The sequence below is a fragment of the Anabrus simplex genome, chromosome 7 (assembly GCF_040414725.1).
Source record: "Anabrus simplex isolate iqAnaSimp1 chromosome 7, ASM4041472v1, whole genome shotgun sequence".
In the NCBI taxonomy this organism is placed as follows: Eukaryota; Metazoa; Arthropoda; class Insecta; order Orthoptera; family Tettigoniidae; genus Anabrus; species Anabrus simplex.
In genome coordinates this window covers 156,785,649-157,273,235 of record NC_090271.1, presented here as the reverse complement: position 1 = coordinate 157,273,235, position 487,587 = coordinate 156,785,649, and the positions used below count along the sequence as shown (strand labels likewise).

General features: G+C 38.3%; 2 protein-coding genes across 5 annotated transcripts; one reads left to right on the top strand and one right to left on the bottom strand.

The window, feature by feature from the left end:
* Positions 1-5,602: 5,602 nt before the first annotated feature.
* On the bottom strand, positions 5,603-200,156 carry LOC136877389 (protein IWS1 homolog). 3 transcript variants are annotated; one of them, XM_067151389.2, is made up of 12 exons: positions 199,998-200,156; positions 169,655-171,163; positions 145,123-145,215; positions 144,758-145,041; positions 121,277-121,494; positions 99,915-100,062; positions 50,124-50,336; positions 49,629-49,791; positions 45,869-45,998; positions 32,972-33,083; positions 7,212-7,351; positions 5,603-5,987 (listed from the first exon to the last, which is right to left on the bottom strand). In XM_067151389.2, the coding sequence occupies exons 1-11, from the start codon at positions 200,011-200,013 to the stop codon at positions 7,229-7,231; spliced, it is 3,009 nt and encodes a 1,002-aa protein (XP_067007490.2). In that variant the 5' UTR covers positions 200,014-200,156; the 3' UTR covers positions 5,603-5,987; positions 7,212-7,228. The 3 variants fall into 3 exon arrangements, with proteins under 3 accessions (XP_067007490.2, XP_067007491.2, XP_067007492.2); XM_067151390.2 differs by having other exon boundaries at positions 5,603-5,984; XM_067151391.2 differs by having other exon boundaries at positions 169,655-171,160; positions 199,998-200,154.
* A 349-nt stretch (positions 200,157-200,505) lies between these two features.
* On the top strand, positions 200,506-470,535 carry Uvrag (UV-resistance associated gene). 2 transcript variants are annotated; one of them, XM_067151386.2, is made up of 9 exons: positions 200,506-200,842; positions 201,278-201,387; positions 290,964-291,216; positions 334,325-334,598; positions 398,403-398,704; positions 424,693-424,865; positions 424,981-425,207; positions 465,172-465,342; positions 466,711-470,535. In XM_067151386.2, the coding sequence occupies exons 2-9, from the start codon at positions 201,304-201,306 to the stop codon at positions 467,777-467,779; spliced, it is 2,553 nt and encodes an 850-aa protein (XP_067007487.2). In that variant the 5' UTR covers positions 200,506-200,842; positions 201,278-201,303; the 3' UTR covers positions 467,780-470,535. The 2 variants fall into 2 exon arrangements, with proteins under 2 accessions (XP_067007487.2, XP_067007488.2); XM_067151387.2 differs by lacking the exons at positions 200,506-200,842; positions 201,278-201,387 and having other exon boundaries at positions 291,095-291,216; positions 334,306-334,598.
* Positions 470,536-487,587: the final 17,052 nt, after the last annotated feature.

The window sequence follows — 487,587 nt, the reverse complement described above, 5'->3', positions numbered from 1 at the left end:
GGCAAAACACAACAAATAAGCAAATCTCAGAAAAAAATTAATTCAGGCGCTAAGAGGTTAAGGTTGGGTACCTGATGATGTAGTGACTGGTTTGATGGTTTTAGTTTAATTAGTTAAATGATATCAATGTTCTGATTCATTAGTTCATTGTTTCTATTTATTCTGGGAACTGTGTGGATATTATTCTCTATAAACTTAGTTTTTGCAAGTGAATCATGCCTTTCTCGGTAGTAGAAGCCCCAAATTTAGTTAATGAATACATTTATCAGTATTGTTCAAAAAGAAAGATGTGACCCGTTTTCCTTAGCGTAGGGCGATTTAATATGAAACCTTGTGTTGTATTATGAGAAGAAACCTTAATGATTCATGTGCTATTCATTCAAAATTGACTGTTTCTGTGTTAACATATCATTCTCATATGGAGATCTGTGTTCATATTCTATGAAATTTAGTTTATGGACCCAGATGAATACTAATCAGCTTGCTGACTGTTGGTATTATCCGTCTACCATGGTATCTCGAAGGTCTTACTCTAACCTGTAACCTTGTTTCTCCCGAGAACATCAAGAACAACTTATTACATAAAAATTGGAAAGAAGATTTTTCTCTTCGTTCGTCAGCTGTTACGTCCAACCCCATGTTCGTCTTTTGCGGTAGGAGGCTCTGACGGATTTTGAAGTGCTTAAAAGTATTTGGGTATGTAGCAGATTGCAATATTGTATCAAGGCAGATTATCATGCATTATTACGCTTAGTTGGCCTCGTTGGGATGTCACTTAAATGATTACATTATCCAGTAAACTCCTAGTGGTACGGATGATTGACGCGAGCGCTAGCTTTCAGTGAGCTCGACTGTATCGTACTGCCACATGGCAGCATGCACGGAACTCAACTTGTCCTCGTCTATCTCTGTGCGTAACGACAATATTCCGACTGTCGTTTGTTATTCTGGGTCATTGTACAAGAAGAATCAATCCTTGCTTTTGCTGCTGGACATTTAATCAAATTCTGAGTAGAAGAAGAAGACAAGATGATGGAGTATGATCAAGGTTAATTGCATCGCCGTGTGGCGATAGGCCAAACATCTCCTTTCGTTCTTTATCAATTTCATTCCGGAAAACTATAAGTAACACATTCTGTTCTTCTTGGTCCCGGAGGTGCAATGAAGTGACTAACTATGATCGGACTCTGCTGAACTGTTTGGAATACGTACATCTAAATCATGTTGGTCAAAATTTAATTACTTCAGTGAGTGAGAAATTCAGTTAACGAAAAAGAGACTGTAATTCAGGTTATCTTAAGTTGTGAATTAATTACCAAAATATTGTGGGGCTTTGGTGTAATAATTAAAAGGAATAATTTTGGTTGATAACCATTTTGAAAATGTTTAAAATTGAAATTTATGTATCGTATGAGGTGGTAATAATAGGTATGAGTCCTTAACTGCAATATATAAGAAAGTGTCTTGATCTTTTACGTCTGTGTTTGATCAACTTGTTAAACCTTTAATATCATGCTATCCAAATTACTCCCTGAATGAAGGTGAATGTACGAGTTGAAAATTGTTTCTTTGCCTTTTTTGAGGGTAGCCATTTTACTTTCGTAAGTCATGTGACCTTGTTGCTATGGTTGCATTCTTTACTAATTGGAGGGTGTGTGCTGTGTTACAAGCTTGAAATCTGACGTCCGATAGCTCTGCTTTTATCTTGACATCTGACCTCGGTAACTGAGATAAGGGGATTTTGTTCTTGGTTATAGATGTGGGTCATAATATGGGTTATCATATCTCTGTTTTGGCCAGTGTTTTAATGCTATTGATGTTTTAAACTGAAAAATAATTTGTTCTGGTCACTCTTGTGCTTGCTTGTCACATTAATGTTCTTATTTTGGTTATGCATTCCTGATGTTTGTTCCTCGTGGTACTTGTGATTATATGTCTTTTTACGAGAGTTTAATCCTGATGTAAACAAACAGGCGAAGCACGTTGCCTTTGCACGTGGACATAAACGTAGTTGACTGGAGACGCAACAGTCGCACTCACTTGACTATATGCGAGCTCGAAGGAAAGTAGTACGTGGAATTTATTTTATTTTAGTTTAGTTTATTACATTTAGAGAGTTTGGAAAAGTACAAAATCAAATTAAAATATGGTTGTCATATATACCAGTACATATATGTTTTTAAATATAAAATAGTGATTAAATAACGAGAGATGAAGGCACAAGGTGTGGTGTAATACAGGACGGCTTCTTGTAGTGAGGGAAAGTCCCAAGCTGTACAGCGTGGAGATAAGGTGTTGCATCTTGCAGCAGCAGTCAGTGTCAGTATTCACAGTGAGAGAAATGGAGCAAGAGGTAGGACCATCGCGTGTTGTGATGCACAAAAGAGGAAAACCGCTCAGAAGTGACCACAGGCAGTGCATTGTGAATGCGTTCAATAAACTAAGTGAACAGAATTCAAGTTAAGTCATTTATTCAGAAGTTCAGATCTTTGCACTGTTATCGTATGCAATGCGCAGCCCTGTACGTCCGAACATGGGACGCTGACGGGGTGGAGGTAGGCACTACATGCTCCGCCAATCACAACGCTTTCTTTGGTGGAGGCGTGGACATACCATGTTTACATCAGGATTAAACTCTCGTGAAAAGATATAGTGACATATCTTATCCTATTTACTTTTTCGATTACATCTGAAGTAATCATAATGAAACATTTTTCTGCTCTACTATAATTCTGTAGGTAATCCAAGATCTTGGAATTAGGATTATTATTAAGTAATCCATTCCATTTTATTTTTAAAATAAAATGGATCTATTTTAATCAGACTGATGATTAACTCTGGGGGTTGAATTGTGAAAGTAGATTAATTTAGCTTTAATCTTAATGAAACTTAAATGTTCAAGGTTTCTTTGATTTAATTTAATGATTTCACTGTTTTAACTTGGGGATTTATTATTTGCTTGAAGTTATTTAATTTCTTATATATCCATTAAAGTTCATGTTTGACTTGAATATGGTATTATTTTAGTCAGTAGTAATTTATTTTTGTCTAATCCACCTGACCTCGGTGGGCTCAAGTAACTTTCACGTCTTGTCACGACTTTCTTTTGGGATTATTTTGGTGTCTTGTGAAAATGAAAACCGACAACCTGTTTTCCAGTCACTGACCGGGTCAGGGATGTGATGAATGAAACATATATAGGCTGTTATTACAATGGGGTTGCCACTCCTTGGTAAGAGTCTTGTATTTATTTAAAATCCTTCTTGTTATTATCCCTGGTCGTGAAACAACTATCGTGCTAAACCTCTTTGAAAGTACGCGATACCACATAGGGCTATTTGAAGAAAGGAAGGAAAGAAAGAATGAACATACCATTTTACTACTCTTACTTGTACACACAATATACTAACATTCAATTGATTTCCTTATGTCCACTACCAAGGTTATTTGTTTCACAATATTTACAGAGTTAAGAGTGCAAGATAGCTGGAAGTATCACATAATCATCTTTTCACACATGGCACAGATAATTAATGAATATGGAAGTCAATTTCTTTCTAAAGACACAATATAGAGGCATTTCTGTACATGATGTAAAAATAAATACAACACAAAATTTGAAAAAGAATGGATATACATACCAGTCAACTGCTGTGAGTCAGGCAGTTAAGCATGACATGCAGAGAGGACTACATACAGTTAGAAGGACCCCCGATGCCTCGCAGACGTGTTAGATAGCCTATCTCCACCAACTGACAGCATTTGACAGAGGCCAGATTGTGGGACTGCAAGAGGCTGGTTTGTCGTATCGTGCAACTGCCAGGCATGTGGGCCATTCAGATGTCACAGTGGCCCAATGTTGAATTCAATGAGCACGAGGGCACCCCATTAACTCGTACAGGTTCGGGTCGACCAAGAAACACCATCTCAAGGGAGGACCGTCATATGGTGTGCCAAGCATTGCGGGATCCCATAACTTCGGCACCCGCCATCCGCGAACATGTACTGGAAACTCTACAACATCCTGCGAGTTCCCGTATAGTGTCCCACCGGATTGGGGTCCTACCACCCTATGTGTCAGTTGCCATTGACATCAGAACACCAATGCCTGCATTTGGAGTGGTCCCTCGCCCAGGAGGTATGGACAGAGGACGACTGGAGTCGCATTATGTTCAGTGATGAGTCCCGCTTCTCCATAACCTCCGATGACCATTATGTGCGGGTTTGGCGGCGTCAAGGGCAGAGGGCAGATCCTGCCCGTGTTGTGGAAAGAGACACAGGCATAATCACTGGCATTATGGTGTGGGGAGCCTTCGCATATACGTTCAAACACCTGTAATAGTGCTCGGCAGACTATGATGGCACAGTGATACGTTACAGTCATTCTGCGTCTGTATTTCCTACCCCTGACGGCACAGCACCCCGGGACAGTGTTCCAACAAGATAATGCACGTACGCACACAACACATTTGTCTATGGACTGCCTGGAGCAGGTTGAGTTCCTCCCGTGGACAGCAAAATCCCTGGACCTCTCCATCATTGAACACGTGTGGGATGAGATTGGAAGGGGACTCCGTCCCAGTACCAACCTGTGGGATCTGGAGGGACAGCTGCAACAACTGTGGACAAACTTGCCTCAGGAGAGGATCCAAAGGCAGTCCGACACCATTCCGAACCGCATAAGGGCTTGCATTGCGGCTCGGAGGGGGTGCGGCACCCTACTGACCTGGCACCAACATTCCACCTGTAACTGCCAAAAGCCTTGTGTTCTTTTTTACAAATGGCTTAATTTCGCACTGACACAGATAGGTCTTATGGCAACGATGGGATAGGAAAGGCCTAGGACTGAGAAGGAAGCGGTCGCAGCCTTAATTAAGGTACAGCCCCAATATTTGCCGGTTGTGAAAATGGGAAACAACGGAAAACCACCTTCAGGGCTGCCGACAGTGGGGCTCGAACCCACTATCTCCTGGATGCAAGTTCACAGCTGCGCGCTCCTAACCACACAGCCAACTCGCCTGGTACAGGCTTGTCTCTTTCATCCCATATTGTAATCAGTTCAATAAAGGCACATGGTCTTTCAGCATATGTAGTTTCATTCTTTTTCAACCACTTCTGGGTGCTTAACTTTTTTTTGTCAGGCAGTGTATTTTACGTAACAGTAGAGAGAAACTGGTAACTTAAGGTAAGTCTAGTCAAGGAACCTGAATAATAATAATAATAATAATAATAATAATAATAATAATAATAATAATAATAATAATAATAACAACATTATTATTATTATTATTATTTTATTTACGGCCCACTAACTACTTTTATAGTTTTCGGAGACAACCAGGTGTTGGAATTTTGTCCCACAGGAGTTCTTTTATGTACCAGTAAATCTACAAACACGAGGTTGATGTAATTAGCACCGAACTGAGCTGGGCTCAGGAGGCCAGTGTTCTACCGTTTAAGATACTCACCTAACAGTTGCCTTCTTTAACCTATGGGGAAATGAGCAATGTGAATGTGTACATGAACTCTACAAACATGTTCATTGCAGGGGGGAGGGGGGGGAGGAGGAGCAGGAGGAAGAAGAGGAGGACAATACAGCATGAATCTTTTAGTTACATACATTTTCGAAAAAGAATTTACAAAGTTTGATTCACATCACCTTCGAAGAGCTCACACAAGAGTCACATATTATTTAGCATATGTACACTGGTAATTCAACTCTAATAATATCTCCCATATATTCCTTGTTGAGAGGAAGCCAATTCTTGAATGATCTGTATTCTTCTAAATCACAAGATGAAGGAAGTATATAGAACAGGGTCCTTACATATACTTCCCATAGGGACAAGTCGAGTTGAGTGGTGATTTGCGACTATTTTATGAAGCATTTGTCCTCTTTTATCCAATACGCCTGATACAACACAGAGGCATCTCTGTATCAGGTAAATATTAACTTCACAGTAGAAAAGGCGTAGAGTTCCAACCTGCTGGAGAAGATAAATACAAAAACTCATTGAAAGTGAGGAATCAACCACAGCTTAAAATGTTCAGGTAAGAATGTTTAGTAACAGTTAACTCAGTAAAGAAGAAAGTTCAATCAAGTTTCCATCGTAACAACATGCATAAAGCCTTCACCCCTGCTGAACTACGATGGTGATTTACGTTCATATCTAGAAGTTCGATGGTATACAAAATTTGAGTTTCCTGTCTGAGTGAAATGTTACTTTATCACTGAAATATAAGCAATTCATAAAACCACCACCATCTTACTAATAATAATAACAACAACACCACCAATAATGTTATTGGCTTTTACGTACCAGTAACTACTTTTACGGTTTTCGGAGATAACAAAGTGCCGGAATTTAGCCCCTCAGGAGTTCTTTTATGTGCCAGAAAATCTACTGACACGAGGCTGACATATATGAGCTCCTTCAAATACCACTGGATTGAGACAGGATCGAACCTGCCAAGTTGGGATCAGAAGGCCAGCGCCTCACTCGCCTGAGCCACTCAGCCTGGCCATCACCATCTTTTGTCTACAGTTGCCAGCACAAATCCATATGGGCATCTTCATATACACGATTACATTGATATTAATGCTATTTGAAGCTCATGGGATGCCTTTAGGTACCAAATTCTTTGAAATCTTTTACATTCTTGCACATTTTTTTCTTCTTAGTACATTTGAAATAGTACTCTCTATTGAAAATATGCAGCACAGTTATAAATGTCACCATACAGAAAACGCACTGCAGGTTACATCTAGCTGCTAAAGTCAATTGCAAGTGATATGGAACTACATCTGAGAGCTATCCTTAAGTTTCTATATTAAATTTATTTAATGTTTTATTTGGTTTTGATTTTGGCCTTTTACGTTCATATATAACAGGGTCCTTACATACTTCCCATAGGGATAAGTCGCGAGGAGTGGTGATTTGGCGACTATTTCATGAAGCTTTGTCCTCTTTTTCCAATACGTCTGATCCAGCACAGAGGCATCTCTGTATCAGGCCACGTAAATTAAACTTATATGTTGTCACTGTGTAATAGAGAGTTACCAGATTGTATAGATGTTCAAGCAAGAAGTTAATCCACTGAAATGAAGGATAGTAACTCCTTACTTGCACATATAAGAGAACACAGAAAGTGCTAGTTATTCATGTAACACGTCTTTTAGCACACAGCATAATAATAGAATATATACTTACCAACTAAAAGTAGCGGTTTACAATGCCATGTTTCTCCCTTCAATGGAGATAGTCACAGCTCTCTTTGCCTGATTCAATCTTTTACTATCAATATAGTTCTTCATGTGTCTCTCAAACCTGTTCATCTGCTTCTTTGTCGACTAAAAAAGAAACAAAAATTATTTTCAATTACTTATTAGATTATAACGATAGAAATCTGATTAAACATATTTGAAAGAGAAGGGAGATTAATTCAATAGGGTATAAATTCTATAGCAGACAGATTAGAAAATTTAGAATCCTCAAATTAAAAATTTAATGAATCTTCTTGAGCCTGTTTGACTTGAGAACTAGCATTTTAAGTACAGTTCGCTATAGGTATATGGCATACAACAAGAACTCTGTTTCAATAATATTTTTTTATGTCCCATAAAAATTCCTACACTGAACTGGGTAATATTCTTCGGTTACGAGAACCCTCTCATCGATTCATTCATCATCATGAGCAATTCAACATGCATCATTTTTTCAGTTCTTGATATTTATAATACAAAGGTAATCCAAAAAATGTCTCCCATTTTTTTATAAATACAAAGAACTGCCATTGGTTGTGGCATCATACATCACCACTAACCCGACTCAAGGAAAATAGGGTCATCGTCCCTATCCCTCACTTGAGTAATTCTTGCCTGGCGCATCCACATCAGTAGGCTGGTGTGAAGGAGAGCTCAGATCAGGCAGGGACCCAATCTCACGGGGTATAATGTGGAACCCGTGCCCAGGGTCATGGGTGAAGACCTTAACAGCATCTTAGGCAGAGAAGGAGGCTTTCCGAACGGCAAAGATGGTGCATGAGACAACCCATCCTCTCTGGAGAAAATTAGAAAAGGAAACCACTGCCTTGTGGAGAATAGGGATCTTCAAAGGCTAAGGGAGTAAACCCTAAAATTCTCAGATGCGTTAGGCTTAGCAGGTCAGCAGATGAGTAAATCTGTACTTGCTTTCAACTATAATACAAGCCTTGGATGGAAGTTCAAAAATGGAAATGGAATTGACAAGTCTCTGGCTACAGTTGTACAATATGATGGTAAAGCTGACAATTGTGCAAGTGTTAGATCAGAGAACAAAACCCGATTTGGAACAATAAATATTTTAACAATGAATGGGAAGGAAAATAAATTGATTGACCTAATGGAGAGACGAAAACTCGACATCCTGGGATTAAGTGAAGTAAAATGGAAAGGGAAAGGAATGAAGAAACTAAGAAAGGGGTACACCTTGTATTGGATGGGTAAAAATAAAGAAAAAGAAATGGAGTGGGATTTATAGTGAATCAGAATGTTACACCAATAGCTGAAGTTGAGTATGTAAATGAAAGAATTATAATAATGCACATACATGTAAACAAGGAACTACTGAAGATAATACAGGTATATGCTCCACAGACAGGATGTAGCGTGGAAGAAAGAGAATTCCTCAATGATCTGGAAACACACTGTTGGAGATGGGATCATGATATTGGGAGATCTGAATGCTCATGTGGGAACTGATAGAATGGGATATGAGAATGTACTGGGCCCACATGGGTAGGGTGATAGAAATGAAGATGGAGAGAAACTGTTGAACTTTCGTACCAGAAATAACCTGATAATAAAGAACATGTGGTTTATGAAGAGGAATAGGCATAAGATCAGCCAATGTAGTTGGGATGGACAGTATGGAACACTCATCGATTTTATAATAACAGACCGAGAATAGGGAAGATAGTCATGAATACAAAGATAATTCCCAGTGAAAGTATGGAAGGTGATCATAAATTATTAATTGTGGAATTACTTACCATCATCATCATCATCATCATCCTAAACCATTTCCAGTTTCCTGGGTGTGGTATATGAGCCTCTTAAATCTCATCCTGTCCTTGTACCATTCCTCCTCCACCAACTTGTCCCAATCATGACCTCTCAGGAGTACATCATTCTTAACTAAATCTATCCATTTCCTTCGAGGCCTTCTCACAAGTCGCCTACCTTCTACTTTTCTGTCAAATTCCTTTCTTACAGTTCTGTTAACTGGCATCCTCTTCATGTGACCAAACCACTTCAGTCTTTATATCTGAATCTGATGGAGGACAGAATCATCTATTCCTACTTCTCTAATTTTCTCATTCCTAATCTTGTCTTTCCTGGTTTTCTAGATTATAGTGCGTAGGAATTTCATTTCAGCTGCCTGGAGTTTGGAATTATCTCTATTGGTCAGTGTTGTGGTTTTGAGACTGTATGGAAGAATTGGTGTATAATAGGACTTGTATAATGATATTTTTGTTTTTGTAGGTATTTGCTCATCCCACAGCAAGTGTCTTACCTGGTGGTAAAATTGTGTTGCCTTACTGATTCAATTGTTCACCTCATGTTTTGCTATGTTGTCATTTGATAGAACGCTGTCCAGTTGGGCTTCATTTAACATGACTATTGGTTCTGCTCTTTCCCCATACACTTTCATCACCACCGTCTTAGTCTTACTGATGTTTAAACCATATTTCTTAAACTCCTCATTCCAGCTTTGTATTCTCTCTCTCTCCCCCAAGTCGTCTTCTGAGTCACTCCAGATCGTAACATCTGCAAATGTGAAGACTTTGATATCTCCATGTTCTTTCCTTTTAATAGATTTCATTACTACATCCATCACAATAATAATAGAAGTGGTGACAGTGAGCTGCCCTGCTGCACTCCTCTCTTTGTTTCAAACCAGTCCGACAAACCAACGTCCTACTTCTATTCCCACTTATACAACATTTTCACTTTGTCTATGAGGCTGTCTTGCACTTGAAGTTCTTTCATGCATTGCCAAATTCCTTCCCTTGGTACACTGTCCTAGGCTTTCTCAATCTAAAATTGTAGTGAAGAAGAAACCAAAGATCAGGATTTGGGAATTGGACAAGGGATCAATCAATCAATCAATCAATCAATCAATCAATCAATCAATCAATCAATCAATCAATCAATCAATCAATCAATCAATCAATCAATCACTACTGACCTGCATTTAGGGCAGTCGTGCAGGTGGCAGATTCCCTATCTGTTGTTTTCCTAGCCTTTTCTTAAATGATTGCAAAGAAATTGGAAGTTTATTGAACATCTCCCTTGGTAAGTTATTCCAATCCCTAACTCCCCTTCCTATAAACAAATATTTGCCCCAATTTGTCCTCTTGAATTCCAACTTTATCTTCATATTGTGATCTTTCCTACTTTTAAAGACACCACTCAAACTTTTTCATCTACTGATGTCCTCCCACGCCATTTCTCCACTGACAGCTCAGACGCTTATGATATAAATGTTAATTCCCATAGGGAGCCTGAAATATTTGTCCCGAATGAGTTAGCTGGAAAATTTATAATGTCCAATAACGGACCAACAACATTGGTATTACATACCACTTAATCGAGCAGCTCATCTCCTTTCTCCCAAGTCTTCCCAGCCCAAACTTAGCAAGCAACGCTACTCTTTTGTTGGAAATTACCCGGAACAAATTGAGCTGCTTTTCTTTGGATTTTTTCCAGTTCTTGAATCAAGTAATCCTGGTGAGGGGCCCATACACTGGAACCATACTCTAGTTGGGGTCTTACCAGAGACTTATATGCCCTCTCATTTGCATCCTTACTACAACCCCTAAATCCCCTCACAATCATGTGCAGAGATATGTACCCTTTATTTACTATCATATTTATGTGATTACTCCAATGAAGATATTTCCTTTTATTAAGACCTAGGTACTTACAATGATCCCCAAAGGGAACTTTCACCCCATCAATGCAGTAATTAAAACTGAGAGGACTTTTCCTATTTCTGAAACTCACAACCTGACTTTTAACCTTGTTTATCATCATATCATTGCTTACTGTCCATCTCACAACATTATCAAGGTCATTTTGTAGTTGCTCACAATCTTGTAACTTATTTATTACTCTGTACAGAATAACATCATCTATAAAAAGCCTTATATCTGATTCCACTTCTTTACACATATCATTGATATAAGAAAACATAAAGATCCAATAATACTGCCTTAAGGAATTCCCCTTTTAATTATTACAGGGACAGATAAAGCTTCGCCTATTCTAATTATCTGAGTTATATTTTCTAGAAACATAGCCACCCATTTAGTCACTCTCTTGTCAAGTCCAACTGCATTCATTTTTGCCAGTAGTCTCCCTTAGATAGGTCAATCACGATACAGTCCAATTGACCTCCTGAATCCAGAATATCTGCTATATCTTGCTGGAAACCTACAAGTTGAGCTTCAGTGGAATAACCTTTCCTGAAACCAAACTGCCTTCTATCAAACCAGTTATTAATTTCGCAAACGTCTTATATAATCAGAAAGAATGCTTTCTCAAAGCTTACATGCAATGCATGTCAAACTGACTGGCCTGTAATTTTCAGCTTTATGTCTATCACCCTTTCCTTTATACACAGGGGCTACTATAGCAACTCCCCATTCATATGGTATAGTTCCTTTATCTGCAAATACAGTCAGATGTCAGTAGGTTCATATGGGTATACAAGTGATATATTATATTTTATTCTCTCATACTTTCTCTTTCACAAATAGGAAAAGTCCTCTCAGTTTCAATTACTGCGTTGATGGGGTGAGTTTTCCTTTGGAGATCATTGTAAGTAGCTAGGTCTTATAACAAGGAAAGATCTTCATTGGGGTAATCACATAAATGTAAGTATAAATATGACGAGGATAAAAGAATGGCATTCCAAGATTGTATAAAAAGGAAGCTGCGTAACATGGAAATACGAAGTGGAGAAGAAGAGTGGGACAATTTAAGACAGACATTTGTGGAAGCAGCAATTGAGGTATGCAGGAACACAAAAGCAAAGGTTAAAGGAAAGGGGACACAGTGATGGACAGACAAAATAAGAGAAGAAATAAAATAAAGGAACAAGGTGAAGAAAGAAATGGATAAGGCAAGGCAAAACACGTATCAGAGGGATGAGAATAAGATAGACAGGTTATATGTGGAATACAAAATATCAGAACTACAAGTAAAGAGGAGTATCAAGGAAGGAAAGGAGAAATGTTGGGGAGAGTTTACCAACAAAATTGAGCAAGATAGTCGAGGAAAACAGAAACTAGAGTAATAAGATCGAAAAGACTAAATGAAGAAAAAATCAAGGCATTAGAGAGAGAAGATGGATCCATAGTACATGACGAAAAGGGTCTTCAGAAGGTGATGGCAAAGTATTTTGAAAAACTTTATGAGGATGACTGCTCGGAGGAAAAAGGAGATACAGTAGAATCTCGCTCAACCGACCTTCGCTTATCCAACATTCCATGTTATCTGACACCGGTAGGCTTAATTTGAACTTTAGGTGGAAGCAATTCTGGGACACCCGGTGTGGAGGGTCCGAATGCAGGACAATCACCGGCAGTCAATGGTAGGATTGTTCAGTGTAGTATTGGTTGGGTGCAGATGTTTTAGTTTTCATATCCTCTGTATGGCGAGTAAACGGAATATGATTATTTCTGAGGAAGACAAGTTGAGTGGGTTAAAGAGACTGGACAAAGGGGAAACTCTTCAAAACGTGGCTTCAGATTATGATGTTGGTCGTGTTACAGTGGGAGACTGGAATGATAAGAGGGAAGAAATTGAAAAGTGGTGCTCTACCAGAGCAACAAGTGATGCACTGAAAATCAGAAAAACAATGAAGAATGTGTTTACGAAAAAGTAAGTGAAGCACTATTTCTTTGGTTCACTCAAAACCGGCAAAAGGGCCTGTCAATATCTGTCCCCATTCTGCAAGAAATGGCAGTGTATTTCCAGAAGGAGTTAAATGAATGGGACCCTAATTTTACTGACAGTGCTGGGTGGCTTGATCGGTGAAAAAAAAACGGTACGGCATTGGGCAGCTTAATATCTATAGTGAAAAACTGTCAGGTAAATGATGAGGTTGTGAAATTTAAAAGGGTACTTCAAGAAATAATTCTTGCTGAAGGATTAACCGGTGATCAGATTTTTAATTGTGATGAGACCGGGCTGAATTTCAAGATGCTGCCATCAAAACTCTCGCAGTCTAAGCCAAGACGTCTGCACCTGGCTACAAGCGTAGTAAGGAAAGATTTACTGTTCTTGCCTGTAGTAATATTACTGGTAACTTAAAAGCAAAATTGCTTATGATCGGTAAAGCAAAGAAGCCTAGGACATTTAAAAACATTTCTGTTAATGCTCTTTCAGTCCATTACATGAATCAGAAGACTGCCTGGATGTCTTCTGACTTCTTAAAAGACTGTTCTTTACACAGTTTGTTCCAGATGTAGGAAAAATTCTAGCTTCAAACAATCTCCCTAGAAAAGCTCTTCTTCTACTAGACAACACTCCATCACACCCAAATGAAGAGCAACTTAGAAATGGTGACATCAAGGTCATGTTCCTTCCTCCTAATGTGGCGTCATTATGCCGCCAATGGAAAAAGGTATGCTGGAAACAATGAAGAGGAAATGTCGGTGGAAACTCCTTTAATCCCTCATAGAGAAAATAGACAATGGCAAGGACATGATGGAAAAGTTAAAACAAAACAACATGAAAGACGTGGCATACTGGATAGCGCAGTCTTGGGAAGAAGTTGAAACAACGACATTAGAAAGTCTTGGAACATATTGTTGAGAGAGATTGAACATCGAGAAGAGGTGGTAAAAGAACACATGGAAAACATTGTTCCCTTACTGAATTGCATCCTGGCTGTGAGGATGCTACGACTCAAGATGTAAGTGGTGTACACAACATCACCTGTTTGAACTAACTGACCCTGATATTATTGGTTTTGTGAATGCTAACAAAAATGAGGATAATGAAGAAGAAGAAGAAGAAGAAGAAGAATTGCAGAACAAAAGGTGGAAACGTTGTAATTTGGAATGTTTTCGTTCAATACCGCATCTACTGTACAATTGAATCAATAAGTCAATAAATAGAGTACCGTGAAATATAGTATTACAGCATAGCTTTCCTATTTGTTTTAGTTCATTTTCAAAGTTATTCTATATTAACTGACATTTTCGGTGATCCGACGTACTCCAGGTCCCGTTTAGGTCGGATAATCGAGACTCTACTATAATAAAATGGAAATAATAGCTGGAGAAAAATAAGAAACCCGATAACATGGTTGGAACTTGAAAGGGCAGTGAAAGCAATGATCAAAGTTAAAGCAAGTGGAAGAGACTAATTCAGTGCTGATATGATTAAGGCATCAGGAAGCACTGGACTACAGTAGCTATACAGAGCCTTCAATGCTATATGGAAGGATGAAGGATACCGTAAGATTGGCAACAAGGAAGCATTGTACCACTGTTCAAAAAAGGGAATAGGAAGAAATGCGAAAGTTATAGAGATATAACCCTATTATCGCATGGGCTAAAAATAATGGAGAAAGTCGTAGGCAAAAGACTGAGGGATACAACAGAAACACAGTTAGAGGAAGAACTATGTCTTTAGACCAAATAGATCGACAATAGACTTGATATTTACAGTGCGAACGATAATGGAAAAACATCTGGAAAGTAACACAGAAATCATATTTGTATTTTTGGATTTGGAAAAAGCTTATGATACAGTTAAGGGAAAACACGTATGGGAATGCCTACTGAAAAGGAATGTACCAAAATCATTAATTAACAAGATAAAAATGTTGTATCACGAGAGTAAAAGCAGTGTACAAGTGGGAAGTGGCGACTCAAACATTTTATACAAAAAAAAAAAAAAAAGGTCTCAAGCAAGAAAGTGCACTGTCGCCATTACTGTTTATTATATTGATGGATGAAATCATAAAACGTGTAAAACAGTGTATCAGTAGTGATGAAGTGAATGCTTTGGTATTTGCAGATGAGGTGGTGATTTGGGGAAAGGGAGAAAAGGATGTACAAAGGAGACTGGACATTTGGAATGAAAATCTGAAGGAGTTTGGAGTGGTAATTTGTAAAAAGAAAACTGTAGTAATGCACTGTGATAAAGAGAAGCCAAGTGAACATAGACAGAGAACAGTTACAGAATGTAGAACAGTTTACATATCTGGGTACCTGGTTTTTTTTTTTTTTTTTTTGCTAGTTGCTTTACATCGCACCGACACAGATAGGTCTTATGGCGACGATGGGACAGGGAAGGTCTAGGAGTGGGAAGGAAGCGGCCGTGGCCTTAAGGTACAGCCCCAGCATTTGCCTGGTGTGAAAATGGGAAAACACGGAAAACCATTTTCAGTATCTGGGTACCATTATTAATGGAAGTAATGAAATCAATCCTGAAATTAATAACAGACTAAGTAAAGGTACATAATTTTATCATAAAGTGAGAGAGCTTTTATGGGATGACGAAGTACCCAAGAGAACAAAATTAACATTATATAAACAGTATTTCATACAAATTGTAACATACAGACTAGAAACGCTGGTAACTAATAAGAGACAAGATAGTAACATCCAAGCAGTAGAAATGAAATTTTTAAGAATATCTGTTAAATAAACAAGAAGAGATAGAACTCAAAATATTAAAATCAGAGAAGAGCTAAATATAGAACCATTGGTACAAAACATACATAAAGCAAGACTGAGATGGTTCGGACATGTAAAAAGAATGGGAAAGGAACGGGTAGCAAGTAGGGAATTGGAAAGAGAAGGGAAAGAGACCAGTTGGAAGACCGAGAAGAAAGTGGATGGATCAGATCTGGAAGGACATTACAGAAGCTGGATTGGATCTGGCAGAAGTAATGGAGCAGGGAAAGTGGAAGGACAGACAGGAGTGGAGGAGGCTTGTTAACCACACCCTGGCGATTGGAGTGGGACATTGATGATGATGATGATGATGACGACGAATTGTTTTAAAGGTTGAATATTTATCTTTTTCTTCCCTACATAATCACCATTTAGGTTGATGCATTTTCGTAGACGCTATGACAGTTTTTGTATGCTTGCCGTACCAGCTTGCCTCCCTGCCATTGAGGAAGGGTTGGACCTCATCTTTCACCTCGTTGTCGGTGTTGAATTGCAATAATAATGTTATTTGTTTTACGTCCCACTAACTACTCTTTTACGGTTTTCGGAGACGCCGAGGTGCCGGAATTTAGTCCCGCAGGAGTTCTTTTACGTGGCAGTAAATCTACCGACACGAGGCTGACGTATTTGAGCACCTTCAAATACCACCGGACTGAGCCAGGATCGAACCTGCCAAGTTGGGGCCAGAAGGCCAGCGCCTTAACCGTCTGAGCCACTCAGCCCGGCGGTGTTGAATTGCCTTCCGGCCAAATGTTCTTTCAACTTAGAGAACAGGTGGTAGTTACTGGGTGCCGAGTCTTTTGCTTTTCAATCAACGCGTCCCCTATAGCCAAGGCTAACTAGAACAACTTAATTCCTATTAAATCTATATACATTTAAAATAACTTGTCCTGACTGACTGATTCATCATCGCCAGGCCAAAACTACTGGACATAAAGAAATGAAGTTTTGGGGATACATTCATATTACAATGTAGGTGCTCACTAAGGGAGGATTTTCAGATATTCCGTTGCTAAGGAGGTCAAAAGGGGGGTGAATTTTAAAACCGAGGATATCTATATCTCAAAAACTTAGAAGATTACAGACATAAAAATTGGTAGTGGGAATCTCCTTTAAAAATAAAGAAACATGTATTTTTTGTTTTTGGAAAATCCCATTAAGAGGGGTGAAAAATGGGGAAAAAGAGGTTGAATACCTTTTATGAGACATATCTCAAAAACTGAAGATGTTGCAGATGTGAAAATTGGTATTTGGAATCTCCTTTAAAAATGAGGAAACACGTCTTCTTAGGTTTTCGGAAAAAAAACCTTTGCGGAGGAGGGGGGCAGTGTAAAAATTGAAAAATTAGTTTGATTATTTGTATGAATATATATACCAAAAAATCTAAGAATCTCGCTTAAAAATAAAGAAACTCGCATTTGGGAGGGGGGTTTGAATCAAGTTCGCAGGGGGCGACGAAAATGGAGATGAATTCTTTTTACAAGGATACTTATATCTCAAAAACTGAAGATGCTACAGACATAACAATTGGTATTTGGAGTCTCTTTTAAAAATAAAGACACACATATTTTTTGTTCTTAAAAATTCCAATGAATAAGGGGTGAATGGGAGTGACAAACGGGGCGGAATTAAAAAAAAAACATCTAGGCCTACACTATATCTCAGACAATTAACATGTTACAAACTTGAAAATTGGTACTTGGAATCTCCTGTAAAAGTAAAGAAACACAGACAATTTGTTTTCGGAAAATCCACCTAAGGGAAACTGAAATAGGGGTGAATTATTAAAATGGGCAGATCTACAGAACATCTCAGAAACCTAACATGTTAAAGATGTGAAAAGTGGAATTTTTAATCTTTTAAAAATAAAGAAACATGCATTTTTTTTGGAAGGAACCACATAAGAGGGGTGGGTAAAAAGGACTGAAAAGGGGTTTGAATTCTTTTATTAGGATAGTGATATTTTAAAAACTGAAGATGTTACAGATGTGAAAATTGGCATTAGAGGGCTTCTTTAAAAATAAAGAAATACGTATTTCATTTTCTCAGAAAATCCACTTAAACGGGGCGAAGGAATTGAAAAATGAGTTGAACTCTTTGTTTGAGGATGCTTATAACTCAAAAAGTAAAGATGTTGCAGAAGTGAAAACTGGTATTTGGAATCTCCTTTAAAAATAAAGAGAGACAGATTCTTTTGTTTTTGGAAAATCCACTTAATGGGGGAATGTGAAAGGAAGTGAGAAACGTTGAATTATTTTTATGGAGAAACTTATATCTCAAAAACTGAAGGTTAGACATGAAAATTGGTATTTGGAATCGCCTTTAAAAATAAACACGTACTTTTTTTTGGGAGGGGAGATGAAGTTAACGGGCGGGGGGTGGGGTGAAAAATGAATTCCTTTTTTTTATGAGGATATTTATATCTCAAAAAGTAAGATGTTACAGACGTGAAAAGTGGTATTTGGAATCTCCTTTAAAAATAAAGAAAACACGCATTTTTTGAGTGGGGGGATCAAATTAACAGGAGAGGGTGGGAGCGGCTGAAAAACGAGTTGAATTCTGTTTATGAGGATATATCTCAAAAACTGAAGATTTTACAGACATGAAAATTTGTATTTGGAATCTTCTTTCAAATTAAAGAAATACCTATTCTTTCGTCTTCGGAAAATCCACTTATGGATGAAGAGGGCGTGAATGAATTAAAAAAATTAGTTAATTTCTTTATATGAGGATACTTATATCTAAAAAACTAACGATGTTACAGACGTGAAAATTGGTATTTGGAATTTCATTTAAAAATGAAGGAACACGGTTTTTTTTTTGTTTTTGGAAAATGGACTTAAGGGGGTTTTGAAGGGTTTGAAAATAAGTAAAGGAGTTTAATTCCGTGCACGAGGATACTTATATCTTAAAAACTGAAGCTGTCACAGACGTGATGGCTGGTATTTTGAATTTCCTTTAAAAGTAAAGAAACACGTACTTTTTGTTTTCGGAAAGTTCACTTAAGGGGGGAGAGGGGTGGAAAGAAGTGAAGAAGAATTTGAATTCTTTTTATGAGCATACTTATATCTCAAAACCGAAGGGGTTACAGACGTACAGACGTGAAAACTGGTATTTGGAATCTCCTTTAAAAATAATGAAACGCAAATCTTTTTTTGCTTCCGGAAAATCCATTTAAAGGGCTGAAATGAATTGAAAAAACAAGTGAATTTTTAAAATTAGTACCGGTATATCTACAGTATATGTCAAGAACTTAACATGTGGGAAACAAGAAACTTGGCATTTGGAAAAATACAGGAAAAATACAGGTTTTCGGAAAAGGCAATTAAGGGGATGAAAGGAAGTTGAAAAGTGAGTTGAATTATTTTTTATGAGGATACTTATATCTCAAAAAATGAAAATGTTAGACACATGGAAATTGGTATTTGGAATCTCCGTTTAAAATAAAGAAACTTGTATTTTTTCGACTTGAGGCAAGACTGTTTCTCACATGTACAGTTCTGTGCCGCATGGTCGTCTTAGCCCCAAAAGGCAATACCTCAAATGTGATTTACAAAGAGTTTCTGGGGTAAATGAAACTCTTATTTTTCAGTGAGTTTTTATACTTTAGGGATTTTCAGATAATGTCTTAGTACAGTGCCGAGGAACGATTACTTTTATCAAATTACGTAATCGATGCGAGCAAAGTCGTGGGTAGCTGCTAATCCCTATATAAAAGTCACTGTAGAATCAGAAGTTAAGAAATCCTTCAATTTTTTAGATCTTAAAATCAAACTCTCATCCTTGTGATATTTCTTGAAAACCCAATGTAACAGCTAATGTCATCAAACAGGATTTCCAACACCCTGCTGTAGAGGCGAAAAAAAGCCACCTTCTATAGCATTGTCAACAGAGTTATTAACATTCCACTATCCAACGAAAATTACATACGTACGTGCATACATATTTCATTAGACTGTTATGACTTTCAGCGTTCAGCTTTCCTAATCACAGTCCTCTTGGTCTCTCTCTACTCCTCTTACCCTTCATAACCGAGTCCATCGTTCTCCTAGGTAGCGTATCCTTCTACATTCACCTCACACGATCCCAACAGCAAAGTCGGTTTATGTGTACAGCTTCATCCAGCGAGTTCATTCCTAACTTAACCTTTATTTCATCATTCTGAGTACCCTCCTGCCATTGCTCCCAACCTGTTTGTACGAGCAATCATTCTCGCTACTTTCATATCTGTTACTTCTAAATTATGAATAAGATATCCTGAGTCCACCCAGCTTTCACTTCCATAAAGCAAAGTTTGTCTGAAAACAGACCAATGTAAAGATAGTTTCATCCAGAAGCCGACTTCCTTATTACAGAATACTGTCCATTGCAACTGTGAGCTCAATGCATTAGCTTTTCTGCATCTTGATTCCATCTCACTTACTATACTACCTCCTGGGAGAACACACATCCTAAATACTTGAAATTATCTACCTTTTCCAGCTTTGAACCCCAATATGACATTCAATTTTCTTTGATTTCTTACCTACTGGTATCAATTCAGTCTTACAAAGGCTAATTTTTATACCTTACTCACTGCACCTATTTTCAAGTTCCAAGATATTAGACTACAGACAAAAAAAGAAATAATACTGTATACATGCTATAGCTTTTTTCAATCGCTAGAACAAAATTTTTAGACAAAATCATCACAAAAAATTTAAAATAAAGCCGATTATCTTGCTGGTCAAAGAACCTAAGTAAAAGAACTTTGTCACTTTCACCCTTAACAACAGTAAACTATATCATTTCAAAAATATATTTAACAGACAGAATTTTAATATTGCATCCAGAACAAACACCAATTTGAAGCGTTTCTACACACACACACACACACTCTCTCTCTCTCTCTAAACTATAACAATAAACATTTAAATTGTGGCTTTTACAAACTTGGCCAGACAGGGATGAATTTTTTAACCCGTTACAAAGAACACGTAAATGCCAAGAAACGTAACAGATTCTCTGCCATGAGTGAACATATGACCGAGTTCAATCATTCATTTTCTTCTAGAGACCCAGAATTGGAAATCGTACGTATAGCTAATAAAGGTGCCTTGCTTGATATATTTGAAAACATCCACATACATTTGGAACAAAGAAATAATCCTAATTTCCATCTGAATGAAATTTCTGAAAGGTTAGCATTTTTTTGATGAAATAATAAACATGAATTCAGAATCAAAAACCAATAAAGCAAGTGTAGCATGCGATAGGCAACCTCCCCATTCCCCTTCTCCGCTGCCTCCCATTATCAACAATAACAATGTCCTGGCGCTGCCTGCCGTGCAAGTTGAAACATCAATGCGACGGAACACAACGCGACAGAGCCCACTTGATGAGGCCGATGGGACGGAGAGCAAGTAAATTATCGCTTACCCAATTTGTTTTTCTACCTTCTTGATTTCTTCTTCTCTATAGCATACTTATTTAGTTTTTCTTCCTTTATATCAAATATAGAAAGACTACTACACCTTTTGCTAGTGATATCCAATACATCCAGATCTGTGTTGATATCTTACTACCCTAAGCACTCCATCCACTGTCAATGTCCGAATTCCATAATGAACAAAAGAAAGTCCTCCAACCCAGCCTGATAAGACACTTGATTTAGCACAAGATGAGTTTGTTATAAACCACTTTGTCATTTCTTATCAAGTCTGAAGTAAGATGATGCTCCAAGACAGACACGATACATTGTGCATGCCTGCCAACTTCACAAAACAAAAAAAGGAGATTTTGATATGAAAATCAGGAAAAATCAGGAGATAGAAATGGTCAAAACAGCTTATTCTACATGTCTTGCACAATACATACAATATCGTAGTAAGCTCGATGTAGCTCCACATTTAAATTAACACATATCTCCAGGGAAACCGAGTGGAATCGAATACCACAAAGGCCTGGGTGAGGATTTGGTATTTTATAATTATAATGTTCTTTGTATTTAATGAATCTGTAGATTGTAGAATTTAATTCTACTGCATATGCCAAAAGAAAAGTATAATACATACCTCAGAGTTGCACAGAGCCATTCCACTGGACGAATGGGCACAAAGTGGTTTCTTGTAATACGGAACTGACATTCTATTTTTCCAAAAAATTCATCAAATGATTTTGGGGTCATCCGAAAATAATTAAAAAGCTTTGTTTTGTCTTCTCACAGGTCAGTACAGAGGGTTTTGAAAGCTCCTATCATATCTCTTTGAACGTTCAAGACGATGAAAACTAAAACCCCTCTTCCTCTTCTTTTTTCTCACCATTATCTCAAAGAGGTATGCAGCTGCGAATACTTTAGTTGTAAACTCTACCATTGTACCGGCTCGACTGATACGAAACTATAAAAGGGTCCTTTCCAAGGGCAAATGCGACATTCCTGGCGTCAAGCATGTAGCATGTAAGTATAAAAAGAGCCTTAGGACATATAAAAGTGCTTCAATTTAGGGCTTCATGTTATATCAGTAACGTAGACAGGAACGGTCACTGTTTTTTCTGCTCAGCAAATGAACCGTGCACATCACATTCAAAATTTCTCTAAATTTAAATGAGAGCTTGGTGTCTGAATTAAAATTAAATTCCAAAGGAAATGACTATATTTGATTAGCACGGCTCATATGTATTCATATTCAGTGATTCCTAAATACAGCCCCAATGGCAACCAGTCATTTATTAATGTGTGTGAATCATCATCTAAAATATAGAGCAATTAATGACATTCCATTCCTTCTGGTGGGAAAATTACAAAGGTTTTGCCACATGCTTATCACCAAACAATTATTTACTTATTTATAACTGTATTAAATACTCTCCTCTTTGACCTTTCTTCAAAATATGCTGCTTTTATAAAAAATATGCAGGCAAAACAACAAAAAGAATTTGTTGATTTTTTTTTGCAAGAAATCGGTAACGGCGACAACCCCATTTGTAGATGATGGATCAAATGTTACTGAACTACCAGCCAGAATTCCAGCACATGATATTGTGATCGAAATTTATAGCAGAACGTTCACTTCTGTGAAAGATGTCATAGTTTTCTCAAAAGTTGCCATTCTGAATTATTTTGAAAGTCACTGGGCTTATACCCGGTAGTTCAAAATCATACACTAGCAACAACAGATTAATACTGATCAAAGCTACCTACTTCAATTTTCTACATAATTTGTGAATTCCTTGGAATTAATGGTTTGCCTCTATATATTATCCCCCTAAAAACTGGAGCCATAGTTATGCTCCTTAGGAATCTGAAAGTTTCCCAATGGCCCGTAAACAGAACCAGATAAGGGCCTAATTGTAAGAAGTATCTATGAAAATAGTTTAGATTTGGAAATAATAAGTGGAGATAAAGCTGGACAGAGAGCTCTGATCATTCAAATTAACTTAACAACATCCGATAAAACAGTTCCATTTTCTTTCAAGAGGCATCAATTTCCAATTTGTTTCTCATCATTTAGACTGTAATAATTAGGTATCACGTATATTATTGTATTTAATCATAGGTTAAGTGAATTTTGTTTGTAATAAGTGAGATTTGTTGGTTTCGTATAGTCATGCTGTGGCTTGTAACTCTGGCCAGATGAGCTGGCATAGTATTTTGCAATCGAGGCTAAGTTTAACTAAGAATGTAATGTGCAAGTAGGTTTCCTGGTGACGCATGCAGCATAGTCATCTGTAGTCGCTTGGGCACGCTTATACGACACATGACTGATGACATCAGTGCGTGGGCACGTGATTGCGACCAAGGGGTCATCACGAGGTTATAAAAGTCGATGCAACGGTGGTGAGAGGTATCATATGTATCAAATGGATCAAATGGAAGAAGTGAAGGAAGAGTGATGGTCAGTGGTTTTAGAATAGTGGTCAGAGCTAAGAGTTGTGTTTGAAGAGGTTTTGGAATCATCGAGGAGGTCTACAAGTGGTAGTTGGATCAGAGTAGAGACTGGTACTATGCTGATAGTGAAACATCATTTACTTGTAAGGATGGACTTCACAAGGTGTTTCAATAATATTTTCCAATTCCTTACGATCTATTGAGTGGACGTAACTACATTGGAGCTTCCTACACGCGTACTGACTACGAACACTATACCGGTGACCAAATTACAATGAGAGAAAAAGAAACAGGGATTTTGCCATAATATCGGGCGCTTTGGTATCTAATGTGCTTTATTTTATTAGATTAGAGAACTAAAAACTACTCATGGTCAATTGTTGTTTCGCTTGGCATTACGGACATTAGATTTTTCAAAGAGTTTGGCTGATCAAAGTTGCTAAACTGAAAGAAGTTTTCAGAGAAAACTGACGAAGTTTCCCCGGTAAAACTGAATGTAAAGTTTTTTAGATTTTTAAGTCGCGTACCGGAAATTAATGTTTGAATCCGGCTCCACGGTCTAACTTGCCTGCCTCTCACCCGGAGGGCCTGGGTTCGATTACCTACCGGCCAGGTCAGGCATTTTTACCTGGATATGAGGGTTGGTTCCAGGTTCACTCATTCTACAATTACCTTTAATTGAGGAGCTATTTAATGGTGAGATGGTGACCCCAGTCTAGAGAGACAGGAATAACGACCGAGAGGATTCGTCACACTGAACATGCGTCGCCTCGTAATCTGCAGGCCTTTGGACTGAGGACCGTCACTTGGTAGGTGGAATGCCCATTGGAGCTATAGTTTGGTTTGGTTTAGGGGTGTTTGTAGGATTGTAAGTATACATACTTCCTTTTTTGTGATTTTTAGCCAAATTGTCGGTGGTTCATTCGTTCCCAGATTTTCCGTTTCCCCGTGTTGTACGTTTTTTCCTGTGGTCCCGCCAAAAGCGGAGAAACGAGGTTCTACTGTATACAGCCACCGTTTGTGGTGTCTGAACCAAGTATTATCAAGGACTAATTTATGAACAGTGCAGAATTTAGCCAGCCGATTTCCTCTTTCGTTCCTTTGTCTGAATCCGAATTCTCCTACTGTATTACTCTCTCTTCCATGGCCTACCACAGACCTTTCTTGTACAGTACACATTTTTAGACTATCTTTGTCTTCACGCCAACGCAGAACATTGGCTGTAGTTATGCCGCATTTTTTCGCAGCTGCACAATTATCCTTTATTTCCACCGGTTTAATAACAATGCTTAAAAAGAGAAAGATGTTCCACCTATTCAATACAATAATATTGTTGCACAAATTAATGTAGCAACATGTTTAATATGTTATGGGACCTGTTTCGACATATGTCCATCTCATCATCAGCTGATACAAAAATGGCAAAAAGTCAACACAATTGTAACACTTATGACACTTTTCTTGAAGAATTAAAAACAGAAGATCATGTAACACTTTTAAGTGAAGATAATATTTTGTAGATATCTTAGGTTCTTGAGCACTCTTGATGTAGATCTTGAGGTTAAAGAAATGATGCAGTATAATTCACAATTGTTGTTAATCAAGGAATAAAATTTGTTGCTAGGTAACAAATAATATGATTCTGTTTTAGTACTTCAAAAGGTGGATAGTGGTATATATAAAAACTCTTAGAATATGAGACTATACTGATATGGATTTTATGAGATCTAATGAAAAGAAAATATATTAAAAATAAGAAATAAAAAAGTAAAAATGTTAAGGTATGTAATATTATGAGGCTCACTTTAATTTAGCCTTGTCATGAAGTACAAGAGGAAGTAAGAACCGAAAATTGAACATAGATAGGGGATGGGGGGGTAAGGGGAGTAGTTTAAGGTGGGTCACGGGGCTGTTGTGGTAAGGGCAAGTAGCGCAAGAAGGTTTTGTGTATTACATGGAAGATTGAACGCCTACTTGTTAACTTGAAGCTTTTGAAAACTAAGAAAAGGAAGTCAAAAAGAATGTTCAGTTTTTCAAACAAACAAACAAACAAACAAACAAACAAACAAACAAACAAACAAACAAACAAACAAACAAACAAACAAACAAACAAACAAATAAATAAATAAATAAATAAATAAATAGGAACCCTACCAACCACGGCCGAATGTTTGGGAAGCCAGGCCCTGCCTGTCACAAGTCACGACAAAGGGCGAGTGATAGAGGAGTAACACCTCTTTAAGAAACCATGGTCCAGCTGACCCGGCTGGTAGTCCTGTCCCTTGCCAGGGTTACGGTGAAGACCTCAACAGTAGTGAAGGAGCAGAGAGTAGGTCTCGGTATGGTGGAATTGGCGGAACAGGCATAACATCCTGCAAAATCCACATTGCGTCCGACTTGCACCAAGCGTCAAAAGTGGTCAGCGTCTTATCCTCTAGTTGAGGCGGCTGCACTAAAATCTTCTCTAACTCAAAAATAGAGTCGTACACCAGTGGTCTCAAGAAGGGAAGAATCAAATTCGCCAGAGAGAGACAATAAGGGAAACGAGAAACAAATGGAATAACATATCGCCCTTAACCAATCAAAGACAAAATGATGACGGTGAACTAGAAGCGGCAGAAAAAATGGCATGGCTGCACGTAGGTCGGCTTAAACAGAGCACCACGGCAACAAATATAAGACAATTCTTGGAAAGGAATGGCATCATAGGACACATAGAATGTGAAGAACTTCATACACTGGGAGACAGAAAAGCTTTTAAGGTCGGTTTCCCATATATCTATCTGGAAGATGCACAGAGCGCGGATTTCTGGCCACCGGGAATAAAAGTCAGAAGATTTCGCTTTCGGAGATATGATAGGAGACCAGAGGAAGAACGAGGGGTGGAACTCCAGTAAACATCTCACCCATTTGCCAAAGAAGAAGGGACCTTGGTCGAGCACGGAAATAAGTGTATTATTATGGAATGTAGAGGGAATAAGAAACGCAATACCCCACATATCACCGAAGACAATAGACGACACAGATGTTATGATACTGACAGAGACATTCCTCACGGAACCAATGGACTTGCAAGGTTACTATGGTATACACACGCTAGCGACCCCGACGGAAGGAAGACCAGCAGGGGGAGTCACAATCTTCATAAAAGGGAAACTGGGAGATATCAAGCGAATCATCAAGGAGGAAAACATGGTCACAATAATCACATCAGAAATTACGATAATAGGAATTTATATTCAGCCAAATACACCTATAGAAAACATAATGGATAAAATATCTATAGCCAAAGAACAAACGAAAGCAGAAAGGAACGTTATAATTGCCGGAGATTTTAACTGCAGGATAGACAAAGAAAATACCAAAACTCGCATCCTTCTTGAGACACTGGAAAAAGAAGGCTTCAAAATAGCGAACAAAAAAGAAACACCAACCTACTTTGCACATAACGGTCATAGTGCCATCGACCTACTATTTTTTAGAGGAGTACAACTACAATTGTGTAAACAAGAAGGCCTATGGAACTCATCGGCAGCACCAATAAGGAAACACATACCTATAATGACACGCCTACGCATGGAAATCCAACAAAAGAGGAAGGAAGCAAAAAGACCAAGTATATATACTAGAAAAATCCAGCGGGAAACAGTAGAAGAAAGCGAGGAAAACATCAGGAAAGCTAGAAACCTAATAGAAGAAGAAAGACTAGAAGAAGCCCTAGAAACAGCCACCAAAGTAATAACGAAAGCTATTATAGTAAAGGAAAGAAGACACGCACAAGCTTGGTTTGACCAAGAGTGTTACAAGGAAAGAAAAGCAACTCTAAAGGCCCTGAATGCAGCAAAATTATACAGACGCCCAGAAGACTTAACAGCATATGCAGAGAAAAGGAAAAAATATAAAGAACTAATAAAAAAGAAAAAAGAAGAATATACAGAGAAACAAGGAAGGAAACAAGCCGAGGAAGCAAAATCAGACCCATACATAGCGCTGAAAAAGAAGACGTCAATTGCAACAGGAGAAATTCATATGGAGAAGTGGGAACATCATTTCTCGAACATACTGAATAAGGAAGGGCTGAAGCAAGCATATGACATAGAAACAGCAGAACCCGCGCATGCTGTGGAGCCAATAACAACGTATGAAATTAGGAAAGCAATACAAGGAGGGAGAAACAAGAAATCCGCAGGACCAGACAAAATTTACATGGAACACTTAAAAGATTCACTTGGCGAGATGGAAGAACTGTGGAAAGACCTAATGAACAAATGTATACAGACTGGGAAGATACCAGAGGGATGGAACACAGCGACTCTAAAGATATTATTCAAAGGAAAAGGGAGCAGAACATCACTAGACTCATTTAGAGGAGTAGCACTAGAAAATGCATCCTTTAAAGTTTTCACGAAGATACTAAATGAAAGATTACTGGAAGCCTTCAGTGGGTACATTCCAGAAAATCAATTCGGTTTTATGAAAGGCAGGAGCATGGTCCAGGCAGTGAAATACCTAATAAATCAGGTAGAAGAAGCCTTAAGACACAAAGGAGGGAAATATCACGCAGTCTTTGTTGATTTCATGAAGGCATTCGACTCAATCGACAGGCGAAAGCTAATCGAGAAAATGAAATTGACAATCGGCGAGAGAGACCCACTAGTGAGAATAGTTGAAGCATGTCTACGGAGGAACATAATCCGAATAAACAACAACGTAGAAATTTCTGAAGACATAATACAGACGAACGGAGTTATGCAAGGGGATCCCGTGAGTCCCACACTTTTCAACATTTATACAGCAGATGTGAACCGCATAGTAGAGGAAGGATCAAAAGCAGAGCTGATCCTATACGCAGATGACATGCTGATCGGAGCGAAGGAAAAGGAGGATGTGCAAAGGGCAGTCCGCACTCTAGAGACCTGGGTGGAGGAAAACAGCCTACAGATAAATGAAGAAAAGACAGTACAAATGACCTTCAGAAAAGGTGGGAAATCAACGCCCAAAGACAACATAACATTACACCAAAAGCCATTACAAAAGGTACGAAATTACAAATATTTGGGAATAACACTACAGACAACGGCGGCGTCCTTTGGTATATATATTCAAGAAAGAACGGCAGCAGCAATCAGAGCCTCATACAGCATCCAAAACATTTCAAACCTTTCAATCAGCACGGCGATGAGACTTTTCAAGACGACAGTAGCGCCAGTGATAACATATGGAATTGAGATCATGTGGGAAAAGCTGAAGATCGGAGACCTGATGAGAATAGAAAGAATAAAAGCAATGTTCATGAAGAGGATTACCCGAGTCGGAAAGACAGCGCCATCCCGGATGGTACACGAAATGCTGCGGGAGACGTATTTCATAGAAGACATACGATCACAGTTCTACCTACAATCAACGGAAGCAAGCAGGGCACTAGTAAACATCAGGGAAAGGAAGAAAAGTGAAATTGACCTCGACTTCTACGCCTCACCAGCGATGACGGACGACAGATGGACTAGAGAGTGCAACACACAGCGCCACGTGATAACACGACTCTCCATACATGGGTTTCACCACAAGGTATGCGTAAACCAGAAGTTCCATGAGCCAGACGAAGATTGTAAGTGCATTTTGTGTGGACAGAAGTGTAGTAGATATCACATCATAACATGCACGAAAAGAACCAGGACAATTACAGACTATAGCAAAGACTAAAATGTGAAATTTATTTAATGCTCAAACTTGAGTGTACATTTCTCTATTAATAAAAACCAAACCTCAACTTGAGCGCATGATGGGAGGGATGATCTTAGAATCACTACCTCAGGCACCAGCCGACAGACTGGCCTTACCTGATCATTGGATTCTGGGGGATCAGGGACACCATGTGGAGAAGAATCGGAGCTTCTCAAGACCTTGTAATACTCTCAAAAGTAGACATAAAAACTTTATTGGCACAATTAATGTGAACACCCTCACTGAAACAGGCAGATTAAAACAACTCACAGACGTCTTGGAAAAAACTGACTTCAAATTCACTGCACTCCAAGAAACACGATTTACGGATGAAGGACACTTTGATACTGAGAATTCCAGAATCTACAATGGCAAACCTGCCATAAAAGTTAGATACAAACTATAGTACGCGAACCTTTTCTTGATCCCAAGTTCCCATTCAGCATTAGGGAGCTCAGGGATCAAGAAAAGGTTCGCGTACTATACCTCTCCTGGGAACAGGATTCGCCACACACTATTCCATACTCGACTCAATCACTGACTTTCTTTCTCCTAACAAAAGAGTCTCTCTGCTTTATATTAAAACAGTTAATAAAGCTTACACATTGATCAACGTGCACGTCCCCACAAATAAGCACAACAAGACTGACCCTGAAACTGTGGAAAATTTCTGGGAAATTCTAGAAAAAACAACCAACAAAATACCAAGACATCATGTGAAAATCTTATTAGGTGATTTTAATGCACAGCTAGGTAAAGAAAAAAAATTCAGAGATACCACAGGGCCTATTACCAAGCACAAGCATACCAGCAAGAATGGTGAAAAATTAATTGACTTTTGCAGAAACTTCGAACTTAAAATCATGAATACCCAATTTCAAAAACCTTCACAAAAATTAGCAACACGGAGATCACCCAGTCTTTGATAGGGTAAATACCAAATTGACCATGTCGCTATTTCAAAGAAGAACACATAAGATTCTTAATGTTAGAGCTCACAAAGGAGAGTATCAGACCATTATCTTTCTCCAAATAAAGATGAAATTCCAACCCAATAAAAGACAAAAAAAGCCCACTTAAAGTTATTAAACCAGATCCAGAGTACTTAAAACTCAACAAAGAAATCTTCACGCAAATTAATCAGGAGAAATCAACAGAATGGCAGACAATAACAAACAAAATTCAGGAACTCATGAAACTAGGACAACCCTCTCACCCTAGGAAACATCGCTGCTGGACCGCAATTTGTGATCAGGCAATTAACAACCACATAAGTGCGTGGAAGAAGTTTAGCAGTCATAAGACCAAGAAAAAATTGGAAGAACTTTTTCAAATTCAAAAACCTGCCTCAAAAATAATTAGGAAAGAAAAACTATAACAATCAACTCCGCAAAATTCAGCACAATTTCATCAAAAACAATAAGTTGTTTCTACAAGGCGTTTAGAGAGAATCTACAGGGATATCAAGTGCCCAACCTGTGTTTTTACTGGAAACCAACACAAATAACTGCAAAATCTTAGTCCAATACTTCAACTCTCTTCTTAACTGCAAACCACCCCAAGAAAAAATTTTCTTCACCCCTCCAGTGTTCACACACCTGGACTCACAAGCCCCCAACCTCGAAGAAATTGAAGAGATCATCAAACAATAACAAAGCACCAGGAGAAGATTGAATCACTGCTGAACTTTGGAAACCAAACGATCCTGCACTTACGCAGAAACTTCATAACATAATTTCGGACATATGGACGACAGACGTATACCAGAAGACTGGAAATGTGGTCCAATTCACCCCTTACACAAAAAGGGTGATAGACAGACAACAATTACAGAGGATTTTCCTTGCTCCTAGCTGCTTACAAAATCCTTTCTATAGCACTTTTAAACAGGATAGAACCACAAGCAAATCCAATAATTGGTGACTTCCAAGACGGATTCAGAAAAGGGCGATCATGTGCTGAAGAGATTTGGAGTCTGAAGACAAATGCAGAATTATATTCATTACATTTATCGACTTCAGAAAGGTATATGACTAAATAAGACTGTGAAACCCTCTTCAAAATCTTGGAAGAATTTGGGATAGATGGAAAGACTTGAAATATCATTGAACAGACACTTACAGGAACGGTGTCCAAAGTGAAATTCATGGACAAAATATCGGAAACCTTTGAAATAAAAACTGGACTCTGACAGGGGGATGGACTATTCCCTATCCTTTACAATATTATCCTAGAAAAGATCATTAGAGAATGGGAACCTCATGTAAAGGGCATCCAAGTAGGTATCAAAAAAGAGAACCAAATTATAGTCGTGTCTCGCTTTCACGGACGACATTGCCATTAATACAGGCAACAGAACTGAAGCAATACACGCTGTAGAAAAACTACACGAAATTACGCATAAAACCGGACTACAAATCTCTAATGTTAAAACCCAGTATATGGAAGGATGGCCAGAAAATAAACCCCCTTTAATCACACAAGTAAGTCATTTTAAATATCTTGGTGAAACTCCACAGTCCTCGGGACTGAACCGGATTGCCAATGAATAAAGAATCACCAAGCTACAGAAGGCCTACAAGCTAACGTGGGCTCACTACAACAAGAAAAGCATTTTGATAGATGCAAAATTACAGCACTATAAAACAGTAATTCTTCCAGAAGCAACCTATGTAGCCGAAACAATGGTGATCGACGGTCATTCTAAAATTAAGGACATAGAAAAACAGGAATGAAAAATTCTTTGTACGATTGATGGGGCAGTCAAGATAAATGGCATCTGGAAGACGAGACCGCTGAACGGCCTCTATTTAAAAATAAACACCATTACGGATGAAATCAGAAAACGCCGAGCAAAGTCACACACACACACACACACACACACACACACACACACACACACACACACACACACACACACACACACACACACACACACACACACACACACACACACACACACACACACACACACACACACACACACACACACACACACACACACACACACTGGACAACACCAGAATGGCAAAGAAACTACTCAACATCGTAACAAAGAGTAAATGTGGTACGGAATGGCTAAAAGAGGTCCAGAGGGACCTACAACGGATCACCATAATGAATCTCTAGGACCGCACTGAGTGCTGAAATAAAATCACAAATGTAAAATTTGAGTCAGGAATATCACGACAACGTGGGAAAAAGTGGACGGAGGAGTGGAAGAGGAAGCATTCAGAGAGAATGACAAGATTTTGGGAAGAAAAGAGGAAAAACGCCCGAAGATGACACTATGTATTCAAGTTCAATCACTCTTCACAAGGGGAACAATCGTGTAAATAAACAAATAAATAAATAGGCATGCAAAAATGAGGTTTTACCAGTACTACAGTTCTGCTACTTCAAGAATTAAACACACATCCATTAAAATAAACTAATGTTAATGCTAAATGTCAAAATGCAATTAGGATTTTGTGCTATTGAAATTCACATTCATTCAAATATGTAGTATCATTGTTTGAAAGAAGCAATACCCGTGATCTCTAAGCAAATAGGCAAATAGTTTTTCATATTTAGATGTTACTACAATATTGCAAAGAACATTACTTTAGTTTCATATTGTAGTAACTGGTAACCGTAACTTACCCTGCTAATATCAGTCTCATTTTCCCACTTAGGACGCACTACATAGTCCTTGTTGGATGGTCGAGGAACTCTTGCTCGCGCTACCCAGCCTTTATCACCAGGTCGCAAAGGCCTAAAACAGAAAAGTCATTAAAACTTTGTCAAATAACAGTTGGTGTAGATAAATCAGCAGGTAGTCCCAAAACTAAGATATTTTAAGGATCTCACGAGGAGCCCTGAAATTGAATGGAACTGAATTTACTTCAGGCTGACTACACTGTCCAACAAATAACATACCGGTAATCATAATAAAACTTTTATAACACATGATATTTGTTCCAAGTGTTGATGGTGTTAACAAATACCAGACAGCTAGAATTCTGCCCAGAAGTGCTGTACACATGTCCACATACAGCAGAAACCGTTTTCAAAGTTCCTATTTTTAATGAAATTCTGTTTTTAAAGAAATTTATTGGACATCCCATCAAAACTGCCATAAGCCATTAATAAAAATAATTTTTAATAATTGTGCACAACATCCATCAATCTGTATCAGTCCAGAAGTACAAAACTTTGCTGAAGATCCCACTGGCTACGTGCAATTCTAACGAGGGAAGTACCCTGGCTCGAACGGCTAAAACCGGCAGAAAGTGGGAAAGTATACAGGTGTACCTACGTCAATAGCTATCAAGGTCATTCATCTGTAAAAGTACATGTTTGGTTGCCAGCGCCATCTGACAATCAGTGCACAGGCCGCGCTGCATTGGAGTTGTACACGCAATGCCTGTTAGTTGCAGTGTGTCGTAGTATAGTGCACACACAAACACCCGACATGAGTAGGTGGAAGCCAATCAACCCTGTGAATGTTGTGTAGTTGCTGCACGAAAAGGTACGCCGACGCTACACACTGGATAATGAAGATGTAAGTGGAGTGGAGGATTGGCCATTTGCATGCATGTTATGTGATATCATAATGCAGAAATACAATGGATCTGTAACAGAACTACATACCAACACACTGGAGAGTAATGGTGACTGTGAAGCGGACGACATAGAAGAAACAGCACACAAGTATGAGGGTTCCAACCGTACTGACAATTCAGCAATGGAAGGAAGTACAAGTGACAGTAATTTCACTCCTTCACCCCCAAAACATGTACGAACAAGTGTGATACGGAGTATTGATGACCGAACATTGGACGGTTACAATGTGATTACAATTCTTATCAGAAACTAATGAAGCGTTATAGCTGCATTAGAAGATAAAAATTTCATTGTTCCGTATTGAAATTATTGATGTTAAAAATTAAATAACTGGAGGTTCAACCTGTTCAATACTCAAAAGAAAGAAACGTAGCTGGAGTACGGGTGCTCATTCGGTTATACTAATTGGCATCGTATACTTTTATATACGTACTTGGCTTCCCGCAGCCGTGACAGGTTCTGGACCTTCGAAACTTTCTCCACTCTACTTTGGTGTTTGGCCGCAGCGCGTGACCTTGAGTGTGCCACGTAGTCACCGGGAGCTGGCGGCTTTCTTCTACAGATCTGTTCGTCTGCGAATTCAAGCCTTTTTGATCTTCGCAATTTGATTGTTAATGTTGTGACTTTGTGCAGAACAGAATGTGATGTCGTGTCTTTGTGCCTAACAGTGAAAAACTGACCTCCAACATTCTTAAACATTTTACATGTTTTTTATGGCTGATGATGACCTAGACTAAGGTCGAAACCGGTCCCATTTAAATAGAAATGTGATTGCTACGTTTCTTTCTTTTGAGTATTGAACAGGTTGAACCTCCAGTTATTTAATTTTTAACATAGCTGCATTAGGTCGAAATCAAACTGCAAGGTAATTTTAGATTATTTGACGCACAAAAGGCAAGACCCAGGCCTGTTCAAGGGAAACAAAACATTAAAATTGAAGGCTTTAAAAGACACAAGTATGAAGGATGAGTTCTCCACCTAATCAATACTTTATTTTAAATAGTGTCAATATTATTTACATAAAAGGACAGTCCTTTTATGTAAATAAATATAATATAATATGATGTGGCTGTGTCCATGAATGGAAAATAATATTGACACTATGTAAAATACAGTATTGATTAGGTGGAGAACTCATCCTTCATACTTGTGTACTTGAACTATCAATACGGACCATAAAGCTAATAGATTATAGGCTTTAAAAGAGTCTGTAAAACCACAATTTGATAGAACTAGAGACAATGGATCAGTGGTACACTACCGACACATTCAAGCATGGGCTCTGGAAGCCGCTAGAGCAGTTTCTCTGGACAATTTTAAAGCTTTGTTGTATTTTGTCAGGGTCTTCACAGACGAATATAATATTTCGTCCAGACATATCACTATGTTCATGGCTCGCAAAGAGATTGAAGAAGAGCATGTTATTATAAAAACAGCAGGAACATTTGTGGCAGACGTGAACATGTTTAACAAGACGGGAATATAATGAAGGAATGCGTGTGGAATAGAGATCAGAGCCAATTTGTTTATGAACTAATGTCTTCTGAAACACTTTCAAACAGATGGGAAAAATCAACAGTTGGTCTGGTACAGTCTGTGCACAGTTGTATGCATAGCTACACAATTGATGTGGCTGTGTCCATTACTGGCAAATTAGCGAGCAAGCTTTACATTTGTCTGCAGGAAAAGGATGGAACATTTCGTCCGCAGGTTGTGGAAAAATGACTTTGCACATATGAAGCGCTGCTTTAATTAGGTCCTTGCTGAACATCTTGGTGAGAGAGGTCTATTTCTTGGCGATTCCTGGTCAGGACAACGACTACAGCGTCAATGAAGAATGTTTTCCAAATAAAGATATTACATTAAAGATATTGCTACCAAAGACAACCAAATACCGTCAACCTCTGGATGTATTTTCTTTTTTTTTGGCAATACAAGCTCTATGTCAGACGTCTTGATGATTTTTTACGTTTGCAAATAGATGCCATGCAGGCTACATTACATGATCGATACTTCCATCATCCGTCTTCACTCCATCACCTACAACCAACTATCTGCACCGAGATACAGACCTATGTTAATATACGCATGGCAAGGGGCAGGTTATGACGTGGATGTTCCTGTTGCTTCGTTTGATAACATTGTCACCGTGGCATTTGAGTTTGGACTATTGCAATGCGGGAACATGGTAAATAATGTAGTAAGTCTACATGTTGCCCTCGTTAAGTGTGCATACTGTTCCATTCCGCTGTGTGTTAATCACTTCATTGAAACTCCACATTTACACTTCGACGTCGAATAAAGGACAACACAGTAGCTTCTATTGTGGGAAAGATGACTATGTCAACACGGTTCGTGACTAATGCTCCCTGCAGCTGTAGGGCGACATGCTAGGGCCGTGAAATTAAGTTCTCTACCAAATCCTCACCCTGGCCAGTCGTCGCTTATTGGGTGCATCATGCGCGCAACGTGGCCGGTAATGCAAATTTAGATTTCTTATGGTGGGAATGTTACAAAGGTACTAAATGTGCTATCCAGGTTTCTTTAGCCTGTATTTAATAGGACATAAATTAAGCATGAACATGTGAGCTGTATACTTAAGTACAGTACATACCTTTTTTATGCCAGTCAGTGTAATTTAATGATCATAATTAAGAATGGGAAAACCGATCAAAGAGTGGGACTGCTCCAGTAGAATGACATCATGAGCACCATTTGCAAGTGCTTCGAATGGTGTAAACTCACGTTTACGTGTTTGTAAAATATGCATTAGTAGCAAGAAGACCAAATTTCTTGTTATGTTCACATGTCATCACAAGTGTAAAGTGATTTGATGCGAAAAATCACATATTTGATACGCACACGGAATGCTGCAAAATCCTCTCTCATATTATGAACCATTGGGTATTCATTTCAGCACAGAAAATAACTTCTATCAGTTTACGTAAACCCTACACCTGTTATGCTTGTTACTGTTCTAATTATGTTTACATGTATATCAACTGCTTAAATACAGTAGAACCCAGTATATCCTGAATAAACGGGACAGAGCCACTTCGGTTGACGCGTTTTTCGGATGACAAATGCTAAATATTTTCGGAGGTTAAATGTCAAAAAAAATGCTAAGCAAAGGTGCATACTGTATATGAACATAAAAATGTTTACATAATATCACTCATTGTATAAAATCAGTGATTTTCTTCTGAATATTCTTGGTGCAGCGCTGTCGTGCAGCTATGTCATGCCACCGTTTAATCAACCATACATCAGCTGGTGTAGATTCATTGCTTTGTTCAACAAAGGGCAAAGCAATCTGAAATAATGAAACAATTTTTTGTTACTACTGAACTGAATACTATATACAGTAATTTTATTACAGTACTGTAATTAAAACTTGTGGTACTGTATTTTAATAAAAATTTGAAATCAATCTTACCTCCTATGCATTAAATCCATCATCTGATGCAACTCAATTCTCAGAACTGCTATTGTCAAAGTCGGAGTCATCTACATAATCTTCCTGACGAATAATACAGTAGTAATATTAATGATAATAATACAGTAATAGTAATTCCTGCTTGTTCAAGAAAAGTGTATCGTGGAATGAACTACAGAGTAAGAAACTGTTTTGTTTTATGCTACACATGCAATCTGGCATAAGTCATAATATAAAAATAGGGTTTGGCTAGTAGTTCTCAGCACATATAGCAAGGTAATTACTAATATAGATGGCTAAGAACGAGAGGGTAAAAACAAAATATTAAAATACAATTTTGCAAGAGCAGTTCGGTTAAGCGAAGTTCGGTTAACCAGGGTTCTACTGTATATCATTGTTCCATAACACGTTTTTGTGAACAAGGTCAGGCAAGGACCCATCAGCTTTATATTATGCATGTTTACTCTGCAAAATGCACAAAGTTATTCTTTCATTGGTACGGATATGAGTAGCGACCTAGCGTGCAATCGTGTTCAGAGATGGCACTGCTGTCAGCCTCACATCCTAGTATCACCCAACCACGTTTGAATTCATTCAAATGGTAATGTAACCCTTTTGAGCTAATTAATATTCAATTGTTGATGCCTTTAGAAATCAATAGTCATGCTAAATGTATATCAAAAAGTATAATCACTCATAAATTCCCATTTCAAAAATGCTCTTATTTTTAAAACCATATGATATCTCTTCCTTAGAAGTAAATTTTTCTGTAAAGTGCATAACATTGCGTTTATTCTGTTTCCTGAAAGCTACCCTTAGCCTATCAAAATGTACTGCAATATACAAATGTCGGTGTACTTGCAGAGGCACAGACCGCTAGTATAGAAGCCATGGTTTTAAGACGTCAGCTATGATGGACAGGGCATGTAATCTGCATGTCCGATAATCGCATTCCCAAGCAAATGTCTTACTTTGAGTTAACAGTGGGTAAATGTTGTTTGGGAGGTCGGAGGAGGCGATTTAGGAATGTAATTAAGGCTAACATGAAGATGTGCCATATTGATGTTAACAGCTAGGAGAGCTTAGCTCTCAACCGTTCATCCTGGTGATCATTAGTTCATCATGGCACGTAACGGAGAAAAGAAGAAAAGAGCGAAATAGGAGAACAGTTAGTGTTCTACCTGGGACTATCTGCCATCTCTGCACCAAATTGTGTGCCTCCTGCATTGGACTGTACAGTCACCTATGGACTCACAGATGAAGAGGAGTTCTGTTTGGAAGGCCAACCTACTCCTTTTCAAGTGTTTCCTATTGTACTGCCTTAAGACTGGCATATGAATTAATGAGGGCATATTTTCTTATTGGGGACCTCGGAATTGAATACCTGCTGCTATCTACTTGTAACTCAGTGAAACTGCTGGACATAAGACAACAAAAGAGGAGAGAAATATGGAGCGAGTTCTACTCATCGGACGCCATGTTAACGACAGATTGGAAGCAAACTAACTATAACCTGAAATACATTGTGACATGCTTTGCGGTACAAATGGCTTCCAGTACAAAATATGCATGACCAAACACTTTCACAAGACAGATATTATCTGTATTTGTGACTGTGAAGTGGTCTTTTTTTTCAATACCACACTTACGAGGGAAGTACCCCAGCTCGAACGGCTAAAACCGACTGGAAGTGCGCTTAACATACGAAGATATGTCTGTTCTACTACCCATCAAGGGCATTTATCTGTAAAACCCCGCATTGGTGTACAATCAATGTTTGGAAGTTATGGCGTACAAAGATTGCAGAAGCACAATTCGCAGCAGAAACTTAACAGGCACGACCATTATAGCAACAAGAAACAGATGTGGTGCAGTATCATCTGGCAAAACGTTGAACACGTGCTTGTCAGTTAGTTTCCATCAGTGCTAGCCTGCAGCCACAACAACAAGTCTCTCTCAAGTATGTGCCGACCAACTCACCGCAGACGACGATGGATGGTCTCCAAGATGAAAGCTCACAGCTGCGCACCCCTGACTGTATGGCCAACTCGCCTGGTGATGACAAGTTTTGACCAGCTTTCTTGCACATCATCATGACAAAAGGCAAGTATAATTAACTTCAATCACAAATTTTTTCCACCGAGCTCGATAGCTGCAGTCGCTTAAGTGCGGCCAGTATCCAGTATTCGGGAGATAGTAGGTTCGAACCCCACTGTCGACAGCCCTGAAAATGTTTTCCGTGGTTTCCCATTTTCACACCAGGCAAATGCTGGGGCTGTACCTTAATTAAGGCCATGGCCGCTTCCTTCCAACTCCTAGCCCTTCCCTGTCCCATGGTCGCCATAAGACCTATCTGTGTCAGTGCGACGTAAAGCAACTAGCAAAAAAAAAATAATTTTTTTTTCCTTCTATACTGCAAATCTGATGTCAAATTTGTAGTGAGCCTGATGAACTATTACGAGATGTGCGCGCTGTGTTCTTGCATCAGCTTATTTGTGTGCATGGTCTGAGATTCAGCCTTGGCTTTCTTGTGCATTGTCATGAAGGTCACTGCGAGTTCGATCGCACCCCCGTCCCGAGCTGCCAGTGCGTCACGCATTTATGATTGTCACGTTACTGATATATATATATTTTATTGCTAGTGGCTTTATGTCACACCGACACAGATAGGTCTTATGGCGACGATGGAATAGGAAAGGCCTAGGGGTTGGAAGGAAGCGGCCGTGGCCTTAAGGTACAGCCCCACATTTGCCTGGTGTGAAAATGGGAAACCATGGAAAACCATCTTCAGGGCTGCCGACAGTGGGATTCGAACCCACTATCTCCAAGATGCAAGCTCACAGCCGCGTGCCTCTAACCGCACGCCCAACTCGCCCGGTACGTTACTGATATGATATTGTCAAGAACATATCAAAGTAATCAGTAATGCGGTAATGCATACTGCATGAAATGAGTAATGTTGCCTGTGTTGTTGAACTTATCTCACAAAATATTTTACTGGATGCACTCAAAAGATTTCAAATTCTTTACAGATGTACGAAAAATAAGGGAAGATTAAAACTGTACAAGGAGGCTGTTTATTAGTTTATATTCTATTTGTAATTTACCAACACTTTCACTTGCACAGGGGCTAGATTGTTTATATTTTAAAAACATGGGAGAAAAAAATACAATATAATCATAGAGTACCATGCCATTAAGAAACCTCTGCTGATGAACAAACATTTACTTGGAATCACAAGCAGAGTGGCTAGTTTCATCTTCATTTCGTGGATACCAGTTGGGAATGTGATGTTCTCCAGTAATGTTTGTGTTAAATATAATGTATGGAAGTAGTTAACGGCCATCAGCGGTAACATAACATTTCATCAGTTTGGTTAGTAATGCCGATCTGCGAGAGTAGATTCGAGTTCTGCTGCCTTAACCTGATCACATGCCTGTGAAACTAACTTTATTGGAGCAGTTTTTGGCACAAGGAAGTTTTCTGTCCCAATGCAAGGTTATTACACCACATAAACAGAACACCCCACCGCCGACTTGCCTTGAATAAGCTTCCCAGAATATTGTGGGATTGAGCAATTTTCCAGGTTTTTAGTTGTAACATTTTGTGAGAAACACACTGCAACCGCTCTCTCTGACCTATTCCAGTAATGTTTCCTGAACACCCAGACACTTGCCCTGTTTTGGACCACTTGCTGCTTTTTCCAATTCTTCGCTCGTCTTTCACGAACAAAAATCTCACGCCTCCCTGCTCTGTTATTTGTTTCCGCAAATTTCACCACTTTTAACTTGAATGAAGCCATGTAAGTGATGGCTTTCCCCATGATAAACATGAAGGTCGAAATCAGGATCTGGAGCCAAATCATCTATCTCTTTTTCTGAATTACTGTCATCAAAAACCTCTTCTAACATCTCTACAATTCCACCTTCATTCCAAGATCCACTGATGATAGCAGAAACAAATTACAAATTGCAGATAGACTAAACATTTATTCAGATGATGTAAACAAAACAGTTAAAGTGCGCACCTTGAGCAGCTGTAAGCATGGTGTTCAGAAGTGCACACATGCATAAATAAGCTGCTAAATGGCGACAGAGAACACGAGTGCACGGTACAGCTGTTATAAAAGTTCTAGGAAGTGGTATATATAGCTTCCGAACAATTCCAGCTCGGGCTACATTGACAATGTAATGAATACAAGGGCCCGTGTCAGTCTCGGACACAGTCGGTCTGCACTGTTACCCTACCCTGATGAACACTTGACCTCTGTCTCCGATGTGTTAAAAGTGCAACTTTCATTTAAGAATGTTATTACGATGGGGTAGCCACTCCCAAAAGCATTTCTGATCTACTGCCAGCAGGTGATCATGCCACTCCTAACATGGAGTCCAGATGCCTTTTGCAGCCACCCCTAACCTGGGGTTGGATGCTGCTTGATGGGTTCCAGTGTCATTTCCTACACTGAGGGGACCATCATCCCACCAAAGAAAATCATCTGCCCAAATACGTTGGTCACCTTAGGATTAGGTTAGACAGTGGCATTACGTTCTACTCATACTTATTATCGTAGTGGGGTAATAATGTCAGTTAACATTTTTTGAAGCCTCCTTGTTTTAAAACAGTCAAATGTTGTGTAATTGATGAGTGGGTGGAATAGAGCCATGGTCTAGTGTTTGGGGAATTTTTCTGATATACAAATTTTTGATAGAGCCATGTGTACAGAGGTCCAAGCCGTGTTGCTGGCATACTTCTACATTTCTGCGAAAACTGGCCCTGCAATTCTTCCGCTCCTTGAGTGCTACTTCCAGCTCTTGGGTTGTTAAGGGCTGCTCTATATTATACTGTATCTCTTTTTGGCAATGACGATACCATATCTCAAACATCTCAACCTTCACCCATCGGTTGAGAAAGATACTTTACTTTCAAATATTTTTTTATTTTTTTACAATTTCCTTTATGTTACACTGACACAGATAGGTCTTATGGTGACATTGGAGTAGGAATGGGCTAGGAGTGGGAAGGAAACAATCCTTGGAATTCAACTTTCAAAGCTTCTCCTTTTGCACCTGTCAGCTGCATCAGTGTCCATATTGCAAAGGGACGTAAATCCACTACTTATTACAGTTCAACCTGAGCAGTGCCACAGAATACTATTGCATAGTTGCAGCATTATGACCTCTGCCCTGCTCCCACACCATAAGCAAGCCCTCAGTATGAGCTGCCCTAGATCTTGGGGCTGACTTATCATATGCTTTTATTAAACATTTATTTTATCATTTTTACCTCTGTTTTTACAGCTGCAAAAAATTAGGTGGGGTCTCAAACTAGGAAGTGACTACAGAAAACCATACTCCAAACAACCGTATATAATTGGATCATGCTCCCACCTTCTTTTAAAGAACTTCTCTGCAAACTACATCATCTAAGATGATTGAAAACACATCTATCTTCTACTTCCTCATTAATAAAGAACTAACTGTTATAAGGAAATCAGTAAATATTAACCAGTTTTCAAATGACTGATAACATTACAATGAGGGGGCTGACATGAAGCCATCATTGGTTTTCAAATCATTGGTAGCACTGCAATGAGTACAGTGCAACCTCGATTTTCCGTTTTTGGAGGGACAACGAACAAAAAAATACAACACTGTAAAATGGAAAATGCGGGAATGAATGAAAACCATCAACAACTTGGCTAAACATTGCAAAAATGAAATGTGTACAATTACAATCTTACAAACACTCCTAAACCAAACTACAGTCCCAATGGGCCTTTGCCTGCCAAGCAACCGCTGCTAAGCCCGAAGGCCTGCAGATAATGAGGTGGTTAGCATGACTGTTATTCCTGGCTCTCTAGACCGGGGTCGCCATCTCACTATTAAATAGCTCCTCAATTAGAGGTAATCACATAGGCTGGGTTGACCTGGAACCAGCCCTTGTATCCAGGTAAAAATGCCTGACCTGGCTGGGAATCGAACCCGGGCCTTGAGGTGACAGGCAGGCAAGTTAAGACCGCGGGACTGGCTTCAAACATTAATTACCGGTACGCGAGTTAAAATCTTGATACTTCATATCCAGTTTTACCGGGAAATCTGTCAGTTTTCCGTGAAAACTTCTTCCAATTCAGCAACTTTGTCCAGCCAAACTTTTCGAAAATCTAATAATACCAAGCCAAAGAACAATTGACCACAAGTAATTTTTAATTCTCTAATCTAATGAAATAAAGCACATTAGATACAAAAAGTGCCCAACATGACGGCAAAATTCCCTCTTTTCTTAATCTTCCATTGTAATCTGATCACCAGTGTACTGTTCGTAGTCAATTTCTGGAAATCTTGTACCGCGTAAAATAGACCTACATCGATATTTGCAGGTTATTTTGAACCCGAGAATATGGTTTCAAATGCAAGTATCGATTCTCAAAAGTTCACAAATCCATTACTGTATATTCAATTCTGCCAGTCACTAATCACAGTCAAATTGGAAAGAGGAAAAAAAAAAAAAAAAAAAAAATCATAACTTCAGAAATTACGGTTATTTGTGGCCTTGAGCTCAGCTGGAAAGTGCACTCGCTGCACAAGTCAGTATGAATGGGAAATGACACAAACTTTTTAAATGAAACGTACACAAATAAAAACGACTGCAGTTTAACACAAAAGCGTGAAATTCCCGGTCTTATATTAGGAACAAAACAGTAATAGGCAATCACAAGACCTCCCATGGTTTTACATACAGTACGTAAGGTGCGACATCTATTCTGGTCTTGATAACAGAATCATATACGATAAACTGGACTTGTGTTAAGAAGGAGCAGTTTCGATTCGTGTCTGAAAGCCCAGTGACTATACAGTGCCCTACGGGAAGTGCTGAAAACCTGTTCGGCTTACAATGGAAAAAAGTAAAAACATAAACATCTAACCCTGGACATACGTGGACGTTTTACAAATAAGAACATTTGACGAAACTCGTTCCGTCTTCAAGTAGAGCGGTTGAAATGCGCTCTGTCTCCTTCCAGTTGTCGTGGCCACTCTCTGCTTTATGATTTCCGAGGATTCTCTAAACAATACCACCTGAATGCGATGCTAAGATGGTCCCTTAGGCAAGTTCACCACCGATCGTTTTTCCAGTTATCGCAATGACGGGGCGTTAACGCAAAAATCTATAAGTATGCCGTAGAAGTCCTTTTGTAAGATACAGTTTCTTGAAAAACGCTTGATCGAGGATTTAGCGTTGATGGGACTGAAATTTCTGGACGGTTGATTCGGGAAATCGTTTCGAGGAACGGATAATGCGGGATTTTTACAACGCGATTTAATTAGGACGCTCAAGGGACGACATACTCTGAACATATAATTCAGGAAAGTGCACTTTTCAGGAACAGATAATCAAGGTTCTACTGTAGATAAACTGACAAGTTGGAAGAAAAATTTGCTTTTAAAAATTCATAGCTACATACAGCTGAAACTGGTAAGGCGTCCCTCTCTAGTATGTTTCCCTGGTTATTAAGTCATTATTCCAAAGTCCCAGTTCATGTCCTATTAAATACACATTAAAGAAACCTTGATAGCACATTTACGTCACCCTTTAGTATGTTCGCAATTACCACCATAAGAAATTTAAATTAGCGTTACCGGCCACGTTGCGCGCACCATGCACCAGCGACGACTGGCGTGGGTTGGAATTTGGTAGAGAACTTAATTTCACGGCCCTAGAGTGTCGGACTACGGCTGCAGGGAATGTCAGTCTCAAGCCAGTCTTTGATGTGGGTGTGTGTTTGTTTGGATCGCGCTACAGTAGCTCGTGTGACGTGTTGGTGCTTAATCTTGTGTTTGTAAGTGCATTTTGTAACAATGTATGTAAATTACGCCTACTGTATGTAGGTATACAGCTGACGTGTTGGTGCTTAATTTTATGTTCGTAAGTGAATTGTGTAACAACGTACATAAATTAGGCCTACTGTACTTATGCATTGTTGCTTGGAGGACATTCAGTTATGGAGAAGAAAGCTAGACAGTATACAAATGATGAAAAATTAAAGTTCATTGAGAAAGCGGATGCTAATCCCCACATGAAACGTGTGCAAATCGCCAGGATGTAGGACATTACTATGATAACTTTAGACATAACTGTAAGCGACTTGTATAGTTTGCATCTTAAAGAACTTTTTCCCTGATGTTTTACTATGTTGGGTTCTTAAAATGTATTATTTCTTTATTTATTTCATTAATTATAATTGTAAATAATTATCTTTGTTTTCATCGTAATTATTTTTACGTTCAAGTCTAACCTTAAATTTAACAACATAACTGTTTTTAATTTTCTTAGCACGTTCCTTCTTTATGAAACTTTTTTTCGGTCCCCACAAAATCGTCCTAACCAGTTTTTGCTGTAAATACCCTCCGTCACCAGCTCACCACACATCAAATTATATTCAAAACTAAATTGCAATTAAAAGATTGTTTTATTAAATTCACAATATGAGAAAAATCCGTACTTATCAGTTTCTCCTGAAGCCAAAGCCTTTGTGATATCTCGTTGGGAAGACTGTTCTTCTTCCTCACTCACTCGTCGCCTCTTGGGCATCTGTTCCAAGTCTCTCTGGACACGTTCTTCTTTACTCATAGCTAAAACATTTTTTTTTTTTTTTTAAGTCCTGAGTTCGACATTAACTACTACTACTACTAAGTACTCTGCTTCCTCTTTGCAACAGTAAGGCCCGGTTTCATCAACACATGTTAGTACTTAACAAGGTGTTAAATCATTTTAACATACGATTTAAGAAAATTTGCGTTTCATCAACAACCATTAACGTTAACATATCGTCCCTGTTCTGCCAAAACAGCGAATGTTACAATGCTCTTTCTATCCATTATTTCCCTTAAGACTGGTCACGCCTTCCAGCCATATATTGATATGCGCTCCATCAGAACAATTTCCGTTGAGTTTATTTTCCTATGCGTGTGTGTAAAGGAAAATGAACCTTAAATACATCACACTCTAGGAGCGGGTAAATGTCATGCAAACATACATTCCTTCAGTATGGTACAGTAAGTATGTGGCTGGAAGGCGTAACCAGTCTTAAGGGAAGTAATGGATAGAAAGAGCATTGTAACATTCACCGTTTTGGCAGAACAGGGATGATATGTTAAACTGCGGATTAAAGTTAACATCAGCCATTTCCCATGTTAAATGGCTAACATTAGTATTTAGCAACCTGTTCTAAAATGGCTGCTGTGAATCTCCCTTTAGATGCAGAATTGCTCTATTTAGATTTTTTACACAATAATCCTGATCGAAGAAGAGTTCAGCGACGTAATGACTTTGAAAATTTGACGGATGCAGAATTTCTTCATAGATACAGGTTATCGAAAATAGTCGTTACTAAGGTTGTTGACGAAATTTGAGAGAGGCTGGAATATCCTACGACGAGAAACTTATCTCTTTCTCCAATGTTGCAGGTACTGATGATATGATTTTTTGCTACTGGTTCTTTTCACATAATCGCCGGAGACAATGCTGGAATTTCTAAAGCCACTGTTAGTAGAGTTGTTTGTCGAGTGTCTGCAGCAATAGCACCCATGAGAAGGAGGTATATAACATTCCCTTCAGTCAGCAAATTATCCGCGACTTCTTTGATATAAGCTGTTTTCCTGGTGTTTGTTCCAGGTGCAATAGATTGCACACATGTAACAATCCAATCACCTGGAGGCAACTGGGCCGAAATATATCGTAATCGGAAGGGATATTTCTCTGTTAATGTTAATGTTCAGGTGATTAGTGAGCTTAACCTCCAAATCAGGGATAAACTTGCTAGGTGGTCTGGTTCTGCACACGACAATACAACATTTAACAACTCCCATATCAAAGCACAGTTTGAAGTGGGGACAATTAACGAAGTGATTCTGTTAAGTGACAGTGGATACCCGCTAAGAAAGTATCTGTTAACCCCATTGAAACCCTGACGTACTTTCTCGCACGACTCGTCCTTTTCTTTTATCATCAAGCCATGTGTGCGCTTGCACTCGGTAACTTATATATATTTACTAACTAATTCAATTAACAACTCTTTTTCGAAGGAGGAAAAATTAGAACCATGTTTCCATCTCACTTAAAGTGTCATATTTTATAGCTGTACTCAAACAAAAGCGCATCAGAGCGCGCTGTAAAACAGCATGTTTGTACCACTGCCTCCTTGATTCGCAATATTGGGAGTTAACAGTTGATTAGTTAACATTTCACAAGAAAAGTTTGATGAAACGCAAGAAACCTAACAAGATGTTAAATTTTTAACTCCGTATTAACTAACTACTTGTTAGTATATATTTAACATGTGTTGATGAAACCAGGTCCAAGGGTGACAATCCATTGTATGAAATAAGATACCAAGAAACATCAATGGAAAGAAAAGCAATGTCTTCCTTCATCAATATTTCGACATAATCTTGATAATAACCATTATGTTTTGATTATGTTTCCATGATCATTTAACCAATAAGTGAATTTCCTTTTAATACATAATAAATTTAATGACATTTAGTCATGAATGTAAAAATTCAAATGATTATGATAATAACTAAGGATTAATAAAAGGCAAGAAACTCCGAAAATAAAATTGAATACCATTTTTAGATATCTGTAGGATTAACGGTTTGAATCATTCAACCATATTGTACAATTACAGGGCGTATCTTAAAACGTAACAAACCTTGGGGGTTGGTGGTTGGACAGTGATTACTGGGATCAAAACAAGAAAAAAGGTCCTTATGAACATACGTTCTCAATACTTGTTACAGAGTTACGTGCGACAGAGTGACAGTACTGTACAACACAGGAGATGCTTCAAGTGTCTGCCATGACCAGCCTCATCATGGACTGGCAAATCTGCTCGATGATACCTGGGTCTTATTGAACAGCTGCACAGGTGTTAAGTGATATGCTGTTTCAGGCTGCTGATAACTCTAGTAGTGTACAATGCACTTTTTGTCCCCCCACAGATAAAAGTTCAGTGGAATAAGGTCGTGAGATTGGGCAGGTCTATGCAATAGACGTCAATGCCGATCAAAAATCATGGGAAGGTGTCCAAAACAGGTATACACAAATGATGAAGTGCACTGGAGCCCCATTTTGCATGAACCACATGGCGTAGTAAACTACTAGCGCCACATGTTCCAGTAGTATAAGAAGTGCCCCTCAAGATCAGCCACACTTGTCCATTCACTCATCAGGGTAGCATATATGGGCCGATCAGTTGATCATGGATAATACCTCACCGCGCATTGCATCCAAAGCACTGCTGATAGTTAGCGACACAGATAGATACAACCTACTCCAAAAAATACTCCAGGGGAAAATCAACAGCAAAAGAGGTCCTGGAAGAAGAAGAATATCTTGGCTTGACAATCTTAGAGGCTGGTGCAATATGTCATCAGTTGAACTGTTCCGCTCTGCCACAAACAAGACAAAAATAGCCATCATGATCGCCAACATCCGAATCGGATAGACACCGAAAGAAGAATACCATGGGGATACTCAACTGCCCACATGAGTGTGTGTTATGCAAGTTTATGATGCCATCTCTCCCAAATGTAACCTCGTAGGTGAACAAACTGGACAACGGGCGATAGAATATCAGTATGATTGTGACAATGAACATCGTCTGTACCTCAATACCAACGTATTGCAGGACATTGTTTATAGGAACGATTTTTCTTGTATTGATCCCAGGAATCTTCCCCCCCACCCGACGTTTGTTACACGTGTTTAGATACATACTGTACATGAGCAGATTTTTTTTTACAACTGGCTTTATGTCACACCGACGCATACAGGTCTCATGGTGACGATGGGACGATGGGATAGGAAAAGCCTAGGAGTGGGAAGGAAGCGGCTATGGCCTTAATTAAGGTACAGCCCCTGCATTTGCCTGGTGTGAAAATGGGAAACCATGGAAAACCATCTTCAGGGCTGCCAACAGGGGAACCATCTTCAGGGCTGCCAACAGGGGGTTCAAACCCACTATCTCCTGGATGCAAACTCACAGGCAACTCACCCAGTTTACCAGCAGAAATACAATACATGTTTATGCATAATTTTAATGATGTTCCTTTTATCCTGCTCTTCATCTTAAGGTGAAAGTTATAATTCATGACGAAATTACACATTCAATATTGAATTACCTGAGAACTTTTATATACTATCTTTATAACAAGATCAAAATTTACAAACACAGAATTTAAGGAATATTCCAGATGTACCTTTGAAGTCAGTAGAAAGATTGAAGATGGGGCGGGCCCATTCGTTTATGAGTTTTCCTGCCTTTTCTCGATTCTCTTTGGTCTCCTTAGGATGTTTGTACAGGTACATTACAGCCTTTCCAATCCCAGACTGCTTTAATGTGTCCTGGCTGATTCCAGGGAACTATGAACAAAATATTGTCAAAGATAAGCAACTCCAACATAAACCACATGAATCACTATTTTTCAGTTTCACTATCTTTGGTTGGACTCTCCTGCAGGCATTAACGTAGCTTGATACTATAAGCTTTCTAACCATAAATGCTTAATAAAGGGCAAAGACCATGTGTTCCTGATGAGAGTTCAGTGCTGAGAATTACTTTATTCACAAGAAAGAAAGTGCTCAGACAATTATTTTACCACTGACAAGTGTTGTGAAATTTGTCATACTGCATAATTTTATCAGCATGGGAAAATGAATATCAATGTTTAATTTGAGATTTTTACGAAATATACCTCCCAAAGCAGCTTGAGAACATTTTCACGTATCTTGAGAGATGGCATGCTGCGGTCTGGCATTGGTGCCAGCCAGTCCGTTAATACTGATAACACATTGTGCTCGATGAAGGCCAGTTGAAGATCATGTTTCTTTAGTTGGGACAGAACTTTAGGTAACATGGCTATCTTGTTAGTTGCTGGTTTACCAAGTTGATTCAATCTTCTGTCCTCCTGAGGAGAAAGAAAAAACATGAGAATTCAGATTACAGAGTGAAGTCGCACAATAACAAGAATTATGTAACCATTGTTAATCTGCTTGCTGTAAGACTTCATTTACTTTATGTTTTTTTAGATGAATGATTAGTATTTATGTGACTGAACTGTCGAAGTGTTCACAGATTGATTTACTCAGGCAAATGGTGAATATGAACAGTATTTTAGAGGTGTACATGATACAATCTTGTGAGGAGGACCTGCTGCCGTGCAGGTTTGGTAGAGGACTATCAAAGGTTGAGAGAGAAAATGCCCCTAGAAAATCTCTAGTATTAAGCCCAGCAAGCGAACAGGAGAGTAACTGCACTGGCTTTCAAACTAAAAAGAGCCTTGAAAACCAAAAAGAAACCACAAATACTTCACTATCTTTGCAAAGCTCTGCTATGAATGATGGCATAACCCTGATGATAACTAGCAGAAATATGCTAAGAGAAAAACAACTCTGAGACAAAAAAAGACTAGAATTGGGAAGTTCAACACCATTACCCTTAATGCCAATCGTGAAGAACTATACCTCATGGGGAAAAAGAATGATGGAGATCCTAGGAATGGGGAAAACGAAGTGGAAAGGGAAAGGCATTTAAAAAAAAAAAAAAGATACAAGTGCTTCTGGCATGGAAATCGGAAAGAAGCATGAAATGGTGTAGGATTTGTCACCAGTACGAACGTTGATAAAGTTTCAGACAGAGTATGTCAGTGAGAGAACAATTAAAGTGCAGAAAAATATTAAAACGAAGACTGACCTTTGCTCAGGTCTATGTACAGCAGTCTGGATGGGCCCAGCAAGAGAAAGATGCCTTCCTTGAAAATTCGGAAGTTTCCATAGGAGGGGAAAATATTGTGATGGTGTCAACCATACTGATTTCCAGCTGAGAGGGGCAAGCTCATCTAGACCCACCCAGAAGCAAGCGATGTGACAGTTGGGCTATTGGCCATTTCCTGCGTGTCCATTCCAGGAAGGAAAGGCTTATAATGGGATGTGCCAGCCTCTCTGTTGTCTCCCCATGAACCTTTAGCAATTGCCAGAAACCGAGACAACTGAGGGCCCTGACAGGTTTCTGGGTGTATCCAGCTTCTACACTGTTCTGGAACCACTGACCATCCCATTTACTGTAATGTGGGCCAGATGCTTCAGGAGTGCAGTCAGTCAGGTCAGTCTCGGAGAAGTGCTGTCGAAGAGTGCCGCTGTGGACAGTGACAGTTCGAGTTGAGGTTCAGCCTGAGGTGATGAGGCAGTCTGTATGACAGTCTCTGTGTGTTCTGTCCGTGGAACTGAGTTTCTTATGCCTGTCTGTTGTCAAGGAGTCAAGTCTATCAGTCCAGCTGCTGTAAAGTGAATGTGCTGTCTGGTGCAACATGGGAGAATTCAACATAGGATCAGCAAAGGGACAGTAAACAAAGACTGTTGGGAGTAAACTGCCGGTGTACATTGTATGGGATTGTGAAAATGTTGTGCATGGGCTGTGAAAGCAAGAATGACTGTGGAGCAGTGAGAGTGTGGACTGGTGTAATTGTGTGCCTCTGTAAGTAATTAGTGTTAATTAATAAATATTAAGAGTAAACGCTAGCAGTGGTGTATTTATTTATTCACCAACTACCCGCCACCATGTTACAATATAATCATGATAGTAGATCTTAATGCTCAGTTTGGGGTTGATAGAATGGGATATGGAAAACTGACTAGGCTCAATGGATTTGGAAACAGGAAGAGAAGGACAATGTATCTTAGACTTCTGTCTGAAGAACAGTCTCATCATTAAGAATACCTATTTTAAGAAACAATCCAGTTGTATAATTATGAAGTATAGCTGGGATGGGCAACAGAAATCCTTGATCAATTAGTATCTTGGATAAAGAAGCCGGAATCTACATCACAGATGTGAAAGTTTTGTAGGGAAAAACTGGACAGCGATCACAGGAACTCGCATTGCAGGTTTGGTAGTAGTGTTGGCTACTGATTGTATAATTTGAGGCATTGTATTGATTCATTCAACTGTCCCAGTGAATCGAATCGCAGCAACAGTGAGCTTACGGCACATGATTCAGCTGACTTGCAGCAATCAGTGCTGAGTGGGGCACTCGCGGGTCAGTGAGACACAAGACAAACACGGTTCATCATTGACACAGTGGACAATGTTGGGGAGTCAAACTTCTGCTACAGGCAAGACATACAGTGCCATGGCTCACAGAAAGGATCGTCGTATGCTATACCGGACTCTCGCTCTCAGCATATTTGAAAATAATACCCACTTTGCATTCACTGTCCTCTTCTCACAAGTTTAAATAATAGTTGGAGTTATTTGACATAGTGCCCACACAAACGTTCTCTCAATTTTCCCTGACTTTCCCTGACCTATTAAGAAAAATTTCCCTGACTCACGAAAACGAAGTTACAAGTTAATTCGCTGAACAGTATGTTTTATAAGGAACAAAAAAGGAAATTCCAGCCTCCACCATCCCCAGAGCTGGCCTAATTCTCTCTCCACTTCCTTTTTTTTCCAAGTATTTATGGAAAAACAATTACAATGATATAAACAAATATTCTAATGTTAACATGTAACATACTTTTATCTTATTTCCTAAGAACAAAGTACAACTAACTTATTAATAGAGTAATTCAAATATGAAAATAAAATTATTTTACCACAGCAATCTAATACTATTTTATGTGGATTTAAAGCACTCTTGAGACCAAAATTTGTCTACAACAATAAGAAATTAACATGTATTTGTAATATATGTAGTAGGGTGGGCCGAAAAAACTCAAATTCTTTTTTCTAAGTCGTAATACCATGGAAAAGATGCGAATTGGGGAGAGTAAAACAGGGTAAAAAAAGAAACAAAACAAGTTCCTTTCTTCCGGTCGCGCACGTGCTCTAAAGTTTGCTGAAATTCGGAAAAATTTTTACCTTTCTACGATAATTGTTAACATTTTTATAACAGCCCCTTCTCGAATGCAATAGCTTATATTCTTTTGTATTAGAAGCACAGAAAATGATGAATATTGAATTTTCACGACCGCATTGTAATCGAAACAGATTTTCAACGTATTAGGTCGTGTTACGTACATGTAGTACGTGTTGAAGAGATGTTAAGTACTGAACAAAAATGGCCAGCCGGACACCAGTGGGATCCGAACCCACAACCAACGCGAAATCGGGAGGTTGTGGGTTCGGATCCCACTGGTGTCCGGCTGGCCATTTTTGTTCAGTACTTAACATCTCTTCAACACGTACTACATGTACGTAACACGACCTAATACGTTGAAAGTCTGTTACGATAACAGAAAATGATGTTTAAATATTATTTAAATCCATCAACATCTTCCGGTTGCGCATTTCCTTCAAAGTTAATGAAAATTTGGAAAAAAGTACAAATAAAATAGATCATAGTTCAAGGAGAAAGAAATACTAACAAATTTCGCGTTATATTTTTCTTTTCTTTATTGAATACAAGCTTAAATGTTAACAAACAAATTAGTTTAAACCATCCGTAATATTTATAAACATTTTTCAATTTAAAAACAATATTTTGTGCGAACAATCGTAAGTCCAAGAAACTCGTGTAGAACAATTGAACATCACCGTTATCACTCATTTAGTCGAAGGTAATTTGAAATCTGATTTATGGGCGAAGTTAGGCATGGTTGACCTTGACTGCAGAGTCGTTCTGATAAAACCATCCCTAGACTCAGCTCCACAAACTTTTCTTGAGGCTTCTGCCACGAGTTTCACACATCGTTCAACTGCCTGTGTGTGAACTGGGAATGTCTTCAATGTTATATACCAATTAGGGAATGAGTCACGGTGAATATATGCTTTAATCTCATCGTCACTGATATCTTTTAAGACTGGGGGAGAAGATAAATCCCAGTCCATCCAATTAATTATTTCCCAGTAGTCTTGAGCCTTGAATTAAGTTTTGGCGACAGGAATGTTCTGATACTTGTTCTCTTTCGATCTAACTGTCTATCCTTTAGAATTCGTTGAATCCCGAGCTCTCTTACGTGTTTTGTATTATCTTGGGTTATGGCTAACATTAAATGTTCTGGATGAGTGAAAAAGCCATTTCGTTCTATCACAGGGTCAACAATATTACATAAATTTTCAGGCAAATACCTTGAAGATTGTATTGATTGGTTCAAACGTTTTGGTGCCTCTGTAAAATATTTAGTTGTTTTGATACTAAACCACACTAGCATGTACGACTTCTAAATAAATACAACTATTTCTTCAAGTTCAGGTGTTGGACATTCTTCATTTTAGTACAATCTGAGAGTTTGATTTGCTGTTGTCAACCACCTCTAGTGTGAAAAAGTGACCAGGATCTCGTACAGCCAAATCCTCTTTACAGTTTCCCGACTTTATTGCCATGGAAATATCGAGTAGATATTGCTGATCCTTAGTTACTATATCCTGTTTATTGTGGCGATCTGACAGTCAATACTTTTGAAGCCAATCATTGGACATTTTTTGCAGCCACTTAGCTTTTCATCGATTGGCCCTCTCAATGATTTTGGACCAGTTGATTTACCGTCTAGGTATTGAAATAGATGCTGGAATGGCAGTTCATTGAAATGGAGAAGGCAAACAGCCCATTGTAGCAGTCTCCCCAAATGTATTTCGATTCAGCGAGTCAGACCGTTTTTCCAACCTGTATTAACAGCAGCGTCATCACATCCTACGACAACTAACTTTTCGAGAGAAGTACCACGACCATACAGATAAGAAATAATAGAAGTGAGAATATCTTCAGAACTTCCAGAAGTTGGAGTAACATGGCCAATATAGACTGAACCAGGTTCTTGAATTAGCGAGTAAATGCTCTTCCACTTTTACTCTACGGAACCTTTCCGAATGAGTTAGATCTACCACTAACGTGTCGTCCTTCCACCCACCGATGTAGAGACCTTGTAGTGGAAATTCTTCAGGTTTACTGCAGAATTCCACTCTAAAATTTCGTTTTCCTCTTGTTATTTTGTTTTTGTCTATAACATGGGAGACATCAGAATCGGTAATTAGTCCTACATCATGCAAAACACTTGATGCGATTGCAGTGGTAGCACGATCAGAAACTCCATAATGATCGCTCTGTAATGCAGTAGATTTTAGCTGAATTCTCATCTGCCAATTATCAGAGGAAACCTTTTTTGGAACATTAAGTCTTAGTCGCTATCACTACCTTTACTAGAAGCATATCGGTCTTCATCATCAGTTTCAACAATATTTACATTTGAATACGAGCACGAGAGTTTCATATGAGATTCAGATTCATCATCCAGAGTTAAATGGCTGTCACGCGATCTCCTTTCCAATGATTTAATACGTTTCTTTGTTTCAGACACATTCAACCCTCCGATTTTTCCTATTCCGTGTGCTTGTAATAAGTAAACAAATCATAGCTCTATAGCAGGTATTTTGTTTGATCTTGCACAATCACAGTTGACAGTCATGTCACATTTACATAAATGAGGGGTTCTGTTACAAATGCAATTAACAATGGGGCATTTGCAGGCCGCTACGTCAAAAACCAATGAGCATTTTTGCTTAAACTCGTCTATTTTCTGCTTAAACGAATCCTTATTCTTATTCCGAGTATATGATTTTCGAATGCTGTAATATTTATCATGCAACGCTTTTATAAGTTGCACAATTCTCTTATCTGTAACTGTCGGAATGGATGCTTTCTGATACAAACCAATTATTTTGTTAGCTACTGCACTGGCAACGTGTGAAAAACTGACGCTCTTATTATTAACTTTACGCGCCAAGTGGTATCTCACCTGTGAACAACACCGAATCACATCCTCACCAGTAGGAAGCTCGTTCGATGAAAAGTCTTTAGGTGCACCAAATACAGGGCAATGAAATACCTGTCTTGTGATGAGTTTCTTAGGTACAGCCATAGTATACCACAGTTACGTCACAAAGTTACATAAAAATGTCATTACACAAAACAAACATCGAAGTACAGCGACAATAGTAACTGAAAGAGTGAATGAAACACACATCAAACACGAGGGATAAGTGCAGACTGACACAACAATGGCGTGGTGTGGTGGCGAGAGTGGTAGGTGGGTCTTTGACCCGAGCGAGTTACGACGAGCGCGAGAATTTGTTAGATTTGTCGGCTGTTGCACGAGCGAAAGACCTTAACTGATCTGAACCATTCTTTTTTCCAAATCATTATTGGTTCGAGTAAGAGTCGGCTAGAGCTATTACATTTAAAAACTGTTAAGTTAAGCAAGGTAGAAAATGATCGTGAAAATATACATTTTTCCGAATTTCGGCAAACTTTAGAGCACGTGCGCGACCGAAAGAAATGAGCCTATTTTGTTTCTTTTTTTTACCCCGTTTTATTCTCCCCAATCCGCAACTTTTCCACGGTATTACGACTCGGAAAAAGGAATTAGAGTTCTTTCGGCCCATCCTAATATGTAGGTAACATGTGAATAAAAGTATTTTCATGTACCATATGTAGTTCCATATGCCAAGAAACAAATTATACAAAACACAAATTTAGTAAACATTGGAAGTACATTTAAGATATTAAAAGAAATGATTTTGGGAAACAAAGTAAAAATTGACTTGTTTTTAATATAGTAATTCAGTAAAAGTTACACTATAGCATGTATAACATAAAAATTAAACTTCAGTACCCTAATAGTAACTCATGTGAATTTAAAGCACTTGAGATCAAAAGCATTGTGTTTGTGATGTAGGTGAGTATAATGAATTCCAATTAGTCTAGGTCTATATTCAAAACAGTTACCAAATTTGAAGACTGCTTTGTCAGAAAAGACAGAAATGAAAAAAAAAAGTTTGCACTTATCGAAAAGATTGCTATTTTTGTTTTATGTTTTCTAGAACTATTTTCTAACCTTCCAATTTCAGCATCCTGCTTTTCTCTTTCAATTTTCAACCTTTTCTGTTTTTCCTCCAAATCTTTCAATTATAATTAAATTTTCATTTTCTCCATTTTCTTCTTTTCCTCTTTTGACTGCTTTTCTTTTTTCTTTTCCAGGTATGACTGATACCTTCTCCCTGAAGCTCGGATCGTGGTCAGCATACCTCTAACATTCCTCGAACCACCAACATGTTTCACACTATCAAAAATTATTCTCTGAAACACAAGTGATTCTTCTAGAAGACTTTTGACTAGTAAATGTTCACTAGCAGAAAAGCCTGTCTCAACAAATGCATTACCATGGGATAAAATGAAACAAAGTTTCATTACAGACTAGAGATCTTCATATTTCATACCTTTTCCTAAGAGATTCAAGTAAAATTCAACCAATCCCAAGTCACCCATTCTTTTAGAAATGAAGTCATTAATATGTTTGTTGATTCCTGCATTGTTCTGAGCTTCCTCAGTTAGCAGACAGAACTGTCGTTTGGCCTTTTCAGCACTTTCATCACATATTCTTGAATGGCTGCGCAAGTTTTCAAGAATGACATCAATCCTTTTCATAGCCAAGCTGGATTTGAGCAATATAATTTTAGGGTCTAGGGCAGTGAGATCCCTTGCTAAATGTGATTTTAGAGGACTTTTCTCTCCGAGTTTTTCTAACATGGTGATCAAGAGATTTTTGAACTCATTCATAAAAGTAACTTTTTCCTTTTCAGAACATTTAACTTGAGTAAGATCTTGGCACCATTACCAATATACACTTTTTCTACTGAAAGCAGATTGGCACTATTTTGTAAGTCTAAATTTATTCACTTTTGGGAAGTACTTGCTTCAGCTATCTTCTCAGACTTAAATCTTATCATCAGGTTTTTTGTAAGTTCTTCAAGCGACGTAAAAAGATACGGTACCAAGGGTTTCTGACTTTGAAATCTACTGGGGAAAGGTTTAACATCTGACAAAATACTTCTAAAAGCACTAAATTTTGCCTTAACCCTCTTGGAGCCAAGAGCCGATCTAGTCGGCCGCTCCCCATCAGCTGGAAGAGGCCAGAGCTCCGCCTCCCTACTACTGTAAAGTGCCAGGCCGTTTACAGTGGAAATACATGTATTTTAAAATTCGCGTATATCTACCGGTGTATAGCAAATACCGGCAGGAAATTTTCTACATATCAACAACGTAGAATAAGAAACTGGTTTGGAGTGATATAACGAGTCAAAAACGTTTTATTGTTGATTTATAGTTGTCGATAACGTTTATTTTTAGGATGAGAAAAATATTTTCGCACTTTCTCTCTCAATATCTACTTTGAACAAATAATTTACGATACAAAAGAATATACGTAATTATGTATAATGTATTTCTAAATACAATTCTATAGAATAACTAATTTGAACGAGAAAAATAAAAACGTAAAAAATAAAAATTCAAACATATGTCACTAATAAAAACAAGACAATTTTACTCACCGATAAAATTCGCGTGTATGTATCGATGTTTGGCAAATACTGACAACAAATTTTCTACTTGTGGACAACACAGTATTAAAATAATTCTGAATCATTAAATAAGTAAAAAATAGTAGTTGATACTATAGTTTTTTTTCAGAAAAAGTAGTTTCTCGTTTTCGGTTGTAGTATATATTAGAAAAATAATTTTACAATGCAACAGAATTTTTTTTTTTTTTTTTTTGCTAGTTGCTTTACGTCGCACCGACACAGATAGGTCTTATGGCGACGATGGGACAGGGAAGGGCTAGGAGTGAGAAGGAAGCGGCCGTGGCCTTAATTAAGGTACAGCCTCAGCATTTGCCTGGTGTGAAAATGGGAAACCACGGAAAACCATTTTCAGGGCTGCCGACAGTGGAGTTCGAACCTACTATCTCCCGAATACTGGATACTGGCCGCACTTAAGCGACTGCAGCTATCGAGGTCGGTACAACAGAATTTACGAAATTAAGAAATATACGGCACTAAAGCCGTGATTTGCTTTGAACTACTAAGCGACCGCTGCTCAGTTCGGTACCTGCACTTTACGAGGTGAATCATGGTCAGCGAGACGGATCCTCTCAGTAATTATTCTTGGTTTTCCAGACCGGGGTCCCCTACCCTCAGATATCTCCTCAATTGCAATCACCTAGGGTCACTTAGATTGAGTGAACCTCGAACCAACCCTCAGGACCAGGCGAAAATTCTTGACCTGGGCGGGAATCGAACCCATGACCTCCGGGTGAGAGGCAGGCACGCTACACTTCGCCCGCGGAGTCCGGCATTTAGGTAATGATAGAGGACTATATGTGACTGTAAGGTTTAGCAGAGAGTAAGTGAAAAGTAAATAGAAGTGTGATACGGGCGGAGAATCAGACGGTAGGGCATGTTTAGGTCCAAGAACTTTCTTGAAGGAGACAGGAGGTTGAGGAATCTTGTCGGGTTCAATGGGACAAATTTCCACAAAATGTTCTCCAGAGACATCATCATCATCATCATATTCGTTATCACTAGTTTCATCTACCACCATATTCAGAGCAGCTTTAGTGCTGTTAGACATAATTAAACATCTCTCCTTTAGCTGCGGTGATTCCGCGGACGTGTCCGGTATAATTTCGTCGCTACTCTCTGAACTAAATTCCCTATCGCTATCCGATAAATCATCAGTGTTAACTTCGCACTGTTCTAAATACTGCATTAATTTATTGTCATCAATACCTGCTGAAAAATTATCACGTGAATAACATGCCATTTTCCTGTCACAAAACCACTCACTGCAAGGAGCAATCTCTTACTGACCGGTTAGCGGTATTTGTAAACACAGGAAACGACTCTTGTGAAAGGTATAACACCCTCTTAGAACTGCCAAAGCAAGGCCAGGCACACAATGACGTGTAGCCCCTTTACTACAGGTTGTAACAAAAGTATGCACTTCACTATAGGTTGCCCTACCGTGGGGTTCAAACCCACTATCTCCCGAATACTGGATACTTAATAACATTAAAATCTAATTTTTATTCGAAAATTGTCCACCTTTTCAATACAATGTATTTTCTTTCCACATTAGAACCTTTACCTTATTGTTGATTCTATTAATCCGTTAACTGGGGAGCGCATTATATGGTAACCCCGTTCTGGTGGGGACTAATTTTCGAAACTCGAAAAATAAAAAAATAAATTCAAGAAATTTTCCAAATTTTGAAATACTTGATAATAAAATGCTACATATATCCTACTTCTGATATATAAAATGATTTTCGCCTATTTGTTAATATTTGCGGGTGTTTTAGTTTAGGACCAAAAACGACCTAAGTTTAGCACTAACTTCTGTATATTACAAATATGAATTTCTTTTCGGAATATCTATATTTTCATATTAATTTCAGGAAAATAAAGAACGTATACACTACAAATACACTTAATCATTAACTAATCTACAATTTCTGAAATAAATACCGCAGCTGAGAAAAATATATTTCATGCAGGGTTTGCAATCGCAGTAATAAGTTGAGAACAAATACTTACAATGGTAGCCTGGTTCTAATCGTCTTCTCACAATAATTACTTCTCTATCGCAATGAATTCAGGACTGATTTCACTAATTATATTATTTACACTGTTCACATAGTTTACATCTCACGCACTGTTTTTACAGATCTTGCATGTGATAAGCACGGAAACACGGAGCTGCACAGAGAGCGACATCGCAGTCGCTGCACCTGTAGATTGTTTCACGTCTCTCTCTTTTCGCCAGACACACCATGCTGCCTTTTTCCCGATGGTGGATTCACATCAGGAAAATGCCTACCGCTGAATCTTTCTGTGGGTGAAGCGGGAAGTGGTCTAACTGAAAGGACAGGCACTGCTTCAGCGGGTGTTGAACCTATGTACTTTTCGAGGATTTTATCGATGAGGTGAATTCTGAACTGCAGGCGAAAGAATTTTCCTCCATGTTATCGGAAAATGATGAATGAATTGAATACCACGAGGTCCAGAAGATGCTGGAAAATTTTTTGGTAATATTTCTTCATTCGCTTCCTTGCTGTGGAGCACGTAATGACGTACTGATCGGAAAGATCAACTCCCCCATAGAATCATTGTAGTCAATGCAAACTACAGGTTTCTCTTTGGTTTTGTCCTTTCCTCTGATAGGGACAGTTCGCATTTCAGCATCGTGGATACTACTGAGCAAGCAAATGTTTCTCTTGTTCTTCCATTTTAGAACCATGAGTTTCTTTCGATAAGCAGCTGTTACCTCTCCTATCTTCAGTTTTTTACTCATAACTTCCTTAGGGAGATTTTTCCGGTTGGTTCTTACTGTATCCACTGCGTCAGTATCGAGGTCATTTAGCAGGCCGTATAATTCAGGGCTGCTATAATAGTTGTCAATTCCTATCAGGTATCCTTGTTTCAGTATATTATCTGTCAGAGTACACACAATTCTTGTCGGCTTGGAAGACTGTGATTGATCAATGCCATGGAATTCACTGTCGAGTCCTGTTGATTTTCCAGTGTACCACAACATATTCCACACGTAACCCATTTTGGTTTCGCAAATTTTGTATGATTCCATTCCGAACCGGGACCTTTTCTTTGGAATGTATACCCTCAAACCAAGGCAACCTTTCCGTAGAAGAAGGCTTTCACAAAGTGATCGAAGACTGGCTTTACCTTGTATAGTTTAGGAGGCATCTGCCCATCGTAGGCCTCATTGTCAGAAAAATGGAGAAATTTCAAGAGAAGGAAAAATCTCTTTTCCGTAATGATCTCGTAAAATATGGCCGTGGCCAGTAATTTGTTACTTGGAGGTTTGACGATAATCTCTTGAAGAAGCAAAAGTCCGAATAAAAGTTTTATTTCATCCTTATTTGTAGGAATCCGGTCTTTTTCCCTACTCCTCCGTTTCATTTTGTTCACCAGTGTTTTTCCACAAATTTTCTGTTGAGCATAAATATTAGTTTGCTCAGCAATATACTGACAGATAGTATCATCCACAAACAGTTCGTAAATATCCCCTGGAGTCTTTACATCCAAGAACTGTCCTCTTACTCCAGGAATGAATTTTGCTGGAAATCTACTCCTTTTCTGTCCATCTTCTATCCACGTAATAGGCCCTGACATATCAGTGCAGTTTGAATCTGCCTGTATCTCTCCATCGTCACTGTCGTCACCCGAGGTGTCACTTTTGAACCCGTGACCATTCGCTGTGATAGCACCAGAACGCTGTCCTGTACCACTTGTGCCTCCTTCTCCACAGAACGAATTATCTTCACTATCCGAATGGAGTCACTGAAGTCATCGTCCTCGTCGCTAAACTCCAACATTTCATGTACAAGTGAACGCAAGCTGTCATCATGTAATTCTTCAACTCGATGTCGTTTAGAAGACATAATTATGACTGAAAAGTACTCTCTTGAAACAACAGAAGTGCAACGCATCTATAAGTTCAAATTAACTCCTCCCCGTTATTACAGTACTCCTTTCCACACTGATAAACTATACAGTTCCCAGTCTCATAAAACACTAAAGCATTCGAGTAAGCACATATCAAGAACGCAGCTGTTTAGCCTAGATCCCGCGCGAGGCAAACACATAGCGCGCTTTTGCACAGAAGCAAATTTTGTTGAATGACATAAAGCTCTGTCTGCTCTGTTTCTGTCAAGTGGAAGTACTTACTAAAAAATACCACTTGATGACAGGGGCATGCAGATAATGAGGACTGAATTTCATAACTCTGGCTAGGCTGAGAGTCGAGGAAAAAAATAAAACAGCAACGTACGACTGAAGTCGCGCTCCCAGGTATATGGGTTAATGGGACATGTTTTGCCCTTATTTTTTGGGAATCATCAGCCATGTTTCTTACCTGAAAATCATAAAAATATATTCAGGATCCTGTTTATATTAATCTTATAGTATTCTATAAAAGGCTATATTATGAAAGTTGGTTAAAATATACTTATTGCATTACATAAGTGCTCACATTTGACTAGATAATGATGGCCAGTGGGATTATACATATATAATGAGTAACACTAAACCTAATATAAAACTTGGAATAACACTAAAAAAACTATAATTTAAAAATTGTTGAAAAAACTTTGGCAGGTTTTAGCACTCAGTCTTATTGTCCAGTGTTGTGTTGATTTATTTTTGAAACATGTACTCTTGAAGATATAATTTTAGTTACCATTGGAAAATTCTATAGCAAAGTTATTGAATTAGCTGAATGTCTAGTAAGTTTTGTTAACAAACGTATTTAAACTCCAATAACATCAAATAAACTACTAGCTAATGTTTGTAACTTACTGAAAGATATTAGCTAGGTTTAAAACAATAATTTTAATGTTTAACAGTGCTGTCCTATTGATTTTTATAGAACTCCTTAAAAGTCATTATTTCTTGATTTTATTAACATGTTGTCAAATCCGGCAGCACTTCTGAATCTTAACTTAACAAGCGCATTAATTTGGGTTTTTTTTTTTTTTTAGTTGCTTTATGTCGCACTGACTCAGATCGGTCTTATGGCGACGATGGAACAGGAAAGGGCTAGGAGTGGGAAGGAAGCGGCCGTGGCCTTAAGGTACAGCCCCAGCATTTGCCTGGCGTGAAAATGGGAAACCACGGAAAACCATCTTCAGGACTGCCAACAGTGGGGTTCGAACCCACTATCTCCCGAATACTGGACACTGGCCGCACTGCAGCTATCAAGCTCGGTAAATAATTGGATGTTGTCAGTTGTTAAGTTGCTTGTTGTTTGGCTATTGTAGTGGCGTGCCGCTTGTCATTAACGAGGATTGAATGGAGACTACTCAATTTGTTGTATTAAAGATGGAATTCAGTCGTTTTGATTTGAAGAATGAAGTTGATTGAGTGTCTGTAACGAGAATAAAATTGTATTTCTTAATATTGAAGTGTGTATTGTTAATTTAATGAAAAATCGCATTAGCTTTATTACTTACCCCCTCGTCTCTCTTACGGTCGGCTTGTTTTGGAGGCACGACCGGACTGACCGACTGTACGCCTAGTGTTGCTTCTGTGTGCAGCCTGTGGAGGGGGGTGGGTAGGGGAGGGGCGGGAGGACAATGTATTGGTTGGTTTTGGAGGAGCTTCGTTGATGTTTTTAAAGGTACTCTCTTTTATTTCTAATATTTGTAATAATTGCAGGATTAGTTCGTATAGCAGGTTTTTGGTGTCTATTGTACAGTTTAAATTGAGGTTTTTATTGAAATGTTAGTCTAAAAAAGTGTAGATATTTTCATACTCATTCATTAGTTTTACTTTTCTTAAAGTTTTGAGAATAGTTAAATTCTGTTCTGTTGTTTTGTAAGAGTGTCCGGTTTCCCTCATGTGTATGCTCATAGCTGAAAATTTATTGTGTTTATCTGCATTTAATGTTCCAAATGTCTTGTTGAAAAGCTACATCCAGTCTGTCCGATATACAATACGAAGCATTGAGCACACGTGAGCTTATAAATCCCTGAACCTCAATATTGATGGTTTAGAAACATACTTTGATTTGTGTTCTGTGTTTTAAAAGCAATTTTAACATCTTGTTTTTTAAATTGGTTTGAGACTAAATATTAGGATTACTGTATGTAAATATAGCATATGTGGACTTTTTTTGTTAATCTGAAATAAGATTTGTCAGTTTATTCCTAATTTTTCTGATTGTATGGTAGACCGTTTCTATTTTGAATCCGTTAAATTCAGCTATGCTCTTTATGTAATTTATTTCTTTATTGCGATCCTTGGGTGTGAGGGGGATTTTAGAAGCTCTATAAATTAAGCTATAATATGCTGCCCATTTGTGGGAATTGGGATGTAACAAACTGGTTTTAATTGTATCAGGGAAAACGTCTGCTCTCTATAGATTTTGTATTTGAATCTATTATTCTTACGTGTGGCAGTAATGTCTAAATAGTTTACAGATTTACTGACTTTATCTCCTTTCATAAATTTTATATTCTATCTAGGGTGTTTATGTTTAGTGTTACTCATTATATATGTATAATCCCACTGGCCATCATTATCTAGTTAAATGTGGACACTTATGTAATGCAATAAGTATATTTTAACCAACTTTCATAATATAGCCTTTTATAGAATAGTACAAGATTAATATATACAAGATCCTGAATATATTTCTATGATTTTCAGGTAAGAAACATGGCTGATGATGCCCAAAAAATAAGGGCAAAATATGTCCCATTAATAGAATCAACAATAATGTAAAGGTTCTAATGTAGAAAGAAAATACATTGTACAGAAAAGGTGGACAATTTTCTAATAAAAATTAGATTTTAATGTTACTTTGAAGTTTAATGTGTGTTTCGTCATCAGCCCGAAGGCTGGTTGGATCCTCAACAGTTCCACCATGAGCTGTCATAGATGGCCTAGGCATCACTGAAGAGGCGTACTAGGGAAATGAGGAGTGAGGTAGTTTCCCGTTGCTTTCCTCACCGAGCCAGAAGATGCTATTACATATCAGTCTGCCAAGCCCACTGAAATGCATGCACCAACCGACCCTATGAGCAATATTTTCACACCATTCATAGCAGGGACTGGCTGCGTAAGGAATGGCATACTAGCATCAGCTCATACCTCAGTCACTTTCATTTTGTCAAAGCCAAGGATAAGACAGAGACAGGTCAATGAAAGTAACAAAACTGCTCTAGCCCAGACCAGAAGACTTAGTGCACTGTAAACACTAGGTCGCGCCAGCAAAGGCATTGAAGTTCAATACTGACCAAAAAATTAAATTTATAACATGTACTGTAATACAAAAAACCAACCAGGTTAAAAATATCACAAACAGGTTTCTAAACATCAAAATCAAAATTTGTAAAATAATTAAACATGTAAGTCTTTTGAAAGAATGCCTAAAACACAATTTGGTACCCAATTTCTTAGGATCTGCACAAAGAAAAGACATTTCAACATCTAATATACTGTAAATAATATCCAGAATAAGATAGATTCTGGTTGAAAAACAAAATAAAATTTCTATACAAAAAGAAAACTTACTTAAACACAATTATACAGGTCACAATGAAATGCTTTCCAACTAGTAGCTCCCATAGAATGGAGCTTGTTTCAAAAGCATGTAACTAATAAATTATAAACCACATTAAATAAGAAACAAAAAACACTAGAAGGGAAACTCATACGCCTCAAAAAAACTAACTCAAAAACAGCAAACCAGAATACTGAAATAAAAATTCTGAAATAAATCCACCTTTACACAACACTCCACTTACAATAAATATATCAAATATACAATTTTCAGAGGAGGAATTAAATTTACTCAGTAAAGGACTACAGTTTAACTGGCCTAGTTTTCACAAAGCAGAATAGCAGAAGTAACAATAGCAGAAGTTGAATCCAACATATCCAAGCTTTCTGTTGAACAGCAAAATGATACTAGACATGAAATCAACAAAAGTCTCACCAACTTGGCAAATGAAATAAACACAAATTCCAAACTTACTAATCACAAATTAAACAAAGATTTACAAAATAAAACAGAATGACGTCACAGTCACTAAAGCCGACAAAGGAGGAACCACAGTCATAATGAATAAAAATGAATATATTAATAAAACTGAAGCTTTCTTCACAGAGAAATCTTTTTCCATATTAAACAAAGAAAAACAAAGGTTCAACGAAACCTCAAAACTTTACTTAAAAATTCAACTTTTTAATTAAAAGAACAAGAATCACAAAAACTAATAAATATGAATCCGAACATACCTACGGCGAGAGCACTAGCAAAAGTTCAAATTCCTATAAGACCTATTATTAATAGTAAAATAGTCCAACTTATAAGACATCAAGATTTATATATAGTTTCTTAAAAAAAATAAGCTTAACAACATTTCCCTACTAAGAAATTTCAATAGACTTCTGTGAAAAATAAAAAAAAATTAAACAACACTCTAACCATGTCATGTGCTTATTCAGTATAACTAATACATACTCAAATAATAACTTATCTATTTTAATTATGAATGGTATGAAAATATCACTCATAGGGTCGGTTGGTGCATGCATTTCAGTGGGCTTGGCAGAATGATGTGAGAGCAACTTCTGGCTCGGTGAGGAAAGCAACGGGAAACTACCGCACTCCTCATTTCCTTAGTACGCCTCTTCAGTGATGCCTAGGTCATCTATGACAGCTGTTGGCATAGCTGTGGAGGATCAAACCAGTCTTCGGGCTGAATACCCAAAATACATACTATTTTACTTGCCTTATGGAACTTTATGCTCCTTGTAATTTATTTTACAAGTTATTGAAATTGGTAAAAAGGGAATAACTTCATGTGCCTAATAATTTCTCAATTCTATAAAAATGAATGCTGGTAATAAGTTAATTTTAATATCTTTATCAATTCGATTTCAAACATAGACTTCTCTAAAAAATGATATTAATCTGGAGTTATTCGATTTTATCTTGCAAGTTTTTTCTTTTAAAGAAAATTGTATTTGGTAATCCTACAAAAAGTGTGTCCATTTACATTCAATGATAAGCATACTTTGTATATTTTGTCTTTATTTACATTCGATGACAAGCATACTTCATATATTTTAAGATTTAATTGTTGCTTTTAATTTGGATACAAGTACGGAAAACCTTGCTATCCCGCCTTTGGGTTTTCAATGAACCTTGCACACGTTTGTTTTACCTTCCAGAAATTTCTCATTTACTCAAGGTAAGTGATTTAATTTAATTTAAATGGTTCTTGTGTTATTTTCCATATATTTGTTTTACTCGTATTTGTGGTCAGTTATTCTTTCTCTCCGTTGAGATAATTCAGAAAATTTTCTTGACCTGTTTGGCTGAATTTTATTTATGTTTTGGTCCCCTCTGCTGCATTGTTTCTACGTTCTTTCTTTCTTACTTTCTTTTATTGTTTGGATTATTTGGAGTATTTGAAGCTGTCCATTATTTTGGGACTTGAATTGTTGTTGTGATGGGTCTCGTTACAAAGTTGATTCTAAGAGCTCTAATTATTTAAAGTTCATATTGCACTTCGGGACCGTTGTTTCACTGAGCTCTTAGATTATTTTATTGATATTGTAACTGCTGTAGTTTTAATTTAATATGTTCATGGGACAGTTTGGGTATCCTCATGCGGTTTCCTTTTATTTGTTAACTGTAATTACCCGTTATACATTTAAGAAAAGACTAGACAAACAATTGATAGGGAATATGCTACCTGGGCGACAGCCCTAAATGCAGAGCACTGATGATTGCATGTACATATATTTTTTCATCTATTTCTATATACTTATTTAATGGAGTTGCCACTGTGGGTGAAAGTCTCTGAAACATCAAAACTTGATGCGAAGAGGTGGCTGCAGGAGAAACCTGAATCTGAAAGCTGGATGACGCATAGGAAAGCAGTTCACAGAATGCTGTTGCTGCTGTCTATCAGTACACACTACACTGACGTAAAGAAACGGCGACTCATAAAGTGCCGTGAATCGGATCATGGTTTCGATTCAATACTGTGAACGCAATCAAATAAATTGAACATCCCAACACAATTTGGGGAACAAGAGAGAAGCCTCCCCGCAGGATGTGTTAAGAATATCGATTAAATTCACCCGGGCGTTCCCTGGGCAACGGACTAGGACATATCGTACACAGCAGATTCTCTCATACCAGAAGCATCTCTTGTAAATATATTTCATTCAGGTGACCTTAGCAGTGAAGACATATCTTGTAAAGAAGAGTTGCTGAGCCGAGTGTGTAGAGAGCAAAACTTTGACGTTGCGTGCATTCAAGAATCCCACAGAGATATTAATCAGGTGTGACCCAGAATTCATGGCATGCGACTTACTGCTGAAATACCTCAAAGCAAATATGGAAGTGCCATAGTTACAAAACCTGAAACCTTGATTCCGTCAATGGTATTTGCAATAGAGAATGAGATCAAAATTATAACAATTGAACTTTCCAACTGTACAGTTATAAGCTTCCAGACTCCATTTTCTCCTTCACAGAACCAGTGATCTTTAGAAACCAGAAAGTGAATTTTGTGGTGGGCCATTTTCATTGCCACAGTACCGAATGGGGACATGAACATAGTGATGACAATGGTGAGCTACTACAACACTGGGCAGATGCTATGGAACTCTCTCTTTCTTCATGATAGTAAACTGCCACCTTCTTTTAACATGGCCGTTGGCAAAGAGGATATAATACAGATTTGATCTTCGTCACTAATAACATAGCACAACAATGCAGTAAGGGAGTATGCAACCCAGCCCCCAAGTCTCAACACAGACCAATCCTATGTTAGTTTCACTCCGCTATCTGACCTCAGTATGTTTCCTTGCATAAGTTATGAATTTCATTATGGTCCGTATAGACAATTGATCACTATCAAAGGGTAGAGAAGGGTCCACCTATTCAATACCACTAGCTTGTATATTGTCTAATAAAACTGGAACTAGTTTCGACCCCATATATATTGGGTCATCCAATTGGAGTGTGGATGAAGATTCCACGAGGTGAGGGTGAGCATTTGGTGTTCGTGATGTCATAGCGTGACGTCATATGGCCTTAGCAAGCCCGGAGAGGCTCCATGACAGGCGCAAATGGTCTAACACAGGGTTCAACTTGCGCGGAGAATGGAGGGTTCTAACCATGAGCTGCTTTGAGCGGATGTTTTCTATCTCAAGGGGATCTAAAAATTGAACTGTTTAATCGGGAAATATATTTATAACAGAACACTTCTAACGGGAAAAGTATACATATACCTTAATGCAACCGATCAAGGGACCAAGAATATCACACTTCTTACGCGGGAAAACTTCTTAACCGAGTTTTACTGTATTTGCTTTATGTTGCACCGATACAGATAGGTCTCATGGTGACGATGGGATAGGAAAGGCCTAGGAGTGGGAAGGAAGCAGCCGTGGCCTTAATTAAGGTACAGTCCCAGCATTTGCCTGGTGTGAAAATGGTAAAGCACAAAAAACCATCTCCATGGCTGCCGACAGTGGGATTTGAACCCACTATCTCCCGGATACAAGCTCAAAGCTGCACGACTAACTGCACGGCCAACTCCCCGGTGTATTCTTACTGACTTACAGCATATGTACATGTATTTATTGGGTTGTGTGTATTATTAGAGTGTGGTTTTACTTCAGTCCGACAATAGCAAATTTCAAGAAGGGATCCAAATTATTTACACAAGGCAAACACTGAAGAATATGGTTATAGTATTGCTTATATCAAAATAAAGGCAGAAAAATGTAACATTAACCCATGATCACGCATCACAATGCCTTATATAATATTGTTAACCTACTAATTATTGTTTTATTCTCTTTGACGTACATCTAGCAATTCAGCCTGATCGATATATTATGTTATAGTTCTCAATTGGCGGCATTATTGCATTGTGAGTTGGAGTGTGCCTCTGTGAGGATCAACAATGGATGCGTGCTTCAAGTAAGTAATTGTTTTCTAGTCCTGTTCACACATATTAGCCCATGAAAACTGCACCGATATATTTTATATAAATCATATTGAATGCTGGATAATTTCCAAGAGGAAAAATGTTCTTACTACTATATTATATGCCAAGAATTTTTAGCGCGATCGTATGAACACGCTGGGCTCTAGTGGTGGCTTTCGATTTCATAAAATATCACACATGTAATGAGCTAGGATTTTACGAGAATATTATCAGGGGGGTCTGTTTTAACATTTTAAAAGTTATTTCCCCTATTTCCACTGCTATTATATGTTGTTTTACGGCATATCTGTGCCCTAACCTTCGCTTCTACATCTCAATAACGGTGCTCGAAAACATACCTACGGTAGTTGCGAATGTATCAGACATTTCTATTAGTCCATAATATAGGTAAAAGTACGTTTAGACTGTAAATAGCCTGCTTTCTTTGCACATGTCCTGACTTTTTGCAGGGACATAACTCTAAAGGAAGTCTTCGATGTTTTAGAGGCTGATGACAGTGAAGAGAAAACAGTGAAGGGAATATTCATCGAACCGCCTGAAGTGAACATACCATCTGATGAAGATTCAGGTGACGAAGATGGTGGTGGTTTAGTTGACAATCTCACTGGCCGTCAACTATCCAGCAAGGCGGAAATTGTGTATTGGGAGGGTGTGCAACAGATGATACTGAACAAGCAGACACTTCTGCCAAGAAGAAAACAAACATTTACTCGTAGAATAAGTGTAACGTACTAAATCAAGAGAGTGTTTTTCCAGAAACCGACTACATGTTGTTTCGTGATAAATCCCCTGTGCAGTGTTTTGAAACTTTCTTTGATGGTGAAGTTATTGAACTGCTGTTGCAAGAATCAAGAAAGTACGCACTTTTTAAAAATTCCCCTGATCCTAATTTCTTGCCAGAGGAAATGAAAGTATTTATTGCTATTCTGTTGCTGTCTGGTTACAACCCTGTTCTCAGTAAATGTTCGTATTGGGAAGCAAGTGAGGACTTGCGCAATGAACTAGTTGTCAATGCTATGCGCAGAGACAGGTTCTTAGATATGTGTAAATTTATTCATTGTGCAGATAGCACCCAGCCAGTTCCCAATGACAAGATGTGGAAATTACGCCCCCTTATGGATCTTCTGAAAAAGCGATTCGTTTCCATGTTCAGGCCTGAGCACAATCTCGATTTCGACGAGTGCATGGTAAAATACTTTGGCAGGCATGGCTGCAAGCAATTCATAAGGGGGATACCGATACGTTTCGGTTACAAAGTCTGGTGTTTGAATACATCCTCTGGATACCTTATCAATTTTGATATTTATCAAGGAAAGAATCCAAAAGGAAACTCTGAATACGAAAAGGCCTACAGTAAATGTGCAGCTCCCATGATGATGTTAGATGAACTGCCAGAGGACATCAAAGTACTGCCGTTCCACCTTTACTTTGATAACCTGTTCACAAACATGACACTTCTTCAAGAGCTGAAGCGCCGTGGCTACGGAGGGACTGGGACTATCAGACAGAATCGTGTTCCCAAAGAATGTCCTCTTCCCACAGTAACGGAAGTAAAGAAGAAGCCCCGTGGAACATTTGAGGTCGCCATGCGTGTGGAAGATGGGATTGGAATTGTAAGATTGGTTGACAATTCCGTCGTAACTATTGCATCCACGTGCTACGGTGCAGATCCTGCATCTTCCGTTTCATGTTACTCTCAAACAGAGAAGAAGAGAGTACGTGTGAGACGTCCCGCTGTTTTCGGGGCATACAATAAGCACATGGGAGGAACGGACAAAATGGATGAGAACGTCTCCTACTACCGCATAGGCATACGGGGGAAGAAGTGGTGGTGGTCCCTATTTACGTAGATGCTCGATGTTACAGCACATAATGCCTGGCAGCTTATGAGAAGATCAGGTGCTGACATCCCTCAGCTTGACTTTCGCCGCCACATCGTACAGACATATCTCAAGGCGTACAGGAATCCACCACCTGGGGCAGGTCGCCCCATTGGAACGGTTCATCAAGGTCGCACCCCCAATGATATTTGATTAGATGGCAGAAATCATCTAGTAGCATCTGGTAATCGTAGCAGATGTGCTGGAATTAAATGTTTCAGCACTCTACGTACCCAGTGCTTGAAATGCAACGTTGGACTCTGCATTCCTTGCTTTGTTCCTTACCATACAGTTGAATAACGCTCAGAAAAGATAACCAAATCGGTAAACGGTGCTAGAGTGATGAACAAATGCTTTTTCTTATGGCTCTCACGTTTTTCATTTCATGATTTGATGTACCCATATATTTTACACAAGTGTTTTTGTACATTATATGTTGAATTTGTAGAATGTGCTTGTCGCCTATTAAAATAATACATTTACAAAGATATTAATGATAAAATGAAATGCTTCCACTCCCGCCTAGCGTGATCATATGGACACGGTCCCTCGCGGGGAAACTACTGGGCGGAACTTCATATACATACTCTAGACACAATCAGAAGCAACATGTATATTATTATGTATGTTTATTTCCTTAAATCTTCACTGAGCTTGAAAACAGACTTCATCATGAATATCTTGATTGATCATTTACTTGTGTAAGACAACCTCCATTGTTGATAATTATATTGAGGTTAGTTTGTTGATTTGTATGACTCGCGATTTCAATATGTTACTAGTCAAGTTGGCAGCAGTGATAAGCCATTAAGAAAAGAGAATAGGGGGGTGAAATTTGCTTTTCAGTGTATAGCAGGGGTGGCCATTAACCTTACTTCTGGGAGCCGCAAATTTAGGAGACAAAAAATTGGGAGCAAGACAAGTTTTTCATTTTATAACCAATGAAGGAAAAATTTATTTTCTACACTACACAGAATATTATTTTTCAGGTGCACATAAAGGAATGAGATTTCACCTTTGAGAAGTGAATTTTTTAGAGTTCATTTTTGCTGTTAGTTTTTTGAAATCTGGCTGATAATTGGTAAGCGCAGTTCACACAAGTTCATTTAAATGTTCATCAGTTCGTTCAGATCGATATGTAGATTTAACGAATTTAATCGTTGAATACAGTGATTCACACACATAAGTAGTCCCAAAGATTGAGATTAGTCCTTTGAGACACTCTTTCGTTAGTGTGTATTTTTCTTCTGGACCATTCTTCCAAAATTCTATGGTAGAAATGCCATTTCGTTTGAGTCATTTTAGTCCTTCGTCCTCTTGCAGTTCTTGTAGCTCCAACTCTACAGCTGCTGTATCCTTTGTTATTGGTGATGAAACAGGACTGCCATCGTCCGCAACATCAACAGAAAGAGGATTTTCTAGGAATTAAAATGAAGGTTTCAGTGATCTCAAATCATTAAATCTGCCATTGATTTCTTCAGCAAGGCCAGACATTTCACTCATGTAATCTTCAGTTTCCACCTGAACGTCAGGAAGACTTTCAGTAATTTTCTTCAAACATTTGAAGTGAGAAAATGTTTTAGTCTGAAGGTCTTTCCCAAAAATCTTCAACTTGCTATGCAAGCTAAATGCAGTCTGGGCCAATTCAGAAATATCTTCACAAGGAAGATATTGCTTTGAGCGGGAGTGTGTGTCAGTGAGTCAGTGTTGTGAGGTGAAGCCAGTCGCGTTCACGTATAGGCAGTAGCGAGTGTTGATACTGTACTGAAACAGCACACAGAAAAGTATCAACACTCGCTACTGCCTATACGTGAACGCAACTGGCTTCACCTCACGACACTGGCTCACTGACACACTCTCCCGCTCAAAGCACTTAGCACTTTCAAATGGAAGGCGCCGGAACTATCTTTACCTCCCATGTCTTACCACTGACCTATAGCGCTAATAATGTTAAGCCACACATCACTGCTACTGACTGCTGCCAGCCAAGAGATGTCGTTAGATTCCATTAATTATATCACTTAATTTTACTCTAAGGTTGGTGTCAAGAGCCGCACAAGATTGACTCAAGAGCCGCACGCGGCTCGCGAGCCTCGTTGTGGCCAGCCCTGGTGTATAGCCTTATGTGCTGAGTACTATAGTGTTCTCCACTGCTCTCTGGAAAGGAGAAATCCATCTGGGCGCTCGCAGTGATGATGTGATAACAACCATTGATGTTGCTATTATTCTTTCCAAGTGTCTGATACATTGAAAGACCCTGTTCTGCACCTTAATTGCATTACACCAAGAAGGGTGTCTGGATTTAATTCATTTAGCTGGGCAAGCTGCTATGTCAAAATGGATAAGGATGCAGGGATGGTTTTCTATTTTCTTCAATAAGTTAAACAATGACTTTTTTTTTTTTTAAGGGATGGAGGTGGTATGCAAGTGAGGGTGCAAGAAGTGACCATGACCTTAATGAAGGTACAGCATTTGCCTGTTGTGAAAATGTTAAACCAAGGAAAACCATCTTCAGGGTTGCCGAGTGGTGCAAACCAACTATCTCCCAAATGCAAGCTTCAGCTATGTGGTCCAATCAGTACGGGAACTTGTTCGGTCACAATGCTATAGCTGTTCTATCAAGCTTTCCTTGAGCTCCGGTACACTGTAGTTCCTGTTAGTCATAGGTGACTACTTTCCTTTCCTATTCCATATCTATCTTTTATACCTAGAGAAGCACAGACAAACTTCAGCATGCAGCGGTCTGATTTACAGCAGTACAAATCATCTTTCCTTTTATTCTCAATACTTTCCACCTATTCAGACTCATTTTGGTATAGTTGTTCTACTAGGATTTCCTTTCTGTTTATCTACAGCTCCTGTATACTATACTATAGCTCCTCTTTCTCGTACCTGGCTATTTTCCTTTTCTTTTCCACATTAAGATTCGTACGGCATGGAGCTCACTGCTATTAGTAGCATAATGGTACCTCAGCATATTGTACCCATCAGGGGAGATGGGTCCCGTTTTTTCTATTCCCTCTCTTAATTAATGTACACCACTGACTCGCTGGCTGAATTAACGTAGCGAAAGAGCTATTCTCACACCCAAGAACAACACTGTAGCAAGCATCAATACGAGTGTGGTGTTAACAATACGTACATAATCAATTGACATCAACATATTTTGAAGGCTACATACAAGATATTAGGAATGTTTACAAGCTAAATGGTAATAGCATCATTACCAGCACTTCATCATATATTCTTCTGTACTATAGAAGCAGCTACTCAGCAGGAGATTTCTTAAAGCTGTGGTAAATGAACTGACGGGACAAATATCTTTAACTTATTTGGAATCTTATTACAGTAAAACCTCGATGCATCTTTTTCAGGGGGGAGGGGGAAAATGATGATGGATGTGGGAAAATGATAAATGCAGGTGACAAAAAATAGGGGGAAAGCAAAATAAAATATGGGTTCTGTATTTGGGGATTTTTCGTCATATTAATATAATAATAAATAATATAATATAGTGTACCATTTCATTGCCCTGATTATATTGAAATGAGATGTTACGACACCAATGTTTGCCATGCATCGTAATAAAATGACAAAGATTATATAGTAGAGAAATGCATTAGAAGAAAGTACAGACATACAGAATTAAATAGGCCGTGATTATGTTATAATAAAAGTACAGATATATAGAATTAAAAAAGCCATGAATGTGTCGAAAAGAATACAGATCTAACGAATCAAGTAAGCCATGGTCGGGAAGTAAGACATTCAGACCTATAGAATCCACGCGGCCGTGAATTAAAAAAATGCAGAATATTTTAAATTGTTAAAATGGAAAAGTGAACAATCACATTTACGTTGAGCATCAGAACAAAGTTTTTCACGCCAGATTCGTCACGTAAAGAAGGAAGAAGCTGTTTTACGGAAGAAGATTTGAAGAATAATAGGAAGGACGAGTAATATTATAAAGATATTACGCCAATCTACAAATAAATATCAAGGTTAACGAGGAGAAAAACTTAAAAAGAGAAGAAGAATTAAGTTATCGGAGACCAAAGCTCGAATTGAAAATTAACACGAGTTACTTAGAGAAAAATAAAATATCGCCAACTCAAAATATATTTATGACAAACTAGAAGTTATCTAAAGTACTTTACAAGTCTTATAACTGGAGATTTTCATTGAATTTTGAGGGAATAATCTGTTAAAAAAAAAAAAATGGAAATTAGACACAGGAGAATTTGTTGTGAGACTGAATTGTGGAACTAATGACGATGTTAAATATGTTTTTATCGCATGTAAACGACGGCATCGAGATGAGTAACTAAGCCGGAGATGGGGCTGACAACTGATGGACACCGGCCAGCTGATTCTACAAGACCGAAACTGGTAGCAACTGCCCAAATATGACGCAGCCATCACCTCGAGCCAAGGGGCCAAAGTTGATCGAGTTGGAATCCAGCCCAATCCAGTAACGCCAGCAGATATAAGCTAAGTTCCATGTAGTTTTATCTATTGAATGTAGCCATACATATTTAACTTTGAGTAGTAGTGCGTTGAAGTTAGTAATGTGATTTTATAAGGTCGACATTTATAACTTCGAGAACTGAATTCAATGTGCAGTGTCTCCGCAAGGAAATTATTATAATTGTCTTAAAAGCATGGATGTAGGTAGTCCTCGATTATGTAAATCAACATTCATATGTAGGGATGTTTATAGAAAACTGTGGAGAGATTTGAAAACGATACTTCGACTACTGCCAAAGAAAAGTGCTTTACAGAATGTGATTTAATCCAGCTATAATGCGAAGTGGAAATAGATGGTTTCAAAGGATATTAAGACTTGGTTAACACCAGATCATCATCAAATGTAAGTAAATACGAGCCTGATACATTCATACATGTATTTCTTTTACAGGAAAAGAGTGATTGTGTGTATTTGAATAGAATTTAAACCCATTTATGCATCATTATCATATTATAATGGAATATCGGAATGATATGCTGCTAAAGGAGAAATGATTGATATTTATATGTGTGATTAAGAGTACATACATCGTAATGATGAGATTATAAGTATGAATATTCAGAGGATATATTTGTTGATATGATTAATGTGGAGTTATAATATTTACAATTGAGACATGATGAGAGATATGTATTTATGATTTATTGGTAGTAATTAGGCGACATAATGCTAATCATGGGTTATAGCTGACGTGATTGTGGCATGATTTTAGTAGTGGCATAGGATGTTTTGGGTTGGTAGGTTATTCATATGGTGAAATACGTTACAGAATCCGTAGGCTGATAACCATAACTATAAACAGTCATCAAAATAAAATTTCCAAATAATAAATATTAAGGTAGAGGAAACAAAAGGATCGAAATAAATTGTCTTGCATTTGCAGATGACTTTGCAAATGTGACATCTGCTATAACCGAAGTAAATGTCTTGGAAAGAATCGCCAGCAGAACTGGCTGAAGATTTTCTGCAGAAAAAACAAAATTTTTAACAAATATTTGGGATGCACCAAAATTTCCGAAAACAGATATTGGCCAAATAGAGAGGGTAAAAAAAATTCAAATATCTAGGGGAAATAATCCAAGAAAATGGTTTAGAAAAATCTGCAGTAGAGGAGAGGGTACATAAAATGGAGAGAGCTTATGGTGTCACCAAAGATATCTACAATAAAAGATGCCTATCCAAAAATGCAAAAATAAGGCATTACAACACAGTAGTGAAACCAGAATGCCTATATGCAAGCGAATGTCTGGCATTAAACTATAATTTAGATAAACTAGAAATACTAGAAAGGCGAATCATGAGGAAAATATTAGGCCCACAAAACACAGCAGAAGGTTGGAAATTACGAAGTAATGCTGAAATATATCAAAAAATAGAAAATATATCAGATGTAATGAGGAAAAGGAGACTTATGCTTTTCGGACACTTATATCGAATGCAAGATAGATTAACCAGGAAGATTTTCAGATATTTGTGGGGTAAGAAATCAACGACAAGCTGGGTCAATGAAGTAAGAAAGGATTTAGAGAAACACAATATAACAACAGAAGAAATAAATAACAGAGAAGGTTTTCGGGAAAAAGTATTGAAAATAGAAGGATTCCAAGGTAGGAAAGTAAAAAAGACTGGCTCAAAGTGGTCTGAAGATAGAAAGAAGAAACATAGTGAACAGATGAAAGCGTACTGGAAGAAAAGGAAAGAACAAAGAAGAAGAAATTGGCACGTGGTCCTCTGGTGGCCCATTCGAAAGAAGAAGAAGAAATATTAAGGTGTAAACCTGATATCTTCTAGGAGAATTTCACATGTTGTACTAAGTCTTGTTTGATTTATGTCGAAGCCACAAATTGATGGGAGAAAGCATCTTCATAATTTAAAGTCTCTGCCATTGACAAGTAGATAATTATCACCAACAATATTCTCTAGAATTCTATGATCTAGTGATTGAATTTAGATGCGATTGTGAATCTTAATAGATGCAAGACTTGATAATGATTAGAATTTATTAGACGATACCTACATTTTCTTTTTAGGAAATATGGATATATTTATCCAGTAACAGGTGAAACTTCTAAATATTTTTTTAATGTAACAGAATATATTAAGAATAACCATTTGAAGCTATGACATTTGGAACTTTGCTTTTTCTGCTAGCGTTACAATTGAAAATCAAGCAAGGATATACGAAAAGATTAATGACTTGATAAGAAGATAAATAAGCACTTTTGACTAAATTCATACTTTTAACTTAATTCACACTTTTGATTTTAACTACACTTTTTTGACTTTATTCACTTTTGATTTTATTCACTTGTGATTTTATTCACACTATTAATTTTCTTGACACTTTGATTTCATTAATATTCAGCAAGATTGTTACTTAATGAGATTGATATTTACGACATATGATACTTTGTAAATTTTTCTTTACTTTTACACTGACTGACAGAGCAAATGCAACACCAAGAAGGAGTGGTCAGAACTTTATGCCAATTGCAGGGTAGACTGACGTCACTGAGGTATGCTAATGATGTGAAATGCGCCGCTGTGTTGCGCACGTAGCGAACGATAAATGGGACACGGCGTTGGCGAATGGCCCACTTCATACCGTGATTTCTCAGCCGACAGTCATTGTAGAACGTGTTGTCGTGTGCCACAGGACACGTGTATAGCTAAGAATGCCAGGCCGCTGTCAACGGAGGCATTTCCAGCAGACAGACGACTTTACGAGGGGTATGGTGATCGGGCTGAGAAGGGCAGGTTGGTCGCTTCGTCAAATCGCAGCTGATACCCATAGGGATGTGTCCACGGTGCAGCGCCTGTGGCGAAGATGGTTGGCGCAGGGACATGTGGCACGAGTACGGGTCCAGGCGCAGCCCGAGTGACATCAGCACACGAGGATCGGCGCATCCGCCGCCAAGCGGTGGCAGCCCCGCACGCCATGTCAACTGCCATTCTTCAGCATGTGCAAGACACCCTGGCTGTTCCAATATCGACCAGAACAATTTCCCGTCGATTGGTTGAAGGAGGCCTGCACTCCCGGCGTCCGCTCAGAAGACTACCATTGACTCCACAGCATAGACGTGCACGCCTGGCATGGTGCCGGGCTAGAGCGACTTGGATGAGGGAATGGCGGAACGTCGTGTTCTCCGATGAGTCACGCTTCTGTTCTGTCAGTGATAGTCACCGCAGACGAGTGTGGCGTCGGCGTGGAGATAGGTCAAATCCGGCAGTAACTGTGGAGCGCCCTACCGCTAGACAACGCGTCATCATGGTTTGGGGCGCTATTGCGTACGATTCCACGTCACCTCTAGTGCGTATTCAAGGCACGTTAAATGCCCACCGCTACGTGCAGCATGTGCTGCGGCCGGTGGCACTCCCGTACCTTCAGGGGCTGCCCAATGCTCTGTTTCAGCAGCATAATGCCCGCCCACACACTGCTCGCATCTCCCAACAGGCTCTACGAGGTGTACAGATGCTTCCGTGGCCAGCGTACTCTCCGGATCTCTCACGAATCGAACATGTGTGGGATCTCATTGGACGCCGTTTGCAAACTCTGCCCCAGCCTCGTACGGACGACCAACTGTGGCAAATGGTTGACAGAGAATGGAGAACCATTCCTCAGGACACCATCCGCACTCTTATTGACTCTGTACCTCGACGTGTTTCTGCGTGCATCGCCGCTCGCGGTGGTCCTACATCCTACTGAGTCGATGCCGTGCGCATTGTGTAACCTGCATATCGGTTTGAAATAAACATCAATTATTCGTCCGTGCCGTTTCTGTTTTTTCCCCAACTTTCATCCCTTTCGAACCACTCCTTCTTGGTGTTGCATTTGCTCTGTCAGTCAGTGTATGTATTGAGAACCATATTTCTTTAACGAAATAATGATTTGATTTCAGTCAAAGACTTTGTTCATTTATCCTTTGAATGAAGATACGACGAATGTAATTAGATATTTTAATAATCGAATAATTCATGCCAAGGCAATTCATGATCATGAATAAAACAAGAATTTAAACATTTAAATTATTATTGCAATTTATTTCGTTATTATAGCAGATTAGTTTAAGTTGAATTCTTGCTGGATTACTTTTGGTTGGGTGAGTTTAAGTGATGACTTTTTTAATTTATAATAAAGGAAAAATGGATTTGCTGGTAAACTACAAGAGAGGATATGCGGGTCCCCAGTGGATCTCACGTTAAAAATATATTTTATTGATGCATATTAGTTACCCCTGAGAGGTATCATGTAGCAAATCAGAGAATAATTTGACGCCTACAGTGAAACGTGGAAAGGAGATTATTACCCTAATTGAAAATTATGGAGGCGCAAAGAATTCATTATTGATGGATTAATGGAGATGGATGTAGCTGCCGATATATAGCATCATATTTAGTGCATGAACCATAAAATTGATTCCAATATGTGGAGTAGTCTGAAGAGGAGAAGTAGCCGGTGCAATAAATAGGTCGCCCAACGGGAGGCGAGAGAGATATTCCCTCAACGTTAGGTGCAATAAATTGGTCGCCTATCATGGCGCAATTAGAATTGTTGGACGGTGCAATAGTAATAATAATATAATAATAATAATTTCAGTCTGGCCAGGATACCCTGCTACAGTAATGGAGTAGACCTACTACCAGCAACTCAATGCCGAGTGTTGGGCGGCGGAAATAACCTCATACCCTAAGGGAGCCAACGGCTTTGGTCGGATGAGCTCCCTTAGGAAGGTGATGGCCCTCAGTGCAGGAAATGTCACTAAAATTCATCAAATGAAGGGGTCAACAACTCCAATTACGAAGGAGGACAACAAATCCCAATGGCAAAGGAGGTGGAAGAACTGCCTTTAAAACTTAAATCCACACGTCTGATCTCGCAACGAGCGGTGTAGTGGTTAGCGTCTGTACACCATGTGAGGTGCGACTGAGAAATAAACTCAACAGCTCACAACCACAGTTTTAATCTTGGAACGATCAACAAACCGTTCCCCAAGAAAGTCAAGTAACCTATGCATGATGCAAACTTTCGGAATAACTACTCCAGGTGGTAATCGGAAACGTCAATCCACCATGGCAGTATGCCGTGCAACTGGGCGTAAGGATTCTGGAGAGCCCAGAACAGCATGCAAGAAGGAGTCGAGCCTTCTACTGGTGACTCATCAACTAACAGCAAACTGAGACCAAAACAAAAATACTTCTTTGGTACGCTAAATATTAATACACTTCTGAAAGTTGGAAAACTGAAAGAACTAATCAAAATTCTAGACAACCAGAAAATCCTAATACTTGCCCTTCAGGAAACCAGATATACAGACAGTAATATGTTACTCAGAAAATTACAGAATATACAAAGAAAAACCAGGGAAGAGAATAATGAAGAACGTCCCCACCTAGGACCTGCTTTCATAGTACACAAGAGCATAGTGGAATCAGTCCAAAACTTCTATTCACCCTCTGAAAGACTCTCTCTTGATCATATGATGTGGAAACAAAAAGTTATACATTAATTAAAGCTCATGCTCCAATAAATGATAACAGAAAAACTCCTGACAAAGTGGAAGAGTACTGGAAACTCTTGTACAACAAAAGCCAAAAAATTCCTGCAGATCACGTCAAAGTGTTACTTGGAGACTTCAATGCACAAGTTGGGAGAGAAACGATTTATAAGAAGATTGTAGGAGAGTTCCCAGCACACAAAAGAACAAATAAAAATGGAATAAAGCTTGTAGAGCTATGCAAGGCTTTTAATCTCAAACGAATGTCTACCTACTTTAAAAAGCAGAGTAGAAAAAAAAAAAAAAAAAACCTGGTGGTCTCCAAACCCACACCTCGGGGAATTCCAAACTGACCACATAGCTATCTCTGCTAAGAGCAAAAAGGAGATCCATAATGTCAAGGTAAAAGAAGCCAACATTGAGAGTGATCATTACCTCACAACCATAAAAATGAGATTCATCCTTCAAAATAGACAAAACAAGAGAACAAACAGGAGAACTAAATTTGATGTTGAAATGTTAAAATACAACTCGGAAGTGAATCAAAAATTCAAAGAGAAGTTAGAAAAAGGACAATGCGAAGAACTAGGAGGATCTGAGAACAAAACTAACTAAAGCTGCACAGGAACTATGCCCTCTGAAGAGGGAAAAGAAGCATAGATGATTGAATGAAGAATGTGAAGAGGCCATAAATGAGAGACTACAGCCTGGAAAAGGTGGCACTCCTCTAAAACTGATGTGAATTTTCAGACTTTGAAGACAGTGTGGAAACAAACTTCTAAAACTATAAGAAATATGAAGAGAAAATATGAAGCAAGTTGGCTCATGCAAATTGAAGAAGGTTTCACTAAACATAATACAAGCAATTTTTACAAAACATTCAAAGAGGAAACAACAAAGTATCAACCAACCAGTCTCAGTTTTGAAGACAAAAAAGGAAAAATCGCACTAAACAACAAGGACAATAAATTGTGAAAGTTGGCATGTTATTTTGAAAAACTACTGAACTGCGAAGAACCCGAAGAAAGATTAGAATTCAATAAACCACAAACAAAAGCTAAACCCTCGGACCCACCAGATGAGATAGAAATATATGACATAATCCGAAGTCTGAAAGACAATAAGGCTGCAGGGGAAGATTTGATTGTTGCAGAACTGTGGAAAGAAGCAGGCAGTCAAGCAAGACAGGAACTGACAAACATAATACAAGAAATATGGCGAACTGAGAAAATCCCTGATGACTGGAAGAACGCACTGATACACCCAATATATAAGAACGGTGACAGAACAGATGTGAACAATTACAGAGGAATTTCCCTAGTAGCGGTTACATATAAAATACTGTCAAAAGCTCTTCATAACAGAATTAAACCAATAATAGACAAACAAATTAGAGAATACAAGGTGGGTTCAGAAAAGGCAGATGATGTGCAGTACAGATTCTAAACCTGAAAACTATAATATGAGACAGGGTTACAAAGAACAAAAACTATGTCATAGTTTTGGTGGAATTCAAAAAGGCACACGATTCAGTAGACAGAATTTTGCTAATGAACATTTTTGAGGAATTTGGAGTTGACAAAAAATCAAATCAATATAATTGGCCAAACTCTGACTGAAACAAAGTTTAGAGTGAAATTTATGGGAGAGAGAACTCAGATGAATTTGACATTAAAACTGGTGTCGGGCAGGGAGAAGGGCTGTCCCCGATTCTTTTCAACATCGTCCTGGAAAAGGTAATAATATGGGAAGAAAGACTTAAGAAAGGGGACTCCATCATGATATAAGATTAGGTTCAAAGCACAAAGGGGTTGGTGAAAACTGTTTGGCGTTTGCTGATGACACAGCAATTGTCTCTTGGAAGTATAGAGACTGCCTTAGAGCAAATCAACCTTCTGAGAGAAATAACAGGAAAAGTTGGACTTAAGATATCTTTTGTGAAGATTAAATTCATGTCAAATATTAGGGATTCGGCCACAGCGTTAAAAAAAGAGCATGGGAAAATCAACAAGGTTAATAAAATTAAATACCTAGGTAATAATTCAGGTTAATGGACTTGATAAGGAAGCAAACAGATCAAGAGCAGGAAAACTGGAACTAGCATACCAACTCACAAAAGATATCTACAGTAAGAAGAATCTCTCAAGGAAAACTAAAATCAAACACTACCGCACAGTAATCATCAAATCAGAGAATCTGTATGCCACAGAATGAATGTTCTCTATGAAATCTGGTGAAATAGAAGAGGTAGAGAAACAAGAAAGGAAAATATTGAGGAAAATTTGGAGACCATTGGAAATGAAGGAAGGAGAGTTTAGACATAGGAGGAATAAAGATCTATACAAGGATGAAGAAAATGAAATGCTGTTAGACACGATCAGGAAGAGGAGAATACAATTTTTTGGTCACATAATGAGGATGGATAACAGAAGATTGTCAAAATGAGTGTTTAACCATGTTTACAAAAGCAACAATGGCAACCAGTGGATTCAAAGAGTAAAAAAAAGATATGACAGAGATTGGAATAACAGACGATGTAATACAAGACAGAACAACTTTCAGAAGGTTGATACAAAATTTCAAGGGTTTCCAGGAGATGGAGAGGAGGAAAGGTAATAATAACATCTGGACACAAGAGAGGAGGAAACAGCAAAGTGAAAGAATGAAGAACTATTGGAAGTCAAGAAAAGAAGGATTAATATGAACGCACAGGGTTACTTTCCATGGTCCTTAGATGGCCAAAATTGAAGAAATAATAATAATAATAATAATAATTGTACCGGGCGGTACACCTCCACGCCGCTAATTTAAAATGTGCGCCAGTTGAAACTCCTCTGCTGGAGGATGTCTGAACTTTATTGACGGTATTAATTTTCAAGTTTCTCAGAAGATGTCACTACCTGGAAATTTTAGAGTTTTTGAACTGTGTCATTTTTGACGTATTTTTGTTTTGCCTGTAGTAAGAAGTGTGAACTTTCTCTTCTAGAGGACACTACTGAAGATCAACAATAGTGCACCCTAGTGCGGAGAGGAAGAACTATTTTTTGGAGAAATTTTTATTTCAAAAGTTTGTTTCTTGTTAAATTTCTTTCTGTTATTGTTAAAGTTGGCTGTATACCCCTCTCTTTCCCCTTGTTTTGTATTTAGCCAATCCCGAATTTCTTTTATTAATTTCTGACCTATCAGAAGTATCTTCCCCCAACTTGAATATGTTGCTGTATCCTACCCAATAAAGAGTTTGTGGGAGGGTGTTTTCATTCCTCTAACGCCTCGAACCTTCCGCGAGAGGATATAAACTGCTGATTTTAGGGTCTCCTGGCCAATTCTGTTCCATCTTTCAGTGTGTAAAGTACATAGCAGGGGGCGGGAAGCGCCTCTTTCTTCGGCGACAGTCAACAACCAGGTAATGGCCGATTAATTACTTCTTTTCTTGCGTGCTCAGCAGTTTAACTCTCGGGGCGGGTCCGAAGTTTTTCCATTATGTAACCTTCCCTAAAATGTAAAGGAACTTGTATCTATTCCATCTTTTAAACTGCATATCGGGATAGAGAGTGCTTAACCCTCTCGAGTTCCCAATCATATTGTTTTGAGGTGAAATTATTTTTCTCAACCTATTCTTAGTTAACGTAAAACAAATTGTTCTTTTCTAAAGTCACCTCTGTAGTATGGGATTAGCCCTTGCATTAGTGGCCTAGAGCCAGATTAGGTTTTAAAAACAAAGTGTATTAGGAGTGCAGATCGCCTCCTCTCAAATTGTTATTTTGGAGGTCATGTAATTACCCCTTTTCATTTAATAGACCTCAGTAGGTTGGGTATTTTACCCCTGTGTCTATGTCCAGTGAGGACAACTTGAAAATTGAGTGTTGTATGTCTCGTGGAGGCTTTTCGGTGTAATTTGGAGCAAGTGCTCCTGAACATGAATGGGGTTTTCTGCCCCTCTGTTAATACTTATTTTGAAGTAAGGTTGGGCTGATTGCCCAAGCATTGTGAAGTCAGGGCTCGAAGCCCAAATTCTGTAAATATTGTAACTACCCTTTTGACTTGCTACTCTGTACCTGCCATGTTTGTTATTTCTTTATTTTGAAAAGAAAATATAACCTTGTTAAATTTTACATTAACTTTGATTCCGTAGTTTGAGACCAGTTCACGCCCGCACCTTCTTTCACCTCTACCTACCACTAAAACACGGTAACAAGTGGTAGCAGAGCGTGGTTGAATGGGTCTCATTTTAGCCCCTTTTGACGGCTAAACATTGTTTTGATCCGAACTCTAACCATTTTCTCAGTTGCTGGAATTTTTTGAGTTTTTCAAAACTGTTCTGTCATTATGCCCGGCCCTCGCGATGTTCTCCATCTTAACTACTTGCGCAAGGAGGAGTTGATCTATGAATTGACTATTAGAAATGTGCAATCTGGAGGCACGGTTGCGGTAGACACAAACAAGCTTAGAGAGTCCCTTGAATTGCCCATTTCCATCCCCTCCTTGGGAGAGAAAGAAATTGACGACTCTCTTTCCACGATTGTCGAGAATATTACTGGGCTAGCCTCTGTAGTTAGTTTTTTTGATGAAAATGATCCTTCTCCTAATCAAATTAAGCGTGTGCAAGCCAGGCTGTTTCATTTTTCGAATAGAGTTAACGATCTGTTGTCTCTAAAGTTGAATGACGTTCAGAAGAAGGAAGCTAGTACGCTACTTGAAAATATTTCTGAGTTATCTAGCAAGGTCACTCAATTGTTAACTGGGGAAGTTCCTCCCAAAAGCGACCTACCCACCACAGTGAATGTAGGTAGCGAGGAAGAGCCTCCTAAGGGAGAAGTAAATAGGAAAACCATCGCTGCTCAAACAACCTCTGCCCCATTGGACGAGTCTGAACGCCGTGCATCGTTGAATAATATACGTTCGGAATTAACTTCCTTGCCATTGAAACCTTTACCTACTATGTCACCAGGGTTTAGCAGCTTGCCTCATCCATTGGCAATGTTGCTTAGAGGTATCTCTAAGTTTTCCGTTAATACCACCAGTGACGTAATTTCATTTTTAAGATTTTTAGTCGAATTTCAGGATCATGCCCTTGTTTTTTCTCTTTCCCCATGTCAGATTTTGCAAATCATCTATCCCTATGCAAATGGTATTCTCTCTGATAAAATAGTAAGAGCCATTGCCGAGCAATCATCTATTGAGGATTTCCACGCCCACTTGCTAGCTAACTTCATCCCGGCTAGGGCCAGGTCCTCCCTTATTCAGAAGTACTATTATCGTGTACAGCGTTTGGATGAAAACTTGGCAGACTTTATCCAAGATATTAAATTCTATACTAGGGTGTTTGCTCTTCATTTTCCTGAAGACCAGATTGTACAGGCTATTGTGGAAGGAATTTCACCACCCTATAGATCATATTTGTGTTTCGCGGCGTGCCCGCAAACTTTCTCCGAACTTGTGGCGTTGGCCGTCTCAGCGGAAGGAGTGAGATACGCCGATTCCTTGCGTGTCGCGAAAGAACCCCCCGCCTTCTTTTAGTAATACTCGGCCTCCACCTCGCCGATCAGTCACACCTCGTAAATGTTATGCTTGCGGGTCGCCTGACCATCTTCGCAATAAGTGTCCACTGATCAAGTCTAGTAGGGCAAATAATGGAGCTGGTTCATCACAAGGCTGTTTTAAATGTGGGGCTTTCTCACATATCGCCAAGAATTGCCCAAACTCAAATAGCACCCCCTCCTGCTCAACTTCTGGTGCAAATTCCACCAATGCCAATAATAAAATGTGACTAGCGGCTTCGGCTGAGTCGACTAATTCTGCTTCCCAAGGCTCAGCCCCTGGCAAAAAGGTCGTGAATTCAGGGAACGATCAGTCTTCAAATCCATCTTTTGAATGCCCTAAAGAATGTCTTAGGATTGCGGCGGATACCCCCGCACCTGTTCCTTTTCTTAAGATTGAGTTAAATAACGAGCCTATAACAGCTCTATTAGATTCAGGCAGTGTTTGTTCAATTATTTCGGACCTATGGTATTCAAAATTGAAGTCTGTTTGTAAATTACCTGACTATGGCTCATCTACTGTTCAATATGTTTCGGCTAATTCATCTCCATTAGAAATTTTAGGTTCTGTACAGGCCAAAATTCGTATTTTTAAATTCACATGGAAAACCAAACTGTTTGTGGCTAAGCACTTGTCTTGCCCCATCATACTGGGAGCGGACTTCATTTCTCGCACTGGTCTTGTGCTCGATCTTCAGAGTAAGTCGTGCACGTTCAAATTTGCGTCCAATTGTAAAATTCCCTTGTTAAAGTATAATTCTGTATCATGTTCATCTATTTCGCCTACCCAGGATGAGATGTTGTTAGATCTTAGACATCTACCTGAGGAGCAGGCGGATAGTATTCGTAAGTTGTGTCAGTCGTTTCCAGAGGTGTTCTCTGATACTCTTGGTGTTACTGACCTTATTGAATACAAAATTGAGGTCACGGATTCGATTCCTGTCCGTTTTCCACCATATAGGCTATCTCCACCTAAAATGAAGGCATTGAAAGAAATCATCGATCAAATGTTGAAGGATGGTATTATTAGGCCCTCTAAGTCGGCGTATTCTTCGCCTATTTTTCTAGTCCCGAAACCCCAAGGAGGCTTCAGGCCTGTCATTGATTATAGGGCTCTCAATCGGAAGGTGGTGTTGCAATCCGTGCCCCTTCCTGACCTTCATTCTTGTTTTTCATGGTTTCGAAAGGCCAAGTTCTTTACTATCTTGGACTTGAATCAGGCCTATAATCAAATTCCCCTTGCCGAAGAGTCTAAACATCTTACAGCGTTTGCCACGGACTGGAATTTATACGAATACAACCGCGTGCCTTTCGGGCTCCCCACGGGAGCAGCTGTACTCACTAGGCTGCTAGATAGGGTCTTCTCCGACATCAAATTTGAGTACTTGTACCACTACTTGGATGATGTCGTCGTATTTTCAGAGACTTTTGAAGAACATCTAGATCATCTGCGAGAAGTTCTCGATCGCCTTCGTAAGGCTGGGTTAACTGTCAAGTTGTCCAAGGTTGCCTTTGCTAAGCCCTCTATGTCATTCCTAGGGCATATTGTGTCACCTGATGGTGTAGCAGTCGATCATTCTAGAACACAGGCCATCCGTGATTTTAAACCTCCCAAGGACATTAAAGGTATCGCCAGGTTCATTGGTATGGTGAATTTCTTCAGGAAGTTTATTCCTAACTTCGCTAATAGAGCGGCGCCCTTAAACCTTCTTCGTAGGAAAGGCATCAAATTCGAGTGGGGACCTTCTCAACAAGCCGCTTTTGAAGATCTTAAATTAGCTCTCTGTAATGCCCCTGTACTTGCTATGCCTGATTTCTCGAAGAAATTCATCGTCCAAACCGACGCGTCGTCGTCAGCAGTAGCGGCAGTCCTTCTTCAAGAGACTGAACTAGGGAGGCGACCCATCGCCTATGCATCTAGGACTCTATCGGCTCAAGAAGCCAAGTATTCCATCTATGAGCTCGAAGGTTTGGCAGTCTTATTCGCCTTAGAAAAGTTCCGTCTCTATCTGGAACATGTCAAATTCAACCTGGAGACAGATAATCAAGCCTTAAGCTGGGTCTTAGGTAGGCCGCGTCGTACTGGTCGTATAGCCCGTTGGGCCATCCGTATTTCTGCCTTCCAATTCGATGTCAGGCATATCAGAGGTACCGAAAATGTTGTTGCTGATGGACTCAGCCGTATGTTTTCTAACGACGTCGAGACCCATGAACCGGTCGGCAGTTCATCACCGTCCGAGTCCATACTATCTGATGTTAATGCCATCTTAACAGATGTTCCCATGCTCTTTAGGGATATAGAGAAATACCAACGTGAAGATCCGACGCTGGCTCCAATAATGGAAACCCTTTCTTCTGGGGAACATGTTGTCCCTTATGTTCTGAGGAATGGTGTTTTATGTTGCCCATCGAGGCATGATAAGATGATGAAAGTTGTCGTTCCAGCTGTTCTTGTATCTATGATCTTCAAGTATTATCATGAGACCCCATTAGGAGGGCATCTTGGTATCTTTAAAACTCGTGAAAAGATTCGTGAAAGGTTCATCTGGAAGGGTATGGACGGTGAAATCCGTGAACTTGTAAAAGCTTGTAAATCTTGTTTGCTCAGTAAACCCACCATGTCCACCAAGGTAGGCCTTTTGACTTCGCATCAAGCGTCGCGCCCCATGGAACGCCTGTATATTGATTATGTAGGACCCTTCCTCCAGTCAAAGGGAAATGCTAACAAGTTCATCTTTGTATGCGTAGATGGCTTTACTAGATTTTCCTGGTTATTTCCGACTAAGCTGGCTACCGCTCAGTCCACCATTACTTGCCTAAATTCTATTTTTGCTTCTTTCGGTCCGTGCCAATATATTGTATCTGATAATGCTAAGGCTTTTACATCTAATTTATTTCGTAAGTTCTGCTTTGACCTGTCCATCTCTCATGTGACAACTTCTGCTTATTACCCTCAACCATCTCTGGCTGAACGGGTTAACCGTAATCTCAGGTCCGCGCTTATTGCCTATCATCATGAAGATCATTCCAGGTGGGACACGTCCCTGCATTGGTTAGCTTTTGCTTTGAATTCGGCGGTTCATGAATCACATAAATTTACTCCAGCTTCTTTGATGTTCAAGTTTGTTCCCAACAGCCCGCTCTCTAACCTCTGGTCTCTGAGTGACATTCTACCTGAGACAATAGATCCGGACAACATTAAAGATCTTTGGAAGAAGGCTAAAGCCAATCTTAAAGTGTCTCATGAAAAGGTTAGGGAAAGGTATGATCGTGGACGGAGACCCACCCCTTTGAAGGTAGGTGACCAAGTTATGGTCAAGAACTTTGTTCCCGCGGGCAAGCTTGCCCCCAGATTCCATGGGCTGTGTGTCATTCTCGATTTCCTTACGCCGGTTACGTTGTTATTAAGCAATCCAGCCACCGAGAGGATATTTAGGGTTCACCTGTCCCAGGTGAAACCGGTGTAATTTCTGTGTTAACTTGCTTCATATTATCTTGAAAGGAATATGAAGGTTATATTTTTTTTTGAGTTTTCACTTTTAAGGCATTCTGCCCCTTCTATAATATTTTTCTATATTTAAGCATTTTTGTAAACCTCCCCCGATTCGTTAAACTGCCATCCTATCCTTGTCACGGCCATTACCACGCTCCCGTCTCCTGTTCCACTCTACACAGTGGCTTAACTTATGCCATGGATATTTGCACGCCGCTGGCCCCTCAACCTCTCCACAAGCCTGTGCCCTCAAAAAAAATGATGATGGTCCAACAAATTCTGCCGCCTAGTTTTAATGTTTCAGTGCCCCCGCAGCCGCGCGGCGCCGTGCTGCGACTGGGTTAGAGGATGGGCCCCCTCTTTCCCAGCGAGGACCACATGTGCACGGCGAGCCGGAGCCCTCCTCCCGGCCAAGGCTGATGTGCGGCGCACGACCAGCTACTGGCCCGCAGCCTGTATATGTTCACCGCGGGCGCGGCGTGCTTCAACACCACTGCTCCCCTCATAGTGCGGGAGAGCGGTATCTCAGGGTACTTGAGGGGTCCGAGCGGCCTCCTTTGGACGCAAGCTGCAACGGCCGGTCTGGCCATCCAACTTAATCAACATCAACTACATGAACAGTTACTATAAGCAATGACTACACTTGGGAATTCAACAACAAAATCTGGTGGACTTAGAAAATTTTCCTCGACTTTAAAACTAAAGTTTTCCTTCTCAATTCAACCTTCTACAAACATTAAATCAGTACTTCCGCTGTTACTACAAAATTTTTTGAAACTGAATCAAACCAAATTAAGAAAATCTTATAAATACTTCTGCAATTAATCTCCATATCAACATCAAAACTTGGACCTTTCCAAACAAATTGCATGTGTCACCCCTGGAGGAACTTTTGGGGGGGGAGGTCTGTACCGGGCGGTACACCTCCACGCCGCTAATTTAAAATGTGCGCCAGTTGAAACTCCTCTGCTGGAGGAAGTCTGAACTTTATTGACGGTATTAATTTTCAAGTTTCTCAGAAGATGTCACTACCTGGAAATTTTAGAGTTTTTGAACTGTGTCATTTTCGACGTATTTTTGTTTTGCCTGTAGTAAGAAGTGTGAACTTTCTCTTCTAGAGGACACTACTGAAGATCAACAATAGTGCACCCTAGTGCGGAGTGGAAGAACTATTTTTTTGGAGAAATTTTTATTTCAAAAGTTTGTTTCTTGTTAAATTTCTTTCTGTTATTGTTTAAGTTGGCTGTATACCCCTCTCTTTCCCCTTGTTTTGTATTTAGCCAATCCCGAATTTCTTTTATTAATTTCTGACCTATCAGAGGTATCTTCCCCCAACTTGAATATGTTGCTGTATCCTACCCAATAAAGAGTTTCTGGGAGGGTGTTTTTGTTGTAACCAAGGTTGAGATTTACAAAACACAACTTTATTATTCGCTTCAAATGCAAAATACACTATTTACACAAATAAAACTGAAATTTAACTTGAAGCAAAATAAATTAGGAATCTTGAGAAAGAGTCTATCTTCTGTACACTATATACAAGTTTACAGTATTTATATCCACTACTATCTCGAAAAGATAGTCCTTGATATGAAAGTCGATAGTCGAAAACTATCCGAAGTACTGACATAAATGTTTTGGAAAGTCCTTCCTTGCTGAGTTCATCAAAGCAAGTTCAATGTAGGAAGAATTCTTACTTGGCGAAACCAAGGGAGCTTGCATTAATTAGGGAAATATTACGGTATGTAATAGTATGATTGGATATGTGTAGTGGAAGAGGAGCGGTGACCAGAGGTGAGACCTCGTACTGCCAGAAATTCAGTCCACCTGGTCGAAGCACATTTTCAAGAGGAGTAGCCTCCGTGCTCGACGTAGGGTGTATTCTGGAGCTGGACACCGGGGCAAGTGGGCATCTGTACAGGCTGGGAGTTCCTCTTTATAGTACACACACGATGGTTCAGGCACGCGCACTGAGGGCTGCGCGTCGAGGCTAGAAGAATGACACACTGGCGCGCGTGTAGCTGGCTGGCGGAGCGAGAAGGGAGCGCCGGACATACAACAGTTTTCATTCCCCTAACGCCTCAAACCTTCCGCGAGAGGATATAAACTGCTGATTTTAGGGTCTCCTGGCCAATTCTGTTCCATCTTTCAGTGTGTAAAGTACATAGCAGGGGGCGGGAAGCGCCTCTTTCTTCGGCGACAGTCAACAACCAGGTAATGGCCGATTAATTACTTCTTTTCTTGCGTGCTCAGCAGTAACTCTCGGGGCGGGTCCGAAGTTTTTCCATTATGTAACCTTCCCTAAAATGTAAAGGAACTTGTATCTATTCCATCTTTTAAACTGCATATCGGGATAGAGAGTGCTTAACCCTCTCGAGTTCCCAATCATATTGTTTTGAGGTGAAATTATTTTTCTCAACCTATTCTTAGTTAACGTAAAACAAATTGTTCTTTTCTAAAGTCACCTCTGTAGTATGGGATTAGCCCTTGCATTAGTGGCCTAGAGCCAGATTAGGTTTTAAAAACAAAGTGTATTAGGAGTGCAGATCACCTCCTCTCAAATTGTTATTTTGGAGGTCATGTAATTACCCCTTTTCATTTAATAGACCTCAGTAGGTTGGGTATTTTACCCCTGTGTCTATGTCCAGTGAGGACAACTTGAAAATTGAGTGTTGTATGCCTCGTGGAGGCTTTTCGGTGTAATTTGGAGCAAGTGCTCCTGAACATGAATGGGGTTTTCTGCCCCTCTGTTAATACTTATTTTGAAGTAAGGTTGGGCTGATTGCCCAAGCATTGTGAAGTCAGGGCTCGAAGCCCAAATTCTGTAAATAGTGTAACTACCCTTTTGACTTGCTACTCTGTACCTGCCATGTTTGTTATTTCTTTATTTTGAAAAGAAAATATAACCTTGTTAAATTTTACATTAACTTTGATTCCGTAGTTTGAGACCCGTTCACGCCCGCACCTTCTTTCACCTCTACCTACCACTAAAACACGGTAACAATAATAATAATGGCATGTGGCCTCCGAAGCCGAGTGCAGATCTTTCGAGTTGTTGTGTGATAGGCGATCTACGCACTCTTGAAAATGCGGCTCTACACAAGATGAATCCTAATGCATAAGCCAGGGCGCGTGCACACACACTCCGAACTGTCGGAATTAACCAACGAAACTTAAAATTCCCGACCCAATCGTGACCCCTTGAACTGAAGGCCAACACGTGCTAACCACTTAGCCATTGAGCCAGACATGCTCATACTATACATAACGGTATCAAAATATTGCAATCATTATATACGCGATAAAAAAAAACCGCACAACTTTATGCAGTTTCATTTCACTTTTCCTTACATCTCGTAGTAATTGGAAAACCTTCAAGGTCAGTTCTCTTATTGCAAATTAATGATATGTACATTGGTAAAGATTGTGTAGACCCTTTGCAAATGATAGGTTAGAGATCCCACCTGGCGCGGCTCGGACGATGTTTCAGAGGTTAGAAATTAAACATGGTGCACCTCAGACGATGTCACAGCGGGCAAATGGATGCTGCCAACTTAGGAACTAGTTTCAAGACCAGGCTAGTGAAAAGATTATTGGTCTGGCTTGATTAGGTCCAGCTTGTAACAAGACAACTGGGCAGAGGGCAACAAAGTGGTCGACGGGCCTCTAACATCCCACACAAATCCCAAGGTACGATGTTTTAATAACCCTGTGACTAATTAAAACATACCAGGCACACACCGTGACTATTTTAAACTGCACGATCTTTTCATTTTCAACGAAACTGGCAGACCTAGCCAGCCAATAGCAACACAGAAAATGGTGGCAAATTTGAGTTTTACAGTGTCCCCGTTTTAATTTTTGTAAATAAGAATACTTCTAGGGGCCGGTTAGTAGGTTGAGTAGAAGCGTTGGTGCCAGAAGGCTTGTAGAGATGTTGCGTGTGAATAACCTGCGCAGAGCACTCCAGCCTACGAGATCCTTGCTCAAGACTAGCAACTCGTAATCGCTTGTACATTCTCGCGTAACAGGTTGCCACTATTATATGGTAGAGTATTCAGCCATCACTTTAAATTCAATAAAACTTTTGCATATATTTTTCTTAGATACGATCGATCCATGCGGGAAAATTGTGGCCGAGGACAAATATTTTTTGATGATCGATGTGATAAAATGATAGTTCAAGGAACGATAGATGCAGGGGAATTTAACACTGGTTTATATGGAAAATTTTTAGGACCGTATAAAATGAACAATGGATTTGGGAAAACAACAGTTTCGGGAACGATGCATCGAGGTTCTACTCTATAATCCGATTCCAACAGTCTACACGTCTGAAGGCAATGGTTTTACTTTTGTGTTCGATAAAAATATTATTTCTTGTTCGCGTCTGGTAATTGTGATTGTAAACATTCTTTCTGAAATGATCAATTTTTTTTTTTTTCACGTGTAGAATGCGTTGCATTATGTATATGCTTGGTATTGGGAGTATGCTTAGTCTCTTAAATAATGGTCTGCAATGATTTAACCTGTTACATCACGATATAATTCTGATAGCTTGTTTCTGTATTCAATTCAAAAATAACATCAAGATTTGATTTGTAGCAGCCCCAGAGACCAATAGCATAAGAGATGACTGAATGGAAATATACAAAATATGCTATTCCAACATATTCTTCACTACAACTATTGGACAAAATCCTTCAGGCACAACAAACAGAACTCAGAGACTTCCCTATTTTTTTCATATGACAATCCCATCTTAATTTTTCATCAATATGGACACCTAAAAATTCTGTGGTCAACGTATTTTCAATTGCATTTGCATTTAATAGAAGATGGTGTTTTTTTTTCAGTTTTGTCACGGTAGTTAGATGCCTTGAATTTCATGTATTGAGTCATTTTTAGGTTCAATGTTAATTTGTTTTTGCTGAACCATAATTTTAACTTAGACAGGACTGCATTTTCTGCAACGTCTATAGCCAGGATTATTAATAATTATTAATAATTATGTTTGTATCATCAGCGCCCAGAACTGCAGTTTCTACTTGATTATTGTGAGGAAGATCATTCACATAGATCAAGAAAAGAACAGGCCCCAAAATACTACCCTGTGGAATACCTAAGTCCATGTTTTTCATCTGAGAGTGATGTGTCTCATTATGCCCTTTACTGTTACAATGTGTAATTTCAAGAAACTGGGATTGTTTATCCAGGTATGATCAGAACCAGTCGTTTTAACAATTCCTCTAACCCCAATCTGATATAATTTGTGCAACATTATTTCATGATCAACAGTATCAAATGCCTTTGAAAGGTCAAGAAATAGTCCTATCAGTTTCATCATTACGTGTGGAATGTGATAAAGCAGACAAAGTACTACTGCCAGCTCTGAACCTGTGTTGTGCATTATTTAACAAGTTGTATTTGATTACAAATTTAGTACCTAAGCCAATCTTTCATAGCACATTCAAATCTTTTTGAAATAACAGTAAGTATTGATATTGGTCTGTAATTATGTAAACCGTGTAAGTTTCCACTTTTAAAGACTGGGATAACTTTAGCTATTTCTAAGAGATTAGGAAACTGACCACTAGAAAATGATTCACTGATGAGATAAGTTAAAGGCTGTACCAGATAAGGAGCACATTCTTTAATGACTTTTGTGAGGATTTCATCTACACCTGTGGAAGTTTTATTCTTCAAAGACTGTATGATTTTAAGAACTTCCAATTCTGTTACTGGAGTTAATTACTTCGAGTTTTGCACAAAGGTTGGGAGTTCTGGTAATACATCTGATTTATATGCATTTTCAAGTTTGTATGGTAGGGATAGAAAGAAATAATTTATATAATTAGATAATGACAAGGGTCATTCATTTGTATTCCCTTATTTTTTATGGAAGCAACTTAATTTTCCAACTGTGCGTCTGTTGGTTTCTCCCTTGATTACATTCCATGTAGTTCATGATTTACTGCACAACTCTAATTTTCTTGTTATCTTAGCCGCCCTAAGAACTCTTCGATAGACTGATTTGTAGTTTTTAACATACTTGCAAAAATCCAGGTCACAACTATGCTGTGCTAATCTACTATGTAATTTACATTTTTGACTTGAAATCCGTACACCCTTCGTGATCCATGGCTTTATTGAAGTTTTATCAATTACTGCTAGTTTTCTTCGAAAATGTAATTCAAATTGCATTAAAAAATGCTTAAAAAGGTTCAATACTTTTGGTCAATGCTATGACCAAATGTTATTGGAGCCCAGGCCTGAAGTTCAAGACCTTCAATGAAACTGCCACATGCAACTGCAGAGAAAAAACAAGTTAATTGTGCTTGCTTCACTTTGGTTGAATGCTTGGTAACATTCTCCATTTCTAGTTGCAAAATTTGAGCATGATGATCTGATACACCAAAATTTATACTGGACGCTTGCATTTTAGAATAATGGAAATTAATACAAATGTTGTCTATCGGCAATTATCCGTGTTCCTGTTATTCCCTTCGACTAACTAAATTTATAATGTCCAATAACGGACCATATATATTGGTATTATAAATTTACTCATTCGGGACAAATATTTCAGGTTCCCTATGGGAATCAACATCTATATTATTTGATGGCCAGGCAGGTATCAGTTTTTGGTAATGAGACAAAATCTCTCACAGTGCATTGGCACTGCCGGTGGCTGCAAGTAGCCTACGCAGTGGTCTCCACAGTATGCACTAGCCATGCGTCTTGGTGGGTGTTCTATTTACCAACTGATGAGCCCAACTTAGCATACTGGGGTGAAACGCTGGCAACCAGGAACGATTTAACTGGAAAATTTATGATGTCTAATAACGGACCATTTATATGGTATTATAAATTTACTCATTCGGGACAAATATTTCAAGTTCCCTATGGGGATACAAATCTATATCATAAACGACTGCAATTTCCTATTAAAGTAAACTTTGCAATAACAATAAACAAACCTCAGGGGCAGTCTTTAAAAGTTGCTGATGTGGATTTAAGGAATGCTGGTTTTCCCCATGGCCAGTTATACGAAGTCAGTTCACACATAAGCTCTCCTGACATCCTTGTGATTCTGCAGCCACAGCAACAAATGAAAAATTTAGTTAAGAAGGAAGTTTTATAAAACAATCTCTCTTCAACAACAACAACAACAACAACAACAACAACAACAACAACAACAACCACCACCACCACCACCTTGGACTACATAATTTGAATGGCAGTAGAATTCAATTATGACTGACTGTAGGCAAGGGCTTTATAATGAGAACTTCCCAAGTCGAGTGTGAAGGCAAGGGGGCCTGTCATTATAATGAAAACACCCAAACTCAGTTGTGACTGACAGTAAGAATGAGGGCCTGCCATTATTATGAAATCCTCCTATCTCAAATATGACTGGAAGTGCGAAATGTAATGAACACCCAAATAAATTGTAACTGGCAGTAGACAAGGGTGCATGCCATTACAATGAAAACTTCCAACTCTATTGTGACTTCAAGAACACCACCACCACCACCACCACCACCCACCACAGACAACATAACTTGAACGGCAGGAGGCAAGAGAGTCTGCAGCAAATATGGACAGATATGCAGCAAGATATCATACAAAACCTGTATGCTTCCCTGTCTCCAAATATCACATCTTCTACCCAAGGTAGATGTGTATCCACAGAGTAACAACAAATATGTAGGTAAATAATCCTCCTAGTCAATACTATATATATTCATTTTTATTTACCTTTCACCTCAACTAGATAAAATGACCAGATGGCGATATTTCATCGATGGAATAAACTGACACATGTCTTGAAATATTCCTCTTATTCACAATATATTTTTCTATTAATTTCCTGCGAAGAAAAGGACCGTTTTCTCAACGCTGTGGAAGGAAGTCATTAATATTTTAGTTATGATCTTTGTCATGGATAAGTAATGGGGAATTTCAAAAGAGGTGTTGGTCTTTTTTGACCACAGCATCTATTAAACGTCTGGTCTTTTAAGGTACTTTTTTCTTAAACATGCCCAGTCATGCAATTCCAACAACTCCTCCTTGGAGTGCTCTTTTTTAAATGGCAAATTAGTATTTCAGTTCCCCTATCCTGGCTGCAATGGAAATTATACAACTGGATTCACTCTATTTTCAAAATGTCTTTCTAGGATGTTTGTGATATTTCTATTCAGATTAATCTAAACTCACCTCGGCAGCAAATTTCATATCTTGTAGGAGCTGTGCTATAATGTCATCATTGTCATTAATAATATCTATATCTTTTCTTTTTCTCTTCTTGGACATTTCTTTCTTACGAGCTAACATCAAGTCAAAATCAGACATGGACTCAAAACCCCTGTAAAGAAAAATAAGATTATCAAAATATTACAACATGCATTAAACAAATCTATTCACTCATACATATAACATTTGGGTTGAAAATAGGAAACAATATAAGGACAGTTTAAGGACAGCAAACCATTTAAAATAAGACAGGGATTGAACAGAAACATAAGAAGAATCCACAGCAGGCAATTAGCGAAGGAAATCAAGGAGCAGAATCTATGTATATAAAATAAGTTTTGTGTGTGCTCAGAAATAAAAATAAAAATTCTGTCCACAGTAGGAAAGAAATGCAATTTTCTTATTTTCAGTTATCTCTGTCCACCTGACTATGTCTGTACACGCATCGCGAGAAAAATGACTTAACAGAATTTAACCCTTTGCAGTCCAATTTTTTTGTCACATGTTATAAGTCTGGTCCAAATTAATTTCGCACCTTTTTACCTAGTCAGATTAAACTCACATCTTTTATTAGTAACTATAATATTATTATGAATATTATATCGCATAAACATGAGTCTAGTGAGTGAGTTACAGGTTTACACAAAAGTCATCAGTGCAGGAGTGAAAAATAACATAAAAAACTGAAATGGAGTGATGCAGCTAGGACGAGCCTGCAGTCCTCTAGTTTCCTGACCTGATGAATAACTCAGTCTAGGAGGCTCATTATTATGATATGTTTCATTCCGGTAAACACTAATGTCGTTTGCATTCCCATTTGTATGTGCGGAAGTATTTTCAGAACCACTGTTACTCAAATGATCAACACTGATCTGAGAAGCGTCATCATTGCTGTGTGCCGCATCCCCTCCTCCACCCCGGCCCATTATCTTCGTCCGTCTTCTTGCTTTTGTAGCAGACACTGGAACTTCCCCTTCTGAATCTTCAGAAACAGCAAGGATGGTCCGGGATCATTCCGTGTTTTTTTACGCACAGGTCGAGTCGCTGAAGTTTCACTTGCAATGCTGGAGTTCATTACACCTTCATCTTCACTTGACAGTTCTCTAAACTCTTCATCTAATTCAAATAAATAATCATCGGCACTGCTGCCTAAAAATAAATGTGCATACGTATTTCTCCTTCATTCAAATTTGCTGTTTTTATATCACAAATTCAACTGAGACAATTCGCATTCACAGATAAACACGCCTAGTACAACACACGTGCACACTAGTCAATGTAAACAAAACACAGCTAACAGGCCGCGGGTAACCATGACGATTCACGGCTACATATATTTCGTATTATTTCCATGGAGATAAAAGGACGGCTTCCTTTGTGCACAAAAATTTGCTCTAGAAACATCAGGGATATCGATCGACCTCAATCAGGTAAAGGAACTTCAATAAATAACATCTTAAACAGAATGAAACATAATGTCAAGGTGGCCTCGATGTTGGACCAGTTAAAATAAACCATGATGTCGAGGTCACCTCGCCGTTGGACTGGAAAAGGTTAATGAAAATCGGTACGTGAAGTTGGCGAATAATTCACTACAATGTTGACTATAAATAATTTTAATCACACTGGTGAAATGGTAGTTTAGGAGAAGGCCTAAAATTTAATTCTCAAGTATCTATGTTATTAGTGGTTCTACTGATAAACCCCACCTAACACAAGTTATAGGTAATATAATTTCTGATCATTTATGCCTTACAAAGTTTTAATAATAACAATGTTATTGGATTTATGTCCCACTAACCAATTTTTCAGTTTTCGGAGACGCCGAGGAGCTGGAATTGAGCCCTTTTTATGTGCCAGAATTTCTACCGACACGAGGCTGACATATTTGGGCACTTTCAAATGCCACCGGACTGAGCCAGGATCGAACCTGTCAAGTTGGGGTAAGAAGGCCAGTGCCTCAACTGTCTGTGCAACTCAGCCTGGTTATAAAGTTTTACCGTACTGGCTATGATAACAGAGATATTCATGAATTTAGACTTTTATTTCTTAGTCCATATTAGTGCCGAGCCACAAGAAAAGGCCTGAACATAATTCAATGAAAATCATTATATAATGTATGTAGGATGCTAATTAGTAATTAGCATCCTACATATAGTATCTTCCATACGGATCCATACTGATATTTATCATTTGCAATGCATCATTATATGCACTGCATACAATTTTCAATATCTTCGTTGTCTCGAGCCGTGCAAGAACGGAGCGTGTTCACCTGTTGACTCACTAGTCACTGATTTTGTATTCCAAAATAAATGTAATTGTAAATATACAGTAAAACCTCGTTAATTCAAAGTTGCTGGGACGCAAAAATCGGACTTCGAATTACGTGATTTTGAATTAACCACCAACTCTTAATTCAGAAATGCTAACCCTTGCCGCGTAAAAAAAATATTTTAAGACCCGTACTGCATACAGTTAACCTTAATTCATAGTTTACACCTTTGAAATGCCACAGAAAAATCTATTTCCAAAATGTATCCAACAACGTGTATTTACAGTATTCAAATTCACAATACAGTATTCACTTGGATAACTCAATGATAAACATAACCTCATAACACAAAAGAAAAAAAAAAAGAGCATGATTCAAAGATGAGGAGAAATCTATGCTGGCTCCCGTGAATAAGTCCTTTATTCATCGGATTACTGAACTGAATGCATTTTAGATGTCATGTACTTGCAGGGAAAGTACTCGATGTTCTTAAAACATTGTAGTTTATCAAACTCTTGTATGACGAGGGGATAAAGTCTCTCGCTTCCATCTGCATTAGAGCACAGTACAGTGATTCTATCCTTATACGATTTCCCGCCATGGTACTTCTCTCGTAATTCAGAAATGTGAACCCTTTGCAGTGTCACAAAGCATTCTAAGATGCATTCATGCACACAATCGCCTTGATTCACAGTTTACACCTTTCAACTGCTTTGGAAAAATTTATTCCTGAAATGTATCCAACAAGGTGCATTTACATTATTCAAATAATGCACTTGGATAAATCACTGTCAAACATAAACTCACGCATTGAAAGAAAAAACGCAGGATTCCAAGACGAGGACAAATTATGCTGGCTCCCGCAAGTCCTTTATTCATTGGATTACTGTACTGAATGCATTTTAGATGTCCTGTACTTGCATGGAAAGTGCCCCACGTCCTTAAAACATCGTGGTTTATCGAACTTCCCTATGACAAGGGAAAGAAGTCTCTCGCTTCCGTGTGCATTGAAACACAGTGCAATGGCCCTCCACCCTGTACGATTTCCCGGCTATCACTTCCCTACTATAAAACTGTAAGACCGTTTAGGCTCAGCATAATAAAAAACAATGCAGTTTCATCAGCATTGACAATATTATTTGCTGCATACGAATTGATTATATGAGCCACGCTTTTTCGCCAACTGTCGGCATCGCCGGTATTCGCGGATGATTCTTCTCTGCACACAGCCTGCTACGTGATATTATGGTGTTCCTTAAAACGCTGAATACAAAAGAATTAAGATTTTACACGAACTTAGCAAATATGAAGCACACTGTAGACATACCGAAGTGAGTGAAAGTACTGAAATCTACCCCAGCAGGTTCCGGAAGATGCGTTCTATTACGACGCGGATAAATTTCAAATTTAAATTACTCTGGAAAAAAACTATTTTTTTAAATGTAAAGGCAGTTTTGAATTAAAAGTCTGAATTTTGGTAATGGAACCGACATTGTTCTTCGCTTAAATCTAAGAATTTCATTTTTTGTCCATATTGAACTGAGAACGTAAGATAGGAAACTTAAAAGGGTCCACCTTTTCAATACAAATAAATGTTATAAGTTTATTTACAACATATATTTACACTTGGAACTAGTTTCGACGCTGTTTGGCGTCATCTTCAGCCAAAATGTGGGAAATAGGCATAGGCGTAAGCATGCAGACATTTACATTATACAAGATGTTAAATCAGTGTGATTAAATGAGAGACATGAAATGGTGAAGTACAATGTCAGTTTACAAAATGGTTATGAAGGGTGAGTCAAAATTGTATAAACATGAGATAGGGCTCAAAAACATAATCACTTACAAAACATATAAACTGCAACAAAAACACGCGGAAGTTTGAGATGATTGGCATTGGAGATTCAAATTGTTTCAGACACTCTTCCATTGAATGTTGCCTGCCGCGAGTGTAGTACAAAACATAGGTTAGATTTCAATAAACTCGCCCTGTCTCATACTTATGCTACGCCTGACCTATATGGCATCTGACGAAGAAGTGTCTACAAATTTTAATTCTTTAACTGCCAATTTCACCTTGCACTACGAAAAATTTGAATATGTTATTTGTATTTGAAAGTATATTTAATGAGTCCTAACTCATGTGAGTTATAGCTTTTGTTTCACCCTTCATGGACTGTTTTGAAGTGGCGTTACTGAATATCTACAAATTCGAACCTTTACTGCCAAGTTCATCTTGCACCATGAGTTCAGATGTCCCGTGCAATTCTAAGAGACTTGATTCTGTTAAATACTACCTCGTATTTGAACTACACTCGCACCAGTGCCATTCAATGAATGAGTGAACACAGACCTTTATGTGCCAAATCCATCACGAACCTACAGTTTCGAGTGTGTTGCATGTGTTTCAGTTTTTGCATTTATCGAGTCCAAACTCATGCTTGTGCAATTTTGTCTCACCCTTCACAGCTGGTTTTGAATTGATGCTTAGTGAATAAGTGATTTCAATCCCTAACTACCAAATTTCATCTCAACCCAAAAATATTTTTAAAATGTTATGTGCATTTTGGAACTATTGTGTTTATTGAAATCTAACCTATGTTTTGTACTACACTCGCGGCAGGCAACATTCAATGGAAGAGTGTCTGAAACAATTTGAATCTCCAATGCCAATCATCTCGAACTTCCGCGCGTTTTTGTTGCAGTTTATATGTTTTTTAAGTCATTATGTTTTTGAGCCCTACCTCATGATTATACAATTTTGACTCACCCTTCATGACCATTTTGTAAACTGACATTGTAGTTCACGATTTCATGTCTCTCATTTAATCACACTGATTTAACATCTTGTATAATGTAAATGTCTGCATGCTTACGCCTATGCCTATTTCCCACATTTTGGCTGAAGATGACGCCAAACAGCGTCAAAACTAGTTCCAAGTGTAAATATATGTCGTAAATAAACTTATAACATTTATTTGTATTGAAAAGGTGGACCCTTTTAAGTTTCCTATCTTACTTATTGTTCTTCGCATTACGAATTATTCGTATTTCGAATTAAACAATTTAAATAACATGCAAAACTGTACCTTATGTTTCCGGGAACGAGAGCTTCTTTGAATTAGGTGGGATTGTCATCAGCGCCGCCCGCAATTCATACTTTGTGAGTGTGTTCGAACCGCGACCTCACAATATAGGAGTAAAGTAGACATAAGAATCTTAAAGTCAGAAAAGGAAGTACAACTTCAAGGAATCGAGGTAAAAATAATTATATATGTAAGAAAATGAAATTGAAATATACATTGGGAACTCGTAAGGAGATGCAGTTCTGATCAGTAGAATCCATTGAGGCAATGGTGAAATGTTTGAACAAATACAGAATAATTGTAACTCCCTTATCACAATGTGTACACGGTCAAAAGGACGACAGGGCACAGCTTGAAAACGCACGTAGAGAGGAAACTACCGACCTCCAAGCATCAAGAACAATTGTGAAGGTTTAGAATTTTCTCAGGGAAGGGATACCGCTAACCAATAGGAAGGTATAGACTAGAAAAGTGTTCCACCGATCAATACTTATTTATTGTAAATGGATTTTATTTCTAGTCTATACATTGAATCCAATCAATACGGAAAATGAAACTTATACATAGTAACCAATAGGAACACGACAAATCGGAAGTATGCAGGGTTCAAAGTTCGGCAGAGCATGGTAACAATGAGAATACAAAATTGACTTAAGGAGGAACAGAAGGGCACAATAGCGAGTTAGCAAGGAGACTCTGTAGTGGCAGTCAGCAGGAAGAGCTAGGGAGTTGGGTTGGCAGTCCGTAGGTCAGGAACCAAAGCCGGGAGTAAGGGAAGTCCGGTGGGACAATAAACTGGTCAGGCCGTGAACATTACTCACATTAGAGCTCGATGTCAGAACTACCAGAAATTGGTAACAAGTATTCCCAAGCAATGTGCCGGGAAGTCCTCTACACTCAGAGGATAGAGAATTAGGTAGAGAACACACTTAAGCGGACTCATACAGTCCTTAGCACAAGGGAAGTCTTCAAGTAAGGACATACGTCCAGGGAACAATATGAGTAATTAAAAAAGAAGTCAAGACTCGCATAATCTGAAGTGAGTAAAGACTCTACTTCAGAAGTAGCTGTTGAAGACTTTGGATGAACAGTACTCTCGGGTGAAGGTCCAATGAGGAGCCCAATTGGTAATTACTACGCATTATGACGGTAGACTACAGGACATCTCAGTTCAGAGGTGAAGAGCATCTCTACCATAGATTCGAGCGGGAGAATGAATTAGGCTGGTTACTTGGCAGGAGGTGACCACAGAAGCAGCAGCTTCCAGTACAGCGTTAGTGATCCTTTCTAAGGAAGTCTCAGGGAACAGTGACACATAAATTAACAGAACTGCATCCTCTTAGGTACTAGTGAAGGGAACCAGTGAACCAGCGGGTGCTAGCTTGTGAAAGTGAAGTCAGGCTTCAAGAAAGACGACATTGGGGAAGACATCCTCCTCTTGGAAGATAAGTATCAACTAGTATTAACAAAACTAAATAGGGAACCAAAGACTTAATAGCTTTTTTTTTTTTTTTTTTTTGCTAGGGGCTTTACGTTGCACCGACACAGATAGGTCTTATGGCGACGATGGGATAGGAAATGCCTAGGAGTTGGAGGGAAGCGGCCATGGCCTTAATTAAGGTACAGCCCCAGCATTTGCCTGGTGTGAAAATGGGAAACCACGGAAAACCATCTTCAGGGCTGCCGATAGTGGGATTCGAACCTACTATCTCCCGGATGCAAGCTCACAGCCGCGCGCCTCTACGCGCACGGCCAACTCGCCCGGTAGACTTAATAGCTAGTAAAAATATTGTGTAGAGTAGGAAGTTCCCCAAACTCTAGATCAAATCTTCATCATTCAAGAGCTGTAAATATTTGTAAATTCTTGTACAGTGCATTTTATAATTCAATATAGTGGATTTTGGCATTAAGCCACCTTAACTTGGTGTCTTTATTGTAGTGTCTTAAGTGCATTTAAGAACCCTCCCCTGTCCCCAGCTTGTTGTACCATAGGATATGACAGGAGTTTGAATTAACCGATTTTGAATTATCGAGGTTCTACTTTATCTGTTCCTCGTGCTGTACCTACAAACTGTCGAGACTTCTCGTCAGATGCAGATCGTACCTTCTGGGTGTGAATGTTCTTCCTCCCACCCCCCATTTTCATTGGAATACACCACCTGATTGTTTGGCGTTTGTCTTCCGATTCATAAAATACCTTTTACAGAACTTTGATTTTCAACAACTACAGGTCTTCAAATACTAGACATAGAAAGGCCCTATTGTGTTCTGTGTACAGAAAATTAACTCACATTTAAAACCGATCCATATGACGTTTGCTCCAAACACCATAGTTTAGCAGATATTTGACAGAATTCAACAACAACAACAAATACAATTTTTGCATCGTTTTGATAAAAAACAACTGTTAGAAAGCCTGTATCCCAACCACTATGGAAGCTATAGAGCTGAATTTGGTCTCAAACTTCAGCTTATTTACTCTAAGTTGGGATTGAATTATGTTTTGTTAGACCAAAAAGTAGAGAAAAGGTAAAAAATGTCAGTTTTTCAATACCAAGGGGCACATGGTGGCCCCCCAAGGTCGAAAACTTGGATTTTACATCAAAGGCTCAACCCTAACAACATACCAAAAAATCAAAACTACCTTATCTTTTGCACAGCAAATTCCTATATTCACGATGATTTTCTTGGACTATAAGTTGCCTTATTTAATGGCCAAGTGCATCAACTTTGTTTAAGATTCAGCTAAACATTGTGTACATAAACGTGTTTTGCTTACGAATTGAGAATTACGAACGTGCTACGGTGACTTCGCATTTCCTTTGTTATAGACGTTAATTCCCATAGGGGAAAAAATAAATAAATAAAAAATTACAAAAAAAAATTGCCTCTCTCCATTGTTATACCTTTGGGCTCATTTGCATTCTGTCCTAGATATTCCAGATTCAGCAGTCCATCTTTAAAATCATCTTGAAATCTGAGAGACAATTTATGTTAACTGCTAATCACTGTGTACGTTTGGTAACCGCTTTAACTTGACTGTTTAACTTTAACTGACAATAATAAGGGATATAAATAATAATCAGGAATGATCCCCTGCAGCTTCATTTAAAGAAGGTTTCAGAAGAATCTTAAATGCTGATTACACTAATCAGGGTTCGTGCACTTGGCCATAGATCTACAAAACTTAACTGTCTATTCCTCTTGTAGCACTTTTCAATTATCTGGCATATACCAAAAATCTCATCCATACTGGTTTTCATCCAACTTACTGCCAACTACTGATCGCACCCTCCCTTCTAAAATCCCAGTGAACACCTTACCTGGTATACTGATCAACGAAATACCTCGATAGCTGTTGCAAACCTTTTAGTTCCCTTACTTTCAGATAGGTACAATTGCAGCTTTTGTCCAACCAGAAGGCATCTTATTAACACTCCATGCTAATATTATTACTCTATGAAGCCATTTCACCCCTGCCTACCCACTGTATTTCACCATTTCAAGTCTAATTTCATCTATTCCAGCTTCTTTATGACAATGGAGTTTATTTACCATCCTTTCCACTTCCTCAAGCATAATTTTACTAACACCATTATCCTCCTACCTGTACCATTTCATTGCCCTAAATATAAAATTTTTATAAAAAAATAACAGGGAATTGAAATCGTCATTCGCCGAGAATAGCGGTAAAGTTCCGTAAATCGTGCTGCAGAAAGTTCGAAGTAATGAAATACAGACTAATGGAATCCATGTGGCCGCTAACATAAGGGAAAGTATACAGGCAAACGGAATCCAGGTAACCGTGATATAAGAAAAGTTCACTATAAACCAACAGTAGGAACATTCGAAGATCGTAAAAAGGAAGAATATACACAGAAGATTTCAAGAAGCTACTGTATAAAGAAATAGCAGATTTTAGAGAGAAGATACTAAAATTATCGGAAGAATTAACAAAAATACGAAGTCCAAATGCTATACTTCTCGTAAAGATATAAGGTCATAGGCAAATTACACTGCATGATATGAAGAAGACGACTGAACGGAAAGCAGGGTTGAACTGAGGATCGATGAAAGTTTATTGAAGAAGATTTCTATGAAAATGATATCTTGAAGCATTTTAACATTAACCTGACAGTATTTAAGCCACCATTCGTGTCGTTAAAACTGCAATAGTTGAATTTACGTCATCATATTCTCCTCATAAGAAACTAAAGAATATAACAAGGCTTTATAACTAAGGAGACCGTGGAATTAATGTTATATTTGTCTATGTTTTTCATGCATGTACGTGAAAACGCTGTGATGGCCTGCTAGAAGGAGATGGGATTGGCGACAGACGGGAACCGAACCGGCCTTGCCCGACAACACAAGTCCACCGATCAAGACTCGGAGATGCCGCAGATATAAACCAGAGATGATCGCCACATAAGAGGACGAAATTACAGCAGTTACAGCCCAAAACACAGGCAGAATAAGATAAGTTTAAAAGCTGTATTTTTCAGAAGTAGATATTTGTGTAGTATCATGTAGTAATTTGTTGGTTGTGTTGATGTAAGGAATGGATCGATGTATCTTCAAGAGATGACTTATAAAGATAGTTTCATCGTGAACGTATTGATAGTGCTGTTCAGATGGTGTTTGGTAATCTTCAAAAGCAGATAAGAACTTCCATATGTAGGAAATGTCGCATTCGCCAATGAAGCACAATAATAACGTCTTGTCAATCGATTTTCAAAGAGTTATGCCATAATCAAGCTGTTCAAATGTACTTGGAGTGAGTAAATACCAGTAATGCATATCGAATCGTAGGTTACCAAGATCATTAATATCAACTTATTGCCAAACGTGAGTAAATATGGGTTATATTTATATCTATGTTTTGACAAATCAAGTGCATATTGTCAGAAATAGAAGTTGTCGATCCATAATATTATAATTTCATTGGGATATGGAATTATTCAAATCAAGCATTACATTGAATAGGTCAAATGAAGTTTATGTATGCGGTGATGTAAGGATATGATGGAAATATGAGATAGGGAGTGAGAATAATAAATAATAGATATCCTTGAATATTTGTTTGGGGAATGATAATAAATGGAAGGTCGTTTGAAGAAAGAATCTCACGTATAAGTAATTAATGAGAGTGTATGTAACGTAGTGTAGAATTATGGTTTTATTTAATGCTTAAAGCGACGTAACCTCGAATAATCTATATGTTACCAATATAATGGTCCGTTATTGGACATTACAAATTTTCCAGCTAACTCATTCTTGGTTGCCTGCGTTTCGCCCTCGTGTGCTAAGTTAGGCTCATCAGTTGGGACTTAGCACACCACCCAAGACGCAAGGCTAGTGCATACCGTGGAGGCCACTGCATAGGCTACTTGAAGCCACCAGCAGTGCCAGTGCACTATGAGAGCTGTCTCATTTCCAAAATTTGATGCCTGCCTGGCCATCAGATAATACAGATGTTGATTCCCAAAGGGAATTTAAAATACTTGTCCCGAATGAGTAAAATTATAATACCAATATAATGGTCCGTTATTGGACATTACAAATTTTCCAGCTAACTCATTCTTGGTTGCCTGCGTTTCGCCCTCGTGTGCTAAGTTAGGCTTATCAGTTGGGACTTAGCACACCACCCAAGACGCAAGGCTAGTGCATACCGTGGAGGCCACTGCATAGGCTACTTGAAGCCACCAGCAGTGCCAATGCACTATGAGAGCTATGTCTCATCTATATGTGACGTATTGGCAAATTGAAGATGGGTTTACAGGATGTTAATGAAGTATGGTCATCGGAAATTAATCTCAATTAACCTACAACTCAGGCTATTATGGCAACCTCAAAGAAAATTTCCACATCCTGTTTGATATTCAAGTTGATTTAAGCTGAAACACTAGATTAGTGTCGGCAGGTATGAAATTAGTGTCCTCGTAATATTAGCTTATCGCTATTACTGGATTAGGAACTGTCCTCTAATGTGTGCCTTGAATTATTGCAAACATATAATTAAATTTATTATGCAATGCAACATAGTATAACCTTGAATGCAAAGGTGTTGAGTCTATCTTGAAGATTTTACAGGTTTCATAGGAATATTTTGATCACATCTAGTCATGAATGATATATATGTGTGTGTGTGTTTATATATATATATTAACGTCGGTAGCTATTACGAGCTACAATCATGAAACATTTCTTATTCTGCGTGTGTTTTCTGAAAGATAAAGTTAGTTGAAGAGCCTAGACAGATAATTAAGCTTACTTACAATGTAAAATATCAATAACCGAAACTGGATGTATGTCAGAACTCGACATTCTGCTGGAGCTTAACAGTAGAATCTTATATTTCACGAGAATTTGTCTTTATTCATAAAAGAGTTTCATTTTTATTTTACTCTTGTTGTGTCATTTACACAATTTCAAGCTAATTCATTAATTTAATTAATTTCTGAATGTCAATATAAAGAACTATACAATTATAATTTTTTTTAATAAGAGAATGGCCGGGCTGAGTGGCTCAGACGGTTAAGGCGCTGGCCTTCTAACCCCAAGTTGGCAGGTTCGATCCTGGCTCAGTCCGGTGGTATTTGAAGGTGCTCAAATACGACAGCCCCGTGTCGGTAGATTTACTGGCACGTTAAAGAAATCCTGCGGGACTAAATTCCGGCACCTCGGCGTCTCCGAAAACCTTAAAAAGTAGTTAGTGGGACGTAAAACAAATAACATTATTATTATAATAAGAGAATGAGAAGATGAAGATAGATTGTAATTCATAATAAGTCAGGATGAATTCATCGAACAATCTTAATCCGTGAAAAATTTTAGGAGAAGAATTATTTGATAGGATGAGACCATAGGCAATAATGAGGTAGTTTTTGATTAATGATCATGGACTTCAAGGACGACTTCAAGATTTTTTTTTTTTGTTTGGATGAAATACCAATGTACATACAAAATATTTAGAAAACATTTAGCTCATCTGAAAAGATGATATAATTTTGAATAAATATTAATAATTTAGAATTTAAGTGATTTTATATTATTTATAGATTATAAGATTAACTTAAGGTAATATCTTACCTGATGATGGTAATTAATTGAGTTTGAAACCGAGTCTTCATGACCAAATATTCCAATCCATGTTCGCATGTAATGAAAGGTAGGGAGGGTAATCCCAGTCGGATTCACGGTAAAAAAAAATGCTGATGTAACTTATTCCCTTAGATATTGTTCGAACATTGAATTTTGTTGATCGCTGAGGAGGACCGAAAGGTGAGATAGGCACTGTAGCACGGCTCTAGATAAATAGTCACCCATAAGAACGGTGCAAGAAAAAAAATTGTTACCCATTCGTAGAGCTCGAAAGGAGAAAGACGCCGCGGGACTAAGCGTTCGATTCAGGAAAAAGGTAGTTGCCCACTCATGGCAAGAAAATTTTTCCCGAGTTCGGCTCAAGAAAACAGATTGGAGATAAAATGGGGGTCATAAAAGAAGAAATGGAGAAAAACAAAAATGAAACCGAAGAGAGGATGATTAGGACTGAACAAGGATTGGACCAGATGAGGAAAGAGATCCAAAACATTAAAAATGATATTCAGATAACGAAATCGATAATGTCAAAGCAACCGAATGAACAGAGGGTGATGGAAGTACAGTTTAATGAGAGAGAAGAGACTATATCTGGAGAAACAGATCAAAGCAACAAGGATATATTAATTGGATACCTGAAGAGAATTTTATGAGTCCCGCAGAATGCAAGATCGAGGCTAGTGTATGAGCTTACCAGGGAGACCTTCTTAATAGAGGATCTGAGATGCGAGCTTATACTTCAAGCTAGTACCAGCTTCAAACAGCTTATACAAGATCTGCATGAGAAGAAAAACAACATACCAGAGGACTTCTATGCAACATCTGCTATGCAAGACAGGACCTGGATGGAAGCTAATCATGATATGCGACACGTGACGACGAGATTGGCGATCCATGGTTTCCACCACAAGGTGTGCTGCAACAAATTATTTCACGAACCAAGTGACGAATGTGTGTGTGAGTTGTGCTTGAAATTCTGTGATCGATACCATATAGTAAAATGCAGGAATAGACAGAAATCCATCGTAGCTTATAGCAAAGAAAAGTAATGTGTATGTAATGTAAATGTAATGTAATGGTATTCTGCACGGCATGTGCGCATTTTTCAATAATAATTAATTAGAACCAATGGTAATGGAAACCCAGCCATAATAAATATCATCAAGACTTACGACGATCGGCCAGAACACTTCAACAATACTGCAAGTATCTCACCAAAGAGATTTCTGCGCGAAATGGAAGAATATTTCCTAGAAAATCGAATTCCAAACGAGAAAAAGCTGAGGGTAATCGAGAAACATCTAGATGCTAACATAAACTTATGGTTTCATGCTTTCAAGTATACGTTCCACGATTACGAGGAATTTAAGATAGCTTTTCTCAAACGCTTTTGGAATCCTGAGATCCAACAAAATCTGAGATTAGAGTTATACTCAAAAAGGTACTCATCGACAGGACAAACGCGATATAGCGAATATTTTTCATACCAATTTCACCGGTTCCAAGACCTAGATTCGGCACCTAGTGAGTTGGAAGTAATTAAAAGAATACAAAAACAATTCCCGCCAGAGATCCAAAGGCTACTCACAGCCGCGAACATAGAATCAGCAGTCGAGATGGAAAGCATACTCAGGCAGCTCGACATGACATCTGTTCACGCAACATCTAGAATAAATAGGAATGCGAGCGAAGAAGTAATAAATGTAATGACCCGGGAAAACGACCAAAAGAAATCGTGTACCGAATGAAGAGAAAATGATGGGAACCTTAGAAGAAGGGAATGGAACGAAGATAAAGAAAGGATAAGAGAAGAGAACCGATGCCAATGCAAGCAGGGTTACCATGAAGCCGGAAGACAAAATGGGAATGGAAGATTTGTACCATACGATCGGCCGGAATACCAATACAAGAATAACAGAGGTAGAGGCAGTTTTAGAAGGAGACCGACATACCGAGGAAGACAGACCAACTATTATGATGGAAGAGAACACAGAAACAGGCAATACGTCCAAGATCTGAGGAATGAAACTCAAGAGAAAAAGAAATGGGAAAACGCTATAAAGGACCAATACATAAGTGGAGACATGGAAGGAGCCGAGAGCTTGGAGTTACAAGCATATAAGAGAAAAGAAAGAGATGAACAAAGGTTGAACCCGGAAGCCCAATCATACGATGTGGATACGCGGAATAAAAAAAAAAACAACGCCAATTATAGATTAGGGAATGAAACAAATTGTATGAAGGATGAGCTAAATCACCAAAATGAATGCAGGTACATATAGAAACACACATAATGCCGTCAACATGAAGTTGTACCATGAACAAGATCAAGAATAGAGCCTAAAATATGATGTTAAAAATTAAGAAAATGATAGAATAATACAAATAGGTCAATGAAAAGTTCCATTTGTATGGAAAATTGGAATGAAAATAAATATACTGCAAGCAGTACATACCCATGAGCTCATTGTTCGTGAGATTTTCAGAATATTCCTTCCATCTATCCAGTGATTCCCTGGGATCTATTATGGGTTCATCCGATTTACCCAAAAAATGATTACAGTAGAACCTTGATAATTTGAAATCGGTTAATCCAAAATGCCGCCTAATTCAAAGAATCTCTCGTTCCCGGAAACACGAGGTACAGTGTTGGCATGTTATTTAAATTGTTTAATTCGAAATATGGGTAATTCGTAATACGTCGGTCCCAGCATTGAAATTCAGACTTTTAATTCAAAATTGTTCTTCATTTTGTTAAAAACAATATTTACGGCATAATTTGATTTAAAAATTCTCCGCATCACAATAGAACGCGTCTTCCAGAACGTGTATCTTTCTGCAATTTCACTTTGACTTTCGTGTGTCCACAGCGTGCGTGCTTCAGATTTGCCAAGTTCTAGTGAAATAGTTCTTTTGTATTGTTGTAGTTACTCATTTTACTTAATGTTTTAGTGTGCAGTTATAAACTTCAAAGTTGGTATATTTTATTAATACTGTGTTTTAGTTTATTGTTATGGTATTTTTAGTTTAAGGCACGTGTTTTCCTTTTTAGTGTTGCAAGATGGCTAAGCTTCAGTATTCTTCAAAGACACTCAGCGAGAAAGAGAAAATTATAAGGGAGGTCGACAAAGGACGAAAAATGAATTAGCTAAAGACTTAATTCCTGTGTCAATGCTTTCAAAGTTTTTAAAAAATCGTGAGAGCATAGAAGCTCAGGAAATGCGGGGTGTAAATACAACAAAGTGAATGCGCATTCGAGGAGCTAAACACTCTGATTTGGAAGTACAATTGATCGAGTGGTTTCGGTATGTTCGGGCAAACAATATCCCTGTTGATGGCGAAATTATTAAGGGGAAGGCAAATGAACTGGCGCTAAAGATGGAGCTTGAGTTTCAGTGTTCAACTGGGTGGATTCAGCGTTTTAAGGAACGGCACAATATCACATGGCAGGCAGTGTGCTGAGAAGCCGAATCAGTGAAAATTGGCGATGCAGACAGTTAGTGAGAAAGTGTGGCTCACATAATCAATTTGTATGCACCGAATAATATCTTCAATGCCGATTAGACTGCAATGCTTTTCAATGCTGAGCCCAAACGGACTTATGGTTTTAAGGGATAAAAGTGCCATGGCGGGAAATCTCACAAGCACAGGGTCACAGTCCTTCTGTGTTGCAATGCGGACGGAAGCGAGAGATTTCCTCCCCTCGTCATAAGCAAGTTCGAGAAGCCACGATGTTTTAAGGGCATCATGCACTTTCCGTGCAAATATAAGTCGTCTAAAAATTCCTGGATGACAGGCAAAATTTTTGAAGAGTGGCTGGTATGCCTTGAGCGCAAAATAGCATGCCAGGACAGAAAAATATTTCTGTTGTTGGATCAGTGCACTGCACACAAACATAATTTAATTTTAAAACTTGTGCGTCTTCTTTTTCTGCCGGCAAACACTACGAGCTACTTGCAGCCCCTAGATCAAGGCATAATTTCATCTGTGAAACGTGCCTTTAGAAGGCGACTGGCACGTTCCTTTCTCTGGGAAGTTGCTAGAAATATTCTGGCGGGAGAAATATGCAAGTGGAACGCGATTGATGAAATGCGGAGTGTGACAGTTGCCTGGGACGCTATTCCTTCATCGACAATCAAGAACAGCTTCATCAAATGTGGTTTTGGTTCGTTAAATGAAGTAGAAGAAGACGACAATGAAGACAAATGGGAGCAGTTATGGCTAAAGTCAAATGTCGGTGACTTTCCCCGAATACATCGCCACAGACCATGTGGAGACTACTTCAGAAGAGCGGGATCCCGCCATGATATTCAGCTGTGATCACGTGAAGCCACAGGGAGATGCAGCTACAGCCGATGTTGAACACAACGAAGATACGGCACTAGTCGGGTTGGATTTATAAGCGCAATTGATGCTGACGACGCTACAATTAAGGCTATGGCCCATTTGGAGCAGTTCACAGCTAATGTTTATTAAAAAAAATATTTAAAAAAATAAAAGATGAAGCAACCTCTCATACATTCTTCCTTTAAAAGGCAATAAGCCTAATGTGTGACAAAAAACAAAACAAAAACACACCTACTGAACCATTAAACATTTGTGAACTATTCAGGTACTGTACAAAGTTATTTATTATTCTTTGGTATTTGTGTTAAATATATGTCTGGGTTTTTAAAGTTTGTTTTGTTGGTGTCGTATTTCCAATTTGGACAGCCTTATTGGCTCACCTGTGCAAGTGCTTCATACTGCACTAAATCAAGTAGGTTATAATCTATTTGCTTAAATTGCATTGTGCATATACAGTAGATTAACATAGCCTTTGTCCTTGAATCGTGGTTTATTTTTCCCGGGTGTGAGGTTACGTTTGACAGTGTATGCGTCATCCAAGAGCATTATTTCAATAAATGCACCTTGTTGGATACATTTAGGAATTTTTTTTCCCCACGGCATTTGAAAGGTTTAACTGTGAATCAAGGTGATTGCATGCTATAAAGGATCTTAGAATATTTTGTGATGCAGCAGGGGTTGGCATTTCTGAATTTTGAGTTAGCGGCGGTTAATTCAAAATCACTTAATTCGAAGTCCGATTTTTGCACCCCAACGCCTTCGAATTAACGACGTTTTACTGTTATTTCCTTTTTCCCTCCCTTTCTACGATTCTTTGTTACTGTCCAGAGTTTCCCAGCTGCTTAACTTATGGCCGGTTTCTGGTACACCACAGTTACCTGTGAGTTATCTAAATGCGATTGTAATTTTAACTACACTTAACTTTAATGAGTTTCTGGAAACTTAAATCCAGATTTATAAGCCCTGACAATAAACAGTACAGATATCGTCATGTTTAGTATCTCTTGTCATCCAAGAGATGTCTCTCTTCAAATGTTTTTAGTGTTATTTTGGTAATATCTAGTTACTTTTACTAGCAGAAGTTTTCTATAATGAAAAGTGGTTGGCAAACATGTACACAGTCATCTCAATCAATCTGATTCAGCATGTGATAATCTCTCATAATATGAATATATGCAGGAACTAGTAATGCAAAAATTGATACATTTTCCCTTCTTTTTTTGTTTCACAGTATGCAGATATGGTCTTAACACATTGCGGACGGGAGAAAAGTTTACTCATGTTTGGCCAGCTAAGTGTTGCGGATGGGAGATGAGTTAACTCGTCTTCACGGGCCTCATATGTTCGGTGACATTTGTCAGAAGTTCTGAAAGTACCTGGCGGTCAAGGTTACTGGAATCTCGGTGTTGAAGACTTTGTTTATTCCATGCTAGCTTTGCTTTACGTTCTTCTTCTGTTTTTTTATTTATTTGCTAAGTTTTCCAACCTCATGTTTACGCTGACCAAGGAGCCATGTGGTGGGTAAGATGGCACCTCCCAGACTGAACACGAGTTTAGACACAGACAATATTTTTAATGAAGTATATGCGGTTAAGTATTCGGATTGCCCCAGTGATGTTGACGGTCGCGAGTTGGATGCTGAAAGCTATTCTGAAAAAAATGTCTCGGGAGATAATGATGTATGCCTTCCAAAAAAATGAAGTAATGGCGGTCGAGAACGAGGCTGAAAGTGATGCTGTGAGTGTAAATGGAAGTGATATGTCTATTTCTTCTGATGAAAGGGTAGAAAATAATACTTCACCGACTTTAGAGGATTTCCTAGGAGTTCTTGGCATAACGGTAAGACTTGATGAACCACAAAACATTGACTATGTAGTAGGGTTTATTTGTTGTGATGATTTCTTTGAAAGCACATGAACTTGTATCATCAGCAAAATGCATCATCACACAAAATATCCCCTGAGAGCTTTAAGTGGACAGATGTAACTAGTAGTGAGATGCGAAAATTTTCTGCTTTGTTTATACGGATGGGACAGGTAAAATAAACTATATTGGAAAGATTACTGTTCAAATGATACCCTCATTGAAACCCTCGTATACTCCAAAACAATGAGCAGAAGTAGAATTGAGCAGATACCACACCAGGAAACATTATTGGGACTCTTACCAAAGGTCTCCAGTAAATTTCACCATAATCAGTACAAGGTTATTGAAGCTAAGCTCATTTGTTTATGTGCATGTGTTGAGGAAATAAGTTACACAGATAATGGGCAGGCACAGGGGTTGGGCAGTGTGATGAGCACCTGGTCTGCAATGTGTTAAATTTCACCTTGATCGTTGTCGTCACTAAAATTACACAAATACACTGCAACTACCAAACGGATCACTTTTCACTGATCCAGAACACAACAAACGTACAGCACACTTTGGAACCTATCATTCCAGCACAAGTTCTGCACTGATGGTGTGATTTTCAAATGGAAATTCTAAGTTCCCATGGAGGGAATTAGATATTTTTCCACCAATAGAGCATATCAAACGCCTGAAAAGCCATATATCTAATTTTTGATCAGGTGTGATATTCATTCGTCCTTATTGCAATTGTTACAGATTTTTTTAGTAGTCTGCAAACAAACTGGAAACTTCCACTTAAAAAACACATATGCCGTTTTCCACTTCAAGGATGCTGGACATGTACGGCAAGATTGCCATTTCTTCAGTTTTTCTTCCGTACCTCGGTGCAGAGTCTTGCGAGCAAAATGTTGTTTATTCCTGCTCGTATCTCTCTGGTAACTCGCTCATTTATCATTCTTCTTTGATATGCAATTTCATATGATCAGGTGCCAAACCCTTCAAGATTTCAATTTTTTCTTACAACATGAAAGCCTTACAAACGGCTATCTCCAATAGCCAAAAGAAAATATCCATGTCACTATATTTTTTATTAGTAGTTCCTTAATGTACGCCTCAAAATGAGGATATGCAGATCATCTTAACTGTAACGGAGCAGTCATTTCAGATGTTTTACTTACGCTGACCACACAACATGTACTGGCAAAAATACTCTTGTAATTGCTGACGTGAGGTCTGACAGTTCCCTTGAGAATTTCAATCGAACGTTGCAAACTAATCCTGACTCAGTGTGTGAAGTGTGTTGACACATAAGGTAAACTACAGCTCCCTGCAGGATTTTCAATTAAAGAAGCCCAGATGTTTTATGTTTCTTGGGAGTCTATGAGACCTCAACGTCACTGGTTAAAGGATATAATAAAATTAAAAAAGCATGGTATTTGTTATTCAGCAGACTACTATTAAATGCCCGTTACTAATGTGTTAAGATTATAGCTGCACTGAAATATCAATTTAAGCCCGCTGAAAATCCGTTTGAGTTCTGTTTTATTTGACGATTCAGTTCCTGTATTGGATGATAGATCTTCAGTAGAGGTGTCATGCTATAAGAAGATTGTAACAAACAGCTAGAACGGATGACAAAATACAAGCGGAATCAGTGACTAAAGCAATAACGGGGAAGTAAACGTACTGAGTTCGTACTCGTGCAAGACAATGCCAGGGCTCATGTAGCGCGCATCACCAGAGCTGTCTTGCGAGAACTGGACATTCAAGAGATGGAATGGCCAGCAGTGAGTCCCGACCTTAATCCCCTCAAGCATGTGTGGGACAGGCTTGACAGAAGTGTTCATGGGCGTCCCGTTCCACCAGAGATTCTCGAAGACCTCGAACAGGCTCTCATTGAAGAATGGGACCTGATACCGCAACGTGACCTCCGTCAACTCATACGGAGCATGCCATGTAGGTGCCAAGCTGTGATAAAAATCCACGCAGGAGGACTGTTATTACTTTGTTTTCATCCTACTTGGACATTTCAGTTTGTGTTCTGAAAATGAACGCAAATCCAACGATGTTCTTTTGTATACTGCAAGGATAAAAAATAAAGGTTTAGTTAGTAATATACCTGGCGTGAGGCATTGTTTTGTGGAGCATGACATACGTTCAAAAACATGTTCCCCTAATTTTTTTGAACTGTGCATCTCACATTATATAGCATTAAAATAAAATAAAATAAATTAGCTCCCCAAACAATGGATTTTTTTTTAAGTCTGCAAGTACAGGACCTTGCTCCCCTACCAAATTAGGAAGTAAAAAGTGAAGAAAAAAGGGGGATTTATAAGCTAGTAAATAGAATATATAAAATGAGTTGTCACTTGTTCATTCCTCTCAATTACATTATCCAAGCAAGGTTTGTGAGTTATCAAGCATGTCCAGTCTGTTTCAATTACCTTCATAATCAAGAACTAAAATATGCATGATGCACATGCTAGAAGTCACATGGTGGTTGTAACTGGAAACATACTAACTTTGTACAGGTAACTGAATAATTGATTCTCAAGATTTAAAGCATTCAATATTTTGGAGAAAATAAAATGAGAACATAAGTGTGCAATAAAAGAATCACTAAAAATGAAAACAGTAAGGGAATAACAGGTGATCCTTACCCTCTGTCATCATCTCTAACACCTTCGTCATCACTATCAGATACATCAGGTACAACAGGAGCTTCAGCTTCTTCTTCAGGAAGGGCTGCTTCCTCCTCCTTTTTGTCTCCTTCATCACCACTGCCAGCTTTCTCCTCTACATCAACAGCGGAGTGAGCATCCGCACCTTCACCTTCATCCTCACCCTCAGAGTCGGATGCTATTTTCTTTTTCTTTCTCTATAAACACAGAAAATCCTCTAATACCTTAAAATGTTGCTGTAAACAACGCAAATTTAACAAAATATTCAGAAATGCAAAATTATTTTTAGGCCCCTTTCCTTTATCCTGTTCAATGTGTGTTAAAATAATTCATTGTAATGAATTTCAAACTTTCAGTATAACAAATTTATTGGTAGTTGTTTTTACAGTATCTTGCTTTATTTTGTCGAAACATAATTGGAACTCATCCTGTTTTAATTGCTGGGGATTGTGCACAACATGTCCAATGCACCTAATACCATTATCAGGGGAAGGTCAACAAACTGCATAACTATTCTGCAGCAGGTTGCCTGCCCCAACAGCATGTAAACATTATGATGCAAAAATAAATTAATATTTTATTAAGTTATATTTATGGAGTATATCATTAAGTACAATTAATTTCTTGTGACAAAAAATAAATTAAAGCAAATTTATAATGGTGTCTTCACTGCCGGAAATATCAGTTTGGAAATATGTGCGAGTGTGTAGTTGAAAATATTCTTGAAAGATCATTCTCAAGGTTACCTTTCCACGAAAAATGCAGCCTTATAAAATCGTAACTTTAGAGAGTGTAGTGGGACGTGGGTGTGGCGAGCAAATCGTAACTATAGCATAGCTGCAATTGAAGACTTCGTACCTGCATAACGGGCTACTACCAGCAAATATCAACACTGGATATCACAAGAGACCAGACTGATACTATTTAATAAGAAGAGAGCTACGCGCCTATGGAAAGACTTCCCTAACTCACACACTCACAATACCTTAGATAAAATCCGCCGCCACGCGAGGTTTATGGTCAGAAGAGACTACAAAACACACATAGACACTGTCAATGAAAACGTCCGCAGTAATCCCAAGCGCTACTGGAGTCTTATCAACACACGGAGAAGGACGGTGCGGATTCCTGTCAGCGTGAACCACAACGATGCAACAGCAGACAGCGCTGATCGCAACGAATTGTTCAACAGGTATTTTTTCTCCAACTTCTCCCTTCCCTTACAAAACCAACCGCTCCCTCCCGTTGGTACAGCTTCAAACAGAACCCTATCAAGCATAACTACCACACCAAGTGAAGTTCATAACCTTCTTCAAACTCTTCGTACCAACAAAGCTACCGGTGCCGACACTATAGGACCTCTTTTCCTAAAAAATACTGCCAGCACTCTTTGTGTCCCTCTCTCTAAATTATTTAACAGATGTTTTGCCACGGGCTATTTTCCTATTACCTGGAAACAGGCAAATATTGTTCCACTTCTCAAATCAGGCAACAAATTTAATGTTTCATCTTACCAACAAATTTCTATTCTACCCACACTATCCTTTATCATTAAAAAAATTATACACCAGCGTCTCCTCGCATTCACTTTGCCGTATATCTCAACCAAGCAGCATGGTTTTCTACCAGGTGGCTCTTGTCTAACAAACCTGGCCACTCTGCATAGCTTTGCATCACATGCCACTGCAGCTAAATCTCAGCTGGATATCTGCTACGTAGACATTTCGAAAGCTTTCGATTCTGTAGACCATAATCTGTTGCTCCATAAACTCTCCGAACAATTTAATATACATGGCAGTCTTCTGACCCTTCTTGCTGGCTCCCTACATAACCGTTGGCAGAGAGTGGTAATAACAGGCACTTCATCCTCATGGTTACCAGTCACCTCCGGTGTCCCACAAGGTAGTACTCTTGGCCCCTTGCTGTTTTCTTTGTTTATGGACGATCTGCCGTCCGAACTCAACGAGACAGCGAATACCCTACTCTTTGCTGACGACTGCAAGATATTTAGGGAGATCAGGAATCCAGCAGATGCAGCTCTGCTACAGTCCTCACTTAATGCCCTCTCAAACTGGTGCCGTACTTGGAAACTTATCCCCAATCCACAAAAATGTAGCCACATGACCATAACACTATGTAAATCTCCTCTACTGGCATATTACCTACTCGATAAGCCCATCACCGTACTTACGCAACAGCGTGACTTAGGTGTAATATTTGATACAAAATTACAATTTAAGTCCCACATAGAAACACATACAACCAAGGCTATGAAATTACTAGGCATTGTCTATCGCTTTACAGGAATTTCTGACCCATTGCTCTTCGTCACTTCTTCCTCACGATCATTCACCTCTCTTAAACTACTGCTCTCCGATTTGAACAACAGCCGCCCCCTCCAATACTAAGCAGTTAGACAGAGCAGTGTTCTTCTTTGATGCAATTGTAAGGAACAGAAACCCCAAGCTCAGAAATCTGTCTACGCAGCAGGTATTAATGGCAATTAATATGCCACCGCTGCAAATCAGGCGACAGGTAGCTGATCTGAGTTTCCTCCACGGGATCTTAAATGGACACTACCGCTCGGAACATCTTGTTTCACTCTTCTCTCTCCGTGTTCCTTCCCGCTCCACCAGAATCAAAGACCTTCTCCACATTCCCCACACTCAGCACTCAATAATTTAACGATCTTTCCTGATCCGCCTCCCAACACTCTTTAACAATATTAATAGGGGACAAGAGCTTGATATAGCATCAAATAAAAGCATATTCGAGAGGACTATAAATAGTCTCTTAAAGAAAGAAAGAAAGAAAGAAAGAAAGAAAGAAAGAAAGAAAGAAAGAAAGAAAGAAAGAGTAAGTAAGTAAGTAAGTAAGTAAGTAAGTAAGTAAGTAAGTAAATAGGATAAACCTGATATGGTGCCTCGGAAAATGTTAGGGTGTCCCCTGCTAAAAGCGACGCACACCTCTTTGGGTGCTGGGGGAACTGTGAGAAGTGGGCAACCAGCACCAAACATCAAGACTGCACAGTAAATGTCCTGACACTGTCGGGAAAGACAGAACTGGTCGACTTCATGAAGAAAAAGATATAGCCATACTTAGACTGTGCGAGATGCCTTTGCTGGCAGGACCTAGTGTTTACAGTGCACTAAGTCTTCTGGTATAGGCTAGAGCAATTTTGTTACTTTCATTGATCTGTCTCTGTCTTATCCTTGGCTTTGACAAAATGAAAGTGACTGAGGTATGAGCGATGCTAGTAATGCCATTCCTTACGCAGCCAGTCCCTGCTATGAATAGTGTGAAACTGTTGCTCATAGGGTCGGTTGGTGCATGCATTTCAGTGGGCTAGGCAGACTGATATGCAATAGCAACTTCTGGCTCGTGAGGAAAGCAACGGGAAACTACCTCACACCTCATTTCCCTAGTATGCCTCTTCAGTGATGCCTAGGCCATCTATGACAGCTGATGGTGGAACTGTTGAGGATCCAACCAGCCTTCGGGCTGATGACTGAACATACACAGACTGCGAGATCAAGAAGAGGGGTACGCGAGAGATTCCTCTGAAAAAAGGATACAGGCTGTATTACAGCGGAGGACCTGAAGCAAAAAATGGAGTGGCCATCATACTTAGAAAAGAAATTCAAAAATGTGGAATCTACAAAACGTGTCAGCAATAGGATGATAGTGATGAGACTCCAATTTGAAAATGGCATGAAAGATCTATTTCAGTTGTATGCCCCTCAAACGGGTTGCATAGACGAACATCTAGAAGACTTTTAGAGGAAGTGGAGAGACAGAGGATAAGTGCCTTTTTTTTTCCGCTAATCATTCCGTATTGACGGTTTTCGCTTTACAATGGTGAAAATATGAGTGTATCGTCCTTATCCAATACGTTATATATTCCATCATTAGATGGAGTAATCAATAGAGACGGGAATTATAGGCACGAATAGGTTAGAATGCAAACGTATTTGAAGAAGGCGCAAGTGTAATCCAGCCGCTGTACAGTTATGTCGGGGAATTCCATAAATTTTTGGGGTTCTGTTTGTCCAGACCGATAATATATATGCAAATCACACCGCAGAACCGTCATGCGGGTAACATGCACCTGCGCCTTGGTTAAATACGTTTGCATTCTAACCTATTCGTGCCTATAATTCCCGTCTCTAGTAATCAAATTCAAACATGTTTCGGCTCGTTTGAGCCATCTTCAGTGAAAACGGGGCGGGTATGTGTGAAATAATTTACATAATATAAGCTAAAACATGCCAAAAAAACATAATGAAAGAACAAATGAAAAACCAAAAGAGAGCCTAGTAGAAACAAGATACTGGTTTTGTAACAATACAGGATGAAATCACTGTTGAAAAAGTTTGAGAAACCAAGCCAAGATCCTCGCAAACACAGCCGAACCAACAATAGACTTGATCACACGGACGAGACCGTTACTTCGGGAAGGCCAGACTGTTTGAGAGTCCAACCACCCTCTAAACACCGTTCCCCACCCTCTAAAAACACCATTGGAACTTCATTGACGGTTTCCACTAGGTCACTTACAGTTTACCATGCATCTGTCATCTCGCTAACACAGCTTCTCAATTTTATGTTGCGGCCCTCCGACCTTTTATAATAAAGCAAACCAACCCGCCAACATTATGAAAAGATAATGAAGAATGGGACCGCTAGATTGAGAAGATATTGAGAATGCTGCTGTTCTAAAGCTTTAAATTTCATTGGTGTTTCTCCTTGTCACAGGCTTTTCGCCTGCACATTATGTTAGGCTTGGTTTCTCAAACTTTTTCGCTCCAGCTCCCCTCCTAGCCAATTCGATGTGATGGATTTCTACAAAAAGAGATTTTCTGCCTGAATTTTCAACAGTGATTTCATCCTGTTTTGTATTGTTACAAAACCAATATTTTATAAACTAAGAGTTCCGCAACCTCACTATGTGCACTTATTATTAATTTCCATCGGTATCATTTGTTTTCATTTCTTTTCTTCTTAGGTTAACACAGTTTTTAGTTTCAATTATGTTTTTATATTAACCCCTATTTCACTGTATTCTGTCGCAGTGAGTTGTTTTTTGCTCCACATGATGTAAATATTGTATATTGTGCTAATTTAGTTTCTACTAGGCTCTCTTTTGTTTTTTCATTTGTTTTTTCATTATGTTTTTTGGCATGTTTTAGCTTATATTATGTAAATTATTTCACCCCCCCCCCCCCTTTTTCACTGAAGATGGCTCAAACGAGTCGAAACATGTTTGAATTTGATTACTTCGTCTAATGATGGAATATATAACGTATTTGAATAGGGAGGACAGATTAATTTTTTCACCATTGTAAATTACTTTACGTCGCACCGACACAGATAGGTCTTATGGCGACGATGGGATAGGAAAGGCCTAGGAGTTGGAAGGAACCGGCCGTGGCCTTAATTAAGGTACATCCCTTGCATTGGCCTGGTGTGGAAATTGGAAACCACGGAAAACCATCTTCACGGCTGCCAACAGTGGGATTCGAACCCACTATCTCCCGGATAAGTGCTATTGATGGGAGAGCTAAGTGCACAAGTTGGAATGGAAAAACAAGACAAGGAAGAAGTTGTAGGGCCCTTTGGATATGGAAATGTAAATCCAGAAGGAGAGTTGTTGGTGGACTTTTGGTTGAGGAACCAAATGATTGTTGGAAACACCTGGTTTAGGAAGAAGAACAGTCAGAAGATTACAAGGTATGGTTGAAGAGACAGACGAACAAAGACCTTGACTGATTATATAATCATAGAGAAAGAACACCAGAAGAACCTTTTAGAAGCCATGTCTGAAGAAGCCTTTGGTGGGGATCATGGACTTGTGATCAGAAAACAAAGTGGGAAAGATTGAAAAACACCCATTAAGAAGAGAGAAAATAATTAAAGTATTGAAGTTGAAGAAGAAAAGTTTTTTATTTTTTTTGCAAGTTGTTTTACGTCGCACCGACACAGACAGGTCTTATGGTGACGATGGGACAGGAAGGAGCTAGGAGTGGGAAGGAAGCGGCCGTGGCCTTAGTTAGGTACAGCCCCAGCATTTGCCTGGTGTGAAAATGGGAAATAATACCCTTGGTACCCAGGATGGAGAGGGGAATGTTGAAGATGAATGGTAAAGATTTAAGGAAGCACTGGTTGGATGTGCAGAAAAGGTATGTGGTAGAACATCAGGAAATCTGAAAGACAGAGACACATTCATGAAATGATAGGGTAAAGATTAAAGTGACGGAAAAGAAAATGGCATGGAAAGCATGGAAAACATTTAAGACTGAAGACAGTAGAAGAAAATATGTGGAGGCAAAGAATTTGGCCAAGAGAGTAGTGGAGGAAGAAAAGAGGAAAAGCTGGGCCTTACTCACACAGAAATTGAGAGATGATATGCAGGGCAGCAAGAAATTATTTTTATGGTATCTTAAGAAACAAAAAGAGAGATCAAGTAAACACCAGATTTGTGAAGGATGAAGGCAGGATAATATTAACAAAGCCAGAAGAAATACGAAATAGACAGAGTATTTTCAGAAGTTGCTGAATATGAGGACTAATGAGTCATTCAACGGTCCACCAGGAAAGGCAATTAGTTGATGAAGAAATGGATAAAGAAACTACAATGAATGAAATTGAAATGGCAGTATGAAAGATGAAGAATGGAAAAAGTGCTAGAATAGATGAAATTTCAGTGGAGATGATAAAGGCAGTTGGAGCTGTAGGCCTTCAGTGGACATATAGAGTTCTCAGGATTGTCTGGGAGAATAAGAAGGTCCCTGAGGATTGACAAAAAGGAATAATCATCCCAATTTTCAAGAAAGGCAATAAGAGAGTATTGAACTACAGGGGAATTACTCTGATATCCCATGTTACTAAGATAATGGAGAGGATACTGGAAAGTGGGATAAGGTTGAGGATTGAAAATAATAATAATAATAATAATAATAATAATAATAATAATAATAATAATAATAATAATAATAATAATAATAATAATAATAATAATAATAATGTTATTTGCTTTACGTCCCACTAACTACTCTTACGGTCTTCGGAGACGCCGAGGTGCCAGAATTTAGTCCCGCAGGAGTTCTTTTACGTGCCAGTAAATCTACCGACACGAGGCTGTCGTATTTGAGAAACTTCAAATACCACCGGACTGAGCCAGGATCGAACCAGCCAAGTTGGGATTAGAAGGCCAGCGCCTTAACCGTCTGAGCCACTCAGCCCGGCCGGTTGAAAATCAGATACAAGAAAATCAGTTTGGTTTCAGAAGTGGAAGGTCAACAATAGAGCCCATTTTCATTATGGGACAACTAAAGGAAAAGCAATGGGAGTATGGGAATGATATGGTGATGACATTCATTGACACTGAAAAGGCATATGACAGTGTTCCCAGAACTAAAGTTTGGGACAGTCTGGTGCAAAAAGGAAATGGACAGGGATTAATAAAAATGATCATGGCAACGTACAAGGAATGTTGTAGTTGTGTGTAAACACTAGTTGGCAGGACAAGTTGGTTCAAAATCACTAGTGGGCTGAGACACGGAAGTGTTCTATTGCCAAACCTGCTTACAACAGTAATGGATGGCACGAGAACAGCAAAAGCAGCATATGGAGGAAGAGAAATGAACATCATGTTATATGCAGATGATTTGTGATTTGGGGAGAAGAGGACACAAATGTTCAAGAACAGTTGGATGTGGTGAATAGGAAGATCGAAGAATATGGATTGAAATAAGTGTAGAAAAGAGTAAAACTGTTGTTACAACTAGAGGGGAGAAAGAAGGGAAAGGTCAGATTAGACTTGCAGACAAGCCCCTGGAAGTAGTGGAGATGTTCAAAAACCTAGGGAGTGAATTAATGGAGAATGCTCAACTGGATGCTGAAATTAGTAAGAGGTTTCAAGCTGGAAGTTGTTTCTATCGTTGTGCAAGAAACATGTTATGCGACAAAGATGTGTCAATGGAAATAAAGGAAACTATGTACAAGATGTATTACGTACCCATCAACATAAGGAGCAGAAACTTGAACAATGACAAAGAATAGTGAGAGTCGAATACAGGCAGCTGAAATGAATTTCTTGAGGAGTATGATATAGAAGAGTAGAAGAGACAAAATAAGGAATGAGAAAATCCGGGAAGAAATTGGAGTGGAAAAAATGAATGATAGAATAGAGAAGAGCCGACTAAGATGGTTTGGGCACATAAAGCGAATGAGCGACGAAAGAATGCCAAAAAAAGGTGATGGAAATGCAAATGCAAGGAAGGAGAGGCCGCGGAAGACCACGATTAAGATGGAAGGACACAATCCAATGGAGTATTAGACAAGGAAACCTGGATTGGGATAGTGTTGGAGGAGTGGTGGAAAGACCAAAGAAAGTGGAGAGGAACCATATTTGCCCCTACCCGGCTACAGCTGAATAATGGGAAATGATGAAGATGATGATGATGATGTGTGGGGCTACGATTGCTTATATATATTTAAAAAACCCAACTATTTTGCACCAGGGGTAACAAATGTGTTCACCGCATGCCACTGCACAGCTGATGAAAATCAATGGGAATGTGGAAAGAGGAATGGAGATGGCATTCCTTGATTTGGAAAAAGCACCTGATAAGCTTGTAAACTTGTTTATCTGAATCACAAGGGGAGAAAATTATAAACTGTCGCAGTTGATACTCCATGGTAATGTTGCAGGTAAACTTGTACCTAGGAGACATCACGTATCATGGCTTACAAAACTGTGGAACGGCTATGGCACAAATATGAATTTATTTCTGGAAGCTGGTAAACAAAGTTCAAATTGCCAGAATGGTCGCCAACCTGTCATAGAGGGCACCTCAAGAAGATACGACTGTATCCCCAAAGCAAACGTATGGAAAGTTATGAATTAGAAAGGATTTTGAAAACAAATGATGAAATACGTGCCAGCAATGTACAATTATTTTTGCTGCTGCATTCTGAATCCTATGGGTAGTACAGAATCGTTCCAGAATGTAAGTGGACTAAAACACTAAAATGTATGGTTGTCATTGTTGTTCTTAATGGTTAACAGATAAAATTGTCTAGGAGACAAGGGTGATGGTGGTGATGTTTGCAGAAGACACTATGGTGTGAGCAGTAAACAGACAGGAAGTACAAGGTCAACTGGACATGTTGAGAGGGTATCTTCATAAAGCTGTTAATAAAACATGGAATGAAAATAAGCATGGAAAAAGCAGACAGTGGCACTGACTAGAGGAGAAAGAGAACTGATAGGCATTGTAAAATTTGGTGGGGGGCAAAGACCTTGAAACTGTCCACATGTCTACTCGAGAAGTGAACTAAAGTGGACAAAGAGGTCATCATTTCTTCCTCCAGCAAGCCAGGTGTGGCTGTGTATGAGCCTCCTCCACTCAGTCCTGTCCACGCACAGATGTGCGTGTGCATGTATACGATGACAGTTTATACCTCTAATTTCAAGGTTCTTGAAAATATGCTTCTCCCAAACATCATGTCTTCCCTTTCGTCTCTTCCCACAAACACTGTGGTCGAAGTATACTCGAGGGGTCCTGTGGGGATCCATTCTTTTCATGTGACCACACCGTTGCAATCTCTTCAGTTCTAGGGTATCAAGGCGGCTTTTATCCAATCCAAGCAGCTGTCGGATGCCCACATTTCGTATTTTATCTGTTTCTGTAGACAAGAATGGAGAAACTTCATTTCTGTTGCCTGAAGAAGACTCCTTATCGATCCAGTAAGTGTTGCTGCTTCCACGCCATGTCAGGATAGGCACCAGATACATTTTGTACAAAATGACCTTGGAAACTAAACAGAAATGCTCAATCCCAAAGTATTTCACATACAGCATGACAACATTTGGAAGGTTTCTGTATTCTGTTGCTAATTTTTTGATGTATGGTATTGTTTTAGGACAGAACACTACCCATGTACTGGAAGTTGCTTATATCTCTCCCACCATCTCCGATTCTTAGATGAACAGTTGGAGAGTTTCTATCACCAAGCCAATTGCGTTGGTTTTGCAGGCTAAGACCTATGGTTGTAAAAGCTGCATGCCAAAGATCTAGTCTAGATTGTACTTCTGCGTCACCCCATGCCACTACATCAGCAAAAAGCAGGGAATTAGTTGCTAGTTTTTCTTTTAACCATTTTCTAAACTTCATTAATTATGATTATGAAGAGGAGTTTCGAACGAACCTCACCTTCCATACTGGACCTGGACACAACTCTTGGTTTCATCATATAATCATTGTACTCAAGCTATGATGTCACCAGGCACTTTCTTATGTCTCAAACATTCACATATATACCTGCGTGGTACATGGGCGTATGCTTTCTTGATGTCCAGAAAAACAGTTGGAGTGTTTTACCTTTCTCCCAATACTTTCAGAGCATTCTGGTGGCAAAAAAGAGGTCTGTAGTTGATCTACAAGGTCTAAATCCATACTGTTCCTTTTCAAGTGTAGGTTCAACATACATTGCCTGACAAAAAACGTTAAACACCCAGGAGTGGTTGAAAGTGAATGAACATATGCTGAAAGACCATGTGCCTTTATTGAACTGATTACAATATGGGATGAAAGAGACAAGGCCGTTGGCAGTTACAGGTGGAATGTTGGGACATGTCAGAAGGGTGTCACACTCCTCCCTCCCGCTCCGCAAAGCATGCCTTTATACAGTCCGGAATGGTATCATGGTGCCAAACAGCCTTTGGATCCTCTTCTGAGGCAAGTCTGTCCACAGTTACTGCAGCTGTCCCTTCTGGGACGGAGCACGTTATCCCAAACGTGTTCAATGACGTAGGGGTCCGGGGATCTTGCTGGCTATGGGAGGACCTCAATATGCTCTAGGCATTAAATAGACACATGTGCTGTGTGCGGTCATGTATTATATTGTTGGAACACTGTCCCAGGGTGCTGTGGCATAAAGGGTAGGACGTGCGGACACAGAATGTCTGTGACGTATCACTGTGCTGTCAAAGTTTGCCGAAGCACTATTAGAGGTGACCTGAACAAATATCCTATGGCTACCCACTCCATGATGCCAGGGATTATGCCCGAGTGTCTTTCCACAATATGGGCAGGATCTGCCCCCTGCCCTGGACACTGCCAAACCGGCACATGGTTGTCATTGGAGGTTAGGGAGAAGCGGGACTCATCACTGAACATGATGCGATGCCAGTCGTCCTCTGTACATGCCTCCCGGGCACGGCACCACTCCAAACACAGGCGTTGGTGTTCTGCTGTCAATGGCAACTGATGCATGGGGCGGAAGAACCTCAATCCGGCGGATGTGAGTCGTCGAAACACTGTGCGGGGACTCACAGGATGTTGTAAAGTCTTCAGTTCAGTACATGTTCACGGATGTTGGGTGCCAAAGTTATGGGATCCCGCAATGTTTGGCGCACCACACGACAGTCTTCCCCCGGGATGGCGTTTCTTGCTCGTTCCGAACCTGCACAACATGATTGGGTGCTCTCATATACCCACTGAGTCCAACATCAGGCCACTGTGACATCTGAATGGCCCACATGCCTGGCAATTGCACAATATGACAATCCAGCCTCATGCTGTCCCATAATACGGCCTCCGTCAAATGCTGTCAAATGAGTCCACGAGGCATCGCGGGTGATTCGTACTGTACATAGTCCTCTCTGCATATCTTGGTTAAGTGTCTGACTCGCAGCAGTTAACTGGTAACAAATCAACAGGACGGTGCCATCATGAATGCATTCTGGTGGGTGTTCTACACATTACAGATCCCTGTAAATCTAATCATTTACTCACACATCAATGGTATCCATGTATACAGAGATAGGATAATATTATTGCCTGCTGCCATTTCCTGATGGATACAGTACTCTTGTATCTATCTCTTGGCACAGGCCAGAGTAAAGTGTAGCATTCACCGAAGTCCCAGTCTCATCCATGGCTGTGACAATATGGAAGCTGCTGGGGTATGGGTGGTGCTGAGTAATGACATTAAGAGCACGACTAGTGCATCTGAGTGTTATGAAAGGTGTTGCTCATAGGGTCAGTCGTGCTGCAATAGCACTTTCTGACCCAGTGAGGAAAGCAATGGCAAACTACCTCACTCCTCGTCTTGCCTAGTACGCCTCATTTTGGTGCTGCCATTGGTTTTTGCTGTTTCCTTATAATCGCATAACTTTTGGTGGTGCTATTTGAGGATCCAACCAGCCTCTGGGCTGATGACCTAACAGACAGACAGGATAATATTGGACTACTCCTGGGTGATTACCTTTTTTTGTCAGGCAGTGTATTTTTTAATACTGTCCTCAAGGATGGATTCATAGATTTTGAGGCCATGCGACAAATGTGACAATACGTCTGTAGTTGGTACTGTACCATTACATTACATTCGAGGCACTCATACGAACGGAAAAGGAGCAGACAAAATGGCGCGCAACAGCTTCAGGCACTACAAATGCATATGTCACCGAGATTCAGATCAATCTACATCTAGAAGGCGCAGAATCATAAAGACCATGCAAAGGAGCTTCAAGATGGAACAAGTATTGTTTTAAAAAAATAACTGAAACCAATTCATTCTTAATACTGGAAGAAAAAGATCGTACGGAAAAGTCAACTCGGAAGCAAGAAGAGGCAGTTTATCATCGTTCAGGAAATAAATAACAGTTTAAATAAGAAGATGAGTACAATTCTGAGCTACAAAGTAGCCGAACAACAAGTCAAGTTGCAGAAAGGATCGGAGATCTTTAAATTCAAAATATTAGAGAAGGAAGATATTGGAGCCGCCGAAATAAAACATGAAAGGGCAAATTTCCATGCTGCAAGCAATCTAAAACAATGAAGAATAATCAAAGTAGCATTTGGAATCCGTAATTAGCCTGAGGAAAAGATATATTTATTAAAAGAAGCTACATCTGAATAATTATACAGATGAAGTTTCAACATAGTGCAGAGCATAGAGAAGGTTAGGATTGCTATTGAATGAAACTGCAAAGAGGAGCCTCCTTGACTGGAAATCCATCTCAGAAAGACTGATGACAGCTCGCTTCAAGACCCAGGTTCGCAATGTGACTGTGATCCAGTGTTATGCTCCCACAGAAATGTCAGAAATTGAAAAAAAGGAAGAATTCTACTGCCAGCTAAATGAGACTATTAATAGAGTGGGAAGAGAGATATTATTATTGTGATGGGGGATTTAAATCCAAAGGTTGGTTCTAAAAACGAGGGGCTGGAACAAATTATGGGAGTGCATGGAGGTGGTGACTGTAACGAGAATGGGGAGCTTTTCATTGATTTCTGTGCTAGCCATGACTTGGTAGTGGGTAGCAATTTATTCCCTCATAAACGATGCCATAAGATTACATGGGTGTCGCCAGATTAGGTTACAGAAAACCAGATAGACCACATCGCAATAAGTGGAAAGTTTAGAAGATCAATGACTGATGTTAGAAATAAAAGAGGGGCAGATATTAGAAGTGATCATCACCTGGTAGTTGCAGAGTTTAGAATGAAAAGTGTGGCAAGTGGAAGGACATTTGCAAAGCAAAACAAGAAATTTGATTCAGGTAAATTGCAAGATGAAACTAAAAGGAAAGAATTCCAGATAGAATTAAGAAACCGCTCTGAAGCTCTTGCTGTTGAACCAGAACTTATGATGGATGTTGAATCATCATGGAAGAAAGTCAAGGACACATATTTAGAAGTTAATGAGAAGGTGCTTGGATTTCATAATTATCTCAAGGAGGAATGGATGTCTGATGATACTTGGAAAAAAATAGAGGCTAGAAAGCTAGTTAAGGCAAAGATTAATATGTGTAAAACAAAACAGAAAGCCGCAGCACAAAAATATTATGTGGAAGCTGATAAGAGTGTGAAGAAAAGCGTAAGAAAAGATCATATACAATGAGTAGATGAACAAGCATGAATGGCAGAAGAGGCATCAGCAAGGGGAGATGCTAAGGAATTGTATAGTATCACAAAGAAACTGTCAAGGAGAGGATTTATCAGGAATAAACCCATTAAAAACAAGAGAGGTGAACAACTGACTACCCGGGAAAAACAGGTACCGAGATGGAAGCAACATTTCTCAGAGCTGCTCAATAGAGATATAGAACAGAATGGTAATCGACAAATGGAACCAGTAGATAGTGACCCAAGAATAAATTTACATCCTCCAACCTGTTAAGAAATAGAGAAGGCCTTGAAACAGATAAGAACTGGAAAAGCACCAGGTATGGATAATATCGCGCCAGAAATACTTAAAGCAGATATTGAGACCTTGGCAAAATTATTGCACCCCCTGTTGGTAAGGATCTGGAATGAAGAAAAGCTACCAGCTGAATGGAGGAAAGGCCTGATTGTTAAGATACCAAAGAAAGGGGATATTACTAAGTGTGATAACTGGAGGGGTATTACATTGTTGTCGGTACCAAGTAGGGTGCTTTCAAGGATCATTGTAGAACGGGTGAAGGATGTTGTGGAATTGTGCCTTAGAAGGGAACAGGCTAGTTTTTGTAAACACTAGCTGTGTCGATCTCATAAACACTCTGAGAATCATCTTGGAACAAAGTGCAGAATGGCAGAACACCCTCTACTTGACTTTCATTGATTTTGAGAAGGCCTTCAACTCTGTACATAGAAGAGTTATGTGGCAAACACTTGAAGAATATGGTATACTACAAAAGATTCTGAATATTATAAAGGATACGTATGATAGTTATAAATGTCAGGTTCAGCATATGGGAGATCTTACTGAACCAATAGATGTGACCTCGGGAGTTCGACAGGGCTGTATTCTTTCTCCGACGCTTTTCCTACTTGTGTTGGATAGTGTGCTGAGGAGAGTGTATCGAGGTTGGAAAAGGGGGATCCAGTGGTGCTTACAAGATAGGTGAGAAGACCTTATTTTTGCAGATGACATCTGCCTGCTGGCTCAACGATTCAGAGATTTGGAAGAGAAGATTAAGCGGTTGAAGGAGGAGGCAGAGGATGCTGGACTTAAAATAAATATTAATAAGACCAAGGAGATGAGAGTCAAGATTGATGATAAATTGTCTATAGACGATAAAGAGATAGAACAAGTAGGCTCCTTCATATATCTTGGGACTATGGTTACTACGACTGGAGGAGCAGAAGAAGACATTGAGAGTCGTATAAGGAAAGCAAATGGTGCTTTTGTTCAGTTGTATCCTATATGAAGAAACAAGAACATTTCTAGAAAAACTAAGCTACGACTTCTTAACACAAATGTTAAGTACGTTCTGCTTTACAGCTGTGAAACGTGGAAATTTACCCAGAAGACGACTAAACAACTACAAGTCTTCGTGAATCGCCGTCTAAGACGTATCATCAACAGAAGATGGCCGGATGTTATTTCAAATGAAGATCTATGGGAAGAAACTAATCAGCAGCCAATTGAAATGCAGATAAAGGAGAGAAAATGGCTTTGGATAGGACATACTTTAAGGAAGCCCGCTGGAGCCATTGAAAAGACAGGGCCCGACTGGAACCCCCAATTAACAAGTATAATTAACGAACTACCTAATCAATACTTTATTTTTTGCGTTGGGCAAAATTAAATATACATTATCACTCACAGAACATGTTTTGACCACTTGGTGGTCATCATCAGCTGTATAAGGTAAACTTAGATGAAAAATATTGGACAATAAGCACAAGCGTTAATCTTTAGGTTACGGAAAAAATTTTTGCTGTGTCAATTGCTTGATTGGTAAAAGTTCTTTGGTATCATCTCTGATATAAAATGGCGGTCATCTGTTTAGGGCAGCTTGTCTCACATTATCATATCTTGGAAAGATGTTTATTCCGCACTGCCTTGGGGATCTGTCTTTGTGCACGACCTAGTGTAGTAGCGATGTGACAAGGTTTGTTTGTGCAATCCACAGAAGAAATGGGAAGTGGAGTTGTGTCATCATCTAGTATGTCATTTGAGGGAGAAGGGAAGACTTAGCAGTGATTCCGCGACGTCGTGCTTGATTATTACATTTTTTCGTCTTATTTGTTGTCTGTCAACCCATTCCATGTATTTGCTGATGTGCTCGTATAAGAGGTCTTTTTGCTCATTCATTTCGTTAAGATTCCGTTCCCCATTTTCCAATTTATCAAGAATAATGTAGATGTTTTCTAGGTTGTTCATTAGTGTTCCTTTATTGATCTTATTTATGATTTGAAGGTCCTATTTGATATTAGTGAATTTGTGGTTCGCTTCTTTCATATGAGCTCCCATAGCAGGGAATCTTCTGTATTTCTCTGCATTGACGTGTTCCTGATACCTAATTATGAAGCTCCTTCCTGATTGTCCCACATATGTTTTTTTTACACTGAGTACATGTCAATTTATAAATGCCAGAATCTTGGAATTCGTCATCTTGAAGTTTATTGGCTCTATTGTGATTAAAGAATCTATGTTCCGTATTGTTTTTGGTTGAGAAAGTTACTTTGGTGTTGTATTTCTTAAACAAATTCGTGATTTCATAAATCCTTGGGTTATTAAAGGTGAATTTGACGTACCTCTTAGTCTTTTCTGATTGCTGTTTAAGTTTAATTTGTTGTTGATATTTGCGTTTAGAGATTATTTTGTTGATGAATTTCAGACTGAAACCATTATGTAGGGCTTGTTGACGAATGTAAGACAGTTCCTTCTTTCTGTCAGTTTCTGTTAACGGTATTTCAAAGGCCCTGTTGACAAAACTATAGTAACCAGATTTCTTTTGTAAAATGGGATGTAAAGAATCGCTTTTTATTGTGGTCAGTGTAAAAGTAGGTTTTCTGTAAATTTTGAACTGGAAAATGTTGTTTTTCCGAATTGTTTGAATATCTAGAAAATTGAGCATACCATCTTCTTCTTCCGCTGTAAATTTAATGTTAGGGTCTAAACCATTTAAAACATTTAGAATACTTAGAATGTCATTGATTTCTCCATTTATTATCGCATAGGTATTATGCATCTAAGTGTGTTAGCTAACATTCCAGAAGCCGGTGCTCCCATTGGTAATCCGTACTGCTGATATATTTTGTTATTAAAAGAAAAGAAATTATGGTTCAATACGAAATCCAGGATAGTTAAAAAGTTTTCTATTTCGGGTTTACTGATACATTTGTGATCCAATAAATTTGTTTTTATAATCTTAATAGTGTCTTTTATAGGAATGTTTGTGTACATATCCTTAATGTCAAAGGAACATGTTACGCAAGAAGAAATTAATTTGAAATCTTTAAGAGCATTGCAAAATTCCTTGGAGTTTTTTACGAGGTTTTGGTATAAAAAACGTAGTTCTGGGTCAAGAAGTTATGAATAAACTGGGAGACTTTGTAAGTGGGACTTTTCCAAAAATTAATTACAAGTCTCATAGGTATGTCCTTATGTAATTTAGGCATAGCTCTTGCTTTAGGAAGTCCTGGATTCATATTTACGAGTTTTTTAATTTCTTCGTCGTTAAAAAGGAAGGAGCTTTGCTTCAGTATTCCTTTCAAATTCCTTTGAATTTTTTGGCTGGGGTCTTTTTCAATTACCTTAAACTTGTTCTTAAAGAAAAAGTTTCCGTTTTTTAAATGTAATCTGTTTTATTTAAAATTACCACTGTTCCACCTTTATCGGCTTTCGTTATAATTACGTCATTTTGTTTAATTTTATGCTGAAGATTTTTCTCAGTATTAGTGGAATTAGTCAGAAAACCTTTAATTACGGAGGGAATTTTTTTCTTTGCTTCGTGTCGAATGTAATTTTGAAAGTTCACTGGAAGGGTTTGTATGGCCGTTTCTGTTTCTGCCAAAGTTTTAATTAACTCCTGTCTGTTGTTGAAACTATGCCAATTGTGATTTGGCCCATTGCCTAATATTTGTAGTTCTTGTTCTGTAAAAAATGTGTTCGACAAGTTCTTGATGGGGGGTAGAAGTTTTTTACAACTGAAAGATGTTTTAGGTTGTGGCTTATTTTGATTTGTTGAAGAATTGTTATTTAGGTTTTCTAACTTCTTATTCAAATGTTGCCTGTTTCTTATGTATTAGACTCAATTTTATCTCTGCTGTATTTTTGCACGGAATCCCATTCTAATGGTACTATGTTTATTGATGCGAACTACAAATATTAGGCATACTCCTACTTGGACGCATGTGGGTGGAGTACGTTTCTTCCTATCACCTTTTTCAACAATGGGATGATGACTCCCTGCTTCCAAATGATGGGTATTACATTCTCTTTCCAAATTCTGCTCAGTACTCCGTATGTCCACTGTTGTCCAATCTCTCCTAGTGCTTTGATCATCTTGACACTAAACTCATCTGATCCAGTTGACTTTTTGTTTTAAGTTTAGATACTGCTGTTTCTACTTTGATACATGTCAAATATTGGTAGTTGTACAGCCAAAATCATAAGGTTGATCTTGTAAGGGAGTGACATTACCATCACAGTTCAGTAAATTTTCAAAGTGCCTTTTGAACTGTAATATTTTGGTCTTAACCCTAGTCACCTCCCCATTAGGAAGTTCTACGGATTGAATATATTAATTTGCTGTTTTTCTATATTGACGATTCTGTTTAACAGTTTCTTATTCACATCCTGTGTTATTCTGGTAGCAAGATCTTCCTTGCATTTCTGCTTTTCAGCAACAAACAACTGTATGATGTGAACATTTTTCTCTCTGTAGAAAACTGACAGCTTCTTTTCTATTACATGTTGATCTCCTGGTGTTCTTGTTTGATATAGGGCTCTTCTTGCACAACACAATGATACAACAAGGAATAGGATAAACCATACAGTGATGGGCATCAATATAGTAAAGGGCACCGAAACTACAAGGAGTGTAAAAATAAGCCTTCTGGCAGCAGTATACAACCATTATTTGTATCTATGTGTAAAGTACTCTTGGGTATATTCCTGTGCAATCTCCATGGTTTGTGGCCATGCAGTGAGCACAAGCATGATTTGTTTGTTAGTGTTGTGAAATCCCTGTTGGTTTGGTAGTGAATCCTTATCAAATTGTTAAGAAGAGTGTATCCAGTTATTACAGAGGTTAAGCAAATATGCTACTATATATTCTGAATCTGCTGAGTTATAATTACGTTTTGATATACTCATTGAACTTCTACCAACTAATAATAACCTACAAATGCCCATAAGTGTGACTGTTGCAACTGAGAAAGCAGTGATGGGCATTGGGTGCCCACTACTGTAATTTATGAACCTTTGAGCATTATAATAGTTTTATTTCATCAAAGTTTTCACCAGTGTTCTCCCTAGGACCTTTTTAATGGGCCGTTTTTTACAGACCGCCCAGGTAGTTATACCGTATTTATGCGAATAATCCCCGCATATTTAAAAAAAATTTAGAGGCACGAAATTGGGGTCGGGTTTTATTTGCGTCAAGGTTGCTAACACGCTTCTGGTTCACCTAGTTTTCGATGCTGAGTGTACAGTTATGCTTTGTGCAACGGTAGATGGAAGAAAACTGTCCCCATATGTCATATTTAAACAGAAAACAATTCAGAGTGAATGTTTCGAGTTTTATTTGTAAATATCATAATCAACAAATTTATGGAATTATTTGCGTGTGTATGATGGATCCAGGAAGAGCAAAAAGACAAGTATTGTATCAATAGGCGAGGGAAATAGTATTTAGAGTGTATTTGTATTTTGTAAGCATGCAGCAGCAGGTGTTTAGAGGCGTTAACGCCTCAAAAAAAGACAGCACTCACGTATGGTATCGGCCTGCGAACAGTACAGAGGATAAAACAAGCTACGGAAATAAAAATAATGCAGTGTTCCTGTCGCCAGGGAAAAACCCTAAGAGGAAGAAGCCAGTGACGGACCTCGATGATTTCAATAAAAATGTTCCGCGAACATCAATATTTGATATATATTAGAACAGCGAATATCCTACGGCATTGAAACTGGCCCGTCCATTTACCTTCCTTAATATCTCGAAAATTTCCCTCAACACTTTCTCGGGGTTTGGTGTTAAAAATTAATTTTCACTTTCAGGAAACATTTAAGCCCATGAAAAATATAGGTCACTGCTTTGGAACTAAAGATACAACTGGATGAAAAAAACGTAGCCCTACTTGCTCATTTTCATGGAAAATATATTTCATAGCAGTGATAATGTATTTTTATCATCTCAGGCAAAGCAGCTATATCCGTAAATTTACATGTTCATATTTGCGTAAAGAACACGTGCACCTCGCGGAGTGATACGAAATGTTTATGCCTACATTACTCTTTCGATGGAAGGAATTTTGGTTCTTTTCATTTTTTTTTTCAAAATGAGCCTTCCTAAAATGAGGGTGCGGGCATTATTTGACAGCGAGGATTATTTGGGTAAATACAGTATAATATTAATATTTCAGTCATTAGGTGTTCCAAATTAAAATGTTATTAATACGGTAAAACTATTTAAATGATACATCTTCCTTATTGTCAGCATAATTGCATCAAGTACATCGGAATCTAAATGTTTAGCTTGACTATCAGAAAATGTCGTGCGTGAGCGCGGAAGTCACAAACCCATAAGGCACTCCACAGCAACCATGTGGTAAGGCCCGATGTTACATGGTTATGAACGAGCAGTAGAACACAAGAAGTTCAGAATACTTCGTTATGTTTCGTTCGTGATAATAACACTAAAATCAATTTTGCAGTTAATGTTTACCTGTCTGATATTATTGTAAATGACCTGGGGAGAATGCATTGAAATTTGATCACATTCATATTTATTTACATAGTATTCTCCACCCGGCTACTCATTCCTGCAACCCGGCTGACTAAAATTTCTGGGGCGAATACTGGTTTTTACTATGACCTCAGTGTATACATTGTAACAATAAAACACATGTAAAATGGTATTTCACACTTGCCCATCAGTATGATATTGCCAGTGCCCATCACTGTAATTCTTATTTGCATATTTCATAATGTTTATCAAGAGAAATATCCTAACAAATAATGTAAGCAGATATTATTCCACTAAAGACGTACGGTAAGGGTGTAATTATCATAAATAAGGCTAAGTGAATGCAAAAGACATAATATATTTTTATTCATAAAAGCTTTCAAATAGTTGCCATAGGCATCAATTTTTGGTAATGAGACAAAGTCTCTCATAGTGCACTGGCACTGCCGGTAGCTCCAAGTAGCCTACGCAGTGACCGTCACGGTATGCGCTAGCCATGCGTCTTTGTGGGTGTGCTATTTACCAACTGATGAGCCAAACTTAGCACACTGGGGCAAAACACTGGCAAGCAGGAACGAGTTAGCTGGAAAATTTATAATGCCCAATAACGGACCATTTATATTGGTATTATAAATTTACTCACTCGGGACAAATATTTCAGGTTCCCTATGGCAATCATCATCTATATCACCTTACTGACAATGAAGAAGAAAGTTTGGTTAACTGGCTAAAAGACCTGAGCAAGGAAAGTTTCCCTCGGTGAAGAAAATATGTTTAACTCGGTGTGCAGGAATTCCTGAAATCAAACAAAGGAGAACTCCTTTCAAGGATAACCTACCAGGAATTGGATGGTACAAAGCTTTCCTTTGGAGACATCCGGTCCTATAAGAAAGAACATCTGAGACTGTAAAAAATGCTAGTGCTAATATAAGTGAAGCAGATATTAGAAGATGGTTTAAAGAGACTAAAATATATTTTAAATCAGAAAATTTGTTTCATAGACTCCAAGACCCATCAAGAGGGTTTAATGGAGATGAAACAAACTTTCAACAGTGCCCAAAGAATCACAAAGTCATTGCTCCAGGAGGATCAAAAATGTTTATGAAGTTTCAATGGGAAATGAAAAGGAAACCTTGACAATTACCTATGTTCACATTTGGAGCTGATGGTTCAGCCTGCCTTCCAATGATAGTATACCTAGGTAATTACAAAAGAATGCCTAAAGAGATTGTACAGTCTGTTCCACATTCATGGGGCATTAGCTGCAGTGACTAGGGCTGGATGAGATCCGAAGTATTCTTCAAATCTGTGGCAAATGTTCTTCATCCCCATTTAGTGAAAACACAAGTGAAATTTCCAGTGATACTCTTTGTCATTATTGATAATGATAGAGTGTAACTACTCAAAAATAGTCTCGCAAAGTTTACAATACCCCATGGTGGAATAGTAAAGTCCCCTGCTGAGGCAAAAATTGCACCAGTGTGGCTCAAAGATGTTGCCCCTCCACTCCAACAGTCAAAGAACACCTCAAACTAGAAGGCAAACAGAGACGGTTATATAGGCTAGTTGGAGAGAGGTGGGTACCGGAGAAGTCATGAGACACGACACTGGAAAGGCTGAGAATATCCAAGAAGTAGAGTAGTGCAGAGCCGATGACGTCGTCTGAGTCTGACACAGACAGTATTCCCTTAGCAGTAGCGGTGCGTGGAAGTCAAACACCAGGAAGAAAACGGCAGAACACAACTAATGTGACTTGATATCATTACACATGAGTTTGTTGATCCGGAAAATATGGATCTTCTGCGTTTGGGATCTGTGATTGGGCTTTCGTACGAACTACACTCTAACCTTACTTAGTAGACAATAGACCTAATCAATATTAGCACCTCGAAGCACATTCCATATTTTGTTAATTGTGGTGGAAGATGGCAACAACATCTATCTGACATTCACCAATCAGTTCCATTATGTGAGTACCATCTTTCTGAAGTTGGCGCTGATAATTTTAAGGTTCATTTGCCTGCAGGTGTTGAAGAAACATTCCCCACTGCAGTAGGTTTGGATGTGAACTGGATGTACGCCTATGGTATATCTAACAGCAAACTCCTGATTATTTGGGTGTGGATTATCTGTACATAGTTTGGTGGTTTAAAAATGTAGTAGTAATATTCAATAGTTTACAGCAAATTTTTGTAATTGTATTATCACTAAAATTTCTTCATAATGTGTTGATGTCCTCGCAACGCAGCATTCTAATTTTTTTTTTTAGGAAAAGGTTCTGCAAAGTTTGATAATTTTAAACTGCATATTTTAATGTTTCATATTCCTTCTTGTGTCTTTAAGAAGCCATGATCAGCAATCTCAAATTACAATTTAATCCATAGGTTAAAAACATGTGCTTTATATGAAGGTACCATAATGGCCAATTTAATGGTTGGTGAATATGGCATGTAGTACAAATAATAACAATTGCATTCTCTTTGGAAAGGAAAAAAGAACAGTACTAATGTGAAATTTTTCTCAATTTTATACTTAATTTTCTATAAGGACAATAAATGCGAAGAAAGTACGGACATAACGAGTTAAATAGGCCGTGATTACATTATAATAAAAATACGGACACACAGAATCAAACTATTCAAAAATATTTTCATAACAGTCCTATTTGTACAAAACTTTCTTAAAATGTAAATAATCCAAGTGGGTTTCTAATGTCATTGCATTAAAAACATAAAATACTTCAGTATTAAACAAATATTTATACTTACCTTGCTACCACTGTCCTCAAGATCTGACCTAACCCGGGATTTGTCTTTCTCCTCGTCTTCATCTTCTGACTCTGAGAGCACGGCTTTCACTCTTCCCTTTTTCTTTTTCACAGGAGTCTTTTTGGCTTTGTTAATATCATCATCATCTTCAGATTCCGAGAGTACAGCAGACTTCTTCTTTGACAGAGTTTTTCCTTCATCTTCACTATCACTGCCTTTCTTACTCTTTTCATCACCACTGACTGTCCCATTCAACTCAGTCTTCTTTGACTTGTCACCATCCTCTAGAATTTGAAACCAGTATATGAACATTTTCTACTATAATTTTACACTTCATGATACCTATTTACATAATGGGTGCTTACCATCATTAGACTTAACACTAGCTTTATCTCCTCGCTCTGACTCATTATCGCTATCCACCACAGAACGTCGTTCTTCAATTTCATTCTCAGAATCTGAAAGTAACAAAAGTGATCACTTACTGCACAATTACCTTGAAATCTAAGGACAGAATTATGAAAAATTAAATGATGTAGTAAACAACAGGATGTATGTGATAGCAGCAGACAACCTATAAGAGCAAAAAGCACTAAGGTACTTTGGATCAAAGGATAGCAACTTTATGATTATCTTTGTCTACAGGTGTGAAGAACATCACATTTGAAAATATAAGTGGTGACTACCCTCGTAAGAAGAAGTTTTGTGTGCATATGGGCTACAAAATCAATCAATCAACCAACCAACCAACCAACCAACCAACCAACTGCATTTAGGGATGTTGCCCAGTTGACAAATACCCCATCAATTGTTTACCTAGCTCTTTCTAAAATGTTTTCAAACAACATTGAAATTCATCAAACATTTCCCTTGATAATTCATTCAAATCCCCTACGCCTCATCCTACAAATTAATATTTGCCCAATTAGTCATCTTGAATTCCAACTTTCCTATTCAAAAGCTCTGCTCAAGCTTATTTGTCTACTAATGTCCTTTCACGCCATCTCTCCACTGACATATCGAAACATAACATAGTTGAGCATCCCATCTCCTTACTCCCAAGTCTTCCCAGCCCAACAGTTTGCAACATTATTTTTCTAACACTTCTCCTTTGCCGGAAATCACCCACAACAAATCGTGCTGCTTTCCTTTGGAACATTTTCAGTCTTAGTATCAAGTAGTCCTCATGTGGGTCCCAAATGCTGGAACCATTGGGGTCTTACCCGAGACCTATATGTCCTCTCCTTTACATCCTTACTGCAACCCTTAAATACCCTCACAACCTTATTTATTCACCTTGTTAATATGATTACCCCAATAAAGATCATTCCTTATATTAACACCTAAGTACTTACAGTGCTCCCCATGAGGTACTACCACACCAACACAGTAATTAACACTGACAGGACTTTTAATCTTGGTGAAACTTACAACTTGACTTTTCATCACATTTACCATCATAACATTGTCCGCAGTCCGTCTCATAACAGTGTCTTGGTCCCGCTGGAGTACCTCATAAACCTGCAACTTATTTACTATTCTAAACAGTATAACATCATCCACGAATAGCCTTATCTGCGATTCCAATTTTTATTCATATAATTTTTATACATATCAGGAAACAAAGGTCAAAAGTTTGAGGATGGATCTTCAATATAGCTGCGAGTATGTAAACCGAAGCAGGGAAGACCACAGGTGTTTAACGAACGGACAACATGTCACCTCCGCAGAACCATACTGGGCGCTCGACGGGCTACTGAGAATCAGATAACCACCCAGTTGAATGCTGGAAGACCCATTTCTAAAAGGACTGTAAGGAGGCAACTGCACTGCATAGGCTTCACCAGCCGACTGCCAACTCGTATCCCTTTGCTGACACCTCATCACAGAGTTCAACAACGTGCATGGGCCCGCAAACATCAGCAGTGGACCATGGAAAAGTCGCAGCGTGTGGTATCGTCTGATGAATCCTGATTCCAGTTGCATCAAGCTGATGGGCGCGTGAGAATGTAGCGCATGACCCATGAAGCTACGGATCCAACGTGTCAACAAGGTTGTGTCCAGGCGAGAGGTGGCTCAGTTCTGGTCTGCGCGGCATTCTCACGGTCGCACTTAGGGCCCCATTGTCTGGCTGCAGGGAGCGCTGACAGGTGCACGTGATGTGGACATACCTTCAGAATTTCTGCGTCACTTTTTGGTCCTAGAGTATTATCGGCACACTTTATCTGGATGCATTTACACCCTAGTGCTGAATCGGTCGACCTCAGCAATATTCGAGATTCGTACTGGCAACCTTTGAAACACAAACTATGAATCGCTTAAGCATCGTTGTGCGACATTTGGCGTACATTTTACGTACTAGTACGGTTATTGTTTACACAGCAAAGCTAAACTATAGAACTCATGCTAGAACAAGATTTGCATCGAAAAATGTTATATAATGTGTATGTGACAGTTGTTGGCTTAAGATAATAACGGTTTAGACACTTAATACCGATCGATCATATTCTCGATTGAATTCAGATTTCATTTTCATTCAGTTGGCAGCACTACCGGAACTGGGACAGCTCCCTACTTACTCCTTACAGCCGTACACAAATGTATCCATAAAAAGTGTGCCGATAATACCCTGATTGAGATGCCATGTTTCATAGGACAATATGCCATGGCACTGCTTTATGGTGACACGCAGGTAGTTGGAGGAGCACTCCAGTGCAGTTACGATCATAGATGGGCCCTCCAGATCCCCTGATCTTAATCCAGTCAAGCATTTATGGGATGCTGTCGATGCTGGTGTATGCTTCATGAACCCGCCACCAACTACACAAGAACAACTGTGGGTAGCAGTGGAAGATGCATGGGTTCAGATCCCTCCAGAATGATTCAAACACCTTGTAGAGTCTATGCATCACCGTACTGCTGTCGTTTTGAGGGCTCACGGAGGAGCAAGTCGTTATTAACATCACATTCAGTGTCTTCCCATGACTTTTGGCCTCCGAGTGCAATCAGAAAGAATGCTTTCCCAAACCTTACAAACACCACATGTCAAGCTGACTGGCCTGTAATTTCACCCTTTCCCTTGTACACTGGGGCTACTATTGCAAATCTCCATTAATTTGGTATTGCTCCTTCATGAAAACAGTAATCAAATAAGTATTTCAGATATGGAACTATACTGCCTTTAATATATTCCAAGAAAACTCATAAATCCCAGCTGGCTTTCTAGCTTTCAACTTTTGTATCTTTCTGTAAATGTCTTTATTACTTGGAAATTTATTGAACATTTCCCTTGATGAATTATTACATTCCCTTACTAGTCGTCTTATACATGCATACTTGCTCCAATTTGTCCTCTTAAAATCCAACTTTATGTTCGTATTATGATTTTTCCTACTTTTAACAGCTCCGTTCAAACGTATTTGTATACTACTGTCATTGCATGCCATCTCTGCACATACCACTACGTCGAGCATCTCGTCTCCTTACTCCCAAGCCCAGAGATTGCTACATTGTATCACTACTCCTTTCGATGTAAATTTCATCATATCCTGTATTGATGATTGCTTAATATAATACCCAAGTTAAAAGGGGGTGATGTTCCACATGATCAATACGCAAAGGTTCACAGTTGTAAATTTAGAATCTTTCATTTTATACATTAAAATAACTAGTACTAGTTTCGACCCTCATATGGGTCATCCTCAGCTGGAGACATTTATAAAACTCAAGAACTATAAAATAGCACTAATTAAAATAGTCTATAGAAAACATCAGTTCTGTCATTGTCTATTAACGCTATGAGCCCGGACGAGTCAAGATAGTGTCCCTACCCTGTGCTGGCGTGATTTAAACTCTCAGAGAAGAAAGAAAAAAAAAAAAAAAAAACCCGGAATTTTGTCAGTTTTTGCAGTATAAATAATAAAAATTTATATACATATTTATAAAAAGTGGATTATCACATGAAATCAATTCAATAATTGCGTACCTTCAGGATTGGAAATAAAATCAGGCAACAATATTGGTATATTCCGGTATCCTTGTTCATGCACTTCAATTTCTAATTCACTTAGAAAAGTTTGATAGTTTTCAGTCACTGAACAACAGAATTACAGTGTCATTCCCAATACCTAGCTTTGGTATGGTAACACTCGAAACATTTTCCTATGCAAAGACCTACGTCATATTTACGAGAATATATGGTTGTCATTTTCCTTGCTGCACGGCCGGTGTTGTGTTTGGACTTGTCGTAGCAAACCTTGCACGTACGCTGCGAGTGTCCTTCCTTCGTTAATAAACTTAACCATGATAGGTTAATATTGTGTCTGGTCCATATTGATTAGCCTGAACGTATAATATAACTATTTAAAATAGTTTATTTGAATCCGCCTTGATCAATACACTCATTAAATGAAAGAAAAACTATTTATTAAAACAAACATGTTTCGGGAAGTCTCAACCATTCCCTTTCTCAGTGGTCAGATCAAAGAACAAAACAATTGTTTTAATCTTTCTGTAAATGTCTTTATTACTTGGAAATTTATCGAACGTTTCCCTTGATGAATTATTACATTCCCTTACTAGTCGTCTTATACATGAATGATTGTTTTGTTTTTTGATCTGACCACTGAGGAAGGGAATGGTTGAGATTTCCAGAAACAGGTTTGGTTTAATAAATAGTATTTCTTTCATTTAATGAGTGTATTGATCAAGGCGGATTCAAATAAACTATTTTAAATAGTTATATTATACATGTCCTTCCTTCCTCGCACCCACTGCAGTTATTCTGTGTGAAAAATAATCTCTACCTACTAACCTTCCCGCAGATGGTGCTCATGGTTCTTCAGTAATTTCAGCTGCAACACTACTCACCAAATCATCTGTCAAACATTCACAAAATTTTGATAGGGGAAGAAAAAACAGGCATGTTCACAGGAACAATATCTTGTTTCAATTCTGTTCCCATGCTTCTCACCTTCCTTCATCTTTTTGCAACTGGTTCATTGGTGATGAGAAGCTTGTAGAATTTAATTTTCTTCTTCACATCACTTTCATACAGATCAGAATCCAAATCGTTCACAAGTTCCGTAATAATGTGTTCACTTATTCATGGGCTGTATGCACGTGTAGGATTTCCTTTACTTGTACTGGGTCTGAGATCCATATCTCAATATACAGCATAAAATGACTACTTGAGAGATGATTACAGACTGTTGAATCACTACACTTTCATTCTAAATTATTAGAACGTGTGCATAAATTTGAACTTATCGAACCACAGCGTGCAAGGAGTAGGTACGTATGTCAGCAATTAGGTAAGATCTAGCTGAGCGCACATGGCTATGAAACTTTGTCCCAAAGTTGCACCACCAATCACTATCGATCTATAACACCACCCATCAATAGTAAATGTAATCGACAACACGTTATAACAAAAACAAATTTAATATCATTAATAGCTTTCGAGTGACTGAATTTCAAATTTCATGGTAGTAGTAGTATTACTAACAGCGGCACTTCGGAGCACACCACGTGGTAGTAATATTACTACTGCCGGGCGCATAGTGTTAAGTGTTATAACGATAGTTGAATTGGACTTGGTCTTGCTGTTGCACGAGACAAGTTTTAAACTGTCGTCAAAATGTTATATTGGAACTGTGTATTCAAACTACTGTATATTCTTAAAAAGCATAGTATTTTGTGCAGTGCTGTGAAACTTTGATTTTGCAATTGTAATTCGTTGGATTGTTGTTTAGTAGTTAAAATGAGGTAACATCCTTGAGTTTGTTCATCTCATTTGGTGAAATTGAGAGTTATATTTTTGGATTGAAGGAAATGCCAATACGGATTGCTGCTCTTCTTTGTCAAGCGTTTAACTGAATGGGAGGATGTCCGAAAAGAAAGAGAAATAAAACTAATGGATTGCCATGTAAAATAGAAATCTGACTAGGACTGAAATCAATGTTGAAACTTAGTCCCTCAGTTCAGTATGGTCTTGTTTTCAATAACTGTGTTTAGTGCACTGTGTTTATATGTAGCTTGTGATATGTTTTCTATATTAATTTTTCCTATAGACTATTTTAATTAGCGCTATTTATAGTTAGAGCTGAGGATGACTCAGACAAGTGTCAAAACTAGTACTAGCATTTTAATGTATAAAATGTAAGATTCTAATTTTACAACTGTAAATCGTTGTGCACTGATCACATAGAACATCTCCCCTCCCATTTTAACATAGGTATTATATTAATTCACTACTCCTTTGTCAGATATCACCCAAAACAAATTGTGCAGCTTTTCTTTGGTTCTTTTCCAGTTCTTGTTTCAAGTAGTCCTGGTAATGGGTCCCATACACTATAACCATACTCTAATTGGGGTCCTACCAGAAACGCATACAACCTCTCCTTTGCATCCTTCCTACAACTCCTAAATACACTCATCACTATGAAGAGACCTCATTAATGTGATTACCCCAATGAAGGTCATTCCTTATAAAGTATTAACACCTAGGTACTAACAGTGTTCCCCATGACAAACAATCACACCATCAACACAGAAACTAAAATTGAGCAGACTTTTCCTCTTCGTGAAACTCACAACCTGATGTTTCATCCTGGTCACCATCATACTAGTGTCCGCTGTACATATAACAACATTGTCTAGGTCTTCCTGTAGCCCCGGAATGTACCTCCCCCCATAAACTGTACTAAAACTCCCTAAGTTATATGAACCATTGCAGTTCAAGTGAAGGTCATCTGAGTGTAGATCCCCATATCCTACCCACCCATTAGAATCTACAAATCTGACTACTGATATCCCACATACCCATTGCATAGTCTAATTTAAATCCCCAATCACCTTGCAGTCAGTATCCCCACTGACAACAATCTCTGGTTTCTGAAACTTGTTCTGTGCCGCAGTAACCAGATCCAACTATGTTAGTACCTGCTTGCCTTATTTTGTTGGTACCAATGTGGAAAATCACCCCGTCCCTTTACCTTACCCATTCCCTTTTATTTTCCTCAATATCTGTCTTAACCTAATGTCTGGATAACACTCTATCCGGGTTCCCTTTCCTCCACAAATTTTTCCACATGCCTAACAAATGAATTACCCATAACCAGAGCCTCAACCCCATCCTCCTTATTGGACCCCCTCCTCTACAGGTCTCCCTTAACTTCCATGGCTCTGGGCTGAGTGTTCAGACGGTTGATGCGCTGGCCTTCTGATCCCAACTGGCAGGTTCAATCCTGGCTCAGTCCAGTGGTATTTGAAGGTGCTCAAATATGTCAGCCTTGTGTCAGTAATTTACTGGCATGTATAAAAACTCCTGCGGGACTAAATTCCGGAATCTTGGCATCTCTGAAAACCGTAGAAGTAGTTAGTGGGACGTAAAGCCTATAACATTATTATAATCACTCCCATGGCTCCTGGAGAACCTTCTATCTTTTCCTTTTTCTCCTTCTCACTACCCTGCTCAAACTTGCTCTTCCTGTTCTCTTCTCTACATTTCCCTTTCCTCTTGCCTTGCATCTCCTCTGTAACGCTTCTTATCTCCACCTTCCCTCTGCTGATCTAGCTGCAATGACTCCTACCGATTCCTCTCCTCGGCACATTCCATGAGGAAATCCCTTAGCCCTCGTTTTTCTTGGCCTTAAAACATTAGCCAACCTGTCTTCCATAACTTTTCCTTCCTCTCTCTCCAGCCTAAAACATTAGCCCACCTGTCTTTCACAACTTCTCACTTTCCTTCCTCTCTCTCCAGTCTATCTCCATATCCTGTAAACTGATTGAGGGAGACCTATCTTCATTCTTGTCTTCCGTCACAACTCTAATTATCTTCCTGAAAGTTGCTATATCTTTCCTCATCTTCCTTAGTTACCACTCACATCCACTGTCCTCACACTTTCCTCCCTCAGTCATTCTTTAATCTCTTCAAGGAAATGTGAAATAATATGGAAATAACAGAAATAAACTAGCGTACCTACGAATAGAAGTATATGTGTCACACAAAGGAAATAATGTCTGCAATATAAAGATTTCACAACAATAATTTAAGCAAGAAACCAACCGATACAATAACGATGGGGAAATATTATGGTAACCCACACTGGATATGGAGATATTCAATTGGAAAGGTTAAAAAAATATTTCATACAAAAGTTATTGACATTTTATTAGTAATGCAACTGGTATTTACTGTTCAAAGACTGAAGCATACAAATCAATAGAAAGAAATATAAACACTGAATTAATAATGTATAAATATTTCTATTTTCTTTGCAATGGCATCTTATTTTGTGGCATACCACGGTTTTCCTGCAACTAGCACAAGACTGCTGAATGTTGTCACATCTCGTCTACAGAGGCATCTACATACTCATCCTCAATTGTAGATGTCTTCTTAGTTTTTATGGCCCTGTAGAAGTCGTGGTAAATAGGAGGTATCCATTTCAGAGCAGAAATGAGGTCGTGTTTCTTCTTCGCGCCAACTGGAAATGACCCGGAATACTTCTTTCGAAGACTGGTACTTTGTAAAGTTGAAGTACGACCTCGTTTGTTTAAGTTTACTTTCTGCCAATTTTCCCCATTAAATGTATTTGATATCAACATGATCCCTGGCTCGTCTGCAATGAGGATGAGACGTATGCTATCTCGGAGTAACCTTCATCTGAGATATTCTTCTCACTAAAGAAACATCTCATGTCACTGCATCACACAAAATCTTCTGATTTCATAACATGGACACAAAACAGTCTCTTTTGGCCACACTTCTTCAAGATGTCCACACAGTCTTTAGGGGCGTATACATACTACACATGTCGACGAACGTACTTCTCCACAACACCGAAGTCTCGATCACATGGCAACATGGAGTGCCCAGAAAGAGGGAAGTGGTGCTCAATGGAGGAAAATCTACCTTTTGCAATAAGCAGCACCCAAACATACACAATATTCCAGTTTTCGTTTTGCCCAGAGCAGTTATCTGAAATTGCAATCAACTTACTCCCTCGTATATCATGATCTTCAAAATACTTCAGCAAGCAGCTGCCTATTTCATCTGAACCCCTGGATGCTACTGTTTCATCCCTAACAAAAAAATAACCGGGTGATGAATTACAGGGATGAATGCTACAGTTATATATCCACAATTTCCTCTTATAGAACATTGGTCCTGTGGAGAGTTTAAGAGTGAGCAATGCCTGTTGTACATCAAAAGTTATTACATGGATATTTTTATCTAAAACTGCCCACTCTGTTTGTACTTTTAGATTATCTTGGCCTGCCTGGGCTTTTCAGAGATGTAATTCCTTCTGTACATTTATTTGTTTTAACTTTCCCATGTTGTTGTCGTTTCTCGCAGCCATCAGTTCAATTTCATTTGAATCGCACGTTGGGCAATTTGAAAAAATATTGAAGTCTTCAATAAAAATGCGATGATACTTATTGAAAGATACAGGATTTGCTTTGATATCAGGACAGTATTCATCTTTATAGTGGTTGTAGCAACTGTGTATGGAATATTCCATTGACACACAGAATTTATCACCATTATCTTTTCTACTATAATGGCTTTTGTATTTTGAAATACCTTCTTTATGTTCCTTAACTAACTGCACATCTTACTCTGAGTAGGCATGTGGTCTGTGCTTGTGTTTGCCTCTTCTATCGTCTGGTGGATTAGTAGCCCCTGTTCACATTTTTGATTGTATATTTTCTACCCTACCTCTGTTGTGCTGTAAACTATCATTGCTTAAAAATGCAACTTTACAGACATCAGTGCTTCTGCCATCTTTTATTACACTGTATCACAGAGTGTTGTTACATCTACTAATCTCATTGCCTGTATACCTTGTTTTTATTGGTTCTAGCCGCACACAACCAAACAAATAAGCATTTTGTCTGCTGAAGTCCCCAATGTCCCAGAATGACTTGTTTATACTCTGTATAAGCCCCTCCCCAATCCGTTCAAAACACTTTTTAGCACATTTACAAGAAGCACCAAGTACATTTCTCGCCTGGATCACTGTACCTTTTTTTGTAGTGTACTCAAGTCCACTATTCCTTGCAAGTTTCTTCCATTGTTGTTTATTCACTTTCCTTTTTCTTTTTCTTGATGTCTTCATTGAGATGTATTTATTCTGAGGGGGTCCTCTTCATTCTGGTACCAAAATGATATTGTATAGAAAGTGGCATTTTAAATTATTAGGTCCGTTACTTCAATAAAATGGTAACCTTATCAATGAAATGAATAAAATTGTAATCCACAAATACGAGTATATTGTACCGTTTTCATCGTCTTGATAACGGAATAAAGGATGTCATACGATGTTAAAAGTTTGCCATGCACGGTAATGAGATCGCAAAGATTATGTAATTGAGCCATACATCTAAAAAGAACGAATGTATTAAGTGAAATAGGCCGTGATTTCAGAATATATATAATACGGACGCATAAAATCAAGGAGGCCATGCATGTGACGGCAAAGATGTTCAGTTGGCGAATTAAGTATGCCTAGGTCATGGAGTTAGACGTAAAGTTATAAAGGATCCATGCAGCCGTGATAAAAAAATAATAGAAAGTTTTTAAAATTGTTAAAAAAGAGGAAGTGGGTGAACAATAAAAAAAAATTGGTACGCAAAACTTCGAAGTAAATTTATCCACGAAAAAAAAAAATCCTCGCGGAAAGAAGAAGGGAGATATTTCAATTAATAAGAGCTGAAGAACCTGCACAGTGAAGAAATTTTAGAATTACGCCTATATCTGATTAAATATCGAGGCGGAAAGTCAGAAGAAGTTGAATAGTATCCGGACAGTAGTCGGAATATAGACCGAAGGCCGTTACGAAATACCAAGTCAAATTTAACGTATTATAGGTTGATTGGCTGGATTAAAAAAAAAAAAAAAGCTAATTTGATGATTTTTACCTGTTAAAATCTGTCACAAGGAATTGACATTGAATTTCTGACATAATAACCTGAAACAAAAATATAATCTAGATTCTTTGTAGAACATTCTGAAGGATATGGACGTGATATTAATTGCCATATTGGAAATGTTTCTTTCACATATGACTAACGGCTACAACATGAGAGGCTAAATCGGAGATGGAGCCGACTTTCCGACGTAGACCGCCCAGCTGTTCCTGCTAACCCGAGTTTTGAGACTACAACCTGATGGTGACGTAACGGATGTTGGGGACTTTCTACGCAGCCCTAAGATGACAACATCGGAGCCTAACCCAGTCATCTAACATCAGCAGCCGCAAGCTAAGTTCCAAAGAATTATTTTATTATCTTGAAACTAATGTGTCGTAGTCGTAGTATTTAAATATTTGTAGTGAACATTGGTATGTTGCTTGTTACGGAGTTCTTCGTGATGAAATCTCAGTCAATACTATCTTTGCAATGAGATTATCCTAGTTGATTTATCATTATGGGAGTAGGTATTTCTTCCAGAGTTTATAATCAATGTCATAGTATAGGAATGTTTATAATTGAACAAGGAGAGATTTAAAGTGATGTTTTCAACCATTATGGGATTGAAACAACGTATACAAAGAGACATATCCCATACGTAATGTTTTAAAGAAGATAGTTGATTTCTGAGTAACTTAGATCTGGTTACTATTACGACGCGATGACATGTGAGTAAATATTAATTTGTTTAGTTTATACATGTGTTTCATTTACAGGATAACGTGTTCATGTGTATTACAAATGAAACTTAACCCAGAAATGTACCGTTGCAGTACATTAATGATATGTTAAGATGATTTGCCGCCTAGTTGGAAATGATAAATGTTTACGTAGGGAAGTTAGGATTTGAGTGACATGTTGATGTGGTTTTACGAATAATTATTTGCTGAGATATATTTATGGGAATGTATGACGAGATATTATGATAATTAATATTGGTAAATGGAGAGATAGATATGCTTATGGATAATTTTGGTGGTAAATATGACGTATTACTGGCCAATGGTGATGTTTGACATATGCGGCAAGATATTAAAATGGTAATGCGAGATATATTAGGTTAGTGGTACATGAATACAAATGAAATACATCGTAGATTTCATATGTGGGTTACCGTAAACTGCCTTCAGATTAAATATCCAAATAAGAAATAAAAAAAGGGAAACTTGTTGTCTTCATAGAGAATATGTCAACGTTGTACTGAATATTATTTGAAGTTTGGTATCGAGAATGTATTTAATTGATAGAGCAACTTCATAATTTGAATCTCTACCACAATTAAATAAAATAGGTTACCAAATACATTCCTACGAATTTTATGATACTTGATTGGACATTGGTGAAACCATAAATCATGATAGGTATAATTTCTATTTGAACTACGATAATAATTGATCTTTATACGATACCTACATTTAATTTTAGGATGTTATCTGAATATTTTAACCAAATGACATGGTCAAAGTGACCAATATTTTTCATTTAATGATCGATATATATTTGAAATAGCCATTTTGAGCTGTTATATACTTGGAACTTACTTGCGACTGCTGACGTTATAATATTGGAAGATATACATTTGTTAGTGACAGAATATCAATTTAATATCGACGAAAATAAGCATTTTTTTTTTAGAAAGAAACAAGAGCTGATGGACTCAGATTAAGCATATTTATTATGAAGTTTACTAAGGCTTAAGGACTTAGATTTTTTTAACCCATATTAATTTTTTCTGCTTATCAATTAATTGTCATTATTATTATTATGAGATAATTTCAGAGAATATTAAACTACATCTTCAACAGATAGAATATGTACCTACGATTTATGTGATTAAGAGAATTTATTCTTTATTTTTATGATGCGGATAATAAGTGCAAGAGGATCAGTTGAATCAGATTGTAGATAGATTAAATTTAAATTTTTCCATATAGAGAGGAGGAAGATAATTGATGTAAATAAATGTTATCAGATTTTCTTTTATGATTCTAGAATCATGAAATAAACTATAGATTATTCAATTTAGAGGTTATTATTGAAGATAGGCTAATATCATTATGGGATAGATGATTTTGAATTAATTAATTTTAAAAAATTTTTATTTTATTTTATTTTCTTTTCTTCGAATGATTGGACTTGGACAACTTGACATTGATTCCGGTGGATGGATGGTATCGATGGTAATTTATTAAAAAGGAAATGCGGTTTCCCAATTGACCTCGCGTAAAAATAATACTATTCACAGATGCATTTTAATTATTCCTGAGAGGTGTCGCGTGGCAATTGAAGGATTATCCTATCGATAAATGTGATAAGAGAAATGAAGATTGCGATATCGCTTAAATTTTATGATGCGGTTACTGTTTATTCAATGAATGTTAGAAGTGAGCATAGCTACCGACACTTAGCATCGTTCTTTATTAAATGCATTGGTCCATTTAATCATCCGTAGAAGTGATGGTTGGATGAGGGGAAAATAGCCGGAGCAATTGATGGGCCGCCCAATATGGTGCAAGAAAGAAACCCCCTCAGGATGGTGCAATATTGCTTTTTGTAAGCATCGTATGATTTATACAGTACAGTATAGTTGTATGAAAATGTATATTAACTGTATCTCAGTATCATGATATCGTATAATAGCTCAATATCCCAATAAAACACAGCTCAACTAGTCCACACAAAGATAATGGTAACCAGCAAATAACTACATGTGGTGGAAAACAAAACTTACCTCACTTGTACTACAATTAATATTAGTAGAATCTTCCATCTCCTTCTGTAAAATGAAGTCTGGATCATTAATGTCATCATCAAAACAGTCAGAATCACTAGACAATTCACTTAAAATTGCATTAATATCACTGGCACGTAAAAGAACTCCTGCGGGACTAAATTCCGGCACCTCAGCGTCTCCGAAGACTGTAAAAGGAGTTAGTGGGACGTAAAACAAATAACATTAATTATTACTACTGCCAGCTGCTGAATCCATTTTCAATTTGTGGGTTACCATTGTCTCGCACTAGAGAGTGTGGGTTCCCATCTGCCATCTGTCATCAATAAGACTAACTCGTAACACCAATTAGTGTAGATATGGGTTACCATTGTATTACTCTATTAACTTTGAAATATTCAAATTTGAGGGTTACCATTGTCTTTTCCCATACCCTTCAATTATTCTACTTACAAGGGAAGTATCTGGTAAGACAGGTCGAAAACTACCTTGAATTTTTTTCGACACAATCTTTGTACTATAAGAGGAGAATGATGAGCGGGAAAATCAGCCTTGACATTTAATTGCAAGTCTCCAAAATCATGTGGTGAATCTCTCATATAGATCAATGATGTTTCAAGAGTATTGTAAATCTACATGTTGGCTGGAGAGGACAGCCCTGGTGGCCGATGTACCCAAGGCCAGTGATAAGCACAGCTGCATGCGGTAGTCAGCTGTGGGGTGTTTTCATTGTATCCAGCAGTAACTTTAAATCCTATTAAAGTAGCCAAGTTTGTAATGAGCAGAGAACAGATTTATATGTAAATAGATATCTCTTTAGGAAGCTAAAATTAATTATATTTTGCATTATCTTTACCAATCATGACATGTAGAGTTTAGCACATATCTTCGTCATTAAAATCAATATAGTCCATATTTCGGCTAAAAAGTATTAAATTATATTAAATTAGCAGTCTTCTCAATAATGGAGAAATAAATTAAAAATCTATATTCGAAAAATTAATATTTTAACTGGTGTGCAGGTCATTATCATGCCTGTCCACGTCTGGGCTGATAAAATAAGCTGATAAGCAGTGCGAAGAAAGAAAGAGGTTGAGCTCGGAAGTGGAGGAGATCACCTGGCCAGTACCGTGACTATGTAAATCACAATTACAGCATGATAAGCTGCATTACATAACATCGACTGTGTCTGTGCCATAATTTCGTAACTAGGGAAATCTCATACATCGACGATGTGCTAGTGGTTTCTGGATTAGTTCGTAATTCGGGCATTCCCTTTGATTGCTTCATAACTCCATCTAGTTCACTACCAGTCATTCACAGTTTGAATTAACAGTGAGACGGATCATAGTGTTCTTGTATGTTCATTGTATGCAGTTGTATATTGATATTCATTGAAGACATTAACATTGTTACAATATGCCTAAAGTAGCTCAGTCAACCAGTTTAAAAATGAAAAGTTATGTATCAGAATTTAAAGAAGATGGTTTATCAACTGACAGTAATATATTATTTTGTAATTTGTGTCATTGTACAGTGACACAGTGACATCTACTCAAAGGTTCCTTGTGCAACAGCACGTTTCAACCATGTAAACACCAGGCTAACAAACAACGAAATTCCAAGCAGAGACTGTTGTTTCCGACACAACCAACAACTTCCAGTGTAACGTCCGAGTTCAAAACTGATCTCTGCCATGCTCTCATTTCTGCTGACATACCTCTCTTCAAACTGAATGATCAGTGCTTCAGGGAATTCCTCGAGAAATATACTAAACGATCCATCCCGGATGAGTCAACGTTCAGAAAAACGTACTGTTCAGCCATATACAATGAAACTGTTCGGAAGATAAGGCAAGAGATTAAAGACAGTCCGATTTGGGTTTCCATTGATGAGACAAAAGACAAAGAAGGCAAGCTAATTGGCAATGTCATCATTGGTTTGTTAAGCGAAGATTATTGTAAACGGATTCTCTTACACTGTGATATTCTAGAAAAGTGTGATAACAAAACTATACCAAAACTGTTCAATGAGGGTATGGGTATCCTCTGGCCACAGGGCATTAAGTATAATAAAGTGTTACTTTTTAATAGCGATGCTGCACTTTATATGATAAAAGCCAGAGAAGCATTATGTGTTGTATATCCTAACATGACTCATTTAACATGTGTAGCACTTGCCTTTCAATCGTGTGGCAGAAGTGGTAAGAGGCAGTTACCCCAAAGTAGATTTATGATTTCCTCAGTGAAAACAGTAGTTTTTCTCAAAGCCCACAGAGGACATCTTTTGAAAAAAATGTACCCAGAGATTCCATTGCCGCCTAAGCCGATTCTAACTAGATGGGGTACGTGGCTGCAAGCGGTTGAATATATAGACTGTATTAAGAACGTTCTGCATGCCATGGACTCTGAAGATGCAGCCTCAACTGAAGCCAAAAAAACAGTTGTCCGTGGTTTCCCATTTTCACACCAGGCAAATGCTGGGGCTTAACCTTAATTAAGGACACGGCCGCTTCCTTCAAACTCCTAGGCCTTTCCTATCCCATCATCACCATAAGACCTATCTGCGTCGGCGCGACGTAAGCCCATAGAAAAAAAAAAAACCAACAACAACAAAAAAACCAGTTGTCTGCGATACAAGTGTGAGAAATTACTTATGTTACATTCAGCATAATTTTTCATGTATCACAAAAACAATGAAAAGGCTTCAAAACTCGCATCTCTCACTTTCTGAAAGTTGTGAAATTGTGAATAAAACTGTGGAACAACTCTTCTTACAAGATCGCACAGCCCACTTCACCTTGGGAAAGACTTCAACCTCAAAAGCCAACACCAAAGGATGCCCCCAAGGTTCGGTCATTGGTCCCACTCTATGGAACGTTATCATTAGCGGCTTAACAGTACAGCTATCAAATGAACCCGATCTGGATATAGTTGTTTATGCTGATGCTGTTATGCTCATGTTCACAGGTCTTTCTCATTCTCATATCCTTTCCACGCTTCAGACAGCCCTCGAAATCGTGCGGCACTGGTGCGAAAAACACAAACTTGAAATATCTAAGGAAAAGTCAGCACTAATGCCAATGCATATCAGGAAGAAGGAAGAATATACCAGTCACCCTTCAGTTACAGCTTGGGATCTCAACGTTGTGTCAAAAATGAAGTATTTGAGAGTAATGCAGGACAACAAAATGGACTGGTACCTGCACATGCAATACCTGGACATTAAAATAATGCAAATCCGGAACTTAATCAGATGTTCCAAAGCGACTTGGAGCATGTCTTATCATTTGCGCCATACCTGCCAACCCTTCTGATTTACCCAGAAACTTTCCGATTTTTAACTCGTCTTCCAGTTTTCCGATTTATTTTTATTTCTTCCTATTTTGGACCAATATAACCTCCAGTACGGTCAGTACGAATTCTTATGTGCTTGTGTAATTTACGCAACCTCATTTTTAAGCATATTTACCGGTATTTGATGCTTTATTTGGCGAGCGGATCATCCGTCGCCTTCGTGTATCGTATTTCCCGCTCACTACAGCAGCGTGTGTGCTGTTCAGGTGGGAATTCGGGACGGCAATCGTTCTATGAGTCAGAGAAGGTCGTGCGCATTAGCGACCGCTAGGGACTCCGTTGATCGGGACGAAAGAGTGAGTTTGTTATTGTGTGGTTCGCGTGCTCGTTTCTGTGCGTAGTTTCGTTGGAGTTTTAGACCACATGTTTTTTCTTGCGGTTCTGTGCTTTTCCCCCTGTCGAAGTCATATGTTAATGTACGAGACATATTGATCTGTTTTGTATGTGGTAGTTTCGTGTATTTCAGTGCTTTTGTGTTGATCAGAGTTCATAATTTTAATGACTTCAATGTATTTCAGAGATTTGTGTCAGTGACAGTTTGTGGTATTTTCTCTTCACATGATGACTACAAAACAAACGTTATCTCCAAGTGTTCAGGGATACCTATAAAACTGAATTTCCGTTCATTTTACGGTCTAATAAAGGAAACTATTATGCATTTTGTTCCGTGTGTCGGTGTGATATTAGTATCTCGCATGGAGGGAAAACAGATATTGTAGCTCACAGTGTCACAACGAAACACAAAGATAGTGCTAGCTGTCTCGAGGGGAACAAAAAATTAAGTAATTTTTTTGTAGGTGGGAAGGAAGATGATGCAGTCACTTGAGCAGAATGCTTGTTCACGGCGTTCATTGACGAACATAACCTTGCATTGTTTTGTTCTGATCACGCAGGGCCATTGTTCAGAAAGATGTTCCCAGATTCAGACATTGCGAAGAAATATGCGTGTGCTAGAACAAAAACATCTGCCATAATTAATGACATGGCCCGTGATGCAGATAGTAAGGCGAATCAAACTTTAAAAACTGAACCTTTTGCAATTTCAACTGATGGTAGCAATGATAAAGATAGTAAGCTCTATCCTATCATCGTCTCGTTTTTCAACAAAGAATTGAAAAAGATTGAAAATTGTTTGCTATTCATGGAAAATTTGGAAGCCAATTCTACTGGTATTAATATTGCTAATTTGCTCCTGGATGTTCTGAAAAGATATGACGTTCCGACGGCAAACTGTATAGCTTTTAGCGCAGATAATGCTCCTGTTATGATGGGAAGAAAAAACGGTGTTGCTGCTAAACTAAGAGAGCAGTGCGAAAACATTATTATCATGGGATGCCCATGTCATTTGATTAATTTGGCTGCCATGAAAGGTGCAGACTCCCTTCCTGTCAAAATTGATGAGATGCTAATTGATATTTATTATTATTTAGACAAAAGCTCAAAGAGAAAAGATCATCTCAAAATGTATCAAGCTTTGTACCAAACTGATGTTAGAAAAATATTAAAGCATGTATGTACACGCTGGTTATCCTTGGGGAAATGTTTGGAAAGATTGATTTCAGAGTGGGAGCCACTTCAGAGTTTTTTTTAAGGATGAGGTAAAGTGGTCCAATGGCACAGACACATCTCTGAAGTATTTCCAAATTCCCAAGCTAAAGGCACATGAAGATACAGCAATGGAACGTGGTCCTTGTGTCAGTAGAGTACAAGACCAAGCTTCTGTTATTTCTGGAAAAAGGAAGGCGGAGAGTAGTTCATCTCCATCTGTAAGAAAATAAAGGAGTCTAGTTGCACTGCCAGTATTTCACGAGAGGAGAGACTATTTCCTTTTCTGTATTCAAATTTTAATAAAGCATTTTGCTAATTTCTGGCATTTATCATCCCTACATTTGAGAAAACTAATCAAGTTCTTCAGTCGCAAGCACATAACATTCATGTCATAAGATCAATGCTGACGGATATGTTGAAGGACATTCTGTGTAGGTTTGTTAAGCCAGTGGTTATAAAAAAATATCCTACAGTTTTAGAAGTGGTCTATTACATGAGGGAGAATCAGAAAGCTGGTGATTTAGTAATTGGGTGTTTAACATCTCGTCTTGTAGAAAATCTGGCACCTGAGGAGAAGAAAAACTTTTATTTGCACGTCAGGAACTATTTTATTGCAGTTTGTGATTATATTATTCATAAAATTAATTTGAATAGTGATGTTTTTGTTAATGCTCAAGTAGCTCAGATAAATTCTTTGCAGACTTCTTCCTTCAATGCCAGAAAGTATTTTGTTTCAAAGTTTCCTGTTATATTGCCAGTGAAAGATGGTGAAGATGACCAAGAAGCAGTGGATGCATTACAGTGCCAGTTTTGTGCTCTCCAAGTGGAGGATTTACCATTATCTGTTGTGCAAGAAGGAAGAGTAGATTGTTCTTGGTCTGCTATAGGGGATATACGAGGTGCACATGGGTGTTTCAAATATGATAGAATCGCAAAAGTAATGCTCTCAATATTGACAATTCCACACAGCAATGCCCAGTGTGAAGGATTGTTCAGCCAGGTAAAAAAGACGAGGACACAATTCCGATCATCTCTGAATGACGAAAATCTCAGTAAACTATTGGTGGTCAAATAAAGTCAAAGTGTTATGAGCAGCAGTATGACAGTGCATTGTTGAAGAGGGCAAAGTTAGCTGCCAGTTCAATGCTAAACAAGTAAACATAGCAGTCTCTTATCACCTACATGAGTATATTCTTCACCATTTGGTAAGTTGTAGTCAGTTCTTGACTTATCTGTCTAAATGGTACTATTCGTATGTATGTGTCATAAATGAGAATGATTATTAGGTACGTTTTTCTTGCAATCGTTTTTGTTTTCTTAGCTTTTTTTTTTTTTTTTTTTTTTTTTTTTTTTTTTTTTGCTACTTGCTTTACGTCGCACCGACACAGATAGGTCTTTGTTGTTATTTGCTTTACGTCGCACTGACACAGATAGGTCTTATGGCGACGATGGGATAGGAAAGGCCTAGGAGTTGGAAGGAAGCGGCCGTGGCCTTAATTATGGTACAGCCCCGGCATTTGCCTGGTGTGAAAATGGGAAACCACGGAAAACCATTTTCAAGGCTGCCGACAGTGGGGTTCGAACCTACTATCTCCCGAATATTGGATACTGGCCACACTTAAGCGACTGCAGCTATCGAGCTCGGTTTTTCTTAGCTTAAGATTAAAAATGTAATGGTTAACTTGCATTGTAACTGTAGATATGTATGCCTTTTATCTTGTCCTCTTTTTACCGAGACCGTGGCGCAATACATTTGATGAAATCCAAGAATTAAAAAATCTTCCTATTTCTGATTTCTAAAAGTTGGCAGGTATGCATATAATCATGCTGTTCTACCCGTCATATTGTATGCCACAGAACTATGGAGCATCTCCATATCAAAAAGAGCCAAATTGAAATTGCAACAAATACAAAGCTATTTTCTGATATTTGCAACAAAGGCATACAGAACAGTCTCAAACAATGCTTTGCAAGCTATAGCCTGCACAATGCCCATAGATACAGCCATTCTTTTACATAATGACATCAAAGCCATCTCAAGAGGTCAACCCACAAACGCAGTAGTTCCTTCACTGAAAGAAACTGAAATCAAAACAAGATCAAGAAGAAACCATCCTAGAGATAATCATATAAACATCAATACTTCAGGAGCTGTAGATAAAGCAGATGTCCTCATCTTCACAGATGGATCGAAAACACAAAACCATGTTGGAGCAGGAATGGTAGTCGAGAAAAACTCGAAGGATATCTTCATTGAAATAAAAAGGTTAGATATCAACTGCTCGGTATTCCAAGCCGAACTATTGGGCATCATCATGGCTGTGGAATGGATAGAACTACATAAAAACTATACTTCAACTTATGCTATTCATGTTGACTCAAAAGCTGCAATTTTTGTTGTAGCTAATAAGAAAACTACCCATCCTCTCACCACTCAAATTAGAGACAAACTTATTACCCTCAACAAAACGAACAAGATTACTCTTCACTGGATTAAAGGACACACAGGACTGCAAGGGTACGAGAGAGCTGACTATCTTGCCAGGATTGCTGCCAGCTATAAATCTACAATAGACTACAAATCACCACCTCTAAATTATGCCAAACAAGTATTAACTGAATACTATACAACAATTTGGAATTCCATATATACCAACTCTGAAGATTCCTTCCATACAAAATTATTCAGTCCTAATATACAACACAGACTGTCCTCATCTATCTGGCCCAACTTCACAACCACCCAGTTTATTACAAATCATGCTCGTTTTAAATCCTATCTCCATAAAATGAACATAATGGATTCACCACTCTGCAGCTGCCCGGAAAAATCTCCACAGACTGCTCGACACCTGTTGACTGAATGCACCACGTAATCAAGAGAACGACCAGCAGTGCTATGATCAACTCCCCTGCCAACGATTGTGAAATACCACTGGAACACTTTCGAAGTAACAGAATTCCTCAAGAAAATCTTCCATTCACTTCAATAATTTATCCATATGTTGTTATCATAACTGTAAATATCTTGTGATATACCTGTACGTGAAACACGGGTTGTAAATATATTAGCTAAATAAAAATTTAAAAAATCGTGGTACAGGTAAAGTTGCAGATGTAGCAAACATGAAGATGGCCACTGTACTTTCAAAGAACCCTGCATATGAAGAAATGACAAAGGTTGGTGCAAAGCTGTGTGGAGAGTTAAGTGTAAAATTAACACTGAATTTAACCCCAGCAGATACTGTGAAGTTGAATTATGCCCCCATTACCTCTTCCGATGTTGAACGCAGTTTCAGTCAATATAAATCTATCCTTAGAGATAATAGGAGAAGATTCACTTTCCAGCACTTAAAAGAACATTTTGTAATCCATTGTTTTGGTAACAGAGAATAAAAGATTGTGTATTCTTCAAATATATTAAAATGAGAAGTGCAACATTATGTTGCATGTAGATCTACTTTGTTTAGCTTCTTTGAACTTTGATATTAAACAGAAAGTAATGTTGTATGTGTCATTTTAAGTCCATATATAATTCCATATTTCAATAAAAATAACTAAATATATAAGTGCATATTTCAATAATTATTAGTACATATAAATCCGTTCCCTGGTAATGAGTTATTTCCACAAAAAGGAATTTTTCTTTTCAGGAAAGATTAGCTGCAAAGAAAAGGACATGGGACAATATCTGATTGATTTGATGGAAAATAATCATAGAGGAGTGCAACGTATTGAGGAGTTTTCCTCACAGTGAAGAACGTGAAAGCAACTCAAGTGATTCAGTTTGTCAAAACGTTCTGCCAATCACAAGCGAAGCTCCGGGTCCCAGTTCGAAACTAATATATGACTCCTCGGAATCTAGTGATGCTCCGAGCCTACTGCCATACAAATCATCCAGTTCTAGTTATGTTCCTGGTTCAATTCAACCAAAGGATTACAACAGGGAAGTGCCTTATCACCTCTTCTATTCATAGCAGTTATGGATACCATTTTAAAGGAGCTAAAAGGAAAAGGTAATAAAGATCTTCAGGCTCTGGTGTTTGCAGACACCACTCAAACTTATTTGTCTACTAATGCCATTCCACACCATCTCTCTGGCGACAGCTCGGAACATACCACGTATATTAAATAAAACTAGTTTACTTTTATTATTTACCCACCTATTCAATACAATACAATGTTAAAAATTAGGGCTTTGTCCTTATTAAAACTGCCAACATAAAAATTAATATATTGGTTGGTACATGTTTCATCTATCAATAGTGGGCATCATCAGCCATAGTCTCACTTTAGGAAAAAATCAGGTACCTGATTGGAAATGACGTATGAATACTATTGATATATAACTATGTCTTGAAAGTGGATGAGAGGTCATTATACAACTATTACAATATAAGCTGTGGTATAATATTGGCTTAACAATGATTGTAGCAATATTTGAGTTTAAAAAACTATTATTTGAGAAATTATTATATAAGGTGGTTGATTCTCGATATTAAAAGTTATTACAATATAGTTAAAAATGGGAAAGCACATTCCAATTAATTGTCAAATGGTGTGTTGTTAAAAACTTGAGCAATGTTGAACATCAAAATTTCATCTGGTCGTTTCTTGAAGTTACAGTAATACGTATTAATTTTCCGTTTATGTGCGTATGAATTTGAACAATTTTCATATGGCGTAGTTCATTTTGAGATAGTATTAGTTGAAAGCTGGATGCCGTAGGCCACATTAAGGTTTGTTGTCGACGTCATTGGGCCATCTTCTTTGATACGGTGTTTATGTGAAGGGTTCGGAATTGGTGTAGCTTTGTTGTTGGATGTGTTGGAGTAAGCGTGCTAGTAAAAAAGGGAATGTTGTTGTAAAAGTTGCTGTCAACCGGTAAATAGCCAAGTGTGTGATGGAAGTCTGTAATTAAAAAGTTTTTTTATGAAATTTGTTGAAGCGCTATATTGGAATGAGGGGGCTAATAGTGGAAGTTGGATAAAAATGTTGACACTTACCCCTCTGACCGCTAAGATGTTAACTCGTTGAGATCTTTAGAGCTACTGGCAGCTGTCGATCTTTTATTTCGCGTGCTATATTTGTGGAGTCATGGTGGAGGGGGTTGAGCTTGAGAAGGCATGGCTAAGGGTTTGACTGCAACAAGATGGATAGGACAAGCAAAGACTATTGCCAGTCTATCATACCAATGTACCCTGAGGAAAACTGAAGACCGTTTGGGATAGCAAAGCTACAGAAGAAATGTAATGAGCAGATACATGACACACAGAAATGAGTAAATCGATCTGTGAAGATGAAATGAAAAGTAATGATTTTTTCCCCTTTTTTTAATTTTAACACCCTGGTTAGAACCAACATTGAACCTAGTTCCAATATGTTTTGAGTGTCAGTGTTCAAGTGGCAATTCAGATCATGGGATAATTTTTATGCACTGATCTTGCTGTGTCATACAGTAATTGAACTGTTAATGCAATGACCACCACCACAATCAATACCATATTAAGGCTAGGTAAATATTGACTGGTGAATAAATATTTGATTTTAGTTTACATCTGTATTTTTCAGTTTAATTTAAAATAATATCCTCAGTGTACGTTAGTCCTATATGTGCTTACCTCATATGACCCTCAGGATTAAGAGTTCTCATTATGGGTACAATATGCAGATGTTAAAAATGAAACCCATGACCATCAGCAGAGATGGGCAAGGAAGATTACAATTACGACAATGATGGTCAGCCAGCAAACACTCCCATGCATTTTAATGAGGTTGCTAGTGCTGTAAAAACTGAGGAAATAAATGAAAAAGAATGGTTTGAGGGTGTAGTTTAAGCTGTAGCAGCAGATAATAAATAGCCTAAAATAAGAGATTTTTTTCTGATACAGAAGTTTGTACAATGTATACTACGAATTTATATTACCACATAAATATAATTTTCACTGCAATACACTCCTGTGCTTTTTTCCTATACATATTGTAGGCACATTTTAAGCTGCACTCAGACTAACTTTTTTTATTTTGTTCAGGCCTATGAGAAACATATAAATGAAGCTTTACTGTAATGCTCATATTTCAGACATTTTCATATCATCTATGCAAAGGATGTGACTGAGATTGAAAAATAAATGTAACAAAATTAATCTAGCCCATACCACGACAGACAGTCCACTCCACACACTGTATCTCACCAGAAATGGATATGGGCAGCTAACAGTACGTACAAACATTAATTAATGGTTCTCTACATTGCTCCAAGAAGAATAAAAATGAACAAGGTACCTGAGTTTGCAATACGCTTTCGATTCCGCTTTCCCACTGGACTTCTAGAACCAGACCGTGACCTGGATCCTTTTGACCCAGAGCGGGCAGCAGAAGCTGATCTTGACCTGGAACGAGATCGTGAACTGCCTTTTGACCGTGATCTAGATCTTGAAACTGACTTGGACCTAGATCGAGACCGTGAGCCACTCTTGGATCTTGATCTTCCAGCTGATTTTGACCTGGAACGGGATCTGGAACCTGATTTGGACCTGGAGCGAGATCTAGAAGCAGACTTTGATCGGGAACGTGATCGTGAGCTAGCTTTTGATGCAGGTGAACCTGATCTAGACCGTGAACCTGACTTGGACCTTGACCGTGATCTGGATGCAGCTTTAGACCGTGACCCTGACTTTGATCTTGATCGGGATCGTGAAGCAGCTTTAGACCTAGATCCTGACTTTGACCTAGACCGGGACCTTGATGCAGCTTTAGACCTAGATCCCGACTTTGACCTCGATCGAGACCTTGATGCAGCTTTAGACCTAGAACCCGACTTTGACCTCGATCGGGACCTTGATGCAGCTTTAGACCTAGAACCCGACTTTGACCTTGAACGGGACCTTGATGCAGCTTTAGACCTAGATCCTGACTTGGACCTCGATCGGGACCTTGATGCAGCTTTCGACCTAGATCCTGACTTTGACCTTGATCGAGACCTTGATCCCGACTTTGATCTTGACCTAGAACGAGACCGTGGCTTAGCTTTGGACTGTGAAAGCGATCTCGATCGAGACCTGGAACCTGCTTTAGATCGTGAACCTGAGCGTGATCTTGATCGGGATTTGGATCGCGAACCTGATCTTGAACCTTCTTTTGGTCCCGATCCTGATCTTGAACGAGATCTTGATCTATCTTTAGACCCTGATGCAGACCTTGAACGTGACCTTGAACCAGCCTTTGATCCTGTTCTTGATCCAGGTTTTGACCCAGAATGTGATCTTGATCTAGACCCAGCTTCAGATCCTGATGTAGATCTTGAACGTGATCTGGATCCAGCTTTTGATCTCGAACCAGATCTTGAACGAGATCTCGATCCTGCTTTAGATCTTGAACCAGCCTTAGATGATGATCTTGACCGGGATCTTGCTTTAGATCCAGATCTTGACCTGGAACCTGCAGGAGATTTTGATACAGACCTTGATCGCAACCCAGCTTTCGATACCGAACTAGACCGTGACCTTGAACCAGCATTGGATCCGGATCTGGATCGAGAACGAGAATTATTCCTAACTGGAGACCCAGAGGGTGATCTTGAACCTGCTTCAGAGGCTGCTGGTGATTTGGAAGTAGATTTTATAGAAGCTCGAGAAGCATTGGACTGAACAGAGCGCCGTGATCTCCTACTGCTAGCTGAGGCCACAGACATCTTGTCTTCATTTCCTGCTTCATCAATAGCCATGGAATGCGAATCATTGCTGTCACTGTCCGATCCTCTCTCTTCCACAGCAGGACTAGATGGAGTGTCTTCTGAAAGAAAGAGAAACATATGAGAATAATCTGATTCAGATATAATGTTCTGCATTTAGTGGTGTAATGTCAGCCCTGCAATGCAGACAGGCCTGCACAGACCTCCCCATTAAAAATAATAATAATAATAATAATAATAATAATAATAATAATAATAATAATAATAATAATAATAATAATAATAAATTAAGTTCATCCAAATATTCAGCAATGGAAATTTGGTACCACAGTGTTTTTGCTGAATGGACTGAAAAACAAATTACAGTTGGTAAGTAGAGGAATTGTCAGGTGGTTGCATCCATCAGCAATTATTAACCCTTAGCCATGTGATCCTGGGAACACGCCTGCTACTCTAGGTCCATTTAAATACCTTCACTTAGCAGGGTAATATAGCTCATACACAATCTATGGAGAATTTATCTACATTTTAAATAAAATAAAATACAACAATTTAGTACTCTTCTTCATGTAACATGTCCTCAGTAGCATGATCTGTTGTTTGTTCATAGTTGTTCTGAACTGAGTAAACTTAATCACCCCAAGCCACTGGTTGAAGTTGCACAGCCATGATGCCCTACTTCAACTCTGTCCAAGTTTCCATTAATTTTCCCTTGGAGTATTGGTTGTAAAAGGTGGTATTTCTGCTGTGCATCATATGACCAAAGCATTCTGGCTTTCTTTTCTTGGTGGTAGTAAGAATTTCTGGTTCTTTGTTCATACAGTGCAAAACAACTTAATGGTCATTTTTGCTGTCCAAGATATCTTCAGCATCCTGCAGTATGTCCACATTTCAAACACCTGCAATCTCTTGCACGTGGTCCCTGTCCATGCCTCAAAGCCGTATAGTAGGATGCTGAAAACACAGCACATCCATAGTGTAACTGAAAGGTCAAGGCTTGTCAAAAGTTTTCAAGTTTCTGAAAAGAACATACAATAGAGGGAAATTTGATTGATCCACCTTTTTTCAATACATAATATGTTGTTAATAAGATCACAACATTTTAAATTCAGTACTGGTTTCAGTGTCTATGGGCATCATCAGCTGAAACATGTCATATGAACAAAGATATATACAAGTATGCAGTACATATAATAGACCCTTAGTAATAAGTGACATTAATAGGATGAAGTAAGAATACAATGCTTAAAAGAATATAAACAAGTCATGTGCTTGTTGGTCAAAGTATAAAATGAAAGTGAAGATATTAACAAATGTTTAAAGACTTTATCACTTTGGAATGGTTAAAAAGTCTCAAGCGTAGCACTGCTAAACACTAGATAAAAATAAAACATGGACATCCAAAACCTGACGTAGTATGCAGCCCTTCCACAGATTATTAATAATAAAGTAACATAAGTAAGTTTGATGGTAGCTTGTAACATCAACTCATAAAAAGAAGCTGTCATTTATGAGGTACACAAAGAAGTGGATCATATTGCAGGCAAAGAGAAAGTAGATATATGGCCAGAAAGTTATCGATCCAATATGGAACCTGAGGTATGAAAAGAAAGTTAAGAGTTAAAATGAGATATTGGAAATAGGGCAAAACACTATAAAGTTAAGTAGGAGGCTCACCTCGAACGGCCTGATGTATGCATGGAGAGTGGCAAGGAGCAAGTGCTAGAGTTTGCTAGAAGCATAGACATTGTTAAGGAGGGTAAAGGGGTGGGTCAGGAAGGGGGATAGGAGGGGTGATGGAGGGGGCGAAGTCAGGTGGGCGTGGTAGGAAAGGATAACGTGATAATGTGTGACATATAATTTGAAAAAACAAGCTGTTTTTAGGAAGTTTAACACTGTTGAGAACTGAAATAAGAGAATCAAATAAAATTCTGGGATTTTCGAAAATGTCGTTCAAGTTGAGATTAGGACTGAAGTATTGGTCTAGATGTAACAGGCTTCCGTGATATCTAGTACGGGGCCTTTGCTCAACGTGTCTAATATTGTTAAATCTTGATCTAATCCATTAAATTTGTGTTTATAATCTTGAATGTGCTGACCAACTGCGGAAAACCTATTGTATTTAATTGCATTAAGATGTTCAGCATATCTCATCTTGAAGCTCCTGCCAGTTTGTCCTATATATTAACTGTTACAGTCGCTGCACTGAAACCTGTAAACTCCTGACTTGTGGAGAATGTCCATATTGACGTTATGTTTCTTGAATAGGTTGGTAACGCTGTAGATATTTTGATTGAATGTAAAAGTTGAGAATAACTTAGGCCTGGTATTATCTTTTATTACGTCAGATTTAGAGCGATGTCTGGTAGCTTCAAGGTGGCTGCTGAGGAAAGGTTACTTTTTTTGTTATTTGCTTTACGTCGCACCGACACAGGGAGGTCTTATGGTGACGATGGGATAGGAAAGGCCTGGGAGTGGGAAGGAAGCGGCCATGGCCTCAATTAAGGTACAGCCCCGACATTTGCCTGGTGTGAAAATGGGAAACCACGGAAAACCAATTTTTTCTATTTGCTTTATGTCGCACCGACACAGATATGTCTTATGGCGACGATGGGATAGGAAAGGCCTAGGAATGGGAAGGAAGCGGCCATGGCCTTAATTAAGGTACAGCCTCAGCATTTGCCAGATGTGAAAATGGGAAACCACAGAAAACCATCTTCAGGGCTGCCGACAGTGGGGTTCGAACCCACTATCTGCCAGATGCAAGCTCACAACTTCGCGCCGCTAACTGCACAGCCAACTCACCCAGTGCTGAGGAAAGGTGAATAGTATGAATAACTGAATTATAACTTTTTAGTCTGACGTTTGAAGGTCAAACAGGCTATTTGGCTTTTCTGAAATGTCATTAAGACTATAATTTGGGTTAAAACATTGATCTATATGTATGAAGCCGCTTTCTAAAACGTTAAGGAGTTCTTTGTTGATGATTTTGGGAATTTTCATATCTTGTTTTATGTCTGTGAATTTGTGGTTATAGTCATGCATATGCTGTTCTACAGCTGAAAATTTATTGTACTTCAAGGCATTAACGTGTTCCGAGTACCTTATATTAAAGCTCCTCCCAGTCTGTCAAACATAAAATGAATTACAACTGTTGCAAATAATGCTGTACACTCCTGATTTTGAAAATCTTTGGAACATTTTTATGGATGTGGCATTATGTAAAACTTCAGCATTCCTACTACACCGGCCTGTGAATTTTTTTAAATCTCCAGCGAAAGGTGAAGAGACGATTTACCCTAAATTAGATGTGCTGATTTCAAATATGTAAACTGTTTTTGCTTATCATGTACAGTTATTTTGCTATTTGAAATCCAAAGTTGACATATTGTTGTAATTTCGATAGAAAACACCATAATAGAGAATATCTTGATTTATGAATAAATGTATTGATTAGGTGGAATTTTTCTTTCCTTTTATGAAGATAATAGAGAATATACGTAATTTTAATGGGACACGATCAAACTGCAACGAATATACCAAAAAAGTAACATGTTCATTGCTAGATTGTATGAATCTCCCTACAAGAACACTATTGTTCGCTGCACTTTGAAGTGAATGAACGCTGTGTTGATTTGTGTTTGTGTTCCTCAGTAGTGTTATCTCGCACTAGACACCAACAGTAATCTGACATCATGGAGACGTCCCATTGTCCCAGATACCTTTGTTCCATTTTTTTTGAGATCCTGATGGAACTGCTTGCCATGTTCCTCAATGAATGCTCCTACATTTGCAGGAAAATAATCCAGATGACTGTGCAGGAAATGTAATTTTAAGTTCATGCGGCAACCCAATTTCTGGAAGTTTTACAGCGTGGTTTCCACAATCTGTTGGTAGTTGACATCTTTAACATTACCGAGGAATTGGCTACAAACATCCTTGAATGATTCCCATGCCTCAAGGTGTGTTTCGTTCATTGTCGTACTGAATCTCAGATCCTTCATAAGCTTCCGAATTTGGGGGCAGTCAAAAACACCTTCCTTAATTTTGGCATACGACAGTCCTGGAAATTTCTCACAGAGGTACCAAAAGCAGGGACTGCCTCTATCCAAACTCTTCACATACTGCTTTATCATTCCCAATTTAATATGTAAAGGGGGCAATAACACACTTTGAGGATCAATTAATGGATGATTTACAATGTTTTTTTCTCCAGACACAAACAGTTTCCTTTTGAGCCACTCGCACACTACCCTGTCCCGAGAGTCCCACTCGCATAGAAAACAGGGGAACTTTGTATATCCTCCTTGCTGCCTTAATGACACTGCACACTTTTAAATCACAGCACAGTAATCATCTGTGTTCCTTGTAGTTCAGTTTCTGCAACACAATAGATAAATTGTGATAGTTTTCACAAACAGATGTAGAATGGGCGACTGTCACTGAAGCAAGTTTATTTCCATTGTGTAGAAGAACACCTCTGAGACTTCTTTTACTGGTATCAATAAATAGATGCCAGTCCTTGCTTGGTAAATAGTTCCAAGACGACGAATCAAGCCAGGGTTATCAGAGCGAAACACAAGTTCGTCTTCGTGAATAAAAAACTGACGGAATTCTTCTTCCAGTTTTCTGTAACAATATGAAATTGTCCCAGGAATTAAAAAAATTTCTCTTTTAATCTTGATCCTAAAAGTTCACTCTTTTGTTTAGTGAGGCCTAGGTCAAACACCAAATCATTGAAGTCACACTGATTATAAAGATGTGGAGTTTTATCCTGAACATCTGGTACAAAGGTATCATCACCATCCTCCACACTCAAAGATGACGAAGAGACACACTCTGGTAACTGTAGTAGTGGTTTTGGGACAGGAATATCAGGTTCATGTGGTACGGGAGTTATGGCAGATGGAAGGCAGGGATACACAATGTGCTTTTTGTTTTTCGTATTGAACCCGGACTCTTTACACAAAAAAAAAAAGTCAAAATGATTTCTTTGTTCCCGCTAAGCCATTGGGATTCCGAATGGCATTAACGGCAACAACCCATTGTACCACTGCTGCAGGTTTTCTAAACACGTTTTACACACAATATGGCGTGCAAAATTCTTGTCCTGATCCCCTAACTTCGTATTAAAATATGCCAAGTACAGGCCTTTAATAAATGGCTTAATATTTCACTTCTGGCCTTTAATTGTATACTGGCCAGATGTATAACAGAAAGAGTTGGGATTGTTCACACACTTTAGCCTCCAAACATCACTGCCAGTTGCCATTTTAACACAAACTCACTCACTTATTCACTCAATCGACTTCAAGTGCACGTTGTAACTTGTAGACAAAAGCGTGACACACGTTCTTAGATTCTTTTCTCAGACTACGGAGAAACGCGATCTTGGCGTTTTGACCATGTCTGACATTGCGCATGCGTGAACTGCAACAGTTCTTCTGGTCTTCCTGTATGATTACCTACTCCTCTCCAAAATAGAACACATACAATATTTTCTCTCAGACATGTCCTTACCTGCATTCCATACAACCAATCCAAACTTCATTTACAATAAGAAATCTCCATTAGCATAAACATGACATGGACTTGTGACAAATCTGTATGTGATACCAAACAACTTGTACTTTTTATATGAAGACACTAAATGTAACGTATATCACATACAATTACTTTTGCCACAAAATCTTTGCAGGCCGGTGTTACTGGTTTTGAAAACTACTTTTACATTGTGCTTTTTAAAGATGTTGATGTTTTTGTAAATTTGTTCATTGAACGTAAAGGTAGAAAAAGAGGGGATGTTTTGTTTATATTTTTGAGGGCTTGAAGAATCTTGACGGATTGTAGTGACTGTTTGGGTAGGTTTTCTGAAAAATCTTATATCTTAAGGAACCTGGATACTGATAATTAGTTAACTCTAAAAAATAAATTTTCCGTCCAATTTCGGATTTGAGTGTGAATTTTATATGCGGATCAATGTTATTTATATTAAGGAGAGTGGTAGCAGCGTTTGTAATGCTCTCATTCATAATTACTATGGTGTCATCTATGTATCTTGCCCAGAAAGCACGTTTTCAAAGTTATCAATTTTGGTGTGTTCCAAAAAAATCCAAGTAAATCTTGGCCAAGATGCCCGAGGCCAGCGTACCCATTAGCCAAACCTTCTTGTTGATAAACAATGTTATCGAAAGTGAAATAATTGTTGTTTATAACTAATTTAAGCATAGACATGAAATCCTGTATTTCTAATATGCTTAGGCCACTGTATTTACTTAAATTGTTTTGAATGATGGGGTATATCTTGGAAATTTGTATACTAGGATACTTGTTTGCAATATCGAATGAATGAAGAGAATGATTGAATTGAATATTAAAAGTTTTTAATTTATCAATCAATTCTTTAGTTACAGGATATTAGAATCTTTCCCTATTGATGGTTTTCACTTTACAAAGGAAATTTAATATGTTGTTCTATTCAATACATACACATCTCCATCATTACATGGAGTAATAATATTTGCAGCCCTACAAGTTTCAACTCATTTTGGCCATCTTCAGTGAGAAAAGGTTAAAGTATTTTACATGAATGATGCTAAAAAATGTGTTAAAACATAATGAAGAAAAGAATGAAAACCAATGAAACATGACAGAATTAAAATAAGTAATTATGGCAAGGTTGACCTTTTAGCCTAAAACTTGCAGTGTGTTACAATTAAATATGAGGACAAAATCACTGTGCTAGGATTTAAAATGACAGTCTGTCTTTGTGGAGGGCAGCAAAAACTTGAGGAAAAAAGTGCCAGGTAATATGTATGTGACAGATAGTGGAAACCGTCAACGAAGTTCAAATTTATTAAATAGTGGCACTCTCAAAAAGCCTGCCCTTCTCAAAATTTAGTGGTCCCGTTCTCAATGATCGTGTCCAACATTGGCTGAGCTGTGTTTGCCTTAAATTTAAACTGTCAGAAGGGCAGGAAAAAATTGAATTCTTTAGTGTTTTTAACAGATTTTTTTTTTAGACAAAAATCAATAGTTCCTTCTTACAAACCTTTGAATGAATTGTCACGCTTTATATAACGGATTCGGTCTATGGTTAATGATCGAGCAATGGGGACACCGGTTTTGTGTATCTTGGGGAGGGCTTTGGCGGTGGGTAGACCTGGGTTCATACTAATTAGTTTAGTTTTTTCTTGATCTGTCAATAAATATGAAGTATTCTTGAGGGTCTGATAAAGGTGACGTTGGATTCTCAGGGTAGGATCCTTCTTTACTGTAGAGAATGAGCTATCTTTAAAAAAAAGATTTGTTTTACTTTCGTAATGATAAGATTATTATCATTGATCTTTTTGAGACCATGTATTTGTTTTTGTATAAGAACTGAATCCTTGTAGCTATTGTCATGAGCAGTAAGGGGTGAATTAGGGGAGTTACTATTGTTTTTGGGTTAAGAATGTTGTTTAATTTTCTTCTTACTTCAATCCTTACTTCATCCTGTTTTTGTGCTGGCAATTTGCTAATGGCTAATTTTGCTTCTACTGTTTTAGTGATGGCTGTATTCAGAGTGTTAAAATTAGGCCAATTGTGTTTAGGACTCCTGGCTAAAATGGAACTTTCACGATCATTCAATGATACCTTAGACAAATTTATGATCGGAAGGTGAAACTGGTTGGGCATGTTAGTGTTTTCGCTGGTTTCTTTAGCACAGCTATTATTGAGTTTAAGAGTTCATTAACATATGCAGATTTTTCTCCAGGGTTTGTTGTTTCTTCAATAATACAATAAATAATCTATTGTCAACTTGAGCTTGAAAGAGGTTCCAGCGAGCATCCGAAAGTAAACTTGTAGTTTCGAGGTGAATTTCATGTAATCTACAGTTAAAAAGGCATTTTCCATGTATAAAACTTTGATCTCCTCTCTCAACCAAATCGTATTTGTTCTAGTTTGGGTTTTTATAATTTGACAAGAAGAAAGATGTCTTTTAAACACTTTTTAACATCATTATGTGTGTGTGTACATTTGTTTTAGTTATTAGATATGTTTGTACAGTTTTGCATTAAGGCTGATAATGGCCAGCCAAGGCCAAAACTAGTTCCATGATTGAAATGTTATGTAAACATTGCAGAATATAGTATTGAAGAGGTGGACCATTACAACATAAGTTATTGTGACCACAATTCAATAGGGATCACAACCATGAAGTTTATATCCTGTGACCACTGGACTAATAATTGCAGACTGAATAATGCCCCTGCGAGTAGTCTACACTATGATATATTGTTGCATTCACCATGATTCACACCTTTTGCATGACCAGAGATAACTCTCCACAGGGTCTGTTACCAGTTCGATAATGTGCCTCACCTGTGGGTATACGAGTATCGGTAGAATCGTGCTTCAAATCCAACTTTAAATGTTTTTTAAATATATATATATATATATATTAATAAAAGACTATGTAATATTATAACGGGGACACAATATTTATCCACACAGGTCACATCACAGCACTTACTTGTTCATACACAATGTATTGCAGAGGAGAGTACATTTCTAATTTATGGAGAAACAAGGACTCATTCACTCACAATGTATTCCAGAGATGAGTAGATTGATACGTTGCCAATTTATGGAGAAACAAGGCTGAACAAATTTGAATCGCAACGTCGGTTACAAGAGTTGTTTTCTGACTGAAGAATATAGACTACCAATACGTTCCAAAACCTTGAGCGATGATTGGTCAACTGGGATACTTCCTGTTCATGATGTTCTGATAACGTCTGGTCCAAATGAAGAGGCTGTTTTGAACGTTGTCCAGAGTAATCCCCATATTGGTACACAGACACTTGCATGACACATTAACATCAGCCAGTCATTTGGTATGTGAATATTACATATCAATACACTTCACCCATACCATCTGCAGTTATACCAGCAGCTTCATGGATGTGATTTTGATACTCTAGTAACATTTTGTCAATGGGCATTATGCAGTGTGACCAACGATGCAATCTTTTTGTAAAGAGTCCCATTTTTCAGACTAATCACAATTTCATAACAATGGCACTGTGAATCAGCACAACATGCAGTACTGGAGTGTGTAGAATACCCACTGAGTAAGACAGGACACATTTTAAATGCAGTAATTAGCTAATCAGACCATATTTCTTTGACAGTCATCTGAAAGAGCATACTACCTTAATTTTAATCAAAACGAACTCCCACAGTTGCTGCAGAACGTGACAATGCTCAACCAATTACTAATGTAGTTTCAACAAGACAGGACCTAATTTCACAGATCATTTGATGTCCAGAACTATCTTCATGCTTTATGTCATAATAAAGCAATTGGAACCCATCTTCTGGCCTGCCAGATCATCTGATCTTATGCCACTTAACTTCTTCCTGTGGGGTCACTTACGGCTGGTAGTGAATGCACAGGAACCTGAAAACTGTGGTCGCATCAACTGATCACTGAGGTATGCCAACTGTTACACTTCACACGTTACAACGAGCAAGAATATTTTTTCGACGACATGTTGAAATGTGTATACACCAAGGTGGTTAGCATTTCAAGGTACCCTGCTTCCTACCTACAGACCATCATGTTGCAGTCCAACCAGGCTAAGTAACCTCAGATAAAAACAGTCTTCTTCAGGACCAAATAAAAATTCACTAGTTGGAATATGTAGGTATCTGGCTATATCATATCCACTGTAAATGGCATAGAAAAAAGTGGGCCAGCCTGGGAACTGAACCTTATCCCTAGTAGCTTGGCTCTGCAACAGCAACACAGCATAATTTAGCCACCTTAGCTGCACAGAGGCATGGCGTAAGATTGGCACTTATGAAATCTGTTCATAGTCATAATTAACACATCCTGTCCAAACGTGAGGTAGTTTTATGTGCAGCTGTGATCATTTTAAACCTTTTTAAACATTTACACAATTGAAAGAGCACTGGTACTAATGATTTCATCTATATTCTCAAGCATGACATGTTTGATGATGACTGTTATTTGAAGGGGCATAACATCTACGTCAATAGCCCTCGAGCATGAACTCAACGGTATAGTTGTACTAAGGCAATATATGATCAGGTAGGTATCAATGTTTTTAAACTGGCTATGATATACAAGTTTGCTGGGTTGTGTATCTCAAAAAGATAAAATAAGGTGGAGGTATGCCAACTGTTACACTTCACACGTTACAACGAGCAAGAATATTTTTTCGACGACATGTTGAAATGTGTATACACCAAGGTGGTTAGCATTTCAAGGTACCCTACTTCATTACCTGGATATGATTTAGTTTTAACTTTTTGTTCCTTTCACTTACAAAAATACCTTGTGTTTATCTTGACAAATCTTTAAAATATAATTCCTGGCTCTCTACACTTGACTCAATACAGGCCTAAACTAACAGACTATTATCAGCATGATGAACTTTGAATGTAGACTGAAGTAGGCTACTTTTCTTCTGTTAGAAGGAAATAATTCTTTAACAACATTTTAGTCATCCAAACAAATAATAACACAGAGAAACATTAGTAATTAATATAATGCTGATCCTGTCTTAGATGACTTCATCTGTGACCCAGTTTTTAAGCCTGGTTATTACATCTGACAGCTACACAAAAGATGCAATACAAGGTGAAGTAAAAAATATTCCTTCATTCACCACAAAAAGGAGGAACAAACTGCTGAGGAGAAACCTTCCTTCCTTCATTTTTCACTACATAACTATGTAAACATCTTTCAGATAACTAACTTATATATCATTTCTTCCATTACCTCCCTATGGTTAATATTTTAAAAAAATCACTAATCATTCCTTCATCTACCTCAAATTATGTACCTATCCCAGAATTATTATTATTATTTTTTTGCAAGTTGCTTTACGTCGCACCGACACCGATAGGTCTTATGGCGATGATGGGGCATGAAAGGGCTAGAAGTGGGAAGGAAGCGGCCGTGGCCTTATTTTAGGTACAGTCCCAGCATTTGCCTGGTATGAAAATGGGAAACCATGGAAAACCATCTTCAGGGCTGCCGACAGTGGGGCTCGAACCCACTATCTTCCGAATACAGGATACGGGCCGCACTTAAGCAGCTGCAGCTATCAAGCTCTGTCCTATCCCAGTTAATCCCTCTCAAAGTTTATTTATTTGTACTATCTTGTACCATTCTAAACTTAATTGATCTTATATCCTTATCTTTCCCACAAATATAATTTTATAATACTGTATAGCCTGTTTGGAGAGAAACTAGTAATATTTGTCCTCTGAATTCAATGGCAAGTAAGATTACAGAATAGGCCTAAATCAAAGAGTAATGTACAAATCACTGCAACTCAAAATATGTGCAATAACTTAGTTTCATGGAAAACACACCTGCTGGCCAGAATTTGAGATCAGACAGATTGGTTGCTTGACTATGTACTCACCATAATAGTATTGGTAGTCAGTTGCAGGATAAAATAAACTTTGATCTAATAATGTATGATAATTTTCAAATTAAATATCCTTGGTTTACCTACATGAGAATAATATATACAAGTCTAGGACAAATAATGGTGAGCAGCGACTTACTGTGTAAGAATGGGTAAATGGAGTACACACAAGAGAAAGACATGGGGTCCAATATTTTTGGCTGCAGCTTTTATCAGTGGAGGGTAGGGAGAACAGAACAGAGCAGAATAGATCATTTTATCCTCCACTGACGCAGGCTGGAGCCAAGAATACTGGACCCATACCTTTCTTTAGTTCGCACTCTATCCATGTGTTTTTACATGGTAAGGTGTTGTCCTCCAACTGTTTCTAGACTTACATATATTTTACTGCTGCAAGCTTTTTTACCTGAGCATTTACACAAGAGTAAGTTAGGTCAGCTGATCATGTCTGCCAGTCAAGGAACAATGGTCAATTGCTTGCACGGACTGAAATCCAAGGAGATAAACTGAGAAAACAAGGGAAGACCCTGAACTTGACGGAGGTATGAGATTGAGAGAGAAGTAGGGCCCTAGAACTAAGATGACAGACTAAATAAATGGAAACATTTGGACAGTGGCGTGTGGTGAACACATACAGTTACCCCAGCTGCAAATATGTTTTTTTAATTTTTTAAATATAAGCAATCTTAGCCCCCACTTCACTCCCCAAAGTCAACATTACCGTTTTATAACGCTGCATTTTTCGTGGTAAGGTCTACCTGAGAAAGGTCTTTCAAGAATATTTTCAACCATACACTCACACATATTTCCAAATTGATATTCATGGCAGTGACACCATCATAATCTATGGCAGATTTTAAACAATGTACTTACAAGTTTCACTTGGTGACCCTTCGTGATAGTAGTCATGGTTTTCACAAAAATACACTGGGACTATTTGTTTTGAACTTAGAAAGCCTAAACTAAACTGAATCAGCAAAATTAAACTGGTATTTTACCGTCGCCAAAGTTTTATAGATTCACTTGCTTAATGAGTGTACAATTAGAATTAAATAAGGTTAAACCTATTCAATACAAAATGTGTTGTACAAGGTGTTCACAACATATTATTTATTATTACTAGTACCGGTTTCGACGCTTAATGGCGTCATCAGCTAGAAATCACAAAGTGGGCAGAGTACATGTCATAAAAGTTGTATAGATAATGCATACATTGCAAAGTACAAATGATAGGCTGTTTTCTCATTAAAAGCTAGAAGAATGATGTGTAAAATATGGTGATATAATATAACACATAGAGGCATTATAGTCTAATGAGGCAGGTGAGTATTGTACAATAAAATTGGTCTGATGAATGAGAGTAAAAGTCTTCAAATGATAATAAAACGATGCAGTAAAATTGTCCACTCTTCTATTGTTGTTCAATGGAGACATATATAAGCCCAGGTCCAGTGTTGTATGTGGTTGGCAAGACCATCAAATATTTGTCTAAGGCCGGGACACCTGACGTTGAGAGGTTGAATAACGTTGATTTTTAAGGTTGTCTCAGCTCAACATGGGTGGTGAAGCTTAAAAGGAAGAAAAAAGATAATGAAATGGATAGCTAAAAATGGGATCGCGGCCAAATATGATAGGATATGAGACTCACCTGGTTTAGCATGCTGGTTGTATGTTGTGAGAAGAGTTGTGGACGAGTGAGATGGGTGTAAGTTGAGTGAGTGTGAAGGTAGGGTGGGACGAGTGGGAAGAGGAGGGGGAGGGGGGGAAGGAGAGAGGAATGGAATGGAAGGGATGGGAAGGCGGAGTTCAAGGCGGGTCAGGGGGGCGGAGTGGCGGTGGTGTGGGACATAGAAGAGTGTTTTGGAGAGCGTAAAGGATCGATTTCCTCTCCGTGATTTTGATACCTCCAAAGACTTCGATTGGAAAATTGAAAAGGATATTAGGTTTTTCTGAAATTTCAATAAGGTTTAGATTAGGATTGAAGAATTGATCTAAGTGAATAAAACAGTTTTCCATAACATCGAGTAAAGGGCCTTTATTTATGTTTTTGAGAATTTCTAGGTCTTGTTCTATGGTAGGGAAATTATGCTTTGAATCATGTATGTGTTGGCCTATTGCAGAAAACCTATTATACTTAATGGCATTGACGTGTTCTAAGTATCTAACTTTGAAGCTTCTCCCGGTCTGTCCAATGTATGATTTCTAGCTGATGATGATGCCATTAAGCGTCAAAACCGGTACTAGTAATAATAAATAATATGTTGTGAACACCTTGTACAACACATTTTGTATTGAATAGGTTGAACCTTCTTTAATTCTAATTGTGAATCTCAGTTCAATAGGGGAAAATGAAGTTCTTAACTTATAATTACTGAGTGTATGCGCATCAACGACAAATGAGGGAAAATATTCGTCACGATGTATAACACGTTATATTCCTGAAAAATGCCACAAAACTGGCGAAACCTTCACCTATAATCCAAGAGGAACACTACAAAAATTCACTATATACCACCATAACAGACAACCAAATACAAAATTCTTTTACTTCGTGTTTAGCTGTGTGTTCATGCTGGACAACCTAAATATTTTTCTGCAGCTATCGGAAAACATATTCTACATGGATTACTCGGAAAAGCTTTATTCATTCCGAAATCCAATAATAAAATATATTCTTCTATATTACAATTGATTTCACAAACTGTCTGTATTTTTATTACCAAGACCATGTGCTAATGGCTATACTGTTAACATGCTGATATTTTTCTTGTAGCCTCTAGCATGTGGCACTGAACACTTCGAGTGTCAAGTATTAAAACTAACATACCTTACCTAATATAGCTGGCCAGTCGCCGTAAATTGCTGTCGGGGAATGGCCCACAGCCCCGCCCCGCTCCCAGGACAGGGAAGCTTCAAATGCATGCGCCAACCAAGCGATTTAAATTTCAGTGAGGTAACTCTCTTTCGTGCCAGCAAGGAAACCCAGCTCGCTGGAGAAGCTGAACTACGGTAGTGCGAACAGATTGTCGAAACAAATGTACTTGGCTTGGCTTAGATGTTCAGTTTTTAAACTTAATAAAAAGTGTTAATACAAAATTATTTACCCCAGCAGGGCTGGGGTAGATGGGGTTCAGTGCTCGCCACTGCATTTGGAAGAGTTTCATGAAGAAAGGCCTTGCCACATGGAGGAGGGGATGGGGGTGGTAGTTGTTTACCTAAAGCCATTCTGTACAAACAGAATTGGATTTTGACAAAAAAGATGAAGTCAGGGACCTGATACCTTAAAAGAATCAGAACCAACAGTGTCTATCCTGCCTAGTGGTAGGGTTCATCATATAGCTCCCCTGTCAGCATTTGACTTCATCATAGTGGATGTAGATATCTCATCATATTATTCGGTAGCATATCACCATATAACTGCTCATGTCTCCCCTTAGAACTCTTACCAATGACTTTATATTATAGCAATAATTTTAATTATAATAGGGTTTTACTTTATTATATAAGATTTAGTTCGAAACAGTTTAGTGGAAAGCGGTGCAGGTACCAGTTGAACCAAGTACCCTCCACTTTCTTCAGGAATTGCTCATAAACTATCATTGCAATTGTCTGAAGCCCATATCTAAACCATCATATTTGGGTCACCTCCATTTTGTCCCGGAATGGCATGATGCTAAACTGTTTTCTTATATCTACATTGGAAAAACAATCCAACCTCATGAAGCTAGATAATCATCTGAGCATCTTTGTTGCAACACTATGTCAACGGAAATTTACTTTTTATAATAGAATTCATATGCTCATGATTTGGTATTAAAAATTAAATACAAAGATGGTAACATAGACCTGTTAATTGAGGGTAAGTTACATCATACATACATTATCATTATAGACTGTTATCCCTTCCAGCGTTCAGTCTGCAAGCCTCTGTGAATTTACTAAACGTCACCACAATCCTTGATTTGCAACTAGTGTTGTGGCCTCATTTAGTTCTAAATCTCTTATCTTTAAATCCTTAGAAACTGAGTCTAACCATCGTCGTACTGGTCTACCTGTACTTCTCTTACCTTCTATAACAGAGTCCATTATTCTCCTAGGTAACCTACCCTCCTCCATTCGCCTCACATGACCCCACCACTGCGGCCGGTTTAAGCGTACAGCTTCATTCAGTTCGAGTACATTCCTAACTTTGCCTTTATCTCTTCATTCCGAGTACCCTCCTGCCATTGTTCCCACCTGTTTGTACCAGCAATCATTCTTGCTACTTTCATGTCTGTTACTTCTAACTTATAAGATATCCTGAGTCCACCCGGCTTTCGCTCCCGTAAAGCAAAGTTGGTCTGAAAACAGACCGATGTAAAGATAGTTTCATCTGGGAGCTGACCTCCTCCTTACAGAACCCTGCTGATCACAAATGCGAGCTCACTGCATTAGCTTTACGACACCTATATTCAATCTCACTACATTACCATCCTGGGAGAACACACAACCTAAATACTTAAAATTATCGACTTGTTCTAGCTTTGTATCACCAATCTGACATTCGATGCTGTTGAATTTCGTACCTACTGATATAAATTTAGTCTTTGAGAGGCTAATTTTCATACCATACTCCTTGCACCTATTTTCAAGTTCCAAGATATTAGACTGCAGGCCTTCGGCACAATCTGCCATTAAGACCAAGTCATCAGCATAGGCCAGACTGCTTACTATATTTCCACCTAACTGAATCCCTCCCTGCCATTTTATACCTTTCAGCAGATGATCTATGGAAACTACAAACAGCAAAGGCGAAAGATTACAGCCTTGTCTAACCCCTGTACGTACCCTGAACCAAGAACTCATTCTACCATCAATTCTCACTGAAGCCCAATTGTCAACATAAATGCCTTTGATTGATTTTAATAATCTACCTTTAATTCCATAGTCCCCCAGTATAGCGTACATCTTTTCCCTCTCTAGATCTACGAAACAAACACAACTGCCTATTCCTCTCGTAGCATTTTTCAATTACCTGGCGCATACTGAAAATCTGATCCTGAAAGCCTCCCTGTGGTCTGAAACCACACTGGTTTTCATCCAACTTCCTCTCAACGACTGATCGCACCCTCCCTTCCAAGATGCCAGTGAATACTTTGCCGGGTATACTAATCAACGAGATACCTCGATAGTTGTTGCAATCCTTCCTGTTCCCTTGCTTATAGATACGTGCAATTACTGCTTTTGTCCAATCTGAAGGTACATTACTAACACGCCATGCTAATCTTAATACTCTATGAAGCCATTTCATCCCTGCCTTCCCACTATACTTCACCATTTCAGGTCTAATTCATCTATTCCTGCTGCTTTATGACATGGAGTTTATTTACCATCCTTTCCGCTTCCTCAAAGGTAATTTCACCATCATCATTTTCCTCCTCCCCATGAGCTTGACTGTTCGCAACACCACCAGGATGGTTTCCTTTTACACTGAGAAGATGTTCAAAACATTCCCTCCACCTCTCCAGTGATTCCCTGAGATCTATTATGAGATAAGCTGAATTACTCAAAACACTGCTCATTTTCTTTTTCCCTCCCTTCCTAACATTCTTTATTACTGACCAGAAAGGTTTCCCTGCTGCTTGACCTAGCCTTTCCAGGTTATTACCAAAATCTTCCCAAGACTTCTTTTTGGATTCAAAAACTATTTGTTTCGCTCTGTTTATTTCATCTATGTACAAATTCCTGTCTGCCTCAGCTTTTGTTTGGAGCCATTTCTGATAAGTCTTCTTTTTATGTTCACAAGCTGCTCTCACTTCATCATTCCACCAAGATGTTCGCCTTTTCCCATCCTTACACACAGTCGTTCCTAGGCATTCCCTTGCTGTTTCTACTACAGTATCCCTGTATGCCACCCATTCTCTTTCTATATCCTGAGCCTGCTTACTGTCCACCGTTCAAAACTTCTCACTAATCATATCCATGTACTTCTGTCTAATTTCCTCGTCCTGGAGATTTTCTACCCTTATTCTTTTGTAGACAGATTTCACTTTCTCTACCCTAGGCCTAGAAAGGCTTAGTTCACTACACATCAAATAGTGGTCTGTATCATTGAAAAATCCGCGAAAAACTCGTACATTCCTAACAGATTTGCTGAATTCAAAGTCTGTTTCTTTTTTTTTTGCTAGGGGCTTTACGTCGCTCCGACACAGATAGGTCTTATGGCGACGATGGGATAGGAAAGGCCTAGGAATTGGAAGGAAGCGGCCGTGGCCTTAATTAAGGTACAGCCCCAGCATTTGCCTGGTGTGAAAATGGGAAACCACGGAAAACCATCTTCAGGGCTGCCGATAGTGGGATTCGAACCTACTATCTCCCGGATGCAAGCTCACAGCCGCGCGCTTCAAAGCGCACGGCCAACTCGCCCAGTTCAAAGTCTGTTAAGATATAGTCTATTATGGATCTGGTACCCCTAGCCTCCCATGTGTAGTGGTGAATAGCCTTATGCTTGAAGAATGTATTCGTAACTGCTAAACACATACTAGCACAGAAGTCCAGCAAACGCCTCACATTCCCATTAGCTTCCATATCTTTCCCACATTTACCAATCACCCTTTCGTATCCTTCAGTTCTATTCCCAACTCTCGCATTGAAATCGCCCATTAGCACTATTCTATCCTTGCTGTTGACCCTGACCACGATGTCACTCAATGCTTCATAAAACCTGTCAACTTCATCCTCATCTGCATAATGACATGGCGAATATACGGAGACAATTCTAGTCCCAACTCCTCCAACTGACAAATCTACCCACATCATTCGCTCATTTACATGCCTAACAGGAACTATGTTGCGTGCAATGGTATTCCTGATGAGCCCTACCCCAGACTCCGCCCTTCCCTTTCTAACACCCGTCAAGTACACTTTATAATCTATCTCTTCCTCGTTATTTCTCCTTACCCGAATATCACTTATTCCTAGCACATCCAGATGCATCCTCTTTGCTGACTCAGCCAGTTCTTTCTTTCTTCCATGAGCCCCATTAATATTGATAGCTCCCCATCGAATTCCATTTTGTTCGCCAAGTTGTTTCCAAGGAGTCCCTCGCCTGTCAAATGGGAGTGGGACTCCGTTACTCGCATAGGTCCGAGGCTTGCTTAAAATGTTCTGAGCTCGGTAAATTCTCGAAGCAGGACGCTACCCTACTTGCTCATAGTCCACGTGAGGATCTCTCCTCTAACGGGTTATGGACCACCTGTGAATTGTATAGTCCTAGCCGCCTGAGCACAAGGAGGGCCACGAATCAGAATATGTCCGAGATGCCCACTCCCATTCCATAGCAACTGGTATCCCGACTCTCAGGACCACTTACTAGGCCACTCAGCCGTTGCCCATGGTTCACGAACTAGGACATGACTATAGTAACCCACACCATGAACCATCATCATCATCATCATCATCATAGTTACATCATAGACCAAAAATTGTACTTTAGTGAGAAACTATTAGAAAAGTCATATAAACTTATGAACACAGTTAACCAATAAATTCACTCCCCTTCTCCGTTTAGATCACAAATCATGCACAGGATAAATATACTATAATAACAACATGCGTAGCTTAGTTCAATTTGGGTAGGCCGTATATGCACTATTTTGTGTAGGTCTATATGCCTACTAGTTCAGCGGATGATGAAGAAATTGAAAGAATACATGAGGAGATAGAAGATTTAATTCAATATGTAAAAGGTGACGAGAATCTAATTGTGATGGGAGACTGGAATGCAGTGGCAGGCCAAGGAAGAGAAGGTAGTACATTAGGAGAATTTGGATTGGGACAAAGGAACGAAAGAGGAAGTCGGCTGGTTGAATTCTGCACTGATCATAATTTAGTCCTTGCCAATACTTGGTTCAAACACCACAAACGACGGCTGTATACGTGGACGAGACCTGGAGACACTGGAAGGTATCAAATAGACTTCATTATGATTAGGCAGAGATTCAGAAACCAGGTGTTGGATTGCAAAACTTTCCCAGGAGCAGACGTGGACTCTGACCACAACTTGTTGGTCATGAAATGCCATCTGAAGTTGAAGAAATTGAAGAAAGGAAAGAATGCAAAAAGAAGGGATCTAGACAAGTTGAAAGAAAAGAGTGTGAGAGATTGTTTCAAGGAACATGTTGCACAGGACTAAATGAAAAGGCTGAAGGAAACACAATAGAGGAAGAGTGGAGAGTCATGAAAAATGAAGTCAGTAGGGCTGCTGAAGAAATGTTAGGAAGGAAGAAAAGATCAACTAAGAATCAGTGGATAACTCAGGAGATACTAGACCTGATTGATGAACGACGAAAATACAAGAATGCTAGAAATGAAGAGGGCAGAAAAGAATACAGGCGATTAAAGAATCAAGTGGATAGAAAGTGCAAGGTAGCTAAGGAAGAATGGCTGAAGGAGAAGTGCAAGAATGTGGAAGACTGTTTGGTCCTGGGAAAGGTAGATGCTGTATACAGGAAAATCAAGGAAACCCTTGGAGAAAGGAAATCTAGGTGCATGAATATTAAGAGCTCAGATGGAAAGCCACTTCTAGGGAAAGAAGACAAAGCAGAAAGATGGCTGGAGCATATCCAACAGTTGTATCAAGGTAACGATGTAGGTAATTTCATCCTGGAACATGAAGGGGCTGTTGATGCTGATGAAATGGGAAACCCAATTTTGAGGTCAGAGTTTGACAGAGCTGTGAGTGACCTAAATAGGAACAAGGCACCTGGCATTGATGATATTCCCTCTGAACTACTGACTGCCTTAGGAGAAACCAGCATGGTAAGATTATTTCATTTAGTGTGCAGGATGTATGAGACAGGAGAAGTCCCATCCGATTTTCGGCAGAATGTTGTTATACCTATTCCCAAGAATGCCGGTGCTGACAGGTGTGAAAACTACCGCACCATTAGTTTAGTATCTCATGCCTGCAAAATTTTAACACGTATTATTTACAGGAGAATGGAAAAACAAGTTGAAGCTGAGTTGGGAGAAGATCAATTTGGCTTCAGAAGAAATGTAGGAACACGTGAAGCAATCCTAACTTTACGCCTGATCTTAGAGGATCGAATCAAGGAGGACAAGCCCATGTACATGGCATTCGTGGATCTAGAAAAGGCATTTGATAATGTGGATTGGAACAAGCTATTTATGATTATGAGGATGATAGGGATCAGATACCGAGAACGAAGAATTATCTACAACCTGTATAAAAATCAGTCTGCAGTGATATATAATCGAGGGCTTTGAAAAAGAAGCAGCAATCCAGAAAGGAGTGAGGCAAGGCTGCAGTTTATCCCCTCTCCTTTTCAATGTTTACATAGAACAGGCAGTAAAGGAAATCAAAGAGATATTTGGAAAGGGAATCAGTCCGAGAGGAAATCAAAACCTTGAGATTTGCCGATGATATTGTTATTTTATCTGAGACTGCAGAAGATCTCGAGAAGTTGCTGAATGGTATGGATGAAGTCTTGGGTAAGGAGTACAAGATGAAAATAAATAAGTCCAAAACAAATGTAATGGAGTGCAGTCGAACGAAGGCAGGTGATGTAGGAAATATTAGATTAGGAAACGAAGTCTTAAAGGAAGTAGATGAATATTGTTACTTGGGTAGTAAAGTAACTAACGATGGCAGAAGTAAGGAGGACATAAAATGCAGACTAGCACAAGCAAGCAAGAGCTTTCTTAAGAAAAGAAATTTGCTCACTTCAAACATTGATATCAGAATTAGAAAGATGTTTTTGAAGACTTTCGTGTGGAGCGTGGCATTGTATGGAAGTGAAACATGGACGATAACTAGCTCAGATAGAAAGAGAATAGAAGCTTTTGAAATGTGGTGTTACAGAAGAATGCTGAAGGTGAGATGGATAGATCGAATCACAAATGAAGAGATACTGAATCGAATTTTTGAGAGGAGAACGATTTGGCTAAATTTGATGAGAAAAAGAGATAGAATGATAGGACACATCTTAAGACACCCAGGACTTGTTCAGTTGGTTTTTGAAGGAAGTGTAGGTGGTAAGAACTGTAGGGGTAGACCAAGGTATGAATATGATAAGCAGATTAGAGCAGATGTAGGATGCAATAGTTACGTAGAAATGAAAAGGTTAGCACAGGATAGGGTGGCATGGAGATATGCATCAAACCAGTCTATGGACTGATGACTCTAACAAACATTCAATTTATACTTTCATCATAAATATTTACAAACTCTATGCTTGTAAATCATCTACAAAGTCCTTTAGAATACACATTATGGAGAGAGCCATAGCAGCAACCAAGGGAATGTTCGACACCAAGGAAGTCAAAATCCTAAGTCTCCCTTCTGCCTTAAAACTATTCGAAGCTAAAAGTTAGCCCTGGGATTGTCCAAATATACTCCATCAAGATTAGTATATGAACTCACGAAAGAGACTTTCCTGATGGAGGACCTACGAATAAGATTCTCACTCCCCTCCACAACTAAATGGGCAAAAGTTGAAAAAGAAAGACAAGAGAAGAGGAAAACCATATGGCCTGAGTTTTACACCACAAAAGCAATGCTAGATGGATCATGGACAGAACCCGAACAAGATCTTCGTAACTTGACAACGGGATTAGCTGTGCATGGTTATCACAAAATATGTAAAAACAAAACGTTCCATGAACCCCAACAGGACTGCGTATATGATCTCTGGGCAAAACTATAATGAACTCACAAAAGAGACTTTCCTGGACCTATGAATAAGATTCTGGCTCCCCTTCACGACTAACTGGGCAAAAGTTGTACAAGAAAGACAAGAGAACAGGACAAGAGGAAAACCACATGGCCCGAGTTTTACACCACAAATGCAATGCTAGATAAGTCATGGACAGAACCCAAACAAGATCTTTCTTACTTGACAGCGGGATTAGCGGTGCACGGTTATCACAAAATATGTAAAAATAAAACGTTCCATGAACCTCAACAGGACTGCGTCTGTGATCTCTGGGCAAAACTATAGTAAAATAATAATAATGTTATTTGCTTTACGTCCCACTAACTACTTTTACGGTCTTTGGAGACGCCGAGGTGCCGGAATTTAGTCCTGCAGGAGTTCTTTTACGTGCCAGTAAATCTACCGACACGAGGCTGTCGTATTTGAGCACCTTCAAATACCACCGGACTGTGCCAGGATCGAACCTGCCAAGTTGGGGCTAGAAGGCCAGCGCCTCAACCGTCTGAGCCATTCAGCCCGGCTAAAAACTATAATAAAGGGGTCTCAAGGTTTAGTAACATGAGCCACCACTAGGTCGCGCACAGGCGTTGACTGTCGCACTAGTAGCGCTCAGAGGAAGTGCCGAGAGGAATGACAATGCTGTCAACTGTTGGTTTGATATGGCTATACTTTTTTTTTTTTTTTTTGCCGTGCAGACAGTATGCGTTGTGGCGATAGAAAAGATCCTATAATTATTTATGAGTTTTATTTCCGTACTGATTGGATGCGCGTATATAGTCAAGAAAGATGTTCCACCTAGCAATACTTTATTTATTTTAAACAGAATCACATCAGTATCGGTTTTGGCCCCTTATGGCTATCATCAGCTGGTATATTACAATATTGTAGCCATTAGACATTGGAGTATGTCACAAGATGTTATGGTTAGAGCATCTGGATGTCTAATGGGGCTAAAAGATAAAATGTGTTGTGATAATGTTTTGTCTGCGACTGATGTGGCAGTGAAATGCCACAGTAAGCTAAAACTTATTGCGCATCCATGAAACATAATGAACACATTAAACACATTAAGATACATGAAATACAGTAAAAAACTTGATAAGTTTAAACACACTAAAATGTAAGGTACATATTATGATAAAACACTTGAGAGTTCTTGTTCTGTGGAGTTCCTTCTTCAAGCTTCCTTGTGATTCTTGCACCTCTGTATCTATGTTGCATAAAATGATCTTTGAAAATATTCTATTTGATTAACATATGTCTTTTCGTGGCGAAAACCTTTGTCGTAAAATTTTCAGGTACTGTTGTGGTTCAACTGTTCATATATATTATTGGTGAATTTTGAGGCAGACTGTAAAGTCTTGAGTTATTAAATTTGGTTAAAAGGAGTTGTTGGTAGTGACCTCTCTCCTGTCTGTATTCGTTTTGTGGATATTGGTGTTATCTGTAAAGATAAACTAGTGTAAGTACGAGTTTTGAAGGAATGCCTGAGGTTGTGTGTGGAGGTGAGATGGGTATTTACTGCTGTTGTTGTTGAGGTCATGTGGTGTTGTGTTTCAGAGCTTGCTGTGTACTACTGCGAGTACGTCTGCGACTTGTGTTAGCTGTGGTGAGGGGTATGGGTGGAGGAGTAGGAGGAGTGGCTATTGTAGGGGTAGGGGTGGGGTTGTGCTTGTGATTCGTCGGTCTTTTGAGGCATGTTATGTTTTGCTTGTTTACGATTTTAAGGTAGTCATTTTTCATGCAGGAACGACTTTTTCAAAGATGATGCTGGTTTTCTCTGTAAAGACATTAATATTGTGATTAGGATTAGCGTATTGGTCCAGGGAAAAATGGATAAAAATGAATACATAACAAAGACTAAAGAATGTTTCCAAGACAACACCTTTTCAAGCAAACGCAGAGATCCAACCAACAACATACAGAAGAACTTAAAAACCATGAGACCAATCATAAACTATAGAGCCAGTCCAACCTATAAACTATCGCAGTTCATTCAAAAATTTCTCAAAAAGCATTATTTATTTTTAGCAAACAAAACAATAAAAAACTCAATAGATTTTTTGCAATAGAATCAAAGAATTAAAAATCGAAATACACCACACCGTAGGTTCATTTGACATAACGAACATATAGCCTAACATTCCTATCAACAAACAATCAAAATAATAGAATCCAATTTAAAAACCACAGTAACTTGAGCACCTTAGAAATAGATGAATTCATGAATTTACCATAAATAATTACTTCAAATTCTATGATACCATATACCAACAACAAGGCCTACCTAAGGGATCTCCTGCCTCTGGAATATTAGCAGAAATCTATATAGACTACCTAGAACACACGTCAATCAATAAAACAGATAATATATACTTTTGGTGCAGATTTGTTGACATCTTTGTAATCATAGATAATAGATCCACCAACGCAAATGCTATACTAGACAACCCCAGATTAAATTCACCAAAGAGACTGAAAATAACCTTAAATTACTTGGACCTGACAATAACCAGACATGACAACCACTTACCTTACAGAATCTATAGGACACCCACACATACTTCAAATAACATAAAAATCGATTCTATTCATCCCAACACACATAAAAGAGCAGCCTATTACAGCATGGTATACAGAGCCTTTAATATTCCAATGACAACAGAAGATCTAAATAATGAATTAAAATTATTCCATGACATAGCCAAACATAACGGAAACAGCAAAGAAATGGTCAATAAAATCATCCACAAGATAAAATCCCAACCTAAAACTAAATTAATAAAAATTGACGAACCCAAGAAATATTACACCTTATTTACCTTCAACAATACCCACATATACATTATAACTAATGTTTTCAAGAAGCACAACCTCAAAATAGCATTTAAAACAACACACAACAGCACCAACACCATACACAACACCAGGACAGTCAACAATAACAATAAATATAACCAATCAGGAGTTTAACGTGTCAAATGCAACCACTGCGATACAAGTTATATTGGACGTACAGGCAGAAACTTCGCCATCCACTACAATGAACATATAAACGCAGTAAAACATAACTCTCAACAACAAGAGCAGTAAGTACCCATCTCACCTCCACACACAACCTCAGGCATTCCTTCAAAACTCATACGTACACTAGTTTATCTTTACAGATAACACCAATATCCACAACACGCATACAGGCTGGAGAGAGGTCGCTACCAACAACTCCTTTTAACCAAATTTAATAACTCAAGACTTTACAGTCTATCTCAAAATTCACCAATAATATATATGAACAGTTGAACGACAACAGTACCTGAAAATTTTACGACAAGGGTTTTCGCCACAAAAAGACATATGTTAATCAAATAGAACATTTTCAAAGATCACTTTATGCAACATAGATACAGAGGTGCAAGAATCACAAGGAAGCTTGAAGAAGGAACTCCACAGAACAAGAACTCTCAAGTGTTTTATCATAATATGTACCTTACATTTTAGTGTGTTTAATACGTTGAGTGCCATGCGACCCCATTTGGGTACGTGAGAGTAGTTAAGTTTTTTAACTTCACGTCCCCATATGGGGTCGTACGTTCGTTCTAACTCGAGAACTGTGCGAACCCATTTGGGTGCGCAGTGAGTATGTGTTTCGAAGCTCTATAAAGTCTCTTCCTGCCATCTGCTGGTCGTCTATTTAAGTACGTGCATAGTCCACCTTCCATTCCTCAATTCCTGTTTTGGCGCAACCCCATATGGGTACGTCAAAGTGTTTTGTAGGGTGACAAAGTCATTGTCTATCCGCGCATGGATTGTTTATGTAAGTGTGCAGAACTGTGAGTTTCCTTTCTTTTTTAAGTTGTTACGAGTAAATCGAAGAGTAAAAGATTTAGTGCAGATAGTCTGGACGATATATCGAATAAGTCGGACAATGATGATGTAGACAAAGTATATATTATTATTTATAAGTTTCATATTCCGTATTGATTGGATTCAATGTAATAGACAAGATGATGTGGCATATATATTTTAATATGTTTATGTACTCATGTCCATGCTCAATCAATAGGTTTTAGTTTATTCTAACCATCACCACTTTTAATCAGAGATATTTTAATGCAACATACTGCAATATATTTTACTTCCATATTTCATTAGATATCCGGATGCTTTAACGTAACATCTTTGTAATTTTGTGTAATGACTGTAAATTTGTGTGCTAGCTGATGATGGCCAAGATAGGCCGAAACCGGTACTAGTGCAATAATTCATTCACAATAAATGTATTGATCGGTGGAAAATTCTTGTCTATTACACGACAAAGTATATAGTTACAGTGATTTTGAACCCAGTACAGAGCAAATAGCGATCTCGCACGTTCATCCACATTGATGTTACTGTCTTCAGCATACGTATCCCCACTGTAATCCGGGTTTCTAAGCCAGCTGTTGCAAAAATTATGACCGTCTTCAACGATATAGTCACTGGTTTCCCATGTTGCACAATTATCGCTGCTAGGTTCTCTTACTCAAATTAAAATTTATACAAACAAAATTATATACTTGTTCAGTATTACTTAACTACTAATTCTTCTTATAATATTATTCTGTTACATCCTAATTTACCAAATTCACATGATTTTCATTACTTTATATAACTATATTCTACATGAAAATTTCCTAACCTAAAATCGGAAGATCGTCATTTACAAACATTTCCTGACCTAAAATCGGGGATCGTACATTTTTACGGCTCCAGTATGAACAAGCTAACACATCTCTCATAATCTACAGCATTTAACGGGTCCTTGCAAAGGAAAAGGTAAATATTACCGAGGTTCATGTCAGTAACTACTGTATAAGTACGACCCCATACGGGGGCGCGTGTACATGAGTTATTTGTTTGTTTTAATCTTGTCAATCTTATGTTAATTTTAAGGACACTTCATCTAAAGCATTACTTTGTCAATTTTATATATTTTTCATCTAAACATTGTTATGTGGCTGAAGATGTTGATAATATACGAAACATGTACCACTTTTGACCATTAAAAGTTGCCTTAAGCAATCATTGTATCGACTAGGTGGAAAATAAATAAATACTTAATTGTGAATGTACATGTACAGTTCGTAATGACCAATACAACCCCATATGGGGTCGCAATATTTTACCTAATATACATAATAATATAACCTAATAAATCATAAATACTTCCTCATTTCAGCGACCATTTGCTTGGTTAAGCCTGTGAACGTTTTGGCGCCAGGAAGTAACTCGATGTTATTAGCTCACAGCACTGGACGGCGATCCTATGAAAATCGGTCTGTCACTCAACGTGTTAAACTTATCAAGTTTTTTACTGTATTTCATGTATCTTAATGTGTTTAATGTGTTCATTATGTTTTATGCATACGCAATCAGTTTTAGCTTACTGTGGCATTTCACTGCCACATCAGTCATAGACAAAACATTATCACATCTGGATGCTCTAACCATAACAACATCTTGTGACATACACCAATGTCTAATGGCTACAATATTGTAATATACCAGCTGATGATGGCCATAAGGGGCAGAAACCGATACTGATGTGATTCTGTTTATAATAAATAAGGTAGGCTATTAAAAGAAAAGAGCCTCTTGAAGGGAGTGTGGTGTTCTCATGAGAAAGATTGGCCTGGATGTGCAAAGATAGGTTAGATCTACTAAACTACCTTTTTTCTTGCTGGGCAGACAGTATGAGCCGCGGCCTTTTAAACTTCCCTGGCCACTTCATATTTTTTTCTTCTGCAATGGTTGGTAACAAAATCTCAGCCTCATCCTAGGTGTCAATGTCATCCTCATCCATACGTGAGCCAATCACCGTTATAAGCAATGGAGTATGGCGTCGAAAACAGTATTTTTGGTAATAAAAGTAAATATACTTCTAGGGGCGCGTGGGTTGGTCCCTGGCAAGCGTATTGAACACATATCTCTTCCACAATCATTTTAAGGTGAGAATAGCAGCATTTGAAGTAACATTTTATGTAATAATTCTTGATGCCCCATTACTATATTTCTACCTGATCTCGCAATCTGCCGTGTGACAGATATCATATTACCAACTGTACAAAAAGAACAAACTCAATCAGTTCCAATTGTAACATGTGATATTTCTCCCATTATGCACACTTGTGCGCAATTCTTACATTATTAAATCATGTACACGATACTATTAGGCCTACTGCCTTTTTAGCTTAAACTGCAAAGTACCCTATAAGCAACTAACATAATATGTTTATCCTCCACCTATTAATATTCTCGAAGACTGAAATTGTTAACCAAGCGACAAGAACTGCCCTCTTCAAAATATCCATATCTCAAAAACGGTGATGCCCTAACAAGCCAAGGCAAAAGAATCAGAAGTACTGCTCAATAACCATCCACATATTCCGGTGTAGAAACATTCTCATGAGAATTATACAGATACCACCTTGAAATCAAAGAGTACCAGCAATTTTCAGCCAGTAAAGAGTACAGCGGACAACATCCTTCACACAGAATCAGATGCTGACTCTCAAAGATTAGGTTAGGTTGCCAGATAATGTGCATTCGATTATGAAGTCTTCTGGGTTTTGGCACAGAAAACAATTCCTTGATGATAAATTTCCATCACTTCATAATTCATATCCATAATATGTTAAGACACATTGGGTTAGACGCTAAAACTTTCTTTGTACGTCACAAATGCATCAAATATATTACACGAAATTAGAAGAAACGTGAACGACAGGCACCTTCTTCATAATCCATCTTCTGCACTCCTCGGTATCCAGTAGCAGTAAATACTGACCAGTACCTAAAGTCTTTTACTTGGATTTGAAATTAAATCACGTATAGATACAGCTGTAACACAGCTCCGCTAACGTAGCCATCGGGAAAAACACTCGAAAAACGCTGCCAAAGTCGGTTTTAGCACATGAGTACGTTCAGTAAAACACAAAGAGAATGGTACGACTGATATTAAAATATTTCCAAACAATGGTAAGTTGTATTTTTTGTAAAATACTTCGAGCAGACAAATCGTTTTCTTTGTTAATCGAAATTAAAATCCAAGTCTTTTATGAAATAATGTCATCAACAAAACACTCAACTATTAATCTATGTTCTTTGACTCAGTGCTTACATATCAGCTCGGTACAGGGCGGGAATTTATTTTTCAAGCAATTCTGAGGGAGAGTAAATCGAAGAGAACGCACTCAGCAAAATTTTGGTAGTGTATTGTTTGCTTTGGTTAGTGGTTAGTGGAAGTGGGTGCAACGTAGAAAAATGTCAAAATGTTCTAAAGTAGTGTTTAAACAGGGAGCAACGTATTAATTGCCACCGATGTTATATGACAACGTAATTCTAAAGTGTATAGGACTGTTGCGCTCGTGAGGAACAGTTTAATGAAAGTGTTCGATTAGATATCCACAATACTTTCATATTTGATGTGAAGGTACATGTACTAAAATGATGGAAAACTTTGCTCCTATTGTAATTATATGTTGTTATTATGAGCCATATTCTCTACGCTCGTATTATTTGGACTTGGCACCGAGCTGTTTATATGACAGTATTGTATAAACCTTGTGGTTTTGTGGTAAGTACTGATGTTGATAGGTTATGTTCCGTTGTTCTATACTTACGGACTATACTATGCTGTAGTTACGTTCTTATGTATCTCCTGATACAGTAAAAGTAGTTTGAGGAATGTGAAACATTACTAAAATTTGTTGCGTTACATTATCAAATTTTAACCGAGCCAGTATTGAATGCACCATTTATCATACTCTTATAGTTTAATATGAAATGTGTAAATCCGGGATCAGATTTACAGTGCTGATGATTTTATTCTAAACATTTTGAAGGGAGAAAAATTAACGAATATACTTAACTTACTAGGTTTAAGCACAAATTTATGAATTGAAGAGAGTCAAGCATGAGTAATTGTCTGATCATAATTTAATATAGGCCCTACTGCAGCATTTATATTTAAACTAGTAACTAATGTACAGCAATTTTGTTCCTTTTCTAGATGTGTAGTAAAAGACATGGCATGAAATGTTAGGTCAGTGTCATGAAATAATGGCACAGCAGCGTGCCACTCCAAGGTGGAAAGAGTGGATCCCGCTGGTTTCACAGCAGGTAAGATGAGTATTATTAAAAATTATACAGTAATTTTTCTTCGACTAGGACGTTGTATCTAGTTGACATAATCACTATTTGCACAGATTACTAGTAATCACACTAAAGAATTCATAGGTCTTGACAATTTGGAGCATATAATTGTGCCTGTCTGAGGTACTCTGAAATTTCTTTCTAAAACATATAGGTTAAATGATTTCAGGATGACCGTGTGGTGTGGATTGAATGTGTATTGTGCGAGAGAGTTTTCTTTATCTGATAATATCAAATACAGTAGAGACAATATGCGACACTCTGGAAGATATCGAGGGACAGGGATTAGAGCTCTGTCTAGCGGAGTGACCTGGAGTTAACGATTCTGTCATAAGAGCACGTGTATTTGTTTGTGAAGTTTTTGGCGATATTTATGCATTTGCAGTAAGTTGACATAAATATATAGTAGCGTGTGTTAGTCCTTTATATCTCCTCTTAACACGAGTGGAAAGATATGTGCTTGGCTGCAATAACTATTAGGTGCATAAGGATTCGCGGTCTTTCTTCTTCTTTCCTCGTGACAAGAAAAGGTAAGTAAATATTGTGTTTGCATACATATTCTTCAAGTGACACGAGATTTTGTAGTACTTCCTAAATTCTGACCTGCGCGAACCCCTATTTTAACTGGCTTAATATATAATAAGCTTATTTTATTGTATAGTGCAGCAGTAAACCTTCAATACTGATGTGGTGTTGTAGGTGCGATCTGTGGGTTTTGATTTACATACATACATACATACATTATCATTATAGACTGTTATGCCTTTCAGCGTTCAGTCTGCAAGCCTCTGTGAATTTACTAAACGTCGCCACAAACCTCGATTTGCAACTAGTGTTGTGGCCTCATTTAGTTCTATACCTCTTATCTTTAAATCGTTAGAAACCAAGTTTAACCATCGTCGTCTTTCCCTCTACTTATCCTCGATAGCAGAGTCTATTATTCTCCTAGGTAACCTATCATCCTCCATTCGCCTCACAGGACCCTACCACCGAAGCCGGATTATGCGTACAGCTTCATCCATCGAGTTCATTCCTAAATTAGCCTTTATCTCCTCATTCCGAATACCCTCCTGCCATTGTTCCCACCTGTTTGTACCAGCAATCATTCTTGCTACTTTCATGTCTGTTACTTCTAACTTATGAATAAGATATCCTGAGTCCACCCAGCTTTCGCTCCCATAAAGCAAAGTTGGTCTGAAAACAGACCGATGTAAAGATAGTTTCATCTGGGAGCTGACTTCCTTCTTACAGAATACTACTGACCGCAACTGCGAGCTCACTGCATTAGCTTTGCTACACCTTGATTCAATCTCACTTACTATATTACCATCCTGGGAGAACACACAACCTAAATACTTGAAATTATTGACCTGTTCTAGCTTTGTATCACCAATCTGACATTCAATTCTGTTGAATTTCTTACCTACTGACATCAATTTAGTCTTTGAGAAGCTAATATTCATACCATACTCATTGCACCTACTTTCAAGTTCCAAAATATAGACTGCAGGCTATCGGCACAATCTGCCATTAAGACCAAGTCGTCAGCATAGGCCAGACTGCTTACTACCTTTCCAACTAACTGAATCCCTCCCTGTCATTTTATACCTTTCAGCAGATGATCCATGTAAACTACGAACAGCAAAGGTGAAAGATTACAGCCTTGTCTAACCCCTGTAAGTACCCTGAACCAAGAACTCATTCTACCATCAATTCTCACTGAAGCCCAATTGTCAACATAAATGCCTTTGATTGATTTTAATAATCTACCTTAAATCCATAGTCCCCCAGTATAGTGAATATCTTTTCCCTCGATACCCTGTCTTATGCTTTCTCTAGATCTACGAAACATAAACACAACTGCCTATTCCTCTCGTAGCACTTTTCAATTACCTGGCGCATACTGAAAATCTGATCCTGACAGCCTCTCTGTGGTCTGAAACCACACTGGTTTTCATCCAACTTCCCAACGACTGATCGCACCCTCCCTTCCAAGATGCCAGTGAATACTTTGCCTGGTATACTAATCAATGAGATACCTCGATAGTTGTTGCAATCCTTCCTGTTCCCTTGCTTATAGATATGTGCAATTACTGCTTTTGTCCAATCTGAAGGTACCTTACCAACACTCCATGCTAGTTTTACTATTCTATGAAGCCATTTCATCCCTACCTTCTCACTATACTTCACAATTTCAGGTCTAATTTCATCTATTTCTGCTGCCTTATGACAACGGAGTTTATTTACCATCCTTTCCACTTAAGCATAATTTCACCAACATCATTTTCCTCCTCCCCATGAGTTTGGCTTCTTTGAAACACCACCAGAATGATTTCTTTTTACATAGAGAAGATGTTCAAAATATTCCCTCCACCTCTCCAGTGATTCCCTGGGATCTATTATGAGTTCACCTGAATTACCCAAAACACTGTTCATTTCCTTTTTCCCTCCCTTCCTAAGATTCTTTATTACTGTCCAGAAAGGTTTCCCTGCTGCTTGACCTAGCCTTTCCAGGTTATTACCAAAATTTTCCCATGCCTTCTTTTTGGATTCAGCAACTATTTGTTTCACTCTGTTTCTTTCATCTACTTACACATCCCTGCCTGCCTCGGCCCTTGTTTGGAGCCATTGCTGATAAGCCTTCTTTTTTTACGTTCACAAGCTGCTCTCACTTCATCATTCCACCAAGATGTTTTTCCTATCTTTACACACAATTGTTCCTAGGCATTCCCTTGCTGTTTCTACTACAGCATCCCTGTATGCCACCCATTCACTTTCTATATCCTGAACCTGCTTACTGTCCACTGTTCGAAATTTCTTACTAATCATATCCATGTATTTCAGTCTAATTTCCTCGTCCTGGAGATTTTCTACCCTTATTCGTTTGCAGACATATTTCACTTCTTCTACCCTAGGCCTAAAGATACTTAGTTCACTACGGATCAGATAGTGGTTTGTATCATCGAAAAATCTCCGGAAAACTCGTACATTCCTAACAGATTTCCTGAATTCAAAGTCGGTTAAGATATAGTCTATTGTGGATCTGGTACCTCTAGCCTCCCATGTGTAGCGGTGAATAGCCTTATGCTTGAAGAATGTATTTGTAACTGCTAAACCCATACTACCACAGAAATCCAGCAAACGCTTCCCATTCCCGTTAGCTTCCATATCTTCCCCACATTTACCAATCACCCTTTCGTATCCTTCAGTTCTATTCCCAACTCTCACATTGAAATCGCCCATTAGCACTATTCTATCCTTGCTGTTGACTCTGACCACGATGTCACTCAATGCTTCATAAAACTTGTCAACTTCATCCTCATCTGCACCCTCCCATGGTGAATACACGGACACAATTCTTGTCCTAATTCCTCCAACTGACAAATTTACCCACATCATTCGCTCATTTACATGCCTAACAGAAACTATGTTGCGTGCAGTGGTATTCCTGATGAAGAGCCCTACCCCAGACTCTGCCCTTCCCTTTCTAAAACCATTAAATTACACTTTATATTTTCCTATCTCTTCCTCGTTATCTCCCCTTAGCCGAATATCACTTACTCCTAGCACATCCAGATGCATCCTCTTTGCTGACTTAGCCAGTTTTACCTTCTTTCTTCCATAAGCCCCATTAATATTGATAGCTCCCCATTGAATTCCATTTCGTTCGCCAAGTTGTTTCCAAGGAGTCCCTCGCCTGTCAAATGGGAGTGGGACTCCATTACTTCCATAGGTCCGAGGCTTGCTTGAAATGTTCTGAGCTTGGTAAATTCATGAAGCATGATGCTACCCTACTTGCACATAGTCCAAGTGAGGATCTGTCCTCTAACGGGTTATGGACCACCGATGAATTGTATAGCCCCAGCCGCTTGAGCATAAGGACGGCCAGGATTCAGAATACGTCCGAGATGCCCACTCCCATTCCATAGCAACTGGTATCCCGACTCTCAGGACCACTTACATTTTTTTTTTTTTTTTTTTTTTTTGCTAGTTATTTTACGTTGCACCGACAGAGATAGGTCTTACGGCGATGATGGGACAGGAAAGGGCTAGGAGTGGGAAGGAAGCGGCCGGGGCCTTAATTAAGGTACAGCCCCAGCATTTGCCTGGTGTGAAAATGGGAAACCATGAAAAACCATTTTCAGGGCTGCCGACAGTGGGGTTTGAACCTACTACCTCCCGAATACTGGATACTGGACCACTTACTAGGCCACTCAGCCGTTGCCCATGGTTCACGAACTAGGACGTGACTACAGTAACCCACAAACATGAACCATAGGTTTTTATTTAATTCAGGAAAATGCATGTGCATATGTGTGTGGCTGGTTGTGTTCCAAGTTACCCCATTTGGAATGCCGTAATGCGTTGTCAAGCACTGAAGAAAATATGAATGACTTAAGAAATATACAACGTAAAGCCCCTAGCAAAAAAAAGAAATATACATGTTTTGTTGAATCAAAATTATGATGCAAATTTGTTTTACCCTAATGTAATGGCAAGTAGGCTATTTGTTATAGGGAAATTTTGAATGTTTTTCATATTTATAGATTTTCTTTATTAGTAGGTTTCAAGTTAAGGGGAAAATTGTCCAGCTCATAAATGTTAATTAATTGAATTATGTGTGTAAGGAATGTTGATTTTTTAATTGTCAAGTGTCTTAATATGATACAATGTTTTCAAATGAGGAAAATGACAAATCTAGCCGTGAAAGTTCAGGCAGGACTGCTAAAGCTAAAAAAGTAACGCATTAATGAAAGACAGGCCCTTTCACGGCAGTCCATGTCACATCTTGATTATATGTCTAATTTCAGTCTTTAAATAATAACCTGTTAAATAATTCTTCATTCATTTATCCAGAATTGCTTTACCAACTTTGAAGTTAATATCTTAATAACACTTTCTTGCTATGCGTAATTTATTTATCTGTTTCCGTATATGCTTTTCCATTGATATTTGAATTTAGTGCGAATTTCCAGGTCACGCCACTAGGAGCGCCACTTGCAAATTGTCTCCCATTTTAACAAGGCTAAATCTGGAAGTGTTGCGTATTGTCTCTACTGTAATTGATAACATGTAAGGGTATTATTATTATTATTATTATTATTATTATTATTATTACTATTATTGTTACGTGGATACCCATGGACCAGCAGAGGTGAAAGAAGGTGCCGGGGTGAATGGGTCTAACTACAAATTCATGAATGGATTTAAAACTTTAACAAAGGTTATATTTCTTTGGAATTTCAAAAGTCAACAACTAAATTTTAACAACATTTCAGTTAGTGAAATAACAATGACATTTCAGAGACCATGGCAAACTTTATACAAGGCAAGAACATCCAAAATTTAGTGACGGTTTAGTAATCCGGGCTCCAGCCCCTCGCTTCACAATTCGTGAGCAAACAGCTCAAAATTTACAAAGGCACAAATTTAGACAAGGGCAGAAATCCCTCACTGCAATGAAGCACTAGCTCCGTACTCATAATATCAAGCCTCCCAGAGGCACTCTTAGAGTGCGTCCAGACAGGATCCGTCTTGTCCGGCAATCCGTCTTTTCAGGCAACTGCGCTATGTGCGTCTTGAACAAACCTACCTGTGTTAATGGAGGTGGCCGCACAGAATGCGTGCGCGGCTTATCAGTCTTCTCCGCCGAGTCCGTCATCCGTCTTATTTCAAAACAGTTTGTTTCTAGACGCAGAACGGACAAGACGCAGTGACTAAAATGAGTAGAGAGCCATCCAAAGAAGACATTATTTCACGGATGTTCAAGTATCTACCGCTGTGGGATTCATCCAACAAAGATCACAAGGACCGCAATGTAATCCTACGTATCTGGCGAGATTTAGCGACAGAATTAGGAGCAGACGAAGGTATGCAAATAATGTTATTAAAATGCATTTAATTTAATATTGATACTGTATTTAATTAATAGTAAGTAATATTTCAAATTGTAATATTTCAGTATAGCAGAAGCAGAATGTATTTTTACAAAATGCAAGCACATGGAAGGTGTTTATCGTTCTATTTCTATAACAAACGGCATTGCCATGGAATTTCTCCCTCGGGACTACAAAAGTACTGTGTGAATCTCTGCCTTATCAATTTCGCTGAAGTGGTATAACGGTTGTGAGCTCTTGTTACTGGAATATGGTCCACAGATGTTGTCTCACAATCGGGCAAATTATCTGTTGATGTTACACCGTCATAAGTCATCACATTGTTATGAAGTAAGCATGCTGCTTTAACTATTGACACAGATGTTTCTACACTTGTTTCTATAGCTGTATTAAGCACTCGCCATTTGGCTGTAAGAATTCCGAAACTGCATTCGACCATTCGACGGGCTCGTGCCAGTCTGTAATTAAAAATTGTTTCTGAATCCCCCAGTGATTTTCTCGGATATGGCCTCATGACCTGTTCTATCAATGGATAAGCTTCGTCGGCTACAAAAATGTACGGTGTTTTACATGTTGTTCCCGGTAAACACTCATCTTCAGGAATATTCAGGCAATTACTTTGTAGCTGATCGTACAAAACAGATCTTCTGAACACTCCACCGTCACTTTCACTACCGTAGGCACCAATATCCAACACAGTAAATTTATAGCCCGCATCACTGACGGCTAATATGTTGATGGAATAGAACTGCTTGTAGTTATAATATTTCGATCCAGATCGGGGAAGGGGCACTTGATAGCTACGTGCTTGCCATCCGGGCTGCCTAGGCAGTTGGGAAAATTCCACTTTTCCCAATATTGTTTTGCTATGGCAAGCCACGTATCAGCTGTCGCTGTTGCAATATACATACTACTTAACAGGTCCGATAGTACATCACACGTTTCCTTTACTATTTCTGCGACAGTACTTTTCCCCATGCGAAATGAGAATGCCAGTGCCCGAAACAAACTGCCTGTAGCCAGATACCTCAAACATTTTTTTTCAGAGAACCTCAAGATGAAATGGCGTGGAATACGGGAATATTACAGAAAGGAACTGAAGAAACTGGAGAAACCCCGATCGGGTGACGGAGCTGATAGTCATTCAACCTCCAACTGGCCTCTTTTACCTCTGGTATCATTTTTGAATGATTCAATATCTACTCGGTCCAGGACAACAAATCTTGAGTCAACAAGGAGTGAAGATGCACTGGAGCCAGCGCAAGAAACTATTGAAAATGCTAGTAACGACTCCGTTATGGAAATCAGTCAAATAGCAGGACCCAGTTAAAACATCACACAAAACCCTAAGTCATTATCTATCGAAAAAAAAAAAACACTCAAAGGCAAGACCTAAAGAAAAGAGGGACCGATCTGTACTGGCAGTCCATGTTGGAGTTTGAGGCTAAAACAGTTAAGCTTCTTGAGAGGGACTTAACTGAGGATGAAGATGAAGATTTACTATTCTTTAAAAGCATGTTAAAAGATTTCAAATCACTTCCGAGAGAGAGAAGAATGTTACTAAAGCTTAAATTTCAAGAGATGCTGTACAAGGAAATTACCGGTGGTTCAGTAGCTGACGGATTAAATCAACAACAAAACTCCACGTCGCCAAGTACAACATTATCAACATGGAGTGAACAGACTGACACTAGTATGGGTGACTACCAGGCACAGTTCCCTTTTATTAATAATGAATAACTCACAGTGAATTGCCATTATTTTGTATCTATCTGTACCTAATTTTTTAAAATAAAATGTCAATGTTAGTGAAACTCTAAAGAAAAGTCTTACCTTAATTTAACTACTAGCCTTTCCTCCGTAGAAATTGGATCACGGTAATTTAATTTCATTTTTGACAGTGTCTCGAGTACTCTCATGAATAATGTGAAAGCAGTATTTCGACATCCTTAAGTACTCAGCAAATTTTTCACCGTGCTTCAAAAGTTTCGGAAATAACGCATGGTATTTGCCATAACTTCGTCTATCTTTATTTATTTCATGACACCAACTTCTCTCTTCACACAAACTTTATTTCAGTGCAACATTTTCAGAGAGCAATAATCTCCGTCCTATCCTTCCCAGTGGTATGTGAAGACTGACAAAACGGATGACTGATCCTGTGTGGCCACGCCGTATAAGACTGATAAGACGCTGTCGTATAAAACGCATCATGACGTGCTGCACGCAGCGGAACGGATCCTGTCTGGACGCACCCTTACGACATGAGAAAATAGCTGACGTGCTCTCAGTTTTCCATGCCTATACAAGGCGACACCACAAATATTTTACACCTTTTGGCCTTCCATGGCCCAACTTACAAATTGAAATGGGTATATCATACCCAACCTATTGGACCTTCGTGTAAAAGAAATAACAGGTTAAGTAAACGGCCCGAAACTCAAATTGAATGCAGGCGTGTACTTGCACTCCTAAATATGCATTCTTAAAACCTATAAGGCGCTAGGCGGATGAAACAGGGGCTATTCCCAAACTATGGAGGTGATTCGTATCAGAATAATTTAAGACATTACGGAAAGGAAGAAAACCAGTTACAAAACGTAGTCACCTCAAACCAATATGAAGGGGAGCTCATGAGGGTAAATCACTCTCTATCCCCGAATTACAGTTAGAGATTTTATGAAATTTTTCACATTCAGCCGGCAGAACTTACATTTTAGAGCAGTTGGTTACATAGTTAAGATTTCGGACCTATCCCTCGGGTTAAACTGCGAAGCTAGCAAAAGTGAAGATGTTAAGTGGCCATACGTTATCGAAGTACTGCTGCCTGATGAAAGAGGCTCTTCCTGCCTCCTGCTTGATACACACATTCGTAGATGTTTATCAAATGGCCCAGAGACATGAAAATCCGCAGTTTATAAACCCTCGTCGAAAGTTCGAGACCTTTCATGAATAATCAAGAGACACCCACAGAATTTTATTGGTCGAATTTAAAAGTGGCCCTCAGAATCAAAGAAGAAATACAGGATTGGTTGGAAAATAATTAAAAAATTAGATATTGGCTGGATTCAAAACTGGCGAAAAGAAAAGATAAATATTGCCAACCCAAAAATAAATGAACATCAATTAGAAAAAAACTTATGAATACAAAACTTCTTCAAAAAAGTTCTCTCACTTCGCACCAGGGTGCATGATCATAGTTTTCTAGCAGTGACATCTATGAGAGACTGTCCAAACTTCTTGATGAACGGAAAACAAAACAAGTTGAAATTCACACAGTACTGGGAACTTCACAATAACAAATTTACATCTTCTGAGGAAAGGTTTAAATAGGTCTAGTTTCAAGTTCAGTGTTTCTCCTGTAGAGGAGTTCTTTTAGGCGCAAGATTTAAATGTGCGGCGTATAGGTGTACCTTCTGGTACAGACCTTCCCCCTCCCCCCCCCCCCCCCCCCCCCCCCAGATGTCCTTCCAAGGGGTGACACAGAAGAATTTTGAAAAAAAATTTAATTCACTTTGGAGAAAACAAAAAAATTTCAAAGTTATTTGTTGATGGGTAGAAGCCTGTTAAACTTCAGCTTTAGAGTGTCTTTGTTGCCGTAAATACATGTGAATACTTTAGACAGCAAGTCCTGCCACCGCTGCCGATATCCAGTTGAGGTCGCCCGGACCCCTCAAGTACCTTCAGATACAACTCTCTCGCTACTATGAGAGGGGTAGTCGTGGTGAAGGACGCCGCAGATCAGAAGTATATCTCCAGTCCCCAGATGAACTGGCGATGGGTGCGCCGCACTTCAGCCTTTGGCGGGAGATGGACTCCACCGCGCCATACACAGATAGATGTCACGGGAGTGGAGTGGGCCCGTACCCCACCGCAGTGGTGGTACGGCGACGAACGGCTGCGGGGACACTGAAACAGTAAGATCTTGGTGACATAAAAGTGTTGTTGGTGACTTGAGAATAGAAGGTAGGATCTTAATTGGTAATGCTGAGGGGCAGGCGGCGTGGAAGGCTATTTTTATTCTTTTAGCCTTTTGTGTGGATTTGCAGGAGACGGGGGCTTGGTAATGGCCTCTCTGGAACTGACAGCAGGAAAACCTGAGGGAAACATCGTACATTCAAATCATATACATAAGGAAAGGAAACCATAGTGCAGAAGGCCTTAAAATAATAATAAAAGAAATATAACCTTCAAAGCTCCTGCTAAATTGATTGGTAAGTTAACAACGAAGTTACACAGGTTTTATTTGCGGGATGTGGACTTTAAATATCCTTTCTGAGGCTGGATTGCTTACTAATAAGGTAACTGGAGTCAGGAAATCTAAAATGATGCACCGCCCATGAAATGTGGGGGCAAGCTTGCCCGCAGGAACAAAGTTTTTTACCATAACTTGATCTACTTTTAAATTGGTGGGCCTCCGTCCACGATCATATCTTTCCCTAACCTTTTCATGAGAAACTTTAAGATTGGCCTTAGCCTTCTTCCAAAGATCTCTAATATTATCAGGATCAATTGTCTCGGGTAGAATATCACTAAGAGACCAAAGGTTAGAGAGCGGCGAGTTAGGCACAAATTTAAACAACAAAGAAGCAGGAGTGAACTTATGGGACTCATGAACAGCCGAATTCAAAGCAAAGGCCAACAATGCAGAGACGTATCCCACCTGGAATGATCATCATGATCTTAGGCAATAAGAGCTGATCTCGGATTACGATTGACCCACTCAGCCAGAGATGGGTGAGGATAATACGCTGAAGTAGTTACGTGTGATATAGACAGGTCAAAACAGAATTTACGGAAGAGGTTGGATGTAAATGCCTTAGCATTGTCAGAAACTACGTATTGACACGGACCAAAAGAAGGAAAGATGGTATTTAAACAAGAAATGGTGGACTGAGCGGTAGCCAGCTTAGTCGGAAATAACCAGGAAAATCTTGTGAAACCATCTACACACACAAGAATGAATTTGCTGGCATTTCCCTTTGATTGGCGGAAGGGTCCTACGTAGTCGATATAGAGGCGTTCCATGGGGCGCGACGCTTGATGAGAAGATAGTAGACCGAGCTTAGTGGACAAGGTGGGCTTACTAAGCCAACAAGATTTGATTTACAAGCTTTTACTAATTCTCGAATTTCACCGTCCATACCTTTCCAAATGAACATCTCTCGTATCTTTTCTTGCGTTTCGAAGATGCCTAAATGCCCCCCTAATGGGGTCTCATGGTAGTACTTGAAGATCATAGGTACAAGAACAGCTGGAACCACAACTTTAATTTTTTAACCATGCTTCGACGGGCAACGTAAAACACCATTCCTCAGCATATAAAGGGCGACATGTTCCCCAGAAGGAAGGGTTTCCATAATAGGGGCCAGCCCAAGATCTTCATGTTGATATTTTTCAGTATCCCTGAACAACATGGGGGCATCAGTTAGAATGGCATTTACACCAGGAGGTATGGGCTCGGGAAGAGAAGAACTATCTTTCAATTTAGAGGTCTCTACATCATGAGCGAACATGTGGCTTAGTCCATCCGCAACAACATTTTCAGATCCTCTAATGTGCCTAACGTCAAATTCGAAGTCAGAAATCCTGATGGCCCATTGGGCTCTACGACCCATACGACGCTGCCTAGCTAAAATCCAACTTAAGGCTTGGTTATCTGTTTCCAAGTCGAACTTGACGTGTTCCAGATAGAGGCGGAACTTCTCTAGTGCAAATAAGACTGCCAAACCTTCAAGTTCATAGATGGAATACTTGGCTTCTTGAGCCGATAGTGTCCTAGAAGCATAGCCGATGGGTCGCCTTCTGAGTTCAGTTTCTTGAAGAAGCACAGCAGCCACCGCCGGTGACAATGCGTCGGTTTGAATGATGAATTTGTTCGAGAAATCAGGCTTAGCAAGGACAGGGGCGTTACAAAGAGCTAATTTCAGATCTTTGAAAGCAGCTTGTTGAGAAGGCCCCCACTCAAATTTGACGCATTTCCTACGAAGTAATTTCAAGGGCGCCGCTCTGTTAGCGAAGTTAGGAATAAATTTCCTGAAGAAATTCACCATGCCTATGAATCTGGCAATACCTTTGATGTCCTTAGGAGGTTTGAAATCACGGATAGCCTGAGTTCTGGAGTGATCAATGGAAATATCATCGGTCGACACTATATGTCCTAGAAATGACATGGAAGGCTTAGCAAAGGCTACCTTAGATAACTTCACCGTTAACCCTGCCTTACGAAGGCGATTGAGGATCTCTTTCAGATGATCAAGTTGTTCTTCAAATGTCTCAGAAAATGCGACATCATCAAGATAATGGTATAAGCATTCAAACTTGATGTCAGAGAAGACCCTATCTAGCAGTCTGGTAAGCACAGCTGCTCCTGTGGGGAACACAAAAGGCATGCGGTTGTACTCGTGCAAGTTCCAGTCCGTGGCAAAAGCTGTTAGATGTTTGGATTCCTCGGCTAGAGGGGTCTGATTATACACCTGATTAAGGTCTAAGATGGTGAAGAACTTAGCTTTCCGAAACCATGAAAAACAAGAGTGAAGGTCGGGAAGAGTCACAGATTGTAACACCACCTTCTTATTTAAAGCCCTATAGTCAATCACAGGCCTGAAACCACCTTGGGGTTTCAGAACCAGAAAAATGGGCAATGAATACGCCGACTTAGAAGGTCGAATAATACCATCCTTCAGCATCTGATCGATGATCTCCTTCAGAGCCTTCATTTTAGGTGGAGGTAGCCTATAAGGTGGAAACCTAACGGGGATCGAATTCGTAACCTCAATCTTGTATTCAATAAGGTCAGTAACTCCAAGAGTATCAGAAAAGACATCAGGAAACGACTGACATAACTTACGAATACTATCAGCCTGCTCCTCAGGTAGATTTCTAAGATCTAACAACATCTCATCCTGGGTAGGCGAAACAGATGAACATGACACAGGATTACATTTTAGCAAGGGAATTTTACAATTGTTAGCAAATGTGAAAGTGCACGACTTGCTCCGAATGTCGAGCACTAGACCGGTGTGAGACATGAAATCCGCTCCTAATATAATTGGATAAGACAAGTGCTTCGCCATAAACAGTTTTACCTTCCAAGTGAATTTAGAAATACAAATTTTGGCATATAGGAAACCTAAAATTTCTAATGGAGAAGAATTGGCAGAAACGCATTGAAACGAAGACGAACAATAATCAGGAAATTTACAGGCTGACTTTAATTTTGGGTATCATTCAGCGGAAATAATAGAACAAACACTCCCAGAGTCTAACAGGGTGGTGACCGGTTCATTGTTCAACTCAATTTTGGAAAAAGGTACCTGTGCCGGAGCCTCCGCCGCAATCCTAAGACATTCTTTGGGAGCTTCAAATTATAAATTAGAAGAACCTTGATTTGTACCTGAGCTTTCGCTGGGTTTAACAGGGGCTGAGCCTGGAAAAGATGACTCTGCCGACTCAGCCGATGACGCTAGTCATTGCCTATTATTCGAGTTGATGGAAGTTGCACCGGAAGTTGAACAGGAGGGGGTGCTTAACATTAGGGCAATTCTTGGCGATATGCAAAAACGAGCCACATTTGAAACAGCCTTGGGATGACCCTGCTCCGTTCTTTGTCCCACTGGATTTAATCAAGAGGCACTTATTACGCAGATGATCTGCCGACCCACAAGCATAACATTTACGGGTTGTGAAGGTTCAGCGAGGTGGAGGCCGAAAGTTGTTTGAAGACGGAGGGGGCTCCTTAGCAACTCTTAAGGTGTCAGCATACCTAACTCCTTCGGCTGAGACCGCCATAGCCTCAAATTCAGCAAACGTTTGAGGACGCGACACGAAACACAGATATGACCGATAAGGCGGGGAAATACCTTCAACAATGGCCTGCACAATTTGATCTTCAGGGAAATGAAGAGCAAAACCATAGTGTAGAACTTAATGTCCTGGATGAAGTCGGCAAGATTTTCATCCAGTCGCTGTACTCTGTAATGGTACCTTTCAATTAATGAAGACATTGCTCGAGGGGGAATGAAATTAGCTAGCAGATAGGCGTGGAAGCCTTCAATAGACGATTGTTCGGCAATTGCTCTGACTATTTTATCCGAGAGGACACCAGTGGCGTAAGGGTAAATCATTTGAAGAATTTGACAAGGGGAAAGAGAAAACACTAGAGCATGATCCTGGAATTCAACTAAAAACTTTAAAAATGCAATTACATCATTGGTAGAATTCATGGAAAACTTGGAAATTCCCCTAAGCAACATAGCCAAAGGGTGAGGCAAACTACTATACCCAGGTGACATAGTGGGTTATGGCCAAGGAGGTGGAGAAGCTTCGGATACAGCATTATTCAAAAAGGAAGGTGAAATTGAGGTACGACGATCAGACTCATTTCCTAATAGGGCAGGAGATTGTTGCGTAGCTACCGATTTTCCGCTTTCTGTACTCTTGGAGGGGTCTTATTCCCTTACGATGTTTACAACAGTGGCTTGGTCGGTTTTGGGAGTAGCAGTCCCAGTTAACAATTGACTAACTTGACTGGACATATTGGACAGGTGTTCAACAAGATTACTTGCCTCCTTACCCTGAACTTCATTTAAATTAAGAGAATAGATCTCTAACTCTGTGGTAAAAAGGAAACAATCTAGCCTGTACTCTTTTAAGTTGGTTAGCAGAAGGATCACTCACTTCAAAGAAACTTACTACAGAAGCAAGCTCGATGGTGTTGTCCATGATAGTGGACAGAGCCTCATCAATGTCCTTCTCTCCCAAAGTTGAGAGACTAATTGGTAACTCTAATGACTCTTTCAATTTGGTTGTACCTGCCGCATCCGTGCCTCCAGATTGAACATTTCTAATAGATAATTCATAAATCAATTCCTCCTTGCGCAAGTAGTCAGGATGGAGGACTTCGCGAGGGCCGGACATGATGAAAGAAGTTTACAAATTTAGAAAATAGGAAAGGAAAATTCCAGCGACTGAGAAAATTGTTAGAGTATAAATGGAATCTTATGTTTAGCCGTCAAAAGGGGCTTAATTGAGACCCATTCAACCATGCTCTGCTACCACTTGTTACGGGGATACCCGTGGACCAGCATAGGTGAAAGAAGGTACCGGGGGTGAATGGGTCTAACTACAAATTCATGAATGGATTTAAAACTTTAACAAAGGTTATATTTCTTTGGAATTTCAAAACTCAACAACGAAATTTTGACAACTTTTCACTTAGTGAAATAACAATGACATCTCAGGTACCATGACAAATTTTATACAAGGCAAGAACATCCAAAATTTAGTGACGGTTTAGTAATCCAGGCTCCAGTCCCTCGCTTCACAATTTGTGAGCACACAGCTCAAAATTTACGAAGGCACAAGTTTAGATAAGGGCAGAAATCCCTCACTGCAATGAAGCACTAGCTCCGTACTCATAATATCAAGCCTCCTAGAGGCACTCTTACAACAAAAGAAAATAGCTGACGTGCTCTCAGTTTTCCATGCTTATACAAGGCAACACCAAAAATATCTTACACCTTTTGGCCTTCCATGGGCCAACTTACAAATTGAAACAGGGGTGTATCATACCCAACCTATAGGGCCATCGTGTAAAAGAAATAACAGGTTAAGTAAATGGCCTGAAACTCAAATTGAATGCAGGCGTGTACTTGCGCTCCTAAATATGCATTCTTAAAACCTAAAAGGCACTAGGCTGATGAAACAGGGGCTATTCCCAAACTATGGAGGTGACTCGTATCAGAATAATTTAAGACATTACGGAAAGGAAGAAAACCAGTTACAAAACGTAGTCACCTCAAACCAATAAGAAGGGGAGCTCGAGAGGGTAAATCACTCTCTATCCCCGAATTTCAGTTAGAGATTTTATGAAATTTTTTACATTTAGTCGGCAGAACTTGCATATTAGAGCAGTTGGTTACATAGTTAAGATTTCGGACCTATCCCTCGAGTTAAACTGCGGAGCTAGCAAAAGTGAAGATGTTAAGTTTCCATACCTTGTTGGAATACTGCTGCCTGATGTAAGAGGCACCTCCTGCTTGACACCCACACTTAGATGTTGATCAAATGGCCCAGAGACATGAAAATCCGCGGTTTATAAACCCTTGGGGAAAGTTCGAGACCTTTCATGAATAATCAAGAGACACTCACAGAATTTTATTGGTCATATTTAAAAGTGGCCCTCAGAATCAAAGAAGAAATACAGGATTGGTTGGAAAATAATTAAAAAATTAGGTATTGGCTGGATTCAAAACTGGCGGAAAGAAAAGATAAATATTGCCAACCCAAAAATAAATGAACATCAGTTAGAAAAAACCTTATGAATACAAAACTTCTTCAAAAAAGTTCTCTCACTTCGCACCAGGGTGCATGATCATAGTTTTCTAGCAGTGACATCTATGAGAGACTATACAAACTTCGTGATGAACGGAAAACAAAACAAGTTGAAATTCACACAGTACTGGGAACTTCACAATAACAAATTTACATCTTCTGAGGAAAGGTTTAAATAGGTCTAGTTTCAAGTTCAGTGTTTCTCCTGTAGAGGAGTTCTTTTAGGTGCAAGATTTAAATGTGCGGCGTAGAGATGCACCTCCCGGTACAATTGTTGTTGTTGTTATTATTATTATTATTATTATTATTATTATTATTATTATTATTATTATTATAAGTTTAAAAACATTTAATCTCTAGGCTTTTCCAATCGTAAAATTGCCACCGATTTGCCCCAGTGTAGCAGTGGGCTCATCAGTTGGATTGCTACACCTTTCAAGACGCTGGCGGCTAGTGCGCCATTGAGACACCACTGCAAGCCTCTTATGTAGGACAATGCAGTGGCGGTGCACTAGGGGAAGCTTATGCCTCCACTTGTATAAATGCCTGCCTGTGGCCTGTATATAAAAAGTAAGGTTCTTAGGAGGAAACCATAATTTAATTTCATCGATTGCAAATGTTAAAAAAATCTAAGCTCTTTAGGCTTAGATTATAAGGTTGTTAAACTGATTTTGGGGTATAGAGATAATTGTTCTATTTCTTTGTTTTTATTTGTTGTGGTGTGTTCTCTGGTCGGAAATTCCCAAGTTTAAATGTCTGTTAACCTAACTTTATGATAATTCTAGATATATATTGTGCACAGACCAATAACTTTTAAGTACCTCAGTTTTTTACTTTCTTTTATAGTTCGTTGTGATAAAGACACAAGCCAACTCTGTGACAACTAACGCGTTATGATGTTATATGTAACTTATATGTTAGAGATGATATTTATCTGTTTGAGAGTGATTCGCCTCCTCATAAATAAATCAAAGAACAAAGAATCGATTGATTTATGAACAAAATTATATATATAACACTGACACATATAAACACTTTAAATGAGTATACAACAATTTTCTTTTTCAACATCCATACATTTTATAAAATATCACAGATATGAGAATTTTTCTCGCACATTGTCATCGTAGATAACTGTTCAGTGTCCCATTCTCTCCTTCTTATACAGTTCACAAGAGGATAGCACTTAGTGTAACACATAAAAATAATTTTAAATTAACATACAACATTCTTTTTTTTTTAACATATCAAAACATTTTATGAAAAATCGCTTATATGAGAACTTTTCTTGCATATTGTAATCACATATAACTGTTCAATGTCTCATTCTCTGCTTTGTCATAAAATACATGACAATGTAGCACTTAATTTTCCGTGTACCAATACGACACTTCGTTCACACGCAAATTCACAGATGTTAGTTTTATTTTGCCAGTTTCTCACAAAAATTAATCATCTTAATCTTATCTCAACAAATCTCACGTGAAGTACTTCTTTAAATTTTTAATGTTATAAGTAGGGCCCGGATTTTTAGGTTCTTAAAAACCACATTTTAGTTTTTTAATAGCTCAAAATAGTTTTTTTTTTAGTTTTTATTCTCCTGAAATAGTTTTTAATGATCATTTCAATCATTACTAAAGTTATACTATTCATTCAAATTTTTTGTACTTTATGGTAACCTTCACACCTCTCTAGTACAAAACTATACCACTCATTTCAAAATATGGGACAGAATGGCTTAATGAAAGCACTTCAAACACATCATACCAACTGAAATTAAAAAACAAAGAATGTTTATGCGCAAATGCAATAAATGGTTCATGTAGGTTAAATTTTTGTCACTTCCATTGCATCAAGAAACATTGTTAATAAAGTTAACCATGATAGGTTAATATTGTGTTTGGTCCGTATTGACTAGTCTAAATGCTAGCCGGCAAAGAAATTGTTTAATAGATTTAGAATTTTTACCACTGAGGAAGGGAATGGTTGAGATTTCCCGAAACATGTTTGGTTTAATAAATAGTTTTTTTTTTTTCATTTAATGAGTGTATTGATCAAGGCGGATTAAATAAACTCTTTTAAATAGTTATATGATACATTCAAGAAACATTTTCAGAAGCGTAGAACACAGTTTTCACTTGATGTTACATTGTACAACTAAATGCATTTCCAGATTTTTTCAGAGTAAAACTTTTTCTGTTACCTCTCAAAATATTCTCATAGCAGGAAAATGTACGCTCCAAACAACAAGAAGTCATTGGAGCAAGCGTCATTGAAGCAATAGCTCTCGGTCCCCGTGGTACCTTGTCAGTAATTTCTTCTCCTTGAAGTACTGTATTGCAGACACACTGTTCATTGTTGAAAATCCAGGGTTCCACTGTAGAATTATGGTGAGGTTGAGGAAATAGGCTTCGCCCACTGGTCCTGGTATTTCCTTCTTCGAAATAGAGTCCACAACTTCTATTGAATCTTTTAATGGCAACGATACCTACTCAACACGCTCAATAGCTGTAGGAATATCAGCAAAGTGTGCCCTAATGGAGGCAAGTGAAACAGCATTCTTGTTCGTGAAAGCTGTTTTAGCCTTCACAACGCAGAGTGCATCATCGACATCAAAATAAACATTTTTAATATCTTCAAAGTGATTGGCATAGTATAGGGCTGCATTGAGCCATGTCCCCCAACGAGTGATGATGGGTTTGGGAGGAAGAGGAGGTTGAGGCAACATTTCCTTGAATGTGAGAATGCAGCTAGGAGCTTTAAGAAACAACTTTCTCACAGAAGAAACAATACTGTTTACTCATGGAAAATTATTTCTAACCTCTTCAGCCAATCTGTGTAAGTCATGGGCTATGAAAGTTACATGCAGCATGTTAGGGTAGAAACTCTTCAATACTTCACCAGCTTTGATCATATATGCACTATCACTCAAAAGAAGTAAAAACTTGCCATCCTGTTTTTCTCTTGGCCAAAGAATGCGAAGAGCATCTCGGACGGTGCAAGCTACGGTCAGCGTATTCCACGACACGTTTGCGGAAACCAGCGCTTCACATAAACGGATATTACCGAGCTTGATAGCTGCAGTCACTTAAGTGCGGTCAATATCCAGTAATCGGGGGATAGTGGGTTCAAACCCCAATGTCGGCAGCCCTGAAGATGGTTTTTCCGTGGTTTCCCATTTTCAGACCAGGCAATTGCCGGGGCTGTACCTTAATTAAGGGACGGCCGGTTCCTTCCAATGCCGGGGCTTTTCCTATCCCATCGTCGATGTAAGACATATCTGTGTCGGTGTGACGTAAAGCAAAAAAAAAAAAAAAAAAAAAAAACAGACCTGACCAAATATAATATTGCCATCTGTAGTAAAGTCCGGATCATTACCAATCCACTGGTGAATCAACCAACTTCGAGATGTTTCCTTTAGGCATCGCTACTTCTGAGATGCGTAAGCTTCTTAAACTGCCTTCAATAATAAATTGATTTATAGGGAAAATTAATTTTAGTCTGTCGCATAATAATGTGTATAGAGCTAAACAGTGAACAGCGCCGTAGCTGGCGGTAGTCGACCGTACACAATGAGAGATGCACTGAAGCTGACAAGTTAGGCGGGCTTGTACCTGCTAGATACAGGTCAGTGAACGCCAGGGGGTTGTCTCTTGATTTGTGCTGTACGCTAGTGGAATAGTATCTTATCACGTTGTTTCGCTCGCACTAGTTATAATTACAAACCACTTCCAGTTTCAAACCATGAAGTCATTTCAAAAACTCGTGCATAATGTTTATTTTTAAAAAAACCACACAATTTCATTAATATTTGGTACTTCTATTTCAAAATAACATAATACTGTCTTGAATAGCCCATTTAGTATTTTTTTAGGTTTTAACGTCTTATTTAGTTATTTTTAGGTTTTATAAGATTCGCATAATTTACTCCAATGGTAATGAAATGGATAAGTAAGTTAAAATACTGTAGTTAACTAGCAAGGTATAGAATAGTTTAAAATCTAAAAATCCGGGCCCTAGTTATAAGTACCGACAATCTTCTCTTTCTGATCTTTTAAGGAATATGCACATTTTCCGATGCGGTTCACAATACTGAAATACCCCTGATACAAAAGAAAGAATTTAGACTTATTTCCCGCCTCTGCAGGTTATGGGAATGAAACTCTGAATAGCACTTTGTCACTCAAACTGAATCAATTTTGCCCTTATTAACTTGCATATCTCAATCATCCTACTTGGCAACAATAATTGAAGGCTCAATACTATGGATACAAGATGGTTCAATTATTCCATAATCCAGCATAATATTTATTTGTTCTAAGACGTCACTGGCATATTTAAGTTGAATGGAGTACTTACCTCTCACAAATGATGAATGTCATGTACTACAAATTTCTGTTCATATACGTGTTCTTCCTTACTTAACCACTAAATACATCTTGATGCTTACCTAACATCGAACACAAGTACTCCTCCTGTAATTCACTCAAATTATCTCACTTCACTGCCTCATACCGACTCCCTCGGATCCTGGTCGTATAGACACGTGACACACATCACAAAATTTCCTCTCACTAGGAACACCTTCACTTACCTCTCATATATCTTTAAAGAACACACGTTACCAAACACTTACCTCAGACCATCATAATTAACATGTACTTCTTTGCTAGTTTTCTCCCAGAACAATCACACACTACCTAAATCAAAGTCTACTCTACCTCCATGATTTGCAACCAAGTCAGCTCCTAAAATAACTGAATACACAAGATTTGGTACAACAACTTGGCTGAAACTTACAATTATCTTCAATTGTGATTGGTACTGCTATCATTTTATTTACTCACTGTGACTTACCCTACAGCTGTTATAATATCTAATAGTACCTTAACTTTCCTTCTCCATATCATAATTTCTATTGTTGGACTTAACTACCTCACTACTTACATCATATTCTCAGTATTACAAGTACTTACATCACATAATAGATCACTTCATACGTCTAACTTACTACTACCATTAATTACTTCATTATCTATGACTACGTCATTACTTTAATATCTTACTTAACATTACTTAGGTCACAATCACACTATACTCTTAAATCTACTTTCACTACATAACTACGTATACTACATACCTATTCAACTTCTACCTTCTGCCTGTTCATTTAACTTACCCGATTCCCTGTGCGTTTGGAATACTCTGGCTCAATGACTGTTCCTGAATAACATTCGTATTTGGCCTATTACTCTCTCCCTGGTGACTTAAATCCTCACGCCTTCCATCACTTTGGCCTACAAAGTTTCCTCGCCTTCGTTCTCCGGATTGCCCCTGGTAACTCTGCTGAACCCTATCACTATTGAAATGTCTATCATTCCTGGGCTGATCATAATTATTCCCTCTCCAGCTATTGTGTCCATAATTCTTCACATAATTCACATCTGCATGCCTCCCATCTTTCTATTCTCTCTGGTTGCTCTGCTGACCTCTATCACTATTGAAATATCTATCATTCCTGGGCTGATCATAATTATTCCCTCTCCAGCTATTCTGTCCATAATTCTTCACATAATTCACATCTGCACGCCTCCCATCTTCTGATTCTCTCTGATTACTCTGCTGACATCTATCACTATTGAAATTTCTATCATTCCTCAGCTGATCATAATCATTCCCTCTCCAGCTATTCTGATAATTATCTGACCTGTTTCCCCCTTCCTCTACTGTTCTACTTTGCGGTAGATTACCACCTATGCTACTATTCAGAGCCTCGAAACTATCTAATAATACCTCCATTTCTTTAATAGTACTGACTTTCTGCATACAGGCAGCTTCCCTAATTCTATCAGAATAATGCTTTAACATAATCCTTACGATATCAACTTCTGAACCAATACTATTAAGATTTTTCCATACGAGCACGTGTGTCAGAAAATATTCTGTCATAGACACTCCCTATTGTGCCTATATTTACCAAGCATAATCCGTTCTCTCTCACGACCTTGTACATTCTCATCCCAATACTTGTCAATGAACTTCTCTTTAAATTCTCCTAAATTTGTCATAGCCGGGCTGAGTGGCTCAGACGTTTAAGGCGTTGGCCTTCTAACTCCAACTTGGCAGGTTCAATCCTGGCTCAGTCTGGTGGTATTTGAAGGTGCCCAAATACAACAGCCCCGTGTCGGTAGATTTACTGGCACGTAAAAGAACTCCTGCGGGACTAAATTCCGGCACCTCGGCGTCTCCAAAGACCTTAAAAAGTAGTTAGTGGGACGTAAAGCAAATAACATTATTATTATTATTATTATTATTATTATTATTAAATTTGACATATTATTATGGTGCGCTTGAAACCAGGTTTCACTTTCACCGATGAAGGCATTAGACAAGATCTCTAACACGTATTCCCATCGCTAATATTATCCCTCAACTTACTTGCAAATCTTTTCTTGACTAATTTTACAAATTCCTTAGGATTAAACTGTTTTCCAGAAAACTTGGACAAATCTTGGTCCCTATTGTATAAACAACTCGTCACCACTATTTCTCTTGTAATCTGACCTTCTCTCATTTCTTGCCGTAGTACCCTGTGGCAATTCAAAACTTTTTCTTCCGTCATTCTCTCCGCATTCTCTTTCATTATTCTCAATTCTTCCTGTAATTTTTCCTCTTTCTCTGTAACCTTCTGTGACAAAGTTTCTTGTTTGTTCTGTAGTTCACTGACTCGTCCAAGCTCTTTTTCCAGTGTTTCTACCTTATTGACACATTCCCTCGTATCTTGCACCACTGCCTTATGGATCTTATCTAGTCTTTTATCTACGATCTCGTGAATTTCTTCCCAGGTATTAGAAATCTTATTACTTAACTCTACGATATGCTCTGTACATGTTCCTTTGACATGCTCAATTTGAGTATGAAGATCGCTCCTACTCAACATTTCTCATCTTAAGTCAACACACTCTTTGTTTAACTTATTTTCTAACTTAGATATTTGATTAGTTACCTCTACTATCTTAGTATCTATTTTAGAATTTAGCGATTCACTTAACCCATCTATTTTTTCATTGATCACATTAAAATTTTCTTTATTACTGCCAATTAATTCTTCCATCTGTTTCTTATTATTTTCATTACTAATACCAATCATTTGTTCCATTTTCTTACTTATCTCTTTCTTACTATTTTAGTTACTACTAATTATTTGTTTTATTTTACTACTTAAAGAGTTAATCTGTTTATTACAATTTTCATTACTATTATCAATTAATTCTTTCATCTCTTATTATTTTCAATCAGTTTCTTACAGTTTTAATTATTGAGCTTGGTCATTTTTTCCATTCGTTTATTACTATTTTCGTTATTAATATCAATCTTTTCCTCCATTCTACTACTGAACTCGATAAATCTAGCCATCGGAAAATTTAGAAAATCTTGGTTCATCTCCCCTGAGACTTCCTTTTGAGTTTCAGTGTGCTGCTCAATTTCTGCACTTACCTGAATTACCTCAGAAGCTTCCATCGTATCACCTGCTCCCTACTCTCAACCTCACCTTGGATATCCTTAGAAGCAACAGCCTCGTCATCACGTGACTTGCTATTGTCTTCCTTGTCCATCTTTGGTTTACTAGTAATAGTACGCGATCTCAAATTAATTTCCCTCTTCAAACCCCTTCACATACCCCCAAAATATAAATATATATATCACAAAATTACACTCCTGACATTTACCGGTAATACTTCCACTGGCTTTAGTTGTGCATTCTCCTCCCAAAATGAACCTATGATATGCTGTCATTCAGAACAAGTTCTGAATTTATTCGTGCCCCATTTTGGGAGCCACAATGAAAATGTTCGTGACTCTTTTACTAACTTTTGAACATATATAAAACTGCATTTAAAATGAAAAATATGAAAATTAATTTTCATTAAATAAAATACACAATCGTTGGACCTTGTACTCACACTTAGTTCTTACCTGCTTACTTACACATACGTTATTTGAAGGGCACCAGCTACCACTCAGTGCAGCAATAATAGAACGAAAATCTTGAATATCTCTAGGGTGTGGGATAATAAGCGTACTTTTGACAACAAACCCCATAAGTTCTGGGAAAAGGAGATTGACGTTCGGTTTCCCCATTGAATTTGAGGTTAAGTAATTCTACTCTAGAAATAAAGCGATAGATTAATTTGATTGAACAAAATATATTCTTGAACTAATTTCAATAAAATAGTGAGAACTGCTGCGATTAAAACAGAAGAGAATATAAAATTATGACATTGCAACCGAAATAAACTAGTCATGAATTTGAATTCTTCTTGACCGGACATTTAACAATTATACACAAAAATTAATCCTTCACTGGTTCACTTGACTGTACCTTCAACACTTTGAGTGTAATTACGACGTATTCCTTTGATATGGTGTTTACTGTAGATGTATCAAGCCTAATTTGGCGATGTATCTTTTTTGTTTCACTGACAACTAAGTATCCATGTGACTGCTTCTTCTCCATCGAGATGACTTCTTTGTAAGTCTGTGCTGTATGCCTTCATGGTAAGTGTATCCCTCTAACTGAACTGACCGACTGAGGTCTCACATTCCACTTTACTCCATCACTGTTCACATTCCACTTTACTTCTTCTCTCTTCACCTTCCGTTTGATGAATGACTAATGACCGACTGAGGCCTCTCCATCTCGTTCACTCTCCGACCAACTGTGACCTCTGCTTCCAGTCGAATAATGACTGACGCTACAATATGCAGCCACCTTTTATAGACGTTGGTTGACACACCTACGCAGTCTCCAGAAAATAGACGTTGGTTGACACACCTACGCAGTCTCCAGAAATAACTGATCTACTCCCACCTCGCGACAAATATTACACACAATGGTGAAATCGCTTGCGGCACCCAGTAGGTATCTCCAAGAACGTGAGCCCATCGCTAAATTCTCATGATGATGTAGCGATGACTTGGCAGTAACGCCAGCAGTATTGCACAATGTAACAATGTCATATCCACTTCTGATATATAGCAACTCTTACTGTACATGTTTTAGTGTTAATCTACACACACGTATATATGCATACATTTAACTACAATCACGCAAGTACCAAGCATTGCAGAATTGAACTGAACAATAATAATAGTTACAATAATACTAATAATATCACAGATGAAATAATAATAATACAGATATCGTATTGTAACGGGATGAGCGTTTTACATTTTTCTGACTAATAAACGAGGTATACGCATTGTATTACTATACAGCACGTATACACTCGTTCCAAGGCGTAGGAATCTCTTCCTGCAGTTCACTGACATATTTCGCACGTTCACCGCCTTTATGATCGCTTCTGCTGGTTATCTACGAGCAAAACTTTCTGGAAAGTCGTACAGTAGCACGGCATATCAAAAAGGCAGTGGCAACACTAAGTGAGACAGCTGGAAATTGGCTTATACTGATAAACTTAGTTATTCATTGTCATTCCGTGAGACAGCTGGAAATTGACTTACATTGATATCAACATTTCTTCAGCTTGCTTGTGTAATGAATGCCAAAAGAGAAATGGAAAAGCTAAGAAAAGATCAAAAGCTCCTAACTGGGGTAGTACGGAAAGCGTAAGCAATTGTAATTGAATCGGCGAGTTGGAATGGGTACACATTCCAAAATCCTTACTTTTCAGGAGAAAGGGAAAAACTGTTTTGTAGCTTAAAAGAAAGGTTTGATCAAAAAAGTTTCTATTAGGCATTTCTACATCATATTTCTGCGTATTCAACTACAAAGTATGGAAATCATATTACGTATGGTTTTCAAGTTGTGCCATTTTTTATGTCGAGGAATATGTCCTATTTTATAGGTAGGCCTACTCAAATTTGAGAAAGATCTTTGTAGGGGCAGATAATGTATAATAAACTCGCAATATCAAAAGTCTATTAAGCTGTAACACATTATTACACAAAAATACACCCAACCATCATTTCTTTTATAGTTACTCAAAGTGTTTTACTTTACGATGATGTCTAGCCTCCATAACCTCTGAATGGTGTATGTCTTCTATGTTTAAAATATCGTGAAGATCATCAACGTTATCGTCCATTCTTTCAATGTGTGTTCAATGTTAAATGTATAAGTCAAATATTTCACCACGATTATATTACTGTAGACAATAAATACCACGAAAATAAACTGCTCACTCGTTTCTTTTTCCGCTACTCGCTGCTATACAGTGCTTATACAAGGGTCCTGGTCTGTATAAGCAATTCAATGAATAACTATAACAGATGTATACACAGGAGGCTTATACACAGTTTATTAGTAATGAATTTCAAATAAACGGTGTATAAACCTTGTATAAAAGTTATACACCATTTATTGGTAAGACGGTTAGTCTGTAAATAATGTGTTTATTATGCAACTGTTCTGATTTAGGTCACTTTCGATGCCAAGGACACCCCCCCCCCCCCCACCTTGCTTCTGGAAACATATTTAATTTACAACCTAACACCGTAAATCAACATTTTCAATACCTCCGGTGTCAACTACTGCTGCTTTTGGCTGAAATTTATTCAGTATGGTGTCTCTTTCAGTATTCAACATAGGGTGATGTCATTACCAACTATCGAACAATAAAAACTCCTAAACTGTGCGACCGGTCCCTTCCCTAGCAGGATTCTAAGACGTAGAATCATGCACACGTAGGGAAAAACGAGGCGTGAAATGTGACTAGGAAAGGCCAGCAGAGAACAACCTTGAGCTGGAAACGATCCTCATTATTGGTGAATAAGGATATCAGTCTAAACTACAGCAATAAAATCAAAATAAAATTTAAATGGAGGTTTATTGATAAAATAAGATTGAAGCAGAAAGGTAAAATTGTGATGTCAATAACATAAAATTAAAGGGCAAAAGATGGTATCATAAGCATACCTCATCCAATGGATGTCTGAACATTATAGCGTGAGTGCGGCGTTTTTACACTCCAGGATAGAAATAAATATTACCACAAACTTGCTGCCTCACATATTACCAGGTTACATCATGTGCAGCTAACTATAGAGCTCACACGTCCCAACTAGGTCGTTCTTTTTACGAGATTTACTTCATTGGCAGCATATCCCTCTTTGCACTCATTATCCACACAACAACAGTCATAGCTCATCCGAAAAAAAGGGCTCCAGACATAATGTAGGGGAAAAAGGTAAAACAAAAACGTTAGATAATAACACGCCAGAGAAAGAAACGTCTCTGGACCAAAGAAATGAATTAAATCTAAAGGAGAAAACACAGGCTTGTGCATAGCCCAACTGAATAAAAGTAAACAATCATGGCTGCCTCACGGGCAAGCAAGCGCCCGAGACAGAGACCAAGGCAGCATAAGCAATACTGTACTAAGAACAAACAAAAGGTACAGAAACAAAATCACAAACAAAAAATAACAACTGACTGATACATCGTCTTTCCACTCCCCTCACTCACACACACGCACCCAGGTTCACACACACACATGCCAGCACGGCAGGCAATAGGAGCGGTAGCTCCAATTAATAAAGCAGAACACCAGTTCGTATAGGGTGACTCACCTGGTCACGAACTACAGGTCTCGCATTCTCCAGACAGCAGTGTGCACGACGCAAACAATAATACAAAGTGGTCGGAGGGATCCCGTGCACATAACCATCTTGTCACGCGCCTCGTACGACGAGAATGAAGCTTCCAGTCGACACGGAGAGCATAGACATATATGATGGCGAAATACCACACGATGCAGTACACATACTGTCGGATTTTTTATTATGGACACTCGAGTTTAGGCTTTAATTACAAACGAACCAATAGGCCTATTGCAATGCGAGTTATACCGATGTTTTCCTTGTTTAATTCTACATTAGTGTATATAAGACACATTGTTTTCGACGTGCATTAAATATTTTTTATTTGTGGTTATAATAAATATTGCCCGGGTTTTTGGCTTCTTCTCTAGGAAGCGCTCACTTAGGAATATATACAAGGAAAACTACTTGTCTGATGGTAATGAAATTTTTATATGTTATAACCACATGTATTTGTAGTGTAATACTCCAGTTGCAATTTTTTTCAACCACCCCGAAAAAAGTTCTTATCATTTTTCTAAAGCAACTCTTTTTCAGCCCAGGATAAACGTACAACAGCAAACATGGGCTTGTTTTGAAGCACTCAGTCATGGTTATCAGAAACTACAACAACTGTAACAGTACAGTTTGGTACCGAATTTATGAAGAGTAATATTGAAAGGAGGTTTTGTGTACGCCGGACCGTGCGATTAACAGCAGGCCGGGTGGTGAAATCGGGCGCAGTGTTGCCGCGTTCAGTAGTAATCACGCGCGCAACGAACACAGCTTTTCGTTTACTTTCAACCTTTAATTTTATTTCCTCTTATAAATTCCACTTCCCATCACCTTTTCTCATAAGGGCTTTGGACCTTCAAAGGCAGGTTTAAGAATGGTTGACTTATTTAGAAACATCACATTGTACAATTTTTACAAGAGTTATTTGCATTATTATTTACATATATTTACAATATTTAATTCTATCAATTTTCTTCGTCTGAAAAATCACTGTATTGCGATGAATCGGTGCTGCTGTCATTCATGTTGATTATGACTGGCTCGAAATAAGGGACGTTTTCAGACAGTCCATCTTTTTCCCAGTAGTGGTCTTCAATTTTCTTAGCGTGTTTAATGCATTGTTTCCAGAGTTCAGGGGTGACGGTACGTAAGGCTTCTCGGCATAAAGCGTTAATTGCTTCAATACCTCTACCATTTTCTAATGTGTTAGCCATATTTGTTTTTGCTATTTTCCCTTTTACGTAAGCCCAAATGAGCTCGATTGGATTAAGCTCGCAATGGGCCACTGGTAACCAAACAAGCTGTACATCTGGTCGAAGTCGTTTAGTCAGTTGTTCCAGCTTCTTTACCGGTGTTTGAAAATAAGGCCTGGCAAGGACAATCAGCTCTGATTTCGTTAATTTGTTATAATCGTCAACTCCAGGTGGTAGTGAAATATTCTTTGATGTTATCCAGGATATAATTTCAGGTTTCAGCCATGACATGTTCGGGTTTTTAGATGAAGGATCGACCATCGTATGATATGGAGCTTGATCTATAACGACAGCCGACTTTTGAGGCAATAAACTCAGGACTTTCGTGAACCATTCTTCATAATGAGTCGAGTTCATCTCATTGTGGTAATCACCATTGCCTTTCTTGCCAATAAAACAAAGTTCTGCACCGTCAAGAAATCCTTCTTCACTTCCGATGTGTAAAATTATGATGCGTTTCCCAGCTCCAGACGGTGTTTTGAACCCTCCACGCCATCCATAAATTTGCTGAATGTACCCTCTGTACAGATTATAGTTGTCAAAGTTGTTTTCTAAAGCTTCAATCACGTTTTCTTGCCACCCATATTTCATAGTATGGTTCTGTCCGCACCACGTCTCGTCTGTAAAGATGATCTTGTAGCCCTGTGCTCTTAAGTCTCTAATTCGTCTAAGGTAGGTATGTCGGGATGCAGCAACTGTCACAGATTCCATTAGCACTGGTTTCCTGTTTAGTTTTTTGAATCGGAATCCCAAGCTTCGAACTACTTTCAAAAGCGTAGAAATTGACATATCGGGAAAATCCGGCATGTTTTCTAACAGTTTCATGCAGAGGCTTTTAATTGTGGGAAATATCTTATTCATATAAAAATCGTGCATATTTCTTCGTATTGTGCCCAAAGTAAAATCATCTAGATGGATTTTCGGACGCCCCGGTCTCACACACTGCTTCTTTCTTGACCTGGATGACGTATTTCCATCATTCTCCTTTGAAGCGGCTCCTACTCTCTTCACTGACGACAGCGATAATCCAAGACAATCTGCCACCTTCTTGTACACAGGGAACCTCTTGTCCCCTACTTTTTCTCCCTCACATTGAAAGAAACAAATAGCACTCAAAATCATTGCAAGTTCACCCTCTGATAACGGCGGTCTTGGAGGCATCTTGAAGTGACGTGGCTAACATGCAGAACATAGGACAACTGAAAATAGCTTGCGGATAAACCAAGGTCATGGGCATTCCGTTCCACAACTGCCCGGGGCGAGTGTACTGTGTTCGTTGCGCGCGTGATTACTACTGAACGCGGCAACACTGCGCCCGTTTTCACCACGCGGCCTGCTGTTAATCGCACGGTCCGGCGTACACAAAACCTCCTTTCAATATTACTCTTCATAAATTCGGTACCAAACTGTACGGTTACAGTTGTTGTAGTTTCTGATAACCATGACTGAGTGCTTCAAAACAAGCCCATGTTTGCTGTTGTACGTTTATCCTGGGCTGAGAAAGAGTTGCTTTAGAAAAATGATAAGAACTTTTTTCGGGATGATTGAAAAAAATTGTAACTTGAGTATTACACTACAAATACATGTGGTTATAACATATAAAAATTTCATTACCATCAGACAAGTAGTTTTCCTTGTATATATTCCTAAGTGAGCGCTTCCTAGAGAAGAAGCCAAAAACCCGGGCAATATTTATTACAACCACAAATAAAAAATATTTAATGAAAGTCGAAAACAGTGTGTCTTATATACGACAATGTAGAATTAAACAAGGAAAATATTGGTATAACTCGCATTGCAATAGGCCTATTGGTTCGTTTGTAATTAAAGCCTAAACTCGAGTGTCCATAATAAAAAATCCGACAGTAAATAGAACCAAATTTAGAGACCCAGTTACTAACATGGCATAGTCACAAACACACTAACAGACACACGTCCCATTCGTGCTGCATGGGGCGGAAGACGCATATCAATCAGCTATATTCAATAGGGCGAATAGTACTACAAAGAAACATGAATTAACGTACCTCCAATATGAATAATCTAAGTATTAAGATGCATGTTAGTATGAGCTCGGGTTGAATATATTAAACATCTACTTATAAGATAGGAATGCAGCTCTGCTCTGTGCGGGCTCCATTGTTAATTAATCTCTCATAAACAAAGCAAAGATCCCCTTTAAAGAGGTAATACTCCTTGTCTCGCAAAAGGAACGATCTACCGTGTTTATATCAGACAGTGCTGCCCTCTCTACTACTTCATCAGAAACGCATAAGTTATTCGAATTGAGGCCATAGGAAGCCATTTACATATTTGAAAACGTCACATTAATGACCATGCCACTAGGCATGGTTCAACTGTGCTTTTGCTGTTAGACTAATGGTATTTCATGAATCGGTGTCCCCGAATCTATTGCGGTGCACTTCTTTCAGGAGGCTCTGATGTGTTAGACCAATAGGTTTTGTCAGCAGCCAAGATGTGTACGGACCAATAAAGGAAGAGTACTTCAGCGACAATTGGTAGCATTTGTTTGAGGAACTGAGGAAGGCATTTGCAACGGCAGAGCATCGTCATCCGTGCTATGTGCGTGCCAGTGCATCATATCCTGCCAGTAGACATTGATGCCTATCCCCTCATTCTGTCATGATTATCTTGAAATTATTTCAGTTTTCTATACTAAGCCAAGCACATTAAAAACATTAGATTTTCTTCTAATATATTTCAACATTAGGAACTTTGTGGCATTGTTTGTTGCATTCCATAAAATGTTAGAAACCTTATACTGTTTAACACGCGAGTGGTCGCTAGCCGAATTGTAAAACGAGTGGTCGCACATGAGACTTTCTCTCACGTTAAACTTTATTAAAAATATATTCTCTATAATTTTGCATTGCATAAGAGTGACTCAAATTACAGCAATGAGACGTAAAGACTGCTTCATACAATTTGGATTTAAAAAAAGATTATGCGTATATTGCAGAAAAAAATTACTCCTTAATGGAAATTAAACATTGGTTCAGTCACATGAACTGTAAGTACATAATATTCACAAGAGTGCCAGGCTGAATGGCTCAGACGATTAAGGCGCTGGCTGTCTGAGTCCTAGTTGGCTGGTTCGAACCTGGTTCAGTCCTGAGATATTTGAAGGTGCTCAGATACATCAGCCGTAGCTTTACTGGCATATAAGGGAACTCTAGTGTGACAAACTTTTGGCACCTCGGCATCTGAGAAAAATGCAAAAAGTAGTTATTGGAACGTAAAACCAATAATATTGTTGTTAATACAGAACTTTCTGACAGTCGCAATACAAAAGCAAGAATAAAGTACAATTGGTCTTCTCTCTAACATTTGAGTTAGCTGCAGTTTGTAAAAGTGTTTATTTCCCGGCATTCTTCCTCGACTCAATTTTTGAAGACTCGTTTATCAGTAATTGCAAATGGAGAACGTTATGTGCACGATTTAAGTCAAATACTAATGCCTATAACAGGAGAAAGTTTCCCTCTCGACTTCAACATAACATCACGCGATTAGAGGACCTCTCACGCAGGGCGCACTAACTCGTACAAATCTTTGTTCCGACTAGAGGCGGGGATGCTTACCCTTCAAATGTGACTCGCCTTACACACGACAGTTATAAACTCGGCTAGAAAAGGGAACAGTCACCTCCCTTGCATCGCTGAGAAGTAAATTCACAATACAACATAACGTGAGAAAATCTCATATAGCGACCACTTGCGGTTTAAGGCTGGGTTCAACCCCCTGCAGGTAAACTAGATGGCAGCTACACAGGGTTTTAAATCACCTGGTACTTTGGCTTGCGTGCTACCACCCCTGCGTAAGTGCTAAATAGCTACCTGGAGTTAGACACCGATATACAGAGTTGGCCAGACACATTTTCAGAAATTTTATTTATTTTAACCACAATGGCCAATTATCTTAGGTCCATATCGACTCAAAATTAATTGCACATTCCTTTATTTAAACACATTTAAATACATGGTTCCAACATGTCAGTAGGTACTATTAAGTCTTTATTATGTTACTAGTGGCCATATATGTTTCTAGAACTGAACAGTTCTCTTCAATCAATCAATCACTACTGATCTGCATTTAGGGCAGTTGCCCAGGTGGCAGATTCCCTATCTGTTGTTTTCCTAGCTTTTTCTTTAATGGTTTCAAAGAAATTGGAAATTTATTGAACATCTCCCATGGTAAGTTATTCCAATCCCTAATTCCCCTTCCTATAAACGATTATTTGCCCCAATTTGTCCTCTTGAATTCCAATTTCATCTTCATATTGTGATCTTTCCTACTTTGAAAGACGCACTCAGACTTGCAACGTATATTCCATTTTAACGTATTTTCACCTGAAAGTGTTTTAACCAATTTAACTCAAGAAATAACACCAATTGTTCATTCCTGACCTAATTTCTACAATAGGAACATATGTTTTATACATATCTTATTCTTCAAATCCACTTGGTGGTGAACACGACAATAACATTGACTTTCACCAAAAATTAAAAGAAGAGGGTCCATTTCAATTCCAGACGAATGCTGATATACATTTTTTTAGACAATATTGTAAAATTGTACTACAATAGTTTTAACTTGTGTTTGTAACATTCGTGTCAAACTTTCTAATCGTGATATCAAAAATAACTTTTAACATCATAACATCTCATTCCAGTTTTATATGACCAATAATTGTAAACGTTCTTAATTGTATTTATTTGTTTTAAGGTTATCCATTGTGCTGATGATGCCCATTAAGAAGGGCGAAACATCTTCACAACCTTTCTATTTTTTGTAATTATTTAACCACAATGTGGTATTGTAAGTATTGACTAGGTTAACATTAAATGTATATTTTGTAAATTGTATGTAATCACTCAGACTTATTCGTCTACTAATGTCATTCCAGGCCATCTCTCCACTGACAGCTCGGAACATACCACTTATGATAAAGATGTTGATTCCCATAGGGAACCTTCAATAATTTTTCCGAATGAGTAAATTCATATTACCAATATAGTTGGTCTGTTATTGGACATTATAAATTTTTCAGCTAACTCATTCCTGGTTGCCAGCGTTTCGCCCCATTGTGCTAAGTGGGGCTCATCAGTTGGTAAATAGCACATCTACCAAGACGCATGGCCAGTGCATACTGTGGAGGCCACTGCATAGGCTACTTGGAGCCACCGGCAATGCCAGTGCACTACGAGAGGCTTTGTCTCATATATTGTTATTTGTTCATTCATGGCAGAAAATATTTTGTACCTACCAGTATTTATGTGTTCTTTATGACGTATATTGAAATTCCTACCAGTCTCTCCTATGTAGGTGGCCTCACATTGTTCACATTTTAACACCGGATTGCATATATCTATTGTACCAAAGTATAAAGTTCAGAATATTCCACCTAATAAATACTTTATTATACAAGGTGTATAAAATATTCCGATCATATTAAAAAACACAGTACCGGTTGTGGCCCAATATCAAGGTCATCATCAGCTGCTGATGAATCTGCTTATTCATAACGATTGTGCAGTATAAAACATTACTTATTCTAAACTTGAGTGACACAAATTTCATTAAAATGTTATCTGATAATGTTAAAATATACTTCAGGGTACAGTTCTTAAAATCGAAAAAGTCTTTGGCATCCTTATGACACGTTTAAAAATATCATGTGTTGTATTGATAACATCATGTCCACTAGTTGCTTTCTAAAGTACTATCTGTGCACTTTTTAGCGATTAGATTTACACCCTAGTTTTGAAGCGGTCGACCTCGGCAACCTTCGAGATTCGTACTGGCAATCTTTGAAACACAAACTATGAATCGCTGTGAGACATCTGGCGTACACTTTACGTACTAGTACTGTTGTTATTTACACAGCAAAGCCAAACTATAGAATTCACTCTAGGAATAAGATTAGCATCGAGAAATGTTATAATGTGTGTGTGACACATTTGTTGGCTTAAAATAACAAAGGTTCAGAAAATTCATATCGATCGATCATATTATCGATTCAATTCAGATTTCATTTCCATTCAGTTGGCAGTGCTAACAGAACCGGAAGTGCTCCCTCCTTACGCCTCAAACCCGTACACAAATCTATCGCTAAAAAGTGCGCACATAGTTATTTGCTGGTTTGCAATTGTGAAGCAAAATTTTGGTGGTATAATGGGGTTCTGTTCTTGCTAAGTACATATATTCATTTCTCAATATATTATTGTGTTGATAAACATGCTTGATTTTATACTAGAGCTTCATGTTGAAATATAAGTTGCTGTATTATGGAGTATCAATGTCAGTAGTAGCAAATGTGAATGCACCCCTGTGTTTCTTGAAAATGTTAATGATTTGATAAAGATTGTTATTGTTGTAAGTAAAGGTGACACATTCATTCTTTTTTCTCTTTAGGTTCATTCTTCATAGCAGTGGATGGCTTGTTCTTTACATTATTAATAATCTTGCTGACATAATCCTTACTATAGCCATTGTTAATTGCAGTGATTTTTTTCTTTCGTGCAGGTTTTTTCTGAAAGTAGAATATTAAAGGTTCATAAATCTTGCTCTAGAAAGCAGCTTCTTTACTGTATGTACACTTGGGTGAAGGGAATATTTCCCGAATTACATTGATTGTTTGGGTAGACTTTCTGTATGCCTTATTTAACCCTCTGTTGGTTGTGCCTTCCAGGCGGACGCAGATGGTCAAGGGTGAGCGTGGCACTTGTCTGTCATCCTGGTCAGGTTTTCTTAACATTTGTAGACTATTTTAACTTTTTTTTTGAAGTTTCAGATTTTTTTCCAGACGGTTGTATGAGGCTCTTATGTTCTTTCAGGTATTTTCTTCTTGAAAACATTTCTCCAGTATTGCAATTCAGAATGATTTGTGAATTTATTCCACCAGTGTCAAGAAGAGACTATTTTAAGAGGCCACTGAAATGAGATTCTTGCAACTGAGTACTCGGGCTTCATGCCATCAACGACATCCAATCTGCCTTTGGTAAGGTTATAGGATGTCACAACAGCAGCATTTTATAGGTCTCGAGAGGATTCATCAGTCTCATCAGAATCATGCATCGTCAATAAGAGGATGATGTTCAGATATTTCTTAGGAGTATAGGACATGGCCATTGTGTTTTCACCAAATGCAAAGAGACTACTGAAAGGAGACCTTTGTCTATTGTTTACATTTTCTTTTGTTTTTTCTTCAAGTTGCTTTGGCTGTCAAATTCTTTTGAATAGCCAATTTTTTTGCAGTGGGCATGGAGGAGAACCAGTTAACCATTGTCTCACTCCGACCAAATCCTTGAATTGGTAGTCTTCTTTTCACCATTTGGTGTATTATCCATATGAAAAGGTCCCTCTGGTTGATTTTCACGATAAACTTCAATATTGAGTGTATAAAACATTCTTGCATCTACTACAGCAAGCATCTTCAAACCGTACCCTGCCAGCTTGTTGGCATGTATTGCTGAAAAGAACATTTTCCTAGAAAAGATTCAAATATTTTGTCCGTTGTCACATATTCGCCTAAGCTATAGTTATTCAGACATAAGAATATTTGTTTAAATCTATTATATATATTCTGTATTGTCACCACTTTGTCAAGTGCTTTCCTCCTTTGTGGCATGGTTTCATTATCAGAGCGAAGAACTTTAAGCAATAAATAAATGTGTCTGTAACTCACAACCAGACAGGCGCATTTGTGTTGTCCAAAAAGCTAACATGGTTATGTAGGAAGATTTCGTCACTCCAGGCAGATATATCTATCCAATAAGGGCTTTAATTAATTCTAGATTTGTATCAACCATGTCTGATTCAGGCATTTTAGGTTTAGGAAAGGTTATTCCACTGAAGCTCAACTTGTAGGATTCCATCAAGATATAGCAGATATCCTAGATTTGGGAGGTCAAATGGAGTGCCACGATTGACCTGTCTAAGGCATTTGATCATGGGAGACTACTGGCAAAAATGAGTGGAATTGGACTGGACAAAATAGTGACTGAATGGGCGGCTCTATTTCTAGACAACCACTTAAAACAAGCTTATATATGGTAGTGGCTTTACGTCACACCGACACAGATAGGTCTTATGGCGACGATGGAATAGGAAAGGCCTAGGAATTAGAAGGAAGCGGCCATGGCCTTAATTAAGGTACAGCCCCAGCATTTGCCTGGTGTGAAAATGGGAAACCACAGAAAACCATCTTCGGGGCTGCCGACAGTGGGATTCGAACCCACTATCTCCCACAGGCAAGGTCACAGCTGCACGCTCCTAACCGCACAGCCAACTGGCCCGGTGCTTATATATGTACAGCTCGGCAGTCTGGATAAGTACAAAAGTTTTTCATTATATTAATAGTTGTAAATTTATTTCTTGTCAATACTGGTTCATATTATCACTAATTTCTCTATCATTGACAAGTTTACGCAACGTAAACGATGCTGTACATACTGTATACAAGCATGTTTTAAGTGATTTGATAGAATCTGAGGATGTTCTTGTAGAATGAAACGTGTCATTCTTTGTATGATAGTGTGTATTTTTACAGGTATGTTTATAGTGTTTTAATTTATATTGTAATTGCAGAGTGTTTGACAGACTGAAAAGTTTTTGTTACATTTAACTAAGTTGACACTGAAAAGTATGGTTTCATTCCTAATAAATTATTCGACCAGTCAGGCAAATTACGAAGCCAAAACACTCGTATCACTTAAAATCAAAATCATGAACATTGACAACTCAATTACATTTAATAAAAAATGTCTAGAATTAAAGCTCGTTCCTAAGTACATACCCATAAAAGCTAAACCCACAACAACTTCGGCTAAAATATCAACATCTCAATCACTGTCTACGACAGGGAGTACAAGACAAATTGACATAACTCCCTTTAAAGATAACGACAAGAAAGGCTTCATTATCGATCCGACCATCCGATTCAAGCACCATGTCGGCCAGTCTACTGAAGTTCATCTTGAAAAGTAGAACATCTACGCGCCTACCATCCCGTTCTACAAAAATAAATACCAGCTGAATTAAGTAGAGATTATCGGCCTAATGGTTGGTGCTTGTGGCACCATACCTGCCTTGTTCATAGAATCCTGGAAGAAGTTCGACCTGCCTATGAACAGCACATAAGGAATAGTTACCACCACCATACTTGGATCTGTACACATCCTGAAATCTCATTTGTTCGGACCGCCATAATTTAAAAAAATTTGTATCACTGCTATATTTCTATATTACATAAAATCAGCTTCATGGTCCGTATCACACTTACAAAGATTCACAACTAAGTACTTTTTATTTTCCACCTTGTCCACAAGGTGGAAAAGAAAAAATACTTAGTTGTAAATATTTCTATATGATGAAACGTTCTGTATCCTGATATGCTTAACATTGTCCATTGTGGCAACCCGTAATTTTACAGACTGAAAAGTTATGAATTTCATTATGGTTCGTATTGACGATTGATCACTATCAAAGGGTAGGAAGGGTCCAGCTATTCAATGCTATTAGTTTGTATATTGTCTTATAAAACTGGGACTAGTTTTGACCCCATATATATTGGGTCATTTTCAGCCACACTTCAATTGGAAGACATAAGCAGCATATATAACCAGTAATGATATAATCGCTGATATGACACAATTTATAGTCTTAATTTAAACTATTGATGAAGTCTGAAATAACATATCTACACTTTAAAATAATAACACATCAAAAATGTTGTGGTTGATGGTGAACTATTTTCTTGTTTCTACAGCACTATTGTTTTTGTTGATCTGGGAGTTGGTACCTTTTTCTGTGTAAACACTGATATAATTTAAACCATTGATGAAGTCCGAAGAACATATCCACACTTTAAACTAAATAACACATCAAGAATGTTGTGGTTGCTGGCGAACTATTTTGTTATTTCTATAACAGCCATTGTTTTTGAGTTGATCTGGGAGTTGGTATCCTTTTCTGTGTAGACGAGCAACTTGATTGATATTCATGTTTGTTCAAAGTAATATGGGTCAAGGCTTATGTAGCTTTAAGAGGAACATTCATTTTTTGAATAGGTTTTCCTTATTATCAGTGTAGTGATCTATTGTTTAATTAATTTGGAGGTGAATGTCTGAAAAGAAAATAATATGAAGTAAATAACTGAGAATATAAGGGAAGCAAGAAGATCAAGATAAGTATGTATAGCTGTGTGAGACTCACCCCTATGTTGTTCGTAAGTTACGTGCACTTGGTACGGATACCAACACCAGAGTGATTGTTGAGAGGGAGCAGGAGTATAGCTTTTGATGGCAGGGATTGGAGGAGGGATGTGTGAGGAGGGGCGGGTGGGGGGCGAGTAGGCAGATTTGAAATTGGTGGACTTAACCTGTCTTTTTTCCTTTTATACTTTGTGTATATAGGAATGAGAATATCGAATAGAATATTAGATTTTTCATTATTTCATTGATGTTATGGTTAGAATATTAAAGTATTGTTCTAAATGTATGTAACAATTCTCCGATATGTTGAGCATGGTACCCTTCTTATCTACTTTTAAAATGCTTATATCTTGGTCAATTGATGCAAAATTGAGTCTGTCATGTGCTGTGCCATGGCAGAAAAACGATTGTATCTTGAAGCATTGACATGTTCCATGAATCTTATTGAAAAATTACGTCCTGTTTGCCCAATATATGTACTTTCACAGCTATTACACTGCAGTTTTCAGACACCTGATAGAGAAAGTTTATTAGTTTGATTGACAGTAGCTGTATTAAAGAAATTGCTTAAATTGTTATTATTTGTTTTGAAAGCTATTTGTTGGTTATGCTTCTTGAAAATATTAGTAATTTGGTATATGTTTATATTATTGGTGAAGGAGGAATATGTTTTTTTTTTTTTTGTCTACTGATTCTCTGTTTAAAGTGGAAATTTGATGTCTCAACTCAAAAACAATGGCTGTTGTAGAAACGACAAAATAGTTCGCCATCAACCACAACATTCTTAATGTATTATTTAGTTTAAAGTGTGGATATGTTCTTCGGACTTCATCAATGGTTTAAATTATATCAGTGTTTACACAGAAAAAGATACCAACTCCCAGATCAACTCAAAAACGATAGCTGCTGTAGAAACAACAAAATAGTTCGCCATCAACCACAACATTTTTGATGTGTTATTATTTTAAAGTGTAGATATGTTATTTCAGACTTCATCAATAGTTTAAATTAAGACTATAAATTGTCATATCAGCGATTATATCATTATTGGTTATATATGTTGCTTATGTCTTCCGATTGGAGTGTGGCTGAAGATGACCTAATATATATGGGGTCGAAATTAGTCCCAGTTTTATAAGACAATATACAAACTAATAGTATTGAATAGGTGGACCCTTCCTACCCTTTGAGAGACTGAAAAGTTTTTGTTACATTTAACTAAGTCAACACAGAAGTATGGCTCGTTCCCAACAAATCCTCAGATTCTATCAAATCACACCTCAAAACTATTTAGAAATGTATAAACATTCATGGTTTTTCTGTTTAAATCCTTAAAACATGAAATTTGGAACTTACCTTAATGAAGTATTTTCCTTCCGTATGTTGTCAATAAAATTTTGATCAATATTGTGGAAGTTGGGAATCCCATTGGTATTCATTTTTGTTGATATGTGCTGTTATTGAAAATGAAATTGGTATTGTATAAGACAAACTTCAAATATTCATTTTTAATTCTATGAATTGATTTCATTTTGACTATTTTAGTTATTTCAATATTTTATTTTAGATGTAATCAAAATGTTCCAAAGTGTAAGGGGAGGCCTAGAGCCCTAACTTCACCACTGAACAAGGCACTAGTAAATAAAATAAATATGTTTAGGAATTCCTCTATGCTAAAATTGTTCTGATAATTTAAAATATTTTTGATTAGGTTTACGATTTCTTCTACCGGGATTTTGGCAATGCCATAGGAATGGATGGTAAGGTGTGAGTTTAATCTAATTTTTTTTTGGTACTGTTGCAGAACCGTATGGAATTGTTTTACTAATATTTTGTTCTAAAAGATGTAATGTTTTGTTAATAATCTTTGAATAAACTGGAAAATATTAAAGGTTGGGATTATTCTGAAATTAATGATCGTTCTGGTTGGTATATGCTTCTTGTGAAATTTAGGTAGTGCTTTAGCAGTAGGAAGACTGGGATTCATGCTGATGTATTTTGACAGTTCATGTTAATTGGAAAGAGATGTGGAACTATTCAAAAAAATATTTTTATTCTACTAGTGGGATCTTTATTTATTTTCAAAAAATATCTGAGAAAGATCCCTCAGATTTTTTGATGTATTCGTCTTTAGTCATTAAAATAGTTTCCTTTATCATCCTTGGTTGTTATGTTGTTATTTTTACCTGTTTTAAATCTGATTAAGGTAGCGGGTAGAGACCCATCTTTGAGGCAGCTCTACTTCAGTGTGTGGTATATGGTATGCGTTCAGCTCAGGGTTACGAGTTAAGACCTCAGCGGCATCTGCGGCACAGAAGGTGGATTTCGGTATGGCGGAGGCAGCCCAATGCTCAGGTTTAATGGAGTAAAAAACCTCAATGGCAGAAACAGAAGAGGAGGAATTCTTAGGTACCGCAAAGCTGGCAGATGAGGCAGCTCTTCTTCTTGAAACCACTGCCTTGTGGTGAAGAGGAATCTTCAAAAGCTTGAGGAGTAAACCCCGACAGAAAATCCAATTCTGTGGTAGGCCTAACAAGTCAACAGTATAGAAATTTAAGGGTTGATATTAAAGTTAAAATGAGCCTCGGAAAGAAATGTATACCAAATGTACACAATGCTTCAGTGCTCTTGGAACTAAAGACAACATAATGTCTGAAGATCCTCAAAGAAACATGAGAAGAACCAATCGTAGAAATTGGCTTCTGATTGGAACCTTGAACTTTTTAACCTTAACCCATATGCATCCACCCACCATGTGCAGCTAGGAATCTGCCAATTTTTTAGTATGCAACCTTGGTGTTGCAAGCTTTCAGTTAAAACAGTATACAGTAGTGGGTGAAACTCTCCAGGTATGATAGAACATCTAGCTACAACCCCTCTTGAAATTAACCACCAATAATTTCTTCTAATTTTTTTGAAAACATTAAATGTTATGTCCTGTTTCCCGTTGACAATTCGGTGCAGGATATGGGAATTCAAAAGAATCATATCTGAAATATTTGTTAAAAATTTTTTTGTAGGCCTGTATAATAGGAATCTATTGAGGAATGTTTCATCATTCAACACTTAATATATTAACATTTATTAACTGAAAACCGGTTTCAATTCCCTTGGAATCATTTTTTTTGCTAGTTGCTTTACGTCGCACCGACTCAGATAGGTCTTATGGCGACGGTGGGACAGAGAAGGGCTAGGAGTGGGAAGGAAGCGGCCATGGCCTTAATTAAGGTACAGCCCCAGCATTTGCCTGGTGTGAAAATGGGAAACCACGGAAAACCATTTTCAGGGCTGCCGACAGTGGGGTTCGAACCTACTATCTCCCGAATACTGGATACTGGCCGCACTTAAGCGACTGCAGCTATCGAGCTCGGTGGAATCATCATTAGTAAAGACCCCAACTAGAGTATGGTTCCAGTGTATGGGACCCTCACCAACCAGGATTACTTGATTCAAGAACTGGAAAAAATCCAAAGAAAAGCAGCTCGATTTTTTCTGGGTGGGAAGACTTGGGAGAAAGGAGACGAGCTGCTCGACTAAGTGGTATGTATTAAATAACACTTGTATGTTTTATTATTCATCCACCTATTCAATACAATACCATTTTAAATTTTAAAAATTAAGACATTGTCCTTATCAGTTGTATTGTATTGAATAGGTGGATGAATAATAAAACATACAAGTGTTATTTAATGCAAATATTTTGAATACGGACCCAAAAATGAATTTTATCACATGTAATAATAAGTGGTATGTTCCGAGCTGTCAGTGGAGAGATGGCATGGAACGACATAGTAGACGAATAAGTTTGAGTGGTGTCTTTAAAAGTAGGAAAGCTCACAATGTGAAGATAAAGTTTGAATTCAAGAGGACAAATTGGGGCAAATATTTGTTTATAGAAAGGGGAGTTAGGTATTGGTATAATTTACCAAAGGAGATGTTCAATAAATTTACAATTTCTTTGCAATAATTTAAGGAAAGGCTAGAAAAGCAACAGATAGGGAATCTGTCACCTGGGCGACTGCCCTAAATGCAGATCAGTAGTGATTGATTGATGATAAATAAATAATATAAAAGGATCTTAACACAATCAACATGAAATCTGCCTTTAAACACACTTAAAATGGTTGGCATGAGTTCTATGACATAAAAACACATTAAAATTTAAGGAATGTCCTAGGATCCAGGTCACAGATAATTGTAGTGCGTTTGTACAATGTTGAGCTGAGTTTTAAGATAATATATAAAAACTTGAAGTTGAGGAATACTATGAAGTTCTTATTTGTTACTGTGGATATAAAAAACACAGGCCTATGTTAAAAAATGTTCATATATTCGTAGTCAAATCATGGAAGAATAAAAAACATGTATCAAAATTGACGATCTTGTAAAGTGCTGATGTTATGACAATTTGCCGAGGAGTTGGGGGAAAATCCTTCGTTGTTTTGTAACTGCTGATGTATGTTTAAAATGTCGTTGTTGTTGGTGTTGTTGAAGGTAAAATGTTAAGGGACGGTACGGCCTTGGTTGTATGGCACAGTAGTCGCAAAAAGTGGATATATCTGAGGAAAAAGAAGAAATGGGAGCTAATGTGTGTATTCAAACTTTAATTATTGGAGAGTGGTTTGATCACAATGTTAAAAATAAAGAGGTTCCACCTATTCAGTACATGATAAAACAGTTGCACAAATTTATGTCACAATATGTCACATCATCAGTACTGGTTCCTAATGGTAAGTCATGACACTAACAATACTAACAATGTAAATCCTGCAGCGCATGGTCTGAATCATTCCTATAATGTTGGGTATCCATACGGTACATAGTTTTCAGTCTACACGGGCTCAAGTAGCGAAAGTTCAATTGTAACCATCCTGTTGTTCACAATATGAGAGACATCAGGAACACAATAAAACAGTATTTTAACAGGCTCCTTAATGGATCTTACAAGTTGTGTGATAGGGAGAAAAGTGAAAGAGCAACAGATAAGGACATTCGGATTATATGGGTAGAAGTTGAGTGAACCATTCACAAGATTAAAAGTGGGAAGTCAGCCGGAGTAGATGAAATTACAGCTGACATGATTAAAGCTGCTGGTTTACCTGGGATACAGTGGTTGTACAGAGTTATTAGAGCAATAGTGAATGATAACCAAGTGGCAGAAGATTGGATAAAAGGGGTGATAGTTCCTCCTTCAAGAAAGGGAGCAACATACCTGCCAAGTATTCCAGTTTTTCCGTAAAATGTACAGATTTTGAGTGTGTTTTACGGTTGTATGGATGAACATTATTGTACGGATTTTGAATATCCACGCTTGGTTTCGCTTTCTGTGGTCAAATCAGATTTGTTTGATTTTCAAGAGTAGCTGGTGTTACGAGATGCAGTGTTTGAAATTTGACTGGTAAGTGTATCGATAATCACATTATCGATTATCACCATGTTTTTGTCACCTGTTTAACCTCAACTGCTACTTCATTCAATGAGATGTTCCCAAACAAGTAGCAGGCTGTGATTTTGAAGAAAAGAAATCCATGAAAAGTAGCAGGCTGTGAATTTATATAAAACAACTTTAGTAACTGCGTCGTGCTTCGTAGCAGCTGAAAGGCTTTGTGTACGTGTGTAACATGGGCGGTAGTATTGAAACTCGTGAAATTGTGTGACGAATTTCTAAGCGATCTAGTATTTTTAGTGGTGTTCGTAATGAGTTACTAAGAAACGATATTATCAGTCTGTTCATGAGACATATTCTGCTTAATATCCTTGTTTTATACAATCACGGAAAGTGTTCCCAGTGTTAACTGAAAACAGATGAGCACTCATCAAGATGTAACTTCGTGTATTTAATTTCAGGGTTGACCATAACATATACAGTAAAACCTTGATGCATCATTTTTCAGGGGGGCAAGGCGTAAATGACGACGGATGCGGGAAAACTATAAATGCGGGCAACGTAAAAAATAGGGGGAAAGCAAAATAATAAAACATCGGTACTGTATTAGGAGATTTTTCGTTATGTAAATTTATTATTAATATTATAAGAACGGCAATAATGGCGTGTGGCCTCCGGAGCCAGGTGCAGGTCTTTCGAGTTGTCGCGTGATAGGCAATCCACGCGCATATGAAAATGCGGCTCTACCTAAGATGAATTCTAATGTTTAATTGGAAAACAGAACCGTTGGAATTAACTAAGGAAAATTAAAATCCTCGACCCAATCGAGACTCCGAGAACCAAAGGCAAACACGTGCTAACCATATAGCTCATACTATACATAACGGTATGAAAATATTGCAACCATGATATAGGTCTACCAGGTGAAAATAAAAAGCGTGACTTTTACGCTGTTTCGTTTCACTTTTCTTTACACATTTCGTAATAATTGAAAACATTTAAGTTCAGTTCTCTTATTGCAAATTAAAGATACACGTGGATCTTACGGCGATAACCTGTATTTAAAAAGGTTTCCGTAGACCCTTTGCAAACAATAGGTTAGATACCCAACATGGCGTGGCTCCCGCAGCTCAGCTCAGACCATATCACAGAGGTTAGAAATTCAATGCGGCGTGTCTCGAATGATGTCACAGCGGCTTGTGCGAAGCTGCCAACTTAGGAACTAGTTACAAGACTAGGTTATGAGAAAAAATTATTGGTCTGGCTTGGTTTTAACAAGACTATTGGGCAGAGGGCAACAAAGTGGTCAACAGGCCTCTAGCATCCCACACATTCCACAAGGTACAATGCTATTAATCACCCTATGAGTAATTAAAACTAATCTGGTGCACTGCACGATTTTATCTTTTTTGTATACCGACACAGAAAATGGTGGCAAATTTGAGTTTTACGCTGTAATATATGATTACTTCTAGGGGTTGGTTAGTGGGTCGAGGAGAATCGTTGGCACCAGAAGGCTCGTAGTGAGGTTGCGCGTGAATAACCTGCGCACAGCACTCCAGCCTACAAGATCCATGTTCAAGACTAGCAACTTCGAATTGCTCGTACATTCACTTAACAGGTTGCCGCTATTATATGCTAAGAGTATTGAGCAGTCCCTCTAAATTTAAAAAAATGTTGTGTATATTTTTCTTACGTACGATAGATCAATGCGGGAAAATTGTAACCGAGGACAAATAAATTTTTGACGATCGATGCGATAAAAACGATAATTTGAGAAACGATAGATGCAGGGATATTTAACATTGGTTTATATAGAACATTTTTGGGACCGAATAAATTCAACGATGAATATGGGAAAACGACAGTTCCGGGAACGATGCATCAAGGTTTTACTATATTTGACTTGTATTAGTATTGTTTATAACCCCCCTCAACTTGCCGTCCTTTTTCATTATGACTCAAGACTGTTACGGATGCTTGTTAAAAAATTTCCGCTTAAGGATCTTTCGGATTTCTCTTTTCGAAAGTTGGCAGGTATGGAGTAAGAAGGAAATGTGAAAATTCTTCCCTCCCATAGCCTTAAAATTATAGAGATCATTGAAGCCAGAGTGCAAACAATTCTAGAGCCCATCTTAGCACAACATGGGTTTAGGGCTGGCAGGATTACAATAGGTTTGATATTTGCCTTGAGGATGCTGGCAGAAAAATATTTGGAAAGATGAAAAGAGCTATTTATTGAGTTTACAGACCTTGAAAAGACATACAGTGATGTCCCTAGATCAGTCATCTGGAAGAATATCAGGAAACTTGGAATATCTACCTCATCAGCGAAATTCAAATATTTTATACCAATTGCAAAAGTTGTATCCATATTGGAGATGGATACTCTGGATGGCTTTGTACAGACACACCTCTTCTATTCATAGCAGTTATGGATTCCATTCTGAAAGACCTAAAGGGTGTAGGAAATGGAGAACTACACGCCTTGGTGTGTATGGGTTATCTAGCAATATGGGACGGCACAGCGGAGGGAGTACGAAGCAAACTTAATCTGCGGAAAATTAAATTCGTAGTTATGGAATGAAATTCAGCACAACAAAAACTGTGGCAATGAAAATGAGCAGAGAAATCTGAGTACAGCCTACAAGTGCACATCAAAGAACATACGCAAGCTTCAAGCTTGTAAGATGAAATTTCTTAGAACTTCCCTCCAAAAGACCTGACTTGTTCATATAAAGAACAAAGCTATCCGAACAACCCTAGGATTAACTGAATGTGAAATCTAAACTGTTTGGGTATGTTCAAAGAATGAATAGCACAAGAATACCACATGCTCAAATGCAAAGAAAACTACTATACAGAAGACCAAGAAAAAGATGGATAGACCAGCTGAGAGCAGAGGACGGAGTTGGAAATTTGTCAAGAACAATAAAACGTTTTTGGACAGACAGCATTGGAGAGTGCTTACAACCATGAGATGGTAGGTTTTGTGGGGTGTTGTACTTTAAGAGACTTCTGTAATTGCATTTTGTGAGGTATTGCACTTTAAGAGACATCAGTAATTTTCTTCTGATTTTGAATCTTATCTCATCTTGTTTACCTGTAGGTAAACTGTTGATGGCGAGTTAATTGTGTTAATTTTATGGAAGTTTGAAATACTTGCCTGCCTTTACTCAGTATGCTGCTTTCTATTTCATTTAGAAGTAAATCAGTGATGTGGATACTGTAGTTACATCCTAGTTCATGAACCATGGGCAATGGCTGAGTGGCCTAGTAAGTGGTCCTGAGAGTTGGGATACCAGTTGTTATAGAATGGGAGTGGGCATTTCGGACATATTTTGAGTTTTGGCCCTCCTTATGAGCAGGCATCTAGTACTATACAATCCACCGATGGTCTCTAACCTATTAGAGGAGAGATCCTCACTTGGACTATAAGTAAGGGTAGCATCCTGCTTGACAGAATTCTCACCGAGCACCATGTGCCTCAGACCTAGGCGAGCGAAATGGAATTTGATGGGGAGCTATCAATATTAATGGGGCTTATGGAAGAAAGAAAGTAGAACTGACTGAGTCAGCAAAGAGGATGCATCTGGATGTGTTAGAAGTTAATGATATTTGGTTAACGGGGGTTAACGAGGACGAGATAGGAGATTATGAAGTGTATTTGACGAGTGAAAGAAAGGGAAAGGCAGAGTGCTTGGTACGACTGTTCATCAGGAATACTATTGCACATAACATAGTCTGTTAGGCATGTAAATGAAGAAATGACGTGGGTAGATTTGGTGGTTGGAGGAGTTCGGATGAGGATTGTCTCACTATGTGAGGGCACAGATGAGGCTGAATTGACGAGTTTTATGAAGCATTTGGTGACATTGTAGTCAGGGACAACAGCAAGGATAGGATAGTGCTAATGGGCGATTTCAATGCGAGAATTGGAAATCAAACTGAAGGATAAGAAAGGGTGATTGGTAAATGTGGGGAAGATGTGGAAGCAAATAGGAATGGGAAGAGTTTGCAGGACTTCTGTGCTAGTATGGGATTAGCAGTTACGACTACATTCTTAAAGCATAAAGCTCTTCACTGCTACACATTAGAGGGTAGGGGCAAAAGATCCTAAGACTAACTCGTCATTGTCGTCGTCGTCGTCATCCTAAACCAACTCCAGTTTCCCGGGTGTGGTATATGAGCCTCGTCCATCTCATCCTGTCCTTGTACCATTCCTCCTCCACCAACTTGTCCCAATCATAACCTCTCAGTAGTACATGTTCTTAACTAATCTATCCATTTCCTTCGTGGCCTTCCCATGTGTTGTCTTCCTTCTACTTGTCTGTCAAATTTCTTCCTTGCATTTATGTTACTGCTATCCTCTTCATATGACCAAACCACTTCAGTCTTGATATCTGAATCTTATTGAGGAGAGAATCATCTATTCCTACTTCTTCTCTAATTTTTTAATTCCTAATCATGTCTTTCCTGGTTTTCTGGATCATAGTGCGTAGGAATTTCATTTCAGCTGCCTGGAGTTTGGAATTCTCTATTGGTCAGTGTTGTGGTTTTGAGACTGTATGTAAGAATTGGTGTGTAATAGGACTTGTTCAATCTCATTTTTGTTTTCATAGGTATTTGCTCATCCCACAGCAGGTGTCTTACCTGGTGGTAAAATTGTGTTGCCTTATTGATTTGATTGTTCACTTCAAGTTTTGCTAGGTTGTCATTTCATAGAACGGTACCCAAGTATTTAAAAACTGGAAACTGGAATGCTGTCAAGTTGGGTTTCATCTAACAGTACTGTTGGTTATGCTCCTTCCCCATACACTTTCATCACCACCATCTTAGTCTTACTGATGTTTAAACCATATTCCTTAAACTCCTCATTCCAGCTTTGCATTCTCTCTCCCATTTCCTCTTCTTAGTCACTCCAGACTGCAACATCATCTGTAATGTGAAGGCTTTGATATCTCCATGTTCTTTCCTTTTAATAGATTTCGTTACTACATCCATCACAAGAATAAATAGAAGTGGTGACAATGAGCTGCCCTGCTGCACTCCTCTCTTTGTTTTAAACCAGTCCGACAAACTATGTCCTACTGGAATACAACTTCTATTCCCACTATACAACATTTTCACTTTGTCTATGAGGCTGTCTCGCACTTGAAGTTCTTTCATGCATTGCCAAATTCTTTTCATTGGTACACTGTTGTAGGCTTTCTCAATGTCCAAAATATGAAGGCTTGTTCTTCTCCCAGTATTTTTCCATTAGCATCCTAATTGCAAATATAAGGTCTGTAGTTGACCTTCCTGGTATGAAACCATACTGCTCTTCTTCCAAAATTGGTTCAACAGTATCTCTGATTCTGGTCTCTATTATTTTTTCCAATATTTTCAGGACATGAGACAGTAGTGTTATACCATGATAATTAGTACATTTTCGTCGATTTCCTTTCTTGAACAGAGGTACGATGATGCCCATCTTCCAGTCCTCAGGAATAGTATTTTCTCCCATATCTTGTTGAGCAGTTCGTAGAGTCATTGGATTCCTGGTATTCCCGCTGTTTTCAGCATATCTGCACTTAGTTCGTCTATGCCCACGGCCTTTCCTTTCTTCATGCTCTTGAGCGCATTTTCAACCTCCAGCCATGTAATTGGTGGTTCAGTTGTGGTTCCTCGACTTCGCTCTCCTCTATCCGTTGTTATGTTTTCTGTATCTCCATTCAACAACTTTTCGAAAGAGACCTTGAGTTCCTGTTTAATTTCTCCCTCTTCTTGTGCCAGAGTTCCATCATCACGTTCTATTGCTTTTATGGTCCCTTGATCCCTTCGCTTGTTTTTCACTACTCTGTATAGTAATTTCATATTTCCGCTACTGTCCTCTTCCAGTTTGTCTGTAAACTAATTCCATTTCTTCTCTTTTCCTTCCCTTGCAATGTTTTTTACAGCAAGTTTCTTGTTCCTGTAGTCTTTGGAATCTTTGTATTTCTTGTTCATTTCATTCTTGTCCCTGTTTTTGTTTTATCTTGTCCAGTGCCCTCTTTATTTGGTTTCTTTCTTGCACCGCTGTTTTCAGTCTATCATTCCACCATGGTGTCTCCTCCTTTTTTTTAAGGAACTTGAAACTCCACATACGTTTTTGGCTTCTCACACAAAGGTGCCTTTGAAGGCTTTCCACTCTTCATTAACATTGGTTATTTCACCCTTTGGCAGGCTCTGTTAAATCCTTAGTTTGTATTCTTCCTTTATTTGGACTTCTTGCATCTTCGAAGTTTTAACCCTTGGTTTTTTTCATAATAATTTTTTGCATTTACATTAGTCTTATGTTTGAAGTCTACTACCAGCAATCTGTGGTCCTTGTTCATGCTTTCACTAGGGATGACCTTTACATCTGTGATGTTTCTACCACCATCTTTATTCGTAATTATGTAGTCAATCACTGCTATACTGGCCATCCCAAATGTACCTTGTTACTCTGTGACTGTCTCTTTTTTTGAAGAGTGTATTTTTGATTATAAGATCATTTCTTCTGCACAGATCTAATAGTTGTTCTCCTTCTGGGTTCCTTTGTCCAAATCCATGTGGACCAATGATGTTCTCGTACCTCAGTCTGTCTACCCCAACTTGCGCGTTTAGATCTCCAATAATAATGTTTTCCTCATTAACTGTATCTTCCAGGTCTTGCCGAAATTTCTCTTTGTCTTCCTCACTGCAGCCTGTCTGTAAGGCATACACTTGTATGATGGTGTACTTAGTGTTCTCCAGTTTCATGAACATTTTAATGATTCTATCACTTCTGCGGATAACTTCAGCTGTAGCATCAGTCCCTTCGTTAATTAAGAATCCAACACCATTTTTCGCTACCTTTTCCTGTCCACTCCAGTATAATTTGTATCCTCCACGAAGTGTTTTACTTCCAATCCCTTTCCATTTGGTCTTACTTAATCCCAATATTGGTATTTTTCTTCTCTTCATCATGTCTAGGAGTGTTTCTACCTTTCCAGTTAATGATAGAATGTTCATAGTTCCAATTCGGTATTTGAATCTCTTATTTATTTTGGGTTTCCTTTCAGAACACTGTATATCATCAGCCTTATGGTCATCATACTTTACAATTGTCTGAGAGGACGTGTCAGTCCTGTCTATAATCTGTTTTTCCAAGGCTCTTCTTCTTATTGAAAGTGACTGTACTCAGTACTCTCCTGCTGACTTGCTAGGCCTAACACATAAGAGGATTTTCTTTCAGGGTTTACTCCCTTAGCCTTTGAGGATGCCTTCCTCGTCCTACAAGGCAGTAGGTTCCATCTGTACACCCCCAGAAGGATGGGTTTGCCTCTTCCGCCATCTCCACCATACCAAAGTCCATCTTCTCCGCCGTAGATGCCGTTGAGGTCTTCACCCTTAACCCAGGGCAAGGGCCTTCCATATTTATGACCCCTGGAGAGAGGGTGTCTCAATATTCTAAAGCTACCTGTTGGTCCGCGGGTTGTATTGGTTATTTCAAACCAGCCCTACATACTTTAGGGGGCCCCCTATCCGCCACCTGGGGATGCGCTTTGTAGGGGTCAGGTTCCCCTGGTTACTTATTGGAAGTTAACCCCACTCGCAAGGAGTAACCGACTCAATTCAGGAAGTAATGAAAATCATTTTCTCCGTATTGAAAGAATCTAATTTATAATAATATAAGAAATTTATTTGAACTCAACCTATTCAATACAGTACAAGATGTTAACATATTAGTTAAACACCATTAAAAATAGTTGAGACATGTTTCGCCCCTTCTGTGGGGCATCATCAGTCATATCAAATACCTCAAAATTCTACCAGACATCTGGTTGGAAATTATAAAAATAAGTAGCATGAGTGAATATATTAAAAATATTTACAAGATCTTATCATTAACAAAATGTCAAAATGATTAAAGAATGTTACACTAGTGACCACGTTGGTGAATTTTCACTCAAAACAAGGCCGTCATATGTACAGTATTGACAATAATAGTAGTTAAAGTCTTATTTGATGCTAAGTTCGATGACAGTTTAAAATTTATGTACAAAATATTAGGAATGATTGCAGAATACATATAATTACAATTTACTGTACGCGTATTTTACATTGTAAAATAATATGGAAAAGCATTCCAAATATGTATTCATTTCCAAAAAAAGAAAAAACTTTTTTTTTTTTTTTTTGACCTCAATATTACGGTCCTTGTGCAGTCTAATCAGAAATGGCTTCAAGATGTGAAATTTTGTATGTGATTTATGACCAGCTCATGTAAAAATATTGCATTACGTCGTAATTCAAGTTGGATGTCTGTGTTGACAAATTATATTTTAGACTCAAACAAAATAGTTCGTACCGGGCGTAGAGGCGCGCGGCTGTGAGCTTGCATCTGGGAGGTAGTAGGTTTGAATCAAACTATCGGCAGCCCTGAAAATGGTTTTCCGTGGTTTCCCATTTTCACACCAGGCAAATGCTGGGGCTGTACCTTAATTAAGGCCATTGTCGCTTCCTTCCAACTCCTAGGCCTTTCCTATCCCATCGTCGCCATAAGACCTATCTGTGTTGGTGTGACGTAAAGCCCCTAGCAAAAAAAAAAAAGTCTTAGTATCAATCGGATAATCACCTCCGTTGGGCACTCTCTAGTGCATGTAAACAACAGTTGATATTAGATTCAAAATGAACCATGTTGAAAAAAATTTAAATAATGGCTTGAAATAGGGCGGTTGAAATGTCGTTAAATCTTCCTAGTTGACTAGTGTTTTTAAGTTTTTCCGTGTGTTTATGTTTTTGAAGTATGGGATTTCAGTTTTATTGGTTGAAGGGGCGACAGTCGAAAACGTTGTGCAATGTAATTAAAGGTAACAACCCAACAACACTCAAGGTTCTCACATACGTAAGACAGCTCAACATTAATTACATTGCACAACGTTTTCGACTGTCGCCCCTTCAACCAATAAAACTGAAATCCCATACTTCAAAAACATAAACACACGGAAAAACTTAAAAACACTAGTCAACTAGGAAGATTTAACAACATTTCAACCGCCCTATTTCAAGCCATTATTTAAATTTTTTTCAACATGGTTCATTTTGAATCTAATATCAACTGTTGTTTACATGCACTAGGCACTCCGTCTTCGAAGGGAGTGTCCAACGGAGGTGATTAGCCGATGGATACTAAGACGAACTATTTTGTTGGAGTCTAAAATATAATTTGTCAACACAGACATCCAAGTTGAATTACGACGTAATGCAATATTTTTACATGAGCTGGTCATAAATCACATACAAAATTTCACATCTTGAAGCCATTTCTGATTAGACTGCACAAAGACCGTAATATTGAGGTCCAAAAAAAAAGTTTTTTCTTTTTTTGGAAATGAATACATATTTGGAATGTTTTTCCATATTATTTTACAATGTAAAATACGCGTACAGTAAATTGTAATTATATGTATTCTGCATTCATTCCTAATATTTTGTATATAAATTTTAAACTGTCATCGAACTTAGCATCAAATAAGACTTTAACTACCATTATTGTCAATGCTGTACATATGACGGCCTTGTTTTGAGTGAAAATTCACCATGTTCACTAGTGTAACATTCTTTAATCATTTTGACATTTTGTTAATGATAAGATCTTGTAAATTTTTTAAAAATATATTCAGTCATGCTACATATTTTTATAATTTCCAACCAGACGTCTGGTAGAATTTTGAGGTATTTGATATTTGATATGTCTGATGATGCCCCACAGAAGGGGCGAAACATGTCTCAACTATTTTCAACGATGTTTAAGTAATATGTTAACATCTTGTACTGTATTGAATAGGTTGAGTTCAAATAAATTTATTATATTATTATAAATTTTGAATTCAGGAAATCTGTTAGGAATGAGTGGGTATTTCAGGGATATCTTAATGATACAGAACCCTATCTGATCTGTATTGAACTAAGTATCTCTAAGCGTAGGATAGAGAAAGTAAAATGTCTGCAGATGAATAAGGGTAGAAAATTTCCAGGACGAGGTAATTAGAAGTGCATGGATATGGTTAGTGAGAAGTTCCAAGGACAGTAAGCAGATTCAGGACATAGAAAGAGAATGGGTGGCATACAAAGTTGCTGTAATAGAAATGGCAAGGAAATGTCTAGGAACAGCTGTGTGTAAAGATGGCAAAAAGCAAACATCTTGGTCGAATGATAGTGAGAGCAGCTTGTAAACTTAAAAACTAAAGTGTATCAACAATGGCTCCAAACAAGGACTGATGCAGACAGGGAATTACATAGAGGATAACAAACAGAGTGATACAGTATATTCAGTGATTCTTTAAGTTTTCAGATTAAATTTGAGTATTTTCTTGGTTTTTGGATTATAAGACAGGCTTGTCTTTTTACTTTATAGTGTAGTGAAAACAAAGGCTGACATACCAGTAGGATTGATATTTAGAAATTTCATGATCCGTATTGAAGTGGGATTACAATAATTGAAATTAATTAATAGGGGTCCTCCTATTCAATACACAAACATTTATTGATGTGAATCAATCACATGTCGTTGACAAAAGGTACTAGTTTCGGCACTAAACGTGTGCCGTCATCAGCCACCGAGGCAAATCAAGCAAATACAATAACTAGAAACAACTTTAAAACACACTGTAACACCTACATAGATTAATATTAAATTAAATATGGTACATGATAATATTGTACTTCAGTATAAAATCCTTTTAAAATGACGATGACACCGTTGTTTTGTACATATGATGGTTTATCTAGGATTGTGCTGTTTTGTAAGATTTTCTTAATCAGGTAACTGCAGTTTATAATGTTTTACACTGTGTCCACATTTTTGGACATACTGCTAATAAAGTTGGAGTCTCAATCTTGTACATCTCCATTAAGGAACTTAATATCGTATGGCACGTGATAGGAAATAATTGCATGATCTGTGGAAGTAATCTACATCCCAAAACCGTCTATACCTTCACACGCTATTTAAAATGGACATGGATGTAAAGACCAAAGAAGAACCAGTCTGCTTTGAGGAAACATCAAATACTTTGTGCTGTGAAATGGACCAAAAAATAGAGATCAAGGAGGAAACTTTCTGGCATGAAGGCACGGCAAGTCCATCCTTTGTTCCAAAAATACCATATTGAAGTGAGAACTAATTCTTTGGGTATAACCAAGTTCATCATATGCACGTTTATTTTTGGAACCAAACCACAGATCAAACAAAGTGTTAACTTCATATGACTTTAAACTCTGCAGCGTAATTTCAACAAGATCAAAGAACTGAAGACATATACAAGCTGGACAAACCAACATTTGTACAAAACAACGGTGTCATCATCATTTTAAGAGGATTTGGTACTAAAGTGCAACTTATCATGTACCATATTTTATTTTATTTAAAATTAATCTATGTAGGTGTTACAGTGTGTTTTAAAGTTGTTGCTAGTTGTGATTGTTTGGTTCTAACAAAGCGTTAACTTCATATGACTTTAAACTCTGCAACGTAATTTCAACAAGATCAAAGAACTGAAGACATATACAAGCTGGACAAACCAACATTTGTACAAAACAACGGTGTCATCATCATTTTAAGATGATTTTATACTGAAGTGCAACTTATCATGTACCATATTTTATTTTATTTAAAATTAATCTATGTAGGTGTTACAGTGTGTTTCAAAGTTGTTTCTAGTTGTTGTGTTTGTTTGGATCTAACAAAGCGTTAACTTCATATGACTTTAAACTCTGCAGCGTAATTTCAACAAGATCAAAGACATATACATCATGTACGATATGTTATTTAATATTAATCTATGTAGGTGTTAGAGTGTGTTTTAAAGTTGTTTCTAATTATTGTGTTTGCTTGATTTGACTCGGTGGCTGATGATGGCACAAGTTTAGTGCCGAAACTAGTACCTTTTGTGAACGACATGTGATTGATTCACATTAATAAATGTTTGTATATTGAATAGGAGGACCCCTATTAATTAATTTCAATTATTGTAATACCCGTAAGAGATTTTTGCAGGAAGAGACACTTATTTTATGATAATTTGATTTATATATACTTTTAAATGTTTTAGTTATGGGACAAGTCTGTTGTATTTTAAAAGAATTGAATACCTGCCGGCAAAAACGTTGTAACCCTCACTTCTAGAATGCTGGCTTTCCGTGCATAAACGATGTATGCGGTCAGAGTGAGGCATGTAGGAAATTATGTTGGCAAACATGTACGTTAAGCGCCTTTTTTCTTTTTGTTTAAATTTTGCCACGGGTCGTGCGGGTGCAGAAACATTATATCAATAACGGAGGAAAGTCGTGTCGCTGAGTCCGAGTGTGCGCAATGATATAAATAGGGGATGAAAACGCAAAATTAAATGTAGTAAATGGAAGAGGAATGAAAAGACATACAAGCAGAATTCGGGGCAACCATATTTGGCCCAGAATAACAAATCAGTGCCTGGGAAAATCCTTGCTGGACAGGCAGGTGGAAAAACGTAAGCTAATGTAAGAAAGTCAACATCTTTAATGGGAAATTCATATGTCTTAGCCTATATTTTAATGCGTAATCAGAGTTTTTATTCTCGATTGAATTATATACGTATATAATGTATTATATATACTGTATATGCATATAAATATGTCTTTTTCTCTTTACAGATTGCTCATTGTATTCATTAAACGAGGTATTGCCTGTATCTGCGGAAAAGAAAGCTAATCTGCTAGACATGTGTCGATACATTCGTGAAAAATACGAGGTTTTTATGAGAACCTAAAGACAAAGTGAAGTGACAATGTAATGTTTATTCATCATTGCAAAACATTCTCGCAACAATATTGCTGGTGTTCAGTGAATTCTGTTAAACAATGGGTACTGCAAAGTAGAAGCGTGGTTTATGTTTCATTATTTTTATACAGAATAAAAAAAAATTAAGAGCTATAAATATTTTCGATAGTATAAACGTTGTAACCCTCAAAAATGTGCTACTTCCGTTACAGTTACAACCTTTTTGCATGGATGTCCAATGATCATCTCGTATATCTTGATTTTAAAGTTGCACATTGTCAAAATTATTATGCATTAATAACTAGTGAACTCATTTAAACTAATTTTCAATGGCAGAATAAGCATTCACAAACAATTCACTTGTTAATTTGTTTTTCTTCTCTCCTGAAAAATTTGCATTTTGAGGGTTACAACGTTTTTGCTGGCAGGTATTCAATTTTGTGTAGAAGATTATAAGTTCAGAGTTTATTTGATTGACATACTGCCCCCTTCTTACCGGGCATAGCTCAGCCGGAGAACGAGAGTTCCGAGGGTGGACCGTTCGTTGTCTTGCTTTACTTATTTTCGAAGGCAGGAAAAGAGACAAGGACAAGCGACAATAACACAAAAATATAAAACAACAGGTTCTGACATTTATTATAAACTAACACATTTAACAATAACAAATTTAATTAACGATCTTGATGAGAAAGTTATTTTACTTCTCTGCCAGTTCCTTTTAACTGCACATAATCTCCACTAGCTTGGTCGACAATATTTCTGGAAATATACACACGTTTATTAGCCTACTTCGGGCTCAACGAAATAATAACAAAAATAAAAATTTTGTGGGAGGACCTCCTCTCAATAATATTATTCTTTATAAGTTAAAAAGAAAGTGAAAATTGTCTGATTCTTATTTATCTTGAACGTCGAATTACCATATTTATTCATTTCAACATTTATTTTAAGTAAATCCTTCCTTCTTTAATGTGCTGAATAAAGCGTTACCTCAATTATATTGAAAATTAATGAAACCAAAATCTTATCAAAATATTACTAAAAAATGTCTCCATTGGACTTAAATTTTACACCATTTTACACCATTCCTCTTAGTCTTCCTCTAATATTTTGTCTGACAAACGTAAAGTCAATCTTTGGTATTTGACATTTCTAAGGAAAATTTTAACGTCGTAGGCGTTACAAAATTAAATGGTGAACCGAGTCCACGGAAATGATCCTTTCTTATTCATTACCGTGTGATTCTCTGAACCTTTCTTTGCTTAAATACTAAATAAAATTCACTAAAGGTTTAAATTTCAAAAAGTTATGCCAACACAAACGACGCTGACAATCAGGTCTCAACGTAACGAACACGTGGTCGGGTCAAAATCATGGTCAAAGAAAATATCACAATGCACTGAAATAATCTCAATCACACACTAAGATACACAAGAATTATTTACACTATTTACAACGAATTCTAGCCTTTGAATATTAATTTTTGATTTTTAATCCTAAATATTTGGAATTTCTCTGACGGTATCGGGCAAAGAAAAAATATTTTCGTCTCTCAGGAATGTGATGAAATCTGGATAATCACTTAATTAAAGAAGATGAAATTAACAACATTGTTCACGATAATATTGGCGGTTGATGTCTGAAGAAAATGTCGACTACAAAAACGCACATAGAACAGGTCAAATATAAGCATTCACCTTCTAGATTCATGAGTCACAACATTATTATTACTCAACTCCACGTCTATCAATTAACACGTGCTCCACTTGAAGAAATTACGTTCAACAACACGTATTCTCCAAAATAAGACTCAATAAATGGATTCACAAGTCAATAACACACAGTAAATAATCCATCCTCAAGTCAGTAAAATACAAAAAAGATCCAACGAGAATCTGCCATATTCCAGGCTCATATTCACCCTAATTGAGCACACATTAACATCATACACACAAGATCAAGCAATATTTAAACTCATGACCCTTATTCATTTATTTAACCCAAGATGAAAATTCATTATTATTATTATTATTATTATTATTATTATTATTATTATTATTATTATTATTATTAGACGTGCGAGATCTCAAATTCGTGGAAACTGGGATTCGACAATATGCCAGATAATACCAATATAATGGTCCATAATGTCCAATAATGGACCATTATATTGGTATTATAAATTTACTCATTCAGGACAAATATTTTGGGTTCCCTACGGGAATCAACATCTACATCAATATGCCAGATGACACTAACACGCCTTAAATCACACATGAAGAAACTCTTACATAGAAATCTGGCGTAACACAACATGTCATAAATCTTCCGAAATTTTTTTTTTCAAAATTAAATTGTTAATTATCCGTGAGGACAATGATTTTTAAACACACTAGGCTATTAAATGGGACAGCTAGAATAATCGTAGAAGACACACACACATTCTATCTAGACTAATAGAGATCAATAATCATTCACACACAAACGACAAAACTACCATCTCCCATATGAAAGAAGAGTGAAAATATTCAAATCTACTGCAAGACTAGAAGAAATATTACCACTAATGAATAAGAAAGCATTTCTACAAAGATCAACAGATAAACGTTAATAAAGTGTAAATGAATGATGGAACTAGATCTTCGCCGATGGTCTGGAACATGTGGTAAGTTATCTGCCCGTGGTCACTATCTCCCCATGCTGGAGATTGCCTACATTTTAGCAGAGCATTGTAGCCTCGATGTTCCAAGTAAAGTTGCGGCAAGCTTCCTCTTCACAATGTAACAGCATCTTGAGACACTCGTTCCAACACGTGGCGATTTTCTTTCTTCTTCTTGTGGAGTAGAAGCAGAAACTGACAAACAATTTTAAGATGTGTTCCACACACATGCGCGATGAATTTGGAAAAATACGTAACTTGTTGTTAAGAAATCTGCCAGGCTCATTGATCCAACTATTAGTGAATGGTGACTGATTTTACTGCCAAATAATTATTTCAAAAAGTGACAATCTTGGAGTAGACAGCAAATAGCACGTCGAAGTTCGCAGCACAAGAACACATTGAAGTTCGCAGCACAACCGGCAAAGAAGAGCACAGCCAGAAAGAGAGTGTTTCTTCTGGAAACACCGGTTTTTATGCATATCCAGGGAAAGGGGTGTGGCACTATAATCGTCCGTAATTGGTCGACGTCTAGCGTTCAATTCTCGAAAGTACTTCTGCCCGAGATTTGACATGTGCTGTCCGCGTGTCGAGGCGACCTTGGCCCGCTCCTCAGTGTGTCACGTGGGCTAGCTGATAGCTCCATAGAAAAAAATAAATACATCTCTTGCCTACCAATAAGACCGGTTTTGAACTGTTGAAGCTGTCTCTGTAATGCAGGGCTGGAGAATATTGCTCGCGCTAATGAAATAAAATCTTACACACGCAAATACAATAAATGCTTATTGTAGGCCAAATTTGAAGGGGACAATACCTAATATTTTAATTTTAAATTGTTTAGTACAAAAGTTTCAATATGTTATACAGAGGGTGAGTCTTATAATAATAGCTTAATTGATGTTAAATATGAAGTAATGATAGGTCAAGCCCAAGAAATGGTCAGTACCGGGCGAGTTGGCCATGCGATCAGGGGCACGCGGCTGTGAGTTTGCATCCGGGTGATAGTGGGTTAGAATCCCACTGTTGGCAGCCTGAAGATGGTTTTCTGTGGTTTCCCATTTTCACACCAGGCAAATGCTGGGGCTGAACCTTAATAAAGGCCACGGCTGCTTCCTTCCAACTCCTAAGCCTTTCCTATCCCATCGTCGCCATAAGACCTATCTGTGTTGTGCGACATAAAGCAACTAGCAACAGAAAAAAGGTTGTGTTCCTTGGTTTTTGGGCTGCCAAAGAAGAGAATGTATAAAGTTCTCAAAACATGTACGGTGTTTAGTGATTGAAATAAATAAACATTTAAAAAAATTAATAGTATTGACCAGGCTGATTTAGATATATAACAGTGATTTTCTCTTGTGAAAAATTGATCTCACTGTGGACTAAAACAATTTAAAACACAATGAGTGTAAATTCCAAGAGGTGTTGAGAAGATTTGGTAATAACCTAGAAAGGCAAAGTCAAGCAGCAGGGGAAACCTTTCTGTATCGTAATAAAGGATCTTAGAATGGGAGGGAAAAAGGAAATGAACAGTGTTTTTGGTAAATCAGGTGAACTCATAATAGATCCCAGAGAATCACTGGAGATGTGGAAGGAATATTTTGAAAATCTTCTGAATTTAAAAGGAAATCTTCCTGATGACGTTGCGAACAACCAAAGTCGTGGAGTAGAGGTCAATGATGTTCGTGAAATTACGCTTGAGGAAGTGAAAAGAATGGATGACATTAGACCTGAAATGGTGATCGGGAAGGCAGGGATAAAATGGCTTCATAGAGTAGTAAGATTGGCATGGAATGTTAGGTACGTTCTGATCGGACAAAAGCACTAATTGCACCCTTCTATAAGAAACGGACCAGGAAGGGTTGCAACAACTAGAGAGTTATTTCATTGAGCAGTGAACCAGGCATGGTGTTCACTGGCATTTCGAAAGGCAGGGTGCTGTTCATGGTTGAGAGTAAGTTGGATGAAAACCAGTGTGATCCTAGACAACTGAGGGGCTGTCAGGATCAGATGTTCAGTATACAATAGTTAACTGAAAATGCTATGTGAGGAATTGAGAGTTAGGTTTATGTTTCATAGATCTAGAGATGGCTATGATAAGAGTTCCAAAGGAAAAAAAAAAAATGTTAGCCATACGGGAAGTCTATGTGATTAAGGATATATTATTAAAATCAATCAAAGTTATTTATGTTAGCAATTGAGCTGCAGTGAGAATTGATGGTTGAATGAGTTCTGGGTACAGTGGGTACTTACAGAGGTTACACAAGACTGTAATCTTTCAGTTTTGTAGTTCATATATTGCGTGGATCATGTACTGAAAGGTATAACATGGCAGGGAGAAACTCGGTTAGATGGAAATGTAATAAGCAGATGCAAGCTCACACCTGTGCGCTCCTAACTGCACGGCCAACTCACCTGATTCACTTTTAAGTCCTTGAAAAGCTAATTTTCATATCATACTCATTGCAACTAGTTTCAAGTTGCAGGCTTTCAGCACAATCTGCCATTAAGATCTAGTTGTCCACATAGGCCCAAACTTTAGTAATTCAGTTATGTAGAAATTTAGTAAGCAGTTTGGTCTATGCAGACATTTAGGGCGCGCAGGTGTGAGTTTGTATCCAGGAGATGGTGGGTTTGAACCCCACAGTCGGCAGCCCTGAAGATGGTTTTCCATGGTTTCCCACTTTCATACCAGGCAAATGTTGGGGCTGTACCTTAATTAAGGCCATGGCTGCTTCCTTCCCAACTCCTAGGCCTTTCCTATCCTATCCTATCGTCGTCTTAAGACCTATCTTGTGTTGGTGGGACCTAAAACAAATTCTTCTCCATTTAGACTAAAGTGATGTCAGTAGGTAAGAAACCTAAGAGAATTGAATGTCAGGTTGGGCATTCAAAGTTGGAACAGGTAGATCCTTGTAAGTATTTAAGTTGTGTATTCTTCCTGGATGTTAGTTTAATAAGTGTGATTGAATCAAGATACAGCAAAGCTAATACAGTGAGCTCGCAGATGCAATCAACAGTATTCTGTAAGAAGGAAGTCAGCTCCCAAACAAAACTATCTTTACACTGGTCTGTGTTCAGAACAACTTTGCTTTACAGGAGTGAAAGCTGGGTGGACTCGGGATATCTGATTCATAAGTTAGAAGTAACAGGCATGAAAGTAGTGAGAATGATTGCTGGTACAAACAGGTGGGATCAATGACAAAAGTGTACTCTGAATGATTAGCTAAAGGCCTAGTTGGGAATTAACTTGATAGATGAAGCTGTACACATAAACCGGCTTTGATGGTGGCGTCGTGTGAGGCGAGTGGCGGTAGATAGGTTACCTAGGAGATTAATGCCTTCGATCATGGAGGTTGGGAGAAGTGGAGGGAGACCAAGACGACTATGGCTAGACTCGGTTTGTAATGATTTAAAAATTTATAGAACTAAATGAGGTCACAGAACTAGTTACAAATAGAGGATTGTGTCAGAGTGTAGAATAATCACAGAGGTTTACAGACTGAATGCTGAAAGGCATAACAGTCTATAGTAAAGATGTATATATGCAGTTGTTGCTCATATACGAAAATGAATTATTGTTTGAACACTTTATGGTAGTCACTAAGCAAACTCATCATTTTCAATTTTCCTTCCTTTCCATTTTGTAAAACCCTTTCTTGCGTCAGTCAATTAACAAAAGGCCAATGCCTGACTCAGAAGTGGGAAAACAAATGCTGCAAAGGGATACTCTAGCCTGTAAAAACCAGTTGTAATACAGATTCAGAGTTACGGAAATTGGAGGAATTACCCAACAGCTGTGGGGCACCTTTTTCATATTATACATATTTTAGTATTTTTGTTTTCCCCACCTGAAGGCTTACCTTTGTAGTAAATAAATGGAGAAATGAAGCAAAGTAATTGCTTTAAAATTCTGTGCCTTTTCCTCCCAGGATATCCTTCCATCCTTCTCCATAACCACATCTCAAATGCAGATCAGATATTTATTGAACATAACAGGCAAATTTGCCCCGATACATGTTCACCTGGACAGCTCATTAAGACACAAAATAAAATGAACAATAAAGGATAATAAAATAAATCAAGAAATAATACAACCAAGTACCAATAATAATAATAATAATATACAACCCAGTACCAATAATAATAATAATAATCAGAAAATAATAATAATAGTAAACAAAAAAACTAACTCAAAACAACTAATCTGGCCCTACCCTGACCTTGCATTCACCACATGACTGTACACTCCACATGACTTTCACAACAGATTGTGCTGCAAGAACCGCTGACTGTACATTACAACAGTTTCGGCTCATGCCCTTGTAATCGCTACTGCTTACTCTGCATTATTTGTTTGATGACCTAAACCCTCTGGATTCAAGTAAACCAAATGACAACAATTGTATACCATCTTCCATATTCGCAATCGGTAAGCATCTACATTCCAAAATACCAAAACATTTACTCACTCACTACCTAGCCACCTCAACAACCTTTGTTATCACTTGGTCTTACTTAGCGTCCATACTCGAATTCAAACTACTTCACTATAGCCACATCACTCACACTTCACTAACTTCTAAATTTTCCACAAACTCTAACGACTAAATATCCTCCTACTCTTAACCACTTCTCCTTTACATCCTGACATATCGTCCTATGCCCCTTCCTCTTCCATTTTTTTCACACAGGAATTTTTGACCGCACATAAATACCTGTTCAGTTCTCCTCTGTTTTCCCATTCTTTAATAATCCACCTTATAATAGCCTGCTCATCCCCTTTACCTACAATTTTCCAATGTTTGGCACTCAGTAAACTATTTCTAATCTTATTTGTTTCTTCACACTCACCTAATAAGTAAAAATAACCGTTCTCCACCCCACAGAGTATACATACTGCCTTATCCCTACCTCTTAGCCACCCCGTATTTTTATGTAGTCCCAATAACCACCATACCAATCCTCTCCTTCTCAACCTATCAACGTATCTAATATTAATCCCTGTTACTTCCTCAACTTTATTAAAAACACTAAGCACATCTCAAGTGCTTCTAGGCTCTTTTCATCTACCTTCCTTAGTGTTCAGGTCTCTGTTCCAAATAGTGCCACACTCCAAGCAAAACATTTTGCCAGCTTACTCCTTAACGTCAAGTCCATGCGTCCACATGGGAGTCTCTTCTTTGTCTGGAAGGCTTCTTTAGCGATGGCAATGCGAGTTCTTATCTGCATACTGCTTCTCATATTGTTGCCTTGTTCCCTCGTGCATTTATTACCATACCCTTTGTCTTGTTTTTATTAATTTTCAATCCATATTGCTCATAGCTTTTAGTCAGGTTTTCTAGCGTTCCATTCAGAACCCTCTCATTCTTTGCTAACAACACCCCGTTATCCACAAATCGAGTACACACTAGTTTCCTGCCACAAGTATGTACTCTTCTTCCATCCAGGCATTTCGCAACAATATCTTCCAGGTAAACGGTGAATAGTATGGGAGATAGACACCATCCATGTCTAACACGCCTTCCAATTCTGCTTTCCTTAACCTCAAGTCCACACGTATGTACGTAAAGACCTTCTGTCCTTCCAGTCCACTCCTTTCCTTATGAGTATGTACATTAGCTTCTTCCATTGCATCCTTTAACTGGCCCCAAAAGGGCAGAGGACAGGAAGCCTAAATCGTCCCCTACACGTTTGGAGAGGAAACGTTTTGGAAAATTCTAAATTCCCATGGAGGGAATTAGATATTTTTCACTAATAGAGCATGTCAAGAACGTATCAGATGTAAGGCTTTTCAGGCATTTGCTCTATTAACCAGCGTTTCGTCTTAGGTCTGACACTAGACTTGTCAGAGTGGGATGTGTCAGACCCTACCCACTGACGCTGGGTGTATGTAGGTGAGCTTATTAGAAGCCTATATATGAGGCACAGTCTGATAACTGCATTATTGCCCGCGGGCAATAATTCCATTTTGGAGATTTATCTCCCGTGTGCAATAATTCCATTTTGGAGATTTATCTCCTGTATGCAGTTATCAGACTGCGCCTCATATAGGCTTCTGATAAGCTCACCTGCATACATTCAGCGTCAGTGGGTAGGGTCTGACACATCCCACTCTGACGAGTCTAGTGTCAGACCTAAGACGAAACACTGGTTAATAGAGCAAATGCCTGAAAAGTCTTACATCTGATATGAGGAAACCTTCTCCAATGAGATTGGGGGTCCTGGGATCCCCAAAAAAGCATGGCAAATAATCTGCCAGCCTTTATCCAAAATGTTTGAAAATGGTGGGCAAGAATGAGTGAACTCGATGTCCCTCTAATCGATCACTTTTTGGGAATGAAGTTCTCCCAGAATGAACATCCACCGCTCGCGATCAATGAGATCACTGTCAGCGGAGTGCTCAGCCACCGCATCTCCTTCTCCTGAGGAGACGATGGAGATTGAAACGCTCATCATCGTGGTCGGTGGCAACTGGCAGGTAGTTAACCAAACAAAGGGCAAGCAATTATCCTAATTTTGTTGCGCTGCCTGTCCACATAATGGCAGTATTAAGTTATCACTGTCGCCTAGCTGAGTTACTTCAATTGATATCCGTCTCTGCGGCCTCCATATTCTGTGTACAGGAATCTCGTTTGAGACCTGGACACGACATGACTATAAGAGGATATTGTCTTTATTCTAAAGACAGACTAGCTGTAGCTGGCACTGTGACTGGGGACGTTTGTACCCTAGTCCACTCAGACTTCTTCAGCGACAAATTACTGCTCCGTATTCAGCTAGATGCAGTTGCAGTTCATGCTCCATTGCCAGTAATGACAATGGTTTGCAACGTGTACATTCCATTGGATTTGATCACTCACTTACCTCTTCCTTTTCTCATATTAGGAGACGTGAACGCCCATAAACCACACTCTGTGGTTTTCAGTCTCCCTGTGCTAGAGGGAGGATGCTCGAGCTGTTCAGCCAGATTCACAATGAAGTATTTATTTATTTTCCACCTAGTCGATACAATGATTGCCTAAGGCAATTTTATTGGTCAAAAGTGGTACATGTTTCGTATATTATCAACATCTTCAGCCACATAACACTGTTTAGATGAAAAATATATAAAATTGACAAAGTAATGCTTTAGAGGAAGTGTCCTTGAAATTAACATAAGATTGACAAGATTAAAACAAACAAATAACTTAATCTTGTCAATCTTATGTTAATTTCAAGGACACTTCCTCTAAAGCATTACTTTGTCAATTTTATATATTTTTCATCTAAACAGTGTTATGTGGCTGAAGATGTTGATAATATACGAAACATGTACCACTTTTGACCAATAAAATTGCCTTAGGCAATCATTGTATCGACTAGGTGGAAAATAAATAAATACTTCATTGTGAATCTATTGAAGTGCGATACGGACCATGAAGCTGATTTTATGTAATCTGTTCAGCCAGTTCGATCTTTCTTGCTTAACACAGGGGAACTGACACATTTCAGCAGCGCATATGGCACATTCTTACACCTGGATGTCACTTTGTGCAGCCATGTGCTAGTTCCCCTGCTACAGTGTCACGTACACAATAACTTCTGTGATAGTGACCACTTCCCGATAATTCTCTCTCTCGTGTATCAAAGACAGTCCGAAGTACCCAAGCACTGGTTACTTATGCAGCAAATTGGCCAGAATTTTGCAAATGTGCAGTGATGGCCGATGATATGCTGGAGTCTGTTAACGACAACACTTCTTCCAAATTCTGGCTGCCGCTGAGGAAAAAATTCCTTTCTCGTCTGATATTCCTCCCCGGAAACAGGTCGCATGGTGGACCGACAAAATTGCAGCATGATATACTAACAATTTGTTGATTGTTTTGATCCACCTTTTCAATACAAATTAGTTTGTGTTGTTAGGTCGTAATGTTACAACACTAATTTACCGGGACATGTTTCACTTTATTCACAAGCATCATCAGCCTATACAATTGTCTCAAGGTTTGTCATATTTGGATTGTTGTTACAAATTTCATTACATTGAATGTAAATCTAATTTCAGTGATAATATTTAAAACATAGGAATAATATACACATTAAAAATTATGACAATATGATTTGCAATGTTAAAATGGAGTAACTCTTAATCTAAAACACATTGACATCCAAAACACAGTTTTTACAATTTGAAAATTTGGCTAAAAATTGTTTGCAATGTTAAAATTGTATAGGCTGATGATGCTTGTGAATGAAGCGAAACATGTCCCGGTAAATTAGTGTTGTAACATTACGACCTGACAACACAAACTAATTTGTATTGAAAAGGTGGATCAAAACAACCAACGAATTGTTAGTATATCATAGCATAGTTCAATACGGGTCTAATCATGAGATTAGTTACATGTAATAAAATTGCAGCAGCCTACGTGATTGCCGGCGGGCTTTTAAGCATTATCATCGGAATCCTATGATGGCCAAACATAGCACATTTAAGCATCTGCGCACGAAGGCCCGTTTTTTGATTCGAGAAAGTAAGAAATCTATGTGGGAAAAGTATGTCCCTTCCATGACGGCACATACTCCGTCATCACAAGTGTGGACAAAACTCTGCCATATTGTCGGAGTACAGAACTTGCCCTCACTGCCCTGAATCTCCATTAATGGAGATATAATTATGATTCCTTCAGTCATTGCAGACCACGTCACGCCAAATCTCGCAGTTACATCCAGCTCTGGGTGAATCGACTCTGCATTTCTACCAATTAAGCGCGAAGTAGAGGTACACCATCTCTCTTTCGCCTCTAATGCTTCGCATTCCTATAACGTGCCTTTCACGGAGTGGGAGTTGCGGAGAACACTAGCACTATGCAGGGACACAGTTCCTGGACCAGACAAAATTCACAATCAAATGCTTAAGCATTTGAGTAACCAATGTCTCAAGGATATCCTCACCCTATTCAACAGACTCTCTCCACAATACGCCAGTGGGGATTTCGGGGAAATCTGCCAACGTTTATTGAGAACTTCATGTCGTTCCGGCTCTTTCATGTTTGAGTAGAGAATGCATTTTCTCAATATTATGTTTAAAAAATGGAGTACTACTGGGATCTGTACTGAATGTCACGCTGTTCGCAGTCGCTATCAATGGCATAGTTATTAATTGTTACAATTCTTGTTTTATTTTCCACCTAATACAATACATAAAAATGTTTATTGTCTAGGAGGACATTTTATTACAATACAACACTATCAGGGACATGTTTCGCTCGTTATATCGAGCATCTTCAGTCTCATTTGAACAAATATCTCAAGGTTAAGTCTTTACATTGAACTTTCATATAAACAATTTGATCATTAAAATAATTTTACAACAAAAAGATATTACCACTAATTAACAATAATTAAAACGAATTAACAAATTAAAATATAGCTGTGATGGACTAGACATTGATCACAACTTGCTGATGTCCAAGTTATAGCAATGTTCTAAACATCTGTAAGATGTAGCTAAAAATCTCGTTAGTTCCCAGTTTTTACTAACATTATTTAGTGCTAAGTTGTTTTTGTAAGTTTAAATGTCTTATTTGAAATCAATGATGTTAGGATTAAATTTGGAATGTTTTACTCCTTTGTTGTACTTTCAATTTAGTTCAGATACCACTACATTATTAAAAGATTGTGCATTGAAGGTTTGTGGTCCTTTGGAATCATCATACTAGTAGTCCTCCCCGTTCTTCACTTGGTTTGAGTCAGCCTATTTTAACACTGATCTGTTTGTTATTGAAGCATGGTTAAAAGGGACACCAATAAATGATGCTTAGTTCCTGATGTATTGTTTTTTTTTTTTTACAACTTGCTTTACGTCGCACCGACGCAGATAGGTCTTACGGCAACGATGGGACAGGAAAGGGCTAGGAGTAGGAAGGAATTGGCTGTGGCCCTAATTAAGGTACAGGCCAAACATTTGCCTGGTGTGAAAATGGGAAACTACGGAAAACCATCTTCAGGGCTGCTGAGAGTGGGGCTCGAACCCACTATCTCCCGAATACTGGATACTGGCCGCACTTAAGCGACTGCAGCTATCGAGCTCGGTAAATGTATTGTTTTTACTGCAACATTTGTGGATGAATGTGTCCCTTTATTCACGCTTTAGTGCCTAGCTGTGCTTTTTGCAGTACTGTCAATCAGCTGCAGGAGTTCCATCTTTACGATTAAGGAGGCAGCCCTTACTCGTCACGTATGCTGCCAAAATTTGTGAAATGCAGCTACATCCAAACTATCAATGCATCTTTAGTACCCAATACCACCAGAGGTTCCTCCGTTTATCAGAGGTATTTCCAGGACTTCATTCACTGGTATCCAGCTGTGAGGCACATCTTCTAAAATCAGAGATAATGTTGGTTGCTCTTTTGTCACCGATGATATGAGCATGAAGATCTCGCTTCCTGGTGTATGTAGCGTCTATACTGCGGAGCTTTACGCCATCTTAGAAGCTCTGCAGTTGGCACTGTGTAATGAAAGAAACCATTTTCTTACGTGTACCGACTCAAGTTCTCGGCAGTCTGTTGACACCTGCTTCTCGCAACACCTACTGGTGCAGCAGATTCATGACCTTCTAGCCAGGTTATATGATGTTGGCACCAGAATCACTTTCTCGTGGCTCTCAAGCTACGTTGGGATTGTGAGAAACGAACTTGCGGATGAAGTTGCAAAGGAAGCGGTACTTTTATCTCCAAGACCTATGAATGTACCTGCTAAAGATATTAGTTCTCACCTATGTCGAACCATCTTGGTGTCCTGGGAATCGGAGTGGCTAGCTATCTGAACTGTCAATAAGCTGAGAGCAATTAAAACAGCTACCATGTGGCGGTCCTCTTTCCGGCCTTCCCGGAGAGAGGCCATAGTATTGTGTAGGCTGAGGATAGATCATGGACAATCTACGCACTCTTATCTCCTAAAGATTGAAGACCTCCCCTTGTGTGTTCTTTTGGTGTCGACTTCGCTGTGGCCCACATCCTCACAGAGTGTGCCGATCTCTCTGGCCTAAGGCGGAACCTCGGCCTGCAGGAAACACTGCAACGCATATTAGTCGATCACGCAACTACTGCTGATCTCGTCATCCGCTTTATGTGCGACGGTGAATTAATCAAGGGTATGTAAATTGCAAGTGTTCTGTTACTCAGGGAACTCACGTTCCCTTTTGATTCATTAGTGATTTTTTTGGCTTAATTCAATGTTTTGTTTTATTTTGTACTTCGTTTCCAAATTCCTTCATTGAATAAATAATTTTGTTTTATTTTAAATTTCTTCTCCACTTAATTTGTTCAGAGAGGATGATTACCTAGTTGTACTTCCTCTTAAAATTAAAATCGCCACCACCACCACCATTGCACTCTTTTGAAGCCCTTTTCTAAATCGATGAAAGCAGCATAAACTTCCCTTCCATTCTCCATGTATCTTTACCGGTAATTCTCAAAACTCCAATTGTATCTCTTGTCCTTTTACCTCGGTGAAAACCATACTGTTCTTTTGCAATATATCTGACTTTTCATACAGTCTTCTAGCTAATACACTTAACCCGTCAACGCCCGTTGCTTGGCTAGGAGGTAATTTTTGCTGATTTTCATAACTTAAGGTCCTTCTCCTGTCTAATGAAGGAATCTAAAGTCAAACTTCCAAATTTGGTAACAGAAATGATAGAAATGAGGTGTCACCTACAGGTGACACTGGGCATTGCAGATGCTGTTAACAGAACACACACATTTTAGAACAATGGCTTTATTATTGTTATTAGAAATAAAATCATTAAAACATAAGAAAAACAAGATAAATTTGATCAAATATTCACTTTTATTATAGTAGCAAATAGAAAAAATTACTAATATATTATAATAGCAAATAAATACTAATACAGTGAATTCACTTTCAATATCATGTCCCGCTTGGTACGAGACGCTGTAGTCCTACTGACTGCTTGTGTGAAAGCTGTACCAGCACTGAATATGAAGTCCTACTTGGCACGTCTTGCACATAATTCTTGTTCTTTTATGGCAGAGGCCGCATCTTCTTTGGGAACATTGAGTTCTTTCATGCTACCCAGCATCAGGATTCAATCTGACTTCATGTGGAACTCTAATATTTGTAGGAGCTCCACCGACGTGGGTTTTCTCTGGTGGTTTTCCTTAAAGCCTACAGTATGCCTGGACAGTAATTCTTCGGAACTGGCAGTAAGTCAAATCCTTCCCATTCTCACACATTTTTGCTATCTGCCACCCATTTTGGCAAGCCGCATCTAGACCGAATGCAAATAGAGGAAACCACCATTTCTTTCCTCTAAATCCAACCCTAAGGTCGTCAACATTTTCATCTGATCGGTCGACGCCTCCCATGTATTTGTTGTATTTTTGAATCATTGACGGATACTCGACTTGAATTCATGTTCGTTTTCCTTCAATTACTCCAACTCGATCGACCTTCAGCATTGGACTAACTCCATGACAGTTTGAAGCAACAGTGACTACACTGTTGTCATGCCACTTTACAACCATTATGTCCTTATCTGCTTTATACGATAATGCACCCCATTTTTGCTTTCTGAGCATAGGTGTACTTGTGAGTGGACATTTTTGAAGACTATTTTCACGGAGTGTACCCGTTCCTCTGCAATTCTTTTCAGATAGTGCATCTAGCAGTGCAAAAGTGGTAAAGAAGTTGTCAAAATACAAGTTATACGGTCCCTTCTCTTGAGGTAGACATGATAACATTTCCAACACCACTGCCGGACCGAGGCCAAACACTTCTTGCTCAGGCAGCTTTGCTGACTTTGAACCCTGATAAGGTTTAAATGTTACCAAATAACCTTTTCGTGTTGCAGCAAACCACAGTTTATATCCAAATCTCAATGGTTTCCGATGGATATGTTGCTTAGCACTATGTCTGCCATAGTACGGAACTATTGTCTCATCAACAGCTACGTGACTCGAGAAAACTTTGTCAAAGTTCAGAATGAAATTGTCACTGAGCATGTCAAAATATTGTCTCACCTTAGCAAACTTATCATTTTGGGGTAAGCTGGTGTAGTCACAAACTTGTAGATAACGGTGAATTTCAAGAAACCTATTTCTTCGAATACTTTGAGAAATCATCTCATTATGGGTATCGTGTTTCACTTCCCAAAACATGTGTATGTATTGTGGAGTCAAGTACCCTGTCAGCAGCAAAATTGCAGTATAGACCCTAACTTCATTCAGTTCAAAATTCAAATTGTGGTTTCTTTGAAGAGCATATAAATTAGACATTGTTGTGATATATTCAGTGATCTTGCCACTAAACAACTCAAAACATTCAACAGGAGTAAGGGTTAGATTTCTGTCAGTATCTGTCCATTCTTCAGTATCACCTTGTCCCGATTTCTTGGAAAAATATTCCTCATTATTTGACCAATTTCTCATCTTAGGTTGCACCCGTTTCTGTAATTTGCTTCTCTTACCGTAAGGTTAACTTGGTGGCAATTCTTTTTCTTCCCTGTTTGTGGTGGATTCAGAATCAGAATCAGGACCTACTTCTGATGTAATGATCGTCTCAACAATTGCTGTCAACATACGGCCACCTAAATGATTCATATCCGTATCTGCCTCGTCACCACTTTCTTCTTCTGTCTGTCATCCGTCATCAGGAGGAATTAGTGTAAAGTCAGTAATACTGTCCAGTTCATCTAAAGCTTCTATAATCTCATGAACCTCCAACCTAGAGAAGAAACAAACAATGTGCCGTAACTCTAATACTGCCACAAAGAATCACATATAGAAAGTATAATGCCTGGTGTCACCTGTAGGTGACACTCTGATTTCGAACATACCCCACCCCTCTAAAACCAATTCTACCACAAGAAAATGTAAACAAATATCAATACTAGCCTATTATTTGAGTCATAATACACTCTAAGGTTTAGACTCGCCGTTTCTTCCAGTTTTTTGACGCAGAATGAGAAGTGGTAGGTTCTCCATCACAAGTACTTGTAGACATCATAGAAAACTAATCCTCACAACCAATTCCAACGTTCAATAAAATAACATTCTCACACATTATCTTGTGTAAGTTTCAACAATGACTCATGAGCAGAAACAAGCTCAATAATACCTTTCAGTTTGTGACTGTTGCCTTTTAAATGCAGTGCACCTGTAGATGACACTGGGCGTTGACGAGTTAAGTCATACTTTTGCTGCTTTGGATATCAGGCTAATGGTGCTGTAGTACTTGCATTTCTGGGAATTCTTCTTCTTTGGAATTGGTATCAGGATTGTTGAGAGAAAGTCTTCTGGCCATTCACTTTTGTTGTATATCTTATTACAAGGTATGTTATTTCCTTCGCACCTCTGTTTCCAAGACACTTTAGTATCTTTGCCAGCAATCTACCAATCCTGCTTGCCTTGTGATATTTCATGTCCTTCAATGCCCTTTCCACCTTGCTTTCCAAAATACAATATCCTTTTTCATCTTCCAGTACTCGTACTCGCCTTCAATCTCAATGTCTTTTGGTATTTTATCAGACCCGTACCTTTTCAGAATGTCATTAGGTTCACCTAGTAACATACCACCCATACCTTGTATTTCCATTCCAGTTCTTCTCCTCTTACCATCAAATACTCTACCGGGCGAGTTGGTCGTGCGGTTAGGAGAACACTGCTGTGAGCTCGCATCCAGGAGATAGTGGGTTCGAACCCCACTGTCAGCAACCCTGAAGATAGTTTTACATGGTTTCCCATTTTCACACCAGGCAAATGCTGGGGCTGTACCTTAATTAAGGCCAAGGCCGCTTTCTTCCCATTCCTAGGTCTTTCCTGTCCCATCGTCGCCATATGACCTGTCTGTGTCGGTGCAACGTAAAGCAAGTAGCAAAAGCAAATACCAGCTCCATGGACACTCAATACATCATTTCATACTTTCCGTTTTCCAGCTTCTCTATTTCTTCAGTTTTCTCTTTCAGTCACAATTATCTTGTCTGTTTTGTTTCTCTCTTTGCTTCATTATTCGGTCTTCCGTACATCTGTTTCCCTTCTTCTGTCTCCACAGTTTTCCATTACCTTCTTTCTTCCGTCTTACTCATCGTGTTCTTCGTTACCCATTCTTTTCTTAAATGTTTCAACTTCTCAGTCCCTAGTACTTCCCCTGCAGCTTTCTTAAGGCTTTTGCTCATTTCTTCCATTTTTCATTTACATTTTCTTTATTGTCTCCTCTGTCCCAATTAGCCGTAATGCTATCTTCCAAGTCCTTAGCCGTGTCTTTCCCCTTTAGCGCTTCTAGGTCATATTCCTCCCTTTGTTTACCTCTCCACATTCTCTTAAACTTGACACGTATGTCACCCACCACCAGGTTATGATCTGAGTCAGTATCTGCTCGAGGATATGTTGCATTTTTTAAAGTTTTTTTTAAAAAGCTGACCAGTCTTTCACCTCTATTATTCCTTTTTCCGGGTCCAAAACTACCCACTGACTCGCCATCTCTTCCTTCGCCCATCACCGAGCTCGATAGCTGCAGTCACTTAAGTGCGGCCAGTATCCAGTAATTGGGAGATAGTGGGTTCGAGCCCCACTGTCTGCAGCCCTGAAGGTGGTTTTCCATTGTTTCCCATTTTCACACCAGGCAAATGCTGGGGCTGTACCTTAATTAAGGCCACGGACGCTTCCTTCCCATTCCTAGGCCTTTCCTATCCCATCGTCGCCATAAGACCTATCTGTGTTGGTGTGATGCCAACAAAAAATACCTTCACCCATTACAGCATTTCAGTCTCCCATGACAGTGATACATGCAACTCGCTTTTCCTTCTCCATAAGTTCGTCAGTCTTTTCATAGATCTCCTCTACTTCATCATCTCTGTGTTGACTAGTTGGCATGTACACTTGGATTAGAACCGTATCTTTTTTTAAACCATTTAATCTCAACATTATCAAGCTGTTGTCAATAGAATCCTCCTTCACAGTCTTACTTTTCTGCTAGTTTTTTATTATACCCACTCCTGTACTTCCACTCTTCTCTTCTCCTGAGTAGAACATCGTATAATCTCTACTTTCCATCTGTCCACTTCCTCCTCACCTCACACATTCTCAATATATCCAATCTATTCTTCTTCATCTCTTGCTTGGCATTTTCAAGTTTTCCAGCATGTGGAAGTGTAAGGACATTCCATGTTCGTATTCTTAATTTATCTTCTTTCTTCCTATTCCTTATTCACTGTTTTTCCTCCTTAACTCCATCTGATCTTAATGCAGTTCCCTCCCAGAGATCTGAATGAGGGGGAGATTTACCTCCAGAGTTATGGAGTTTTGCAAAGAGAGCCATTCTGTGTATTTTAAGGGAGTATAATGTGATAGTCCAACATTGCAACATTGGCCATCACTTAGCAATGTCAGCTGTCATCATCGGAGGCCCGGATTATATTTCCAGTACTGTCGGAGATTTAAGAATGGCAGGACGACTGGTATGAGATTAAGACACATGTAGCTCACCTCCATGTGTGTGTGTAGCTTTAATTCTGCTGTTTCGGGTGGTGTCGGGTGTTTGTGCCTGCCGTCTTTGCATAAAAATTTATCTTGGGTAGGGACCCTTCCTCACAGATGCACAGGTCACCTACAGGGCGTCACCTCAAAAGACCTGGACCAGGCCTCTCTGGAGACCATATGCCATTTGATTATTATTATTATTATTATTATTATTATTATTATTATTATTATTTATTGTGCAACCAGGTCTGTTAACACTAATCAGAGGGAATGTAAAAGATGCCCGACCCTCAAAGAATGAAGGACGAGTAGGTCCACGAAGCTGGAGAAAATAAGACACTCCCTAGACCTTGCAAATCTGATAACATCGGGGTCAGAAGAGAACAAGTGTTGACCAAAGGGAAGGGAAGGATGAAAGTGAGGAGCCTAACACAGTAAGTGGAAGCAATGCTAGACTCATTGAGGGGAAACCATGGTTGCAAACTATTGCTCCCAAATTCAGAGCCCTAGGTCCTGCTTTTAGTCACCTCGTATGACAGGCGGAGGATACCGTGCGGTGCATTCTGCTGCCCTAATCTACAGGGTTCTTTTATTATTCCTATATTTTGTTTTTAGAGCCCCTGCTCAAAAAGAATTCTTGGGTTTGGCCTTGACGACTGTACAATACTGACATATGCAGTGGAGACCTTGATACTAACTAAAAGACAGGAGAAGAAAATCCAGGCCAGTGAAATGAAATTTTTACAAAGTAGGATAGGAAAGACGAAAGGACAGAATAAAAATGAGGACATCAGGAAGGAAATTGGAGTGGAAAAGCTTTTTGATGGAATTAAGAAGGATGGAAGGGGGAAGTATGCCGAAGTGGATGATGGAGACCCAGATAGGAGGAAGATCCAGACTAAGGTGGTTGCAAAAGGTCAAGGATAGTATAATTAGAAGAAACTTGGATTGAGACACAGTTAACGAGAAACAATGGTGGTCAGATAGAGAAAGATGGAGAAGTGCCACAAACATCCCAACCTGGCAGGAGCTGGGTGAGGGAAACACTGATGATGGAGGGAAGAGGAGCAAGGATGTGAAGAAGTGGTCATATAAGTAGAGATGCCAACTATTACGGATTGTCCGTAATTATTACGGATTTTACCTCACGATTACAGAAGTACGGTCAAAGGGGAGATTATTACAGAAAAGCTGACATTATCACAAAAAAAAAAAAATTTCTACAGAAAAATAGAAACGAAGGCAAAATGTTCAATCCTTTTGGGCCTTTCTCCTAAATCATCCTCGTTTCAATGCTTGTGAGGTGGCAACGATACTTATTCGATCGTTACTTCCTTTTGCTACCCATAAGCATTGTAAAATTAATTGTGAATGAAAGAGCTCAGGCGCTGCTCTTCTCCATTATAAATCCTTCAGTAATGTTGTATTTGCTGTGTTAAGTGTACCCGACAGTTGACAGAAAGATTGAGAAAGAAGTGAGGTCTACATTAAGCACATCTGCATTGGAATTGCTTATGTTTCAGAAGATGAAACTATCACAGTGGGATGGATGCTTCAAGAAAAACTACACTGAAAAGCAGCTTCTGCATGAGAAACAAGCTAAAGGAATGTTTTATCACAGAACTAACAGGTTGTGTGCAAATGTTATTGTGTAATATGATATACTTTCAAATAGATTGCTAGAGGGAAGGGCAAAAGGGGTGTCATTATCGAGAAGGAAGGAGCATGCTTTGTACTTCACTTGAAAAGTCACTGATAAGAGCCTAATTAGAGTACAGTTCCAGTCTTGCACACTCTTGCCAGGATTACTTGATGCAAGACCTGGAAGAGATCCTAAGAAGAGCAGTAAGATTTATTCTGCGTGGTTTCTGACAAGAGAGTAGTATTATGAATGTGTTGCATACTTGAGGATGGGAAGATCTGGGAATAAAGAGACTAGTTGCTCGACTAAGCAGAATGTTCTGAGCTGTCAGCGGAGAGATAGAGTGGATTGACATTAGTAGACAAATAAGCTTGAATGGAGTTTTTAAAAGTAGGAAAGATCATAATATGAAGACAAAGTTGGAATTCAAGAGGATGAATTGGGACAAATATTTGTTTACAGGAAGATGAAATAGGAATTGGAATAATTTACCGAGGGAAGTGTTCGATAAATCTCTGATTTCTTTGAAATCATTTAAGAAAAGACTAGGTAAACCACTGATAGGTGAATCTGCCACCTGTGCAACAGCCCAAAATGCATATCAGTGGTGGATTTGATCAATTGATTGGCGGTATCAGCATTATTCATATCATCCAATTTTATCATTTCACAGGATAAATTGTATCCAAGGAGTCTCGCATAGTTATAATGAAAGTGGATTTTCTTCTTTTAGATGTACTAGGATGAAGTGGATTGAAAAGAGAACAAACAAAAGCGTTCTGCAAGAAATTTAAGGAAAGAGAGAACTGATGCTAACAATACAGAGAAGAAGAACTAAATTTACTGGCCACTTCTTGCGACATAATACCTTTCTTACCAATCTGGTGGAAGGGAAAATCATAAGGAAGAAAGGCTGAGGCCGACTGAGGAAAAAATTCCTTCAAGACTTGGCACAGTCTTCATTATGGTTCTTATCATGAAATGTAAAGAGGAACTGAGGACAGAGAAGAATGTTGATGATGAGATGTCCGAAAGGTTAGCTTTTGTTGTTCAGCAGGAGTAGCAGAATTCATGGTAGTCATAGTAAGAATCATCGAGCTAAGACAGATTTTGGTTATGATAGAAGAAGAAATCACAGATTGAGCAGACTGGGGTTTCATGCTTTCTGCAATGGATCTTAGGTACATAGTAAAGGCATTTCTTGACAGGAAAAGTGTTCAGTCAAAATTTATTAATGATTGTCTCAGTCAGTGGATTTTCTGCATGTTGTATCTACAGACACGGTAAACAAAAACTTTTAGACAATTTGCTACTGTCAAATTGCATTGAAAAATCTTAGTGAAAATGCCAATAAAAGGGATGTGGTAAACTTACCACTGAATGAATATCTCAAAGAATTGAGACTGACCAAGGTGAAGGGCACAAACTTACCAGTATGTCAACAAAAGGAAGGAAATTAAATGTTGTTCCAGGGGATCTGTTGCAACTTAAGACATCCCATTTAAAGATGGTCTCTGTAGCACAACAGACAGCAATTCATTGGTTCAGAGAGTAAGCAGGACCTTGTATGAGGAAGCTCTTCCAGTTCTTCAAGTAATGATCAATATGATGAAACTGGGGAGACTGGGATTGAGGTAAGATAAGATAAATTCATGTTGTCACTGATTATTCCAGTCAAACCAGAATTTTCTTTAACTTGTAATCTATCCTTTTGTGGGGTGAAACTCCAAATTTCCATCATGAGTGGGTGCTACAGTAGTTAAAAATTGCACTGGCTAAAAGCCAACTGTTGGCAGCCCTAATAATGATTTTACGTGGTTTCCCATTTTCACTGCAGGCTTCCTTCCCAGTCCTAACTCTTTCCTATCCCATTGTCATCATAAGACCTATCTGTGTCAATGCGACATAAAACAAATAGTAAAAAAATGCATGGAAAGAAGAAAAAACGAAAGAATGAGAAGATTGTGAAACACTATGTGGAAAAAGATTTGAATGAACATAAGAGACGGCTCATTGTTGCTCTGCAAAAATGACTCTCTGTGTGGGCTTTCGTGGAAAATAAAGACACTATCAAGACTACCAATGTGATATAAAACCTGCCAAGCCCATAAATTGGAAGAAGAAGGGATTTATTTTTTGAGTTCGCCTATATTCAGTGTGCAATAAAAAGTGCAGTTGCCGGCCTGAGTAGCTCAAATAGTTGAGGCGCTGGCCTTCTGACCCCGACTTGCAAGGTTCAATCCTTGCTCAATCCGGTGGTTTTTTTAAGGTGGTCAAATACGTTGGTTTCGTGTCTGTAGATTTGCTGGGAAGTAAAAGAATTCCTGTGGAACTAAATTCTGGCACCTTGTCATCTCCAAAAACTATAAACATAGTTAGTGGGGCGTAAAGCCAATGACATTATTTTATCAAAACGTACAGTTCGGGAGTTTAATTTCTTGTTCTTCAGAAAATATGGTGATCATAAATGTAAGTTTTTTTAGTTTTCAAGATTTTGTACTAAATGAATTGGGTACAAAACTTGTTTATCAATAAATATATATATTTCTGTCCATTAGAAGTAGATTGGCACGAATGTGCTTGCAACGTAAAACTACTTATCCTTCATTGTTTATTTATTACTCATGACTAGGGCCCAGATTCGTGTGCACTAAAAACTCCAAAATTATGCATGCACAAATGCACTAAAAATGTTAAAAGTATTCACTAAAAGTAAAACAAAATATACTTACCAAACACATTATGTTAAATTGATAAACATGTTTCATCTTTGCAAAAGAATTATGCATGGCAGAAGGTTATTAACAGATTTTCAATGTTTTCAGGGGTCAATGACTTTCTGTCGTTGGACAGAATTAATTCATACACTGAAAAAGATCGTTTTACGTCGACGGACTGTCAGTGATTGCTTAGAACGTTCTTCTGGCAAAGACTGCCTGATTCCACCTCTGTAGTTGCTTATGGATTGAATGTCCGAAAGAAGGAAATAGCCATTATGGAAAGGGTCGTTATCCACCTGCGACACTGAAAGCACTTCCCTTGATCAGGGAAGTCTTCTCGTGTTGCGAGGGATGCACAACATATGTATAGTTCATTAGATTTTTAATTTCATTCACAAATCTTAGATAATAATCGATCGCACGTAAGAGAAAAATATATTTGTATATGCACTAACATTCAACATATGCATTTGCATATGCATTTTCTTTTTTTAATCCAGGCTCTATTTATGACATTTTCAAAGACCTTCAAAGTCTATCCTCAATCTGTAGACCCATATTATACATGCAAACCCAATTTCATAACTTTCTTAGTTTCAGAAATATTTACATTTGAAATATAAAATCATTCATCTTCACCCCATTTGTCAGTATTTTATAGAATTATTTTTATTTTCACTGCGTATGGACTGATGTTCAAATTACTTTAACCCTCTACGATGCAGAGAGATCAGTTAACTCAATGAACAAACTTCTACACATTTCGTTCATTTTTAATTGTGTTGTATAATTGATCTAAAAATGAACAAACACATTTAATATTTTATCTGAATTATTTAATTATCAAAATATAATTCTCCCATGTAGATATAAGTCCTCTGGATAGCCAGAATAAAAATTGTGTCTATAGGTTCAAATGTTTGAGATAAGTATACATGCAAGGATTTTATATATTTCCATGCATTCATTCTCTCTTTTGAGTGACTGTGTATACCAAATATTGTCTTATACAGGTTATGATGACCTATCTAACACAGTGTAGGACTATCTGTATCCTGCAAAACCACAACTATTCATTGAGACATAGATTCACTGAGGAGGCGGAAGGTATCCTGGGGTATCTCATACCACTAGCATGACAGCAGGTCTTCCAGTTGGTGTACATTGCAGGGTGGTGGTGATGTAGCACAAACCTGCTTCTTCTAGTTAACCCTGCTGTTCTGTTCTGTTCTGGTCTATATGACCCGAAATTAATTTACACGTCGTTTTTCATGTTTTAAATTGTGTAAGTTTATGAAGCTTTGTGACTTTGAAAATAGAACAGTGTTTAAAAAAGTTTTAAAATAGTTTCAGTAGTTTGGGTATAAACTGTAACGTTTGGGTCATTGTGACTCGACACAAATATGATTACTGTAATTCGTATTTATTTTTTAAATGGAAATGTTGAACTTTATTTTTTTTATATTTTATGAAAATAGTGATTTTTATCATTACAACTTACTCTCAACAATTAACTAAGCCTCCATGCATTTACAACAATGGGCTTTTTTCTTGCTTTTCCTGGGAAATCATAATTAGCAGTTCTCAACAGTTTGAGTGCTTTGTTTCTACTCAGTTTGAATATTGTGACACCATGGCGATTAGACCATTGACTGATGATGAGTTGGAGGAATTAGTAAATGCCTCAGCAGATGAAGAATCACTTTCCGAGTTCAAAGATCATAGATTCACAATTAAGTATTTATTATTTTCCACCTAGTCGATACAGTGATTGTTTAAGGCAATTTAATGGTTAAAAGTGGTACATGTTTCGTATTTTATCAACATCTTCAGCCACATAACACTGTGATTTTATGTAATTCAAAGATCGTGTCAGTAATGCATCTGAAAGTGAGTGTTCTGATGACTGTTATGACAGAGAGTCCACAGCCTGTACAAAATAGTGTAGTGACTTCTTTCTAAAGATGGGAATATCGAATGGCAGTTGCACCCACCAGCATAACATGGCTGCGTACCAGCTTCAAATATCATCATGAGTACCCCAGGAGTTACCAGTATACAGTCAGCAGAATATCTGACGTAAAATGTTCATTTGAAGCAGTATTTCAACAGCGCTTCAAAAGAAAATAATAAAAATGACAAATATTGACAGGCAGTTTATGGTCAACAATGGACAAATATTGATGATTCTGTCTTTTGTGCATAGTTAGGATTATTTCTTGCGGGTGTATATCTATCTCATGGGGAGTCTACAAAACGTTTGTGGGATAAGGATACTGGGCGAAACAAATTTCGGGCAACCATGTCCCTTGAAACATTCTGTAAGATATTGTGTGTTCTGCGATTTGAGAAGAAATCTATTAGAGAGGAAAGATGATGCACTGATGAACTTGCCGCAATTCGTAGTATTTGGGAGAGGCGGGTAGAAGTCCTTCATAAACTGTATAACCCAGGAGAAAATGTTACTGTTGACGAACAGTTAGTAGCATGTAGAGACCACTGTCCATTCAAGTAGTATATCCTAAGTGAACCGGCAAAATATGGGATCAAAATACAGACTCTGTGTGACATCAAATCTTCATGCATACTGAAAGCCCATATTTATACAGGAAAGGGGAGAGGAGCAGCACCAGAAAGAAATCAGGAAATGAGGGTAGTAACTGATCTCACTTCTGAGTTATGTGGTCAGAATATCACTTGTGACAACGTTCTTATGTCATACAATTTGGGACAGCTGTTTCTGAAAAGGAATTGAGTATGTTGGGAACTATATGGAAAAACAAGCTGGAGCTTCCACATAAAATGACCAACAACGAGGTACACAGCTCTTCATTTTACTTCACAAAAGACACTACTGTGGTCAATTATATTCCTAAGAGAAATAAAAATGTTGTACTTCTAATCTGCACCATGATGAGGAAATTAGTGACAGAATTAACAAGAAGCCAAAAATGATTTTGGACTATAATTCAACCAAAGGGGCTATAGACACAATCGATTATCAGTTACATATACATGCAAACGAAAAACCGGTAGGTGGCCAATGATAGTTTTCTGCAATATTTTTTAATGTTTCTGCTTAGAATGCATACGTCTTGTGGACTTCAACTGACCCTAATTGGAATGCAAGTAAGTTGACTAGAAGGAGAATATTCTTGGAGGAAATTGGAAAGTCGCTGACAGAGAACATATTGCATCAAGAATGCTTTTCCCAACAACAGAAGATTCTTTGAGAATGATCAGAAACATCTAAAACCCTAAAAATGTGGCTGGTGTGTCAGAATCACTAACAACAAGAAAATCTCAAAACATGCACACTGTAAGTTCTACCCATCAGCCAATGACAATAAAACAAACATGTTGTGTGGAAAGTGTAGTAAATGTATTTGCAAAACACGTCACCTACTTGTGTCCAAAGTGCAATAGCTAAGAAGAAAAGTTAAAAAAAATAAAAAAAGAACTAGTGTTTTCTAAGATGAATGCCTGTGTTGAAAACTGTCTGTTGTTTCAGATTTATGTGAATACTTTTGTCTAAACTGCAAACAGTAAGGAAAGTACAAAAAAACTGTAGTGCATTGTAAGTTGAATTCCTCTATTGAAAACTGGTCTGTTGTTTCAAATTTTTTATGATTATTTAAATAAGAAATGTTCCTTAATAAAGTTGTATGTTTGATTTTATTATTATTATTTTTTTATTATTATTATTATTATTATTATTATTATTATTATATCAATAAGGTATTAGAAAAATCAACAAAGTCGATAGCTAACAACTGTACAAAAATGTATGTTTGTAGAAGATTTGTACAGTGTTTTGATATGTCGGGTCGTATTGACCTGAACAGTATATTCATCAAGTAAAAGTGAACAGAACAGCAGGGTTAAATCAGAAATGTTCAATTTCTTCATATCCGGGCTATTTGAAGGCCCCGGCATTAAAGTAAATTCACTGTCATGTTTTCTCAAACCAGTCCTTCACAGTCCAGGCAGAGTTTCATGGTGCTTTATCCTGTTGGAAGTGGCCATCACAAGAAGGGAACACTGTTGACATGAACGGATGAACTTGGTGTCCAGTAGCGTCCTGATACCAGACAGCTGTCAGAGATTGGTGGACCGAAAAATGGGCTCCAGAATGTTCTATGAAAACATTGTCCAGACCATCACACCTCCTCCAATGGTCTGTCTCCATTTAGCAGTACAACCAGTTGCTAAAGCTTCACATTGTAATCAGCATTCGTGTGCCTGGCTGTTGATGTGGTGAACCAGGAATCTTGGTTCTTCAGAGCAGGGAATCTATTTCCTATCATCCACAGTCTAGTGTCGTTTTTGTGCGAACCTTATGCACTGCAATTAGTGGAATGTGGTCATAATTGGGATAAGACTGGTTGTCAGACTCAGCAGTTTCATGCACAGCAGTGTTCACTGAACCGCGTATTGTGAAACATCATCATGATTGTACTTCTCAGTAATTTCCCGAACTGTGGCCCTGAAGTCACTCTAAACAATATGTGACAGCCTTATCTGGCCTCTGGCATCAGTGAGCCCGTCAACACATGGCTGGATGACGTGGTGTTGTTTGCCCACTATTGCACCACTCTCAATACATGCTCAAAACAGTGACACGAGAGCAGGCAACATGCTTCACTGTTTCAGAAATGCTGGTTGCAAGGTGCCGTACCATCACAATTTGACCCTTGTCAAATTTGAAGAGCCATTCTGATGCCAGAGACACAACTAACAGAAAGTCTGTAAATCTGCCATATAATATACACACCCTGCTGCCAGTGTGTCGCATACACTTCTCTGTGCTCCAGGTGCAAAAAATATTCCCAGGTTGAGCCAGTCATGATGCAATGGCTCATCAGTATGAGATTAGTGTAGAGAGTAATTGTACATTTCTATCTTATTCCTCCATATTCTGATATGGCATTTTATATTGTTTATCCCTATCAAAGGGTAAGAAGGGTCCACCTATTCAATACTATTAGTTTGTTTATTGTCTTCTATATTGTTTTATAAGACAATATTGTTTATCTCTCATGGAGATGTGCTCTTTCTTCCTTTAAACCATGGATGATAAGATCCTGTATGCAGTGACTTGACTATCCTTCCCTCTGACCCTACTAACCATGTATGTACTGCCAACATCATTTCCCACACCTTAATAGATCTCAAAGTGACTAACAACCCTTAGAAAGTGGTAACCCACAGACAAATTTCAGTACCAGCCGTGTCCACCCACGATCTTATATTTCTTGCGTACTCACTTCACGTTCCAAAATATAAACCTAGGTATATAACGTGCAGGAATGTGAAAGATATTTACATGTATGAATTCAGACACGATGCCTACAGTCTTCCGTGGAATCTGACAGACATTGATGCAAAAATAAATACATTTAATTCGTTAATACACAATCTATACAACAAACATGCACCGAAAAGACAGATTGGAATATCCCGCAAACCTAATCCATGGCTAATCTCTGCAGTTAAAAATATGTCTCAACATGATACTCTTTACTGACATTACAAACATACTCAGGACCCAAATGACTATGAACAGTATAGAATAATTAGGAATAAAACTAAGCAAGTAATCCGTAATCTTAAATTTAAATATGTTCATGAATCAGTAAGTAACCTAAATACGGCTAGTGCCTGGAGGCATCTCCGAACCATGGGCATAGGAAAAACACATGAACAGCTTCAGGTACCTGACATTCCACTCGACAATTTAAATGAGTATTTCACGGAAGAGAGAGCTCAGTCTAGTCCGCTTAACAGACCACATGTAAATAACGTCCCAGCACCTGTCCCACAAAATAGCCCCTGCTTTGCTTTTCGTATCGTCAGCACTAATGAAGTTAAGAAAGTCTTGTATTCTATTAAATTGAAAGCAAGCGGTGTCGATGAAATTCCTATTACTTTCATACATAATATTAGTGGTGCTATTCTACTCATTCTCACCCATATTTTTAATTACTGTCTCAAAAACTACACATTACCGACAATTTCGAAGTACGCCAATGTAATTCCACTTCCTAAAAACCCAGGTTCGAAACTCCTATCCGATTACTGTCCCATTTCGATTCTCCCTGTCTCTCCAAAGCGTTAGAACGGTTGGTACATGCGCAAATACTGGAATACCTTCAGGCTCACTCTCTTCTTGACCCGCTTCAATCTGGCTTCAAGAAGTGTGATAGCACAGCAACTGCCTTACTCAAAATGACTGAGGGCATCGGACAAGCAATGGACGAAAGACAAGTGACAGTACTCACACTTCTTGACTTCATCAGTGCATTTGAGACGATAAACATCCAGAGATTGCTGATGAAGCTCAAATAGTTTTTCGGTAATGTTGCTTTAAAATTTTTCACCGCATATCTTACAGATCGTATGCAGCGTGTTACAGTACAAGATACTGCTTCTCAGTGGCGACTCCGGAAGGCAGGCACCCCCCAAGGTTCTGTTCTTGGTCCCCTTTTGTTTGTCCTCTATATAAATGACATCTCCTCTAAAATAAAGTATAATAGATACCACCTCTTTGCCGGCGACCTCCAAATTTACTGCCACGTTAACATAAATGATATATCGAATGCAATAAGAGATATTAACTCCGACCTTCAACAACTCAGTGTGTACGCCAGTGAAAACTCTCTCCTCCTCAACCCCCCAAAAAACTCAAACAATCATTATCGGTTCTCAGAAATTATTAAACATCATGTATATATATTTCGTTTGGCTATTTCTAGCCGAGTGCAGCCCTTGTAAGGCAGACCCTCCGATGAGGGTGGGCGGCATCTGCCATGTGTAGGTAACTGCGTGTTATTGTGGTGGAGGATAGTGTTATGTGTGGTGTGTGAGTTGCAGGGATGTTGGGGACAGCACAAACACCCAGCCCCTGAGCCACTGGAATTAACCAATGAAGGTTAAAATCCCCGACCTGGCCGGGAATCGAACCCAGGACCCTCTGAACCGAAGGCCAGTACGATGACCATTCAGCCAACAAGTCGGACAACATCATGTATAAAAATTATGCTATTCCTCCGGTGACATTAAATGCCACCGTAATCCTGTTCAGTAAGGAAGTGAATAACCTAGGTATGACCCTGACTGAAACTCTTGACTGGTCTGCACACGTAAGAAATACATGTAGAAAGATGTACGCGGTGCTACACCCTCTGAAACAACATAAGGACATTTTGCCGCAAGACATAAAGACAAAACTACTCCAAACTTTGATACTACCAATACTTGACTACTGCGACATTGTCCTCTTTGAAGCGACCCGGGAACAAACTATGAAACTTCAACGAGCAATGAACTCTGGTCTTCGATTTGTTTTTAACTTGAGTTACGATGCTCACATAACCCCTAGCTACACATTTCTTTCATGGCTGAAACCCGAGAGGCAACGGAAATTCGACGTATTTACGTTGATATATCGAACTCAGAAGGAAAATCTACCCAAATGCACATCTTCAAAATTCCATTTATTATCCTCATTCCATAATTGTAACACTAGATCTGGCACGTCCCTCGCTATTCCCATCAACCACTCTTCAGTATATAACAGATCCTTCGTTGTGGCTGGGTTATGACTTTGGAATTCACTCCCGGCTGCTGTCAGGAACTCAAACTCAATATCGAAATTTAAGACTACATGTAGTAATTACCTGTTGAATTCCGCTGATTGTTTCGTGTGTATGATGACGTATGATAGGTTGTGTGATTGTGGCTATTATTATTATTATTATTATTATTATTATTATTATTATTATTATTATTATGGTGTAATGTACATAATATTTAGCTTCTTACTCATGTACATAGATCACTTTTATGGCCATACTTATATTTCCATTTACTTTATTACTTGTTGTGCTCTCTTTATGCATTGTTTATTTTTTCAGCTTGTATCTTTTTCATTATGACTTTGTCTCTTTCTCATTATCTTTACGCTCCAAATTTTATTCTATTTTATGTGTTGAACTCTTCCTTTCTTCATTATATGTTGTCCAAATCTGTAATTTTTAACTTATCTCTGATTTTATGATAAAATAGTACATTTCTTTTATGTATGTATTATCTGTAAATTAATTATGTGGTTAAGTGTAAGAGAGGGCCATGAGCCCTAACTTCGCCACTGCTAAAGTCAGTAAATAAATAAATAAATAAATAAATAAATAAATAAATAAATAAATAAATAAATAAATAAATAAATAAATATTACCCATTAACCTACATGCCCGATTTCATCTAAGAGTTATTGGCTATAAAAAATATAGTTTGACAAGTCAGTATTCATATTGCAGGAATTAATCAATTCTCAAAAGGTGTTTTATCAAGAACTGAATGTAAGGGAGATCAGATTGACTAGGATTTGACTGTGATTATCAGCATTTCTACCTTTTATCAAATGAATCCTTTATCCATTCTTCTGCTCCTTTGACACAAGAGTATCATTTTCCAATAAATAACCAGAATTTCCATAATGCTTGGAATTTTTTTATGTTTCAGCTGCGTTTGCGAAATCTAATTCAAGTTATAGCCTATAATGTAAACTTTTATGACAAACAAACTCCTAGAATTCAGGATACCAGAGTTAAGAAGGCTAGGACAGAGAAGATGAAGGCTTCATTCTATTATACTCTCCATCTCACTACTATGTCTGCACCATTTTATACTAGTGAGAAACTTGAGAGTGATAATCCAAAGTGGAATGAGATTGAGATCAGTGATCTTTTGAGCCATGTGAGTGCATCTGTTACAGGTAAGAACCTGGTAAAAGAGTCTTTCAAGTAAACAAATTAATAAATATTAGTAGATAGGTGTGGTTAATAACAGACAGCTGTATTTAAATCTGTAGTAATTATTTATTAATATTCATGCTTGATTTTTCAGCATTCACAGTTTAGGCAGGGTATATATTTTTTATTTCTTAAAACGTCACCTTTATAGTTGAATTTATTAATTTCAGTTTTCATTATATTTATTGTTTTTGTTAATATTCCCTTGAAAATGATATAATAGAACCATGTCATTCATTATGGGTGGGATGTACTAATCTATCAATCAAAGCCGATTTTCATACATTTAACACTTTGCACAAGGGTGGTTTTTTTCTTTTTTCTTTTTTTCAGTATTGCTTATAGTCTATTTTGATTTATTTCAGGGCATTTGTCATTTTTGAATTTGTAATATATGAATTTACCCCAATTTTTTTTTTTGTTTCATTACTTAATCTCCTCTTCTGGAAGCATTCACATTGTACAAGTGGTTTATAATACTGACTCATTCCCAGGAGGCAGTTTCTGCCACCATCTGAGAGTTTTCAAAGGAAAACAGGTTGGCTGTGTCCACTTGTCACTCAGATTTGGTTTATTTGGCAATGATTTGGGGTTTTTCAATTTGTTCATTTCCCTCACTCCTTAGTTTCCTGTCTGTTGGCACTGATCCTGCAAAATCATAGGTGGGAAGCATTGTGATGACACTCTTATCTTGCCAAGTGAGCACCAATGTTTCATAATGCACTATACTGTCCTTGCTTCAGATTTTGCTCCTTAATCCATGGTGGCATGTTCTGTTTGTTAGATGGCATTTTGCTTCTAGAAGTTCTTTGACATGGATTGGACTTGTGAAAAACTAATTGGAATAAATATGGTACAATTCAGCACCTTGGACTGACTGATGCAATTTGTCATAGAGATGAAGTACAGTTCTTGTAGTGAAGGGCAAATCTGGATTCACTAAAGATTTAATAGTTAGTTTGCCAGAATGAGGAACAAACATATACACAATTTGTCTTTGAATCAGCAAGGATATACAATCAGATTGGGCTTCTTTGGATTGTAGGTAATGGAACTTATTCTTCCATTGAAGGACACCACAGACTCATCAATAGAAATTTCTTGTCGAGGAACATAGTATTCTCTACATTTCATATGTAGATAGTGGCTGACTATGAATTCTTGTTCTAAGAGGACTGTCATTTTAGGTTGGATGCTGCAAGTACAACATTCAAAATATCTGAAAGAATCCTGCCTGCCTGAAAACATCTTGAAAGAACTAAAGTTCTGGAGAAAAATACAGTGTGAAGTAGTCTATAGGAGCAATACAGTGTGAAGGTCCTTTCTCACCAACAGTTTGAACACAAGTGCTAAAATATCCAATACTTGGATTTGTATAATTCGTCCATCAGTACGTGTACCCTGTAGCTGCATGATCACCTCCACCGATCACTATTAGAAAGAACATTGTTCATTTCTGTATTATTGTCCCACTGTAACTGTGGGAACTTTTATCTTCGCTGCTATTGTTTACATCTGGAAGCATTCATTTAAACATTTGTATTACTAAACTGTTTGGTCGAACACAGTGCTGCAGCACAAAATAGACCAAAGTAATGCTTGTAAGTAAACATTTAATTCAACATATTAACTTGACAGCTGGTACATCACTAGAGCATGTTTAATGTTCTAAGTATCTTGGCTGTGTACTTCATCACAACTGCAACAGTACTGTTGAATTTAGGTCCCAGATTGAACAGGCAAGCAATGCATTCAAGAGAATAAATAAAATCTTCTGGAACAGGGACTCAATTATTAATCTCCATCTCTGTTTACTTCAGTGTTATGTATTCTCTGTCTTGGATTAGGAGTTAAAAGGAAAGTAGAACATTCCTATCCAAGAAGAATTATATTTAACAAGTGTTCAGGTATCACAGAGTTCATAAGCAACCCAACGGATGACAACATACTTCAGTAAAACACAGAACCATCAATATGTCATCATCATTGTTCGTACTGCAGTCTGTACTCTCGGCATGTTGACGACATAGAAGTGTTGAAGGTTAACACTAAAACCGCCGGAGCGGTTATTCTGGCTGCTACACATTTTCCAAGTTCCATTTTGACTACAGTTTTTACTGTAGAATATTATGCTGCAGTGACTTTTCCTGATTAGTGATCAGGATTATCCATATATACATATACAGTAGAGTCTCGTTAATCCGAAAGTCTGGTTAATCTGAACTTAAATATTCAATTTAAAAAAATCTCCTAATTGAAATGAAAGAACATATTATAGAATGAAGATTTACTTGCATTTTATTAGTCATATTTTACTAGAATAACTTAATGTAAACATAATTAGTATAATTACACATCATAAACCAACAATCGCTGGTCGTTTATCTTTACAAAGTCGTTAGTTTCTTTTGCCGTAGTGATCGGAACCCACTCGAAGATGCAGTGTTAAACCAGCGGCTCATAAACATCACATCAGTGGGCGTAGCAGCGGAGTGTTGCTCGACATAGTGTACAGCAAGTTCTAAGGCGGCTGTGGCATCTGAATGTGACACTAGTTGTTCATTGTGGTCTTCTTCGTCGTCACTCTGTTTCTCATCAACTCCAGATTCTTTCTCCACCATAGCTACAATTTCTTGGTCTGTTTGTAATTCATGACAGTCAGCTTCCATCCACTCGCTAATGCCATTTTCATTGCTGTTTTCTCCTCTACGGGTTCTTAACTACCCTACTGTAATATTATACAGTATTTTATTAATGTAATTGCTAAAGAATGGACATTTAAAATTACAGTATGTACTGTATTGTATTGTAGAAACTATTTTCCTTAGACGGTTAAGGCGCTGGCCTTCTGACCCCAACTTGACAGATTCGATCCTGGCTCAGTCCAGTGTTAATTGAAGGTGGTCAAATATGTCAGCCTCGTGTAAGTAGATTTATTGGCACGTAAAAACTCCTGCGAGAGAAAATCCCAACACCTAAGCGTCTCCATAAACTGTAGAAGTAGTTAGTGGGACGTAAAAAACAATAACATTATTATTAGAAAACATTCTCCGGTTAATCCGAAAATTGCGTAATCCAAACAGACTCCGGTCCCAGTTAGTTTGGATTAACGAGACTCTACTGTGTATATATATATATATATATATATATATATAAAATAAGAGTTTTGTCTGTACATTAGGGTTGGACAGACCGGAACATTCAGTTGTTCCGCAACGTTAGGAGCTTGAGGCGGAGTGTTTCCGTACAGAGTGCCGCGACACGGGACTGCAACTGCGTAGTAGAGAACTTCGAGAGGCAACATGACATGCTCCGCATCAGCTGGAATGTGCCTGTACCGAACGTACTGTGTCAAGGCCGCACTACATAGACTAGTTGACCTTGGATGTGTGCAGTGGGCACACGGGACTGTAACTGTGCAGTAGAGAGAACTTCGAGAGGCAACATGACGTGCTCCGCGCCAGCGGAAATGTGCCCGTACCGAACGTGCAGTGTGTAGTTATGGCCATGGCCAGCATAAAGCTGCACGGAACATGAACGAACAGTCGGAACACTGTAATTCGCGCCCAATAATCACGTTTGAAGGTTGCGTTTAGGTTAAGAATTTTTTGGTCAATATGAAATACAGATAACACGTTACAATGGCAGTACAGGTGTTTAAAAGTAACTAATACAAGGATATTTTCACCAGTTGAATGTATCGGCTGGTTGTTGTTATTGTTTGAGTCATCAGTCCATAGACTGGTTTGATGCAGCTCTCCATGCCACCCTATCCTGTGCTAACCTTTTCATTTCTACGTAACTATTGCATCCTACATCTGCTCTAATCTGCTTGTCATATTCATACCTTGGTCTACCCCTACCGTTCTTACCCCCTACACTTCCTTCAAAAACCAACTGAACAAGTCCTGGGTGTCTTAAGATGTGTCCTATCATTCTATCTCTTCTTCTCGTCAAATTTAGCCAAATTGATCTCCTCTCACCAATTCGATTCAGTATCTCTTCATTCGTGATTCGATCTATCCATCTCACCTTCAGCATTCTTCTGTAACACCACATTTCAAAAGCTTCTATTCTCTTTCTTTCTGAGCCAGTTATCGTCCATGTTTCACTTCCATACAATGCCACGCTCCACACGAAAGTCTTCAAAAACATCTTTCTAATTCCAATATCAATGTTTGAAGTGAGCAAATTTCTTTTCTTCCTTGCTTGTGCTAGTCTGCATTTTATGTCCTCCTTACTTCTGCCATCATTAGTTATTTTACTACCCTAGTAACAATATTCATTTACTTCCTTTAAGACTTCATTTCCTAATCTAATATTTCCTACATCACCTGCCTTCGTTCGACTGCACTCCATTACTTTTGTTTTGGACTTATTTACTTTCATCTTGTACTCCTTACCCAAGACTTCATCCATACCATTCAGCAACTTCTCGAGATCTTCTGCAGTCTCAGATAAAATAACAATATCATCGGCAAATCTCAAGGTTTTGATTTCTTCTCCTTGGACTGTGATTCCCTTTCCAAATTTCTCTTTGATTTCCTTTACTGCCTGTTCTATGTAAACATTGAAAAGGAGAGGGGACAAACTGCAGCCTTGCCTCACTCCTTTCTGCATTGCTGCTTCTTTTTCAAAGCCCTCGATTCTTATCACTGCAGACTGATTTTTATACAGATTGTAGATAATTCTTCGTTCTCGGTATCTGATCCCTATCATCTTCAGAATCATAAATAGCTTGGTCCAATCAACATTATCGAATGCCTTTTCTAGATCTACAAATGCCATGTACGTGGGCTTGTCCTTCTTGATTCGATCCTCTAAGATCAGACGTAAAGTCAGGATAGCTTCACGTGTTCCTACATTTCTTCTGAAGCCAAATTGATCTTCTCCCAACTCAGCTTCAACTTGTTTTTCCATTCTTCTGTAAATAATACGTGTTAAAATTTTGCAGTCATGAGATACTAAAGTAATGGTGCGGTAGTTTTCTCACCTGTCAGCACCGGCTTTCTTGGGAATAGGTATAACAACATTCTTCCGAAAATCGGATGGGACTTCTCCTGTCTCATACATCTTGCACACTAAATGAAATAACCTTGCCATGCTGGTTTCTCCTAAGGCAGTCAGTAATTCAGAGGGAATATCATCAATTCCAGGTGCCTTGTTCCTATTGAGGTCACTCACAGCTCTGTCAAACTCTGACCTCAAAATTGGGTCTCCCATTTCATCCGCATCAACAGTCTCTTCGTGTTCCAGAACCAAATTATCTATATCTTTACCTTGATACAACTGTTGGATATGCTCCTGCCATCTTTCTGCCTTGTCGTCTTTCCCTAGAAGTGGTTTTCCATCTGAGCTCTTAATATTCATACACCTAGATTTCCTTTCTCCAAAGGTTTCCTTGATTTTCCTGTATGCAGCATCTACCTTTCCCAGGACCATACAGCTTTCGACATCCTTGCATTTCTCCTTCAGCCATTCCTCCTTACCTACCTTGCACTTTCTATCCACTTCATTCTTTAATCGCCTGTATTCTTTTCTGCCCTCTTCATTTCTAGCATTCTTGTATTTTCGTCGTTCATCAATCAGGTCTAGTATCTCCTGAGTTATCCACTGATTCTTAGTTGATCTTTTCTTCCTTCCTAACATTTCTTCAGCAGCCCTACTGACTTCATTTTTCATGACTCTCCACTCTTCCTCTATAGTGTTTCCTTCAGCCTTTTCATTTAGTCCTTGTGCAACATGTTCCTTGAAACAATCCCTCACATTCTTTTCTTTCAACTTGTCTAGATCCCATCTTTTTGCATTCTTTCCTTTCTTCAATTTCTTCAACTTCAGATGGCATTTCATGACCAACAAGTTGTGGTCAGAGTCCACGTCTGCTCCTGGGAAAGTTTTGCAATTCAACACCTGGTTTCTGAATCTCTGCCTAATCATAATGAAGTCTATTTGATACCTTCCAGTGACTCCAGGTCTCGTCCACGTATACAGCCGTCGTTTGTGGTGTTTGAACCAAGTATTGGCAAGGACTAAATTATGATCAGTGCAGAATTCAACCAGCCGACTTCCTCTTTCGTTCCTTTGTCCCAATCCAAATTCTACTACTGTACTACCTTCTCTTCCTTGGCCTACCACTGCATTCCAGTCTCCCATCACAATTAGATTCTCGTCACCTTTTACATATTGTATTAAATCTTCTATCTCCTCATATATTCTTTCGATTTCTTCATCATCCGCTGAACTAGTAGGCATATAGACCTGCACTATTGTGGTGGGCATTGGTTTGGTGTCTATCTTGACGACAATAATTCTTTCACTATGCTGGTCGTAGTAGCTTACCCGCTGCCCTATTTTCGTATTCATTATTAAACCAACTCCTGCATTTCCTCTGTTTGATTTCGTGTTGATAATTCGGTAGTCGCCTGACCAAAAATCTTGAACTTCCTGCCAACGTACTTCACTTATGCCAACTACATCTAACTTTAGCCTATCCATCTCCCTTTTCAGATTCTCTAACCTACCACAATGATTCAAACTTCTAACATTCCACGCTCCGACTCGCAGAATGTCAGTATCCATCTTCCTGATGATCGCCCCCTCTCGTGTAGTCCCCACCCGGAGATCCGAATGGGGGACTAGTTTACGTCCGGAATATTTTACCCGGGAGGAAGCCATCATCAGTACATCATTCATACAGAGAGAGCTGCATGTCCTCGGGAGTTAGTTACGGCTGTAGTTTCCCGTTGCTTTCAGCCGTGTAGCAGTATCAACACAGCTAAGCCATGTTGAGTATTATTACAAGGCCATATCAGTCAATCATCCAGACTGCCGCCCTTGCAACTACCGAAAGGCTGCTACCGCCCTTTCGATGAACCATTCGTTAGTCTGGTCTCTCAACAGATACCCATCCGATATGGTTGCACCTGCGGCTCGCCTATCTGCATCATTGGGACACGCAAGCCTCATCGTTATTATTATTATTATTATTATTATTATTATTATTATTATTATTATTATTATTATTATTATTATTATTATTATTATTACGTCCGACTCGTTGGCTGAATGGTCAGCGTACTGGCCTTCGGTTCAGAGGGTCCCGGGTTCGATTCCCAGCCGGGTCGGGGATTTTAACCTTAATTGGTTAATTCCAATGGCCCGGGGGCTGGGTGTTTGTGATGTCCCCAACATCCCTGCAACTCACACACCACACATAACACTATCCTCCACCACAATAACACGCAGTTACCTACACATGGCAGATGCTGCCCACCCTCATCGGAGGGTATGCCTTACAAGGGCTGCATTCGGCTAGTAATAGCCACACATTATTATTATTATTATTATTATTATTATTATTATTATTATTATTATTATTATTGTTATTATTATTATTATTATTTATAATCTTGCTTTACGTTGCTCAGACACAGATAGATCTTATGGCGACGTTGGAACAGAAAAGGACTAGGAGTAGGAAGGAGGCGACCGTGGACTTAATTAAGGTAAACCCCCAGCACTTGTCTGGTGTGAAAATGGGAAACCACGGACAACCATCTTCAGGGCTGTCGAAAGTGGGGTTCGAACCCACTATCTCCCGAATGCAAGCTGATAGCTACGCGAGGCAGTATTATTATATATAATGAAATGAAATGGCGTATGGCTTTTAGTGCTGGGAGTGTCCGAGGACATGTTCGGCTCGCCAGGTGCAGGTCTTTCGATTTGACACCCGTAGGTGACCTGCGCGTCGTGATGAGGATGAAATGATGATGAAGACGACACGTACACCCAGCCCCAGTGCCAGTGAAATTAACCAATGTTGGTTAAAATTCCCAACCCTGCCGGGAATCGAACCCGGGACCTCTGTGACCAAAGGGCAGCACGTTACCATTTAGCCATGGAGCCGGACATTATATATAATATGAGTAAAGAACTGGAATCAGGCTTTCTGCGGATGATGTTATACTCTAAAGAGTAGTAAATAAGTTGCAGGATTGTGAGAGACTGGAAAAAGACCTCGACAATGTTGTGAGATGGACAGTAGACAACTGTATGTCAGTAAATGGGATGAAAAATCTGGATGTTTCTTTCACCAAGAGGAGAAGTCCTCTCAGTTTTAAGTACTGGGTTGATGGGGTGAATGCAGTTCAGAAGGATCACTGTAAGTACCTAGGTGTAAATATAGGGAAAGATCTTCATCGGTATAATCACATAAACGATGTTGTAAATAAAAGTTACAGATCACTTCATATAGTTATGAGGGTATTTAGTTGTTGCACTAAGGATTTAAAGGAGAGGCCATATGAGTCACTGGTAAAACCCCAACCAGTGTATGGTCCCTGTGCATGGGACCCATGCCAGGATTACTGGGTTCGAGAACTGAAATAAAAACCACAGAAAAACAGTACGATTTGTTATGGGCGATTTCCTACAAAGGAGCAGTGTTACGAAATTGATGTAAACATTGGGCTGAGAAAACTTGGAAGCAAGGAGACGAGGAGCTCGACTAAGCGATTTGTTCAACAATGATAAAGGTGTTTTAATTTATTCCACGTATTCAATACTTATATTATCACGTATAGTTGTTACATAATTAAATTCTTAGTTACATGGGACATGTTTCGCCCTCAATTAAGGGCATCTTCAGCCTAAATACAATAATCAAAAATACAACTAAATTAAAAGTGGAAGTTAAATACAATCATCAAAAATACAACTAAAATAAAAAGTGGAAGTTAAAAGTTTAGTCTGTTCTTAAAATTCAGAACAATAAAATTGTGAAAAATGATAAAATAAAAAGATGCTAATGGAAAACTGTCTTATGATTAAACTATAATCTTGTCGGAGACTAAAACTTCTATTAAAATTCGAATTAAAACAGTTCATATAAAATATTGGAAAATCAAAGTGGTAGTAATAAAAAGCCAACGACATGAGGGCGTGTACACAAGCATAAACTTGATTGTCATGAATACAATCTTTTCAAGGCCGCTGATGAAATTCGTAGTAAGTAAGGCAGAAGCGTCTATTGAAAAATTGTAAGAGGCCGTTAGCACCGGTAGGTAATAAAATGGCTGAATCCTTGCCAGAAAATGTCAACAGATGCAGAAATAAGTTTTATGTAAGTGGAAGTTGTTATTTCTTAACTACTGTTGAGTTGGTTGCTGCCCGTCTGTTGGCTCTAAGTCTGGTGTTATAACTGTGATTGAGATTCTTATAACACCAGACTTAGAGCCAACAGACGGGCAGCAACCAACTCAACAGTAGTTAAGAAGTAACAACTTCCACTTACATAAAACTTATTTCTGCATCTGTTGACATTTTCTGGCAAGGATTCAGCCATTTTATTACCTACCGGTGCTAACGGCCTCTTACAATTTTTCAATAGGCGCTTCTGCCTTACTTACTACGAATTTCATCAGCGGCCTTGAAAAGATTGTATTCATGACAATCAAGTTTATGCTTGTGTACACGCCCTCATGTCGTTGGCTTTTTATTACTACCACTTTGATTTTCCAATATTTTATATGAACTGTTTTAATTCGAATTTTAATAGAAGTTTTAGTCTCCGACAAGATTATAGTTTAATCATAAGACAGTTTTCCATTAGCATCTTTTTATTTTATCATTTTTCACAATTTTATTGTTCTGAATTTTAAGAACAGACTAAACTTTTAACTTCCACTTTTTATTTTAGTTGTATTTTTGATGATTGTATTTAACTTCCACTTTTAATTTAGTTGTATTTTTGATTATTGTATTTAGGCTGAAGATGCCCTTAATTGAGGGCGAAACATGTCCCATGTAACTAAGAATTTAATTATGTAACAACTATACGTGATAATATAAGTATTGAATAGGTGGAATAAATTAAAACACCTTTATCATTGTTGAACTGATAAATTTTCAATACGGACCTAAAATGAGGTTTATAACATGTAATGTGACAGCCAACCAGGCAAAATGTAGATTAAATAAGTTTCTCAATCTGAAAATGAAGATTTGTAAGTTAGGAAAAGATTTAGCTTTTCTTAAACAATGTCTGAGACTAAAACTTGTACCTACTTTTCTAAAATCAACACAACGTAAGAACATAAGCAATCCAAGCCATAATGTAACCCAAAATAAGGTAAATGAATTATGGCTTAAAAATGAAATCAAGGCATATTACAGGAAGAAGCCCAAATTGAATTTGCAATTATATAACGTTCACTTAGCGGTGACACAGGATTTAGCCCCATTAGAATGGCAGTCTTTTTATCAACACATGGAACACAAATTTACATACGCACTTAGTAAGAAACAGGATACATTGAATAAGAAATTGAATCATTTAATAGACACACAAATACGTCGTAGTAAACAAACGAAACAAGAACAAATTAAGGGCCCATCGGACAATGTCACTCCCACGGTAGTTAACTTGACCAAGGTAAAATTTACGGAAGGAGAGAATGACCTACTTAAAAGGGGTCCAAAATACAATTGGCCTAATAAAGATAGAGAAATAGATATCATTAACACAGTTGCAGAAGCGGAGGCGAACATATCAAAACTCCCACGCGATGTACAAGATGAAGTAAGATTGGAGTTAAAGAAGAAATTACCCAGACTGGCTAAAGAAATTTATTCCAATTTTGATCCCAAACAACAGAAAACAATAAAAAACATGAAATCGAAAATTGAAGATAACAATATTATAGTAACCAAGGCTGACAAGGGGGGTGCGATCGTTTTGATGGATAAAGATACATATATCAAAAAAACTGAAGATTTTTTTGATAATAATAAATACACATTAGTAACAAAAAATCCGCTAACTAAAATTCAACACAACTTAAAAGCCTTACTTAAAAGATCCACATCTCTCTTTACTGAACAAGAACAATTAAAACTTGTCAATATGAATCCTAGGCTCCCGGAAACTAGAGCTATGCCCAAAATACATAAAAAAGATATTCCGATTCGTCCGATTATCAATTGTCGTAATTCTCCCACGTATAAAGTCTCCAAATACATTCACAATTTTTTGAAAAGACATTACACTTTTAATAATAAACAACCATTAAGAAATTCCATTGACTTGTGTGACATTTTGCTTGGATTTGGCGTACTTCCAAACCAGATGACGTGTTCGTATGACGTAGTGAATATGTTCCCGAATATTCCGACAGATAAAACTGTTAATATCATTCATGATAATATTTGTAAACACAGTAATCTTAGTAAAATGGAAGTAGAAGAATTCACTAGATTGTTAAAGTTCGTATTAGACAATAACTACTTCACATTTAACAATAATATTTATAAACAGAATGGATTAGCAATGGGTGACCCGATATCGGGCATCCTTGCCGACATATTTATGGATTCAGTCGAACACAATGAATTAATAGCAAAAATTAAAGGAATAGATTTATGGTTGAGATATGTAGATGATACATTTGTAATCATAAACAAAGATGTCACTAATAGTCAAGAAATCTTAAATAAATTAAATGAAATCGAACCTAATTTGAAATTCACGAAAGAGGACGGAGTCGATAACTCATTGAATTTTCTAGATATAACAGTTACGCGTAAGTTTAACACTTTTGATTTCCAAATATTTAGAAAACCGACACAATCATCTACAACTATAAACAATTCCTCTTTACACCCAAGTTCACATAAACAAGCATCTTTTCACAGTCTAATTTATAGAGCATTTAGAATCCCTCTATCTCCCATGAATTTGAAGAAAGAATTAAATTATATTAGATATCTCGCTAAACAAAATGGTTTCAAAATAGAAATGATCAACAAATTAATCAATAAAATTAAGAACAAATTATCTACGAATCTGATACCAGAAAAGACCAAAAAAACTGAGTATGCTACATTCACTTTTAATAATCCAGCTATACACCAGATTACTAGCGTATTCAAGAAACATAATTTTAATATAGCTTTTAAAACTACTAATACTAACCAGTCCATATTCTTTAATCATAAAAAAGTTAATTATGATAAGAATCGTTATTTAGGATCGGGAGTATACAGACTTAAATGTACTCAGTGTAATTTTTCATATGTTGGACAGACTGGGAGAAATTTTATGACAAGATACATGGAACATGTTAACGCGGAAAAACATAGGAAATACTCAGCGATGAGTTTGCATATGAGGGAGACTGGCCACAGATTTGAATCCATAGAGAAAGACTTAACGATAATTAGAAACATACAAAAAGGAAGAATGCTGAATGAATTAGAAAGTTTATACATCTATTTAGATCAGACGTACAATAAGCAAAAGAATCTCAGTGAAACCACGGACAATAAAAGTATGTTACATGAATTAATGCCGAAATTATTAAAGTCAGTTAGTTCGAATAAATTTAGGATACCTAATATATTTAATTCTTCAAACCCTAATACTCCTCCCATACCTACAGATATTAGGCCTACTTCCAGCAATGCAGTTGACTCCGCCCCTTTGTCAGCCTCGTCACATTTGACTCCACCCATCCTCTCCTCCCTTCCGCACTCCCCTATTCCTTCCCCTCCGAGTTCGCTACCGCCTCTGCAGCACAGTTATAACACCAGACTTAGAGCCAACAGACGGGCAGCAACCAACTCAACAGTAGTTAAGAAATAACAACTTCCACTTACATGTAAGTCCTCATCTGTTTCAAAATTATGTAAGACTGAATTCTCTCCTTACGTTCAATTTCTTATTTCTTCTTTTCCTTCTCTTACAGAAAACTTATTTCTGCATCTGTTGACATTTTCTGGCAAGGATTCAGCCATTTTATTACCTACCGGTGCTAACGGCCTCTTACAATTTTTCAATAGACGCTTCTGCCTTACTTACTACGAATTTCATCAGGAAAAAAAAAAAAAAAAAAAAACCAGTTATAACACCAGACTTAGAGCCAACAGACGGGCAGCAACCAACTCAACAGTAGTTAAGAAATAACAACTTCCACTTACATAAAACTTATTTCTGCATCTGTTGACATTTTCTGGCAAGGATTCAGCCATTTTATTACCTACCGGTGCTAACGGCCTCTTACAATTTTTCAATAGATGCTTCTGCCTTACTTACTACGAATTTCATCAGCGGCCTTGAAAAGATTGTATTCATGACAATCAAGTTTATGCTTGTGTACACGCCCTCATGTCGTTGGCTTTTTATTACTACCACTTTGATTTTCCAATATTTTATATGAACTGTTTTAATTCGAATTTTAATAGAAGTTTTAGTCTCCGACAAGATTATAGTTTAATCATAAGACAGTTTTCCATTAGCATCTTTTTATTTTATCATTTTTCACAATTTTATTGTTCTGAATTTTAAGAACAGACTAAACTTTTAACTTCCACTTTTTATTTTAGTTGTATTTTTGATGATTGTATTTAACTTCCACTTTTAATTTAGTTGTATTTTTGATTATTGTATTTAGGCTGAAGATGCCCTTAATTGAGGGCGAAACATGTCCCATGTAACTAAGAATTTAATTATGTAACAACTATACGTGATAATATAAGTATTGAATAGGTGGAATAAATTAAAACACCTTTATCATTGTTGAACTGATAAATTTTCAATACGGACCTAAAATGAGGTTTATAACATGTAAGCGATTTGTTCCGAGCTGTCAGTGGAGAGATGGCGTGGAATGATATCAGTAGACGAATAAGGTTGTGTGGACAACGCTGGCAACCAGGAATGAGTTAGCTAGAAAATTTATAATGTCCAATAACGGACCATTTATATTGGTATTACGTGAAAAACCAGTTGGAAATCTGAAATACGCACCCAGAAATATCATGTCTAAAATGTTGTTTTTAGGATAAGAGGTTATGATCGGACGTACCTGTAGTAGTAGTAGTAGTAGTAGTAGTAGTAGTAGTAGTAGTAGTAGTAGTAGATATTGATGAAACAGCTTCCATTAGTGACACAGGAAGATAGGTTTGTCCAGTTATTACTTGAACAGATGTGGCAGGCACAGGACTTGAAGCTTCAGTTGCCTTTTCATCTTCTGCATCATGATGCACTGATACGAACCTCCTTTGATAAATGTGTGTTGTGGTATGTTTAAGTTTGAAATGTCTCGTCATTGTACCGGTTGAAGATCCCTTTGTACACAAAATAGAAAAACATATATTGCATTTCATTCTGTCGGGTTTATTCTATTAAAAATGTCCCAAACAGGACTCCTGTGCGACATTATGGACAGTTTCCCGTTTTTTGTATGGTATATATTCCTAGGCTTCAATGAAAACAATCTTGTAGAACAGTTGAACACAACACACAACACATTAAGTTATTCCCATGTACCGAAGGCCAGTGGCCCGTGCAACGGAACTCAGAGAACAAAGAGGATATGACAGAGCACGGACCACTCCAACACGAGCAGCACGTGGCAGGACTGGCGGCGGCAGACTGCCGGTATCAACAGGCAGCTAGTAGGTGAAGGGGAAAGGCAGTGCGTAGTGGTGCTTCTGACGGGATAGCAAGTCACTATCTCGGCCTCGCTTGAGAATGTTTCGGAACAATTGACACTCCATGTTCCGGAACAGCAGGACATAACTGTGCACCAGCACAGTGTGCCGAAACAGGGACATAGTGCCCAACCCTACGTACATTGCTCAGAATTTAAAAAGAATGGTATTTCTATATACGTAGGCCATGTCAACAGTAACTAACTCTCTTATTTTCCTTTTTTTTTAAAGTTCATTTTCGTCACATCAACACAGATAGGTCTTATGGCGATGATAGGACAAGAAAGGACTAGGAGTGGGAAGGAAGCGACCGTGGCCTTAATTAAGGTATAGCCCCAGCATTTGCCCGGTGTGAAAATGGGAAATAATGGTAAACCATCTTCAGGGCTGCCAACAGTGGGGTTCGAACCTACTACCTCCCGAATACTGGATCCTGGCCGTACTTGAGCGACTGCAGCTATTGAGCTTGGTTCCATAATTTTTGTCTGTACGTACGTACATGCATCACAAGAAAATGGCTTAAGAGAATTTAACGAAAATGGGTATGTAAAGTCGGGGCATAAGATGTTACAATCTAGGCCATAAAGAATTTTATTCATGCTGAGTGAAATGGTAGTTTAGGGGAAAGCCTAAAATGTAATTCTCAAATATTTATGTTATTAGTGGTCCTCTTGATACATACTACATAACTAAAGTTATGTACTATTAAATTTCCAATCATTTATGTAATACATTGTTACTGTACCAGCTATGATAACAGAGATATTCATGAATGCTAAATCCGTATCAACGCCGAGCCACGAAAAATTGGGTAAACGGAATTTGATGATAATCGGTATATTAAGTCAGGAAATAAGGAACTACAGTGTATGCTATAAATAATTTAATCTACCCGGTTGAAATGTTCAAAAACACATCAGGGGAAAGCGCCTAAACATTAATTTTTAATTACCTATGTTATTGGTCCTGTTCCTGTGTTTTGGTAGGTTGCAGAAGTATAAGAAGGTATGGACGTGAATGGGTGGACAGAGAAATGATTGAAGCATAATTTCAATCACTAAAATTGAAAATTTTTTTTCCTTCCCGATTTTAAACTTTGGTAAACAACAACAACAAATAGGGAGCTCGTTGGCTCAAATCATAAGAAAGTTCAAAGTTCAGATACACAATAATTTGTAGAAAGAGCTTGTAGCTCCAAAGTTAACAGTATTGCTCCCTTCAGTCAATACTCTAGGAGACTGCACTCCAAAACTTAATACAATCTAGCCTCCCCAAGGCACAATTTTATAATGTAAATTATACTTTAGATCATTACAAAATAGTTTACTGTCTTACCCACTAGACAGTCTGATTTACACTTGACTACGAATAGTTAAAATTTAACAGAGGCAATGAGTGCCCATTCTACATGGCCTTAGTGATCAAAAAGAATAGTTTCAAGATATCGGCCGTAAACAAAATGCTAGGAGGCGAACACTTGCACTCCTTTGGAAATACACCTTAAAACCCTTAATAAGCTTATGGCCCTAAGCCACAGAGGCTAAGCCCATACTACAGAGGGTGACTAGATGGAGAAAAACATTAAGGAAGAGATAAAATGTAAAGTTTTACAAAATCATAGTCACCCCAAATACAAAGTTGAATGCGAATTGAAAGAGGGTGAACACTCTTTATTCCCTGAATTAGAATAAAGTCCTTAGACATACTTAAAACTTTATATTTTGAAGATGATGTTAAACAACCTAATTTTACATTAAGAATGAATTTTGAAACCTTCCCCTCGAGTCGGCTTTCTGAAACTATCACATAATTAAAAGATGTCTTCCATTACCTTGAGCTGGTGGTCCTTCCGACGGCGGACAAGATTTGTCCCCTGCCTCCACCACGTACACACTTTATACCTCTTGACTGGAGCAATGGAAAAGACAACATGGCCCAAAAGCTCCCAGCCTTTATAGCAGAAGGGAAGGTTCCAGAACTCTCTAGGCCAAAGACCTGTACACGCCTTAATTTTGATTGGTTAATTGAATTACTATCCAAAATTTCTGATTGGTTGATAATTTCATGACGAAGAAAGAGATAGTGGTTCTAGTAACCTTAGAACATATAAAAACAATATAGCAACATTTCAGTTTTGTGAACCTAGAAACTACAAATTTCTTTGAAATTTAATTTTCATCCTTCCAACAGAGTGGGCACATAAGTCGATAGTAGAGACATCTGAAGATAAAGTTTGAAACTTCTTCTGTTACACAGTTCAAGGTTCACATTACAGATGGCCTTCTAAAAAGTACTACATAACATATATCATAGAGAATATAATTTCCGATTATTTATGTCTTATTCAGTTTTACCGTTCTGACTATTAAAAAAACAATAACCACCACCACTACCCATCTGAAGAGGAAGTACAACTAGGCAACTATCCACTATACAACACTAATCAGAGAAAAAAATGGAAGGGGTCCAGCACTTCAAAAGAAAGGAGGACCCTCTTTACATCAGATGCCCTAATATCACAGAGGCAGAAGACTGCTAAATTTGAAGGCCTATAATATAGATAAGTCATAAAATTGATCAACAATAATATTACATTGACCATTGTTTGTTCTGATGAGCTTTGTGCTTTCTTCTGCCACTCATCTTCGATAGATGGGATTACTGCTGCGTACAGAGTATAACAGCCTGCCTGAATATTGGTGGAAAGTAGCTGGGGAGTTATATAACTCTCTTCTTTAGCATGCCATTCCTCTGGTTCATAAATTTGCTGATAACTATTGGTACGTAACACACTGTTTCATCATAGTATTCCAGCTATTTGATCCCTACTCTGCGGCACTGATTGGAATGAGCAGTGTGCGCACTTAATGGAATAAAGGAAGAGGAGAGTTCACAGCTTCTGCGGTCTGGTAATTCCAGCTCTGGAACTTTGGGCTGTTAGATCAGCAGTGTAGTACTGTTCGTTAAAAGTGAGAAAACATGTGGTTTTCCATTTGATCGAGTATTTAATATGATACCATTGCTTTTAATCGCAACATTCCTGCTGATGTCATTGTAATGACCTATGTTTACTTCGGTTGGGAAAACCACAAATACAGTCTTTCTGAGGTTGTAAAAAGGCAGGTGGGGAGTGAGTATCTGCCAACTCGATTCTGACTGGCAGTAGGCAAGTGGGCCTACCATCATATTGAAAACTCCCCAACTTATTTGTTACTGTTAGTAGGCAAGAGGGCCTGCCATTACACTGAAAAATTCCCTAACCCAGTCTTCACATGAGAAAAGACGTATGGTGACTTCCCGTCACATTCTGGGGTAACGTTAAGAGCAGTGCAATTTAATATAATCTTACTCACAATGTGTACATTACTTAACCTGGAATTCTGTATACAGTGTAGAATTCCATAGCGAAGCACAGGTATATCAGCTAGTGAATAAAAATTGAAATTCCACAGCCTGTTTCCAGTCATTTGACCAGGTCGGAAATGGAATGATTGAAGCCTCCATCTAGCGGCGAAGATAGGAAATGTGCCGGCTGCCGAAGCCTGTTGCACTCCTCTGGGGCAATGATAAGTGACTGGCAGATGAAATGAAATGTTAATGGAGAGTATTGCTGGAATTAAAGATGACAAACCGGGCGAGTTGGCCGTGCGGTTAGGGGCGCGTGGCTGTGAGCTTGCATCCGGGAGATAGTGGGTTCAATTCCCACTGTCAGCAGCCCTGAAGATGATTTCCCATTTTCACACCAGGCAACTGCTGGGGCTGTACCTTAATTAAGGCTACGGCCGCTTCCTTCCAATTCCTAGGCCTTTTGTATCCCATCATCACCATAAGACCTAACTGTGTCGGTGCGACATAAAGCCACTCGCAAAAAAAAGAAAAGATGACAGGGAAAACCGGAGTACCCGGAGAAAAACCTGTCGTGCCTCTGCTTTGTCCAGCACAAATCTCACAGGGAGTATCCAGTGGTGAGAGACCGGCGCACTGCCGGCTGAGCGACGGAGGCTTCACATCAGCTAGTGAAAATGAAAACCTACAACCTGTTTTCCAGTCATTAACCGGGTCAGGGATGTAATGAATGAAACATATGTAGGCTGTTATTAAAATGTGGTCGCCACTCCCAAGGTGATTTATTAATGAGTGATAAATGCTATGAAATGATAATGGAGAGTGTTGTTGGAATGAAATATGACAGGCAAAACCGGAGTACCCGGAGAAAAACCTGTCCCGCCTCCGCTTTGTCCAGCACAAATCTCACGTGGAGTGACCGGGATTTGAACCATGCTATGCAGCGGTGAGAGGCCGACGCACTGCAGTCTGAGCCACGGAGGCTCTTCACATCAGCTAGTAACAAATATAATTAATTTTGCATCATTGTATAGGGCAATAGTAATGACTATACCTACCTACACCAGAGCGGTAATTTTGACTGCTGTATTATGGTAATTTTCATAATAAAATGTATTATAACACATTTCCCTCATTCATTGAGATATAATCATCTGCTCATAATTATACTATCAACAGTGGTAATGCTCAAAAAACACAACAATGGAACTCTGATATATTATGAAATGTACGAGCATTATTTCCTCTGAGTGTCTGGTAATGTTGTCATTTGTCAGCTTGTCACAGTACAGTAAACATATCTCGTATACCACCACCTCTCACCGATGAAGAGTTGCTGAGTCTATTGCATTAAATACCTGAAGATATGTCTGATGTTCAGATACAAAGGACCTGAAAGGAGAAGCTGCAGACGAAGATTACCACCAATCAGGTGATCACTCGAAACAGTAAATTAAAAATGTTAAGGATCCATCTTTTCAATACAATGACAGTTTATTGATGTGAGTTAGATCACATGTTTATATAAGATTGGTACTAGTTTCGATGCTCTTTGCACGTTGTCATCAGCCAATGAATCAATTGAGCAAAACATAACTAATCAAAAAACAATATAAAACACATCACAGCACCTACAATGGCAAATGTTAAATTGTAAAATAACAAGTTAAAATGATGAGAGTAAGGTGCGTCTGACCCTATAGTAAAATTCTATAATATCTGAGAAGGTAACACAGTTGTTAAGTCTTGATACACAAGAAAAAAGTCCAGCTTGAGGCGTATAGATCATAAGGTGTATCTTATAAAAAACTTTACAGCACCTACAATGACAAATGTTAATTTGTAACCAAGTTAAAATGATGAGAGTATGGTGCATCTGACATAAAGTAAAATTGTATAAAACCTGAGAAGGTAACCCAGTTGTTAAGTCTTGAGGCACAAGGAAATAGTCCAGCTTGAGGCGTATGGATCATGAGGTGTATCTTTAGTCTTGTTAAAAAGAAACTGTAAAACATGTGTTATCCATGGGAAAAATAAATCTTGTTCTTTTAATCTGTGGTAATCAACAGACTTAACTCAGGTGGTTCCAAAGCAAACAATGTGGTCATGTGAAGATCTTATTTTGAACCAGTTTTATGATTCCCAGTTCGATATGGAATCGTGGAGACCTGATGAGAAGATTGAAAGCCAAATTAGGCGTGATAAAAATTTACATAGACGAAAAGAAAGTCAAGGGAAAGGAGGCGAACTCACCTCAAGCTGGACTATTTCCTTGTGTATCAAGACTTAATAAGACTTAACAACTGGGTTACCTTCACAAATTTTATAGAATTTTACTTTATGTTAGGCACATCATACTCTCATCATTTTGACTTGTTACAATTTAGCATTTGTCATTGTAGATGCTGTCATGTGTTTTATATTGTTTTGTGATTAATTATCATTTGCTCAGTTGATTCATTGACTGATGATGACGCGCACTGAGTGTTGAAACTAGTACCAATCTTGTATAAACATGTGATCTAACTTGCATCAATAAACTGTCATTGTATTGAAAAGGTGGATCCTTAACATTTTCAGTTTACTGCAATCCCAGTTCAATACGGAACATAATGAAGTTTCTAACTTTTAACGATTACTTGAAAAGCAGTGATTCAGATCATGCTTCAAGCCAGATAGTTCAGGCTGAAGGTTTGTTAATAATATTAGTATAACTATCATCATAACAACTTTGCTGAAATTCCTTGATGTATACCATATTCAAATAATAACCATGCCTCATGTAGGCTGGGTACTGACAAGTTTTTCAATTCTATTACAGCCGTAGAAACAGTAACCTAAAAAGCACGATATCATTGGGGACACAACAACCAAGATAACAGCATCCCATTGCCAGATAATACGTTACTAGGTACTGATGGCATCATGGAATGAACTGTAGCGGACTTTGGGAAGACTACACCTGGTAGGCTTGCTCACCATAACACCTCGAAAGAAAATCTAGGACCTACTCCATTTTCAAAACAGCATGTTACTGACGACAGTGTAAAGAATATGTGGAGTCTTTTTATTGCTGAATCAATACAGAAACATATAAAGCAATGTACAGAAACAGAGATAAAACGACTATAATGAGTAACTGTGCGAATCGAGAACAAAAATATAATAATTTCAATAGCGATCAAAATTATCACATCGGCAGTTCTAGGTATATAATATATTCCGGCGGTTCTAATGTCAAATGCTTAGTATTTGTAGTGTTGAATTTTGAAGTTCCTGCATCTTCATATTACATGCAACACAATTATATATTGTGGCAAGTTGTCAGGATCCTTAAAACTGAAATGACTACTTGGAGAGGTAGTATTTTTCTCTTGACAAAATGTATTAAACAACTATTTAGTTATTTACAAGTGCACTTACATCTGAATTTTCCACGCTGTTTGTGCTCATGAACATGATTGAATACATAATTCTCTGGCATGTCAAACTCCTGCTCTCCAATATAGCTCTCACAGCACAGTGTCTTTCCCAGAGCAGTTGTTTTCACAACTTGCTGCATTTCCTATAGCTGTCTGATGGACTCACTGCTCAGTGAATGACTCATCACTCTCTCATAACTCACTCAAGATTGACTGAAGAATCTCTCACAGGAAATTCTTGTCGTTTCCATTTTCAGATCATACTGGCGGCTTCTCCATTGCTGCCTGGTTCCAGCATCTTCTAAGCTTCCTTATTGCGAGCCTCAAGAATACAATATTTTACTGACTGCCAAACCCTCACCCTCTCAGCCTTTGTTCTCATGCTGTGTTGGCTTGTTATGATGTAATGCCATGAACTGAAATAAGTAATTATGTTATAATGCCATTTACTCAAATAAGTAGCAAAAGATTAGGCAATATTAGAATTATTTCATCAGTTGAACACTTTCTCATTACTTCTGTGGTGTAAGAAAGATCTTTTTCTTGAACTATTGATTTGTTTAATATTTTTTAGGGGCCAATGACCTTTAATGTTAGGCCCATTTAAACAACAAACATCATCATTTTAATATTATTTTAATGTTCCTTTTTTATGTCTCTACAAGCTAGGATATCACAGAAAAGAATGGTCTTGCTGCTCCAGAAATTAGCAAGTTTTTGCTGATGTGAAAAATACTTTTAATGACTTATGCCTTTTCATTTCCTTCTTTTCTCCATGTTGATGTTCGGAGTTGTTTCTTTCCTTAATACTTGCAGTTACAAAGCTGTCATCATCACTTTTTAGTTCATGTCTTGGTAATAGTAGCCTGCTTTTATCATCCACCTAAGCAAACTCATTGCATTTGATCATTGCTCAACATGTTTTGGAAAACTCTGTATACCAGTTACAGTGTAGGAAGTACACTGAAATGCACCGAATAATTATATGCAATTGATGATATCTGAGACCTTACCACTTACATGAAAAAGCAGTTATTACCTTTTTGCAAAATATTATTTGGTGAGATCAAGTCCAGTGATATGTAACCTTTACCGATTGAGTCTGTTTTCTTTGAACTTAGTTCCTTCAAAAATCTTACATTGAACCATCCTGTTGCAGCACAAAATTAAACAGTTCCCTCTAGAAATGACTACAACGCCCAAGGGTACACAGACAACATTGAACACACATGAAATGGCAATGTGAGCACAAGGCACAAAATTACTTACCTTGGTGGCATCAGTATAAAACATTCAACGTGGAGGGCCCAGAAGATTAAGGAATAAAGAACTGTATCTTAAATGCTACTTGAGGGGTTGCCAGGTCAATAACGCTAACTACCAAATAAGATACAAAATTAAAAATCAATAAATCAAACTTTACTTAAAAATTTAGGAAAGAGAAATAATTCATGAATGATACTAAATAAGATTTAAAATTTCTTGCAATATGTTGAAAAATAAACAAAATCAAAAACAAATAATTTAATGTTAAAATTAATTCATTGAAATAGGCTTTAAATATCTTTTTTTATTATTATTAAAATTATAAGTGTACACTCAGATACCAACCTAAAGTAATTCTTACAATGTAATAAAAATAAAATATTTCTTCTTAGATTAATTCATTCAAATAAGAGACAAATGTTTAAGATAATTAAAATTATGAACACACACTCAGATAACAAGCTACTGTAATTCTTACAATGTATCGAAAAATAAGCGAAGTCTGCAGCTCGCATCAGAACCAATAAATGTTAAACGGATCCATACGTTAAGAGTTAATCACACCACTGGCCAGTAAGTTTAACTAGGTAGACTACAATTCTACTGACTAAACTGAAATTTGTTTCCAGTCCCTCTACATAAACATTTCAATCATCCCAGAAACATGGTAACACACAAAATTTAAAATGCAATGACAGCAAATAAAGTTTTACACGCAAAAATAACTAAATGAACAGACAAGAGAATTGCAGGAAACCAAAAAATAATATTCACCAAATAAGTTACAGATTATGAAGGGAAAATAATATTAATATTCCATAATTAACTGAACAACAATACACACAATGAAGCCCACAGCTTCAAACCCAAGCTAACATAATTCATTAACAACTGGCAAAGCCTACTAAATATAGCGTACATGAGAGATAAGACAAAATAAAAGTGACACAATAAAGAAAGAAAAAGGAAAAGAAAACACGGACATGAATAGACTGAGAAGCGTAAACAGTAGTAGTAGTAGTAGTAGTAGTAGTAGTAGTAGTAGTAGTAGTTATAGTTTTATTGAACCTCACAGGTTTCCACCCAATACATGGTTCAAATTTGGAATAGCCTAAGCCAATTACAGGATGCAAAAGAACAGTAATTTAGAATTTAGTAAAGTGACATGAAATAAAAAGCCAGCAAAATAAAATACAATGAAATCAAAGTCAGCAAAGAGGATGCATCTGGATGTGCTAGGAGTAAGTGATATTCGGGTAAGGGGAGATAACGAGGAAGAGATAGGAGATTATAAAGTGTACTTGACGGGTGTTAGAAAGGGAAGGGCAGAGTCTGGGGTAGGGCTTTTTATCAGGAATACCATTGCACGCAACATAGTTTCTGTTAGGCACGTAAATGAGCGACTGATGTGGGTAGATTTGTCAGTGGGAGGAATTAGGACGAGAATTGTGTCCGTGTATTCACCATGTGAGGGTGCAGATGAGGATTAAGTTGACAAGTTTTATGAAGCATTGAGTGACATCGTGGTCAGGGTCAACAGCAAGGATAGAATAATGCTAATGGGCGATTACAATGCGAGAGTTGGAAATAGAACTGAAGGATACAAAAGGGTGATTGGTAAATGTGGGGAAGATATGGAAGCTAATGGGAATGGGAAGCGTTTGCTGGACTTCTGTGCTAGTATGGGTTTAGCTGTTACGAATACATTCTTCAAGCATAAGGCTATTCACCGCTACACATGGGAGGCTAGGGGTACCAGATCCATATTAGACTATATCTTAACAGACTTTGAATTCAGGAAATCTGTTAGGAATGTACGAGTTTTTCGTGGATTTTTCGATGATACAGACCACTATCTGATCTGTAGTGAACTAAGTATCTCTAGGCCTAGGGTAGAGAAAGTGAAATCTGTCTGCAAACGAATACGGGTAGAAAGTCTCCAGGACGAGGAAATTAGACAGAAGTACATGGATATGATTAGTGAGAAGTTTCAAACAGTAGACAGTAAGCAGGTTCAGGATATAGAAAGTGAATGGGTGGCATACAGGGATGCTGTAATAGAAACAGCAAGGGAATGCCTAGGAACAACTGTGTGTAAAGATGGGAAAGGCGAACATCTTGGTGGAATGATGAAGTGAGAGCAGCCTGTAAACGTAAAAAGAAGGCTTATCAGAAATGGCTCCAAACAAGGGCCAAGGCAGACAGGGATTGGTACGTAGATGAAAGAAACAGAGCGAAACAAATAGTTGTTGAATCCAAAAAGAAGTCATGGGAAGATTTTGGTAATAACCTGGAAAGGCTAGGTCAAGCAGCAGGGAAACCTTTCTGGACAGTAATAAAGAATCTTAGGAAGGGTGGGAAAAAGGAAATGAACAGTGTTTTGAGTAATTCAGGTGAACTCATAATAGATCCCAGGGAATCACTGGAGAGGTGGAGGGAATATTTTGAACATCTTCTCAATGTAAAAAGAAATCATCATGGTGGTGTTGCAAGCAGCCAAGCTCATGGGGAGGAGGAAAATGATGTTGGTGAAATTATGCTTGAGGAAGTGGAAAGGATGGTAAATAAATTCCATTGTCATAAGGCAGCAGGAATAGATGAAATTAGACCTGAAATGGTGAAGTATAGTGGGAAGGCAGGGATGAAATGGCTTCATAGAGTAGTAAAATTGGCGTGGAGTGTTGGTGAGTTACCTTCAGATTGGACAAAAGCAGTAATTGCACCTATCTATAAGCAAGGGAACAGGAAGGATTGCAACAACTATCGAGGTATCTCATTGATTAGTATACCAGGCAAAGTATTCACTGGCATCCTGGAAGGGAGGGTGCGATCAGTCATTGAGAGAAAGTTGGATGAAAACCAGTGTGGTTTCAGACCACAGAGAGGCTGTCAGGATCAGATTTTCAGTATGCGCCAGGTAATTGAAAAATGCTACGAGAGGAATAGGCAGTTGTGTTTATGTTTCGTAGATCTAGAGAAAGCATATGACAGGGTACCGAGGGAAAAGATGTTCGCCATACTGGGGGACTATGGAATTAAAGGTAGATTATTAAAATCAATCAAAGGCATTTATGTTGACAATTGGGCTTCAGTGAGAATTGATGGTAGAATGAGTTCTTGGTTCAGGGTACGTACAGGGGTTAGACAAGGCTGTAATCTTTCGCCTTTGCTATTCGTAGTTTACATGGATCATCTGCTGAAAGGTATAAAATGGCAGGGAGGGATTCAGTTAGGTGGAAATGTAGTAAGCAGTTTGGCCTATGCTGACGACTTGGTCTTAATGGCAGACTGTGCCGAAAGTCTACAGTCTAATATCTTGGAACTTGAAAATAGGTGCAATGAGTATGGTATGAAAATTAGCCTCTTGAAGACTAAATTGATGTCAGTGGGTAAGAAATTCAACAGAATTGAATGTCAGATTGGTGATACAAAGCTAGAACAGGTCGATAATTTCAAGTATTTAGGTTGTGTGTTCTCCCAGGATGGTAATATAGTGAGATTGAATCAAGGTGTAGTAAAGCTAATCCAGTGAGCTCGCAGTTGCGATCAGCAGTATTCTGTAAGAAGGAAGTCAGCTCCCAGACGAAACTATCTTTACATCGGTCTGTTTTCAGACCAACTTTGCTTTACGGGAGCGAAAGCTGGGTGGACTCAGGATATCTTATTCATAAGTTAGAAGTAACAGACATGAAAGTAGCGAGAATGATTGCTGGTACAAACAGGTGGGAACAATGGCAGGAGGGTACTCGGAATGAGGAGATAAAGGCTAATTTAGGAATGAACTCGATGGATGAAGCTGTACGCATAAACCGGCTTCGGTGGTGGGGTCATGTGAGGCGAATGGAGGAGGATAGGTTACCTAGGAGAATAATGGACTCTGTTATGGAGGGTAAGAGAAGTAGAGGGAGACCAAGACGACGATGGTTAGACTCGGTTTCTAACGATTTAAAGATAAGAGGTATAGAACTAAATGAGGCCACAACACTAGTTGCAAATCGAGGATTGTGGCGACGTTTAGTAAATTCTCAGGGGCTTGCAGACTGAACGCTGAAAGGCATAACAGTCTATAATGATAATGTATGTATGAATGTATGTATGTATGTATGTATGTATGTATGTATGTATGAAATCAAAAGGCAATCAATCCCCATATGCACTGCCATATGGCCCATGATCAACCCTTGTTGGTGATCCATAGGCCTTGGCATGCAGAGGGGATAAACGGACAAATAAGCAGAATAAATGAAAAAACAAAATAATAATAATAATAATAATAATAATAATAATAATAATAATAATAATAATAATAAAGTGAAGGAAAACACAATTCTCCTTGGACATGCCATGAGGTCCATCGGATACTCCGGAAACGTGACTCCCAAGGTGCGGGACACCACAGTAGTCATCGTCAGTCCCTGCATGCCACGTCCAATGTCCTCCCTATATATTCATATTGCCTTTTCAGAATATGCAATTTAAATAAAATAGAATTAAAAGACCTAATGTTGAAATAAAATAAAGGCATTGTGAATGTCAATGACTTTCTTGTCCCTCTTGTCTAGTCACGCAAACCTTGCATATTTCATTCGTCGTACCATCCTTCTACTCGACCCACTCTGGCTAGCTGAGTCAAGACTAATGTTACATCACCAGCTGTTTATGTGTACCTCATACTGCTCACGTTGCAACTTTATCCTTGTACTACTTCTCTGTTCCTACTCATCAAATTTAATCATGCTTAATCTAATTTAAATACCAAGCCATTCTCCACATTAAATTTTGCCATCACATCCACGAAACCAAAATTTACCAACCCTGCCTATTTAATAAACACTATCACTCTTCATATACCACCATACATCAACTTGCCGATCTCGTACCACCACTTCAATCTCTTCTTCATCAATCTCATACGGCCACCTCAATCTCTTCTTCATACAAATAGCGTAAAATTACCATCCAACTTCCCAGTCATATAATCAAACTCCACATTAAATTAACAAATTCTGCCATTACGTATTCCACCACTTCTCCATCTCCACACTTAAATTCTGCCATTATGTATACCATACACCTTCGAAACACCTTTTACCATTAACTTCACTATACAAACACATACGTTCATATACCATCAACTCCATCTCTTACTCATACATTTCAGTTACATCAGCAATAAATAAACACACTTCATTACTTACCAAAAACTCCATCCAACTCCACAATCATTCACTTATACTTAACACTCCAAATCAATTCAAATTACCTTACTGCATACCAATTACAACTTACTCTATTAATTCACTATACCTACTATACCAGCACATACCACCATCACCATCAAATTCACTATACAGACACCTGCCTCCAACTCCACCTCATAAACCTTGCTACATACTAATTACAACTTACTCCATTAATTCACTATACCAACACATACCACCATCACCATCAAATTCACTATACAGCACCTACCTACAACTCCACCTTATAAACACACTTCCAAGACATTACAAATTACATACATCCCTCCACATACCATTTCACTACTTACATTCAACACCCAAACAAACACCACTTTTCAATTCTCATCCCTCTCAACACTTAAATTCTGCCATTACATATTCCACCACTTCTCCATCTCCACACTTCAGCAATAAATAAACACACCTACCAAAAACTCCATCCATCTCCACAATCATTCACTTACACTTAACACTCCAAATCAATTCCAAATTACCTTACTACATACCAATTACAACTTACTCCATTAATTCACTATACCTATTATACCAACACATACCACCATCACCATCAAATTCAGTATAGACACCTACCTCTAACTGCACCTCATAAACACATACTCAAAATGTATATCCTTCCACATACCATTTCACCACTTACACTTAACACATTGGAGAGCGAGCCCGAGTGTCTATCAGGGTTGGGTAACAGCGCAGGCTGACCGCGCCTGAGGCTAACTCGGGCCCGTGTATTTCTTATATTGTCAACACAGCCAGGACGAGAATTGAGCGGAAACTATACATACCACATTAAAGAACTTCTATAAGAGCTATACCGTGCGTTTATGTCCTGTTGTTTTCTCGAACTTATGGAAGGTTATTTTTGCACGAGTTGCCTTCTACATTTAAAGATAAAAACTTCATTGTTCCGTATTGAAATTATTGATGTTAAAAATTAAATAATTGAAAAGGAGGTTCAACCTATTCAATACTTAAAAGAAAGAAATGCAGTAATCACATTCCTATTTAAATGGGACCGGTTTCGACCTTAGTCCAGGTCATCATCAGCTGTAAAAACATGTACAATGTTTATGAATATTGGAGGTCAGTTTCACACTTTGATAGGCATAAAGACACGACACCACATTCTGTCATGCACAAAGTCACGACACTATCAACTAATATATGAAGATCAAAAATAACTTGAAGTCGCAGACGAATAGATTTGTAGTAGAAAGCCGCCAGCTCCTGGTGATCAGCGCGGCACATTCAAGGTCATGCGCTGCGGTCGAACGCTAAAGTAGAGTGGAGAATGTTTTGAAGGTCTAGAATTTGTCACGGTTGCGGGAAGTTAAGTACGTATATAAAAATATATGACGCAAATCAGTATAATTGGATGAGTACAATTGTTTTTTCAAATCAACTGTTTTCCAAGAACTTAGCAGGAGTACAAGTACTCATTCAATTATACTGATTTGCGTCGTATATTTTTATATACGTACTTAACTTCCCGCAACCGTGACAAATTCTAGACCTTCAAAACATTCTCCACTCTACTTTGGCGTTCGACCGCAGCGCATGACCTTGAATGTGCCGCGCTGATCACCAGGAGCTGGCGGCTTTCTACTACAAATCTATTCGTCTGCGACTTCAAGTTATTTTTGATCTTCATATATTAGTTGATAGTGTTGTGACTTTGTGCATGACAGAATGTGGTGTCGTGTCTTTATGCCTATCAAAGTGTGAAACTGACCTCCAATATTCATAAACATTGTACATGTTTTTACGGCTGATGATGACCTGGACTAAGGTCGAAACCGGTCCCATTTAAATAGGAATGTGATTACTGCATTTCTTTCTTTTAAGTATTGAATAGGTTGAACCTCCTTTTCAATTATTTAATTTGCCTTCTACACTCCATGCTTCCAGCCTTGCTTCCAGCTGATCAAGGCGCGTGCTTTCAGAGTTTTGTTTACATCGTGCAAAGTGTTTAGACTGTGTTTTGTTTCTGCTATCTTGATTGTATCATTGAGATTTTAGAAGAGATTTTTGATGACAGTGATTCAGAAGAAGAGGTAGATGATTCAGTTCTAGACCATGATTTCGAACTTCATGTTAGTGATGAAGGTATTTATAACCTATTCTATCATATTCCACCCAAGTGTGATTTTGCACTTTGTAGTTTATTTAGCTAAAGTTTCATGATTTTCGTATGACTGGAGATTCATTTAGAACAAAGTGACCCAAGCAGTGATAATTCAAAGGCAGGGACTGATTCACATTCGCCGGGTACTTTTGGTGATTTGGATGCACTTGCAAAGTCTGTGCAGATAAAGGAAAAGCGTAAAATGGGAAAGTAATGAGAAAAGAGACATGCTGGTGGTCTCCAATGTGTTCTGTACCACTTTGTGTCCCTGGATGCTTCAAACCATTCCACACTAAAGCTTATTATGTGTAAGACTTTGTTGTCAGACTTTTTTTGTTGTTACAAAAGGCATACCATTGGAAAATGTGTAATGTGAAAAGTATTCAGTATACTTTAATGCAACTTTTTAATCTGTAGAATAGACCCTTTTAATTTTTTTATGATATATATGTGTTACTATTGCAACCTACCCTTCAAGTACAGAATTACAAGCAGGAGAAAGACGTACCTGGATTTACGTGGGAAAGTTACATCGGGATACCACAACTGATAAACTTAAGACATATGCAGAAACAGGGTATAACAGGTGAAGTACAGTGTGATGAGCTGCAAAGTAAAGGCTACTTTAAAGCTTTTAAAATTGGAATACAGTTCGATGAACTAAAACGAACAAGCTCACCCGCATTCTGGCCTAAAGGTGTGCTCGTAAGACAGTATCGGTTTCGGAGTAGGAGAACTGAGGGAATCAAACTTGACTAGCAGTAATTATGTTGCAAATATTGGAAGCCAATGCACAGGATGCACCACACAGATACAAGTTAGGACGTTACTTTGGAATATAGAAGGCCTGACAAATGCAACCAATATGCTCCCTGATAACTTCTTCATGACTTACGATATTGTTATTTTAACTGAGACAATGCTAACTTATGAATGGTCCACCAAAGGCATGTATACAATCCATAATTTCGCCTCCCAGGAGCATGTAGGCAGACCAAAAGGTGGAATCATATGCCTATTAAAATGCGATTTCTCACCTTTTCAAGTAATACACTCTTCAGAGCACATCTTGTTTATAAGAACTAAAAGATGTTCTATAGCATGCCTATACTACCAACCACACTCACCAGTGAATGACATAATAGAAGGATTAGGTACTATCTTAAACAAGTTGGGCCCAGACGAACCATTGTTACTTGCTGGTGAGATGAATTGTAGAATTGACAAGCCAGATTTTAAAACTACGTGTGTGATGGAATATTTGGAAGAAGAAGGCTTAAAATTAATCAACCAGCGAAATCAATTTACATACATAACATATAACGGGAGGAGTACAATAGATCTTGTATTTACGAACATGCAAAACATCCATCCAACGCACCAATAGGTCATCCCTATTGCTATTAGAAAACATTTGCCAGTAGTAACTAACTTCAATCTTTTATGGCAAGATGGCAAAAAAAAATATGCCAGCACTCTACCCCACAAGGACACTTGACTTTGCCAAAATACGAGAAGCAAATTTTGAAATAGTACAGGAACTGATCAGGGACAGTATGTTGGACAAAGCTGTTCTAGAATTAGACCGCCAGATGCAGGAGGCTATACAGTATACAGATCCATACAAATGGAAATAAAAGCCCTGGTTCGACTCAGGCTGCTATGTTGCTAGGAAAGAAATGCTGAATAAATTACACATTACCTTGAATTCTCTGTCTCCAGAAAACCTTGAAATATACACACTTTCTCGTAGGCTCTATAAGCAGCTAATAAAACATAAGAAGAAAGAGTACCAAGAAATGCTAGATATAAAGAAGATAGAAGTTGCTGAACGACATCCTTATAAAATACTGAACCCAAGAAAACCAAAATTCCCTAGGGACATACCAATAGAAACCTGGGAAAAGCATATGTGCTTCAGGTTAAAGATACTCGACCACTACAGACACAATCAGAAGATGTAACTGAGTTTTTGCCTATAACATTAATGAATATCAAGGACGCTATACACAGCATGGGAAATGGAAAGGCTTGTGGACCTGATCAGATTTACTACAAACATTCAAAAATGGTGACTCCAATTTTGAAGGAAACGTGGTCTTATTTGATGAACGAATGTTTTAGGCGAGGTAGAATACCAGATAGTTGGAGAAGATCCTACATCAAAATGGTATACAAAGGCAAAGGGGACATGGGAGATCCAAACTCGTACAGAGGTATTGCACTCGAATGCACTCTTTTAAAGGTAATGACCAAAATTCTCACTGATAGGCTAACAATACTTGTGGATCAATATATACCAGAGCAGCAGTTTGGTTTCAGAAGAGGTAGATCTACCCTGCAAGCAGTGGAGTGTTTAAAACAAGATATCGATGAAGCACTAAGAGTTCCAGGTGGGAAGCTCCACGCAATCTTTGTTGACTTCTCTAAAGCTTTCGATATGCTCAATAGAAACATACTCCTGTCAAAGTTTGAACAATTAATTGGTAAGAGTCACTACTTGACGGTCAAAATCAAAGACATTCTCTCCAACAATACAGTATTTATACAGGATAACATATCAATATCAGATGCAATAGCACAGACCAATGATGTACTACAAGGAGATCCTCTAAGTCCTCTTCTGTTCTCAATAATCACTTCGGATGTGACACGATGCATCAAAGATGGTGTAAAGTTGTATGTATATGCAGATGATATGGTTCTCGCTGCAGAACGGCTAGTGGACCTGAAAGAGTCTTTTGATCTTCTGGCAGCATGGGCACATGAAATTGATCTCAGCATAAATGACCAAAAGACTGTCTACATGATTTTCAGAAAAGGGGGAAGACCAGCAATGACTGACAGAGTCCATTACAATGGTAAAGAACTAACAAGGGTTAGTCACTTCAACTATCTGGGAGTCATATTCAAACCAGAGGTGATGTTTTCACAAAACACATAGAGAATAGGACAATCTTGGCACTTTAAGCAGTGAACGAAATCAAAGATTTACGTAAGATGTCAGTTAAAGCAGCGATACAGCTCTTCGATATTAAAGTTGTGCCTATAATCACCTATGGTCTACAACTCGTCTGGGAATACCTAAACATTGTCTACGACGAATAGAGAAAGTCAAAGCCGCATACTTAAAGAGAGCTCTGAGGCTTTCGAAGTATACACTATCTCGACTTGTGTATGTTCTGACGAGGGAATCTTTTCTGATCGAAGAGCTACGCTTCAAGATGTCACTACCATCCACGACAAATTACGATCGACTACTTACGGAACTGAAGCAGAAAAGAGAAGGCATTTGGTTAGATTTCTATGCAACGGATGCTATGACAACGCGGGGATGGATGGAAGCGAACTACAAATTAAGAACTATTGTAATGAGATTGGCTGTTCATGGTTTTCACTTTAAGCTTTGCAAAACCAAACATTTCATGAACCTGAATTCGGATGCATGCGTAAATTGTGCGATCGTGAATGTGATAGATACCACGTCTTAACATGTCCTAACAGAGGGAAATCGTTGATGAAGTTCTGTTCAGAAGAATGAGACCTATGTGGCTTGGAAATGTTAAAATTAATGTACTTACATGGCCCCATGGCTGTAATAAAACTATTATTATATTGCAACCTACCCACTATTTTCTACAATTTTTTAAAAACGTTCAAAATATGGTGGTCTGCCTGCCCATATGCCACCTTAAGACACTGTCTCCAATGTGTTAACACTCAAACAATAAATTCTGCCATTATGTATACCATACACCTCCAAACACATTTTACCATTAACTTCACTATACAAACACATACTTCATTACCTACCAGAAACTCCATCCCACTCCACATCATTCACTTACACTTCAAATTTACTATAGACACCTACCTCCAACTCCACCTCATAAACACACCTCCAACACACACTTCACCAATATGAATAACATAAAGACACCACTCTTTTCCTTATTTAATCACCTTGTCCTCGACAACCATACCCTTACTTACTTACTTACTTACTTACTTACTTACTTACTTACTTACTTACTTTATTAGAGTTTTTGCTTCTTGTTACAATACTCTCATCATTTTTTTTAAACTCCCCACAGGTCCCTTAAGCTCCTACTCCTCCCTCTGCTCACACCCATTTCGAGTCTCTGCCAGGTTGCCTCAGACCTTGCCTTTTTACCCCGCGCTTCCATTACTTCACTGCATTCACTTCTCTGCCTTTCCTCTTCTCTGGCTGTGCCGCTAGCTAGATCCCTAGATCTTCCTGTTCTCACTCCATTGTCTACAGCACTTTTTTTTAATGTTCACACTTTCACTATGCTCCTCTCCCTGGCTTTCTTCTTTCAGCTTCCTCTTTCCCTTGGTATTTTTCTTGTCACCTTGCCCGTCTTCCCCTTCATTACCTTTTATAGCTTGCCCTTCTTCCACTCTTTTTCCCCATGGAGCTTTCCTTACCGCCTTCCCCGACTTCTCCAATATTACTGTCTATAACTTGCCCATCTTCCCCACTAATCACTATACTTCTCTCCGTTACCTCCTCTTGTTTCATCTTTTCTTCTTTGTCCATCAATTTAGTCACAAGCCAATTTTTGCTCCAGCTGGCATTTGTCACTACTAGTTCCTGTCCCCGATAACTGCTCTCAATCCTTGGTGTCTAGCTCGTATCATATGTTTCTTGAGAATTTAGAATTCCTGATCCCTTCACTTCCCATGTCCCTCTTAATCCATATTTTTTTCCCTCTGTATGTTGCCCGCATTTCCAGTCACAATATCGGCCATCAACTTGGAAATCAGTTGAACTTTAATAGGCATGTTACCTCTAACTTTTCCCTATTCTCTGCACATTGCCTATGTCAACTTCGCTAAAATTGATTTCATTTTCCCCTGGATTAAGTCCACCACTTTACAAATTGTGAGCACTGTGTCCTCCCTCTTCTCCTCAGGCACACCATATATAAATAGGCATTTCTTCCTGCGATTTTGAGTACTGGCTTCCACTTCTGCTTTGAGCTTCCGTGTCTCCTCTTCTAATCGTCCTGTTTTCTCCTTCAATGCTGCAACTTCTTCAGCATTGTTCCTCACTTGGGATGTTGTGACGTCTGCCCTTTCTTGGAACCATTTCTTCATTTTGTCAAACATCCACATTTGTTCTTGAATCATATTTTTTTGAGTTGCTCAAAAGGGCAGACTTCTTCAACCACCTCTTTTACTACCCTTCTGATTATTTCCACGTCTTCCCAACTCACGTTTCCACTGGAAGTCGGACCGGGGTTCAGTTCAACTCCCCAAATCCATAGCATTACTATAATTACCGCCGCTGTCAGCATAATCTCTCCTTTCATTCCCACCCCCTGTGGGTAGGGGACTCAGACGAAGAATACACCCACAGTATCTGCTGCCTGTCGTAAGAGGCGACTAAAAGGGGCAACCAAGGGATGATTGAATTAGAACCATGAAACTATTTTGATTAGTACCATCACACGGGGAACACCATGGTTTGCCTGTAGTTGCGAGTAGTACCACTATATTAGGTACAAAATAGGTTTGTGATATTAGCAGCAGAGAGTGTGTCCCTGTGGGTTTCCAGTACCCATGAGTCGTACCCTTGTGAGCAACACCACGGGTCTGGGTGTTGCCTGTGATTAGTACCATTATATGAGCGGCACCGTGGGTCAGCGTTGCCTGCGCTTAGTATCCACTATGTGAGGAACACCACGGGATTACCCTCGCCCGTGATTAGTACACCTAGGTGAGGAACACCAGTTTGCGTTGCCTACGTGTGGCGCCATTATGTGAGGAACACCATAGGTCTGCGTTACCTGTACGACGTCCAATACTTGTGAGTAGTACCATTATGTGTGGAACACGTGAGTCTTCGCTCCTTTTGATTAGTACCCCAACATGACACATACCATGGTTCTACTTTACTAGCGTTACGTACCATTTTGAGGGGCCTTTGACATGGATTTTGTACCCCTTTAGACATCAAGCATCCTCGATTCAGGATTGTGGTTTAGAAGTGGTCCCTTGGTCAGTAATACTATTATTTATGAGAGTTTTTTTAAATTAAAGTTATTAAAGTTAAAAACTTTTTATTACCACCTATTCAATACAAAAATAATGCACTCAATTATTTATAAAATATTCATGAGGTACATTGGTTAATAGGACATGTTTCATTCGTCTTTGCGAACATCATCAGCTATAAATACACAAAGCTTAAGGTCAGGGCCCTGAGTTTATTAAAATGATTAAAAATGTCGTTATATTAAAAGAATGGTAAAGTTGTAATAAAAGTGGTTGTATAGTATTAAAATTAAACTGTAACATATTATACAGATTAGCATCAAAGATTTTTCATAAAATACAATAAATATTAATAATCTGAAAAGTAAAAACAATCATAACGGTTGTTACGAGTTTTTTTTAAGTCGGATCCACTGATTGTTTTAAATTCATGTACATCCATTCATTCTTCATGACCTTTTTTATTTTGGTCAGTGGATGTTTTTGAACTTTTACTTTGTCATTTCATTTCGTACCATTAGGGGCCGATGATCTCGATGTTAGGCCCCTTTAAACAACAAGCATCATCATCAACCTTTCATTCCCATTTCCATTCTACACCCTCCTGGTTTCACTTCTTTTTTCTTCCCTGACATCTTCCTATTATCGCCCTGTATTGCTCCACACCGATCATTATCTATGACTCTTCACCTCTTTCCTGGTAAACGGAAGTATCTTTAAGGAATGGGAGAAACGAATTTCAGTTCCCTACAACCACAATGTTACAATAATAATACAAATTTTGAATTTGGCAAATCTAACAAAATATTAATAGGGGACCAAAATGCCGGTTATAGAATTTAAATTTTAGGAGGGTCTGGAAGTATGGTAATGTGCAAATGAGACAGAAAATGAACCAGGAAAACTAGAAAGAAATGCACCAACCAAAATTAATAATAATAATAATAATAATAATCCTAACAACATTAAGAAACGGAAAAGTTAACACAACGATAATCTCAATTAAATAAAACAAATGGAATAATTTACTTCTCATAGGCGCATATACAGAGTTCCAGAATTACCCCATTATCAGTTACAATTGGAATGTTGAATCTTACAAAAATCTTATTACATCTTAAAAATCTTTAGGATTCAAATTATATTGTTAAAATGTCGGATGCAGAAGAAATCCCAGTTCAAATTAATGAATAAACTGTCGTCAACAGGTCCATGAAAATGTAAGCGTAATTTCAAATTACACTTGCGAGGTTGGCTTGATACAATTCTGACAGCGTTGCCGAAATTTCCTACAATATTATTGTCAATGATAGCGTGTTACTCAGATTCTTCTTCTCCATATAATCCGGCAGTAGAACAGTTTTGAAACAAAAGGATATTTGTACTTACATCATTCAGTGTCCAATTTAATATAATTCCATAGCTTACGTTCTTAGGTCATTTTTGAAATGAAGCACATGCTCTCATGAATTCAGAGGTCTAACTTACACAAATGAATGGTAAATAGTAAAATATTAAAATACAAATCACACTGGAATTCAGGCAAAAGCCTTCATTTACATGGCTATTCCACAAAGTCTTCCAACAAACGCGAGTAGTTGCGTCCATCGTGGAGCTCAGCTTCTTCACGACTCTCTCGCTGCGAGCAAAGAGCAGCACACTGCACAGTTGAAGAGAGATCTGCGCACGTGCGCACAATAAACTCGCTTATTGAGCAAATAAGAAAGATCAAAGCTATTGACATAATAATAATTGCAGATTACACATTTAAATAGGCATAGTTCAGTCACACAAATTAACAGCAATTCAATGATGGATGACGATGGAGATAAATTCTCCATACACAAATACATATATCCAATAAATGAGGGTAGCTGTAATTCTTGTCACAATGACAAGACCCCAAATAGAGTGGTTCCAGTGCATGGGACCCTCACCAGGATTACTTGTTTCAGGAACTGGAAAAAATCCAATGAAAAGCAGCTCGATTTGTTCTGGGTGATTTCCGACAAAAGAGTAGCGTTACAAAAATGTTGCAATGTTTGGGTTGGGAAGAATTGAGAGAAAGAAGAAGAGCTGCTCGACTAAGTGGTATGTTCCGAGCTGTCAGCGGAGAGATGGCGTGGAATGACATTAGTAGACGAATAGGTTTGAATGGCGTTTATAAAAGTAGGAAAGATCACAATATGAAGATAAAGTTGGAATTCAAGACGACAAATTGGGGCAAATATTCGTTTATAAGAAGGGGAGTTAGGGATTGGAATAACTTACCAAGGGAGATGTTCAATAAATTTCCAATTTTTGTGAAATCATTCAAGAAAAGGCTACGAAAACACCAGATACGTAATCTGCCACCTGGGCGACTGCCCTAAATGCAGATCCTTAGTGATTGAGATTGAGCTGCCTAATATGATGACGCAAAAGGCATATGTTATGAATTCTCAAACATCAGTTGCAGGTATGGGTCTGGTGTTGCTTCCACCTACTTGTGCCAGGCTTGAAACATTTATCTTTTATGTCTGATTGCCCTTTAGCCAGCTCTTGTTCTCTTCTGACACTGACAGACGTAGAGCTTATCTTTCTCAAGACATTGATGGTCCTTCCCATTCTTTTACTGACAGTTTTATTCTTCAAAATGGAAAAATGAAATGTTATATGGCTTTTAATGCTGGGAGTGCCCAAGGACAGGTTCGGCTCATCAGGTGCAGGTATTTTTATTTGACATCCATAGGCGAGACCTGTGTGTCATGAGGAGGATGAAATGATGCTGAAGATGACACACACACCCGATCCCCATGCCAGCGGAATTAACCAATGATGGTTAAAGTTCCCGACCCTGCCGGGAATCCAACCCAGGACCCTTATGACCAAAGGCCAGCATGCTAACTATTTAGCCATGGAGCTGGACATTCTTCAAAATGTTGAACTTTGATACTCATCTATATGATTTGTATGATTTTTCTCACAACACATAATTTCTGTGTTGTATGTTGTGACTTCTTTGCCGCTATAATGATCTAATTAAGCAAGTCATGACAGGGAATCATGATGGAAGGAAAAATAAAATCACTGTGACCACCACACCTCCTACAGTAGGTCTGGATGAAGAGAGAGGGGAAACGTATACAGAATTTGCAAGTAGGTTCATTTCAGTTTTTGTGTATGTTTGTGTATACATGAGTAGAAAAACTGCTATAAGGAATTTCTTGAAATACGGTATTTAAGTTTGTGCATAGCCAGGTTGTGTACTAGGCTATATATATTTGATTAGTATACAGTGGCACAGCAATATGAAGGGGCTAAACTGGAAATACCTAATTTCTCCATTAATATTAGCATTAGTGAAGAGCTTTACATTTTAAAAAAATTGTAAAAAATAAAATTTCCACTCCTTCTCATATTCATGATTATTATGTTTTTCACAGACTTCAAAATAACGTGCAGATTTGAAAACTCTTTAACAAAACTGGTGGAAACAATTTTCAATCCTTTTTTGTCTTGTACATGGTTATTGTATGACCTAAAACAGAGTTATTAATGATTATAGATTTTTATTGGCAAGTCCATCTGTGGTAAGCATCACAGACATGCAAATATTGTTCTGTTGAATCAATCAATGCTTGAAGTCCTTCTTACAACCTCAGATATCCCTGGAACAAGCAGGTTTTGTGGAAAGTAAACGTATACGAGAGCAAATTCTGAACATGAGGCAAATAATTGAAAAATGTTGTGAGTTTTATGTTCCTGTTTTTATCTGCTTTGTAGATTGATGTATTCACAAAAATGCACACATTAATTTATTTACAACTTAACTTCACATTAAACACACACATCAACAAACCACCATTTTTTAACTGCTTATCACAAAGCACAAGGATACTGCAACCACTGCATGTCAACTACCAACTTTACAAAACCAATTCACATACTTCAGACACGGTGTCTACACACAATTCATCAAAACAACTCATATTATTATTATTATTATTATTATTATTATTATTATTATTATTATTATTATTATTATTATTATTATTATTATTATTATTATTATCGTATGATATGTACATGACAATCAAAATATATAAACATAATACAAAATATACAAATATACAGGTTAGTGGCAGCATCAGGACTTCACTTTTATATTTTAATATCCAAATTTTTAATCCATGTAATCACTTCTGGTGTTACTTCAAAAAATTCCTCCACAGAACCAGAAAATGCATGTAGGGGGCACTCTTGAACTATGTGCTTGATAACTTGAGCACCACAGTCACAGCAGGGAGAATCTACCCATCCCCATACATGTATGGCTGCGCCAGTCCTCCCAACACAACATCGGATCCTGTTCAGGGTTGACCAAACAGCATGGGGCAAACTGAAGCCAACCAGTTTCAAGCTGGGATTGGAGATATCACATAAGCCACTAGGAGAAAACATCCTCTACTCTTCTCTCCAGGCGTTCCTGGGATTGAACTGAGGACATGACAGGTCCAAAGCTGTCTTCCACACTGGTTTTCTTGATTTCAGCCTAGTTGTAGTGTGCTGCTTTATATCTTGATGTATAGGAAGGGCCTCATTCTTCACTATTCTCCACCATCAAACAACTCCTGTTAAACAATAACTCAACTCTACCATCAAGACTGCCTCATATATATGTTGCATGGCCAGGCTTCTAGAAGGATGTTACACAGCATATCTTATTCGTAAATTCTAGAGTGCCTAATAGTATAGTTAAAGAACATTCTACAACCATTTAGTGTCAAAGATATGTTATTCTGGATGTTACATTGTGTTACACAATGTTAATGTGGATTATACATTATATATACAGGTTATAATAAATTATATACTATTAATTACAGGTTCTTACATTAACTAAACTCATATAAATCTATATATATATATACAGCACATGTTTCATGACGTAACCTCACAAATAATACTATCATCTGACTACGTAAATAATCATACTAAGTAGATGTAAATACTTCATAGCCATACCTCACAAGTCATAATAATAATAATAATAATAATAATAATAATAATAATAATAATAATAATAATAATAATAATTTGAGCTCTATACTTGCATTATTTACCTATAGGTTAAAGAATATTTCTTTCAAGTTATTTCAGTCTATTGCATTTGCATCAAGATTATAAAAAGGCTTTTGACTGTGTTGAGTGGGACAAACTATAGAAGGTATTAGATGAATTTGGTGTTCCATCACATCTCATATCACTGCTGAAAGGCCTTTATGACAGTAACTTGGCAACTGTAAGGGTGGATGGTGATACCTCAGACTTTTTCAATGTATCCAAAGGCGTAAGAAAAGGCTGTGTATTGTCTCCTCAGGTATACAGTATCTATGCCGAGCACATCATGAGGAGAGCGCTGGTGGTATCTCAATTGCTGGACGAAAAATCAGCAACTTATGTTTTGCTGAAGACACCACACTCATTGCTAGTAGTGAAGGTGAGCTTGCTGATTTACTTGCAACAGTAAAGGATGCAAGTCTCATTTACGGATTAGAAATCAATTTGAAGAAGACCAAACTCATGATCATTGATCGTGGAAATCAAGCGCACCTCACAGGTGGATTAAAGGGACTGGAGTTGGTTAATGACCTTGTAAACCTTGGGTCATGTATAAGTGACACACAGATTGCGAGAAAGAGAAAAAAAGAGGCGTATTGTCCTGGGTGTGCAGTCATGAGTAAACTAAGATCTGTCAGACCAGGGCAATATCCAAAATCATGAAGATTCGATTGGTTGAAGCACTAGTATTTCCCGTGTTCTTTTACGGTTGTGAGATATGGACCATCAAGGCTAAGGACAAAGACCACATCGATGGCTTTGAGATGGGGTGTTAGCGTAGAATGCTACTTGTAGCTCGGACTGAAAGGAGAACAAATGAGTCCATCATTAAAGAGCTGAAGATAGTGAAACATCTCTCTACACGTGTCAGTGAAAGAATTCTTCAGTTCCTTGGACATATCTTAAGGAGGGATGGAGACAACCTGGAAAAGTCTTATCATAGAAGGCAGAAGACCATGTGGAAGGACAGCAAGCAGGTGGCTAGATCAGGCTAGGAAGATAACTGGCGTTCCTCTTCAGAACATCCTAAGTAAAGCTGAAGATCGGGTTGGATGGCGACAATTTGTGAAACATGTAACTCTCTAGAGACAAAAATATGGAGTCACCACACTCAGTAATGAGTAATACGACTGATGATGATGTCATGGTAATGAGTTTACTTGTGATGGTGGTTATTGTTGTTGTGAATGTGTCCATATTATGCAAAATCACATCAACTCATAATGTTCTGGATTATGATAAAGATGACATTCAAATGAGGATAGCTTGAAGAATAATAAGAATAGGGAGGGAAAATTGAGACTTCCTTGATCTCAGACGTCCTAATATTGCTAAGGTAGAAGGGAACTAAATGTGATAACCTACAATGTTGTAAACCTATAAAACTGATCAATATAACATTACACTGACCATTGATAACTAAGGTGTGCTTTTCCTCTTCTACTACCAATCACCTCTGCTAGATGTCATTACTGCTATAATTGTATTAAAATTTACCTGTCAGATTGGTTCAGCAGCTAGTTGTTTTAAATAAAAGATCAATAAAATATTTTATTTGGATCAGTTAATGTGTTGCAGTAATGAATTTCAGAACTTGTATAAAGAGTAAATTTGGACAAGGTAATTATCTTTTCTCTCTTTTATATATCAGTTCAGAATGGTAATGTTTCAGGATTATGTAGAATATATTATTTTATCTTTTTGTGGATTTCTGCCAAGTATCTGCCCAAAGTCTACACACTCAGTAGGTTCCATGGTTTATGATTGCATAGATATCAATATTTCCACTAGGAATATTATGTAGAACAATTGAAATTCAGTTTCCCTATTTCTGATATGTATAAAGGCTTTCAAGGAAATGAGCATCCTCATTTTTATCAAGAGGTTAATTCAATCCAAAGCAATGTCAGTGATCTCATGGGCTGACAGCTGGTAAGCTTGAAAATTGGCAGTTCCCAAATAATTCTACAAGTTGTGTGTTTCTTTCTCAAAAATATACATTTGATATTTGAAGTGTAGTTGGTGTATGCTGTTTCAGGAATAGTTATCCGTCTCTGGGTTCATCGCAGTACTGAGCAGGACCAGATGGTGACTGTATGGGGAGTTTACTTCAGTGGACTTATCTACATAGGACCTAAGTTGTGCCCTGACCCTTCTTCCCTGTGTCTGAACACCATTGTGTTGCACATGCAGGGTGGTTATTTTACTGCCCCACACTGTTTTAAAGAAACTGTGCCAAAGTTGAGACACACTAAAGTGAGCATCAATTCTGCAGATGTCCGACCAAGTTATTCTGTCAATCTTCTCTCCAGGTACTTCTAGAGTCATAGTACATATTTTATTTATTTTCTAAATAGGAGATTGATATATCATTCTTGACTGTGATTTAATATACGTACATACATCTTCATTATAGACTGTCATGCCTTTAGGCGTTCATTCTGCAAGCCTCTATGAATTTACTAAAGGCCTCCATAATCTTCTATTTGTAACTAGGTCTAACCATCACTCCCTTGATCTGCTTGTACTTCTCTTACTCTCCATGACAGAGTCCATCATTCTTCTAGGTAACATGTCCTCCATTCACCTCACATGACCCCACCATGGTAGCCAGTGTATGCCTACTGCTTCATCCTTTGTTCATTCCTAACTTAGCCTTTAACTCCTCAAAGTACCCTCCTGCTCTTGTTCCAACCTGCTTGTACCAGCAATCGTTCTTGCCACTTTTACTATACTATACTGATCATCATCATCATCATCAATATCAATGTCCCACTCCAGTCACCCAGGTGTAGTTAACAAGCCTCTTCCACTCCTTTTTGTCCTTCCACTTTTCCTGCTCCATTACTTCCGCCACATCCAATCCAGCTTATCTAATGTCCTTCCAAATCTGATCCATCCACCTTCTTCTCGGTCTTCCAACTGGTCTCTTTCCCTTAACTTCTCTTTCCAATTCCCTTCTTGCTACCCGTTCCTTTCCCATTCTTTTTATATGTCCGAACCATCTCAGTCTTGCTTTCTGTATGTTCTGTACTAACGGTTCTATATTTAGCTCTTCTCTGATTTTAATATTTTGAATTCTATCACTTCTTGTCTTGCCGGGCTGAGTGGCTCAGACGGTTAAGGCGCTGGCCTTCTAACCCCAACTTGGCACGTTCGATCCTGGCTCAGTCCGGTGGTATTTGAAGGTGCTCAAATACGACAGCCCCGTATCGGTAGATTTTACTGGCACGTAAAAGAACTCCTGCGGGACTAAATTCTGGCACCTTGGCGTCTCCGAAGACCTTAAAAAGTAGTTAGTGGGACGTAAAGCAAAATAACATTATTATTATTATTATTATTATTATTATCTTCTTGTCTTTTTAACCGATGTTCTTAAAAATTTCATTTCTACTGCTTGGATCTTACTATCTTGTCTCTTATTAGTTACCAGCGTTTCTAGTCCGTATGTTACAATTGGTATGAAATACTGTTTATATAATGTTAGTTTCGTTCTCTTGGTACTTTGTCATCCCATAAAAGCTCTCTAACTTGATGATAAAATGTTGTTCCTTACTTAGTCTGTTATTAATTTCAGGGTTGATTTCATTACTTCCATTAATAATGCTATCCAGATATGTTTTTTACTAATTACCATTCCAAACTCCTTCAGATTTTCATTCCAAATTTCCAGTCTCCTTTGTACATCCTTTTCTCTCTTTCCCCAAATCACCACATCATCTGCAAATACCAAAGCATTCACTTCATCACTACTGATGCTCTTTTTTTTTTTACATGTTTTATGATTTCATCCATCAATATAATAATAATGGAAACAGTGCACTTCCTTGCTTGAGCCCTTTTTATATATATATAAAATGTTTCACAGTCACCACTCCCCACTTGTACTCTGCTTTTACTCTCATGATACAACATTTTTGTCTTGTTAATTAATGCTTTTGGTACATTCCTTTTCAGTAGGCATTCCCATACATGTTTTCTCTTAACTGAATCATAAGCTTTTTCCAAATCCAAAAATACGAATATGTTTTCCCTGTTCCTTTCCAGATGTTTTTCCATTATCGTTTGCACTGTAAATATCAAGTCTATTGTTGATCTATTCGGTCTAAAGCCATATTGTTCTTCCTCTGTGTTTCTATTATATCCCTCAGTCTTTTGTCTATGACTTTCTCCATTATTTTTAGGCCATGTATTCATAGGGTTATACCTCTATAATTTTCACTTCTTCCTATTTCCTTTTTTGAACAATGGTACAATGCTTCCTTGTTGCCAATCTTCAGGTATATTTCATCCTTCCATATGGAATAGCCACTGTAGCCCAATGCTTCTTGCTGCCTTAATCATATCAGCATTGAATTCGTTTTTTCCACTTACTTTACCTTTGGTCATTGCTTTCACTGCCCTTTCACGTTCCAACCATGTTATCGGGTTCTCTTCTTTTTCTCCATCTATTATTTCCATTTTCTTATCTCCTTCTTCCTCCGAGCAGTCATCCTCATTATAAAGTGTTTCAAAATACTTTGCTATCACTCTCTGAAGACCCTTTTCGTCATATACTATGGATCCATCTTCTCTCTCTAATGCATTAATTTTTTCTTGATTTATTCTTTTCGATTTTATTACTCTGTATAATAGTTTCTGATTTCCTCGACCATCGTTTTTTTGTTGGTAAACTCTCCCCAACATTTCTCCTTTTCTTCCTTGATACTCCTCTTTATTTGTAGTTTCACTCTTTTGTGTTCCACATGTAATCTATCTTATTCTCATCCCTCTGATACGTTTTTTGCTTTTCCTTTTCCATTTCTTTCTTCACCTTGTTCCTTTTATTTTTTATTTTTTTAATTTTGTCTTTCCACCACCATGTCTCCTTTCCCTTAACCCATTGCCATACTTCGACGGAACCTTCCGTCCTGCGATTGTAAGGTGGTAACATACTTTGACGGACACTTCCCTCCTGGTGCACGGAACATTTATAAGTTCATTATCGTGATTAGCTGGTCAGAAAGGTTTATTCTGTTTGTTTTGCAGCCTACCCGATAGATTTCAGATGATACCTGAAGCTATTTTCTCTGTGTAAATAGTAACTCTGAGCTGAAATACAGAAAATAAAAAGCACCCCAGTTTGCCGCTATTCGTAAACAATCATGGCGACGTCCAAGCGCGGCACGGATGAGGTTATTCGTAACTGGCTTGAAAATAGTGATGTTGAAAGTGGAAATGATTCTCTGGAGAGTGAAAATACGTCTTCTTCTCCAACTGACAGTGATGAAAGTGATTCCGACTTCAGTTCCGAGGTGATACTGCCAATCGAAACTACAGGACAAAACCAGATTGCAACAAGAGTGGGTGAGAGCTCTGGAATTGGGATCTTGTTGACAATAAGCCTGTTTCTGTAACATGCAAACCAGTTGCTGAAATTCATTCTATAGTGAGGAGGAGGTTGGGGAATAATCCAAAAGAAATTGAGATAGTGAATGAATTTCTAACCCCACAGTTCTGGGATCACATTACAAAGGAGACCAATGCTTATGCTTCTATATTTCTTGCTAATTTATCTGCTCCCCTTGAAGCCAGTAATACGAACAAAAACATTGGTTTCATGTTACTATATTTGAGCTAAAAGCTCACTTTGCTTTGTGTATTCTTATGTCTCAGACAAAAAAGCCTGCAATGCAAGATAACTGGTCGAAATGTAGAGTTATAGAAACTCCCATATTGAGTGAAACCATGCCATTGAAACCCTTTGTTCCTATAAACAAATTCTTGCATTTTAGTACGGACTTCTCCGAATCAAAGCATGACAAACTAAGAAAGGTTAGACCTGTTATAGATTTACTTTTGGACAGATTCATGTTTGTGTATACTCCAGGAGAAAATATTTGCATTGATGAATTGCTGATGAAATTCAAAGGTAGACTGTCGTTCGTTCAATATAATCCATCCAAGAGAGCAAGATTCGGTATCAAGGTGTACAAAGTTTACTCTTCACAGACCAGGTATTGCTGGAATTTCAAAATATATACTGCGAAGGATTATGAGGGAGAATCTCCCTACAATGATTTATTAGTTAATAGAGGATTGTTATTGGTATGTGTAAGGATCTTCTGGGTGTCTGGAGAACTTTGTACATGGATAACTGGTACAGTTCACCGTCTTTGTACAAGATTCTCCTGGAACATAACACACATGCTATTGGCACAGTTAGGGCAAACAGGAAACGTATGCTTTCTAAGTTCAAGGAAGCACAGCTGAAGAAGGGTGAACTTACCTTCGCTTCAGCGAACAAAATCCTAGCCATAAAATGGATTGACAAAAGGCCTGTACACTTTTTTTCAGCTCAGCACGATAGACCAGATTTTGTTACAGTCCAATCAAAACAAGGGAAGAAGAAGCTGAAACCCAACCCAGTGGTAGATTATAATGGTGGATTGGATGGGGTCGACTCTCATGATCGGCGACCGTCGTCTTTCCCACTCATGTGAAAGGCTATAAAAAGATGTAATTCTACCTCCTTGATATGGCATTATTGAATTCTTTTCTGATTTGGCAAATTCTCAACCCAACAATGAAGAATAAACACTTCACAGCATTCCGCATCAGCATTGCAGGACAGTACTTAGAAGGTGCCCAAATACCCCAGTACCCCAGCAGAGGCCATCCCCACACTGGTACCACCCCATTGAGACTTCAGAGTCAACATTCTGGGCACTTTCCATCCAAAATTGCCCCTAAAGAGAAATTAGTGCCATCCAACCGATGCAAGGTGTGTTACGCGCAGGGTCTACGGAATGAAAACTCATTTCAATGCGTCAATTGCGTGCTTGCCCTCCATGTTGATAGCTGTTTCTTGGTGTACTATAGAAAAACTCACTTCTCCAAACCATAAAAACATGATAAAACTTGAAAAAAATTATAGTGTGTGTCTTCAAGTTTCCTTATGTGATCAGTCAAATTTATGTTAAAGTGACTGGAAAATAAATGTTATGTAAGGGAATATTTCCTTTCACAAGTAATGGTAGGTCAAAGGGTTAACCTTTGCTGTTGTTTTCCTGTATACCTCAATTGCTCCTTCCACAAATGTCTGTCTTAAACTGTCCCGCTCTTCTTCTCCACTTCGTATTTCCGTGTTAGGCAACTTCCTTTTTATACAGTCTTGGAATGCCATTCTTTTATCCTCCTCCTCCAATTCCCAAATCCTGATCTTTGGTTTGTTCTTCAATACAATTTTAGGGATTTTAACTTGTTTTAATTCTACAATTAATAATCTATGTTCACCTTCCATACTTTCACTGGGGATTATCTTTGTATCCATGACGTATTTTCTCCATTTTCAGTCTGTTATTATAAAATCTATGAGTGTTTCATACTGTCCATCCCAACTGTATCGGCTGATCTTATGGCTATTCCTCTTCATAAACCCTGTTTTCTTTATTATCAGGTTATTTCTGATACAAAAGTCCAACATTTAAACCTAGGAATTTCATTTTTGTCCGTATTGAACTGAGAATGGAATAGGAAAACTTAAAACGGTCCACCTTTTCAATACAAAAATGTTATAGTTTATTTATAACATGTATTTGCACTTGGAACTAGTTTCAACGCTGTTTTGCGTCATCATCAGCCAAAATGTGGGAAATAGGCCAGCATGTAGGCATTTATATTACACAAGGCGTTACATTAAACAATACACATCTTATAAGGAGATAAAAACAGGGACGAATATAGAAACAAATGAATCGTTGAGAGAGCAAAAGTTATACATAATAAAAATAACCTTAACCACACATCTTGCAGTGCGAAAGTGTTCTTCTTGAATGATTCCTGAATATAAAACACCCGCGCACACATTTCTGAAGAGCCAACAGGCAGGACAAAGTAAAGGTTTAAGGTTTCACTTTACTTTGTCCTGCCTGCTGGCTCTTCAGAAATGTGTGCGCGGATGTTTTATATTCAGGAATCATTCAAGAAGAACACTTTCACACTGCAAGATGTGTGGTTAAGGTTATTTTTATTATGTATAACTTTTGCTCTCTCAACGATTCATTTGTTTCTATATTCGTCCCTGTTTTTATCTCCTTATAAGATGTGTATTGTTTAATGTAACGCCTTGTGTAATATAAATGCCTACATGCTGGCCTATTTCCCACATTTTGGCTGATGATGACGCAAAACAGCGTTGAAACTAGTTCCAAGTGCAAATACACGTTATAAATAAACTATAACATTTTTGTATTGAAAAGGTGGACCGTTTTAAGTTTTCCTATTCCAAAAGTCCAACAGTTTCTCTCCATCTTCATTTCTATCACCATACCCATGTAGGCCCAGAACATTCTCAATGGTAAATAAAATCCCTTGTATTAAAGCAGAAGGAATAGATGAAATTAGAACCAAAATGGTGAAATGTAGTGGAAAGACAGGAAATGAATGGCTGCCACTTAATACCTTCCAGTATATGATCCATGTTAACTATGAACAACAAAGGTGAAAAATTACAGCCTTGTCTAACCCCTTTTAGTACCTTGAACCAGGAATTCATTCTGCCATCAGTTGTCACTGTAGCCCAATTTGTCAACATAAGTGTCTTTGAATGCTTTTAATAATCTACCTGTAATCCCATAATCCTTCTGTATGGCCAACATCTTTTCCCTCGATACTCTGTTATATGCCTTCTCTAGATTTGTAAAACAAACATAATGCAACGTAACCCCACATTTCAACCATAGCGCAATGCTCACCAAACACCATAGGGATTACTAGAAGGAAGGACAGGTTAAACAAACAAAATATGAGGACATGTGCCAAACACAGACAATAAACTTGAACGGGATACCAGGATGATGCAGAGCTAATTACTGAATGATTATGCATGTACATTTTAAAATTATAATTAATCTTAGTAAAATGAATACAAGAAATTTACTTTGTGTGAATATAAGAATTACTTCAGTAAATTAAATGAAACTTGTTTAACAAAATGAAATTTGGAAAGTTAAAAATATATTTAGAGATTTACCACAATGAGAATTGGTGCACCAGCATACTTAATTTAATTTAATTTTTTTTTAAATTTTGAATATTATGTAATTTCATAAATTTAAGTCTCTAAGAAAAATCTTCAGTGAATCAAAGTAAAAATTTATCGTAGTTTCCAGTGGAGGGATAAAAACACGAGGAAAAACATTAGTGTAGATCAAATGAAGTGGCACAATAAATTACGAGCGTAAGGACCACCCTGAAGATAAAATATCAATTCACGAAAACGGCTGAAGAAAGATCAATCACAGATCAAAAAAGAAACACAAAATATTAAATCAGAAGGATCAGAAAACAGGCAAAATAAAATCATATGGATGGAGAAATAATTAGCAGTTATCCAAGTACCAACTCAGCAATCCATCCATCCATCCATCCATCCATCCATACCACAGAGCATCAACAACAACCAATCCCAAGAAGAAAAAACAAAAACAAATCAGCGTCTCCATGTGAGAATAAAAGATCAAGGTCAGGTAACAATTAAAGAATTACGCAATCAAGCAAAATGGAGGAGCGGGATCAAAGAAAGAAATTGAACGCGTGAAGCACTCCACTAGAACCATGATAAATTCCCACATCATTACAAGTATTAAAGAAAATATCATCCTTTTGAATGTTATAGTTATAATATATGTTTAAAATATTCATGTAGAATGACAATATTTTAATAGTTAAAATGTCCCAAAAGATTAGGGAATAATATCTTGAATTATACGACTTCTCATATTTAATAATAGTATTAATAATTGGTTATGTAACCATAATTTAAGAAAAATGAATGTTATAACCATCCTAGGGAAATAAACATTTATCAAATGAAATAATAATAATAATGATAACGATAATAAATTTTATACTTAAGAATGAAGAAGCAAATGTGATTTACACAGCGCATGTAGACAACACGAGGCAAATTACGGTATCAAAATATTATAATAATAATAATAATAATAATAATAATAATCAATAAACCAGAACGGGAAGGAAGAAAAGATAAAAACGCAAATGTATGAGGGCGAGGGATAACATATCCAAAAATATACATACATTAAATAATTGAGAAACCTGAGCGCAAATTACATATATCAAAGAAATCATGGATAAACAAGTGAATTGATAAAAAGGGAGAAAGTAAAATTTAGATAAGTGGAATAAATTTCAAATCTCAGACCACAACAATGAACATAGGAATTTAAAATCAACAAAATCGCGCTCCAACGGCGTTACAGAGAGAGGAACCAAAATCATAATTTCACAAAGATTATAGGAAAATGAAATGAAATGAGGCACAATAAGATAAAATTGCATGACCAAAAATATTAAAAACACGAGTACTTACAAGATTCTTTAGTAACTTACCACATGTAGACGCATGCACTGAGAAACCAACACTAGCTTAATAAACAAGAAATTAACTCAAACTACATGATTAAAAGAAAACAAATTTCTGAAGAGCACTGTCCCTTATAGGGATATTAGTGTAGGTTCTAACCGACCCCTGTCAGTTTGAGCTTCATTTTTACAGTCGGGCGCTGAGACATAGCTTGATGCGTCTGTTCTCAACCAAGTCCAGTGGCAGACAGTTACCGCTTCAAGTCAGTGTCCGCAGAACATTTGTACGGGGCAAAATCCATGCACTCTGGCGGAAGAGTTCGCACTAGGAACGAATATGCTTTTTCATTACCAGATGGCGTGAGAGTCCACAACAAGTCACATGTGGCAGTTACAAGCCACGAATGAATGGGCCGCTCACCAATAATGCTTCAGCAAGGTAATACCAGACGTAGAGGTAATCTTTATGCGAGCGGAAAGAAATGGAATCAATGTCCAAATACATCTTGAAATGCAATAAATGTAGATATGCCGTCCAGACACACAAACAGAATACGGGAGTATCCATAGAAAATTTAAACTCCAATAAGTATGATCGTAACGTAGTTACGGCACGATAACTCTCTATTCCTCTCATAACATTTTAAAATTACCTGATGCGTCCTGAAAATCTGAACCTGACAGCCACTCTGTGGCCGGAAACCACACTCTGGTTTTCATCAAGCTTACTCTCAACGAATGACCGCACCCATCCTTCTAAAATACCAAGATACACCTTGCCTGGTATACTGATTAATGAAATACCTTGATAGTTGCTGCAGTCCTTCCTGTTCCCTTGCTTGTAGATGGGTGCAGTTACTGCTTTTGTCCAATCGGAAGGTAACTTACTAACATTCCATGCAAATCTGTGAAGCCATTCGTTTCCTGTCTTTCTACTACATGTCATCATTGAAAGGAGAATAATAAAAACTTTGTTTTACACCTAGTATTATTCTCCTTTCAATTGATTTTCAATACGGGATCTAAAATGAGAATAGTCTCTTGCAACATTTCACCATTTCGGTTCTAATTTCATATATTCCTTCTACTTTATTATAATGGGTTTTATTTACCATTGAGAAAGAAAATATATGTATAGTAAAAGATTTCTTGGGATATGCTTTATCATTCCCATCCCATGTTAATCAGAAAGCTTTATTTGATTCAGTGTAGCAGTTTGCCTTACGTAGCTTGCAGTGTGATACAAATATCATGTGTTTGATCATATTCCATTTCCTGTTCCTGATCCACGTTACCTTCCCGTGGGCCTTTAACTTCCTGATCATGTGCTTAGTGTTCTTCTCTCTTTTGTATAGGCCTTATAATCGCACGAGGTTGCAAACCGTAAAACAAACAACCTCACTATGCTACCTTTTGAGAGATTAGTTGTTTGTTTAGTGGAAAAGAATTGTTATAGCATAGCAAGAATTATATCCACAGATTACAAATCTATATATATAAAATAAGATTTTTGTCTGTACATTGCTCAGAATTTAAAAATAATGGTATTTCTGTATCGGTTGTGTGCACAGTAATAAGAAAATGCCCTTTTTAATTCTCCGCAATTTCTGTCTGTCTGTATGTACGTACGTACGCGCATGATGAGAAAACGGCTGAAGATAATTTAATTAAAATCTGTATGTAAAGTTGGGGAATAAGTCGCTGCAATCTAGGCCATAAATAATTTTATTCACGTTGAGTGAAATGGTAGTTTAGGGGAAGGCCTAAAATTTAATTCTACAATGTTTATGTTATTAGTGCTGCTATTGATAAATACTACATAACTATAGTTATATAATATTACTAAATTTCCAATCATTTATGTCTTACGTGCTTTTACTGTACCGGCTATAATAACAGAGATATTCATGAATTTGGAGTTTTGTTGCCAAGTCCATATCAGCGCCAAGTCACAAGAAAATGGGTAAACAGAATTTAATGAAAATTTGTACAGTATGTAAAGTTGGGGAATAAGGAACTACAGTCTACGGTATAAATAATTTTATAAGATGCCCTAATTATCACAGAGTCGGAAAAAACTAAATGTGAAGGCCCACAGCAAAGATAGCTCATAAAATCAATCAACAATAACATTACATTGACCATTGTTTGTTGTGATGTGCTTTGTGTCTTCTGCTGCCACTTTTCTCTAATAGATGGTGTTATCGCTGTGTACCGAGTATAACAGCCTGCCTTAATATTTATGGAAAATAGCTGGAGTTAGACATCTCTCTCTCTCCCTCTCTCATTTTTTTTTTCTTTTCAGTTTGCTTTACTTCACACCGACAAAAATAGGTCTTATGGCAGTGAAGAGACAGGAAAATGATAGGAGTGTGAAGGAAGTGGACGTGGCTTTGGTTGACGTGAAGGTGTGAAAAGGTGTGAAAATGGGAAACCACAGAAAACCATCTTCATTGCTGCCGACGGTGGGGCTCGAACCCACTATCTCTCGAATACTGTATGCTAACCGCATTTAAGCAACTGCAGCTATCGAAGTCGGTCTCTCTCTTCTTTAGCATGCCATTCCTCTGGTTCATACATTTTCTAATACTACTGGTACGTAACACACTAGTTCATCATAGCATTCGAGCTATTCCATCCATACTCTGAGGCACCGATTAGAATGAGCAATGTGCACATTTAACTGAATAATGACAGAGGAGTGTTCACAGCTGTCTGTGGCCTGGTCATTCCAACACTGGAACTTTGGACTGTTAGATCAGCACCATAGTACTGTTCGTTGAAAGTGAGAAAATGTGTGGTTTTTCATTTGATTGAGTGTTTTACATGGTAACATTGCTTTTAATCACTGCATTCCCACTGACGTCATTGTAATAACTAGGGACCGGATACATATGAACTAAAAACTCCGAAAATATGCACGCTTATATGCACTAAAAATGTTGTAAATATGCATGAAAATATGCATTAAAATTAAAACAAAATACACTTACCAGACGCATTATTTAATTTTAACTTGGTGTTAAACTGGTAAACATGTTTAATTCCTTGCAAAATTATGTATCTCAGTAGGTTTCAACAGTTTTTCAAAGTTTTCAGGAGCCAATAACTTTCTATTGTTGGCCAGAATTAATTTATACGCTGAAAATGATCCTTATACGTCAATGGATGTAAGTGGGTAATACTTGAACACTGGGACTTACTGCTCGGAACATTTTTCTGGCAAAATCTTTAGGCATTTTTTCAGTTAAATGGAGTGAGACACTGCAGTAGATGAAGAGCAAGTTAACAGATGAACGCACTTCTTTTGAGCTAACTTCGGGAGGTTATTGTAAGGAGAAGGAAAGAGGAATGTCAGAAAGAAGGAAATAGCTATTGTGAAAAGCGCCATCCGCCTACCTGCTTGTATTGCGACACTGAAAGCTTTTTCCTTGATCAGGGAAGGCTTCTCATGTTGCCAAGAGATGTACAACATACAGAGTTCATTATATTTTTCATTTCGTTCAGAAATCTTAGATAATCGATCACACATAAGAGATAAATATGTCTGTGTATGCACTAATGCTCAAAATATGCACTTGCATATGCGTATATGCATTTTGTTAAAATCCGGGCCGTAATAATGACCTATGTTGACTTCAGTTGGGGGAACCACTAAGACGGTCGTTCTGAGAATTATGTAGCGAAGCATAGATACATCAGCTAGTCGTCTTCTTCTTCATGGTACTTTCCTGCTTATGCAGGTCGCTCAACATCAGCTAGTAAAATATAAAATAAACCCCATCCTAATTTAAATAAAGAAGAAAAATAGAAAAAGCACTGTGTTATTTACAGTAGTAACAGCATGTAGTAACAGTTCTTTGGAATATGGTTAGTTTTAAGACTTCCAAGCTGGCCTGTGTTACCAAACTTCACTTCATAATTGAGCAGGCTGGACAAAGGCTGCCACTGTTCGAACAACCTAGATAAACATTTGCCCACAGAAAGTCAATGGGTGCCACACATGCTTTCAAATTTTCCTTGTCTCGACACTGTGCAGTTCCTGAAATTGTTTGTTTCCTTTTCCTCTTAGTACTTTTCTGTAAAAGAAAAAAAAAAGTATGACGTATATGTCCACCAAATAATCATCAATCCTGAATGCCAAACATGATGATAAGCAATTTTCAATATTTTGTTAATATATGCAAGGACAAGAACAGCCAGTCCCCAAAGAATATTTTTTTTAAAAAGCACACAGAAAGGCCCAAAGAGTATACATATCAAAGAGCATACATATCATTTCCCCTCCACTAGTAAGGGATACATACAATTTCACAAAAGTATATTAGATTACCTAAAATCTAAGACTACTTATTTTACTTTAAGTGTATACAATAAACAAACATTTTTCTAGTTACTTAGGCTAAGAATCTAGGTCAGAGTGCGAAGTCTTCCCCATCACCACTAAGTTGCTGATCACGGTTAGCATTGATGGACTCCATGTGCGGATTCTGTACCTCTTGTGTGCTCATAGGCCCCAAAAAAGACTCTTCTGACAAATCAGAAATAGCAGGACTAGAGATTTTATGAGCATTTCGCTTTAACTGGCTAACATGCACTGTATGTGTCACCTCCCGACCGGACAAATCCACCGCAACAGAGTAAACTCTCGAACCCAACCTACAGAGTATTCTTCCTGGAACCCATTTCTCATAGCCTTTTAAATTTTTTGTTTCCGCCTAAACCTTCTCATGAACCTCGAAACCCCTCCAGCGAAAACGATCATCCTCTTAGTCTTTTGACTTCGAACTTCCAATTTCAAAGATATGAGCTTCATTGATGTTTCCGTATTGAACTGAGATTGCAGAGATGAGATATCTATTAGGTTCCAGCTATTCAATACTAATTACGTGTTGATGTTACTAATAACTTTTATTCAACTTGGGACCGGTTTCGACACATAAAATGAATCACAAATATATAAGCAAAGACATAATAATTAAAACTATATCTCCTTCTCACAAGACTAATGTCTTTTACCACTGATTGATTCCATATTCATCAGTGTTAAAATTTTTTATCAGGTATAAATTACATACCAAGTGATTCACATAAGTTTTTGATGCTCTGGTTGACGCATAGCATGTGTGAATGTTTTAAATGACTCTTTACTTATGAAGCGTTTTAGTTTTAATTATGTCTTCGCTTAAATATTTGTGATTCATTTTATGGCTGATGACATTTTATATGTTGAAACCGGTCTCAAGTTGAATGAAAGTTATTAGTAACATCAACACGTAATGAGTATTGAATAGGTCAAACCTAATAGATATCTCATCTCTTCGAACTTCCAAACGATACTTCATGAGAAGACTTATTCATGACTGGGTTCATGATAGTCAGAGGATTCCATTGCTTTTACAGCAAGACTCTAGCCATAGGTGATACTTCTGTGACTGATGGTGTAGATCTGTAGTAGAATAAGCAGTCCACCAGACATTGGTCGGTGGATAAGGTTTTATTTTTAGGGGATATAATGGACTTGACAAACATTTTCTTAAAAGTTTGGATAGATCGTTCAGCCTTGCTTTTAGGGTTATAGGGCGGACTGAACATTAATTTTATTCCTCCATCTCCACAGTTATATAGCAAGTTCTTGACTACTAAAAGGACCATTGTCGCTTACTTCTGTATGGGGGTATGCGAACCTAGCAAATACCTCCTCTAATTTTTCTAGTACCAGCTGTACTGCCGTAGACTTTAATCAAAAGCATTTGATCTATTTAGGGTATGAATCGAATAGTATAAGAAACTTTATACCTTGTAATTCGAACAGGTCCATGTGGAGTCACTCGAAGGGCCCCTGGCAATCCGGCCAGGAAACTCTATCCCTTTTAGGGAAAGACCGACCACTTGACTGACTGACTGACTGACTGACTGACTGACTGACTGACTGTTTTCCAACCTTCCATCCGGTTGTAAACTGTTTTCCGTGATGGTGCATGTTCTCCACAGACTGCCACCAAGCGCCGATGAATTTCTGCAGTGGTCACGCCTTCTTTCCATAGGAACCAAGTTGTATAGCGCTGTCCCTGACGGTTGCTTTCCATGTTGTCTGCTTCTACGCTGACAGTATTGTTATAAAATGGCTATGACAAGTGCATTCATTGGCCCCTGTGCGTGTGCTACTACAAAACGGTGGAACAAGAGACTAGTTACACGTCACCACCTTCAAAAATGAAATGTGAACCATACCCAGACATACAAAAATAGTGTAAAACAATGTAGTACGCCCTTCGTATAATACTACAACCATTTTTTACCAGTTATTGTTACATGCTCCTCCTCCTTTCCTTTTATCCAGTTTTTGCCACATCGGGACATATGACATTTCTTCAATTTCCTCTCTCCGTCCAGCATTCCTCTTCCATCATTTTGTCCTGGTCAAAGTTTCTTCTTCTTGCACTTCTCTTTATTGAGTCAATGCACATTGTACTCAATAATCACAATATTTATTTCAATTACATAAATTCAAAAATCGGCACGTGTGAAATATATTATTATATAAACCTTTTACCAGGTATTGTTAATAATAATAATAATAATAATAATAATAATAATATATATATATATTTAATACATCGAGTTGAGCCTCTATGGACTGCGTGGTAACAACCAACTTCATTTCAGTGTCTAGGTCTTGTTCTTGTTCCGGCTTTGACTTCCTGCCAGTATCTTCTGAGCCCAGCGACGAGTGCCTGTTTATGCTCATCAGACAAAGGTCCTTTCCGTCTTCTGAAAGTTGATGCCCTTTGGAAACCTTGATAGTTGTTTACCAATCTTCTGAATGTGCTCCTGTCATGAATTTCTTGGTCTGAAATACCAATCTGCATCAGATCTTTTTCGCATTCCTGGAACCATCTCGGCCTTGTTGCCTTAGATTGAAAAAAATTCCATATTCTTTTTGTTAGCCGACCATCAGTCATCCTCAAGAGATGACCGTAAAATAATAGCCGTCTCTTCTTAATTGACGCTGTGAGAGGTTCTGTCTTGCTGTACAAATCCTCATTTGGTCTCATTCGCCACTGTCCATCAACCCACCTATTACCTAGGATTTTTCTTAGTATCCTGCGCTCTCTTTTTTCCAGCCGATCAGCTTGACCTTTACAACTTAAGGTCAAAGTTTCAGATGCATATAATCCCTCAGGTTTTACAACTGTGTTATAGTGTTGGAACTTGGCCCCTATACTCATAGACTTTTTATTATAGATATTCTTTGTCATTTGGTATGCCTGGTCTAACTTCCTCATCCTGACATTGATTGCTTCCTCTTCTAATCCATTCTGCTGGATGACTTCACCAAGATATCTGAAATTCTTGACTCGACCAATTTTTCCAAGATTAGTGATCATCCATTCTGGTCCATCACAGATGTTTGTCATATTTTGTCTTTGGAATAGAAATCTGGAGTCCTACCTTTTCAGCAACTTCTTACAGCCTATTGATCTTGTTGACTGCTGAATCTATGTTGTTAGCAAAAATGGCCAGATCATCCGCAAAGGCCAGGCAGTCAACGTACACCCCTTTGTGCTTAGGACCAAGTCTGAACTGATCTTCCTTTGTTTCTTCTTGGTCTAACAACTTCCTCCACTCTCGAATGACTTTTTCCAAAACACAGTTGAAGAGGAGTGGGAATAGTCCATCTCCCTGTCTGACACCCGTTCTGATTGTAAACGGTTCTGAGATCTCACCCATAAATTTTACTTTCGACACTGTGTTGGTTAGAGTTTGTTTGATCAAATTTCTTGACGTATCGTCCACTCCAAACTCTTCCAAAATATTCATTAACCCCTCAGCGCCGACCTCTATACATGGTATAGACCCCCTTTTCTTCCGTAGCCGCCGACCTCTATACGTGGTATAGACCCATACATGGTTTCGCATTTACGGCTATAGCGCGAAGAGTTTTGGTGTTATGGATATGCAAATTGTTTTGTTTCCAAGAAGACATTTTCGGGTTTATCAGTGTTCTAAATAAGTATTGAAAATCGTTAAAGTGTAGCTGCTTTTGCAAGGATAAGTATATGTCAATTATGTCTGAGCACCAATCCCTGCTTTTTTAATAGTCCGTTTGCTTCATTCTTTCCCACAGAATAAAATAAAGAAATGATGATCTGAGAAGTTTGTCTTTTCGTGTGATGTTCTTTGCTCTAATTTTGTATTAAGAGTGCGTTTTATTTATTATATTTGTCTTTATTTCTCAGCTTGTAGTCTTTTCGTAACTCTCTACGAGTACTCTGTATAGGCATCAGTTAGTGCTGCTTTCTGTCATACGACACGAGAAGCAGTTTTGCATGGTATATATCTCGTTTGAAAGACGATGTATCGACCTTTTAATCTGAGATATGTATCGAGTTGTTTTGATTCGTCATAAATGTTATTCCCCTCATTCAGTTTCGTCCTGCCGCTTTCGGTCCCGCTGCAGCTTCATCAGCTTGTGTGACGCACCGCCCTCAATGGCTAGCTCCTGCTGAGTGTAGCGTGCTTGAAATATTGTATAATTCAAATGAAAGTTTAGTCGGAAGTAGTAGTGGCAGTATTAGGAGTAGTGATAATGAAATAGATGATGTAGCAGTGGTAAATGATGAGAGTGACGATGAGGAGGAACCAGTACTTGGAAATTTCGTGTAGGAGGCTATAGATACGCATACAGGTCAAAGGGAAGCTTTCAACAGTGAATTATGATTCCTAGATTCTCCAATAATATTTAGACAAATCACAGGGACAAACATTGAGCAGTTATCTTATTAGTTTCAGCTGATGGAAGATTTGTTTACGTAGTACAAAATACGCTTCTCGGGCGGGAAACGAAATATTCAAGGCCGGCGCGCATCAGATAATACAGTTCCAAGGTTGCAGGAAATACGTTTTATCAGGAAATTAGCACCCAAGAGTGAGAAATCCAAACCTCAGAGACGTTGTATCGCGTGTTCAAAACACGGTGAAAAGAAGACATCGGTGTACTGCTGCCAGGAGTGTGCCTTGAGTCTCTGTCTCGAAGAGTGCTTCGAACTCTATCACACGGAACTAAATTACTAAGGAAATGTGAAACAATTATGTAATTATCTTCATGTACATAGTTCTACCATAAGGAATTCCAAATTTCGTGAATATCGGGCCACTCTTATACTAGTAGTAACGCTTTAAGTGAATCAATGTATTTCAGTCGCGCGTAGTTGAAATCTCATCCGGCCGCGGGATAGGAAGCTCTTTAAACGGCTGCGACGCTGAGGGGTTAATGACTCGCGGTCAATGGAGTCATATGCTTTCTGAAAGTCAAGAAACACAACCACATAACTGTGTCCTCCTGTCTTCTTGTACCTTATGATGCTCTTCAGGTTAAATATCTGTTCTGGGCACGAACGGCTTTTTCTGAAGCCAGCCTGATATTCCCCAAACTGTTGGTCAAGGTGAGCTTCAATTCGGTTCTGAACTGCTTTGGAGAAAATCTTATAGGGAACAGATACTAATGAGATGCCCCTATAGTTGTTGACATTCTTTTTATCACCTTTCTTGTGCAAAGGGTGGATTAGTGCTGACAGCCATTCAGTTGGTATCACCCCAGTTCTCCAGATATCTTCAAAAAGCTTGACTAGTACATCTAGAGTTTCATCATTTGCCAGCTTCAGTAGTTCTGCCACTATCGAATCTTCACCTGCTGCCTTATTATTCTTTAAGCTGTTTATAATCTGTTTGATCTCCTCTTTACAAGGAGGGCTTGAGTTGGGTAATTTGTGGATCGGGTCGCACACAGGGAATCTTTCTTTTGGTTCATCACAATTAAGAAGGTTTTCAAAGTACCGAGATATGATCGTACAGTTTTCTTTGTTGGTCAAGCCTAGCTTTCCATTTTCATCTCTAAAACAAAGGCTGGGGGCTTGGTACCCTCTCAAATTAGTCTTGAATGTTTGATAGAAGTCTCTGGAATTGTTTTTCCAGAAATCCTGATCGATCTGTTCTAACTGCTGTTTCTCATATAGTCGCTTGACCCTTCGGAAGGTTCTGGCTGCTTCTTTTCGAGCTTCACGGAACACATCGAAATCTTCAGATCTTCGGGTCGAGTTCCACTTTTTCCAGGCATTTGTTCTTTGGGTCAGCACTTCATCACACACCTCATTCCACCACCTATGCTTTCTCTTCTTAGCTGTCAGGATTGCAGTATTAGCTGCTTGTTGGATCTTGGAGGCGATGTTCGTCCATTCATGAGATTCAAATGTCAGTTGCTGGTGGTATTGTTCTAACACATTTTGATTGATTTTTAACTTTCCAATGTCGTATTTATAAATTCTGTTTCTTGGTTTCAGGGCCTTATTGAGCGGAATGAAGTTAATTTTGATCTTGGAGAGGTAATGATCTGAATCAAACTGGGCACCTCTCTGCACTTTAACGTTCATTATTTCCTTAATCGCTCTCCTGGATATTGCTACATGATCAATCTGTTTCTCTCCACACACATTTCCTGGTGATCGCCAAGTTTTTGGTTTGCTTGGCTTGTGTTTGTAGAATGTTGACATTATCTGAAGATTGAAGGCACAACATAGATTGACAAGTCTTATACCATTTCTATTAGTCATTTTGTGAGCAGGATAGTTTCCAATTGTTGACCTGAATTGTGGTTCTATTCCCAGCTGAGCATTAAAGTCGCCTAATAAGATCTTGACGTTCTTAGATGGTATTTTCTCCAACTGTTCTTCAAGAAGGTCCCAAAACTGTTCGACTTTCTCAGGATCACGTCTGTTGTCCTCATTGATCGGTGCATGCACATTGATAAGTGTGTGTCCTTTGTTACCGCAGCTGAGAGTTAGAATGGAAAGTCTCTCAGAGGGGCTGAAGAAGTCCACGATTGAACTAACAACCTTCTTATGAACAACAAAAGTTGTGCCAAGTAAAGGCATGTTCTTTCCTATTTTCATAGCCCTTTTGCCTTTATAAATCCTATACCCCTCAATGTCCATTATGTCTTCATCTAGGTATCTTGTTTCTTGGCTAAGATGGTTATGTTGTGCTTGTCCATCATCATCGTCAATTCTTTGTGTTTTCCCACTTTCAGTAGTGAATTGACATTCAGCGTCCCAAAGTAGTATTTCTGTTTCGTCTTGAATTTTGTACGTGTTGTAGTGTCCTCAAAGCATCTTGGTTCAGGCTCCCCAGAATCCACAGGCCTGATTGCACTCTTAGGAGCGGTAGATTCCCTCAACGAGGTACTACCTGGGGTAGTGTCCTTTTTTTGACGACATTCCATGATGCTTGGTTGTTCAAACCAGTATGGGTCAGAAAACTCCTTCCCGGTAGTAGAACCAAGGTTGTAAGCCCTGGAGCTCAACAATAGGCCGCTCCTCTGGAGTCAGACGCCTTTTGCAGCCGCTTCACTGAAGAACAGACGCTGCTGAATGAGGATAGTTCATCCGCTTTATCCGCCGTTGGGACTTGATTGTCGTCTTCCGCCGTTTAAACCGTTGACTATCTTCACCGTAACCCTGGTAGGGACCCTCACAAGGTACTACCAGCCAGGCCAGCTGGACCAAGGTTTTTTAAAGAGGTGTTACTCCTCTATCACTCCCCACTTTGTTCTGGCTTGTGACAGACAGAGCCTGGCTTCCCACACATTGGGCCCAGGATGGCAGGGATGACACGGTTAATAATAATAATAATAATAATAATAATAATAATAATAATAATAAGAGAAGAAGAATAACTATAGCTCATTCCACGTTAAGAAAACACCCATAATTCCTTATGATTAAGGGAATTTTTTAAAAATTTTAATTCACTATTTCAAAATCTTCCTCCACTTGGAAGCTGCCAAAGACAAAGAATACACAAACAATTCATTCAAAAATAAAATGATTAACTTATGTCTCAACCTGGAGAGTCTCAGTCTGGCGAGTATAAGTGGTGTCTGAGTATCAACAGAGAACCCCTGAGCGCTTTCAGCCCCCAGTCGATGAACTCCTTGGTATTGATGTTAAAGGTCTTCATCAGTTCTATCGTCTTCTTAGGGACTGTCCCTCTTGCTCCGATCATGAGACCCCTCACTTCTATGTCGTCCAGTTCGTATTTGTTCTTATAATACGGCACTGTAGGCTGGTAGATAGACTTCTTTTCTTGGTCCACTTCGTCTGGTTGGTTGGAGTGTGTTTCGAATCTTACTGTGGGGTCTAATATATATCCTTTCTTCCCTTTGATTGCGATCATATCAATCCTTCTTGTACTGCCATTTACTCCGATGCCATGGACTTCCTCATGCACTTGATATCCTTTCTCACGGAGCGTCTGTGCTATGAATGACCTGATGTTATGTCTCGTGTTTCGAAGGGCTTCACCGAAGGCACAGGAACCCAAGACGTGAGGTAATGTTTCAGTCTCACTACATCTTCTGGAGCGGTTACCATCAAGGGACCTTCCTGGTACAGCTCTTACAGGTGCAACGTTACACGCCATTTTCAGCGCATCCCTCCACTCCGTGCTAGAAAGGCCATCGTGGTTTCTAACCCAGCAGTTTGCAGGAGGGAACTCCTTGTACACACATACTCCCTGTCCTTTACTTCTCAACTGGCACCATTTTCCAAATTCAGATTCTCGTAATTTGTTTCTGAGTTTCTTGGTGTCATACTCACCGTGTCTATTCTTCATATCCTCAGTTTTACCATTTACGTTTAACTCAGTTAAACATCTGTTAATTTCTTCATCTAGGTTTCTGGTGGCTTCGATAATATCGGTTCTCCTCCCGTTTCAGAATGTTGCAGCTGTTTATGTTCTGAATCAAGGCTTCCCAGCTTGCTCTAAAAACACCTAACCCTTTGTACCGTTTATCTGAGCAAATCATAGAATCTGGAGTGTCAGTAGGAAGGGATAAGATCTCCTTTAGTGTACTCTTAATGAGTTTATCGGCATCCTCCAGAAATCGCCGTGGTATTTTACCTGCAGGAACGCAGAGGAACTGGTAAGTCAACGTAGGGCAGGCTGAAGTATTTAGAATTGAAAATTTCTGATCCGGATGAAGCCAGGGACAGGATGATAACGAGCTGAGTTTCTGCTGAATGAGTGTCATTGATTTCTTGGGATCAAATAACATGGTATCTGCATAATTGACCCCTAAGTATTTGACACATTCGTTCCTCGAAATACATTTAATCTCCATACCTTCTTCGACTCTAATAAGCCCCTCTTTTATTTCTCCTCCACTGATATTAATAACTTTAGATTTTTCAGGGTTTATTGTGAGACCTAGTTCACGAAACCTTTGTAGAACTAGTTTCGTCAGTTCTATTGCAGAGTCACGTTTTTATCCTACAATAACCGTATCATCTGCGAAGCCTAATATTTTTAAAGGTTGCAGTCCGTTTGCAAGGGTATAACCATGCATGTCACATAGTTCTTTTTTGCCAATTTTTTGAAAAATGTGATCTGTTGTGAGATTGTATAAAACTGGCGACAATGGGGATCCTTGCATTACGCCACAGCGCAATTTAATGGGATTAGTTTTCTTGAAGTTGGCCTGGATCTGAGTTGTATTATTCTCCTGAAGCTTACAAATTATATTGCTCAGCTTGCTTGGCGCAGTTGACGAAGCTAACGTTTTTCTTAAGTGTAAATGGCCCACGTTGTCGAAAGCCTTGCTTATGTCTAGGAAGACCAGAGTAGCATCTTGTTTGTTGTTTTTTGCTGAGTTTAACACAGATCTGAGTAAAGCGGTGTTTATGATGTCGATGACATGGCGAAGGACTGAACATATAATGATTGGCCTCCAGTCTGACAGTTCTGCCTTTGTGAACAGTAATGGAACATGCCCTGTCTGTAACATTATCGTAGTGATTTTAGCTATGATAGTTGATGCCATATCATCTTTAATAGCTCTGACTAGAACTCTGTCGGGTCCGGATGACGTGTCCACGGCCATTCGTTTCATAGCCAGGGTTACCTCGTCCTTGTGCACCGTTACATCGAAGGTTTTGTCTTGTACAGTGCGTTCCCTTTCAGTCAGCAGGTCGTCGTAATGTTCGTGTTCGCAGTTGTTATTAGAAAATACAGATAAAAAAGACGAGGCATTTTTGCCCGTGAGTTATTAAAATAACTACATAACATTTTCTTCTTCATAAATATATTCGAAGAGAGGAAGCACAATGGCAGGAACAGCTATCGCTTCGTTGCCTTCCTTCATTTTCTTTCTGTGTTGCTCTGGTACAAGCCTCTGTAGTCCCTCACTCTGTAAACCGCCAGCAGCTCACTTCTGTAGTGAAGTCATCTACAGTGTGTATTTGTTGCATGTGTGTTTTTAGGCTTTAAATCAGTGCGTGCATACTTGTCTTGTGTTGAGTTTTTTGGTTGTATATTGCATAGTATGTTTGTGTGTTCTATTACTTTCGTACTGTAGAGAAGTTGTTATTGAAGATTTTGGTGGTGTGGTGTGCAGCGGTACGTCATGGCATAACTTGTACTCATAAAAAAAAATTCTGTGTGTTTTCTTTGTACTTGGTTTTGTTATTTAGCTGTTCTTTCTTAAGCACATTTTAATTTTACCACTCTTTTTTATGACCGCATTTAATTTTATTATTTTTGTGAGCGATACGACAGCAGTAGTACCGCATGTTGGCTGGGGAAATTCATTAAATGCAATTAAATGCATCCCTCACTCCTCAAGCTCATAATTTTTTTTTTCTATTTTCTTCCCCTATTTGCCTTACATTTCAATACTGGGGTTTTTTTATGTGCTGTAGTTTACCTCTGATTCTCTACAAACCAAAAATAGCCCCTCTAAACCCCATCCCCTTCAGTTCATAAAAATAATTTGCAGCTTAGTTTCTTCTGCTTTTTGTCTTGAACTTCAATGCTGAATTTCACAAATTCATGTACCGCCATTTTCCTGTGATGGTGTTGAACAGAGCCGTTCGATATGGCAACCCTGTTGTCATAAGAGCAATACTGTTTTCTTAACATGGAATGCGCTGTAGATCCACAGCTGGGAGAATACCAAGGAGGGTTCGGGAAAGGATGCTCTTGTATTGAGCATATAATAAATACAAAATCTACCCTTTCATATCTGAAGCTCAGGAGCAAGAAATTTGTGGTGACTGTTGTCAGTTTAAAAAAGGCTTATGACTTGATCGAAATATCCTAATACTAATCCTAAAGGAATTTGGCTTGGACAACAAAACAAGAGCGATCATGCAACGGACCTTGACAGGTAATACCTCAAAAGTGAAAGTAGATAAGTTTCATGTTCCGTATTGATGGTAGACGACTGTGGTATGGGTTTAGATCCACCTAATCAATACAAATTTGTCTACAAAATCACTGTATTATTTACATACATATACAGTAGAACCTTGATAATTCGAAATCGGTTAATTCAAAATCCTGCCAACTGTGAAGTCCCAGAAATATAAGGTACCATTTTGCATGTTATTTAAATTGTTTAATTCGAAATACCGATAATTCGCACAATATCATTCCCATTAAGGAAATTCAGACTTTTAATTCAAAACAGCCTTTACATTTAAAAAATAAATCATCTTTTTCAGAGTAATTTAAATTTGAAATTTTTCCACGTCATGATTGAACATGTCTTCCGGAACGTGCTGGGGTAGATTTCAGTACTTTCACTCACTTCGGTGTGTCTACAGTGTGCTTCATATTTGCTAAGTTCATGCAAAATCGTAATTATTTTGTATTCAGCATTTTAAGGGACACCATAATACCACATAGCAGGCAGCGTTTGGAGAAGATGAATCCGTGAACACCGGCGATGCCGACAGTTGGCGAAAAAGCGTGGCTCATATAATCAATTCGTACGCACCAAAAAATATTGTCAATGCCGATGAAACTGCATTTTTTTTATGCCGAGCCCAAACGGTCTTGCGGTTTTATAGGAGGGAAGTGATAGCCGGGAAATCGTACAAGGAGGGGGGGGATCATTGCACTGTGTTGCAATGCACACAGAAGCGAGAGACGTCTTCCCCTTGTCATAAGGAAGTTTGATAAGCCACTTTCCGTGCAAGTACAGGACATCTAAAATGCATTCAGTACAGTAATCCAATGAATAACCAATCTGCACAACGGAGCCAGCATAATTTGTCCTAGTCATTGAATCATACGTTTTTTTCTTTCAATGCGTGAGGTTATGCTTGACAGTGATTTATCCGAGTGCATTATTTGAATAATGTAAATGCACCTTGTTGGATACATTTTGGGAATAATTTTTTCCAAGGCAGTTGAAAGGTTTAAACTGTGAATCAAAGTGATTGCGTGTATTAATGTGCCTTAGAATACTTGTGACGCGGCAAGGGTTCGCATTTCTGAATTACCATAGCGGGAAATTGTACATGGATAGAGTCACTGTACTGTGTTCTAATGCAGACGGAAGTGAGAGACTTTATCCCCTCGTCATAGGAAAGTTCGATAAACCAGGATGTTTTAAGGGCATTGGGTACTTTCCGTGCAAGTACGGGACATCTAAAATGCATTCAGTTCAGTAGTCCAATGAATAAAGGACTTGCTCAGGGGAACCAGCATAGATTTCTCCTCATCTTTGAATCATGCTTTTCTTTTTCTTTCGTTGCATGAGGTTATGTTTGTCAGTGAGTTATCGAAGTGAATACTGTATTGTGAATTTGAATACTGTAAATGCACCTTGTTGGATACATTTTGAAAATTGTTTTTCTCCATGGCATTTCAAAGGTTTAAACTGTGAATCAAGGTTAATTGCATGCAGTACGGGTCTTAGAATATTTTTTGATGCGGCAAGGGTTAAGCATTTCTGAATTAAGAGTTGGCAGTTAATTCGAAATCACGTAATTCGAAGTCCCGAGCTGGGGTCATCATCAGCCTTATAAGTTAATCTAGATATCAAATTGGTATAGTACATAATAAGATGTTGTATTAGTTGTTTAGTGTTTGTTAACTTTGAACATGCTAGGATATCCAAAATACAGTAATACAAAATACAATGCTGAACTATCAGTTACGTTTGGCTATGAAATATGAAATGGAAATATACATTGGTAATGTGTTCAATTAGGGACGCTATTTGACAGATCTAGTTAAATGCTGTTACATTGTTTGTGGGTCACTTATAACTTTTAAGGCTTATGATGACCCCATCTCGGGACGAAACTAGTTCCAAATGTATGTATGTATGTATGTACGTATGCACTGACTTAGCAAATGTCATGGGATAGTCACCTAATAGCATGTGGGGCCTCCTCTGGCCCTGCGAACTGCAGTGAGACGTCGCGGAAGTGAGTCGACAAGTCCCTAGTAGTCCTCTGGACGCAGCTGACACCAAATCGTTTGCAAAGTGGCCGCCAATGCTGGTCCGTTCATGGGTGCAGGATCAATGGCACTGAGCCTGTGTTCCAGGAAATCCCAGATATGCTCGATAGGGTTCATATCGGGGCTCCTGGGTGGCCATGGCAGTTGTTGGACCTCCGCTGTATGTCCCTGGAACCATTCCCGGGCAACGTGGGAGCGATGTGGCGGCGCGTTATCATCTTGACACACCGCAGAGCCGTCTGGGCGTTGGAAGGCCAAAAATGGGTGGAGATGGTCTCCGAGCAGCTCAACATACCGTGTACCAATCAAAGTCTCTTCCAGAACAACTAGGAGGCCCATTCCATACCAGGAAAATGCACCTCAGACCATAACAGAGACACCAGCGCCCTGGACCACACCTTCGAGGCAGACGGGATCCATCGCTTCATGTGATCTGCGCCATACACGGTGCCTCCCATCATCATGGTGCAGTTGAAATCGTGATTCGTCCGACCATATCACGTTACACCATTTTTCCAGTGTCCATCCCTGGTGACTGGCAACAAATGCGTGTCGTCGTGCCAGATGACGTTGGGTTAACTGTGGCACCCGTGTGCGGCGCCGGCTCCCATACCCCATAGAACCCATGTTCCTACAGACTGTCCACTGGGAGACGGGTCTAGCACGGCCTGTGTTCAATTGAGCCATGATGTGTTGCACGGTTGCCCGTCTGTCACTATTGACAATCCGTCTCAGATGTCGCCGGTCACGGTCATCGAGGGTGGCTGGACGGCCGGTCATTCGTCTGTTGTGGATGGTGACACCCGCATTCAACCATTCACGATACACCCTAGACACGGTTGATGTGGGAAGCCGAATTCTCGCACCACTTCTGAAATCGCACTTTCCATCCGTCAGGCACCGACCACCATACTCCCTTTGAATGGTGTCGGCTCACGACAACATTCCATGTTACACCTGTCACATGCACAGCTACTGTTCACAAGGTCTCCTATACAACTGCCACTGGCACAGGGGGCGTGTGGTGCGCAGACAACACACCTGTGCATCAGTCCTCCACTATCCCATGACATTTGCTTAGTCAGTGTATATACTGTATATGTAAGTAATACAGTGATTTAGTAAACAAATTTGTATTGATTAGGTGAATCTAACCTCATACCACAGTTTTCCAAAGTGAAGTTTAGAGGAGAAGTGTTAGATGCCTTTTGAAATAAGGACAGGAGTCAGATAGGGAAATGGGCACTCACCTCTGCTCTTCAACTGTGTTCTAGAGAAAGTCATCTGCAAGGAAATGAGAAATTAAGGGGTCAACATTGGAGTCAGACTGGGGTGCAGGAAAACAAACCTTGTAATTGACTGTCTTGCTTTTGCAGATCGTCTAGCAGTCTTTCCTGACTCGCTACAGACAGCTACAAAACAAATCAGGCAGTGAAAGCAGGTCTTCGGATCTCCTTAGAGAAAACTCAGTTTATTACAAACATAAAGAAGGCACCAAAAGAGCTAAATGTGGAACAGGGAAAATCAAGCGGGTAGGTAGGTTTAAATATTAGGTGAGTGGATAGAACCCAACATGTCTGAGAAAGAAGCCTTGCATGTCTCGCATGAACAAAATGGAAATGGCATACCATCTAACCAAGGATGTATACTATACTATGGGACCCTCACCAGGATTACCTGATTCAAGAATTGGAAAAAATCCAAAGAAAAGCAGCTCGATTTGTTCTGGGCGATTTCCGACAAAATAGTAGCGTTACAAAAATGTTGCAAAATTTGGGTTGGGAAGAATTGAGAGAAAGAAGAAGAGCTGCTCGACTAAGTGGTATGTTACAAGTAACTATTCTCATTTTGGTTCCGTATTAAAGTTGACGTATGTCTCAAGTATTATTACAATATTATAAGTCCACCTGTTCAATAAAATACAATATGATCCACTATTTCATATGGTCAAATATTTTTTTCACCCGTCATGCCGGGCTCAGCTCGGCCGGTGAGCGAGGATCTCCAGGGGGTAGATCGTTCGCTTATCGGCTGTGCGAAAATTTTAAAGTGCAGGGATAGATGATGAACTAGTGGCAAATGAGAGAAAGCTAAATAGGTTTCACACATTTATTACAACTACTGCTCTTCTCAAATTCTACAAATAATTTAGAAAATCTAGGGATTTTCATATGACTTGTCTTCTTTTATGTCGTTACCAACATGGACACTCCATCGATAAATGGAACTGCAAATGCCTGAGTCTGTAAATATATAATATTTAGATTTTTAGTCAAAAATTAATTAAATGATTAATAATAATTAATTTGAGATTTTCTCTTCCATTAATAATTAAATGATTTGAAAATAAAATTTCCTTCCTCAATGGACTTAACTTAAATCGAGTTTGAAAATGATCATTTTCATTCCTTTCTGAAAATTAAATTTAAAAAAATTTCTCCCACGAAATTATGGTTGAATCGCCTTCCTTGACCTTTAAATTAGTTAATAAATTCTCTTTTATAATTATTCAGTAGTTGATCTTCACACAATACTTTGGAACTTGACATGTCAACCTTCATTTACCCATTGATTGAAAATAATTAGTTATATTACTTTTACAACTTCGATTTTGTGAGTTCAATTCACTGACATGGCCTATACTTATTTATATGTTTTCGCTAGTTAAGACCCTATTCTTCCTTAAAAACCAATAAAATTCACTAAAGGTTTAAATTCTGTCAAATAGTGAACCACTAAAGTTGGCATAAATTGGCCAAAAATCCACGAAACAGCGAAGAGCATCATCACAAATATGAGCTGTAAAATTACAATAAGTAAAATACAGACAAATCACACACACTACACTCACACAAAGATACACGGAAATATTATATACATATTTACACGAATGCTAGCCCTTGATTATTATTTTCATGTTTAGTCAAAGTCAGGGAAAATATTCTCATGATGACAATATCGTGGGGACTTCCTCTCATCAACTTGATGTGATAGAGCAATGATTATCACTTTATTGAAGAACTCAGTCATACGACGATGTTGAGGGAAAATTTACGAGCAAAAATCATCCGAAAATCATCGACAAAATTGCTTAAACACAGGTCAGAATGAACATTCCGCGCATGCGGTTCATGAGCTGCGATATTTATTTTTACTTCTCCACCATAATTGTGGCTCTCAATCAATCTGCGCTCACAACGAAGAAATTACGTCAGGTAACATATTTTCTTCTTAAATTCACTCAATAATGGATGCACAACTTATCTGCTAAATTCAATAATATCCATCTACCACTCAAATAATTATAACAGCACAGCAAAAATATATATAAATGTATCGGTCAGATACTGCCATTTCCCAGGCCTAAATTCATACAAATGAGCGCACATCAACCTTATTCAATAATAATTATTATTATGCTCATGACCTTAGGTGTTCCTTTACGCGATAATTAGGTTAATTTATTTTATTATTATTATTATTATTATCCCTGGCCGCGCAAGATCATACATGCGGAAGCTACTGCACAACAATATCTCAGATGACTCTATCGCACTCGGAATCCAACCATACGTCGTATAATCGAGGAATGAACTCTGATATAATGGAATCCACGAAATTACTGTCCCATCTGATCTCAATTCAAGTATAAAAATTATTCAAATAGTCCTAGTTTAACGTTGAGGTCGTATTACTTTTATCTCTCCTGCCACAATGAACTCGGGACAGTTGAAACATTTCTCGATGACATTCACTCAAACAAGCTAATAGGTTCAAAATACACACACTCATTCCCAAACTACCTTCACCAAGAAAGAAGAGGCGGAAAAAATTCTAACTAATAGAAATTCTTGTAAGCAAATAAGTAGAGGCTATATCATTACATTTACATTTACAAATAGGAAGACAGAATAACAATGTTTAAATATTACTTGGTGGTGACTGTCGATCGTAGAACCTGGGCTGATGACCTAGTGCATTACCACGTTACGCAGCATCGATCCTGGTCTCGCCCGTCTGAGCTGCTTTACATTCTACTCGTTCATTGAGGACATGCTGGCGCGCTGGAAACCATACCATTCATCTCGTAGGAAGACAGGCATCCTGACTTGCACTCGAACCAATGATCTCCTCTGTGGAAGTTCTTGCGAAAGCTGAAACTGAAAATTAAGTCTGAGACAAGTCCAAAACACACACCGCTGTTTGACGAGATGGAAATGCAACTTATCTTTTAATATTTTCAGTAAATTGTAAGTAGAATCCGTGAATGTCTGAACTGCTGTCTGCAACAAGTTGGAAGCTCTAAATAAGACGAAGTTCCCCAGTAAGCAAAGTGCGTCTTCTCACGTCCGTAGTTGAAGTCAGAATAATTCCCCACTCGTCGCGTTCAGAGGTAGAAAATTCAGAGTAAAGTTTCCTTAGGAAAATCCATAATTCACCGTCTTAAGACAGGGGTGCGTCTTTTCATTATACACTATTGGTCACTTCATTAACTTCACACCAAATTGATCACTTGATTGGCTGCCATAGTCAGACGTCATTTACCTTTACTAATATCGATCGAACACTTGACACACATTTCGCCTGATCACGTGGTATTCACGGCTGATTTGAAGGTTACTTGGCTAGCGGTATCTGCTCTCCCCTTCTTGCTCTCCCTTGGCTGGGATTTCCGTCCACCTGGTGACTGGTTCTAGTCGACACGACGTGCTAAAACTCCCTTCCTGGTTCACGAAATAATGTTCCAATTTACAGTAGAAATAAAATATTCTCCAGTAAATGATTTTTACCACTTTTGAAGGGGACAATACATAATACATAAAAGTCAAAGGTACATGTTTCACCCTCCTTACGGGCATCATCAGCCTATATCAATCTTAAAAATAATACATATACTTTAAATTATAGGTTAAAATGTTGAAAAATGATTTCGTAAAACATTATGCAATAACATCTAAAACAACGATAATGCACCAAAGTATGTTAAAAGAGAGTGAATTAACAGTTTTTGAAGATTAAAACGTGATTAAACATGAAATTTTGAGAGTTTAAAACTAAAATGGATCCATATTTTTATAATATCATTAAGACTGTGATGGTCTTGAGTTTAAACACAATCATCAAAGGGGGATGTTTCTTCAATTCCCAAGTTGAATCCAAGGTGGTAAAATCACAGTCAGTTATTTAAAACAGAAGTGTGAATGTAATAAATAAGTTAAAATGTATATGTTTGGGATATCTGAAAGTCGAGAAGAAAACATACTTTGGTGCATTATCGTTGTTTTAGATGTTATTGTATAATGTTTTACGAAATCATTTTTCAACATTTTAACCTATAATTTATAAGTATATGTATTATTTTTAAGATTGATATAGGCTGATGTTGCCCGTAAGGAGGGTGAAACATGTACCTTTGACTTTTATGTATTATGTATAAAAAAATATTTGACCATATGAAATAGTGGATCATATTGTATTGTATTGAACAGGTGGACTTATAATATTGTAATAATACTTGAGACATAAGTGGTATGTTCCGAGTTGTCAGCGGAGAGATGGCGTGGAATGACATTAGTATATGAATAAGTTTGAGTGGCGTTTATAAAAGTGGGAAAGATCACAATATGAAGATGAAGTTGGAATTCAAGAGGACAAACTGGGGCAAATATTCATTTATAGAAAGAGGAGTTAGGGATTGGAATAACTTACCAAGGGAGATGTTCAATAAATTTCCAATTTCTTTGAAATCATTTAGGAAAAGGCTAGGAAAACAACAGATAGGGAATCTGCCACCTGGGCGACTGCCCTAAATGCAGATCAGTATTGATTGATTGATTGATTGATTGATTGATTGATTGATTGATCAATATCCTTGAATGCCAAGTTCACACACTACTGCACAGTCATTCGTCCGGAGGCCCTGTATGCAGCGGAATGCTTTGCAATGGACAAAAATGGCTTTATTGAGAAACTTGAGATTAAAGAACGGAAGAAAGATTTTGAGGAAAATCTTGGGCCCCATGAAAGACATAGGTGAATATAGAAGATGGCACAACCACAAGCTCTATTTCCACGTAGAAGAGATAACAGATACGATGCAGAAGAGGAGGATTGCTTTCTATGGTCACTTGACAGGAATGAGCCCTATAATAATATCAGCCAGGTGGATCTTTTCCTGTTTGCAATGTAAGAAGACAAAAGGGGCCTGGTTCAGCGAGGTAGAAAAAGATCTACAAGAGGTGGGCATCACACATGATGATATACTGAAGCGCAATCCACTTAAGAAGAAACTTCAAGACCACAAGAGTTTCCAAGAAAAGCTCAAGCTGAAAACAGGGAAGGCTTGGACTGAACAAAGGAAGGAACAACACTGCCAATGAATGCGGGAATACTGGGCAAATGTTAGACTTGTGTCTAGGGAATGTCGAGGTGCAGCCATCATCGGCTTTGCTCGCGACTGCTCGAGAAATCTCGGCGTTTTTAGCACCTCCTACCTATCATGGCGATTTCGCGCCACGTGTGCAGCAGGAGGAGGAGAAGAAGAAGAAGCTTTGTTTTGCTGTCAGGCAATGTCGAGGTGCAGCCGATGCAGCTTTTCGTGAAGCCAGCACTGTCTCTTGTGAACGCATCGCGTGGAGCCGCTCCCACGTTTTTAAAGTATGAATTTCCTTCATTCTTAAGCAACAGTACAAATAAAATCTGTCCCTCGAGATGCCGTACATGTTTGTATAACTTAAAAGCCTAGAGTTTTAACTACGGTACTTCACTATATTTTTAAAGCGTTTTCAAATCCCTGAAAAATAATCAGGCGGCAAGATTGAACAATGAACGTTACGTGTTTAAAACTGATAGAAATAATGAAACTAAATAATGATTTTTGCTTCTTTCTATTACGATAGTTGAATGTTAATACTGATAGTAATAATAAAACTCAATAAGGATTTCACTTTGTTCGAATCCTTGGCTGAATAGCCAGCGTTGTTTCTGTCGTTTCAGAAGGTCCCGGATTTGATTTCCATCCGGATCGAAGATTTTAATCCCGTCTAATTACTTCTGGCTCAGAGACTGGGTGTTAGTGTTTGTTCCACCACTTTTCTCTTAATATTCAGACAACACACTGAGCCTCCGTGTCTCAGACGGCAGCGCGTCGACCACTCACCGCTGAATAACGTGGTTCAAATCCCGATCACTCCATGAGGGATTTGTGCTAGACAAAGCGGAGGCGGGACAGTCATCTTTCATTCCGGCAACACTCTCCATTCTCATTTCATAGCATCTATCAGTCATTAATAAATCACTTTGGGAATGGCGACCCCATCGTACTAATAGCCTATATATGCTTCATTCATTGCACCCTTGACCCAGTCAATGACTGGAAAACAGGTTGTAGGTTTTTATTCAGACAACACACTGCACTTCCAACCACAGCAGAAACATGCAATAGTGATTACTAGACTTCGGAACTTTAGGTGTTAATACTTTTAGGCAGCTTCAATTGTACATATTTTAATAGGCTTCAATCAAAATACCATACTTATTTTGCTAAATTGATAATAACTCGTTACGGGGAAGTAAACAACTTTACTCACCTCTTTGCTGCAAACTTCACAGGAACAACTCCTGTAACCACTTTTTAATTAAAGACGAGTTGGAACCTGACACTTCCGGCATAATTCACACACTGAACAAGCGGGAACACCGAAATATTCTCACAGAATGAATTTTTTTTTCCCAGCAAGTCAATGGATACTGTATCATCTCCTGCCTTGTGACAAAATATGGGAGTGTTTGCTGCGGGACGTTCTTAAGGCATTTCGGGGAGTGTGGTTTACAGCTTCCCGATTTTAAAATTTTGTTTAGGATACTGAACATGAGTCAGCAAATATTTTATTTCCTCGGAATATACTGAAAGGCATTTTTAAATGATTTAGTGATTAAAAATCTAATTATAGCTATAGATTTTAACGTCAATTCAGACATTTTTAAGCACAATAGGACCACAGTTTCTAACTTTATAAATACATGAAATGTGCAAATACAACTTCATTTTAAGTCATTTCTTCAAGAACAAAATAGGTCTTTCCCTAAAATCCGAGGGCTGGTGATTACATCCCTCCGTATAGGGTTGGCATCAAGAAGGGCACCTGGCTATAAATTAGGGCCAAATCCACGTGCGAGACAGGTCACACCCCCGACTCCACATGTATGGGAAAAGCAGTAGGAGGAGGAGGAGGAGGAGGAGAAGAAGAAGAATATTTTTTGTTTTATGTATTTTATTTTAAATTTTTCATCAAATAATATATTAACACAAAATTCTTAATATTCACAAACAATAGGACAATAATAATAACTAATCAGTAGCTAACAAACAATTTTACCACTTAAAACAAAAAATCAAGGACAACTTACATAAAGGCAATACTACCGTACAGTAATTGTGGATAAAACTGAAGACAGAGCATTTTTCAGAGATAATAAATTCAATATTGTCAAGAAAGACCCCACTAATGCCATCCAAAAGAAGCTCAAATAAATAATCAAAAATTCTCAGTTTTTGTTAAATGAACAGCAGACAATGAAAATGATTAACATGTACACCAAACTACCAACTGCAAGAGCACTTCCTAAAATACACAAAATAAACATAGCGGTACCTATCAAGCCCATTATCAATTTTAGGAACAGCCCCGCTTACAGAATTTATATTTATTCATAAATTTCTAAATATCATTTTGCAGTTACAAAGTTACAACCTCATTTTTCCATTTATTACCACGATATCACCAACATGCATTTCAACATACTGACAGCTGAAACTATCCAACCCATTGAAAGAAATCTCAATAATTATAGCAAATTGAGTAAAATCGAAATAATTATTTTATGACTCTCCTTAAATTTGCTATTGACAAGAAGTACTTTTCTTTTAAGAATACCATTTATAAACAGGACGGTCTTCGCATGGGATCCCGTGTTTTTCAGCATTTTAGCCGATATTTATCTTGATAAAAAAAATTCTTACAGGTTGCTTTACGCTGCACCGACACAGATAGGTCTAATGGTGACAATGGGATAGGAAAGGGCTGTGAGTGGGAAGGAAACGGAAGAGTCCCAGCATTTGCCTGGTGTGAAAATGGGAAACTACGGATAAACATCTTCAGGGCTGCCGACAGTGGGGATCGAACCCACTATCTTCCGAATGCAAGCTCACAGCTGAGCGCCCCTAACCACAGGCCAACTTGCTCAGTCTTGATAATCTAGAGCACACTAAGGTTATTAACAAATTTCAAGGAATCGTTTTCTGGATGTTATGATATGTGGAAGACATTTTTTTCTATAACCGACCATCATTTCATCAAACAAGACATTTTGCTTAATCAATAGAACTCATTAGATCCGCATATTAAATTTATGCTTGAATCTCAAGTAAATAATTCGTTAAATATTTTGGATCTCTCAATCACTAGAAACATTAGTATAGAAAACTCACACTAACTTGCAACAAAAAGGACAAGATTCTCAACATACAGGTAACCAGGAATAAAAGCTGAATTTATAGTTTAATTTACAGAACCTTCAACATCCCTCTTTCAACTGCTAATTTAAAAAAAAATAACATTTAGAATATCACATTAATTAATGGCTATAACAAGCAATTTGTTAACAAAATAAAGTATGAATTGAAAAATAAATCCTCCTCAACCCTTGTTAGAAGACCCACAAACAAAAATAAATATCTCACTTCCACATACAACAATATTTTTTTCAGATAAACTTATTTAAAAAACAAAATTTGAAGATAGTGTTTAGAACTAATGCCCTGCCCCGCGGTGTATGAGTAGCGTGCCTGCCACTTAGCCGGAGGCCCTGGGTTCGATTTCCAGCCAGGCCAGGAATTTCACCTGGATCTGAAGGCTGGTTCGAGGTTCACTCAGTGGTGGTGGTGGTGGTGGTGGTGGTGGTGGTGGTGGTGGTGGTGGTGATTTTTGTTTTAAGAGGAAGTACAACGAGGTAATCATCCTCTCTGAACAAATAGGTGGAAGAGAACTTTAAAATATAAAAAAGAAATAATTTATTCAACAAGTAATTTGGAAACGCAGTACAAAATAAAACAAAAAGCAATTATAGGATTAGACCGAAAGGATTACTAACGTATCAAAAGGGAACGTACGTTCCCTGAGTAACAGTACACTTGTAATTTATATACCCTTGATAAGTCCACTGTCGCACATAAAGCGGATGACAAGATCAGCAGTAGTCGCGTCATCGGCTAGTATGCGTTCAAGTGTTTCCTGCAGGCCGAGGCTCCGTCTTAGGCCAGAGAGATCGGCGCACTCTGTGAGGATGTGGGCCACGGTGAAGTCGGCACCACAAGAACACACTGGGGGGTCTTCCCTCTTTAGGAGATAAGAGTGCGTGGATCGTAAATGACCTATCCTCAGCCTGCATAGTACTATGGCCTCTCTCCGTGAAGGTCGGAATGAGGACCGCCACACGGTAGTTGTCTTCTTAATTGCTCTCAGCTTGTTGGGAGTTCGGATATCTAGCCACTCCGATTCCCAGGACGCCAAGATGGTTCGACGTAGCTGAGAACAAATATCCTTAGCAGGTACATTGACTGGTCTTGGAGGTAAAAGTACAGCTTCCTTTGCAGCTTCATCCGCAAGTTCGTTTCCCGCAATCCCAACGTGGCTTGGAAGCCATGCGAAAGTGATTCTGGTGCCAGCATCCCATAACCTGGCTAGGTCATGTATCTGCCGCACCAGTGGGTGTTGCGAGAAACAGGTTTCAATAGACTGCAGAGAGCTTAACAAATCGGTACACAACAGAAAGTGGCTTCTTTCGTCACTCAGCCTACGTGATTACAATTGAGGAGCCATCTGATGGTGCGATGGCGGTCCCGGTCTAGGAAGCCAAGAATAATGACCGAGATGATCTGCAGGCCCTCAGGCTGAGCAGCGGTCGCTTGGTTGTTGCACCATGGTGGGGGGGGTTTCAGAACTAATAACACTAATTCTAACATTTTCTATAATATGCATACATGTCACTGCTAGCAACAAACATTTCAATTCAGGTATTTATAAGCATAAATGTCATAAAGTGATTCCAGCTACATACGCCAAACTGGCAGAAGTTACCAAATATGATATCAAGAGTACATCAATGCCAAGAAGCATAATAGATTTTCCGTATTGGGCGAGCACATGGCACATTTTAATTATCAATTTACGACTACTGGAAAAACAAAACGATCAATAATCGACTTTATGCCAAAGAAATATTTTCATACATCTGGACCAAAGAAGACATCCCATTTATAATGTCAATGATATTTCCGGGCAGCCCAACATTCCTTTCGAGGCTTTAATATTTATTTATTTATTTATTTATTTATTTCCAACAATTACATATATGGTTCTTGGTGTGGGTTACTGTAGTCACATCCTAGTTCGTGGAGTGGCCAAGGAGTGGTCCTGAGAGTCGGGATACCAGTTGCTATGGAATGAGAGTGGTCATCACGGACATATTTTGAGTCGTGGCCCTGCTTGTGCTCAGGCGGCTAGGACTATACAATCCACCTGCAGTCCCTAACCCGTTAGAGGAGAGATCCTCACTTGGACTATGTGCAAGTAGGGTAGCATCCTGCTTCATGAATTTACCGAGCTCAGAACATTTTAAGCAAGCCTCGGACCTATGGGAGTAACAGAGTCCCATTCTCACAGGCGAGGGACTCCTTGGAAACAACTTGGCGAACGAAATGGAATTTGATGGGGAGCTATTAATATTAATGGGGCTTATGGAAGAAAGAAAGTAGAACTGGCTGAGTCAGCAAAGAAGATGCATCTGGATGTACTAGGAGTGATATTTGGGTAAGGGGAGATAACGAGGAAGAGATAGGAGATTATAAAGTGTACTTGACGGGTGTTAGAAAGGGAAGGGCAGAGTCTGGGGTAGGGCTCTTTATCAGGAATACCATTGCACGGAACATACTTTCTGTTAGGCACGTAAATGAGCGTATAATGTGGGTAGATTTGGCAGTTGGAGGAATTAGGGCGAGAATTGTCTCAGTGTATTCACCATGTGAGGGCGTTCAGATGAGGATGAAGTTGACAAGTTTTATGAAGCATTGAGTGACATCGTGATCAGGGTGAACAGCAAGGATAGGATAGTGCTAATGGGCGATTTCAATGCGAGAGTTGGAAACAGAACTGAAGGATACAAAAGGGTGATTGGTAAATGTGGGGAAGATATGGAAGCTAATGGGAACGGGAAGCGTTTGCTGGAATTCTGTGCTAGCATGGGTTTAGCAGTTACGAATACATTCTTCAAGCATAAGGCTATTCACCGCTACACATGGGAGGCTAGGGGTACCAGATCTATATTAGACTATATCTTAACCGACTTCGAATTCAGGAAGTCTGTTAGGAATGTACGGGTTTTTCGGGGATTTTTCAATGATCCACAGATCACTATCTGATCTGTAGTGAACTAAGTATCTCTAGGCCTAGGGTAGAGAAAGTGAAAACTGTCTGCAAACGAATAAGGGTAGAAAATCTCCAGGACGAGGAAATTAGAAGTACATGGATACGATTAGTGAGAAGATTTGAACAGTAAACAGTAAGCAGGTTCAGGATATAGAAAGAGAATGGGTGGCATACAGATATGCTGTAGTAGAAACAGCAAGGGAATGCCTAGGTATGACTGTGTGTAAAGACAGGAAAAAGCAAACATCTTGGTGGAATGATGAAGTGAGAGCAGCTTGTAAGCGTAAAAATAAGGCTTAACAGAAAGGGCTCCAAACAAGGGCCGATGCAGATAGGGAATTGTACGTAGATGAAAGAATCAGAGCAAAACAAATAGTTGTTGAATCCAAAAAGAAGTCATGGGAAGATTTTGGTAATAACCTGGAAAGGCTAAGTCAAGCAGCAGGGAAACCTTTCTGAACAGTAATAAAGAATCTTAGGAAGGGAGGGGAAAAAAATGAACAGTGTTTTGAATAATTCAGGTGAACTCATAACAGATCCCAGGGAATCACTGGACAGGTAGAGGGAATATTTTGAAAATCTTCTCAACGTAAAAGGAAGTCTTCATGGTGATGTTGCGAACAACCAAGCTCATGGGGAGGAAGAAAATGATGTTGGTGAAATTACGCTTGAGGAAATGGAAAGGATGGTAAATAAACTCCATTGTCGTAAAGCAGCAGGAATAGATGAACTTAAGACCTGAAATGGTGAAGTATAGCGGGAAGGCAGGGCTGAAATGGCTTCATAGAGTAGTAAGATTAGCATGGAGTGTTGGTAAGGTACCTTCAGGTTGGACAAAAGCAGTAATTTCACCTATTTATAAGCAAGGGAACTGGAAGGATTGCAACAATTATCGAGGTATCTCATTGATTAGTATTCCAGGCAAAGTATTCACTGGCATCTTGGAAGGGAGGTTACTATTGGCTTTACGTCGCACCGACACAGATAGGTTTTATGGCGACGATGGGATAGCAAAGGCCTAGGAGTTGGAAGGAAGCAACCGTGGTCTTAATTAAGGTACAGCCCCAGCATTTGCCTGGTGTGAAAATGGGAAACCACGGAAAACCATCTTCAGGGCTGCTGACAGTGGGATTCGAACCCACTATCTCCCGGATGCAAGCTCACAGCCGCGCGCCTCTAATCGCACGGCCAACTTGCCCAGTTTTAAAAGGGAGGGTGCGATCAGTAGTTAGTTGAGAGGAAGTTGGATGAAAACCAGTGTGGATTCAGACCACAGAGGGGCTGTCAGGATCAGATTTTCAGTATGCGCCAGGTAATTTCAAAATGTTAGGAGAGGAATAGACAGTTGTGTTTATGTTTCGTAGATCTAAGAGAAAGCATATGACACTTCTGTCTAGGAAATGTCGAAGTGCAGCCATAATCGGCCATGCTCGGGACTGCTCGAGGAATCTCAGCGTTTAGTACCTCCTACGTAGCAATGATCAGCACAGCACCTTCAACTTCAAAGGGGATAAAGTTTGAAATACAGTGACAATTATTTTCCACAAAAAAGCCCCATAAGGAAACTTCTTCCTCCTTGTCAAGGCGTACCAAGCGAACAACAGGCAATTAGTAAGATTCTCATCATCATCATCATCATCATCATCATCATCATCATCATCATCATCATCATCATCATCTTTTCCCTTTATCCAGCTGTAGCCGGGTAGGGGCAAATATGGTTTCTCTCCACTTTCTTCGATCTTTCCACCACTCCTCCTCCAACACTGTGTCCCAGTCCAGGTTTCTTTCTATAGATTCTATTAGAATAAAATTTATTGTAACCACCTACTCAATTGCGAATTGATTATAGGCTATAAGCCACGCATTTTTCCCAACTGTCGGCATCGCCAGTGTTCGTGGATTCTACCTCTCCGCGCACACTGCCTGCTACGTGATATTGCGGCGTTCCAATAGGTGGTTACAATAAATTTTATTCTAATAGAATCTTACTTATTGTTATCTTCAATACGGAACAAACATGAGATTAGTTACTTGTTACTTGCAACAGGCAATTGCTGCAAATTTGTTACTCCTCTAAGAAAAATGTTTTATAGGCCCTACTTCAGTACAATAAAATGTTTTATAGAAGCAATCCTAAAGACAACAGTTACAGTAGCAACTACTGTATGGGTGAATTGTGTAAATATTTTCTGAACTGTGCAAATATTTTGTGAACGGTATAAATATTTTGTGAGTTGTGGTGGCAAAAGTACAGTATTCGTGAAAAGAACTTCGAAACTGATGAGCTAACGATGATAAACAGCACGCACTGTTCAGCTGAAGGGGCCCAGAATTGTATTTACGTAAGTTCCATACTATTCTATTTGGTCTACAGTATATTATGTGCATATATAATATTATAGAATGTACTATCTCACTTGTGTCTAGGGAATGACAAGACCAGTATAGGAATAACTGAAATATATAAATGACATTATCAAAAGAGAATATGTGACTATTAAAATGATTACCTAATTTCAAAAAGTAACAACAGTTTGCGTCCGCCTCTGTGGTGTAGTGGTTAGTGTGATTAGCTGCCACCCCCAGAGGCCCAGGTTCGATTCCCGGCTCTGCCACAAAATTTGAAAAGTGGTACGAGGCCTGGAACGGGGTCCACTCAGCCTCGGGAGGTCAACTGAGTAGAGATGGTACCTAACTTAAGGCCACGGCCGCTTCCTCCCCTCTTCCTTCCAATCCTCCCATCCCCCGGCAAGGCCCCTGTTCAGCATAGCAGGTGAGACCGCCTGGGCGAGGTTCTGGTCACCCTCCCCAGTTGTATCCCCGACCCAGAGTCTGAAGCTCCAGGACACTGCCCTTGAGACGGTAGAGGTGGGATCCCTCGCTTAGTCTGAGGGAAAAACCGACCCTAGAGGGTAAACAGATTACGAACGAACAACAGTTTGCACTCGTGCTACTGGCCATTGAATAAGTGCTGCTGGCTTCACATGTGTCTTGGGAGCGCAGCGTGGAGCCGCTTGGAACGTCTAGCATGACAACTGACGTACGCAGTGTATAATTCGTGCAACCGAAGAGAGCGTAGATGTTCTGAGTGGTTCCACACGCTGCGCTCCCAAAACACAAGTGAACTGATATGCTTTAGAAGAACAATAATACATTGCAAGAGCAACAGTTTTATCGCTGTCAGTGAATCGCCTTCCTGAACAAAGGATGAACAAAGTTTTTTCACTTGACCCTTCAAAAAATCCTTTGAATATGAGCTGGAATGACCAAAGTACTTTATTAAGTCAGACTTTGTTTCCACTTTACTTTTCTCTAACCTGCACACCTCACCCTTCAATTTGGTGACAAGTGCATTCTTTCTGCAGATAGATTTTGGAGCCTTACACAACCTTTTCCTAATTATATTAAATTTAACTTCGTTATTAACACTTTTAGGACACCTTGCATTAGGAAGTCTGTCTGTTGGCTGCACCTGAGCAGTACTGGTGGAGATGTTCCATTATGTTCCACTTCTTCTTCTCTCTCCCTTCCTCTTGCGTGGACTCCCTCTTTTTCTTGATCCCAATACACCCTTTACGCTGCTGCTGGGAAGATTTTGTGTTGGCACAGAATTGGGTTTCAGCCTAAAAAAAGAATTCATTGAAACAAAGTTAATATTCATATTAATTACACACATTGTTTTTTGAATAAGCCCATGCTGTAGTACTATGGAATGCAAAACTGGTAGGCTATAATAATACAGCATATAAATTACAAGAATATGATGAACTGTCGTGAAATACCATTCAATTTCATAGTAGTTGTATAACAGCCCAACATGTATTATTATATTATTAATTTTTGTGGTTCATGGTGTGGGTTACTGCAGTCACCTCCTAGTTCAAGAACCACGGGCAACGGCTGAGTGGCCTATAACGTGGTCTTGAGACTCGAGATACCCTAACATTTTCAGAGTCATGGCCTGCTTTGTGCTCAGGTGGCTAGGACCCGTCAGGGGAAAGGTCCTCACTAGGAATATAAGTAAGGTAGCATCCTGCTTCACAGAATCGACCGAGCAAGCCTCGGATCTATGGAAGTAACGGAGTCCAGGATACAGGCGTACGATACAGAAAGAGAATGGGTGATATACAGTGACGCGGCAGTAAAAGCAGGAAGGGAATGCCTAGGAACAACCCTCTGTAAAGGTAGTAAAAAGCAAAATCTTGTCGGAATGACAAAGTGAGAGCAGTTTTCAGCATTCAGTCACCACGGGCCAAGTCCTCAGTGTATCTGTGCTCCATGCGGTAGAGCTTGTGATAGGTATCACACTCTTATCTGTCCTCAGAGAAAAGAATCGCTGACATGTTTCTGCTGCAACTAATATTTACTCGCCATTGTGAGTAGTGAAATGTTGTTTGGTACATTTATTATATATAATAATGAATTGAAAGATACTATGCTGTAATATGCAAAATATTCATGTTCAAATTATGCTCATGTTATTCTAGTGTAACTTAAAGGATTTATGAAATGTAATTTAATCTTATGACCATTGACTGCAATAAAATACTAAGTAATTTATATCATTATTATTATTTAACTCACAGAGGCATGCAGACTGAATGCTGAAGGGCATAACCATCTGTAGCTATGTATGTATGCATGTAATATTCATTTTCTCTATTTCAAGCAGTAAAGGGAAGTTAAAAGTTTTATACACAAGAACTATTTAACTTCATGAAGCATAAAGCTGAAAATTACAGGCCAGTCAGTTTGACATGCATTGCATGTAAACTTAGGGAAAGCATTCTTTCTGGTTATATTAGACATGTTTGCAAAATTAAGAATTGGTTTGATAGAAGGCAGTTTGGTTTAGGAAAGGTTATTCCACTGAAGCTCAACTTGTAGAATTCCAACAAGATATAGCAGATATCCTGGATTCTGGAGGTCAAATGGACAGTATTGCAATTGACCTATGTAAGGCATTTGATAGGGTAGATCATGGGGACTACTGGCAAAAATAAGTGCAATTGGACTAGAAAAAAGAGTGACTGGATGGGTGGCTAGAAAATAGAACTCAGATAATTAGAGTAGGCGAAGCTTTATCTGACCCTGTAATAATTAAGAGGGGAATACCTTAAGGCAGTATTACTGGACCTTTATATTTTCTTATATATATCAATGATATGTGTAAAGAAGTGGAATCAGAGATAAGGCTTTTTGCAGATGATGTTATTCTGTACAGAATAATAAATAACTTACAAGATTGTGAGCAACTGCAACGTGACCTTGATAGTGTTGTGAGATGGACAGCAGGCAATGGTATGATAATAAACGGGGTTAAAAGTCAGGTTGTGAGTTTCATAATTAGGAAAAGTCCTCTCACTTTTAATTACTGCATTGATGGGGTGAAAGTTCCTTTGGGGGATCATTGTAAGTACCTAGGTGTTAATATAAGGAAAGATCTTCATTGGGGTAATCACATAAATATGATTGTAAATAAAGGGTACAATCTCTGCACATAGATATGAGGGTATTTAGGGGTTGAAGTAGAAAGCATATAAGTCTCTGGTAAGACCCAAACTAGAGTAGGCCTATGGATTCAGTGTATGGGACCCTCACCAGGATTACTTGATTCAAAAACTGGAAAAAATCCAAAGAAAAGCAGCTCGATTTGTTCTGGGTGATTTCCGACAAAAGAGTAGTGTTACAAAAATGTTGCAATGTTTGGGCTGGGAAAACTTGGGAGACTAAGTAGTATGTTACAAGTGATTAAAATCATGTTGGGTCCATAGTGAATCTCAGTTATGTTCCAAACTGTCAGTGGAAAGATGGCGTGGAATGACATTAGTACACAAATAAGTTTGAGTGGTGTCTTTAAAAGTAGGAAAGATCACAATATGAGGATAAAGCTGAAATTCAAGAGGACAAATTGGGGCAAATATTCATTCAGAGGAAGGGGAGTTAGGGATTGGAATAACTTACCAAGGGAGATGTTCAATAAATTCCCAATTTCTTTGCAGTAATTTAAGAAATTGCCAGGAAAACAACAAATAGGGAATCTTCCACTTGGGCAACTGCCCTAAATGCAGATCAGTAGTGACGGATTGATTGATTCATAACTTACCCCTGACTAAAGAGCTGAGGACTCCTAAAATCTGTGGATTGGAAGTGATCTCAACATATCTTGTAGGAGCTATTTAAGTAGGTAGGTCCTTCTTTTTTGTAAATGTCATTCAAATCACTTCTCCTACATTTCATAACCCACTGATCACACCTACAATGAAAGAAAACAACAAATTAAAATCTAAGCTACGAGTGCAACTTTTACACCATTGTCTACTTTCGATTTATGTAATTAATTCAAGATAAGAGTACTTGTTGATACCTAAATGTTAAACCTAATGTGATGTGTACACTAATATTTTACAATATTGGAATTTACTTACACTGTTTCACAGGACTTTGCTGCTCCAAGGCATTGTAGTTCTTGGATTATTGCAAGTTGTTGTTGATCTGTAGTGGATGCCTCGTGGATTATTAAATTACAGTCTGTAGATTCAGCTGCACTGGAAGACTCTCTACTTGCTATGTTGCATATCAAATGGATGTGTTTACACGAGCTTGATTGCTAAATATGGACTGCTGGACAGCTGCAAGTGAATGTGTGGAGCCCAGTTCGCCAGTTCGTGAATTATACGGCAAACTCGGCGTAAAGACTTGTTAAGTTAACTATCACAAAACAAGCAACACAGATAGATTTGTAAAGTTATCTTCTCTCTACTTGCTATGTTACATATCAAATGGATGTGTTTACACGCGCTTGATTGCTGAATATGGACTGCTGGACAGCTGCAAGTGAATGTGTGGAGCCCAGTTCGCCAGTTCATGAATTATACGGCAAAATCGGCGTAAAGACTTGTTAAGTTAACTATCACAAAACAGGCAATACTGAGATAGATTTGTAAAGTTATCTTTCACAAAACAAAACAAAGCTTCTTCTTCTTCTTCTCCTTGCTACACACGTGGCGCAAAATCGCTAGGTAGGCGGTACTAAACGCCGAGATTCCCCGAGTAGTCCCGAGCATAGCCGATTATTGGCTGCACCTCGACATTCCCTAGACACAAGTAAATGTTAGAGCCTGAGGAAAGGAGACAGTTGAAATGATGTAGTCCATAGTTGGCTGAAACAATATGAAAAAAAAAGTTGTTGTTGTTGCAATAATATATTTTGCATTACAGAAACCAATTGTTGTTAATAATACTGTATATTCTAAGACTGGACTTAAATTACAGTACATAGACAAACATAAAGCCAGTTCAATCAAAAAATTTCTCCAGGTGACATCAGCACTCACAGTGACAATTAATATGCTGCAAATAATACACAGTCTGCCTCTTTGACCCTACCAGAAAAAGCGGTGGAAGAAGAATAAGACGCTGGTATCGTTCCTAGCCTGGAGGTGCCTCACAATCCCATGTGGAACAAGTGCGAATGATAATATGTGCATCATTCGTACGGCTCAATCATGTAACTTCATTTATGGGACTAAATTCATGGTGTTTGTTGTGGTTTAATTTATTGGATGCTGTATAGCCACCAACAAGTATTGAAGTCAATACTGGCGGGTTTGATTTAGTCTTTGTTCGCTTTGTTTATTTTAATGGTTTTACCTATGTAAGGATTTTGTGTATTTTTCATGGCTTTATTCATGTTTGATTTGTTTTCAGCTTTCATGGTTTTAGCTATAAAAAAACTTCATCATGTTTTGCCATTGATATCTTTTTACCATATTCATGATCTGGACAGTAAAGACATGAAATTAAATGCTCGTGGTTTATTATGACGACACGTTCTGGTGACTGATTTTTATTTAGGCGGCAGTAGAAGTCCGTTATAGCAAGAATTCTTAACGGCAAAAAATGTACTCACTATAGCGGATTGCCATTGTATCCAATTTTTTGTAAAAGTCAGGAGGGGTGGGGAGTGGCGGCTCACGCACATTAAAATCAATATGAAATGGCAATCAGTGTGTTCTAAGATTGTGTTTTTGTAGATTTCTATACTATGGCTTACTAATTTTTTTCGTAATTCTGAGACAGCGTGAACACGTATGCTCATTTTCATTCTGAAGAAGTGGTGTAGTATTGCTCCAGTGGCTTTTGTGGCAAATGTTGAAGTTTTCTTATTCAAACAGCATCACGTAACCTAAATTAGCCTTATATGTATCATGAAAACATATTTCAAGCACCAGTAGAGTAATAATAACCTTTTGGATATAAATTTACATGGTAATAGCCTTTCCGAAATTTTACTAGATCTGATAAAATACAGTGTCACCTCATTAGTGTGTTCCTCATTAAGACAGTTTCTCGCTTACCACGTCGTAAATTCGAAGTCTCGATTTACGTCTTATTAAATCTAAATGTGTCTTGGAGATATCTCACTTATGGTGTAACAAATTTTCACTATTACCGCTTAGTAAAATCACATTTTTCCTAGCCCTGAAACTGTTCTTTGTCATCCCTTGTGAAAGGAACATGATTTTCAACACAGATTAGTACCCTTGCCACAGGAGGCAGATTGGGGAAAGTTGCATGAAAACAGGAAATGGCCTTGAATTCCTGAACATAACAGGGTAAATTATACCTTAGGGAGCAAGCACTTAGCCTCAGGAAAGCTCAGTTATGCTCTTTGGTTTTCATTGATATTGCTGAATAATCCAGTAAGCGTGTTTGTGCTTATATTTTGCAATTAATTTACATTCCATTCAGAACTTAGAAATGTATTCTTTATTGAGTGATATAGTAAAGGGTAGTGAATATTTGTTGAGTGATAGACTGCCTACGAATTAATAATGTAATCTTGTGAAATTGTCTTGTGGTAATCCCGTTATCAGTACTGAAAATGTCATGAAAAGGTTTGCTAATGAGGACAGAATTAAAAATCCAGGAAGTGGACAGGCGTATGCATTTTTCAACGGTGGTGCATGTGTTGAAACACATCTTCAAGTTACAACTCAAGTTACATTCAAGATTACTGTCAAAATCATTCTCTCCCACATGGTCAAATTTAACCTCCAAATAATTCATGGTCGAAGAGTGTGACCAGAAAACAATGCTTAATAACCCACTGGTCTGGAATATAAGACTTCAGCTGACGTTTGTTTTAGAAAGTGTGATCTGCAATAATCTGCAAACTTTTGTGAGCCCCAATGCAAATATATTTATATTTTGTTGTCTAGTGTTTTACACACCTTTTAATGCATTGTGGTTATTTAATAAGCCACAGTGGAAAAAGTTCTTGTATTTATTCTAGTCTTTTTCAAGTCTTTTAATACTCTCATCTTGTCTTTAGAAATGGTAGATGGCCTATATCTTTCACTGTACCCATACACATACACGGCATAAAAGGCACTCATGTCAGAAAAAAGTGTGTAGGCCTACATATTCTTATTGGATAGTTTTATTTGTGTACTAGCTGATGTACCCATACTTCGCTATGGAATTCTAAATTGTAATACAGAATTCTAGGTTAGGTAGTGTACACGTTGTGAGCAAGATTGTATTAAATTGCATAGCTCTTAACGTTACCTTAGAAACGCAACGGGGAAGTCACCAAACGTCTTTTCTCATATGTAGACTGGGTTGGAGAATTTTCATTGTAATAGTAGGCCCGCTTGCCTACCATCAGTCATAACCAGGTTGTGAAGTTTTCATTATAATGGCAGACACTCACTCTCCACCTGCCTTTTTACATCCTCAGAAAGACTGTCGTAGCAGTTTTCACAACTGAAATGAACATAGGTCATTACAATGACGCCAGTAGGAAGGGCGCGATTAAAAGCAATGCTTTCATATGAAATACTCGACCAAATGAAAAAACACTTATTTTCTCACTTTTAACGAACAGTAGTACGCTGCCAGTCTAACAGTCCAAAGTTCCAGAGGTGGAATGACCAAACTGCAGACAGCCGTGACGCATGAACACTCTTCGGCTTTTGTCGGGGGGATGATAGTCGAATAGTGGCGAGTCCCAGGGAAAAAACTACGCCCTTTTACTAATGTTACCTAGAAGTACCGATGAGTCGGAAAATCTCAATTCACTAAACTTGCGGCGGAAAAGTCTACCTGACTTGGAGGCAAATTTTTCCTCCAAGCCAGAGGAGAAACCCCTTCTTCACTGCTGATTGGGAATAAAATTAATGTAGAATTTAATAAAAGTGAAGTGGAAGAAGCTTTTCTTAAGAAACGGCTCTTTTCAGGGTTGAATTTTGAGTTATTTATTGAATTATGGTGCTACAATTTGGAATAGGCCTAAATTGTAATTCTTAACCAGGACATACTGCTGCTGGTGCTGCTGCTCCTACTACTACTACTACTACTACTACTACTACTACTACTACTACTACTACTACTAAGTGAGCCTCTGACATAAGTGTGCACACTGCTCATTCAAAACAGTACATCAGAGTAGGGATCGAATTGTTGGAATACTATCATAAATCAGTGTGTTACACACCAGCCATATCAGAAAATGTATGAACCAGAGGAATGGCATGCAAAAGAAGAAAGTTTTCTATCTCCACAGCTATTTCTCACCAATATTCAGTCAGCTGGAGTTGAGTGGCAGCATAAGTGACAAAGAACATCACAACAAACAATGGTCAGTGTAATGTTATTGTTGATCAATGTTATGCGCTTTCGGTATTATAGGCCTTCACATTTAGTTTCCTTCTGACTCTAAGATACCACTCTTATCCTAATTGGTAGGGTAACACTGAATAAAACATAAATGATTGGAAATTGTATTCTCTATAACTTTTGTTTTGTGGTACTTTTCGATAGGACCAATAACATAGGCATTTAAAGATTAAGTTTTAGGTACCTTCCCCTAAAATACAATTTCATCCAGGGTGAATTAAATTGTTTATAGCTTAGACTGTAGTGTCTTATTCCCCGACTCCGTATACCAGGGCCATCCAAACAGCGCTCCCCGAGCGCTAGCGCTCTGGCCGCGCTCTAAGCCAGTACTCCGAGTGTTTTGGTGGAAGGTAGTTTCGGTAGTGGTAGGAGGAGCTTGGCTGGCTGACCGAGCGGTCTGTCCGCCGCGCCGAAGCAAGCAAACGATCCATCAGTCGCTAGTCTAGTCCAGTGCGCTTTGTTGACAGCGTGCAACTAAATCAGTTTCGCAGTTGTCATGACTGAACATCATACAAGAAAAGGGAGCGGTGAAGCAGCAGACTTTAAAACAGAATGGGAAATTTCATTTTTCTGTACAGCTTATAAAGGACATGCCAAATGTTTAGTATGCCACCGAGATTTAATGTGTTTAAGAAAACACAATTTGCAACAGCACTACAGTGCCAACCACAGGGATAATTACAGTGATCCAGTAACCAATCGAAGTTGGAAGAATTTCAAGAAGTATTATTGTTTTAATTTTAAAATGCTTGTTTACAAACGGGAATGAAGAAATGATTGAATTATCTGAAGAACGCTAACATTGTGACTTGCCGTATTTTTGTCTGACAAGAGATTGAGGAGAGTGAGTTTGGTGGACCCATTATACAAGCAAGCTACAAATATTCGCTGCGAATTGCTAAAGCTGGGAAACGCTTCACGGAAGGGAATTTAATCAAGGAGTGCATAATGGACTCGGTGGCATGTATTTGTCTTATGGAGCTAGTTGAGACATTTGACAAAATCTCTCTTTCTCCACAAACTGTGGCTCGCAGAATAGACGACATGGCCGTTGATATGGAACAGCAATTAATGGAGAAGGCAACAAATTTTGTATCTTTTCCAACGCCCTCGACGAATCAACCGACATTGCGGACACAGCTCAGCTCGTTATTTTAATTCGAGGGGGGGATGACGATCTTCGGGTCACTGAGGATTTCCTAGACTTGGTAGCTCTCAAAGACACCACTACCGGTTTCGATATTTTCCAAGCTGTGGAAGATGTTTTTGAGTCGACGGGATTAAAATGGGAGTGGTTAACGAGTGTAACGACGGATGGAGTTCCTGCTTTACATGGTCTACGCACAGGGTTCCTCAGCTATTAAAATTTAAAATGGCTGAGAGCGATAGTACCCTAATGGCGGCGATTCATTGCTTGATACACCAGGAGGAAATCTGTTCAAAAGTCGCCAAGCTTAAAGACGTAATGGGAACAGTTGTGAGAATGGTAAATTTTCTGCGCTCCCGTGGACTTACGCACCGTCAATTCAAAGAGTTCTTGGATGACATCGAAGCGGAGTATCCGGATACCCCGTACCATGCAGAAGTAATATGGCTGAGCAAGACGAAGGTGCTTCATCGTGTTTTTCGCTTGCGGAACGCAATAGATACCTTGTGACATGAAAAGGTGGCCCAAAGTTCTTTTGCATGATCTTAAGTGGGTGGCGGACTTGGCATTTTTATGTGACATTACTGCCCATCTGAATACTTTGACACTTCGCTTCAGGGCAAAAAGTGCAATATCTGCGATTTGGTGGGGGAAAATTCAAGCGTTCGAAAGAAAATTGATTTTGTGGGGAAATCCAGTTGCGTGCAAGAACACAGGACATTTTACATCATTTGAAACAGTGAAAGAAGGTGTGTACTTTTATGAGTACTTGCAGGTAGTTCACCATTTACAAGAAGAGTTTGAAAAGAGATTTTCAGAATTATCAGAACTCCAAGCGGTGTTAGATGGATTTGTTCGACCATTTTCTCTTAGTGCAGACAGTGCTCCACAGCTATTCCAATTAAAGTTGATCGAACTAAAGTGCAATATTCGTCTTAAAGACCTCTTTCTAATGTCACAAAGATAAGAAGAATTTTACAGCGGTTTCCGCAAGAAAAATACCCCCTTTTGTATAAACACGCGTGTCAAGTTCTGTCAATGTTCGGATCAACGAACATTTGTGAGCGTTTCTTTTCGGTTCTTAAGCTTACCAAAAGTAAACATCGTGCAACGATGAGCGATAGAAACTTGCGCATTTGTTTAGGAACAGTTGTGTCCAGAAATACAGTACCCAATTTGGAGAAGATTGTTTGCTCCAAAACTCAAAGCTCGTAAAAACGACTGAGCAAATGTCACTCAAGGTCTGTACTATCTGTTCATATTGGTACAATTTTGTTGAAATTTCCTCTCAGATATGTTCAAATTTCAGTTTTGAATAAATTACTTTATTATTAATTTAACACTTGATTTCGTTTCCTGCATATCCCATACATCGGATTACCTTTCGATTTGTAGATGCGGTATATTTGTTATGGCAAAACAGCCCTATCAATATGACGTCAACAAACCCACAAAAGCCATCGGACGCATGACTGTACGTACATATCTGGCAGCGCGGTCCGAACATCGTTCGTCTGTTTCAGGTCGCCTCGCTACAACACTGAACTGGTGGTAGGGGAAGGAGCGCTAGTCTGACTGCTCAGTGCTCCCCGAGCGCGGGCGCGCTCTCGGAGCGCAAAGACTGGATGGCCCTACCGTATACTGATTTTCATTAAATTCTGTTTACCCATTTTCTCGTGGCTCAGCTTTGATATGGACTTAGCAACAAAAATCGAAATTCATGAGTATCTGTGTTATCAAAGTCAGTATGGTAAAAATGTATAAGACATAAATGATCAGAAATTTAATTCTATATAACTTTAGTTACGTAGTATTTATAGATAGGACCACTAATAGTATAAATGTTTGATAATTAAATTTTAGGCCTTCCCCTATACTATCATTTCACTCAGCGTGAATAAAATTATTTGTAGCTTAGATTGCAGTGGCTCCTTCCCTGGCTTTACATACCGATTTTCATTAAATTATCTTCAGCCGTTTTCTCGTGATGCGTGTACATACATACATACATACATACATACAGACAGACAGACAGACAGACAGACAGACAGACAGACAGACAGACAGACAGACATTACGGAAAAGTAAAAAGTGCATTTCCTTGTTAGTGTGGACATGACCAATACAGAAATACCATTCTTTTCAAATTCTGAGCAATGTACAGACAAAACTCTTATTTTATATATATAGATTCAGTAGTATGTTTTCTCACTTAACACATTCTCTTTCCTTGTCCCGTGCAGAAACGTTTTAACGATGTTTTACTGAATAAACTAACCTCCAAAACCAGTCATCCACTCTTTGAGGTGTATCAAATTCTTCCTTAATTTCAGTACATGATATTAAAATTAAGCGATCATTTACTTCAGCCTTTATTTCTAATGAGTTCATTACTGCTCTCAGCCATGTTATTTACACGTTTGTGATGGAAGCATGTTCTCTTTAATTTCAAATTGTGTTTTCAGAACATCAGTCGACGAGTATTAATAATAGACTCAGACATCACCTTCGAGGTCAAATGACAATGAGAGAACTCTCTCGTGCATGTAGCGACAAAAATATACAGCAGATGATCGTTCGCATTCAATATGGTCGCTGAGGTGCATAAATATCAATAGTGGAATAAATAATGCACGCTTAATCACTCATAATAATGTCTGCATCTGTTATAAGGTTCTCGCTGTAACCAAAGGATAATGTGTATGTTCGGTCCTTAGCCCTAAGACTGGTTGGATCAACAACAGCTCCGCCATCAGCTGTCGTTGATGGCCAAGGCATCACTGAAGAGGTGTACTAGGGAAATAAAGAGTGATATTTTCCTGTTGCTTTCCTCCAAATGATAATACATAGTTTAATATAGGAATTTTCAAGGGAGAGGAAAAACTGTTGTTACAGCTGAGTTCTTGCTATATGCCATACTCGCTATAGCAGACTTCTTCTGTATACCATTACACTAGCCGTCTTAGATAACGATACTCTGTTCTTCAACACGCTTACAATCCCAATGGGAAAATGAGCATAAACATGCATTGTATTATTCAGCAAAGTCTCACGTATTCACTGGTGTTATCTTACTGCACTTTGCCATATGTGCAGCACAGCAGTCAGCATCAAGTTAGCTTTGAGTCATGAGGCTTCATACGAAACGACCCTATTGTTTGGAGTCAATGGAGTCGAGAATCTCGATTCCTGGCTCAGTCCCGCACATCCCTACCTAATATTACTATCCTCTCCTTGCTGTTGACCCTAACTACAATGTCAGTGTCCTAAAAAAAAACTATGTTGCATGCAATAGTTTTCCTGATGAACAATCCTACCCCACACTTTGCTCTTCCCTTTTTAACACTTGTTAAGAACACTTCATAATCTCTCATCTCTTCATCATCATCTCGCCTAACACGAATATCATTAACTCCTAATACCTCCAGTCACATATTTACTGACTCAGCCAGTTTTTCTTTCTTTCTTTTTCTTTCTTTCTTTCTTTCTTTCTTTCTTTCTTTCTTTCTTTCTTTCTTTCTTTTATAACCCCCCTGTAATATTGATAATTCCCCTTTGAATTCAATTTAATTTACCATGTTGTTTCCAAGGAGTCCCTTGCCTGTCAAAATGAAGTGGGACTCGATTACTTCTGTAGATCCTAGGCTTGCTTAAAATATTCTGAGCTCATAAATTCTGTGAAGCAGGATGCTACACTCCTTACTCATAGTATCAGTGAAAATCTCTCCTTGAATGTGTTAGGGATCACCAATGAATTGTATAGTCCTATGCGCTTTGGCTCAAGGAGGGTCATGTTTCTGAATATGTCTAATATGCCCACTCCTATTCATAGAAGCTGCTATCCTGGCTCAGGACCACTGACAAGGTCACATAGCCATTGACCATGGTCCACGAACTAGGATATGGTTTGGTGGGTTTTGTAAAATAGATCAGTGCACAAAAGTTCAAGGACAAATTGAGCATCACTGAGCTCAATAGCTGCAGTCGCTTAAGTGCAGCCAGTATCCAGTAATCGGGAGATAGTGGGTTTGAGCCCCACTGTCGGCAGCCCTGAAGATGGTTTTCCGTGGTTTCCCATTTTCACACCAGGCAAATGCCGGGGCTATACCTTAATTAAGGCCACGGCCGCTTCCTTCCAGTTCCTAGGCCTTTCCTATCCCATCGTGCCATAAGACATATCTGTGTCAGTGCGACGTAAAGCAAATAGCAAAAAAAATAAAAAATAAAAAATAAATTGAGCATCTGTGTTGTGTTATCCAGCTTCTTCAAGGAACGAACAATCACACGAACATACAAATGTCATCAATGTTTGGTCCTTATCCTGTTTATTTTGCTAGCATAGAAGTTGATATTGTTTAACACATCACACCAACTTTGACACTTAGACAGGATTTGGGCAACAGTAGAATAGGTAGGGGCTAGGGTGGGAAAGAAGTTACTGTGGCCTTTTTTAAGGTCCAATCCAGCCTTTGCTTGGTGTGAAAATGGGGAACTCTCCGCAGGGCCCACAATCTCCCGAATGCAAATCCCTTCTCGTTAGCTCCCATTTGAATAATTGAATAACAACTGGAAATTTTCCCATCTTTTTAAATTCTTGATGCCTACCATATCATACCTTGTACTGTAAAATGTAAATTACAAAAATGTTACAAAAATATTCCCAGTAACTGACATTTCGGCATGGTATTATTATTATTATTATTATTATTATTATTATTATTATTATTATTATTATTATTATTATTATTATTATTATTATTATTATCATTATTTTAATTTTAGGAAATTACATAGGTATATTTGGATGGAAGAATAATAGAAAAATAACAAATCAACATTAACAAATTACAGGCACCAAACACGTCATCCAGTGAGTTTATATCACCATCTTCCTCTTGTTTTTCGTCCTCGTTTTTTCTGTCGTCTTTTTCCGTACTGCCAACACCAACACTACAACTCGGCCATCCTGTTATTCATCCGCCCCGGATGAATCATCGTTACTGAAGCTGGTCCATGGCTTTATCACCTCTGCACAGCTGGAGGTTCGGGCTGGTCCCTCGTGGTACCCTTCTTTGGTAATATCATGGATATCATTGCCTTTTGCTTTGACGATTTTGTATGGTCCAAGATACTTGGACTTAAGCTTAAGCCCTGGTCCCATCTGCGTCCTCTTCACTGCTACAAGGTCACCGACCCTGTATTTCATTGGTTCACATCTATTGGAATTAAATTTCTTCTTATTCTCTTGTTGTACTTTAAGGATGTTCTGTTTCGCCTGATGATGTAGATTATCACGTGAAGCGTAGAACTGAGATCTCATTTCTTCCTCTAATGATTCTCAGACTTCTGCCCCCTCTTTTTTCTTCATTTTCACCCCCATCAGAAGATCAAAAAGGGTAGTGTTGTTTCTTCTTTCGCTGGGCTGAGTGGCTCAGACGGTTGAGGCGCTGGCCTTCTGACCCCAACTTGGCAGGTTCGATCCTGGCTCAGTCCGGTGGTATTTGAAGGTGCTCAAATACGTCAGCCTCATGTCGGTAGATTTACTGGCACGTAAAAGAACTCTTGTGGGACTAAATTCCAGCACCTCGGCGTCTCCGAAAACCGTAAAAGAGTAGTTAGTGGGACGTAAAACAAATAACATTATCATTATTGTTTCTTCTTTTGTTCGTGGAATTCAGGATCTGGCTGTAATTTACCAACATGTTTGTACCACTGGGCTGGATTGGCAACTGAATTTATCCTCTCTACTTGACCATTTGCTCTAGGTCAGGGATGGCGAACCTTTTCCAACTAGTGTGCCATTTGAAGTTTGGTTTATTGTTCTCAACTGTCTACTGTGCCACTTGTTATTTTCGTTTGTAATGACCACCTCCCCACGCACCCCCCCCCCCCCTACCCCGCTACCACCCCCATCACCACCGACTTCCATCCCTAATTCAGAATTTTGTTTCATAATGTGTTATTACTTATACATGTATACATTGTAAAATAATACATTTTACTGCGTGTTTCGTGCTCGTATTTTTCCAGTACCGCAAAAATACTTAGTAGCCATATAATTTATGTTAGGTTCACTTCTTGTCTTCAATAACATACGAGAAGCACTTAGATCTGAAGCAAAACGGTTTCTAACTGTTGACTTCACAACGTTCATTGTAGAAAACAGCTGCTCGCAGGCGTATGCTGACCCAAACAAGATAATTAGCAAGTTTATATATGGCCGAAAACATTTGTGACAAGCTGTTCCACTGTTCAATTATTATGTTCTGCGGTTTCTGAGAGAATAATCACCATCAACAGCACACTCGATTTTCACCATTGCTTCACCAAGGTGTACGAGTTTGTTTACCCATGCATTACTTTCTTGAAATTCAGTCAACTCCATTTCTAAATTGTCAATATCTAACCACTCAAAAAAATTGACATGAGGCCTAATATCAGTCCTTTGTGTAATATGAGGTGCGACAGTTTACCAAATCTCGAAATTGGGATAATCTCTTGGCAACGCTTTGTCTTACAAAATTGAAAACAATAAACATTTACTCACGAAGAATAATTACGCGATGCTGACAACCACACACATGCCGAACTTCACTAATCGACCTATGTAGATCAGCGAATGGCTCTTCCGCCGTGTCTGACGTTTATTTCATTAGGCTTCTCGACCTATTAGTGTTGCAGAGTTGCCGTAATACACGTCCGAATGGTAGTAGAATTTAGGTTTTCAATATTTATTGCTTAAACCTGAAACACTATGACGATATGATGCACGAGATATGTATAGTCTATAGTATAAGATGTACATAAGAACATTAAGGTAATATGTGCATGTGGTGTGCCACCGGAATCATGTTCGCGTGTCACCTAGTGACACGTGTGGCATAGGTTCGCCATCCCTGCTCTAGGTAGTCCAGTTGTTATTTTAAAGTGCTTGATTTTCTCTTCTCGGCAGAATTCTTCAAACTCGTGGGAGGTAAATGCCATTCTTCTTTCACTTACAGTGACAGCCGGGTTTCCAAATATATCCTGCTGCTCTAGGAGTTTCCCATTAACTTCTCTCGAAGTGGTTGATTTCGTGAACTTCGTAAAGGCATCTACAATAACGAGAATGTGTTTATAGTTCTTGGACGTACTATCTAAAGAACCCACATGGTCAATGTGTGTAGTGGATTATCTTCTTTCTGTAGAGGATGGAGGTAGCCTTCTTTCTTTTTTCTTTTTCTGTTGACTAGAATGCAGGGCACACAGTTTTGTATCCATCTTTCAATCTTATTTCTCGTATTTTCATTGTAGTAGTCCCTCTTGAGTAATTCTTCTTCTTCTTCTTTTTTTTTTTTTTTTTTTTTTTTTTTTTTGCTAGGGTCTTTACGTCGCACCGACACAGATAGGTCTTATGGCAACGAGCTTCTGTTTTCTTTACAGCAAAGTTTCCCCTTTCATGAGCATTTCTTATTATCTCCCCTTGCATTGTGCTTGGAATGACCAACAATTCTTGATTGTTATCATCTAACTTATCGAGCAGATCATTCTTTAACAAATAATTTTCATAGGGTTTTCTTTTCAGTACTTCCATGATTGCTGCTAGCTTTCTGTCTCCATGTTGAGCATTCTTTATCTGTTGGTTCAAACCGTCAGTAGTGACAATCATGACAGTATACCGGCTTAGAGTATCCATGTGACGCATTCTGGGTTCCTGCAATGTTTGATTGTGTAGTCAGTTTTCCAAGAGAAGAGCCCATGTTGCAACTCCAGTATTAAGGTCTTTTTTCTGCATTGTCTTCTGGAAAGCCTGTGACGATTTTGAGTTTGTTGCCTCTGACATACACACTGAACTTCTTTAGAGCCTTGATAATCACCAGTGCTTCCAATTCGTAACTTTTATATTTCTTCTTGACATCTGTAGTTTTCCAGCTGGCATAGTAGATAGGGTGAAGATGATTATCCTCGCTTGACCTATATAGTAGTATGGCACCGCATCCCTCCTGGCTGACATCTGTATGCAGGTCTGTTTTGCATCCTTGTTTGTATATACACAGAACTGGTTCCTCCGACAAGGCCTGTTTTAGCTTCATGAAGGCATTCTTCTCTTCTGCTTCAGATTTGAAGTTTCTTTCATCTTTCAGTAGATCACTCAATGTTCTTGCTATAAGTGAATAGAATGGAATAAATTTTCTGAAGTATCCTGTTAGTCCAAGGAAGCTCTGAACTTGTTTTGTGTTTGCTGGTTCAGGAAAATTAAGAACTGCTCTTTTTTTTTTTTTTTTTTTCTGTGAAGGGTATATTCTACCATTTTCAATGCCATGATCAAGGAACTCGACTCTTCTTTTCAGAAATTGGCACTTTTTGAAGTTTATTTCTAAACCGTATTCCTTAGCTGTCTGCAACACAAGCTCCAGCCTTTCAGTTCCTTCTTCGTATTTTGCTGGGATTATTACATCGTCCATGTAAGGTACAGCAATGTCATCATTTATTAACTGACTGAAGATGCAATTAATAAAGAGCTGAAATACTGCTGGGGCATTGCATAATCCAAATGGCACTTTCTTGAACTGGAATTGATCATTGTGCATCACAAATGCTGTATATTTTCTGGATGAACTCCTATGTGGAAGAACCCATTTTTTAAAAAGTCTATTGTGCTAAATACACATGCTCCTTAGAGCCGGTCGAGAATATCTTCTATCAGTGGGAGGGGATACCTGTCCTTAATGGTCTGGCTATTGATCTTTCTGTAATCGACCCTGGGCGTGCCGTCCTTTTTCTTTACGAGTACTTGACTAGAAAAGTCTGAAGCACGTGGTTCCACAATATCATTCTCTGTCCACTCTTCCACTTGATCATAAACGATTTTCCTTTGTTCAAAAGATAGACGTCAGGGTCTCTGAGTAATTGGTTGTTCATTCTGCATAATGATCTTCAACTCTAGATTAGTTGTTGTGGTCTTCCTTGGTCTGTACTGTTCAATAGGATCTTAAAGTTTTCTCTTCAGGTATCTTCCAACGTTAGGCTCTACATCTATTTCTTCACAAGAACTGGTGACGTCGATACTCATGATAGGTGCAACAGCCTGTACTTTTGTTCTTTCTTGACCAATGTGTAGCTTTGATTCAGGAAGTTTTCACCCAAAACTGCTTCCATGAACAGGGTTTCCCATGGAACTCTATAGAAGGTGAAGGTAAATTCTTCCTTGTCAACTTTCAATGTAGTGTCAAAGCAACCCCAAGGTCTAACCGCTATCTTTCCAATTCCAGAGAGTGTTACAGTTGTTTCTTTCGGGTTAGGAGGAGGGACCTTCTTGATAACGTCTGCTGTCAATAGGCTAACTCAACTTCCTGTGTCGACTAAAGCACTGATTGTTGCTTCACGTAAGTGAACATCTTTATACATCTTGTTTTCACTGCATATGTCTGTAAACATCAGTATGTGTGGTACATCTGTTTTTTTCATTTGCACAGTCTTTAGCGAGATGTTGGAACTTGTTACATTTGAAGCATTTTGTTCCTAAATTGTTTGAGTGGCATACAGATGATTTATGCCCTTTTGTTCCACAGTTGTAGCACTGGATGTCTGTTGTCCTGGTAGGTCCTCAACTTTTTCTTAGATTTCTTCATGTTCCTTGAGCCATATAAGATAATTTTGTTGTTCACTTCATCCTATATGCCATCAATCACATATTGGATCAGCAACTATTCTTCAACAGAACCTCTACTGGCAATTTCTTTCATCGCCACTAAGTACTCTTGGAATGACTCTTCCTTCTTCATTATCTTCTTAGTGAGCATATTGTGGATGTCTTTGGTGCTAACTTCAGTCGAGAATTCTTCTTTGAGTGCAGAAGCTAATTTCCCCCATGAAGGTATTTTTCATTCTCCTTGAACAAACCGCTTTGCAAGACCTGATAGGAATTACTTTGCAAATATGAACTTCTGAATCTCGTTTCAATTGAAGAGTAAGGCTGTGTCTTCGAATTCTGCAATCCACTTCTCAACAGGATATCCTCCACTGCCATTAAATGGGTGTATGGAGCTCTCAACATCGTTGACTGTTAGGGAGAACGTTCCGTCTGACTGTTTCGAGTGAGATCGGGTAGGCCTAAAACTCCGAGGTTCATCAAGTCCACTGCAGTCATCCTCGCTCCTTGTAGATGAATATGTACACACATAACCTTGGAATTCTTCTGTCCATTTGTGCCTCCCCTTGGTTTCAAGCCTATTCTTAAAACGCGCTGAATTATCACCGTCATAGACCTCTAAAGATAAAAATGTCATTGTTCCATATTGAAAAGTATCACAGTTAAAATTGAAATAATAAATAAAGAGGTTCAACCTATTCAATACAAAAGAATAAGAAGTGCAGTGATTACATTCTTATTTAATAATAAGTAGAAGTAGTACCGGCTTCAACCCTAGTCCAGGTCATCATCAGCCGATTAAAACATGAAAAACAATGCATAGGAAAAGGAAAATAAAAGATCAAGTTCACTCCGGATCAGTAGAAGAGACGATATAAAAATGACGGGGTAGACACTGTAAAATTCAGAAGAAGTAAAATGTAAGTCACTTCAAAGAAACAGTGCGTAATTTTCTGAACAGCAGTATGGCACACGCAGTGTTAGGCAAAGTCTTATAATGTTTATGAAAAGCAGAGAACGGTTAAATGAGCTAGCTTGTATACACTGTCAGGCACAAAGTCATAACACAATCGAACACATATGAAGATCCATAAACGTGCTGAAGCTGAAGATGAGTAGATCAACTGAAGTAACTTGCCAGCTCCCGGTGATCAGTGCAATATATTCAATATCAGGCACTGTGGTTTCAAACGCCAACGTAAAATGAAGAATAGCTTAGTGATCCAGTATTTGCTAGGTCAACAGTTGACGTGAAAAATTTTTTTACAGGATCATAATTACTTATTCAATTATATTGAATTATATGTATCTATATATACTTACATTCCTGCAACCGTAGCAAATACTGGATCATTAAGCTATTCATTTTACGCTGGCGTTTGAAACCACAGTGCCTGATGTTGAATATATTGCACTGATCACCGGGAGCTGGCAAGTTACTTCAATTGATCTACTCATCTTCAGCTTCAGCACGTTTATGGATCTTCATATGTGTTCGATTGTGTTATGACTTTGTGCCTGACAGTGTATACAAGCTAGCTCATTTAACCGTTCTCTGCTTTTCATAAACATTATAAGACTTTGCCTAACACTGCGTGTGCCATACTGCTGTTCAGAAAATTATGCACTGTTTCTTTTAAGTGACTTACATCTTACTTCTTCTGAATTTTACAGTGTCTACCCCCGTCATTTTTATATCTCCTCTTGTACTGATCCGGAGTGAACTTGATCTTTTATTTTCTTTTTCCTATGCATTGTTTTTCATGTTTTAATTGGCTGATGATGACCTGGACTAGGGTTGAAACCGGTACCACTTCTACTTATTATTAAATAAGAATGTAATCACTGCACTTCTTATTCTTTTGTACTGATTAGGTTGAACCTCTTTATTTATTATTTCAATTTTAACTGTCATAGACCTCGTCATCCTTCTCATGATCTTCTTCAACATCATCATTCTTCACTAGCTTTGTTACGTCGCTCAAATGGGTTATGATTCGTGATATTAATTGAATCTTGTTTCCTTCATAGCTTAAGCACAATACATAGGCCTACTTACAGCAATCAAACCGCGTGCACCAAAATTATCCTGTACGAGCCTAACCTTCTGGTCATATTTTCCGTCAGCATGCGAGAACTGAAAACCTCCAAATTCTCTTAAGCATCGTCTGTTCTGCCTATCTCCTTCATTTCCATACACAAACTTATGCAGGGTCCTAATTGTGGTCACTGACTGCATCGAAATATTTCTTCTGATCCTTTCTATCTCGCCTAAGGTTGACATTGTAATAAATTATGATTTGCCTCATCACAAATTAGCAGCATGCATCTGACTTGAATATTCACATCTTATCATAAAGAAATATATTGTACTCACGATTTGAGATTTCTTCACTATCCGCGTCTTACCGTACGTCTTGAAATATCTGCGGCGTAATTTGTCTTTGTTGGAGTCTTTACAACTGCGTCGTATATTCAGTAATCAGTGTTGTTAAGATTTTCCGTCTTCCTTGTTTCACATTATTCTCCATCCGTCCCAGATGAGCTCCTAAAGTTTGTAGGAAATTACATAGATATATTTGTGTAGAAGAATATTGAAAAATAACAAATCAACATTAACAAAATACAGGCACCAAACAAATCATCCAATGAGTTTATATCACCATCTTCCTCTTGTTTTAGTCCTCGTTTTTCTATTGTCTTTTTCCATACTGCCAACACCAGCACTACATTATTATTATTATTATTATTATTATTATTATTATTATTATTATTATTATTATTATAAATGTATGAGGAGGAAAGAATCATTCAAAATCAAATAGTTCAGAGATTACCAGTACTCACAGATAGCCCTATAATGCCCAGCGTGACAAATTTGTCACACGACTTTCAGATGCTATCAGAAGCTATAATACATCTCTTTTATTCTTCCCGGACCACAGTTGAAGAAAATATCCACCAGAGTGTGTTCACGACTGTGTGACAAATGTGCTACACTGGGCATTAAGAATAAAAGAGATGTATTATAGCTCCTGGTAGCATCTGAAAGTCGTGTGACAAATTTGTCACGCCAGGCATTGTAGGGTTAGTGAAAATAACTTGCTTTAAATATACAAGGTGTACAATTTTGCTTCTGCCGTTTGCCGATGGATTGCGATAACGATACGTAGCAGTCGAACGAAACAGATCGCAGACGTCAGGCAGTTAGCTTGGACCTCGGTCAACATAACCCCATTCAAACTTAGTCGATGTAAAGTTGTTCTTAATTGAGCATGGCAGTGTACGAGCTAAATTCTCGGCATTTTCGGGAGGTGTTACTGTTTTGTTTCAAAATGAAGAAAACAGCGGCTGAGTCTCATCGAATGCTCTCACGTACATATGGTGAGGACGCTGTTAGTGGAAGAACGTGTCGTGAGTGGTTTCAATGCTTCAAGAACGGTGAGTTTAACGTCGAAGACCGGTATAGTGATGGAAGAGAGAAAGTTTTCGAAGATGCAGAATTGGAAACATTGCTGAGTTAAGACTCACGTCAAACTCAAGAAGAATTGGCATGATCAGTGGGAGTGACACAGCAAGCCATTTAAAAATGTCTGAAGACCATGGGCATGATTCAGAAAGAAGGAACTTGGGTCCCGTATGAGTTGAAACCAAGTGATGTTGAACAAGGACGAAAAATGGGTTCATTATGATAACCCTAAATGCAAAAAATCATGGAGATATCCCGGCCATGTTTCAACGTCGACGGCAAAACTGAATATTCATGGCTCCAAGATCATGCTCTGCATTTGGTGGGACCAGCTCGGCGTCGTGTACTATGAGGTGTTAAAACCCGGTGAAACAATCACAGGTGCTCGTTATCGAACGCAATTAATGCGTTTGAGCAGAGCATTGAAAGACAAACGGCAGGAATACAGCGAGAGGCACGATAAAGTGATTTTGCAACACGACAACGCCCGACCCCACATTGCAGATGATGTCAAAACATACCTGGGAATGTTAAAATGGAACGTCTTACCCCACCCGCCGTATTCTCCAGACATTGCTCCCTCTGATTATCATCTGTTTCGATCAATGGCGCATGGCCTGGCTGACCGACACTTCCGATCTCATGAAGAAGTCACAAATTGGATCGATTCGTGGATCGCTTCAGAAGATGAACAATTTTTTAGACACGGGATTCGAACACTGCCCGAAAGATGGGAGAAAGTTGTGGCCAGCGATGGACACTACTTTGAATGATAGCCTCCAATGTTGGGGACAAAATGGTGGAAGCAAAGTTGTACACCTTGTACAAAACTGTTTGGAGGTTAAAATTTGAAGTTAATGGAGCACTTTTGGATCATAAACTCCATTTTCATTGTTTGTATCAGTTAATTATATGAGCCGGATATATCTCTGTGCAGAACTTGTAGTAAAGATTGTTTTAATATAAAACCTACATAAACCACAGATTGACTTCATTTGTAATCTATAACCTAACATTTAGGTTGCATACCATTCAGCAAGCCATCAAGAAACAGATGTTGGCTGCAGAGAGTCTTCGAGAAAAGATTGCCATTGGTGGTTACACAAATAACGAACACAGAGAAAATGCAGTACTTCGTCGGCTGCTTAACAAGACCCGTCCCCGAGCCCCACAGCGTCAAGAGCTTCTGAAGATCAGGCGGGAGCTGGAGAGTACAAAGTTCCGAGTGGATTTATTGTTGCAGGAGAGGGCGAGAAAGCAGAAAGAATTGTCTCAGTTGGAGAAAGCAGGAGAGGCTCTCCTGGAAGCAAACCAGGATAGAGGTAGGTTGTATTTTCAAAGTTTGTAAATATTTAAGATTGATTGATTGATTGATTGATTGATTGATTGATTGATTGATTGATTGATTGATTGGACCAGTCATGTTATATGTATGTTGAAATTGGAGTTTCATTTAAAGTAGATCCCCTTTATGAAACAATAAAAAATACTCAAAAAGATAAAAATACTGTTACCAGTCACTTCAAAGTTTTATTAATAATTCACAACATGTTTCAGAGAGTGTGCTTCATTTTCAGGCTGTTTATTTATTGGTTGGTTTTCTTATCCTATGGCTTTTAGTGCTGCAAGTTTGGTTCACGTGGTGCAGGTCTTTCTATTTGATGCTTGTGGGTGACCTGCGTGTCTGGTTGTGGGATGATGATGATGATGATGGTGATGATTAGTATTATTATTGTGTGGTGGCTGTGTATACCTGCCAACTTTGACAGTTTATCTGTAAAATTGCAGCATTTTGCGGTTTTACAGCCGGATGGTGTCATTTTACGACTTCGCAGACAAAAATTTGAAACGTTAACATTTGATAATCACTCCGCTTTTGTACAATCGTTGCATAGGTCGAAGGCAAGTCCACGATAGTCGATAACTCATTCTTTGATATGATTGGTATTTTTAACCGTGTGATGTTTGTGTCATTATTGGAATTGAATTTAAAGCCAGGATAACAGTTCTTCCATGTGAATCTTTAGTGTCAACAGGCTCCGCTCCGTTTGCTTGTTGTGATTTAACCCATATTTTTAGACCACGTGAGTGCTGTTCTTTGTTCACGAAGTTGGCGTTCCTTGAATATTTTGGCCTTTTAAGGTTATGACATATTTTAATGAAGTGTTCGAGTTTTTTTTTTTGTTTTTTTGTTATAACTTTGTGCTTCGCAGTTTCCAGTATTCGTTGGACTAATTACATTTGTTCCAGTGACTGGATATACCACTATTAGCAAAGCCCATTAAATTTTAAAGAAGAAGAATTACATTTGTTCCACGTGTGTGTATGCTTTTTACCATGTGCATATTCTTTGTTCATGAGGTTGGCGTCATTTTCTTTTAATGGTTTAAGACTTTGTATGCTTTATCATGTTTTAATGCAGTGTTTGACTGCCTTGAGTGTTTATGTTATAATTTTATTATAATAATAATAGAGGAAAATTCGCACAATGTGCATAAGTGGTACAGTCAGCATATGGTTAGTTGACTCTAGCACAGAACGAAGTCAGTGATTCAGTCCTTTGCTTGCAAAACATCGCATGATATCTGTCACATAGCCCGCCACAGCACTTGCACACACATTCTTGTCCTGGAGAATGGAAACCTACTTTCTGGCATAATAGGTGGTGAAAACCATGTACTGCAAACCGAGTCATCACATGTCTAAGGTCATAGTTTGGTTGTTTCCAGTCTTGTATGATCATGGCGTCGGTGACATAGAACTATTCCCAGATTTCTTCTCTCTTTGATGCAAGTTCCATCATGCTAGATTTGTACGCGGGTGTGACTGGAAGTAGAAATTTTAGCCTTATTTCCTGTAAGTAGAATAGTTCCCTTGCCAATACGCAAACCAAGCAAGATGGAGTGTACTTGGAGACACATAAAGCTTTCTTCAGAAATGATGCTTTGACTTTTTCTATGCTTGACAGTTGAGCTTTAGTTAGGTATTGCCAGATGTTTTCTATTCCGTAGGTGATGACAGGTGAAACCTTGACGTTGAACAATTTTACTGCTGTTTTTAGTGATAATTTCCTCAGATGTTTTATGCTATTTGCGCTTCTAAATGCTGCGCTGACTCTGTCCTTAATGTGGTAAGAAAATTTGTCTCCACCTGTTTGCATGATCACTCCCAAATATTTCACATGTGATACTGTTGCTAGGGGAACTGTTCTATGGAAGAAAGTCACCTGTTTCCCGCCTCTTCTAAATGTCGCAGTCACTGTCTTTTCTTTATTAATATACAGCTCGTTATTCTCCGCCCAGTCTGCCAACTGATCGAAAGAGGTTTGCAGATCCTCTTTCGATGTTGAGGCCATCACAATATCATCTGCATAGATATATATTTTAACTTTCTCCGAGTGTATCGCCTCTATTACATCCGCTGTTGCCACTGTATATAAAAGGGGACTAAGTGGGTCACCTTGTAGCACCCCTACTGTTTGCTTTATGGTTCTTGATCGGGAGATTCTATCGTCTATCACTATATAGTTTTCGCTTAGTATGCTTCTTATAATGCAGCATATGGGATTATCTTGACCAAGTAAATTTTCTAGTTTAGTTAAGATAATGTCTCTGCTGATGGTGTCAAAGGCTTTTGAGAAGTCAACAAAGATTGCGTGTAGTTTCCCTTTCGGTTTAGATAACGCATCTTCAATGTCCCCTTTGAAGACACTGAACAGCTTGCATAGTGTTTCTTCCCCTCCGGAAACCAAATTGCTCTTCAGGTAGGTAAGTATCAACTAGGTCCGTGAGTCTTCTAGTATAAGATATTACCAAAATTTATTAGGATCAACCTATTCAATACAATTGAATTTCCAAAGTTAGGACTTACATCCTATTACACTAAAATTTGAAGGGACATGTTTCGCCCTTTATAAGGGCATCATCAGCCTTTTTACACTCATACTTCAAAGATAAAAATCAGGATCGTGATTGTCATGGTAAAAAATGTAAAAATGAGAATATAAGATTGGAAATAAGTGTTATACAATGTGAGAAATTGTTACGAGTTCTTAAATAATAATTTACAATTGAAACTTCATTTAAAATGTTTGCGAAGAAAAGGTTGAAGTTGGTATGATATTACACTAGTAATTTTAAAATATTTTATAAAATAGACAAACTAGGCCTTATCCACATAATAACAAGAAGGTCTATGGCTAAAGTTGCCGTATCAAAGTTCGAGTGAAATTCGGCTGAAAGCAACTTGAATTTACATGTTGAAGCGAAGGTTAATGGACCTTAGTAGCCACTTAAGATGACACTGAAACTTTCTTGTTGAAAACTTGTGATATTAAACTGTAGTATGGCGCTATGTAGATGATAAAGTTGGATCCATTAATCCATTAATCTTGTTATTTACGAAGTGGGTTCTCGGTCTCCATAATTTTGTTGAGGGAGTGATAAAAAGTTCATAATTGAATGTTGCCATATAGATCTTTGCTAACTGGGGTGGTTATCTACTCTTAGACTGATAGTTAAATGGAAACATTCTTACTTGTTGTTGGCTGTAGTTTTAAATATAGATTAACTATTGAAGGATATATGGTGAAGAATCTGTAATGAAAAGAGAATAAAAAGATATGAAGTTTAGAGGGAAAAAACGGTTGAATTAGGCAAAATGATATATATTCAATTACTTACGTTCTCGATTTTTGTGGTATGAACTGGTTGTCTGTATGGTCTCGGAACGAGTAAGATTTGAATGTCGTGTGTTGTATCTGTGTGGAACTGAGGGAGGCAGGTGTGGTGGAAGAAAGGAAGTGGGCGGAGCGTTGAGCTTGCGCGCTATTGGCTGTTGAAGATGTGGAATTGAGGGAGAGGGGTGTAATGGGGAAGAGGAGGTGGGCGGAGGGTTGAGCTTACACGCTGTTGGCTGTGGAAGATTAGCAGGGGCGGGAACGGAGGGAGTTACGACCCCATTTAGCAAAGATCTATACGGCAACATTCAATTATAAACTTTTTATCACTCCTTCAATAAAATTACGGAGACCGCGAACCCACTTCGTAAATAACGAGATTAATGGATTAATGGATCCAACTTTATCATCTACATAGTGCCATACTACAGTTTAATATCACAAGTTTTCAACAAGAAAGTTTCAAAGTCATCTTAAGTGGCTACTAAGGTCCATTAACCTTCTCTTCAACATGTAAATCCAAGTTGCTTTCAGCCGAATTTCACTCGAACTTTGATACGGCAACTTTAGCCATAGACCTTCTTGTTATTATGTGGATAAGGCCTGGTTTGTCTATTTTTTTATAAGTTTCAATTGTAAATTATTATTTAAGAACTCATAACAATTTCTCACATTGTACAATACTCATTTCCAATCTTATATTCTCATTTTTATATTTTTTACCATGACAATCAGGATCCTGATTTTTAACTTTGAAGTATGAGTGTAAAAAGGCTGATGATGCCCTTATAAAGGACGAAACATGTCCTAACTTTGGATATTCAATTGTATTGAATAGGTTGATCCTAATAAATTATGGTAATATCTTAAACAGATGTACATTTCAATACGGACCAGACATGAAATTTGTAACATGTAGTCTTCTAGTAAGTAGACGTGTGAATATCTTAAATAGCGAGCATTCAAGTGCTATTCCTCTGTAATTGTTGGAGTTCGTTGAATCACCCTTTCCTTTATACAGCATTTTTATAGTCGATTTTCTTCAGTTGTTTGGGATTACTCCCTGGCTGAGGCATCTATTAAATGTTGTGATTTTATCCCAGAATTCTTTGATGTGTTCATTGTAAATTTCATCTGGTCCACATGCTTTCCTCTCCTTGGAGCTCATAATTGCAGCCTTCACCTCTTCTACCGAGAATAAGTAGCTTTCTTTGAGAACTGTATGTGTTTTCTCAGAATCGACTGTGGGACATGTGTTTCTTGATTGCATTATTGATGTTAGGTGTTCCTCCCAGATAGTCATGGGGATATGCCTAGGGAAGGGTGGGTTTATCTGGTTGAAGACTCCTTAAGGGTTTCGTTCAGAGTCTTCAATCAATTTCCTGTCTTCTTCATCTTGGAAATTTCTTTTGGCTTTATTAACCAGCTCTTTATATGTTCTTGCTTGTTATAATTTTATGTGACATTCAGTGATCCAAATTCATTTCGATTTTCAGTACATATTGAGGCTTGTTTTTCTCTGACATTTTCATACGCTACATTCCTATTGTAGATTATCATGAATAAATCCAATAAGAAACAGTACTTCCAGACATTTAAAGAAATATATTCTGTTGATTTTCCATGCATACTAAAATCAAGAAAGAGAGAAAAATTGGCTTTTCGCACGGTATGTGGGTGTGATATTAATACTGCACATGGAAGAAACGATTTAAGTGATGATCAATTAGTTATTGGCATTCAGACTTCGAACATAGTGAATGATCTCCAAGATACAGATAAATCTCTTTTCTGTTCATCAGTGAGAAACTACTTTTGTACTGCCTGTGACTACATCATCAACAAGTTTCCACTCAAGGATGTGGTGTTAAAGCATGCTCAAGTTGCTAGGTTAGACAAAATTGAAGATGTTCAGTTTTCTTCCATTCATTTTTTTCTTGGAAGAAAATGAAACTACAGATGAGGTGATGAATAAGCTTCAGAGGCAGTTCACAGCTCTTCAGGTAGGTCACACTTCAGCTGCAAATCAAGGTGCTGCAAGTGGTTCCAGTTGGGCACAAATATGAAGAATTCATGGAGCAGATGGACTTCTTAAGTATATCTGAATTTCTAGAGTAATGCTCTCTATTCTCACCATGCCCCATAGCAATGCAGAATGTGATAGTGTTTTCAGCCTTGTGAAGAAGAATAGAACAGAGTTCAGATCACTCATGTCCAATGAATCTATGGAGTCTATTTCTATTTTGAAGACTAGGAGTTCTGGTCCCTGTTATGACAAAACATTTTCTCGCAGGAAGCTAAAAAAGTCACAACTATGAGTTTAAAGTCGAACTAGTGTGTGATTTGCAATGTGTATTGTATTATTTCTTGCCTGTGTTACTTTGAACAAGTTTTTATTGTGTAAAGCTTTTTTCAATTATCATATATCTGCTTAATTTATCAAGGAAGTCCTGACATGTATGCTCCAAACTAATATTGACTACGCCTGCTGCTGTTTAACATGGATTTCTTCTTGATTGTTATGTTCATCTACAAATCATTGGCCTATGATGTAAGTAGATATGATTTAATTGAGATATCCTTTTTAAAGCATTCGTGGAGCAGATGGTCTTCTTAAGTTTGGCAGTATTTTGCAGCCTAGAATGTAATTACTACATTTCTTTCTTTTATGTATTGAATTGGTTGAACTTCAATTATTTAATTTTTAATGTTAATAATTTCAATACGGAACAATGAAATTTTTATCTTCAAGCCGGGTTATATCGAAAATTGTTAGATTTTTTGTCGCACGTGAGTTTTACTGATAGCCCTTTTTAAAAGTTGGCAGATATGCCAGTCACTTCAAAGTTAGATAAAGTAAATTGAGTGAATTGCTACACTGTTACACCAAATATCAACTGATAATACGTGATCAACTTCTTTCGAAATATTTGTATTTTAACATTGTGTTTTTTGTAAATGCAACATTTTTTTGGATATTTCATATCTCTGGGAACTTAATGAACATGATCATAGAAGTGTAATGAATGAGTAAACAGCAAACATATTATACAAAATAAATTGACATAGGAAGCATAGAAAATTGTCCAGAACTTTAGTCAGCAGCAAGAAAGTGTAAAAATTGTATTGTATCATTACAAAACTGCCAAGTACCAATGCAGCTAAAAAAGCTGATGGTTTCAAAAGATGAAAAGATGAATGGATGATCATAGCTGCCTCTTTTTTGAGCCGAGTGGTATTGATCTTGGTAAAGAAGAAATTGAGTGCCTCATTTGGTAAAAGCCCTGGTGTTCTGAGCTCAAGTTGGTGGGTTCAAAACTGGTTCATTGTGGAGATATTTGAAGTTGCTCAAATATGTTCAGCTCGCGCTGATGGACTTCATATGAATAGAGCAGGTTATAGCTCAAAAAATTGTCAAGAGCCTTAATATTTCAAGAGAAGGAAGTTAAAGCAAGTTGAATAGTATGTTTCATACATTGGAATAGACCTAAGTTTGTAGAGAAACATGTTGTAGTTTTGGGTGACTTTCTTCTTACTACTACTACTCCAGCAAAGGGACTGAATTCTTTTGTATGACTCAAGATGAAAAGGGAAGCTCAGATTTGTATTTTTTAAATAAGTGATGCCGATTATTTCCATATTTTCTCTAATATCTAGCAGTATTAAAAATTCCACTGATGCTTCGAGTGTAAGAAATTATGAAGTGCGAACTGTGACAAATATTGTTCGTTTAAAAGAAATACTACCGAGGGTTCAGTTCCCAAAGTGAATTCATATTCAGTACAGGTGAAAATGTGGATTGGAAAAACTAGTTAAAGACACACTATAAAAGCAGTGATCTTTTTCTACTCATACTGAACAGTTTCTGTAGCACATACTGGACGCTTTGCAGAAAATAAGTGTATTGCAAACCCATTCTTTTGTTGATTTTATTGTCATTTGACATCTCCATTAATGAGCTCTTCAATTACTGTATGAATATCGGATTATCAAAACCCTTGAAATCAATCTTCGCTATTTTCAAGCTGTTCGTATATCCTATGTACCTTGGGACATACCACTCCTATTTTGCAGGATAAATTATTTAAAGAAACTGAAATTCCTTCTGCTGTAGATTGTACTGAGGTTAATATTCTTGGGAATGGCAAAGGAAGTGAAATAAGAGGATCTTGCCCAGGCTAGGAGCTATGAAAGTACTTTTGGTATTCTGTTTAGTTGACATTATCTTTTGCAATTTGACATTTAACAGCGGTTGAAAGTTGGTTCAATGGGACCTCGAAGTGTGAAGGGTGGCTTGCAGGTGAAGTTCGTATAGTTTGACGTTCAAAAAAGTTTTTTCTTCTAAATGAATTTAATTTCATCTTGCAACCAGATTTTATTTGTTTTTTGATGAGTAGAAAAATGCGCAGAGAAAATCTTTGAAGCTTATTACGGCTTTTAAGAAAGTTAGGGGTTAAATTTTGTCCTTACTAATCTTGGTTATCTTGATTTTTATTTTTTGATATTGGAAGGCTTCCTTAAGTTCCTGGTTGGCTTCTCACATACAGTGAAACCTCGGAATGCGAGTAACTTGGTCTACGAGTGTTTTGCAAGACAAGCAAACATTTTAAATAAATTGTTACTTGATAAACAAATGAGGTTCCGCAATATGAGCGTCACATGTACCTACGTTTTCCCCTCCCCTGTGCCTTTGTTGAATGGATGAACAAGGTCTTTGGTCCTGTAGTGAAGAAATACCTTTCAGAAAATAATCTGCCACTCAGTCTTGTTGGTTATGGACAATGCTGCTGCTCATCCTCCAGGCCTTGAGGACGACTTACTGGAGGAATTCAAGTTCGTTAAGGTTAAGTTCCTTCCTCCCAGCACTACTCCAGCCTATGGAGCAGCAAGTCATTTCGAACTTCAAGAAGCTATACAAGAAAGCACTATTTCAGCGATGCTTCGAAGTGACCGAAGGAGCAAACCTTACCCTCCGAGAGTTTGGAAAAAAAAATCGTTTCCCCATCGTCAACTGCCTGAAGATCATCAATAAAGCCTGCGATGGAGTCACCAAGAGAACTCTCACTTCCGCTTGGGGAAAGCTGTGGCCTGACTGTGTTCTTGGACGTGACTTTGAGGGGATTGTTGGTGAAATTAATCCGCCGAGTGTCGATGATATCGTGTCCTTAGGGAAGACTATGGGGCTGGAGGTGAATGACATGGACATTCAAGAGCTGGTGGAAGAACGTAGCCAGGAATTGACACCAACGAACTGATGGACCTGCATCGCGAGCAGCAGGAGGAGGTTATGGAGGGGATCTTGTCAGGGGAAGAGGAGGAGGAAAAGTCAATGGAATCTCTCACTTCAACCGAGATTCGAGAGAAGTGCAAAATGTGGAAAACGGCGCACAATTTTGTAGGAATACACCACCCGAATAAGGCTGTAGCAGTACGAACGATGAATCAGTTCAGTGACAATGCAATATCATATTTTTATGAAATACTCAAAAAGAGGCAAAAGCAGCAGTCATTGGACAGGTTCCTCATTAGTGTTGAACGAAAAGAAAACAATTCCAGTGAGCCAACAGATAGCAGTGATTCCGTTAGTTAAATTCGTGCTACTCAGTAACTCTTCTCATGTCATCTCTGGTCTCCCTCACACCAACAATGAATCTATTGTAAGGTAAAATGCATTTTAATTTATTTTTTATATTTTGTTTCAGAAATGGTATGCTTTAGTTTATTCTTCCACCTAATCACTACATAGTTTTACTTTCAAATAGTGCTAGTTTTGACCACACATAGCGACCATCCTCAGCGATTCATCATAAAAATTGGAATTAGAAGAACATAGTGTCATTATAAACAAGAGGGGTTAAAAACCTCCATAGTTAAACAAAAAATATATAAACACAGAATATACACTAATGTACACATTTAAAAATCCAAACATTAGACACTTGATAATGGTCAAGTGGATTTGGGATTCCAGAATAAAAACTAGCAGATCACAAATAGATCAATCACTACTATTCTGCATTTAGGGTAGCCTTTTCTTAAATGATTGCAAAGAAATGGGAATTTTATTGAACATCTCCTGTTTTAAGCTATTCCAATCCCTACTCCCCTTCCCATAAACAAATATTTGCCCCAATTTGTCCCCTCTTGGATACCAACTTTATTTTCATATTGTGATCTTAAAGACACCACTTATTTGTCTACTAATGTCGTTTCACACCATCTCTCCACTGACAGCTTGGAACATACTGCTTTGTCGAGCATCTCGTCTCATTTCTCCCAAGTCTTCGCAGCCCAAACTTTGCAACATTTTTGTAACATTACTCTTTAGTCGGAAATCACCCAGAACAAATCAAGCTGCTATTCTTTGGATTCTTTCCAGTTCTTGAATCAAGTAATCCTGGTGAGGGTCCCATACACTGGAACCATACTCTAGTTGGGGTCTTACCAGAGATGTATATGCCCTCTCCTTGACATCCTTACTACAACCCCTAAAAACACCCTCATAACCATGTGCAGAGATCTGTACCCTTTATTTACAATCCCATTTATGTGATTACTCCAATGAAGATCTTTTCTTATATTAACTCTTAGGTACTTACAAGGATTTCCATAAGGAACTTTCACTCCATCAACGCAGTAATTAAAACTGAGAGAACTTTTCCTATTTGTGAAACTCACAACCTGACTTTGAAACCTGTTTATCATCATACCATTGCACATTGTCCATCTCACAACATTATCAAGGTTATTTTACAGTTGCTCACAATCTTGTAACTTATTTATTAGTCTGTACAGTATAACATCATCCGCAAAAAGCCTTCATTATCTCTGATTCCACTTCTTTGCTCATATCATTTATATTTATAAGAAAACCTAAAGGTCCAATAATATACTGTCTTGAGTAATTCCCCTCTTAATTATTACTGTGTTAGATAAAGCTTTGCCTACTCTATTTCTCTGAGATCTATTTTCTAGAAATATAACCACCCAGTCAGTCACTCTTTTGTCTAGTTCTATTGCACTCGTTTTTGCCAGTAGTCACCCATGATCCACCCTATCAAATGCCTTAGACAGGTCAGTTGCAATACAATCCATTTGACCTCCTGAATCCAAGATATCTGCTATATTTTGCTGGTATCCTAGAAGTTGAGCTTCAATGGAATAACCTTTGCTAAACCCTAACTGTCTTCTATCGAACCAGTTATTAATTTCGCAAACATGTCTAATATAATCAGAAAGAATGCTTTCCCAAAGCTTACATGCAATGCATGTCAAACTAACTGGCCTGTAATTCTCACCTTTATATCTATCACCCTTTCCTTTATACACAGGGGCAACTATAGCAACTCTCCATTCATGCAAACTATAATCAAATATGTACTTCAAATATGTACTTCAAATATGGAACTATATCCCAACCTTTTGTCTTTAGTGTATCCCCAGAAATCTTATCAATCCCAGCTGCTTTTCTAGTTTTCAATTTTTGTATCTTATTGTAAATGTCATTATTATCACAGGCAAATTTAAATACTTCTTTAGCATTAGTCACCTCTTCTATCTGGACATTATCCTTGTAACCAACAATCTTTACATACTGCTGACTTAATACTTCTGCCTTTTGAAGATCCTCACATACACACTCCCCTTGTTCATTAACGATTCCTGGAATTTGGAACCTATTTCTACCTTAAAATACCTATACACCCTTCCATTTTTCACTAAAATTTGTACGACTGCCAATTATGCTTGCCATCATGTTTTCCTTAGCTGACTTCTTGCTGGATTCAATTTCCAAGCAAGTTCCTTCAATTTCTCCACAGCCATTTCCAACTCTTTCCAACCTGTCCCTCCTCCTTAGTCTCTTAACTTCTCTGTTATAAAATAGTGGGTCTTTACCATTCTTTACCACCTTTAAAGGTACAAACCTGTTTTCTCATTCCTCAACAATTGCTTGAAACCCATCCCAGACTCTGTTAACAGTTTTATTTACTATTTTCCATCGATCATAGTTACTTTTTTAATAAAACTCTCTCCTGCCTCTTTTGTAAGCCATACTACTGGGCGAGTTGGCCGTGCAGTTAGGGGCGTGCAGATTTGAGCTTGCATCCGGGAGATTGTGGGTTCGAACCCCATTGTCTGCAGCTCTGGAAGTGGTTTTCCGTGGTTTCCTATTTTCACACTGGGCAAATGCTGGGGCTGTACCTTAATTAAGGCCACGACCGCTTCCTTCCCATTCCTGGGCCTTTCCTACCCCATTGTCGCCATAATACCTATCTGTGTCGGTGCAACGTAAAGCAAATAGCAGGGGGGGGGAATGATCAGCCATATGGTACAGCCTAATAGTCCTTTCTATTACATTTATTTTTAACTACAAAATTAATGAAACTTGAAAATGATTTTGGTGTGGCTGCATTCAAAACTCCACTTGTGTCGAATAAGGGTGATGTAATGTGTTGTTGTGTATCGGTAGTCCCACCATAGATCATAATGAAATATACATTCAAAAACTGCATCATTTATACAAGAGATTATCATAGTGTTGATGCAAATAAAACTGGTTAGATGCTGATGTGCATGACAACAGCCGTACAATTGAAGGAACAATCTTTTTTGGTTATAAAATGTCTCGATGTTATTGAAGCAAGTCGTATCCATACATAAGGATGTTAATGGGGGAATGTCTAAAAGAGAAGGAAAGAAAATTACTTGACCGAATTGAAACAAAATCACGGGAATATGACTGATGAAAGAGAGAGAGAGTGAGAAAGCTTACCGTTCGAGGTTATCGTGGTGCACCCGGTAGAGCTGTCGATTTGACAATAGCTTTGAATTTGTTGTGACAGCAGAGGAGGAAGTAGAAAGAAGGGGAGGGAAGAGAGGCAAAAGTTAAGAGGACGGCATGAGAGGTGAAGGAGAGGACCTGTTTGGAGATTCATTTATGTGGCTTGTACTGAATTTTTAGCATAATACCTGTCTGCTAAGCAAATAATTGACTCAATGAGGACATTAGTTTTTTTCGGAAATTTCGTTCAAGTCGAACGCAGAATTAGAAAACTGGTCTAGAGATGTAAGGTACTCTTCTAGTATATTGAGAAAGAGGCCTTTTTGACTGAAATATGTAATGTCCAAATCTTGTTGAATGGTGGAGAAAAGGATTATCCTCATTAATGTGTAATCCAAAATTAGAGAATCTATTATGCTTGACGGCGTTTATGTGCTTGAAATAGTGAGTTTTGAAACTTCTCCCTGTTTGACCAATATATGTACGGCTGCAATTGGAACATTTCAATGTATACACACCTGAATGTGTGAATTTTACTAGATGCAATGAACTGGTATAATATAATTTATGAAAATTATTGTTTGAGGTTCTGAATGCTATTCAAACATTATATTCTTGAAAGGGTTAGTTAAGTGGTCCCTCTTGAGGTTAAATGAAGAGGGAAACCACTGCCTTGTGGTGAAGAGCGATCTTCAAAGGCTAAGGGAGACGACCCCAGGCTTCAGGTGGCGGCCCCACCACCAAGCTCGGGTGCAGTGTGGCAATAACTCGCACAACTTGACATTATACCATTACAGAAACATCAACAAAGAGAGCCCAGAGTGAGCCAAAGATGACTACTTTTGGCTTAAAAAAGGGTACCGAAGCTGACGTGGCGAAGATCTGTTCACATTGAAGCGATGGAAGAAGGCAAGACCTGGAGTGAGGTAAAGAGGCTGGCTGTCAACAGGACCAGATGGTGATGTTTTGTTGATGCCCTATGTTCCACTAGGAACAACAGGAATTAAGTAAGTAGGTAGTTAAGTGTTGCGTGTTGTTCCTAGTAGAACATAGGGCATCTACAAAGCATCTCCATCTGGTCCAGTTGACAGCCGGGAAACTTCCTGAACTTTATTTATCTATGTAAATCGGAGCGGAAAGGAACTGGCCACCCTACCGCACGTAAACTCCGGCTCAGGAATACCTCTGCGGAGGTTCGGACCTGCCTTCGGGCAGAATAACCCTTACCTTACCTATGTAAATCGGAAGCCATATTTTTGGTCATGCTGGCCCAGGAGGGCATATATATAGCAAGTGGAGATGCAATTCTCCCCTAGTTCGTCGGCACTGCATTGTGCTTATCACATGTATAGCTTGCAGTGGTGTCACTACCAGTGTGCTAGCTGGCTAGTGTCTTGGGAAGGTGCGGTATCCATCCAACTGATGAGCCCATGCTGCACTGGGGCAAAACACTGGTAATTTTTTATGATTGAGTTTCCTGAACTTTATTTAGCTATCTCAATCAGAAGTCATATTTTTAACATCAGCCCTGTTTATATTAGACTAACTTTATTTGTTACAGACGTAAATCACAGATGGATACAGCAAAACATTGAATTTGGAGATTATAATCAAGACGTGTCTGTAAGAGGAAAAACCCTAGTGTTGTAGGTGGTGCTACTTGATGGTGGCTCAGCCAGAGTAAGTGAAGGCTGAACCAACTTCAACATTTCAATCTTCTGACAACCAGACATTCTAAGAAATTCCAGATCTTATCCTTCTGTTTCCCCTTGATTAATATGTCTGCAGGCATCTTCTCAGTTAACAAATATTTGAGACAAATATTCACATATGAAAGAACTTCTCATACAAGATGATGTCACACATCAGTGTGCTTAGTCCAAGAGTGGAAAACATGATTTCCAGCAAGTTTTTTAGCTCCGGTGTTGTCATGTAGCTGTACAGTCAAACATGCTGTCGTCCTTGTTCTCTTCCTTGCTAGTCGTTGCAAGTGCATTGCCTATTTGGAAGCCTAAATCAAGGCCATATATTCGACTTCCATTGAGAACAATGCCACTGTCCGTTGTTTTCGAATTTCCAAGATACGACTCCACTGTACATTGTAAAGGCGAAGCCAGTTATGATCTGTGATCATTGATGCATGCAGCTCATCAGCATCTACATCCAGTTAAATTACTTGTATTGCTTCCAGAAGTAATTCCCGCATTGGAAGAACACCTCAGATACCTCAATACCCTCTTCACTGCTTGTCAGTATTCTTTGCCAAAAGAACCAATGTATTGGCTTCACCCATTTGCGTCATATTACGAGCAGTAGTCACGCATGGTGTTTTGGCGCATGAATCAAATTACAAGCTTGGCTCACAATGATGTAGTGCCTTACTTATCTTCGTATATTAGATTCCCTTTGCAATATGATTTCTCACAATACACATGTAAGGAACTAGAGACTTGCACTGTTGGTAAACAATGCTGTCCGTCTTTCTATGTGTGACACTGGGATTGTTGAACAACAGTTTATATTCATCAGTATTCAGTATTCATTATGCAGTAGAACTGGTTTTGCAGTAATAAAGATGAGAGATTAAAAGTGTTTGTAGACATTGTTTTAGATATTGATTATGGCACTAATGATGCTTCGGAAAATGAATCAGAGTTCAAGGGTAGTGATAGCATCAGTAAAAGTTACTGAAGTGAGCAGAGCGTTGAAGAAAGTGAGAGTGAAAGTGCCATTCTATGTTCTTCCAAGCGTGCGCAACCGGTGACACAAAAGAAGGTAGTGATTGGAAATTAGAGAAAAAGACAATAATCCTGATATATATCCAGTTCATAGTTATAGCAGTGTTTCGGAAATACTTAAAAATTCATGGTCTGCCTCCGTCTGAACTTGCAATGTTTTTAGAGTACACGGATCCTCTCTTTTTGAAATTATTTCAAATGAAACATTTGTACCACAGCCAGCAATGACTCAAGGAATGAAGAATGGGTAAGTCATAACCTTTAATGGCAGGAATGCGATTTTTGAGTGAATTATCTGCATTAGTTATTATTTTATGCATGTTTTTGCATAACAGGTACACTCAAACAACGGGCGGACAAAAATTAAATTTCATTCCACAGTCAAAAATGTGGCCATATATTGTGACTTGAATGGTTTAACGTACTCGCTGCATAAGATGTTACCGGGCGAGTTGGCCGTGCAGTTAGGGGCGCACAGCTGTGAGCTTGCATCCAGGAGATAGTGAGTTCGAATCCCACTGTCGGCAACCCTGAAGATGGTTTTCTGTGGTTTCCCATTTTCACACCAGGCAAATGCTGGGGCTGTACCTTAATTAAGACCATGGCCACTTCCTTCCCATTCCTAGGCCTTTCCTGTCCCATCATCGCCATAAGACCTATCTGTGTCGGTGCGACGTAAAGTAAATAGCATAAGATGCCTGGATGCATTGCAGTTGATGGACGGACGGACGGACGGACTGACTCTGTAGGCGGCCTCTCACAATCATCCTCGGAGCAAGTATGCAATCTTGACAACTGAACTCCACCTTCAATTGGTGTCGCCACGGGCTTGCAATCAGATATTTGAAAGTGATCTAAGATGTATATAACGTAATCCTATTTCAAGGTGACAATAGATTCGTTTCAAGAAAACTTGAACTCCTTTATTTCTCCTAGGTATTTGACATCAAATGACTTTTAAAGAAATTTGTAGACCCCGTCAGTTTCTCTCGAGTTTTGTGACAAAACTAAAATGTCATCAACATATATGATTAGGAGAAATTCAACATCGGCTCCCTTTACATAGATGCTCGAATCGCCTGACATTGGTTTGACACCAAGCTTAAGGAATTGTTCATTCAAGCATCAGTGCCAACCGTGGCCAGCCTGCTTCAAGCCATACAGAGCCTCTTTACTATGGTGTACACAACCCCTGTTCAGCATCTTAAATATCCTCTCAGTTTCAGCTATGATCGTGGACAATGCATGTCGTTCCTATACAATTAATTTGAGGATTACCCCGGTGTAACTTGGTACCTCCAAGATTTCATTATCAAAAATTCAATTTAAGTACACAGTTGCTACATCAAATTATTGAACATGCATTCCGCGATGAGCAGCGAGTGCAATAGCCATTTGTATTGAGCTGAGTTGTGCTACTGATGTGAACATTTCGGTATAATCTATACCTGGTCTCTGTGAAAAGCCCCTGGTCATGATCCTAGCCTACCTTCTTGTAACCTCGCCATTTGCTCTGTACTTATTCTTAAGCACTTCACATCTTCCAGTTGTCCTATTTTCTGGACAGTCTGAGATCTCAGATCTTGTTTTTTAGAATAGAGACAAATTCATCTGCCATTACCAGCATCCATTCATTTTTCTCCAGACCTGAAAATGCCATTTGAATCGGAACCTCAGGCGGACATAGTGAATCGGTTTGACCTCTGTCATTTTCCTAGTAGAGCTTTCGAGGTCTGCCTCGTGTTCCCGAACATACCGCTTTTGGTCTCCTTGGAGCATGTTGAAATTGTTGTATGTCTGGTTCTGTTTCTGCTTCATTTTCAAAACTGAGAAATTCCTCTTCTGAACTGTCTGAATCATTCATTTTCAATGCTTTCAGTACATTCCGTCCGTCTAGGTGTTATGTGTAAATTGATGAAAGAATCAACCTGCTTAGGTTCCTTGTCAGGATTGTTATCGTCGATGTACTCTTGTTGAAGTAATGCGTTTCTTCCCTGACTTGCGAAAAAAATCATGGTTGTGTTTTTGCTCTTTTCTATTTCCTTGCAAAAACTAACTTCCCATGAGATTTCCACCTTTCGTTTCTCTAGTTTCCAAATTCTGAAACCTTTGGACTGCTCCGCATATTTGAGGAATATGCCCTTTTTGCCAAGGATCAGTTTAGGCAGTATGTTTCATATCCAAATTTTTTGAAGGTACAAACATTTGGAACCTCTTCAGTCCAGCCTTCATAAGGAGTTCGTCCACCCAGTTTATTTAAGAGCGAGGAAGTCCAGACTACGTTAATGAACATCTGGTCATTTTGATGAGTGTACGATTTTTGTTTCGCTGCTCCATTTTGTTCTGGGTTACACAGAATTGTCGGGCATCATAGGATCCCGGAGTTCTTCAAAAGTGCATCGTATTGGAAATTCATGTATTCCATACCGTTCTCAGATTAAAATATTTACCTTTTATGTTTTCTGAAGTCCTGAAACTCATTAATGACTTCATATTTCTTCACTTCACTTCGCACCTCACGAACCTACTACGCTGGCATAGCAGGGGGAGAGCAATACTCCCATGTGGCGTGTCCCAGGTGGCCAATAGGGGGGGGTCCTAACAGGCTTGCCGGCAGACTTGAGGGAAATAAAATACCTCTAGCGGACCACACAACCCCCCTGTGGATGAAGGACGCAGACGAAGAATACACCCATGGTATCCCCTGCCCTTCGTAAGGGGTGACCAAGGGATGATCAAATCAGAACCAGTACTTGTAGGTACTACCACTATCATCATCATCAGTCGGTTTACTCATTGCTGAGCGTCGTGACCTCATTTCTTCACTTCGTTAGTAACTGCATCCTTAACGAGATTTTTCCATGCTGAGCGGTCTTCAGCTCTTCTTAAGATATTGTGAAGAGGTAGACCGGTGATGTTCTTTGCTTGGTCTAACCATCTACTTGTTGTTCTGCCTCTTGGTCTGGTGCCTTCAGTTTTGCGTTGCAGAATGGTCTTTTCTAAATTGTCTCCTTCTCTTCCCAAAATGTGTTCCACTATGTTGAGTACAAAATAGGTTTGTGATTAGTAGCGACAGTGTGTGGCTCAGGACGCATTTTACAGTACCTGTCATTCGTACCCCTATATGAGCAACATCATGGTTCTGCCTTGCCTATGCTTAGTACCCACTGTATGAGGAACACCACAGGATAGTGCGGGTATCTGTGGCTAGTCCACTTATGTGAGGAACGCCATAGGTTTGCGCTGCCTGTAAATAGTGCCGCAGTGTGCAAAATACCATAGGTCTGTGTTACATGTGTGAATTTCATTACCTGTGAGTAGTACCATAATTTGTGGAATACTGCGAGTCTACGCTACTTTTTATTAGTACCGCAACATGTCAAATAGCATGGTTCTATTTTCCTAGCAATAAGTACCATTATGAGGGGTTGATGACCTGGATTTTGGACCCGTTTCGACTACAAGCATCATTGATTCAGTATTGTGCTTTAGAGGCAGCCCCTTGGTCAGTAATACTATTGTTTAACGCTAGTTTCTGGGAATGTGGGGCATTGCAGGTCGGATCCACTGATTGTTTTAACTTCATATCCATCCATTCATTCTTCATCCTCACGTTTTCGAATTCTGGTCAGTGGAGGATTATGGATTTTTAAATTGTCATAACATTTCATCTCATTTCGTACCATTAGGGGCCGATGACCTAGATGTTAGGCCCCTTTAAACAACAAGCATCATCATAATCATCATACTTCGCACCATCCAGTCACAATGTCGATCAATGTAATGTGCAACCTTACCATGAAGTACACAAAATAAGTAGAAAACAATGCAAATGTACAAACATCAAAGTGAAAACCAAACGCAATACTTACCGTAAGGGCAGTAGCACAAAATACGATGCGTGGAGGGCAAAAACATGAAGGAGAAAGGCCAGGGTCTTACATTAACATTGACAGGTTGCCAGGTCAATATTACTAACTACTAAATAACAGACAAGATTAAATTTTTTTAAAAAAAAAAGGAATATTTACTTAATAAATAAAATTTGAAAGTCAGTATAATCTAAGAACAGTTAAATATATATATAATTTTTAAAACCAAAATGCAATTAAAAGTAAAGGGAGAAACAGTATTTTATAATGAAATTTAAATTAAGATGAAATGAAGCTGACATTAACATAGACTTCCTCAAAAATTAAAGTTGGAAAACTCATAACTAATACCATTAAATAAAATGTCAATTAAATTACCTTAACGTACAGAAAGTTTAATTTTTTTTTTTTTTTTTTAAAGGAAAATTGGTTGCAACCAGAAATGTTGGAACGATAAACTCTAGGTAATTATAACAGGGAAATTCATTTTAAAAATATAAAATAGTCAAAGGAGTATGCGGGCCCACGATTATTAATACTGTTTAAAATTGAAATTTGCTACACTACTAACGAATAAGTCACACGCAAAGGCACACACAAGAACACACTTACAATAAATCAGTGGCTCCAACCGCGAATTAAAATTACATAAATAAACCAAACCAGATTAAATTATAATAAAACAAAGGTGGAAAACTATCCCAACTAAATAAAAAAATACCAATGGAAAAATACTATATACGTTCCCACATAATAACAGAACACGGAAGCACACCACAGGAGTGACATTTACCGACGCCAAGCCATAATCCCATATTATCGTCAAAGCCACCAAAATTAATAACGTGTCCATCAGATAAGATAAGAAAGGGATGACCATTACGTAATAATAACAAAGGCAAGGAACCCCAAACAATGGGGAGAATGTGACAAGAAAACATAGAATGGCATAAATAAAGTTAAATATCGACCAGCAAATTTCAATTTTTCACAGATTTGACATTAAAATTAATAATAATAATAATAATAATAATAATAATAATAATAATAATAATAATAATAATAATAATAATAATATTAAACCCCTCAAAGAATGGGTAGACAAACAAGGTACAAACCACAACACAGTAAGATTAAACAACTCACACAAAATACAACCTCATAGACGCATAACTAACGATTCCAAATTCCCACATAATCATACTTTTACGAATTTACTGCATAACTGATACAATGAATTTGCTTGCAGGCGTGTACAGTTTTAGTTTTGAAGGATGTGGTCCTTGGCTGTACAAGATCACTTGCATAATATAGACTTTCCAGTACTTACTTGAGTAGAGTTATCCAATACTAATACTTGCCATGTTGTTTAACGGTTAATACACACACAAAGTTTTCTTCTTACACCTATGAAAAACTTAAGGTTGGAACACACTGAGAAACATTTAAAATGTACCGGGCATAGCCCTAACGTCCTCGGAGTTATCCACCAGAGTCGGGCTCCATTACTAAGGCCCTCCCATTACGCAAAGATGTCTCTTTAAGAGCACCACCTAACGCAGCCATGTTGAAAGCTCCAACGCAACGGACAGACTGCTCTCTCTCATATCGAGCATCCAGAAGTCCGCCGCTCCAAGCATTCAAATTTCACACACTGCGCAGGGCCGCGGCAATCAAACTATAATCGAGCGAATCAGATTAATCCAACAAATACGTAACAATATGAGATATAGTTTTGAATTAATTGAGCATGATAAATTCCACAACTAGGCAACAGTTTCAAACAATGAATGATAGATAACGTTTCGATTCACAAGTAGACATGCCAGATAAATAAATAATTACTCGTAGATGTTTTCATGTTGAAATTCCATTATGCCAAATAAATATTAGTTGCCATATTCACGTCACATAATGAAGTACTGTACCATTATATCTGACTGCGAGAATGGATATTTAACGCAGTAAAAATTTTGCAGTAGGACGCCGCTTGTGAGGGCGTGATGCTACATAGAGAGCGGGAAGCGAGAAGGTGATTTCCCGAGGCAAGGCGTGGTCATGTGTGACGAAGAAAGAATATGTGAGGAAGAGAGAAAGAGAGATGGGATTTTGTCTGGGGGAGAGACCTGCCATCTTAACAGAGATTTTTAGCGGGAGCAGACAGGCCCACCACATTACGGAAATTGAGTCGTAATTCCTGTAATTGAAGGTTTTTCAGGAAAATAAAAAGATGGAAATGGTTGCTAGAATTTTACGAAGCTGTAGATACCTCTAGGTTTATTAACATAGAATGAGTTCAATAAATATGTACCAAGCAGAACCACCGTGGGAAGCTCTGTAGTGGCCACATTCCAGACTCAAGTTGTTTCTCGGTACTTTCCCTGGCGTCCTTTGGTGTGTTGCCTCATATAAAAGCTGAGTGATATGGGAGGAGATCATCCAGTTGACGATCATATTGCTGCCAGAACGCGTCGCACGTCTGCCTAGATTGCGCCAGAAACCCTTTGTTCAGAACAAAGACAGTGTGTAATTATTACAGAGCGATAACTTTGATCCAGTGGATAGGTGACTTACAGAGTTACAGGCGGTGGATTTGTAGGTGGCGCGATGTTCAGATACCTATCAATGAGATCGCGTGTGCTTAATGGTATCAGTAAGAAAAGAACGCCGTGCTTATAGACTTGGATAAATAGCGGTAGGGGCGAAGCTCCCAAGGTGCCGAGGAAGTGTGGACAATAGGCTAAGGAGGTCTATATTTATCCTCTGATAGACTGTTGAATGCAAGTTAAGCGGGCATAAAAACTGCTCTGGATAGTCTCTAGAGCAGAAAATAGTTTGTGGCACAGTGCACAAGTTAGCGAGTATGCAGTTATACGAAAATGGAGGACGAGGAGTGTGTATTGCAAAGTGTTAGCGCTGTGTGCTAGCTCAACCTAAATAAATGTCCAGAATGTGGCGTTGTGTTTAAAGTGAATATTTCATTGTAGTAAGAAGTCGAGATATTCTGAGGGGAGTGAGGTGCAAGAACTTCAGAACGTGGCTTCGAAGACGCTACCTTGAACGAGGCATCCCTCAAGAAGAAGACAGCATCATGGGCCAGCGGGGCAAGAAGACCAGACTCCATGAATCGACCCTGGCGGAGACCTCTACCGTGATGGGCTAAATCATGCTAGCCTACCCGGATGGAGAGAGGAGGAGATCGATCAACAATGAGATAAGTGGACCATGAATTACTAGACATATGGTAGAGTTAAGATGTCACGCAGAGATATTAGAATTAAACGTGTAAATATCAATATAGGATTTGATTGTGGCCGATCAGGTTGCGTATTAAGATTGTTTTGATATATCTAAGGGTAAGAGTAGTTAGATTTGTTTTTCTGTATCTTTATGTAAAGCAGACAATGAGGTAATATTTGTTATCGCGGCAAGAGGTAGTGTGCCTAGTGATACATATTTGTTTGAGTACGATAGACCGGATATTTTCCTTTGGGTCGATCGTGAAATACATTTTACCTGTAGGATCAGGATCACTATGTGTAATTCCCATTGTATTCCAGGGGAAGGGCAGACATACCTGCGTAATGTAAGGTATGCATGCTGATGGTATTTATTTAGTTAAGGGGCTCTATTTACGTGCCTTAGACGGGCGTAAACTATAGCGGAGGCGCAGGTTTTAACACTATTCGACTCTGTGCTACTCTGTCAAACGTTGGGTTTGAACCTCTGGCCCCCAAGGTTACTGTTGACACGCCGCATATTGACGATGGTTTGATGTGATAGTATGGTAGAACACGTTATGTGATTTAACTGCGACCCGGGTGGGTGATTAAATGAAGTCAGGTGCGTATGTGAGATGTGTCTTTCCTCACTTATTTTGTGGCCATTTGCTGCTATGTGTAGAAGCTTGAAAGTCCCTTTGTGAAAGAATGTAGGGCAAGACGTCTAGCGGTAGTTTGTTTACAAGTTTTTTTTTTTTTGATGTGGGAGGGGGCTCCAGACCTGACTGCAGGTCAATGTTCACCTGCTCTGTATTGGGGTGAGCTCGGCCATTTTTAAATCGCTCTGGAGGTAGGTCATTCTCCTTTGGCAGAGAAGCCTTTTGCAAACACAGTGCGTCACTTATTTTAACCATTTTACCTCCTGTCCCTTTTTTTTTTTTTTTTTGATTCGCATTCTTAGGGTTGCGTATTTTACTAATGTGATCTTGGCACTATGCTACTGTTATGATTGCCATGTTGACACAAAGTTCTGCCTGGTGGACGTGGGTTCCCGTCCGTGTAAATAGGATATTGAGGGCGCTAGAGTAGGTTATCTGAATTTATTGTGCTGCTAATTTTTATGTAGATAAATATCCCGGTATGGGAGGAAATTTTCATAACAGCGGTAATCTCTGTGGGTATCCTTAATTCTACCATTATATCATTTTATGTCGCAGACATAGGGATGCAGTTTCCATGTGGGGGAACACATCCGGTCTTTCTTGGTTCACAGATCGACAAACTTCAGCATAACGTCATTATCCAGATTGTATTTTCTTTGTTTTCCTTTTAATTTGTAGATGTGAGCCTTTGGCGCACTTATTTGGACACTCCAGGTGCAATCATTGTAAATAATATGAGTTATGAATACAAACTTATGCTCAAAATTCTGATCACAGCGAAAGTGTTCCTCATTTCTTAGTTTAATGTAGTGTATGAGGTCCCCATGATCCTCTCGTCATAAGAACCCAACTATCGACCACTTCTGCCGACTGCAGCTGAGCTGGTGCCCGTATGCAAGAGAAGATGAGGAAGTAGGTATGATCCTGCAGTATTGATGTGCCCTGAAGGGTATAGTACCACATGCTTCCATTTGCGAAAACTTTCATAGGGCAACAAATGTAGGAGTAAATCAATTTCTCGGTTGCATTCTCCTTTTGGACTTCTTCGGAAAAGGGGTATGTGTCATCTTTGCTTTGAGACAGATCTCTCATTCAAAATCCTCTTCAGTTTGGATGACTTTGTTTCCTCCATCTTCAAAGACGTATTCAGACCCACCATCCTTTCACTTGAAACAATGGCAGTTAGCTACGTGAAACCATGATATCCCGCTTTTGGTAGCCCTGAAGATGGTTTTTCGTGGTTTCCCATTTTCACACCAGGCAAATGTACCTCAAATGTACCTCAATTAAGGCCATGGCTGCTTCCTTCCCACTCCTAGCCCTTTCTTCTCCCATTGTCGCCATAAGACTTATCTGTGTCAGTGCACATAAAGCAGATTGTAAAAATAAAAAATAAAAAACTTATATCACAAAGTTAAAACTCTAGGGAGGCCAGAAAGAAATGCACGAGGGGAAAGAACGGAATCTCAACGTTTCATGTGTCACGTAATACAAATAAATGTCAATAGATAGCAGAATTAGACTGTTTTGGAATAAGTGATTCGCTTGGCATGACAATCGCATGCGTTTGCTCATAGATTAAGACTACCACGCATGTGACACTCATGCTCCCAGCTTGAGAGGCTAAATGCTGAATGCAATGCATATGCAGATATAATTATCAATAGCTTAGATTCAAAATAATGGAGCCACTTATTAGAGAAATAGTGTGGATATAGGAAAGGAAAACCATGTATAGATAATATATTTGAGAATGTATGTTGAAAATATACATTGCCTTTGTTGACCACGAAAAGGGATTTGATTCAATAAATAGGAAGGAATTGTGGTATGTAACAGAAAATCCTCTACCCAAAGCATGTACAATAGTTTGTGTAATTCAGTACCGTACTCCTACAAAAGGGCAGATATTTCAGACCTGGACAACAATCTAAGTTTGTCATCCGAACGGTTCATTAACCCGTGAGGGGTCGCGTCCAGTCTTTTCAACCATTTCTGTTTATTTTTATCAATCCTTCCACAAACACTCTTTATTACACTTCCTACCCCTCGGTACCTTTCAATGAACTCGTCCACACTTCTGTCACACCACTCTTATCCCTCTCCACTCTTTCAGTGAGTGACAAACTGGCTATCCGGTCGTTTTGTTCGCAGGTGACTTCTCACGTTACCTGTATCCGTTCTATTCAACCATACACGACTCACGGCGTAGACTTATTTAGAATGCAGAAAGTGTACTGTTATCATTCATTGTTGAGTAGAGCAGAAGGAGCATTGTCTAGATGTGTGTTAAATGAAATTAAACATCATTTTAAAAGTGTTTTCCATTAACAGAACTTAAATTTTTATTTTCAATTTCATCAGCAAAAGGCAATCTCATTATTATAAATATTATATTAAAAAGTGTTTGTCTTTATTTAAATGGTATTATCTTATATTATTGTAACAATAAATAGTACATTAAGTAAGTGTTTGGTGCTTTATTGATTTCTGGTCGAAACGACCGTATGCGACTCATGACATTACACTCGACACGCGACCTGTTGTGGGTTAAGGTTGCAGCCACTTTCTGACTTTAATATGTTTTTGAAACACATTTTTGAATGAAACTGCCATTTATTTTGACAAGAGTACAAGAGCACATATTTTCAATGCATTTAAATTATTGGGAATCAAAATATAGTGATCAGCCATTTTACCTTTAGGTGAATTCCATTTTAATGAATTTGATGTCCTGTTATCATGTTTCTATGGTAAATGTATTTCCTGTCCTCATCTATTGTTTTATATTGTCTTCAAACATCTTTTGTTGCTGTCTAAAATTTTTACTTGGTCTACAGATTTCTTGTACCAGTATATGATGTAAAATAATTCAGTTGAATACGTTAGTGCTCTCTCTTCTGTCTGTGGGTTGAAATTTGTTGTATGTATGTTGGGTATTCAGCCCAAAGGCTGGTTTGATCCTCCACAGCTCCGCCAAAGGTTGTCATAATTGCCTAGTCATCACAGAAGAGGCGTACTAGGGAAATGAGGAGTGATGTAGTTTCCCGTTGCTTTCCTTGCTGAGCCAGAAGTTGCTATTGCATATCAGTTCGCCAAGCCTACTGAGATGCATGCACTAACCGACCCTATGAGTGATATTTTCCCACCATTCATAACAGGGACTGGTGGTAAATAAACAAAAGGTGTTAAAACAAATTTATTACACTTTAACAGGAAAGAAGCTGACTGTGATTTTTCTACCAAATACATTACTGAGTATAAAAGATAATGTGATGTTGTTAGTGTGATTTCCCTTTATTATGTCTATTGTTAGTAATATAAAGAACAGTCTATTTCATGTTGACATGTTTTTAGGTTCAGAATTAATGAATAAATACCAGAACTTGCACAAGGAGATGGAAGGACTGAAGGAGTGGAGGAAGAATTACATTGACACAAGAGAGGCTTTCCTTCACACTAATGCTCAATTGATCTTTCGCAGAAAACAGTTAATCTCAGAATTAAATCAAATTTATCCTATAACCCAGGTTTGTACCCTGATAATTCAGCAAAGTTTCAAAACAAAAAAAAACAAAACAAAAACAAAAAAAAGGAAAGATAATTGTCTCTGCTAGTTATGTATTTTCTCTGACTTGTTTTTAGATATCAGATGGTAAATATGCTATCTGTGGAGTACACCTACCCAACTCAGAAGATTTTGCTGGCCATGATGAAGTAATGATTTCTGTGGCCCTTGGGTTTGTTACTCATGTCATCCAAATGATTTCAATATTCCTGCAAGTGCCTCTGCGCTACCCTGTCATTTACTTTGGGTCAAGAAGCAAAATAATTGATCATGTGGTAGAGAAGATCCCCGAGAAGGACAGAGAGTGAGTATTTCAGTTCATTGTAATAAAATATTTACATTTTAAGTTTTAAAACAAATATTACATGTTATATTTTAATCAAATAATTTGATTCTTGCTTGGTTTAATGAAATAAACTTATCTTCCACAATATTTTAAAATTGAAAATGATATCATCAGTAACTGCAAGTTTTGGTAAGTAGAGGGAGAAAATCTAATTTCTATTTTTTGGATATCTGTAAATAAATATTATACTCATCAAGGCAAATGAGAGTAGTGAAAGTCTAAATAAGAACGTTGTGGTGATTTGGGCCTTTGTTTTTAATGCAGGAGGTGTGAACCTATTTTTCATGACAGTTGTATGATTCATCTTGTAAAAGAAATTTTACATGTTTCTATACCTTTTCAATGGCAATTTAGGAAAAGCGAGAGAGAATGCACTGAAGATATGTCCTTAATACTAGGGAAACCATGAAGTTTCAGCCTACTGATTAATCCATAAGGACAATAAGAAATTAAAATATATTCCTTAATTTTTATTAGAATTGTTAAAACGTTGCAATATTCTCGGGCACCTGTTCTATTTATTCAGAGTAGTTCCATACAGATGATTTTGTACAATTGGGAGTGAACCTCTCAGTATCACAGTTCATATATCTTGCAGAACGTTAGTAGAACTCGAATTTGGAAAATCTCACATTAATTTTGGAAAAAGTCGTTTTTAATTTGGAAAATGTCAGAAAAAGTAAATATATATTTGGAAAAAATAACATCAATTTCATAAATTAGTATAAAACAGAATTATTAATGACATGCTATATGAAACAAATTTCAGAAGCAAAGGCCTTATTAATGCTTTTGGTTGCAAGGGCAATAATCAGTGTATTGTAGCCATTTTCTACAAATGCTTATTGCATATTGTATGTACTTAAAGAAATCAGTAAGGTGATAAATTCTTCTGTTCTGAAGTTACCATGAAAAACAGGCCACAAATTAATTGTGAAAGAAGAGGCAGGTACAATAATGTCAGACGAATGCCATAATTGTATCCTGAGGGAGGTGGAAAAAGGGAGAGGCTGGAATGATTGGATTGGAGAAAACTGTCAACTTATCGTACATTGAAAAGCATCGGTGAACATCTTATTGTTAGAAAGAAAAGGGGTATCGTCATTTCTTAGTACAGTGTGTCAAAATCTTTTTATGGAGGTTAATAACTTAAAAGAAAGTGTGCCATCTTCGTGACAGAGTAAACTCTGATGAGAATAAAATCCAAAGGAGAATTTGTGTAGAAAAAATGCTTGGATTTGTTGGTGAACAGAAACATATACTTTGTATTGATGAAACAAACTTCAGGCTCTACTACAGGAGAGGCGCACAATGTTAAGGATGTGGAAAAAGAACTCTTATTAAGGTACCAAACAGTAAGGAACCAAACCTTTATATTGTGGGCTGCATCTTTTTGATAGAGGTAATTCTGACGGAGGAAATGTGGCACATTCAAGAACAATTATTAAATTAATGTAGTAATGGTCCACCTTTCAATACTATAATATGTAATATTCTAAATTACATTAATTAGGGACTAGTTTCGGCCGGGGCTGGCCATCTTCAGCCTTAATGTAAAACACCCAATAACTAAACAAATGTACATGCACACAATTGACATAAAACAAATGAAAACAAATATATACAAAGTGACATTAAAAACTGGGATGGAATTATGAATAAATTTGAAAATGAACTAGGTTCTAACATCTTGAGTATGTTCATCATTGAGAATAATTTCAAGTATTAATTTATATACACAGAACTGTTAGTTCTAATACTGCTGGGAACCGGTAAATGTTGATCCTGTAGTTTGTCATCAAATCTATTTGTGTGGTGTTAGCTATATGTAATCCATTGGACACTGCTGTAAATAACCACTAGCTGATGGGGAACTGTTAGATGTTGTTTCATCCTCAATCAAAATAATAAATGAGATGCTCTCATGGTGCTTGTTAAATCTTGCTGAAAATGTTGTTGGACATTGTCAGGACAGCACATGAAGATGTGGTTAACACAGATACATTGTGTCTGGTATAAAATTTTTGCGATTCATTGTGGTGCCCATGAAATTAACCTGATAAATTAGATAAAATTAAATTAATGAATTGAATGGGAGAATGTGTTAGTTAGATGGCATAGGTTATATGAGACTTACCTCTCAATACAGCATGAGGTGTGTGGTCTGTTGTTGAGTGTGCTTCAGAACTAACTGTTGTGAGATTCAAATGAAAAGGAAGGAGGGGGAGGGGGAGGTGAAGGTGGGGTGGGGATGGGGAGGGGGGATTAAGGTGGGGCTGAAGGATGTGGGAAAAAGGATGGCTGTTGAGGAAATGTGCTGTGAATATTATGAAAAACTGAATTATGACTTGTTGGTTTGACATTGCTGAAAATGGGAATTAGAAGGTCAAGAAGGATGATTTCCTGTGCTCCCTAAGACATTATCTGCAAGTGTTAGCAAGCAAACAACGATCACAACATGCAAGACGTTCTAGATAAAGCTTCAGCCCATTCCCGTTATGGAGAACTAATGCCAGGAGTTTTTATAAGGATTCAGGTTTGTCATCTAGCTCCTTACAGCTACATGTTAAACCCAATTGGACATATCTGGAGTGCAGTAAAGACAGCTACCATATTTACTCGAATATAAGACCCGTTTTTTGTCCTATTTTTAATGCTGTATACTCGAGGAGGGTCTTATGTGCATATCTCAAAAATTAGGAGCGTATCAAAATATCCATTAAATAACTATAGATAGAACCATCCTCAAAAATATATGTCAAAACAGAAAATGTATTATCAAGTTTCAAAAAATATAATTATAAACTATTATAAAATATTAGTCTAATATAAATCTACCACAATTGTGGCAGTATCTGCGAATGATAGGGTAGGCCTAATTTCACATTCCCTGCGTCTGAAACAGAAAATACCATTGGGGATATTCTTCTTTTAAAATTAAGAGTAGAGCGAAAGACCACAAGGTGTGCAACCAGTTTTATCATCATATCTGCCACCATCCACCCCTTCCCATGAACGCAGATAATAATCCGTTTGGGAAAGTTGCCCTTGGGCAAGTTTTTTTTCTTTTATATATAGCATATGGAGGAAGTTTCCTTCCATCAGCCGTAATTGCCAGCATTGCAGTACAGCACAATTTCTCATCTCCCATGGTTTTAACAAGTACACTTGAGGCTCCTTTGGCATTATTAGTGAAGCATCTCGGCATATCAAAATAAACGGGAGTCTGATCCGCATTTCCTATTTGCGATGGGAGAAATTGGTGTTCTTGCCGCTGTCGAGACACGAACCAATGGAATTCTAACACACTATCCGTGTATTCCTTCGGCAGTTGCTGACACAATGACGAACACATCCATAAAGCCAGGTTGTTTCTTTGCATAAAATGTACAACCCAACCTCTGCTTGCTCTAAGCTTGTTTCCACTGATTCCATAATTCTTCGCGATTTCACGTGCCTTAATTTGTAGCATTTCATGAGACACACTGTTGCTGCTGTTCCTGGTTTTCTGTACCCACACCAACACTTCTTATCCAATTCAGAATATTTACTCGTTTGCGGTCCGCGGACATTTTGTAACGCTGCCAGATAGAAATAAGTGGCAATTCTAAGAGCATAAATATGTTATTGTTTAAAAATATTTTAAGAATAAAGTATATAAATTCACTTTTTGAAATTACTTTTTCCTAATTTAAATTAACTTTTTCCAAAATTAAGGTTACTTCTCCCAAATCTAAAGTCATTTTTTCCGAAACTGAAATTACTTTTTCAGAATATATGTGAACTTTTTCCAAAATTGAAGTAGAAAAGGTGTAGATCAAATGCATTAGGCAGTCAGCATATATCTCTGAAAATGTATGTTACCAGAGGATTCATTTAGCTCAAGGAATGTTGCAGATTTGAGGAAATTTATCCTCTTACAGTACTATCATATTTACAAGTGTATTAGGACACACACACACACACACACACACACACACACCTTGCTTTTCGAGACGAAGAAAATGAAAAAAAAAAAGTAATTCATCAGAGAAGAATAAAGATTCCACTTCGAAGCGGGTACAAGCCTTACTGCAGCTGTGATGACATCACACAAATTTGTGAATAGTTTCATCCATATGACCCATGCAATTAAAACACGCCGAAGTCATGCGGTATATCTGTGTTTAGAAATGTCCGCCTCCGTGGCGTACGCCTACTGCAGCTCTGATGATGTCGCACAAATAGGTGAATAGTTTAATGTCCAACCCACGCATTGCAAGCATGGATCAGTCCTGTTATATGTCTGTTTTTTTTGTTAAGAATGTCTGCCAGTGTAATGCTTAGCACAATTAGCTGCCGTTCTTGGGAGCCTGAGTTCGATTCCTAGTACTGTACTGCCATGATTTGTGAATGGCGGGAAGGTTGATATGCAGTAAAAATGGTACATATAACTCCCCTTCACTGAGGGCATGTCTAAAGCGAGCTGCACTACATTCGGATGAGGAAACGAGTTTACTTTAGTTGAGAAATATTCACGGTTGTTGCTATTAATGTAGCATCAAGTGTCAAAAGTTTCATTTTTAGGTTCCGTATTGAATCGAGATTTACATTCAAAATTGTTAGGTTTGGGGATAGTGATAATTATAAAGTCATCACATATTCATTTTATTTGGGACCGGTTTCGGCAATAGGGTATGCCATCATCAGCCTAGGAAGTAAGACAAAGACATTGGACACAGAGTACATTACATTTCTTAAAATGATTAACAATATTGTTTTAAATGTATGTGCTTGAACTGAATTACTTTACATATGTACAAGGGTTTTTATCATTAAAATTGAATATAGAAAGGTGTACACCAAAATATTTGTACAGTTAAAATTACAAAAGTTGAATGAGGTTTTTATTTTCACATTGTAAGAATAATATGGGTCGTAGCTACTATGTAGTCATAATGGTATATATGAAATTGAGTTTCTTACTTCAGTAATAACATTATCAGTCATTATAGATAGGCTGATGGACTAGTTACAACAACCAGTTGTTTACTGAAAGTTCCTCGAGGATGTTCAATAATTATTCAACTTGGATATAGCAGTGTGTGAAGTTTAAATAAATGTCTTATATGGCTACAACAGTCTAGTACACCACGCTTTTAATATACCTGTGTCCAAATCAGACTTAAACAAAGAGTTGAATACTATACACAGTATTGCACTCCACAATGGCTACAACCATAACTTCATACAACGCATAATAAATAAATTAAGGCACCGACCGCAATCTACTTTAAAGAAAGAAATAGATAAATCCAAAACCTTCTCATCGTTCACCTTTAAGCCTAACATTTACAGGGTCACACACATTTTTAAGAAGCGTAATGCTAACATTTCTTTCAGAACCAATAACAGAAATCTCGACATACTGCATAATTCTAACTCAGTTAATGTTTCTAACCCTTTCGACAAGTCAGGTGTATATAAATTCCACTGTAACAACTGTGCCAGCACTTATATTGGACAGACAGGTAGATCCTTTAAGATCAGATACACCGAACACGTAAATGCAATTAAATATAGAAGATTTTCTGCAGTAGGGCAACACGTAAATGACTATAAACTTCAATTCCAAGGTATCAATAATGATATAGATATTATCGAAATAATCAATAAGGGCCTAATACTTTATCTAACTAAACAATGTTTCATCCTTCTCGATCAGTACTATAATCCAAACCTTAATGATATACCTGAAAACCCTACAATTCTGTTTGACACACTTATCTCAATAATTAATAATCTGAAATTACCAAAAAATCAATCAATTCACAACATAATCCATAACACGCTTGCTTATTACCCCCACCGTAGTCCCCGCTCTCTCGATCTATGTCCCTCCTCTACTGCGACCTCCCCTTCCCCAACCTAATATGCTCCGCCTCCCCCTATTCTCTCTGACGGCCTGCTGTCTGCTACTTAGTTTATCAGTTCCTGTTTTACTCTTCAAGTTGAACTTGGCACTTGAGGTGAGTTTCTATTTACATATAATTCTTTCCAGGCATTTGTCTCATTCGTTGTTCTAACACGCGACTCGGTTTCTTCTCTTAGGTTCCGTCTTTGGTTCAAGATACTTCCAGAGTTTTTACAAGATCCACGTGATAATACTACTCTCTCAAAACCTCGTCTGCTCTACTATATTATCTTACAGTTTTTAATTACATGAAACAAGCTTTAACAGCTTAATTTCTTATAATAATAATAATAATAATAATAATAATAATAATAATAATAATAATAATAATAATAATAATAATAATAATGTATTGACTCTATATCCAATATTCTCTATTGGATCATTTTTAAGTTGCAATTTACGGTCATGAAAAAACCAAGCCATGCAATGAACTTGCCCATTTTACTTAATGAACTTCAGGGATATAATAACCTGTGATACTGTGTCATATCACTAGATTTTAGCTATATAAGAAATTTTTATACAAAAATACACACAATGTCAAGTCCAAGTTGAATGCCTCAGAAATTTTAATTAGTACACATTTATGAGGAACTTCTTTCACTTAAATAACAGGCTGTAGCAATTAGCTCTTCAGCATATCTATATTGATTACAAATGTTTAAAAATTGACATCAAGATGTTCAAATAGATAAACCAAATTTTACATATACCACAAAAAACTGGAAAGTAGTTAACACCTGCGGACACACAGATCAAGCTATACAAGGGACTTATCCTTTTTGTTTACTGAACCCTTGTGGATATAATAACCTGTGACACAGAAGCCTTACTATATTTTAGCCATATAAGACATTATTATTATTGAAAAATGCGCACATGCCGTGCAGAATACCATTACATTACATTTACATTACATACACATTACTTTTCTTTGCTATAAGCTACAATGGATTTCTGTCTATTCCTGCATTTTACAATATGGTATCTATCACAGAATTCCAAGCACAACTCACACACACATTCATCATTTGGTTCGTGAAATAATTTGTTGCAGCACACCTTGTGGTGGAAACCATGGATCGCCAATCTCGTCGTCACGTGTCGCATATCATGATTAGCTTCCATCCAGGTCCTGTCTTGCATAGCAGATATTGCATAGAAGTCCTCTGGTATGTTGTTTTTCTTCTCATGCAGATCTTGTATAAGCTGTTTGAAGCTGGTACTAGCTTGAGGTATGAGCTCGCATCTCAGATCCTCTATTAAGAAGGTCTTCCTGGTAAGCTCATACACCAGCCTCGATCTTGCATTCTGCGGGACTCCTAAAATTCTCTTCAGGTATCTAGCCTTTACTCGCTCCAATTCTTCCAGCTGTTTGTACGTGAGGTATTCTGCCACTAATTCTAGGCCATACGTCAGAACAGGTAGTATCTTTAACCTAAACAAGTCCATAGCTGTGCTGATCGATAGTTGTGTGATGTTCCTGATTTCATTCATAGCCCTAGTGGCCGCCACTGCTCTAGATCTTATATGTAAACTGAAACTCTTTCCCGTTGTTTGAATTGTGGTACCTAGATATTTAAAATTGTTAGCCCTTTTGAGTAGTTTGCCATTGCATTTGATGTTCTCTGCTTCAGTGAGTCTTCCTCCTTTCCTAAATACTACCAATTCCGTCTTCTCTTCGTTTATCTGGATGTCGTTTCTCTCTGCCCATTCACATAGTGTGTTTAGCGATACTTGCAGTTTATCTATATCTGTCGCTGCGATGGCCATGTCATCAGCGTATACGTATGTGCTTGTTCCTGCCATTCCTTTGGTGACATCGTTCGTGAGAACATTAAACAGGATAGGGCTGAGTGGATCGCCTTGGAGGACACCGTTCGTCTGCGACAGCCAGTCAGATATGCCTATTCCATCGTCTATCTGTATGTAGTTTTCTGCCAGTATATTCGATATCAGGGTCGTTGTGCTCGTTCTTCCAATTAGTTCCTCCAGTTTATCTATTAATACCTTTCTGTTGACCGTATCGAAGGCTTTTCAGTAATCAACAAAAACCACATAAAGTTTTCCTTTTGGTCTTTCTATCGTCTGTTTTATTTGTTCCAACAGGTTTTCTACTGCCAGAGTCGTGGACCTTCCCTTTCTAAAACCAAACTGTTCCTCTGGTAGAAGGGGTTCTAGCTTCTCTGCCAGCCTTTTGGCAAGGATTCCTGTTAGGAGTTTCAGTAATGTAGATTCCAATGCTATTCCTCTATACGTGTTTGGGTTCTCTGTCTCCTTTTCCTTTGTATAATAGCTTGATTGTTGACTTTCTCCATTCGTCTGGTATACTTCCTAATTCTAAACATTTATTTAGAAGGGAGGTCCATATCGGTAAGTATTCTTGTGCTGTCTGCTTTAAGTGTTCACTTCTTATTCCATCTACTCCTGGTACTCTGTTATTCCTCATTTTCTGTATCGCTTTCGCAATTTCATCTGTGGTGAAGATCTCGTCAGCTTGTGGAGTCATAGGTGTCTTAATCATGGGTCTTGTTTCTTTTGAGCAAATTACTATTCTTATATGATCTATCCATGTTTCCATACGTATGTTGGGCTGTATTTTCTGCCCTTTTGGCCTCAGAGCTCGGTAGGGGTCTTCTTCTGCCTCCTCTACCATTTTCTTATGTTCTTTTTCCAGGTGTTGCTTTTTCTTCTTTTTTATTAAGTCCTTGTATTTCTTTCATTCTCGTTGGTATTCTTTGGTGGTTGCGCTTGCCATTTGTCCTCTAGTTTTATGTAGTGTTTTCAGTGTCACGTTTCTTTGTTCATAACATTCTCTGTCGAACCATGGCCTCGCCTTCCTATTTGAATCTTGTGTGGTGGCCCCACTTATTATAGTTGATTTCAGCCATGTAGCGGCCTCATCAATATTTCCTGCTCTTATTGCTCTTTCAACCTTATCTTTTTCTTTCATTTTCCCTTTAATTTTTTCCATGTCCAGGGTCTTGCCAAATGTTATATTTTGTCTTTCTTCTAATTTGCTACTTCTACCGTTTTCTATATTTAATTGTACTGGAATGTGTTTACGGATGACTGCTGCATTGCTATATCCAAGTTGAATAATTATTGAACATCCTCGAGGAACTTTCAGTAAACAACTGGTTGTTGTAACTAGTCCGTCAGCCTATCGATAATGACTGATAATGTTATTACTGAAGTAAGAAACTCAATTTCATGTATACCATTATGACTACATAGTAGCTACGACCCATATTGTTCTTACAGTGTGAAAAAAAAAATCTCATTCCACTTTTGTAATTTTAACTGTACAAATATTTTGGTGTACACTTTTGTATATTCAATTTTAGTGACAAAGATCCTTGTACATACGTAAAGTAATTCAGTTCAAGCACATACATTTTAAAAGAATTGTTAATAATTTTAAGAAATGTAATGTACTCTGTGCCCAATGTCTTTGTCTTACTTCCTAGGCTGATGATGGCACACCCTATTGCCGAAACCGGTCCCAAATAAAATGAATATGTGAAGACTTTATAATTATCACTATTTCTTGTATTGAATAGGTGGATCCCCATACCTAACAATTTTTAATTAATATAGCAGGCAAGATTATTAACAAAGTGATTGTTTAATATCTCGTAACTCAGGCCAATATATATTTTTTTTTTAGAGAAGTAAGTTTAAAATGTGATCAAAACAGTCCAGTCATAACGATCGTTTTACTCGCCAACGTACCTAACAAATAATAATAATAATAATAATAATAATAATAATAATAATAATAATTTTACGTCCCCACTTCAAACGATTTTTGGAAACGTCCAACAAAACATCCTGTGCATTAATTAAAAAATGGAGGCAACGAACGTACGAAATTAAACCTTTTGATAATAAAATACATTACCACTACACCTGTAGGTATCCATAAATGCGCAAACTTCCCTGTTACTTATTTTCATTCTTTTGGTCATGGATCTTCTGACGTTATCCGGACACTTGATAGCATACCTAACCTAAACAATGCTGTCTCTCTTTTCTCATTTACAGCTGTTCAGGTAAATCCTGATGTAATAAATGTAGAGAACAAGCATTAAATATACTTGAAAATAAGGGTCTGACTTTCAACAGTCGCAGGTATCCAAGGAATGCTTCCAGTCACTATATATTACATTCGGAAGTACAATTCGTAACATAGCCTACGCTAGTTATCAGCTGGTGGTTTGGCATGCTTTCTACAGCATGGCTTTATTTGGAAGGAGTGTCTTCTGCTACATATACATGAACTGGGAATACCAGAAACCATCTCCAGAAACCATTTGGGAATATATTCTCACTGTTTGAACTCTATAGTCTGGAACAAAACTATTTTTAAAAGTTTCAAAAAGATGGGGTCTTGAATGCTCTCAATTGCAGTGCATGGCTGTTGAAATGGTAGTGAAGATGACATCATTTGGAAGTCATATGTTCACTGCACAAAATTTCAAGTTATCACATATTGGACACCCTTTGTGTTTTTTGGCTGTAAAAGTGAGGGGAAAGGGGGGGTCTAATATGCAAGTAAATATGGTGTTTCTTTTCTATTTCCTTCTACTGCTATATGTCCTTCATCTATTTCTTACACACAGTTAAATCTTGCTTTAAGCTTATACATCTTGGTTTTCCACATATGCTAGTTTATGCCATCTACTCCTTCCCATTCAGTGCACGGGCAGTCCTTACCTTGGTCATGGAGCCTTGGTGCTGTGGTGAAGTCACAAGGGCCTGTTTTGATTTACATTCTTTTTCATTCTAATTACACATGCAAATTACTTGAGCATCCTTTTGTGAATTGGGTCTATTAAGGGTGCTTACTGGGTTTGACTTCTAATGAAGTATTCTTATATTTCTGACTGGTCTCTGCAGAATTCTCATTTCAGACACCTGCATCATACTTGGTACTTTAATCTCGAATTCAAGCTGTCTGTGCCTTGAAGTAAAGTGGAGGACACACAAACTGCCATTGATTTTTTTTTTTTTTTTTTTTTTTTTTTTTTTTCCCACCACTGTCCATGGATACAAATATATAATCAATTTTTTCTTCAACTGTATGTTTAGAGCTACAAATGTCTCCTCTTTTGCCACTGCCATCACTTGGGTTTTTGTGCATTGTCCTTCATCCCTTTATCTTCTACTGACAAAGATCATTTCACTACAGAACATGTATACTTATAAACTTGAAAGTATTCTATGGAAGAAAATGTGGTGTAATACAACAGTTATATAATGTTCTAAATATTTTTCCAAATGATTTTGACTGCTTATTGCACGTACTGGCAGCAACTCATTATTGAATCATATAAGATACCCTCTTATATTACTAAAAACTCTAAATTTAGTGAAGATACCATGAGAGAAATATGAATTGGACATTTGACCATTGTCAAAGAAACAAATAAATAGTAGTCATTTTTCACTCCAAAGCCAAATAACTTCTGTATGCTCAATGTTGAAATTCCTTCCATCATTGTCAGTATTTTAAATTTACACTTACACTGTTGCATACAGCTAACAAACATAGGCTGAAATACAATACTTATTTCTTTCTTATATACAGTGGAGGATTAAGAATTTCATCTGAAGTTCATTTGCGGTACACATCTCAGTTGGTATGAAAAATCCACAGCCTGTTATCAGTCATTCAACAGGGTCAGGAATGGAATGAATGAAACCCCCATCTGGCGACGATGATAGGAATTGTGCCAGCTGCCGAAGCCTGTCTCACTCCTCTGGGGCAATGATTAATGAATGACAGATGAAATAAAATTATATTGGAGCGTGTTGCTAGAATGAAATACGACAGGGAAAAACCGGATTACTCGGAGAAAAACCTGTCCCACCTGTGCTTTTTCCAGCACAAATCTCACATGGACTGACCGGAATTTGAACCACAAAACCCAGCGGCGAGGGGCTGCTGCCTGAGCCATGGAGGCTCTCATCTCGGTTAATATATATTACCGTATTTGTCGAATCCAAGACAACCCCTACTTTTTCCGTCAAAAATAAATCAGGCTTTAAAATAATCTGTTTTGTGAAATCACAATTTTATTTATACTTATAACAAATTTCAAATTTAATTTGAGAAAAAAAGTAAACTACACAAGTATCGTGTAAATCCTACTTACTTCCTTAATCATTTTCCTTAAAGGTATCTGATTCTTCCTTTCAAAGAATTCCCCTTCCTGAGCGTACATTCGTATCTCATCTCATGTTATGGCCATTCCAAACTTCCATTTTTCACGCACATACCTCACAATTTCAAGTTTGACTTCTTTAAAGCGTACGCTAAAGGCCACTAAAAGGCTTTCTGATACAGTACACATTCTTAGACTATTTTTATCTTCATGCCAATGCCAAACATTGGCTTAACCTCTTAGCATAAAAGCCAGAGTTTATTTGGGGTTTTATATATTTATATAAATAAAATAAATATACTCTGAAATGTCGCTCACTGATTGGTACCTAATTTAAAGGCCCGAATATACTCGTTTCTTGTTGTTTTTCAGTATTTCCGCCAGATATTTATAAAATTATTACTTCAGGTTTCTATTTTTGCCAAAAGATGTCTCTGACTCAATCGTAGTGGATATCAATGACTCAAGCAGCTCGTTTTCGTGGCCTATTCATATTTATTGCTATCTAAGTGTGCTTCATCTGTTAGGTGAAAATGGAGAATGAAGAAGAGTTTGACATTGAGTTTAGTGAGTCTGATAGTTCTGTGTGTGCAGTGCTAGAGGGCAGAAGGCACAAAGGGAATCCAGGTACATATGTAAGGAGTGCAATGTAGCATTGTGGGTTGATCCTTGTTTTAGGGCATTTCACACAGCCACAAACATATGAACAATATCTTTCCTTTACAGTATTGAGTGTCATGTTATCTTACTTGACATCTGTTTAGTGCTGTTATTTATTTTATATGTAAGTTAAAAGAAGAACCCATAAAAATATTAGGAGTATACTCAGGCTTTTAAAACAGGAACTTTCCAGCGGTTATATTTCATTGTTAAGTTCGCAAAATTTACTTTCATTGTTACCACTGTCACTGTTTTTCAATGAAGATTCAATTTTAACAATTAAAAATAGGAAAAAAGAACCACAATTTTGTAAATAATTGCTATGTTAAGAGGTTAAGTTATAACGTATTTTGTTGCGGCTGTCCAATTATTCTTTATTTCTGCATGTTTAATAACCATTAACTGAAAATTGGCATAATATTGACGAGAACCCATTGAAAATTTGCCGGCAATGCCTGTTCTGTGTGTGTCTAAAATATGGCGATCCGTAACAGAAATATTTCTGCCTGTCTAGAAAACTGTTACTTATACTAAGTGTCAGGTACATTAGAACATAAAAGGTTTCCACCTGTTCAATACTATTTATTGTAACCTAAAAAAGTTACATATGAAACTAGTTTCAGTCTTGCTAGAGACCATCATCAGTCAAAATCATTAAAGTTCATGGCAAGACATGGATTATAGATAGATTAAATTTATGAAGCAAGCATGTGTTGTTGATATTCGGTGCAAGACAACGGAAGAGTTGAATGTTAAACACCCATCACGATCACACGTCTCCTGTAAGTTATCAAAGTTTTCTTCTATTTAGAGAATGCACTTCACTAAAGACCAGGTGAAACACTTAAAATACTAGCACTTGAAGAATCTTCTTGAATTCAGTTCTCCACATTCCTCTCTTCTTCCACCATTCCTCTTCCATCATTTTATCTAGTCCAGGTTTTTTCTTCTTCTTACACTCCTCTTTATTGAACCTATCCACATTGTTGTAGGTCTCCCTCTTACTTTCTTTCCGTCGGGAACTTCATCTCATGTCTAGACCATCTTAGTTTACTCCTATCAGTTCTCTCATTTAGGTTTTCCATTCCAACCTCCTTTCTCACTTCTTTGTTTCTCAGTCTGTCTTTCCTATCATACTTCTTATGTACTTCATTTTGCTGGCTTGAATTTTACTCTCCTTTGTACTTGTCAGATCTCATGACATTTTTAAAAACATTTTAATACACTATGTTTACCTTTTTTATCACATAAGAATATAGTCTTCTGATGTAAAATTCTGATTGTTTTAGAAAAAATGTAAGTTTTGTTTTTTTGTAACATTTAATGTAGCGGAAGGTAGTCTAAAGAGGCCAAAATATGTTCACTAACTGTGTAATGATTTTTTCAATTTAAAAAATGGTATATAAATGTATTTGAAAAAATGGTATATAAATGTAGTATTGACTAGGTGGACAATTATACAGTCAACCCCCTATACAATGCCCCCGTTAGTGTGCCACCCTCGCGTTGTGCCAAGAAGTTGCTGTGCCTATTCATGTATTGTCAACATACCGTAAGGGTATGTCATGGAAATGTTGCAAAATATAGCCAGTGAGATTTCCTGGAATTGAACTGGCAACAGTGGCTGTCTAGGGCAAGGTATACAGTGCTCAGAACCACATCTTCTACCACAGGCAGCAGAGTAAGCCTTTTGTTCCAAACTTCGGACTTTCCAAATTCCTGTTCGCTGTCAAGTTTACAGGTTTATTTATGATTTTAAATTAGTGAATGGTTACAACAGCAAACAGGAAAGGTTTAAAGATAGTACATGAGGGTGAAAGGAGTATTTACACACATTATTCAAGCAACTATTGACTCGAATTCTACTCTACTGTCCAGTGTTCATTCAGTTGTTACATTACTGCAGTGTCATTTGGGAATTAAAATGAAGAGAGCAGTCATGTCCCTTCAAGAAAAATGTGAAGTTTGTGAATATAGTAAACAGTTTCCAAAGACTATAGGCTATCACATCCCACTTTTCATTACTTAGGGGAAAGACTGTTAGTGGCAGGTGTATAGGTAACATTGTGATTGAGAAAGAAAAGTGACTTAAAGAACATTCTTCTGCTAATGCAACATGGAGAGCTGGAGGATGCCTTAACTCTCTGGATAAGCCAGATTAATGAATATCGTGAAACAGTGACTGACGAAGTAATTATCAAGAAAGCAACATAGTTTAGTGACAAAACAGGAATAAGGGGTTTTCATTACAGTAACGGATGGTTGGCACGTTTTAAGAGAGGCATGGCTTTTCACAGCACACTAGAGAAGGTGAAACAAGTGAAGTGGGTGACAACATAGTCTAATGGAAGGAAAAGATTCTGTGATGTAATCACAAATATCCATTGGAAAATGTTTCCAACATGGATGATAAGCCACGAACCTGCTACGCTGGCGTACCAGTGGGGGAGAGGTGATACTCCCACGTGGTGCATTCCAGATGGTGGGTAGGGGGATCCTAACCGGTTTGCCGGCAGACTTGAGGGAAATAAAATACCTCTCGCGGACCAAACACACAACCCCCTGTGGGTGGGGGCCGCAGACGAAGAATACACCCACGGTATACCCTGCCTGTCGTAAGAGGCAACTAAAAGGGGCAACCAAGGGATGATCAAGTTAGAACCATGAAACTACTTGTGATTAGTACCACCACGCGGGCAACACCATGGTTCGCTTTTACTTGCGCGTAGTACCACTATTTTAGGTACCAAATAGGTATGTGATTAGTAGCAAACGAGAGCGTGACGGCTTTTACAGTACCTGTGCTTATTAGCACTAGGAGCGACACCATGAGATGATGGAACCCGTGGTTCTGGCTTCCCTATGATTAGTACCCACTATATGAGGAATACCACGGGATAGTACGAGTCCCTATGGTAGTACACTTGTGTGATGAACACCATAGGTTTGTGTTGCCTGTAAATGGCGCCGCATTGTGTGAAAACTTAGGTCTGTAATACATGTGCGAATTTCATTACCTGTGAGTAGTACCATAATGTGTGGAATACTGCGAGTCTACGCTACTTTTGATTAGTACCGCAACATGACAAATACCATGGTTCTACTTTTGTAGTGGTAAGTACCATTATGAGGGGCCGCTGACTTGGTTTTTGGACTCCTTCCGACTACAAGCATCATCGATTCAGTATTGTGCTATAGAAGCAGTCCTTTGGTCAGTGATACTATTGTTTTACGCCAGCTTCTGTGCATGTGGGGCCCTGTGGATCGGTTCCACTGATCGTTTTAAATTCATATCCATCCCTCCATTCAGTCTTCGTCCTCACGTTTTGAATTTTGGTCAGTGGAGGATTTTGTACTTTTAATTTGTCATTCCATTTTGTTTCATTTCGTACCATTAGGGGCCGATGACCTGGATGTTAGGCCCCTTTAAACAACAAGCATCATCATCATGGATGATAAGAGAAGATAAGACAAGACAATTTCTTCTGCACCTGTAAAAGGTTCCCAGAAATCCAAGGATAGCTTTACTCTAGCTTTTTGCACAAATGCTGATGGCAGTGACAAAAGAAAATTAACTGTTATTGGGAAAGCTGCTTGGCCACAATGCTTCAACGGTTTTAATCTGATTTGTATTTTGTCTACCATTACAACAAAAAAAGCATGTATGATTGCAATTGAATTTATAACCAGGTTATGGGTTTTCAATGAGCCATGAAGTGGGAATGGAGACATGTCTTATTTATCCTTGATAAGGCAACTTGTCACAAGGCAGAGCTGCTCAGCAATGTAACTGTTGAATAGTTGAATTCATACCACCTAACTGCACAGGATTCCTTCAACCTCTAGATGCTGGAGTCATAAAATGCTTAAAATCAACCAATTTATGGAGTGCATTAATGATTTGCCAGTCAGTCTGTCACTTAAGGATGCATTCTTAATGATATGGCGTTCATGGGATGAAATTACATTAACAACAATTAAGAACTGCTGGAGCCATACAAGGTTAAACAATTAAAAACTGCTGGAGCCATACAAGTTAATCCCTCCTCAGAAGGGTTCCTTAAGATGATGACAATGCTGAGGAAGAACTTAGAATTGTGTTAAAAGACTTTGAAACCTGTGCCCCTTTTAAACACGCTTTAGCAATGGAAGAATTCTTATTTATAGACAGCCAATTGTCTACCTTCAAGGAAATGGGTAATGAAGACATACCGAAGACTGCACAGCATGATAAGGATTCAGACTCGGAAGGTGAGGCAGATTGTAACGACTAGCCATTTCCTTCAAGTACAGAAGTTACGGAAAGTTTAAAGAAAATATGGGTGTATTTAGAAAAACATTGCAGTGATTGTGCTGTGATTCATTACATGATCGCTGTGGCTAATGCAGTTCAACAGTTAAATGAAAAGAAGCAGTAAGCAGCGATCACAGATATCTTCCACAAGGACTGAAGTTTAAAAAAAGCATTAACAGTGCAACTTCGTTTATTATACAGTATTATATTAGTGTGCTACCATAATAAAAATAGTCCTGTTACTTGGCAAAATAACAAGGGTGCAGAAATTTTCTCTGAATTGAGGAACCAGCCCAAAAGTTTAGGTGCCAGCAAGAATCCCACCAACCTGATACCTATAAATAAATAATAAAGTTGTGCTACTTAGCGTTGACCTTGGTTTTATTTTTTCTAATCTTGACATTTAAATCATCCAGAAATATTAAATTAAAGAGCTGTAGTAGGACTATTAGCTGTAAATGTTAGTGTCAGTTGTGTTTTACAAAATTCAGAAGATACTGAGCATAGACTTCCAATCTTACAGAATAATCACCTAATTCTTGCAGCGACCAGGCGTGTGCCTTGTGGTTTTGTTACTAAAATTCTGCTAGTCTACAGGCCTAACATGATCAAATTTATTTACTGCAGGTAAATTCATATTGCACATCATCAAATCAAACAAAATGTTTCTTTCTAATGACGATCTGAATCTGTCTTGTAATTTTTACATGTAGTTCAATATTGCTGAGAAATAGCTGCTCCCTATGAAATATGAGAGAGAAATTCTTTGGGATTTCTAAAAAAAAATCCAGAAAAAATGCAGCATCCTATCTCACATGATGCTGTAAAGATTGGAAAAACACACACAACAGATAGTAGCTGACCCAGAATAGGAAATCTGTCACTGCTTGCAAATTCCAACAGTTCACCCCCACCCCTGTGTTTTTTTTCTTTTTTTTTTTAAGAATGAATTTTTTACCACTCATTTTGTATGCATTATATGTAGTTCCCACCATTTTCACATTTTTCAAGTTGCTCTTTGAAATGTTATGCCAACATTGACATGTCATCAGTATCATAATTTTCCAGATCAGTTCCAGGTGTCCATACAATGGTATCAGATAAGGTTGTGCATTTATGTTCAGTTTTATGAACCTAAATATTTCCTTCAATTATCTGACGCTATGGCTAATTAGTTTTTCTTTCTGCAAATCGACATCAGAACTAACAACTGGTCCAACTCCCTTCAGTTAAATGTGTAGCAAAATACCACTAGTGAATGTGTGTATTAGAAATTTATCTTCATTTGGACCAGGGGTAGTTATGATATTGTTATGATATTGTACTTTTTACACGTAGTTCAATAGTGCTGAGAAATAGCTGTTTGCTCTGAATTGGAGAGAGAAATTCTTCAGAATTTCTAAAAAATCCAGAAAAAAGTGCAGCATATTAACAAATTAAAAATCAGTGAATTTTCTCAGTAGACCTTTTGCCACTGGAGATGCTTTATCTTGCAATTACCTTTTCCAAGTGCACAATGACACATTTCCAATCAATTACTAGAGCTGATACACCACCAACCGTGCTGGCTACCCATCTTATACTGTACAAATATTAAAATTTACAAACACTTGACTTACCTCGTGTAGCCTCTTGGGACACTGCTGGTAGAATTTGTAGAGATATTTCAGTAATGAATGAAGTCCATTTTCATAGCTCACATTTTTTTTTTTTTTTTCAGAACTTAATACACTAAATTGAAGTCTATATGCTATGCAGCACACAGCAGCAGTATGTTTGATCTTTTGTCTAATGTTATGTATTAATCCATTGTGAGCATCAAGCAGAGAGCTGCATTTCCAATTTCTAACGACATAAGTGATAAGAACATCTCTTTGATTTTGAAGTTCCTTAAGAATCTTGCATAGAGAATTCATTCTTCCACAGATCCACTTGCCGCTGATCCACTCTGCAGTAAACTAACACAGTTTGCATCTTTCACCTCAGAAATTGTCCCTTCTTGGCACCTTAGCTATTTGACTAGTAAATTTTTTGTAACTTTCAGCCCTGTTCTGAGTTTCTCACTCAGTTCTATTATCCAGGAAAATCTATGAATGGCTTGTAATTCTTAGCAATATAATATGCAATATTAAAAAGCTTTTTCAAATTGTCAAACACATTGGAAGCCATTTTCTTTACACACATGGCCAGGGATGTTGTTTGTGGAAACAATGTTGTATTACAGTTTCTGTGTTCTAAAGATTTGTTGTTTCTTAAATGTTTCTAGTTTAAGTGACCTTAAAAAACCTGTTACTACTACTACTACTACTACTACTACTACTACTACTACTACATTCGGAAACTGCTCTGAAGAATTTGGAAAAGAAACACAATATTCATCTTGAGCCATACTTGTAGTTTCATCGAACACTAGCTAAGGCAGTTTCTTACACCACACTTCTCTGAATTTTCTTTTACACTAAAACTGCTACTTTTTCACTTTCAGTTTAACTTCATTCACAGGCTCTCTTGCTGATGAGCTGGAAACCTGAACTCCTGTGCTTTTTATGGAAGAACCAGTCGTATTTTCTGCATCTTTGTTTTCTCCCAAGCCGGACTGAGTGGCTCAGACTGTTGAGGCGCTGGCCTTCCGACTCCAGCTTGGCAGGTTCGATCCTGGCTCAGTCCGGTGGTATTTGAAGGTGCTCAAATATGTCAGCCTTGTGTCAGTAGATTTACTGGCACTAAAAGAACTCCTGCGAGACTAAATTCCAACACCTCAGCGTCTCCAAAAGCCGTAAAAGAAGTTAGTCGGATGTCAAGCGAATAATATTGTTTTCTCCCAATACGTAATATTTATAGAGTTATGAAGACTTGTCAGATTAGCCTGCTTTGATTGGTCATCACACTTGGGTTCCTTATTTTGTCTCATGTTCGAAGGTTAGCACAATATTAAATGCCCACAGAAACACAGGATTTATGTTTTACAAGCCAAAGACCTACATTTATTAAAACTTTAATAATAGTAACAATGGACACGTGTACAACAACTAAAATGTAAACACAGTTTTATTATACCACAGATTAATTGTACTTTTGACTATATGTGTCTGAAGTAATTCGTTTTCAAGTCTTTCATGAAGGTCTCTGCTACTGTATCAGATAAGGGCCAGCTGCATTATGGGCGTCGACTTTCCACTTTCGGTAGTGTGACATTCAGCTACTGCAGTTAACACACAACAATAAGAAAAGAAGGAATTTTTAAGCTTGAAATAAACCTTAGACTCAACGAAATATATCGCAACATAAAATATTAAAACTAAGAAGCAATGTTAGATTTTGGTCCACCCAATCAATACACATCACTTTACAAGTGAAAAACTATTTAATTAAAAAACATATTAAATATTAGGGACATGTTCCGTCTCTATTTGAGACTTCATCAGCCATAAAATCCTGTGGAAGATTACAAAAACAAAAACTAATTGTCCATAAATTGAAACAAATGGAAGACCCAATGCCTTTTTAGGGGTTGTTTGAGAAACGCAAAAGATATATAAATATATATACATAATTTATGCAAAGTGACCTCACTTCTCGCAAAAACTTTTGTTGTCTTCAATGTTTAAATTGAAATATAACTTGAAATGTGACATGCCTGCCATAACGTCTCGTACGGAATACAATGTCCATTGTTGCTGTCCGTATTGAAAACGGAAGTTGCTTTATGAACGGTTGAGAAAACACTGGAGAACAAATATACACATATTTAATGAGGTAGTTCAACGCTTCTTGCATACAATCTTTCTGCAATGTTAAATACGAATGACCTTACTTGAAAATGTTGCAAGCATTGTTGGAATCTGGTAGTTTGTGTGTTGACTGGGGAGATGGAAATTCTGGCCTTGGAAATAGAACTGGTACAAATCCACAGCAGAACATTTAAAAACTTTAACTTGTAAGGAATACTTTCAAATTGATCTATTCTGGTAGAAGAAACCTGAGCTTTATGAGATTGTCTGTCATATGGCAAAGATCAGCACTGCTTAAATCTTAAGAAATATTCCTTTAAAAAAAAAAAAAAAAAGACAAGCTCTGGAATGAAAGAGATATAAAAATTAACGGGTTTAAAGCCCTCAGAAATCTAAGAAAAGAGATTCCGTCACGAATGCATGATGTAAAAGCTTACCTTCAAATTGGATGAAACTCCCTATAGCTGGTCTACAACTGAGCCTCGCTCTGACTTGCTTCTCGCCACGCAACTGCGCGTGTTATAGTAGTGTTTTCTTTCGCCCGGCGGAACTTGGCTAGTGGCGGTAGGGGGAGAACAGTGCTATTAGTAAGGGAAGGGGAAATAGCTAAGCCTATAGTGGGAGCGGGAGGGCGGGAAGTTTGAATTAGAGGAGGTGACTTCAAATTATTAATTTTTCGTGATGATAGAAGTGATGGTATCTGTTCATATAACGGATTTTTGTTCTCTTGTACGTCATTTAAATTTTTGTTTGCATTAATACTCTGAAAATGGACATGGATGAGCCCCGATGGACAAACCAAGAATGAGATAGATTTTATCCTGACCAACAAGAAGAAATATTGTACAGATGTTACTGTTCTCAATAGATTTGATACAGGAAGCGACCATAGGCTAGTTCGAGCAACCTTTACATTTGACCTCAAACTTGAACGGTCCAAAATGACAAGGGGGTACACTTTTCCAAGAGTAGAGGACTTAGAAACACATCAATCATCATTTCAACAAGCTCTTACCAAAAAACTTAACCCAACAGAAGATTTGAAATACTTGGACGTGAACGAACTTAATGAGAAAATTACAGTCAGTATTCAAAATGCAGCAAAGGAGATCCCATTGAAGAAAACTAATAAGAAGAGCCGACTTTCACTCAATACCATGCAGCTCATTAAGGACAGGAAGACAATGGACAGGGATACAGCAGAATACAAAAATCTTAACAAGACCATTCGCAAGGAAATAAGAAAAGATCTAAGGAAATTTAATAATAACATGATCATGCAGACAATTGAAGAAAATAAAAACATGAAGATTTTAAAGAACAGCATGTCTACAGGAAGACCAAAAATTACAAAACTTAAGAACCAAAATGGAGAAATAGTCACAGATAGGCAAAACATTACTGAAGTTATTAGAGATTTCTACTACAAGCTGTATACATCAACCATTAATAAACCATCCAGTGATGAACAACTAGCCCAGAATTATACACATGAAGTAACACCGGAAGTAACCACTGCTGAGATTGAAAATGCTCTTAAACAACTAAGGAATAAAAAATCCCCTGGGGAGGATAAAATAACGAATGAAATGCTGAAATTAGGTGGAAGAGATCTGCTAGAAGCCGTGAGAATACTCATGAACAAGTGTATTAACTCTGGAAGAATACCAGAAAATTGGAAAAATGCTGAAGTGGTACTTCTCTTCAAGAAAGGTGATAAGGAAAATTTAGAGAACTATCGTCCTGTGAGTTTGTTATCACACCTTTACAAGCTCCTGACTAAAATTGTAACCAACCGCCTCACAAGAGAACTGGATTTTTATCAACCTGTCGAGCAAGCGGGATTTCGTAAAGGTTTCTCAACTGTTGAACACATCCAGACTATTCGTCTTCTTCTTGAGAAAACCACTGAGTACAACATCAAGATTCATCTGGCCTTCATTGATTATAAAAAAGCTTTTGACTCAGTGGAGATCTGGGCAATCATGAAGGCACTTCAAAATGCCATGATAAACTCAAGGTATATAAAGCTTCTGGAAAACATTTATGATCAAGCAACAATGGTAGTCAGAGTGGACGAAGACCTCATCACCAATAAAATCCCAGTTGGCAAAGGAGTTCGACAAGGTGACACAATCTCTCCAAAGCTGTTTACCCTTGCCTTGGAAGATGTATTCAAAACCCTTCATTGGGATAATAAAGGAATAAAAATCAACGGGCTATATTTGAACCACCTGCGTTTTGCCGATGACATTGTGCTCATAAGTGAAAATCTAGATGAGCTAGAAAGCATGATCCAAGAATTAAAAGCTGCTTCTGCTAAGATTGGTTTGGAAATGAACATTAATAAAACGAAAATTCTAAGCCCAGAGAGTCGACCACTTAAAATGGGAAACCAATATATAGAAGCTGTCGATGAGTACATCTATCTTGGACACAAGATAAAACTTGGAAAAGACAACCAACGTGCAGAAATTCCTCGCAGAATAGGTATGAGTTGGACTGCATTCCGAAAACTAAGGTTCATCCTCACCAACAAGGATGTTCCAATTAACCTGAAGACCAAGGTTTATAATACGTGCGTGCTGCCAGTTACAACTTACGGTCTGGAAACGATGACTCTGACGAAGGAAAGTGCTCGTAAGCTTCAGCGAACACAACGAGCCATGGAGCGACAGATGCTAGGGATCAGCCTTAGGGATAAGATCCGTTCAGAGGACATCAGGAGAAGAACTAATGTAACAGACATCCTAAAGATAGTAGCAAGACTAAAATGGCAATGGGTAGGACACGTAGCTCGACAAGACTACAACAGGTGGACCTCTAGGATTGTTCACTGGAGACCATGGGGACACAAGAGAGGCATTGGAAGACCCCTGAAGAGATGGCTCGACGACATAAAGCTGTTGGCTGGAACACGCTGGTTCCAAGTGGCTCAAGACCGAAGACGATGGAAGCACATGGAAGAGGCCTATATCCAGCAGTGGATTGAAATAGGCTAGAAAAGAAGAAAGAAGAAGAATACTCTGGTCCAAACCTATATAAATATTTTTGTAATTCCTTTCTCACGCACCAACCACTGAAGCTGAAGAGGAAGATATTGACCAGTTTTATGAAGACTTACGAGAATTGCTACAGTTAACACCAAAGAAGGATGTCGTCTTCATTATTGGCGACTGGAATGCCAAAGTAGGAAATCAAACTGTAGATGGAGTAACGGGAAAATTTGGCCTCGGCACAACAAATGAAGCTGGACAGAGACTCCTAGAATTCTGTCAAAACAACTCACTGGTCATTACCAACACACTGTTTCAATTGCCCAAACGACGCCTATACACCTGGACCTCGCCAGATGGTAAATGTCGGAATCAGATCGACTACATACTCTGTAGTCAAAGGTGGAGGAGTGCTGTACAGTCATCCAAAACAAGGCCTGGGGCTGATTGTGGATCAGATCACGAGCTCTTAATTTCCAAATTCCGGCTCAAATTAAAGAGGATTGACAGAGCTAAACCATCAAGCAGATATGACCTAAATAGCATACCTCTTGAATATACAGTAGAGGTTAGAAACAGATTTAATGGATTAGATTTAAGAGATAGAGTCCCAGAAGAGCTATGGTCAGAAGTACGTTGTGTTGTTAAGGAGACAGCGGAAAAGCATATTCCCAAGAAAAAGAACAAGAAGAAGGCCACATGGTTATCGGGTGAAGCACTACAAATAGCAGAAGAAAGAAGGAATGCAAAAATCAAAGGGGAAAGATCGAAAATGTCTAAATTAAGTGCAGAGTTTCAGAAACTAGCTAGAAGAGATAAGAATGCCTTTTTGAATGAACAGTGCAAGGAAGTTGAGGAAAATAACAGACTGGGTAAGACAAGAGATCTTTACATAAGAATTGGAGACATCAGAGGGAAATTCCAGGCTAAGATTGGAATGATAAAAGATAAAAATGGAAAAGATCTTACTGAAGCAGAGGAGATTAAAGAAAGGTGGAGGGAATATGTAGGCAATTTGTATAGGAAAGATGGGAATACTCCTGATGATGAAGTTACTCTGTTGTCAGAGCCAGAACCAGATATCTTAGAAAGTGAGGTCAAGTGGGCCCTAGAGAGTATTGCAAACAATAAGGCAAGTGGTTATGATGGAATCCCTGCAGAACTGTTCAAAATCCTAGGAGAGGATGCTGTGAAAGTGCTACATTCAATATGTCAGCAAATATGGAAAACTCAGCAGTGGCCAAAAGATTGGAAAAACTCAGTGTTCATCCCAATTCCAAAGAAGGGTAGCGCTAAAGAATGTTCAAACTACCGAACAATCGCACTTATATCGCATGCTAGTAAGGTTATGCTCAAGATCCTGCAAAATAGGCTTCGGCAGTATGTAGATCGAGAACTACCTGAAGAACAAGCCGGTTTCCGCAAAGGCAGAGGAACCAGAGATCAAATTGCTAATATTCGCTGGATTATGGAGAAAGCAAGAGAATTCCAGAAAGACCTATACTTATGCTTTATTGACTATGCTCAAGCCTTTGACTGTGTCGACCACAATAAATTGTGGCAAGTACTCAAGACTATGGGAGTACCAGATCATCTTATTTGCCTTATGAGAAATCTCTACTCTGATCAGGAAGCTACGGTGAGAACCCTATATGGAACAACTGAATGGGTCAAGATTGAGAAAGGTGTACGTCAAGGCTGCATATTGTCACCTTACTTATTCAACTTATATGCAGAGTATGTGATGAGGAATGCCAAATTAGATGAAACAGAAACTGGAGCTAAAATTGGTGGGATACATATAAATAACCTTAGATATGCTGATGACACCACCCTGTTGGCAGAAAGTGAAGAACAACTTAAGTATCTACTAATGAAGGTGAAAGAAGAAAGTGCAAAAGCTGGACTAAGGTTGAATGTCAAGAAAACAAAGATCATGGCAACTAAACCTATCACCTCCTGGCATATAAATGGTGAAACAATGGAGGTTGTTCCTAGTTTCATCTACTTGGGCTCCAAAATAACTGCTGATGGCGATTGCAGCCATGAAATTAAGAGACGCTTGCTCCTTGGGAGGAAGGCAATGGCCAACCTTGATAACGTTTTCAAGAGTAGAGACGTAACTTTAAGAACGAAGATTCGTATAGTGAAGGCTATGGTCTTCCCAGTAGCAATGTACGGAAGTGAAACCTGGACAGTAAGAAAGGCTGAGCGCCGAAGAATAGATGCATTTGAACTATGGTGTTGGAGAAAACTCCTTAGAGTTCCGTGGACTGCGAAGAGATCTAATAAGTCCATATTACAGGAAATCAACCCAGGCTGTTCACTGGAAGGTCAAATACTCAGGCAAAAACTAAAGTACTTCGGTCATATCATGAGAAAACATGATTCACTGGAAAAGACCTTAATGCTGGGGAAGACTGATGGTAACAGGAGAAGAGGGCGACAACGGATGAGGTGGATTGATGACATCAAGGAAGCCACGGCTCTCAATTTAGAAAGACTTCGGAAAATTGTATACGACAGGAAGAAATGGCGCACCTTGGTCTATGGGGTCACGGAGAGTCGAAAGCGACTAAACGACTAACAACAACAACAAGTCTTTATTTATGTCAGTATATTGGTGACCATTATCTCCCATATGGACACTCATTGCAGAATACTTCTTGTCTCTGTTGGCATTGACGTGTTCTATATATGTGTATATTTGTTCTCCAGTGTTTTCTCAACAGTTCATAAAGGAACTTCCATTTTAAATACGGACAGCAACAATGGACATTGTATTCCGTACGAAACGTTATGGCAGGCATGTCACATTTCAAGTTATATTTCAATTTTAACATTGAAGATAACAAAAGTTTTTGCAAGAAGTGAGGTCACTTTGTGTAAAGTGCCCTAAAAAGGCATTGGGTTTTCCATTTGTTTATATTTCTGAACAATGAGTTTTTGTAATCTACCACGTGATTTTATGGCCGACGAAGTCTCAGATAGGGATGAAACATGTCCCTAATATTTAATGTTTTTTTTATTAAATAGTTTTTCACTTGTAAAGTGATGTGTATTGATTGGGTGGACCTAAACCTAACATTGTTTCTTAGTTTTAACTGTATCAATACGGATCTATACGATGAAGGTCGTAAATTGTACACTTAAAATGTTACCAATCAGGTTAGGAAACATAACAATTACAGGAAGATTTGGGAAGCAGCCTGGAAACTCTACGAGGTGGTGAAACGTAGCCTTTTATGACCAAAGATTAGAAGACTGTGATTCCCTAGCATTAAACCATTTATTTTCAAATGAACATATTTGGAATCTCAACATTTTAAGGAACTTAAGTAAGTAATTACCAAAAAGAAATGTGTATTGAACAAACTTTGACAAAACACTTGCGCATGTTGAAACATGTTGAAACCTCTTCCAACGACACATGTCGATTAAAATAAGGGCTAGTCCCATTCTACACACACACACACACACACAAAAAATTATAATTAAATTTTACGCAAACCAAGAGATAACTGCTAACTGCGTCATCGCTGAAACACTTCACGTCAATAAGGCAGGAATACAATTACAGTATATTAGTTAGGTGAAGCAGAATTAAAGCATGGCAACTCTCTGCATTAAAATAAGATTAAAATAAAAAGGTTGAAAAACAAGATTGCCTTCAAAAGAAAAGTTTATTTTAGCTGAAAAGCTAAGACATCATTTAAAATTAGTGGTGAATGTGAAATTCAAAGGCAAACTCCTGTGTTACAAAAGAAATAAAAGTATTGCATTTAAATTCAAGTTAAATTAAAACCGAAAATGAAAGAACAGTGCACAACCTTGTTGACTCGCTTCCTAACTGAATCCAGGCGGTTATCATTTCCAGACTCGGAGTTACATGGTATTAAATAATGCTTTTAATGATTTTTCTAGGGGTGACTAATTTTTTGTCCGGTGAGCTTATTTTCCCTGAATGAGCATCCGCTTATTTATCTTAACACCTAACACATGCGCTTTCTTCAGTTTCAGTTGCCTTAGCTACAGTCATACTTGAGGTAGATGGAGCAATCCCCAATTTCTTGCCAACTTCAACTTGTTTCATGTTGCCACTTTCCTTCACTACATTCAAAATATGTAATTTTTCAGCAATCATAATGCACTTCCTGTTCCTTTTACCCATGTTCACTTCTCACGATGCTAATCACAACTGAAGCACAGAACACAAAGGACTGAAACAAGTACGGTTTGGTATTTCACAACTTTTGCTCGCAAATAGCTTCAATCAATCTCTCTCTCTCTTTCTCTATTTTTCTCTCATTTTCTTTTTTGTGCGCGTTGAGGGAGGATCTCCAAGGAAAGTACAATGCAAGTCATGAGTTTGTGTCTAGAATATTTCTTGCTATTTTCTTTCAGGGACTTAAAATAAGCATAAAGAGAGTAAAAATGAAAGATATAAACAAAATAATTTGCCGTATAGGATTTTGTCAGGACCGCGTAAAAAAGAAGTGTAGAAAATTTAAAAGTGTGTAACATATAAAAGTTTTACTATAACTGTTGTGCATTTTACGATAACTTCATGTAAGCATATTACATCATCTGCATATCTGCTCCAGTATAAGATTTCCTTTAAAATGTTGGCTGGTTAAGATATTGTCTTCAAAGTTATTTAATTAAATGTTCGCAGTTATACCTTATAATGGTAAACACTGACGATAAATGACTGGAATTAGGGTGGGGCTATTTTTATATGTAATAAATTTATGTAGCATTCTCACCACTCAAGACATTTTAGTAGGTTATTATTTATCACTAAAAATAATGTCTTACAAGATACTCTTTGATTCAGTTCCATCCATTTATCATCAAAATCACTTTCATTTATTCTATAATACATAAAAATACCATTATGAGATGAAACAGTACTTCCCCTTCCCTCTCCAGTGAACAGAGTCAATGCCCATAACATTCCCCTCACCCCCTACTTCTTCGTCCCTCTCCACAGAACAGAGTAATGACCTACAAAATTTCCCCTCACCCCCAATATAGCCACCACGACCGGAGCAAGGAAACTGGCTTCACTCCAAATGCAGTTGCTGAAGGTAACAGACGATTAGCAGCTTAGATAAGTACAGAGAACTTTCTAAAAGTTACAAAGGTGACAGTTTGTTTTTTCTTGTTCATAACATCAACAATTCACATCGACAGGTACATTGTACATTTATGCGCATTATTTAAATTGACATGATAGAATCTGAGGATGTTCTTATGGAGCAAAACATGTCATTCTTTGTTTAATAGTGTGTAATTTTTTACAAGCATGTTATAGTGATATATGTTTTATAATTAGTATTTTCGATAGACTCAGTAGCTTTGAAGTTACAAAAATAGCTGTACTCTAATTTCAACACAGGTGGCTGCTACACTAACATGAGTATGAAAGTTTCAAATACACTTGCAAAACAGACAGAGAAGCGAGTTCCTTGGGCACTGGTACTGTACACGTCTTCTCTCCTACGCACATATATCCCCCCGCCTTGGTGGACGTTAAATGCCCAGCCCCTTTGGTGGTGGTGCTGGGTGTTTACCAGTGACATCACTGATGGTACATAGTGCTGACTTGTGAACTGGCCATTGTTTCATTCAGTTTGAACTTTGACCACGTTCTAATGGCAAGGTGATTGGGTTACCCAAATTTGAACAGGGAATGATTGCAAGTCCCACTGAATTTGTGGAGACATTCTGTTGTTCTCATTTCAACGTGTAGTGTGGCATATCGATCAATCATCAAATGATCTGCATTTAGGGCTGTCGTCCAGGTGGCAGATACCCTATCAGTTGTTTACCTAGCTTTTTCTTAAACGTTTTCAAAGAACTTGGAAATTTATCTAACACTTCCCTTGATAATTTATTCCAATCCCTTACTCCTCATCCTATAAATGAATATTGGCCCCAATTTTTCCCCTTGAATTCCAAATTTATCTTCATATTATGATCTTTTTTTACTTTTAAAAGCCCTGCTCAAGTTTATTCATCTACTAATGTCATTCCACGCCTTCTCTCCACTGACAGCTCAACATAGTCGAGCATTACATAAAATTAGCTTCATGGTCCATATCGCACTTCAATAGATTCACAACTAAGTATTTATTTATTTTCCACTTAGTTGATACAATGATTGCCTAAGGCAATTTAATGGTTAAAAGTGGTACATGTTTTGTATATTATCAACATCTTCAGTGTTGTGTGGCTGAAGAAAAATAAATAAATAGTTGTGAATGAATTGTCGAGCATCTCGTCCCCTTACTCCCAAGTCTTTCCAGATTACATAATTGAAATGATTACATTCCACTGTAGACTGTGCAGTGGCCAGTGATTGTGGCCAGTGGTATCTGCATTGAATTATGTTTGTAACAGCATTATGTTGTCTCAAAAAAACAGCAACTTGAATTGCAGGAAATATGCGATGCATGAGCAGCACATCAATGGTGTGCTCTTTAGCTTCTGTTTGATATGGGAGCAGAGGACCCTCCAGAAAGCCTTTCTCAACTCTCTGAACTCGTTTATACATGCCCGATGCTTCCCATTTCTGCAGAATGGCAGCTATAGGAAGTGAATAGTGTAATACAATCTTACGCAAAGTCTTGTTCTAATGATGATGATCAGGTGCCTTCAAGTTGACGTCGACTCCTGGCGACTGCATGGATGGACTGCCTCCAAATGTTTCGGTCTTCAGCCGTGTACTTCATATCCTTCAACGTCATATTCATGTTGGATTTGATGGAGTCTATCCATCTCGGTGCTGGCTGCCCTAGTCTCCAAGACCCCTCTACCATCCCAAACATAATATTTTCCAATGAATCAGAGCGTCTCATAATGTGCCCAGAATATGAAAGCTGTATTCTTGTAATGAATGCCTCAAGAGACAGATCTGATTTGATCTGTTGAATGACCCATGCATTTGTCTTCTTGGCTGTCCATGGGATACGCAATGTCTTTCTCCCATACGAGAGCTCAAATGCATCAATGTGCTTCCTATCTCGCTTCCTTATGGTCCAGCTTTCACAACCATATGTAGCTATGGGAAAGACTAATGCCTTAACCATTCCGAACACTTGAAGATCTTATCCAGGCCTTTGAATGCTGTTCTTCCAAGGGCAAGTCTTCAGCGAATTTCTGGACTGCTTGAGCCACTGCTACTAATGGTTGATCGCAACAAACAGAAACTATTCACCTCTTTGATAACTCATTATTTATCATAACGTTTGATGGTAAACCTGTTGTCATGATTTTGGTCTTGTTGATATTCAGGTACAGGTCCATGTTCTCACTCTATTATGTGAAAAATATGTACAGCCACAACTCAAAATGAATTAATCGTTGTAATTTGTCGTGTGTTTCTTTTCGAAGAGTCTAGAGTAGGGTGATGAGATTTTTCTGACTAAAAAAACAGAACATTTCTGAAATATAGAGATAAAAAAGACTGGACAAAACAGGACATGAGCTTACAAAGAAAATGTGCTTCATATACGACTGCACTGCTTCACTGAGACAAGTAAAAACTAATATTTACACATAAAAGGATATATTTTAATAACCTATTTAAAAACGTACTTATCATGGATGCATCATATTTAAATTGTTCAATTTAAAGTACCAAAAATTTGATTGAATAATTAATTCCTAACAAGTATAGACATCAACAACCATTTGAACATGAGCTTGCTGGTTTCTTTGTACTTATCAGAAGACCTGATATATCGCAAGAGCTTTGAATTGCTTAACCCTAGAAGTGCCAAATATCGCACTTGCAATGCAATGTAATATCACTAGAATATCAAACGTCACATTATCAACATCATCAATCTTTCACTGACCCATTCTTACCGAGTATGACATTGAAGGCAAGTTTTTAATTACTCGTTCCTTACTAACGAATATCTATGATACATAAAACTGACTGAATGACTACAGTTCACTGGACGTACAATGAACGTCGAACTGGCTTGAGTACTGTAGTTCATACCTGCCAATCCTTCCAATTTACCTGGAAACTTTCCATTTTTAACTCGTCTTCCGATTTTCCAATTTATTTTTACTTCTTCCTATTTTTGACCAGTATAACATCCAGTGCCGGCCCTGCAGTGTAGGGGTAGCATGCCTGTCTCTTACCTGAAGGCCACGGGTTTGATTCCCGGCCAGGTCAGGGATTTTGACCTGCATCTGAGGGCTGGTTCGAGGCCATCTCAGCCTACATAATTACAATTGAAACTATGTGATGGTGAGATGGCGGCCCCAGTCTAGAAAGCCAAGAATAATGGCCAAGAGGATCTGTCGTGCTGACCACACGACACCTCGTAATCTGCAGGCCTTCGGGCTAACCAGCGGTCGCTTGGTAGGCCATGGCCCTTCGGGGCAGTTGCGCGATGGGTTTTAGTTTTATAACCTTCAGTACGGTTAATGCTCTTCCCTAGGATAAATAATAAATTCTTATGTGCTTGTGTAAATTGCGCAACCTCATTTTCAAGCATATTTATTTGATGCTTTATTTCACTAGTGTTTCGTCCGTCGCATTCATGTATTGTGTTTTCCGCTCACCACAGCAGCATGTGTGCTTTATACAGCTGGAGATTCGGGACGGCAATTGTCCTGCAAGCAAGAGAAGCTAGTGCACGCTAGCGACTCAGTTAATCGGAACGAAAGAATGAGTTTGTTATTGTGTGGTTCGCGCACTGTTAACATCATTTCTGGGTGTAGTTTCGTTGGTGTTGTAGGCCATGTGCTTTTTCTTGCATTTCTGTGCTCCCCGCCGTCCTGTCAGAGTCGTATATTAATAATGTATGGGACATATTGAATTGTTTTGTATGTGGTAGTTTCACATATTTCAGTGCATAATTTTAATGAGTTGAATATATTTCAGGAAGTTGTGTTGGTGACAGTTTCGGGTATTTTCTCTTCTCGTTATGGCCGAAAAATATAACAAACGTTATCTCCAAGTGTTCAGAGATACCTATAAATTTCCTTTCATTTTACCATCTAATAAAGGAAACTATTACGCATTTTGTTGCTTGTGTCGGTGTGACATAAATATTATTATTCGTATGTGTCATAATTGAGAATGTAGAGGTACATTTTCTTGCAACCTTCTTTGTTTTCTTACTTTAAGATTTTAAATTCAATGGTTAATTTGCATTGTAACTGTAGATATTACGTATGCCTTTTATCGTGACTTTTTTTTTCCAGCTAGACCGTGGGTCAATATAAGTGAAGAAATCCAAGAATTAAAAATCTTCCTATATTTTATTTCTAAAAGTTGGCAGGTATGGTAGTTAAACTTCCGCCCTTGTGCAACTTGTTCCCCATAAATATTCGTAAGAATGTGTCAAGAGTTCTGGTAATGGCCATCACCTTTGTGTTGTCATTGTTAATTTTGAGTCCAAGTTTATCACCTTCTACTAGGATTCTGTCTACCAGACACTGAAGATCTTCAGTACTGTCAACCTGTTGACCTTCTTGTGCAAGTTACACATAATGTTTGCTTTGTAGGTCTTTAACTTCTTGACAGCTCTCCTTCATCCAAGGTTCCTTAGCCTCCCTGATTTTCTTTTGTATACTGTAATTGCTCTTATTTTTCATCATATTTCTGTCGTAAGGTTATTAGATGTAATATTTCTTCAGTCATCCGATTCTTCTTAGTTGATTCAATTCTCATTTCCAGAGTTGAGTTCTGTGCAGATGTGATTGCTCCTTTCTGGTGTTGCCAAAGATCTTCAATTTCATTTTCCACCTTGGATGTTTCCAAACTCTGACCCATGTTGTCCGCTTGCACTTGCTTAAGGTCATTGTTAAGAACATTTGTTACTTTTATACATTTCTCTGGGCTCTTCTGTGCAGTTAAGTTTATAATTACTATAACGGGGTCCAAAGTATTTTCAAATAGCAAATTCCGAGCTGGAGATAGGAAAGCGTGGCTTTATGTAGGCCGCATACATCGATCCGTCGATACAGATACTTTGGTTGAACATCTAAAGGAAAATGGAATTGAAGGGAAGATAGAATGTGAAGAGCTGACCACAGCAAGCGAGAATAAAGCATTCAAAGTGGGTGTCCCTTTGGAAGCCAAAGCCATGGTGGGACTTCTGCAATTTTGGCCAAGAGGGATCGTTGTCCGGTGATATCTTTTTCGGAGATACTAGGATTCAGGGATCCAATCCTCGGGGGGGAAACTACAACAGAGAATACCAGAACAGTGACATGGAATATAGAAGGTGCAGTGGATGCTCTAAACATGTCCCCAATTGATGAACTCAAAGACTCTGATATTGTAATCCTAACGGAGACCTTTCTCACGAAGGACTGGAATTTTGAAGGTTTCTACAACATCCATGTTCTAGCTCTGCAGGGACTGAAAGGTAGGCCATCCAGTGGAATCACCTGCCTGATGAAGCTGAGATTTCACCCATTCACTGTGGAATACAAGACACCTGAGATGAAAGTGTTTGTGTTGGATCATATGTGTGTATTTCCAGCCGTGGTATAGAGATAAAGATATTATAGATATCATTAGCGTTGGACTCTACAAGGTGGGACAACAGGAACTGGTTATTCTCGCTGGAGACCTTAATTGCAGAGTCAATAATGACAATACTAAGTCAGAGGCAGTCCTCGGATTCCTTCAAGGAGAAGGTCTGGGCCTGATCAACTCTTACACAGAGAAGACATACATCTGTCACAACGGGAGTAGCACGATTGATTTAGTATTCTCAAATATGAAGAAAGTGACAAACGTAGTGCAAAGAATACAGAAGAATGTCGTCAGGAAGCATCTGCCTGTATTGACAAACTTTACTGTACAGCAAAGCATTCCTACCACATCTCATACCATAAAACAGACCAGAGCACTGAATGTACAAACGATCGAGGAATCCACCCCTTTGATCACAGAAGCAATACAGCTCATACAGCATGGACACATAGACATCGCTTTACAGGAACTAGAAGACATCATACTCAGCGCAATGACAGTAGTACCGGCATTTAAGAGGAAAGCCAAGCCCTGCTTCAATGCAGCCTGTTACCAGTCCAGGAAAACAATGATTCATTCGCTGCACGCAGCATTAATGTCACCCTGTGAAGCCTCTCTGCGTGAATACTCCAGGAAAAGACAGAGCTACAAAGCGCTGATCAGAAACAAAAAATATTTTGAGGAAACAGTGGAGAAGCTTGTAGAAGAAGCTAAGAAGAACCTCTTCAAGGTCTTAAAGCCGAGGAATCCAACCTTCCCGAGAGACATTCCAATGGAGATCTGGTACGACCACTTCAGTAAAGTGTTACGGTCTAAAGACACTAGACCTTGCAATGCTACTGTTGACCAAGGAAATGTGAGAAGCACTGAGTCATTCACTCAATAAGAGATAGTAGAAGTAATTGCAACACTGAAACCCAATAAAGCCTGTGGACATGATTTGATTTAGTGAGTACGTGCAGAGTTCAGCTCAAATATTAGCAAAGGCATGGACTGTGCTGTTTAATGAATGTCTCCAGCAGGGGAGAATTCCGGACAATTGGAGGATTTCGAGGGTTAAAACACTGTATAAGGGTAGAGGGAACCCGAGTAATCCTGATTCCTACAGAGGTATAGCGCTATAATGTACATTATATAAAGCCCTGGCAAAACTTCTGACCTTGAAACCGACAGCCATAGTGGACAAGTGTATCCCAGAAGAACAGTTCAGTTTTAGGAAATGTCAATCGATAATCCAAGCAGTAGAATGTCTACAGAACAACATAAATGAGGCCCTTCAACATCCAAAATGGAAACTACACGTTATCTTCGTTGATTATACCAAGGCATTCGACACTATCAACAGAACGAACCTAATGATGAAACTCATGCAACTCATAGGAGAAGAGAACTCCTATACGATTCTGCTGAAAAATATACTTTTGAGGAAATATATTGAAGTGGACAACGCACTTATTACCTCTAATCTGATCGACCAGACGGTAGTCTTACAAGGGTACCCACTTAGCCTCTTCCTATTCAACATTTCTACATATGATGTGGTGCAGGCAACGAAGACAGAAGACGTAAAGGTACACCTGTATGCGGATGATACGGCCCTGGTTTCAACATCGATCACTTCACTACAAAAAGCATTCGATCACCTAGTGGACTGGGCGAATGACAACGATTTCCAACTCAACAGGCTGAAGACGGTGAAAACGATCTTCAAGAAAGGAGGACGGCAAGCCGCAGAGGACGTAATATACTTGGGCCAGCAACCATTAAGCAATGTGAACAGATTCAAATATTTGGGAATAACTCTTGAGGCACAGGGGAGAACATTTTCTGCACATGTTAAAGATAGAGTGGCCACATCTCTGATTGCAATAAATGATATCAGACATATCAGGAAGATTTCACTCCGAACAGCGATGTAACTATTTAAATTTAAGGTCATACCCGTAGCTACGTATGGGTTACAGTTAATCTGGGAATGCCTTACAAAAGCGAACTTGAAGCACATCAAAAATGTTAAGGCCGCGTATATGAAGGGAGTCCTCGGTGTCTCCAAATTTTCCCCGTCCAGATTGATCTACGAGTTGTGCAGTGAAACAATGCTTTTGGAAGATCTCCGCCTACAGCTTGGACTGCCATCCATGCCAGCTTATGAGGAAATAGTCTCCGAACACCAGAGGAAAAAGAAAGACATCTGGGTTGACTTCTACAGCACAGGCGCGATGATGACAAATGACTGGAAGGACAGTTGTAGAAGGTAACGGACGATGGCAGCATAGACTAGTACTAGAAAATTTCCATAATTTACTAAAGTGACAATAGAGGCTAATACATTCATTATTTGTTTAAAAAAAAATTCGTAACATCACCAATTCATAATCCTTGACTAGTTTACATAACATAAACAATATTGTACATATATGCACATGGTTTAAAGTGATTTGATAAAATTTGAGGAAGTTCTTGTACAAAAAAAAAAAATTTCATTCTTTGTTTGATAGTGTGTATTTTTTACAGGCACAGTATGTTTTATTGTTATATATTATATTTTGAACTTGGTGTTTGACAGACTGAAAAGCTTTTAAGTTACATTTAACAAAGTTGATACTGAAAAGTGAAGAATGTGAAGAATTTACCATGTTTTATCAATGAGATATAAATCAAAGCGTGTTCACAACAGATTGTCAATGTTGATAGAATTTTAGTATACTGTGTCTTGTGGCAACTAGATAAAAATTTAGTAGTAGGTACATTTGTAAATATTCTCTCTCTCTCTCTCTCTCTCTCTCTCTCTCTCTCTCTCTCTCTCTCTCTCTCTCTCTCTCTCTCTCAAATAGATTAATTCTGACTACCCAATCATGAGAAAGCAGAAAGGAATAATTTTTATAAGGAGTCAGTTCCATTTGCCCATCAGGCTGTTAACAAGGCCTGCTGTAAAGTGAGTGAAATGCTGACACTTGTCAAAATGTGATTACTACTTAATGCCTAACACCTTTTCAGTAGGTCTCTTCCATGAAAGCCTATATTATTACAAAATCAATTTTCCTAAAAATTGCACACATGATTAATATGATTATTAGGCAGGCACATAAGCAAAGGACCACTGCCTTCGTGATGTGCAGGGCGTACTGTAGCTCAGATGACGTCACGCAAAGAGGCGAACAGTTTCCTCCGTCTGACCCATGTATTGCAAGCACCCCATACGACTTTATTGTAGTTAAGAAATATTGTCAAATATCGTATTAATATAACAGGTTAGATCATTAACACCTGTAATCGTTTATATCTCATAAGTTAAGTCTACCAGTCCCAAGAGTAGTAGAGTTCAAATGTGATCAAAATGGTCACTGCATAACGACTGATGTAGGCCTACTCGTCTATGTACCCAACAAATCATAATAAAGTGTGCATTAATAAAACTAAGGACACAACAAACGTACACAAATATAATAATAATAATAATAATAATAATAATAATAATAATAATAATAATAATAATATGGCTGTGCCACCATACATCTAGATTATCATAAATACAGTGCAGCTTTTGTGGGTTCCTTTTCTTGGAACTCTTGGTGCTGTCCTAGAAGGAATTAAGTTGCATTGCTTGTAATACCGAAATATTGTCTACTATCAAAAGTTTAATTTAAATTGTTTAAAGTGTATGTATAACAATGCCAGTATCATTTAATAGAAGGTCGAGTTTTATAAACTGCATTTGGTTCTATATTTTGAACTTGATTCCGCCTCTATTGCACATTCTCGGTATTACCTAACCAAGAAATAGCACAATTATAGGCTCACTTGGTTACTGACAATCTATATTACTTTTAGGATTGTACTTTATTAACAGTAAAACGCACTCTCATAAAGCTACACAATAAGGAGGAGGTCAAAAGCAGACCTCACCCTTAAGCTCAGGAAAATGAGTGAAAACTATTCTTTGTAATAGTTGCATTTTCGGTTATGATTTTCATCTTTCGTAAGTTTCTCATACCCTCATCGAAAGAAATTAGAATATTGGTGTATAGTCACTTGTATAGTTTGATATGTACACAACTTTCTGGCAATGTGGCATTTAATGAAAATTATGAACATTATATTTCCATAAAAATATGTTATGCAGTAACAATTCATTGAGTAAATACCACGAAAAGCATTACATTCCTTGAATTTACATTACTCACCACATGAAAATAACATACCTAACCTAAACTACGAGGTCTCGTTAATTATCTCGGTAAGAGGTGTTTATGTAAATCCTGATGTGATAAATTTAGAGTACAGGCATGCAATATACTTAAAAATAAAGGTCTGTCTTTCAGTAGTCACAATTATCCAAAGAATGCTCAGTTACTATGTTTTACATTCACAAGTACCATTCATAACGTCCATGTATGCCACCCTAATCAATCAGCTGATCGGCTTGGCATGCTTCCTAGAGTATGGCCTGTATATCACGAAGGCATTGAAAGGACAGTCTTACCCATTTATTTTTTTCCATTTCTCCGTTAACTTTTCCACCTTAATTCTTTTTCTTATTCATTTCTCAACATGTCTCTCTTTGTTTTCTGCAATATATTTCTCAGAAATTTCATTTCAACTGATTGTATATAATTTTCATCCTTGTATATCCCTAGCCAAGTCTTGCATATATCGTGATAGATGGGTAATATACCGTGTATAAAGGGCATTGAAATGAAAACAGGTCACCTGCCAAAAAGAGTAGAATATTTTGTACGCCAAAAATTATCACCAGTACTGTTAAGACATCCCACTAGGTGTTGAGATGCTCATTCCCATTCTTGAAAAAGCTAGCAGTCTGTCGATGGAACCATGTCTATACCCAGTCACACTGTCACACCAACATCCATTAATATTTTTCTTCAGCTCGAACATGGGGCCACAATCATTGAAGAGTGCTGTGAGGATACGTTGCAGAAACTGAGACATGCCACAAGTCAAAACACCCCGGCATCCTATCATCCTTCATGACAATGCCCGCCTCTGCACTGCCAATTCTGTGAGGAATACTCTTTGGAGATTTGGATAGGGAAACTAGGGAAACTCTTCATCAACCTCCCTACTGCCCAAATCTCTCCCCCATGCAATTTTCACATCTTTGGAGAGTTGAAGAAAGACATTCGTGGACATCAGTTTGTATCAGACGACATGTGCAACTGGATACAGATGTGGTTCCATCGACAGCTCTCAGCATTTTCAAGAATGGGATTTACTGTCTTATCACCCAGTGGGATAAATGTCTTATCAGTTCTTGTGATTACTTTCGAGGTACAAAATATTCTAGTACCTCAGGAGTTCTTTTACATGCCAGTAAATGTACCGACACGAGGCTGACGTATTTGAGCACCTTCAAATACCACTGGACTGAGCCAGGATCGAACCTGCCAAGTTGGGGTCAGAAGACCAGCGCCTCAACCGTCTGAGCCACTCAGCCCGGCGGTTACATTTTTATTTGACTGCCTCTTATATTTTATTTTTTAACCTCAATTTATACATATAATTCTAATAAGCTCAAAAGAAAACAGTGGAATACACTTACTAGTCTAGAATTGATAGTGACACCAGTTATGTGCATTTTCAGATTCCCCCTGTTCTCCAGAGGCAAGGACAAGCTCCAGTTCAGCTATGGTGTGTACTTATTGAATAAGAACATTGCTCAATTACGGTGGTACTGTGGTCTGCCCACACATGATTTGAGGACTACATTATCGAATTTAATGGGATTGTTACATCTGCGACCAGGACCTAACATGTAAGCATTTTCATGTTATTGCTGTGAAATTTGTTTTTAATTTCATTTTAGTTATGAAGATCTTATTACCTGAACCTATATTCACATACATGTACCTCTTGATTTCGTGTACTGCAAATTCTACTAAGCCAGCTGATTAGTGCAGTTTGTTTTATACCCACTTGTTGTGTTCAAGGTTATGCTATGTAATTTCACCATAGTCTGTAGGTATTTAAGATCCCACGTCAAAATTCCAACATACTGATATCTGTAACGACTAATAGCATTTAAACAAACACTTGAAAGATTTCATATACTAGTGAATGTACATTTCATAAAATATTCCATCTCTACAGCAACTTAAAGGATTTTCTTGATATGTTTAGGGAGCGTTATAAAACTATATTACAGAACCCACTTGACACCTCTTTGAAATTGGCTTGTTATTGTAGTTTACTTACCTGTAGCATCAGAATGATCATGTTTACTTGGTGTATAATTGTCATCCTCATCCTCAATTTCAGAACCCGATTCTTCCCCAAGAACATCCAGTATTGATTCATCATCTAAATTTCTTGCTGTTAAATGAGACTTGATAAATATTTACAAGAAAGACACAAACAAGCCTGCCTCTTGATCACACATTCCTGTGATGTAGATACCGATTCCCAAAGGGAACCTAAGATATTTGTCCTGAATGTGTAATTCCCATATAAATTATATAATTCTAGTATAAATTACATATTCAATATCTACATCATCTGATGGCCTAGCAAACATTAATTTTTGTAAATGAGACCAAGTCTCTCATAGTACATTGGCACTGCTTGTGGCTCCAAGTAGCCTACGCAGTAACTTCCACTCTATGCACTGGCCATGCATCTTGCTAGGTGTGCTAGTTACCAACTGATGAGCCCAAATTGACACATTGGGGCGAAACGCTGACAACCAAGAATGAATTAGTTAGAAAATTTATAATGTTCAATAACGGACCATTTATATTGGAATCATACATTCCTGTTCACTTTACAGCTGAGAGTGAACAATGACACAGCCACAGATCATGTAGGAATGTGGTTGTTTTATCATTGCCTTGAAAGAAGTGTTCTTGATTTATGGTCATAACTAGTACATTTTGTTCTTACTAGAAGTATCCAGCAGTGTTCTGGTTTAAGTCATAACTTGCTGAAATGGCAGCTTCTATTTTTAGCCACAGTGAAAAAATGTGCCCATAGATTCTGTGAGCTCCATCAGTAATAATGCACCCGTAGTTTCTGTGGGCTGTCTCTCCAATGTGTTAAAAATATTAAAATATGTACCTACAGTATTCACAATTGTTTTTAATCTGTACACTACCAGTAAATATGTGAAATTCTATTTTCTTTACAGGCTGGAGACTTACCTTCGTACTCCAACTGGATCATCCTGTGATCTGCGAAGTTCTCAAAACCGTAGCCCTGTTAGCAGTATACCTCAAGTATTTCGAAAACAGCCCTTACCCCGTCAGTTTGAGAAAGGTCACAGAGTTTCCAAGTCTATGGGCAGTTCAGAGCTGAAGTTTCAAACAATTACCGTAGATCCTGAAGTACAATCTGCTAAAGATTTCATTGTGGTAAATGGGAAAGAGGATCTTCCTCACACTTCTGCTACTGTAACAACGAGTCTAAGTTATTCCCTGGACAAAGGTCTGGATGAGTATGAAGAGATCAAAAGAGCAGAAGATACAAATAGGCCAACAGAAAGTACATCTGCCCAACAGAGAGTCGGAGCAGGGAACTTGGGTCATGTTGGGTCTGAGCCTATTCTCACTCCCAATTTGCACAATAAAGTGGAACAAGAGACAGTTAGTTCAGGGGATGAGGCACAGAAGCGGTTTCTCCAAAATTGGCAGGCAGGTGGTTCTGCTCCAGTATGGTCTGATGACGACTTGGAAGCTCAACAGCAGTCACGGGCTACACATCTAGAGGGAAAGCAGAGCTCTTGTTTAAACCTTGACATAAACAAAGATGTGCCTCAAGATTTTCAAAAGCAAGATTGTTCAACGAAAAGTGCTATGGCTAAGCTGGAACAGGTACATGATCATGGTTTTCTTAAAATTGATAGAAATATATGTGATATTGAAAGTTCTAATTCATTAGCTAACAGCAACATAGCAAATAGCTGTAGGTTTCCTCATAAACTATCTCCAGAATCACCACCTGAACCCCATCGTGATAGTGACTTAATAAGTGAGTTTGCTGTAAATGATGTGATACACATTCCACTTTCCCCTGTCTGTGACAGTGTTAAAAGTAAAGTTGAGCTTGAAGAAATAGCCGATCTCATTGATAGTTCATTATTAGTAGACAGTATATTTGCTAATGTTACAAGTCGGACTGAAGCTTTAGCCAGTAGATCTGGAAGTTTCAACTTGGTTCGATCAAGGCATGGCAGCATGTTAGAAGATGGACCATCATGATGTATTCTCAGCAGATAAAACATGTAGTTTGTTATTTCAACGTGCAGATTATGTCAAAATCCATACAATGAAGGAAGGTTTACCTGGATTCTTTTTACATGGTTTTTCAATGACAGAGTTTTGTTTATTCTATATACATTCTTGAATTTTTCCTTATTGCTGCAGTCATCTTCTTTCGTACTGTATTTTGTTTAAAGTTGTCAGTTATTGATGTATATATAGAATAGCTATCATATGGCAACGGCTTCTCGGCATTTATTAATGATAAAGTTGGTTACCATGATGGAATGTTTTCTGCCATCGGGATTGTTATTATTTGTGAATGACAGTTCTTCTTTAAATGTTCCCAGTACCACAGTCAGAAAGGCATTTTTGTTTGTTGCGATTGTATAATAAATGTTGCTATATTTGTGTGTATTCATTTAAAACATTTATGCCTTGAGGTATAAGCCTGTCAAACTGTCCGACTGGTTGTTGTGATGAATTTCATTATTTGTTGTTGATGTGTCTGCCTGTTGTCCTGCTTGTAAAAACTGTTTACAGCACTAGGTTCAGTCCATTGTTTGAATACTGTGTGTGTTCTGTTTTTGAAATTCTACTGAAAAATTTGGACCGTTCACCACATTGTACTTTGTGCTATTCATATGAACTGATGATGCCGATCATTTCAGTTCTCTAATAGGGGAAGTTATCAGATGGATTAGTAGTAGGATTATCAATAGCAATTGTGAGATGAGCTTTTAGCTGATATAGTTGTTTCTTAATGTAAAATGCAATGGATACCACTAATTTTACAGTGCAAAACTAGCAGCAGTTTCAAAATATAGTTCTTCCAGTTATCAAGCAAAATGTAGAATCCATCTTTGACAATCACTTCCTACACTCAGAACAAAAACATGATACGCAGGCTATACATACGTGGAAGTTATTTTCGTATGAGCTGAAGGGTAATGCATCTTAAATATACTGGAGCAATATGAATTATAAATTCACGGTATATCACTGAACACGCACTTCATATGACTGCACAATATGATCACAACAAGAAAAGTTCCTTTTGATTGCAATATTGACAATATTATTCCAGGAGTAAGTGACTGGTATATTGCTATCTTAAGGACAAAGAATGCTCCCATAAGGTTACCAGTTTTGCCATTGATAGTTGTAGTGAAGTCATTACTATTCAGTATTTGTTCTGTATGTAATAGAGAGCAATGTTAAAAGTATTTTTTAATTTTACAATTGTCTTAATTCCATCAGGTTATATATTATTCATACATGATTTTGTTATTTCATCCCACCATTTTCTCAGTTTTCCATATGGAGTCTTCTTCTTCTTCTTCTTCTTCTTCTTCTTCTTCTTCTTCTTCTTCTTCTTCTTCTTCTTCTTCTTCTGCTTCTTCTTCTTCTTTTTCTTCTTCAGTTGTAAAGAAAAGTTGAAATTCACACATATCTTTACCAGTACTTCTACATTTATGCATCCTTAGCTGTGTTTATTTGTTGCTTATTAATTGAAAAGAGATTTATTAAAGCATCTTACAGTACAGACTTGTCCTTCTTACTGGCAATTGTACAGTGTAACACATTGTGCTATTACCAGATTGAAAATGGTGAAGATATGGTTTGACAATAGACCTATGATGTTTTACTCTCTTTGGCAGAGTACTATTTAAATGGAAGGTGTTGGGTATGGCTTAAAATCTTTATATAGGGTATTGCAACAAATCATGAAAAGGTTCTTAAGTAGGGATTGTCAGCAATTGTATACTCTAAAATGGTGTTCTTTGCTCTGTATATATTTGACAAAGTTAAAACCTTGTCTCCAGAGTTACATTTCTAAAACACCAAATGTGGCTTACTTTAGAAGCTGTTCAAATGTTACAGCCTCCCCTTTGCTTTAAATAGTAGACAGAATAGGTTATTGTTCCTCTTTATTCTAGTTCCTGTTCACCAGCATGTCTGTTTACTGTAAATGTGTTTCCATAACTGAATTTCTTAAAAATATTTATTTACAACATTAAGCTACAGTTCATTATAATATAAATGATTTTACTGCTGTGATATTTCAACTATTGTAAATATTTACTTAAATATGAAACAAAAATATGTGCAAAGGAAAAAGTATATTTTACCAAGTAGAAATACAAGTCTTCATCTATCAGACATCCTTTGTTGGTATTGTAAACTTCTTAATATAAATGATTATGGAAGATGGAAATCCACAAATGAGGGTTGTGACCTGAATGTAAGATAGCTCCCTTCATTGTTTGTCTTTCTGCTTTGTATCTTAAACTGGCGTAAAGGCACATCCACTTCCAGAAGACAGTCTCAAATCTTCCCTACCAATAAAGGATAGGCTATATGAAATATCTGACCTGTGAGTTCTACTTTTATGAACTTCACCCTCCTGTTATCTTACTAAATCCACTACCTCCTTTTTATGTACATATTAGATTATTGTAAAAATGTAAATTGTATTGATACAAAAGTCACATTGAACCTTAGTCGCATCTTCCTTATGTATGAGTTTCACTTATTGGAGAACGTTTCCATTTTCATTTGATGATGCAAACCTGAAGAAAAATAATTTTTGTGCTTCAGATGAAAATACGGTCTCATTTATAAGAGTGATTCACAGAATGTATGCTAGTCATAAATGCCAGGTTTATTTCATTAAGAACTTCATGTTTCTGTTTGTAATTTAAGGTGATATGAAGTTGTGATAAATATTTATAAAAGCTGCTGTATGATGCATAGTGCTCTGTTTACACTATTCCTGATGTGTTATCCTCTCAAATTGTCATTTCCATTATTATTTTTTTTTTCTTTTTGTTAATGATATTTCTTCATACATAGAGGATGAGAGAGATGAAATTTTGCATATATAGTATCATTTCTGTCTATTTGATAAACAACTATTATAGCACGGTGTTTTATAGGCCCATGTTTGTTTTCAGTGTGACCTTAAGAAGCATTTTTATTTTCATATAATCTTCTATACCGGACTGATTTTTAAAAAATATTTTTTTTAAAGGTTAGGAGTTCCATAATATTTACACGAAGTATATACAAAAATTGTTTTTGCCACTTTTCATGACCATTTCACTATTGTACTTTCTAAGGTTTATATTTCTGAAATAGATCATCAGTTTCCCATTTTCAGCTCCAGGCAGGGTAAGATGTCTGAATTTTTTTCTACAATTTCTTTCCTGACATCCTCGCTTCATACCCTGTCTCCCCTATTCTTAAAAATTTCATCTCGCTAGTCTGGATTTTCCTCTTCTCTCTTTTCATCAATGTGCATATGTCAGTCATCGTCATCAATTCTCCGCTCCAACAAGCCAGGTGCGAGGTGTTTACAAGCCTCTTCTAGTTTTCCCTGTCCATCACAGCTGATCTACTTTTTGCTGCCAGTTTACATCATGTTTTGCAAGGTATTTGACAATTTGCTGTTCCCAACCATCACAAGGTCTCTCTGGACCTCTTACCTACAGCATTCCTTTCATGGTTGCTCTTTGGGTCCTAACTGGAGCCACCCTTCTCATATGTTCATACCATTATGATTGCTCAATTCCAAGATTTCCAACAGACTGTTGTCCAATCCAAGTTGTTGCCAGATATTTTCATTCCTTATTTTGTCTCTCTTTTCCTTTTGGAGGCAAGAACAAAGGAACATCATTTCAGTGGCTTCTAGGTGACATTTTGCCGGTGTAGTCAATGTTGCTGCTTCCAGTCTATATGTTAGAATTGGTACAAGATATGTTTTATGCAGTATGAGCTTGGAAGCTTGGAGAAATGAGTCATCCAAAAGTAGTTGGCATACTAAGTGGTAGAATTTTGATTCATCTTGTATTCTGTTGCCTATTTCTTGGTTTATGGTATTGTTGGAAGAAACAAAGCTCCCTGAATACTTCAAGTTATTAATAATATCTGCCTCTTCATATTGCACTCACAAGTGGGCTGCTTCAGAATTTCGACTCATCACTAAACCAGCTGTTTTAGTTTAGTTGGTGATCATTCCCATTCTTTTAAATTCTTCTTGCCAAAGATCTAGTTTAGCTTGAAAGTTTCTTTTTCTTCATTGAAGATCCTGATTGTGGAGCATTGACCTTTTTTTTTTTTTTGCTAGGGGCTTTATGTCGCACCGACACAGATAGGTCTTATGGCGACAATGGGATAGGAAAGGCCTAGGAGTTGGAAGGAAGCGGCCGTGGCCTTAATTAAGATACAGCCCCAGCATTTGCCTGGTGTGAAAATGGGAAACCACGGAAAACCATCTTCAGGGCTGCCGATAGTGGGATTCAAACCTACTATCTCCCGGATGCAAGCTCACAGCCGCGCGCCTCTATGCGCACGGCCAACTCGCCCGGTGAGCATTGACCTGGATTATATGATATTTGTCTTCATTCCATTTTACTGACACTTTAATTATTGTTTCATTGACAGATTCAATTTGGCTACAAACATCTATATCTTTATGAAGTTTGAAGCCCACTCTATTTCTTAACACCAAATTAGTTCCAGACCAGTATAGTTTATAGTCTAGCTGGAGTTGTGTTATTCCTGTTGTCTTCCAATTTGTTTCATAACCTCATGATGAGAATTTTCCTCCTTTCCATCATATCAACTATCTCTTCAGTTTTATTTGTCAGTGTTAGAATATTCAAGTTCCCATCTGGTAACTGGGTCCTGATTTGGGTTTCATAACTGGTGAAGCCTCAGGGTGTAAGCCGTTGTGTGCTCCTCTCTCTTGTTGCTTTGAGTTCTTCAATCCAAGGCTCGTATTTGTCTTCAAAGAGCATTTAATCCACCATTGGCCAGCTATGCCTAACATGGCTTCTTCACCAGTGAGTATGGGCTAATAATACATTTAATACATCTATTTACACTTCCTAGGTACTGCCATCTTCCAGATAAAGTTCCTCATGCTCTGATAAAATGCATTATGCTGTTGTGTCCTTTTACTGATCTCCATGTCCAATCTTGTGTGCTGTATCCAGTTCAGTTGACTTTGTACTTCCTCTCAGTTTGCTCCCCACACCACTAAAATGTATAGCAAATTTGATAGATAAGTCGTCATCTAAGTTCAATAACAAGTAGGTGTCCTTTTATGTCCAAATTATACCTCTAAGGTGATCTTTAAGAGTAAAATAATCCATCAGATCCACTTAGGGTACAGATATAGTAGTTCTCCATATTTTCATTACTGCCTCCTGAACATCAGTTATCTTTAGGAATTTGTTCATTTTGAGTCCTCTTATGAGCCACAAATATGTATGGAAGTATTTACCAGGCTTTGCTATTATCAATTCAGGCAGCATTGAAATTTCTCTTTCATTTGAATGCTTGTTTTAATCTAGCCTCATCAATCGCCATTCATCTTTACATCCAGGATGTTGCCATCTGCATCCCTTCTCTTGTTCTAGCGTGATGTTATTGCTTTCTAGATGAGCATACAGCTTTTCTGGTGATTGTGATTTTTTTAAGAGGAAGTTCAACTATGTAACCATCCTCTCGTAGCTCTAATCTGAGGGAATGTTTGAAAAATAAGGGTATCACAAAAGAAAGGGAGGGGCCCTGAAGAGCATGGGAATAACAGACACCATAGGCCTCCCAAACTTAATACCATCGGGTTCAAAAGAGAACAAAAGTTCACCAAGGTCGGTCAGACAGGAAAGATGAAAGTGAATAGGCTGGCTTATACAGGTAAGTGAAAGTAGTGCCAGAGTCAGCTAGGGGGCCTGTGGTTGCCAACCCATGCTCCAAGTGAAGAGCCTGTGGGGTCAACCCCTTTTAGTTGTCTCTTATTATAATTGGCAGAGGACACCACCTTCTCCTAGAGCGAAATGCAGTTATATTTTCATGCCTTAAGGGTTAAGAAGTTTGGTGGTAATTGGGAGAAATGTGATAGGTTGTGATTTCTTGATTACATTCATGAGAGTCTTTGGTCATCCTCTACATCACTCGCTGGGAAATCTGAGATTAGCTGTGATTTTTTGAGACCATCGAATTGTTTATCAGTCAAATCATAGAAAATTGCACCAGAAATTGTAGATGCTCTTTACTTTCATTTATCACGTGGCAGAACAACAGCTAATAACTGTGCGGGAAAAAAAAAATGAACAGAAGCATTGTACTAAACAAGAATGTGAAGGCTTGTTGGGAGAAGTAGATTCTACAGATTCTTACTCTATTGCTCCTTAAATTTCAGTGCCTTTACATTACAAATGATGGGAGTTTGGAAAAGACATAGTGATGACATTTATTGACATTTAGAAAGTTTATGACAGTGTGCCCAGACAGTTGGTACGGGACACGTTAAGGAAAAAACAAGTTAACAGAGTGGAAATGCAAATGATAAAAGCTATGTACAAAAATTGTGTTTGTAGTGTGAAGACTAGTATAGGAAAAACAAAATGGTTTACAGTTGAAACTGGTCTCCGAGAGGATAGTGTACTGTCTCCCATACTATTCATCATAGTATCGCAGCCTTACTGGGATATTTGCAGCAATAGATATTGCACGACCCGAGAGCAAATCAAATAAGCAAATAACAGCAAACACATTAACACTTACCAGGATGTCTACACAATGGTCGTTGCATTAAGTGGATGTGCCAAGCCCACGAGGTCAAGTGGAACAAATTTTAAAAAGTTGATTACACCGACTGAAATAATAACCAATTCCAATGAAGAAAAATCAATTTTAATTAAATTAATTACCTTGAATCGTTTCCGACAACATTAACACATAATGATAATGATCAAAATTAATCAAATTAAATAAGCAATTCATCTTAAGTTTTCAGTTAGGATATAATTAAAAGATATTTTTTACATATAACAGTCCCAAAATGACCCAATTGGGTGCGATTAATACAAAGTATCCTAATTTTTCGAAGTTCCACAATTTCTTCGAAAATAATCAAATTATGTTAATAACCAATCTGTGACTTTGAGTCTTTAGGTTATAATATCAAGTGGAAAACAGATCCTTAGTGACTATCTCAATTGCATCAGGAGTAAATCGGAAAAATGAATGTCATGGGTTTAAGGTTCAGGAATAAAACAAGTTAGGAAGTTCAAAATCAAGAAGAATGCAATAATAAACCCGAATGAAGAAAATATTTAATGGTAACATATCATTAAGCACCAAACACCAATTGCAGGAAAAGAAATAGACACTATCAGTGTAATCATAACGCACATCTGTTTCCCAGAAGAATCAATTACAATCTCCAATGGTCGAACGTCATCTGTTAGTTCCCAACAAGCAAAACGTCAGTCAAATAACAAACAGAGCACACGCCCCCACAACGGTTTACATTCGGTAACCATGCCAACAAAATCACGTGACCCAGAAAGAAAATGCCTGACTAAAACGAAACTAGAGTTAGTCATAAAAATATGTTTTCACTTGTTTCATTTACACTCCAGTTTGGTGGTTTTCAGGTGGATAAAACAATTACTATGAAACCAACAAATTAAACCACCATACCCTTAATCCAAAGGTAAACGTTAATGAATATTACATTATGGAGTAATAGCAATCTTTACAACCTCATGACATATATACCACCTTTGAATATAATTTATAAAAATGTGATAAATTTTTAAATAGATGTTGAACGAGATTACTAGGTTAATAATAACATCGAAACCCCCAAATCCATTGACATTAGATTACAGTACTATAGAGATGACCTGAAACTCCAAACATTACTGTCAAACATAAATTTCATACAGATTGAAGTAGGCAGATATTCCCCCAATAAGTTTATTCGCATTCGTTTCAAATTTCACTTGCAATGCAATATCCGTCGCCCATTTCAGGATCCTTAGAAGGAAGAAAAATTATGTTACTTACAGTTGTCGGGTAATCAACAATCCATCAAAGCATGCCTTGGCATATCACCGGGTGGCGATTAAGTTAACCTGGGTCAAACTTCACCCACATTTCTTCTCGTGTGCTAGAGATACAATTTAACTTTGTCCAGTCGCAGTCACGAAGCAGCTTCCTCCTTCCAATCAACTCGGGTAACAACTGCAATCGCCCACCATTATCGTTATACAAGCAATATGACAATCAAAAAGATAAGTTTTAGCGGACGCGTCTAGGTGGCAGGAGTGTACACACAGACCACCAGAGAAGTATAGTGCTCACGGCATACTGGCGAACTACCAGCAATTACTGGGTTACATTATATGTTTGAGAGAGTCCCAGACAGGTACACAAGATACAAATAATGAACGTTACCACACCTTCGCATAATGGTAGGTCTGTTAGATAGCCAAACACTTTCAAACTCCTTAAAATTCGCCATAATAGTCATGGATGAAATTCATAAGAACATTAAACAGAGATTGGGAAGACAGGCAACAAAAGCCATGTTGTTTTCAGATTATATAGTGATATGGGGTTAGGATGAAACGGAATTGCAAAAACAAGTAGATATATGGAATCAAGAGATAGAAAAATTTGGGATGAAAGTAAACACAGAGAAAAGTAAAACAATAGTGATGAGAAGGGGAAGGAAGGAAGAGGAAAGATAAAACTGAATGGTAAAATTCTGGAAGTGGTTAAAAGTTTCAGGTACTTGGGAAGTGTGATCACAGAAGATGGAAAGATTACCAAGGAAATTGGAAGAAGAATACAATAAGCAAACAGCTTGTACCAGAGTATAAGGGATATTTTGTGGAACCAAGATGTCCCGAAGAAATGTAAGAAAGTATTATATTCTACCTATTATGAACCCATACTAACCTCTGCAGCTGGATTGTGGACTACAACAAAATGAGATAGGCAGTGGAGATGAAATTCCTGAGAGGTATCAAGGGAAAGACTAGAAAGGATAGAATTAGAAATGAAGAGATAAGGAAAAGGACAGGAATCTTGAAACTTCAAGACAGGATAGAAACAACAAAGCTAAAGTGTTATGGGCATATGATGAGAATGGGAGAAGAGAGAGTGCCCAAAAAAAAAAAAAAAGCTTTTTCAGAGAAGTTAGCAGGGGAAAAACCACGAGGAACACCCCGAAAGGGGTGGACAGATTCAGTGTGGGAGTGCATAGAGAAGAGAGGAGGAAAACCAGAAGATGTACTTAAAAAAGGAGAATAGTGCTGGAGAGACAGGCAGCGATGGAGGTCCTTTATTCACAACCTGACCCGGGAAGCTGGAAATGGGAAATCAAGATGATGATGACATTACAAATGATTAATTATTCTAAAAATGGATATTTCAAAAACTGGTACACAATACACACTTTCCAATATAATTTCTATCTAAATGCTGCACATGACAAAAGTTGCAGATTTTTTAATCACCGTAGTCCAGCTGTAGATGTACTGTGTTCTTGTCTTCTTTTATCATCCTGAGTTCATTTCTATTTTGGTAGGTTACTGTGTTATTGGGACTCTCCTTTTATCCATGTTGTATGTTGTTGGCAAACATGTAGACTCTATCAAAGGCCAGAAACCACAGAACTTATCTTCTGCTTGGAGGTTTTTAGTTTCATCCCATGAGATCTTCTTTTCACGTGATATTAAGTCTTTTCTGTTCAGTTCTCCTCTGGTTCTTGTACCTTCATAGGTTGTTAGATTTTATGACCACCTTGTTATTTAGTATGTTGATATATTCTATAACTTGCCAGTTCTCCTTTTCTTTCTTGTGGTGAATGATTCCGGCCTGCAAGCACTTTACTTTTAATGGTGTTCAAAGCTCTGCTGTACTGTGTTTGTCTTTTGCTATCACTGCATAATTTTAAAATCTGTTCCACAGTCTTCTCTCAAGTGTTTACATGCAAATTGGTACAGATTTTTGGTTATTTATTTTTGTATTTATTTATCATATGGCTTTTAGTGCCAGGAGTGTCCGAGGACATGTTCGGCTCACCTGGTTCAGGTCTTTCTATTTGACTCCCTTGGGCGACCTGTGCATCTTGATGTGGGTGATGATGATGATGATGATGATGGGGTAGGGAGAGTGAAACCGTGTCAGTACATAGCCTACTCTTGTCGAATAACATCAAGGGGTCTGCTCAAAGCTTTACGTCCCCATCCGACAGGTGAATCACCATCAACAGCATCATATGCCCTCACTCCACATGAGCACTGCGCAGAGAGGTTTGAAATTGAATCCAGGTTTTTGGTACGCAATCTAGTGATTAGAAACTGTATACCACCACCTCTCCTACACTGCCAGCCGACATTCTGATGAACATTTTTTCGACCAATGGGACTCCAACCGGGTAACCATGGTGTCAGACCATATAGACTCGACTTCAATACCTTAACAATCATGGCAACCCTGGCCATGCTAGGAAGGAACAAAAAGGAATGCACTGATTTGTTGGATGCATAAAGTTTAATTGCTGGGTAAGATACAAAATATACACAGAGAGGCTTCTTAACTGACCAATTTTTCTGTGCAGTTAGGATCACGTAGCTGTGAGCTTGAATTCAGGAGATGGTGGGTACAAATCCCATTTGACAACCCTGAGGATGGTTTTCTATGGTTTCCCATTTTCACATCAGGCAAATGCCGGGGCTGTACCTTAATTAATGCCACAACCGCTAACTTCCCAATCCTAGCCCTTTCCCATTCTTATATCAATGAAAACCTTCAACGTGTGTTAGTGTGATAAACTACTAGCAAAAAAAAAAACCTTATTTTGTTGTTCAACAAACGTTTTCTAGGTGCATAGCTACCTCTGCATGACCAACTTGACTTTTTCATCAGTATCAAAGCACTCTCGGCCCATATATCTTCCATACATCTCTTCATTAGGCTAAAGTCGGAAGCAGCTAGATGTCCGACTATACAGTAAGTGTTGGGACAGCGGTGTGGCAAAGTGCTCAGTTTTGTTGCATTCAAGACCATTGACATGGAAGTAAGCATTTTTGCAAAAGAGTCTGACATTTTCAGTGTCTGCTTCAGGGTAGTACATAATTTTATTAACATGTATACATAAGTTCTGGCATTCATAGCCATTATGGTGGAAAGAAATTCCACCAGGAGAAGATTGTGCTAGTTCCAGCCTCCTGTCATAAAGACTGCCCAACAGTTTCTGATCTTAACTTCTCCCAAAATAGCTGGAGAGACTGCAGACTGATAAAAAGATTAAACAATGAACCATCCAAAAGAAAACCACATGCAAATGTTTCTTTCAATCAATCCTGAGTGTGTAGTGTTCAAGGGAGTAGGTGGCAACTTCTACAAGGAATGGGTGGGGATGGCAGACAGTTGGACTTTGCAGACCCATACATTAGTACTGCTCATGTTGTCTTAGCAACAGGTTCACTGTAGGACTGTGTTACACATCATCATCAAATTTCTTACTGATAAAGGCATGAAACTGGCAGAAATTTTACGGAGATTGAAAGCGCAGTTCATTGATCATTGATTGAACACTTTTAAGACCTGGCGTGTTTGTTTGCCATAAAGAATTCCAAGTAAGTCCATGAACGGGTTGTAAATGTCAGCCAAGATCATCATCCATAAACAAGCATTACGGAGGAGAATATTAAGACTATTCATGATCTCATTGAAGGCGACTTGACATTTCAGTTTCCAAAATTGCTTCTCAGGCTGGATTAAGGGAGATGTCATGTCATCTTCACAAAGGAACTAGTCTACCTTAACCCATATATGCCCAACTTTTTTTTTCGTTTCAAATATCTTCCATCTTCACATAAAATGGTCAAATGGATGCACTGATGTTGTAAAAAATGAAAAATAAATTGTTTCCTATTCCAGTCGTGAGAAAAGTGCCGCCCCATAAATGGGGCGGTGGGCATGGGAGGGTACATGTAAAGCAAATTACTTTCCCTTTCGACTAGAAGTTTACTACGTTCACACGTTCAATTATATCACAAGAAATAAAAATACAAAATATAAAACTCGTCAAATAAACAAAGAATAGTGTTCCAAGTTAGAGAGATTGTTAAGTTATTTCCATTCGTCACCATTATACACGTAAACACATAAGAACGCTTGTTAGATATCACTTGCTTTATGTCACTTAACAATGGAACTTCTCAAAGCAATTAGCATGGCAGCCCACATCACATTTTCTACATTTCTTGGTAGTGTTCTTATGGCATTCTGCACATCGAATATGGGTTGGGTTTGATATTATTATATGCCCAACACCATCCAACCGCACTTCATCCTGCACGCGCCGTTTCGCAGGTTTCAGAGGTCTACCAATTGCAGGACGATGATTGGTGTATTTTCCTAGGTAACATTGGACAATATAACGTATGAAGCCCAAAAATCACAAGCGCATTTATCCATTCCTGCAGGAGTCATCCTATACAGGTAATATTTATTATTGATACTGCAGCTCAACGGGAACAGTACTTTTCATCCTTATGCCAGGCCGATAAGCTGACACATTTTGGTCCAGCTGGTCCACTCCTCCCATATATAGATAGATTATACTGAGCAGCAAGCGCTACCTGTCGTAGGGATATCCTCTTTCTTTCCTTGGAACTCCAACAACTCCACATACCCATCGGCGAAACACCTGTTATGTTAAATGCCAGCGTTACAATATTATTGTCGTTGAACCTTACGAGAGTTATTCCTGAGTTTACATCTGTGACTTGGTCATAACTACCTCTTGGAAGCTTTTTCATTACAGCAGGCTCCTGGAGAGGGGCCTTTTCTATACGATTGTTACGAATCGTGGCAGTGCAGTCATGACAATTTCTTCCTAGTTTTGATAAGAGAGGCAGGGATGTAAAGTAGTTATCAGTAAATATACTATATGCCGCACCTTGAGTCAGTTTATTCACCATGTCTACAACTACTGATCCTCCTACACCCAGGTTAGGGTTTGTGTTACCTATAGAGGCACCTTGATAAGGCTCAGCTTGAACAGGATACCCTAATCGCGAACACATAGACCACACTTTGAATCCAGTTTTGGGTGTGCTGTTTGGTTCCATGTATTCCAAAGTATGGGACCATGGATTCATCAATGCTCATGTGCGCATCTTTAGGAAAGAATTTTAACCATTTTTCATTTACATGATCCCAAAGTGGATGTACTTTTGCGAATTTATCATTGGGATTTAGAGTGTTATTATCAACAATGTGTATGTAGCGAAGTAATTCTTCAAATCTATTCCTTGAAATAGCACCTGCAAATCCGGGATGGTAATTATTAGCACCTGAATCCCAGTAGAGACGATGCCTAGCAACAGTACAATATCCACTCAAAAGTAATATGGCAATAAGTAACCTGATGTCATTAACTTCAAAATCAAATTTATGGTTACCTTTGAACATGGCATATCGTTTTCACTAATTAACAATGGCATTTATCATTTGGTCATCCCAAAATAATTCGAAAAGTTCTACAGTAGATTTGTTAGTGTTTAAAAGTTCTGGTCTTGTCCATTCACGTTCAGGTTTAGTGGGTATATCAACATGTTCCCACTTACGTGTTGGTGGCAATGTTTTCTTTTTTCGGGGAGGTGATAACATGTAGTTATCGCTAGAAATAGCTCAAGATGCAGTCTGTTCATTGTGACTACCTGATGATGCTATTTGGTCAGCACGGCTAGTTGTATCATCCCTAACATCAGGTACTCCCCATACCACTTCTTCAAATCGATTTTCAATAACGACAGTAGCCCGCAGCTCTCCCTCAGCCCGAAGTTGGTTCCCAGATAGATGATTGATGTTTCCATCTTCGTCACTACTTTCTTCATCACTATGAAGATGATTTTGCGGGGGACAAGTGTATATTGTAGCACTTGCAAATTGTTGGTCGTCGCTCTCAAGAATCGCCAAGATTTCATCGATGGTCGACCTAGAATATTATAAGAAACACGTGAAAATATTTTAACGATATATCTACAGTAGGTAACAATACTGATATAATGCAGATGTTAGACTACACTCATACGTTCCATTATTTTTACAACATTTTTGCTGGATTCTAACCAATGACGGCGTAGGATAGGAAATCTGTAACTCGTATATATCTACATATCATACCACAAAGTATTTTAGTCAGTAGAACATATGCTGCCGTAAAGACTGTATCATAAAATATGGTGTACCCGCCCATGCCCATTGCCCCATTTTTGGGGCATTGAAAGAAATGCCTGGAAACAGTACTCAAATTACAAATAACCAGCTATATTATATTACAGCAACATTATGCAAGTTATATACCATAAGGAATCACACAAACATATTAATAATTATCAAAAATGATTAAAATACTTAGTTGTTCTGAGAGGTCATGTTGCATGTTCACAATGAGCTGTAGTCAACAACGAATAACTGTTCTGTTGAAGCAGCTGTGTGTTGGCAGGGACCCAGGTCTTATCTACCAATGGCAACCCTCTTGAAATATAACATCAAACTTACCTCAGGAAGAAATTCCTTGAATATAAAAATAAAATTCCAGGTGCCCCAAAAATGGGGCGGTGGGCATATATGGGTTAAATTGTTCTCCTGGTGGGTCCCTTGATTTTGACTGAAGAACAGAAGTTGAGAAGTCTGCAGGTTAGTGAAAGGCACTCGGTTAGGTTTGCAGATGAAGGGGATGCACTTTTTATTCACATTATCACTTGTGATGAAACTTGGATACACCACTCAGTACACGTGCGTGTCAAAACAAGCCAGTAAGGAGTGGAGAAGGAAGGGTGAAGCAACTCCAGTGAAAGCCAAAACTCAGTTGGCAAGGTACTTGTGATTGTGTGTTTTGACTGGCGTGCTATTTTGCATCCAAAAGCATGTGTGTCACACTGACCTTTTGAGTGAGGTTTGACTTGCTTATTGCAATGACCAACCAATATGAGAAGTCATTCTCCTTCACAACAATACCCGCTCCCTTATTTGCAGCTCTCACTCACAAGAAATTAAAGGAATGGGATGGACGCCACTCAACCACCCTCCTTGCAGCCCAGACTTATTGACCTGCGATTTTCATCTCTTTGGATCTCTCAAGGAGGCACCGGGAGGCAAACGCTTCGAGTATGATGCTGCCGTGGAAGACTTAGTGTGCATTTGGCTGCTGACACGATCCTACTCTTTTTTTTATGGTGGCATCAAGAAGCTGCCAGTATGCTGGGCTAAGTGCATTTCTAAAGCAGGAGATTATGTGGAAAAGTTACATATGCTTTATGTTGTAACAGCAAATTAAAAATTTAAAACATAAGTCTGTTAAATTGGATCTACCTTAGCTCTGCAACTGTTGTTAAACCGCAAAGCGAGTGGATGCATGAATAATTCCAAAATCCAAAGACTCTGGAACAAGTTAAACACTGATATAAAAAACTCAAGTGTGTCTTCAGATTTTCAACACTTGCCCTGCCACAAAGAAAACATAGCAGAAAACGAAAGTCAGAGGCCATCTGAAGCCTGGGAAAGATTCATCTGATATAAAAGCTACAGGCTGGTTTCATTGTTAAGCTATCTATACAGGGTGAAGCAAAATTCATGCACTTGGGTGTCTCAGCGCGACTCCTCACATGCCAGCAATAAAAAAATGTCTCTCTCAAAAGTTCGTCCTGCGAGTATATCCGGGAGGAAAAGGTCGTTGAAGAGTGGCAATCTGGCAACACTGCAACCACATGTAGGGTAACTACCTCTGTCAGCACAAATTAGTCGTGCTGTACAGTTGGAGCAGTGGATAGAGTTTTGGGTTAGCGTGCAGGAGGTCGAGGAGTCGATCCTGGGTTGATGCGTATGTTTTTTATTTTGTAAATGTAGTCCAGGCGGTATGGTATCTGGCATCTTAATCGTCAACAGCGATTGCAGCGGGTCCTCTAGAAACCATTTGCACTTACATACTACGATCCTAGAAATGGACGAACGTTTGTTTTCATTGGTCAGCTTTGAAAGACGCCCTTTCCACATCGTGGGCTTGAATTTATTCACACCACTTCATCTGCTACATGCGTTACGTGTTCAGCGTTACTAAATTTTGTAAATGTAGGACACATGTGACCTAAGAAACAGTGTCTTACTGTATTACAGTATTTAATGTCCGATGGAAATTAGCAAATAAAGAAAGCGCCTCAACCCAGGATCGAACCCTTGACCTCATGCATGCTAACCCAAAACTCTATCCACTGCACCAACTGTAGAGGTAGTTACCCTACATATGGTTACAGTGTTGCCAGATTGCCACTCTTCAACTTCCTTTTTCTGCCGGATATACTCGCAGGACGATCTTTCGTTAGAGACATTTTTTTAAGGCTGGCATGTGAGGAATCGCGCTGCGACGCCCAAGTGCGCGAATTTCACTTCACCCTGTATAAATATTTTATGTAAATTACATAATGGGATATAGATTATTTATAATATGATTATACGGGATGTATAGGGATACCCGGTGTAAGATGACGAATCGATCATAACTTTTGTAGTATTGTGTTTAGTAAATTAGCTACCGTGTGACCTTAGGCCCGATGTCTCACATGCATAACTTACACATAGAAGGAAATTTATTTCAGTCTATACCCCCTGCGGGTGGTGGACGCACATGTAGAATACACCTGCGGTATCCCCTGCCTGTCGTAAGAGGTGCGGACATGGATTGTGGTTTGGTACAATATGTTGGACCCCCTGTGGATGGGAGGGGCTGAATACATTCACAAGTAATTCCTGACTGTTATAGAAGGCAACTAAAAGGGTCATGTGGCCATGGTCCCCTCTTTATTTTTTATTGTTTTTGGAGGGTTAGTTGTTGACCGATTCAAAATTCTCGATGTGCGTGCTGCTCGGAGATGGGCCTCCTATGTTTGTGATTACGCTGGAAAGCCCACGCAGTGACCACCCAGGGATCGGCGGGTGGGAGTGTCATGTAGCCTTGCAGTAGTATCCACCTGACAACGCAGGTCCCCGCACAGTCGAATGCCAGAAGGACATATTATTAATTTTTTTTTTTTCTCTCTATATTTAGTGCTCTGTACACGCTACGGGGTACATGCACACCTGCCAACCCTTCCGATTTACCCGGAAACTTTCCATTTTTACCTCGTCTTCTGATTTATTTTTACTTCATATTTTTTATCAATACAACCTCCAGTATGGTCAATACTCTTCCCGCAGGAAAAAGGATAAATTCTTATGTGCTTGTGTAACTTACGCAACCTCATTTTCAACGTATTTATTTGATGCTTTATTTCGCTAGTGCATCGTTCGTCGCCTTAGTGTATCATGTTTCCTGCTCGCTACGGCAGCGTGTGTGCTTTACAGCTGGGGATTCACGATAGATATCGTCCTACAAGCAAGATAGGCTAATGCGCACTAGTAACTCAGTTAATCGGGACGAAAGAATGAGTTTGTTATGGTTGTAGTTCGCGCACTGTTAACATCGTTTCTGTGCGTAATCTCATTGGAGTTGTAGGCCACGTGTTTTTCCTTGCGATTCTATGCTTTCTCCCTTTGTCAAAATTGTATGTTAATAATGTTTGAGACATATTGATCTATTTTGTATGTGGTAGTTTACCTCGTAATTTTAATAAGTTGAAAGCATTTCAGGGAGCTATGTCGGTGACAGTTTCTGGTATTTTCTCACCACGTTATGGCCAAAAAACATAACAAACCTTATGTCTAAGTGTTCAGAGATATCTAAACTTAAATTTCCGTTCATTTTACAGTTAAAAAGAGGAAATTATTATGTGTTTTGTTGGTGTGTCGCTGTGGTATAAATATTATTATTCGTATGTATGTGTCATAAATGAGAATGATTAGGTACATTATCTTGTAAGCATTTATATGTTTTCGTAGTTTAAAGATTTTTAAATTGAATGATCAAATCACATTGAAAATGTAGGTATGCATGCCTTTTATCTTGTCCTTTTTCCACTTAGACAGTGGCACAATATATGTGTTGAAATCTAAGAATTAATAAATCTTCCTATTTTTGATTTCTAAAAGTTGGCAGCTATGTACATGCTATTGCGGGTGATTGGAGGAAGGGAGTCCTAGTGCTCATTGCCTCAGTCATCCCGTATTAGGCAGCTTGGCAGCTTGGTTCGGCTATAGAGACCCCTGATCGGAGTGGGTGGCATTCGGGTAGGATGATTTCGGGCATGGCGTTGAAACCACTTTCGCCTGCCTCCTCGGGTAGTTCGCTACCCAAGTCTTCAACATTTGATTCCCTAAGGGGGGCAACCCCTTGGGAACAAGCGCAGTGTATTAGTCTGGGTTCCAGCTTCCCTAGGTTCCTCGTTGCTACCAGAACCGCTGGGCAAGATTTCAAGCTGCTCAGAACAATTCTTTTCAGTCAACACATTGAAGGTGAACTTGAGGATCTTAAGAAAATGCGCAGTGGTGGTTTGCTTCTGAAGACATGCACTGCGCTCGAAGCAGATCGGTTGCTTGAGTGTGACCACTTAGGCAAAATCCCCGTCAAAGTGGAAGAGTACAAAACCTTGAATCTAGTTTGTAGAGTTATTTTTCACTGTGATCTCGAACACTGACGATGAATTGATGGAAGACATGAAGCCCCATGGCGTGACATACGTCTGGCGCATCACGTGCAAAGTCAACTGTGAAGACGTTGCCATGGGTGCGTTCATAGTCTCCTTCAAATTGTCAGTGTTGCCAGAGAAAGTCAAGGTAACAACCTATCATTGCTATGTGAGGCCGTACATCCCGTTGCCTATGCGATGCTATCAGTGCCAGAGATTCAGACACATGGTATCTCGTTGTTCGAATCCATCTGTGTGGTACGTGTGGAAGAGAAGCTCATATATCATAGATATATGATATATGGTAATTATCAATACGGAACATAATGAAATTAATCAAGAGAAGCTCATGGCGCGGAAGAGTGCACAACAGTGATGGGCAACGCTCTCGCTCGAGACTCTCGAGACTCTCGCGAGAATCCCGAGACCGATCCTCCTGTAGCGCAAGCTGGGCGACGTACCAGTAAGTACGACTGTAAACTTGACAGTATATCATTGGCAGTTATTGCGTGAAATAACGTTCTCTTATGAAAACGTGTGAGCCAATACATTTTGTCAAACGCCTGGAAAAGTACTGCATGTTCAACTATGAACCCCTTAATACCATTAAATAAAGTGGAAACATAATGTCAGTATCTTAAACTATTCACGACTTATTTGGGGTGGGCATCTTAGGTGAATAACAATGCATACTTTGTGAATAACTGTAGATAGGATGTATACCTACTTGGATACCAGGGGCGTGCATTATTCGAACCTGAGACGGGGAAAATGTGCTTTGCTACATATGCAACCCCCATTACACAGGAGTGGAACGTGTAACAGGGGTGATGGGAAACGTTCTCGAGTGCTGCGAGCTGTGCGACGTCCCAGTAACTACGAGTGTAAGCTTTATAGTTATCATCAGCAGTTCTCACATGGAAACGTGTGTGACGATAAATTTTGTCAAAATCCTATGAAAGCACTGCATGTTGAACTATGAGCTCCTTACCATTAACGAAAGTGAATACAGAATTCCAATATCTTAAACTGTTCACGAGTTATGTCAGGTGGACATCTTAGCTGAATAACCTCTATAATTTGTTAATAATTGTTATTAGGATGTAATCCTACCTGGATGCCTCACACTCGTTGTCGGTAGGGTAGTTTCTTGTGATTCAGACCGGGCCGGAGGTGTTCTGTGACGATTCCTCTTCACTGATTTGGTTTTGTTTTTTTTTTTTTTTTTTTTGCTAGGGGCTTTACGTCGCACCGACACAGATAGGTCTTATGGCGACGATGGGATAGGAACGGCCTAGGAGTTGGAAGGAAGCGGCCGTGGCCTTATATAAGGTATAGCCCCAGCATTTGCCTAGTGTGAAAATG

Coding starts and splice junctions, on each gene's coding strand:
- Uvrag (XM_067151386.2), top strand. CDS start 201,304: ATGTTAGGTCAGTGTCATGAAATAATGGCACAGCAGCGTGCCACTCCA. Junction 334,599..398,402: donor TCTGTCAATCTTCTCTCCAG/GTACTTCTAGAG, acceptor CCTAACATTTAG/GTTGCATACCATTCAGCAAG. Junction 424,866..424,980: donor AAATTTATCCTATAACCCAG/GTTTGTACCCTG, acceptor ACTTGTTTTTAG/ATATCAGATGGTAAATATGC.
- LOC136877389 (XM_067151389.2), bottom strand. Junction 145,216..169,654: donor AAAGCGTATTGCAAACTCAG/GTACCTTGTTCA, acceptor TGTTACTTTCAG/ATTCTGAGAATGAAATTGAA. Junction 49,792..50,123: donor TTCTCAAGCTGCTTTGGGAG/GTATATTTCGTA, acceptor TTTTGTTCATAG/TTCCCTGGAATCAGCCAGGA.